Here is a 576,716-nt window from a genome sequence, read left to right as displayed (position 1 = left end):
GGTACAATCAAAGAGTGATTTTTTAAGGTTGAAGACAAGTTCCGCCAAGCAGACAAAAGTGTTAGTCAATGGGGTTGATTCAACAGCTCTGTGCTCAAGAAAGAAGCAAAGGACCCTGGGGCCTTCCTGATAGCAATTGCTGAAAAATAGAAATTATTCAAAGTGGAGAATGTGAGTGGTGTCCCAGATGAAGATGGGAAGGTACTGAAGGAGGGGAACCAAGTGGTGTCAAGCCATGAATCAGAACTTATTGTCATGAAATGCGTTGTTTTGCTGCAGCATCATAGTGCAAACATTCATCTTATAAACCATCTTACAACAATAAATATTTTTTTAAAAATAAAAAATGGTGCATGAAAAGAAAGGCAGGGTCTTTGGTTCACTAGACTAATTCAGTGAGGCAGGAACAGGCAGTGAGGAGCTAAGTTCAGTGACACAGGAGCAGGCAGAATTGATAGGTTCACCAGGGCAGATCTGATTGATGACCAGCCTCATGCTATTCCACCATTCAGTATTATGTCTGACCTGATGGTAACTGCAGCGCCACATTTCCATTTCTCCATAGAATCCTCTCATCCTCTTACTTATCAACAACCTTTGCCTTGAAAATATTCAAAGATTCCACTTCCATTGTCTGAGGAAGGAAAGATTCAAAGACCCAGAACCCTCTTAGAGAAGAAATTGACCTTCATCCTTGTCTTAAATGAGAGTGAGTGATCACTTATTTTTAAATGGTAGCCTCTGGTTCTGGATTCTCCTGTGAGGAAACATCCACCCTACTATGCTGTCTCCGCGCATTATATTATTTAATTCAAGTCTTTTCTTGTTCTTCAACGCTCCATTAGCTATAAGCCTATAGCCTCTCTAATCTTTTCTCCTCAGGCAACTCTCCCAAACCTGTTTTGCTCTACATAACCAAAGCTTAGTTTTCCAACATTGTTAATTTACCCTTATTCTGTATACTTGTGAAACTGGAGAAACTTAAGAGTCAGGCAGCGTCCATGAGTAGTAATGGTTATTTGATGTTTCCATTTGGGACCCATTATTGAGATTTCTACTCTTGGTTGCTGCCTGGCCTGCTAATGTTGTCCACCTTCTCAATATTTGCTCAAGATGCCAACAACTGCAATTTTTTTTTTGCATTATTCACATTCTGTACCATTCCTAATTACTTACAGTACCTAAACTTAGCCTTTTATGAATTATCCCACATTACGTTCCTGTGGTTTTCAGACCTCTGCAATCTGTCACTATTAGATAAATGCTGCCTCATTGTTTTTCCTGTCAAAATGGATAATTTTCAGAGAAGGGAAGGAAGGGAGTAAAGGGGAAAGAAGAGGAGAGTTTTGTTATATGGGTTTAAAAAAACCCATATAACAATGGAAAGAATTACCACTAATGTTGATAGGGAGGGTAAACTGCATTAAAATGAGTGTGTTCCCAAGGATACAATACTTATTTCAAACATTACCAATTCCCTTAACAGAAAAATTATTTAAGGAACTAAAGAGAATAATAAGGAAATTTATATGGAAAGGGATGAATCCAAGGGTAGCTTTAGATAAATTAACAGAGAGGTATAATCAAGGTGGTTTCCAGTTACCAAATTTTAGAAATTATTATAGAGCCGCACAATTGAGGTATTTATCAGATTTTTACCAGACAAGGGAAAAACCAGACTGGACTAAGATAGAACTAGATAAAATAGGGGAAAAGGTACCAGAACATATACTTTATAAGTGGGATAAAAAGCTGGTGCAATATAAAAACTCACCAGTACTGCATCATTTACTTAATACATGGAATAAGATCCACTTAGAAAGGTAAAAAACAAATGATCAAATTCCAAAATTACTATTGACACAAAATCCACTAATCCCTTTTACAATAGACAACCTTTCCTTTAGAGAATGGGAGAGAAAAAGAATCAAAAGAATAGAAAACTGTTTTTTGGGAAATAATTTATTAACATTTGAACAGTTGAAGTACAAATATGGAACATGGTACAATGTTTGCATATCATCAATTGAAAGCTTATTTAAAGGATAAATTTGGAAACAGCTTGAGTTTACCTGAAGGAAGCAGCTTTGAAGACGTGATTACAGACACAATGATAAACAAAAGATTTATAACCAACATGTACTGCAAGATAAGGAAAATGAAATAAACTATAAACCTAAGCAGAAGTGGGAAAAGGATCGAAACATAAAGATAAAAAATGAAGTATGGGAAAAGTTATGTTCTGGAACTATGAAGAATATAAACACAAGGTTATACATGATACAGTATAATTGGTTACACAAGGTATATATTACTCCTCAAAAATAAAAAAAATGAGATTCAACATTATCAGATAGATGTTTTTGCTGTAAGAAGGAAATGGGAACAACATTACATGCAACTTGGGCATGTACGAAAGTAAATACGTTTTGGGAAGAATTAAATCAGATACTAAATAAAATTACAAAAAATAACATACCAAAAAAACCAGAGATATTTCTTTTAAGTAACATAAGAAGTAGAGAATTAGGCCTCAAATTGGATAAAGTGCAAAAAAAATTAATTATGATGGCCTTTCCAATCGCAAAAAAAATTTATAATGTCAACTTGGAAAATGGAAATTCAGCAATGGTACATGGAAAAAATAATATATAATTTTAAAAATAAAGTCACAATGTTTGAACAAATTTGGGAACCATACATGGAACATATCAGAGAGAGCTTGCCTACGATCTCCATCCCCTAAAATGAGAATGAAAATGATAAGAATACAAAACGAATAGATTTAGTGTGTAATAAATAGATGACGCATTTTTCTTGTTTATTTTTCTTTGTGTGAAAATACTGTTTTATGGTTTTATTGTATTGTATATGTTGAATATTTATGGGTTTTGGAGGGGGGTAGGTAGAGGGGAGAGAGGGAAAGGGGGGGATGGGAGAAAAGACCACTGTGTAAATTTAATGGGATGTTTGTACATATTTTGGTTGATATGGTTCACAGTGTGAAAAATAAAAATTTATTTTAAAAAAATTACAATATCAAAAAAAAGGGATAATTTTGTATTTTCTCACATGTTTAGCCATTGGTCAGATATTTTCCTACCCTCAACCTGTATATATTCCTTTCGTAGGTTCCTTCTACACGCTTCACAACTTCTCTACCAGTCTTTGTGACCTACTCTTACCCAATGTACAAAGCTTGACCTCTCCAATTAACCTGATTTATTTACTACTGATCTCCAATTCTTTTGCTGCTGCCAACCCTCCCCCCGCTGCCCCCCCCCCCCCCAATAATCTTCAATTCACCCCTTACTTCTGTCAAGGTGTAATCACTCCTGCTTTCTCCACATACATGCCTTGAACCCTCACTTCAATCCCTTGGCTTCCACCCCTCATTCCATGACCCAGATTTGGAAGCATGATGTACGTGTTTCCTGTGTGCACTCTGCATTGGATAATTGATAAATAAAAGGCCTTTCAGCTCACTAACTGTGCAAGTCATAACTTCAGCCTCGTGCACTATAAAACTTCACAGCCATCAGTTTTCATTGACACACGGCAGCGCCCATTCAATGCACTTTTCCAGGGGATTTCCAATTTCTAGATTTTTTAATATTTTTATAGCATCGTACACTTAAACAGAGGTATAATATTTTATTTGTTTCATAGTTCATGTTATGAAGTAAAAGATTTTAATGAATTTGGAAACATTGTTAATGGATAAATATTTAATATATATTGAAAAGTCTTTGAGGTTTGGTACCTTTATGATGTTTTAAGCACTTTTGTGTTTTTTTTAAGAAGCATTAATCATGGGAGTACTTAATTCTTTGTACCCATTAGAAATAAACATTGAACCTGAACTGTTTGTTCTCAACTACTTTGTTTAACAGAACTATATGCAACATTTCCAATGTTGGTGGTTTTATAATGTAGTGGAAAATATCAACAATATTTCAATTAGTTTATGAGTGTGAATATCAAAGGTAGTATTTAATGTGTGATCACTACTAGAAAATAATATCCATTTAAATTAGCCATATGCCAAATGATTAACTATACTTCTGACCTTGTTAATTATAAGGTAGCTAAGTTACAATAATTTAAATTGCTGGGTGATAGCTGTACGATTAGTTTCAGGAAATATTATTTTTCTGTGAATACAGTTGTTTTCATCCAAACAATGAAAATAGAAAACATTCTTAAGTTGCAACATTCATCTTTCCAATAATGTTACAAATATGCCAAGGTGTAATCTTGAATGGGAGACGAAATCAATGTTATTTTGTTTGGTTGCCACAGTGCATCTGGGGAGAGTAGTTTCTGGCAGTGATCACTGGGAGATCAGATTAAATTCCTGGGAGTTATGATCTCAGAGGACTTTTCCAGACCCACTATACTAATAGCATCATGAACAAAGGACATCAATGCCTCTGGTTCCTCAGACATTTGTGGAGGTTCAGTGTCATCAGGAACCTTGGCAAACTTCTATAGATGTTTAGTGAAAACTGTGTTGACCGGCTGCATCCTGGTCTGGTATGGGGATACCAATACTCCCGAGCATAAAGCCCTGGAAAAGGTAGTGGACACAGCCCAATACATCACAGGCAAACTCTCACCACCATAGAGAACATCTCCATGGAATGCTTTTTCCAGAAAGCATCAGCAATCATCAAGGATCCACATCACCCAGAACATGCTCTCTTCTCTCTACAGTCATCAGGAAAGAGTTACAGGTGCCACAAGACTTGTACTTCCAGGTTCAGGAATAGCTGCTACCCCTCAACAATCAGATCCCTATACAACAGAGACATTCAGAGACTCATTTAAGGACTCTTATTTTGCTCATTATTTATTTTCTGCATTTGCACAGTCAGTTTGTTTACATTTCTTTCTTTTGTTTACATCTTCTTGAATACAGTTTAGTTACTGGTAATGAGAAATCTGCTGGCCCTCATGAAAAAGGTATCATGATGTGATAGTACAGACCTATCACCAATGTATATAGTTACAGTATCTAGAGTGTAATGACTGTGCTTACAGAGATTGGCTGAGAGCTTAGCCACGCCTACTGTCTGGGCCTTAAAGGATTGTGTCCCTAGCCAGGTCGGATCATTCCGGACTGGTCGGCCACCTGTGAAGAGCTCCTGTCTTTTGCTAATAAAAGCCTTGGTTTGGATCAACAAGTCTTTGGTTCTTTTGACGAGCTCTACACATGATATCGAACAATAAATTTTAACTTTGAAAATACAGACCAGAGGCCCACTGCATCTAATTTGCATCATTACATGAACCTTGGGGTCTCTGAATTTCATCCTATCCAAGCGTGTCTTTTCTTAAATAAGACCAAAATCAAATGTAATAATTGAGTTTATTTTTCTCATGAATGAGTTGCATAATTTCTACTTTTAAACTCTTGACTTTTCCCTTCCTAGTTACAGGCTGCCGCTACATGCTAACATTTTGCACTTCAGCTAACCTAATGATAAATCAGCAGACATTGGATGAGAAGAAAGCGGTGAAATAGCTTTTGGCCATCTGACACCAACACCTCTTTAAGTGTCTCACTGATTATTAAATTATTGTGTTAGTCACTTTTGACAGCATTACTAAGCCAACTTGGTATTGTCTGAGGGGCGAATTTGGTCAGGGCATTAGAGATGATACCTCTCTCCTGCTGTCCAATAGAGGCATCGTTTTTTTTCTTCTTGAAACATCATGATATTTTACTGCATGAATGTTATTTGAAAGAACCTAACAAACAGTAGCAGGGAGAAGATCATTTGACCCCCTCAAGCCTGCTGTATCATTCAACAAGACCTCGGCTGCCCTTCCACCTAAATGCCATTTTCCTGCCTTCTTCCTTGCTTGCTTTAATATCCAGAGCATGTTGATTTCTTTTGAACACTATTGTAAAGAATTCCAAAGACTCTCCTCATTTCACTCCCAAATGGCCCTCCTTTTGACTGAGACTGTGACCCCAGCTTCTTGACTCTTGCAACAGGGAAGAAATCCACCCCCACTTTGAGCCCTCTAAACATTTTACACCAAATCATTTTTACTATTGATAATGACCATTTCAAAATCAGATTTGCACATACTCTTTTTGCAAGTAACAAATTTCCTAGTCACTTGATGGCATAGTCATCTACTTGAACATCACATTCTTTGACAGGAATTGAGTGACTTTTGCGGTGTTGACATGTTATTTATTCTTCCTCACTGAAGCTATACTATTAAGCAGATATTAAAGGGATAAAGGATTGAAGGGATACTGTTACAGAGTTCTGTGTTGTGTATTGGCCTATGTGTTGTGTGGTTTTGTGTTGAAAAGTGAGTTTGCCTTAGAGAGCCAAGGTGAAGGTGAACTGCTGAGAGAGTGGGAGACGGACTGAGCATATGCAGAAAATGATCTAAAAATTTCTTGACTTGGACGATAAAGCACCACTGGGTGGTGCTATGGAGTGGAATAAGCCCCAGAGCACGAGTCATGGTCTGGAGGACAGTTTTGAATGTTGGGATTTCAAAAAGGATGAACATTCCAAAGGCAGCCAGAAGGATCTGGACCAAGCCAATTGTTCCTCTCTCTGCAAGCAACACAAGACAACTTTGAATTTTGTGCGCTCTCTCTCTCTCTCTCTCTCTCTCAAAGATCTTTTTGGCTCTCTAAAAACCAACAAGAATTTTCCTGAACAGTAACCATTTATCTTTCGAGCACCAAAGACAGCCATTACATACGCATGTGCTTAGAATTAGAAGGGGGTTAAGTTAGGTAAAGTAAATTAATAGTGGTAAGTTCATGTGTAATTCTGTTTTGATGATTAAAGATAATTATAATCTTTTGTTTAAGTAACCATTTGTCTTGGTGAATAGCGATTGCTGCTGGGTTTTGGGGTCCTCTGGGCTCGTAACAGTGGAAAGAAGAAGTTTGAAAACCACTGACCTAAAAGGATTCCCTGAGAAATAAAACAATGTGCTTCTTTAGATTTTTTTTCAGACATTTTGTTCGCTAGTCACAGATATATAGGATGAGGAAATACAGGCAGTTACACTCACAATGAGGAATCCTCTGGCAGAATGCTGATGAGGCCTGGAAATTAAAATCACTCAGGTCTAATGATATGAAGGCTGGGTGCTGCAGCATTTGATTTTCTGCTCCTCTTTTACAAGTTGTTCTAGTTTCAGGACAAAAATATAACCTCGACAAAGAGGTCAACTATGTTAAGACTGATGAGAAGGGAAATTTCTTCATTAAGTAAGTTGTTAATTGCATGCACGAGGAGTCGCGCATGTGCAGAGCACAGCAAAAAAGACATTGAGATTGTAAGAGATCATAGAGCATTACGACCAAAACTGCAGCCAGATCAAAAACTACGTTCGATACTGGTCAAGTTACTTCATTATGAAGTGAGGGGAAAAATCTTGGAACTGGTGGCGATGCAAGCGAAAGAGAGACAATTGCCATTAATTTATAATGGAAATAAGATCTTCTTTTACCCTGACATACGTTTTGATTTGTTGAGAAAAAGAAAATAATTCAATGCTGTTCAAAATGTTATGGAAAAAGGATTATGCTTTTGTTTTAAGATACCCAGCAGTATTGAAAGTTTTTGTTCTTGAAGGAAAAAATAGATTTTTTTATCGAGCCCAATAAAGCAAAAGTGTTTGCAAATTCATTACCTGAGAAAGCGAGACAAAAAGTGACTGATTTTTGAAGTGAAAGAGGAAGTAGAAAGATTACAGCAGAAGATAGAAAGAAGTTTCTCTCTCTATGCTTTGATAGAGAGAGAATATTAGGAAGAAAAGTTCTTATCCGGAAGATCTATAAAATTAGATTAAAAATGCCTCAATCAGAGATTGAATGGATCTGAGGCAGTACCTCTCACTTTATTCATTTTAGATTGGTCACAGTGTTCGAACTACCAAAAGCAAATAGACACACACACCAAGAGCAGTTCAGTTTATACAAGTCTTTATTACTAAATCTAAAGCTGAATTCACACTACAATATGCAAGCCCTTCCCAATTATACTTATCAATGCCTGGACTGGTCCCAACTGCCAAAGCGAGGAAACGACTGCACACTTGTAGTAGGTTGTTGGGGCGCCGGTAGCAGCTTCTCTACCTCCCTCGACCGGGACGTTAGCTGGACTCTTCTTCTTGCTGAGAGATGTAGCCACCTCTTCCAGTGTCTCTCTCTTCAGCAGTGGGACCAGGGCTTATATTGCCCAAAAGTTGTTTACTTCAGATCTTATCTTTTTGAACAAATGGTTTATTACCTTCCTCTTGCTGAGAGATGTTGCCACCTCTTGGAGAGTCTCTCGCTTCAGCAGTGGGACCTTGGCTCATATCACCCCAAAAGTTGTTTACCTCAAATCTTATCTCTTTGAATAAATGGTTTAATTATCTTCAAGGTCTTCTGACAGCCTGCGACCAAGAAATGTAAACTGCTCTGGGCCTCTTAAGTGTAAATTAGATGATGTCTTCCTATTCTCCTGCATCCTGGGCCCCATGGTGGGTGGTTACTAAATATGCATCCTGGGCTCATGGATTATGTCTGTTGATTCCAAACAGGTTCTCAGCCTTGCAGCTGCAGAAGTAAAAACAAAGTTTAATTCTTTCATTACATTCCACCCCTTGGTCACAGGCTGTCAGACACGAGACTTAACAAGCATTTGAGTACAGAAGGAGCGAAAAAGAGAAACTAAAACTATGATAATCACAAAAATAAATAATAATGCGAGCAACCAACGGAGAATATTGTGGCCCAATCCCCCAAATGTACCAGCCAACCTCGGAAAAGGATTCCAATTCCCAGACGCTGAAGCTCACAAACAAATTTTGAAACATGTTGAACAATATCAGATACATTAGTGGATACATCGGGAACATATGAACAACATTCAGAACCGACAACAGCACACGTGCCACCCTGTTTTGCTGAAAGAAAATCCAGGGCCATACGATTCTGTAAAGCCACTGTCCTGACAGCAGAGAGCTCGTGATTAAGGTCATTAAGGCCCTGACTGACAGACGAAAGGGCGAAGGATGTCTCATTGGCAATAGAACTCATCAAATCATATAATTTGTGAACCTCTTGGGAAATACGAATAACGCCATAACCTGGGATCAAGGCGCCAAAGAAAATCTCGGCACCTGAGAGGGCACGTCTATGCCGAAGGACAGGGGACATACTCATAAGCGAGAGATGATCCTGTAAACGGGAAATATGATGCAAGTAGGGGAAGGTGTATGTCAAATAGCAGTAACCACCCCAGATAAGGGGTAACCACGCAAATGCACGAGACCCACAAACCCAATAGGTCCCGTTCATAGGTGCTTGGAAATAAAAGGGGAATATGCCAAACAGTCACTGTATTCCAATGCATCAGCAGGCTTATTGGGGAACTTACAAAAGCAGATAGAGCCCTTCATATGTTGAGAAACAATAAAATAGGGGGGGGGGGGTGATATTATAAGGTGGGGTAGAAATATGCCATCCTTCAAAAAATACCCAAAATTTCACTTAGATTAAAGAACCGGGCCTCCTCAGGCACAGGCTTATTAACATCAATGTGAACCCTGCCTTTGGAGGGATCAAAATATTTCCAGGCAGCAACCTCCTTTCGGGTGAAGGGAATGGGGATCATGGGAATGCCTGTACCAGTATGCAAAGGGCCTATGGTACAAATCCAACAATCAGATATTTTCAATCGGTGAGCGTACGCATAGGAAACATGGAGAAAGGAATTGTCGGACAAATCTGAAGGAATGTTAGATGGTGAAGTAGACAACCAACCCTCCACAGAACCGGAATCCTCCCACCACTTAGCGACAGGCAGTGCAGAGTTATTACAAGACAAAAAGTGGGTACAAAAACGACCATCACAGAAGTAGGGGTCGACCCCTTCAGTTGGCCCATCTACAAACAAAATATAAGAACTGACATTGGCAATAACATATCTATATAAGCTGCACTTGAGGCAGGTGACCTCACTGGTGTAATGCATCGGGCTGTGTCCCACACGGGCAACTCCCTCGGAACGTCCTCGACATTACAAATCCAATTGCTGGCTCCAAAGCAGCTGTTAAGCCAGATCAGTAGGAGCACAAGACGGGGGATCTGGAACAAAGAAGCCTGACATATGTCACTCATGATGCCGTAAGCATTCGGTATTCAAACAAACTAAATCATCCTGTCCCTCAATAGTTACCCACCGAATGTTACCCTGGGCAGTTGTCACTATTTTCCCTTTTACAGGAGGGCCACATCCTGATGGTGCCACCCATACCTTTTGTCCAGCATTCTCTGGCTCGGGAATGGGGGGCAATGACTGTTTTTCCTCTGGAATAGGCTGTAGTTCAGAAGCGTGAAGAAGTCGGTGGAAAGGTGTACCTCCCTTCAAAGGGCGATTATTCAAATTGTCGACTGCCTGCTGCAACACATGGCACCACCCCTTCACCACCCCAGTGGTGTTAACAAACGAATTTGTTCCTTCAGTAAGCCATTCATTCGTTCAACTAACCCGTCAGCCTGTGGGTAATAAGGAATATGGTGGACCCATAAAATACTGTTGTCAGCTGCCCAATCACAGATTGCCTTCCCGGAGAAGTGCGAGCCATTATCAGACTGAATTTCTTCTGGTACATCATAACGAGAAATTAAATGGTTTTTTCCTTGGATAGTGCTAGCTTGGTCAGCCGTCTTGGTGGGAAAAGCAAAAACCAGGCCCGAAAAGGTGTCAACCATTACTAGGATGTAACGTTTACCCATACAGTCTGGCATGGGGCCTATGTAATCAATTTGCCACACTGCAGCTGAGCGAGCTCCCCGTCTTATTCGGCCATGCAGACCAGGAGGAACAGTGAGGGACTTCACAAGCTGACATGCTGGGCATGTACACACGACCATGCAGACATCGTCCTGATGGACGGATAAGGCATGTGTATGGGCCCACATAGCTGATCCCTTCTCCCCCAAATGGCCACTCCGTTTGTGTGCCCATCGAGCCAGGGGGACTGTTGATAGTGGCAAGCTGATCTGCTACTGCATTATGTTGTGCCATGTTTGTCGTCACATTGGTGTGGGCGTCAATGTGATATACGGTTATCTCACGATGATGGGAAGCATCCACAACAGCTGCCACAATTGTTTGCCTCATACTGGGCTGGGTCATGTATCAACCATTCGTTCTTTTGCCAATCAGGCATCCATACCACTAGTCCATTAGCCACAGCCCAGGAATCAGTAAACAAGCGAAGAGGGGGTCTAGTGGTAAAGTGACCGCCTTCAACTCAGCATACTGACTGGAGCCACCATCCCCCTCCTCCAAAAAGTGAGTTCCTGACCTGGGATGGTAAGCCACTGCCTTCCACTTCTGCTTTCCTTGCACCCACCGGCTGCTACCATCAGTAAACCAGGCATCCTCTTGTTCTGCTGGAGTGAACGAATCATATGGTTTACCCCACTGAACTGGTGAAGGGGGTAGGGGAGGGGGCAAGACGGGTTCAACGTCCTCATGACGAGACGGAAGATCAGCCACCTGTTCGTGTATGCGGCTCACCCCTTCAGGCCCTTTGGTTGCACAACTCTGAATATACCACTTCCATTTAACAATAGAAAACTGCTGAGCCCACCCGATCTTTAGATTAGTGTCATTAGCCAGGACCCAGTTCATAATTGGAAGTGCAGGTCATAATTGAACATCTGCATCGCCTGTCATTCTTTCAGTCTCTAGCAGGGCCCAGTAACAGGCTAGTGACTGTTGTTCAAAAGCAGAATAACGAGTGGCAGCCTTGGGCATGGTACGTGACCAGAATCCCAGTGGGACTCGGCGGCCCTCTTGTGTCTGCCAGAGGCTCCAGGATGCCACTTCATCAATAACGGAGACCTGTAGTTCATAGGGGGTATCTGGGATGCGGGGAGCAATGGGCAGGGCCTGAAGAATAGCCTGCTTGCCGGACTGGAACGCCCTTTCCTGATCGTCACCCTATACAAAGTCTGTTTTCTTTCAGGTTACCTTATATAGAGGACGTAAAAGCAATGCCAAGTGTGGAATATAGCCGCGCCAGTATCCCAATAACCCCAGGAAACGCTGGGTCTCTTTTTTGTTAGTAGGAGTGGCCAAGACTGCGATCCTATTGTGAACTTTATCAGGAACCACCTGTTTTCCAGCATGCCACTGAATTCCAAGGAAGATAATTGTCTGGGACAGGCGCTGTACCTTGGCGGGGTTGATGGCCCACCCTCTTTGCATCAGGGTATCTTGGACACTCTCCATACCTTCCTGTACCATCTCTTCCGTGGCCCCTTGGATCATCACATCATCAATATAATGGTGAATTGAGAGGGAAGGCGATTCTGTCACCATCTCCAAATCACGAGCAATTAGGCTGTGGCAAATAGTGAGAGAGTGTACATAGCCCTGAGGGAGGCGGGTGAAGGTATACTGGCACCCCTTCCAGGTAAAGGCGAACTGATCCTGAGAGACCTCGTCCATAAGAATACTGAAGAAGCCATTAGCGAGATCAGTGACAGCATACCATGTTCCTGAGTTCCCAATAGCAATGTTTTCAATAAGGGTAACAATGTTCGGAACTGCCAAAGCCAGTGGTGGGGCATGTTTGTTCAAAAAACAATAGTCAACTGTCATTCTCCAGGAGCCATCCGGAGTCTGGACTGGCCAAGCAGGGCTATTAAAGGGCGACGTTGCGGGCCTCACTACCCCTTCTTCTTGCAGAGCATCGATGGTGGCAGTAATCTCTTCCTGCCCCCCAGGGAGGCGATGTTGTGGAATGCGGGGGGGGAGGCACCATCACAGGATCCCACTTAGCCCGACCCACCACTAATCTTTTAGTAATAGTCCGAATTCCAAATGCAAATCCCCCTTGGCTAGTATTAAGGGTCGTACCGGCCAACATATTAATACCCAGGATACACTCATCACTGGCAGCCACCAGGGCATGTAACCATATAGGGGAAGGGCCATCACCCACCGTGGCGCAGACTTTTATTTCCTTCGCCAGGGTGATCGCTCCTCCCATCCCCTCTATTCAAAATGTCGGTCCAGTCCAGAGGTCAGGGTTACCAGGAATCACCGAGTGCTCAGCACCGGTGTCGACCAAGGCCAAATATTGGCGGTCATTACCCCCACCCCAATGGATTGTTAACGGTATGTAGGGCCGCAGGTCCCTGTGTATCCGCTGTGTCTCAATAGAGTAGACACGGGAGCCCTGCCCACACCTTCATGCTTTAGTAGGGTTCGGGGGCTTCCAGGCCCACATGCCACTATTATCCATAAGAGCCTTTTTAACCATTTGTTGTATCTCATCACGGATAACTGGAGCAAGAGAAGCTGGCTCAGTGGGAACAGCAGTAGGAGCAGAAGGCACAACTGGGCCAGAAGGACTCAGCAGCTGGGGATGATGTTCCCCTGCCTTCCTCTTATAAAGGGCATAAAGGACTGCAGTAGGTTTCCCATCAATATCACTTTTAGGTACGCCTAACTTTAACAAGGTTAGAAAAAGGTCCTTTCTTGTCGGTCTGTTATTAGCAGCAGCCCCTCTCCTTTCATCCTGCTTGTCTGATTTAACCTGGGCTGTATGTGAGTGGATTTTACCTCCCAACTCTAATTCTCGAAACCCAGATAAGGCGTGCACTGCTTCAGACACAGGGTGTCCAATTAGCGGGCTAGTTACGGACAGAACCAGTCCCCATACAGTGGGTTGGGCGGAACGAACCAATCTGGTATGCATTTCGGCCGTGAATATCTGTTCATCAGGGCTCCCCCCATGTACCCACAGCCTCAAACGCCCTGCATACAAGGCAGAGGCCAGGGCCTGTTGAGGAATTACTGCTATGTCCACCTCTGGGGTGCCCCATTTGTTCTGTAAATGTAATTCCCAATCTACTGGTGATGGGTATACTCATAGCAGGGCATCCCCTAGAGTGGCAAGTAAGTAATCCATCTCTCTTCCTCTACCCCGCAGCTCAGCAGTGGCCCGGATATCAGTAGACAATGTTCCTAATCCCAACAATTCCTCAGGGGTTAAATATACATTACCCCCTCCTTGCTCCCAAACACGCAGGAGCCAGGCTGCCAGAGTTTCTCCTGCCTTTTGCCTATATCGATCTCCGATGGCAGCCAGCTCTTTTATAGAGAAGTCACCCATCATTGACTGCTCTTGACCTCTGCTCCCACCTTGGCCCACAGGGTCCTTTGCCCAGTGGACGGGATGAGGCCTAGGCCATCCCGTAGAGGGGGTGGGCCATTGAGCATAAGCAGGGGTTTAGGTATTTTCCCCTGGGTCCTCTTGGGAGATTGGGGTATCTATCCCTTCAATCTCTTCCCTTATATTATCCCCCCTTTCATCTGTTTGGAAAATCTGCTGCCTTACAGGGCGGGCGTGAACAGCGGGTGGAGAGGGTAGTATGTTAAGCACATGCTGAGGAGTATCTGCATTATTACCATTGTCATTCCAGATATTCCCATCCCAATCATCGATTACATCAGGATCGTCGCCATTACTTATCATGGCACGAATACACTGTGAATCGGGTTCTACTCCATGCCTTTCTTTATCTGCACAGAGCTGCTGCCGGAGTTTAATATTATGGCAGATCGTTTGGACATGCTTATCCTCCCATTCTTTGGCTCGGTCCTGACTGGTGCAAACAATCTCACTCATTATGGAACAGCATTGTTGCAGGGCTTCTAACTCCTCCTCTAGTTGCTCTCTCTTACGCTGAGATTCTACTTCTCGCTGAACTGATTCTGCTTCACACTGAACAGAGTGGCGTAAGGCTGTGGCCAGCAGCCAAAAACCGTCCATCAGTGTCACCTTTTTAACAGGAAATTTACTTTCTTGAAGGAGAGTGGCAACCCGCTCTCCCAGAGGCGCACTTGATGGATCTAACTTCTCATCCCAACTGAGGGGTGGTCCCAACAAAGACAGGGTATTGTCCAACATGCCAAACCCATCGTCTTTGGAAGTCCATCCCAGAATCAAGAACTGCTCAGGGCTCACCTCTTTCTTTCGGCGAAACATCTTGAGACCAACCCTGCTCGCTGCGCCAATTCTCTTGGGTAAACTTGTACCTCTCACTTTGTTCATTTTAGATTGGTCACAGTGTTCGAACTACCGAAAGAAAATAGACACACACATCGAGAGCAGTTCAGTTTATACAGATCTTTATTACTAAATCTAAAGCTGAATTCACACTACAATATGCAAGCCCTTCCCAATTATACTTATCAATGCCTGGACTGGTCCCAACTGCCAAAGTGAGGCAACGACTGCACACTTGTAGTAGGTTGTTGGGGTGCCGGTAGCAGCTTCTCTACCTCCCTCGACCGGGACGTTAGCTGGACTCTTGAAGTTCTTCTTCTTGCTGAGAGATGTAGCCACCTCTTCCAGAGTCTCTCTCTTCAGCAGTGGGACCAGGGCTTATATTGCTCAAAAATTGTTTACTTTTGTTTACATCCTGGGCTCATGGTGGAATTTAGATTATGTCTGCTGATTCCAAACAGGTTCTCAGGCTTGCAGCTGCAGAAGTAAAAACACAGTTTAATTCTTTCATTACAGGCAATAAGAGACTCTATAATATTTCGGGGGAGTTAGTTGGGAGTATGAGTGTAGCTTCTGTGGAGTCATGCGAGCGGATGTGGTTTTGACCACAACTCCTATAGATCAGGGGTGTAAGGACATATTATTAATAATGTACGCCTTTGGTGGGGGGAGGTAGGGTTCTATCTTTTTTCTGTGTTTCCTTTCTTTTTCTTTCTTAATACATTTAATGGAAGAGTTGATGGCTGAAAAGTTGAATTATATTCTCTTCTTTGGCTTGGCTTCACGGACGAAGATTTATGGAGGGGTATGTCCACGTTTGCTGCAGGCTCGTTGGTGACTGACAAGTCTGATGCGGGACAGGCAGGCACGGTTGCAGCGGTTGCAAGGGAAAATTGGTTGGTTGGGGGTTGGGTGTTGGGTTGTTCCTCCTTTGTCTTTTGTCAGTGAGGTGGGCTCTGTGGTCTTCTTCAAATATGAATTATATTAGTATTAATATTAATATTAATGGGATACAGATCCAAATACAGCAAAAATAAAATGAAAAATGCTAAAGTAGACATTGCCTTTTTACAAGAATTGCATTTGACAGAAAAAGAACATAAAAATTTTTAAAGAGACTGGGTAGGAACTATAATGGCATAATGGATTAATTCTACGACCAGGGGTACAGCAATATTGATAAACAAAAAATTACCAGTAAAAATATTAGATACTAATTTAGATGTACCTGGAAGATATGTTATGGTAAATTGTCAGATTTACTTGGAACAATGGACATTAATGAATGTGTATGCACCAAATGTAGATGATGGTAAATTTATACAAGATGTTTTATGCAATTATCAAATGCCAAAGGAAAAGTTATATTGGGGGAGATTTTAACTTTGCTTTAGTCCCTAAAGTGGATAGATTAGGAGATAAAACAACAAAAAATATAATAGCAAAAATAGTAGTTGATTTAATGAAAGATATGGATTTAGTGGATATTTGGAGAAGAATTCATCCAAATGAAAGGGATTATTCTTTTTGTTCATTTCGATACAAAACATCTTCATGAACAGATATGTTTCTAATTTCTACACAATTTTAATATAGACTACAAAGGATGGAATATCAAGCACCAGTTTTATCAGGTCATTCGCCTTTAATTTTGCCAATTTTATTGGAAGAAGAGCAAAAGATAGCTATAGATGGAGGTTAAATACAACCTTATTGAAGAAAAAAGAATTTTGTGATTATATGAGACAGCAGATTTTTTTAAAAATTTCTTGAAACCAATAAAGATTCAGTTACAAGTAAGTTTCCAAGATGGGACTCTATGAAGGCATATTTAAGAGGTCAAATAATAAGTTATACTTCAAAAGTAAAGAAAGAATATGTGAAAGAGGTAGACCAGTTAGATAAAGAAATAATGAAATTGGAGAAGGAAATTTAAGTGCAAAAAGATGAGGAGATGAGAAAACTGTTAAGAGTATTAGAAATTAAGATTTAATACAATACAGACATAAATTGGAGAGAGATATAATGAGATAACAACAAAAATACTATGAGTTGGGTGAAATGGTGCATGGCAACTAAAAATCGAACAAATTTCTAGAACAGGCCACATTACTGAGGAACCACAGGAAATAAATGATAATTTTAAGGAATTCTATATAAACTTTATCATTCAGAATCTTTGAAAGATAACAACAAAATAAAAGAGTTTTTGAGACAAGTTAAATTGCCTGTGCTAAAAGACCATGAAAAGTTAAGGTTGTCTAATTTTTTTTTGAAGTAGAAATTTATGAGACTCTAATGTCTTTACAGAATAATAAAGCACTGGGTGAGGATGGTTTTCCACCAGAGTTTTATAAAGAGTTTAAGGAGTTATTAATGCCTGTATTAATGGAGGTATTAGACCAAATGAAAGTGGTACATGATTTGCCAGAATCATTTAAAACAACGTTAATAACAGTAATTCTATAGAAAAGGAAAGATTATTTACAACCTTCTTCATATAGACCTATATCATTATTGAAAACAGATTATAAAATTGTATCAAAATTCTTAGCTTATAGAAATTTTGAATTTTTACTACCAAAATTAGTAATTATGGATCAAACTGGTTTTATTAAGAATAGAAGAGCAGCAGACAATATAGTTAATTTTTTAAGTTTGATAAATATAGTGCAGACTAGAAAGATCCCAGTGGTGGCGGTTGTGCTAGATGCAGAGAAAGCATTTGACAGGTTGAAATTGGACTTTTTATTTGAAACACTAATGCTTTTGGAATCCCAAATACTTTTATAAATTGAATAAAGGAATTATATGACCAGCCAAAAGCAAAAGTGATTATGAATAAAAAAATCTCAAAACCTTTTTTGTTAGAAAGGTCTTCTAGACAAGATTGTCCATTATCATCCTTTATTATTAGCCTATTTGCAGATGATGTTAGAGTATACTTAACGAGACCAGAAATATTGTTAAATAAATTGAATGAGAGATTAAAAGAGTATGGATTAGTATCGGATTATAAAGTTAATGTTGATAAAAGTGAGGTGATGCCTATGGTAGATATGGATTATCCTCAGTATAAAAGTTGATAAAATTTAAGTGGCAAAATGATGCAATCAAATATTTAGGAATAAAAATTAATAAAAATATAAATAATTTGTTTAAGTTAAATTATTTACCATTATTAAAAAATATGGAAGAAGACTTGAGAAGATGGAAAGATTTACCAATAATGCTAATAGGATGGGTGAATTGTATCTATATTAAAATGAATATTTTTTCTGAGAATACAATATTTATTTCAATCGTTACCCATCCATGTACCTGAATCTTTTTTTTGAAGTTTGAATAAAATAATATGAGAATTTATTTGGAAGGATGAGATGTCAAGAGTTGGTCTAGAAAAAGTAATGTGGAAATTTGATCAGGGTGGATTAAGATGACCAAATTTTAAGAATTATTTAAAAGCAGCTCAATTGAGGTTCTTGTCCTCCTGTTATCAAAGGGGTGAAGAAACATCTTGGGTTCAGATTGAAATGAATAGCATTGGAGAATCTATCCCAGAATAAATTTTATATAAATGGAATAGTGAGTTGTTTACAGGGACTAAGGAGACATTAGTTTTTAAACATATATTTAAAATATAGAATGGAATTCATATGGAGAGAGGACTTAGAAACTATCAACGACCAAAAATGTTGTTAAAACAAATCAATTTCTTCCTTTTATTTTGAATAATTCTTTATTTGATCATTGGTATAGTAAAGGTATACAGAGGATAAAAGATTGTTTCTTAGAATCATTCTTTTTAACTTTTGAACAATTTAAAGATAAATATAATATACAAAATAATACATTCTTTGCATACTATTGGTTAAAATTGTATTTAAAAAAGAAATTGGGAACAGATTTGAGGCTTCCAAAACAAAGTCAATTTGAAGATATAATAACAGATACATTTATGATCAAGAAATTTATTACTAGCCAGATATACGAGGTCCAAGACGTAGTCCACCATTGTCTCCTAAAGAAAAATCTGGTTGTTCTGGAAATGGAAGAAATGGTAGAAATGGGAGAAATGGGAATGGAAAGAGTCTAATTTCTCCTGAAATGGGGTCGTCGAGTTTGGAATCTCTTGGATGAATAGAAGAACTTACTTATTCTTACTTTATTTTTATGTCATTATGATATCTTGTTGTTATTTTTTGTTTGGCTGGGAAGGGAGAGATTTGCTCTATGTTCTATTAGTCATCAGCCACTGGTGGGTGATCCACACCCAAGTTTGGTTTAGGGATTACTACCTTTTGGTAGTTTTTGTTGGGGGGGGGGGGTTTACTTTATCTTTTTTTTCTATTTTTTTTATTTTTATTTTATTTAGACTTTAATTTGTGGTTTCTTTTTCTCCTATTGGAGGGCCAATTTATGTTACTTTGAGTTTTTATATTATTAGTTCTTAGTAATATTAGTGGATATGTCAAAGTTGAGGTTTGCTACTTTTAATGTTCGAGGTTTAAACACACCGATTAAGCGTAAATGCATTTTGGCGTATATTAAGAAAAAGAAAAATTGATGTCGCTTTTTTAATATGGTTTTCATGAATCAGATTTGTGTTTTAGATGTGGTAACGCTGTTGGAACTTCTTTTCACACGGTTTGGTTATGTATATATATATACCATCTTTTTGGAAGAAAGTACAATTGTTTCTGGAATACCTGTATAAGATTAAAATACTTTTAGATCCGACAGTATTTTTATTGGGTAGTTTGTAACCTTTGAAAGGTCTGGGATTAGATAAATTTCAACTTGCTTTTGTATATTTAGCAAAAAAATGTATTGTTAGCATGTGGAAAGATACGAATATGATTGATGTTAATAGATGGCATAATGAGATGAAATATTGTTTAATAATGGAAAAAATCACATATGTATGTTTCACGTGATAACTATAGTTTTTTATTAATAAGTGGTTGTTATATTCATAATATTTACATTTTGATTTACATTGATTAGATCTTAATATGTATGCTTAATTTTTATTTTTCTTTCTTTATGGCTCTCCTTAGGAGAGTTGGCTGAAAAGGGGGGGGGGGGGTCATTTTTTTTTTCTTTTTTCTTTTTTATATATATGTAAAATATATCGTTCATGTTTAGTTTATTGTTATATATGTTACTTATCTGTATTTTGAATGAATAAATAAAGTTTTTAAAAAAAGAAATTTATTACTAATATGTATATAAAATTACAAGAAACTACGAAGAAAAATGATTTATATAAATCAAAAATGCGATGGGAGAAAGATTTAAACATACAAATTCAAGACTGTGCCAAAACTGTGTCAAGAAAGTGTAACGAATACAGTTAATCCAAATGGTCCAATATAATTTTCTCCATCAATTCATTACTTTGTTCATGTTGAACATGCAGTTATTATCATACACATAAGTACAATGTACAGATTTACCAAAATTCATACTTTGCAACAGCCACACAAATACATATTGTCCATTGTTTGTCTTTTCTTAATAAATCCAGTTTTGTCAAGTTTTACTATTTTTGGTACACAGACAGCCAATCTGTTTGCTCATAGTTTTGCTATTATCTGATTCCACCTGCATTAAATTCGCCCATCGTTATTGAATAAAGATCTACCGGGACCAATGCCCGAAGAGGGCGCACAAAATCAGTGAACCGGTGCGGACTCGAAAGGCCAACATGGCCTGTTTCCTCTCCGTAAATGGTTATATGGTTATATGGTTAATTATATTATACTCCACAAAAATTAAATGGACTTAATTCTAATTATTCCAATGTACAAAAGAAATAGGGACTTTATTTTACACGCGGTACCATCTTGTGCAAAAGAGGCAAGGTTTTGGAATGATTTGAGTGTTTTGCTCGGACAAATTATGAAGATAAAGATAAAAAAGGATCCAAGAATATTTTTACTTGGGAATATATATGAAAAGGATATAAAATTGAAATTGGATAAATGTCAAGAGAAATTTTTAAGCATTACCAATAGTGAACTGTGAAGTAATGTACTGCATAACATGGAAAATTGAAAATGTAGTATCATGAAGTAAATGGCAGAGTGAAATGCAAAATTGTATACCTTTAGAAAAAAATACATCTAGTTTAAGGAATAAAGTTTGAAAACCATATAAGGATTTTATGAATAAATTTCCATCCACCTCTTCCACCTTACTCACCCCTCTCAATTAGAGACTATGATAACAATCAATGAATATGTATTTGCTACAATATTATATATGTAGCAATAGGTATTCTTTCCTTTACCTTCTTTTCTATTTTTTTCTTTCTTTTGGGAGGGAGGAGGGTTGGGGAGAAAAATTTTGAAGTCATTTTTATTATACCATTATGTATGACTAAATGATTAATGTTATATTTTTGGTTTTTTTTAATTAATACAATGATAAATAAAATTTTCAAAAAAAAGTTGTTAATATTTTGTATTCCTCAGGATGTTGTTGATACTCTGATGGCTGCAGGGAAGCAAATGTCTTTGTTTGTTGGTAAATCCTTTCACATTCTTAAACCTTTTCCTCAATGAGAAAAGGGGGAAGGAAGTTTGCCCAGGATTTGGTGGGTCTTTCAGACTATTGACTGTCCTTTCTAGTGTTAGGTCTGCTTTGTTCATGAATGAGTGAGACAAACACCAGACTGAGTCGAAATCAGGGTTCTTTGTTCTTTATTACCGGATTGTAACACTTGCAACTAACAATGTTAGTTGGAGAATGCATTCTGCCGTTATCAGCAAAATGGTGATTTTTTTATACCCTTGGATACGTGCTTAGAACATCATCATATCATTACTTGTCCAATGACTAAAACTGTTGCTATCCTTTCCCTGCTAGCTTCCTGCCTCTCAATCCATCAATGTCTCTCTTATCTTGTAAGTACAAAGATGCATTCACATCTTGTTACAGCCCTGCACAGGGTAACTCCTTACACATTCCCATCTCATGATGTTTTACCTTACACTAGACAGCAGGAGATGTTGATGGAGTCCTTGGTGTAGACAGCTACTGCCATTGGCTGCTCTGTACCCACTGCAATCACATTGCAGCCACTGTACTTGCAACAGCACACTGCACATGCATGAGTTCCACGAGGACATGTTAGTTGAATTGAGTACTAGCAGGGAGCAAACGCCATGCTATGGGCTCTCTCTCTCTCTTTGATTGTGTACAGTAAAGTTGTTTGGTTCACCTCATCTGCCTACTCATCTAGTTATTCAGCACGCATTAGTTAACATGGTGTCAGAAGCGGGATCGAGAGCGTTCCAAGCCTGAGACCTTCCAATCGGTCTAAGTGATTAACCAGAATCACGTTTTTAACGGCCGCCATAATGGCAGATGGATTTAGATGGTCCGGCCCACTCAGGTATGAAGGAAATGTAGTGGAGAATTGGCTTATTTTTGAGCAAGAGTACGACATTTTTTTCAGCAGCACACAGCAAGTCTGCCCATACCAGACTACATTTTGTTAAATTTGGCAAGCCTGGAAGCCATTGAAAAGGAGTGGTCATTCGTGTATACAAAGTGCTCGAAGGGGAACTTGTTACCAGTCCAGGTGAATTGAGAGAGGATCCTGAATGTCTAAAATGAAAATTCAATAAAATAAGCAATCCACAGAGAAACGTGACACAAGGTTAATACTAGAGACCAAAAGCCTGGCGAGTCAATCCACTCATACGTGATTTGAAAATCAGGGCGAAAACCAATAACTTTGGAATATTCTGTGAGAAATTAATTAAAGATTAGATGGTTTGTGGTATTTGTGACAACAGTATGCAGAAAACGCTTCTGCGCGACAGTGAGCTAATGCTAGCAAAGACCATGTCTACCTGCCTGGCATACAAAACTACTGAGGAAAATAGCCAGCAGAAAGCTGGCCTCTCCACAACAGCCGGCCGCAAGTATTGACACAATGCAGGCGGGACCAGCGAACAGACAGTGGCTGAAGGCCTGGAGGAAGAGCCAGCCAGGCCAACCGACATCCTCGTCCATGGTAGAGTGAGGCAACTGCAGAAGCGATCACATGCCAAGAAGAAAAATGTGCTCAACATTCGGCCAGCAGTTCAAAGCCTGCAGGAAGTGGAACTGTTTCAGCAGATGCAGGCATCAAACCAACACATGGACCAGACCCAGAAGGACGATCAACCAGTTGGAGCTGAAATAGATGGGAGACAATCCTGATGATGGGCTGAAACCCGATGGAAATTCAGATCAGAGGAAACAATGAGGCACTCATATCCACAGCAGAGATGAAGGTCAACACAGGAGCAAAGTGCAGCATTATGTCACTAAAGGCATTCAAATGGCTGAAAAAAAGCGGAACAGGTCAACGAGTCTAGTGGCGTACAGAGGCAGCAGAATCCAAACCAATGGCACAGTGCGGCTATGGTGCTATGTACAGCGACGATTACATGTATTAATGTTCTTCGTGGTCCACGATGACGTCATGCCTCTCCTAGGCCTGAGCACATGCATGGACATGGGACTCGTTTTGTTCAGCAGAGAGGTACACCTGATAAACCCCTCCAAAGAAGACCTATCACAGAGTATGTTTTTCCGAATATGGCGAGCTTTAACAGACGAGCTGGGGAGACTGCTAGTGGCATACTCCATGCGGCTCAACCCGAAGGTGAGACCTGTGGTTTGTCCAGTGCACTGCACACAGGTGGCAATGAAAGACAAGGTCAAGGCCGAGCTGGACAGAATGAAGGACTTAGGTGTAATCACTCCAGTTTCAGAGCCGACCGAATGGGTGTCCTCCAAGAAATAAAGACAGACAGAAGATCCGGATCTGCATAAACCTGTGAGACCTCAATGCAGTTCTGAAGAGACCGTATCACCCCATGTGCACTGTAGAAGAAGTTGCCGCACAGATGGCTGGCACAACGGAATTCTCAATCCTAGATGTGAAAAACCTGTTCTGCAAAGTCTCACTCGACTATAACTCATCACTACTGACCACATTCAGCACTGGATTTGGCCAGTACAGGTTCCTGTGGATGCCATTTGGAATCAACTCAGCCAGCAAAGTATTCCAAAAATCCATGCTGCATCATAGTCGATGATATACTGGTAGGCGAGGAACGTGACTGTGATAATACAGATTCTATCACCAATGTGTATACATACATATGTACAGATGGTAGTGTAGGATGACTGTGATTGGCTGAGAGCATAGCCACACCTACTGGCAGGTCTTAAAGGATTGCTCCTAGCCAGACCAGGTCATTCTGGACTGGTCGACCTACTTGTGATATGTTCCAGTCTTTTAGTTAATAAAAGCCTTGGTTTAGATCAACAAGTCTTTGGTTCTTTTGACGCGCATTACAATTTTATTAACAAAAATATATTTTGAAGGGATTGAGCGTATTCTACAGCTGGTATGCCTCGACATCGACCCACAGTCAGCTACGTCCTTGAATGACATTAAGCACTGGGTGAGATGCTTTGAAACATACTTACAGCTCTCTGATACTGTCGTGATAGAGGACAGTCGTCGACTACTAATATTAATGACTATGGTGTCCCCGTGAGTCTACCAGAGTGTCCAGGATGCGACCACTTACGACGTAGCCATGAAGGTGCTGGAAGGGCTCTACGAGCAACCAGCAAACAGGGTCTATGCTTGGTACAAACTTTCTACAAGGAGGCAACAGCCCAGTGAGTCCTGTAAAGCTTATATTCAGACACTATGGTAAGCGTTGGGGGTCGCTGCTTGCCATCGGTGGTGGGGAAGACAGCGGGGAAGCGGTCAATGGTGGCGGATCCCCAGACGGCAGCATTGGCGGGTTCCAGGTCGGCAGCGTCAGCATGTCCTTGGTCGGCAGTGGCGGCCGGTCCCTGGTCGGCGGCAGCGGTAGCAGCAGGTCCCTGGTCGGCGGGTGTTGAGGTTGGGGCTGGGGCCTGGTTGGACGTTAGGGTGAATTCATCATGGCAAGGGTGGGTTGTTCCTTCTGCACTCGGCATCTGCCCCATGACGTCAGGCGCTGCCGCACAGTGGAGTCCTGGCTCTCATTGGACGAGTGCTCTAAGGAAGAAGTGTTTGAAATGGAGAGTGGCGATTTGACTTCACACGAGGCACTGTATTTGACAGTGGCCATTTTGGAGCCATGGGCAGGGACTGTGCATGCACAGACAGAATTGCTGTGGAGACCACAGACGATCTCATTCGGGATGCCTATGTGGCCGGCGTTCGATCGAATGAGGTGAGCCAGAGCCTGCTAGAGCACGGGGGAGAAAACCTAAAGAACATGATCCCAATCACAGAGACGATGGAGGCTGCGGTCTTAAGTATGGACGTGTACTCTCGGGGCTGGACCCCACACTCTGATATGAGTAGGATGCCCTCCCTCTACCCTACTACTGCTGCTACGCTGCCTGATGCAACCCCAAAGTGTTATTTCTGCGGGAAGAACAAGCACAGCAGGTCCCAGTGCCCGGCAAAAAAAAACAGGTGCCAGAAGTGCTTTAAAAATGGCCACTTTGCTGCAGTCTGTTGCTCCAAAATGGCCACCATCAAACACAGTGCCTTGTGTGAAGCCAAATCGCCACTCTCCACTTCTTCCTCAGAGCTCTAGTCCAATGAGAGCAAGGGCTCCACCGTGCGGCAGCGCCTGATGTCATGGGGCAGACGCCAAGCACAGAAGGTAAAACCCACCCTCACCGCGATGACGTTCACCCTAACATCCGACCAGGCCCCAGCACAGACCTCAACGCCCACCGCCGCCGCCGACGAGAGACCCGCTGTCACCTCCGCCGCCAACCAAGGACCCACCGCCACTGCCGACCGGGGACATGCCGACACTGCCGACCCGGTACCCGCCAATGCTGCCATCCGGGGACCCGCCATTGTTGACCGCTTCCCCGCTGACCGCCCCACTGCCGACGGCAAGCAGCAACCCCCAACACTTACCTTTGGGTGCAGGCAGCAACACCACCTCCCCGACACTTTTTTCAGGCCCCACTGTTTGCATGACATCATCACGCACACGTTACGTGACGTCATCACACAGGTCTCCACTGTCTACATTACAAGTGTCTGCCTCAATAACCCTGAACAGGACTTCCCCCAACCCCTCACAAAAGCAATGGAACTGATTAAACTGATTATACCACTTGCTTATTTGACTCGGGGTCAACTGACAGTTTTATCTGCCCAGACCTGGCCCACCGTTATGGACTAGCTATTCTCCCCACTACACAGAGAATTTCATTGGCGACCAGATCGCGCTCGACTGGGGTAAAGGGGTACTGCATGGCGACCCTGAAAGTCCAGGGCATCACGTTCACAGACCTCAAACTATTAGTCCTTCCCCAATTGTGCAGCCCTGCTCTGCTGGGACTGGATTTTCAGTGCCAATTTCAAACCATTTCCCTGCACTTTGGGGGGCCTCACGCTCCACTCTCTGTCTGTAACCACTCCACCCCAGGAACCTCCTGCCAGCGGCAGCCCGAGCCACCCACCCCCGCACCCTGGGGCCTCACCTGTAGTCTCTCCAGCCTCCGAGTTGCTTCGCCAGCACTTTTCGTAAATCTCACCCCTGGCTGGAAGCCTGTGGCCACCAAAAGCCAGCAATATAGTTCTGAACACAAGAAATTTATCACAACCGAGGTGCGCCGACTGCTGGATGAGGGCATTATCGAACCTAGCTCGAGTCCATGGAAGGCCTAGGTAGTGGTTGTTAAAAACGGGGAGAAGCCGCGGATGGTGGTTGACTATAGCCAGACTATCAACCGCTTCACTATCCTGGATGCGTACCCCCTTCCACGGATCACGGATGTAGTGAATCAGATCACCCAATACCATGTATTTTCCACCATTGACTTATGTTCAGCCTATCATCAGCTCCCGATCTGCCGAGAAGACCGACCTTTCACGGCCTTCAAAGTGAATGGGCGGCTATATCAATTCCTCAGGGTACCCTTTGGGGTCACAAATGGCGTCGCGGTCTTCCAGCGGGAAATGGACCGGATGGGGGCCAAGAACGGGCTGACTGCTACTTTCCCTTATCTGGACAATGTCACCATCTGCGGCCATGACACGCAGGATCATGATGCCAACCTTGAGAAATTTTTTCAGACTGCAACTCGGCTGCACTGGACCTACAATTTCGACAAGTGTGTCTTCCAGACCACTCGGCTCGCAATTCTGGGTTGTGTGGTGGAGAACGGGGTGGTCATGCCGTACCCTGACCGCATGCGTCCCCTCATGGGCTTGCCCTGCCCCCCCCCCCCCAACACCCAGAAGGCACTCAAACGCTGCCTGGGTGTTTTCTCTTACTATGACCAATGGGTTCCACACTATGCCAACAAGGCACGACCACTCATCAAGACCACCTCCTTCCCCCTGTCAACCGAAGCCAGAGCGGCCTTCGACCGCATCAAATCGGACATTGCTGCTGCAACGCTGCAAACCATTGACGAGTCCATTCCATTCCAAGTCAAAAGTGATGCATATGACTACACTAGCAGCCATTTTGAACCAGGCTGCCCGGCCGGTAGCCTTCTTCTCCAGAACCCTCCAGGGTCCTGAGAGCCGACACTCCTCAGTCGAGAAGGAGGCCCAGGCCATAGTCGAGGCAGTACGTCATTGGAGACACTACCTCACTGGCAGGTGCTTTACGCTGATGACCGACCAATGTGTGGTCTCCTTCATGTTTAGCAATACCCATTGAGATAAGATCAAGAATGACAAAATCGCCAGGTGGAGAATCGAGCTCTCCACCTTTAATTATGACATACTGTATTGGCCAGGTAAACTCAACGACCCACCAGATGCGCTCTCCAGGGGTACTTGCACCAACATGCAACTGGACAGGCTGCAGAAGCTCCACGAGGAGCTCAGTCATCCAGGGGTCACTAGGTTTACGCACTTTGTCAAATCTCGCAACTTGCCCTACACAGTCTAGGGGATTCACTTCATGATCCAAGCCTGCCCAGTATGCACTGAGTGCAAGCCCCACTTCTTCCGTCCGGAGAACACCCACGTCATCAAAGCCACCCACCCCTTTGAGCATCTCAGCATAGACTTTAAGGGGCCCCTACCGTTGACCAACCGTAACACCTACATCCTTACAGCTATTGACGAGTACTCCCGATTCCCGTTTGTTGTGTCCTGCTCGGACATGACCATCTCCTCAGTCATAGAGGCCCTGCACAGCATCTTCGCCATCTTTGGGTACTCCAATTATATCCACAGTGACAGGGGGTCCTCGTTTATGAGCACAGAACTGCAGCAGTACCTTCTGGAGCATGGTATTAGTTCAAACAGGAACAACGAGCTATAACCCACGTGGTTATGGGGAAGTCGAAAGAGAGAATGCCACTATCTTGAAAGCGGTTACGCTTCCCCTCCGGTCCAAAGGTCTCCCCACCTCTCGCTGGCAGGATGTGCTCACTCGTGCCCTACACTCCATCCGTTCCCTCCTATGCACCGCGACTAATGCCACCCCCCCCCCATGAAAGGATGTTCTCTTTCCCGAGGAAATCCGAGTTGGGTACAACTCATGGTTCCTGGTCCAGTCCTTTTATGACGCCACATCCGGTACTCTAAGAATGACTCCTTGGTTGACCAAGTGACTCTGCTCCATGCGAACCCACATTATGCCTATGTTGAGTACCCGGACGGACTGGAGGACACAATCTCAGTAAGGGACTTAGCCCAAGCCGGATCAGGCGCAGCAGTGCCTTTAACCCAACCTCCCCCTATTCCTTCTCCCCCAGGTCATTTGCTTGAACAGAGGGACCAGCACCACCCCACCAGCTCAGGCCAGTCTGTCGACAACACCTTTGTGGAATTGAGCGAAGCAGTGGCCGCACCCGGTGACATGACTCCGGCGACTCCAATCCTGGTGCCACGGCGGTTACGCCAGATGGTCAGGCCCCCTGACCAGTACAGCCTTAACTTCCATCCACCCTGTAGTGTGGGATGACTGTGATTGGCTGAGAGTGTAGCCACACCTACTGGTAGGTCTTAAAGGGTTGCTCCTCGCCAGACCAGGTCATTCTGGACTGGTCGACCTACTTGTGATATGCTCCAGTCTTTTAGTTAATAAAAGCCTTGCTTTGGATCAACAAGTCTTTGGTTCTTTTGACGCGCATTAGAGTGACACAAACTTAAAGAAGGTGCTCAACCAAGCACGAAAGGTAAACTTAAGGGACAATCCCTGTGTGATGCACTGCTGCAGCAGTAAGCAGACACAAGAAAGACTGTACAACAGGCTTTATTCAGTTAAAAGTCTCTGCTACAGTAGTACCTGCACTGTAACTCCAGAGTGACTGCTCGAGAGGGGCCAGCTCAGGATTATATCCCGGGCAGTTGATTGACAGCCTGGGTGGCCAGGGCAGCCTGGTTCAGCAAGCCTGTGAGGTGTTGGAGGGGCAGGGGAGAAAGGTCATTCACTGCGGCATGAGTGTGCAATGTGTCCGAGATGGGGAAGACACATTGGGGCGACGTGGTCCTGGGGCAGTGGAGGTTGCTGTGTCGAGGTAGGTGCTCCCGTTGAGGCCAGATCCCTGGTTGAGACCGTAAGCTCCCAGCTATTGGGATACCTGACGTAGGCGTAGTTGCGATTGGTGTGTAGGAAGAACACCTGCTCAACCAGGGGGTTGGCCTTGTGGGCCCTTGCATGTTTACACATGAGCACCTGTCCCGGAGACATTAGCCATGCTGGGAGGGAGATTCCAGTCACCGATTTTCTGGGGTATGAAAATAGGCATTCATGGGGGGTCTCGTTGGTAGCATTGCCCAGGAGTGACCTGTTAGCGTGGAGTGCTTTGTGAAGGGCATCCTACCAGTAGTCCACGGACCAGCCTTTTGACTTTAGGGCTAGGAGTACTGCCTTCCAGATCACTCTGTTTTCACGCTCCACCTGCCAATTGCCCCTCGGGTTGTACCTAGTCGTGCGACTAGTTGCGATGCCCCTTGCTGTCAAGTACTGGCACAGCTCCTCACTCATGAAGCTGGACCCCTGGTCGCTGTGGAGGAATGCAGGACGCAGGGCATCCGAACAGAGTGAAGATCTGTGTCAGTGTCGTGATGATGGTGGCTGTGGAGGTGTCTTGGCACAGGATGGTGAAGGGAAAATGGGAGTACTCGTCTATCACTGCAAGGAAGTAGATGTTCCGGTTTGTGGAAGGCAGGGGGCCTTTGAAGTTAATACTGAGACATTCAAAGGGCTGGGTGGCCTTCACAATGTGGGCCTGGGGTGGGCGGAAGAAGCAGGGCTTGCATTCCGTGCAGACCTGGCATGTCTCAGTTATTGTTCGGACATCCTGATTGGTGTATGGGAGGTTCCGGGACTTGATGAAATGATTGTTGAACTTCCCCGTCGGTACTGGATGTCGTAGCTGAACGTTGCTAGCTCGACTCTCCAGTGCAAGATCTTGTCATTTTTTATCTCGCCTTTGTGCATGTTGCTGAACATGAACGCCAATGCACGCTGGTCAGTGAGGAGGGTGAATTTCCTGCCTGCCAGGTAGTGATGTCAGTGGCGGACCACTTCCACGATCACTTGGGCCTCCTTTTCAATGGCAGAGTGCCCGAGCTGGGAACCATGGAGGGTTCTTGAGAAGAAGGCGACAGGTCGCCCCTCCTGGTTGATGATGGCGGCGAGGGCCACATCTGAGGCATCGCATTCCACCTGGAATGGGGAGTTCTCATCCACTGCATACATCATGGCATCTGCAATGTCCTGCCTGATGCGGGTAAAGGCTGCCTGCGCCTCGGGTGGGAGGGGAAAGGTGGTGGCCTGGGCCAATGGGCGGACCTTGTCCGAGAGTAATAAGAGGCCGAGGCACCTACGGAGGGCCTTGAGCATGTGTGGGAGGGGTAGCTCCATTAATGGGCGCATGCACTCTGGATCAGGGCCGATGATACCATGAGCCATGATGTACCCCAGGATGGTGAGGCGAGTGGTGCTGAACACACACTTCTCCTTGTTATAAGTAGGTTCAGCTCCTCAGCCATCCGGAGAAATCTCTCCAGGTTGGCATCGTGGTCCTGCTGGTCGTGGCCGCAGATGGTGACATTGTCCATTTATGGGAAGGTCGCTCTCAGCTTGTGTCGGTCTACCATGCAGTCCATTTCGCACTGGAAGACAGAGGCCCCATTAGTGACCCTGAACGGAACCCAGCAGAACTGGTAAAAACGCCCGTCTGCCTTGAAGGCGATGTAGGGCTTGTCCCGCGCGTGGATCGGGAGCTGATAATAGGCTGACCAGGTCGATTGTGGAGAAGAGACCCCTATAGTGGGCAATCTCATTGACCATGTCGGCTATCCTGGGTAAGGGGTAGGCATCCAGCTGGGTGTACTGGTTAATGGTCTGACTGTAGTCTATGCCCATTCTCGATTTGCTGTCCCCTTTGACCACCAGGACTTGGGCTCTCCATGGGCTGGTGCTGGGTTCTATGACACCCTCTGCTAGGAGTCGCTTTACCTCTGCTTTAATGAATTCTCTATCAGCTGCGCAACAGCGCCTGCTTCTGGCCACTATCGGTTTGCAGTCTGGCGTGAGGTTGGAGAAGAGGGAGGGAGGGGTGATGCGCAGTATGGAGAGGCTGCAGGAGGGCTGGGGCTGGTCGGATGGCATGCTGTGGAGCGTGAGTGGGGGTAGGGGCCCACCGAAGGCAAGGGTGATGCTCTTTAGGTGGCACTGGAAATCTAAGCCTAGGAGTACCGGGCACACAGTTTGGGCATGACCAAGAGCCTGAATCCGTGGTATGTTCCTCCCTCCCCCCCACACAGTCAGGTCAATGGAGCAGTGCCCGAGAGTCCTGGTTGGCGAAAGCAATCGCAAAGCTCATAGTGTAGACTTTAAGCCTCAAGGTTCAAGCCACGTCCGGGTGTATGAAGCTCTCGGTGCTGCCGCTGTCAAATAGGCATTTTGTTACCTGACCGTTAATAGCAATATCTATCATGGAGCGTCCAAGGCCGTGTGGGATGTCCCTCTTTAGTGTAGTGGCTGCTAGGACCATCTCAGGGTCCGAGTTGCTGCTCCCCGATGGTTGAGGCAAGTGGTGGCCAATGGCGTCCTTCGCCGGTATGGGGATCGTTGATGGAGGTGAGTGGTGGTTTGTGGCACCCACAGGCTTGGGGTGCCTCTTGAGGGTAGTCTGGTCGGCGCCCTTGTTGACCACGTCGTCATCGTCGACCTCGTATTCGCCATGTTCTGGGTGGGAGGTAGGGTGGTGCGCTGGGTCGATCCAATAGGCCCAAGATGGCAGCAGTGCTCAGCCGATGCAAGATAGCGGTGTGTGGCAGCGGCATGGCTAGCTCTACCTATGGTCGTGCTGCCTGCTCAGTGGGGAGGTGACGTCATCACACTCTGCGTCGGCGGATGTAACATCTTTGCTGGCCTTGGCTGGTGTGGCTTTGGGAAAGGCGGCGCTCATGGCGAGCATGCAGTATTAATACCCATCTGGTCAAGGGGTGGGACTGGTGAGGAGGGTGGAAGTTGCTGGGTGAGTAATGGCGGTGCCTGGTCCTCGCACGTGGCGGCATCCCAGGGGGTAGCAAGGTGATCATAGAGGGCCACTGAGCTGCCGGCAGGCCTTGAGAGGCATACCTTTGCGTAGTAGCCTTTCGTGCTACATCGCAAACAGAACTGGTTTCTTACCAGCCATCTGACCCACACCGGAACCCACAGTACTTCCACAGGTGCGGAGGGCCTGCAGCAGCAATGTGTTTGCCTACCAGCGATCCTTGAGTCACAGCTGCTGTCTGGGCTGCCCACGCGGAAGCTTGGGGAAGTCAGGAGTCGAAGGCTTCGGCATGGAGGGCTGCAGACCCCAAGGAGTGGACTACCTCTATAGATCGGGCTTCTGGCGGGCAGCTCTTATAGAGCTCGTCGAAAGAACCAAAGGCTTGTTGATCCAAACCAAGGCTTTTATTAGCAAAAGACAGGAGCTCTTCACAGGTGGCCGACCAATCCGGAATGATCCGACCTGGCTAGGGACACAACCCTTTAAGGCCCAGACAATAGGCGGGGCTTAGCGCTCAGCCAATCGTTGTAAGCACAGTCTAGATACAGTAACTATATACACTATGTACATTGGTGATAGATCTGTACTATCACAGCTCTCGAGCACAGACCTCAAACACAGACATCACTGACTAATCTCTCGACTTCCCCTTCATTCACACCGGGTTCTGCCAGGCACGGACGAGCTAGCTTCGGCTGTCTCACCTGGCTGCTGGGCCCGAATACTCGGAGGTATCTGGCATAGACCACGTTCGTTAGGGGCTTGTACGTGGCCTCCAGGGTAACCATCACTTTTAGGCACTCTGTACAGTCTTTGAGGGCCTGGAAGACACGGGGACACAACTTCATGCGGAGCACCATGAGTTTCTTCTGATCCGAGTTCACCATGTCGAAGTGGTCCTGGATGATTGACTCGATCACGTGCCTCCAAATTTCGAAGTGTGCTTCTTCCGGGTGGCGAGGGTTGATTTCTAGGCTCCCGACAGTTGGGAGCTTTTCCATAGCAGGTCTCAAATTTTAACTGAATAAATTGTGATGCACTCCTGCAGCATTAAGCAGACACAAAACTCGAGAAAGACTGAATGAACAACAGGCTTTATTCATTTTAAAGTCTCTGCTACCATGGTATCTGCACTCGTAACTCCAGAAACTCCAAAGTGACTGCTCGGGAGGGGCCAGCTCAGGATTATATCCCAGTTGATTGACAGCCGGCCAGGTGGAGTTAAGTCTATTCAGGTCGGCTGATTGACAGCTGGCCAGGTGTGGTCTGTCCTCCGGTGATCCTTCTGCAGGTACAGTGATCGCCCCCTGCAGTAGGCTAGTAGTGTATCACCACATTCAGGAATGCTGGTTCCACCTAAACCAAGTCAGCTATGTAGGCCATGTCTTTACCAGCAAAAGCCTGAAGGCATACCCCTCCAAAATGAGGGCCATTAGCGAAATGCCAGTGCCAGTGGACGAGGCAGCCCTGCAGAGATTCCTTGGCATTGTAAAATACCTGGGCAAATTTATCTCCAACTCAAGCAAGCCGACAGCCCCACTGAGGCAGCTGACGCACAGAGACGTAGAATGGACCAGGCACGAACAGCAGCAGAATGCTTCTGACGCTTTAAAGACACCCACCAGTCCTCTCCTACTATGATGTACAAGGATCGGTGATGCTGACCTGCGATGCCTCACAGTATGGCCTAGGTGAGGCATGCCTGCAAGACAGAAAACTGGTGGCAAACGCACAAATTGAAAAAGAACTATTAGCAGTTGTTTTTCCCTGCTATAAGTTCAATGACTATGTCTATGGTAGGCCAATTACCATAGAAACTGACCACCTACCCCTAGTGACAATACTGAACAAATCAATACACACAGCGCCAGTAAGACTACAGTGAATGATGCCTAGACTCCAGAATTGTGGTAAGGAGATGCTCTTAGCCAATGCACTATCGCATGCCCCCAGAAAATACACAGTCCTGCAGGTCAAAGAAGAAGACAATTTTGATGTTATGACAGTCACCCACATATCCTTATCACAGCTGGAGGACTAAGAAAACACATGGCGGAAGACAGTACTTTAAACACCCTAGACACCTTAATCAAGGGCAGCTGGCCGAACAAGCAACGCAGTCTTCCACCAGCTGTACAACCCTACTTTCCCTTCTGTAACGAGCTAGTCATTGACGAAGTGTTCATGATGAAGGGCCGAAGAGTGGTAATCCTAAGCTCACTGCAGAATACATACATCGAAATCTTTCACGGAGGGTACCAAGGTGACAAATCGCAGAGCAAAGGACTTTGTTTTCTGGCCTGGCATGACAGAAAACATAGACCAAGGGGTACAGGACTGCTCGGTATGCAACATACTAAGCCACACCAGCAGAAAGAACCACTGCAGCTCCACCCTGTATCAGACCTACCCTGGTCGACTGTGGCAACAGACATTTTCAAATGGCAGAAACTGCAATACTTGGTATTAATTGACTTGAGATAGACATGCTGCATGTTGCGACCTCCTCTGTAGTCACAACCAAGCTGAAATGACTTTTCTCTGTGCATGGGGCACCTCACAATCTGCTATCAGATAATGGCAGGCAGTTCACCAATGAGAGATTCAGAGATTTTGCAGCAGTGTGGGACTTCACTCACATCACAAGCAGCCCAGAGTACCCACAGTCAAACGGGTTGGCTGAGAGAACTGTAAGAAACTTTAAAAAACAGCTCATGGAAAAGTCTCACAGGGAAAAGACGAGTTCCTCAACCTACTCAACTTGAGGAATGTCCCTCATGACACCACATTGGGCTCACCAGCACAACGGTTCATGTCAAGACAGACCAGGACAACTCTACTGGTGTCAATGAGGCTTCTGGAGCTTCAATAAAGAAACCTGCAAGAAGTCAAGGCCCAGTTGCTCAACAGGAGGCTGGCGCAAAAGAAATGTTATGACAGAACAAGCCAACCGCTCGAGCCATTGGCAGAAGGGCAGGTCATAAGAATGCAAACTCCACAAGGCTACAATTGCATGGGCATAATCAAAAGGAACTGCCAGGAACCCAGGTATTACCTGGTGTGTTCAAAGGGGGGGGGGGAGGGGTGGTGTACAGGAGAAACAGACGGCACAGCCTCCCGGTAAGGGAGCTATCCCCATCTCAAACCAACCTAGATGAGCTGTGTTCTTGGACTTGGAATGTGACCCTGACATCAACACGGATTCCCCAGCAACCACTAATGAGATAATGGACGTACCCCTGAGACAATGGATAATACACATCCTCAGGATGAGACACCGCAAGCCTCCACATCCACAGAGGGGTGGTACAGGACATTCAATACCAGTATTGAATGGGATGGATGTATATTTGATTTTACCCATGCAATGTTTAAAATGTTAACATTGGCTCATACTGTGGTATGTGGGGGAGTTGCTCAAAAAAGGGGATGTAGACAGCCACTGCCATCGGCTGTTCTGCATTGCTGCCACCACACTCGCAACAGCGCACTGCTCATGTGCAAGCTCCACGAGGGTGTGTTAATTGAATTGAATATTAGCAGGGAGCAGACGCCAGGCTATGGGCTTTCTCTCCCTCTCTCTTTCATTGTGTAAAGTTGTTTTGTTCACCTCATCTAGTTATTCAGCACACAATTACAAGCATATGGGGAAGAGGGAAGTTTTCATTATGTTGTGATGTTCTGAGCAACATTCAATATGTTCTGTAATTTCTTCTGACCTTGAGCAGAGCAGCTCTCATACTGTGGTGCAATCAGCAAGTATGGTGCATCTGTAGAAGTTGATGTGGGTCAAGGGTGGCACGCTGAAATTCTTTAGTTTTCAAAGAAAGTGGAAGCATCGTTCATTTTTTTGACTACTGCATCATGAGTTGCTACTAGATCATTGGATATATTTATTCCTAAGAGCATGAAACTGTCTACTCTGACTTTAGTGCCATTAATGTGTTTTGAAATTTATTTATAGTATCTCCATACATTCATTTCAAATTGACTTAGTATAATATTACATAATAGATACTAAATAATTTTCAAATTTTCATCCCCCCCCCCCCCCCACCTCCCTTAACCCCTTAGGAAACCACCTTGTGGTGGTTAATTCCCAAAAACCCAAATGGGTGTGGTATAAACCACAAGTGGCATATGACTTTCGGGAGCAGAAGTACCACTCCCTCCCCCCCTCCCCAGGCAGACAAAATACACATATAAACCGAAAAATCATCATTTCTTATATCCATAAAACCCCGGTCCATCAATTTAACCAATCTTATTCATAAACTCTTTTTTTTGAAAATCCAAACTTAATATTAAATTTTGCACCCTTTCCACCCTCCCAACACTGAGTTAAACTGTTTACAATCAATAAAAGTTTTTTTTTTAATTTTTTTTTTCAAGTCTTCCTGAATTTCATCCACTGAATTAAAACACCTCTGAACATCCCAGTTCAACACCGAATCTTCCATTCTTCTCAGTCTCAAGTTGAATTTGTAGCTTACTTTCAAAAAAAGTTTTTTTCAAATCTTTTAAAATTTTCTTGAACATAATTCCTTCGGTCTTGATCTTCTAAAGCATCAATGTTATTCATAAATTCTTTCTTCTGTGTTTCCCAATTTAATACCAAATTTTCCACTTTGTCAATCTTCTCAATGTTAAGTTGAAATTATTGTTTATTTTCAAGAAAAACTTATTCAAAATTTTTAACTCTTCTTGGACATTGCTCCTTCGACTTTAATTTTATAAATCATCAATCTTGTTCATAGTTTCTTTCTACTGAATTTCCAAATTTAATAATAAAGTTTCCGTTTTTTCCAATTTTCTCAATATTAAACTGATCTTGTTGTTTAGTTTTAAAAAAAAACCTTTTCAAAACTATTAAAATCTGTTTGCAATGTATGCATATTCACAGATAATAAATTCACTCTTCCAATATTCCATCCAAAAAAAATCACTGATAAACCTTATTGCAGGTCAAGGAGTTCCATATATATGTTTATCTTCAGAAAATATTTCAAATATTTCAAATCAACATTCGTCGCCATCTTTCAAAAAGGAGTCCGAAATCAACTTTAATAAGTTCTGTTCTTGAGAAAATTCCAGCACCAACTCCGGCTCTATCTGGGCAAATAGGTCAAATTTCTTCCAAAGACAAAGAATGTAATTTTGTTCTGTATTTATAGATAATAAATTCATCCTTCCGATATTCCATCCAAAAAAAATCACTAATAAACTTTAATGTTATCTGGATTTTTAAAACTCACGGGCAACCAATGCCAATTACTGCAATTTATCTTCATAAAACATTTCAAATCAGTATTCATCACCATCTTTCAGAGGGGTGTCCAAGGCCAGCTTATCCGACAGTCCAATTAATGAGCTCCGTTCTTAAGAAAATTCCAGCCTTGACTCCGTGGTTCTGTCTGGGCAAGTAGGCCGAGTTTCTTCCAAAGTCGGAGAGTGTAGTTTTGTTCTGTATTTGAACTCTATTTTCCTTAATCTTTGTTGCCATTTTAAACTAAAAACAATTGATAAACAAAATGAAGACTTTTAACAGAAAAGAAATATTCTTAAAACGGGTATTTATATAACTGCCTGGGGGAGACTGGGAATGCACGTCCGCTCCCTACGCCATCTTGCCACGCCCCCCAGTGCCATTAATGTGGACGGAGATATGGTACAGAGAGTCTTTGATATAGTTGTGAATGAAAACTGACAGTTATTATAAAACAGTCAGGAGAAATACCTATTCACAGCATTATTTATAGAGAAGAAATAAGCTAGAAATTAATAGATACAGACAGTGAGATGTCAGTGAAGGAATGCTGCCAACTGGCACATTCCAGATTGCAGAAAAACTGAAGCTTGGAGCAGACAATGCAAGGTTTTGTGGGGAAGGACCACAATATAGAGTCTTTCCACTAATTGACATTTATGAACTGAAACTATGTATCAAATTTAAAAAAGATTAACACAACAATATACAGTAATGGAATGTATATAGGAATAAGATATTAAAGATAGAAAAAGATTGGCATTAAGTGCTATATGATGAGAACAGTGCCTTGAAAAAATCTGGATGGTTGGAGCCAGAGACATCTAAAAAGGACAGATATGTGACTGTGGAAGGATGTTTTGGAGACCAGAGGAGAAACAAAAAAACCCCGAAGCTGAACAAGAGATTAGATCCTGTAGCAATGAAAAACGAGCAATATATAGATAATGTCTGTGTGACTTGGAGGGAATTTGCACAAACCCACTGCACGTTGTTCTGACAACAGACAATGATAATGCACTAAAAATACTACTGTGGCTCACAGAAATGTGTTTGCTATTCCCACAACAATTCCTGTGCAAGATAACCATGATCTTACTCATCACAGTTTCCTGGTGTCAAGGAAAGCAATATGTTAGAAGCTGGATAAACATATGTGGAATAATGGAACAGAGGGTATGCTGATGGCTTTAGTTAAAGAGAAATAGATGGGATGAATTTTAAATTTGCCAGTAATTCTCATGTTCTACAAAGGAAAAAAAATCCCAGGAGGTAATCATGTCTTAATTATACCACTCCTGTCTTAGTTTATTTTCCTTCATTCCCAAGCAGGACTCCCCTTATCAAGCAGAATGTGCATTTTGGTGTTAAACATCTTTTCCTGACGTGTTTTCTGTAGTCTTGGAGCACAATATTATCACTTTATTGTACATGTGGATTCTACACAACTCTCTAAAGCAATGATGTGTATTGAGTTGGAAAACAGAATAGAAATGCATTGTTTGAAGGAAGTCCAGGAAAGTCTGCAAAGTAGAAGCACCGACAACACATGCAATTCAAAGAGTTGTGTTCCGTCGCCAAAGCAATATCCTTATCTTAACATCTTCTGTGATTTCAGTGTCAAATCATATGTCCATCTGAGGGTCTCAATATAAGAATGCAAGGCACTGTGGTCAAATAAAACATATGATTGTGAGTCAGAGAGAATCACAATAATAATACACTAACAAAAAGCTTTGTCAGTATAACTGTTGCAATCTTACTCATGGGTGACAAGATTACATTCCATCAAATGTTATTTTTGTGATCGATTTTACAAAGCAAACTTACAGACGGTGTAAGCAATGTGTGATGAGTGATTCATATCAATCAAATTACTTTTTTAACTTAATCACTTATAAACATTTATGTCTGACACAACGACATTAGTTATAAATATGCTTTGGAAAATATTCATACAGGAATAAAAGTGTATGAAGCATGCAGCAAAAAAAACCAGGAAATGAAATACAGCTGGCCAACATCATAAAGAGGTTAGAAATATTCTATTCATAGCAGTGTCCAGTGTTCAGTCATCATTTATGTTTGCTGATTGCACAAATAAATGGTTAAGGAAGGTTAATACTGCAGTTTAAAATTGCCCTGGAATATTAATAATACAATATCATTTAAACTCTGCCTTTATTTTCCACTGGTGGTAATTTTTTTAATGACTTTGATCCATTCTGTGAGCTCTTCTCGCGTAGCAGCCTGCATCAAGTAATGCACTTCATCTGCTGTGATGATTTCAAAGAGGTTGCCCTTAACGTCAGATTTCTTACCTAAAAAAGAAGTTTTTTTTGTGTGATCAATTCTCAATGTTAAAACACACTCATCAAGAACATATTCACTGATAATTCATCAATGAATTACAATCAATTGAATCCACATCAAACATGTGCATTAGGTAATGGTTTGGGATTTGTTAACCTGTATTTTAAACCAGCACTTGAAATGATTGCATATCCATTGCTATCCATTTGTGTCATAGCCTTCCAGCCATAAAATTATCTGGATGCATTTCATTGACATCTAATAGAAATCAACAAATACAACCATTTGCTCGATTTATGAAGGGCAGAAAGGAAACATAATCAGGCAACTGACAAGGTACCAATTTCCAGAAGTAAACCCATCAGAGGACAGTGATTAGGAACAGGAGCAGCCTATGCTCATTTTTCATTCATATTATACAGGCCACTTTAACAGTTTGTGGATTCCATTCTCCTTCAATCCATCCCTCCAACAAATATTTTCTCAATCATTTTTCCTACTGTTCCAACCAATCACTATTAAAAACATCTGCCCCCTGTACCTTGCCCTATTTCTTCTTCTCCTGTTCACCGGTGGTGAAATTACTTGAAGCAATTCTCCTTGGTGAAAGTGTAACTTCACATGGTCACATCTCTTCTGGAACAGGTTAAGAGGGACACTTACCATGAGAAAGGTCATCTGCAGCAGTCACCACACAGCTGCGAAGATAGATAGAACCAAGGGGCTCATCCTGATCACCCTGTGAAGGGAAAGCATAGAAATGGAATCAAGTAAGTTACAACACAAGTACCTCCTAAAATATTTGATTCAATGAAGAAGAAACTGTCTCCAGAGGACCAGACATCAGGTGAATTGAATTGAATTGTTACGAGCACAGAGATACAGAGAAAAACTTTGTTTTGCATGTTATCCAGGGAAGTCAACTTACCTGCATGTAAATAAAACAAAATGATTAGCAAGTTTGCAGATGAAACTAAATTGTCCAATATTGTAGATGGTGAAGATGGTGGCCAAAGATTGCAAGAGGATCTTGATTGGTTGAGCAGGTGTGCAGAGGAATAGTTAATGGAATTTAATACAGGGAAATGTGAGGTGTTGCATTTAGGAAGTCTACACAGTGATTTGGGGAGTGTTATAGAGAGAGGCATCTGGAAGTAAAGATACATAGTACCTTGAAAGTGATGTCGCAAGCAGATAGGGTGGTCAAAAAAGGCTTTTGGCACATTGGCCTTCATCAGAGTATTGAGTATATAAGTTGGAAGGACATGTTGCAGCTGTACAAGATGTTGCTGTGGCCAATTTGGAGTATTGTGTTCAGTTTTGGTCATCATGTCTTGGGGAAGATTTTGTCAAGATGGAGAAGGTGCAGAGAAAATTTACAAGGTTACTGCTAACAATCTGGGGCCTGACCAATAGGAAGACATCGAGCAGGCTAAACATGCATGAGGATGAGGAGTGATCTCATAGAGGTACATAAAATCATGGGAACAATAGATTGAGTGTACACAGAGGCTTATACAGAGTCGGGGAATCGGAAACCAGAGAACATAGTTTTAAGGTGATGGGGGTGGGGGGGGGGGGGGGGAGGAGGAGATATAACAAGAACCTGAAGGGGATTTTTTTTTCATAGAAGGTACTATGGTAATTTTTTTTTAAAATATGGATATATGTATAGGATGGGTTTAGAGCAATATAGGCCAAACATATGCAGGTAGGTCTAGTGTGGGTGAGATATTTTGGTTGGTGTGGGGAAGTTGGGACAAAGGCTTATTACTGTGCTATTTGAGTCTATGACTAAAAATGCAGAAGAAAGTGTTGCAGACAAAAAGAGTTCAGTTCAAATCCAGAAGAGAAGGATTTAATAATTTTGATCAAAGACTCAAAGTTAGCTTGTGTGTCTTGTTATGGTGACCTGGAATTTCATTATCTGAAATTGCAGTGTCAGTGGAAATGATCATGATAATGAGTTTATTGTCATATACATTGTAATAATGATTATATGCACCAAAATTCTTATTGGATGCAGATGAACATGCACTTCATGAAGAGAAAGACTACAATAGTATACATAATTTGAATTAAAAAGAGACAATAAATACAAAAGGTGATAAATGTGCACAGATATCCCAGTGCAATGAAAAAAATGACCTTGCAATAAGACAGACTTTAATGGTTTTGGAGTAGTTCTTGATTAATGCAGCAAGGGGAAGTTCAAGAGCCTGATTACTGTTGGTAAAAATCTGTACAGTCCTTGAACCCAGAGGTGCTGGTCTTCAGGCTTCTGTATAACAACAGTAATATTCAAAATGGAACTGGAAAAACATATGGAAGGAAAAATTTCCAAACATAGAGGAAGAGCATGAGAGTGAGAGGGATGGGACAAATTTGCAATTGGGTTGAATAGTTCCACAGAGTCACACAGGAAGGTTGCAAAGCAACCTTCCCCATATCTTCTATCTTACAAATGGACTTAATACTGTGCATTTGCTAACATTATCAGACTTGAATGAACGGAAATTTAATTAATTTCATGTTAACTGAGTAAAGATTAAAACCAACTGTTCCTATTTTGCCAGCATGTATATGATTATAATTATATTGTATATAATTCAGAAATGACCATTTGGTCACTTGTAACTTGGCAAATTATGCACAGGCCATACATTAACTTAGAAAGCACTTCGAGAGTTGGGGCAACCAGAATATTAAGAGCTGGCAACTATTAAGAAGTGCCACTTCTTTTGAAGGGGAAATAGGTTGAAGGGGAGAAATATAAAGCGATAGAGGGAAGCTCCAGAAGTAAAGTTATTTTATATATTTTCGCTGAAATGGAAGGATTGCTAGTAAGATATACAACCAATGTTAATGGAGGGCCACTTAACTTTTTGGAAAAATTTAAGCACACAAGTACAGGTTCCCATTGCATGAGGTAAAGCTTTTCAGTACTGTATGTTCCAGCTTTCAGTGCATCCGATCTAGAACATTCTTAAAGGCACTTTAAATTATTAACCTCTGTTTGATATGACACACGATTACACTTTGGAAATAAATGATAAAATATGGGAAATTGCTGAAAATAGAGCCTTTATTCATTTACAAGATTACAAAACCGGAAGTCTGGCTTTGGAATAAGTGTGTGTACTTACTCAGCTTTTAATGAACCATTTGTCTTTTGCAAAAAGTTATCCAACATTATGAAGCAGAAGTTATTTTATCCCCTCTGCTGAAATTTGATTTATTGGCCACAACTTCTGTACACCAAAATATCTCTATCTTTTGAATTCTATTCCTTAGTTACCAGGGTTTTCTTTCTTTTTAGCTAATAGATGTTATATTTTTATTGTGTATTAATATTTTTTCCTGCCAAAGCAGTACAATTCATCCAGTTTGGATGTTAACAAATTTTTAAGGGGAGAGGTGGAGAGAAGGGTTCTGTGTGCATGAACCCCAAAGATAGAGAAGTGTTGGGTAGTCCAACAATGTTCTTAAACCGTACCGCAGCTGGGTCATAATAGTGCAGGTAGGCAGGATCATCCCGAAGAACAAACTTCCGGACTTTCCAGTTTTTTCTTCTGTGACCCTGTTTAAAAAAAAAATAAGAAAAGGTTCATCTTCTAGTGCACAGGTGTGTGGAGTGGTATCTTTCTCCTGACATCTCCCCCGCACTCCCACAGCATGTCCAAGGTCTGACATGACATCTCCACTATGAACAGTACAGCTTTCAACTGCTGGGGCGTCCTATAATAATCAACTGTGTTGACAACAACACACCTTTCCCCAGTGCAATTTTCTGGTGTGTTCATTAGAGCCATTCAAATCACACCTGTGCCCTGCAATGTTATTAATATCATAGCTGTGCATATTTAAAGATTCTGAAATAGAATGTAAAGTTAAAATTCACCAACTTCAATGTTTTTTGGTTCAGTTATTGTGTCAGTACCTACCAACAGTGGTCAGTGAAGAATAGACCTGACCCTAGAATACAACTGCCCTGGTGTAGCTGCAGCATGCAAGGTCAGGTTGCACAGCAGATATCATTACGCCCTTAGATACTGTAGCAGGAGCTCTGATAGAAATTTCACCAATTAGTGCACTCAATTGCAAGGAAGTGCAAAGTACCCTGTCAGATGTATTAACATAGTCTCAAGCAAAAGCAGGAACATACAAGATCACACCATGTTTGGTGGTTAAAAAGAGAATCAAGGATTACTTTGGGATGGAGTTAGAAGTGAAAACCTGTGTAAATTTTACCAGCGCAATGAAGAGTGTTCAATTGGAAAACAAAAAAGTGCCTGGATTATTAGTGGATCATTCAAGGAGTATGCTACTACAGAACCATTCCTTTACCCTTGCACTGCATGTTACTGCATGTTATTAAAGAGATACAGGATTCTTATTCCTTCAATCTCAGATCATAGAACCATAGAACATTACAACACAGAAACAGGCCTCTTCAGCCTTTCTAATCTGTGCCGAACCATTTTATTTTGCCTCGTCCCACTGACCTGCACCCAGTCCATAGCCCTCCATACTGCTCCCATCCATGTACCTATCTAAATTACTTTAAAATATTAAAATTGAGCCCACATTCGCTACTTCAGCTGGAAGCTCATTCCACACCCCCACCACTCGCTCTGTGAAGAGGTTTCCCCTCATGTTCCCCTAAATATTTCCCCTTTCACTCTTAACCCATGTCCTCTGGTTTGAATCTCACCTACCCTCAGTTACTCTGTCTATCCCCTTATAATTTTAAATATCTCTATCAAATCTTCTACTCTCCAGTTAATAAAGTCCTAATCTGTTTAACTGTTCCCTGTAACTCAGTTCCTGAAGTCCAGGCAACATCTTAGTAAATCTTCTCTGCATTGATATTTTTCCTGTAGTTAGATGACCAAAACTGCACACAATATTCCAAATGTGGCCTTATACAACTTTAAAATAACATCCCAACTCCTGTACTCAATACTTTGATATATGAAGGCCAATATGCCAAAAGCTCTCTTTACAATCCTTATCCACCTGTGACACCACTTTCAGGGAATTATGTATCTGTATTCTCAGATACCTCTGTTCTACTGCACCCCTCAGTGCCCTAACATTTACCGTGTATGTTCTTTCTTGGTTTGTCCTTCCAAAATGCAACACCTCACACTTGTCTGCATTAAATTCCATCTGCCATTTTTCAGCCCATTTTCCCAGCTGGTTCAGATCCCTCTGCAAGCTTTGAAAACCTTCTTCGGTGTCCACAACACCTCCAATCTTAGTGTCATCTGCAAACTTGCTCATCCAATTTACCACATTATCATCCAGATCATTGATATAGATGACAAACTTCAATGGTCCCAGCACTGATCCCTGAGGTGCATTACTACTCACAGGATTCCAGTCTGAAAAGCAATCATCCACCACTACTCTCTGGTTTCTTCCATCCAGCCATTGTCAAATCCAGTTCAATGCTTCACCATGAATACCTAGCATCTGAACTTTCCTAACTAATTAACCTCCCATGCTGGACTTTCTCAAAGGCCTTATTAAAGTCCATGTAGACAACATCCACAGCCTTTCCTTCATCAACTTTTCTGGTAACCTCCTAGAAAAACTCTATCAGATTGGTAGAATCTTAAAATAACATAATGAAGTATGTTTGAAGGAAACACAACATGACCTACTATGCACAAAGACATTTTGACTATCCCTAATCAGTCCTTGGCTATCTAAATAATTGTATATCCAATTTCATAGAACACCTACCAATAATTTACCTACTACTGGCATCAGGCTCACTGGCCTATAATTTCCAGGGTTACTTTTGAAACCTTTTTAAACAATTGAACAATGTGAGCTGCCCTCCAATTGTTCAGCACCATAACCATAGCTAAGGACATTTTAAATATTTCTGCTGGAGCCCTTGCAATTTCTACACTAGCTTCCCTTATAGTCCAGGGGAATATCTTGTCAGGGCCTGGGGAATTATCCACTCTTTTATGCTTTAAGACAGCAAATACTTCCTCCTCTTTAATCTGTATAGGTTCCATGACCTCACTGCTTGTTTTCCTTACTTCCCACAACTCTGTGCCCTTTTCCTAAATGAATACTGATGAAAGAAAAACATTTAAGATCTCCTTCATCTCTTTTGGCTCCAGACAAAGCCGACCACTCTGATCTTCAAGGGGACCAATCTTTTCCCTTATTATCCTTTTGCTCTTAATATACCTGTAGAAACCCTTAGGATTTTCCTTCACATTGTCTGCCAAAGCAACCACTGGTCTTCTTTTAGCCTTCCTCATTTCTTTCTTGAGGTTTTTCTTGCATTTTTTATACTCTTCACCTCATTTGCTCCATGTTGCCTATACCTGTAATACACCTCTTCTTCCAAACAAGATCCTCAATATCCCTTGAAAACCAAAGTTTCCTATGCCTTCTAACCTTGCCTTTGATCCTGACAGGAACATACAAAAGCTCTACTCTCAAAATTTCACCTTTGAAGGTCCTCCACTTACCTCGCACATCCTTCCCTGAAAACAATTTATCCCAATCCATGCATCATGTAGTAATGTTTTGCAGAATCAGAAATTAATCATCTACCTGTTTCAGCAGACATCCTTGCTTTATAATAACTCCTCGAAACTCCTCCTTTAAAATATCTTCATCATCACTTGAATTTCCTTCACTGAAAAACCCACTGTCGGCCTGCAATTTGGAAGAAATACTTACCAGTCAGCAACAATTTAATACTGTTTCACTGTATTATTAATGTCACACATAAGAACAATAAGGGGTGAAATCGCAACAAATGCAAATACTCCCAGTAACTCTGTACTTGAGTACTGTACAGTGGGCTTGTCTGATTACACCTGGCACATGAAAGAAAACACTGCATGCATTTGTGCAGCTCTTCTCACTACCTATGGACATATGGACACAACCAATGAAGTATGTTTGAAGGAAACACAACAGGTAACATATACCAAAAGCTCCCACAATCATCAATACAATAAGGACCAGTTCCTCCATGTATTGTGATGTTGATTGAGAATATGTGGCCCAAGAAAACAGGAAAACTGCATTGCTATTAGCCCCATGCAATCTTTGATCCACACGAGAGGCCATCAGTTTAATTTCTCAACCAAAAGATGAAGCATCTTCATCAGTTTTGTTAGCTTACATTGTTGAATGCAGAAGATGCAACAACCATCCTTTTACCTCTTCCTATTGATGAAGTATTGCACACAGTACTCCATCTGAGGGAACTACAGCTGTCTCGTGTCTAGGACTTGCAGAAGCTCCCTGCCTCTGTGGTGTAAGTGCACCGTAAATAAATAATAACTTGCTCTCATTAAGTTTTTCAATAAATAAAGTCACTCTGCATGTTTGTTTAAATAGCCATATATTCTTTAGTTAAGAGAGTGAAGAGCAGATTTAGGACCATCCTCTGCACCTTTGTGTCAAAATACTTCTGTTGGATCCTTCTGGAAAGTTGTAAAACCTTGAATGGAAAGTAATACAAATGCAATGCCACAGACAGGTTCTAAAGGCAGCCTTGTCCCTTCATTCTGCCCTGACCCAGCTGGAGAATGTCTCTTCATACACCAGACTGCTGTTCATTGACTTAATTTCAGTGTTTAATATGATTATTCCTGGAGAGGCTGGTGGAGAAGCTGTCCTTGCTGGGTCTCAAAACCCCTCTCTATAACTAGACTCCAAGCTTCCTAATGGAAGACCACACTCTGTCCGGGTTGCAGCAGAACATCGAGCACCGTCACACTGAGCACTGGCGCACCTCGAAGCTGTGTGCTCAGCCCGCTCCTGTTCACACTACTGACTCACGACTGTATCAACAGATCCAGCACTAACAGTTTAATCAGTTTTGTAGATGACACAGCAGTATTTGGCCTCATCAGCAACAACGATGAGTTGCACTACAGAGGAGAAGTGGAAAATCTCATGAAATAGTGCGAGAGTATTAAACGGAGTCCAAATGTGGACAAGATGAAGGCGATGATCATGGACTTAAGGAGTTCAGGAATGATCACATCAACAACTCTGTAGTAGAGATAGTGGGGAGCACCTTGGAGTTCACTTACCTAGTGACCTATTGTGGACACTCAACATCTACTCACTTGTCAGGAAGGCACAACATGAGAAGACTGAAGCAAGCAAGGCTACTGGCCACTATTATGTCAGCCTTCTACAGGAGCTCTATCGAGAGTGTCCTGACCAGCTGCTTTACAGTGTGGTATAGTTGCCATTGAGAAATGGATCGAAGGTCAATCCATAGGACCCTAAGAGTAGTAGAGAGGATCACTGGAATCTCTCCGCCCTCCCCACCCAAATCAGTGTGATATATTAGGATCATTGTCTGAAGAGGGTGCGCGAAATAATCGAGTACCCTTCCATCCTGCACACAGCATCTTTCAGCTGCTCCCATCGGCAAAGAGATACAGGAGGATCAGAGCCATCACGACCTTCTTCCCACAGGCAGAGAGAATGCTAAACACCCAGAGAAACGGCTCACACTAACCATCCAAGACTCTCATATTCATGAAACAATATTTATTTGTATAGATGAAATACTTGTCCTGCACATGCATTGTTTGTCCACATGTGTGTTATGTCTGGTTGTGTGTCTGCGAGTTTTGCACCGAGGTCTGGAGAACACGGTTTCGTTGGGTTGTACTTGTAGAATAGATGACCAATCACTTACAAAATAATAATAAGCGTCATTGTCATCCACAAAGCAGTTTTCTGCTAACTGTTCAGCCGCTTCTTTGGCCCTGTTCTCTGCTGGCTGCACATATCCATCGCAGATGAGGGCAGCTGCCAGCAGGATGCCCTCCCGACGGTTCCTTACAAAGTTAGATGACAGCAACCAGTCAATCACAGAGGCACCTGCAATAATAGTTGAGAAGCAATGTTTTTCTATATGACTGTTTGCTTTCAAAATGTAGACAATGCATTCATTTATCGCTGTGGCTACTTTGTTCTGCCTTGCCTCCAACAGATAGATATCCTTTATCCAGTCGAGGAAGCAACAACGTTTACAGGCTCTGCCAGTACAAATTCTTTACCACCGTCAGCCCTCAGAAATTGTACAAATTAGAAACTATTAGCTCAGTTAGCAGTACAACAAGATGTTCTGTTAATTTCAGTAAGCGATTCACTAATATTACCAACTCAGTCACTTTCGGTGGTATTTGTAGTCTAGAACATTGCATACTGTTAACATGCATTTCCCTTGTCCAGCCTCATTATCTATATTAAATGCCATTTGCTATCCATTGACATTTTGTAATGTATACAGTGACTTTAATTATTTTAGACATTTAATGCACATTCCTAATCACTCAACTGAATGGCTTAATAAAATGATTTAAAGCTCAGTTTAGATTTAACCACATTGCTCATTGATAGATATAGGCACAGAATGAAACTGTTCAATCCCAAAGAATATTTCTTTCCCTCAAGTATATAAATGAACAAGTTTGCCTACAAGACAATCTATGACCACTATTATGGGCTAACCTTTCTGTTCAAAATTAATTCAATTTAAATTGCCAGTTGTGGTGGTGGGATTTGGCTCGTGTCTCCAGGTCATCAGACCTACCTTTGTACCTCATTAAATACCAGAGTAGTAAGGGCTGAAATCTACAGTGCACCAGGTACACTGATGTTAATGTAAATGCATAATCTCTTTCAATGCCTCAAGGAATTATTTAACTTTCACATTAGCTTCACTTTTTGTATATATTAAAATAAATATCAGAGTCCTTGGACATGAAGTCTGTGAAGAAAAGTGATAGATTGCTGCTCACTGTCGCATTAAGGAAATTACCCAAACTTAATATTCAGGGAGTAATTATATCAGCTACTTACCCTTCAGCCCACAAGAGTTGGCAGACCAGGCCCAGAATTTTTCATGCTCCAAAAGTTCCCTGATGTCGTACCTGGCAGACTATTGACAATCTGTGCCAACCAACTAGCCAGAGGGTTCATTGACATTTTCAATCTCTTACTGCTGCAGTCGGAGATTCCCACCTGCTTCAAAAGGGCATTGATCATCTCGGTGCCCAAGAAGAGCAGAGGGAGCTATTGCCCAGTAGCACAAACATCTACTGTAATTAATTGCTTTGATATGTTGATCATGGCCAAAATTAACTCATACCTAAGTAACGATCTGGACCTACTGCAATTCACCTACCATCACAATCGCTTCACAGCAGCTGTAATATCACTGTCTCTCAACTCAGCTCCAGATCACCTAAACAACAGCAACACTTACATCAGACCACTCTTCATCGACTACAGCTCAGCTTTCAACACCATCATACCCTTAGTGCTGGTCAACAAGCTCCAAATCCTGGGCCTCTGCACCCTACTTTGCAACTGGATTCTTGACTTCCACATCAGAAGACCACATTCAGTGCAAATCAGAAACAATGTCTCCTCCTCACTGATAATTAACATAGGCGCACCTCAAGGATGCGTGCTTAGCCCACTGCTCTACTCACTATACACCCATGACTGTGTGGCCAGGCACAATTCAAATGCTGTCTACAAATTTACCAACGACATCGTGATTGTCATCAGAATAACAGACAACAATGCAGAAGAGTTCACGAGAGAGATAGATCAGCTAGTTGAGTGGTGTTAGCAAAACTAAGGAGATGATTGTGACTTCAGGAGGGGAAAATCAGGAAGACGAGAACCAGCCCTTATCAAGGGATCAGTGGAAATGGTTAAGAACATTGAATTTCTGGGTGTCAACATCTCTGAAGATCTGTCTTGGGGCTTCCATGTCAATGCAATGATGAAGATGGCTCACCAGCAGCTATATTTTGTGAGGAGTTTGAAGAGATTTAGTATGTCACCAAACCCTCTACCAGGGTACCATGGAGAGCATTCTCTCTGGTTGCATCACTGTTTGGTATAGAGGTGCCAATGCACAGACAGGAGAAAATTAGAGTTGGGAACTAGGCCAGCGCCATCATAGGCATCAGTTTTCACTCCATCGAGGATATCTACAAGAAATTAGTCTCTATCTTCAAGGTCCTTCAGCACCCAGGCCATGCCCCCTTCTCACTGATACCATCAGGAAAGAGATACAGGAGCCTGAGGGTGAACACCCAACAATACAAAAACAGGTTCTTCTATGCCATCAGATTTTTAAATGGACAGTGAACCACAGACACTACTTCACTTTCCCTTCTTTTGCACTAATTTATTTATTTTTAAATAATTCATAGCAATGTTTGCACGTAATGCTCCCATAAAACATCAAATTTTGTGATGTGTTAATGACAATAAATTTTGATTCTGACATTCAAAGACTGAATATCAGTTCTTACACGGACCTCTCTGGCAAACCCCAGTGAGAAGGACCTATCTACAACTTCACAGAACCCTTATGATCTCTCTGCATCTCCATGTCACTCCAAATTGCTCTGACCCACGGAATACACCTTCCTACTCTCCTTCCATCACTGCAGCATTAGTTCTTTCATTAACATTGATGTCCCATGGCTGGATGAGTTGCTGCTGGTGCGGGCCGGTCTCTTTAATGCCTGGCGACAATAATCAGACCTATTGTGCTACTCATTGAACATGTAACACATTATAAGTGAATGAGTTCAGTTTCACTGCGTTTTACACAGGGCAACCAGGCAAAGCTGTCCTTTGAACTTGTGAACAGGAAGTCTTCCTCTTTATGTCTTTAACGAACAGATCTGGAGTGACTCACAACCATGTATCAGCACAAAAATAAATGTGCAGTAACATCTAGCTCATGGGATATGCAGTCATTGAAGAAACGGTTTGGTGAGGAGACAGTAAACTGTTATGCAGTTTTCCGATTAAACAGTATTTCCTTCTCTGATAAAGAGTTCAGATTCATATTCACCTGCAAAACAGTGATTGAAGGTTTTCTTCTCTTTTTGTAATTTTAACTCTTTTACGCCTGTCTCAGGATCCTTCATAGAGAGGTATAAAGCACTAAACAGAGAGAAAAATATGTTTTCTAAGTTTATAGCCAGTCTCTTTATTGCAGCCAAATATAATGAACATAAATTGGAAAGCATTTTTTGTGAGATAAATGATAGATTTATAATTAGTAAGAAAAGCAGAATATATCTATTTTGAGCAAGTGTCATTGAGTATAAATAAATGATTATTAGAATTTTCACACATTTTGATGCAGACTGTTGGAATGGGACAGTAAGTCATTGCTGGCATTCAATTTCCTCTTTTATCAATTCTCACCAAATACACAAAACTCCTAACAATAACCTTATTGATAATACTAATTTGTTTGGCATTTCGGCCTCCTGCAATCATTCTCCTGAGAATACATGATTATTCAATGTACTCATCCTAAACATCCTCAGTCAGATGATAATTGAAACCTGGAAATACTTGCAATTTGGCTGTAAAGCTTCTTTTGGATAGGTTTGTCCATCTCTCACAATGTGTAGATCTGCATTAATACAACATCTTGCTGAAACGCCTGAGAAATCTCATTGACTACACTCATAGATCATGCTGATCTATGAGGGGTGGGGGGTGGGAGGGCCTTATTTCCCTGGATATACCCTTGGTCTTGATATCTTAATTGAATGTCCCAGAATTCCTCTTAATCTTATCTTTCAAGGATATTTCATTGCCTCTTTTTGTCATCCCTTCTTAAGTTCTCTCCTATATCCAACATATTCCTCAAAGATTCACCTGATTTCAGTTGCCTATATGTTTCCTCTTTTTCTCTGATCAAACCTTCAATATCCTTGGTCATCTAAGAGTTCCTAATGACACCATCATTGCCTTTCACCAATACTGAAACACTAATGGTGAAAGGATAGTAAGGAACAAAATTGGAACTCTTAAAGATCTAGCTATGTCTGGAATCAGAAGAGAAGGGGAGATCTTCAATGTTTTTTTTTTAAATCTGTATTTACTCCGGAAACTGCCACAGAGTCTATGGAAATAAAGCAAACAAGCAGTGACATAATGGAACCTAAACAGATTAAAAAAGAGGAGGTGCTTGCTGTCTTAAAGCAAAAAAGGGCCGATAAATCCCTTGGACCTGACAAGGTATTCCCTTGGAACTTGAGAGAGGCGAGTGCAGAAATTGCAGGGACCCTGACAGTGAGATGCCAGAGGATTGGAGGGTAACTCATGTTGTCCTATTGTTTAAAAAAGGCTCCAACAATTACCCAGGAAATTATAGGCCAGTGAACCTGATCTCAGAAGTACGTAAGTTATGGGCAGGTGTTCTAAGAGATCAAATATACAAGAACTTGGATAGTCAGGGACTGATTAAGGATAGTCAACGCGGCTTTCTGCTTGGTAGGTCATGGTTAACCAATCTTACAGTTTTTTGAGGAGGTTACCGGGAAAGTTGATGAAGGAAAGGCTATGGATGTTGTCTACATGAACCTGTAAGACCTCATGGGAGGTAAGTCAGGAAGTTTGGTTGCTCGGTATTTATGGTGAGATAGTGAACTGGATTCAACATTGGCTTTATAGGAGAAGCCAGAGAGTAGTAGTGGATGAGTGCCTCACTGTGATTAGTGATGTTCTTCATGGTGCTTGGTGCATTGTTGTTTGTCATCTGTATTAACGATTAATAATGATGTAGTCAATTATATCAGCAAGTTTGCCTATGACACAAAATTGAAGATGTAGTGGACATGAAGGAAAGCTTTCAAGTCTTGCAGAAGCATCTGGATCAGCTGGAAAAATGTGTTGCCAAATAGCAGATAGAATTTAATGCTGACAAGTGTGAGGTGCTGTATTTTGGAAGAACAAACCAAGGAAGGACATACAAGGTAAATCGTAGGGCACTGAGGAGTGTAGTAGAACAGAAAGATCTGGGAATACAGATACATAATTCCCTGAAAGTGGTGTCAAGGTTTGGTAGGGTTGTATAAGAGAGATTTGCCACATTAGCCTTCATAAATCAAATTAATGAGTGTAGGAGTTGTGTTATTATGTTAAAGTTATACAAGACATTGGTGAGACTGAATTTGAAGTATTGTGTACAGTTTTAGTCATTTAACTACAGGAAAGATATCAATAAGGTTGAAAGAGAGCAGAGAAGATTTACTAGGATATTGCCAGGACTTGAGGAACTGAGTTACAGGGAAAGGTTAAATAGGTTGGGGAACATCTTCACCCAGAGAGTGGTGAGATGAGCTGCCAGCTGAAGTGGTAAATGCGGGTTCATTCTTTAAGAAAAGTTTGGATGGGTACATTGATGGAAGGGATATAGACTGAGTGCAGGTCAGTAGGACTGGGCAGAATAATAGTTTGGAGCAAACTAGAAGGGCTAAAGGGCCTGTTTCTGTGCTGTATGATTCTATGCTGATCTTGAATTCTAACTGATTTTTTCAACAGGCTCCCATTTTCCAAATGCTTTTAACCACAAGGATCTGCTCAAAATCGACTTTCAGCAGGGCCTAATCTTGTCCCATTGAAATCAATCTTCCTCCTCTGTAGGATGTTAACCAACCTTATCCTTTTCCATTACTATCTGGAAACTTTCTGAATTAGGAGTACTATTCCCAAGGTGTTTCCCCCACCATTTATCCTGATTTTCAAAGCTTGTTTCAAAGTACTGACTATTTTCCTTACTAAAGGTGACTTAACAGTCTATCCTATGTGTCCAACGATACAACACAGAAGAAGGCCATTCAACTTATTGACTCCGCACAGCTCTTTCACGGAGCAATCCAATTCATTCAAATCAAAAACTGAAAATGCTGGAAACACTCAGCAAGTCAGGTTGCCTCTGCAGAAAGGGAAGCAAAGTTAATGCTTCAGGTTGAAGACCCTTTGTCAGAACTGGATCTGATAAAGTCTGTTGAAGGATCATCATCCAGAAAGGTTAATTCTGTTTCTCTTCCCACAGATGTCACCTGTCCTGGTGTGCATTTGCAGCATTTTCTGTTTTTAATCCAGATTATCCCATGCAGGTATCAAAGTTTCAAGGGATGGGCATGGAAGTGGTGTTGAAGCCAACAATTAGATTGGCCGTGACCAAGCCTGTACTCACTCTTATTGACAAAGCATTGCCAAACCTGACTGATCAAGTTGCCATCTAAGCTATTCCCATTTGCCTGTGCTTGGCTTGTATCCCTCTAACTATTTCCTATCCACGTACAGTACCTTTCCATATAAGCATCAAAAACATACTCCTCAGATATTTTTGAAATCTTTCCGCTTTACCTTAAACCTATGGCCTGTAGTTTTAGACTCTCCTACCATGGGGAAATGACTATTCACCTTTTCTATATCTCACATGATCTTGCATTTAAAGTCATCTCTCAGCTTCATGCACTCCAGGGAAAAACTCCAAACCTGACCAGCTTTTCCCTATAATACAAACCCTGCATCCTTGTGAATGTGTTTGCCCCTTTTCCAATTTGATAACATCTTTCCTATAGCAGAGTGACCAGACTCTGCACAATATTCCAAAACTACCATATTTGATGGTATATGACCCACTTTTTCCTCCAAAAATTCACTCAAAATTACCCCGAGTCTTATACACTATGTTGAAATTTAGCAGGTTGCCAGCTACTCACCCAGCTTCAAGAAGCCTGCCGAGGTGCTGCAGCTCTCCAGGAAGCAGGCCCACAGCTTCATGGACCACCTTCCCTCAAGTCGCCCCTGCGCTCACTTCCCCAGGTGAGAAGGCCAAACAAGGCAGCTCCCGCCAGCAGCATTACAGTCGTGTTTGTACAATGGATTATTTGCTTTGAGGGGAGCACTGGGCTTCAGCGATCAGGCTCCATGCTGAGCTTTTGTTCAATGAGCACAGCCCCCCCCCCCCACCCAAGCAAATTGAATGGGGACTGGGGAAGGGTGGCTTGGGGGGAAGTAGCCTGAGCCTTGGCGCACGGTGGCCAGGAGGACATGTTGCTGCTGTTGATCGTGTGCAAGGAGGCTGGCGGCAGGCCACAAGCAAGCATGGGTGCCTCAGCCCAACATAGTGAAGAGCTTCAGTTAGCAGTGTACCCGCAACTTCGGCTTCTTGCCCATGCAAGGCTGGAGGGTTTCCACGAGGTGAGTGAAGGTACACACATACGCATTATCTACAAGGGGCCTTGCAGGAGGAACCTTGTCAACCTAACCATAAATATACTAAAATAATTGTTCCTAATATTCCCTGCTGAAATGGGAGGGGTGGGGGGTGGGGGGGAGGAGTCTCTTATTTGCCATCAAATATGGTAGCTTTAGAATTCTGAGTGACGTTCCAGGCACTGAATATTGTTTCTCTTTAGTTAGCAATTTGCACTGATTGTTATTTCTCATTATATCGAATCAATATGGTAATGCTTCTGTCTCACCAAACTAGACCAAATACAAATTGATTCATTGCCATACCTGCAGACAAAAGCAGAGGGAATGGATCAATTAACATTCTTACCCCAAATTTATGTCTGTGGGCAACTTGATAGACTTTCTTGTTGACTTTCGTGCAAATTTCTGACCACCTGCAATGAACTGAATGGCCCTCTTCATGTCTTTCGCCCAGGCATCACGTTCTTCAAGATGTGAAGCTTGCAGATAATGGTCTTGATTCTTTGATGTACGAAACTTGAAAACAAACTAAGAACAAAAGGGATATTGTTTTTAAAATGTATAAAATGGCATAATCAGTTGCAAAGAATAAAACTCGAACAATATCTTCATGTCAGAGGGTTCTATATTTCCATGCAAATGAGTTTCTCGGATCTCGAATGCATCAGCAGAAGCAAATTTAATATGAACTTCATAAATTTAGATGCACACTTGAAACAGAAAAGTGTGGGTCACAAAATCACTTGGAGAAGCCACCTTCTGCAAGCTATCAATGCAGGATTCCTTTACCAGGAAATATATTTTATCTGCATTAAATGAATTATTTAAATGTGTATTAAAACAGCCATTGATTGGGATTATTAAAGGCTCTAAATGGTTTCATTTATGGAAGTTAAACTTTAGGAGGGGTTTTTAATTCAGTTACAACCATGCAATTATTATGACGCTGAAGTGAGAGCGTCAACTCTACTCACCCATGATGGAATCCCAAAACTGTTACTTGCTGATAGAAATCAATTTAGTTTCAGTTTTAGTCTGTTCCTTTTCTCTGAAACTAAAGCCTTACTTTAATTATAGTTTTGTTTTACTGAATTCAGAATTTGTTGTCATCAGTTTCTCTTCAACTTTAAGTCAAAATTTCACTTAGTATATGAATACAATTACAGCAAATTTACGTTTGGAGAAACCTCATGTTGCATTTATACTTTTAGGATTGGCAATTGCTAGAAAATGTGTAGATGTAATTTGGAAAAATTATGTTGAATTGAGTATACAGAGATGGCATAATGAAATTCCATCGTATATTTATTTGGAGAAGATAACCTACAATTTGCGGAACAATTATTCTTTTTTTGATGAAATGTGGAGTTTATATTTGAAATGTATGGGTTTAGAGGCTAAGTAATGGCTTTATATGTGATAAAAGATGTTAAAAGATGGCACACCACACAACACCCTGTTATAAGTTGATTTTATTGTTTTTTTTTTAAATAAGCTCCAAAGGTGGGAGGTTTGTAGGGGGTGGGATGGGTGGGGGGGGGGGGAAGGAGGGGGGATATTAGGGGGTAGTTTTAGTTTCTATTGTTTTTTGATTTTGTAAAAATTTTAAATAAAGTTTTAAAAAAAAAGATTTCACTTCCTGTTTTCCACATTTTAACTCATTTCAGGATTTACTATAAATTAATCTTACCAAAAAAATCTATTAAAAATATAACTCAAATCCTTTCAAATTGAGCTCAGGGCTCTGAGAGAAAAGGGAATAAAAAGTGAGACAGCTAGAACAGGACCATATGCAACCAATTCCTGTGCATGTAATTAGACTAAATTGGCTCATTTTAGTACTTTTTTTAAAATGACATACAGCATGGTAACAGGTCTCTTCGGCCTATGAGCCGGTGCCACCCAAATATACCAATTAACCTACAAACCCCACGTTTTTTGAAGGAGGGAGGAAACCCATACAGACACAGGGAGAATGCCCAAACGCACATACTGTATATTCTATGTAATTCAGTGCCATGTACCTAATCCTTAAACAACATTTTGTGACAGAATATAGATATGTTTTTAGGAGATAAATTGGGGCAGGGTTTGTTAGTGTAGGTCACATACAAACACTTTAAAACAGATCTCATTTAAAATACTGGAGCTCTGCTAATGCTGGACATGTCGGGCCCTCAGAGCTTTTGCAAAAGCTTTTGAGAGTGTCCAAGAGACTTCACTAATGGATTGTTGTTTACAAAAAGGGAACAGATGAAAGAGCTTGTTGGGGCCGCATTCTGTCTGGAGGGGATCTTGTTGTTCTAAGAGGGTCATGTGGTTTTGCAAGCAGAGAGAGTTAAACAGCTTTTTCTCTGAGAGAGTGAGAGAGACAGACAGACAGAGAATCAGAGATCTGTTCTACAGTTTTACAGTCAGCAGCAGTAACTGGGACTGGAACAGGACAAACTGGAAAGCTTGTGGAAAGCCCCATTCGGAAGATGGGTTGTGAGTTCTTAGTTCAGCCTGGTCAAAACCCTTATGGTTCAAGCAAGAGGAGAGGACTGGCTGTCTAATGTTTCACTTGGAATATGAGAAACAAAAAGGAACTCTGTGGTGACATGAAAGAAATAGGTTATCATCTGGAGAAAAACCTGAGGGGACAAGTTTTGACCGAAAGACACTGAAGTAGCTGATGGAAGTAAATCAGTTGAAGCTGTCCTGGAACAACAAATCTCTCTCTGAAAACCAAATGAACTTCCTAAACAGTAACCAGTAACTTTATAAATGTTAAATTCTGTGCACAGTATAAGAATTGACTCCAACCAGTGAACTTGGAGGAATGAAAAGTGAGATTGGACTATGAATTTAAAAACTTTTCTGAACTTACACGCATTACATACATGCGCACATAGAATTAGAAGGGTGTTAAGTTAGGTTAGTTAAGTCAATCGTGATAAGTTAAAGTGTGATTCTGTTTTCATGTTTAAAGATAATTAAAAGCAACTTTTGTTTAAGTAACTATTTGTCTTGGTGAAAATCTATAGCTGCTGGGTTTTGGGGTCCTCCGGGCTCGTAACATTTTATGAGGACTCGTCCTTTCGGATTGAAAATTGGAGTTTTTGATTTATTAGTTAATTGTTTTTTTTTTCAAGCTAATTTAAAGCTTGTGTGTGGAAAAGCAACAGCAATGGATGTTGATGCATTTTTTTGTCACAACCATCACCTGCAGAGCTACAGAACAAGAGAAAAGAGGAAATGATGGTTATTTCTGTGGTGCGCTATCAAACAGAAGCAAACACACAAAACATAAAGTCTGTTCTACAGGCTTTATTTGACATAAACTTCCACAGAGCTGGCTGTGAGGAATGCTGTTGCAAGCTCTGAGACTTTCTTCGAAGGGCCGGCTCTGGCTTGTATCCCGGAGGGTGATTGACAGCCGACCGGGTGGGACTTGGTCCATTTAGGTTGGCTGATTGACAGCCAGCCAGGTGTTGTCTTGTCCCCGTGCTCTTCTGCAGGTACAGAGGTCGCCCCCTACAGTAGGCTGGTGGTGTACCACCACAATTTCTTAGGCATTAAAGCTGACTGAAGTCAAGCATTGATTGAGGAAAATACAAATACAGAGGATTATAGTGAAATATTATATCGGTGAGGGAAAATTTGTTGAGAAAGACTTAGATAATTTTCCAGAGGATAGATCTTTTGAGTTGCAATTGGAATTGGAGAAATTGAGGGTTGAAGAGGAAAGAGAGAAACGGAATTTTGAGTTGCAGACACAACAATATGAGGCTGATAAACAAAGAGAAAAGGTTGAAAAACAGAGCATATAATGAGGCAGAGGAAGCTGAAAAAAAATGAGGAAATAGGAGTTAGAGGAAACATTCTGTCACAATATTAATTCTTAATTTATTCTAATTTCCCACAACTTTAAATGTTGTGCTTTAGTCCGAGAAGCAATGTTTCTTATAGTGCCTACAAATTCCTGAGAAACTATTTCCATTTAAGCAAGAACAACTCTGAATTTGTGTTTGGACAAATTAAAAGGACAAATGTACTGTATTGCAGAAAATAAAATGATCTGCGAGGATAAATTGGTAGCTCTTTCAAAAGCTAGCATGGTTTGATGGGTCAAATGGTATCCTTCTGTACTGTATGATAACATCATATCTGATATTCTACATACAGGTATCTAAATACCCGTATGTGAGTGTTATAATGTGTGAGTGTTATAATAAAGAAGGAAGTGGAGGAGCCAGCACCATGTATTGAGGTTGAGAATAAATATTTTCAAAACCTCTAACCTGAAAATACATTTGACAAATGAAAGTAACTCCAAATCTTCTTAAAATACCATAAAACAACCCTCAGTTAATGTAGAATCACATTCTGATTAACAGTTCAGTTCATATCTATAGTATATATTACTTCTAATCATTTTGATTCAACCCCACTTCTTAAATGAAATTAAAGTTTCAAAGGATACCATTACAAGATGTATTAAAAATATTATTATCACTAATATTACTTGATTAACTCTCCCTTGCTTCTTTTGATGTTGACCTTTTTAAAAAGGTTATCTTCAAAGTCTCAGTATGGATGTTTGTTCTAATAACTCTTCATCTGGCATTTTGGGCACTGAAACACTACTGATGGATTAGAAGCACAGATTTTTCCAAGGGCTGAAATGCTGGAGAAGATTACGGGTATGGAGATCTGAAAACGAAGGCTGGAATTTAAAAATGGAACGTTGTTTTGGGAGTTCAGCAGCAGTTGATGGGAAATGGGGCTTGCTATGAAATATGATGAAAAGTATGAAATGCCCTCAATGAATGGTTAGTCAAATAAAGGAGGTCAGCTAGAAATGTACTGAACTGGGCCAGTCTTGGGGCATGAAAAAAAAAAGTTTAAACAGGAAGTGAGCTGAGATGGAGCAGAAGTAAAGTCGTGAAAATGTCTGACAGATGTTTGTAATGCACAAGGGAACTGGAGAAACTAGCATGTCACACAGTATCTAAAGGAAGTAAAGGGTAACCAACGTTTGGGCCTGAGCCCTTCATCAAGGTATGAGCGAAAAACAAGCAGGTGTCTGAATAAAAAGGTTGGGGAGGGGGAGGTTGCGAGAGAGGAAGAAGGAGCAGGGAGAGTACAGGTGGACATGGTAGAAGACAAAATAAATCTGGGAAATGATGGGGAAGAGGACAGATCTCTGAATAGAGAAGGAAGGGGTGGGGAGTTGGAAGAAAGGAAACAAAGGAATAAGGAAAGAGAGACAGACGGGTGAGGTGTTTAATGGAAGCTGGAGAAGTCAATGTATATGGCATATGGTTGGAAGGTACCCAGATAGAATATTAGGTGTTTCTCCAATTTTCAGGTAGCTTCAATTTGGCAGTGCATGTGGCCATGAATAGACATGTCAGTGTGTGGAATTAAAACGGTTGACCATTGGGAGGTTCATGTTATTGCAGCGGACAGAATAAAGGTGCACAATGAAATGATCTCCCAGTTTACGTCCAGTCTCTCCGATGTAAAGGAGACCATAACGGCACCATCAGATGTAGTTGATGACCCCTGCAGATTCACAAGTGAAGTCCTGCTTCACTTGGAAGGTCTGTTTGGAATCCTGAATAGTAGTGAGGGAGGAGGTATGGATACAGGTGTTGTAGCATTTCTTGCGATCACAGGGGTAGATTCCGAGGGGGTGACTAATGAGAAGGGATGAGTAGACGAGAGAGTCTCAGAGGGAACGGTTCCTGTGGAAAGTGGAGAGGGTAAGAGATATGTCGGGTGATGGATCACATTGTAGGTGGTGGAATTACAGAAGGTAATATTTTTTGCAAATACCCTGCCGAAGTGCTCAGGTCTGAAATGTTGATGACCCTTTACTTCCTATAGATGCTGTATTACTTGCTGAATTTCTCCACTACAACTCCATGTCTGCATACTTTCCTGTTTAACTCTGACTAAAGGTTCATCTCTTCTGATGAAATGTCATCAACCTGAAATATCAATTCCCTTCACCGATGCTGCCTAATCTGCTAAGTATTTCCATCATTTTCCTTATTTCAGATTTCCAGCAACAGCAGAATTTTGCTTTGGTCTCTAACTGAATAGGTCCTATGCATTAAATGGTCGGCTATTGAGATGTGCAGAGCAACAAAGGGATTTAGGAGTGATGGTAAATAGTACCCTCAAGGCTGATACTCAGGTAGATAGTGTGGTGAAGAAGGCATTTGGAATGTTAGCCTTCATAAATCGGAGTATTGAATTCAAGAGTAGGGAGGTTATGATGAAATTGTACAAGGCATTGGTGAGGCCAAATTTGGAGTACTGTGTACAGTTTTGGTCACCAAATTATAGGAAAGATATAAACAAAATAGAGAGAGTACAGAGAAGGTTCACGAGAATGTTGACAGGATTTCAGGGTCTGAGTTACAGGGAAAGGTTGTGCAGACTAGGGCTTTTTTCTCTGGAGCGTAGAAGATTGAGGGGGGGACTTGATAGAGGTGTTTAAGATTTTAAAAGGGACAGACAGAGTAAATGTGGATAGGCTTTTTCAATTAAGAGTGGAGGAGATTCTAACTAGAGGGCATGGTTTAAGATTGAAGGGGGAAAATTATAAGGGGAACATGAGGGGAAATTTCTTTACGCAAAGGGTGGTGGGGATGTGGAATGAGCTTCCGACAGACGTGGTCGAGGCGGGATCATTGGTTACATTTAAGGAAAGACTGGATAGTTACATGGATAGGAGAGGACTGGAAGGGTATGGACCGGGTGCTGGTCAGTGGGACTAGGAGGGTGGGGATTTGTTACGGCATGGACTAGTAGGGTCGAACTGGCCTGTTCTGTGCTGTAAGTGGTTATATGGTTATATGATGATGCAGTGTGTACATAGACTTCGTCTGAAGCTTGTTGAAGGGTTGAAAACGACATTTTCAAACAAATTAATTTCCTCTCACGCAGTTGCCATGGAGTTGGCAGCTAAGGAGCAGCTTGCCAATCCTTCCTCTTTCCAGTTTCTGAGCTATGCAACTCAGTAGCAAGCTGTTAGCAAATTAACACCGTTACTGTGAGTCCTGCGCTCCATTCTTTTACTGAGACAGGTGGGCAGATTTAACACTTTGCACTGTACAAACACCATAGTCCCAATCAGCAGCTCTAAATTTATTACATGGTAGTTGTACCTGGCCTTCAGAATTCACTTCAATTGACATTTATGGAACTGCATTTAGGGGAACAAAGCATACAAATTCTACCACTAAAAGCAAACTAATGCAAAAATATAATTCACTCTTAAATTATAAATGTTTCATTCATGTAATGCATTGAGTGATAATGATAAGCAACTGCAGAATTGCAATTCACAGAGAGATTTACAAACCATTCTTTTGTTGTAGTCCAGACATGGGGATACAACCGAACTCCCCTTTAAAGGAAGGATTCCCTTTGGACTGCCATCAGCTTTTTTGCTATAAAATTGAATTTCATCTTCTAAAAGGACAGCCCAAACTGCCTTCCAGGAATTAAACACTGTCCCCTGTAATGAAAAGAAAATGTATGAATCAGAATGCCATATTGCACTTCAGTGTCTTCCCAATAAGACAAAATTGACAATGATTAACATTCTGTTTTATCTCAGATTTCCAGGAAATCTATTGCAACATTTTAATTCATACATCCTGGGGGAAATATTCAGAGTGGCAATCAGCCCTGGGGCAGTGATAACAATGGAACTTTATTTTGCCTAAGATTCTGTTATCCCTCTCCCTTCCCCACTTTGAATCCAGTGGTGTTCTCCTGTGCACTGTGGACAAACTGCGAAGGCATTTTCACCTCATGGGGAAAGCCAAGGATAAGTACCAAGTTTGCTGTGGTTCAACTTGCCTTTGATCAGTGACCTATCATGGACACTAAACATCTCCTTACTTGTCAGGAAGGCGCAACGGCGACTGTACTTCCTGAGAAGACTAAAGCAGGCAAGGCTACTGGCCACTATTATATCAACCTTTTACGGGAGCTCTATCGAGTGCGGCCTGGCCAGCTGCATCACAGTGGGTTGTGGTTTCTGCAGAGAAATGGATCAGAGGTCAATCTGCACGACCGTAAGAGTGATATATTTGGCATCGACAAGCTGGGTTGATGAGTCTGTTTCAGAGCTGTATAACTCTTTCAAAGTAAACCCTGCTTTTGGTTATCTTCACATTTTTTTTGTTGGGTGTCATTGTTTAATAATAATTTGGATACTTTAGCCATGATAAAGAACAATACAAATAATTGTTTTAAGGGATGAGAAAAGGTACATTTCACTGAGTCTTGCATCAAGGAACATAGGGGCCTAAATAACTACCTTAAATCGGATGAACTCTCAAGTCAAATCAAGTCAAGTCAAGTTTATTGTCATCTAATTGCACAAGTACAACCCTACAAAACAGCATTCTCCAGGCCTTCGTGCAAAACACTCAGACACACTAGGCAAACAATACATATGCAAGACAAGTATTTCATCTATACAAATAAATAAATAAATTGCCTAGTTGAGCCAGTCCTCTTTCGCTATGTTTGGCATATGGCCTTTAAACCTATCTCATTAGTGAATTGCCCAAATGCCTTTTAAATGTTGTAATTGTACCCACTTCCCCTGGCAGCTCATTCCATAGATCCATCATCCTCCGTGTAAAAAAAAAACCTATCCCTTGGGTCCCCTTTGGATCCTTTCCCTCTCACCTTAAATCTATGTCCTCCAGTTTCAGACTCCCCAGTCCTGGGGAAAAAAAAAGGATTGTGATCTTATCTATACTCCTCATGATTTTGTTAGCCTCTATGAGGTCTCTCCTCAGTCACCCTCAATCCAAGGAAGATAATCCAAGCCTTTCCAGTCCCCACTTATAATTCATGCCCTCCAATCCGGCAACATCATTGTAAAACTTTTCTAGCTTTATAACCTTCTCCCATTGGCTACCAGACAGTGCTCCCGGTGTGGTTTTCAACATCTTGTACAAGTATATAACATGACATCCCTCTCAGTCCTCTGACTGATGAAGGCAAACATGCAGAATGCTTTCATAGCCACTCTGTCGACCAGTTTCACCACTTTCAAAGAAAGAATGTACTTGTACCCCTGGGTCTCTCTGCTTTAAAACATTATTCAAGGACCTGCCATTTACTGCCCTGCCCTGGTTTAACTTGACTAAATGTAACACTTTGCACTTATCGGAGCTGCCATACTTTGCCAGTTGATCTAGATCCTGCTTCTTTGCTGAACACTACAACGCACACCACTCATCAAAGGCCTCTGATCTGAAAAACAATCCTCTACTACCACTCTCTAACTCCTATTGCCAAGACAATTTTATATCTAATTGTCCAGCTCACTCTGGATCTTAGGAAACCTAAACTTTAAGACTGGCCTACCATGTGGAACCATGTCAAAGACCTGACTAAAATCCTTGTCAACAACATCTACTGCCCTGCCCTCATCAGTACTCTTCTTCACCTCTTCAAAATCCTCTATCAAATTTGTGGGGCACAATTTCCCACACATAACTCCATGCTATTTCTAATTAGACATTGCCTTTCCAAAGCAGGTAGGTCCTGTCTCTCAGAATCTCCTCCAGTAACTTACCTACTACTGATGTTAAGCTCACAAGCCTGTTATGTCTTGGTTTGTCCTCACAACGCTTCTTGGATAAAAGCACAACATTCACCACCTTCCTGTCTTCCAGATGCTCATCTGTGGCTAACTATGATACAGATACCTTTGTCAGGGCTCCAGCAATATCTTCCCTAGTTTTGCACAATGAGTTAGGACACTCTTGGTCAGGTCCTGGCGATATGTCTACATTTATGTTTTAAGATCACTCTTTTGCAATGTTGATATGTTTCAAGACATCTCTCTTCCTTGAATTTCCCTAGCTCCCATTACCTTCTCCATTGCAAATGCAAATGAAAAATATTCATTTAAACTTCGCCCATTACCCTGGCACCACACAGAAGTGATGATATTGATCTTTAAGGGAACATCACCCTAGTTATTCTTTTGTTTATTTTTAATATATTTATAAGATCTCTTTGGATTCTTCTTCATGTGCCAAAGCTATCTCATGCCTTCTTTTGAATCTTCTGATTTCCATCTCATGTTCTCCAACATCGTTTAGAGATTCACTTGATTTCAGCTGCCAAAAACTAACATTTGTCTCATTCTTTTCCCTACCAGAGCCTTAGTATCCTTCATCAACCAGGGTTCCCAATTAAGGAGAGACTTCAAGGAATTCTACGAGCAACTATATCGAACTGAGAACGAAGGGAAAGAAGACAAAATAGATGAGTTTCTAGCTAAAATTGAAATACCGAAATTGCAAGAAGAGGAGTAAAACAAATGAATAAAATCATTTAAAATAGAGGAAATACAGGATATATTTAAAAAATTACTGAACAATAAAACGCCGGGAGAGGACGGACTCCCCATAGAATTCTATAAAACATTTAAAAACTTATTAACTCCTCCTCTCCTGGAAGTAATGAACCAGATTGAAGAAGCACAAACATGCTAGATTCATGCAAAACAGCAATAATTACAGTAATACCAAAGACAGGGAAAGATCCACTAACACCAGCATCGTATAGACCAATATCTCTACTCAACACAGATTATAAGATAATAGCTAAACTATTAGCAAACAGATTGGCCAACTGTGTACCAAAAATAGTAAAACTAGATCAAACTGGATTTATTAAGAAAAGACGAACAATGGACAATATCTGTAAGTTAATTAACTTAATCCATGCAGTACAAGGAAATAAGATGCTGTAATGGAGGATTTAGACCAGCTTATGCAAGAAGGGATGCAGTTGAATAGGAAGACATAATCTAATTTACACCAAGAGGCGCAGGATGCATATGAATTAGTAGACACATCAAAATTCTACCATAAGGCAGTTGTCTTTTGTTGGTCGCAGACTGTCAGGAGACCTTGAAGATAATTAAATCATTTATTCAAAGAGATAAGCTATAAGTAAACAATTTTTTGGGTAATATAAACCATGGTCCCACTGCTGAAGTGGAGACTCTCTGAGGGGTGGAAAGGTCTCTCAGCAAGAAAAAGAACTACTAGAGTCCAGCTAACATCCCAGTTGGGGGAGGTGGAGAAGCTGTTACCGATGCCCCGACAACCTACTACAAGTGTGCGGTCATTGCCTCGCTTCGGCAGTTGGGACCAGTCCAGGCATTGATAAGTATAATTGGGAAGGGCTTGGATATTGTAGTTTGAAATCAGCTTTTGAATTTGTAATAAACATTTGTATAAACTGAACTGCTCTCGGTGTGGGTGTCTATTTTCTTTTGGTAGCTCAAACACTGTGACCAATCTAAAATGAACAAAGTGAGAGGTTCAAGTTTACCCAGGACAGATGCCAACAGTGGCGGTTGCTTTAGACACAGAGAAAGCCTTTGACAGAGTAGAATGGAATTATTTATTCAAAGTACTACAGAGGTTCAATCTACCAGAGAAATATATTAATTGGATTAAAGCATTATATAAAGGACCATTGGCGAAGGTGACAGTAAATGGATATATATCGAACCAATTTAAATTAAACAGGTCAACTAGGCAGGGATGTCCACTATCTCCCTCACTGTTCGCGTTAGCTATAGAACCATTGGCAGAACTGATAAGAACAGAAAATAAAATAAGAGGGATAAAAATAAAAGAGAAGGAATATAAAATCAGTCTATTTGCAGATGATGTCATAGTATACTTAACAGAACCAAAATTATCAATAAAAGAATTACATAAGAAATTGAAGGAATATGGAGAAGTATCAGAGTACAAGATTATTGCAAATAAAAGTGAAGCGATGCAGATTTCACAAAGTTTAAGAAAGAATCACCATTTAAATGGCAAACACAAGCAATCCGATACCTAGGTATTCAACTAGATAATAATCTAGGCCATCTATACAAATTAAATTATCAACCATGAATGAAGAAATTACAAGATGACTTAGAACATTGGAAAGATTTACCACTAACACTGATAGGAAGGGTAAATTGCATTAAAATTAATATCTTCCCAAGGATACAATACCTATTTCAATCATTACCAATTCACCTAACAGAAATTCTTCAAGGAGCTAAAGAAAATAATAATAAATTCTTATAGAAAGGGGGGAAACCGAGGATAGCGCTAGATAAATTAACAGAATGGTACAAACAAGGGGGCTTACAGCTACCAAACTTTAAGAATTATTATAGAGCACCACAATTAAGATACCTAACGGATTTTTATCAAACAAGGGAAAAACCAGATTGGACCAGATTACAGCTAGATAAAATAAGGGAGAAGGTACCTGAACATATACTATATAAGTGGGATGAAAAGCCGGTGCAACATAGGAATTCACCAGTACTGCACCATCTGCTCAACATTTGGAAGAAGATTCATGTGGAAAGGAATAAAACAAATTATCAACTACCAAAATTAATACTGACACAAAATCAACTAATCCCTTTCACAATAGATAAACTTTCCTTTAGAGAATGGGAGAGAAAAGGGATCAAAAGAATAGAAAATTGTTTTTCGGGAAATAAATTATTATCTTTTGAACAAATGAAGAGCAAATATGGTATAACTCATGGTACAATGTTTGCATACCACCAACAAATTGGGAAGCAGGCTGAGGTTACCAGAAGGAAGCAGTTTTGAATATGTGATTACAGACACAATGATAATTAAAAGATTTATAACAAACATGTACATCAAACTGCAAGAGAAAGAGAATGAGGAAATAAGCTGTAAACCCAAACAAAAGTGGGAACAAGATCTAAACATAAAGATAAAGAATGAAACATGGGAAAAGTTATGCTCCAGAACTATGAGAAATACAATAAACACGAGGTTATGCATGATACAAAATAATTGGTTACACAGGCTATACACCACACCCCAAAAATTAAATAAATGGGACCCAACAGTATCAGACAGATGTTTTCGCTGTAAGGAGGAAACGGGAACAACAGTACATGCAATTTGGGCATGTGAGAAAGTGGAAAAGTTTTGGGAAGATCTAAATCAGGTATTAAATAAAATCACAAAAGCAACATACCAAAAAATCCAGAGATCTTTCTTCTAAGTAATATAAGAAGTAAAGAACTTGGCCTCGATTTGGATGGAGCGCAAAAAAGATTTATTATGATAGCCTTAGCTGTAGCAAAAAAATGTATTATGTCAATCTGGAAATCAGAAGAGAGCCTGCGAATACAGTAATGGTACATAGAAATGGATAAATGTATTCCACTGGAAAAAATAACATATAATTTAAGAAATAACATCACAGTATTCGAACAAATTTGGGAACCGTACATGGAGAACAGAGAAGTCCTACCACGGACCTCCACCACCTAAAATGACAGAATGAGAAGAAGACGAAATGAACTGACCCGGTGTGTAAAAGTAGATGACACAATTTTCTTGTTTATTTTCATTGTGTGATGACATTGTTTAATGGGTTTAATGTATCATATACGTTGAATGTTGAGTGGGTGGGGAGGGGGGTGGGAAGGAGGGAGGGAAGGGAGGGGGAAAAAGGGGAGAAAATGACACTGTATATTCAAGAGGGAAATTTTTATGTGTAATTTGGTCAATATGGTTCATAGTGTGAAAAATAAAAAAATTAAAAAACCAGGGTTCCCAAGCCTTGCCCTTAACTCTGGTTAAGCTGACCCTGAACTCTCCCCAACTTTCTTTTTAAAAGCCTTCCACTTGTCAGACATCCTTTTACCCAGAAGCATCCTCTCCCAGTCAACCTTTACTGTCAACAAAATTAGCCTTGTCCTAACTTCATACTTTAAATGTAGAACAGTCCTATCTTTGTTCATAACTATGTTAAAATTAATTGGATTACATCACTGGTCTCAAAGTGCTCCACCATCACTACTTCAATCACCTGCCCTGCCTCATTTCCCAATAGGAAGTCCATTGTTGCCCCTCTCTATTAAGGCCATCTGCGCATTGAATGGAAAAACAAATTCCATCCCACCTAAGCACTTATCATTATGGCAAGTTCCAGTCAATATTAAAATCACAAACTATTACTAATCCACTTTTTCTTACAATCCCAATCAGTTTTGAATGTGTAAAATACTGGTATAATTCCAGATACTAAATTGTGTGAGACTTAATTTTGTTGCCATGTTCCTGGGAAATGGCTACATGTCCAGAAGCATATACCCGTGTGAATATTCCCAGTACAATAAGATCACAGTTGCACATGACCAAATTGCCAATTATATAGCCAAACGTCCATACTTCTGCTCTGGAAACATTTAAATGAGGGTGTGTAGCGGGCTGGGTCAATCCCGCACGCGACAGGCCGAATTGCTGTAGTGAACACCCAGTGCAGCAGGGCACAGGGGCTTTCCCCCCCACCGCGCAGACATTCAAGGCTGCAGAAGCGTGTTGCCAAGGAAACGGCCAGACCTCATGGCAGCATTATGACATCATTCCCGTGAGCCTGTCACCTCCCCTAAAAAGGAATGCACATGGTTTGAATAAACGGCAGTTACTGGTTTACTTGCTTGGTGTGGACAGCATTTATTTCAGCATTTCTGCCTTTAGCAATGCTACAGGTGCTCCATTTGGCTAAATGGCGGTAGAATTCTTCTGTTATTTGTTGCAAGTTTTTTTTTGAGCCCTACTATGCCACAAGTGTACATCTCAATGGCTATATTCACAGTAAATATACTTTATGAGGAAACAATCATCAGCCTCCAACTAGTACCAGAAATTGAATTTGGCACAATCACAATCTGATTATGTTTGTTTCACTTCAGCTTATATTTGACAAAACTGGTTGACCGTTTTGAGTTTTGTGTGCCCGATGGAGATGTGGGGGGGCTGGTAGTCATGGTGGGGAGCTGGCTGATGGAGGATCTCAGTTTTCTTCAGGCTGACTTCCAGGCCAAACATTTTGGCAGTTTCCGCAAAGCAGGACGTCAAGCGCTGAAGAGCTGGTTCTGAATGGGCAACTAAAGCGGCATCGTCTGCAAAGAGTAGTTCACGGACAAGTTTCTCTTGTGTCTTGGTGTGAGCGTGCAGGCGCCTCAGATTGAAGATTGAAGATTGAAGATTGAAGATTGAAGATTGAAGATTGAAGAGACTGCCACAAAACTCAAAACGGTCAACCAGTTTACCTATCTCGGCTGCACCATTTCATCAGATGCAAGGATCGACAATGAGATAGACAACAGACTCGCCAAGGCAAATAGCGCCTTTGGAAGACTACACAAAAGAGTCTGGAAAAACAACCAACTGAAAAACCTCACAAAGATAAGCGTATACAGAGCCGTTGTCATACCCACACTCCTGTTCGGCTCCGAATCATGGGTCCTCTACCGGCATCACCTACGGCTCCTAGAACGCTTCCACCAGCGTTGTCTCTGCTCCATCCTCAACATCCATTGGAGCGCTTTCATCCCTAACGTCGAAGTACTCGAGATGGCAGAGGTCGACAGCATCGAGTCCACGCTGCTGAAGATCCAGCTGCGCTGGGTGGGTCACGTCTCCAGAATGGAGGACCATCGCCTTCCCAAGATCGTGTATTATGGCGAGCTCTCCACTGGCCACCGTGACAGAGGTGCACCAAAGAAGAGGTACAAGGACTGCCTAAAGAAATCTCTTGGTGCCTGCCACATTGACCACCACCAGTGGGCTGATATCGCCTCAAACCGTGCATCTTGGCGCCTCACAGTTTGGCGGGCAGCAACCTCCTTTGAAGAAGACCGCAGAGCCCACCTCACTGACAAAAGGCAAAGGAGGAAAAACCCAACACCCAACCCCAACCAACCAATTTTCCCCTGCAGCCGCTGCAACCGTGTCTGCCTGTCCCGCATCGGACTTGTCAGCCACAAACGAGCCTGCAGCTGACGTGGACTTTTACCCCTCCATAAATCTTCGTCCGCGAAGCCAAGCCAAAGAAGAAAGAAGATATTTGACAAATCACTTGCACCTGTACAGCAACATTGTTGGACTACACCTCAAGGTTGGGCTACATAAATTTGTCATTTATGATGCATAACCAAATTCATGACTCTCAAAAAAAATCAATCAACTAATAACATTTAATAATGAAATTGGTCTGGTTTCATTGGATCTCTATCTTTTTTCAGAATTACTGTAATAATTGCAATTAAGAACGATTCTGGTAGAGAATGTACCTTCTTTGCATAATTTAACCTTAAATGGAGGATATTAAAGATGTTAAATTTCATAAAATTCTACAGGAAATCCATCTTCTGGCGAGTTGTTATTTTGCATTGAACTCATTAACTCACTAATTTCTCTTGCAGTAAATACTACATTCAAATGTTTCTGCTCCATATAGGTAAAGTAATTTGAGATAAAAACTTATCAATCATATTTTCATCATATACTGATTCCAAATGATATAATTCAGAATAAAATTCTATGAATACATCATTCTTGTGGTTTATATGTAATAGTCCTCAAATATTTTTTTAACTGCATTAATGATCCTAAATGTCTGTTCTGCTTTCACTTGCCATGCTAAAATTTTATGTGCTCTTATTCCTAATTTATAATATCTCTGTTTAGTTCCTTGGATTAATTTTTCTGTTCTATATGTCTGAATAGTGTTATATTGAAGTTTTTTTTATTTATTAATTATTTTTTATTTTCTTCAGAGAATTATTTTGTAAATCTTTTTCTAATTTACCTATATCCTGTTCTAATTGATTTGTCTCTTTTATATATTCCTTTTTAATTTTAGCCTTGTAACTTATTACTTGACTTCATATATACTTTTAACACATCCCAAATAATACATTTAGTATCTATTGAATTAAAGCAGACTCCTAAAAATAATTGAATTTTCTTTCTTATACAATCTCAGAAATCTATTCTTTTTAATAATCCAGTATTAAACCTTCATCTTTAGGTATTTTTTTTCTCTAAAGTTGAACATATCAATAAAAGTGGCAAATGATCAGAAAGTATTCTTGCTTTATCCTCAACTTTACTAATCCTTCCTTTGTAACTGCGATAATAAAAAAAATCTATTCATTAATAAGAGTCATGTCTATGAAAATAAAAGGAATAATCTCTTTCTCTTGGCTTCAACTTTTGCCAAATATCAACTAAATTTAATTGCTTCATAAAACTTAATATAGTCTTTGTCATTTTAGCTCTTATTACTGTTTTAGTTGATTTATCCAATAATGGATTGAGACAACAATTGAAATGACCTCCTATTAAAACCTTTTTCTGTGCTTCTGCCAAAAGTAAAAGAGTATTCTTTATAAAATCTTCATCATCTATATTTGGTGCATAAATATTCATATGTTCACATTTCAGAATAAATCTGGCAATTAATCAAAACATATCTCCTCACAGGATCGTGTACAGGTACACGATCTTTATTCCGGAACCCGTGGGGGAATTTTGGATTTCGGAAACCCCACCCGAATTGTACTGCCGTATCCACCCCCACCCCCCTCCAGTCGCCTGGCAGCCTCCCCGACCATGGTACCTCTGCCGCCTCCCCCAACCGCCAGTCGCTCAGCCGCTCAGCAGTCTCCCCCGGCCGCTGGTCCCTTGGCCACCTGGCAGTCGCCCCCGGCCACCTCCCCCTCCGACCACCGGTCCCTCAGTCACCCAGCAGTCTCCCCCAGCTGCCGGTCCCTACTTGCCAGATTTTGGCACTTTCCGGGATTTTAGATGTCAGGATAAAGGATCGTGTACCTGTATCAAAATGTTTTACTGGTAATTTTTTTAAAATTAATATAGCTTCTCCTCTTGCTTTAGAATTAGCTAAAATATTAGCAATTAGATTGGCAAAATATTTACCAAAATTAATACATATGGAATAAATTGGATTTGTTAATGGTCAGAAATTTGCAGATAATGTAGCGAAGCTTCTTAGTTTGATACATTTGGTTCAAAGAAGGGGACCAGTGTGTGGCAGTGACTTTGGATGCTGAAAAGGCATTTGATAGATTAGAATGGGATTTCCTATTTAAAGTTTGAGAGAAATGTACATTGTGTTCAATGTTTATAGAGTAGGTTAAAATGCTGTATAAAAACCCTATTGCAACAAATGGACAGATTTCAACATCTTTTGAATTAATGAGATCAAGTAGACAAGGTTGCCCATTGTCATCAGCCTTATTTATTTTAGCAATAGAACCAAATTAATAAAATAAGATTCAAAGACTGTGGGTATTAAGGTTAAGCAAGTAGAATATAAAATAAATTTATTTGCAGATGAAGCTTTGATTTGTTTAACAGACCCTTTAAATTCTTTACAACAACTTAAAATTAGAATAAAAGAATATAGAGACATATCAGGATATAAAATTAATTGGGAGAAAAGTGAAATTATGTCTTTAGTTAATAGAGATTATCAGAAATGCAAGGAAGTAATTGAATCTAGATGGCTAGGTCTTGGAATAAAATATTTATGTATTCGTGTGCAATCAGATTTGACAAAATTATTTAAATTAAATTATTTATCTTCATTAAAGAAAATTAAAGAAGATTTGGAAAAATGAAATATGTTACCTATTACTTTGATAGGTAGAGTAAATTGTGTTAAGATTAATGTTTTTCCTCGAATACAATATTTATTTCAATCAATTCCAATTGCAATTCCTCAAAATAAATTATGTTAGAAATTTGTGTTAGAAATTTTTTATGGAAAGGGAAAATGGCTAGGGTCTCTTTGGAGAAATTGATGTGGAAATATGATTTTGGACGTTTACAGCTCCCCAATTTTATGAATATTATAAAGCAGCACAGTTGAGATTTATCAATATAATGTACGAGTTAAATAATGTTCCAACATGGGTAAATATAGAACTTGATAAAATGGGAGAAACAGATTCACAACATTTTATGTATATGAATGGAATACAATAGCAAATTTTTAAAAACACCCATGCTGAAACATTTAATTGAACTTTGGAATAAAATTGATAAAGAGATTGGAGGAAAAGGTTTAATGTTTGGAAGAACACCTTTATTTTAAAATAGACTTATTCCATTTTCAAAGGAAATTTTTTTTTTTAATTTGGTAAAATTATCATATTAAGAAAATTAAAGATTGTTTTGATGCTGGGAAATTTATTACATTTAGTAGAATGAAGGAAAAATTTAAGATATTGGAAAATACAAAATTTTGTTATTATCAAATTAAGAGATTTTTCTGTGAAATTTTTGGTCACAATTTAGTATTACCGGCGGTGAAAGATGTACAATTATTATTATGAATTAGGGATGTAAATAAATTTATTTCAGCGATATATAAATTATTACAAAAAGCAGCTTGAAAAGGAGTTCATAAATCAAGACATAAATGAGAGGTAGATTTAAGTAAGCAAATAGATGGATTCAGTTATGTAGAGAGAGTATGAAAAGTGCAATAAATGTGAGATATCAGTTAGTTCATATAATTTTATTAATAAGTTATATTGAACACCACAAAAGTTACATAATATGAAATATATTTATTCAGATTTATGTTTTAGATGTGGACTAGAAGTTGGTTCTTTTTTGCATTTGACTTGGCAGTGTTCCACAATTAATCCTTTTTGGCTTGAAATTGGTATTTTATTAGAATGAATAACTGGAGTAAGATTTCCACAGGATCCAATGTTATTTTTACTGGGAGATATCAGAGGGATTAAACCTAAATTAAAACTGAGCCTGAATCATGTAAAATTTGTTCAAATTGCTTTGGCACTAGCTAGAAAATGTTTTGCTATAACTTGGATGTCAGATACTGCTTTAGGAATGGATAGATGGCATGTAGAAGTTCAGAGTTGTATTCCACTTGAGAAAATCACTTCTAATTTAAGAGATAAATATCATACATTTGTGAAATATGGAGCCCATATTTACAAACTGTTGGTATTTAAATGTAAATGAATCTCAAACATACCCTTTCTCTTTTAGGTCTCTATAAATATTTATATGATTAAAATTATTGGAAAGTGAAGTACTCCATTAGTGGTTTTCTTGTACCTCTTCTTTTTCTTTTTTTTAGTTTGTAGGGGTTTGGGGATATGGGCATGTGAGGAATTTATAGGAGGTTTTTCTTTCTTTTGTACTTCTTCACTTTTTTAAAAATAAAATAATACATGTATTTGGATTGTTTGAAATATTATGATCCATTTGCTAAGTGGTTTTATATTAAATAAAGTATATAAAACAACTTGTGCATGCTTTGAATGCAATTTTGGTTTCAGAACACAATGTACAAGCATTCTGAACAAATAGCCACAAAAAAGGGTCAGTTAGGAAGTTACAATCTCAATTATCTAGTTTCAAAGGATTAAGATTCAACAGTTTGCTTAGCTGCATTTTTTCTACTTTATATTCAGTCAGCCGGATATGGATATTAAAGAATCACTTAAGATAAGCCCCATGATTACTGGTAACAGCTTGTTTATTATGCACAGCACTTGCTGCATGAAGATGGAGCTAATTATTCCCATTTCCCTCTGAATTTGTATCTTCATGTAGAGCAAGAGGCAAACATAGGTCTGTCTGCATTACACATTCAGAAATGCTGGAGAAACACAGAAGTCTCACAGTGTCCATAGAAGGTAAAGATTTATAATTGTTGTTTCTCCTTCAAGGTATGAGCAAAAAGCAGTCAGGCACATGAAATGAGAAAAAAATAAAAGACAGGATGAGGAGCACAGACTAACAGACAAATGGTGTTAAATGGATCTGAATAGGAGGACAGGAGAGAGGAAAGGTGAAAATTGATGGGGGAGGGGGGGATTGGCTCTGTGAATGCAGACCTGTGGGAAAGGAGACAGAGGGAAAAGGGAAGAGAGAGAAAGACAGAACTAGAGGAAAGGAGAGAAGGGAAAAGATGGAAGGGGAGCCAACAGAAACTGGACAAGTCAATATTAATGCCATCTGTTTGGAGGGTGCCCAGATGGAGTATGAGGTGCTGTTCCTCCAATTGGGTCTGGCAGAGAATGAGACAATGGACAGTCATGTCAGCATGTCGGGAATGTGGACCTGTTCTTGTTGATTCATCCATTGCATCTGAAATATCAATTTCCATATTTATGCAAAGGAATCAAATGAATTGGGTCTGATTAAATTTTGGCTTAAAAAAAAACAATGTTCCACTGAGTCAGTCCCAAAAATCTTGAATTATATTTTAGCTCTTTGGCCACATAAAGGTCTGGTATCCAATATTGGCTAGCTAGGAGGGTGGAGGGGTAAGGTAGAAGAGACCAATTGTCATCAACAACCCAGCTCTCATTGATACAAGTTGACCAAATTTTTTTTATTGGCGAAGGTCAAAGTGACACTTGTTAACAGAATTTGAAGTTTGGAAATCATTTTATATCTTTACCAGAGTGGAAGTTTATCTCAAAAATGTTGAGGTTAAGTATATACTGAGGACTCCTTGTGTTATTTTGATTCATTGTTTGATTTGCAATCTGCAATTAGTAAAATTGGTTATATTGCTTCACACATTTTACAATATGCTGTAATTAATTTCAGCTTTCACAACTAGCAGCAGATGTGGATTTTCCTGAAGCTGATTCGAAGGGGAAGAAAGCACTCTCTTGATCTTTCAGCACTTAGGAAGTCACACAATACAATCAGTGAGAACATCCAACCAGTTTTCCAAGGAAGACTATTTTCTTCACTTAGTGAGGGGGTGAACAAAAGAAGCAGTGCAACTTAAATACACTCCACAACTATCGAAAGCTCATCAGCAACCTCCAGGTACTCTTTGTTTTAGAAAAGGGGGAAGTTTAGAAATAACCGCTGGCCAAAGTTATCATATCAAGAAAGAATATTCAGGTGCTGGGAAAATACAGCTACTTTTAAAATAACTGGATTGCTCAAAGACTGGGATGATGGGAAGAATCACCTACTCTTGTGGAGTATTATTTCAATAATCCTATCTATTGCACAATTAAACAATTTCCCACTCCTGTGGTTCTTGAACAACAACTTCAAAGCAAATTTAATGGACCTACAAGATCCAGAAAAACTTTCATCCACATTTCTTTTCCAGTGAAAGAATTGAGCATATCCATCATTAAATAGCCTGAAAATTTATTGACCCCTCCCACCCCCCCACAACACCAGTTTTCCACCCTGCATCACTGGAATCCTAAATAAAATTAATTAATTCAATTAAATTGGGTTTTTTTTAAATTAAGTCCAAAATTAATACCTGGAAAATCCACATAAAACAAGCCTTACCATTGTTTATCTTCCATTTTGTGTTTTTATCTAGCTTCTCAGTCTGCTTTAGCCAAAGTAACATGTTTGATCAAAAGAAAATGAAGGTGAAAATAAACTAACTCAAAAACTTGGAGCCGTGCCCATTTCATTCCAGAATGGGATGTTTTAAAATGGACTATACTTTAAATTGAGGGATGTGTGCGCATGTGTCAAGTTGTTTCAAGGCGAATTGATTGCTAAAAATTATACGATTTTTGACACAGTAATGAGAAAAAAAAAGATCCACCAAGATGTTGCCATGATTTGAGGGTTTGAGTTATAGGGAGAGGTTGGATTGGCAGGGTTTTTGTTCCCCAGAATGGAGGAGGCTGAGTCGTGACCTTATCGAGGTTTATAAAATTATGGAGGTTATGGATAAATGGAATCCTCACAGTCTTTTTCCCAGGGTAGATATGATTCTAAAACTATAGGGTACAGGCTTAAGATGAGAGGGAAGAGCTTAAACGGGAAATTGAGGGGTAACTTTTTTAAGCAGAGGAAACTACAGAAGTGGGTGCAATTCTGACATTCAAAATACATTTGGACAGATGTAGGGATAGGAAGGACAAAGGATCTGGACCAAATGCAGACAAATAGGACCGGCCCAAAATGTCATCTAGGTCAGCATAGATGAGTTGGGCTGAAGGGCCTGTTCCATGCTGGTGAACTCTTGAGACAGATCAAGAAATTATGACAAAGAATTGTTGATTTTATGTGAGTGGAAAGAAAAAGTTTGAAAACCACTAGTTTCAATTGTGTTCAAATCGTTTGATTGGGTTTTGACTTGAATTTACTTTGTTCACAGAGTGACAGCTGACAGTTATGGTGAATTCTGGAACGGGTGGTGCCTGCAAGGTGGCCTCATGTAAAGGGGGTTTTCGTGTTGCACCACTTGACTATGAATAAATACATGTAAACTGGAGTAGCATTCTGTTTCAAAAGTTCAAGTTGAACAGGACCCGAATGCATACAAACTGCCAGGTGTCAAACAAATTCTAACAGGTTGATGCACTCCAAGCATGTAGACATTTCAATTCCCCAGCCGTTACTGCAGAGAATCTTATGCACACATTTATGAGAATTGCAAAATTGCAGTTCCTCTTTTCTTGCTTGAACGCTCATTTCCCCTGTTGCTAGAGAAAGGGGTGGAACGAGCTTTTAAAAGTGAGAGGTGACAGAAATGCAAGTAAATTGTTTTCAATTTCTGAAATCCCCACATTTCAGAAGATTGGGTCCGTTGCTGCAATCTATCTGAATGCAGTTTGCTGTTCTAAGAGGGACAAGCAGAGAGAGAGAGAGAGAGAGAGAGAGAGGACACCAAACAGGCTTTCTCTAAGGGAGAGAAAGAGCACACACTGGTTTCTGCGGCATGGCAAGCTGGCAGCTTCTTGAAACCCCATTTTGAAGACAGGTTGTGGGTTCTGAGTTCAGCTGGTTGAAACAATCCATGTGGTCTATACAAGAGAAAATGGCTAGCTAGAGTGTTTCATCTGAAATAAGGGAAACAAAAAGGAACTCTATGGTGACCTGCTGAAGAAGAGGTTATCATTTAGAAAACCCTGATGGGGCAAGTTTCTTCGGCAAGCCACTGAAGTGGCTGATCGGTGGGAATCAGTTTGTGTGTCCAACAAGCAATGAATCTCTCTCTGAAACTGACAAGAACCTTCCTGAGCAGTAACCAATTACTTTTAAACACTAGAGCTTGGCGAAAATTCATAAATGTTCAATTCTGTGCACAGTCTAAGAATTGCCTGACACTGGTAAGCTTGGAGGATTGAGAAGTGAGATTGGACTGTGAATCAAAGAAGTTTTCTGAACTTATACACCATGTGCTTAGAATTAGAAAGGGGTTAAGTTAGGTTGAGTTAATAGTAATAAGTTAAAGTTGGATCCTGTTTTATGTTTAAAGATAATTAAAAATGACTTATGTTTAAGAAACGATTTATCTTGGTGAATTTCTTGAGTTTTGGGGTCCTCTGGGCCCTTAACAGAGAAAAATTGTCAATGGCCCATTTCCTTTGGAGTTAGGAAACTGTGCACATAACGAGTCAATTAGATACAATTAACAGTGGTTTTCAAACTTTTTCTTTTCACTCACATTCCACTTTAAATAATCCCTTGCTAATCACAGAAGTTCTACGACCTCTGGAGCTCAGTGGTTTGGGATTTAAGAGTCATTTTCAAATGCTTGAGAACATCCAGGTTGTCCCACCTGTCTGAGGTTACTTAAAGTGGTCTGTGAGTGGAAAGAAAACGCTTGAAAACCACTGAAGCCCAAGGATCCCAAACTTTTCACTCGCAAAAATGTGACCATTTTGGTCCCGTCAAAACATCATATTACTTCCAAATGTTAAACTTCGGCCAAAAACAAACTACTGGGTGAACGCAACAGCACAGATTCGAGAACCTGCAATGAAGTGTAGACTGGGGAAGAGAACTGGGTGGGATGCCCCCAAACATCTGCACCCCAAGGATGCTGCCTGAGTTCCTCCGATCAGCCTTCTTTGGGGGGGGGGGGGGGGGTCCCGATTCCTGCAACTATTGTCCCTCGTGTCTCAGTTGTTCGCCAGTGACCCCCCCCCCCCCCACAAAAACTGGTGAGCTTCACCCACCCTGGGCTCAGTCCTCTGAAAGCCTACCTTCTTGACAAGATAGCCCTCTCGGATGATTTTCGCCTCCATGCTGGGCGGCTGCACCACGGACTTCAGGCTGGACCTGGGCTGCCGTCGCTTTCACATTGGATCGTGACGCTCAGAACAGAAGGCGTTTCCCTTCGCAAAGCCGCTGCAGTTCCAACCCCGTCTGCCCGATAAAGTGCACCCTGTGCATCAGCTGGCGGAGATCAGGAAGCGTTGCGGAACGTCTCTCCACAGCTGGAGAGCTGGAGATAACGGGGTGGGGGGTTAAGCTTGAATGTCTGCCTTCTGCCAGAAACTGGCAATGAACTCTCGACCGCCTGACATTTTCACTTGTTGCATTCTTTGTTCAGCCACTCAAAGTGGGTTTTGGGGGGCGTGCAGTCACTCTTGCCGAAAACGTGTCCGCCTTGTGATGTTGATCCAAGGGTGAATATTGGATGCAGACTCTTGGTCAAATCCTCCCTCCGAAATATGGCCAAGCGTTTAGTCATCACCCCTGGTGTGGTTCCTCAGCACAAAATGGTTTGATGGCTTGCTGATCTGAGAATGGCCTTCAGATTAAAACCTCAGACCGCCTAGTACTGGTGGGACAACCTAGATGTTGTTCTCCAGCATTTGAAAATGACTCTTAAATCCCAAACCACTGAGCTCCAGCTGACCTAAACAAAGAAGGCATTCCCAGTGAAGGGTTCCGGCCTGAAACGCGCCTTGTCCATTGCTTTCCATTGATTCTGCGTGACCGGCTGAGTTCCTCCACCACTTTTATGTATTGTTGCAGTTCTCCAGCATCTATGTCCATTGGCTTATTTGCTTCTGTCCATCAATAATTGGCATAGTCAGTACTCAAGACTGCAGCTCCTGGGACCCAAGTGCAATTACTGGGACAAAGGTGCTGGAAGCACCTTTTAAATCGTAGGGGGATGAGGGATCCTGCCCCCACAAGGATGTGTCATGGACTCACCTGAATTACTACCGGATGTTCAGATGCTGGCTGTCCAGTGACACACACACACTCAAGCACTGACATCTCAGGAATAAGCAGGTCAGTCATTTTTATTTTCAAATCGCCTGTGGACACAACCCTGGTAAGTTTAACTGGGTGCCCTGCCTATGTCTGTGGTAGGTTAGGGACCCGGCTGGATTCCAACAGGATTGACCAGATCAGACCCTTTCGAACTGCCGTGTAACTGTGTCGCTAACCAGGCAAATTGCCCGGTTAACCCCATTTGACATGGCTGTTTGAAAAGGGCCTACTGATCTTTGTTGTCTGGGCCCTTGGTCTTTAGAGGCTTTCTGACCATCCATGTGAACTACTTTATGTTGGAACATTCAGTGGTGTTTTGTCAGGTAAAAAGTGCTCCTACTATAAATATGTAATTCAAAATAACTGCAATTTGTCAAACTCAAAACAGTGAAGTAAACAATATGATTGTAGTTATTGAAATTGTATTAAATATTTGTTCTTGAGGGTTGAAAAACTATGTATTTTGAGTTTGGAGATTCTGCCAAGAGAGTCTTGAAGAGAATGGCTGTTTGTCATCCTGAATAAATTTAATACAATAACAAATTAAAATAAATCTTTATATCTACCAGCTTCATTGCATTCAGTAACTTAGTTCATTATCCTAATTTTATTTGTTTGGCACCCAAAGTGGACCTTTGTTTGCCTATTTTTCACACAGTAAAGTGAATGACACACATTTTAATTTTATTACCAATATATCCTGAAAAACACCCAGAAAGCAAGATATCACCCATGTTGCATTAAGTCATGGTGCATTTATTCATTCTTGCCACACACTTCTGTAACACTTAATGTTTCTCAGTACATGCAATCACATTTCCTTTTCAAAAACACTCACATTTTTGTAAGGAGCTGAGAAACTATCCCATTAAATGCTTTGCAAAAATCCAGCATCAAAGCAAAAATCTGCCCATCATTGTTACGTTTGTCTATGAGTTCCCTAAATTTTAAATTAAAACACACATACACAAACTTTAAAAACACTTGGTGACTGTTGCTCATTTTAACCACATTCCTGTCTTAAGTCATGATGGCTTCATCACAGCAATCAAGGAGTGACTGTACTCATGTAAAAGTCAAATTTTCTAGACTTTATTTTAATGTTAAGTTTATGGGGATGACTATACTACTTTGGAGGGATTGAAATTCACACTAGAATCAAAAATATTGTATCACTAGCAGAAATCCAAATGATCTTGAAATGAATAAAGAACAAAAACACAATGAATTAAAGTAATACAGAGTCGAAATACACGTCCTATCAAGTAACAAAAATCATGAGTAAAACACAAAAAGTCTGCAGACACTGTGATTGAATTAAAAACACTAAAGGTTGGGGGGAAGAAAGGGAGAGCTCAAAGGAGGAAATGGGGGTTGATTAGGGAGAGATATGAGGGGATAGGGGAGGTTCAGGAGTGGTGGTGAGGGGCTGCGCCTGTAGGATCCAGCAGCCTTGCAGGGGCTGAGATTGGTGTGAGAACTGGCGAGGGAGTCGATGTGGACACCGGCACAAGGAAGGCCGGGACCGCGGTAAGTATCTGCATCATAGGAAACGTCGGGAGCTCTGACCTGATGGCGGCTGGGAATGGGTGGGAAATCCACAACGAGGGCCTCAGTAGCTCCGGTCTGCAGTTGGCTGGGCTGAGGAGTGAATTTGCAACTGAGGTATTGGCCTATGGGTAAGAGTTCAGGACTGACATGTTGAGAGTTGCATTGGGCAGTTGGCTGGGACCTAGGTGAGAGACTAGAGTCTACTTTTACATGAGATATATGGAAAATTTAAGATTTTTTGGCCAAAAATAGGGGTTGACTTTTACACAAGTATATACAATATGTTTCCTACTCAAGAGAACATGGAGACCCAACAACAGTCTCATTAACTTCCTCAAATGTAAAATCTCACAGAAACATCTTAAAATACTATGAATAATGAAATAATCCTGAAAATATTGATAAAATGCTGTATGTGATAAAAATGAATCTTATTTTTATCTGGAAGGTTGAAGCTCTGGTATCATCAGTCCTATTTAGAATTGATTAAATATGCTACAGAGAAACTCACATTCAAACCAATTGATGCTCCAAGAGCCTCGTTCAATTCCATCTCCTTCACCTCAGCCTTCAACCTATATTTGTATTTGCTTTTCTGTCATGTACTTGTCTGGTCTGCTACCGAAAGAATCTAAACCATTTAGTAAGTTCTATCCTTTCCCCAAATAAAGGAATTTCTACTTAATTCAGTTTTGGATTAATTAGTAATTGCCTAGTATCTATTTGCTCCTACTTCTGAATTTTCAAATGTGGAATTTTTCTCTGCATATCCAGCCCATCTAATTTATTTATTCTGTAAACTCTTCTTGGAGTGTTCTCTCTTCAACAAATAACAACCTTTTATTTGTTTAAGCGTCCCTGATAAGTGCGACCTGTTAGCCTGTATGAAGGCTTGGCACGGTGGTGCAGCTGCCAGAGCTCCAGTCACCCAAGTTCAATTCTGTCCTCCTGGGCACCTGTGCAACGTTTGCACAATCTCTCTCTGACATTATGAGTTTTCTGCAGGTTCCCTTGGCTTCCTGCTCATCTCAAAGTAATGCTGATTGATAAATTAACTGGCTGCTGTAAATTATCGCCAGCATAGATGAATGGCTGGAGAACCAAGAGCCAAGAGAGAATAGGTTACAGAGAAATAAAAGGTTAAATGGGATTGGAGGAAATACTCTGGGACCTGGTTTAATAGACCAAGTGGCATCCTCCTGAGTTGTTACAGAGTCTGAGAACATCCCACCATATCAAAGGACTGATTAAATTTCTACATAAGCTTTAACATTTTTGAATTATGTATTCCCAGAAGTGAACATTGAGCCATTTAACATTTAGAATTACCATGATTTGTTCAACTGTATTGTATTATTTAATCTCTTTGCTTTCCATCCAATTAAGGCCATAAGGCCAAAAGTCATTAAGGCCATAAGACATAAGAGCAGAAAAAGGCCATTCAGTCCATTCAATCTGCTCTACCATACAATCATGAGCTGATCTATTTTCCCACTGAGGCCCACTGCCTGGCCTTCACCTTATAACCTTCGATGCCCTAGCTAATCATGAACCTCTCAATCTCTGCCTTAAATGCATTTAATGACATGGCCTCCACAACTGACTGTGACAACAAATTCCATAGATTCACTACCCTACTGCTAAAGTAATTCCTCCATATCTCTGTACTAAGACAATGCCCTTCAATCCTGAAATTGTGCCCTTTTGTCCTAAACTCTCTCACCATGGAAAACAACCATTCAACATCTACTCTGTCCATTCCTTTCAACATTTCATATGCTTTAATGAGATCCCACCTCATTCTCCTAAATTCCAATAAGAACTGGCCAAGCAAGAGTTGTCAAATGTTCCTCATATGATAACCCTTGCATTCCCAGAATCATCCTTGTGAACCCTGTGTGAACCCCAACATCAGCACATCCTTTCTTAAATGAAGAGCCCAAAACTGCTCACAGTACTCCAAGTGATGTCTCATCAGTGCCTTATAGAGCCTCAACATCACATCCCTGTTCTTATATTTTAGTCCTCTTGAAATGAATCCCAGCATTGAATTTGCCTTCTTCACCACTGTCTCAACCTGCAACTTTACCTTCAGGGTATCCTGCACGAGGACTCCCAGGTCCATTTGCATCTGGGAATTTTCCATTTTCTCCCCATTTACAAACTATTCTGCCCATTTATTTCTTTTACCCAAGTGCATGACCATACACTTTCTGACATTATATTTCATTTGCCACTTCTCTGCCCATTCTCTTAATCTGTCCGAGTCCTTCCGCAGTCTCCTGCTTCCTCAACACTACCTGCTCCTCCACCTGCCTTCATATCCTATGAAAATTTTGCCACAAAGCCGTTCATCTAAACCATTAACATTAACATACAACATAAAAAGAAGCAGCTTTAACACTGACCTCTGTGGAACACGACCAGCAACTGACACCCAACCAGAATATGATCCCTGTATACCAACTCTCTGCTTCCTGCCAATCAGCCAATGCTCGACCCATGCTAGTATGTTTCCTGCTATACTATGGGCTTCTATCTTTTTAAGTAGCTTCATGTGCAGCAACTTGGCAAAACCTTCTGAAATTCCAAATGCACAACATACATTTCATCTCCTTTATCTAGCCTACTTGTCACTTCTTTAAAGAATTCCACTGTGATAGTACAGATCTATCACCAATGTATATAGTGTATATAGTTACAGTATCTAGATTGTGCTTACAGCGATTGGCTGAGAGCTAAGCCACGCCTACTGTCTGGGCCTTAAAGGGTTGTGTCCCTAGCCAGGTCAGATCATTCCGGACTGGTCGGCCACCTGTGAAGAGCTCCTGTCTTTTGCTAATAAAAGCCTTGGTTTGGATCAACAAGTCTTTGATTCTTTCGACGAGCTCTACATCCAATAAGTTTGTGAAGTAAGATTTTCCCTTATTTTCGCCTGTCTTATCATGTGCCTCCAAGTACTCCAGAGCTTCATCCTTGACAATCAACTCCAACATCTCTCCAACCACTGATGTCAGGCTAACCGGTCTATAATTTCCTTTCTGCTGCCTCTCTTTTTTTTTTGAATAGTGGGGTGACAATTGCAATTTTCCAGTCCTCCAGGACCATGCCAGAATCTATTGATTCCTGAAAGATCATTATCAATGCCTTTTCATTCTCTACCGCTACCTCTTTCATGACCCAAGGGTGCAATCATCTGGTTCAGAAGACATATCCATCCTTAGACCATTCATCTTTCTGAGCACCTTTTCTTTGAAATAGTAACTGCACTCCCTTCTATTCTCTGATACTGTAATGGATAAATATTGGGAGGAATTTTGGTAAGATTTAGAATAAACTTACATACATGCACACATTTTAAAACAGATCTTATTTGAAAGACTGAAGAATTCATATTCAGTAACATTGCAGAAAGAATGGAGAATGCTAAGCACATTTCACAAGTACGTATTAATTGAAATGATGTCCTGAAATGAATGGACTGGAGACACTCTGGCTGTTGGAAGCTCTTTTCAAGGATTTTGACAGAGTGCACAGAAAGGTCACTCCTGGGTTTTATTTACTTAAGGCAACTTCTTGACCAAAAGGAGAAGAACTGTTGTTTACTGAAGAAGGTGGGTATTTTGCAAGTGAGAGAGTTACATTGGCTTTCTGGCAATCTCAGTTGGAGAGAGAGAGAGGGAGAGAAGAAAAGCCCTCTCAGCTTGTGTGTGTGTGACATTGAAAACGGCCGAAACAAGTCAGGAAGAGCTGATTGGAAACAGAAAGTTCCAGAGTAGTGGATGGCTGGAAGTGCTATCTTTCTGATGTTTCTCTTGGAATAAGTGGAATAGAAAGGAACTCTGTGGTAGCTTGAAGAAAAAAGTTACCATCTGGAAAACCCTGATGGGGCAAGTTTAATCAGCGAGACATTGAGGTGACTAATGGTAGTACCTCAGTTGTGGAAATCCTGGAACAACAAATCTCTCTCTGCAAACCCTACAAGAACCTTCCTGAGTGGTAAACATTACCTTTCGAGCACCAAAGCCTGGTGAACTTTATACATATTAAATTCTGTGCACAGTATAAGAATTGCCTGCATCCAGAAAGCTTGGAAGTGAGATTGAACTGTGAACCAAAGAATTTTTCTTAAATTTACACACACATTCCATACACGTGCACTTAGACTTAGAAGGGGGTTAATTTGGGTTAGTTAAGTATAAGATAAGTTAAAGTTTGATTCTATTTTCATGTTTAAAGTTGATTAAAAATATCTTTTGTTTTAAAAACCACTTGTCTTAGTAAATGTCTATTGCTGCTGGGTTTTGGGGTCCTTTGGGCTTGTAACAATACCCTTGGACATCCAGCACACTGTTCATGTCTTCCATAGTGAAGACTGATGCAAAATTCTCATTTATTCTCTGCCATCTCCTTCTCTCTCATTGTTATTTCTCATGCCATTTTCTAGCTCTCTGAACCCTTCTCCATTAACAATGGCGAAAGCAAGGCTGCATTCTCGCACCAACCCTCTTTACCATCTTCTTCAGCATGATGCTGAAACAAGCCATGAAAGACCTCAACAATGAAGACGCTGTTTACATCCGGTACCGCAAGGATGGCAGTCTCTTCAATCTGAGGTGCCTGCAAGCTCACACCAAGACACAAGAGCAACTTGTCCATGAACTACTCTTTGCAGACGATGCCGCTTTAGTTGCCCATTCAGAGCCAGCTCTTCAGCGCTTGATGTCCTGTTTTGCGGAAACTGCCAAAATGTTTGGCCTGGAAGTCAGCCTGAAGAAAACTAAGGTCCTCCATCAGCCAGCTCCCCACCATGACTGCCAGCCCCCCCCTCCCCCCGCATCTCCATCGGGCACACAAAACTCAAAATGGTCAACCAGTTTACCTATCTCGGCTGCACCATTTCATCGGATGCAAGGAACAACAACAAGGTAGACAACAGACTCGCCAAGGCAAATAGCGCCTTTGGAAGTCTATACAAAAGAGTCTGAAAAAAACAACCAACTGAAAAACCTCACAAAGATTAGCATATACAGAGCCGTTGTCATACCCACACTCCTGTTTGGCTCCGAATCATGGGTCCTCTACCGGCATCACCTACGGCTCCTAGAACGCTTCCACCAGCGTTGTCTCCGCTCCATCCTCAACATTCATTGGAGCGACTTCATCTCCAACATCAAAGTACTTGAGATGGCAGAGGCCGACAGCATCGAATCCACGCTGCTGAAGATCCAACTGCGCTGGGTAGGTCACATCTCCAGAATGGAGGACCATCGCCTTCCCAAGATCGTGTTATATGGCGAGCTCTCCACTGGCCACCGAGACAGAGGTGCACCAAAGAAGAGGTACAAGGACTGCCTAAAGAAATCTCTTGGTGCCCGCCACATTGACCACCGCCAGTGGGCTGATATCGCCTCAAACTGTGTATCTTGGCGCCTCACAGTTTGGCGGGCAGCAACCTCCTTTGAAGAAGACCGCAGAGCCCACCTCACTGACAAAAGACAAAAGGAGGAAAAACCCAACACCCAACCCCAACCAACCAATTTTCCCTTGGAACCGCTGCAACCATGTCTGTCTGTCCCACATCGGACTTGTCAGCCACAAACGAGCCTGCAGCTCACGTGGACATCACCCCTCCATAAATCTTCGTCCGCGAAGCCAAGTCAAAGATATCTACTCTCACTTTTCTTTTACTCTTTATAGACTTGAAGAATCTTTATGTATCCTCTGATATTATTTGTAGCCTTCTTTCAATCTTCATCTTTTCCTTGTTTATGATTTTTTTAGTTGCCTTTTGCAAGTTTTTAAACACTTCTCTATCTTCTATTTGCCAGTTAATTTTTGCTTCCTTGTATTCCCTCACTTTTGTTTTTATGTGAGCTTTAACTTCTCTTGTCAGCCACTTTTGTGACATTTTTCCATTTGAATGTTTCCTCTTTTTGGTACATATTTATCTTGACCTTTCTCACTTTTTAATGGAACTCCATCCATTGCTGCTCTGCTGTCTTCCCTACAAGTGCACCCTTGCTATCTATTTTAGCCAGTTCCTCTCTCATGCCACTGTAATTTCCTTTATTTCACTGAAGTACTGACACATCTGCTAGTTTCTACTTGTTACATCTCAAATTGAACTCAATTATATTGAGATCACTAGCACTTAATGGTTCCTTTACCCTCAGTTCTCTATCTCTTCTACTGCATTACACAACACTCAATCCAGTACAACCGATTCCCCCAGTAAGCTCAATTACAATCTGTTCAAAAAAACCATAATGTAGGCATTCTACAAATTCTCACTCTTGAGATCCAGTCCCAACCTGATTTTGCCAAACTAATTGCATTTTAAAATCCCCCATGAGTACAATAACATTACCCTTCTAACACACCTTTACTATTTGCTATTGCAATCTGTTGTCCACATTCCGACTATTGTTTAGAGGTCTGTATATAAATGCCAACTATCCTTTTACCCTTACCATTTCATAACTCAACCCACAATGTTTTTTTTTTATTTTTATTTTTCACACTATGAACCATATTAACCAAAATTCGACAAACATTTAGCTCTTGAATAGACACAGTGTCATTTTCTCCAATTTCCCCCCTCCCTTCCCTCCCTCCTTCCCACCCCCCTCCCTATCCACTAAACATTCAACATATACTTTACAATAAACCCATTAAACAACGTTATCACACAATGAAAATAAATAAGAAAATTATATCATCTACTTTTACACACTGGGTCAGTTCATTTCGTCTTCTTCTCATTCTATCATTTTAGGGGGTGGAGGTCCTCAGTAGGCCCTCTCTGTTGTGTTCCATGTACGGTTCCCAAATTTGTTTAAATAATGTGACTTTAGTTTTTTTAATAATATGTTATTTTTTCCAGTGGAATACATTTATTCATTTCTATGTACCATTGCTGTACTCTCGGGCTCTCTTCTGATTTCCAGGTTGACATTATACATTTTTTTGCAACAGCTAAGGCTATCATAATAAATCTTTTTTGTGCTTCATCCAGTTTGAGGCCAAATTCTTTACTTATATTACTTAGATGAAAGATCTCTGGATTTTTGGTATGTTACTTTTTGTGATTTTATTTAATACCTGATTTAGATCTTCCCAGAACTTTTCCAGTTTCTCACATGCCCAAATTGCATGTGCTGTTGTTCCCGTTTCCTTCTTACAGCGAAAACATCTATCTGATACTGTTGGGTCCCATTTATTTAACTTTTGGGGCCTGTGTAATCAATTATATTGTACAATGCGTAACCTCATGTTTATTGTATTTCTCATAGTTCCGGAGCATAGCTTTTCCCATTTTTCATTTTTTATCTTTATGTTTAGATCTTGTTCCCACTTTTGTTTTGGTTTACAGCTTATTTCATCATTCTCTTTCTCTTGCAGCTTGATGTACATGTTTGTTATAAAAATTTTAATTATCATTGTGTCTGTAATCACACATTCAAAGCTGCTTCCTTCTGGTAACCTCAGCCTGCTTCCCAATTTGTCCTTTAGTAGGTTTTCAGTTGGTGGTATGCAAACATTGTACCGTGAGTTATTCCATATTTGTACTTAATTTGTTCAAAAGATAATAAATTATTTCCCAAAAAACAATGTTCTATTCTTTTGATCCCTTTTCTCTCCCATTCTCTAAAGGAAAGGTTATCTATTGTGAAAGGGATTAGTTGATTTTGCGTCAATAATAATTTTGGTAATTTAATTTGTATAGATGACCTAGATTATTATCTAGTCTAATACCTAGGTATTGGATTGCTTGTGTTTGTCATTTAAAAGGTGATTCTTTCTTAAACTTTGTGAAATCCACACTATTCATTGGCATTGCTTCATTTTTATTTGCGTTGATCTTGTACCCCCGATACTTCTCCATATTCCTTCAATTTCTTATGTAATTCTTTTATTGATAATTCTGGTTCTGTTAAGTATACTACGATGTCATCTGCAAATAGACTGATTTTATATTCCTTCTCTTTTATTTTTATCCCTTTTATTTTATTTTCTGTTCTTATCAATTCTGCCAAGGGTTTTATAGCTAAAGTGAACAGTGAGGGAGATAGTGGACATCCCTGCCTAGTTGACCTGCTTAATTTAAATTGGTTCGATATATAACCATTTACTGTCACCTTCGCCAATGGTCCCTTATATAATGCTTTAATCCAATTCATATATTTCTCTGGTAGGTTGAACCTCTGTAGTATTTTGAATAAATAATTCCATTCTACTCTCTCAAAGGCTTTCTCTGTGTGTAAAGCAACTGCCACTGTTGGCATCTTATTTCCTTGTACTGCATTGATTAAGTTAATGAACTTACAGATATTGTCCATTGTTCATCTTTTTTTAATAAATCCAGTTTGATATGGTTTAACTATTTTTAGTACACAGTCGGCCAATCTGTTTGCTGATAGTTTTGCTTTATCTTATAATCTGAGTTAAGTAGAGATATTCGTCTATACGATGCTGGTGTTAGTGGATCTTGCCCCGTCTTTGGTATTACTGTAATTATTGCTGTTTTACATGAAACTGGCATGTTTTGTGTTTCTTCAATCTGGTTCATTACTTCCAGGAGAGGAGGAATTAATAAGTCTTTAAATGTTTTATAGAATTCTATTGGGAGTCCGTCCTCTCCCGGTGTTTTATTGTTTGGTAATTTTTTTAATATATCCTGTATTTCCTCTATTTCAAATGGTTTTATCAATTTGTTTTGCTCCTCTTCTTGCAATTTTGGTAGTTCAATTTTAGCTCGAAACTCATCTAATTTCTCTTCTTTCCCTTTGTTCTCAGTTCAATATAATTGCTCATAGAATTCCTTGAAGTTTTCATTGATCACTGTTGGGTTATATGTAATTTGTTTGTCCTTTTTCCTTGATGCCAATACCGTTCTTTTAGCTTGTTCTGTTTTAAGCTGCCAAGCTTGTATTTTGTGCATTTTTTCTCCTAGCTCATAATACTTCTGCTTTATCTTCATTATGTTCTTCTCCACCTTATACATTTGTAGTGTTTCGTATTTTATTTTTTTGTCCGCCAATTCTTTTCTTTTTGTTGTATCTTCCCTTGTTGCTAGTTCTTTTTCTGTATTTACTATTTCCCTTTCCAGCTGTTCTATTTTCCAATTGTAGTCCTTCTTCATCTTAGTTACATAACTTATTATCTGCCCTCTGATGAAGGCTTTAATTGCATCCCATAATATAAATTTATCTTTCACTGATTCTGTATTTATTTCAAAGTACATTTTAATTTGGCGCTCAATAAATTCTCTAAAATCCTGTCTTTTAAGTAGCATGGAGTTTAATCTCCATCTACACATTCTTGGTGGGATGTCCTCCAGCTCTATTGCTAATAACAGGGGTGAGTGATTCGATAACAATCTAGCTTTATATTCCGTTTTTCTAACTCTCCCTTGGATCTGGGCTGACAACAGGAACAGGTCAATCCTTGAGTATATTTTATGTCTACTCGAATAATATGAGTATTCCTTCTCCTTTGGGTGTTGTCTCCTCCATATATCCAAAGGTTGCATTTCCTGCATTGATTTAACCATAAATTTGGCTACTTTGTTCTTTCTGCTAGTCTTTTGTCCAGTTTTATCCATCTTTGAACCCAAATTAAAGTTAAAGTCCCCTCCTATCAATATATCCCCCTGCGTATCTACAATCTTCAAAAAAAATATCTTGCATAAACTTTTGATCCTCTTCATTAGGTGCATATATATTGACCAAATTCCAGAGTTCTGAATATATCTGACAGTTTAACATTACGTATCTTGCTGCTGGATCTATTATTTCCTCCTCTATTTTGATTGGTACATTTTTATTGGTTAATATAGCTACACCTCTGGCTTTTGAGTTATATGATGCTGCCGTTACGTACCCTACTCAGTCTCTCCTTAATTTCTTGTGTTCCACTTCAGTTAGATGCGTTTCCTGCACGAATGCTATATCTATTTTTTCTTTTTTCAGTAAATTTAATAGCCTCTTCCTTTTGATTTGGTTATGTATTCCATTAATATTTATAGTCATATAGTTCAATATGCCCATTTCATACTTTGTTTACCTCTCATTTCCGCTTCCTCACCACCACCTTTCCCCTTTTCCCCATTTTCATTTCTCAGTTTTCTTTTTTTGAACACACTGTATGACAACACTTCTAAAACAAAATATTTCAACCATTCCCACATCTAAAATTCCCTTAACCCCAAGTGTTTCTCCCCCCCCTCTCTGAGTCACCCCTTGTCCCTTGCTGGGCAGCCACAACTCCCCTCTCCTTTCGGACTGCGAACCCGTTCACAAGTGTCAACTGATTTTGCTGTGACTGTTATTCTTTTCCACCCAATCCCTTCCAGAAAAGACTTTTATCTTCACATTACAACAAAGCTCCCCTCTTTTCTTCTCTTTTTCTTAGTTATTTATTTATTATTAATTTTTTAACCCCTCCTCTTTTTCCCCCCTTCTCCCTTATTTCCCTTTTCTTCCCTCTTTTAGTTCTTACTTATACATTATTTTTACATCTTTATAAATAGTTTGTTGTCGTTCTTTGTTCTTGTTACATCTCTTCATCTCTCTTTCTGTCTTGCAGGCATTCTGCAAATTCTCGTGCTTTCTCCGGATCCGAGAACAATCTGTTTTGCTGCCCCTGGATAACTATTTTAAGCACCGCTGGATATCTTAACATAAATTAATAGCCTTTCTTCCATAGGATCAATTTTGCTGTGTTAAACTCCTTCCTCTTCTTCAGGAGCTCAAAACTTATGTCTGGGTAGAAAAAAAAATTTTGACCTTTGTATTACAGTGGGTTTTTGTCTTCTCTCATTTTATTCATTATTCTTCTGGGCTGGTTATCTGTTGTGTCTCTAGTTTCCTTTTTTTTCTCTTTTTTACCCCTCCCATTCCCGTTGCTTTCTTTATTTTCCAGCTGGGAGCCCTGCTGTCGGGCCTCTCTCAGCTGTTCGTGCTGTCGGTGTTGTCCTTGATGTGCGCATCGCACATCCGCGATATATTTTCTCTTGTCGTGTATCTCAGGAATTTTACTAAAACGGATCTTGGTTTTTGTTGTGACTGTGGTTTCAGGGCAAATGTTCTGTGTACCCTTTCTATTTCCATTCCTTCCTGCATTTTTGACATTCCCAGAACTTTTATGATCCATTCTTTTATAAATTCTTTCATATCTTTGCCTTCTTCATCTTCCTTAAGGCCCACTATCTTTATATTGTTTCGCCTACTATAGTTTTCCATTATATCCATCTTCTGAGCTAACAACTCCTGTGTTTCTTTAACTTTGTCACTTTCTTCCAATTTTCTTTTTAAGTCATTCACTTCCATTTCTACCACCATTACACGATCTTCCACATTTTCTAATCTTTTCCCTACATCTGTTATAACCAGCTCTATTCTACTCATTTTTTCTTCTATACTTTTCATTTTTCTTTTCATTTCACTAAATTCTAGTGTCAGTCATTCTTTTAATGCTTTCATTTGTTCTTGAAAAAGTACTATCCATTCATTTTACCTCCTATTCCTCTGTGCAGAGCTTGGTGTTCTTCTTCTGTGTCTGCACTTGGGTTTGTGTTTTCTATTTCTCTTCCTTGTATCTGTGTCTCTTCTGACTTTCTTGTTGAGCTGCTTGTCTCAGTTTGTTGGGTAATTTTTTTTCCCATGGTGTCTTGATGTTGGTCTTCTTCTTCTGGGCTGGTTATCTGTTGTGTCTCTAGTTTCCTTTTTTTTCCCTCACCCCTCCCATTCCCGTTGCTTTCTTTATTTTCCAGCTGGGAGCCCTGCTGTCGGGCCTCTCTCAGCTGTTCGTGCTGTCGGTGTTGTCCTTGTCGTGCGCATCGCACATCCGCGATTCCTCACGCATGCGCAGTTGCGCACCCGTTTGACTCCGTGAGCCATTTTTGCAGTCCTGCGGTTAGTGGGGACCCTGTGGGGTCTCCACTAACCTCGGGGAGTGGGCTCCTCTTTCCATGGTGGGTCCCTGCTTTTTCATGCATGTAAGGCCTTCACCTTTCTCTTACGGCATCTTTCTTTCTTCCTTTCTTCCCGTTGTTTTTGGCTTTTATTTCTTAGGTGCCATTTTCTCCACACCTTTATTTTTTATTTGTTGTGATTTGTGTGTCTGGGGCTTTGCTTTTTCTTCACTTTTTTCCTTCTTTTCTGGAGAGCGCTGGTATTCTCCTACCGGCCACTACTCCATCACGTGACTCCTCTAACCCATAATGTTTCTGTATCTTCTGAGCCTATGTTACCATTTTCTAAGGATTTAATGTTGTTCCTTACCAACAGAGCCATGCCATCCACTCTGCGTTCTTGCCTAACCTTTTGATGCACTGTGTATTCTTAGACATTTAGCTCCCAATGACATCCATCCTTTACCCACAACTCCATGATGGCCTTAACATCATGTCTGCCAATCTGTAGCTCTAGTAAAAGTCATCCACTTTATTTCTTATGCTGTATTTAAATATAAAACCTTTAGCCCTGAATTAATAACTTTTTTGAATATGCATCCCTGTTACATTGCAACTCATCTCACTGACTGATAACTTGCCTATCTGCCTGTCATTCCACACAAGCCCCCTACCAGCTATCTCTACTTGAGTTCCAACTGCCTCTTCCTCTGCCTCTACACTTTGGCTTCCACCTCCATGACAGTCTTGTTTTACCCCACCTGCACCACCGCACTCACCCCCCCCCCCCCCCAACCCTCAACATCATTAACAAACCTCCCTTCCAGGATATTGGTTCCCCTCCAGTCCCACTTTTACAGGTCACCTTTTCCCCAGAACAGGTCCCAATGATCCAGCAACTTGAAACCCTGCCCCCTGCACCATCTCCTCAGCACTCATTTGCTGCAATATTTTCCAGTTTTGACATTCCATAGGTCGTGACACAAGAAGTAATCCAGAGATTGCCACTTTGGAGGTCCTGCTTTTCAGCCTCTTTCCTAACTCCCTGAACATACTATGCAGGACCTCTACCCCACTCCTGCCTATGTCATTGATACCAATATGATCCACAGCCTCTGGCTGCTCACCCTCCTCTTTAAAAATATTTTGCAGCCGCTCAGAGATATCCTAAACTTGAGCTCCCAGGAGGAAACACATTGTCCTTATGTCTCTTTTGCAGCCACAGAATCTCCTACCTGTTCCCCTAACTATCAAGTCCTCTATGACTATCATTCTACCTGATTTCACCCTTCCCTTCTGAGGCTCAGAGCTGACCACAGTGTTATTGGTCTGGCTGCTGCCTGGCCCAAATCTATCATCTCCTTCAGCATTATCAAACATGGTATACTTGATCCTGAGGGGAATGGGCACAGGGTGACCTTCTTTCTTCCCTTACCTCTCTCGGTGTTCACCCATCAACTCACTGAATCCTGCAGCCTGGGTGTAACCACCTGCTCAAAAGTCCTATCTATGCGTTGCTCATCCTCCCGGATGATACTTACTTCATCCGATTCCAGCTCAAGTTTCTTAATGCAGTCTTTCAGAAGCTAGAGTTAGCTGTACTTCCTGCAGATGTAGTCATCAGATAAACCACCAGATTCAATGAATTGCCACATCCTACAGAAGGAGCATTCTACTACCACATCTGCTATCACTCCTGCACTGTACTATAGGCAATTAAGACCAAATTAGCAAAAACAAAAGGAAAACCTTACCTGCTTCTTTGGACTCATTCTTCTTGCCAAACCCTCACTCCAACTCTGGCTCATTTATATATCTCACCAATTTAAACAAGCCTGTTCCCATAATCTCTTGCTCCAATTTCCAGTCACTCCACTTAAGCTTCCCCCCCCCCCACAATTAACTGCCTGTAGCTAATTAGTCAATGTAGACATTTAAACAAGCACCTATCTTTTCTGCTAGATCATCTCATTCCGTTTTCGCAATTCCCATTGAGAAACAAACAAGCACTTACCTTTCCTGATGCTTTTTAAACACTCCTATTTTCATTCCAAGTCCCACTATCACAGACCCCGATGAGAAACAAACCAGTTAGGGTTACTTTTCAAGATTTGAGCAATTACCAAACAGCATTTATCAATAGCATTTTAAATGAGATGTCTTTTGTGAAGTGTTATTCTGTTTGTGAAGAGTTACTCTGTATGTGAAGTGACCTACACTAAGCACCCACAATCTATCTCTTTTAAAGATATTTATCCACAACCCTACTATTATAACCCCCGTAACAATAGTAAAATTAATTTCCTACTAACAACCAGGTAATTGTTTTCTGAATTCTTCAATTACACTGCATAGCCAGAATTTACCTAACCAAAGATTTGGACTCACTGCAATTCGTCTAGTGTCACAATCGCTCCACAGCAGATGCAATATTGATGGCTCTCCACTCAGCTCTGGATCACCTCGAAAGCAGCAGTTCATACATACAGCTGCTCTTCGTCAACTACAGCTCGGCCTTCAATACCATTATTTCCTCAATGGTGGTCAAGAAGCTACAAACTCTGGGCCTCTGTACTTCCTCCCCCCCTCCCCCCCCCACCCCAACCCCCGCCCCACCACTCTGCAATTGGATCCCTGACTTTCTCATCAAAAAACCACAGTCAGTACTAAATGGAAATAACGTCTCCTTCTCACTGATTATCAACATAGGTGCATGCTTAGCCCACTGTTCTATTCATTATACACCCATGACTGTGTGGCCAGGTACAATTTCAATGCTATCTACAAGTTTGTCAATGACACCACAGTTGTCAGCAGAATCACAAGCAGCAATGAGGAAGCAATACAGGAGGGAGATAGATCAGCTCATTGAATGGTGTTATGTCAACAATCTTGTGCTCAATGTCAACAAAACCAAGGAGATGATTGTGGACTTCAGGAGGAAGTCAGGGGAACACAGCCCAGTCCTCATCGAGGACTCAGTAATGGAGAGGGTCAAGAACTTCAAATTCCTGGGTGTCAACATCTCTGAGGATCTTTTCTGGAGCCTCCATGTAGATGTAATCACAAAGAAGGCTTGCCAGTGGCTATACTTGGTGAGGTGTCTGAGGAGAATCAATATACCGAAAACTCTCAAAAGCTTCTAGAGAGAATGCTGACTGGTTGCATCACTGCCTGGTTGTAGTTGATATGATTGTATGTGCTGGCTGGCCCTCCCTCCGGGTGTCCTTCTACCTTGGCTCCTCCCTTAGTCCTACCCATGTGACCCCGAACCATAAATGTCGAGTCTCCTTTCCTTCCTGCTCATTCCTAGCCTTGGACCCGGGCCAGCAGTCTCTAGTACAACAAAGCCTATCGTTCCCCTCAGTCTTTGTCCGAGTCATTATTGGGGCTACTGATAGCGCCCAACACTGTTATGGAGGTGACAGCTCTCAGGACAAGAGTAAACCCCAGAGGGTTGTTAACTCGGCATGAGACTTCACTCCATTGAGGACACCTTCATGAAGAAGTCTTGAAAAAGCAGCCTCTATCTTCAAAGACCCACCACCACCCAGGCCATGCCCTCTTTACTCTGCTACCACTGGGAAAAGGAACAAAAGCCTAAAGACGAGCACTTAGCGGCACAAGGACAGCTTCTTCCCCACTCCCATCAGATTCCTGAATAATCAATGAACCAACGACACTGCCTTGCTCTTTTGCACTTTTTTAAAAATTATAGTTATATCGTGAGATGGTTATAATATGCTACGTTCTGGTGCTGCCGCTAAACACCGAATTTCATGACTTGTTCATGACAATAAATTCTGATTCTGACCTACTTGATGTTTAACTATATCTTCTGATGTGATTTCATCTGAAATGGTTTACATTTAGTTACTTGTTTTTATGCTCAAATCAAAATTGTGTGTTTTAAATAACAGTGATTTCAATACCAATCCCTGTATAATATAATCTTCCTCCTTCTAGAGGGTAAATAACTTCATGCTCAAAATTTTAGTCCTTCTCTCATACATACAATAATTTCTACCCTGACTATACATGCCCCAATGTTTGACATCAGTCTACCATATGCTAACTTTCTAGACAGCTGAATCTGTAAGTATATGGCCTGCAGTACAAAATCAGTTATGGATATGTGCTATTGACAAAGATATAAAATACAATATTCAAATTCATTTTAATTCACATCATCTAAAATGTATTTTGGGGCTAAATTACCACTTGGCAATATTCCATAATTCAGGTTACTTGATAATTGAATTTATTTGAGATTTCAAGTATGAACTGTACTTCGTTAACACAGAAATGCTGGTGGAACTCAGCAGGTCTTGCAGCATCCAGGGAAAGATGTATTACCAACATTTCAGGCCTTCCTCAAACCTTGAGGAAGGGCTCAGGCCCGAAACGTTGGTAATACATCTTTCCCTGGATGCTACAAGACCTGCTAAGTTCCTCCAGTATTTCTGTTTCATAGTCGCATTAAGCATGCAGCGAGTGAAAGAATCACATGGAGTCGAAAGTGAGTTGAACGAACTGACTTTAATAGAACTCTTGCATGCATTTAAATCTCTCGGAATCCAATAAGGCTTGCGAATCCCGGGACCTTTATGATATCAGCCACTAGGCTGTGGGCTTGCCACTCACCCAGAGCTCTCACAGTCAGATCTGCTACTGACTTGCCCGTGACTCTGTGAGCTGGTTTGCCTGTTGTGTGGGCAATCCGCCATATGACACCCCCATAAACACTGTTAAGAGGTGTGGAGTCCACCGCCAATACTTCTTTAGTCCGTTTGGGTGGCCAAACTCGTCGGCGTAGGGGTGGCACTGTCACAGAGTGTTCCAGGTCTAGGTATGCTGGCTTGAGGTGATCAGTGGTGAAGGTCTCCTCAAGACCACTCACGTCAAGGATGCACGTGGTTCCATTCTGTCACACCACCTTGTATGAGCCCTCGTATGGCTGCTGCAATGGAGTCTGGTCCATGCTCCTGCGGACAAAGACATAATTGCAGTCCCAGTGGTCCTTGGGGACAAAGGAAGGTGTTGGGCCGTGGTACAAGGTTGAGACAGGAGCTAGTGTTCCCTCCTTCTCTCGGAGTCTTGTGAGCACTGCCGCGGGTGTCTTCTCTGTGCCACGGGCTGCTGGCACAAACCACCTGGAACTATCAGTGGGGTACAGTATACCAACTCTGCTGAAGACATTGCTAAGTCTTCTTTGGGAGCCATGAAGATACCAAGAAGCACACATGGGTGCTTTTCCACCCAATCCGGGCCTCAGAGCCATGCCATCAGGGCCGACTTCAGGTGCCAGTAGAAATGCTCTACCAGACAATTGGACTGTGGCTGCTAGGCTGTGGTTGGTGCAACTGGGTCCCAAATAGCTGTGCCAGCGCTGACCATAGGCTCGACATTAACGGCGACCCCCCCCCCCCATCTCTGAGGTGATGTTGGCAGGCAGGCCAAAACGTTCAACCCAGCTTGCAATGAGGGCTCTGACACAGGATTTCATGGAGGTGTCAGTGAGTGGTATGGCTCTGGCCACCTGGTGAACCTGTCGACCATGGCAAATAGATACCTTGCTGCCCAGGAGACTGGCAGCAGACTGATGATGTCCAGATGGACATGCTCAAGCCTCCTGTCCATTGGCTGAAAGGGTTGAAAGGTGGCCTTCATGTGCCTTTCGACTTTGGAGGTCTGGCAGTGTATGCATATCCTGGCCCAGTGCCCAACCTGCTTGCGTAGGCCATGCCAAAAAAATCTAACCACCACCAGTTGGATGGTTGCCCGAATGGACAGGTGGGCCAAACCTTGTAGTGCGTCGAAAACACGACATCTCCAAGTGGCTGGAACGATGGTCCAGTGTTGGCCAGTGGACATATCGCAGAGGAGCTTACTGCCTGTTGGGCCGGTGGGGATGTCCTCAAATTGCCGGCCTGAGTTTGCGGTGCATAGGCCAGCATTTCTTCGACCTGTACCTCATAGTACAACTCTGAGGACAGGGAATGCACCAAGTGGATGGTGGTGCGAGACAGTGCATCTGCCACTAGGTTGTTTGTCCTGGAGATGTGATTGATGGTGGTGGTATACTCTGACATTTATGACACATGGCACTGCTGCCGTGCCAACTATGAATCTGACACTTTGACGAATGCAAAGGTGAGGTTTGTGGTCCTTGAAGACCGTGAACTCCCACACCTTCAAGAAATACCAAAAGTGCTGGATGGCAAGGTAGAGGGCTAGCATCTCGTAGGTGCCGGCTGAAGAATGCGAGTGGTTTCCAATGACCCTCAATTAGTTGTTCCAGCACACCGCTGACTGCCAAGCTGGAAGTGTCAACCATGATGGCTATGGGCACATCTACCCACGGGTGTATCAGGAGGGAGGTGTTTGCAAGGGCTTCCTTGGCCTTCTAGAAAGCCATTGCTGACTCAGTGTCCCAGGAGATTTCCTTGGCCTTGCTAGACATCAGGCTGAACAGGGGTCACATGATTTTGGCCACTGATGGTAGAAATCGGTAGTAAAAGTTTATCATGCCCACAAACTCCTGTAGGCCCTTAACTGTACTGGTCCTGGCAAACTGGCATATGGCCTCGATGTTCACCAGCAAGGGAAATGCTCCATACCGGTCGACACAATTCTGAAGGAAATCCGAACTGGTACATTGTGGGGTTGATGGCCAGGCCATAGTCACTCAAGCAGCAGCCGAGTTGGTGCAGATGCATCAAATGTTCTTGGTGCAAGTGGCTAGAGATCAGAATTTAATCTAAGTAGATGAAGTTGAAATCCAAGCCATGCCCCACTGGGTCCTTGAGCTGTTGTAGCATCTGTGCCGCATTCTTGAATCTGAAAGGCATCTGCAGGAACTCAAATAGACTGAAAGGGGTAATGATGGCTGTCTTAGGGACATTGATGAGGTGGACCGGAATCTGGTGATACCCACAGACCAGGTCAACCTTGGAGAAGATGCGTGTCCCGTGGAAATTGGCCATAAAGTCCTAAATGTAGAGCACTGGGTAATGGTCGGCCATGGTGGAGTCATTGAGCCTTCTGTTGTCACTGCATGGCCACGATCCTCCAGCTGACTTAAGCACCATGGGCTCTCTGAGCACAGACAATCCCCATCTCCTCCATTTTCCTGAACTCCTCCTTGGCAAGGTGGAGTTTGTCAGGTGGAAACCTGCATGCCCGGGCATGTAGCGATGGTCTTTGGGTGGGAATGTGGTGCTGTACACCATGCTTTGGGGCATCTGTGGAGGACTGAAGTGTAATAATGGTCAGGAACTCCACTAGTATACTGGCAAATTCATTGCCTGACAAAGTCACAGAGTCCAGGTGTAGGGCCAGTAACTTGACTTCGCCGAGTGAGAAGGCCTGGAAGGTCTCGGCATTCACAAGGCACTGTCCTTTGAGTTCCACTAGGAGGCAGTGCGCCCAGAGGAAATCTGCACCCATTAAAGGCTGCGACACTGCTGCCAGCGTAAACGACCAGGTGAAATGGCTGGACATGACCTGTATGGGATGGTTTGTGTGCTGTATGTGTGGATACTGCTGTTGTTGGTAGTGGTGAGCACCAGTCCTGACTTCCTGGTGCGGGTGTCATGGCTCAAGGTGGGGGGCAACATGCTAACCTCTGCCCCTTTGTCTATGAGGAACTAACACCAAGAGTGTCAGTCCCATAAGTAAAGGAGGTGATCACGGTGGCCAGCTGGCATAGCCATTAGCGATGGTCAGCCCTGGCGTTTCCTGGAAAAGGACAGGGTGGGCAGCAATGGTGGGCTCCTGAACCCCACTTTTGATGGTAAAAGCACCAATGGTCCAAACTGGGGTCGCTCCCTGCTGGAGGCATCACCGGCTTTGTTGATGGGAAGGCCCGGGCCTTCTGGCATGATGCAGCAACTTGGTTGATGGAGGCCTCACCCATGCTGCTTGGTGTGCACCACGAGACATCTGCGTGGGCTGTTAATTTGTGTGGGTCACTGAAATCCTCGTCAGCAATGAGGAGGCGGATATCTTTTGGCATCTGCTAGAACAGTAAACAGGGCTTATGGCCATCTGCTGGTGCCAGCATCTTTTTCACTAAGGCCGATGGCGTGCGATCGTCCAGGCTGTCCATGTGGAGCAACCACACTGCGTGCTCACAGGAGGAGAGGCCAAAAGTGTGGATCAGAAATGCCTTGATTGTTTCATACCTGTCCACAATCAGCTGCTGGTGCAGGAAGTCGATTTCCTGCTATTTCCTGGTAGAGTGAACCGACCACATAGCAGTACTTTGTCATGTCTGAGACTATCTACTTGACCTGGAATTGGGCTTCAGCCTGTTCAAACCAGGCCTGCAGCTGCAAGATCCAGAAATTCAGCAGTTTCAGTGAAACTGCATTCCGCGCGCTTGAGTTGGTCATCTTTGGGTCCAAATGCCGCTTGGTCCATCAGGGTCACCCATGTAGTTGCACGAGGCACACAGTGGGTGAAAGAACCACGCAGAGTCAAAAATAAGTTGAACTAACCGACTTTAATAGAACCCTCACACGCGCTTAAATCCTTCGGAACCCGATGATGCTTGCGACTCCTGGGACCTTTATGACATCACCTGCTAGGCTCTGGGATTGTCTTGCACCCAGAGCCCTCACAGTCTGATCTGCCGCGGACTTGCCCATGACCCAGTGAGCCTGTTCATCTATTGCGTGGGCGAGCCACCACAATCTCAGTGTCTGCAGACTTTCATGTTTCATTCCATGTACTTTTTACTTCCTAATATAATCAACTGGTCACCCATCTAATGTGGAACTAGTGAAATTTATATGATATGGTTAGAACAGACAAATCTAACCAAGTACATATTTATTGATGCAATTCTATTCACAACAAAGAACGATGTTTGCTCGCTTATTGTAAGCAGACAATCTAATGATTAGTCACTACGAATAACTCCAATGGTGCAGATTTCAGATTTCAAATTTATTGTCAGAGTACATACATGACATCACATACAAGCCTGAGATTTCTTTTACCTGTGGGTGCGGCAGAATTATCACTAAATTGGTAGTGCAAAAATAAACTGTAAACAGCATAAACAAGTAAACAAATAAAAAAAACTATAGATTATGAATGTAAACAAACTGCAATCCAGAGAGAACAAAAAAAATCAATAAAGTGCACAAGAAAGATTCCTTAAATGAATCTCTGATTGAGTTTGTCATTGAGGAATCTGATGGTAGAGGGGTAAAAGCTGTTCCTGAACCTGGTGGTGCGAGTCTTGCGACACCTATACCTCTTTCCTGATGGCAGCAGCGAGAACAGAGTGTGTGCTGGGTGGTGTGGGTCTTTGATAGTTCCTGCTGCCCTCTGATGGCAGCGTTCCCTGTAGATGTACCCAATAGTGGGGAGGATTTTGCCTGTGATATCCTGGGCTGCGTCCACTACCTTTTGGAGGGCTTTACGCTCAGGGGTATTGGTGTTTTCATACCAGACTATGATGCAGCCGGTCATCACACTTTCCACCACGCCTCTGTAAAAATTTGCCAAGGCTTGTTACCAAACCACAAACTCTTGAGAAAGTAGAGGTGCTGATGTGCTTTCTTCATGATGCCATTGGTGCGTGGGGTCCAGGAAAGATCCTCCAAGATAGTGACTCCCAAGAACAGAAATTTGCTCACCCTCTCCAACTCTGATGCCCCAATGATCACTGGATCGTACACCTCTGGCTTTCCTTTCCTGAAGTCAAGAACCAAGTCTTAGTTTTGGTGACTCTGAATGCAAGGTTGTTGTTGGTGCACCCTTCAGGCAAGTTTTAAATCTCCATCCTGTTTGCTGACTTATCCCTTTCCTTTATACAACCCACTACTGTAGTATCGTCAGCAAATTTGTAGATGGTGTTATTGCTGTATCAAGGCACACAGTCGTAGGTGTAAAGTGTGTAGAGTAGGGGGCTTAGAACACAGCCCTGTGGTGCTCTGGTACTGATGGAGATTGTGGAGGAGAATTTCTTACCATTCTTCACTGATTGTGGCCCAGAGATAAGGAAATCCATGATCCAAATTACACAGTGTGGTGTTAACTCCTTGGTCTTGGAGTTTGTTGATCAGTTTTGAGGGGATGATGGTGTTAAATGCTAAACTGAAGTCAACAAATAGCATCCTGATGAATGCATCTTTGCTGTTCAGGTGTTCCAGGGCTTTGTGTAGAGCCAGTGAGATGGCATCCACTCTAAACCTGTTACTACGATAGGCAATATGCAGGTTTAATGTTAAAATATAATTTGAAATAAACATTCTTAACATTTTTCTTAAAGTACAATTTTTTTTTGCAGACTGACTGAGGACTTAGAAGTAAACTGGTCTGTGCTTTAAAGATTGCATCTATTTCATCCATGTACTTACTTTGTTAAATGATTTATATATAAATAATTTCAACTAAACAAGACTGTGTAGGATTGAGTTTTATATTACTTGAGATTTCTAGTAGTATTTACAATAGCTACGTCATCTTGTAACTTATTGTATTGTGAGCTTTTCTGGCAAGCCTGGCACTTATTTAATGTTGCTCAAGGAAAAGTTATGGATGCCTTGCTTTTGTGATCTATCCAGTTAAAGATGGGTTCAGGTGCGAAGAAAGTTGACTCACCATTGACGAAGAGATGTTAATGCCATTGTTAGGACGTGGTATAACATGGAGGAGTATGATGTGGTGAACTGCATATGACTCATTCCACTGAAAAAAATCATGGCATGTTGCCATGATAGATATAGAATGTGCTGCTTCAGGAAGGATGACAAGCAAGTTCTTCTCTATGCAAAGCAATTTTAAAATAATTCTATTTTGCTTAGACAGGATTGCTCTGTATCATCTATTCATGTATTTCCTGAAACACCCCTCTGTTTCTACAGTGAAAGTCTAATGTTATTTTGACTGGAATTCATTACATCTGACTTTAAAATTAATGACAACTGGAAAGGCTCATACTTTTCTCAATGCAGCCAGAATTTGTCAGCAATCTTTTGACAAAAATAGACTTTAATCACAATAAATTATTTACAAAAAGAAAACTGTTCAAATTTAATACCCCAGCCATTAGTGAGAAATGTGCCTTGGGATTATCTGTGTGCCTCCGGACAATTTAAACCAAGAAGGTATTCCAAATACGAGAATACAGATGTTATATTAAGAATGTGGATCTGTTGGTGCTGCTCCAGAGTGGAGGCGGGGTTTAAATTAGATTTGCAGGGGGATAGGAACCAGAGTGCCAGAGCAGATACTGAAGTGGAGGATGTCGTGATAGAGTGCTACCACCAGGAGGAGTCAGAGACAGAGGGTGTAGCATCTAGGGAATGCTGTTGCATCTTGGGTAGATTCAAGATGAATGCCTCCACTTTTAGTCTGGCGTGCGTATGTTTTCTCCTTCGTGCTGTTTGCTTAGTTAATAAATCTAGTTGTTTTAAAAAGAACCCAAGTTACTTTATTGTAATAGAAGAAACATCACATGGTACCAGCAGTGGAAGAAACACCCAAGAGTGGAAGAAACAGCCAAGTTCTGCTGTGCACAGGAGTGAAAGAAAGAAAAAAACCACAGTGTGCATAATGAGTAGCAATCAATAACAGCAGAGAAAATATGGAGGGTTTAAAGGCTTGTAATGCTGTAAATTGGACTGGAAATATCAACCATGAGTGGAGGCTGTTTAAGCAAAGATTTTTGCTTTCCTGCAAGTGCTTGGAATTGATAGTGAACTGAATACATGGAAGATTGCATTGCTACTTACTGTGGTGGGACCTCAAGCATTAGAGGTTTTCAACACATTTATTTTTGCCGAGAAAGAAGACCAGAGCAAATTTGACAAGGTTATCAAGATGTTTGATGAACACTGTTCACCAAAGAAAAATGAAACCTTTGAGAGGTACATGTTTTGCTCACGCACACAGATGCAGGGAGAGAGCTTTGATACTTAAAATTAAAAGCAAGAACATGTAATTTTGGATCGTTGCAAGATTCAATGAGGCATTCATCTTGAATCTACCCAAGATGCAACAGCATTCCCTAGATGCTACACCCTCTGTCTCTGACTCCTCCTGGTGGTAGCACTCTATCACGACACAGAAAAATTTGATAATAGTGTAAAAGCCAGTGAAAATGAAGCCATAGTCATAGCCAGAGTCTGGACACACATACATACAAACAAAATATGAGCTACAGGAAATAACAAAAGAATGGAGAGACATGCAATTGCAAACGATGTGGCTCAAAACATGCGCCAAAGCAGTGGCCAGCTTATGGAAAAGTCTGTAACAAGTGGAAAGGGCAGAATCACTATGCAAAGCAATGTTTTTCCAAAGGGAAACAAAACAAGTAAAGCTGTACACACTATAGAAGAAACACTTTTCGTGGGCATGGAACAGTGTCGAACATGATAAATGGACTGTTATTGTGTACAAATAATCCTTTCAAGTTAGACATCAGGGCAATGAAGATAAAGCCATACATCCAAGTAAATCCTGCACTTTTTTTTTTAAATTTTTTTATTTTTCACACCATAAATCACATTAGCCATGATATACACTTTTTCTTTTTCACACATATACAGTGACTTTTTCTCCCCCCCCCCTCCCTCCTCCCAAGCCACCCCCCACCCCCCCCCCCTCATCCATTTTAGGTATACAATCTAGGTTGCATTAAACCAGTCAGACAATGTTGTCATTCAACAAAAATACACCAGAAATTTTACTGAGTCCATTCTTTTCTTTCCTTCTCCTTCCATCAACTTAGGTAATGTTTGTCCCCGGTAGGTTTTCGCTATTGTATTTAATGTAAGGCTCCCATACTTGTTCGAATATTTCAATATTATTTCTTAAACTATATGTTATTTTTTCTAATGGAATACATTTATTCATTTCTATATACCATTGTTGTATTTTCAAATTATCTTCCAATTTCCAGGTTGACATATTACATTTTTTTGCTATGGCTAGGGCTATCTTAACAAATCTTTTTTGTGCATCCTCCAAATCAATTCCAAATTCTTTGTTTTTTATGTTACTTAGGAGAAAGATCTCTGGATTCTTTGGTATATTGTTTTCTGTTATTTTATTTAATATCTGATTGAGATCTTCCCAAAATTTTTCTACTCTCTCACATGTCCAGATTGCATGAATTGTTGTTCCCATTTCTTTTTTACATCGAAAACATCTATCAGATACTGTTGGGTCCCATTTATTTAACTTTTGAGGTGTAATGTATAGTCTGTGTAACCAATTATATTGTATCATACGTAGCCTCGTATTTATTGTATTTCTCATCGTTCCAGAACATAATTTCTCCCATGTTTCCTTTTTTATCTTTATATTTAAATCTTGTTCCCATTTTTGTTTAGTTTTACCATTTGTTTCATCATTCTCCTTTTCTTGCAGGTTAATATACATATTTGTTACAAATCTTTTGATTAACATTGTATCTGTAATTACATATTCAAGGTTACTTCCCTCTGGCAAACTCAAATTGCTTCCTAATTTATCCTTCAAGTAGGATCTCAGTTGGTAATATGCCAGCGCTGTATCTCCAGTTATATTGTACTTATCTCTCATTTGTTCAAAGGATAAGAATCTATTTCCTGAAAAACAATTTTCTATTCTTTTAATCCCTTTTTTTTCCCCATTCTCTAAAGGAAAGGTTATCTATTGTAAAAGGGAGTAGCTTATTTTGCGTCAATATTAGTTTTGGTAATTAATAATTTGTTTTATTTCTTTCTACATGAATCTTCTTCCAAATATTGAGGAGATGATGTAATACTGGAGAAGTTCTATGTTGTACCAATTTTTCATCCCATTTATATAATATGTGTTCAGGTATCTTTTCCCCTATTTTATCTAATTCTAATCTCATCCAGTCTGGTTTTTCCCTTGTTTGATAAAAATCTGATAGGTATCTTAATTGTGCGGCTCTATAATAATTTTTAAAGTTTGGCAATTGTAAGCCTCCTTGTTTATACCATTCTGTTAATTTATCTAGTGCTATCCTCGGTTTCCCCCCTCTCCATAAAAATTTCCTTATTATTTTCTTTAACTCTTTGAAGAATTTTTCTGTCAGTTGTATTGGCAATGCCTGAAATAAGTATAATATCCTTGGAAAAATGTTAATTTTAATACAGTTTATCCTTCCTATCAGTGTTAGTGGTAGATCTTTCCAATGCTCTAAATCGTCCTGTAATTTTTTCATTAGTGGATTATAATTGAGTTTATATAATTGGCCTAGATTTTTGTTTATTTGTACACCTAGGTATCTTATTGCCTCCATTTGCCATCTGAATGGAGATTCCTTCTTAAATTTTGAGAAATCCGCATTATTCATAGGCATTGCTTCACTTTTATTTACGTTTATCTTGTAACCCGACACTTCTCCATATTCCTTCAATTTCTTATATAATTCTTTTATTGATAGTTCTGGTTCTGTTAAGTACACTATAACATCATCCGCAAATAGACTGATTTTATATTCCCTGTCTTTTATTTTTATTCCTTTTATATTATTATCTATTTTTATCAATTCTGCTAGTGGTTCTATAGCTAGCGCAAACAATAAAGGTGATAGTGGGCATCCCTGCCGCGTTGACCTGCTTAAGTTAAATTGCTTTGATACATGTCCATTTACTGTCACTTTCGCTAACGGTCCCTTATATAATGCTTTAATCCAATTAATATACTTCTCCGGTAAACTGAATTTTTGCAATACTTTGAACAAATAATTCCATTCTACTCTGTCGAAGGCCTTCTCTGCGTCTAAAGCAACTGCTACTGCAGGTGCTTTATTTCCTTCTACTGCATGAATTAAGTTAATAAATTTACAAATATTGTCTGTTGTGCGTCTTTTTTTGATAAATCCAGTTTGGTTTAAATTTACCATTTTCGGTACCTGTTCTGCTAATCTGTTTGCTAATAGTTTAGCTATTATCTTATAATCTGTGTTTAGCAAAGATATTGGTCTATATGACGCTGGTGAGAGTGGATCTTTCCCTTGTTTTAGTATTACTGTAATTATTGCTGTTTTACATGAATCTGGTAAGCTTTGTGTTTCATCAATCTGGTTGATTACATCCAGGAGGGGCAGAATTAATAAGTCTTTAAATGTTTTGTAGAATTCTATTGGAAATCCATCCTCTCCTGGTGTCTTATTATTTGGTAATTTTTTTATTATCTCTTGTATTTCTACTGTTCCAAATGGTTCTGTTAATTTATTTTGTTCCTCTATTTGTAGTTTTGGTAGTTCAATTTTAGTCAAAAATTCATCTATTTTCCCTTCTTTCCCTTCGTTTTCAGTTCGGTATAATTGTTCATAGAATTCTCTAAAGTTTTCCTTAATTTCTTTTGGATTATATGTAATTTGTTTGTCTTTTTTCCTTGATGCCAATACCATTTTCTTAGCTTGTTCTGTCTTAAGCTGCCATGCTAGGATTTTGTGCGTTTTTTCACCTGGTTCATAATATTTCTGTTTTGTCTTCATTATATTCTTCTCTACCTTATATGTTTGTAATGTTTCATATTTTATTTTTTTATCCGCCAATTCTCTTCTTTTAGTTGTATCTTCCTTCATTGCTAATTTTTTTTCTATGTTTACTATTTCCCTTTCCAACTGCTCTGTTTCCTGATTATAGTCCTTCTTCATCTTGGTTACATAACTTATTATTTGCCCTCTAATGAATGCTTTCATTGCATCCCATAGTATAAACTTATCTTCCACTGATTCCGTATTTACTTCAAAATACATTTTTAATTGTTTTTCAATAAATTCTCTAAAATCCTGTCTTTTAAGTAGCATGGGGTTTAATCTCCATCTATACATTCTTGGAGGGATGTCCTCTAGCTTTACTGTCAATATTAAGGGTGAATGGTCCGATAGTATTCTCGCTTTATATTCTGTTTTTCTTACTCTATCCTGCATACTTGCTGATAACAAAAATAGGTCTATTCTTGAGTATGTTTTATGTCTAGCCGAGTAGTATGAGTATTCCTTTTCTTTTGGGTTTTGTTTCCTCCATATATCCAAAAGTTTCATTTCTTGCATTGATTTAATTATAAATTTGGTTACTTTGTTTTTTCTGTTAATTTTTTTACCCGTTTTATCCATATTTGAATCCAAATTCAGGTTGAAATCCCCTCCTATTAGTATGTTCCCTTGCGTATTAGCTACCTTCAAAAAGATATCTTGCATAAACTTTTGATCTTCTTCGTTAGGTGAATATACATTAAGTAGATTCCAAAACTCCGAATATATCTGACATTTTATCATTACATATCTCCCTGCTGGATCTATTATTTCCTCTTCTATTTTAAATGGCACATTTTTACTAATTAATATAGCCACTCCTCTTGCTTTTGAATTATACGATGCTGCTGTTACATGTCCTACCCAATCTCTCTTTAATTTCTTGTGCTCCAATTCAGTTAAGTGTGTTTCTTGGACAAATGCTATATCAATTTTTTCCTTTTTCAGTAAATTTAGTAGTTTCTTCCTTTTAATTTGGTTATGTATTCCATTAATATTTAAAGCCATATAGTTCAGCGTAGCCATTTTATACTTTGTTTATCTTCTCTTTCCGTTTTTCCATCATTACCTTTCCTCCTTTTCCATTTCTGTTTTCTTATTTTCAACTCTTTATAAGACAACATTCCTACAACATCCAACATTTTCCTTATTCTCCTATTTCTATCTTATTTATCCCCAATCTCCCCTTCCCCTCCTGAGTTGTCCTTTATCCCTTGTCGGACAACCACATCTCCCCTCTCCATTTGGATTTGCGAATCCACTCGCAAGCGTCAACTGATTTTGCAGTGACCGCTATTTCCCCCCACCCCGCCCCCCCCGAGAAAAGATTTCACTTTTCATATGTAACAAAGGTCACTCTTTTAATTCCCTCCTTATTCTCTCTATTCCATTACCTTCCCTTATTAATTCTTGTCTATACTATCTATATTTTCCTCTAAGTACAGATACATTCACGTATGCACATTGTATCTATTCACTCTTATACCTCTTTACCCACATACATATCAATCGTAATCATTTTTACTCTCATTACCCGTCTTCCTCCCTCAGTCTATTTTTGTAATTGTTCTGCAAATTTTCGTGCTTCTTCTGGATCCGAGAATAGTCTGTTTTGTTGTCCTGGAATAAATATTTTCAATACCGCTGGATGCTTTAGTATAAATTTATACCCTTTCTTCCATAAAATCGCCTTTGCTGTATTGAACTCCTTTCTCTTCTTTAGGAGTTCAAAACTTATATCTGGATAAATGAAGATTTTTTGCCCTTTATACTCCAGTGGTTTGTTGCCCTCTCTTACTTTTTCCATTGTCTTCTCCAGTACCTTTTCTCTTGTAGTATATCTTAGGAATTTTACTAAAATAGATCTTGGTTTTTGTTGTGGTTGTGGTTTAGAGGCCAATGCTCTATGTGCCCTTTCTATTTCCATTTCTTGCTGTAGTTCTGGACATCCTAGGGTCTTAGGGATCCAATCTTTTATAAACTCCCTCATATTCTTGCCTTCTTCATCTTCCTTAAGGCCCACTATCTTTATGTTATTTCTTCTGTTATAATTTTCCATTATATCTATTTTTTGAGCTAACAGTTCTTGTGTCTCTATCGCTTTTTTATTAGATTCCTCCAATTTCTTTTTTAAGTCTTCTACCTCCATTTCTGCTGCTACTGCCCGCTCTTCCATCTTGTCCATTTTCTTTCCCATTTCTGTTAAGGTCATATCTATTTTATTCATTTTCTCTTCTGTGTTGTTTATTCTTCTTCTTAAATCATTAAATTCCTGTGTTTGCCATTCTTTAAATGACTCCATGTATCCTTTAATAAGAGAAAGTACAACCTTTATCTTGCCTTTCTCTTCTTCTTCTATTTCACTGTACTCTTCCTCTTCCTCTTCTTCTTCCTCTGGGTTGGCCATCTGTTGTTTCTTTGTTGCCCTTTTCTTCTCTTCTTTCTTGTTTCTATTGTCTTCTGTGTTCTCTTCTTGCAGCAGGTGTTCTGCAGCTGTCGTTACCGGCTGTGGAGATCGACTCCCCAGGTGGTCCCCCCTCCCATCGGTGTGTTTTTTTTAATGCGCATCGCGCATGCGCGACTCCTCGCGCATGCGCGGTTGCGCACTTTTACTCGGCTCAGCGAGCCATTTTTGTAGTCCACTATCTACCGACCTGAGGGAGCGGGTTTCTCTCTCCACCGTGGGCCTCTTCGAACAGGTAAGGCCTTCTCCTTCTTCCTCCGTTGTCTTCTCTTCCTCTCTTCTTACCGTTGCTTTCGATTTTTCTTTTTTTGTCGCCATCTTCTTTCCACCTTTATACTCACTTTTCTTTAACTTTTATTTCTGTGCCTTTGTGTTTTCCTTTGTTTTTCCCGACTTTTCTGGAGAGGGCTGGAGTTCACCGTCCGGCCACTACTCCATCACGTGACTCCTCAATCCTGCACTTCTCAAAGCCTACGATGGACAGAGCATCAACACGAAAGGTACATGTAAACTCAAGGTGAAAGTTAAAGATAAAGAGCATCACTTCAGGTTCACAGTAATCGCAGATGGACATTATTCACTGCTTGGTGACAAAGCATGTAAAAACTTAAACCTAGTTAAGAAGGTGTATCACATTAACAGTGGCCATGCAGAGAACAGTGTAGAGGAAATACTGGATCAATTTCCCGACATCTTCAAAGGGGTTTGGAGTTCTACCATTCACCTATAAGATACAGTTAAAAGAGGACACATAGCTAGTAGTTCATTGCCCTGAGGCGGGTTCCAGCACCACTAAAACATAAGCTCAAGCTGGAACTTAACCGAATTATGACACTAAGGGTCATAAAGAATGTAGAGGAGCCCACAGAATGGGTGAATTCAATGGTGTGTGTCAAAAAGAAGAATGGTGACCAATGCATCTACATGGACCTAAATGACTTGAATGCCAGTATAAAGAGGGAACATTATCAGATTCCAACCAGAGATAAAATTACAAGTGAGATAGCCAGTGCAAAGTTTTTCACTGAATTGGATGCATCCCAGGGCTTCTGGCAAATAAAACTGCATGATGATGGCGCAAAACATTGTACATTTAATACACCGTTTGGCTGATACTCCTGTCTGAGGATGCCTTTTGGAATTTTCTCAGCTCTGGAAGTGTTCCACAGGACAATGGAGCACATCATAGAAGGCATTAATGGAGTATATGTGTCCGTGGATGACATGATCCTATGGGGATCCTCACAAAAACAACACAACGAGAGGCTCATCAAAGTGCTACAATGGATCCAGACGTATGGATTAAATTAGGAGAGAAAAAATTCAGTTTGGTGTGAAGGAAGTCACCTTTCTGGGAGATAAACTGTCAGATGCAGGTGTAGAGCCAGACAAGAACAAGGAGAAAGCAATTTTAGAGATGCCCAGGCCCACTGACAAAAATGTCATATTGAGAATGCTGGGAATGATCAATTTCATTGGTAAATTCATACCAAACCTTGTACCAAAACAATGTACCTAAGGAAGTTGTTACAGGACAAATGTGAATTCAAGTGAACAGATAACCTTGAGGAAAAATGGGGACAACTGAAGACCATTCTAACTACACAACCAGTATTTTTGACGTTCTTTGATGCATCCAGAAAGATGAAAATATCCACGGATGCTTCAAATAGGTGCCGTACTACTTCAGGCTGTGGGAGAAGATTGGAGGTCAGTAGCATACACATCAAGGACAATGACAACATCTGAATGTCAATATGCACAGATCGAGAAAGAGAATCTAGGTCTGGTCTATGGACTTGAGAGATTCCACAGTTATGTATATGGTCTATCAACATTCGTGGCAGAGACCGTCCACAAGCCATTAACACCATTAATCAAGAAAAATCTCAGTGAAATGTTGCTGAGAATCCAAAGACTGATGATGGAGCTACAATATTATGACTTTGAATTGGTGTACACACCAAGGAAACTTATTGTGTTAACTGAAACGTCATTCAGGGCAATGAGTGAAGTACACAATGAGAGTTCATAGAGACTGATGTGAATCTCCATGTGAATCTGATCACTGAATCTCTTCCAGTATCTGACATGAAATCCAAGCAGATCACAGATGAATCAGAAAAGAACACATTTATACAGAAAGTCATCAAGAATCTGAATGAAGAATGACCTAGAGGTGAATGTCAGCCATACTCCAACATGAGAGCTGAGTTGAGTGTTGTCAATGGGCTTCTACTCAGGCAGAGCAGATTTGTTATTCCTCAATCACTGAAACAAGAAATGCTGAAAATGGTGCATGAGGGGCACTCTGGAATTGAAAAGTGCAAGAGGAGGGCCAGAACTGCTGTTTATTGGCCAGAGATAAATGCTGTCATTGACAGATGGTTTCAAGCTGTGAGACCTGTTTGAAACATCACATAAAGCAGACAAAGGAACCCATGATAATAACTGACATACCTGCAGAACCATGGAGAAAGTTGGGACTGATCTGTTCTACATGGATGGAAAGAATTACTTGGTGGTTATTGATTATTTACCAAACTATCTGGACATTGTGCTGCTTCCTAGCATGTCTGCTGCTTGTGTTATCCAATATATGAAATCAATCTTTGTAAGAAACGGAATTCCTCAAATTCTCCACAATGACAATGGATCATGCTACGGTCGTAGAGAATTTTAAAACTTTGCAGAAGATTATGATTTCTGGCATGTGATTTCAAGTCCTCTGCATCCACAGTCAAACAGCAAAGCAGAGAAAGGAGTTCACATAGTTAAACAGTTGCTCAGGAAAGCACAAGGCAGTGGTTCAGATCTATATGTACCTCTGTTGAGTTACTGAGCTTTGCCACTTGAACATGGCATGTCAGCCGCTGAGCTTCTGATGGGACATAGACTATGCAGCACACTTCCCTACTTGGCAGACCCAAACAAGAACAGAGATGTTGAACAGAAACAGAAATGTCTGCAAGGAAGACAAAAAGCAAACTATGACAAGTCAATGACAAGCTTAGGGCCACTGGCACAACATGACACAGTGAGACTCAGAGATTCCAACACTTGGGGCAAAAAGGCCACCGTTCTGGAGGAAATAAATCCAAGATCCTACACTGTCAGAACAGAGGAAGGTCAAATACTGAGGAGAAATTGAAGGAGCCTGCTGAAAATGCCAGAGATACAGCCTGCACAGAAGCAGGCTAGACAGCCATGCTAGACAGTAGTGGACCCAGCAGAGCCGACACAAGCACCTGAGTTAAGAAGATTCACATGTGTTGTCAAAGCACCTGACAGACTGAATCTATGAAAGAAAAAGAACTGCTATCTTGAAAGTTTGTGCTACTGATGTTCATGTTAAATTTGTGTTGAACTTTAAATTGAAAGAATACTGTATTAATGTGTCATGTTTGATTAAACATCTCAAGGAAAGGGGATGTAGTGATAAAACACTACCACCAAAAGGAGTATTTACCATTGTCTGATGAATTTGCCATTGCTATTCCTGTGTTTGTGTTAACAAAGTCCCTTTAGTTTGTTGTAATACTGTACCTAGTGGAAATAATGCTCTCGGGACATCTATTTTAATGCAAGGAGTATTGTAGGAAAGGCAGACAAGCCTGTAGTGTTGATTAGTATATGGAATTACAGGTACTCCCTGAGATACATCCATGTTCCATTCTGGACCAGTCATATCTCAGAATGGACGTATGTCAGAATTGCCATGCCTGTGATAATGAAGAGTAAATCGATTGATTTCTTTCCATTCTCTATCTCCGAATCCTTCCATTCTCCCTGTTGCTGTGGACTCTGAGCACCCTGTGGACTCTACTGGCCTCTAAAATCTGTCTGACCATCAGAATATTGAGCAACAGAATAGAAAAAATGGACACAAGGAGTTAAAATGTGGTGAAATATCTCAACATAATGGCTTCAAAGGCCAGCTCTCACGAGAAGGTAGCCACCAGCCAACATGGCGGCCACCATAATAGGCCCAATTTTCAATGCAATTGCAGTGTTTTATATTTTTTTTTAACTTTCAGTCGCATAGGTCGCAAGTTGGAGATTATCTGTATGATATTATGGGCATTAGTGAAACTTGGCTGCAGGAGGGGCTAGATTGGCAGCTCAGTGTTGATTCAGTCATGACAGAGCAGGAGGGATGATTAGCTGGCTCATCAATATATCACAGTTGTGCTCAGACAGTACAGACTAGAGGGCTTGTTTAGTGAGGTTATATGGATGGAGCTGAAGAATGGGAAAGGTATGACCATATTAATGGGATTACATTATAGACCACACAATACTCAGTGAGAATTGGAGGAGCCTATCTTCAGGGAGATAGCGGATAGCTGCAGGAAATATAAAGTTTTGATAATAGGTGATTTTAACTTTCCACATATTAACTGGAACTCTCATACTGTATGGCTTAGAGTTTGTTAAATGTGTTCAGGAAAGTTTTATTTATCAATATATTGATGTACCAGCTAGAGAGAGAGTGCTATGCTACATATTCTCTTAGTGAACGAGACAGGACAGGTGACAGAAGTATATGCAGGGGAACCCTTTGGGTCCAGTGATCATAATGCCATTAGTTTCAAGATAATTATGGTTGATAGGTTTGGCCCTCAGGTTGAGATTCTAAATTAGGGAAAGGCCACTTTTGAGCAATCTGCTTATATTATCCGCAGATTGTCTCTTTTGCCTGTTTGGTCCACATTAGTTAATTTTGGCAAATACTTTGCCAATCTATTTGCCAAGGCTTTGACAAGGGTCCAAATTATCTGGATGATAATGTAAATTGGATCAGCAAGTTTGCAGATGACACTAAGATTGGAGGTATTATGGACAGCAAAGAAGATTTTCAAAGCTTGCAGAGGGATTTGGACCAGCAGGAAAAATTGGCTCCAAAATGGCAGATGGCATTTAATGCAGACAAGTGTGAGGTGTTTTTTGTTGAAAGGACAGACCAAGGTAGGAGATACATGGCAAATGGTAGGGCACTGAGGAGTGTGGTAAAACAGAAGGATCTGGGAATACAGATACATAATTCCTTGAAAGTGATGTCACAGATAGATAGCATATCGTAAATATATCTTTTGGCATATTGGCTTTCATAAATCAAGTATTGAGTGTAGGAAAGGAATTGGGATGTTAGGGTAACATTGTCTAAGACATTGATGAGACCAAATTTGCAGTATTGTGTGCAGTTTTGGCCACCTAACCACAGGAAAGATATCAATAAATTTGAAAGAGTTCAAAGACATTTGATAGAGATTTGCAAAATGACGATGGGTAAAGAGTAAATGCAAGTAGGTTTTCTCCATGAGGTTAAGTGAGATGCAAACCAGAGGAAATGGGTGAAAGATGAATGAGGAAAAGTTTAGGGGGGAAATTACTTCACAGAGAGTGGTGGGAGTATGGAACAATAAACTGTCAGCTGAAGTGATGAATGTGGGCTCAGTTTTAATAGTTTTTTTTAAAAATTGGAGCTGTCGATAGAGGTCAGGAGGCAGAATACTAGTTCGGCACAGACCAGAAGGGTCAAAGGGCCTGTTTTCTCCATTACAATGTTCTATGTAATCCTCACATGGTGAAGTATCCTTTCCTGTATGCGAACAACTGTGATTAATGAAGTAAAATGAAGCACAGATGCTTTGTTAAGAAATAATAGGGCAGAATTTTGAGTATTTATTCCTGAATTATTTTGTATAAGAAAACAAGGCAACGGGGCCCATTCTGACAGCTCTACAATTCTCCCGCAATTATTTTCCATCCCCTGTGTTCAATGGAAAGTCAATTTAATTCTGCAGTTTTTAAACAAGTGTGTCTTCCAACAGAAGAAGGGAATCTGATCCCCCCCCCCCCCCCCCCCCCCCCCCCAGTGTTAGATATACTCAGCGGGCTATCTCTGAAACTGGAGCATTTTATATAGTTTAATTTAAATCGGACATTTCCTCCTGCTGTCCGCATCCCACGGTGCATTTTATGACCAAGGACGGGGCACAGATACAGGAGATGCCATGCCATCTTGACTGCTTCGGGGAATAGCAGGGTCCCACACCGCCAGCGCAGCGCTGACGTCTCTGCCTTGTGTCGCCAGGGATGATGTGTGGATTGATCCGTGCAGGTTGATACTTGCAGCCCTGGTCGTGTTGCACGAAGATTTCCGCGGGCTCCGAATGCCCTTGCTCTAGGATTGCTCGCGACCGTCTCACCGGCCCCATTGTCCATCATGGACGAAATCCCCAGTTTGATTAAAATCGGCGTCTCTCTGAAGATCCAACCCGGCGACGGGCCGGTGTATTTCAAAGTCGACGGACAACGATTCGGGCAGAACCGGACCATCAAGCTGCTGACAGGAGCGAAGTACAGGGTCGATGTCGGGTTAAAGCCTGGGGTCGTGTCAGCCAAGTGAGTACCAAAGGCTGCCCGGGAGAGACCGTGTCCCTGGCGGGTCCGGGGGTGGGGGTGGGACGGGCCAGCCCGCTACTCTTTCAATCTCTCGGGCTTCTTTGCGATCTGGATCGCGTCCAGACCGGGGATCCTTCCTTGGGGGACCCGTCCTCTGAATGTTGGCAGCTCAGCCGGTTCCTTGAAATCCAGGGCGCCGGTGATCACTTGGATGCAAACGCCCGCATCGATCGTTCCGGCGCTGACAGCTGCAAGGATTTGGGTTCTGAGTCCTGGGCCGATGCGGCTTCGTTCGGATGAAGTCAGAGCCGGCCCCATTCTCCTCTCCACCCACACCAGGTGCACGTCGCTCAAACCGCTTTGTCCTTTCTTCCTGCCGAACGTGTCAATTATAGCTCCACCTCCATGACATTTCTTGCTTGTTCGTAAAAATCCAGCAATAGCGGGAGCAGGCTCGGTCAATGAGCTCGCTTTCATCATAACCCAGCCAAACGTAACAGGCTACGAGCGCTGAAGGAGACCCCTGTCTGATTGCAGGTCGATGATGATCGGGGCTGTGCTTATCCCACTGGAAGAGAACTCGAGGAACCCTCAAGTGGTCAATTACACTGGGATCTATGACACGGAGGGGGTGGCACACACAAAAAGCGGGGAACGCCAACCTCTACAAGTCAACATTCAGGTAAAAAATATAAGCCACACACCGAGTCAGTGGCCCAGAATGTCATTGCCATTTCACTGAGCAGGATTCCAACCTTCCCGAGATTGCTAGTTAAATTGTTCTTGATTTTAACTGTTGAGTCTTCTGCCTTGAAGAGATCATGTTAGAAGGAGGGCACAAATGCTGAGTGAGTCCATGAATGAAAGTTTGACTCCCCAAATAGCTTTGCCAGATTGTGCAGCATTGCAATAAAAAATCCCATGCCATGAGTAGCGATAAAATCGTCTCCAGAAATATAAAAATAGGTGAGCAAGCTTGATGAATTGCTTTTCATTCTTGATGTTTCCATGGCATAATCTGAAGGCCAGCCAGAATTTATTTTCAAGCATTATTGGCATAAAAAAAAATAAATGAGTGCAAGTTAATCAGGCCATTTGTGTCTGCTGTTCCTTGAATAGAACCACGGGTTATATTCTTGAACACTACTTCAAGGCCACCAAAGATTTGTCTGCACAATGGACACCGCCTATTTTTTGCACAACCCAGAAAACTGTGAATATGTTCATTGATCTTTATGTTTTACATTTTTTTCTCTTCTGTATTAGTTACACATACGTTGTTGTTCGTATGTTTTATGTCCTGGAAAGTTGCAGCAAGTTGCTCCTGTACGTTGCACTTATGTGTTTGACCCTAAACTCTCATTTATTCAAATTCACTTTACAACCTGATCCTCATAACCCTTGATTCCATTCCAAATTGCATGGTACCTGTATTCAAAAAAATCTTTCCCAGCCTTGAATATGCTTAATTGATCATCAGGATGGCTTCTTAAGGTAAACAAAACCTTCACAACACTAACTGTTGACATCCTCTGCCTTGCAGCTGACCTCTCATTCTAACATGCCTCTTAATGGAGGAAGCATTATATTGTCAAGCTCCCTCAAAGCATATGTTCTATTAAGATTGTCCATCTTCCTTCTAAATTTCAGAGATTATAGGGCCTTCCATTGTTTTATAAACATTCATCCAAGAATGTTTATTCATCCATGTTTATTCATCCAATGTTTATTCATCCAAGGTACAGTGTATAATGATAACTTGGCCCACAATAAACCAATGAAAACAGTCAAAAAATGCAGGATCAGGAGACGTAGTAGAATAGATTGTTCCACGGATTCAAAGTTTTTATTTTTTAAAATTTTTTATTTTTCACACCATAAATCACATTATCCATGATATACACTATTTCTTTTTCACACATATACAGTGACTTTTTCTCCCCCCCCCCTTCCTCCCAAGCCACCCCCCCACCCCCCCCTCTCATCCATTTTAGGTATACAATCTAGGTTGCATTAAGCCAGTCAGACAATGTTGTCATTCAACAAAATTACACCAGAAATTCTACTGAGTCCATTCTTTTCTTTCCTTCTCCTTCCATCAACTTAGGTAATGTTTGTCCCCGGTAGGTTTTCGCTATTGTATTTAATGTAAGGCTCCTATACTTGTTCGAATATTTCAATATTATTTCTTAACCTATATATTATTTTTTCTAATGGAATACATTTATTCATTTAAATTTAGTAGTTTCTTCCTTTTAATTTGGTTATGTATTCCATTAATATTTAGTCATATAGTTCAGCGTAGCCCTTTTATATTTTGTTTATCTTCTCTTTCCGTTTTTCCATCATTACCTTTCCTCCTTTTCCATTTCTGTTTTCTTATTTTCAACTCTTTATAAGACAACATTCCTACAACATCCAACATTTTCCTTATTCTCCTATTTCTATCTTATTTATCCCCAATCTCCCCTTCACCTCCTGAGTTGTCCTTTATCCCTTGTCGGACAACCACATCTCCCCTCTCCATTTGGATTTGCGAATCCACTCGCAAGCGTCAACTGATTTTGCAGTGACCGCTATTTCCCCCCACCCCGCCCCCCCCCAGAAAAGATTTCACTTTTCATATGTCACAAAGGTCACTCTTTTAATTCCCTCCTTATTCTCTCTATTCCATTACCTTCCCTTATTAAATTTTGTCTATACTATCTATATTTTCCTCTAAGTACAGATACATTCACGTATGCTCATTGTCTCTATTCACTCTTATACCTCTTTACCCGCATACATATCAATCGTGATCATTTTTACTCTCATCACCCGTCTTCATCACTCAGTCTATTTTTGTCTTTACCCACATACATATCAATCGTGATCATTTTAACTCTCATTACCCGTCTTCCTCCCTCAGTCTATTTTTGTAATTGTTCTGCAAATTTTCGTGCTTCTTCTGGATCCGAGAATAGTCTGTTTTGTTGTCCTGGAATAAATATTTTCAATGCCGCTGGATGCTTTAGTATAAATTTATACCCTTTCTTCCATAAAATCACCTTTTCTGTATTGAACTCTTTTCTCTTCTTTAGGAGTTCAAAACTTATATCTGGATAAATGAGGATTTTTTGCCCTTTATACTCCAGTGGTTTGTTGCCCTCTCTTACTTTTTCCATTGTCTTCTCCAGTACCTTTTCTCTTGTAGTATATCTTAGGAATTTTACTACAATAGATCTTGGTTTTTGTTGTGGTTGTGGTTTAGAGGCCAATACTCTATGTGCCCTTTCTATTTCCATTTCTTGCTGTAGTTCTGGACATCCTAGGGTCTTAGGGATCCACTCTTTTATAAACTCCCTCATATTCTTGCCTTCTTCATCTTCCTTAAGGCCCACTATCTTTATGTTATTTCTTCTGTTATGGTTTTCCATTGTATCTATTTTTTGAGCTAGTAGTTCTTGTGTCTCTTTAGTTTTTTTATTAGATTTCTCCAATTTCTTTTTTAAGTCTTCTACCTCCATTTCTGCTGCTACTGCCCGCTCTTCCATCTTGTCCATTTTCTTTCCCATTTCTGTTAAGGTCATCTCCATTTTATTTATTTTCTCTTCTGTGTTGTTTATTCTTTTTCTTAAATCCTTAAATTCCTGTGTTTGCCATTCTTTAAATGACTCCATGTATCCTTTAATAAGAGCAAGTATATCCTTTATCTTACCTTTCTTTTCTTCTTCTATTTCACTGTACTCTTCCTCTTCCTCTACTTCTTCTTCCTCTGGGTTGGCCATCTGTTGTTTCTTTGGTGCCCTTTCCTCCTCTTCTTTCTTGTTTCTATTGTCTTCTGTGGTCTCTTCTTGCTGCAGGTGTTCTGCAGCTGTCGTTGCCGGCTGTGGAGATTGACTCCCCAGCTGGTCCCCCCTCCCATCGGTGTGTTTTTTTTCATTCGCATCGCGCATACGCGAAGTATCGCGCATGCACGGTTGCGCACTTTTACTCGGCTCTGCGAGCCATTTTTGTAGTCCATTATTTACCGACCTGAGGGAGCGGGTTTCTCTCTCCGCAGCGGGCCTCTTCGGACAGGTAAGGCCTTCACCTTTTTCCTCTTTTGTCTTCTCTTCCTCTCTTCTTACCGTTGCTTTCGATTTTTCTTTTTTTGTCGCCATCTTCTTTCCACCTTTATACTCACTTTTCTGTAACTTTTATTTCTGTGCCTTTGTGTTTTCCTTTGTTTTTCCCGACTTTTCTGGAGAGGGCTGGAGTTCACCGTCCGGCCACTACTCCATCACGTGACTCCTCCGGATTCAAAGTTGAAAGTGGAGATGGAGAGCAGTGGTTTTCTGCAAAGATCCATGTTGACACTAGTGCTTTTCAGAATTAACATCAATGAGTTAATAATTTACGCTCTAGAATCAAAGCTATGTTTTCCAAGTTTACAGATGGCATCAGCTTATGACATAATGGGAAAGTGTTCCACTTGAAAAATAATTGTTAGGGAGGAAGACTGCAACAAATTCTAGAAAAAGCTTAATAAACTTGCAAAATTAGCAAATAAACGGCCATTGAGATTCAACATTGATAAATGTGAATTAGTATATTTTGATAAGAAGAGGTAAGATGGCTATTTATTACTTAAGCAGAATAGAGCTTCAGATTTCAGATTTATTGCCAGAGTACATACAGTACATGACATCACATACAGCCCTGAGGTTCTGTTTCCTGTGTGTGATACAGAATTACCACTTATTGGTAGTGCAAAAGAAACTGTACTCAATGTACACATGTAAACAAATAAAGAAATGTAAACAACTGGCTGTGCAACACAGAGAGTGCAAAAGTAAAAGTCCTTAAATGAGTTCCTGATGGAGTTTATCTGATGGAGGGGTAGCAGCTGTTCCTGAACCTGTGGTGCGCGGCTTCTGCCACCTCTATCTCTTTCCTTATGGTAGCAGTGAGAACAGAGTGTGTGCTGGGTGGTGCGGATCCTTGATGATTCCTGCAGCTCTCCAATGGTAGTGTCCCTGTAGGCATTCTCAATAGTGGAGAAGATTTTCCCTGTGATGTCTGCGCTGTGTCCACTACCTTTTGCAGGGCTTTAGGCTCGGGGGTATTGGTATCTCTATAGTAGACTGTGATGTAGCCACTTTCCACCACACATCTGCAGAAATTTGCCAGGGTTTCTGATGTCATACCAAGCCTCTGCAAACTCCTGACGAAGTAAAGGTGCTGATGTACTTTCTTCACGATACCATTAGTGTGTTGGGTCCAGGAAAAATCTTCCAAGATAAGGATTAAAGGGATCATGTTTTGCAGATACACCAATCACTTAAGGTGCACTATAGGTTAGGAAGCCCATAAACCAAAGCAAAAATAATTACTTCATGAGGGATAGAATTACAAAGTAGGAAAGCAGAAAGATATTGTACTCAATATGCAACATTCTTGTCTTGTAATGGATACACAAAATTAGTAAGCCTTTGCTTCTTGTAAAGGCACATAAAGGGGCACTACTAGCCATACTTGGTGCTCTCATCAATAAGAGAAAAATGGCAAAGGAGACTCCCTTCAAATATGCCTCCTGTACTCCCATAACCTCTGCATTCGTGCAGCCTCCTGTCCATCAGTTCTAAATCTCCGATACAATCAGGAAGCTGCTAACACTCAAGGCACTTTGGGAGTCCCTCTTGCCATCACCAATACTAGTTCCAATTTTTGGTTCCCTTGAACTACATTCCAGCAGCCCACAGTATTTGAGTCAGTAAGTTTTTTGGCTATGCAGCCCCTTGCTGGTCTGCTGCTGTTGTCACCCTTCCTGTTGGTTCCACTCCCAGGCTTCTCCTTTTCATCAGGAAGTGTTATCTTGGACCAGTGCCCTGCACTCATGGCTGCAAACCTTCATGTACTGAAGCCAAGCAAGGACGCTGCTATTTTTGGTACAAATCACCATGGTGATGGGCACAGAGGTTGAAGAAAACCATCACCGGTCCTTTTTACAGGCCAGTTGAAGCATACACGAGGCCATCAACATCATCACCAGGCAGAAGGATCCCATGGAGTAGCACCGTGTCTCCATCCCCACTTTCCAGGGTCTGCAAAGTGGAAGTACTGCTGTTACTACAGTTGCCACAGAACCACCATTTTTTCTTTGGCAAGATCATACCTGGAGTAGTTTGTGCACTTGTGATTGGCATTTTTTTAAAAAGCATTTTGTTGTATTGGAGAGGATGCAGAGAAGATTTACATGCAAAAGAAATGCAAAGATCTACATTTCAGGAAAGGATGAACAGCCAGAGATCTTTAAAATGACAGACGTTTGAGATAGAATTGATACAGAGCCCAATGTTTCCACATTTGGGGAAAACAGCAAGTAGAGACTTTTGATACAAAATAGACACTAAGAAATCCAAAAAGAATCGAGAAGAAACTGCTGAAGTGAACAGCAGTGATGAATTTAAAGGGAGGTTGGTCAAGCAAATGAACGAGAAAGGAATATTTGATGAAGGATGGGAAAAGTCTCGATTTGAGCATAAACTGGATGAATTGAGTATAGACTGGATAAGCCAAAAGGTTTCTCATTGTGCCATATATCCTAAGCAATTCCATGTATAGCTTTGTTACACCCCCTTTAAATCAAGTATCTGCTTCCAAAGTCCATATGTCATAGTCCAGGTATGGCTTCACCAAAGCCTTCTGCACAGGCATTATTTTTCTATTCTCTTGAAAAAGAGCCGAAAATTTTAAATTTCAATGAGATAGAAGGCCCATCCAGCCCATGAAACTGTGCAGCACAATTACATCCAATTAATCTACCAATCTCATATGAGGTGGTAGTAAACTGGAGCATCTGGAGAAATTCCATGCAGTTCATGGGGAGAAGGTACAAACTCCATCAGACAGCACCGGATTTGAACGCTGTAATTGTGTTGCACTAACAGCAATACTAACCCTGCAACTCAAATGCTGGAGAAGCTCAGCAAGTCAAGCAGTTGCATCTGTGCAGAGAGAAACAGAGTTCATGTGACCATGGACCAACAATGGAAAAAAATCAGAAAACAAGTTTGTCTTCAATTACAGAGAAAGGTGCGGGCTAGAACTGCAATGCTTATGAAATGATGGATGGTAAGAAAGACTGAGCATAGCAATGATGGTCCAGTTCTTCTCTCATTCCCTCTCCTCTCCTCTTGCCCATAGTCATGGTACACATCCTTTTGTCATTGCCTTCAACCCTGCCAACCTCTACATTAAAAATCACCCTATGCAATTTATTAAGAGTATCAGAGAGAGGTATTTGATTATTTTCCCTGATGTATTATCCAAATGGTGATCATCCTTTTATTAATTCATCTGCCACTCTTTTGCTTCTTAAGTAGCTCCATAAAGTCCATAAAGTTAATATATTCATAAGTGGCTCATTATCAAATTCTATTTTATCTCACATATGAAAATTTACATTGTTGTTGTTGACTAAAAATATGAATAGCTTCGATTTGGAGGCCACACTTGGCAAGGTGATACAATGAGCATTTTGTTTTGATTCATACCACAAAGGCTCTGACAACAATAAGGCTCATAATGTCAAAGCACAAACACTCTCAGAATCTGAAACTTTACATCAGACCATCAAAGTTAATTTCAAAATATATTTCTGCTTGAATGATAATCAGACTTATTTACTTTTAAGAATTGCTTTATTAAAATTGTGAAGGTGTTCCTTTTTTAGAAGAAGAAATAGCTGTTGTAATCTGTAAGCAGACAAATACCCTAAATCCCTGCCATCATCAATATCTTGGGAGTTGCCCAGAAACTCAACTGGACCAGTCATATAAATACTCTGAAGCTGGAACAAGCAACTCACCTCCTGACACACAAGATCTTTCCACCATCTGCAAGGTGCAAAACAGCAGACTGATGGAATACCCTCTCCTTACTTGAATGACTTCAATACCAATGGATCTCAAGAAACTTGACACTATCCAGGTTAAAATAAACCAATTGAATGACACCTCATCCACTGTGTATGCACCTCTGCACTGTAGCTAGAGTTCCAAACCATCTACAAAAGGTTATTTTTCCAGGCTACTTCAACAGCTCTTGACATACATACTGTCTCTGTCACCAAGAAGGTCAAGAACTTCAGATGTATGGGAACACCAATACATGCAGGTTCTTCTCCAGCAATACACATCTTGACTTGGAAATACTTCACCAGTCCCACATTGCAACTGAGAGTATATAATGGAACTTTGTTTCCAACAGCACTGTTTGTGTATTTTCAACTCCAGCAGTTCAAGCCAACACTTACTTAAGGGCAATTAGGCATGGGCAATAAATATTGCTCTTGTCAGCAACATCCAGATCCCAAAAATTAATGTATAAAAAAAGTCACTCGGCTATTTCTTTAAGAACGGGAAGAGGAGTCAGCTATCTGGACCATCGAACCTTCTCCGCCATTTAATAACATCATGGCTGATCTGGTCAACTTGCCTTTTCCCCAGAACCCTTAATTCCATTCTTTTAGAAAACCACCTACAGTATCTGCATTTTGTATATATTTAATGAAGCAGCCTCTACAGCTTCGCTGGGCAGATTATTCCACAGATTCACTACTTTCAACAAAAGCATTTCCTCCTCATCTCTGTCCTAAACTTCCTTCTCAAATCTTGAGGCTCTGTACCCAAATTCTAGCTTCACAACTTTCCTGTCTTTATCTTATCTATCCCTTTCTCAATTTTATTTGTTTCTCCAATTTGTCAAATGTGTTCAGAGAAATTTTCCAAATCAATATATAGAGGTTCCAACTATATGCAACATTGGATCTCCTTTTAGGGAACAAGACAGGACAGTTGACAACATTTTGGGTCCAGTGATCATAATGCTTCTAGTTTCAAGTTAATTATGGAAAAAGATAGTTCTGGGCCTTCGGTTGAGGTTCTAAATTGGAGAAAGGCTGAGTTTGAGAAAATGAGAAAGGATCTAGAATGTGTGGATTGAGATAAGTTGTTTTCAGGCAAGGATATGCAAGGTAAATGGAGGACTTTCAAAGGTGAAATTTTGAGAGTGCAGACTTTGTATTTTCCTATCAAGATTAAAGGCAGGGTTGGCAGGCATAGGTTTTCAAGGGATTTTGGGGATCTGGTTTGGAAGGAGAGAGATGTGTATAGCATGTATGAAGCAAATGAGGTACTTGAGGAACATCAAAATCATGGCACCAGGCTGGGAAATAGCTTCTTCCCACAGACTATGAGATTAGAAAATAGAACATAGAACATTACAGCCTAGTATAGGCCCTTCAACCCATGATGTTGTGTTGACCTACTCAACAATCTAAACCTTCCCTCCTTCCTATACATAACCCTCTATTTTACTTGCATTCATGTGTTTGTCCAACAGTGTTTTAAATGTCCCTATTGTACCAGCCTCCACCACCACCCCTGGCAATGCATTCCAGACACCCACTACTTCTGAGTAAAATCTTACCTCTGATGATCCCTTTAAACATTCATCTCTTCATCTAATACAGATTTCCTTTGGCATTTGCTAATGCCACCTTGGGAAATCAGTTCTGGCTGTCCATCATATCTATGCCTCTCATAATCTTATCCACCTCCATTGTCACCTATCATGCTTGTTGCCTCATAAGACTTGTCTCTAATCCAGGCAACATCCTGGTAAATCTCCTCTGCACCTTTTCTAAAGCTTTCACATCCTTTCTGTAATGAGGAGCCCAGGGCTGAACACAGTGAATTTCATGACAATAAATTCTGATTCACTGATTCACAACAGTCCAAGTGTAAACTCACCAGAGTTTTATAGATCTACAACATTATGTCTTGACTGTTGAACTCAATCCCCCAACTAATGAAGGCCAGCATGCCCATAGCCTTCTTAACTGCCCTATAAACCTGTGCAGCAATCTTGAGAGATCTATGAAATTGAACTACAAAGTCCCTCTGTTCTTCCACACTACTAAATGTCCTACCATTAACCATATACTCCACCTTCAAGTTCAACCTTCTAGAATGTATCATTTCACACTTACACAGATTAAACTCCATCTGCCACTTCTCTGTCCAACTCTGAATCCCGTCTATAATCCTGCTGTAACTTACAGCAACTTTCTACGATATCCACAACACCTCCAACGTACATATCATCTGCAAACTTATTGACCCATCCTCCAAATTCTTAATCCAGATCATTCATAAAAATCACAAAGAGCAGGTGTCCCAGAACAGATTTTTCTTTCAGTGGCTCTATCTTCACTCGTCATCTTTCAATTCTTTACACATACATAGAACACCTTTGAGTTTTTCTTAATCCTACTTTCCAAGGCCTTCTCATGAACCCTTCCATCTCTCCTAAGTCCTTTCTTCTGTTCCTTCCTGGCTACCATATAATTCTCATGAATCCTTCCTGTCTTTTGCTTCCTCAACCTGATGCATGTTTCCTTCTTCTTAATTAGCTGTCTCAACTCTTTGATCAACTCTCTTTTCCTGTCTCAGTGGGATAAACCTATCCAAAATCCCGCACAAGTGATCCCTAAATATCATCCACATTACTTATGTGCTTTTCATCGAGAACATCTGTTCCCAACTTACTCTCCCGAGTTCCTGCCTAATCCAATTTTAATTAACAGTTCCCAAATTAAACACATTACCATTTTATCTATCCTATCCTTGTCTAGTCATGCTAAAGGTCAGTGAGTTGTGATCACTGACACTGAAATGCTTCCCCACTGAGTGTTCTGTCACCTGACTAGGTTCATTACCCTGTTCTAGATCCAGTATGGCCTCTCCTCTAATAAAACGTGAAAAGTCTGCAGACACTTTGATTGAAGTAAAAACACAAAGCTGGAGGAACTCAGCAGGCCAAACAGTGAATGTTATACAGCAAAGATAAAGATATATAACCATCATTTTTGGTCTGAGCCCTTCATCAAGCTCTGAGCAAAATGTGAACAGATGCCCGAATAAACAACCCTGCTATTTTTGTATCATTCCACAATCTGCCTACTTATCTGCTCCTCAATGTCCCGAGGGCTATTTGGGGGGGCCAAAAGATTACTTCCAAAAGAGTGATAGCTCCCTTCCTGCTCCTGACATCCACCCACACTGACTCAGTAGACAATCTCTCCTCACTGTCCTCCCTTTCTATAGTGGTGCTACTATCCCTGATCAGTAATACTACTCCCCCCCCCCTCTTTACCTCCTTCCTATTCCTTTTGAAACATCTAAACCCAGGTAGCTGCATCAACCCACTGGCAACACTACGTGGGGTACAGACTGCATCGGGTGACACCATCAGAGGGGGTGACACCAAATGACTGTCTACAAAATTTTTGTGCAGTTTTTCAGCAGAAAGGTATTTTTTTTAATAAAAAATATCCCTGTAGTCAATTGTAACAACAAAAACATTTTTCGTAAGCCCAAATTACATGTATCAATATACCTACAAGGCCAAAACTCTATGCTAATTTACTTTTTGAATCTTCTAATGTGGATTATTACTTAATTACAACGACGCTTCAAATCACATGGTTTCGTCTGCACGTGCTACCAGCACACGCTGTTGTTTTTGTTGCTGCTGGTGTTTTTATAGTTGCTGCTTTTGTCAAATTTTCTGGTGTTTTAGCTACAATATTGTGGTAATTAGTATTTGAAAATACATTTAGGCTGTGCGTATGATATTGTAATTTAAAGGTGTATTCTTAATTTTGCTAGAGTTTATCTCACTACTATTGCCATTACATTCAGTGACATACGGGAATCCTGATTTACGAGTAACATTAGTACAAAAACAGTCCTAAGGATTCTTTATGGTCTGGTATAGGAGGAGGTCCATGAGCTGGGTGGGACTTTATACCCCTCCAACTGATTGCATTTATGCTTACTCCGCTGTTTGTTATTCCTCACCATCGCACTGCACATTACACAAACTATTCTACCATCTGCTCTATTCTCTTTCCTATCACTCTATTTCCCATCCCCCTGCCAAGTTAGTTTAAACCCTCCCTAATAGCTCTAGAAAACTTCTTCACCAGGATATTGGTCCCCTTCCAGTTCAGGTGTAACCCATTCTTTTTGTACAGATAGTACCTTCCCCAGAAGAGATACCAATGATCCAGAAATCTGAATCTCTGCTCCCTGCACCAATTCTTCAGCTACACATTCATCTGCCATATCATCCTATTCTTACCCTCACTGGCACATGGGACAGACAGAAATCCTGAGATTGTTACCCTTGATGCCCTGTCTTTCAGCTTCTGACCTAGCTCCCCGTATGCTTTCTTCATGACCTCATCCTTTTTCCTACCTATGTCGTTGATACCAATATGTACCATGACTTTTGTCTTCTCACTCTCCCTTTTCAGGATGCCATTGTCCCAATCAGAGCTGTCTCTGACCCTTGCACCTGGGAAGCAACAACCATCTGGGTGTCTCTTTCATGTCTAGAGAATCTCGTGTCTGTCCCTCTAACTAGTGAATCCCCTATCACTACTGCTCTACTTTTCTCCATCTTTACCTTCTGAGCCACAGGGCCAGATTCAATACCAGAGACCTTATCCCTGCAGCTTTGCCCTGGGAAGTTCCCTCCCCCCACCACAGTATATTTATTATTGAGGAGATTAGCCACCAAGGTACCCTGCGCTACCTGCCTTCTTGCCTTTCCTTTCCCTCTCTGACAATCACCCAGCTTCCTCCCTTCTTCAGCTTTGGTGTGACTCCCTCCCTATAGCTCCTGTCTATAAACTCCTCATTCTCCCATATGAGCCGAAGGTTATCAAGCTGCAGCTCCAGTTCCCAAACACGGTGTGTAAGGAGCTGCATCTCGATGCAATTTATGCAGGTGTAGTTATCTGGCAAGTCTCCCAGAATTCCCACATCTCATCGACAAACCCTCCAGTAACCCTGTAGCCATTCTAACTATTCTACCTTGGCACTAATACAAGGTAATAGAATAATTAATAATAAACTCTCAACAGAGTCTTACTTTAGCCTCTTTTTCTTCTCGGAAAAAGCCTCAATGCCCCACTCTAACTCTAGTCCATTTACACCAGGGCTACTCCCACAATGGTCACTCCACTTATGCCACTCGCTTCAACTCCGTTCGCTGGAAAAGACTGCTCAGCACTTTACTCACCTGTTTAAAGCAGCTTGCTCTCGCACTTTCTCGCTTCAACTCCGTTTGCTGGAAAAGACTGCTCAGCACTTTATTCACCTGTTTAAAGCAGCTCGCTCTCACACTTTCTCGCTCCAACTCCTGTTCGGTGGAGTTTGCTGTCCCGTTACAATATCATGTAACTGAGTAAATCATTCCAAAATATTTATATATATTTATTTTTAATTACATCTTTATGTATATACGGGATTATTATGTGCTGTGCATTGTGTGTGTACCTAGATGTATATGCATAGTCAGATGATAATGAACCTCAACTTGGTTGTCACCCCATAATCATTCCACAATTTTTTTCACTGCCTCATTACTGCTAATTTGACTTGTCCAATTAAACTCCACTATGATTACCACATTTTCCTCTTACACACATCCAGAATCTTTTGTTTTATACTGTGCCTAATGTTACAACTATTCTTTTTTGGCCTATAAATTGGCTCTTGCCAATGTTTACGTGCTTTGCTTTTTTTAGTTCATCCCAAAATCGATTCTTATTCCACATAATGATTTGCTGAACTGAAATAATTTCTTACCACTGCACTGGTCTTGTCCTTTAGGAATAATGCTACACCATCTCCTTTTCAATTTTGCCTGATCTTCTAAATGGCAAATATCCTTGAACATCAGTTCCAAATTTTGGATCAGAACTTTTTATTTATTTACTTGTTCATTGTGGTGGAACCTGCTCCCTGACCCGTATACAACACTCCCTCCATAGATCAATGGTAGTGGCCCCATAGTTCAGTAGTTAGAGCACTGGTCTTGTAAGCAGGGGTCCCTCGCTGGGGTCTCATTTCTGTGAGGGGGTACAGAACAAAGTGGTGATTCTCTGTCTTACGGGAGACAAATATGTTACATTCTAAATGTAGTATTATGTGACAATAATGGAGCCCTTACCTTTACACTATCAGACATTGCCTAGGCCCTACACTGCACTGCTTGACTCCTTGATAGCTGGATATTACTCCCTACCCCATACAATTAACTTGATCTTCACATTATATCATCCTTTATCAACCATCTTCCATCACAATATCCTTTTTTCCACTGCACTCTCTGCTTTGCTGATTAATCCCTGCAGCCCATTACCATTTTGCAATGCCTGGATAGCACACAAAACAAAATTTTTCACTGCATCTTGGTTCATGTGACATTAAACCAAACTCAACAAAATTATTCACAGTGTCCTCTCCCAGTCCTATGCAATTGCTTCTAGGTGAATTAAAAGTCTCGGATGCCGTTTTCCAAAAAGTCCTCGTTTATTTAATCTTTGCATTTATATGTCACTTAAAACAAAGTATGATTATAGCATGAAGGCAGCTCCTGTGCAAAAACTGTTTCGATATCCTCTACTTCTTGCTCAGAGGAAATAACACCGATGTTTCAGTTTTAGTTAATCTCAGAGCAACTACCAATCTTTTATATAGAGATAAGAGAATTTACCAAAGTCTCAGATTTGTCCTAGTCATATTAAAAAGAAACACATAAGTGATGCAAATAAATCAGGAGAACAGTTCATCTTGCTCTGAGTACATTTGTGTGATTCAACAGGGTAGATGGCATTGATAAATTTGGGGAGAATTTGAGTAATTAAAATATATTTGACACTCATTCTAATAATATTTAATGCTAAGATTTGGGGCTTTGATTTGGTTTGAAATGTTACACTACAGTGAACTGCCATTTTTATTGAAATTTTCTCACCCTCTCTCTCTCTATCTCTCTATCTTTCTCTCACCCTTTCTCCCTCTCTCTCCCCATCTCTCTCTCTCTCTCTCTCCACTTTTTCCAGTTCAACGACATTGGAACCTTTGAGACAGTCTGGCAGGTGAAGTTCTACAACTATTACAAACGTGATCATTGCCAGTGGGGGAACAGCTTTGGCAGCATCGAGTATGAGTGCAAACCCAATGAGACTCGCAGCCTAATGTGGATCAACAAGGAAATGTTTACTTAAGATGCAGTATTAGAGAATATCACTTTAAATATTGGCCTGAACAAATTATGGTTGTCTACACAATAAAAAATCGAAGCCTTAATGTAGACACAAATGGATTGAAATTGCATCACGTGGCATTGGTAATAGAAATATTAGTTGTAATGTGTCATTGTTTGCCTGCTGTTTATTATGGATATTTTAAACAGGGTGGAAAAATTTGATATGTATGTATTTGATTTTAAAAATGTGATCAGATTTGATGCTCATATCACTCAGCAAAATTTATCCTCCAGTTTCTCCATTTTATTAATAACATTTGTGTTCTGCATCAAGTGTTAAAAGGAGAGTAAGTCAATGTAAAATGCCTTTGGGTAAATTAATGTACAATGTCTAAAATTGTCCAAAAAAGCAGTTGGGAACATGCATATGATGCATTTAAAATAAGGATTTTAAAATAAATATATTCCTGATCCAAATGCACTGCAAGATGAAACATTAGTATAGATAATTCCATAACAGCAGTTATCTTAAGTTATTATCGAAAATGAACTTCATAAGATGCTACATTTTGATACTTTGCTCCGTGCTAAATCTACTTAGCCTACCTCTGAGTAATGCAAGTGATCTGGTGGTGAGTTGTGGGAGTCAACAGTGTTCGCGTTAGTGTTAGTTGATTAGTTTGAATAAAATACTATCTTAAAATGCTCACAACATTCAATGATTTTTTTGTGCGTACTTCCTCTTCAATGGCATTAAGATTTAATGAATTATGCTGTGTTGCTGTATAGAGTCATAGTTTTGTATAATCGATATGAAGTGCTCTTTTGTAATGTTTCCTAGTTAGTTTGTTGCATGAAGGACAAAGAAATGCAAAAAATATTACCTGTTGAAAATTATGCAATAAAACAATTCTACATGTATTAATAAGACCTGGCAAATTAAATTCTTTTTGATATCCAATACTGCTTACTTAAAATACAATCAGATGTAAGCATAGCTTTATTAACTTTTCCACCATGTTGTTTCAATTGAAATGGAGCATATTTTCAAAGACAAAAATATTTTTGGTGACCTCATTTTATCCTGGATCCAATAAGTCCAACACAAGATCATAGAAAAATTTTTGCCTGTGTGGTATCTTTCAGGATTGGAAAATATATTCAAAAATTAAGAATGTAAGAAAGTCATTCTGCCCTAACTTCTGTACCACCAGACAATAAGGAATCTGGAACAATACGCAAAAAAACTGGAAGAATTCAGCATCCATGGAAAGATTCAACAGTCTCCAAGCACATGGCATTAGTATTGACCTCCAATTTCTGTTGCCCCCCACCCCCCATCAATCCATCTCATTCCCTATCCCTCTGTCTCCTTTCCTCCATCTCCCCATCCCCCTTCCCTCTCCCTTCATGTTTCTTAGCCCTCTACCTACTCCCCTAACACCTTCCTGTTCTACTCTCTCACTTGTATCCACCTATTCTTACCTGTGCCCCTCCTCCTTCCTCTACCTCCTCTACTCTCCTCTCACCGACCTCCCCAACTTTTAATTCAGGTATCTACCTGTTTTTCTGGATTCCTGAAGGGCTTAGGCCTGAAATGTTGATTATCTTTTACTTCCTGTAGATGCCACATGACCTGCTGAGTTTCTCCAGCATATTTGTGTATTCCACATCTCTTGGCTCCTATGACTTCCAAGAATCACTGAATCTTTGCCTGAAATTCTCTCACTGGATCAACCTCTGAGGCCCTATAGGGTAGAGAATTCCAAAGATTCTCTACTCTCTGGGTGAAGAAATTTCCTCTCATCTCAGTAAGGGTGGCATGATTAACATAGCAGCTAGGTCAATGATGTTACAGTGCCAGCAATTGGGATAGGGATTCAAATCCTGTGATCTCTGTAAGGAGCTTATGTGTTCTCCCCGTGTCTGCGTGGGTTTCCTCTGGGTGCTCTGGTTTCTTCTCACAGTTCAAAATGTACCCGGGGTTGTAGGTCAATTAGGTGTAATTGGGTGGCAAGGGCTCATGGGCCAAAAGGGCCTGTTACTGTGCTGTATGACTAAATTTAAAAATTTTAAATTTAAAATATAAAGTTTGCTTCAACTCCTTGGTACAAAATCGAGATACGACAAAGAGAAAATCGAGTGAAAATTAATGAGTCTATAAATTGCTCTTTTCCACTCTTTATCATTAAAATTGCATTGTGCGTAATCCTGCAACTTTGTGCAAGTCACATCGAAAGGCGTTTGCAGTGTACAAAGAACAGTGATGTTGCTTCCCCTTTGTGGTGCCTATTGGACCTCACATTGTTACCTTCTGCATGTCATTCCTTAATGTTGTGTTGCAGGTTTTTGAATTCCATTGGGTCATGGAATTGTACTTCATGGAAATGGGCCCTTTGGCCTAACTCCTCCATGCCAACCAAATTGCCTAGTCCCCTTTGCTTTTGTGTGGATCTTGTCCACCAAACCTTCCATATCCATGTATGTACTAGTTCTAAGGCTTCCTCTGGCAGCTCATTCCAGATGCACACCCCCTCTGCATGGCAATGTTGTCCCACAGAACCACTTTAAATCTTTACTCTCTTATCTTACATATGTCCTCTAGTTTTATGCTGCCCTACCCCAGGGAAAAGACTACAGTGTATCACCATATGATTTATATTCCTCCAAAAGGTCACCTCTCAGCTTCCTAAGCTGAAAGGGGAAGAATTGTCCTAGCCTATCCAGTCTCTCCTTATAACTCAAGCCCTCCAATCCCAGTAACACCCTGTGAATCTTTGTTGCTTTCTGTTCAGTTGGATTACATTCTACCTGAAGCAGGGCATCCAGAACTGTACACAATGCCAAAGAAAAAAGTGTAAGGGGAAAACAAAATTCTTCATGAGAAATGACAAGCATATGTAATACTGCTGCACTCTTGTTTAAACCATTTTTCAACAGTACATTACCTTCTGGGGAGGTGAGACCAAATTATCTGCAGCAGAAATGCATGACAGCAATGCCATTTAACACCATTTGGGATCAGTTACACTGGACAACAATTTTTTCAAAAGGTATGAGTCCTGAAAAAAAACTTGGGGATAATGATAGACAACTTCAAGCTGAGGATAAAGATAATTTCAGATTTACTGTATCTCGTAGGAAGTTGGAGAAACAATAAATTAACTTTTATTGAATTTAGCATGTTTAATTATATAATGATGTTGACACATTGTGTGAGTTCAATTGACCTAAAAATGTTTGCCACTGATTTTCATTTGTCCTCAGCCATTTGTGTCAGTGTCCAACAATAGTTGGTGAACATTGATAAATTCCATTTGCCCTGATACCGCTTTTCCATGGTCGCAATGTCCTTGTGAATGTCCTGTTCATCAAGATCAGCAGGGAAGAAGTCCAAGTGTGGATGCAGAAAATAAACTTTCAAAAAGTTACACTTCATGATTTTACATGCTTGTTCGTCAGCTGGATGTAACTTGGTGAATGGGTTATATCTAAAAAAAATTGAGATAGGAAAATTTGAAGGTGATTTTCATGATCATTAATCCAAAATCCATAAAAGGAGTTCAGAAAGCACCATCTTTGTTGTTACATTACATGCCTCTACCGGCATCACCTACGGCTCCTAGAACGCTTCCACCAGCGTTGTCTCCGCTCCATCCTCAACATCCATTGGAGCGCTTTCATCCCTAACGTCGAAGTACTCGAGATGGCAGAGGTCGACAGCATCGAGTCCACGCTGCTGAAGATCCAGCTGCGCTGGATGGGTCACGTCTCCAGAATGGAGGACCATCGCCTTCCCAAGATTGTGTTATATGGCGAGCTCTCCACTGGCCACCGTGACAGAGGTGCACCAAAGAAAAGGTACAAGGACTGCCTAAAGAAATCTCTTGGTGCCTGCCACATTGACCACCGCCAGTGGGCTGATATCGCCTCAAACCGTGCATCTTGGCGCCTCACAGTTTGGTGGGCAGCAACCTCCTTTGAAGAAGACCGCAGAGCCCACCTCACTGACAAAAGGCAAAGGAGGAAAAACCCAACACCCAACCCCAACCAACCAATTTTCCCCTGCAGCCGCTGCAACCGTGTCTGCCTGTCCCGCATCGGACTTGTCAGCCACAAACGAGCCTGCAGCTGACTTGGACTTTTACCCCCTCCATAAATCTTCGTCCGCGAAGCCAAGCCAAAGAAGAAGAACATTACTGACAAAAGACAAAGGAGGAAAAGCCCAACACCCAACCCCAACCAACCAATTTTCCCTTGCAACCGCTGCAACCGTGTCTGCTGTCCCGCATCGGACTTGTCAGCCACAAACGAGCCTGCAGCTGATGTGGACATTACCCCTCCATAAATCTTTGACAGCGAAGCCAAGCCAAAGAAGATAATTAGTGAACAGCTCCCTCTGGTGTCACACACTATATTAGCAGTATTTGCAAGAAGCACTTCAGAGCCTGGAGCCATACCACTTATCTTGGCACCTTGAATTGATGATCAGTTCACAATTCATGGTTGATATGAAGAAGTGACCAAAAAAATCTAACTCCAGAGTTTTGAAAATACTTTTTAATTATCCACAGTTCACACTTAATATTATCAGAAAAGCTTATTTAAATCCTTCGTAAAATCACTAATTTAATCAGCTTTGATTTGTCCTCCAAGTTTCTCTGGTCACTTTATACACTTTATGACCAAAGAAATAAATCCGTCCTACTTCCTACTTCTGAAGTTTCTCAGAGTTCAAGTTATACTTTTTCTAGGTTTCAGTTACAACAGCATTTTGTAACTGTTTCGACTTTTATCGACCTCTGCTTTCTGCTAACCTGCTAGCCTTTATTTCCCTCCCCCTTTTCCAGTTTTTCCAGTTCTCCCCCTCCACCCACCCAGCCATCCCTCCTCCACCCCCTCCCTCCCTCCCAATCGCTGCTGACCCCTCTCTCCCTTCTCCACCTATCATATCCTGCCTTTACATTCCCCCCCCCCTCCTCTTTCCCCATCCCCCTCCCCCATCCTTTTGTTCAGGTGCTTGCTGACATTGTTCCATACCTTGATGAAGGGCTCAAACCTGAAATGTCAGTTTATGTATCTTTACCTTTGCTACATAAAGGACGGGGTTTGACCTGCTGAGCTTCTCCAGGATTTTGTGCTTTTGAAACATGTTCGACTCACTTTCTATTATTTTTGACTTGGTGAGACTGGATTCAGAGTCATATGTCAGTGTTTTCTGATGTCACAGTCATATGATCAGAGTATCAAGTGGCATCTCACTGCAGATATTTTTTCTGCAATATAATTTCACTAAAATAGCACGACATGAGGAGATAAAAATTAGAACACTCACCAACAAAAATGTTGAAATCAACTTAAATATTAGGGAAAACTTTACCAAAAAGAAAATCAAATCAGAGACTTACTTTTCCTTTATATTTGTCAATGTTCGCTAACCCCAAATCACTAAGTTTGGTTCTAATTCCCACTGTCAGCTGTAGCTAGTCATCAGAAGGAAAGGAACTCTAAATGAATGCTGCTATCTCCGAGGAAGGTTCACTGGTCAGTAGAGGAGACAAAAGCAAGCGATTCGGTTGGTTGGAGTCAGTGCACTTCACCCTTCCAGCCCCAGAAGTGGACCGAACAACTATAATTTATTGAATGGCAGAGCTGATCTGAGGGCTGTAAAGTATTAATCTTGCTCCTCTTTCTCATATCAGAATGCATGGGAACAAATGTGAAGTAATTTCAAAATCTCAATTAGCCCATTTATTATGCACTCGATTAAATCAAATCAAAGCTCTTGTAAAACATTTGACAAGATCCCTCACAGTAGACCCAATCCTAAAGACAAGTCACATGGGATCCATAATGAATCAGTAAATTGGTTCCAATTTGCACATCACTAATTTACCTCACCTCACCTTTCCTGTTCTGGTTTGTACAGCTGCAGAACGGCTGCAGCCATGTTTGGTGGACAGTGTTCATATTGTGAAGTTTACGAAGATCTGTTTCAAATTCTGTAAATAGCTTAGTGAGTTTTTATTGGAAAAAATATTGATTCACTATGCCAAATTCAAAAGAAGTGAAGGGTGTGAATCGCAAAAGAACTGCAAGTTTGTTTAAAGTTGAATGGGGCTTAACAAAAATAGTGAAACTGCTACACCGAAAGCTAATGACGTCATGAATGTTCATCTGCAAGAAATATTTATGTATGATTTGGAAACTGGTGTTACTTCATAGAATCCAATTGTACTTGTATTATATTGAAACAAGCCAATACAGTTTTATTAGCCATGAGGGATAGGCTGTGCCAAATTTATCTTGAAACAATTTCGAGTTTACATTTATACAACCATTCAGTGTGCACATACTTTTGTCACAGGAAAAAATTTGGACAACATAAAATTTTTGTGAACACTGACTACTAAAAATTAGAGGGAACATGGTCATTGACTGGATCCAAAGTTAGCTCAGACAGAAAAGAAAAAGGATTGTGGTGGAAGGATGATTTACTGAATGGAGGTTTGTGACTACTGGTGTTAAGCAATGATCTGTGTTGGGACCTTTATTGTTTGCAATGTATCTGAATGTTTTGAATGAAAAGATAGGTGGTCTGATTAGTAGGTTTAACACAAAATTTGTTGGAGGGACAAAGGTTGTCAAAGGATACAGCAGGAGGTGGAAGTAAAACATGAAAGTCTGCAGGCACCATGATTGATGTAAAAGCACAATGCTGAGAAAACCTCAGCAGGTCAAACAATGTACTTTGTGAAGCAAAGATAAAGATACATAACCAACGTTTCAGGCTTGAGCCCTTCATCATGCTATGGACAAAATGTGGACAGGGGCCTGAACAAAATGCTGGAGGGAGGGGCAGAGGGAGGAGCACAGTCTCACAGGCAAGAGGTAATAGATGGATAAGAGAGGGAGGGCACACCACCAAGCAGGGGGAGGGGGGGGATACCTCTGTGAGTGGAGAGGGAAGGGGGTGGAGAGCTGGAGGAAACAGAGGGATGGAGGAGAAGAAGAACAGAGAGTAGGCTAGCAGAAACCAGAGAAATCATCATTGCTGCATTTGGCTAGAGAGTGCCAAGATGGAAAATTAGGTGATGCTCTTCAATTTGCGAGGGATCTTGATCTGACAAGTACATGAGGTAATTGACAGACATGTAATCATGGGTGTGGGGTGCAGAATTGAAATGATTGGCTACTGGGAGATCCCTGTCATTGATGCAGACAGAGCGAAAGTGCTCAGCGGAGCGATCACCCAGTCTGCGTTCAGTTTCTCCGACGTAGAGAAGGCCACACCAGGAGCATCGGATGCAATAGATGACTCCCGCAGATACACAAGTGAAGTGTTGCTTCACTTGGAAGGACTGTTTAGGGCCCTAAATGGTGGTGAAGGAAGAGGTATGGGTGCAAATGTTGCACTTTCTGCAGCCGTAAGGGAAGGTGCCAAGGAGGGGGATTAATAAGAAAGGATGAATGGATGAGGGTGTCACGGAGGGAGTAGTCCCTACGGAAGGTGGAGAGAGGAGGAAAGGGGAAGATATGTCTAATGGTAGGATCATATGGTAGGTGGCAGGAATTATGGAGGATAATGTGTTGGATGTGGAGGCTGGTGGGATGATAGGTGACAACAAGGGGAATCCTGTTTTTGTTCCATTGGGGGCAGAGGGGGCCAGGACAGATGAATGAGAAATGGAAGTGATGTGGTTAAGGGCTAAATTGATGGTGGTGGAGAGGAAGCCATGTATTTTGGAAGAAGAAGACATTACAGATGATCTGGACTGGAAGACTTCATCTTGGGAACAGATATGACAGGGATGGAAAAATTGAGAGAAAGGAGTAGAATTCTTTCAGGGGACTTGGTGTGAAGAAGTGTAGTCCAGGGAGTTAGCGGGATGGTAAAAAATGTCTTTGGAAAGCTTGTCTCCCGAGATAGAGACAGAGAAATTTAAAAAGTTGTAATTCCAGAGGAAACTAGAGACAAGAGACAGAAACAGATACACACCAGATATGGCAGGGAGTGCAGACCATTACAGTCTACAAAGTGAAGGTTAACACTATAGATGGCTGCAATGAGCTAAACACCTTCTATGCCCACTTTGAGAAGAAGAACCAAACAGTGCCTCTAGAATCCCTGAAAAGGTTGAGGACCCTGTGATATCTGTCTTTGAGGGTGACGACAGAACGCCATTCAAGAGATGAACCCTCTCTAGGCTCTCTGACAACGTACCTGGCAGAGTACTGAAAATCTGTGCCAACCAACTAGCCGGAGTGTTCACGAACAATTTCATTCTCTCATTGTGGCAGTCAGTAGAGTAGTGTGAGCTGCCTCAATGACTACCACCCAATAGCACTAATTTCTACTGTGATGAAATGCCTCAAGAGGCTGGTCATGGCCAGCATTAACACATATTTAAGTAAAGATCTGCACCCACTGCAACTTGCCTATCGTCACAATTGCTCCACAGCAGATGCAATATCCCTGGCTCTCCACTCAGCTCTGGATTACTTAGAAAACAGTAATCATACATATAGCTGCAATTCATCGACTACAGTTCGGCCTTCAATACCATTTCCTCAGTGTGGGTCAAAAAGCTACAATCACTAGACCTCTGTACCCCTCTCTGCAAATGGATCTTTGACTTTCTCATCAGAAAGCCACAGTCAGTATGAATTCGAAAAACATCTGCTCCTCACTGATTATCAACACAGTACACCCCAAGGATGCGTGCTTAGCTCACTGGTCTACTCATTATACACCCATATCTGTGTGGCCAGGCACAATTCCAATACCATCTACAAGTTTGCCGATGACATCACAGTTGTCACCAGAATCACAAAGGGGAATGAGGAAGCGTACAGGAGGGAGATAGATCAGCTCGTTGAATGGTGCAATGACAACAACCTTGCACTCAATGTCAGCAAAACCAAGGAGACGATTGTGGACTTCAGAAGGAAGTCAGAGGAGCACAACCCAGTCCTCATTGAGGGCTCAATAGTGGAGAGGGTCAAGAACTTTAAAATTCCATGGATCTTAACATCTTTGAAGATTTGTCCTGATGCAATCACAAAGAAAGTTCACCAGTGGCTGTACTTTGTGAGGTGTCTGAGGAGATTCGGTATGTCACCAAACACTCTTGTAAACCTCTACAGGTGTACCATGGAGAGCATTCTGGCTGGTGGCATCACTGCTTGGTGTGGAGGCGCCAACTGTCAGGTCAAGAAAAAATTCCGGAGGGTTGTTAACTTGGCCTGTGACATCACAGGCACCAGACTTCACTCCATCTACTTGAGGCAGTGTCTTAAAAAAGCAGCCTCTATCCTCAAAGACCCCATCACCACCCAGGCCATTTCCTCTTCACTCTGCTAGTATTGGGGAAAAGCTATAGGAGCCTAAAGATGAGCACTCAATGGCGCAAGGGCAGCTTCTTCCCCATTGCCATCAGATTCCTGAATAATCAATGAACCAAACTTTTGTGCACTTATTATTGTTATTATTTTATTTTTTATCGTAATGTTGTAAGGTGGCTATAATATGAATGTTTGCTCTATGATGCTGCCACAAAATATCGAATTTCATGACTTGTCCATGACAATTCTGATGCTGAGTGTTGGCACAGGTGGACCAAGTGAATTTGAGGTCAGGGTAAAAGTTGGCAGCAAAGTTGACGAGGTCATAATGGGTCCATGAGGCAGAACTGATGTTGTCTTCAATATAGCAGAGGAAGAGCTGAGGGGGCTTGCCTATGTAGGCTTGCAACATGAATTGCTCCACAAAGCTGACAAGCAAGCAGGCATAGCTGGGACCCATGTGGGTTCCCATGGCTACCCTTTTAATTTGGAGTAAGTGGGCCGAGTCAAAAGAGAAGCTATCAAGAGTGAGAGCAAGTTCTGCCAGATGGAGAAGGATGGTGGTGAAGGGTGATTAATTATATCTCTTGTCAACAAAGAAACAAAAGGTTTTGAGACATTCTGTATGGGGGTGTAGATGTGAAGAGTTCGGAAGTCCACAATGAAAATGAGGTGGTCAAGTTCAGGGAATTGGAAGTAATTGAAGAGATGGAGGGCATGTGAGGTATCACAAATGTAGGTGGGGAGGGACTGGAGCAGGGGAGACAAAATGGAGATGAAGTAAGGTGATACTAGTTCAGTGGGGCAGGGGCATGCAGAAACAATAGGTCTACCTGGATAATTGGGTTTGAATCTTGGGGAGAAGGTAGAGCCAGACAGTGCAGGGATGGGAGACAATGAAGTTGGAGGCTATGGGAGGGAGATGACCAGAGGAGATAAGTTTAGAGATGTGGTGGAGTCCTCCAGGGTGTCTGAGAGCTGTGGTCTGGCTTCGGCACGGTAGAGATCAGTGCTCCAAACCACAACAGCACCACTCTTATCTGCAGGTTTGATGGTGAGATTGCAATTGTTGCAGAGAGAGTGGAGGACAGATGAGGTGAGATTGGAATTAGAGAGGGGACTGGTGAAGTGGAGACGATTGATGTCTCGTCAGCAATTGGAAATACAGAGATCGAGAGGGGGCAAGTGGCCAGAAAGAAGTGCCCAAGAGAAGGAAGAAGACTTAAAGTGGGAGGAGGGGTCTTTAATGAGAGTCATGGTCGTGGAAGTGGGCATGGAGCCAGAGGCGATGGATCATGTAATACTACATTTAGAATGTAACATGCATGAAAGTCTTTAACTTGTTTAATGTAAGGCAGACTGAGAGTCATCACTTTATCCACGGTAACAATATTAATATTTGGGGAAAATTTATAAGATTTAGAGTAGGTCACATACATGCACACATTTTAAAACAGATCTTATTTGAAAGACTGAAGAATTCACATTGCAGGATCTCTTGGAGTATATAAGCACCTTTTACAAGTAGGTGTTAATTGAACTGCTGTCATAAAATGGTTGACCATTGTCTTGTTGAAGTCATGCTGTCTATCAGTACCCTTTCTGCAAAGTGCTCACAGAAAGGTCAATCCTGGATTGTTTACCTAAGATAACAACTTGAGAAGAAGAAAGAACTCCTGTTGTTTGCTGGAGAAGGTGGAGGTTTTGCAAGACATGCTCTCTTTGGAGTTTCAGTTGGAAAAGAGAGAGAGTTGAGTTAACAGCTCAGTCAGTCAGTGTGTGAGACACTGACAAGTAACTGAAAAGTGCAATCCAAAGAAAACTGTTTGAAACTGATGAAAGCAAGTTCCAGAGCAGTAGATGGCTGGAAGTGCTATGTGTCTGATGTTTCTCATGAAATAGAGGAAGGAAATGAACTCTGTGGTAGCTTGAAGAAAGAGGTTACCATCTGGAAAACCCTGATGGGGCAAATTTAATCACCGAGACCCTGAGATGACTAATGGTGGTACCTCAGTTGTGGAAATCCTGGCGCAACAAATATCTCTCTATGCAAACCCTACATTAACCTTCCTGAGCGGTAAACATTTACTTTTCAAGCACCAAGCCTGGTGAACTTTATACATGTTAAATTCTGTGCACAGTATGGTGATTGCCTGCAACCAGAGAACATGGAAGAAGGAGAAGTGAGATTGAACTGTGAACCAAAGAACTTTTCTTGAATTTACACACACATTACATACACGTGTGCTTAGAATTAGAAGGGGGTAATTTGGGTTAGTATAGAGTATAGTATAAGAATAGAGTAAAGTTAAAGTTTGATCCTATTTTCATGTTTAAAGTTGATTAAAAATAACTTTTGTTTTAAAAGCCACTTGTCTTGGTGAATGTCTATTACTGCTGGGTTTTGGGGTCTTTTGGGCTTGTAACACCAGCGCCCCTCACAGAAACCTACAGCACCTGATGTTCTCGACCAGGGGTGTCAAACTCAAATTCACAGAGGGCCAAAATTAAAAACTTGAACTAAGTCGTGGGCCAAACTAAATATTTATTGAAAATTTTCAACAACATCTGCATGTTTTCTCTTCTTTCAACATATGTAATGTTAAACTTTTTCTCATTAAAATAAATGTTTAATAATAGTTTTGGTTAAACTCTTTCCAGAAGAAGCATTAACAAATGAGAAATAAAATATTCAGTAAATAATATTTCTCTATACCCTTTAAGCTCCTTTTAAATGTATTTTTTTTCACAAGCCAACAAGTCAAAAAAATAACAACTTGCTTCAATGACAAACAGGTTTGTCTTTTAAAATGATGAACATATAGTCTGCCTCCCACCTGTCTTGAAAGGTCCTGTTTTCTGTCTTTGGTTTGGCCATTTTTCGTAAGGGGTTTATTACATGTGAGTTGGGCGACAGGTCGCAGATGCTAATGAAAGTAAAGAGAGAAGGTGGGGGCGATTAGCGGGCTGACGGGCCGGCGCCAACGCATGTGCAAAGCATTCTGGGATTTGTAGTATTAGCTGTGCATGCGCTATACTGGCGTGGCGGCCAGTGGGCCAGCTCTAATACATACTTGATATGATCTTGCGGGCCAAATATAATTATATCACCGGCCAAGTTTGGCCCGCGGGCCTGAGTTTGACATGTGTGTTCTAGACAGTCACTCCTCCACATATTGACCAGTCCTGAGCCTGCTTAGCTTATGAGATGAGACAATCCCAGGAATATTCAGGCTATTGGGTGCTGTGGAAGAGTTCAGCATCATGGCATGTGCTCTACTCCTTAAGGTGTGGACAGAGGGGGACAAAGGTAAGACCTTTACTGAGGACATAGCATTTCTTCTCTGAAAGGGAAGATCAGAGTGGATGGTAAAGACCAAGCAGGGGTCAGAATGGGACAGTGTGGTGGAGGGTGTTGGGGACCAAAGTGTGAGGGTTGTGGGTAAGGGAAGTCAGACGGGGAGATGGAGGGTTGGGGAGGTCAAGGGCAGCACAAATGGCATAGTGGTTAGTGTAACACCTTTACAGCACCAGAAGTCGGGACTGGGATTCGAATCCCATGCTATTTGTAAGGAGTTTATACGTTCTCCCTGTGCATGCATTGGTTTTCCCTGGTGAGTTCCATTTTCCTCCCATTGTTCGAAACGTACCAAGGGTGCAGATTAATTGGGTGTAAATTGGGCAGCACGGATTCATAGGACGAAATGGCCTGTTACCATGCTGTATGTCTAAATTTCAAATTTAAATTTTAAAATTTAGATGGTAGGTCAGGGTGGAGGTTCAGAGGGGGAAGTGGAGGGTAGAGGGGTCACTGGAGAGTAGGGGAGAAGATGAGGGGTTCTGAGGATTGGGGGTGAGGGTGGGAAGAAATGCTGATTGCAGGATGTAAATCTGTTGGATATTTGACAGAGAAATGGCAGATGGGGTTTAATTTGGACAAGTATAAGGTGATGCATTTGGGGAAGTCAAGTGCAAGTGAAAGGAGTGCAGTAAATGGCAGGAGCCTTGGGAACATTAATGTGCAGAGGGATCTTGGGGTATGTCCATAATTCTCTGAAAGTGGTAACACAAGTGGATAGGGTGGTATGGAAAGCACATGGCATGCTGGCCTTCATTGATTGGGGCATTGAGCATAAAGGTGCTAGACTCAAATATCTATATTTTTTTAAATTATATCTTGTGTGTGTGTGTGTGTGTGTGTGTGTGTGTGTGTGTGTGTGTGTGTGTGTGTGTGTGTGTGTGTGTGTGTGTGTGTGTGTGTTTATTGTAGTTTATACTATTTTCCATTTAAAGTATGAAAAATAATAGGCTATTATTTCTGGCCCTGTGTTAAGAGTATTGGAATTACAATATCGAAAGATGTGGTTGCAATGATTAATATCTCTCAGACATAATGCAGAAACTGCAGTTGTGAGTATTGGTCTGCTTGTTACTTGTAATAAATCTTTTTTTTTGGAAACTGTTTAGTAAGTTACGTGCATGCTGTGGTTATTGCTAGCTCATTTGACAGCAAGCTCCCAGTTGAAAAGATCTGATCAATTTGCATTGGCCAGTGACTCATCAACTACTGATTCCTTTTATCTGATGATCATGGAGCTGTTGTCAAAATTACACGGAATGATAAGCAATGTTTTATTTTCTGATGACTAGCTAGAGTTTACCTCCATTACTGTTAAATTATTCATCTTTATAATCTACCAGCTGTAATTTGTTCACATTATAACATTAAATAGGATTGAAGTATGTTAGCCAAGGGAGTTGAAGCCATTGTCAATCTGCTAATAATGTTGTTTTTGATTAGTTAATCGTGTGTGACCACCTAAAATGTCAGCTAGTTGTGGTTTTCCGGCTTTTGCATTGATATATTATTGCATTTGCATTGATAACTGCAGAACTGCAATGAAGGAAAGGCACAGGGGAATTGCAAAGAATTTTCTTTTAGTTGGCTCAGTTTCAATCCACAATCTTGGTCCAAAACATCAACTCTCTCTTTTGCTCCACAGATGCTACCTGACCAATTGAATTCCTCGAGTAGTTTGTTTTTTTTTCCCTCAGCAAATGGATCTTTGATCTCCTCATATTTGTCCAAATTGGCAACATCAACTCCTCTTCACTGACCACAAAGACGAAGGCACCCCAAGGCTGAATGCGTAGTCCCAAACTCTCTGTTCGCTCACGGCTTCATAGCCAAGTTCTACTCCAACTCAATCTATTTGCTGGTGACATCCCTGTTGTTAGCCAAATCACTGAAAAGGATGAGCCAGGATACCGGAAGGATGTCGAGAATTTGGTTTTTGATGCATGAACGACAATCTTGCTCTCAATGTCACGAAGACCAAGGAGTCAATTGTTGGTTTCAGGAAGATGAGGTCAAGGAGGCACATCAATACCTTTACTTCCTTAGGAGTCTGAGGAGATTTGGCATGTCACTGGATACTCCCTAAACAGATGCACTGCGGAAAGCATATTGACTCATTGCATCAGTGCCTGGTTTGGGAATTTGACTGCCCAGGAATGCAGAAGTGTCCAGAAAGTAACAAAGATAGCCAGGTCCATCACAGCATCTGCCCTCTCATCTATTAAATGCATCTGTATGAAGCAGTCCCTCAAGGCAGCAGCCAACATCCTAAAGGATCCCTATCACCCTGGCCACAAACTCTTCTCACTGTCACCTTTAGGCAAGAAGCCTGAAGACTAACACCTCTAGGTTAAAGAAAAGTTGCTATCAGGGTCTTTGACCTTCCTTTATTACACTAACCAAGGACCACTCTGACACAACAAAAGGACTGTCGGCACTATTGTATTGCTATTCCAATTTTTCGCAGTAGCACAAGGGTAAATACTTATTATCTACCTGTTTTTTGTATTTATTGTCTCTCTTTAATTTGATTTTTTACTACTGTAGTTGTTTTTATAATTTTTTTTTGAAGCAGAATACTTGTTTATACTAAATGTACCAAAGTCTGCACTTCAAGTGGGCAAGATTACTGGCTACCATTATGTCAACCTTCTACAGGAGCTCTTTTGAGAGTGTCCTGGCTGACTACCACACGGTATGGTATAGTTGCTGCAGAGAAAAAGATCGGAGGAAAATCCTCAGGACCTTAAGAGAGGCAGAGAGGATCACTGGAGTTTCCTTCTACACACCCTTCTCCAATCAACATGATCTACTGGGATCATTGTTTGAAGAGGAGTGAGGATCATTGAGGACCCCTTCGACCCTGCACACACCATCTTTTACCTGCTCCCATTGGGAAAGAGATACCGGAGTATCAGAGCCAGCACCTCCAGGCTGAGGAACAGCTCCTTCCCATGGGTAGTAAGAACGATGAACACCCAAAGGAATTGTTCATACTAACTATCCAAGGTTCTCATAGTTACTAAACAGCATTTATTTATTTATTTGTTTGTATATATGAATTCTTGTTCTGCATATGTATTGTTTGTCTGTATTTGTGTTATGTGTCTGCATGTTTTGCACCGAGGACAGGAGAACGCTGTTTCGTCAAGTTGTAGAGTACTTGTACAATTGGATGATAATAAACTTGACTGTTCAGCTGCAGCAAGCAAGATTGTATATTGTACAATGTATATGACAATAAACTCATGATCAATTCAGGGATCACCTCCTTTGGAGACCTACTAGTTTAGAGGTTCAAATGATTGTACATCCTTTACAATCAAGCAACAAGCAATTTGGTGGATGAACTCAGTGGACTGAACAGCATAGTGAGTGTAAAAGAGTGGTCAACATTTCATGCCAGAATTCTTCATCCAGTCCTCATGTAAGGTTCCAGTCCAATACAATGATCATTTTGTTTTCTTCCTCTGGTTCTGCTCGACCCACTGAGATCTTGCTTTTGCTCTAGATTCCAGCATTTCATGTGTGTCTCCAACTTGTATGTGAAAAGTGACTTTTTTCCAATGTGTAATGCCAATATGAAAGTGTTCAGTTCTATTCCACGTGCAAGAGTCATGCCTTAGATGACTGCAGGATTTATTAACGCAGGCTTCTTTGCAAATAGTGCATTTTCTTCACTCTTCTTATAATGATATTTTTAAATAATAACCATAAATTTGTACTCAAAAGTACTGGGTGTTGCATTACAATCACAGCATCTGCAAGACTTTCCCGTTTAACTACATTATTTTTGAGCCTGTGTTTGTTCCACTATCGTCAATTGACTAACTGATATTGATCAAGTAGCTACCATCAAAGTGCCACTAAGAAACTGCAGTGGGAGCAGTCTCACCAAATCAACAGATTGATCTGGGCTCTTGGTAAATGCAATTCCTCTGATTGCTTTGACATGAGTTTAGTTATTTTTGTAAACTTTTAATTAAAGAAAAACATCTTCCCAATGTTTCCCTGCTTGATTCATGTATTTGTGGTTAACAAAACAAAACTGATGACATGGAATTCTAACCCCAGCCACCAGGCTTTGCATAAGGGTATTGGAGAGTGACTAGATTCTCTTTATGCTGAGGAATGTCTAGTGAATTATTCATATAGCTTTGTTGAAAAATGCCATCCTCATGTACTCTCATGTACTCTCATCTCAATTAACATTAATAGGTATGCTCTCAAACTCCAGATTAATTTTGGAAAGTGCTTACTTGGTTTATTTGCTGGGCAGTGATATTTTTTGCATGCTTGTGTAAATGTCTGCATAATAAACACACAGGCATCTATGGTTACTGCTGAACTGTTGTTACCACAGCAATATGCCTTTCGTGAAGCCCATAAAGCCCATGGTGTTTATTTTGACAAAGATATAACAATTTACTTCCCTCTGAGCCTTTGATAATGAATAATAAGTGCACACAGCTTGAGATGAAGCTGGCATTAAGGACAATATTCTCCTTCTCCATTCCATTTTACTGAGATATAACACTGCAACTGGAAGACAACTTTGACGGATGAAAAAAAGATAGGAGCCAGAAAGAACAACGAGTTTCCTCTCAAGGTCTAAATATATTTATTCCACTTTACAAATGTGACTGCAATTGTGGAATAATCCGATTTTTTTTACACAGCCACCACGATCCAGGAAATTATTCCCTTTTTCCTGGAACTCATGCTGTGTAAATAGCTTGGAACTCCACAGAATGGGGGTGCCATTCCAATTCCAACTTCTTTTTTTGCCTTGATCCCTCATTATTTTCTCAGATTTCCTGCAATGAAAACTGCACTTACAGGCATTCCAGGACCAACTAGCTAATGAATACCACGTCACAGCCAACATCAACACAGTCCCACCTCTTTAGATACTGCCATTAGGTAAATCTTATGCCGATGTTTTTAATTGCACTTTACATAAGGTTAATATATACAGTTTGGCAAGTGGACACACATTTCATTTGCTGGAACTTTGTCTCGAATGCCACCACTCATCGCCCGGGTCAAGGTTAAAAATGGCTAACAGTTTAACAGGCATCTAATTGGGACATCAGTGAGGGTTGAACACCTGCTTCAGGTCTCAAGACAGAAAGGAGAGGGAAGTGTTGCATTCGCCTGCAGTTAATTTTTCTGGTCTGTGTTTATGATGTTGTGGCGGCCCTTCATAGCTCCCCCACGAGGCCTCACAAAATGAAGGACAAATGCAACGATCCAGCAGGCTGCACGAGGCCTGCAGCTCTGCCCTCCAATTGGTCACAACCAAAAGAGCTTAACTGGCCTATCAGGGAAAGCGGATCACAAACACGCAAAACTGAGAGGGTTTTGACCACGCCCCTCAGTTTGAGAATAAAAGCAGAGCGGTGAGCCCAATAAAGCAGTATGTGTTAACTACACCCAACTGTGGTTTGTATCATTCTTTCTGGGAACAGCATGTTCTTTCTGAGCTAACCTACATGCAGCTATATCTTCTCCTGTGCTATAGGCTTCACAGAGCCATAGCTTGTAGCAGCTAGCTACAGTGGTGACCCCGACAGTCCAGATGGCATTCTGGACCCAGCAATGGAGACAGACCCTGCAATCAACTTCGTGTCATTGAAGCTGCTGAACTTGTTCCAACAAATCGAGGCACAGTTCGCCAAGAGGAAAATCACCTCCAACAACACCCATTACTACCATGTGGTGGGCGCCCTCGAGCAAGCCACAGCCGCCAAGATCACAGATTTCTTGAAAAAGCTGCCACAGGAGGGCAAGTACAAAGACATTTGAGAGCTATTGACCTGCTCTTTCGGGCTGCCTGAGAGCAAGCACACAGCCCGTCTGCTGCATATGGATGGTTTGGAGGACAGGGCCCCATCCAACCTAATGGGTGACATGTTCACCCTACGTGATGGCCACGTTGTCGCTCACTTTTCAGGGAACTGTTATTGGAAAGGCTGCCGCAAAACATCTGGATGATGGTCCGGGAAGACGACTTCAGTGATCATAAAAGATAGCAGAGAAGGCGGATTCCCTGATGTCCGAGAGGGAAACTGCTTTCACACTCCATGAGATGTCCACGCCCATCAAACACGACGCCGCCCCAGCACTGGAGCACATGGGCAGGCTACGCCAGCAATGACCCAACCACCAACCAGCCGACTGACCAGCCACGAGGACAACAGACACCCCCAGTGAGCGATACTGTTGTTATCATCAGCGGTGGGGGGCAGAGGCCCATTGATGGCTCTCCCCCTGCACATTCCCAGGAAACACCAAAGCTGGCCATCGTTAATGGCTGCGACGACCAGCCACCTTAACAGCCTCCATGTCCAAGACTCCCTATCTGGCCACCGTTTTTTAGTGGAAACAGGGGCAGAGATAAGCGTGCTCCCCCCGACCAAATCTGACGTCCACAATGGAAAAACAGCCCAGCAACTAAAGGTTGCCAACAATTCGGATATACCAACTTATGGCACTCGCACCATCCCCCTCTGCTTTGGGATCAGCCATTTTAGATGGGCCTTCACCCTAGCAGCAGTTCGACAACCATTCCTGAGCGTGGATTTCCTATGAGCCAACTTGCTGCTAGTGGACATTAAAGGCCGCAGATTAGTGCATGCCACAATATTCCAGACCCTCGAACTAAAGGGGAAGGAACCTGCTACCTATCACCTGCATTCAGTGACGCCGGCTGACAATGAGTTGGCACAAGTCTTATCTGAATTTCCCACCATTATGATGCCATTATTTATGTCATCCAAGGCCAAGCATGAGGTAAGACACCATATTCTTACTACAGGTTCGCCCCTTCATTCCAGAGCGCACCAGAAAAGCTCAGCCTCACAAAGGAGTTCCATAAAATGGAGGAGCTGTCAATATACGCTGCTCTGACAGCCCCTGGGCCTCCCCAATCCACATGGTCCCTAAAGCCACAGGAGGGTGGAGGCCATGCGGGGACTACAGATGTCTCAACGAAGCCACAATGCCTGACCACTACCCGGTACCCCACATTCAAGATTTCACCGCACATCTACAAGGGGCACGGATCTTTTCCAAGATTGATTTAATCCGAGGCTACCACCAAATCCCGGTGCACCCAGAGGTCATCGCAAAAACGCCATTATCATCCCATTCAGTTTATTTGAGTTTTTAAGGATGCCTTTTGGACTGAAAAATGCAGCCCAAACATTCCAACAAGTAATGGATGCTGTGGGCAGGGACCTCAACTTTATTTTCGTCTACTTAGACGATATCCTAATTGCCAGCCACAACCAGGCTGAGCATGCCACTTATTTAAGACTACTGTGCAATAGACTGAGTGAATATGGACTGACTATCAATCCAGCTAAATGTGTGTTTGGAAGAGGTTATCAACTTCCTGGGTCACCACATTGCTAGGCCACTACCCGAAAAGGTAGAGGCCATTAAATCCTTCCCACAGCTTTCAGAATGTTAAAGGCCTTCAGAAATTCACAGGGATGATTAATTTTTATCATAGATTCATACTGGCAGCAGCCCACATCACGCATCCACTTTTCTCTCTAATGTCAGGAACCCAAAAAGATCTCCAATGGAATGCAGAAGCCTCAGAGGCCTTCCAAAAGGCTAAGGATGCTTTAGCAAATGCCACTCTCCTGGCACACCCACAATCAGAAGCACCCACACCCCTCACAGTTGATGCCTCCAATATGGCAGTCAGAGGAGTATTAGAACAATTAATTGATGGACACTGGAGACCTCTAGCTTTCTTCAGTAAATACCTGCAGCCACCCGAAATACAATACAGTGCATTCGACAGGGAACTGCTGGTATTATCTCTGGCCATAAGACATTATTGTTACTTCCAGGAAGGAAGGAGATTGAAAATGTTTACTGACCACAAACCATTCACTAACATTTTCAAAAAGGTCTCGGACCCTTGGTCGGCCAGACAACAACGTCACCTTTCTTATGTCTATGAATTTACCACAGACATTGAACATATTGCTAGAAAGATGAATGTCATGGCAGATCCTCTGTCATGCCCAAACATGTTGGCTGTCCATACCACTCCAGCCCCTTTCAATCCTCCTGATCTAAATTTGGTAGTTCCAATGTCAGCATGACATTTTAATCCGGCTCTGATTTATACAGCTCTTTGTAGAATTTTCTAAATATTTTGTTTATTTCCTTTGGTTTATGTGAAATCTTGCTTTCCCCCATTTGAATCACATTGATTGTTCTTGAGATCTCTTCTGCCTTCACCTGCCAGGACAAAACTTTATGGGCCCTCTCCCCCAGCTAATAATACTGCTGTCTCGATCTCAAGATCAACTTTTTGGTCTTGTATGTTTGCAATGTATTTTCTTTGAGATTTTTATTCATTAAATTCCTGTATTTTTCTTCTGAACCCGCTCTTTGATAGTTTGTTTTCCCAACTGGGCTATTTCCTATTCCAAATTGTTGATCTCCTCCATGTACCTCTTTTTAATACCTTTGGTATATCCAATTATTTGGCCCCTTAAATAAGTCTTCAATATGTCCCATATTAGGAAATAATCATCAGTGGAGGGACAGTTTGTCTCACAGAACATCTCGATGTGAGCTCTAACAAATCTACAAAATTCAGGTTTTCCCAACAGCAATAGGTTCAGGCGCCATCTATACCCCGTGGCCTGCTTATCTGGCATTATGATGGACAGAGTCAAGGGTGAATGGTCCGACAGCAATCAGACTGTGTACTCGGTCCCCACCATTCTACTCCCCAACTGGGCTGATGCCAAAAAGAAATCAATTCTGGTGTAGGAACCATATTGTCTTGAGTAAAAAGAATAATCCCTTTCTCTTTGGATTCAGCCTTCTCCAGACATATATTAAATTCAGCTCTTTCATAAAGGACAGGATAACCGGCCTCCACATCGAGGACATTCCCTTCGGTACAGGAGATATAATTTTACTCTGCAACACCTCAACAGTAAGCCCCATCCCGTAATCCCCACCACATAGAGGAGGCAGATATTCGAATCCGTACACATCTGGCATGGCCTTCATAAACAGGTCACCAATTGGGTAAGAACGAGCACACAGTGCCAAACTTCGAAAGTCCAGACACACATTAAAGCTCCACTCCAAACCTTTGAACCTCCATGGCGCAGGTTTAGCCATGTTCGCATCGATATAGAGGGCCCCTTACCAGTCTCCCAAGGCTCTCGTTACCTACTCACAGATCTACCAGATGGCGGGAAGCTGTTCCCCTATCCACAATATCAACTGAAACATATGCCAGGGCACTCCTCAACACTTGGGTGGCACATTTTGGGGTCTCTGAGCACCTTACCTCAGACCAGGGAGCCCAGTTCACCTCCAGTCTTTGGGTGGCCTTAGCAACAGCACTCAGGACACAGCTGCACCACATTACAGCCTAGTGGAGAGATTCCATAGGCACCTAAAAGCAGCCCTGATAGGCCAGCCGCACACTTTTTTCCCCAGAGATTTTTAGAACTTCGCACACGTTTTCGTAAAATACGGAGCGCACAGACCCCCATGGCAGAGACCCTATGAGGGGCCAAACCATGTCATCCGGCACAATGGTTCAACCTCTGTAATTGACATCGGAGGCTGAGAGGAGACCTTTACCATTGATAGGTTAAAATCAGCCCATTTGGACATTACAGAGCCAATCGACCACCCTCTACCCAGCAAAAGAGCCCGGCCTTCCAATAACAACATTCCGATTGCCAGTTCTTGGAGGGGGGGGGGGGGGGGGTCATGTGGTGGCACTTCGCAGCTCCCCAACACGGCCTCACAAAATGAAGGATGAACGCGACGATGCAGCAAGCTGCACGAGGCCCACAGCGCTGCCCTCCAATTGGCCACAACCAAAAGACCTTAACTGGCCTATCAGGGAAAGCAGATCACAAACACACCAATCAGCGCTGAAGGGGTTGTGACCATGCCCTTCAGCTTGAGAATAAAAGCATGGCTGTGAGCCCAATAAAGCTCAGTGTTAACTACACTCAACTGGGGTTCGTGTCATTCTTTCTGGGAACAGTGTGTTCTTTCTAAGCTAACCTGCCTGCAACTGTAACTTCTCCTGTGCTATAGGCTCCACAGAGCCATAGGTTGTAGCAGCTAGCGACAATCTGTCTTTTCTGCAGAAGTGCACAGGTGGAAAGTTGGTGATTGTTGGAATCTTAAATGCTAAAATGACACTGGCTATTTCAGGGGAAATAATTCTCTATATTTCTGAGGTTTGGGAGACTTGCTTCTTTGATTCTTGCCTGAGATTCAGAGAGATTAGTTTCCCTCGAATTTTGGAAGGTAGGTCTGTCTCTCCCAAATTACGCTGAAAGGACAGTTGACTGTTTTGGGGATTGCACAACCATGCTTTGGCAATGTAACAATCCTGCAGATTGAGATTACTTCCCAAAATATTACACTGTGAAGTATGTGAAAATTTAGAAATTTCACCTCCCAAGAATAAATTTCCAGCAAATCACGGTCAAAGCAGAAAGGTGGACAGGTTCCTCGTAACGAATGTTTTTTAAAATATTTTATTTTTGATTTTCACAGACTCTGATAAATTCAAACACAATACAATCTCTTCCAAAACCAGTAGAACATCCAGAGTCCATTATTTATCTCCCCCAATCCCCTTGCCCGATACAACTAAGAATAAGGTCATATAAGTTATATAGATACAAAAAAACCAAATTCTGGTGGAGTCAACGATCTCTACAGAAACCCAGGAAAAAGCCTAGGAGAGAGAGAGAAAAAACCCAGAACATCCAAGGTAACCAAATAATCAAAGGTAAGGAATTTTTTAAAATTACAAATAGAGCATGTCGGCCGCACAACGTCACATATCATTGATCCCAATCATTTTTGTTTTCTGTTGGGAAGAATTGTTTCATTACCCTTATCCCATATGCTACAGATAAGGTTTCCACACTCAAACGAATGTGCCATATTTCCTCCTTAAATTGTACGTGATTTTCTCCAGGGGAATGCAACTCTGTATCTCCGTATTCCATCATTCAATATTTAGTCGGGAGTTGGACTTCCACGTGACCACCTGGCTACCGACAAGGTGACCTTCACAAACTGAATTTGGTATTTGGACAGTTTAAAACTCATGTCCATAATGTTTCCCAGAAGATACAATTCCAGATTCTGTGGAAAATGCACCTTTGTAATTTTTTTTTCAAAATGTCCCCCAGGTCCTTCCAGAAGGATCTCATCTTTGAACACAGCCAGGTTGAATGGATAAATGTTCCAATCTCCTATCTTCTTTGGCTTGGCTTCGCGGATGAAGATTTATGGAGGGGTAATGTCCACATCAGCTGCAGGCTCGTTTGTGGCTGACAAGTCCGAGCGGGACAGGCAGACACGGTTGCAGCGGTTGCAAGGGAAAATTGGTGGGTTGGGGTTGGGTGTTGGGTTTTTCCTCCTTTGTCTTTGGTCAGTGAGGTGGGCTCTGTGGTCTTCTTCAAAGGAGGTTGCTGCCCGCCGAACTGTGAGGCGCCAAGATGCACGGTTTGAGGCGATGTCAGCCCACTGGCGGTGGTCAATGTGGCATGCACCAAGAGATTTCTTTAGGCAGTCCTTGTACCTCTTCTTTGGTGCACCTCTGTCTCGATGGCCAGTGGAGAGCTTACCATATAACACGATCTTGGGAAGGCGATGGTCCTTCATTCTGGAGACGTGACCTACCCAGCGCAATTGGATCTTCAGCAGCATGGATTCGATGCTGTCGGCCTCTGCCATCTCGAGTACTTTGATGTTGGAGATGAAGTTGCTCCAATGAATGTTGAGGATGAAGCGGAGACAACGCTGGTGGAAGCGTTCTAGGAGCCGTAGGTGATGCCGGTAGAGGACCCATGATTCGGAGCCGAACAGGAGTGTGGGTATGACAACGGCTCTGTATACGCTAATCTTTGTGAGGTTTTTCAGTTGGTTGTTTTTCCAGACTCTTTTGTGTAGTCTTCCAAAGGCGCTATTTGCCTTGGCGAGTCTGTTGTCTATCTCATTGTCGATCCTTGCATCCGATGAAATGGTGCAGCCGAGATAGGTAAACTGGTTGACCGTTTTGAGTTTTGTGTGCCCGATGGAGATGTGGGGGGGCTGGTTGTCATGGTGGGGAGCTGGCTGATGGAGGACCTCAGTTTTCTTCAGGCTGGCTTCCAGGCCAAACATTTTGGCAGTTTCCACAAAACAGGACATCAAGCGCTGAAGAGCTGGCTCTGAATGGGCAACTAAAGCGGCATCGTCTGCAAAGAATAGTTCATGGACGAGTTGCTCTTGTGTCTTGGTGTGAGCTTGCAGGCACCTCAGATTGAAGAGACTGCCATCCGTGCGGTACCGGATGTAAACAGTGTCCAAAAGCACATTCCTGAGATTTCTGTTTTAGATTTATGTAATTTTTGTGTTGTGAGGTGCATTTGATGCTGAAAATTGCATTGCATCATCCTGTACCTGGCATTAATAACAGCTGAAATGATGCCCAGACACAGGCCTGACCAGCACCGCTCATGGATTGTTTGCCCAAGTCCATCTCTCACCTTTCCCTTGACCTGTGCTAAGCCCGGTTTCGACTTCTCACTTTGGAATATAAAATACAACATGGTAATAAACTTACGCACAGTCCCCCTTCAAATTAGAATTTTCATGACACTCCTCATGGGCGGTGGTAAGCACAGTCCCCCTTCAAATTAGAATTTTCATGACACTCCACATGGGCGATGATAAGAAATCTTAGTTGCAGATAGCAGAAGAATGCTCTATTAGACAAATCATATTTATTCCTCAGTTCCTCAAATGACGTGAGCTGCCCTCGTATATAACCATCCTCGATACATCTGACCCTTTTCTGGCCCAGAATCATGGGTATAGGACATTTTGGGAGATATCCCCACCTTCGATCCAATACATTGATTTATTCTTTAACATGTCGGAAGTACATGCTTTAGTATGTTTTCTTTGAAATTAATTTAGTGTCCCATTTATATATGAACTCTCCTGCTATCTTTTCATCTACCAAATGTAGTCCAATTTGTGCCAAGAAGGGAGTCCTCTTCCTCAAAGTATGAGGCAATAAACCTCTCCTGGGCCGCCCAATAATATTTTTTGAAATCTGGCAATTTTAAACCCCCTAGTTTGTAATCCAAAGTCAATTTTTCCATGAAGTTTCTCGCCACTTTACCATTCCACAGGAACTTTCTGACACTTCTGATGAGCCTCTTAAAGAACTCATGGGGCAATTGAATAAGTAACAACTGAAATAGATATTGTAGCCTTGACATGACATTCATTTTGGCACAGTTACTCTGCCCACCAATGTTATGGATAGAGTTCTCCATCTACTAAGGTCCTCCTCAATCTTGCAGAGCAAAATGAGATAATAAAATTTGTACAAATTGCGTGAATCTTTGTCTATTTTTATCCCAAGATATTTAAGCCCTTCTTACGGCCATTTGAACTTAATTTCGAGTTGATATTATCTATAATTCTCCCTTCGTCAGAGGCATGATCTCACTCTTGGCCAATGACAACCACCCTGCTCCCATTGGGTCAGTCAAATATACTAACACATCATCAGCGAATAGATTGATTTTGTGTTACACCTAGCCCACATTGAACCCCTTTATACCTGAATCCCACCAAATGGCCTCCACCAGCGGCTCAATGGCTAGTATGAACAGCTCTGGGAACAATGGACAGCCCTGTCTACTGAACTTACTCAATAGAAACATTGAAGACATCTGCCAGTTTGTAATAACTTTAGCTTGAGGTTTATAATAATGTCATGACCCAATAAATAATTGCTTGTCCCAGTCCAAATTTCTCCAGTATCTTGAACAAAAAGTTCCACTCCAGTCTGTCAAAGACCTTCTCTGAATCCAGAGTGATGGTCACTCCTAGATTCACCCCTGACTGTGCCAGAGGTACTCTATTAAGCAATGTTGCTATTTTGTTTGCTGATTCCCTTCCTACTACAAATCCAGCTTGATCTGGATTTTTTAATTTTGGCAAATGCACTGCCAGCCTACTGGCCAATGCTTTTGTTACAATGTTATAGTCTGCATTCAATAATGGGATGGGTCCATAAGAGGAGGGACTCAATGGGTCCCTATCCATTTTTTTGATCACTGTAATGATTGCTGTTGAAGAAAACTCTAGGAGTGTATGCATCTCTGCTGCCTAATCCTACCACCTTCATAAGGATGGACTTCAAGAGATCTTTGAACTTTTTTATAAAATCCCATGGGGAAAACCATCCTCCCCTGGTGATTTGTTAGCCTGCAATGAGCTGAAGGTCTTTTCAATCTCCTCTCTGAAAAATGGGACATTCAGCCCCTTTCAATCCTCCTGATTCAAATTTGATAGTTCCACCAAATTACAGTATGACATTTTAATCCGGCTCTGATTTATACAACTCTTTGTAGAATTTTCTAAATATTTTGTTTATTTCCTTTAGTTTATGTAAAATCTTGCTTTCCCCCATTTGAATCACATTGATTGTTCTTGAGATCTCTTCTGCCTTCACCTACCAGGACAAAACTTTAAGGGCCCTCTCCTCCAACTGTGTAGATCTCAAGATCAACTTTTCAGTCTTATATGTTTGCAGTGTATTATATTTGAGATTTTTATTCATTAAATTCCTGTATTTTTCTTCTGAACCAGCTCTTTGATAGTTTGTTTTCCCAATTGGGCTATTTCCTGTTCCAAATTGTTGATCTCCTCCATGTACCTCTTTTTAATATCTTTGGTATATCCAATTATTTAGCCCCTTAAATAAGTCTTCAATGTGTCCCATATTAGGAAATTATCATCAGTGGAGGGACAGTTTGTCTCACAGAACATCTCTATGTGAGCTCCAACAAATCTACAAAATTCAGGTTTTCCCAACAGCAATAGGTTCAGACGCCAGCTATACACCATGGCCTGCTTATTTGGCATTATGATGGACAGAGTCAAGGGTGAATGGTCCGACAGCAATCAGGCTGTGTACTCGGTCCCCACCATCCTACTCCCCAACTGGGCTGATGCCAAAAAGAAATCAATTCTGGTGCATATTGTCTTGAGTAAAAAGAATAATCCCTTTCTCTTTGGATTCAGCCTTCTCCAGACATATATTAAATTCAGCTCTTTCATAAAGGCCAGGATGGTCTTTGCTGCCCTAGGTCTTGTTACTTTCTTTGCTGACTTGTCAATGACTAGATCCAGGCAAAAATTGAAGTCCCTTTCAATCAAGACAATCTCACCCCACTCCATTACCTTGAAGAATAAATCTTGTATAAATTGTTCATCATCAAATTTCAGGACATAAATATTCATGAGTGTCTATGGCTCAGAGTATATTTGGCAATTTATCATCACAAATCTCCCAGCCGGGTCAGCGACCACACCCTTGACCACCACTGAAACATTCTTTCCCATCAGGAGACCCACTCCCTGACCCTGGAGCCGAAGGACGACATCGCCAGCTGGCCCATCCTCCCCCTCTTTAACTTTATATGATCTTGCTTTGTAAGGTGGGTCTCCTGCAGAAACATTATATCTGCCTTCATCCTTTATAGGTGTGCCAAATCTCTTTTGAATCATTCCATTAATCCCATTTACGTTAAAACTTACAAACTTAATTGTACTATCTATTACCCCAAAGCCCAACCAATGTCTTCTCTCCCTTCCTTCTATTTCTTTGGCATTTGTCTTCCTTCCCATTTATCTGGTGCAGACAACCCTGTTCCAACCAAAACCTAAATGAACTAAAAAGACTAAAACTAACAATTTGATATGAAGATTAATTTCAGTGACAAAATTTACATAGTTAAAGGCAATGGTGGACTAACTACCACCTGGGCCCGAGGTTGAGTTTTAGTAAGGCCCACCTTCCCCCTCCCCCCCCCCCCCCAACAGTAGCACATCTAGGGAAAATAACACCTATGGCAAACACTAAAATTGCCCCCCCCCGGGTAAAACTTACTTCAACCTTTCACCCCTCAGCCATCCCTCACCACCGCCACGCCATCCACTTCACCTCCCCTGCCTGTTCTCCCCACTGTAGAACCCTAATATAGTCATTACCCAACATTGTGTTGGATAGAGAGATATTGGAAAATAATCTACGCCTTACAAAACTCTGCCTACTTCAAAGGCCAGCATTCACTCAATAAAGTGCCAGAGTGGCCAAAGTTAAAGGTGTTGAGTGGCTGTCACCATCCACATGGGCACCCTTTCTTATCTTTGATGGAAAGGTGAGTCTCGGCACCGACAGTGGCATATCTAGGTAAAGTGGCGCCCTAGGGCTACCACTGACATCAGCGGCACCCTGTTAAAAAACTGCACAAAAAATTCACTACACACCAACTGTGCCATTGCTGCCCAACATAGTTTTCATTTTAAGTGCCCTTCACCACCACCACACACACAGGTTGCGGATACAGGTTGCGAGATGCCAATTTGTCTTTACCCCTTCCTTCCTCCTGATCACTGGGAGTCCACATTTTGGTGATTAAAGTCTGTCAGAAGTTTGTTTGGGGAGCAGGACACAGGGCAGGAGGCCAGCTTTCACAACCACACGGCTTGCCCAGAACCGATTCCCTTTGGTGGGTTCATTTATTCCACCCACCCCAAACAATCTGATCAAAAACCCACCAACTTGCCCCCCACCTCTCCCTTGCTCATCCACTGACCTGCACAGACAGCAGCCATCCCCATCATGCCCCAAAAATATTTCCAAATCTGGTTGGCTTCCATCTCTCGGCAGGTCTCTCCCATGAACCAATCCTCATAGAAGCCAACTGTTTAGAGGGGAAACCAAGCTGTCCGACAATGTGCAGGCTGCATGGATATCAGCGAGGCTGTCTGCATGTGGCCAGGGCAGGCTGTGACAGCCTCATCGGCTGCCCAGCCTCTGGCACCACCCCATCTAGTGAGTGACACGAGGCGCTGCAGCCAGCTGTCTGCACCAGCGAACCTCGGCTCACCAAGCTGTGCACAGCACAGTTGACTTGTGAGTTGTGGCTCTCCAGGTTGTAGCCGCTGACTGTGAGGATCTTCATGGCAGCCACCAAAAACCTGTGCTGCTCCTTACCTTGGTCAAGGCCACCATCTTCATGATCTGCTTGGAAACCATGCAGCCAAACTTCTTGTGCCATCTGACCTCCGCTTCTTCTCCTTTGCCACCACATCCAGCACCTCTGCCTTATCCGCCATTGCCACTGCCTCTGGCAGTGGAGAACCAACTGCCACGGAGAGCACAATGCTAGTCTTTGATTGTCTATCCAACACAACGTTGGGCATCGCTACCACTCTCCACAGTTCTGCTCAATGCGGGATAAATTTGCAAAATGGTCATCTTCGTCTTCCTTAGTCATAATCCCCCAGAACTGTTCTACAAGCACCAGGAAATTGCAGAGCAGTTCCAGGGGAATCATGGGTAAGGAAGACAAAGACGACCATTTTGCTCGTTCATCCCGCATTGAGTGAGGTGCCGGAGCAGCCCCGAAGCGGTCTGATGAGATACCGGCCTGGAGCAGTGCACCGGGGCACTCATGTGAGCCCTGGCTGCACAGCACTGCACCCCTGAGATGGAGATTCATTATTGGATTGGGGACTCGGATATTGGGTGGGTAAGGCAAAGACAGCGGCACCCCAGTTCTGTTCCCCACCTGTCATACCCTAGATACCCCTATGGGTGCAGAGCACCCAGTAGGAGAGAAGCAGGAAGATGCTGAAGCCCACACTCAAACTCATCCTTCAGCATACACCTTCCTCAGCCCTGGCTCCAACAGGGCACAGGGGAGGGTTCAGAGTCAGGCATCGAGAGGTTCAGTGTAGCCTGAGGGGAGGGTTTGGAGTCGGGTCTCGAGTGTCTGGAGCTCCAGTGAATGGAGCTCACGAAGCCCAATTCTGAACCCTCCCCTTGGCCTATTGTTTACTGGAGCTCCTGATGCCCAACTCCGGACCCTCCCTTTGTCATTCACATGAGCTCACGAGGTCATCTCCAAAATGTCCCCTTGACAGTCGGCCTACAGACGCACACATGAGCTCCCAGTGCTGACTCTGAACCCTTGGCCTACTACCTCACATGCGCATTGAGCAGATGCGGTAAACACAGCGGAGTGGCACATGGCTGCTGAGAGACCACAGAGACTGCTGCCATCCCTACCCACAGCAGAGACACCCAATCCTGGATGCGGCTGTGGCCCGATTCTGATGATGCGACGGTACTCACTTTGCTCTAAGCTGTTGATGGGTAACAGTCTCCAAGGCTAACTGTGACTATATCATTTATTCTCAAGGCTACAGTTGCTACTGATTTCTATCCACATCATCGGCTGCACGATGTTACTGTCCCCACACCCCCCAACGTCTACTTTCATTGGCTGCACATCATGCTCTCCGTGCGGATGCCAGCACTTCATTAGCCTGTCGAACAATCACTCAGATCATAGACAGGACCCCTTACCTTCTGGACCTCTAGGTTTCAACCTATCAGCCTAATGGGTAATAAATGGCGGCACTGCCAGAGCCACTGTAGTGGCAGTGCTGCCTCTGGTGTGAATCTGCAGGGAGTGAGGAGATGCAGAGCTCCCGTGGGGTCCAGCCGCCCAGTTGCCTGCTGTCGTCTCCACACAGGCTTTGTACGGCCTGTTGAGGGAGCCAACCTTGATTTTATTTGAGATCCCACAACCTCAGGATCTGCATCCAAGGTAACAGCAACCTATTAACCACCAGCAGCCACAGGGGGCTGCAGAATTCGGGGAAGCAGAGGACTGGAACAGGGCGCCAGAGGATGGGAAGATGAACCACTGTCTGAGGGGGAGAAGCGGAAGAGACTGTGACCATGGAGGTGGACCCGTGAGGGGGCTCTGCGGCGGGCTGATGGTTGCTCAAGGCAAGGAATCCATGGAAGCCACAGGCTGCGGGAAATTGCTGCCAGGAGACTCGTGCCAGGCTGCTGACTGCTGGAGACTGGCTCGAACTGGCCAGAGGAGTACCAGGTGTTGGAACCGGGATACGAGAAGGTGCCGAGGGTGCCAAAGAGTCCCTGACCATGTCAGAGTTTTAGATCTGGAGCTCGGGTTGCCAGTCTGTGTGGCTGCGTAGGCTGCTGAAGCACTGGAGGCGAATGTATGGACACTCGGGGCGGGGGGACGGGGGACGGGGGACGGGAGGGACTTTCTTTTGCTTCTCTTTCTCTGCCTGTAAGAAATGGAAGAGGCGCCTAGGCAATTTCTGCCAGTGGCAAATCTGTCTGCCTTGCAGCAGGCAAAAGGGAATTCCATGTAATAGGACGCTGTCTTATTATGATGACAATAAATTGAATCTTGAATCTTGGTTAAAGTTGTTTACCTAAAGGATTTTTTTCTGTATTTTGCTTGTGATAACGTGGGCTATTTCGTTTTTTGTATGTGCATCAGTTAAGACACAGCATATGCTGCAATCAGAGACAGTCGTAAAAAGGAAAGAATCTCACAATTTCATCTTGAAGGTTGGTGGTAGCACAGACACTTAAGGAGTTGTATTGTGGTTGAGGGAGGAAAGTCGCAGCTGAGCGGTCCTGGTTTAGTAATCTTGGTTTAATTTAATTGTGATATTCTTGCCACAGATGATTCAAGGCAACAAGTCTCCTTTAACATAATTTTGTTGACATCAGTGATTCGTGTCATTATCCATCAGGACACATGGATATTTTGGCCATGATGTGAAGCACCTGCCTCCCTGAGAGAAACACAAGCAACAGGTTGCCAAGCAGACATAATTCTGATTGTTCTTCTGCTCAAGCTCATTGGGAATTGCAAAGCATTGAAGGAGGCTACTTCACCCATTTTACCTATAGCAGCTCTTTGTACGAGCTACCCATTTAGTCTCTTGCCTTTTCTGTATTCCTCTGCGTGAATTTGCTCAATTCCCTTTTGAAAGTAATTTCTTGGTCCCCACTGTCCGGAATTAACACTGTACCCACAGACAGCATACTTGCCTACACAGGATGCAGAAGGCCGATCTCACTGGTCACACTCTCCTTTGTACCCAAGATGTCCCTGAGACACATGAAAAGATAAAACTGGGTCACTATTCCATGGATTATAACAGTTTTTAAATGTCTCCAACTTAAAAATAATTAAAGGTGTTAAATAAACTGATATAATGTTCAAAAAGTAACAAACTATCTTGGGTTTTTTTTAAAAACTCACATAAAATCAGTCATGTTTTAGATCCTGTGCCAGGGTTGACCTGGCATTAGATCCAAGTGATAGTTCCCTGAGATTGTGCGAGGTAGACCTGGCCCCACTGATGGATCTATGTGACAATTCTCCAAGATATTGTTGGCAAGACCAGGCCCTACTTTTGGATCCAAATGGCCTTTTCAAGATCATGCTTAAAAGACCGGGCCTCACTGTTGGACTCAATCAGAGGAGTGAATTGACGGACTTGGCTCCCTGAATTTCACTGTACTTCTTTCCCACACTTCACACTGTGACTGCAGTGGCCTAGGATTTGCCTTATTTTCAATGTCTGAGCATTGGTTTCTCCCTTTGGAATCACTAGGCACAGCCGAGGTATTTTGGCTTAATATTTCATCAGTTACCACCAACCTTTTAACCCAGATAATCATGATCACATGACTATATATTGTCACATTAATGGTTTTCCCCAGATTTTTTTTTCTAACTGAGGTCAAAGCATTGAAAATTAACCAGAATTTAAAACTTCTGAAGCCTGTCAGTAATTGTAGCTCAACTTGCAAGCAACATGCCTGGTGTGGTAAATAAAATGTTTTCAGGGGTAACACTGTTAGCGTAGCGGTTAGTGCAACGCCTTTACAGCACCAGCGATCTGGACTGGGGTTCAAATTCTGCACTGTCTGTCAGGAGTTTGTACATTCTCCCCATGGGTTTTCCCTGAGGGCTCCAGTTTCCTCCCACCATTTGAAACATACTGGGGGTGTTGGTTAATTGGGTGTGAATTGGGTGGCACAGACTCATGGGCCAAAATTGCATGTTAACGTTTAAAATTTTTTAAAATTTATTTTATAGCAAACAGGGGGAAAAGCCAAAGAAATTATATCAAATTTGCAGTCCTGGTTAGTTTCCCTTTTTTTTTAAATTTTTTGGTGGTTAGTTTCCCTTGAAGTACTTTGTTTCATTAACCTTTTTAGTAATTATACTTTTCAGAGTTTCAAATGGAAACTTGATACATTTATTTTTCACAAAGAATGTACTGCACCAGTACATTCCACTTGGTACAGTCCATCTCAATCTCTCTCAATCTCTTTATTTAAAAACAAATGTATTTGCTTCTTAATTCCGTTGAAGCATTCATATGAAGTATTATCAGAAATGAAATGGCATGGACTGCAACTTCCTCAGGATGTCATGCAAAATATTAAACAGTAAGAAAAAGAAAGGAAATTATGAAGTGCCTTTTGCCAATAATTATAAACTGTCAAGCTTTCTGAGACCTCACTATTTTGTAATCAAAAGGGAGATCCTCTCCCATTTTAAAAGTGATCTGAGGGGCAAGTTATTTTCCACAGAGGATCATGGGTATCTGGAACACACTGCCACAGCAGGTGATGAAATCTGTGCTTGAGGCCTCTAGATAGGCTTGTCAATAGGTAAGGTATAGAAAGATATAGCTCTACTGCGGACAAATGGGATGAGGGTAGATGGGCAAAGGTCATAATGGTTGTGGTGGGCCGAGGAGCTTGTTCACATGCTGTTCAACACCGTGGCTCTAATGGTACCTTTCCTGAATTAATGCTTTTGAATCTGGGACACCTGGGACAGATAGAACTCGTACTTTGGTTCCATGCATAGCCTGAGGCAGTTACACACAAAGGATGAGGGCAACATTGGGTATAATGAGGTTTTTACTGGTCAGATTATTGCCCAGGATAGAAATTAGAAACATTTTTTCTGCCAAAATGGCAGAGGTATGGAAGTAGTCTCAGCAATTAAGGCTATAATCACCGAATTGGGTAGGCAAACAGGCAATGGGAAATTTATGGCTGGAATTGTGAGATAGAAAACTATTTTATTGGGGGTTTGTTTACACCCCTGATACCAGCTGTAAAATGTCATAATAATAAATATATAGTAAAAGCAGAGTGGATTTTTTAAGGGAGAATTTCATGTAGATTGGGACAAGCAAGCCAGCTTATGAACGAAGGTAGCAAACTTCTGGAGTCCATTCATGATAGGCTGGGATGTTGCAAGTTGGCTGGGATTTTACCCATATAGGATTTTCTTGCTCTCAAGAGTTCACCAGACCTGGATGCAGTGAACTTATCTTCATGGTCCAAGTTTGCTGTTGTCCAATGTCAAGGCTCTGGCTGAAAATAGGGCTTTGAACTCTAGCATGAGGTAGCATGAGAAGCATTTAGAGTCTAAAAGTGAAATAAATAAGGTAAATGTTATTGATGATAATTATAAAATCAAAGTATTCAAAACATAAAGCTCAAAAGCATTAAATAAGCCATAAATAATTAAAGAAAACCTACTTCTTATCTTTCTTTTCTACAGCCTCAAAATCGCTACTGAGATCAGACACCAGAGTTAACCAGAGGAAGAATGAAGCAATGCTCTTCTGTAACTGGCCTGACTGGTCCACCATCCCCTTCACAGTCAAGTCAGACTATCTGATGGTGCTGAGGATTTGTATTGGAGAGGCCAAGGTGTGCAACAAAAATTGATCAGAATAGATAACAAAGGTCCACCTGAAATTGGGAACTTGGAAATGATGCTCCCTCTCAATAACAGGGAAAAACCTGGTCATCAGGTACAAGGATTGCAGGACTACTGTACATAGCATAGATGTGGCCCATTCCCCACACTTCTGCCTTGGCTGTCATCTGATCTGTCTTCCGGAATAACTGGGAATTAAGAATGGAACAGGTCTGACAGGTGGCCATGTACAAATCACTTGACAATGGAGGCAAAGGTGTACCCAATGTTGCCCTCATCCTTTGTGTGTGCTGCCTCAGGCTGTGCATAGAACCAAAGTACGAGTGCACTAAGTGCCACTATATGCTGAGGTTCTACCTGTCCCAGATGTTGCGAAGATTATGCCTGACCCCATTGCCACATAATATCCAAGTCATTTTGAGATTGCCATATTACCTATCCCTCGTGGATATGTTTTTCCAGACCAACACCTTTGACCATGTCCGTCAGTCAGCACATAACATCCTGCAAACACTGAAGGAAGTCTTGATGGATACTGTGGGGTGATCCAGAAAATCTGGGAGAATGCCTGATTGCCATAACTCACTAACAAGTGCCAGGACCTGGCCTGACTGGTGATGAGAGTAGCCCTTCAGGTCAGATACTTACTGTATGACCTGAATATCACACCCAACACATGTTGCCCTTGAAACAACTGGGATGGGGAGGAGACAGTTTCTCTCCTCTTTGCAAACTGTGGATTTGCTCAGAGTGTGTGGAGAAGGTCCTTGTCACAGTTTATCCACAGCAGCAGCGTGACAGAGGATTCTGATTTGCAACCTGTTCCTGGGGATGTACACAGAGCAGATATCCAAAATCTCATCAACTCAATGAAAGATGCTTTTTGGTCTGCCCAAAACTCATTGGTCTTCCAGCATGCTGAGATGTTAGTGCGAGAATGCTGCCGATGAGCACATTCCAGGATGCAGGTGTCTGTGCTGAAGGACAGACTGAGGCTTAGCATAACCAACACAAGAGTTCTGTGGGAAAGGACCAGGCATTAAGGGGCTGAAACTGGTGGGGAGAAATAACGCCAGAGGCCAAATTAAAGGCAAGGATGCGATATAGCAAAATAAATGGTTAACAACATGTATGTATATGTATGACATTAAGAATATGAAAAGACTATGTACTGTTTTTCTTTGTATATTTTTTATTGTGAATTGTTTATTTTTGTAATTTTTTTTAAATTGTCCCGTTTGTAAGGGAGAAATAGTATCAAACTGAGAAAGTAACACCTATAGGTATCATTTCAAGGGAAGTACCATCTGGTGTGTATAAATTGGTAAAAATTATATTAAAGAAGTATAACATTCTAATTTTGCACTGAACTGATAACAACAGATTCTATTGGTCTTACAGATAACTGGCAATGGATGAACTACACATCAGTGTGTTCATCCTGTTGGTGTGTTGGCTTCTGGTGTCATCACTCATATTGGAACAGGGAACAATTATGAACATGCCTGCCACCAGCATCTATTGTGAGAACAGTCGGGCAGAAAGCTGATTGTCATTGGCTTTTAAAAAAGCAAATTTGGTGGGATTGTGAAACTCAGGATTGAATGTAAATATATACGTGTGGATACGTTATTATTGAGACAACGCTTTTTGTAGTATTCTTAGCACAATCCATATTCATGTTTGCAATTATATATGAGATAAATCACATAAAATGCTTCCTCTGGCAAATGTTCAATACCCAATGGTGTAGATTGAGATAATTTTATGGCTGCCCCACAAATATAAAATGCTTAACAATTATTAGGGATCAAGGGATGGAAAGTAAAGAAAAATATTAATGTGTCATCTTTTTTAATTGTGCCATGCTGACAGTCTAGTGTTTTAACAGTCAAGGGATGTATAACCCAGCAATTTAGAATGAAGCCCCATCAATTTAAATCCACACGATCAACTGATAGGAAAGGTACTGGCTTGCAAATACTTTTTAATGAGAAGAGTATAAAAATACTTAGAGAGCTCTTTCAGTCACCTTCAACTGAGGTCATGACCTGTGCCAGGGACAACGGTATCAGAGAAGAAAAAGCCTTAAGAAGTTTGTCAGCTTGGAGTTCCCCAGATGTTGGTAAGTATTTGTAAATATCTGAATATGATTAATGACTGGGAAATCAATAAAAAATGTTGGGTTGCATAGCAATTGTGCTGACTCTCCTGTGTCCAAGTTACAAGGCTGAATCTAAACTAAAAGTAGGACAGTGATATTTCTTGTCACATCAGTTGCACATTTTCTGTCAATATTTTATAATACCAGCATCCACAGAGATAGATTTTGGATTTATAACATGGTTGAGCACAATATAATGTTTGAAATGAAAAATAAGGAATAGTTATTATGCTTTTAATTTTTTTTCTGATGACAAAGAGGCAAACTACAGAAATAGGTCTGTGGGAGATCTTCATAAATTTAATAGATGTGGAAAAAAATAGAAACCCTTTGAGAAAAGGAGCTCTATTTGTGTAAAAATAAATGAGATGATGATTTAAGGTTTATTTTAATACTTTAAAATAAAAGCAGGCAAAATACCAAAATTAGCAGAAATGTTAATGCCAGGCAGAGATACAAAGAACAATGAAGATTGACCAAAACAAACAGTAAGAGCAACAAAATGGCAAAAATACTCACAAGAGATTCCCAAAATTAAAACCCAGCATTTTTTATAATTAAGTGTCGAATAAGAAAATAGTCAAGAAAAATGCAGGTCCTTCAAAAACTGGTAATAAAAATAGAAAATTCTGTAAGTATTTAAGTAGTATCCCTGAAAACCAGGCTATTATCTGCACACAGTCATGGCCCTGATTTCTTCAGGAGATCTTCCCTCCTCTGCTTCCAACTCTATGGTGTCCCAGACTGACACAGCCCACTCTAACCTTTTGCCCCTGTAATGATTATAATATTTTGGGGAATTTGGTAAGATTTAGAGATCTTATTTGAAAGACTGAATTCACATTGCAGGATCTCTGGAAAATATTATGAACATTTCACCAGTAGGGCTAATGGTTCATAAAATGCTTGACCATTGTTTTGCTGGAGTCAGGCTGTTCATAAGTACTTTCTGCAAAGTGCTCACAGAAAGGTCACACCTGGGTTTTGTTTATACTTAAGATGACAAGTTGAGCAGAAGAACTCCTGTTGTTTGCTGGAGAAGGGGAGAAGGTGGGGATTTTGCAAGTCACATGAGTCACATGCTTTTTACTGGAGTCTCAGTTAGAAAGACAGAGAGAAAGAGATAGGTCATAAGCTCTCTAAATCAGTGTGTGTGGAATAATGAACAGTGCAATCCAGGGAGAACTGATGAAAAGTTTCAAAACAGTGGATGGCTGGAAGTGCTATCTGTCTGATGTTTCTCTTGGAATAAGAGGAACAGAGTGGAGCTTTGTGGTGGCCTAGAGAAAGAGGTTACCATCTGGAAAACCCTGATGTGGCAAGTTTCATCAGCGAGACATTGAGGTGTCTAATGGTGGTACTTCAGTTGTGGAAATCCTGGAACAACAAATCTCTCTCTGCAAACCCTACAAGAACCTTCCTGAGCGGTAAACATTTACCTTTCAAGCACTGAAGCCTGGTGAACTTTAGATATGTTAAATTCTGTGCACAGTATGAGAATTGCTTGTATCCAGAGAACTTCGAAGAAGGAGAAGTGAGATTGAACTGTGAAGCAAAGAACTTTACTTAAATTTACACACACATTACATAGAATTAGAAGGGGGTTAATTTGGGTTAGTTTAGTATAGAGTATAGTTAGAATAAGTATAGAGTTAAGTTAAAGTTTGATTCTATTTTCATGTTTAAAGTTGATAAAAATAACTTTTGTTTTAAAAACCACTTGTCTTGGTGAGTGTCTATTGCTGCTGGGTTTTGGGGCCCTTTGGGGTCGTAATAGCCCCAATCCAAGTGCAAGACTGTGCAGGCAAACCTATTGTTTCATCCTTCTCTTGCCTCACCAAACTTAATTTTGCTTACCTTAACTCCACCCTTTCACCTTTAGACTAGACCCCTCTTTCTTACATCTGTTACACATCTGATCCCCTCTGCCAATTTGACAATTTACTTTTTTCTAATCCCAACTGGTTCATTTTTCCCATGGATCTTTATAACTCCATTCCACATCAAAATGGCCTTGAAGACCCTCTGCTTCTTCCTTCATTAGAGGTCCCACCTGTTCCCCTTAATATCCTGGCAAATGAGAACAAGGGCATTGTCAATGCACACTCTTCATAAATATTTTTATGGTACAGGAAGAGAATATTATGCTGAATATCCTGAGCAATCTAGTAATAAACCAGGTCTTGAGACTCACCAAAACTAACGTAAGCAAAGCAGTAAGGAAGAAAATAATGGTACAAAGCAGTGTCAATCCCTTAGCCAGAAGATTATCATCTTAAGGTTTGATAAGTAGCAATTAAGAACATTGTGAAATGTTGACTATGAGATTCTAAAGTGCTTTTAAATTGAAAACCATTTCATTAGATTGAAAAAGTGTGCTTGCTACTGTTATTTTAAAAAGAATGGTTACTTACAGGAAAAACATCAATATTTCTGTCACTCCTGCAGGAAAAATTAATCTCAAGGTGATATGTGATGTCATGTAATGTACTCTGACACTAAATCTGAATCTGAAAACTTAGAATCTCTGATGTTTTTATGAAGAAAACTCAAACAAAATAGTAATTTTAATAACAAGTTTGTCCTAATTCAGGTCAATGGAGATATTTATTCTGAACTACTTGATGCTATCTACTCTTTCAACTTTAGCACCACTAACATGGACAGAGGTATGGACCTGGCATCCTCTCTTGAAAGCTAGTAATCATCTTCTTCATCTTAATAATGTGGAGAAATTGGTTGGTTTTTTGGTACCGTGCCACCAGACTTCAATCTCTTTCCCTCCTTCCTGTATTCTGTTTCATCACGATTTGATGTGGCCCACTACTGTGATATTATCAGTGAATTTGAAGGTGGAGTTGCAAAGGTATTCAACTGCACAATCATGGATGTCGAGGGAGTATGGAAGGGGACTCCCAGTGGAGGACGAGTGTTGAATGTGATCGAGGAAAATATGATACACATCTTCACTGATAGATGAACTGTAGAATGACAGTTCTAAGACGAACTGCCAATACTTGTCTTCAAGTCTGGTTGGAAGCTGGATGGATTGGAAGAGATGATCATTGTCCACAGAATCACTGAACATCTAACATTCTGACTGCCAGAGAATTAAATCCTTTGCTATGATTTAAGGGAATCTTTTGGCCTGTGCAATAATAGGCAACCTCCTCTCAGTTATACATACTTCATTGATACTTAATCAGCATATCTGGATTCGAGATCTCAGGAATATATAGTATCTCTGGCCCAGTCTGGCATTTGGTGGCAAGCAGTTTGAGGGAATAATAAGTCAAGGAAGGTGTAGAGTGCTGTGGTGTGTGTGTCTATCATATCAATTATCTTTCAAGTATACCCCTTCTCTCAAGTGTTTACAATGGTGACCCTTGGTGCCATTTTCTCATTTGAGAGCGGGGTTGGCCAATGAGACCATTTCCATGCCAACAAAGTACATAGTAGAAAAATACTGCAGAGGATTTCTCTGTAACTTTGCTGATAAGGAGCAAACATCAAATATCGGTGCATTCAGAAGTCGACTTGCATGGGCTCCCTGGCAGGGCAATGATTGATGAGTGGCACAGAGTTTAGCACAGTTTCATAACCAGCAAAGTTACACAACAGCAAAAGAAATGAGACTCCTGGGTTGCAGTTTAGACTTCTTGTTTTCAGGCAGGCTCATCTGCTTTTGGGAACCAAAGGTAAAACACCAAGGTGTGTGTTTGCAAAGTAAACACATGCAGAGCACACTATAAACATTCAGTATAGTCTGTACTTTGGTTTTGTAATAAATATGCCATAATCAAATAATTTCCTTCTGCAAATTATGTGAATTTAATGTAAATATTTTTATAACATGAAAGTAGAACAAAAATGTATTTTAAACTTTATTGAGAAACACATGACAACATTAATAGAACTCTTTATTTCCTTACATTTCACATTAAAATTCCTTTTCTCAGTTTCATATTGACCATCTTAAGGAGATGACTAGCCCTCGTATTGACAACATTTTACAGGACCACATTTGAATGCACTGTCTGGCTGCATCATTGTATGGTATTGTCGTTGTAAAATATTGGACTGGAAGGGTGACAAGGTTGTCATAGCAGTTAATACAGTGATGTTACAGTACTAGTGATCAGGCCTGGGTTTTGTATCCCATGTTGTCTGTAAGGAGTTTGTACGGTCTCCTCATGTCTGTGTGGGTTTCCTCCAGGTGCTCAGGTTTCCACCCACCATTCAAAATGTACTGGGGATTGCAGGTTAATTGAGTGTAATTGGGTGGCATGGTCTTGTGGCCTGAAAGATCTTGTTACCGTGCTGTATGTTTTATTTTAAAAATTAAGTCCATACCGAAAATCTTTAAAATGGCCAAGAAAATCACTGGGTCTCCTTTTCCTCTATTGATGACATTCACCGGGAGTGTGACTTAAATAGGGCTCCAAGAATTATTGAGGATCCTTGCCATCCATCACACGAGATGTTTGACAGTCATGATGAAGGAGGTACAGGAGCATCAAAATCAGGACTGACAGACTGCGGAATGACTTCTTCCTGCTGTTAATATAAATGAAACAAATAAATTATTCTGAAATATTTATAGGTGTGTGTGTGTGTGTGTGTGTGTGTGTGTGTGTGTGTGTGTGTGTGTGTGTGTGTGTGTGTGTGTGTGTGTGTGTGTGTGTGTGTGTGTGTGTGTGTGTGTGTGTTTATGATCAATATGTTCTGTGTATTATGTGGGCATGTGTGTGCACCGTGGACTGGGAAATGCTTATTTATGTACAGTCAGATGATAATAAACTTGAACCTAAAATATGTTAATCAGAGTCACCAATTTCCCATGAAGTCTCATGTGTTGGTGCTTCTTCAGATTTTCCATCAACAAAACATCTACCTCTTGTCTCTCTCATCTTTTCAAACTCCTTGACCAAGCCCTCTTCCATTCTGACATTTGACTCGATGCCAACTCTTTTTTGTCTCATTGTCTTTCTAAGAGATACTTTTAGCTGGTGCATTGTGTTATGTAAAGAACCACACCTCTTAAATACCAGCATTTTTAATCGAAGCATTTAGGTTTAAACAGGTTTGGGATTAAATCTGAAATCTTCCAAATTGTCTTGTATCCTCTTTTAAAACAGGCATCTCACTAATACCTTTCTTTTTTTGGCTTGATTTCGCAGACGAAGATTTATGGAGGGGTAATTGTCCACGTCAGCTGCAGGCTCGTTTGTGGCTGACAAGTCCGATGCGGGACAGGCAGAGACGGTTGCAGCGGTTGCAGGGGAAAATTGGTTGGTTTGGGTTGGGTGTTGGGTTTTTCCTCCTTTGTCTTTTGTCAGTGAGGTGGGCTCTGCGGTCTTCTTCAAAGGATGTTGCTGCCCGCCGAACTGTGAGGTGCCAAGATGCACGGTTTGAGGCGATATCAGCCCACTGACGGTGGTCAATGTGGCAGGCACCAAGAGATTTCTTTAGGCAGTCCTTGTACCTCTTCTTTGGTGTACGTCTGTCACGGTGGCCAGTGGAGAGCTCGCCATATAACACGATCTTGGGAAGGCGATGGTCCTCCATTCTGGAGACGTGACCTACCCAGCGCAGTTGGATCTTCAGCAGCGTGGATTTGATGCTGTCGGCCTCTGCCATCTCGAGTACTTCGATGTTAGGAATGAAGTCGCTCCAATGAATGTTGAGGATGGAGCGGAGAAAACGCTGGTGGAAGCGTTCTAGGAGCCGTAGGTGATGCTGGTAGAGGACCCATGATTCGGAGCCGAACAGGAGTGTGGGTATGACAACGGCTCTGTATACGCTAATCTTTGTGAGGTTTTTCAGTTGGTTGTTTTTCCAGACTCTTTTGTGTAGTCTTCCAAAGGCGCTATTTGCCTTGGCGAGTCTGTTGTCTATCTCGTTGTCGATCCTTGCATCCGATGAAATGTTGCAGCCGAGATAGGTAAACTGGTTGACCGTTTTGAGTTTTGTGTGCCCGATGGAGATGTGGGGGGGCTGGTAGTCATGGTGTGGAGCTGGCTGATGGAGGACCTCAGTTTTCTTCAGGCTGACTTCCAGGCCAAACATTTTGGCAGTTTCCGCAAAACAGGACGTCAAGCGCTGAAGAGCTGGCTCTGAATGGGCAACTAAAGCGGCATCGTCTGCAAAGAGTAGTTCACGGACAAGTTGCTCTTGTGTCTTGGTGTGAGCTTGCAGGCACCTCAGATTGAAGAGACTGCCATCCGTGCGGTACCGGATGTAAACAGCGTCTTCATTGTTGAGGTCTTTCATGGCTTGGTTCAGCATCGTGCTGAAGAAGATTGAAAAGAGGGTTGGTGCGAGAACACAGCCTTGCTTCACGCATAAATTCCATATTGTTTCTTTTACTATGACAGTTGTTCAGATTGATCAACAGGAAATAATCAGTCAGGATGGCTTTGAGCAGTAAAAGAATGAAGCATCCAAGGCCTGTTCCCCCTATTACAGAAGATTAGTCAATTCTTCTGCAATGAGGGCTATTTTAGAGCAAAGAAAAATGAATCAATGAAAATTGCCAACCAAGTTACAGGAATACTACCTTTGAAAATTCAAAATTAACAAAAGGATATGTGGGAAAAACAAAATATATCAGAAGGACAGCACAGTTAGTGTAAGGTTGGCGTAGTCAGCATAGCGGTTAGCGCAATGCTGTAATAGTGTCAGTGGTCGGGACCGGGGTATGGATCCCACGCTGTCTGTAGGAGTTTGTACATCCTCCTCCATGTCTGTGTGAGTTTTCTCCAGGGGCTCCAGTTTTCTCCCACCCTCTAAAATGTACCGGAGGATGTAGGTCAATTGGGTGTGATTGGGCGGCATTGGCACATGGACTGAAAGTCCCTGTTACCATGCTGTATGTCTAAATTTACATTTAAAAACATAAAAAATTAAAACATTTGAGAACAGGTTAGTGAAAATGGGTTGGCATAGACTCAGTTGGCTGTAGGGTCTATTTCCACATGATGTTACACCATGAAACCATCAAAATAGCCACCTCAAAAAGAAGGGATTTAACTAAATAAATTGTCCAAAGTTTTTGCCAAGTACATTTTAATTTGGTAACTAGGTTTTGTGTAATGGTAACAAAGTACAAGATTCTAGCCTCTTGTGGCGCACATCCATTATCCCATCAAGGAGACCGTTCCTTCAACTGCTTAATATAGGCTATGAATTTCTGTCCCTATATCCCTACGTTAAATCTTTCCTTCACATTCCTGTTTTTTTTAACTATAAAAATTTTTTTTTTCAGATTTATTGTCAGTGTACATACATGACATCACATACAACTCAGATTTTTTAAATCTGTGGACAAGGCAGAATTAGAATTGGTGCAAAAAAACTGTACATAGCATATACATTGTAAACAAATAAAAGAACTGTAAACTGATAACAAATGTAAACAAACTGACTGAACAATACAGAGAGAATAAAAACTTAATAAAGTGCACAAGTAAGAGTCCTTAAATAAGGATTGAGTTTATCATTGAGGAGTCTGATGGTGGCGGGGTAGCAACTGTTCCTGAACCTGGAGGTGCAAGTTTTGTGGCATCTTTCGCGTGGCAGAAGAGAGAACAGAATGTGTGCTGGGAGGTGTGGATCCTTGATGATTGCTGCTGCTCTTTGACAGCAGGATACCCTGTAGATGTTCTCGATAGCCTGTGATATCTTGGGCTATGTCCACTACCTATTGGTGTCCTCATACCAGACTGTGATGCAGCTGGTCAGCACCCTTTCCACCACACATCTATAGAAATTTGCCAGGGTTTCTGGTGTGATACCAAACCTCTGCAAACTCCTGTGGAAGTAGAAGCACTGACGTGCTTTCTTCATGATGCCATTAGTGTGTTGGGCCCAGGAAATATCCTCTGATAGTACTCCCAAGAACTTAAATTTGCTCATGGTGGTAAACCACTGTTATGCTATGATTGGCTGCTGCTGGCAGGACACGCCTCCAGAGACCAATCCTACCCATAGTCCCTTGCATATTTCCCATTCCATTCTGCCTCAATCAGTCAATGAGGTTGATGTCTGTTCCAGTCTATAGTTAATAAAAGCCTGATACTTTCGCAACTCCAGTCTTTGGTGATTATTTATGGTGCATCAATTTTATTAACAATATTTTTCAAAAGAAGCATGGAACAGTACCTGATACCTGAGAAGCTCAACATTGATCCTTGATCGCTGGACACCCCAAACATGTTTGAACACTGCCTACGTTGTTTGGAAGACTTCCTGGCAGCAGCTGTGGATGTTATCACATGGATGCTAACTGACTAAGATTACTCTTCTCGCGGGTGAGGCCCCAAGTATTCCTGATGATCAATGATGCCAGCTTGTACCCAGCAGTTATAGAGATCTTGAAGGCCCAGTATCATAAGAAAGTAAATGAGGTCTATGTCAGGCACCTCCTGGCCACCAGAAAGCAGCGACCCAGGGAAATCAAGCGCTGAGTACCTGCGGGCCCTCCGGAGCCTTTGCAGTGCGTGCAACTGTAAGGTCATAACGACCGCCAAGAACAATGAGGATCTCATCCGGGACGCTTACAGGCTGGCATCTGCTCTGGGTAAATAAGGCAGAGACTCCTGGAACAAAGGGTACTTGATATACAGAGGGCAGTTGAGCTGACAGAGATGCTGGAAGTGGCCCTCCAAAATTCGGATGGTTGCTCAGCCGCCACTTGTTCGCCACAGGCACCACTATCCTGGGACAGGGGATAATCCCACACTGCCAGCGACTGGTCACTCACACCGCCCCAGTCTGCTAGTGACCTGACCTTGGCTGCCATTGTGGGTGATCATCCCAATTGCTACTTCTGTGGGCAGGGTAAGCACCTGAGGAAATGCTGTCCTGCCAATGGTGCGATATGTATTAGGTGCAGGAAAAAAGGACATTATGCCAAAGTCTGCCAGTCCAAACCGTCTGCAAAACCTAGCAGCGCCGTGTGCAGACAGTCGCCACTCTGGATAGTGCAATCAGCACCATCTCCTCTACAAACCAGTCATGGGGCTTACTATTTTGGACTGCATGGCAAGCGCCATCTTCCCAGGCATACAACAGTGAGGGCAGCCATTTTGGGGTCGAAGGTGACCATCTCAGGATTGTGAGCACTCATCGGACTCAGACAGTGGGTTTATGCTGGCCTTCGTCACCCTGAACCAAGAGGCACCACACAAACTCGCCAGGTCCATGATGGAGGTCCAGGTAAATGGGTGGGTTAGCAATTGCTTATTCGATAGCGCGAGTACAGAAAGTAGCCACCCCGATACAGCTAAGCACCTATCCGTTAAATTATGGCCCACCAAACACAAGGTATCACTCATGTCCAAATCACACACAGCATGCACCATGGTTTACAAACATTTCAAACTACTTATCATGTCACAACTCTGTGCCCCTTGCTACTGGGGCTGGTCATCCAGAGCCAACTTCAGAAAGCGATATTGCAATTCGATGGGCCCCATCCCCTCCTCACCATTTGCAACAAACAATTCACAGATGGCCCTCTGCATGAGACCTGTGGCCTCTCAACCCTCAAGGTTGACCCCGCCCCCCATTGTTCACCAACCTCAATCCCAACTGCAAGCCGGTGGCCACCAGGTGTAGACATTACTGTGTGGTAGACAAGGCGTTCATTAAGTGGGAGTTCAGCATTTGTTGGGCAAGGGCATCATCGAGGCCAGCAATAGCTCTTGTAGGGCCCAGATAGTTGTGGTAAAGAATGGGGAAAAGAATAGGATAGTCATAGACTACAGCCAGACCATCAACCGGTACACTCAGCTTGACACATACCCCCTTCCCCACATATCCAATGTGGTCAATCAGATCACACAATATTGGGTATTCTCCATAATTGACCTGAACTCGGTGTATCACCAGCACCTGATCCACCAGAGTCCACCAGTATACTGCATTTGAGGCAGATGGCCTCTTCTACCATTTCCTCCAGGCCCCTTTTGGCATCACAAACGGGTTCTCTGTCTTCCAGTGGGAGGTGGACTGCATGGTGGATCGCTATAACCTGCAAGCCACCTTCCCATACTCAGATAATATAACCATCTATGGCCATAACCTGCAAGATCACAATGCAAATTTCCGTAAGTTCATCTGGGCAGCAAAGTGTCTGAATCTTACTGATAACAAGGACAAATGTGTGTTCTGGACAGCATGACTCGCCATCCTCAGCTGTGTATTCTAGAACGGCGTCATTGGCCCTGACCCTGACCGCATGCGTCCGTTGCTGGAGCAACCTCTCCCACATACCCTCAAAGCACAGAAGAGTTTCCTCGGGCTCTTCTCATATTACACTCAATGGGTCCCCAACTATGTGGACAAGATTTGTCCATTGGTCAAAACCACCATGCTTCCCCTGCTGGCAGAGGCCCAAGCTGCATTTGACTGTATCAAAGATGACATCTCCAAGGCAACCATGCATACCATAGATGAGTCCACACCGTTCCAACTGGAGAGTGATACGTCCAACTTTGCCCTGGCAGCCACACTCAACCAAGCGGGCAGACCTGTTGCCTTTTTCTCACACACTCTCCAGGACCCTAAAATTTGCCACTCCTCCGTCGAGGAGGCCCAGGCCATTGTATTGGCAGTATGCAGTGGAGGCATTACCTTTCTGGAAAACGATTCACTCTCCTCATGGAGCAGCGAGCGGTTGCATTCATGTTTAATAATAAGTAATGGGGTAAAATCAAGAATGATAAGATCCTCAGGTGGAGAATTGAACTGTCCACTTACAACTATGACATCTTCTACCAGCCTGGCAAACTTAACGAGCCCCCGGATGCTCGACCAAATGGACAGACTGCAGACTCTCCACGATAACCTTTGCCACCCTGGCATAACTAGGTTTATCCATTTTGTCAAAGCTCAGAACTACAATATTCCATTGAGGAAGTCCGGACAATGGCTAAGAACTGCCAGGTCTGTGCTGAATGCAAACCACAATTCTATTGACCAAACGAGGTGCACCTAATCAAAGCCACTCGCTCCTTCAAGTGCCTAGCATTGATTTCAAGGGACCCCCCCTCCTCCCCTCCTCCACTGGAATGCCTACTTCCTTACAATGATTGACGAATACTCCCATTTCCCTTTCGTCATCCCATGCCTGGACATGACCACGGCCACAGTTATCATGGCCCTCTACAATATCCTCACGCTTTTTGGGTACCTTGCTTCATCCACAGCAACCGGGAGACCTCATTCATGAATGACGAGCTGCCACAGTATCTACTGGCCAGGGGATCGCCTCAAGCAGGACCACCTAAGAGAAATGGGCAAATGGAAAGGGTGAATGACGCTGAGATCACAGAGCCTCTTTGTCTTCCAATAGCAAGAACTCCTCTCAGACTCATTCCACTCTATCTGGTCACTTTTATGTACAGCCACCAACAACGCATCTCATGAACGGATGTTTGCTTTCCCTAGGAAGTCTGCGTCAGGGACTACGCTGTCCACCTGGCTTACCTCCCCAGAACCTACCCTGTTTCAGAAGCATGCCAGGCAATCTAAGACTGGCCCACTAGTTGAGAGGGTCCACCTCCTCCACACTAACCCCCAGTATGCCTACATTGACTTCCCTGATGAGCGCGAGGACACAGTCTCGATCCAGGATCTGGCACCATCGGGCGCCTCCCTGACCACCACTGGCCACCAACAGACACTTCTCCCCACTTCTACCTTAGGTGTCCCTGAGCCTGCAGCTGACCATTTTCCACCCGAGCCACTGTTGTCACCAATGATATACCAGCACCACACTCCCTTACCGCCTCACCACAAGCTGCTCAGGAAGCTAAACAGTGCCCCAAAAATTACTATATTGTTTGCTGCAGGAGATGAGACTCCTTGACAGACTTAACCTGTAAAATGTATATACCTATAGTTGTCTCACCCTCTCTTTTTTTCTCATCTCATAGAACTTTTCTTAAAATAGAGGGATGAATGTGTAAACCACTGTTATGCTATGGTTGGCTGCTGTCGGCTGGACACGCCTCCTAAGACTGATCTTTCCCATAGCTCCTTGCAATAGACAATAGACAATAGACAATAGAAGCTGGAGTAGGCCCTGCTCCCCATTCCACTCAGTCTCAGGTTAATGGACGTTTCAGTCTATAGTTAATAAAAGCCTGATAGTTTCACAACTCCAGTCTTTTGTGATTATTAATGGTGCATCCCTCAATGATCACTGGATCATTTACCTCAGGTTTTTCCCTTCCTGAAGACAATGATCAGCTCCTTGGTTTTGATGACATTGAGTGAAAGGTTGTTGTTGGTGCATCATTCAGCCAAGTTTTCAATCTACTTCCTGTATGTTGACTCATCACCTTCCTTTATACAACTCACTATCATTGTCAAATTTGTAGATAGTGTTGTTGTCGTACTGAGCCATACAGTCGTAGGTGTAAAGTGAGTAGAGCAGGGGGCTAAGAACACAGCCTGTGGTGCTCTGGTCCTGATGGGGATTGTGGAGGAGACGTTCTTACTAATTCTCACTGATTGTGGTCTGGAGGTGAGGAAATCCAGGATCCAATTACACAGTGGGGAGTTGAGTCCAGGGTCTTGGAGTTTGCTGAACAGATTTGAGGGGATGATGGTGTTAAATGCTGGACTGTAGTCAAGAAAGAGCATCCTGATGAATGATCTTTATTGTCCAGGTGTTCCAGGGCTTTGTGTAGATTTGTGTCATATTATACAGTATAATACTGTATAATGTGACATTTAGCAACATTCTTTGTCAAGCATCTTTGTTAAGCGATCTGAAAGGTAATTAATTGAGAAGAGAAAAGCTGTGATTAATTTCAAAATAAATTGGGGAAAAGATTTTTTATTATAATTTTTTTTTAAATTGCAGCAACAGGCCCCTCTGGTCTATCAGCCCACACTGCCCAAATACACCCATGTGACCAATTAACCTTTTATCCTTGAGAGGAGACCAGAGCAGCTGGAGGAAACCCTCATGGACACAGGGAGAATGTAGAAACTCCTTACAGACAGCACCGGAATTGAACCTGTGTTGCTGGCACGGTATTAGCATGCTAACTGCTACACTAACCATGTTGCCAATCTAAATATGTTAATTCTCCTGCAGTTATTATGTTTTCCACCTTCCATCAGTTATGCTTCTTCATAACTTGGATCCAGCAAAACATCTCTCTCTCTCTTATTAGCAGGTGTTGTACCAGTTCTCAAGAGTCTCTGCTTGCCTAATCCATCCTGTAATTTTGTAAACAACTTTGACAGAGATCCTGTTCCATGTTAGCTTTAAGATTTTACTGGTGTTGCACATTTTGTATTGCCTTAAATTGACTACCAGCAATCACTTCCAAAAGTGGGCCAGAGTAAATTACTTTTCTGAGATCTAATTTGGAGAGCTCAATTGCTCACTATAGTATGGATGCAATAATTATGATGTTTTGGGATCAAAATTTGCACTTTGGCTCACTTGGCTCTTTCATTACTTGGAAATCTAACTAAACAGAGTTGAAGGGGCATGATGTGAGTTATAATGTTATTTGTTTCCGCAGCAAGTTGAACATGAAAAGGAACTAGTGCAAACAATGAGCTGCTGAAGGAAAACATGTGAGGGAAGTTTCTTCTGTCTCAATAAAAGGTCTCAACCCAAAACATTGTCTATTTTACCTGTGAATTCTGCCTGACCCAGAGTTCTCCCAGCAGCTCAAGGTTACAGCAGTTGTAGTTTTTGTGTTTCTCTTGTGTAAAACAACTGTTTTGAACATGCACATTCTGTACATAATGTAATACTCAAAATCAAAGAATATATCCCAACTATTCTCATCAATGAGTGCTTTAACATAGATAAAATCATTTTTTTAAAATTATCCATGATTGTTTTTGATAAAATGATAGTAAATTATTGCAGTCCCTATTGCAAAATATTACCAAAGAGCAAATGGGTGAGAATTTCCAGTATTTGGAGCCAGAAATGATAATTATTGATAAGATTTCAAGAGGAATGTTCAGGCACATTGATCTGTTCATTTCTTTCCAAGGAGCAAGGAGCATGGGCCAATGCCATTCCTATATCTTTTGATCTTGTGATTCTGAGGTTATAAGTTCGGGAAATGTTTTCAAAGAAACTGATGCAAGTTACTGCATATACGTTTAGTTGGTGATACATACTGCAGTCCCTGTGTACTGAAACAAAAGGTTATGCTGCAAAAAGGTTTTTCCTGTGGATTTTTGTGTCGCATGAACAGGATAGACAAATCTGGCAAAGCAAGCATCAATTCAGCACATCACTATTGCACTTCTATACGATTACAGTGCAATTCTAGGTGCCTGGGAATGTTAGTTGTACTTGTGATTCTTTCAAAAATGTGCAAATTCAATTCCTGAATAACAGTGAAAGCAAATTGGTACAAATGGTGCTGTAAAGAATATATGATCCAATATTGTGTTTAAACATTTATTATTTTAAGATCTATTCACTAAAGGAAATCCAAAGAATTTGATGGCACAGCTGGGAATAAAAACATTGTGTGTGCCGTTTGATGATGGACAGGTCTGCTTTAAACATTGGGGCAGATTGTAAAAGAGCTGAAACCTATTGTGCTAGATCTCATCCCCAATGAATGATGAGAGAAGCTCAGTTGGCTCAAGTGCCAATAAAGAAGTGTTGGCAGATTAAAAATGCGAGGGTGGAATTCTCTAATTTTTAAAGATTAATTTACAAACCAAGGTGGTGGGGGGTGGGGGGGAGATTATTAAATGTCTTTCCCATGAGAAGATGGAAGTGGGCTGCCTTTTGTGGACCACATTGAGGTTAAGGCATTTCCCGCTGAGGTAGTGTCTCCAGAATGGAGGACCATCGCCTTCCCAAGATCGTGTTATATGGTGAGCTCTCCACTGGCCACCGTGACAGAGGTGCACCAAAGAAAAGGTACAAGGACTGCCTAAAGAAATCTCTTGGTGCCTGCCACATTGACCACTGCCAGTGGGCTGACATCGCCTCAAACCGTGCATCTTGGCGCCTCACAGTTTGGCGGGCAGCAACCTCCTTTGAAGAAGACCGCAGAGCCCACCTCACTGACAAAAGGCAAAGAAGGAAAAACCCAACACCCAACCCCAACCCACCAATTTTCTCCTGCAGCCGCTGCAACCGTGTCTGCCTGTCCCGCATCGGACTTGTCAGCCACAAACGAGCCTGCAGCTGACGTGGACATTTACCCCCTCCATAAATCTTTGTCCGCGAAGCCAAGCCAAAGAGTGTGTTCAAGCCAGTGGAGCTGCAGGGAGTTGGCAAGTTGAAGGGGATGTTGCAGATGCCAGCATGGACCTTTTTGGAGGAAGGGCTTGTGAAATGCTGTCAAAGAAGTCTTGACGAGTTGCTGTAGTGCATTTTACGGAGGGTAAGTAACCCCCTCCTGTCATAGTGCAATGGGAATCGTGTTCAAGGTGCTGGATCATGTGGCAGGCTATTCAATTAATTGCAGAATCTTGCAGAGTGCAAATTTTCGGCTGCTTTACTGCATCCCATGAGTAATGGGTTGTAAATTTTAGAATGAAAGGGATCGTGAATGGAGCGACAGCAACGATTGCCCACGCATCTCCGAAGCTACCTCGGCAACCGTATCCTAATATGCCCTTCAGTGGTTCAAAGTTAATGAAGCACTCTTTGAGGTTTATTTTTAAACAGGGCCACGGCAAAAAAAATCATCCAAGGAAGTTATTGGTGTCAGTGCAGAGCGATTTCAAAAGCTAGCACCCCCTCCCCCTTCCTCCAACGGCCACTGGCCGACTGCCCCCCCCCCACCCACACACACCCACACACACCCACACCCACACCCACCCACACACCACCTCCCGTGCAGGCGGACAGAAGCGACGCGCGGACGTGCTGTCGTTGTCGGGCACGCAGGGGCCCCGGGAGGCTGCGTCATGCAAATCAGGCGTGGTTGCCCGGATGTGCGGCAGCTTCTCCTCCTTCTGCGGATTCGCACGGCGGAGCCGAAGGTGGGAGGAGGAGGGGGGAGGGGGGGCGACTGGCGAGGGGATCGGAAGGCTGGTGCTTTTCCACCTACAACTGCGGACTTGAGTCTCTGCTCGGAGAGGGGCGGGTGGATCGAATCATCAGCAGTAACAGGCAACGACGAGGAGGAGGAGGAAGGAGCAGCAGCGGCAGCGGGGGGAAATATAAAAAAAAGCGGTGCCAGGCGGCTGTTGATCGAACTATCTGGAAGATTAACGTTCGTCAGCCAGGATGGTGAGCCACTGATTTAACAAATATAATGTTGGAAGGTGGCTGCCTTACTTAATTTGTGGGCGGCAGGGCTTTTCTGCGTCCTCCTGTTACTTGCCAAACTGCGGTATATTTAAACAGCCGAGCGGCCATCATGATGGCACCGCCGCAGTGTGGGTTCGGCCTCTCTTTGCAGGCGCAGTCCTCCCGCTTCACGCCACCCTGTTTACCTCCCCCCCCCCCCCATCCCATCATTCCGCGGGCTGTCCTTCATGATAGGCCCCGTGCTCACCTTCCACGATGGTGGTGAACTGGGCTTGGGGTGGGGATGAGGGGGGTGGGGATGAGGGGGGTGGGGATGAGGGGGGTGGGGATGAGGGGGGTGGGGATGAGGGGGGTGGGGATGAGGGGGGTGGGGATGAGGGGGTGGGGATGAGGGGGTGGGGATGAGGGGGTGGGGATGAGGGGGTGGGGATGAGGGGGTGGGGATGAGGGGGTGGGGATGAGGGGGGTGGGGATGAGGGGGGTGGGGATGAGGGGGGTGGGGATGAGGGGGGTGGGGATGAGGGGGTGGGGATGAGGGGGTGAGGATGAGGGGGTGGGGATGAGGGGGTGGGGATGAGGGGGTGGGGATGAGGGGGTGGGGATGAGGGGGTGGGGATGAGGGGGGTGGGGATGAGGGGGGTGGGGGTGGGTCCCACTGGATTTTTAAATTGTTTTGACTTGGAGTGGATCAGTTATTCCAAAACACGGGAGATCCTGGTTTAGGGTTTTATTTTCATTAATAAACTTTCATGATAAAGCAATGAGCTAGTGATTTATTCCTTCCCCCCCCCCCCCCCCCCCCCCCCGGAGTTGATTTGGGTGTTAAATGAAGAGTATAATAAATGTATGGCTTTCTGCATGAACCAAGATGCATTAAAATGGAGGGACCATGGCTCGGCTGCACCTTGAACATCAGCATTTTCTACCGCAAAGATTTGGCAAGTGGTGTCCATCTATTTATTGCGGGGCAGGAGTAAAGCGAAGAAGCCTATCTGAAGTTGCCTTTCTTGTCAAGAGAGGAAGTTGTGTAGCTGTTGAAAATCTGAACCAGAACGTTGAATTCAGTCAACCTTCACTGAGAGGTGATATTTTAGGAAATGACCGTCAAAAGCTTTTTTCCCCAGACATTTAAAACTGTTGTTGTAATAATAGCTTTATACTATGGAATATGGATTTCTGTACAAATAGACAGTTTACTTTTAATTGATTTGGATATAGGTTTATAATTTCTGTACTATTTTAGTTTCACTATTTGGCATTTTGGAGTTTACATTTCACAATAAGTACTGTGGTTTAGAACAATTTAACGACTTCTTTAAAGGATTTGGAGCGAGCTGGGGGTGTGGGCGATAGGACTTGGGGAATTGGATTCCTCCTATTTTTTTTTGATATGTAGGAATCTCAAGAGTTTACTTCTGTTTGTTTTGCTATTTCTTGGAACCCCTGATATTAAAACGACTTTATTTTAGAATAAAATGATTTCAAAGCAGAATAAAATCCATATTTTTCTAAACGGATGAAGAATATGATCTGATTTGCCTAGATACTACTCGTGGCCTTTCATCTGAAATAAGAATACTTGCGCTGCAGGCAAGAATGGAATAACAGCCAATCTGCTGTTACTTTTTCTGTGGTTCAAAAATGTTGTAGATTTCATGCTCCTTGTTAAAATGGATAATTTGAAGGACAAAGAATTGGGAGTAGATTATTTTGAATATTTAAAATTTTAATTTTTTTTCCATAATATATATTAAACATTTCCTTACAATAAAACAAACAAAACCACCCCCCCCCCGCCCTTCCTTTCCACAATATAAATCCGCACACTGTCCGGGCTCATGTTTGTTGATCAAAAGAGATTCAATATGGGGAAGTTACTTACATTTATACTATACCAGCATCTATTATTGTTCTTGTTCTAATTATGATTGGGCCCCTATATGATCCAAATATGGCTGCCATATCTTGATAAATGTCTTTAAGTTGTAATTATTTTCTAAATGTATGCAACTATTGATCTTAGCAGTCCATCGAGCACTATGTAGAAGGGAGTTGGATTTCCAAGTAATCGCAATACATTTCTTAGCCACTGCTTAGGCTAATTTAACAAATTAAATTTGTAACTTGGTTTATTATTTATTTCAATAAAGTTGCCCAAAAGATGCCTGTGAAGGCCACCCCTGTTATCCTTTTTAATATTGCAGTAATATCCTGCCAGAAAGGTCTTGCCTTCACACATGACCATGTAGCATGCAAAGATGTTCCTATTTCTGTCCCACACCTAAAACGCATCTGATATTTCAGATTTAAATTTATGCAACTTCTGTGGTGTTAGATAATTGCTGTAAGAAATTATATTGCACTAATCTGTACCTTTCATTTATAATTGATGTCATGCTATCCAAACACTAATCAGACCAATATCTTTCCATTATTGCAGCACTGAGATCCAACTCCCATTTTTCTCTATCTCTATCTCGATCTCTGTAAACCTGATTTTGCACTTTGGTTCTGGAGAGCAGAGTACATCTTGTATGAGTTATTTGGCTGTATTCCCCAGTCAAATCACTTGTTCCATTTCACTAATTTCAGATGGGACCTAGTTTAGCTCCCATCTTTCTTTTAGGAACCATCTTAGCTGACAGTCCCATTAGCTGCTTCATATTTGTTTCTTAATTGTTCAAAATACATGAGATTCCTCCACATAACAGTCATCAATATATCTTATTCCTTTGTCATACCATGAATTCAATATTTTGTTACCCAGATTCATAGGCAGAAATACATTTTTACATAATGGTGTCTTAATGATATACCTTTTTTTTTCATATTCTAATCATATGTATTAATATAGGGTTATCTGTCTTTTTTGCTATTAACTTAACATTCCACTTGTAAATAAAGCCCTTTGTTGTCCCCTCTTTTATTGAATTAAATCCCATTTGAATCCGGGTTTTGGGGGCTGGGGGGGGGGCTGGTTAGTACTGTCTTCTTAGAAGAATGATAAAAATCTTGTGCTGGTAAATAATACAATACAACTCCGATTCTCCAAAATCCTCGGTTAACCAAAATTTTTTTTAAAAATTGGATAGATGAGGATATCTGAAACAAGTCAGAAATCCTCATTTATCCAAAAATTTTTCAGAGTTAAGTTGACTGGGGATCTTGGACTTGTGGTACAAGCAGGGCCTTGGTGGGGAAGTGTCAGTGATCTGTGGTGGCCAGCATTTTTTTTTTGGTGAGAATTAAACATTATTTTAATGTTTAAAAAGCCATACCTTGTTGTTTAAACACTGTTACAAATGATTTGATGTTGCTACTGGGCTGTTTTAAAAAGGTAATCAGTTCTCTGAGGAAAAAAGTTTATCCAAAATAGGCTCGATCCTGACCATTTCAGATAATCGGAGTTGTACTGAACTTAAAATCCAGAATCTTAAATTCTCCCAGTTTATAATCCCATGTTATCTTTTCCAGTGAAATTCTGTTATTCTATAGGAATTGCCTTGTATAATTATTACTTTAAAATTTTAATTGGGATTAGATCTTGATTTAGTTGGAAGTGTATTCATTAATTAAACTATAGTGGTTTAAATTATTATCATGATTGCCAGTTATTCTAATTTGTTGAGTTTATTCATTTGAAATGTAGAATTCTTGAATGAATTGTTAAATCTTTTCTGCAACTCATTTGACTCTTGTTTCTGGGCAAGTTTTTGTTTATCACTCAAAATATTGTAATCACCTAACAACTTTGATTTTTGTCTCCTAAGTCTTTTGGATAATTTTCTATATGAAAAGTAGCAATAACTGCAAATTGTATGAAGCAAACAAACCTTTCACCATTGTCTAGTTCAAAAAGTAAAGTCAATTTAATAATTTATGCATGTTTGCGGTGTGATTTGCCTTCTATTCCAAATAGCTAGCATTTCTGAAAATAAATCTGTACTTCTTTCCTATGCATAAATTGTTTTTGAGTATAGGAGGATAGATTGCCTAATTTGTACAATTGACAGATCAGTTATTGGAAAAAAGATAATTCTCTTTTGCAGATCTTTCCACCAAAGCTTTGGTTTTAATTTTGTATTTCAGGGACTTTTATTATTTTTTAAATCCACCTCATTTCAGTAATGATTTGCAGTCATTTTTTTAATAAAATACTTTAGGGCATAGAAGTTTGACAAGTAACTATTGGACAAATTGTACATCTGTTGTATTGATGGGATTAAATGTTGGAAGAGATGCACAGAGGTCTTTTTTTTGAAGAGTAATTGGAATATTTTATGGAGACCTTGTAGATAGAGTGTATCTACATATTCCCCTACTTGATTTTAAAATTTGTTAAGAGATTTAAATTCATCAATTCAATGTGTGTTTTAGGAAATAAATATTAGCATCTAAACTGAGAACCGGTAAGGGACCTTGCCGGGGTGGGGGGGGTGGGGGGGGTGGGGGGGGGAGGAGGAGGAGGATAAAGATACTATACAAAAGGGTCTAAATATCTAGACTGTTAACATTGAATTTTTATACTGTAATTCCCATTTGCCATTTTTTAAATGGAATATACATATGTGCTGGAAAAACTCAGATCATACAGCATCCATAGGAAGCAACTGGTAACCAATATTTCAGGTCTGAACCCTTTGCCATAACTTTACAAAGGGCTCAGGTCTGAAAAGTTGGTTAACCTTTACTTCCTATAGATGCTGTGACTTGCTGAGTTTCTGCAGCCCCTTTTTGTATTGCACGACCCTAATGTCTGCAGACTTTCTTGTTTAACTTCTATGTTATTAGACTTGCAATCCATTGTTTAATATTTGTTAACCTATTGCCATTGGCAGAAATGTTTAAATTATGATTATCATTGGATGAGAAAAAGAGGATATGGTGAAATCTGGTTCATTTCCCTTCACTTGCTGTATAAACAATTTCAACTTGTAAACTGGGAGTAATATTGCACTGCAAATCTACATTTGCTGAAACTTAAATATTGGTAGATTTCAAGATGATTGACAAGTTAGAAAGTGTGGAATTGCAAAGGATAAAGGTGCCACAGTGGTACAATTCCAGGGACCTACTCCCAATCCTGACTTCCAGTACTGTCTTTGTGAAGATTGCTAGTTTTCCTATGACTGAATTTCCTCCAAGTGCTCTGACTTTCCCTTGCATTGTGCATTGATAGGTAAATTGGTTGCCCTAAATTTTTCCAAATAATTAATTGAATAGTAAAATCTGAGCAACTGATCGAATTGTGGTGAGAATGAAATGAGATGAATATTGGAATATTCTAAGGAGGTAGAGTATGTGATGATTGATTTGGACTCTGGATCCTATGGCTTGTTTCACTGCTGTATAACTTTAACTCTGAATTCTTGATGTGTGTAATCTTAGAAGATTATATTTTACCACCTTTATGTGGCAAGATTTTATAGTTTGAATAGGTACTGAAATTTTAAGTGCTTATGTATTTGTGGAATTTTTTTATAAACTGCATGCTCTCAAACTGGCTACCAAAACTGAAATTATTCAAGAATATTGGGACACAGCATATTAAAATAGAAATTGTGCACTGATTATGTACTTTAGGACGTAAATTATTTGAGAACTTGTTGAAATGAATAACTGAAGATTTGATTGCAGAAAGGAATTTTATTAATTGGGTTTAAAATAATGGCATGTAACTTGGCTCACAAAAGTAGAGATGTGATTATTCAGCTATTGTGAACTGTGAATTTGTAATTTTTACTTTTTTAAAATTTTCTCCCTACAATACTTTATCAATCATTTAAACTATTGAAAATAAAATGCAAACCATTTTAGTGAATTGAGTAAATTTTGAACCCTAATCATTGAAATGTAGGGAAATAGGATCCAAGACAATATTTAGATATACTACAAGAAAATCTCTGTATCGGTGCGACATAATTTGATTTGTGCAGTGCAGTGAAGAACAAAGATGCAATAAAATAAGTTTTATTGCCCTACACTTTGACAGGTGAAAAAGCATGGTTCTTCAGCTCCCGACGACCTGCTTGGATGTTTTGTTCAAGTAACCACTTTCAAATGTCAGTAAACTGATCAAAAATGGAATGAATACAAGCGATGAATGGTTCATAGGCTTGTCAAGTCAAAGAGTATCAAGAGCAGGTAGTGTGGGGAAACCTATGCTCTCTTGGAATTTTTTTTAAGGAACATAGTTTTTTAAAAAATTTTTATTTTTCACACTATAAACCATACTGACCAAAATGAATACAGACATTTTTCTCATGAATATATAGTGTCATTTTCTCCCATTTTCCCCCCTCCCTTCCCTCCCTCTCTCACCCCCCATCCCATTTATTCAAAATTCAATCTATAAGATACATTAAACCCGTTAAACAATGTCGTCACTTAATAAATATAAACAAGAAATTTTTGTCTTCTACTTTTATATACTGAGTCAGTTCATTTCGTTGTCTTCTCCTTCTGTCATTTTAGGTGGTGGAGGTCTGTGGTAGGATTTTTCTATTGTGTTTCATGTATGGTTCCCATATTTGTTCGAATATTGTGATGTTATTTCTTAAATTATATGTTATTTTTTCTAATGGAATACATTTATTTATTTCTATGTACCATTGTTGTATTCTCAAGTTGTCTTCTAATTTCCAGGTTGACATAATACATTTTTTTGCTACAGCTAGGGCTATCATAATAAATCTTTTTTGTGCTCCATCCAAGTCGAGTCCAAATTCTTTATTTCTTATATTACTTAGAAGGAAGATCTCTGGGTTTTTTGGTATATTGCTTGTTGTGATTTTATTTAATATCTGGTTTAGATCTCCCCAAAATTTTTTCACTTTCTCACATGCCCAAATTGCATGTACTGTTGTTCCCGTTTCCTTTTTACAGCGAAAACATCTGTCTGATATTGTTGGGACCCATTTATTTAAATTTTGGGGTGTGTGTAACCAATTATTTTGTATCATGCGTAACCTCGTGTTTATTGTATTTCTTATAGTTCCGGAGCATAGCTTTTCCCATGTTTCATTCTTTATGTTTAGATCTTGTTCCCATTTTTGTTTAGGTTTACAGTTAGTTTCCTCTTTCTCCTTTTCTTGCAGTTTGATGTACATGTTTGTTATAAATTTTTTAATTATTATTGTGTCTGTAATCACATATTCAAAATTGCTTCCTTCTGGTAACCTCAGACTGTTTCCCAATTTGTCCTTCAAGTAGGTTTTCAGTTGGTGGTATGCAAACATTGTATCGTGAGTTATATTAGTTCTTCATTTGTTCAAAAGATAATAATTTATTTCCCGAAAAACAATTTTCTATTCTTTTGATCCCCTTTCTCTCCCATTCTCTGAAGGAAAGGTTATTTATTGTGAAAGGGATTAGTTGATTTTGTATCAATATTAATTTTGGTAGTTGATAATTTATTTTATTCCTTTCTACGTGAATCATCTTCCAAATGTTGAGCAGATGGTGTAATACTGGTGAATTCCTATATTGCACCAATTTTTCATCCCACTTATATAGTATATGTTCAGGTATCTTCTCCCCTATTTTATCTAGCTCTAATCTGGTCATTGGAGCGACTTCATCCCTAACAACGAAGTACTCGAGATGGCAGAGGCCGATAGCATCGAATCCACGCTGTTGAAGATCAAACTGCGCTGGGTAGGTCACGTCTCCAGAATGGAGGACCATCACCTCCCCAAGATCGTGTTATATGGCGAGCTCTCCACTGGCCACCGAGACAGAGGTGCACCAAAGAAGAGGTACAAGGACTGCCTAAAGAAATCTCTTGGTGCCCGCCACATTGACCACCGCCAGTGGGCTGATATCGCCTCAAACCGTGCATCTTGGCGCCTCACAGTTCGGCGGGCAGCAACATCCTTTGAAGAAGACCGCAGAGCCCACCTCACTGACAAAAGACAAAGGAGGAAACACCCAACCCCAACCAACCAATTTTCCCCTGCAACCGCTGCAACCGTGTCTGCCTGTCCTGCATCGGACTTGTCAGCTACAAACGAGCCTGCAGCTGACGTGGACATTTACCCCTCCATAAATCTTCGTCCATGAAGCCAATCCAAAGAATCTGGTCCAATCTCGTTTTTCCCTTGTTTGATAAAAATCTGATAGGTATCTTAATTGTGGTGCTCTATAATAATTCTTAAAGTTTGGTAGTTGTAAGCCTCCTTGTTTGTACCATTCTGTTAATTTATCTAGCGCTATCCTCGGTTTCCCCCCTTTCTATAAGAATTTCCTTATTATTTTCTTTAGCTCCTTGAAGAATTTCTGTTAGGTGAATTGGTAATGATTGAAATAGGTATTGTATCCTTGGGAAGATGTTCATTTTAATACAGTTTATCCTTCCTATCAGTGTTAGTGGAAAGTCTTTCCAGTGCTCTAAGTCGTCTTGTAATTTTTTCATTAATGGCTGATAATTTAGTTTATATAGATGGCCGAGATTATTACTTAGTTGTATACCTAGGTATCGAATTGCTTGTGTTTGCCATCTAAATGGTGATTCTTTCTTAAACTTTGTGAAATCCGCATTATTCATTGGCATTGCTTCACTTTTATTTGTGTTGATCTTGTACCCCGATACTTCTCCATATTCCTTCAATTTCTTATGTAATTCTTTTATTGATATTTCTGGTTCTGTTAAGTATATTATAATGTCATCTGCAAATAGACTGATTTTATATTCCTTCTCTTTTATTTTTATCCCTCTTATTTTATTTTCTGTTCTTATCGGTTCTGCTAGTGGTTCTATAGCTAATGTGAACAGTGAGGGAGATAGTGGACATCCCTGCCTAGTTGATCTGCTTAATTTAAATTGGTTTGATATATATCAATTTGCTGTCACTTTCGCCAATGGTCCCTTGTATAATGGTTTAATCCAATTAATATATTTCTCTGGGAGGTTGAATTTTTGTAGTACTTTGAATAAATAATTCCATTCTACTCTGTCAAAGGCTTTCTCTGCGTCTAAAGCAACCGCTACTGTTGGAATTTTGTTTCCTTGTACTGCATGGATTAAGTTAATGAGTTTACAGATATTGTCCTTTGTTCCTCTTTTTTTAATAAATCCAGTTTGGTCTAGTTTTACCTTTTTTGGTACACAGTCAGCCAATCTGTTTCCTAATAGTTTAGTTATTATCTTATAATCTGTGTTAAGTAGTGATATTGGTCTATATGATGCTGGTGTTAGTGGATCTTTTCCTGTCTTTGGTATTACTGTAATGATTGCTGTTTTGTATGAATCTGGTATGTTTTGTGTTTTTTCAATCTGGTTCATTACTTCCAGGAGAGGAGGAATTAATAAGTCTTTAAATGTTTTATAGAATTCTATTGGGAGTCCATCCTCTCCCGGTGTTTTGTTGTTCGGTAGTTTTTTTAATATCTCCTATATTTCTTCTATTTCAAATGGTTTTATTAATTTATTTTACTCCTCTGTTTGCAATTTTGGTAGTTCAATTTTAGTTAGAAATTAATCTATTTTGTCTTCTTTCCCTTTGTTTTCAGTTTGATATAGTTGTTCGTAGAATTCCCTGAAGTTTTCATTGATCTCCGTTGGGTTATATGTAATTTGTTTGTCCTTTTTCCTTGATGCCAATACCATTCTTTTAGTTTGTTCTATCTTAAGCTGCCACGCTAGCGCATAATACTTCTGTTTTGTCTTCATTATGCTCTTCTCCACCTTATGTTTGTAGTGTTTCATATTTTATTTTCTTGTCTGTCAATTCTCTTTTAGTTTTATCTTCCTTTATTGCTAATTCTTTTTCTGTATTTGTTACTTCCCTTTGCAACTGTTCTATTTCTCGATTGTAGTCCTTCTTCATTTTAGTTACATAACTTATTATCTGTCCCCTGATGAATGCTTTCATTGCGTCCCATAGGATAAATTTATTTTTCACTGATTCCGTATTTATTTCAGAGTACATTTTAATTTGTCGCTCAATGAATTCTCTAAAATCTTGTCTTTTAAGTAGCATGGAGTTTAATCTCCATCTATACATTCTTGGTGGGATGTCCTCTAGCGCTATTGCCAATAACAGGGGTGAGTGATCTGATAACAATCTAGCTTTCTATTCCGTTTTCTTAACTCTTCCTTGAATGTGGGCTGGTAACAGGAATAGGTCTATCCTTGAGTATATGTTTTATGTCTACCCGAATAATATGAATATTCTTTTTCCTTTGGGTGTTGTTTCCTCCATATATCCAAAAGTTGCATTTCCTGCATCGATTTAATTATAAATTTGGTTACCTTGTTCTTTCTGTTAGTCTTTTTTCCAGTTTTATCCATGTTTGAGTCCAAATTAAGGTTAAAATCCCCTCCTATTAGTATATTCCCTTGCATATCTGCGATCTTCAAAGATATCTTGCATACCTTTTTGACCTTTTTCATTAGGTGCGTATACATTAAGCAAATTCCAAAATTCTGAATATATCTGACATTTTATCATTACATACCTCCCTGCTGGATCTATTATTTCCTCTTCTATTTTGATTGGTACATTTTTATTGATTAATATAGCTACTCCTCTGGCTTTTGAATTATATGATGCTGCTGTTACATATCCTATCCAATCTCTCTTTAATTTCTTGTGTTCCACTTCAGTTAGATGTGTTTCTTGCATGAATGCTATATCAATTTTTTCTTTCTTCAATAAATTTAACAGCTTCTTCCTTTTGATTTGGTTATGTATTCCATTAATATTTAAAGTCATATAGTTCAACATGGCCATTTCATACTTTGTTTATCTTTCCTTTCCGTTTCCTCATCACCACCTTCCTTTCTTATCCATTTCTGTTTTCTTTTTTTGAAGACATTGTAAGACCACATTTCTAAAACATAAAATATTTCCACTATTCCCATATCTAAAATTCCTTTAACCCCAATAGTCCCTCCCTTCTATGAGTTGCCCTTTGTCCCTTGTCGGGCAACCACATCTCCCCTCTCCATTTGGCTTTCGAACCCGCTCGCAAGTGTCAACTGATTTCGCAGTGACTGTTATTCTTCGCCACCCAGCCCCCCAAGAACATATTTTAATCTTCATATGTAACAAAGCTCACTCTCTTAATTGCCTCCTTTCTTCCTTTCTTCCTTTCTTCCATTTCTTTCCCTTCTTAGTTTTTACTTATACTTTATTCTTCTTAGTTTTTACTTATACTTTATTCTTATATGTATATATGTATGTATATATGTATGTATATATGTATGTATATATGTATGTATATATGTATGTATATATGTATGTATATATGTATGTATATATGTATGTATATATGTATGTATATATGTATGTATATATGTATGTATATATGTATGTATATATGTATGTATATATGTATGTATATATGTATGTATATATGTATGTATATATGTATGTATATATGTATGTATATATGTATGTATATATGTATGTATATATGTATGTATATATGTATGTATATATGTATGTATATATGTATGTATATATGTATGTATATATGTATGTATATATGTATGTATATATGTATGTATATATGTATGTATATATGTATGTATATATGTATGTCAAGCGCTGAAGAGCTGGCTCTGAATGGGCAACTAAAGCGGCATCATCTGCAAAGAGTAGTTCACGGACAAGTTTCTCTTGTGTCTTGGTGTGAGCTTGCAGGCGCCTCAGATTGAAGAGACTGCCATCCGTGCGGTACCGGATGTAAACAGCGTCTTCATTGTTGGGGTCTTTCATGGCTTGGTTCAGCATCATGCTGAAGAAGATTGAAAAGAGGGTTGGTGCGAGAACACAGCCTTGCTTCACGCCATTGTTAATGGAGAAGGGTTCAGAGAGCTCATTGCTGTATCTGACCCGACCTTGTTGGTTTTTGTGCAGTTGGATAATCATGTTGAGGAACTTTGGGGGACATCCGATGCGCTCTAGTATTTGCCAAAGCCCTTTCCTGCTCACGGTGTCGAAGGCTTTGGTGAGGTCAACAAAGGTGATGTAGAGTCCTTTGTTTTGTTCTCTGCACTTTTCTTGGAGCTGTCTGAGGGCAAAGACCATGTCAGTGGTTCCTCTGTTTGCGCGAAAGCCGCACTGTGATTCTGGGAGAATATTCTCAGCGACACTAGGTATTATTCTATTTAGTAGAATCCTAGCGAAGATTTTGCCTGCAATGGAGAGCAACGTGATTCCCCTGTAGTTTGAGCAGTCTGATTTCTCGCCTTTGTTTTTGTACAGGGTGATGATGGTGGCATCACGAAGATCCTGAGGCAGTTTACCTTGGTCCCAACAAAGCTTGAAAAACTCATGCAGTTTGGCATGCAGAGTTTTGCCGCCAGCCTTCCAGACTTCTGGGGGGATTCCATCCATACCTGCTGCTTTGCCACTTTTCAGTTGTTCGATTGCCTTATATGTCTCATCCAGGGTGGGAACCTCATCCAGCTCTAGCCTTAGGGGCTGTTGAGGGAGCTGGAGCAGGGCGGAATCTTGGACTGAGCGGTTGGTACTGAAAAGAGATTGGAAGTGTTCTGACCATCGGTTGAGAATGGAGATCTTGTCGCTGAGGAGGACTTTGCCGTCTGAGCTGCGCAGCGGGCTTTGGACTTGGGGTGAGGGGCCGTACACAGCCTTTAGAGCCTCGTAGAAACCCCTGAAGTCCTGCCCATTCAGAGCCAGCTCTTCAGCGCTTGACGTCCTGCTTTGCGGAAACTGCCAAAATGTTTGGCCTGGAAGTCAGCCTGAAGAAAACTGAGGTCCTCCATCAGCCAGCTCCCCACCATGACTACCAGCCCCCCCACATCTCCATCGGGCACACAAAACTCAAAACGGTCAACCAGTTTACCTATCTCGGCTGCACCATTTCATCAGATGCAAGGATCGACAATGAGATAGACAACAGACTCGCCAAGGCAAATAGCGCCTTTGGAAGACTACACAAAAGAGTCTGGAAAAACAACCAACTGAAAAACCTCACAAAGATAAGCGTATACAGAGCCGTTGTCATACCCACACTCCTGTTCGGCTCCGAATCATGGGTCCTCTACCGGCACCACCTACGGCTCCTAGAACGCTTCCACCAGCGTTGTCTCCGCTCCATCCTCAACATCCATTGGAGCGCTCACACCCCTAACGTCGAGGTACTCGAGATGGCAGAGGTCGACAGCATCGAGTCCACGCTGCTGAAGATCCAGCTGAGCTGGATGGGTCACGTCTCCAGAATGGAGGACCATCGCCTTCCCAAGATCGTATTATATGGCGAGCTCTCCACTGGCCACCGTGACAGAGGTGCACCAAAGAAAAGGTACAAGGACTGCCTAAAGAAATCTCTTGGTGCCTGCCACATTGACCACCGCCAGTGGGCTGATAACGCCTCAAACCGTGCATCTTGGCGCCTCACAGTTTGGCGGGCAGCAGCCTCCTTTGAAGAAGACCGCAGAGCCCACCTCACTGACAAAAGGCAAAGGAGGAAAAACCCAACACCCAACCCCAACCAACCAATTTTCCCTTGCAACCGCTGCAATCGTGTCTGCCTGTCCCGCATCGGACTGGTCAGCCACAAACGAGCCTGCAGCTGACGTGGACTTTTTTTACCCCCTCCATAAATCTTCGTCCGCGAAGCCAAGCCAAAGAGAGAAAGAAAGAAAGAGATATATGTATGTATATATGTATGTATATATGTATGTATATATGTATGTATATATGTGTGTGTATGTATGTATGTATGTATGTATGTATGTATGTATGTATATATATATGTATGTATATGTATGTATATATATATGTATGTATATGTGTATGTGTGTGTAGGTGTGTGTGTGTGTGTGTGTGTAGTTTGTTGTCATTTTTGTTCTTGTTACATCATCTCTCTGTCTCTTTTGTAGGTGTTCTGCAATTTTTCATGCTTTTTCCGGATCTGAGAAAAGCTTGCTTTGCTGCCCCGGGATAACTATTTTAAGCACCACTGGATATTTTAACATAAATTTATAACCTTTTTTCCATAGGGTCGATTTTGCTGCGTTAAACTCCTTCCTCTTCTTCAGGGGTTCAAAACTTATGTCTGGGTAGAAAAATATCTTGTTTTTTGTTGTGGTTGTGGTTTAGGGGCTAATGTTCTGTGTGCCCTTTCTATTTCCATTCCTTCCTGTAATTCTGGCATTCCTAGGACCCTGGGGATCCATTCTTTTATAAATTATTTCATATTTTTGCCTTATCTTCCTTAAGGCCCACTATCTTTATATTGTTTCTCCTATTATAGTTTTCCATTATATCTATCTTCTGAGCTAACAGCTCCTGTGTTTCTTTAACTTTTTATCAGATTCTTCTAATTTCTTTTTTAAGTCATCTACTTCCATTTCTATGGCTGTTTCTCATTCTTACACCTTTTCTACTCTTTTTCCTATATCTGTCATGATCATCTCTAATCTATTCACTTTTTCTTCTGTACCTTTTATTCTTCTCTTTATTTCACTGAATTCTTGTGTCAGCGATTCTTTTAAAGTTTCCATATATTCTTGAATTTTTTTTTTATCCATGTACTGTCCCTTCCCTTCATCTTCCATTTCTCTGTGTAGAGTTTGATGTTCTCCCTCCTCTTCTTCTGAGTCCACTCCAGGATCTGTGTCTTTTACCTCTGTCTCTTCTGATTTTCTTGTTGAGTTGTTTATTTTATTTTGTTGGGTATTTTTGTTATTATTTTTATTAAAGGTGTTTTGGTGTTGATCTTCTTCCTCTGGGTTGGTCATCTGTTGTTTCTCTGATTTCCTTTTTTTATTCTCTTCCTTCTTGTTCCTGTTATTTTCTATGTTTTCCTGTTGGGAGTCTTGCTGTCGTGTTTCACCTGTTTCAGGTGTGGAGATTTACTCCTCAGCTGGTCCCCCTCCCGTCGGTGTTGTTTTTGTCTTGTGCATCGCGCATGTGCGAGGATTCGCGCACTTTTGTTTGGCTCCGTGAGCCATCTTTGAAGTCTTGAGTTCGGGGTTTCCACTGACCTCAGTGAGCGGGCTTCTCTCTCCACGGCGGGCCTCCTTGTACAGGTAAGGCCTTCACCTTTCTCTTCCGACGTCTTCTTCTTTTCTTCCCGTTTTTGGTTTTTCTTTCTTTGCTGCCATTTTCTCCACGCTTTTATTTTTAATTTGTTATGGTTTCTGTGTTTGTGGCTTTGCTTTTTCTTTACTTTTTTTTAAAACTTTTCTGGAGATGGCTGGTATTTTCTTACCGGTCACTACTCCATCACGTGACTTAAGGAACATAGTTAACCAGTTCTTAGCAGCAATTTTGAGTAATTGTTAGTTTCAACTGTTTTGGGCAGGCTGAACTAGGTGGGGATGCAAAATGATCTCATCTTCAAGGAAGGTGTGTTTCCCAAGCATGTGAGATTGTTCCAACAGTGTGGGCAGAGGAAATCTATCTAGATAGTAAGGATGTCATTGACATATTGTAGCTAAAGAGATCTCCAACTAAGATTATATGAAATGGTTGGGACCAGGCCTACGTCAGATAAATGTGTTTTTTGGGTAACTGGTCATTTTTTAAAAACAGCCCATTACCAACAGCAAACGGCAAGGGAAGGCTTTTTAAGCATTAAAATGATGTTTAATTATCACCAAAAAAAAATGCTGGCAACTGCTGCAATCACCAACACCTCCCCACCAACATCCCTGCTGCTGCCTGGGAGGCTGCTCTCCTTCTGATCGCTTGTGGCTGGGAGACAGTGGCATGCATTTTGAGGAGGAGAGTTGAAGAGAAAAGTCAACCGGGGTAGTTAAAGAAGTAATAGAAAGAGAAGAGAGGACAATAGTCATTCTAATTTCATGTTGAGAGAATTTTTTTTTCAACCTGAGGTCATTTCGGCTCCAAAAATTTTTTTGGATATCCTCATTTATCTGAAATTTAAAAAAAATTGGATAAAATGAGTTGTACTGTAGAATGATTTTTCATGTCATTGTAATTAGGCTTCAAGGTACAAGGACTGCCTAAAGAAATCTCTTGGTGCCTGCCACATTGACCACCGCCAGTGGGCTGATAACGCCTCAAACCGTGCATCTTGGCGCCTCACAGTTTGGCGGGCAGCAGCCTCCTTTGAAGAAGACCGCAGAGCCCACCTCACTGACAAAAGGCAAAGGAGGAAAAACCCAACACCCAACCCCAACCAACCAATTTTCCCTTGCAACCGCTGCAATCGTGTCTGCCTGTCCCGCATCGGACTGGTCAGCCACAAACGAGCCTGCAGCTGACGTGGACTTTTTACCCCCTCCATAAATCTTCGTCCGCGAAGCCAAGCCAAAGAAGAATTAGGCTTCTGAAATTGTCATTCTGTCTAGAGTATAGAGAATTGGGTAACGGTTGAAGAATGTGATATGTTAAACATTAATTGAAGGCTTGACGTGGTGATTGTTTCCCTTAGCTGAGGAGAACAGAACCAGGTGTCACAATGGAATGAGGTTGAATGGCAGAGCAGGCAAAAAGGGACTATTTTTGTGTACTTGAATGCGCGCACTGAATTTGTAATCGAGTTGCCTTGCGTAACGTAATGGCTTGTTTAATTTGTGGTACCTGTTTGGGTGCTCACCTGTTGCTTAGTATTGAACTGTTATCTTGAAACAGCTCAGAGATGGAAAACTCTGAGAAGAGTTTTTATCTTGGACGGAGTAGCTCGGGTTTGAAGTTGAAGATAAAGACTTGAGATCAAGATTTAGCTTGGGCATTCTGAAAAGTGTTCAGAATTTTGTTGCTTAATTTTGTACAATGCAATATTTTCATAGGTTTTCCCCATTTTGTCTAAAAGTAGTAGTAAATGAAGCTGAATGTAATTGCTGTCTGGTTAAAACAAGTTCAGCCAATTTATATTGGATTGAAACTTGCAATGCTATATTTATAGTGAATTCATTCTTTGATTGTTCATCTGGTTTGCTTTAATGAACTCCTGATTCTCAAAGTAAACATTTATTGGATCACTTGCACATATCTAGGTCAAAGTGCTATCTTCAGATGTGATCCTAGCTTGGAAAGATAAAATCAATTATTGGGGTGATTAGTTCTTTGTTTAAAAGAAATGGCTGGATAACCTGTGTTTAGCCCTGAAATATGCTATGTATTAGTTCACTTTGACAATAAGATCCACTGCTTTCTCCCTCAGACTTAATCAGAATAAACTGCTGACCCACATTATCCCTTCAGGCTGGTATACTAGCTGATTTTGTTAATTCTCTCTTCTCAGGTGCTGTCCTCTATCATATTTAAAAAAAAAAAGAACCTGGATATTTTATCCATGCAAATTACTCCCCAATCTCCCCCCCATCCTCAAATGTGTAGCCTTCCAAATTTATGCATTTTTTTCTCCAGATGTACATAGCACAGTAACAGGCCCTTCTAGCCTATGATCCTGTACCCCAGAAAAAAAACCAACAACCCCTATATTTTTTTGAGACCTAAAGTCCTGTTTGAATTCCTCCAAATTAGGTTTCCATACTTGTCTAATGGTATTTGACAAATCAAAGACCAAAGAAGAAATTGTTAAACCTTACAATAAACTCTTTTCTAACAATCAATTCCATTGGTATCTGTTTTACATTTTTGTTGCCAGTCTTGGTGTCTTATTTTATCTCAAATTTAATTCTGGCCATGAGGCCTCTTGATCATGAAGGCTAAATTTTATCGGCCTCTACCCTACGCTAACTCACCTTCTGCTGAAATCTGTGCGTCTGTCACTAAATTTCTTCACTATTCCACTGCACTTCTAGTTGTCTCAAAATTCTGTGGCTTGTGTTTTGACCTGCTCAAAGCCCCTTTTGACCCATGTCAATGTTTGCTGGGCAATGTTGACTCTTGGTTGAGGTAGGCTTCATTTGGTTTGAAGATTCTCTGTCTTATTTTTACTCCATATAGGGGCTTGTGTATTTCTACCCTTGAAATTACTAACAGTTGTGTAAGACCTCTACATATGTGCAGTCCATCAATTCTGCCTGATTTTCCTAATTTCATCATTCTGTTTTCAAAGCCATCCTCCTTTCTGCAAAGGTTCTGGAATTTCTGCCCTAATGTTAATACTCTTGTGTAGCTGGTGGATTTAAAAGTATTATGCAAAATTTCAAATCTGGAAGTCTGCCTAATACTTACAATGGTCCTTCAGGACACACTATTATGACTGTTTATTTGGTATTTATCCTGCAGTTGGACCTCCCTAGTAAATATTGATACACAAATAAAAATGCACTGCTGGATATTTCTTCCCTAACCCGTTGTCCACCTGACACTGCCTTGCTCACTTATTAGAAGTATCTCTGACCTTTTCCAGATTTTGTTTCTGCATGTTTCCTATCTGGCATATGATCCTAAGATTATGGAGTAGTGGACAGGGAAGAAGGCTTTTAAAGCATGCAGTAGGATCTGGACTAACTGGAAAAATGGCCTGCAAAATGGCAGATGGAGTTTAATATGGACAAGTGTGAGGTTTGGACTTTAGGAGGACAAACCAGGGTCAGACTTGCATGATAAACTGTAGAGCACAATGGAGTATGGGAGCACAGAAGGATCTGGGAATGCAGGTGCATAATTCCTTGAAAGTGATGTCACAGGTAGATAGGATTGTTAAGAAAGCTTTTGGCACATCAGATTGGCCTTCTTCAATCAAAGTATTGAGTACAGGAGTTGTGATATTATGTTGAAGCTATATAAGACAGAGGCTAAATTTGAAGCATTGTGTGCTGTTTTGGTGACCTACTTCCAAGAAAGATATCAATAAAATTGAAAGAGTGCAGAGAAAATTTACAAGAATATTTACAGGGCTTTAGGAGCTGAGTTGTTGGAAAAGGATGAATGGGTTGGGTTATTCCCTTTACTGTTGGAGAATGAGGGAAAACTTGGAGGTATACAAAATGTAAGCTAGCATTTCCCACTGAGGGGCTAGACAAGTAGGAGAGGACATGGATTTAGGATGAAAGGTGAAATGTTTAAGGGGAGCATTAGAGGGAACTTTGCTCAGACTGAGAATGTGTGGAGTGAACTGACAGTGAAAGTGGTGGATGCAGGCTTGATTTCAACATTTAAAGAGAAATGTTTGAGGTACTGTATATGGATGGGAGGGGAATAGAGATCTATGGTCCTTGATTGGACGAGATGGAAAAATAGTTTGGTGTGGACTAAATGGCTGAAGGGCCTATTTCTGTACTATCGTGTTCTATGGTTTGAGTATTCTTTAATCAACAATCTTGGAAGTATTGTGTTATTTTTCTAAGATACTTAAAGTGGATGAGAGCCCAATGCTGACCTCTGGCACAATGCTGGCACAAGTCAGCCAACTGAAAAATGCCCTTCCATTCTTATTTTTTTTTCTGTGCTACATACAAGAAGCAAACCTTGCTTGAAATATTATCCTGACCCTTGTTATGTGAAATTGTGATGTATTTTTTTAGATGGCTTGCAGATGCCCAGCTATACTATATTTATTGGTACAATACACAAGGGCTGGGGAAACTCAGCAGGTCACACAGCATCTATAGAAAGTTTAGGGCCTGAGTCCTGCATCAAGGTATGAGCAAAAAGCAGGCAGGCTCCTGGGAAAAAAAGTGAGGTAGGAGAGAAAGGAGGAAGTGGCAGGAGAGAACAAGCTGGTGGTAAGAGGTGGATATCAGTGGGAGTAGAAATGAAAAAAGCTCACTGAATATTCAGGAACCTATTTATGAGCATGCACTGTTTAAGGTTGTTAAGGATAATTTTACCTATCTAGGTGTTAAAATTCCTTAAAAAATTAAAGATTTATATAAGCTAAATTTCATTCCTTTGATCATATGAAACAATCCCTCTCTGTATGGTCCCCATTATCATTAGTGGGTGGTATTAATGCAATCAAGATGATGATTTTACCTGAATTTTTGTATTTACTTCAAGCCATACCAGTTTTTATTCTGAAATCATATTTTGATATTATTGATTCCAAGATATCTTTCTATATTTGGCAGAATAAAAATACAAGTTTTAAAAAAGCTCAATTACAGAAGTTGAAAAAGGATGGGGGTTTGGCTCCACCTATCTTCAGATTTTACTTTTGGGCAATTAATATTAGATATTTTGCATTCTGGATTTTTATTCTGATAAATTTGAACGTCTTTCATGGGTAAATCTGGAATTGAAATCGGTTGAGAAATTTTTGAGTTTCTCTATTGGGAACTGCCCTTCCTTTTGGATTTACCAAGGTTAGTAAATTGATAACAAATCCTACACCCAAACACACACTATAGATATGGTTTCAGTTCTCGGAAAAAAATTACTCTATCTAGTTTTATTCTATCTAATAATTTTTTCCAACCATTTGTGAATGACAGCTTTTTTCTTTTTGGAAGGCTAAGGTTATTCTGTTTTTGGGATTTGTCTTTTGAGCAACTTTAAAACAAGTTTTTGCATTTGTTTAGATATTTTCAAATTAGACTTTTTTGGAATGCTAAATTACCTAATTTTTCCCTGCTATATTAGTCAAATATGATTGATGCTTTTTTTTTTTGATTTGAACTCTTCCCAGAAAAGTTTAATAGCAATTATATATATATATATATATATATATATATATATATATATATATATATATATATGTGTGTGTGTGTGTTATTAAAATTACAACCATTCTTGACTGATTAAATTTAAAAGGGTGTGGGATTTGCAGAGACGTGGAAAAAGACTCTTAAACTAGTTAATACCTTATCAATATGTGTTCGACACTCCTTTATTCAAATTGAATAAAATAGGAAAAATACAGGTAAACTTAGGGTGCATATGTCTCAGGACAAGTTTGCCCGTATTTTTCCTAATTTGAATATATTCTGTGACGGGTGTAATTCACAAGTGGCTTCATTGACCCAAATGATTTGGCCCTGGCCTGTTTTTGGAAAGATATCTTTGGTATTATTTTAGCAATCCTTGCAATTGATTTACAGCCAAATCTCTTAACTGCTCTTTTTGGAGTTTTAGGAGCCGATGTAGGTCATTGGCTTCTGTTCATTGGGTGATAGCTTTCACTACCCTAATGGCTAGAAGAGCAATTCTTTCTAGATGGAAGGAACTCACTCCTCCTACTATAGTTCTCTCAAACCATGGCTTGTTTGAATTTAGAAAAAATTAGAAGAGCAACATTTGATTCTTCTATTAAATTTAAAGAAACTTGGCGCCCGTTCATACAATATTTTTGTATGTTAAAAGTTCAAACGTTTTCCTTTTGGAGTTGTTGCTCCTTCCTGATACCATCAAATTTCTCTTGTGGGTGTGGAGTGGGTTTTTTATCTGATGAATGCTGTTCCAAAGCTTTCCAGTGTTTGTTTTTTATATACTTTTTAATAAATTAGTATAGGGGGTTTTAGTATAATGTGAATTTTTTTTTCTCTTTTTGACTGTGTATGGGGAGGTGAAGACTATTTTTCATTGATTATTGTATATTATCTTGTCAATTATCTTTCCTTATTCTCTCTGTATTGTCTATTTCATGTTATTAAAATTCAATAAAATGATTGAAAAAGAAAGAAGTGGAAAAAAGTTGTGAAGTGATGAAGGGAGGGGAGAGGGAAGAAAAGGTACTCGTTGAAACGATCTTCCAGTAGAGGAGACCATGATTAGGGCACTGGATGCAGGGGATCACCCCTGCGGATTCACAAGTGAAGTTTTGCTTCACAAGAGGACAGTTGGGGAGCTGAATGGTGATGAGGGAGGAGGTGTGGGTGCAAGTGTAGAATTTCTTGCAATCATGGGGAAGGTACTAGGGGCAATTAGTGGGAAGTGATCAGGGAATCCTGGAGGGAGCAGCTCCTGTGGAAAGGGGAGGAGAGTGGAAGATGTATCTGGTGGTGGGATCATGTTGTAAGTGGTAGAAGTTACTGAGGATAATATGCTTATGGGGTCTCTTTGGCTTGGCTTCGCGGACGAAGATTTATGGAGGGGGTAAAAAAGTCCACGTCAGCTGCAGGCTCGTTTGTGGCTGACCAGTCCGATGCGGGACAGGCAGACACGATTGCAGCGGTTGCAAGGGAAAATTGGTTGGTTGGGGTTGGGTGTTGGGTTTTTCCTCCTTTGCCTTTTGTCAGTGAGGTGGGCTCTGCGGTCTTCTTCAAAGGAGGCTGCTGCCCGCCAAACTGTGAGGCGCCAAGATGCACGGTTTGGGGCGTTATCAGCCCACTGGCGGTGGTCAATGTGGCAGGCACCAAGAGATTTCTTTAGGCAGTCCTTGTACCTTTTCTTTGGTGCACCTCTGTCACGGTGGCCAGTGGAGAGCTCGCCATATAATACGATCTTGGGAAGGCGATGGTCCTCCATTCTGGAGACGTGACCCATCCAGCGCAGCTGGATCTTCAGCAGCGTGGACTCGATGCTGTCGACCTCTGCCATCTCGAGTACCTCGACGTTAGGGGTGTGAGCGCTCCAATGGATGTTGAGGATGGAGCGGAGACAACGCTGGTGGAAGCGTTCTAGGAGCCGTAGGTGGTGCCGGTAGAGGACCCATGATTCGGAGCCGAACAGGAGTGTGGGTATGACAACGGCTCTGTATACGCTTATCTTTGTGAGGTTTTTCAGTTGGTTGTTTTTCCAGACTCTTTTGTGTAGTCTTCCAAAGGCGCTATTTGCCTTGGCGGGTCTGTTGTCTATCTCATTGTCGATCCTTGCATCTGACTCTACATCACCTTTGTTGACCTCACCAAAGCCTTCGACACCGTGAGCAGGAAAGGGCTTTGGCAAATACTAGAGCGCATCGGATGTCCCCCAAAGTTCCTCAACATGATTATCCAACTGCACGAAAACCAACAAGGTCGGGTCAGATACAGCAATGAGCTCTCTGAACCCTTCTCCATTAACAATGGCGTGAAGCAAGGCTGTGTTCTCGCACCAACCCTCTTTTCAATCTTCTTCAGCATGATGCTGAACCAAGCCATGAAAGACCCCAACAATGAAGACGCTGTTTACATCCGGTACCGCACGGATGGCAGTCTCTTCAATCTGAGGCGCCTGCAAGCTCACACCAAGACACAAGAGAAACTTGTTCGTGAACTACTCTTTGCAGATGATGCCGCTTTAGTTGCCCATTCAGAGCCAGCTCTTCAGCGCTTGACGTCCTGCTTTGCGGAAACTGCCAAAATGTTTGGCCTGGAAGTCAGCCTGAAGAAAACTGAGGTCCTCCATCAGCCAGCTCCCCACCATGACTACCAGCCCTCCCACATCTCCATCGGGCACACAAAACTCAAAACGGTCAACCAGTTTACCTATCTCGGCTGCACCATTATGGGGTAAGTAGGGACAAGGGAAATCTGTCCTTGTTGCATTTCAGGAGTGAGGCAGCAGTGCAGATTTGTTGGAAATAGAGCACTTTTGTTCTTTTTGGTGCAATAATTGGGACCTCCCAATGCCCAACCATTTTAATTCCACACACCATTTCCACACCCATATACCTATCTTGGCCTCATGCAATGTCAAACGGAGGCTACGCAAAAATTGGAGGAACACCTGAGTACTCTCAAACTAGACAGCATGAGCATATGAAAATGGCTTCTCCATTTTCTGTTAAATCCTTCCCTGTGTGTCTCTGGCTCTCATGTTGTTTCTCTCCTTCTTCCCCCCCCCCCCCAAAAAAAACCTCTCTATCCTTACCTCCTGCTTTCCTCAACTTTCCCTTTCCTCAGCTCCATCCTCTCCATCAGTTCTCAGCTTTTTCCTCTTCCTACATATATCCACCTATGACCTGTTAGCCTGTACTCCACTCCTTTTCTCTCTCTTCTCCATCCCCCACCTTTTTCTTCAATTGTCTACCAACATTTTGCTCATATCTTGACAAAGGGCTTGGGCCTGAAACTATGCTTTACCTTTAACTTCCTATGGATGCTGCACGACCTGCTGAGTTTCTCAACTACTTCTATGCATTGCACTACAATCCCAGCATCTGCAGATTTTCCTGTTTATATCTATTGGTTTTTCTTTATCCTAACTACTAACACAGCTATAAAGCTTTGCCTTGAGCATTTTGGTTTCTCACTGTAAAAAGGTAAAAATCATTTTTGAGATACTGCATGACCATGCAACACTTGGGCAGTGCTTTGTGGTGAAGAATAGCTCACTAGATGACAAGTCCCAAGTGGGATAGGTGGGCTGTGCTACAAGTGGAATGTGTAGACATGGGAGTTGGGATGTTGTCTGTTTTTCCCCTGAATACATTTGGTCTTGTGTTCCTGTTGTAGAGTCTTGGTGCACATTGCCTTTCTGGATGTTTCTTTATTTTGAGCAATATCACCAAAGGGATTATTATGAATTAGTGAAGATGTTGCACTTTTTTCCCCCCAAGGAGACAGAACATTGAAGTGTTTTTTTCCTTTACTCTCTTGCTGTGGTGGAATTTGGAATTGGAACAGGCCCTTTGGTCCATGTATCTATGCTGCATGTGCTCTTCAAATCAGACTAAAACTCTGCTGGATGCATCTGATAGATATTCCTCTGTTCTCTTTGTATATCTGCTTCCACTGCTTCTGGCAGCCTGTTTCAAGATCCACCACACTCTGTCAAATATTTGCCCCATACAACTTTCTTGTACAACCTCCCCCCTCCTCTTGAATGCATATTCTCTCATAATGCTTTTGCCCAGGGGAAAAGATTTTGATTGCCTGCCCCATCAATGCCTCTCATGATTTTATGCTCTATAATATCTCCCCTTGGCTTCCCTGTGCTCCATATAAAACAACCCAACTGTTCAATAAATTGTACCATCTTAACCCTGGAGAACTTTTTTCTGAACCCTCCACATCTTTGCTGAAATGAGGCAACCAGAATTGTACACATTTTGTGTAGCTGTTACATAACCTCTTTTTATTCAATGCTCTGCCCATTGAAACCAGATGCCTTCTTTAATAACCCATCTGTTTGACTGGCCACTTTCAATGAGCAATGAACCTGGGCATGCGGATCCCCTCTGCTTATCAATACTTTGAAAGCTGTGTTCTAACTGTATACATTCCCCTTGCATTTGACCTCTCAAAGTGTAACACCTCACATGTCGGGGTTAAATTCTCATCTGTCATTTTGCTGCCATTGTCTGTAAATGATCTATATCCTATTTTTCTCTCTGATCACCCTCTATAATGTTCACAACTCCATTAAACTTTGTATCGTCTGCAAATTTTCTAATCCACCTACTTGATTTTTCATCCAAATAATTTCAATATATCACAGGCAGGAGTCCTAACAACTATCCCTGCAGAATCCCATGAGTTTCAGACTCCAGCCTGGATAAGTCTTTCACCATTACCTGCTGAATCTGAACCAGCCAATTTTGTATCCAAACTATCATCTTGCCATGGATCCTATGCGTTTGCACATGAGTCAGCCTGCTATGAAGGGCCGTGTCAAATGCCTTGGTAAAGTCCGCATGCATAACATCCACTGCCCTGTTTTCATCAACCATCTCTGTCAGCTCAGAAAACTGTCAAATTTATAAAATGTGACATTGCCTATCATAAAGCCATGTTGATAGTCCCTAATATGAACAAATTCACACAAATTGTATCCATAATTGTATCCAGTAGTTTCCTAACCACTGTTGTGAGGCTCTCTGGCCTTTAATTATCTGAATTATCCATTTTTATCCCCAAACAAAGGTACATTAGCTACTATCCAGTGCTCTGGGACTCTCCTGTTGCTAGCAAGGATGCAAAGGCAATCTCTTTCCTTGCTCAATAAATGCCACTAAGCCCAGGGAATTTGTCCACCTTAATGCTCTTCAAAAGGCCAATACACCTCTTTCTTGATATCAAAATTCCTTACTCCATGATTGTTCTCCACATTATGCTCCCTATCATTAAGGAATTGTGTAAAGAACAAGAAAAATGAGAACACAAGAAATAGGATCAGGAGTAGATCATTTGCCTGTTGAGCCTGCTCCTCCATTCAATAAGATCATGGCTGGTTTGATCATTGACTCAGCTCCACTTACCTGCCTTTTCCCCATATCCATTAATTCTTTTTTATGTAAAAATTTAACTAAACCTTAAATATGTTTAATGAACCGCTTCCTTGGGTAGTGAATTCACTACTCTCTTTGTGGGGTGGGGGGGAAGAAACAGTTTTTCTTCCTCTCTGTCTTAAATCTACTCTCCTGAACCTTGAGGCTGTGTCCCCTAGTTCTGGTCTCACCTACCAGTGAAAATAATTTTCCCATCTCTATCTTGTCTATCCCAATGCATCAACTGTAACTCCTGACAGTACCCTGTGATGCATCCCATCAGGACCAGGGGATTTGTCTGCTTAGTTTGCTTATCATTATCTCTTTGGTAACAATTATTTTATTGAGGCCTTCACATCCCTATCACCACTCTTTAGCATGCTGGGTGTGTCTTCCACCATGAAGACTGAAACAAAATATTTGTTCAATGTCTTGTCCATTTCCTCAATATCAATCTCCCTTTCTCATCTTCCAAGGAACCTATGTTAACTCTAGCCACCATCTTCTGTTTTATATATTTATAAAATTTTTTGCTATCTGTTTTTAATATTTTGTGCTAATTTACCTTCATAATCTTTCTTCCTATTCCTTTGTTGCCTTTTAAAGTTTTCCCAATCATTGTTTCCTACCACTCTTGGCTACTTTGTACATATAAACTTTTAATTTTATACTTTCCTTTATTTCCTTAGTTAACAAAGGCTGACCCTTCCTTCGCTTACTGCCCTTATTTTGCCAACTAGCCTGAGCTCCCAATCCTTGCTGACCAATTCCTCCCTCATCCTGTTCGTCTCCCCTGTTCAAGCATAATACACTAGTTTTAAACTATTGCACCCTCCATCTGTATGAGAAATTCAATCATACCATGATTGCTTTTTCCAAGAGGGTCCCTAACTACAAGGTCATTAATTTTACCTATCTTATTGTAGAATTACTAGTTCTAAATTAGCATTCTCCCATGTTGGTTCCTTAACATGCTGCTCAAGAAAGCTACCATGGATGCATTCTGAAATCATCCTCCAGACTCCCTCGACCAACTTGATTTTCCAAATCTACGTGGAAGATAAAGTTCCCCTGATAACTGCTGTCCCGTTCTTAGATGCCTTGATTATCTCTTGGTTAATTGCCTGTGCCACTGTGCTGTTGTTACTTGGTGGGCAATAGACAACACACACCAGTGATTTTTTTTTTCCCTTTACTCTTAATCTCTATCCAGATGGACTCAACATTCTGTTCCTTAGATCTTGTATCGTCTCTCACTATTGCCCTGATCTCATCCTTGATTAAGATCGCCACCCCATCATCTTTACTATCCTGTCTAATTTTTTGTATTAGCTGATACCCTTTAATTTAGTTCCTAATCCTGCCCATCTTACAACCATGTTTCTGTTTGGGACATCTGTCAATGTCATTCTCCTTGGTGAACACTGACCCATAGTACTCATTTTGTGTCTCATCTACTTCCTCTGACTCCAAATATAAATTCCCTCCTTTATCCTTGTGTGGTCTTGTCCATTCCCTAATCATAGAATGTTACAGCACAGTAAAAAAGGCTCCGGTCTATGCCAAACAATAAAACTAGTTAGTCCTACTGACCTGCTCTCCTTCCATAATCCTCCAGACCACTCCTATCCATCTATTTATCCAATTTATTTTTAAAACTCAAGATTGAATCTGCATTCACTCCATCAGATGGCAGCTCATTCCACATTCCTATCACTCTGAGTGAAAAACAATCCCCTAATGTTCCCCTCATACCTCTCCCCTTTCAGCCTAAAGCTGTGACCTCTTGTATTTATCTCCCCCAAACTAAGTGGAAACATCCTACTCGTGTCTTCTCTGTTTATACCCCTAATAATTTTATAAACCTCTATCCAGTATCCCCTCATCCTTTGTTTCAAGGAGTATAGTCCTAACCTGTTTAATCTTTCCTGGTAATTCAACTTCTGAAGACCTGGCAACATTTTAGTACATCTTCTCAGTACTCTTTCAGTCTTGTATCTTTCCTGTTGCTGGGTGACCAAAATTGCACGCAGTATTCTTAGTGTGGCCTCACCAATGACTTGAATAACTTCAACATAATATCCCAACTTCTATACTCAAAACTTTGATTTATAAAGGCTAAGATGCCAATGGTCTACCATTTACTGTGCATGACCTACCCTTATTTGCTCTTCCAAGGTGCAACTCCTCAGACTTACCTGCATTAAAATTCCATCAGCCATTTACTGGCCCTATTTCTCAACTGGTCCAGATCCTTCTGCAAGCTTTGAAAATCTTCCTCGCAGTCCACTAGTCATCCTATTGTTTTTAATGCAAGTATAAAATGCCTTAAAATTTTAAATAAAGTCTTCAAAAAAAAAGTATAAAATGCCTTTACTTTAATCCTGCTTGCCAAGAACACCCTTGGTCTCTTTTGGCCTTCGTAATGTCTTGCTTGAGCTCTTTCATGCAACTTTTTGACTAGGTTCATGTCATTCAAGGTTCTCTTGCCTGCTATCCTTATCCTGCTTTTGCACTGGAATATGCTGGTTCTTAAAAAATCCTATATGCTGTGAGTTTGCCTGATAACAACTGCTCCCAATGTATCTGCACCCAGCTCCTTTCTGTTATAATTTTCCCCCTCCCAATTTTAATTTTTTCTGCAAGGCCCAAACTTATCCATCTACATAACTATAGGTATCTTGAAAGTTGAGGAAGAGTGATCACTAGTCCCAAAATGTGTGTTTTAACTTTTGTGTGGTTCCTAACTGTTGGCATGACATGATCATTAGTGAAATACATAAATATCAACTTGTATTTGGTGAAATTAAAGTGTTTTGCTCCAAGCTTTTCTACAAATTTTATTTCTGGAACAAAGACAAAATATCTTGAAATTATATCAGATAAGATAATATGATAATACAGTGATTGTTATGCTTGAAAAACTTAGGGTATGGTTGAGCAAGCAACTCACTTCTATCATAGCTACAATTGTTCTAAAGAAGAAAATGGTTGAAGTCAAACAGACCAAGCAACCTTTGGCCAAGCAAAAGTGTCTCCCAGCTGGCCTTAAGTCACAAGCTCCTGTCTATTTGAGAGAACTATCCCACAGAACAGTCAAGGTACTGTGTAATACAATTATACTACCAGAAGCACAGCCACCTTGTTTGGTACATCATCCTAAGCATGGATTCCTGCATTAGCATGCTGTACTGTTGTATGTATCATCTGCAAAACATACTGTAGTTGCTCAGCTAAAGTACAGGTTTCTCTGTCCATCACCCCCCCCCCCCCCCCAACCCCTGCCCACCCCCAACAAGTGCCAAGGACAGTGGCAATAGGTACACAGAGAAAGCACTTCGCATTATACAATAAAATCACATTATCTGGCAGTGCCAGAAATACAAATTTTCCAGTTGACTGAAGCTCACTCTTAAAGTGCCTAACTGATACACCTGAGTTAAGAATACACAGTTTAAAAGACAATAGGCAGTGCAAAATATAAAGTTTAAAAAAAAATCTGTATTTTAACCTTGTATAAAGTTCACTTTAATCAAGTAATTCCCATAACTTTTTAACAGAGACTTATTGTACATTTTTTAAACAATATTTATTATCTACTATTAATTTAACAACTTGTCTAAACTATGCGCGAATATACTTGTGTGAGTGTGGAGTACCTGAGGCATTACAGCTTAGGCACAATTCTGGAAAGTCAGTTCACAGTTCATTTTTGGAAATCCTGTGTTGAAACTCGGGCTTTTAAAGTGATGCTCAAAAGTAATTACAAAGGAAATGGGAGAGACTGTGATTGGACTGCTGAAAACTCACGAATCCTGATCAAGTTTCTTGTAGATAAAGGTCTTTCATTTGAATGGTTGTCATAACTCCCTTTTTACTTGCATAGGGGAAATGAAACGTGACTTTTACAAAGCTTCCAAAACCCAGGATTGGGTCAGTCACAATGACAATCACAACCATCTTTTGTTCAAGATGGTGATGCATTTATATCACGAGGCACAGTGTTTTATGGGATTTTGGGAAAATAGTGTTAAAATACCTGCCTGTTTTCTGTGTGCTTGTTTGATTCAGCTTTGTGAATTGCATCTACAGCAGACCATTACTTTTGGGCGTTTATTACCATTGTAATAATACAGGTTTGGATCATTTATTCAGTTCATGCATTTTTGACCAAATACCTCCAGAGTTGGTAAGGACACCGCGGGCTCACATTCAACACACCCTGACCGGAAGGGTCCAGCATTGACATTGAGACAGTAAGCAAAGACTGGGTAAGCATGGAGGTCTGCGTTCTAGGCTGGTCTGGATGGTATACCTGGCTGTGTGCTTAGATCTGTACAGAATAGTTGGCTGGGGCCTTCATGGACATTTTCAATTTGTCCCTGGTCCAGGATGCTGTTTCCATGAGTTTCAAGACTGCTACCATCGTGCCAGTACCAAAGCATCCCACAGCCATGAGTCTGAATTACTTCCATCCAGTTGCACTCACTGGATGGAAAATGCTTTGAGAGACAGAATTTAAAATGGGGTAAAATCAGTTTGCCCATTGTGTTGACAGAGGATTCCATTTCCATGGCACTTCACTCTGCCTTGAATCACTTGGACAGCTCTAACTCTTATGTCAGAATGCTGTTCATTGACTTTAGTTTAGCATTTAATTGTGATTGCCAAACTTCGCCAGCTTGGTATCAGCTCATCCCTCTGTAATTGGATCTTGGACTTCCTGACAAACCCCAATCTGTTCAGTAGGCAATCTCTACTCTTCCATTCTCACCTTGAACACTGGTGTGCCCCAGGGCTGTGTGCTGAGGCCTCTCTTGTATTCCCTTTTTGCCTGTGACTATGTTCTTGTATATGGTTCTAATTCCATAATTAAGTTCACAAATGACACCATGGTGGTTGGCCTGATCAGAGGGGATGATGAGTCGGCCTATAGGGATGAGGTCCAGCACCTGGCTGTTTGGTGTGCCGACAACAACTTGGCATTTAACATATATTGTGAACTTAAGGCGAGGAGGAAGCACACTCATGTCCCTATTTACATCAATGAAGTTGTGATGGAACATGTATCAAGCTTTAAATTCCTTGGTGTCCCTGAACTCCATTCTGATCAGAAAGGTGCAATAGCATCTTTATTTTCTGAATAGCATGAAGGAAAAACACCTCTATCCCAGGATATAGATGGATTTTTACCACTGTACTTTTGAGAGCATACTTATCTATGGCATCTGTGTAGTATGGCAATTGTCTTGAATTGGACCGTAAAGCACTATAGCGGGTGGTGAAACTGCCCAGTGGATTGTCGACATTCAGTCGCCCACCATTGAGAACATCCATCACTGAGTGAGGCGAAGAGCATCATCAAGAATGCATCACACCCAAGTTATGGACTTTTTGCTCTTCTATCTGGTAAGCTCTACAGGAGCCTTTGCTCTTGAACCAACAGGCTCAAGAAATGCTTTTTTTTCCTGAGGCAGACCCTGTTGAACCTTGTATCACAGCACTGAGTGGTACTGCACTCACATTGAACTGTCATTAGTTTTCTAATTATGTGCTTGCTGAATGTGCTTGTTTTTATTTGCACGTAGTTATTTCTATATCACACTTTTTAAAAACTTTTGGTTGGATGCTAGTTGTATTTCATTGGCTTTATTTTACTGCCACAATAAAATTGAATCTAATTTAAAACAATGGACACTATCCAATGCAGGAATTCTACTGCTTCCTTTACTCAGGTATGGGTCAATCAAAGTGACCTTTTTGTCACTGTGTGGTTCAAAAATTCCCCTGACAAGGAGAATCTTCCAAGTTGTCCATTTCATACAAAGTCACTCCACCTCTGTTCATTAGATGGCTGGTGGTCAAATCTGCTGTTCCTTGACATGTCCCACCTGTGTTCCTGGATAAAGCACCAAAAAGTTATTTGGCAAATATCAACTTTTAGGTATGTTCTGAACTAGATTTTGCCACTGTTTTCTCCACAGCTGTGAATGGTTGCAGCCATACTAGCCCTTAAAGTGACAGTCACTAAATGAAATGGGAACTCGTAATGAAAAGTACAACCTGACGAAATAGCATTCTCAGGTCCTTGGTGCAAAACATGCAGACGAAACCAGACAACATACATGCAGACAAACAAAACATATGCAGGTCAAATATACATGGAGAAATAAATAAATATTATGTAGTAAATATTAGAGTCTTATGGTTAGTGAGAGCAGTTCCTTTTGGTTGATCAGCGTTCTCACTGCCTGTTGGAAGAAGTGGTTCCTCAGCCTGGTGGTGCTGGCTCTGATACTCCTGTATCTCTTCCTGACTGGAGTAGCTGAAAGATGCTGCATGATAGGGACCCTCAACAATGTTGTTCTTCCTCTTCTGACAACTATCCTGGTAGATCACGTTGATTGGGGTGGGGGGGGGGAGAGGGAAGGGAGACTCCAGTGATCCTCTCAGCCACTCTTGTGGTCCTGTGGCTTGTCCTCTGATCCAATTCTCAGCAGTAACTGTACCACGCTGTGATGCAGCAGGCTAGGACGCTCTTGATAGAACTTCTGTAGTAGGTCAACTTAACGATGGCTGGTAGCCTTTACTGCTCTAGTCTTATTTTGCCTTCCTGATAATTGAGATGTGTGTCCACAATAGGTGTTAAGTGGACTCCAAGGAATGGTGCCCTCCACTCTCTCCACTACTGAGTTATGTAGTGGAGGGTGGTTGATCCAGATCCTCCTGAAGTTCACTATCATTCATCTTTGTCTTGCCTATGTTGAGACTTGCGTTGTTACTCGTGCACCATTTCACAGGATTTTCCACTTTTTTTGTAGTGTGACTCATCGTTGCTGATGAGGCCAACTACTCTTGTTTCATCTGCAAACTTGATGACTCTGTTTGAGATGGATTTGGTGGTGCATTTGTGGTTTAATAGCATGAACAGACTGAGCATACATCCCTATGGTACGTCTACGCTCAGCATGACTACTCCATTGAATCTCTTCCTGAGAAGAATGATGAATCAAGTATAAATTGTCTCTTTACCTGGTAGTTTTCTCTTGCATCCTTGTGCTGAGCTCAATATTTTTCTTTTTATTCCAATATTTTCCTTGCTGGTTGAAAAAAGTTTTTTTTAATATAAAAAAAACCTGATAAGAGCTGCTACAAGGAAAGATGAAATGTCTATTTTCTCCAAATGTAAATGGGCAGCTATAACCTAGATTTGCAAAAAGTATATCGAGAATAATTTCTATTCATAAACAAATGTAGTGAGAGAATATCATGGGTCTCATTTTCTTCTAAGTGTGAAAACCCAAATGTTCTGATAAAACTACCATCCTGCATACCTTGATGTGGGGGAAAAAAACCCATATAGGTCACAAGGAGACATCAATTGAGGTCTGGGTGGAACCTGGGTCTCTGGTGCTGAGGCAGTAGCTCCACACAACAATATTGTAAGTGGAGACATCAGTTTTGCAAGCATTACAGTCCAAAATTTACTGAAATAATTTAAATCTAAGAATAAGTACAATTACAAGCTTTGCATAACTACAAATAGGATAATATAGCCAACATTAAAAATTACTTGAAATTCAGAGCTGTTAATCTTGCTATGGTCTTGGAGATGGCTGGTTTATTTTATATGGTCTCAATATACTCTGTTGGGAGGTAAAGGCAGAGGAGCTCTTGTGGAACATAAGCAACTGAAAAAAAAATTGGCATTATTCTGTATAACCAAATGGCTTGTTCCTGTGTTTATACATGCATAGGACATCTATTCTCTTTTTACAATGGGTTATGAAAAATGTGTCAGTAATTGACTCCTTATCTTTCAGAATGTGATGGGTAATCTTTAAGCAAAATCAAATAATCTTCGAACTGAAGAAAGAAGTGCAGAAATAACCCCTTTTTGTCTTTTGCAAAACTTCACTATAATGAAAGGTTTATTAAGGGCCCATATTTGACCAACATGAGTATTCTTCAGCTTTTTTTTTTCATTTTTAAATTGGTGCTATGTGGCCAGCTTAGCACATTGCTTAAGGCTGTTGGTGCAGTGTCAAGCAGTGTTTGAATCCAGAGACTTGAGTAGATTTTAAGGAAGCTTGCAAATGTTGGCACATCTTGAAGTACAAATTATAGGACAGTAGAGAGTAGAGTTTTCTTGTACATTAGGTCCCCAGATGAAGCTTTGAATGCAATTCCATTCTACTGCCAAGATCCTTGCTTCCACCCTCATTCTACATCATTTTCACTGTTCATCTCCTGAAGTCCATATTAATGCCTTAGCTTTAGATTTGGTTATACTGTAGACTCCTGACTGCTTTCCCATCTTGCACAATATAAAGATATAAGCTAATCTGCAACAGCATGTATCCCAACTTCTAGACGGCCCTGTACTTGCATTACTCATTTGGTCATTAACAGGAGTTCCTTGTTCAGTAAATCCTCATTTTATATTAAAAAAATGTTTTAAATTCTCATCCTCTTTTAGATCCATTAATGACTTTGCACCATAACCTGTTCAAAGTTCTGCCTTTGTACACATCTAATTTAGTTTTTCCATCCTTGACAACTTAAGATTTCTCTGCACTTGTCTCTGGAATTCAGCCTTCATTTTGCTCTGCTTCTTGTTCCTCCTTTTAAGGCTTCCTTAAAAGAAATTAAAACTTCACTTCCTTAAAAGGAAATATTGTTGAATCACATGCTTAAGGGTGCTTTTTTTAATGTTGATACAAATGCAGGTTTATACACCTTACAGGGAAAGAAACGTACTAATTGCTTTAACTTCATATGGACTGTATGTTAAAAGTTTAAGGCAATCTCTGTATCTTGATATTTAGAGGTATTTGAATATATAATAATAGAATTGTGTTTGGGATTTGTATATATTTTTTTAAAAGTTAACCTTTTAAATTGTAGCGCAATTCTTAGTTTGCATTGTAAACAATTTGTGGAATTCAACTTTTGCATTAGATAAAACCATTATCATTCTTTAGAAATATACTGTTGTTTTTGATTTTGGGTGTAATTATGAACTGTTTTCTTTCATTTTAGGGAAATGAAGCGAGCTATCCTCTGGAAATGTGCTCACACTGTAAGTGCATCCTCATTTAAGATCAGTTTTAGTTTGCACAAATGCATTGATCTGGAACATCTAACTGTGTGAACAATTTGTGATCTGAACAAACTGCTATTTAACTTCATGGAATGCAAAGTGGAAATTTTCAGACTTCCTATTAATTGTGCTTTGTTTCCACTAATTAATGTAACAGTATCTTGGTAATTTTGAATCTCATTTATGTGCCAACTGAAGGCTTAGTGATAGTTTCTGCTCTTTTTTTAGATATGTTTGAATATAATGAACTTCCCAAATTTTCCCTAGCTACCTGTGCAGTTTCTTTCCTATCAATTACAATTGTTCTGTAGTACTAGTTTGACAAAACAATCTACTGTATATTTCGGCATACAAATTGACCAGCTTCAAGGTAGACCCCTCCCCTCCTTAGCCTCATTTTAAGGGTTTTATGGTATATCCGGCGTACAAGTTGACCCCCATTTTCTGGCTGCCTGAGGTGCCCCGTTGACTGGCATATGTCGACCTCCAAGGCTTGCGATACCCGAGATGGGCCGTTGACCAGTGAATACGTTAAACCCCCCCATAGATCATGCAGATTGATCTGCTGGGTGTTGGCAGGAGGTGATTACTATTATGGAGGGTCCATCGATAATGCAGCACGTAATGAAAATATGAAGCAAGCTTTAAGTTGAGAGATAGAAATGGCCAAGAAATTTTGATGTGCATGAGGAGTTGGTAAGAGATTGGAGGAAGAAAGAAGAGACTTAAAGAAAGATGCCAAAAAGGCAATGTTCTTTGAGAAAAGGAATCACTCGTTGTCAAGAGTTGGAAAATCACGTTGCAGAATGGGTATGTAAACAGAGGCAAGATTTCTTTATAGTCACCTGAAATAAAATAAGAACATTTGCACTCAGACTTCGGTGATGATTTTGAGGCTACAGTAGGCTGGTGTAATCATTTCATGAACAGGAAATATCTGGCATTACACCAAAAAACAAAAATTGCACAGAAACGACCAAAAGATCTTGATCTTAAAGTTGTAAGTTTTCACCAGTTTATTATTCTAAACTGGCAGAAACACCAGTTTGCATTGGCAAATATCAGAAGCATGGACGAAACCCCCATGAATTTCAAAATGATCGGCAATAGAACAGTGGAATGGAAAGGTGTTAAAACTGTGCAAACGAGAAGTACAGGCCACAAAAGGATCAGGTTTACCATGGTGTTATTGTGTATGGGCGATGGAACAAAGTTAAGATGCATGGTAATCTTCAAACACAAAATTAAACCAAAAATGAAATTCCTTGCAGATATTTTTATGAAAAAGGATGGAGGAATGAAAATGGTATAAAACTATGGCTCATGTCGGCTGTTGGGGGGGCAGGGCGGTGTGGGGGCTCGTGTCGGCTGTTGGGGGGGGCCGGTGTGGGGGCTCGTGTCGGCTGTTGGGGGGGGCCGGTGTGGGGGCTCATGTCGGCTGTTGGGGGGTCCGGTGTGGGGGCTCGTGTTGGCTGTTGGGTAGGGGGGAGAACCAGTGTCAGTGTGGGGAAGACCCGCGCAGATAGCCTGCGCCGGCTCTCCCAGCTTTGACAGCCAGCCAGCCATCCCAAACCTGACAGCCTGAAGGGACAGGAGCACGTGTGTGCTCAGAGGCGCATCCGGTGCAGCTGTCCCTTCAGGTGGCCAGTGCTTCGTTTTTAGTGCTGCCACCTGAACGGCAATTCAAAGGGCAGCTTCTGCTTCTGCAGGCGCATTCTTGGTGGAGAATGCACCTGAATAAGCCTATTCTCTACACTATCTTCACTTCTTAAAGGCCTTTCACTCACCAGCTTTCAATTTGTATGCAATTTCGTAGTTTAGCTTGCAACTTGTAATCTTTAATTAGACTTTATACATCAGTAAGTCAATTTCTGCCATTTCAGCAGTTCAATTCTTTTCTCCTTTATTCACATGGTTAATTTTCAAAATTTATCTTTGCTAATCTTGCTTCTGTTCCTTGAAATGGTGGAATAGAAGAGGATATGAATGAATGCTAGGATGTGCCTAGCATCCCAGTTTTAGATGTATATTTATCAAAAGTATTGTATCAGTTCGTTATCAATATTCGTTTACCAGTGTGGGAATATTCCTTCATAAGTTATTCTAGCAGAAATAATTTGAGAGTTCATGTATAATTGGTGATTTTTTTACAAATTAAAAAGGTTTATAGTATGTATTGTTATCAGAAACCAAAGCTTTCTCCACATTTCTTATCACCATGAGGTTGTAGTCTTTTTCTCATTCTTCATCCATGATACAGAGGTTGACTATTGCATTGGAAATAACCACTACAGCAATACAGGAAAGAATGTAGATGTGCAATATTGTGGCATTCAGATGGAGCAAGCTGGGGGAGATGGAGCAAGCTGGGGGAGATGGAGCAAGCTGGGGGAGATGGAGCAAGCTGGGGGAGATGGAGCAAGCTGGGGGAGATGGAGCAAGCTGGGGGAGATGGAGCAAGCTGGGGGAGATGGAGCAAGCTGGGGGAGATGGAGCAAGCTGGGGGAGATGGAGCAAGCTGGGGGAGATGGAGCAAGCTGGGGGAGATGGAGCAAGCTGGGGGAGATGGAGCAAGCTGGGGGAGATGGAGCAAGCTGGGGGAGATGGAGCAAGCTGGGGGAGATGGAGCAAGCTGGGGGAGATGGAGCAAGCTGGGGGAGATGGAGCAAGCTGGGGGAGATGGAGCAAGCTGGGGGAGATGGAGCAAGCTGGGGGAGATGGAGCAAGCTGGGGGAGATGGAGCAAGCTGGGGGAGATGGAGCAAGCTGGGGGAGATGGAGCAAGCTGGGGGAGATGGAGCAAGCTGGGGGAGATGGAGCAAGCTGGGGGAGATGGAGCAAGCTGGGGGAGATGGAGCAAGCTGGGGGAGATGGAGCAAGCTGGGGGAGATGGAGCAAGCTGGGGGAGATGGAGCAAGCTGGGGGAGATGGAGCAAGCTGGGGGAGATGGAGCAAGCTGGGGGAGATGGAGCAAGCTGGGGGAGCTAAATGGCCTACTGTTTCTGTGCTTTTGTTCAATTAGAGGGGGGAAAAAAAACTTGACCTGAAACTGGAAAAACCTGCTTTGGCTGCTCATGTATAAAGTGCTAGAATTCTTTCATCCTTTTGCTCACAGTGTCCTTTTAAGACATGCAAACATTCATTTTTAGTAGTTTTAAAAAATATATTTTTAGACAATTTTTCAAGATTCATTTATCATTCAATAGTACAGAACACGTAATGTTACACAAAATTGCCTTCTGCCTGCCGTAAGCCAGACAACGAGTCACCATTAGTGTTGCCCAGCATTTCTTACAGCAAGATAGAAGCAAAAGTCAGTCCCTTAAGAATCACAAAGTGTTTGAGGATTCACTTCCAGAGCTCCCACAGCCTTTGCACCTGCACAGTCTCCTGTTCAGCACCAAAGTGTTTCAGGAGTCCTTGCCCTCAACACCTTCTTGAATCTTCTGATAACTGGTTTCCATGAGCCAATCTCCAGTAGCCTGCAGCCTGTGTGGGTCCCTCAGCCGCTAAGCCCTTTGCTGGTCTGCCATTGTAGTTACTCTCCTGTTCCTAACAGGGTTGTTCTGTTTTGGGTGCCCTGCTCCCCTAATCTGCAACTCCTCATGGCCACTGTTGAGCATAGGTGCTGACATCTTGGGCAAAGTCTTTTTCCTAGTAGTTTACATCTGGTAAATGAGTATAGGTAAGTGTGCAAAAATGTAGTCCTAATTTTTGCAGCATACAGTAAAACCCCTGGTAAATAGCACCAACGGGTATTGATAGATGCCAGATGTGAGTTTTCTGGTTGCTTGAGACTCACTCTTACATTGCCTAATTAATAGCATTAAGAATAAGCTGTTAAAAGACAGGGCAACATGTAATTTGAAAAAAATAATTGTAGTCCTTAATTATTGACATGTTCACTTTAATCAAGTAATTCCTGTAACTCTAACAGCGTTGTGATAACTGCTACACTAACCATTGCCACCATCATAATTAACCCTTCTCCCTCAAGTTTACAGATACATCTGTACTAATATACTTAATATACTAATAAAGATAAAGACTCTTACTAAGCAGGGATAAGAAGACACTTTAAGAGGGCCACCCCAACAACAAGCAGTATCAACCAGATCTTCATCCTGGTTGAAGCCATTCCTGTTTCACACAATTTTGCTCATAGTAGCTGTTTAAATAAAGCACAGCCAAGGCACTCCCCAGCTGAATATTTGCTCCCATCTTCACCAAAGGTTTGTGTTACTTCAGAGAACATTTATTTTTACAATTTTAAACTTGTTTAAATTCTTATTTATTCTCACCCTATTTATTTTCCTCTATTTTCTGCCAGTTGCTTGAATTCTAGATAAGAGATTTTACTCTATTATGAAGTACTACAAAACATAACCTGCTGAGCACATTGATTTCCCATATTTTGAATTTCAGAATAGCAGTGTGAAAATGTTAAACTTCTGTGCTCTAATTTTAAATTAAAGAGCAATTAAGGTTTCAGCATGTTACTAATCCATAATGTTGCAGATTGGATTTGATTTTTTTTTTGGATAGGCACTTTCACACCATTTGTGCAATGAAAATGTTTGTATACCATTTCCGGCAAAGCTACGAATCTTGTGAAGACATAAAACACCTAATTGAAAATTCACACAGGATGTGCTTGAGAAGTTGCAGAATGGTCTTAACTAGTTAGTCAGTCAAATGCTTGGATATATTCTAGCTGGGTTATTTTCCTTTTAACAAAAGCTTTCAAATGTTCCAGGAGTATTTTGATATTCTTGAAAGTGAATAAATGACTAAGACCTTTATAATATATATTCCAGGCTTTTCAAAGAAGCAAGGGAAGAAATTGCAGTCTGACCATTTTTCAATCCTTTCTGGCAATAGGTGCCATGACAGAAAATTGGAGAACTGGTAGCATTGTACTGTTTAAAAAGCATGGAAGGAACAAATTAAGTAACCACAGAACAGTTGAACAAACTTTGGAAAGATTCTAAAGCAGCCTTAGGGAAAGGCATGGATCAATCAAAGACATTCACCATGGATTTGTTGAAGACATTGTCTCCTTTTTGTTTGAGTAAGTATCAAGGCGGGTCAATTAGAGTTGAGAGGAGTAAAACACAGAAGTTTGCAGTGAAGTAAAAACACAATGCTGGAGGAACTTGGAAGGTTAAACAGTGTACTTTATCTAGCAAAGATTGAAGCCCTTTTCACATTGAACTGCCAATTTACCAGTTAGCCAACAAACCAGTTCTAAATAGTGTTTTTTGCCATTCGCACTGGACCAATGTTAACTGGTTCTCTGCGCCCTTTACCCAGCATCCCAGACCAAAGGGGCACCTTTCCTCCAGCGGTGATGTCTTGGTTTTCCCCTGTCCCTTTCATACTAGGCTGACCAGTATGCGGATTCAAAATGAATCGGCGATGATGCATCCTCCCTGGACAATTCTTTCCCGGGGCAATGTAACACCTGTGTTCCAGTTCATGAGCTTTCACGCTGGCATGCTAACCGGTAGATTGGCAGTTAATTATTGGGTTAAAGTGTCAGTATGAATGGGGCTAAAGATAATCAATGTTTTGGGCTTCAGCTCTTCAGGGTATGAGAGCTATTTGAGAGAGTGGCAAATTGGATTCAAAATTTCCTCATTTGTAGTAAGCAAGGGGTAATAGCTGACTAAAAGGACATTAACTTGTCGATTACTTTTCGCAGTACAGCTGATCAAAAATTGCTTGATAAAAGTAGATGATATAAAAATGCTCTCAATAGTGAATGGAAAAAACTTTATGGGAATTGGTGGTTTGGTTATTTTAACAGAAAAGTGCACCCTGGGATGCATGTTGGGATGAAAGAGTAATTGTCACTTTGGTAATGTAGTCAACAAATATGAGTGGATGGCATGATTTAAGTGTATATTTAAAAAAAATAAAAACAAATGGAAGAAATTGGAAATGATGGTATGTTTAAAAAGATGGAATGGAGATGGGTAAATTGATAGAATGCAGAATGAATAGTGGTCCTGGAAGAGAGGACAATAGAGAATAGTGTTACTTAATTGGCTAATGGGAAAATTGATCTGTCTTCTTTCTTCTAAAATGGAAGAAGAAAATATTGAAGAGATGTGCCAAAAATGGGTGATGAGGAAGGGGAGAAAATTGGCAGAGAATTCCATTTTCTAGTGCAGGGCAAGAATAGGAATTGTCACTGGTCATTGGTGTTCCTTTGCACCTTTCATTATGCTTAGGGAATTCCAAATGCTTCAACTTCAATGCATAAAGTACAGTAGTTCTCTCCTTCCCCCCCCCCCCCCCCCCCACTACATCCACATACACAAGGTATGTTCCAAGACTGCAGATAGTACCAAACCCTATAAATGGTATGCGCTGCTTAAAGTCCATGATGCGTTCTGTGAAATTGGGCGTTATGTGATTTGGACATTGTGTGAACACCATATTATATACTTGGCAAAGCTATATGGGATACTGTAGTGTACCTGTAAACCTTTTATTTGAAAGTAGGGATCAGTATGGGGACAGACACGGGGCTGTGGGCAGAGTGGGACGGGGTATCAGTGTGGGGACCAACTTGGGGCTGTGGACAGAGAGTGGGGCAAGGTGATCAGTGTGGGGACTGATATGGGGCTGTGTGGAGGGTGTGGGACAGGGGGATTAGTTAGGACTGATAAAAGGTTGTGGGGAGAGAGCAGGGCAGTCAGATCAGTTCAGACTGCAGTTGACTGCAGGTACTGAAACCACAGAAAGCAAAACTGGATGGGGGTGGGGGGGAGGGGGTAACCACTGTATAGTCATATTAGTGTAGTGGTTAGTACCACACTATTGCAGCGCTAGTGACTTGGGTTCAAATTCAGTGCTGTCTAAAAGGAGATTGGATGTTTTCTCTGTGTGGATTTCCGTTGGGTGCTCAGGTTTCCTCCCACGTTAGAAAAATGTGTGGTGTTAGTAGGTTAATTGGTCACATAGGGTGCTGTAATATTATTAAAACTTAACCATAACCATTTTTCCAAGTCCAGTTATTTAAAATCTTACCTTTTCTCCCCAACTTCCTTAATCTAGTAAAATTAACTCTCTTTAAACATTTCTAACCCAAAAGAAGTAATAAAATTAACATACATCATGACACATATTTAATTACATTTACAACCCCCCCCCCACCAACAAAAATATTGTGCAATATAAGAGAGCACTACCTCACCTCCTCTCAAAACAGTAGGCACATATTGCTTAGGGAAAGGATGGTGGAATCTGCACCTCCCCACCCAAGAAAACATTCGTAAGTAGTAATATAAACATGTAAAGAAAAAATAATACTCATTATTTCTATATTTTAATCCAAATAAGCATTCAATGAACAATTCAGTTCACGTTAATTTCCAAATCTTCTTAATCTGCCTCCTTCATTTGTGACCTGTATAGTTCTATACCAATCGATCAATCCATATTGAGCTTTGGAAGTGACTGTGTGAAATCCATAGCATCCTTCACATCTTCAAAAATGTTGGCCTGGTTACATTTTTTTAAAACACTTTTAACAGTATTAAGATGTCTAAAAGCAGTCTGATAACCTTTACTCCAAAGAACTATTTTAACTGGGTCAAACTTCTTTCATCACTACTGTACTTAAATACAACTAAAAGAAACCTTGTCATGGGGCCCTTATTCTGGACTGCTACTTTTAGTATTTTCTCTTTGCCTGGTGCAAACATTTAATTATGACAGAACGCAGTGCCTGCTCCAGTGACACTCTTTTCCCTGGGGCTGCATGGTCTCTATCTGGTTCATTCCATCTGGAAAATGCTCAGTCCCAGTGCCCATGGAATCCAATTTTAAAAAGAATTGCAATGGATTCTTCCCTTTAATGGCTTCCATAAGACCAACTATTTTTACATTATTTCTTCTATGATTTTCTAAAACGTCAATTTTCTCCAAAAGATGTTTCCTTTCTGTGTCCAAAACTGTGGCTGAATTTTCCATCCTTGCAATTCTCTTCTTGTATGGTTCCATTTCCTGTTGAGCAAGCTTAATTTGCTCAACAATCAACTTGATGTTCAACTTTCTTCTTTGGCTTGGCTTCGCGGACGAAGATTTATGGAGGGGGTAAAAAGTCCACGTCAGCTTTATTGTCCACTTTAATACGTTAATTAATTTCATCCTTAATGTTCTTCATTTTTTTCTATCCTATGTTGAAATTGAGTATTGACCTCCAATCTGAACAATTTAAAGTTAAAGTCGTAACCATTAGCGTCAGAAATCAAGCCATAAGTTTCCATTGTTCATTCTTCTATTTCTTCATTGTTGTTTCGGAGTCTGATGATGGAAGGATAGCATCTGTGAAAATAGTGATACGAGTCTTTTGGCACTATACCTCTTTTCCGATGGCAGTGAGAACAGAGTATGTATGCCTGGGTGATATGGATACTGAGGATTGCTCTCAGATGGCAGCCTTCCATGTAGATATTCCCAATAGTGGGGAGAATTTTGCCTCTAATGTACTGGGCCTTATACCCTACCTTTTGCAGGGCTTTATGCTCAGATATTCATTCTGCACAACCAGGCTGTGATGCAGCTGGTATGCACACTTTTCACTACACATCTGTGAAAGTTTGCCAGTGTTTTTGATGTCATACCAAGCTTCCACAAACTCCTGAGAAAATAGAGGCAATGACATGCTTTCTTCAGTGACATTTGTGTGTTGGATCCAAGAAAGATGCTCTGAAATAGTTTAAAAAAAACACCTAGTATCCAGCACCTACAGGCTATTGTGTATTTAGGGAAAATAGCACACATGGCCACCACTGAAATTGTGCCTGCCCTTTAAAAAAACGAAGAGCTGCTACCAAGCAAACAATGGCATGTTTCCTCGGTCGGGGCAGTGGGCCACTCTTGTTGGCTCTCCACAAACTTTATTCAACCCTTCACCCTGCAACCATCCCTCACCATCATGCCATCCACTTCGCCATCCCCACCTTACATTTAATTTTGCACGGACTTGAAGGGCCTACATGGCCTGTTTCCGTGCTGTAAACGGTTATATGGTTATATATGGTTATATGATTTTATATTATCCAATAGTTTGAGCTACAAAAAACAGACTTTACACAATGCAGAACAGCTGCAGTGATGATGCAGCATGTAATTTCTCAGCGTCTGAACATCGTTAGCTTAACGAGTCTTCTACAGTGCTACTTAATTCGCACCTTTTTGCCCATATAACCAATTTCCTATCCTCAATCCCAGCAGACGGGGCTAGGAGTGAGGTGATTGGGCTCATGAGTTAGATGGGGGTGGGGTGGGGTGGCAGATGGGGCTAGGAGCGAGGCGGGGGATGTGACAGATGGGGCTAGGAGCGAGGTGATGGGGCTCAGGAGTTAGATGGGAGGGGTAGTGACGGATGCAGCTAGGAGCCAGGTCACCACAGAGTTCCTCTTGTTTCCCTTATTTCAGAAGAAACCTCTAGCCAGCCATTTCCTCTTGTAAGGACCTCAAGGGTTTTCAACAGGCTGAACTCAGAACTCACAATCTGTCTTCAAAATGGGGTTTCAACAGCTTGTCTCAGGTTCCACTCTCAAAACCACTGCAAATTCTCATTTTTTTTCTCTCTCTCTCTTCTCCACCCCCCCCCCCCCCCCCTCTCCTCTGAGCGTGGACTGTTTCATTTGAACTTGCTTTTGAAGTTCCTTAGCAAAGCATTTCCAAAATAGTTTCTGTCTGTGAAAAGGCATTCGGTGCTTCAATAGGCTTTTTCAGGTGCATTCTCCGCCAAGAATGCTCCTGCAGAAGCAGCCCTTTGAATTGCCGTTCATGTGGCAGTGCTGAAAGCTGGCTGTCAGGTTTGGGATGGATGGCTGTCAGAGCTGGGGCAGCCAGCGCAGGGACGTCCCCACACTAACACCGCCACCCAGCTCTACCAACAGCCTGACATGAGCCCCCACACGGCGGGGTTGCCGGCACAGGCCGCCAGTGTGGGATGTCCCCACACCGACAGCCCACGCTGGCTGCCCCTGCCTGACATCCTGCAGTGGGGGGGGGGGGGCAGCTGGAAGGGGAGCTGACTGTCATCCCCTTAGCAGCCACTTTCAGGTGGCTGCATTCATGTGTGGGAAGGACCTCAGTGCTCCTGTGATTATCCCTCTTGGCAGAGGGTTACAAAGTTTGCCTCGCAGGCGCCTCCTGCGCTTTCAAGTGGCCTCTCAACAGCGGCATATTGGCATAATATGCGGCTTTACAATTGGGGATTTTGGCCACCTGAAAGTGCCTAATGTCTCACTTTCAGCGCAACTCTTGCATTTTAAATGAGATCTGTTTTAAGTGTTTATTTGTGACCTACACTGAACCCCACAATCTATCTCCTTTTAAAATATTTGTATTAAATATAATATACCTGTCACACATGCATATCTAAGAGTTTTTTTTAAATGTCCCTATTGTCCCAACCTCCATCACCATCCCTGGTAATGCATTCAAGGCACTTACAACTCTTTAAAGAAAAAAAACAAAAGACTTACTCCTGATGTTTCTCCTAAACTTTCCTCCTTGTACTTTGAACAGATGTTCTCTGGTGTTTGCTACTCCTGCCCTGGGGAAAAAGCTACGAGTTGTCTACATTATCTATGCCTCTCATAATCTTGTAGACCTCAAAGTCACCTTTTCTCCTTCACTCTATTATCCTTAACTCATAAAACATATTTTCTTTCCAGGCAAAATCCTGGTAAATCCTTCTGTTTTCTCTATAGCTTTCCTGTAATGAGGTGACCAAAACTGAACACCGTATTATAAGTGTTGTCTCACCAGAGATTTGTAGAGCTGCAATGTTTTCTCACGACTCCTGAACACTATTCCCCTACATACTATAGGGCTGCTTAACTATCCAATTAACCTTTGCAGCAACTTTGAGAGATTTATTGATTTGGACCTCAAAGTCCCTCTGTTCTTCCACACTGTTAAGTATGCTACCATTAACCCTGTACGTTGTCTTCAAGTTTGACCTTCCAAAACTCATCCCCCATACTTATCCAGATTGAACTTCATTTGCCAATTTTCCACCCAACACTGTAACCTCTCTTTTGTAACCTGCACAACTTTCAACACTATCAACGACACCTCCAATCTTAAAATCTGCAAACTTGCTGACCCATCATTATTCTTCATCCATTGATAAAAATCACTAAGAGCAGAGGTCCCAGAAAGATCCCTGCTAAACTTCACTAGTCACTCACCTCCAGGCAGAATACTTCCCCTCCACTACTGCTATGGTTTCCAAAGGTAATTTTGAATCCTCACAGTCAAGATTCCATGGCTCATGACTTTCTGAATGAATCTCCCAGTGGGGACCTTGTTGAATGCCTTATTAAAATCCATATATACCATATCTACTGCTTATGAACAATCTTTTGTTACCTCCTCAAAAATGTTCATCTCCTCCCCCCGGGGGGGAGATATGCTGACTATCCCTGAGAAGAATTTACTTCTCTAAATCTTCATAAATCCTCCCCTTAAGAATCCTCTCCAATAGTTTGCCCATCACTGATGCAAGATTCATTGGTTTATAATTCTTAGGATTCTCCTTGTTACCTTTTTAAACAAAGGGTCCACATTTGTCATTCTCTAATCCTCTAGCATTTCCCCTTTGGCTAAGGAGGACACAAAGATCATTGTCAACACCCCAGCAATCTTTTCCCTCCCTTCCCATAGTAACCTGGAGTGTATCTTGTCCAGTCACTTATCAATCCTAATCTTTTAAGAAGATCCAGAACTTTGTCTTTCTTAATCTCAACATGGTCCAGTACATGAGCTTGTTCTGTTTTCACCTTACTGTTTTTTTGAAAAGTTTGTTTGTTTTCTATAGATGTAATCATACCCAGATAAAAAAGTAGTGATTTAAAAAAAAAATCAATATCAAATCCATTCCATGATGATATAAACCCCAACTCTCTAAATAAACCCCAATAGCAAAAGAAAATAAATAAATAAAGAGCATAGAAAAAGAATAAAGAGAAAGAAGAATAGAAACCTGAATGCTGGAGGACCCCCCCCCCCCCCCCACCACATCACATCAATCATTTATATCTTTTAATATCTCTAAAGGAAGTTAACGAGGATCAAAGCTTAAGGAAAATATTTATAAATTAATTCCTTCAATTTGTAAATATGAGTGCCAAATTTTCAAGAATACATCATGCTTGTTTCTCAAATTGTAAATGATCTCCAAAGGAACGCAGCTGTGCATTTCTGCATTCCACTTTTCCATACCCAGTTACATATCTGATTTCCATGTTACTGCTATACATTTCCTTGCTATTCTAAATCAATCTTGAAAAACTCTTTTTGATATATAAATATTTTCAATTTGGGTTTTATCCCTTCAATATTATCAAATAAAAATAACATTGGATTTTGTGGATATTAAATTCCTCTAACTCGTTCTAAATAACTTGCCAAATTTGATCAAAACGTTTGCACTTATTCTGACCTCACTTTGACCAAGGACCTTTTGTCTGGTGAATACTGAATTACAGTATTCATTTAGGACCTCTGCCTTCAGCCACATGTTGCCTCCTTTATTCTTAAGTGACCTGACCTTCATTCTTATCATTCTTCTGTTCTTTAGGTAGGCCTTGGGGTTTTTCTTAATCCCACTTGCCAAGCCTTCTCATGTCCCCTTCTGGGTCTCCCAAGTTCTTTAAGTTCCTTCCTGGCTACCATATAATTCTCATGATCCCTTCCTGTTTGTTGCTTCCTTCTTCCTCTTAACCACCTGCTTTTTGTCAATCATGGTTCCCTTTTCCAACCATCTTTTCCCTGTCTCATTGGGGAAAACCTAATCAGAACCTTGAACAAGTGGTCCCTAAATACTGTCCACGTTATTTGTGCTTTCTCCTGAGAACATCTGTTCCTAATTTATTCTCCCTAATTTCTGCCTCATCCCATTATAATTAGCCCTATTCCAATTAAATGATTTACCATTATATCTGCATTTATTCTCGCCTATAGCTCTGCTAAAGCTCGGAGTTGTGGTCACTAGAAACCAAAATGTTCCCTCACTGAGAATTCTGTCACCTGATCAGGATCAATACCCAGTACTAGATACGGTAAGGCATCTCCACTAGTAGGCTGTTCCATATACTCTTGTCAGGAATCCTTCTTGGACATGACTGACAAATTCTGCCTCATCTATCCCGCTTGCTTAAGGAGGTGCCAGTCAATATTTGGGAATTGGAAGTTTCATGAGGACTATTTGGGGGCCAGTATAGTAATTTCTCCTTTCCTATTACTGACTCACCAAAACGTGATTCAGTGGACACTCCCTCCACAGTGTTCTCCCTTTCTGCAGCTGTGATACTAGCCCTGACCAGCAATGCTACTATTTTCTCTCCCACCCCCCCCCCCCCAAACCTTTTACCTTCCATCCTAAACCCAATACCTCATCAGCCAATTCTGTCCTTGCATCAGCCATGTCTGTTACAGCCTCATCATAATACCACAAACTGATCCATGCTCTCAGTTCATCTCCTTTATTCGTGATGCTCCTTTCAAATGCTCTTGAGTACATTTATGTTTTCTCCTCTGCCTGTCCTTTCTCACAAACTCACAACACATTGCATCATCCTTTCCACTTTCTGCTCTATTCTCTTCCCCACATTCTGTTCTCATCCACCTGTCAAACTTGTTTAAACTCTCTCCAACAGCTTTAGCAAGTCTGCTTACCAGTGTATTGGTCCCTCTAGTTCAAGTGCAGCTTGTCCTTTCTGTACAGGTCAGAAGAGATCCCAGTGATCCACAAATCTAAACCCCTGCCCTTTGCACCAACTCTTCAACTCCACATTCATCTGCCACAACTTCCTATTCCTGCTCTCACTGGCACGTGGCACAAATAGCTGTCCTGAGATTGCCACCCTTGAGGTCCTACTTTTCAGCTACCCATATTCCTTCTTCAGGACCTCATCCCTACTCCTATTTGCCATTAGTACCCAGGTGGGCTACGACATCCAGTTGCTCACCCTCCTGCTTCAGTTTGCTGTGGACTTTTATCTGTGACATCCCTGGCCAAGGCATTGGGGAGGCAACATAATGATTTGGTAGTCTCAATCTTGTTTACAGAACCTCCTATTTGTAAAAAACAATGCTGCAGAAACTCAGCAGGTCAAACAGTGTACTTTATATAGCAAAGATAAAGATGATAATTGATGTTTAGGTCTTGAGCCCTTCATCAATATATCATACATTAAAAGATATTTGGATAGGTACATGGATTAGAAAGGTTTAGAAGGATATGGGCCAAAAGTAAATAGGACAACTTGGGCAATTTGGTGCAGATGTTTTGGAATTCAGCTGATCTCTCTGGGAACTGCTGGAATTTGTGATCTTTGTCATGTGTTCCAGCATCTGCAGTCTCTTGTGTGCCCCCTGATCTCTGCAGAGACTGTTCCTGTGTATATTAGTGATTGATTCGGACTGCATTGATCCTGACAATTACTGCAAAACCTCCAGCCCACCCCTCGATTCCACACACTTAATCCTCAATTCTTTTGTAAATCTAGAAATTGGTTGATTTTGTAATACAGGTACACACTCCTTTATCCGGAACTCTTGGGGGGACAGTGTGTTCCGAATTTCTGATTTTTCCAGATTTCGGCAAGCCAGATTTAAGCCCACCAGAATTGTGCTGGTGTATCCACACCCCCACCCCCTTCCGGTCGCGCTGCCGTCTCTCCCCCGGGTCTCTTGCCTGCCCGACTGGCACTACCAGGGTCTCGCCCGCTTGACTGGCGCTGCCGGGGTCTTGCCCGTTTTTGGAGCTTTCTGGATTTTAGATGTCCGGATAAAGGATTGTGTACCTGTACCATGTTGGATCATAATGAACAAAAGAATAAATTGTGGGCAACATGGTTTTCATCAGTAATCGGCACTTGTGTTAAAATCCCATGCTGTCTGCAAGGAGTTTGTATGTTTTCGTGTTTACGAGGGTATTCCCCAGGGGTTCCAGTTTCCTCCCACTGTTCAAAACATTTTGGAGTCTGTAGGTCAATTGGGTGGCACAGGTTTGTGGGCCAAAAGAGCCTGTTTCCATGCAGTATGTTTAAATTACTTTGCTCCTTAGCCTTTCTCGATCACTTAAAATTATCAGTGATCTGATTTACTATTCACCCATGGTAAACTTGTCGTGTTTCTATTGCTATTTAAGGGACTCGACATCCATCTCTGCTACTGGATTCTGGACTTCTTGACACTGGAAGTTGGTCAGTCCTGGTTGGCAGCAAAATTTCAAGCCCCATCACACTGAGCACTGGCTCACCTCAGGGCTGTGTATTCAGCCCACTATTATTCATGCTGCTGACTCAGGTTGCATTGCAAATTCAATTCAAACAGAATCAAGTTGTTTTTTCCCCACAACTTTATTTATTCGTTCAACAAGGTTATTACATACAGTAAAAAAAAGTACATATTGTGAACAATAAAAAAAAATTATAAAAAAGAAAAGAGGGGAAAAAAAGAACCCCCCTCCCCCTCTCAGCCAGCTCTCTTTAGGAGAGCCAAAAAGAAAAAAAACTAAAATATATTTACTAAAATGAAATCAAAGTAAATTTAAAAGTAAATATTCTGAATATAAAGACCACTTATTAAGAAACAAAAATAATGATCATGTAAAACATACGTGATTTTTTTATTACCAAACAAGTTTTCATCTCATTATGCCATCTATTAATATCAGTCCCATTAGCATTTTTCCATGTACTTGCTATACATTTTTTTGCTACAGATAAAGCTAAATATACAAAAGCAATCTGAAATTTATCTAATCCCAAATCTTCAAAGGCTTCAACTTACCCAACAAAAATATTGTCAGGTCTAGAAGTATTTTAATCTTATACAAATGTCCCAAAAACAATTGAATTGCTTTCCAAAAAGATTGTATGTGTACACATAACCAAACAGCATGAAAAAAAGTTCCAACCGAATTACCACATCTAAAACAAGAATCTGATTCACTAAAACCATATTTTTTTTAAACTTTTCAGGTGTTAAATAAAATTGAGGTAAAAAATTGTAATTAACCATGGCATAACGAACATTTATCAATCTAGTAACACTATCATGACAAATATCTAACCAGTCATCCTCGGAATCAAGTTTGCAGAGGATTCAACAGTAATTGGCCTCATCAGCAACAATGATGAGTCAGCTTACAGTGCAGAGGTAGGGCAACTCAAAATGATGCAGGAGATGCAACCTGAGATTCATCATGGACGATTTAAAGATGATAATTGTGGACTTCAAGAGGAGGAAGTTTGATCGCTCTCCATTACACACAAATTGTTCCCTTGTGGAGAGCACAAAAGTTCTTTTGTCTGCCTATAAAGGATAACCTATCTTGGACCATACACTTCCTGAGGAGGGCAAGGCTAAAGTGTGTATTGGACTGATTTTAAACCTGTTGGTCAATGAGTTGTCCATAAGGGAATGAATGCTGTGACTGGTACTTTCCAGACTGCAGCATTATGTACTGAGGGATGCATTGTAGCTTGGGGCAGGCAGTAAGAAGTCTTTAGTGGCAGAAGGACGTTAGACTGTAGTCCTTCCCAATTGGCAACAAGAGTCTGTAAAAAGCCTCTCAAACACTAAAGATTCTGCCCCCCCCCCCCCCCAAAAAAGGTGATGTGTTTTTTTTAAAAAAAAGCCATGCACTTGTGCATAATTTTTTCAATAAAAATGTTCCGACTGACTATCAAGTCGCTTTCATTAATAATCATAAATTGGGCCAAAGAGCCTGTTTCATCCCTGCTGAACTAGCTAGCCCCTTTTAACTGCATTTGGTCCATAGTCCTCTAAACTGAAGTATCCAAGTGCCTCCCTCGATGCAATTGTATCTGCCTCTACAGCTACCACGGGCAGATTATATAATATAATTTATTATAATTATATATAAATTCTCTTCCTGCCAAAAATATGCCCTCTATTTTTGGATTCTACCCCTTTTTGGGGGTGGAGGGGGGAGAACTCTGAAGCAGGGGTCAGGATTCTGAAGCAGGGGTCAGAACTTAGGGCCCTATTTAACTGGATGATATGAGCTGAATGGGCTGCAGGTTGAAAACCACTGCTTTTGTAACTGAATCATAATTTTGTTTTGAAATCCATTATAGTTTAATAAGGTTGATATCTAATATAATTTGTGTTTTTGATATAATTTACATAATTATAGGTATTCTTGAATTGAAAATGTATACTAAAAACATCCACAGCTTTGAATCTTTTTGTCCACTTTATGAACATCTGATCTACTTTAAGAAGCAGTTGCATTGCTAAAGGTATTAACTCAGAGGTAGAAAATTGTTTCTTGTAGATTACAGGAAAATCATTAGTAGGGGAACTTAAGTAACCGTTTTGGAGAGGGAATTGTTTGAGTGAGTTGTCTACATTTTGGAAAACTACCATTGAATGGTTGGAAAAAAATTATAATATGTCTGTAATGAAGAAAACATTTGAAAACTTATCACAGTTGTGGCTCACGAAAGAGATACTTTGAAGAAAGATTGGAAGGTATGGTTTTTGCTCATTCCAAGTGATTGCTTGTTGAACTGTTTTTGGTGGCTTGGTGTGTGCACTAGGAAAGGCAGAAGCTTTGTTGTAAAGGAATGAAAATATTCCGCACTATCTTTATTCAGGAGGCAATGCAAAGAGGATGATGAATTATATTGTCTCAACTAAAATATCAACTTTTGCCAAAAAATGTGTGGTACTTTATTTTCACAGTTGCTGATCATTCTGTCTGGTTTAATTTTTTTGGTGTAATTATACATGTGAGTGCACTTTCATTAAATTACCTACTTTGTTTATTTTAATCCACATTAGATAGTTGTATTTACAATTATATTGTCTCAACTAAAATATCAACTTTTGCCAAAAAATGTGTGGTACTTTATTTTCACAGTTGCTGATCATTCTGTCTGGTTTAATTTTTTTGGTGTAATTATACATGTGAGTGCACTTTCATTAAATTACCTACTTTGTATATTTTAATCCACATTAGATAGTTGTATTTACACCCATGGTTCGTGTGCCGTGGCCAAGCAAGCTGGGACGCGGCAGCGAGGTCCTTGGGTCGTAGGTTTTATATCGGAGTGGCCTTCTCCTATGCAGTTTTTTTACCCGGGCTGGAGGGGCCTGCCTCCCCTCCTAGGTCGGCCCATACTGCCCGGACTGAGGCCGCCGCCTCCAACTCTCTGCCCGGACCGGGGCCTCCGTCTGCCTCACTCGACCGAGGCCGGGGCCTCCCCTTGCTCCTGCCCGGATTGGAGCCGCCGCCACCTATCCTCTGCCCGGACCGGGGCCGGGGCCGCCAGAGAACCACACCAGCAGAAATTGCATTAATTTCTAGTTATTTACTGACTGAGTTCAGCAGCTGAAGCTGGATGGCCTGTGGGTTTGAAATCAGACTGCTCAAACTACAGGGGAATCACGCTGCTCTCCATTGCAGGCAAAATCTTCGCTAGGATTCTCCTAAATAGAATAATACCTAGTGTCGGCGAGAATATTCTCCCAGAATCACAGTGCGGCTTTCGCGCAAACAGAGGAACTACTGACATGGTCTTTGCCCTCAGACAGCTCCAAGAAAAGTGCAGAGAACAAAACAAAGGACTCTACATCACCTTTGTTGACCTCACCAAAGCCTTCGACACCGTGAGCAGGAAAGGGCTTTGGCAAATACTAGAGCGTGTCGGATGCCCCCAAAATTTCCTCAACATGGTTATCCAACTGCACGAAAACCAACAAGGTCGGATCAGATACAGCAATGAGCTCTCTGAACCCTTCTCCATTAACAATGGCGTGAAGCAAGGCTGTGTTCTCGCACCAACCCTCTTTTCAATCTTCTTCAGCATGATGCTGAACCAAGCCATGAAAGACCTCAACAATGAAGACGCTGTTTACATCCGGTACCGCACGGATGGCAATCTCTTCAATCTGAGGCGCCTGCAAGCTCACATCAAGACACAAGAGAAACTTGTCCGTGAACTACTCTTTGCAGATGATGTCGCTTTGGTTGCCCATTCAGAGCCAGCTCTTCAGCGCTTGACGTCCTGTTTTGTGGAAACTCCCAAAATGTTTGGCCTGGATGTCAGCCTGAAGAAAACGGAGGTCCTCCATCAGCCAGCTCCCCACCATGACTACCAGCCCCCCCACATCTCCATCGGGCACACAAAACTCAAAACGGCCAACCAGTTTACCTATCTCAGCTGCACCATTTCATCAGATGCAAGGATCGACAACGAGATAGACAACAGACTCGCCAAGGCAAATAGCGCCTCTGGAAGACTACACAAAAGAGTCTGGAAAAACAACCAACTGAAAAACCTCACAAAGATTAGCGTATACAGAGCCGTTGTCATACCCACACTCCTGTTCGGCTCCGAATCATGGGTCCTCTACCAGCATCACCTACGGCTCCTAGAACGCTTCCACCAGCGTTGTCTCTGCTCCATCCTCAAAATTCATTGGAGCGACTTCATCCCTAACATCGAAGTACTCGAGATGGCAGAGGCCGACAGCATCGAGTCCACGCTGCTGAAGATCCAACTTCGCTGGGTGGGTCACGTCTCCAGAATGGAGGACCATCGCCTTCCCAAGATCATGTTATATGGCGAGCTCTCCACTGGCCACCGTGACAGAGGTGCACCAAAGAAGAGGTACAAGGACTGCCTAAAGAAATCTCTTGGTGTCTGCCACATTGACCACCGCCAGTGGGCTGATATCGCCTCAAACCGTGCATCTTGGCGCCTCACAGTTCGGCGGGCAGCAACCTCCTTTGAAGAAGTCCGCAGAGCCCACCTCACTGACAAAAGACAAAGGAGGAAAAACCCAACCCCAACCAACCAATTTTCCCCTGCAACCGCTGTAACCGTGTCTGCCTGTCCCGCATCGGACTTGTCAGCCACAATCAAGCCTGCAGCTGACGTGGACTTTTACCCCCTCCATAAATCTTCGTCCGCGAAGCCAAGCCAAAGAAAGAAAAGATAGTTGTATGCATCGTTGTCTATGCCCACTTGATATTCTTAACAATTTTCCACTTTTCCTTGATTTTGTTTTGCTATCATTTAGAAAAGAATTGTGTACAGTATTCATGGGTACAATTTAGCCAAGAGAATTTCCAAAAAGTTCAGGTTTGTTTCCTGTGACACTATGGTTCCTGTTCTTTGATTTTCATACTCCCGGTTGATCAATGTAAAATTGTAATATTAATGAAAATTATTAGTTGATATTTTGGTTTTTCTCTGCATATCCATCTTGTACTTTATTAAAATCAAGAGCATCTAATTTATAAAATAATCACAACTGCCAGAATTACTTAAAACCAATAACATTGTAAACTTTTATATACCAATGCTGAAAGTTAATGTACATGCTTAAGATATTTAATTTATTGAATCTTGGTTTTGACTGGTAAACTGCTAATTCCAAATCCCTTCTGGATCTAATAGATCTGAATGTTTGCCACCACTTTGCCAGTTGACAAGTTTTAAAAATCTGATCATGATTATACACTGTTATTTGAGGGAGAACAAAATTGAATTTTATTACTTTTTCCACTGGTTATTTATGGGACTTTTTAGTGGGAGGAAAGGGGAGAAAACATCAAGAATCAGAAAAAATTTGTATGATCTATTATAATCTTGCATATTTAATCTTTGAAGTATTACTAATTGATCCTACCTCACAACCCTGTTCCCCAATATCTCCCAAAGTGATACTTTTTTTGCATTAACTGCAACTACTTTCAAATTTTTGAGTCTGGTGGCTTTAAAATTGTAAATTTGTCCATCTTATGCTCTTATTTTCACATGGTGCTTTTAAAATGACCTTATTCTTTAAAGTTTTGTGCAACGTTTGTACTCTTACTGATTGAACATTTTATATGAAAAGAGAAATGTTTAAAATTAAGCAGCAGTAGCTAGGTTGTCTCGTTTTCCAGGAAGCCAATGAAATAATATAAATATTAAACAAGAAATTATCTTGGAAACTCCACTTGCATTCTTGTGGTATTCTGTGTATTTTTTTAAAATCTGCATTTTGTCGTTGCTCAAACATATGATAGCTTGACTCTAACCCTTGGATAAAACTGGGATTAATCAGTGGTATCTGAGTCATGTGACAATCGAAGCTTAATGTTGGAAACAAATGCTTCGTATAGGTTCACTGTCGTCAATCTGCGAACAGAAATCAAAATGGCCAAAGCTCGAACAGGCAAAAAGCTGGGTAAGGTGTTTCAGAGTTCTAATTGGTTTGTCACAAGGAAGACAGTTGTATAATTGGGCTTTGAATAAGGCAACTTTGGTATTTTTTAAATTCTTTTGGCAGTTTCAATTTTACATACATTACTTTTTTTCCAGTTGATGCTGATGAGATTAAACGACTAGGAAAGCGCTTTAAGAAACTGGATTTGGACAATTCTGGCTCGCTAAGTGTGGAAGAATTTATGTCTCTGCCTGAATTGCAACAGAACCCACTAGTGCAGCGAGTTATAGATATATTTGACACAGATGGAAATGGTGAAGTTGACTTTAAAGGTAAGGTGTTTTCAACAATTAAAAAGAAAAAAAAAAAAGAGATTTGGATGAGAATCATTGAAAGCAAAATGCAAGTTACTGGTCACACCATGGATAAGTGTTAATTGTGTATATGTATGTTGCAAGTATGAAAAAAATTACATCGTTTTTATTTCTGACATTGAAATACTTGATAACTAATTTATTAATGCATTCACATTTTTTTAAAACTTAATGCTCCAGGGATTAATAGATGGGACATTTTATACATACTATATTCCTATGGCATGTAGATGACCACTTGGGTGGATTTTCTGAATGAATTTTAACAAATGAAAACTATGCTGTAGGGAAATTGAGGTTCTCATGCTCATATTTCTGTAAAATCTCATTTTGTTAAATGAATATTGCACATCTCAAACAATTATTGTTTTAATCAAATTTTAGATATTTGATGATCTGATTAAATACCTGTAAAGATGAGAACTATTAACCTGGGGTTTAAGCTGAAAATTTCTTAAAGATGAATGGTAGATTTTCTAGATCATGAAATGTTAGGTGGGACTGAAGAACAAAATGTTGTACTGCTTTTCAGACAAGTGACATGCAAACATTAGTTATTACTACATGTGTGACTAGAAAAGAAATAAAACTTTAAAATCTACTTGATTGGTGCATTTTAAAATTATGTAAAACTGTTCCTTTTGTTTGGTAAATAAATTTATATCTGAGCAACTTTTATTTGTAAAAACAATCCATTTAATTCATGAGGCTAATAATTTGAAAAAATTTGAAATTAGAAGTCTCTTTTTACCCCATCATGAATTTTTGAGATCTACAAAGAAGAATTTTAATTTGTGTGGAGAAATGGGTTTGGATTGATCTTTTACGTGGCTTATTTTAAAGCTGGTTTTGTACGCGGTCCTGACCTTGAGTAATCCGGCAGGTATAGAATAGCTAGGATTTTGTACTTCTATGATTTTTCCAGACTTAAAGGAGCAATAAAACCTATTTAAATGTTGATGCTAGAACTTTCAATCTTGCTTCAGAAGTTGGTAATGTATATATTGATCTTTTTAGGAAGGCATTTAATTTGAATTACCTAAATATTACTATTTAAGATTAATGAGACTAAACTTCAGTTTGTTTGTATTCTACAAATTTTATTTTGTTTGTTGTATGTTGATATGACGTTTAATCAGGTTGTATTGGACTTAAGCTGATTTCAAATCCCATCTGGCCATATGAAGTATTTAGCAGTAATTCCCTGAGTCCTTGGATAGATTCAGTTAAAGGTAATGTGAAGAGCTGCCTCTCATTTTTAAAAATACTCGATAATCAGAAGTTGAAATGAGAGGATGCACTTTGGGGGGGAGGGGGAGAAGGGGAGGGAATCCATATTTTGATTGAAATGATAAATGATCCAGAAAAATGGTCATTATTGAATTTTCAATACAATTGAAACTGACCTAATTATTTTTCAATGCTCCTTGGAGGAAGTGAAGATATCAATTAACTTGACCTCAGTACATGGGATATTAGATTAAAATTGTCGCACTCTTGAATTATTGGACTACTGCAGGAAAGGAAACAATGCCACATTTCCATAGTGACTAATATTTTGCAGCTTTACTTCTTTATCTGATGAAAATCTAGTTCGTCTGTACGCCACAGTTTAGTTGCCACAGATAGCTTCTCAAAACAATTCCTAATTTATAATTTGTGATCAAATGCTAGAAATAACCCTTCGAATTAAGTTGTCTGAGTAAAAACACAAAATGCTGGAAAAGATCAGCAGGCCAAATAGTGTCCTTTATATAGCAAAGGCAGAGATACAGAACTGAAGTTTCAGGTTGAACCCTTCAAAGTAGCGAGGGAATGCTGGCAAGTGTCTGAACAAAAGAGTGGGGGAGGGAGCGGAAGGGAGGGTGGTAAGGCAGGAGATGATAGATGGAGAAAGGAGGGAGGGGACAGCAGCAGTCGGTGGGGGGGGTTGTGGGATGGTAAAGCTGTGTGAGTGAAGAACTGGAAGGACAGGAAAAGGAGGAGAGAAGAAAGGGCAAGTGGGTTTAATTGAAAGCAGTAAAGTCAATGTTCATGCCATGTGGCTGGAGGGTGTCCAGAGGGGAAAATAAGATGGTGTTCCACCAATCTTCAGATGGACAAGGTGGTACAGTACATAAGACCACGGACAGACATGTGAGTGCTGGAGTGTGACACAAAATTGAAATAGTTGGCTACTGGGAGTTTGCTGTGGTTGTAAACAGAGCGGAGGTGTGGACTGAAGCAATCTCCCAGTCTGTGACTGGTCTCTCCGATGTTGAGAAGGCTACAAAGGGTGCACAGATGTAGTAAAAAGCCCTCTTGATGTACGTGAAGTATTGCTTCACGTGAAAGCCATGTTTGGGGCCCCAGACTGTGGTGGGGGAGGAGGTGTGGGTGCAAGTATTGCACCTCCTACAGGCACAGGGGAAGGTGCCAGGGATGCGATAGGAGGGATGAGTGTATGAGGGAATCATGGAGGGAGCAGTCCCTACCAGAAGGCCAAGTGGGGAGGAGAAGGAAAAATGTGTCTTGTGGTGGGATCCCATTGTAAGTGCCGGAAATTCTGGAGGATGATGTTTTGGATGTGGAGGTTGGTGGGATGAGGGGGATTCTGTTTCTTGCATCTGGGGGCAGAGGGGGGGACTAGGGCAGATAAGCGGGAAATGGAGGAGATGCGGGTGAGGGCTGAGTTGATAGTGGTGGAGGGGAAGCCATGTTTATGGAAGAAGGCAGGCATTTCAGATGCTCTGGACTGGGAACAGATGCAGCAAAGAGAGAAATTGAGAGAAGCAGGATGGATTCCTTGCAGGGGGCAGGGTTTGAGGAAGTATAGTCCAGTTAGTTGTGGGAGTTGGAGGGTTTACAGTGGAAAGCAAGATAGAGGTCAGTTAGCCAGAGCACAACTGCACCACCCTTGCCTGCATGGTTGATGGTGAGGTTGGGATTATTGTGGAGAGAGTGGAGGAAAGAGCATTCTGAAGAGGTGAGGTTAGAATATGAGAGTGGGGTGGTAAAATTGAGATGGTTGATGTCTAGGTGGCAGTTGAAAATAAGGTCCAGAGTGGGCAGCTGGCCAGGACGAGGGAGGAGGAAGGCTAGAAGTGGTGGAAAGGGCCTTGGGTGGGGTGTGGAGAGCCACGGTCATGAAAGTGGTCCTGGAGGCAGTGGAAGAAGAGTTCAGCGTCACGACATGCGGGAAACTCATTGAGGTGTGGGAGGAGGGGGGGTCAAAGGTGAGGCCTCTATTGAGGATCAAGCATTTTGTTTCAGAGAGGGGAAGTTCATAGGGGATAGTAAAAACTATGCAGGATTGAGGCTGTTGGAGGTGGGGGGAGGAGAGTTGGAGAGGTCCATGGGTAGAGGCAGGGGGAAGTTGGGGTTAGAGGGGGAAGGAGGTCAGGGGGAGAGGAGGGTAGGAGGGGTGGAAGAGATGAGGTCTGAGGGATAGGGGAGAAGGAGGGGGTGGAGTAGGGAGAAATGAGTGGGATCCAGTAGCAAGGTCAGGACTCTGGTAACAGTCTGTTGGGAGCCATGTAGTGTGAGTCAGAGAGGGAGGCTCCAGCATCATCATCTGGGCTCAGCGCTGGAGTCGGCAGTTGAGGCATCAGGAGCTCTGGTGAGTAAAATACCTTGTTTTCTGTCTAGTCACCCACCAGCCACATGGGACGAACATTAACTTTACTCCCTTCCATTAAACCTGCTTGCCTTTTCTTTCACTCTCCCCTTTTCCTGTCCTTCCAGTTCTTCCACCCACACAGCCCTACCTCCCTCCCCCAAACCGCCCCCCCCCCCCAATCTTTTGTTTGGATGCTTACCAGCATTTTTTTCATATTTTGATGAAGGCTCAAGCCCGAAATATCAATTATGTATCTTGTCCTTTGCTACATAAAGGACGCTGTTTAACCTGCTGAACTTTGTCCAGCATTTTGTTTTTATTTCAACCATGGTGTCTACAGAATTTTGTGATTTACTTAAGTTGTCTGAGCATTATTGGAAAATTTCACAGACCATTTAACTGTGCTTGTACAGGTCTTTTCAGACCAAAAATGCTCTCCTGGTCTTCTGTCCTGAGACAGTTGTTTTTAACACTTTGCTAGTCCTCTTTCTATTCTATTTCTTTATCCTGTTGCTCAAGGATTCTTTTCCATTGTGCCTTGTAGAAGTTCAACTGCTGGCCATCCAAATGTTGTCTTAAACTGTACTCCTAACCTTATCAGGTCCACTGCACAATTTGTTATTCCACTGAAGTATTATTTTAAAAAAAAAGTGAGTTAAGTTTGTGTGAGTATTATTAGACTAACATTGTAATAGTCTGGGAAATCTAGTCTGACACAGTGAGTGCTGGTTTAATGGAGTGTTTCTGTACATTCAAAACACACATTTTTAGATATTAAAAGAATTGAAATACAGTAATACCCCTGGAATCTGGCACCTAGGAGGATTCGTAGATGCCCGAAAAGTGAATTTGCCAGTCGCTTGAGATCATGTTGCAGGGATGACAAACTAACCACTAGGGTGTGTTGATTTTAAACTTTCAAATCTTTTTACCCATTTATTTACCACATTTTTGCCAGTTGCTTGAATTCCAGATAATGGGGATTTTGCTGTATAGATTTGGTGCAAGAAGTTGCCACTGAGGTAGAAGATGTGCAATAATATGTTAGAACAGGCACAATGAGCTGAATATCCTATTTCTTGATTTTAAGTGTGGAGAAGGAAATGGAGTATAAAGCCTGGGAGAGAACCAAACAGGGTAAGAACTTACAGGAGTGGATCAGCATGGGGCTTGCACCAGGCTCTTGGGGTTTACCTTTTGAGAGCCATGTATTAGAACTATTATTTATGAAAGTGCTAACGGTTAGCTGGGGTCCCAAAGGACCTTGGGTGCTGACATCTTCCTAATTGCATCAGATTTTCAGAACCTGAGGTTAAGGAAGGTGACTTGAATGCCTTAAGCTCAGATTCACTGCTGGACAGGAGGCCATGCAACTATGGAGATTATGGGATTGCAAGAGGTGGCATTGGAGAAGTTGGTGGGGTCCACGGACTTTCTGAAGGGAGTCTTATAGTTTTTCTCATCTTGACAGGCTAAGTGAAGCAAAACAATTTTGTATTTTGTGTACATGACAATAAAGGAACATTAAATCTTGATGTAACTTGAATTATCAGGCAGACTTTTCAGCTCGTGGGAATTACAGCAAGCTTTGCTGTATAAGCACATTGTAGGAGTTTAAAGGCAGCTCACTCAGAAAATCCCCAGCTAAGAGCAATCATAAACTTTGGGGCTTTAGGTTGCGCAGGAATCCCAAAGTGGATGGCAAAATGTTGAGAATGACAGGCAAGTCAACTTGGAATTGTCTTCATTTACCATCAAATTTTGGCCCATTGGGATTTGAAAAATATTTGATTAGTCAGATGTGTAGCGATTATTTTGTACTATTTTAGTCATGATCTCTATAAGTATTAGCCAGACACACCTTCTCTCCCCTCTCCATTTTACCTGGAGACTGTTCACTCTGGGACTTTTGTCCATTCATCACTTCCCATGCAACATCCCCTCAGTCTATCCGTGATTGCAAAGGAATACTGCACTTGCGTCACTGCCTCCTCCCTCACCACTGCTTGGGGTTGGGGAACTCTTCACTTGTGAATCTGTAGGGAGTCATTTACTGTATCGTGGTCTCATCGTTGTTGAGACTGGATGCAGACTTGAAAATCATTTCATTGAGCAGTTTTACTCTGAATGCTGCAACAGCAAGGACCTTCCAGTGCCAACCATTTCAATCTACATACCAACATGTCTGTCCTTGGCCTTGTGTACTGCCAAACTAAGACGCCCTGCAAATTGGAGAAATACCTTGTATTCTGTTTTGGTATTCTCCAACCAGAAGCCAGTAACATCGAACTCACTTAATTTCCATTAACTCCATCCTTGAGTGTCTCTTTCCGACTCTTGTCTTTTTCTCCAGCCTCCCTTCTCTTCCTTCTCCTATCAGAGAGAGCTACCTTCTACTCTCTTCCCATCACTTCTAAGCCTTTTTTCTTCTCTCCTTGTACCTTGTACCTGTGCTCCTTTCCCAGTCCTCTCCTCCCTTTGCTTTTTTTAATTAAGGTGCCTGTTTGTTTTTTTGCTTGTACCTGACAAAGGACCCAGGTCTGAAACAGTGGTTGCCTTTAAAATCACAATGCAAATTTTAGACAGCAGGTTCAGTAGATGAAAAAAAAACTGAATTGATGTCATTTGCATGATATGATTTTTGTTCTCTAATTTATTTCATAATAAGTAGCTCTTCATTGTTAGAACAAGGTTCTTTTCAAACCTATTGGCAATTTTAAGCTTGCAATGATCTGAGAAATGCTGCTGCTGCTCAGGAGCCTCTTGGATGGTTGGTGTAGTGTCTATGATTCAAACAGTTTTACTATTTCAGCACAGGACTGAATTTTGTTACAATAACTAGATGTTTCACAAAAGTAATATTTCAACTAGCTTTTTTGTATTCATTCCTTGCAGAATTTATTGAAGGGGTTTCGCAATTTAGTGTTAAAGGTGACAAAGAACAGAAATTGCGATGTAAGTCTATTTATATTTAATTCTGTAATAGTACTAAATATTATTTGATTTCTTAAGTGTTTGAGAAAATTCCTATACTTTTATTCAGAAATTTAGGTTTGAACCTTTAATGAAGTTAATGGATTCAAATCTAATTTCAGATACTTGAGCACAAAAATGTAATTCAGTCATCAGTAATACCAGTGGAGTGTTACATCATCGGATGGATGTGCCTTTCAAATTGGTGAACCGAAATCTCAATGAATGGGTGTGTTGAGTTGGCTAATTTTCATTCTGGGACTGCAGTAGTACAAAGAAAGCCGATGCCTATCTCATTCTTTTTGAATGTTGTATTTCATTCATTACTTTGGAAGACCAGTCTTTTCATCAAAACATTATTTGATGAAATTAAAAATAACTTGCTTTTATGTGCAACTTGTGGAAGAGGATTTCAAATGTCTACCACTATTTATGCAGAAAAGATTTTTCACAAAAGTGAGACCCAGTTTGAGCTTGATGACCAGTTTCTAATTTTTATGCTATATTCCTAGTCCGGATCTCTAACCATTTGGAATGGTTTTTCTCCAACCAAATAATCCAATCATCTGTTGGATTATTTTATACAGAATGTAAAGAAACTGTTATTTAATTATTGGAGTTTCAGGCATGATTTAAGAATGCAAGTGTAGCAGCACTCCCATCTCCTTTAAGTTGATGCATTGTTGGCCTTCAATTGTTTTTCTACATTGGTCAAATAAATTTAAATATTTTGTAGTCTTAATTCCACTTTTTTTCCTCATGAAATGTAGGTTATTTATCTTTTTAATTTAAAAGTGCATAATTTGTACGTCTCTACATTGATACTTGCATTGTTGTATTAAATCAGAAATCTCTAGTTGTATGCATTTATTCATTTGATTACTTTTGTATGCTGTCCAGTAATCCAAATCTGGTTCTCTATTTACTAAAGTTCATAAATGCAATGAAGGGTTGGGACTCAATACTTATGGGCACCATTGCACAGTCTTGCATTTGGAAAAAGCCCCCAATATAAATGGTCTCTTCTGTTCAGTTTCTCAGGAAAAATGTTTTCTGTATAAGCGCACGTCTCCAGCATTTGAGTTGCCACTTACAAAAATTAATTTGATTCATGAACCTGATTTATCTCAGTTTCAATTGTATGTATTTAAAAATAAATTTTGGTTTTGCAGTTTATTTTATTCTATTTTTGATGTAATAAGTTTGTTTAAAAACCACTAAAAATTGTGACTAAATGTATATGAAATGTTTATTAGATTTGCACTAAATATTTTCCGACTGGTGATTTGTAGCTATGACTTAGTTTTATCAATTTTCCTGCTGCAAAGATGAAATTATTGAAATAAAACAAAACCTGAATTTTAGAAGATTCTCACTTTTCACTGCAACAGCTGTTCCATAATTCTTTCTTTTCATCAGTCGCTTTCCGCATCTATGACATGGATAAGGATGGGTACATCTCTAATGGAGAGCTTTTCCAGGTGCTGAAGATGATGGTTGGGAACAATCTAAAGGACACTCAGCTACAGCAAATTGTAGATAAAACCATAATTAATGCAGATAAAGATGGAGATGGAAGAATATCCTTTGAGGAGTTTTGTGCAGTAAGTTGATATATTTTGTAACAAAAATGCTTTTGCCAAGATTGAACCTAATTTATCATCCATTTGTTAGCAATGGTGTAAAATTTTTTAAAATGTAAAAATTTCAGTTGGATCTTAATGGTATATCTAACAGATTTTAAGGGAAAGAACTTTGTTGTAATGGTTCTATTCTTACCAGAGGTATTATGCTTAATGACATTTGAATTTAAACCGTATTCTTGAGTCTGTCAAGCTATACTGAGGTTTCTTTAGCTATTTATTTGCTAGGTTTTTGTTGACCCAAGTTAGGACAGTTCCTATTTGGCCTACTTCACCAGCATTGATAATGGAAAATGCAACTAGACATTTACAATCATTTCCTTTGTTTTTTTTTGGGGCTGAGCAAACTCTAAATCTGTAGTATCCCTAGCACTTCATGTTCTGTAACCATCTGTAAAATAAAATGTGCTTGCTATATTTTGTGAAAGATTCACCTGTAACAATGTGAATTCCTTTGGAAACAGTTCCAGGAACAATTGCTATTCCATTTCTTTTGTCCAATGCACAATTGTTACATATTAACCTGATGGTCAGTGATTTACTATTATTTCCAACTGATGAAGGTTGCAAATATTGCACAGTACAGGCCCACAATGTTTTGCCAATCTATCACTGTAATCCACATCAATCTAACCCTTCCCTCCCTCAGTTCATAATTGACCCAATTGTATCAGCCTTCACCACCAATCCAACCCACTGATCTTATTTAAGAAAATATCTACCTTTGATATCTCCCCTACACTCCTCCTCTACCCTTAAACAAAATTCATCTTGTTCATTGCCTTGGAAAAAGTTGTTGCCTGTCTACTTTATCTCTGCCTCTCATAATCTTACACACCTTTTATTAAGTCCCTCTCTCATCCTCTGTTGCTCTAAAGAGAAAAGTCCTAGCTTGATCAATCTTTTCTCCTTCCCACTGCACCCTCTCTAAAGCTTCCACATCCTTTCCATAATGAAGCGAGCAGAACTGAACACGATAATCAGAATTGCCACATTACCTCGTGGCTCTTGAACTCAATGAAGGCTAGCACACCATCTTTAACTATCAATTTGTGCAGCAACCTTGAGGGATCCATGGATGTGGATCCCATACATTACTTGTTTCTGCCCCCCCCCCCCCCCCAACTAATTAACCAAATCCCCATCTGTTTTTTAAACTAGAGCACTCGGCGGAAACCCACATAGACATAGGGAGAGTGTGAAAATCATTTAGACAAGTGCTAGATTCAAATCCAGGGTGCTGTAATAGCATTGCACCAACTGTACTGCCCTACTGTTGCATCTTTCTAAGCAAGGGTACTGTTTGGCTTTTTCCTGTCCCTGGCATCTTAATTTTTTAATTTCAATTTATAAAAGGTGCAGGTTAATTGAAAGCCTTTTCTCTGGTTGATGTGATAACATTATTTGTGTTATATTCATCAGTAACTGATAAGTACTTTTCCATTCAGGTTGTAGGAGGCCTAGATATCCACAAAAAGATGGTGGTTGATGTGTGACCTTCAGTCTGCACCCAACACTTCTGCTTTCTTCTCCATTTCTGAAGATCGGCCCAAAAAATGTCCAGCAATGCTTTGTGTATTTAATGGAAGTATTTTCTCTGTGAAGCCACTTTTTCCAACATGAGCCTCATGAAGCCAACTAAGTGTTATTGAACTTCAATTCTCTCAATAACCCAGTGTAGCACTTTAAAATCTGAAGGACAGCTAAAAAGGAGCAACTCAGTGTGGTGAAGGGGCAGGGGTTGGATTTTTATTTATTTCATTTTCCTCTTTTATAATAAGGAAGTATATCTATAGCTTTGTAAATGTAAAACTAGTAAGTTGGACTTCAATAAACGATGCAGAGGCTTGATTTAAAATAAAGTAGTCTACGAAGTGCCAAGCATGGATTACACAAATAATTTTAAAATGCTTTTGTCATTGTTTTTATTTGGTTTCTCATTATGTATTTCATTTTGTAATAGATTTTAAAAAAAACTATGGGTTATTAGTTAATTCTTGTGAGCAGGATTTACTTTTGGTATGTTGACTATTACTGTAAACATTGCTTCTGATCACAAGTTGCATGTTAATAAATGTTCCATATTCTGAGTTCATTTTTAGGGACGCTCTTTAGCTAGTTCATCTTTCAGTAATTCCTCTAGCATAATGTAGATGCCAAGAAATTTATTCAAGTGTAAATGGCAGGATGATTAGGTGGCAGGTCTTTGTACAGCTGTGGTGTCTATCAATTAGATGTTTAGCCACAAGTCACTATCTTTGCAGTTGTACTGATCAAATAACAATCCAATTTACAGGGAAACTTGGCACAAACTGCACAACCTCCAACTACTTTGAGTTCATTTCACCATGGATTGAAAATGGTAAAATTGTCTTAATCTTGTATTCAGAAAGATGCCTTTTTTCCAGCTTGAACTTGATTGTCATTCATTTTAATCTTGATTTTAGTATATGCGTGAGCTGTTTTACTTCCTATTATGGACCTTTTTGTTATAAAGTAACTTCCAACACTTAATCTGGTCTCTTCATTTAACAGGGTGCCCATTGGGAAAAGGGGCAAGCTAAATTACTTTTTGCAAAGATGGTTCAAGCACCTTTGTACTGTTGCTGTTCCTTCAGTTAAGTGCTGCACACTGGTGGGCTCTGACTGTGTGAGAGATCCAGGTGCTTGGTGTCCTTGCATGATGAAACATTTTGCATGTAGATTGACTGAAATGTTCCTGTTTACATAAATTACAATGTTCATATACAAGTTGCCAAATGTTGGTAAATGTTGAATAAAAAGAACTCCACTAACTTTCTTCCTCTGGATCAGGACATGGCTTGTAATTTTAGCCAGTTGCATCTGCTCCAGTGTCAACTGCCATGTGCTCAGTTTCAAGGGGAATCTAGTCTTGTGAATTTATTTGTACATATTTGTTAGTCATGTATAGGGAAGCTGTTCCCTTTGCTTGTGCATAATTTGACTGCAGTCTGAATCGTGTACATCTTTTTTCCTTGATACAAGGGAATGTTTTTAGTTTTATGTAGGGGGTGGAAAAGTGAATGTTGAGCTTTCTTCTCTGCATGTTGCATCATATGCGGTGGGACTATTGAACCTTCATACTGTATAAGTAAATGGAAAATAAAAATATTTGAAACTTTTTTCTTTTGATCTTTGAGCCTGTTCACCCAGCTACTTGTTTTGGTTCAAGTTTATTAATTGCTTCCTTAAAACATTCATACTGGACCAGAAAATTATTTCACCAACAGTGAAGTTGTTTATTATCAGAAATACTTTTGTCTGTACAGTAGGTGTAGCACAGCCAGACTGATTTTTCCCCAATTAAATCCATATTAGGTCATTCAGTTACTTAAGGTGCAAATTCAAACCGGTGAAATTCACTGCATGGTCAGAAGCGCTCTGCTGCTCTACTTGCCACTGATCGAATGTTGCCATAAACTTTAGATGGAGGGCTTCCTGCAACAAATTAAAATCCAAAATAAGCCAAATATCAACAACTGAGTTGAACCATAACATTCACGAGAATTTCTGGATTTTTTTAAGTTCATCTGTTTTAAACTGAACTGGTTGACTTTAATGAATCTTGGAGTTTTGAGAGGTTACCAAGAAGGTAGATGAAGGAAAGGCTGTGGATATTGTTTACATGGTCTTTAGTAAAGCCTTTGACAACCTCCCACATGGGAAGTTAGTTCAGAAGGTTACCACATTAGGTCTCCATAGAGGGGTTATAAATTAGATCTATAATTGGCTATGTGGAAGAAAGCACAGTGGTAGTAGATGGCTACTTCTCAGACTGGAGGCCTGTGACTAGTGGTGTGCCTCAGGGATCTGTGTTGGGACCATTGTTGTCTATAATCAATGATCTCGATCATAATGTGGTAAATTGGATCTGCAAGTATGTGGACAGTGAGGAAGATTTTCAAAGCTTGGAGAGGGAGAATGGTCCAAAAATGATGGACAAGTGTGAGGTGATGCATTTTGAAAGGGTAAACCACGGTAGGACATAAACAGTAGATGATAGGGTGCTGAGGAATGTAGAGATCTTAGAACACAGATATATTGTTACCTGAAGGTAGACAGGGATTGCATCTTAGCCTTCATAAATATTGGTGAGGCCAAATTTGGAATATTGTGTGCAGTTCTGGTCGCTTAACTACGTGAAGATGCAAGTTGCAGGGAAATATTAAATAGGTTTGGACTTTATTTTTTGGAGCAAAGAAGGATGAGGGGAGATTTGATAGAGGTTTACAAGATTGAGAGGTGTGGATGCAAGTAGGCTTTCTCCACTTAGATTGGGGGAGATAACTAGAAGAGGTCAAAGTGGTGGGAATGCAGGGTCAATCTTTAAAATTGAATAGATACATGGATGAGAGAGGTCTGGAGGGTTATGGAATGGGAGCAGGTCAGTAAGACTAGTGAAATGATAGCACAGACTGGAAGGGCTGCATAATGCTACTTTAAGGTCTAGCTGGCATAATGGAGGGGGGGGGGAATTTATTGGATAATAGAGATTAAATCTGACAATACAGGTTCAGCAATTTGAATGGCCTACACCGAGCCAACTGTCACAGTCCTAGGGTGACTGGAAATGTACAATTTTAGCATAATTAATGACTGGGAAAACCTCATTCTCTGAACCTCAAAGTTACCATCAAATTAGTAAAGCAGGAATTAATGACAGTGGGGGGAAGAGCAGAGGCTTTACTCCTATGGGCGATCAGGAAGATAAAGTTGACTGCAAGAATTTCATTACCCAATCAATTATGCAAAACATTTAATCTTAAATAGTAATAGGAGACTGAATGCACAATGCATTGTCCCTCACATGCTGTCCAGAATAATATAAATGTCAGGCTAATTGTCCTCTCAATATCAACCTTGCAGAAATAAAGCTGGCTTTCCAACCAAACTAAATTCTCTTCTGCTTGTATAAGAACCTGATTTTCCAGATATTTTAGCACATCAATAACCCGCAATTTATATACTGCATTGAATGACCATATTTATGGAACCTGAAGCAAAAATCAGTGTTTGAATGTATCCCCATTCCTACACAATTTCCTATTAAAAGCTGATCGTCCTTTCATTGTAATAACAAAAAATGAATTTTCATGTTAAATGCCTCATAAGCACCCTTTAATTAAAATGAAAGAATATTCCTCCAGTTAACATAAATATTTAACAGCAATATCGTACCAAGAATGAGGTTGCAGATTGCTGTCCGAGCCATCTTAATGTTTTGAAAAGAGCCGAGGATGTGTACTTTCCTGTTGAAGCAACAGCAAGTTATTGTAATTCATACGTATAAACACATCTGGTATTTCAAGTTAAAACAATTTGAATAAGCTGCTTGCCACACGAGATCATATCAATAAATAGCAATATAGAATATTCTAGAAAGACTAAAAAATTGTTCAATTTCACAGCCAAAGTATAAAGCAGTAAACAGTAGAAGGAAGCTTACCCTGATGACTGCTTCAGATTGAGTACAGTTATATTTGCTGAGGTTAAGTTTTCAACATTGGAGTCCAGAGTTGAATAATGAATTGAATATATCTAATTTAGAGGAAACAGCCCCAAGAGCTGCGCTGCTCTAATTGTGACCATGTACATCTTTAAAATCAGGGAGGAAACCCACACTGATGTGGGAGAATAATAATTTTCTACTTCCCCTCCCCAAAAAAACTAATCATTACTGTCAAAATGGCAAGGTAATTACAAGAAAAGTGGGGATGAAGTTATTGGTCAAGATGTGATTTAACAATATACATTTTTTGATTCATTTTCCATAAATCAGTTCTATTTGGGTAATTGATTTAACATGGTAAGAAGTTCAGCATTGAAGTCCCATTTATAACAATGCTTGCTAACTAACTACAATGAAAGTGAAGCAAGCTGTAAGTCAGGGTAATTGGAACAGTAAATTTTATGTCAGATAATCTGAGACAAGACAGTAAACCTAGAAGAAATGAATTAAGTGTGATTTTTTAAAATCCATATTAATTAAATCAATAAGGAATATGATAACAATTGCTTGTTGAAACAAGTAAATTAAGGAAAACGAAATCAAAACACCTAAAGGATCTAATTCCCTGAGCAAGATGTGTGCCAAAGCCGGAGATTAAAAATTAAACATGGAGCAAGAGGATAAGACTGTAAATTACCTTGCAAAGAGGAAAATTACCTTCATTTAAATAAGGTAAGCCTCTGGGTTGAAGGAATAGACCATGATCATCATTTCTGTTAAGTATTGCAGATTGCTGTCTGAGCCATTTAATAAATTAGTTGTGCTTACGACTAATAAACCTGTATTTGCTGGGGTTTTTTTTGTGTGGTAACAAATCCTTCAGCTAAAACAAAAGTCTGCAAATGATATTTCTATGCAGAATCATGGATGTTTATGAATATTTGTGCCCCAAAATATGATGATCAAGTTTTTAATGAAATATCTTTTTAAAAACTGCAGGGAGAAGGCAAAATACATTGATTGGAGATTTCAATTTCTGCTTAGAGATCCAATATATTGGACAAATCAGCAAGAACATTAACAAGGGAGAAAGGTGAAAAAAACACCATCACTTATGAAGGATTAAATTTAATTGATATATCGAGATGGCTTAACCCTTTAGATACTATTCATTCTACTCAAGGATACATAATTCTCATACAAGGATTGACTTAATTTTAATATCTGCCCAGTTACAGAATAGAGTGGTAAATAGAGTATCTGTTAAGACTAATCAGACAACTCAGCATTAACTATTACAATAATGGAAGGATCTCATGTCTTTTGAACAAATAAGAAATCAGTATGGAATAGCTAATGGGACTTTTTTTGCTCTCTCCAGTTAAAATTGTTCTTAAAAGAAAGATGGAAACCAAACTTGGCCCCACATGAAATTGGAACAAATGATTTGGCTGGGGAATATATCTAAATTTATAACTAAGATGTACTTTGCTCTCCAAAATGAAAGTGCAAAACCAAGTTTACAGAGATCGAGAGAGATGGAAGTCTGATTTGGGAGTTAAAATAATAGGCTCTTTTAATCTGCAGCACCTGGTTAGCCCTCCTGGGACCCAGGAGCGATTACTGGGGCAAAGGTGATGGAGCACCTTTTAATCTGCAGAGTGATCGATCCATTAAATCACCAAACCGGTAATTTAAGGGGGATCCTGCCTCCATGATGACACGGTAAGTGACGCATCACACACTCACGAGAACTGGTAAGTCTCCCCCACCAGCCGTCAGTTGCCACCCTGTCAATCTCACACCCCCTCCGATGTCCCGCTGCTGCGAATGTTGAGTGGCGCTCGTGGCAGCGACCCCTCCCCCCCGATCACAGGAGGCACTTCAGCAAGGGGTTTCCCTGTGACGCCAGCACTGACATCACAGGAGTAACCTGGTCGGCCATTTTGTTGTTCAAGTCGCCGGTGGATGCGACCTAGTTAAGTTTAACTGGTTCCCTGACTATCTCTGAGATAGGTCAGGAACCCGGTTGGATTAAGACCACACTGACTGGGTCGGTTCCTTTCAAGCTGCCATGTGAGTGAGGCGCCAAACGGGCAAATTGCCCAGTTAACCCCATTTTACAAGGCAGCTTGAAAGGGTCTAATGGAAAGATGCTGGTCTGATTGGTGTTTGGACAGCACGATGTCAATTATAAATGCAAGATATGGATTAGTACAATATAATTTTGTACAATTAAATCTCACAGAAATTACATGAATCAAAATCAGAAATGTTTGAGATGTGTTTTAGAAATAGGAACGTTTGTACATGCTGCGTGGTTGTGTGTGAAGGTGAGACCTTTCTGACAGGATATTACTAAAATACTAACAAGGATAACAGGAGTGGCCTTTACGGATGACCCAGAACTTTATCTTTTGGGCAACTTTATCAAAATAAGTAATAAACAAACTAAATTTCATTTGTTAAGATAGCTTTAGCTGCGGCTAAGAAATGTAATGCAATTACTTAGAAATCTGACTCCCCTCTAAAGATAGCATGATGGAAGAAAGAAGAAAAGTTAATACCTTTGAAAAAAAATCACACACAAATATGAGTAAGTTATAAGAATATGGCAACCATATCTAGGATATATACGGGGCCAAATATAATAATAAAGATAACAAGTGACCTCCCCAATGCCGATATTTTTTTAAAACCTGACTAAGCCCTGATGGTGTACGGATTTACCCTGTGAAGTGGGGGTGTTTAGTAAGAAAAAGCTATTTATATATACAAAAGCTATTTATATATACAGATACACAATCCTTTATCCGGAACCCTTGGTTCGAATTTCTGATTTTTCCAGATTTAAGCCCACCCGAATTGTGCTGCCGTATCCACCCCCACCCCCTTCCAGTCAAGCTTCCGTCTCTCTCCCCACTTGCCAGTTTTTGGAGCTTTCTGGATAAAGGATTGTGTACCTTTATACATTTATTTAAAAAATATTTTAAAAATGAAGTTATGCACTGCCTAATTTAATAAATATCAGAAGCAGTGAAGTATTTCCAATGAATTTAAATAGGGGATCAGTAGTATACTTAACTTTAGCTAGTAATGCTGAACCACGTGCAGGAAAATTATACATTGAAACTTGAGAAAGTTTAATTGATAAGATAAGGAAAGTATTTTGCACTTACGAATCAGCAAGAACTATTCTTGTTCTTGTTACATTTTCTATTGTAAATTTTGTTTTGCCACCTTTGCCAGCTATACGCCCTATTGCCCTTGAAAGATGATCACCTTTTAATGGCTTAACTGCAAGAAAGAATAAAAAAATATTTTAATGATATAACCAAGACAAGCCAGTCTAACTTGTTGGATAGCAGTTTTTTTTGAAGGGAGCAAACTATGCTGCCTACTCTATATCCAACTGAGTACAATGATTGCAATTCCTTCAACTGCTATTTGTGTACATCCCATCTTTGCCTTAGTCCACTACTAAAATACCATTAATGACTGTCCCAGACTTGCGTCGATCCATACATTCGACCCTCCAAAAAAAGCGGCTGTGTGCATATGATCATGACATTCTCAGTTGGCATGCAGTAAGCATGCCAAAGATGGCAAGCAAGAGGAAAAACCCATCCCCTGCTGATAAATCTGGCAAGAAGCCGAGGAATACACTCAATTTGGAATTGAAAATGGAGGAAAAAAGTCAATGTGATTGTTCATGGTCTACATTTGTTGGTCTCCACAATTTAGATCTTGAATCAAAGGAATTGACCAACAAAGGGTTAATTGAAATAGGTTAAGAAGGAGGAGCCTCAGAAGAGGTTCACTGTAAAGGGGTTGGCAAATGTGTTTTCATTAAGTGAATAAAGCCCTTGCCAATTTGGAAAGCATGGACCAGAATTTCAGAAGATTCAAGGTTGATCGACAAATTTAAGAAGCTTTAAATTGCTATCGTCAAATTTATCAGGTGTGACTCACCTGACCCTCAATTCAGCAAGATGAAGACTTGACGACTCACAGCCAAATACAAGTGCACCCAAGGGATCAAGTTCAGACAATTAAAAATTTGATTAAATGTCTTGATTTACGACTTCTACATGCTATATTAATATACTTTCTGACGACATCCATTTTGAGGTATAACCGGTCAGTCGGAACAGAACTCAAGACGTATGTCTGGGAGTATTTACATGCTTTTGTATTCTCCAATTTTCCTGCCATATCTAAACACATATGAAACTCCTGAAAGTTTAAATTATTGTATCAATCCATACATTTTCCCTTAATACTCCCAAATGGAAAGAATTCAAGACCATTCATGACCATGCCTCTTACAATCACTAACTTCTCCCAGAGATAAAATTGAAAACCCTTTCCTATTAAACTTGAACCTTCATAATATTCAACACTCATTTTACTAGGCCACTGGTGTCTCAATATCAGTCAAACAATCTCAAGTTTCTCCACTTACCTTCCTTAAAGCCATTCTCTGACTTAAATGCAACAAAATTTTTATCTACCCCTCTCAATATTTTCAAAACAAAGCCCAAGAAGAACAAATTGTGAACTCAAAATTCTTTGGTGTCAAGGGCGTGGTTAGCACAACACTGTTATAGCACATGGGTTCGAATCCTGCACTGAGAGGAGTTTGTATGTTCACCACATGACTGCGTGGGTTTTCCTTGGGGGCTCTGGTTTCCTACCACCCTTCAAAGTGTACAATGCGGGGGTGGGGTGGTTTTAGGTCAATTGGTCAGTATGGGCTCAAGGGCTTGTTACCATGCTGTATGTCTAAACTTAAAAAAAAAATTAAGTGAATACCTTTTAAACTTGGTATCAAACTCAATTCTAGTAAAGATGAAATCATATCCACTATAAACTCACCATCTGTAATATCAAACGTTTCTAGGAATAGGTCATCCAATCGAATTAATGCTAAGGCATCCTGTATATTGAAAAGATAAAATAAATTAGGATTAAAATCTGTAACTTGTCTAGACTGAGGGCTAGAACTTCCAATGACCAACGAACTTTCATGCTTTGAGCATACCAACTTATTCCTGGTTAGTCTCCTGACAGGCAGCTGATATGTGAAGCCTTTTGTGACATTAACATGGCTTGCAGAGTTTCTGCATTTCACCATATCTGGAGCTGGGATAGCTACAATTTGTGTGTGCCTCAAGGCACAGTTGTGTCTAATGTTCAGCAGACCAAGTGCAATGCTCATTGTTGGTGTGCTCTCGATCATTTATTTGCAGCACACGATACAACTGGCCTACTGAGCATAATGGAAAGTTCAGCAGGATCTTTGACAGAATCTGGAAAATGGCAGGAACACATCAACAATCAGATGAGGTCATGTAGCTAAAGGTTAACAATGGCCTTTGGAATATCTAGCCCAAAACAATTAAAGTCTGAACACTATCAAAAACATTACCCCTCTGATAGGATCTTAAACTGAGATTCCAGTTGGACATTCCACTTTATCATTAAAGATCTGTACAATTCAAAACCAAAATAGATGAGTTTGAAACTATCAGACAATTTACTTCCACATCAAACTTATAATCATGCTTTTGCTGTAACTGGGATCTTGCAATCTACAAAATACAGATACATTTACAATCATTTAAAGCAATTCAGTGTACTGTGCATTTAAATGTTTTGCATTTTCAATTGTGATAAAAAGGGTAATCAACTTTTATAAATAGAAATTTAAAAAATTGTTCACTGTAATATGTTTTTAGCAATTTCTAAATCTATAATATCAATTTGGTCATAATTTGGTCATAAATTAGATCAGCCATGATCGTATTGAATGGCGGAGCAGGCTCGATGGGCCATTTTTGGCCTACTCCTGTTCCTACTTCTTATGTTCCTATGATAAACTCTCCAATTTAGAAGCATCAGAATTTCTTTAGTGCAAATTGCATACGAAGCAAAGAATAAATCTTTATGACAAAACAGACTGCAGAATAATAAATGGTGTTTTACATTCTGCAGTATATTAAATAATTTTCATCCTTATTTTAGTTTCATATTGAATAGTGGTTCAGTATTACACATCTTAGTTTACATAGCGAGGGTGCCAGGAATTTTAGCTATTTCATTAGGGCCATTCATTTATACCCTCACTCACATTACAAATATTGATGTTTTGCTTTATTCCTAAATACTTAACATACTGTAAAAGGCACATTTACCAGGCTTTATTATTTTGGGTCTAAAGATTTATCATTAGTACATTCCCAAACAGATTCATTTAAAAAAATTCTTCTATGGGTTAAACATGTGTGTCTGGATGCCACAATTTCAAAGGTCATGTAAAACTGCCAATTTCTTGCAAGTTCCTGGAGAACAAATTTGGTAAAGTTCATAGAACATTACACCACAAACAGGCCATTTTGTCTTTCTAGTCTGTGCTGAATTATTAATCTGCCTGGTCCCACCGCCCTGCATCCAGTTCATAGCCCTCCAAATCCCTCCCATCCATGCACCTGTCCAAATTTTTCTTAAATGTTAAAACTAAGCCTGCATTCACCAATAAAACTAGCAGCGTGTTCCACACTCCCAGTCTCCCACTACTCTGTGTGAAGATGTTCTCCTTTACCCATGCCCTCTGGTTTGTATCTCACTTAACCTCAGTGGAAAAAGCCTACTTGCATGTACTCTCTCTATACCCCTCATAATTTTGTATATCTCTCTCAAAACTCCCTCTCATTCTTCTACGCTCCAGGGAATAAATTTCTTACCTGTTTAACCCTTCCCTGTAACTCAGTTCCTGAAGTCCTGACAACCTCCTAGTAAATTTTATCTATGCTCTTTCAATATTATTGATGTATTTCCTATAGTTCGGTGACCAAAACTGTCCACAGTACTCCAAATTTGACCTTACCAATGTCTTGAACAACTTTACCATAACATCCTAACTCCTATACTCAATACTTTGATTTATGAAGGCCAATATGCTAAAATTTCTCTTTACAGCTTTAACTACCTTTGACACCACTTTCAGGGAATTATGTATCTGTATTCCCAGATCCCTCTTTTATCATACTCCTCAGTGCCCTACCATTTACCATACATGTCCTTTCTTGTTTTTCATCCCATTTTTCCAGCTGGTCCAGACCCCTCAGCAAGCTTTGAAAGCCTTCCTCATGGTTCAGAATTGCTGATCCAATTTGCCACATTATCATCCAGATCATTGATATAGATGACAAACAATGGTTCCAGCATTGATCCCTGAGGTACACCACCAGTCACAAGCCTCCAGCCTGAGAAGCAATCATTCACTACCACCCTTTGGCTTCTGTCAAATCCAGTTTACTACCTCACCATGCGTGGGTTCTTGTCAAAGACCTTACTAAAGTTCACGTAGACAACATCCACAGACTTTCCTTCATCAACGTTCCTGGTAACCACCTCAAAAAACTATCAGATTGCTTAAATCAATGGTTAATAAATTCATTGACATGATTTGATAAAGATTTTTTCCATACCGGTAAAATTTTGAATTAGTTAAGTAATACTCCAGAATGCCACTACATGGTTAAAAAAAATACACACCAGATTTTAATTTAGGGATATGGTGGGGGAAGGATGGAATATATCAAATATTTATCATTTGCAAGGACTTGTATTCACATCATTTTGACCAGCGAATAGGAATACTATTACATCCTCAAAGAATTCCAATAGATTTTCCTGGAAAGATCTCCCCAAAATGAAATAATGCAGACTTAGACCTATATTTTCATGTGCTTTCAAGTATCCTGAAATACCATTCTTAATAATGGACTCCATAATCCTACCAACAACTTGTACTGATGTCATGTGGATAAATGAAATAAGACATGACATTCTTTTTGGTCATGAATCCACATCCGAACCAAAAATGAATCAACATCAACTTTTGTACAAATTAAACTGATTAGGTTCATCAGGATAATTAAAGGTAACAAGAATTCTACAAGTGAACTGAATTAGGCTATCCTGCCCATATAACTGCTCTACCATTCAATCATAGCTGATTTATTTTTCTCTTGCCTTCTCCCATAACCTTTCATACCTGTAGTAAGCAAGAACTCAAACCCAATAGCTTGGCCTCCACAGATTCATCATCCTCCAGCTAAATAAATTCCTCATCTATATTCTAAATGGATGCGCATTTATTCTGAGGCTGTGCTCTCTGGTCTTAAATGCTCCCACTAAGGGAAACATCCTTTGTACATCCACTCTATTTGGTCCTTTCGTTATTTGATAGTGTTTCAATGAGATCCTTCATCATCCTTCTAAACTCCAATGAGTACAGGCCCAGAGCTGTCAAAAACTTGTATGTTCACCATCTCATCTCTGGGATCTTCTTGTAAACTTCCTCTGGACCCTCTCCAATGTCAATACATCATTCCTTAGATATGAGGCCCAAAACTACTCACAATACTCCAAATATGGTCTGACTTGAGCATTATGTTTTTTATTTTATATTCTAGTCCTCTGAAAATGAATGCTAACATTGCATCTGCCTTCCGTACTACCAACTCAACCAGCAGAATACTGCATAGGAGCCCCAATTCACTTTAGACTTCCACTTCTTTCCCCATCTTTTTGCTAAAATGCATGACTATTCATTCCATTTGCCATTTCTTTGCCCATTTAACTAACTTGTCCAAGTCCACCTGAAGACTGCCTGCTTACTCAACATTATTTCTGTATCATCCACAAACTTGGTCACAAAGCCATTAATTTTATCATCCAGATCATTAACGTATAACATGAAAAGTAGAGGACCCAACACCAACCCCTGAGGAACTTCACTCATCAATAGTGGCCAACAAGGACACTCTTTGCCTTCTGCCAATCTATCCATGCTTCTACCTTTCCTGTAATTCCATGGGGTCCTACCTTTTCTAGCTCCCTCATGTACAGCGCCTTATGAAAAGCCAAGGAAACAACAGTCACTGCTCTCCTTTGTTTAGCCTGCTTATTACTTCCTCAAAGAATTCTAACAGATTTGTCAGGCAAGATGTCCCCAAAAGAAAACCATGCTGACTTAGACCTATGCTTTTAAGTACCCCCAAAACATAATAATGGAATCTGGAATCCTACCAACTACTGATGTCAGGCTAATAAACTTTTTATTTCCTGTCTTTGGCCTTTGACCCTTCTTAAAGTGTGGATTAACATTTTCAATTATTCAATTCTATTGTACCATACCTGACTGTAGTGATCCTTTAAAGATCACTGCAAATGCCTCCACAATCTCTTCAGCCATCCCTTTCAGAACTCTGGATGCCATCAAGTCTGAGTGACTTATCCATCTTCAGCATTGCAAACCATTGGCATATTTTTTCTGTGCAATTACACTTTGAATCACCTTCTGCTATTGTACATGGACTTACCTCCACTTGGAATCCAAGAACAAATGCTTTTACAAAGTCTCCAGCCTTTGTAAGCGAACCTATGTCTTGTGTGTCTTTACATGTCTATGGAGAAGAATTGCATAGATATCATACAATGCAGCAGATGTTAAGTTTATATTTATCATCCACAATGCAATCAAACAAGAAAACTTCTAGTTTCATAGCACTATTATTTAAAAAAGTCATCATATTTAATCTAAATCATCACCTAATTAAATATTACCATATGGTTCTAGCCCAATCAAATTAATTAGACTTGAAACAATAATAAACCCAAATTCATACCAATTGAGTAGATGCATTGTATTCCATGTAGCGGTGGTTATGCTTGAGTGAAATGTTATTACCATCTTACAAATAATTCATCATTTTTGTGAATACAATAAACCAGGCAGAGTATGAAAGAACAAGCAACCTCCAATTCAAATTGGCAGGTATGTGAATGCTCGCCTGTGAGTTAATTCTGAGAAGCACAGAATTTTCCCACTCCATAAAACACTTCCATTACATTACTCCTGGTACTGCCATTAACAGACTTGCCAAGGCAAATAGCACCTTTGGAAGACTACTCAAAAGAGTCTGGAAAAACAACCAACTGAAAAACCTCACAAAGATTAGCGTATACAGAGCCGTTGTCATACCCACACTCCTGTTCGGCTCCGAATCATGGGTCCTCTACCGGCATCACCTACGGCTCCTAGAACGCTTCCACCAGCGTTGTCTCCGCTCCATCCTCAACATTCATTGGAGCGACTTCATCCCTAACATCGAAGTGCTCGAGATGGCAGAGGCTGACAGCATCAAATCCACGCTGCCGAAGATCCAACTGTGCTGGGTAGGTCACGTCTCCAGAATGGAGGACCATCGCCTTCCCAAGATCGTGTTATATGGCGAGCTCTCCACTGGCCACCGAGACAGAGGTGCACCAAAGAAGAGGTACAAGGACTGCCTAAAGAAATCTCTTGGTGCCTGCCACATTGACCACCGCCAGTGGGCTGATATTGCCTCAAACCGTGCATCTTGGCGCCTCACAGTTTGGCAGGCAGCAACCTCCTTTGAAGAAGACCGCAGAGCCCACCTCACTGACAAAAGGCAAAGGAGGAAAAACCCAACACCCAACCCCAACCCACCAATTTTCCCCTGCAGCCGCTGTAACCATGTCTGCCTGTCCCGCATCGGACTTGTCAGCCACAAACGAGCCTGCAGCTGACGTGGACATTACCCCTCCATAAATCTTCGTCTGCAAAGCCAAGCCAAAGAATGTTTAACTATTGTTACCTTGATTTCAACATTTCTAGTTTTCAGGTTGAATCTCACTTGAAGTTGTAAGTGTTCAACGATAGGAGTGAAGATTTTCAACCAACTTTCTTTCAGAGGAGTATATCTATGTGCAGGTACAGGAATTCTACGAATTTCGCCTTTGCCATCCTAAAAATTAAATGCATACGGAGTAAAGTTGACACAATCTTAAACCATACAAAACAATCAACTTTAAGTGGGGCAAAAGACAATACACCATTAATATCTTTTATTTAGTCAACTACCACTCCTGTTAGAAATTCCGTGATTGAGAAGTTTAATTCTAATTTGTGTGATGATCTGCAATTCAAATTAAGCTCAAGAGAGAATGGATTTGAATAAAAACTTCCATCATTTTGAGTCTCAAGAGACCAGTACAATTTGCAAAGCTTTTGGTAAATAAATAGCATATATCAAGCAGCAACATAGCAAACTCAAAACCAGGAAGCTAAACAAAACTGGATTAGCCACTGATCATTTTTATATTATGGGTGGCACAGTTACCATTACACGATTACAGCATCAATGACCCCAGGTTTGAATCTGCTGCTGTAAAGAGTTTGTACATTCTCTCCATGTCCATGTGGGTTCCTTCCAGTTCCTCTGGATTCTGGGATTGGTAGGTTAATTGGTCACTTGGGTATATTTGAGGCAGTGTGGACTCATGGGCCGCAAAGGCATGTTACCATGTTGCATCTCCAAATTAATATCAAGCATATACACAAAATTTACACCCAAGTCCTGGCCCAACCAGGTCCAGTTTTTTTTTAATTTTCAGGTCCCTTCATGCCATTTCTCAGTTAACCCATATGCAGATCCATTTCTGTACTTGTCTCCCTTGTGCTGAAAAGCATTTGCACCAAGGAACTCAGCTATGTCTTCAGAGTAGTTCCTCTTGCTGCTCTACTATTCTATCTAACTCCTAAACTCAAATTCTTTCCCCAAAGTTCTCTCCAGATACAAAGCCAATGAAATGCAATTAACATCTGACCAGAAGGAAAGTACAACTCCGATAATCCATAATGGTCGGGACCGAGCCAATTTTGGATAAATGATTTTTTTTCAGAGAAACAGTCATTTTTTTAAAAAAGCCTAGTAGCAACAGCGAAGGGGCCCGAGGACCACTGCCGCCCCGAGGTCCGCCGCGCTGCTGCAGAGCCAAGGTCCCCGGTTAGTTGGGCTTCAAAAAAATTTTAGATAAATGAGGATTTTGTCAAATCTGATTTCGGATAATCGGAGTTGTACTGAATAAAGAATAGTGCTATTTACAAGCAACTGCGAATAAAAGTAAGTGCTCGAGCAAACAAACAGATATAAAAGTACTGACAATACAATATGGGAGCAATGCTTCTCAGCACTGTGATGCAAGGTTCAACAGGGTCACAGCCTCAGGAAAGAAGCTCTCCTGGATGGAAGGAGAATAAAAGGTCCATAGTTAGAGTGAGATACATCCTTAATAATGCTTTTCCCCCTGTCCAGGAAGCATTTCTGATAGATGTTCTCAATGGTGGGCAATTGGGTGCCGATACTCCACTGGGCAGTTTTCACCACCCTTTGGAGTGTTTTACGGTCCAATATTGGACAGTTGCCATACCGCACTGAGATGCTGCAAATGGGATTGCTCAAAATGCTACAGCGGTAAAAATTCATCAGTATCCTGGGACAGACGTGAGCTTTCTTGATGTTCCGCAGGAAATAATAGCGTTGATGTGTCTTTTTGATCAGGATGGTGGAGTTCAGGGGGCAGGTGAGATCATCATCTTTTCAGGAAGTTTACTGATTGGTGCATTAGATTACCAGTAAGTTCAGGAAAGGTAAATAATCTGGACTTAATTAACTGACATTTGTGGACAAATATACTAATTAGCAAAAATTTGCATGGATTTATCAATAATAATTGTATTTTGACTAAAAGCAGATGAGTCTGTAACAGATATAGAAGGTGCATTTAGAGATACAGCACAGTAGGGCCCTTCTAACCTATACCTCCCAAATGCATCCATGTGACCCATTAACCCTGTATGTCTTTGGAAAGTGGGAAGAAAATGGAGCACCTGGAGGAAACCATCGCAGACACACGAAGAACGTACTTTACAGACAGCGAACCCAGGATGCTGGTGTAATAATATTGTGCTTACTGCTACAGTAATTGTTTAATCAAATTAATATATGTCCTTGCAAATTGTTCACAAAATTAAAACCTAAAATTAAATTCAGGACACTGCAGTAGCAAAGTTGTAAAATGGTGATATTATTCTGATTAGATATGCACAGTGGTGTTTACCCTAGAGTTGGTATTAGGTCCACTGAACCTCCTGGCATTCGAGAGGAAGTCATTGCTAATAAAGGATACAATCTCATCGTATCCTTGCACACTGCCATCTACAGAAATCCATTCTGAAATCAGCATCCTTGTACACTTCAGAAGTACTCTGCCTTTCCTCCCAAATATGTGATCTCTTTGAAACAAAAATAACTTGCTTCTTTTACATCCAACTAAACTCCCCGCATCTTAATTCCCACTTGTCCATTTTGTTAGTATTTGTCAAATTTATGGCCTCCACATTTGTCCCATTCATTGATAGATACCACAGAAAATGATCCAGCATGCAGCAACCCATGCAGCCTTGCAATCTTTAAAGTACCCAATGAATATTACAGTTTTTCAGAAAAACATCGAGACAATTTTGCCCCTTTCCCATGGGCTCTGCAGCTGAAATTTGGTCAAACACCTTAAACTCATCAAACCACTGTATCATGCACCATCTGTGAATTCATCACTTCTGGTCACCTCCCTGGTATGGCCTCCAACCTTATTGTTTCTCAACCCCTTACCACCCGTTTCTAACTCCTCCACAAGATCCACAAACCCAATCATCCCTGCAGACCCATTGTGTCCTCATGCTCCTCCCCTACAAATTGATCTCTGCTGACCATGACTCTGTTTTATCCCCCCCCGGTCCAGTTCCTCCCTACCTATATCCATGACACTTCACACGCCCTCCATCACTTCAACAACTTCAAATTCCCGGAACTCTATCGCCTCATAGATATCCAATCTCTATACATCTCCATTCCCCATATCAAAGGCCTCAAAGCCCTTTATTTCTTTCTGGACAATAGAACCAACTAGTAGCCCCCACACCACCCTCCTCTGGCTGACAGAACTTGTCCTCACCCTCCTTTGATTCATTCCATTTTCTCCAGGTTAAAGGGGTTGCCAGTGGTACCCGCATGGGCCCCAGCTATGCCTGCCTTTTTGTTGGCTACATGGAGCTATAAGCCTACACAGGCAAGGCCCTCGACTCTTCCTCTGCTACATCAATGACTACTTTGTTGCTGCCTCATGTACCCATGATGAGCTCTTTGACTTCAACCACTTTGCTGCCAACTTCCATCCTGACCTCAAATTCACTTTCCTCATTCTCTCTGTCTCCATTTCAGGAGACAAATTCTCAACAGACATCTTCTATAAACCCACCAAGTCCCACAGTTACCTCGACTACACTTCTTCCCACCCTGTCTCCTGCAAGGATTCCATTCCCTTCTCTCAATTCCTCCATCTTCATCGCACCTTCACTCAGGATGAGGATTTCCATGCCACATCATCAGAGATATTCTCCTCCTTAAAACAACATAGCTTTCCCTCTACCACCACCAACTCAGCACTCACCCGCATATCCTCCATTACCTACACACCTGCCTTGGCTTCCTCCGTCTCACACGCAACAAGGACAGGATTTCTCATGTCCTCACCTACCACCCCACATGCCTCCATATCCAACACATCCTCTTCCACTGTTTCCGTCACCTGCTACACGATCCCACCACCTGACCTATATTCGTCTCTCCACCTTCCACAGGGACTGTGTCCTCCGTGTTTCCCTTGTCCACACTTCCCTCCCCACCAAATGACCCCTTGGGACCTATCCATGTGACTGCAGGAGATGCTCACTTGCACTCACACCTACTCCCTCGGCAACATTGAGGGCCCCAAACAGTCCTTCCAAGTGAAACAACATTTCACTTGTGAATTTGTGGGCGTTAACTATTATATCCGGTGCTCCCACTGTGGTCTCCTGTATCAGAGAGACTGAATGCAGACTGGGAGATCACTTTGTTGAGCTCCTTGGCTCTGTCTGCCGCAATAACGTGGATCTCCCAGTGGCCACCCATTTCAGTTCTCCATTCCATCCCCTTGCCTACATGTTTGTCCATGGTCTCATGTACAGGTATACCCCGCTTAACAAAACTAGAGCGTTCCTATGGAACCTTTCATAAGCCAAAATGGCGTAAAGGGAAGAAGCAATTACCATTGATTTCTATGGGAAAATTTTTTGCGCATTCCTAGACCCAAAAAATAACCTACCAAATCACACCAAAAAGCATAAAATCTAAAATAACACTAACATTTATTAAAAGTGGGAATGATAAATAGACAACCTATTAAGTAGAAATAATGTAAGGGGGCATGAGATATCCTTGGCAGATAAAGTAAAATAAAATCCTACAGAATAATAACAGCAAAAGAACCACTATGGAAACAGTAAGTTAGCTGGAGGATCCTATGTGGTTGCCTATATGTGAAGCAATGAGACATGGGAGAGGTAAAAATGAATAATTATCTGTACTTACTGTGGAGAAGGTGATTAAAACTAGTGAATTCAGGAAAAAGATGTCCTGAAATTTATCAATATTATGGAAGAGAGGGTGCTGACTGTCTTGAAGTGTATAAACATGAAACCTGAGGTGTGACCAAGTGTATCCTAGGACATGGAATGCAAGAAAAGAAATTCCTGAAGACCTGGCAGTAATTAATGCATCTTCCTTATCCATGTGTGAAGTACCAGAAGACTAGAGGGTGGCTGAGATTGTGCCATTATTTAAGGAGACCTCCAATGACAGGTCAGTGAATCTAACTTCAATGGTATGCAAATTATCAGAAGGGATTTCAAGAAAGTATCTATCTGTATTTGTAAAGGTAAGGTCTGATATATGATTGTCAGCATGTCTTTGTGTGGGAAAATTGTGTTTTACTAACTTTATTTTGAAGTAATAACCAAGAGGACTGATAAGTGCAGGCTGATAAATGTTGCCGAGGTGGACTTTGGCAAGGGACTATGTCTGGAAGGCAAGATCACATAATATCCATGGCTAGTTAGCCAACTGAATACATACTGGAGATTATTTTGGTCAAACAGCAGCAGTGGAAACTTATTTCTCAGACTGGAGACCCAAGACCAGTGGTGTGCCACAGGGATCGCTGCTGGGCTGCTATTGTGATCCTTTGGATATTAATGATTTAGATGAGAATGCAGTAAGCATGATTAGCAGGTTTGCGAATGGCACCAAAATGAGCAATGCGGTGAACAGTAAAGTACAAGAGCACTGTCTCTGAAAGTGGTAATACAGGCAAACAAGGTGAACGTGGAAGGGTGTGCCTTACCTGGGACGGGCTACTGAGTACAAGAATTAAGCATCATGTTACAGCTGTACGAGACTTGTGAGACTACACCTGAAAGATTGGGTACAGTTCTGGTCACCATACTAAAGGATGGATGTTAATAAGCTTGAGGGTACAGGAAAGTTTCACAAATATGTTGCTTGGCCTGGAGGGCTTGAGTTATAGGGAGAGACTGGATAGGTCTGGGCTGTTTTTTTTCCCCCCGGAGCAAAATAAATTGAGGTATGACTTTATAGAGGGATATAGACAAGGTAAATAGTAACAGTATTTTTCTCAGGGTAAAGGCTCAAGGTGAAAGGAGAAAGATTTAAAGGATCTGAGAGGCAAGTTTATTCACAGAGGGTGTTTTATATATAGAATGAGTTGCCAGATGAACTGATAGGGCCAGGTACAATTACAATATTTTAAAGACATTTGGCCAGGTTCATGGACAGAAAGGTTTTGGAGGGATAGGAACCAAATGCCAGCAAATCACACTAGCTCACCATTCAGGGCCCCAAACAGTCCTTCCAAGTGAAGCCACATTTCACGTGAATCTGCAGGGGTCACCTACTACTTGCTCCCACTGTGGTCTCCTCTACATCGGAGAAACTGGGCGCATACTGGATATCACTTTGTTGCGCACCTCGGCTCTTTTCGCCACAATAGCATGGAGGTCTAGTGACCACCTATTTCAATTCTCCATCCCATTCCCTTACCGAGATGTCAGTACATGGTTTCATACATTGCCAGACTGAGACCATCCATAAATTGGAGAAACAACACCTCATCTTCTGACTGAGCACCCTCCAACAAGATGGCATTAATATTAAATTCTCTGGCTTTCATTAAACCCGATCCCCATCACCTTCTTTCTCTCCTTTCGCACAGACATGATAAATTCTCATCTAGTCACTTATATCCAATTAACACCTTTGGTTTGAATTCTGAGACTCTCATATATTCTGCTTTTGCCTTTTCTGATTTTTCCTTGAAGAAGGGCTCAGGCCTGAAATATCTGCAATATATCTTTGTCTCCTTTTGATGCTGAAAAGACCAGCTGAGTTCCTCCAGATTTTCAGTGTGTTTACTACAATCACAGCATCTGAAGTCTATCGTGTTTCACTCCGGAAAAATTTAATGACCCATTAAGCTTCAATAACCCGTTTTGGAATCAAGATCCACTTTCTGACGTGGATACAGAAATTCAACTGGTTCACTGATCTTCAGAATGATATAATTGCACACCATTCGATCAATTTAAAACAAGGTTCTTGAGTTAAGAATGATCTGGTGAATAGATTTCCAAAACTATGGGCAAAGGTTGAAATATTTTTCATCGTCTTTCCCTCAGCGAACTTAGTTGAATGCGAATTCAACGTGACACAATCGAGGAGCAGACTTGATATCACAACAAGAGGTGACCTTCGACTAACTCTATCCAATTTGGAGTGTGACATCCAAAAGATTTGCACAGGAACATCAAGCTAAACTTATAATTTTATAAAAATTATTTGTATTAAGCCTTCACATCCTCAAGTCTATGCTTGGTGTTCCCTAATGGCTCATTGTGATCCAGAAATTAATTTTTTAATGTATGTTTTTTTTAACCCCCTAAATGCTGGAATGTCACGCTAAGAGCCTTGCTTTCTCTTCGCCTCACGTAACATATTTTATGTTTTTACACAGTCAGTGGGAGAGAAGTAAAGAAGCAACCAACTAAACGTGACTGTTGAGGAAGGGGGACGATGAACTTTGAGCAGTTCTTCAGGGGACCACAGCAGAAACAAAGTTGAGAATTCCTGGTCGAGAATATACTGGTAGCGCAGACTTGGATAGACATTGAAAAGGTTAAAAAGGGTTGTGTTAACCAGTGGAACGTGTCTAATGGGACGAATCTCAACTCTAACCAGCGACATGCTGGACCCCACTCCCCAAGTTGATGCAGGAACCCTGCGGTGCTGAGCGCGTCCATTCTCCCCGACAACACGGTCCTGAGCACAGGTCCGGGGGCAGGCGGGGTGCAAACGCACGCTCACCAGAAGATGCTGTCCGGAAACCGGGGGGAACTCGGGCCTTTTGCTCGGTCGCGGCGACTCCGTGCTCATGCCGACCATCTCCGTCTCCCTTTTCCTCTTGCGCTGAGCTCGCTTCTTGGTGACGCTGACGAATGCCGGAGCGCCCTCGTCCTCCATGACAGCCGCTCACGAGGTCCAGCCGAAAAAGGACCCCATCCTGAGTCGAGCTGTCCGCTCAATTCGCCTGAGCCGCAGGCCGTGACGTCACAGCCTGCCCTGTCTCGCCCAATCTGGGTTTTATGGAAGGACTCCGACTCGAAACGTCGCCCATTCCTTCTCCCGCTGATGCTGCTCGACCCGTTGATGTTTAAAACTAGAATGACTAACTCAACAGGTAGTGTCCGTGAATGTACTCATGTCCCCCCCCCACACCTTGATGAAGGGCTCCAGCCCGAAAAGTTGGTGAAGTATCTTACCTTTGCTACATAAAGGCACCGTTTGATCTGCTGAGAATGTTGACAGGATGTCAGGGTTTGAGTTACAGAGAAAGGTTGAGCAGCCTGGGGCTTTTTTCTCTGGAGCGTAGAAGATTAAGGGGGGATTTGATGGAGGTGTTCAAGATTTTAAAAGGGACAGAGAGAGTCAACGTGGATAGGCTTTTTCAATTAAGAGTGGGGGATATTCAAACCAGAGGCCATGGTTTGAGATTGCAGGGGGAAAATTATAAGGGGAACATGAGGGGAAATTTCTTCACGCAAAGGGTGGTTGGGATGTGGAATGAGCTTCCGGCGGAGGTGGTTGAAGCAAGGACGTTATTTACATTGAAGACTGGATAATTACATGGAGGGGAGAGGATTGGAGGGGTATGGACCAGGTGCTGGTCAGTGGGACTAGGAGGGTGGGGAATTGTTCCAGCATGGACTAGTAGGGCCAAACTGGCCTGTTCTGTGCTGTATATGGTTATATGGAGTTTCTCCAGCATTTGTGTGTTCTTCCACATTCAAGATCGATATCTATACTTTTGTCGGGGAAAGTTAATATATGGTAAAAGTGCGTCAATCCTAATTCATGAATTTCCCCCCAACAAACAAAGCAAAACCAATTTTGTTCGTAACAACAGCAAAATATGTGGATATTTTGATGCTAGGACAGAAAATATACATAAATGCTAAGATTGAAACAAGTGCGAAACGATCATATGCGGAGATTACAGTGTGTACGTAGGTGCACAAACAAAAGAGAGAAACCTGGATATTGTGCAGTCATTGTGATGACAAGATATCGTTCTGAAATATTATCTATGTGTTCACCCAACAGATGCTGCCTGTTGTAGTGACTTTTCCAGCATAAAAAGTATGCTGGAGGTTCTCAGCAGATCGAGCAGCATCAGTGGTTGACATTGCTTATCAAAACCCTCCTTCAAGGAGATAGCTGGATAGGTAAGTGGAGTATTGATGAACCAGGGATAGATGTCAGATGAGGAGACAGTAGACAAAAAGGGAGAAAGGCAAGAGAAAAAGACCTGAAGGGTCAGGTGGAGGGAGATAAGTCATGCAGAGTGAAGCTGAAGATGATTAAAGGCATTTTCAAGTAGGGAAAATATCCTTCTGTAAAGGTGGAGGTTCTTTGCCCTTATACCTAAAGACGTACCTTTCTGAATGCACCATGGCCAGCTCCAAGGCAGATTCCAACCCTTCTCAGGAGGCATTTTCAGGTGGTCAATTGGCCCGCTTGTAAAGCCGCATTTTTGTCAAAATGCGGTTGTGGGAAGGCCACGTGAATGTGCAGGAGGCGCCTGCAAGGTGAGTTTGGTAACCCTCTTCCGAGAGGGATAATCCCCACAGCACAGTGGCCTCCCCAGCCATGTGAATGCAGCTGTCTAAAAGCGGCTGCATTCGGATGACAGTCGACTCCTCTCCCAGTCCCCACGCTGTCGGGCTGCCGGCGCGGACTATAAGCGCGGGAACGTCCTCACACTATCGTGACTGATTTTCGGGAGTGGGGAGAAGGGGACTGGAGCGGCCGGCGGGGGAGAAGGGGGCTGGTCGAAACAATGCCGGTACCCGACTCGAGCGCCTCCTTCTCTCCCACCGGCCGCTCCAGCCCCCGTAATCTCCCGCCGGCCGCTCCAGCCCCGTGAGTGGGGCAGCGGGATAAGTGTGGGGACGTCCCCGCGCTGACAGTTAGCCATCCTGAATTGACAGCCCAAGGGACAGGAGCCGGAATGCGCTCAGATGCACATCCCGGCACAGCTGTCCTTTCAGGTGGCCAGCGCTGCACTTTCAATGCTGCCTCCTGAACTGCAAATTAAAGGGCCGCTTCTGCTTCTTCAGGCGCATTCTTAGCGGAGAATGCACCTAAAAAGCCTAGGGAAGGATAATCGGCAGAGCGCAGCGCTCCGCCACCTAACATGAATGTTACAAGCGGGTGGTTAGGGGGCGGGTTGATGATGCCGTCAGCCCGCGACCCAACTCCCCGCTCTCTCCCCCTTCATGACCCCCTCAAGGCAAGGGCAGCGAGTAGGAACCTTCAAGGCAGCTGTGACAGTCTCACTGGGCCACTTCGGGGATGCTCTCTCTGGCTCAAAACGCGGCAGAACAATGGCCGTCTTCCGTCCCCACAATTCCCAACGCAGCTGGAACTGTTCCGAGAACCACAGAGTGGGAAGATGGCCATTGCTCTACCACGTATTTATGACAGGTGGCGCTACAGCACCAGTTGCCCTGCCTCCATTGACTCTGGAGGGCGCAACGAGGTGCCTCTCGATATGAAGGAGACGCTGGAACAGCCTTTTAGGGCTGCTGTCTGAAAGGCAAGTTTTTAGTTTTAGATCCGCTCTTGTAGCTGGCCTCCAGTCAGAGGCCTGACATGAAATGGCCTTAAAAGGAGAGCAGTAAGTGGAAACAAAACCTACCATCTGATAAGTGGAGAAGGTGAAAATGGTGATATAATGGAAACTATTAGATGAAAGTTAAAGCACTAATTGGATCTGATGGAACTGAAAGGGGAGAATCTCGTTTGGTGACATAATGGTAGAAGAGAATGGGGAGGGTTTTTCCCCACAAAATAAACTTTATTCATTATAAATTATTTGAAAAAAAAAAGAAAACTGTTCAAAGTATTTTCACATCTTCAGTGTTGTATCCATAGGGGTAAAACACTAAAGTCTGCAGAGTGGTTGAAGTAAAAACACGATCTGGAGAAACTCAGCAGGTCAAACAACAAGACATAACATTACATTATCTTTTTTTTCTTTGGCTTGGCTTCGCGGACGAAGATTTATGGAGGGGGTAAAAAGTCCACGTCAGCTGCAGACTCGTTTGTGGCTGACAAGTCCGATGCGGGACAGGCAGACACGATTGCAGCGGTTGCAAAGGAAAATTGGTTGGTTGGGGTTGGGTTTTTCCTCCTTTGCCTTTTGTCAGTGAAGTGGGCTCTGCGGTCTTCTTCAAAGGAGGTTGCTGCCCGCCAAACTGTGAGGCGCCAAGATGCACGGTTTGAGGCGTTATCAGCCCACTGGCGGTGGTCAATGTGGCAGGCACCAAGAGATTTCTTTAGGCAGTCGTACCTTTTCTTTGGTGCACCTCTGTCACGGTGGCCAGTGGAGAGCTCGCCATATAACACAATCTTGGGAAGGCGATGGTCCTCCATTCTGGAGACGTGACCCATCCAGCGCAGCTGGATCTTCAGCAGCGTGGACTCGATGCTGTCGACCTCTGCCATCTCGAGTACTTCGACGTTAGGGGTGTAAGCGCTCCAATGGATGTTGAGGATGGAGCGGAGACAACGCTGGTGGAAGCATTCTAGGAGCCGTAGGTGGTGCCGGTAGAGGACCCATGATTCGGAGCCGAACAGGAGTGTGGGTATGACAACGGCTTTGTATACGCTTATCTTTGTGAGGTTTTTCAGTTGGTTGTTTTTCCAGACTCTTTTGTGTAGTCTTCCAAAGGCGCTATTTGCCTTGGCGAGTCTGTTGTCTATCTCATTGTCGATCCTTGCATCTGATGAAATGGTGCAGCCGAGATAGGTAAACTGGTTGACCGTTTTGAGTTTTGTGTGCCCGATGGAGATGTGGGGGGGGCTGGTAGTCATGGTGGGGAGCTGGCTGATGGAGGACCTCAGTTTTCTTCAGGCTGACTTCCAGGCCAAACATTTTGGCAGTTTCCGCAAAGCAGGACGTCAAGCGCTGAAGAGCTGGCTCTGAATGGGCAACTAAAGCGGCATCATCTGCAAAGAGTAGTTCACGGACAAGTTTCTCTTGTGTCTTGGTGTGAGCTTGCAGGCGCCTCAGATTGAAGAGCAAATTGGATAAGATAGATCTGAGGAGGGGGGAGGGAGGAAATCCTGATGGTGAAATGTGGGTGGAAGAGGTTGGAACCAGAAGAAGTTTACATTATAAACGTACATTATATAGCAAAGAAACATAACCAACATCTTGGGCTTGAGCTCTTCATCAAGGAATAATGTAAGAAACTGCAGACACTGTGATTGTAGTAAAAACACATGGAAATGCTGGAAGAACTCAGGTGGTCTTTCAATGTCTTTAGGAGACAGACATATTGCCGACATGTTCGGCCTGAGCTATTCTTTAAGGAATGAGCGAAAAACCCAGGAAATCACAGAATCCAGACCAACAAAAGGACAAAAGGTCCTTTGGCTATGATAATGTGAAAATTAATTATGGCTGTGCACCAGCGGTTCAATGAAAGCCAGAGAAGTTGATATTAATGCCATCTGGTTGGAGGTTGCCCAGTTGGAAGATGAAGTGTTGTTCCTCCATTTTGCAGTTGATCCTAGTCTTGCAGTGCACAAGACCATGGACCATTCAGCAAGGGAATGGGATGGCAAGCATTTGGACAAAATGGTGGGGGAGAGGAAGGAGCACAGTCCCAAAGGCAGGAGGTAATAGGTGGATAAGGGAGGGAAGGCACACCAGCAAACAAAGGGGCAGGGGTTGACTGAATGGTGAGGGAAGGGGGTGGAAAGCTGGAGGAAAAGAGGCAAAGGGAAAAAAAGACAAAGGAAAGTGAGGGAGAAGAGAGAAGGCGAGCAGAAACCAGAGAAGTCAATGTTAATGCCATCCCATTGGTGAGTGCCCTAACAGAAAAATCAAGTATTGCTCTTCCAATATACAGGTGGTACACGAGGCCATGGACAGACACGTCAGCATGAGATTGGGGCATGGTATTGAAATGATTGGCCACTGGGAGATCCTTGCATACAAGTGTTGCTTCATTTGAAAGGACTGTTTGGGGCCCTGAATGGTGGTGAGAAGGAAGTGTGAGTGCAAGTGTGGCACCTTCTGCAGCTGCAGGGGAAGGTGCCAAGTGCAATTGGTGGGAAGGGATGAGCGGACGAGGGAGTCACGGAAGGCACTGTCCCTACAAAAGGCAGAGAAGGGAAGATGTGTCTGGTGGTGGGATCATGTTTTAGGTGGCAGGAATTACAAAGGATAATGTGTTGGATGCAGAGGCTAGTAGGGTGGTAGGTGAGGATAAGGGGAATCCTCTGTATGTTTTGTCTGGGGCAGAGGGGGCCAAGGCAGATGAGCAGGTAAGGGTTGAATTGATGGTGGTGGAGGGAAAGCCATCTTTGTGAAAGAAGGAGGATATTTTAGTTGATTTGGACTGGAAGACCTCATCTTGGGAGCAAATATGGCAGAAACAGAGAAATTGTGAGAAGGGAACAGAATCCTTGGAGGGGACTGTGTGTGTGACGGTGTAGTCGAGGTAGTTGTGGGAATTAGTGGGTATGTAAAATATGTCTGTGGAAAGCTCATCTCCCAAGATGGAGACAGAGAGAGATCAAGAGAGAGTGTTGCCAGAATGGACCAGATGAATTTGAAGATTGTGGTGGAAGTTGGCAGTAAAATGAATGAAGTTAATGAGTTCATCACAGGACAATGAGGCAGTTCCAATGTAGTCATCAATATAGAAGTTGAGGGGCCTTGCCTGTGTAGACTTGCAGCATGGATTGCTCCACAAAACCCACAAACAGACAGGCATAGCTGGGACCCATGTAGGCACCCATGGCTACTTGGATTTGAAAGTGGGATGGGTCAAAGGAAAAGTTAAGAGTGAGGATGTTCTGCCAGGTGGAGGAGCATTGGGTAGAGGGTGACCGGTTAGGTCTCTTATCAAGAAGAAAACAAAGGGCTTTGAGATCTTCTGTAAGGGGCATGGAGGTGTAAAGGGATTGGACATCCATAGTGAAAATAAGGCAGTCAGTGAAGAGATGGAAGGCATGTGAGGTATTGTGGATGTAGGTGGGGAGCTGACTGGAACATTGTGCAGCAATAAAACCAGGTCCTTCATTCACAGCACCTGGGACAGCACATAGTGTACTTACAATTTGGTTCCAATCACAGCCTGATGCAGCCATACATAAAGGTGGTCATCAGGATGAAGGCCACATTGGGTATGCCCTTGCCCGTTTACTGGTAATTTGTACATGATGACCCTTCAAATCCCTTCCTTTCTGGATTGCCATACGAGACAGAAGCCTGCTCTGGTGACTGCCAGCGTGGAGGTGTTGGGGATGGGCTATACCTGCATCATGTACATCAGTACCAAATACCAAAAGCACCTCACATCAGATGACCTGGTTCTTCCCCGTTATGGAGGGAGAATCATGATGCAGTCCAAATTTTTAGTGGAACTTTGCGAACTGCTCAGACCAAATTTTGTTGCAGTTTGGCCCCTCCAAACCAGACCTCCACAACCTTCAGATAGTCAGCTCTGACTGTGAAGGGGCTGATCAGACCAGTTACCAAAGAGTATTGCTTTGCTTTTTTATCAGTTTACCCTGGTGCCCAATGTCGATTCAAACCCACGGATGCTGATCAGTCTCCAGACTGATTGTATGGCTGAAAAGAGGTGGGAAGTTGGGTGGGAAAGGGGAATCCCTTCCTCCTTCTGGTTCCAACCTCTTCCACCCACATTTCACCATCAGGATTTCCTCCCTCCCCCCTCCTCAGATCTATCTTATCCAATTTGCTCTTCACCTCTCCCCTAAAAGCTTCCATTGTATCACTATTATCAGATTCCAGCAATTATAATATTTGTCTCCACATACCCTCCCTTAAGCCATCTGCACCCGACCCCCTTTTTTCTCTTGCCCCTCTCTCACTCTCTCTCTCCCCCCCCCCCCCACCCCCTTTGTCTGGCATCTGCCAATTGATTCCCTCCATCTCCACCCCTCTCACATTCACTAATCCCCTTCAGCTCTTGTCCAACCCCTCCTGCCCTGTCATCATTCTACTGGCTATTTCTCCTCTGCACGGTCTTGATGAAAGTTTCCAAACTGAAAAAAGATGGTTATTCCTTTCTTCTTTCCATTGATGCTGCTTGACCTACTGAGTTCTTCCCGCAGTTTGCTTTCTGCTCCATATTCCAGCATTTGCAGTCTACAAAACAAATGGGGAGGGTTATGGAATTGTGTAATTTGGATTATTAACCATTGGGAGAGGTCAGAAAGTAGATACCTGTATGAATATTTTATGAAATGACAGTTTTTATAAAAAAAAAGCTCAGCAGATACAACTTGTTAATTGAAAATAGGAATCTATGGCTTGAAGATTCTGTGAATATAAAGTAAAATCATTAGTAAGGATTTGGATAAGAGACTTTGGGCTGGAGAAGGAAAGGAATTAAATCACGAAGTCGTTAAAAAATGGAGGAAAATACATTTAGCGATACTGCTTATTTCAAAAGATACAAGTGAAAAACCAAATGTTTAGATATATTTTTTTTTAAAAAACAAAAATTGTTTAGAATCTAAATCTATTCAAGTTTCTAATTTATGAAATAGTTATTCAGGAGCACTGGTAAAGATGCAAATAAAATTCTGAAAAGCTTTGATAGGGGATTCAGTGGATGAACTGGACAGGTATGTAGGCATTTGGGGAAGGAAATAAATAAGTGGTACAAATAAAATAAACCAAATCCTCAGGTGCCAGAGGATGATGAGCAGTAATCAACAGGTGTTTTCCTTGTCCACATTTGACTGAATGCTATGAAACATCATAGGGTCTGGAATCAATGTTTAAGAATTCTATGTGGAAACTCTCGATATGTCTGGCTGTTAGGAGAGACAGAGCACAAAGTTCCTTGGAGTTCACTTAACTAGTGGCCTATCGTGAACACACATCTCTTCATTTGTCAGGGAGGTGCAACAGCAGGCAAGGCTACCAGCCGCCATTATGTCAACCTTCTAATACGAGCTCCTTCGAGAGCATCCTTGCCGGCTGCATCATGGTGGTACATTTGCTGCAGAGAAATGGATAGGAGGTCAATCCACAGGACCATAAGAGTGGCAGAGAGGATCACTGGAGTCTTCCTCCCTCCCTCCCCCCCACCATCAAAGTGATCTATCAGGATCATTGTCTGAAGAAGACATGCAAAATCATTGAGGATCCCTTCGATGCTACATACAGCCTTTTTCAGCAGCTTCCATCAGGGAAGAGATACAGGGAGTATCAGAGCCAGCATCAACAGACTGGGGAACAGCTTCTTCCCACAAACAGTGAGAATGCTGAACAACCAAAGGAACTGCTCTCACTGACCATCTGATACTTTCATTTGTACAAAATAATACTTATTTATTTATATATATGAAATATTTGTCCTGCATATGTATTGTTTGTCTGGTTGTATATTTGCATGTTTTTACACCGAGGACTGGGGAACGCTGTATTGTCAGGTTGTACCTATAGAATCAGATGACAATAAACCTGATCTCAAGGATCATGATCGGGGGTCTGCAAGATATAATTCTATGGAGGCTGGATATGTTGGGCTGTTGGTCGATTGGTCTGAAATAGCTCTTTCAATTTAGGCAAAGCCTCCAAAGATTGCAAGAAGGACTCTGCAGGATCAGTTGGATGCTGTGTCCCAATCAGATGTTAAGGTTGATGTCAGGTGATCTGCCTGTTTTCATCCATTTTCTACTGTAATGCAGCAGTTTGATACAACTGAGTAGATTGTTTGGCTGCTTCAGATGATATTTAAGAATTAATCACGTTAAAGTAGAGTCACATAAACAGGGTAAAGATAGCCAAATTTCCTCTCTTGAAGTGGATCCTTGAACCTGCGAGGTATTCACAAATAATTTTGTGCTGATATTAGACTAACTTTTGAAATTTAGGATTTGAACTAGTATCTCTGGAGAACTATTCACTCCTCTGTGTCACAAGGTTAGTTAATGAGCCACTGCATCATTGCACCCTTGTGTATCCTGTAATATGGTAACCAAAGCTAAAAGATACACACCAGTTGTGATCTAATCAGTTAACTTCAAGCATAATCACTCTAGTCTTGCAACCTCTGCCTTGCAAGTAAACAGAACTGACAAGTATATCTTCTTGGCACTCATCTTACATCCAGAAATTATGATCATGCACTCCAAAATGTCTGTTCCTTTATACTTCAACTTGAAATATTATTTTTCCCTTCCACATTAACAGCCTGACCTACTTCCAGCCTATTTTATTTTTGTATTAGATTTCTAGCATCTGGAATTTTTTGACTTCCAATTCCTTTTCATTTCTTCATATTATTCCATTGGTTTTATATTCACAAGGCCCCAAATGCATTATCTCTGCATTATTTTTCTGGGTTGAAATTTTGTCTGGACTTATCTTTTACTGCACACCTGCTCAGTCCATTTATTTTTTCTTTACCATCAACAGATGATGATGCAGAGCTGGGATTTGTCAGAGTTCACGATTAAACTGATGCTGTAGTTTGGATGATGTTGACGAGAAGTGGGTGAATGGGAAATGAGTGAAGGGGTGGGATGGGGAGAAAATGAGGGGACATGAATACATTCTTGAAAGACATGAAAGCCTTGAAAACTGTATAAACCTGAACCAAATTGTTCACATCTTTGAAATTTTCCTTCATCGAGGCCTCCTTTTTCTACTTTTGTAATATTAGTCAGCTCGGAGCTCCTGTTTCATTGTTGAAACCCCCACTTACTGCCAGTGATATCTTTGGAGTTGCCTTTTCCAATAACCAAAGCACACCTTAGAGGCACTAGACCCATTTCAATTCACCCATAGAAGAAACTGTTCCACAGACAATGCTATAGCCTTGTCACTTCACTCCGTCATGATCCACCTGCAGAATGATGTCTCATATGCCAGGCCTGCCGTTCATTGACTTCAACTCGGCATTTACTATGATCATTCTTTAAAGGCTGGTGGAAAAGCTGTCCTCACTGTGACTCAACACCCTTCCCTGTAACAAGATCCTGGACTTACTAAGGAAACTCCACAGTCTGTCTGGTTCAGTAGCAGAACGTTGAGCACTGTTACTCTGAGCACTGGTGCACCTTCGGGCTGTGTGGTCAGCCCACTCCTGTTCTCCCTACTAACCAATGACTGCATCACCAGATCCTGCTCCATCAGTTTGCAGATGACATAACAGGAGTTGGCCTCATCAGCAATAATGATGAGTCGCACTTATCGAGTCAAAGAGGCGGAAAATCTCTTGAAATGGTGAAAGAGTAACAACCTGAGTCTCAACATGGACAAGTCAAAGGCAATGAACCTGGACTTCAGGAAGACCAGGAACGACCAACCTCCACTACACATCAACAACTCTGTAGCACCAAGTTCCCTGGAGTTCACTTAAATCAACATCTATTCACTTGTCAGGAAGGTGCAACAGTGACTGCACTTCTAAGACTGAAGCAGGCAAGGCCACTATTATGTCAACCTTCTCTCAAGAGTGTCCTGGCTGGCTGTATCACAGTGTGGTACAGTTGCAGCAGAGAAATGGATTGCAGGTCAATCCACAGGACCACAAGAGTGGCAGAGAGGATGACAGGAGTCTCCCTCCTCTCTCCGCCCCCACCCCCCAAATCGATGTGATCTATTGGAATCGTTGTCACAGAAAATCATGGAGGATCCCCTCCATCCCACACACAGCATCTTTCAGCTGATCCTGTCGGGGAAAAGATATAGGAGTAGCAGAGCCAATGCCACCAGGTTGAGGAACAGCTTCTTCCCATGGGCAGTGAGAACACTGAACAACCAAAGTAACTGCTCACACTCACCATCAGAGACTCTCATATTCACAAAACAACATTTATTTATTTGTATTGATGAAATACTTGTCCTGCATATATATTGTTTGTCTGTCTGGTTGCAAGTCTGCATGTTTTGCACCGAGGACTGGAGAGTGCTATTTTGTCAGATTGTACTTGTAAATTCAGATGATAACAAACCTGGCTTGACTTGAATAATCCAAGCTAGTCTCCAGGACTGCAATCCCTTCTATAAATTACACCATCCAAAACTGTTGCCTGTGTATTAACACAGCTCACTTCACCCTCATTTTCCAAGGAAGTCTTCAACTTGAAACATTAAATCATTTCCCTTTCCAAATCTCACCATCCTATACTTTAAAAAAAAACAAATCCCTTCAGAACTTTACCTATCTCTATGAACTCCCTCAGCTTTTCATCATGTCTGCATTGTTGGGCACTTGTACCTTTCCATGTCCATAGCCTCAGTAGTTGGTTCTAAATTCCAGTAAAAGTTCCATTTAGAAATGTAGCATTCTTTAACTTTTGTCGACTGGAAGGCAGGCAGAGAGTTGCCACTTGGTGCAACACCCCTCACCTGGAGTCACCTGGAAGGCAGGCAGAGAGTTGCCACTTGGTGCAGCACCCCTCACCTGGAGTCACCTGGAAGGCAGGCAGAGAGTTGCCACTTGGTGCAGCACCCCTCACCTGGAGTCACCTGGAAGGCAGGCAGAGAGTTGCCACTTGGTGCAACACCCCTCACCTGGAGTCACCTGGAAGGCAGGCAGAGAGTTGCCACTTGGTGCAACACCCCTCACCTGGAGTCACCTGGAAGGCAGGCAGAGAGTTGCCACTTGGTGCAACACCCCTCACCTGGAGTCACCTGGAAGGCAGGCAGAGAGTTGCCACTTGGTGCCGCACCCCTAACCTGGAGTCACATGGAAGGCAGGAAGAGAGTTGCCACTTGGTGCCGCACCCCTCACCTGGAGTCACCTGGAAGGCAGGCAGAGAGTTGCCACTTGGTGCAACACCCCTCACCTGGAGTCACTTAGAAGGCAGGCAGAGAGTTGCCACTTGGTGCAGCACCCCTCACATGGAGTCACCTGGAAGGCAGGCAGAGAGTTGCCACTTGGTGCAACAACCCTCACCTGGAATCACCTGGAAGGCAGGCAGAGAGTTGCCACTTGGTGCCGCACCCTTCACCTGGAGTCACCTGGAAGGCAGGCAGAGAGTTGCCACTTGGTGCAGCACCCCTCACCTGGAGTCACCTGGAAGGCAGGCAGAGAGTTGCCACTTGGTGCAACACCCCTCACCTGGAGTCACCTGGAAGGCAGGCAGAGAGTTGCCACTTGGTGCAGCACCTCTCACCTGGAGTCACTTGGAAGGCAGGCAGAGAGTTGCCACTTGGTGCAGCACCCCTCACCTGGAGTCACCTGGAAGACAGGCAGGGAGTTGCCACTTGGTGCAGCACCCCTCACCTGGAGTCACCTGGAAGGCAGGCAGAGAGTTGCCACTTGGTGCAACACCCCTCACCTGGAGTCACCTGGAAGGCAGGCAGAGAGTTGCCACTTGGTGCCGCACCCCTCACCTGGAGTCACCTGGAAGGGAGGCAGAGAGTTGCCACTTGGTGCCGCACCCCTCACCTGGAAGGCAGGCAGAGAGATGCCACTTGGTGCCGCACCCCTCACCTGGAGTCACCTGGAAGGCAGGCAGAGAGAAGCCACTTGGTGCCGCACCCCTCACCTGGAGTCACATGGAAGGCAGGCAGAGAGTTGCCACTTGGTGCAACAACCCTCTCCTGGAGTCACCTGGAAGGCAGGCAGAGAGTTGCCACTTGGTGCCGCAACCTTCACCTGGAGTCACCTGGAAGGCAGGCAGAGAGTTGCCACTTGGTGCCGCACCCCTCACCTGGAGTCACCTGGAAGGCATGAAGAGAGTTGCCACCTGGTGCAGCACCCCTCACCTGGAGTCACCTGGAAGGAAGGCAGAGAGTTGCCACTTGGTGCAGCACCCCTCACCTGGAGTCACCTGGAAGGAAGACAGAGAGTTGCCACCTGGTGCAGCACCCCTCACCTGGAGTCACCTGGAAGGCAGGCAGAGAGTTGCCACTTGGTGCCGCACCCCTCACCTGGAGTCACCTGGAAGGCAGGCAGAGAGTTGGCACTTGGTGCAGCACCCCTCACCTGGAGTCTCCTGGAAGGCAGGCAGAGAGTTGCCACTTGGTGCCGCAACCCTCACCTGGAGTCACCTGGAAGGAAGGCAGAGAGTTGCCACTTGGTGCAGTACCCCTCACCTGGAGTCACCTGGAAGGCAGGCAGAGAGTTGCCACTTGGGGCAGCACCCCTCACCTGGAGTCACCTGGAAGGCAGGCAGATAGTTGCCACTTGGTGCAACACCCCTCACCTGGAGTCACCTGGAAGGCAGGCAGAGAGTTGCCACTTGGTGCCGCACCCCTCACCTGGAGTCACCTGGAAGGCAGGCAGAGAGTTGCCACTTGGTGCACCACCCCTCACCTGGAGTCACCTGGAAGGCAGGCAGAGAGTTGCCACTTGGTGCAACACCCCTCACCTGGAGTCACCTGGAAGGCAGGCAGAGAGTTGCCACTTGGTGCCGCACCCCTCACCTGGAGTCGCCTAGAAGGCAGGCAGAGAGTTGCCACTTGGTGCAGCACCCCTCACCTGCAGTCACCTGGAAGGCAGGCAGAGAGTTGCCACTTGGTGCCGCACCCCTCACCTTGAAGGCAGGCAGAGAGATGCCACTTGGTGCCGCACCCCTCACGTGGAGTCACCTGGAAGGCAGGCAGAGAGATGCCACTTGGTGCCGCACCCCTCACCTGGAGTCACCTGGAAGGCAGGCAGAGAGTTGCCACTTGGTGCCGCACCCCTCACCTGGAAGGCAGGCAGAGAGTTGCCACTTGGTGCAACACCCCTCACCTGGAGTCACCTGGAAGGCAGGCAGAGAGATGCCACTTGGTGCAGCACCCCTCACCTGGAGTCACCTGGAAGGGAGGCAGAGAGTTGCCACTTGGTGCCGCACCCCTCACCTGGAAGGCAGGCAGAGAGATGCCACTTGGTGCCGCACCCCTCACCTGGAGTCACCTGGAAGGCAGGCAGAGAGATGCCACTTGGTGCCGCACCCCTCACCTGGAGTCACCTGGAAGGCAGGCAGAGAGTTGCCACTTGGTGCCGCACCCCTCACCTGGAGTCACCTGGAAGGCAGGCAGAGAGTTGCCACTTGGTGCCGCACCCCTCACCTGGAAGGCAGGCAGAGAGATGCCACTTGGTGCCGCACCCCTCACCTGGAGTCACCTGGAAGGCAGGCAGAGAGATGCCACTTGGTGCCGCACCCCTCACCTGGAGTCACCTGGAAGGCAGGCAGAGAGTTGCCACTTGGTGCAACAACCCTCACCTGGAGTCACCTGGAAGGCAGGCAGAGAGTTGCCACTTGGTGCCGCACATTTCACCTGGAGTCACCTGGAAGGCAGGCAGAGAGTTGCCACTTGGTGCAGCACCCCTCACCTGGAGTCACCTGGAAGGAGGGCAGAGAGTTGCCACCTGGTGCAGCACCCCTCACCTGGAGTCACCTGGAAGGCAGGCAGAGTGTTGCCACTTGGTGCCGCACCCCTCACCTGGAGTCACCTGGAAGGCAGGCAGAGAGTTGCCACTTGGTGCCGCACCCCTCACCTGGAGTCACCTGGAAGGCAGGCAGAGAGTTGCCACTTGGTGCCGCACCCCTCACCTGGAAGGCAGGCAGAGAGATGCCACTTGGTGCCGCACCCCTCACCTGGAAGGCAGGCAGAGAGATGCCACTTGGTGCCGCACCCCTCACCTGGAGTCACCTGGAAGGCAGGCAGAGAGATGCCACTTGGTGCCGCACCCCTCACCTGGAGTCACCTGGAAGGCAGGCAGAGAGTTGCCACTTGGTGCCGCACCCCTCACCTGGAGTCACCTGGAAGGCAGGCAGAGAGTTGCCACTTGGTGCCGCACCCCTCACCTGGAAGGCAGGCAGAGAGATGCCACTTGGTGCCGCACCCCTCACCTGGAGTCACCTGGAAGGCAGGCAGAGAGATGCCACTTGGAGCCGCACCCCTCACCTGGAGTCACCTGGAAGGCAGGCAGAGAGTTGCCACTTGGTGCAACAACCCTCACCTGGAGTCACCTGGAAGGGAGGCAGAGAGTTGCCACTTGGTGCAACACGCCTCACCTGGAGTCACCTGGAAGGCAGGCAGAGAGTTGCCACTTGGTGCAACACCCCTCACCTGGAGTCACCTGGAAGGCAGGCAGAGAGTTGCCACTTGGTGCAGTACCCCTCACCTGGAGTCACCTGGAAGGCAGGCAGAGAGTTGTTACCTGGTGCAGCACCCCTCACCTGGAGTCACCTGGAAGGCAGGCAGAGAGTTGCCACTTGGTGCCGCACCCCTCACCTGGAGTCACCTGGAAGGCAGGCAGAGAGTTGCCACTTGGTGCAACACCCCTCACCTGGAGTCACCTGGAAGGAAGGTAGAGAGTTGCCACTTGGTGCAGCACCCCTCACCTGGAGTCACCTGGAAGGAAGGCAGAGAGTTGCCACCTGGTGCAGCACCCCTCACCTGGAGTCACCTGGAAGGCAGGCAGAGAGTTGCCACTTGGTGCCGCACCCTTCACCTGGAGTCACCTGGAAGGCAGGCAGAGAGTTGGCACTTGGTGCAGCACCCCTCACCTGGAGTCACCTGGAAGGCAGGCAGAGAGTTGCCACTTGGTGCCGTAACCCTCACCTGGAGTCACCTGAAAGGAAGGCAGAGAGTTGCCACTTGGTGCAGTACCCCTCACCTGGAGTCACCTGGAAGGCAGGCAGAGAGTTGCCACTTGGTGCAGCACCCCTCACCTGGAGTCACCTGGAAGGCAGGCAGAGAGTTGCCACTTGGTGCAACACCCCTCACCGGGAGTCACCTGGAAGGCAGGCAGAGAGTTGCCACTTGGTGCCGCACCCCTCACCTGGAGTCACCTTGAAGGCAGGCAGAGAGTTGCCACTTGGTGCAGCACCCCTCACCTGGAGTCACCTGGAAGGCAGGCAGAGAGTTGCCACTTGGTGCAACACCCCTCACCTGGAGTCACCTGGAAGGCAGGCAGAGAGTTGCCACTTGGTGCCGCACCCCTCACCTGGAGTCGCCTAGAAGGCAGGCAGAGAGTTGCCACTTGGTGCAGCACCCCTCACCTGGAGTCACCTGGAAGGCAGGCAGAGAGTTGCCACTTGGTGCCGCACCCCTCACCTGGAAGGCAGGCAGAGAGATGCCACTTGGTGCCACACCCCTCACGTGGAGTCACCTGGAAGGCAGGCAGAGAGATGCCACTTGGTGCCGCACCCCTCACCTGGAGTCACCTGGAAGGCAGGCAGAGAGTTGCCACTTGGTGCCGCACCCCTCACCTGGAGTCACCTGGAAGGCAGGCAGAGAGTTGCCACTTGGTGCAACACCCCTCACCTGGAGTCACCTGGAAGGCAGGCAGAGAGATGCCACTTGGTGCAGCACCCCTCACCTGGAGTCACCTGGAAGGGAGGCAGAGAGTTGCCACTTGGTGCCGCACCCCTCACCTGGAAGGCAGGCAGAGAGATGCCACTTGGTGCCGCACCCCTCACCTGGAGTCACCTGGAAGGCAGGCAGAAAGATGCCACTTGGTGCCGCACCCCTCACCTGGAGTCACCTGGAAGGCAGGCAGAGAGTTGCCACTTGGTGCAACAACCCTCACCTGGAGTCACCTGGATGGCAGGCAGAGAGTTGCCACTTGGTGCCGCACCCTTCACCTGGAGTCACCTGGAAGGCAGGCAGAGAGTTGCCACTTGGTGCCGCACCCCTCACCTGGAGTCACCTGGAAGGCAGGCAGAGAGTTGCCACTTGGTGCACACCCCTCACCTGGAGTCACCTGGAAGGCAGGCAGAGAGTTGCCACTTGGTGCAGCACCTCTCACGTGGAGTCACTTGGAAGGCAGGCAGAGAGTTGCCACTTGGTGCAGCACCCCTCACCTGGAGTCACCTGGAAGGCAGGCAGAGAGTTGCCACTTGGTGCAACACCCCTCACCTGGAGTCACCTGGAAGGCAGCCAGAGAGTTGCCACTTGGTGCAACACCCCTCACCTGGAGTCACCTGGAAGGCAGGCAGAGAGTTGCCACTTGGTGCCGCACCCCTCACCTGGAGTCACCTGGAAGGCAGGCAGAGAGTTGCCACTTGGTGCAACACCCCTCACCTGGAGTCACTTGGAAGGCAGGCAGAGAGTTGTCCCTTGGTGCAGCACCCCTCACCTGGAGTCACCTGGAAGGCAGGCAGAGAGTTGCCACTTGGTGCAACACCCCTCACCTGGAGTCACCTGGAAGGCAGGCAGAGAGTTGCCACTTGGTGCAACTTCCCTCACCTGGAGTCACCTGGAAGGCAGGCAGAGAGTTGCCACTTGGTGCAGCACCCCTCACCTGGATTCACCTGGAAGGCAGGCAGAGAGTTGCCACCTGGTGCAACACCCCTCACCTGGAGTCACCTGGAAGGCAGGTTGAGAGTTGCCACTTGGTGCAGCACCCCTCACCTGGAGTCACCTGGAAGGCAGGCAGAAAGATGCCACTTGGTGCCGCACCCCTCACCTGGAGTCTCCTGGAAGGCAGGCAGAGAGTTGCCACTTGGTGCCGCACCCCTCACCTGGAGTCACCTGGAAGGCAGGCAGAGAGTTGCCACTTGGTGCACACCCCTCACCTGGAGTCACTTGGAAGGCAGGCAGAGAGTTGCCACTTGGTGCAGCACCCCTCACCTGGAGTCACTTGGAAGGCAGGCAGAGAGTTGCCACTTGGTGCAACACCCCTCACCTGGAGTCACCTGGAAGGCAGGCAGAGAGTTGCCACTTGGTGCAGCACCCCTCACCTGGAGTCACTTGGAAGGCAGGCAGAGAGTTGCCACTTGGTGCAACACCCCTCACCTGGAGTCACCTGGAAGGCAGGCAGAGAGTTGCCACTTGGTGCAGCACCCCTCACCTGGAGTCACTTGGAAGGCAGGCAGAGAGTTGCCACTTGGTGCAGCACCCCTCACCTGGAGTCACTTGGAAGGCAGGCAGAGAGTTGCCACTTGGTGCAACACCCCTCACCTGGAGTCACCTGGAAGGCAGGCAGAGAGTTGCCACTTGGTGCAGCACCCCTCACCTGGAGTCACTTGGAAGGCAGGCAGAGAGTTGCCACTTGGTGCAGCACCCCTCACCTGGAGTCACTTGGAAGGCAGGCAGAGAGTTGCCACTTGGTGCAGCACCTCTCACCTGGAGTCTCTTGGAAGGCAGGCAGAGAGTTGCCACTTGGTGCAGCACCCCTCACCTGGAGTCACCTGGAAGGCAGGCAGAGAGTTGCCACTTGGTGCAGCACCTCTCACCTGGAGTCACCTGGAAGGCAGGCAGAGAGTTGCCACTTGGTGCAACAACCCTCACCTGGAGTCACCTGGAAGGCAGGCAGAGAGTTGCCACTTGGTGCCGCACCCCTCACCTGGAGTCACCTGGAAGGCAGGCAGAGAGTTGTCACCTGGTGCAGCACCCCTCATCTGGAGTCACCTGGAAGGCAGGCAGAGAGTTGCCACTTGGTGCAACAACCCTCACCTGGAGTCACCTGGAAGGCAGGCAGAGAGTTGCCACTTGGTGCAGCACCCCTCACCTGGAGTCACCTGGAAGGCAGGCAGAGAGTTGCCACTTGGTGCAGCACCTCTCACCTGGAGTCACCTGGAAGGCAGGCAGAGAGTTGCCACTTGGTGCAACAACCCTCACCTGGAGTCACCTGGAAGGCAGGCAGAGAGTTGCCACTTGGTGCCGCACCCCTCACCTGGAGTCACCTGGAAGGCAGGCAGAGAGTTGCCACCTGGTGCAGCACCCCTCATCTGGAGTCACCTGGAAGGCAGGCAGAGAGTTGCCACATGGTGCAACAACCCTCACCTGGAGTCACCTGGAAGGCAGGCAGAGAGTTGCCACTTGGTGCCGCACCCCTCACCTGGAGTCACCTGGAAGGCAGGCAGAGAGTTGCCACCTGGTGCAGCACCCCTCATCTGGAGTCACCTGGAAGGCAGGCAGAGAGTTGCCACTTGGTGCAACAACCCTCACCTGGAGTCACCTGGAAGGCAGGCAGAGAGTTGCCACTTGGTGCCGCACCCCTCACCTGGAGTCGCCGGGAGTCCCCTCCAGGTACTGGCCAGCTCTGCATCTGCTCAGCTTCCGAGATCAGACATCCCCGGCGGATTCAGGCTATTAGGGGCACAGTATTCTCTCCCAAACCGTTCCTTTATTCTTGGTCTCCACGACTAACTGATACCTTGAAAATCTTCAGTGGAGAGTTTCGGTAACATCGACATCCTTCGGGCCGGAGTTGCTCCCCCTCTCCCGAATTTGGTTAACGGCAGGACGGGTCGTCGTTTGGGCCAGAAAGCCCCACGCCTGCGCAGTGGCTTGAGTCTCCTCCGGAACCCGCAGTCGGAGGAGCTGCAGCGATGAGTTCGGCGCCGGAGAAGCCGCAGATCATCGCCCATATTCAAAAATCGCTCAACTACACCCTGTTCGACTGCAAATGGATCCCGTGCAGCGCCAAATTCGTCTGCATGGGCAACTTGGCGAGGGGCTCTGGCGTGATGCAGATTTATGAAGTGTCTCACGGGGATCTGGTGCTGGTCAAGGAGGTGGGTGATCACCCGGCCAGGCCCAGGCTGGCGTTGTCATGGAGACGGGGGCTCCTTGGAGTTAACAAATTAAAGTTAGTGTCCGCCTCTTTTCCATGGTTCCCTGTTCATTCTTTAAACAGTAGCCAATGCTTTAAAGTAAAATTGGATCCCAGCTGTAGATGCTGTAGAATTACACCAATACCTTCATTATTTTGAATCAAAGCCTTGAAATTAGTTCAGGTTCAAGTTTGTTCACCTTATTCCCGGTGAGAAGCGCTGATTTCACGAACAGTCCATCAAGTCTGCTCTCAGGTGCATACACAGCAGTACAAAGAAGAAGAGCAGGAATTGCCTCTGACCTTCCCTGATGACTTTGTAAAGCTGGTACTTAGATTTCTTGTATTGGACCAGATCTCCAGATTTTCATGCCTCCATCCTGGTCCTCAACATATAATAAGAACATGTGAAATCGGATCAGAAGGATGCTTCACTATTTAATAAGTTTATGGATTTAGCTCCACTTACTTTCTTGATCCTCATTACCCTTAATGCAAACATTTATCTCTCTGTGCCTTAAATACATTCAATGGACTGGCCTCTACTGCTTCCTGACATAGAGAATTCCACAGATTCTTTAACGTTGAGTTGATTTCACACTTCATCTGAGGTTTCTGATTGGGGAATGCCTGTATTGTCTATTTCATCACACTTACTGATAAAGTTACTGATGGTGTATTTGTGAGGTAGGTCACTGAATTCATAAATATGGGCCAGTTCTCTGATTTGAAGTAGTTGATTTTTCACCACTGGGCTCTCCCTCCTCATCTTCTGCTTGTATGTAGGTCAAAGCAACACTTCCTGATGATGTGACTTGTAGGCTTGCCATGGAACAATAGACATACTTTGTGGTTGTTGGGACCTCTGGTGGAGCAGGAAAGGAGCTGATGGTAGGTTGAAGTTAAGGAGTAAGAGCCTGCGAAAGGAAGCAATTATTGCACCAAAAGGATGGGTGGTATAGAAAGCTAAAGACCAAGTGCTCATGAATGGGAGGAGTATAGATGGGTACAGTGGTTGACATGGAAATGATGGGGTGAAGAGCATGTTTCTGACTCAGTCAACTTCTGGTACCAAGAGGTCTTTGATTGAATTATTGAGGGTCTTCCTTTTCAGGAATTGTTCAGTTTTTTTTTTACAAATAAAGCAAATGTATCTTCTGCTTATCGTATTCTTCAATTTAAAAATATGCCAAATAATGGATTTTACTAATGCATGCACAGTTCTTCCTTTGATAGTTGTCGTTAATAAGTCACATTTTTAAAACTTCACTTTTGAGTTCTTTAATTGCGGAATTATTTTTCAGATTGAGAAATCAAAACCTATTAAATGTGGTACCTTTGGAGCTGCCTCTTTACAGCAGCGGTATCTGTCTACAGGGGACTTTGATGGAAACCTGAATATTTGGTAGGAATTCAAAGCCAACAGAAACCCATGTTCCAGTTTTAGAGATGAAGTGATAAATATTCCACTCTTATAGAAGTTACTGTCTTTCTGAAGATTGTTGAAGAAATATTGTAAAATGACATTTTAAAATGTGTTGTAGCAATTTACCAAGCAGTATTGTGGATTCTGAACTGCCTGATGAAGCAATTCAGGTAATCGGTGGAATTTTTTCAGTGCCATATGGTGAAGGACCTTGCTTTCATTGACATACAATATAGATGTTAACTGTCTTTTTTCAAAACTAAATTTGTTAAATTAATATTGATAAATTCAAATAATTAGAAAGTAAAAACAAAAAAAATCAAGAAATAATCAGCAGGTTGGGCACCATTTATGGAGAAAGAAATTAAGTTGACATTTGAGATTAATGACCATTGAACAGATTTGGATAAGCAAAAGTTTGTGGAAACTACGCAGGCAAGCCATTTACTTTGGAGTTGGAATGTAGTTAAAATTTTAAAATAGATTATTTGGTAAGGAAATTAAGAAGTACTTTTTTTTCTAAGCACAAAGGATGATGGAAAACTGAGATTCTTATCTAAAAGTAATTGAAAATTCTGAGTCCAAGGTCAATAAATGTTAATTTATTGAGATTATCAAGGATTAAAGGTGTGGAAATGGAAATTACATTTAATCTTTGATGTAATAATGAAATGAATAATGAATACATTGTAATTGAATGGTGGAAAAGGTTCGAGTTATTAAATGACGCACTCTACCAGGGATTTTGTTTTATCATTGGTGATACAATTTTAATAATAAAATAAACACTAGTAACTTGTAGGAGGACTAAAATTTTACTATTATATATGTTTTTGTGAGTGTCATCCTATGCTTCCATCAGTCTCAAATGGTGCTATCTGTGACACTTTTGTCTTACGACTACAATTTACTACAGTAAATTAATCTACTACCATGCTCATCAATATTTATGAAACAGACAATCATTTACACTGCAGAAGGTTTTACAAGTTTGGCTTATCAATTTTTCATCTCGGATCCTTTACCCCTTCTTCAGCAATCCCTTCAGACTTCTAACTCATCTCTTCCTTATCCCCCCTCCCAATGATCACTCTTGTTCAAGGTTTTGATCCAAAACATCTGCAGTTTATTTTGCCTCCACTGATGCTGCTCGACTGCTTGAGTTCCTCCAGCATATTGAAATTCTCTTGAATTTCCACTTTTACTTCTCTGGCTAAATACAATTCTTAAAGGGCTCAGGCCCAAAATGTTGGCAATATTATCTTTGCTCCCTATGGATGCTGAAAGGACCAGCTGAGTTCCTCTGGCATTTGTTTTTTTTTGAAACATCATGTCAATTTTTTTGAATTCTTCTGACTCTAATGACAAACAAATACCATATAGTTTGGCATATAAGATGACCCGAAGCCCCGAAAAAAAACCTGCCAAAAACAGGGATGGTCTTATAGGCCAGATACAAGAACGTGACCTTAAAATTCTACTCAAAATACCACTCGATTAGTTCCAAAACCCACTCAGACTCCTACAACAAATTTCTAAACTACTGCTACATTAGAAACATTTTTATTGTTTTTAAAAAAATACATCTAAAATCCCTCAAAATCATTATCATCTGAAGCAAAGAACTTGGTAAGCATATCTGGAGTCTCACTGTTTACACTGTCATCATCTCTACTGTGTTCTGGGTTTGACTTTTCCCACTTCAGTGCATATTCTCTGATTTTATTTCTTGTGAATATGTTTGTGTTCCCATTCTGAAATGTGATTTTTCCAACTCTGGCCCAATGATTCCTCTTCTCATCAAACATTGTTTCTTTGGTATTTTTCTTCAAACCATCTTCATTCTTTCTCCACTCTTGCCATCTTCTCAGTTATGCCAAATGTCCTTACAGATGGTCGATTCCTTCAATAACTTGTAACTTAAAACTTGCTTCATACTTCCTTCGTTTTGCTGGAGGCTCCGTGATAACACCCACCTTCTGGCCATGTCCAACAGCTCAGTCAACACGACACCAGCTCAGTCATCACGTATTTTTTGGGGATTTACCCTCGATATATGATAAAACCATGAAATTCAGGCTGAAATTGGGCACCCGTCTTCTTTGAAGATCGTCTTAAATGCTGATATATACAGTCATTAAACTAAAATGTAACTTCCCTCATTGTATTATAATGTAACTTTCCACATTGTATTAATAATGTAACTTTCCACATTGTATTATGGAATAGGCTTATAAATCTTGTGGTGTCTATCCAGAAACAAGATGCAAGGTTGTAAGGACTCTTTACCAAGTTACTTTTGCCACCGTATTTTTTTATTACTCTACTAAGTCTGCTCATTGGAAATTTTGTGTTTTCAATTAATTTACTGATTTTATTTATTCAGGAATCTAGAAGCTCCAGAATTGCCAATCTACTCGGTAAAAGCTCACAAGGAAATTATAAACAGTATTGACGGAGTAGGAGGTCTGGGAATTGGAGAAGGAGCCCCAGAAGTGGTTACTGGCAGTAGAGATGGTAAATTGGATTGAAATTATTCTTTACTTGCATTTCCTGATTTTTTTTTTTCCTCTCTCAACAGTCTGTTGCAGTCCTGCATTTGCTTTGGTACCAGATTGTGAAACATTTCTACAACTTTGCTTCTTGTCATGGAAAGTTGTGGCATGAAAATAAGCCATTTGCTGCTTTTTTTTCTATGGTAATCTTTTGAAAGAGCTATGCAAATAGTTTCAGCCACGACTTACTTTGTTGCCCTGAAAACCTTTCCAGTTTTTGTTTAACTCCTATTTGAAAGACCTTTCAGGCAGCACAATCCATGTTACAGTTATTCACTACACAAATTTATATCCATCCACCACCTCCCACCCTTCCCAGATTTGTTGGCAGTTATTTTAAAACCATGTTTTCTGGTTACTGATTGTCCTACCACTTGAAACCATTTCTCATTTATTTTATAATCTTTCATGATTTGACCACCTGAAATGAATTTTCACTTTTTATTAAATGGGCCTCTTCTTCTCTTCTTCTTTGGCTTGGCTTCGCAGACGAAGATTTATGGAGGGGGTAAAAGTCCACGTCAGCTGCAGGCTCGTTTGTGGCTGACAAGTCCGATGCGGGACAGGCAGACACGGTTGCAGCGGCTGCAGGGGAAAATTGGTTGGTTTGGGTTGGGTGTTGGGTTTTTCCTCCTTTGCCTTTTGTCAGTGAGGTGGGCTCTGCGGTCTTCTTCAAAGGAAGTTGCTGCCCGCCAAACTGTGAGGCGCCAAGATGCACGGTTTGAGGCGATATCAGCCCACTGGCGGTGGTCAATGTGGCAGGCACCAAGAGATTTCTTTAGGCAGTCCTTGTACCTTTTCTTTGGTGCACCTCTGTCACGGTGGCCAGTGGAGAGCTCACCATATAACACGATCTTGGGAAGGCGATGGTCCTCCATTCTGGAGACGTGACCCACCCAGCGCAGCTGGATCTTCAGCAGCGTGGACTCGATGCTGTTGACCTCTGCCATCTCGAGTACTTCGACGTTAGGGATGAAAGCGCTCCAATGGATGTTGAGGATGGAGCGGAGACAACGCTGGTGGAAGCGTTCTAGGAGCCGTAGGTGATGCCGGTAGAGGACCCATGATTCGTAGCTGAACAGGAGTGTGGGTATGACAACGGCTCTGTATACGCTTACCTTTGTGAGGTTTTTCAGTTGGTTGTTTTTCCAGACTCTTTTGTGTAGTCTTCCAAAGGCGCTATTTGCCTTGGCGAGTCTGTTGTCTATCTCATTGTCGATCCTTGCATCTGATGAAATGGTGCAGCCGAGATAGGTAAATTGGTTGACCGTTTTGAGTTTTGTATGCCCGGTGGAGATGTGGGGGGGCTGGTAGTCATGATGGGCCTCTAATCTGTGGCCTACTGACTGCAGTTTTTAAGCCTTGATAATCTAACCACAAAGCTATTTTTCCATATATTTATTTTCTATTTTGTGTAAATATTGTGGTAAACTTAGTGCTTTTTCACAAAACTAGAAGGCAGTGCAAGTGTTCATTAGTATGGACAAAGGCAATGCCAGTTTTTTAATTTATTGACATCCTGGATTGTTTTTTCTGCTGTTGCAATAGTAATAAAATGCTATAGCTTTCCCCTGATGTCTGTAGAGACTGATTGTAGTGCAATTCAAAAAAGAGCCGGAGAAACTCAGGATGCCACACTGCATCCATAGGAAGCAAAGGGTGACTAATGTTTTGGACCTGAGCCATTTCTGTATTGTAGGGCTGATTGATGATGAATTTCCCCTTAATCTCTTCGGAAAAGAGTATATATTTATTGTATGAAATTCAGGATGATCTTAGTGGTTGAATTCATTGTCAACCTTCCACGCTTGAGTAAAGTTTGCATATATTTGTAGGCAACAGGGTTGGATGGGTTAAAATTGCTCAGATCTACAGGTGAAATTTTCTATAATTGTGTGCTGCATTCTCACTGTAGACAATATGGCTTGTCTGTATGTTATTCGTACCTCTTGCAAATTAAATTACATTGTGTTTTTTTGCTATTGAAAGGAATGGTAAAAGTCTGGGACCCTAGACAAAAAGACACACCTGTAGCAAATATGCAGCCTGCGGATGGAGATAACCAACGGGATTGTTGGACTGTGGCATTTGGTATTGTTTCATTTATAACTTTATATTGAAATCATGCTTAAAAGCCAATATCTTTATTTGGGTAATGAGAGTGATTGAATTACCAAGAATATGCAATACTCTTGTAAAAAAAAATACTAAGACCCAATTTTGACATTGGTGGATGTCCTTTAGTAATGAATGTAAAAATATTTGCGTCTTTTAACATTCATTGATTTTAAAAGCAGCAGTTGTTTGTATCTGTTATATCTACTGAGTTTTGGAAAATTAAGAATCCCTTGATAAAGAAGGTGCCATTTGTTAGATCAGACAATTTTATTCCCTAAATGAAGTTTTTTTAAAAATCAAGTTAGCTAAATCTTTAAATCAATTTTGTATGCCATAAATATCCAAAAATGTTTCAAGATATTTTTCTTCAGAATTCCATTATTGGGCCAGTATCAGCCAATGCTTCAACTATATTTCCTCTTCCAGATCAAAAGCTTAAAAGCAGAAAGTACTTCTTGAGGTGCAGAGGTTGTTATGTCACCACTCTTTCCATTTTAATTCACTTAAAATAAATGGGTTAATGTTTTGGTCAAGGGATAAGACAAGAACATAAAGTCCATTCTGTAGTTTCATGGGTTTTTTTTCTAGTTCATGTCCTTAAGGAGAAAAAGAATTTAATCACAACAATTTTGCAGCCAGCAATAAAGTAATTATGCTTTGCTGCTGACATTTTTAAAAAAAGTTCTCGCCAAAAGTCCAGTGTTTTCTGTTGAGATTTTCTTCTCTTGTCTTGCAAGTTGCTTTGGGTGTCCATTCAGTATAGTCCCATAATCCATGAACTGTGATGCTATCGAGTTAGTTAAACAATTCAGCCAAATTAGGGCACTTTGTTGTTCCGCGCTCAAATCATAAATTCAGGAGACCGCGCCTTCGCTATTGCAGCTCTCAAACTGTGGAACAACATTCTTCCCTCCATCAAATCAGCCCCTTCCTTTAACTCTTTTAAATCCAGAGTGAAGTCACAAGCATTTTGAGGTGATTGTTGATTGTTACCATGTTATATGTACATTTCTGAACCTTGAGTATCTGTTTTATACTGTACTTAAGTTGTAATTTTTGATCTGTTCAGCACTTTGGTCAATGTGAGTTGTTTTAAGTGTGCTATATAAATAAACTAAACTAAAATGTTAAATAATTTTTCCAAATAGTAATAAGTAAAATTTTTAGCCAATAAAGCACACATTGTAGGAAATAAAATAAGAATTGAATCATTGACTTGAGATTAAGGTAGCTGAAATGCATGTACATATATGTGTGTGTATATATATATATATATGTATATATATTCTCTCATAAAATTATTTATTTATATATTTATATAAATATTGGAATATTTTTATTACTTTAAAATTCATAAAATTTTGTTTCATCTCTCTCAAGATTAGGAATAAATAAACTTTGTTGTTTGAGATCAGACTTTGCATAGCAGTACAATAAAAACTTACTGGTGTAACAATGCTAGAATTTTAATAATACAGTAAAACCCCCTAGTATTTGATACCTATGGGGACAGGTAGATACCAGATAAGTATTTTCTGGTTGTTTGAGACTTACTCTTACAATAAATACACCTGCATTAAGAATAAACAATTTAAAAGACAAAAATACTAGACTGTACTCATACTGAACAAACTTCACTTGCATTAATTTTTATTTTGAATTACTGTAACAGGCCAATTAGACCCTACAAGTCTGTGCCGCCCCTTTTATACCCCATTAACCTACACCCTGGTATGTTTTTGAAGGGTGGGAGGAAACTGGAGCCCCCAGAAAATACCCACACAGACTCTGGGAGAACGTACAAACTCCTTACAGACAGCATGGGATTTGAACCCAGATCTGGTCCCAATTGCTGGCATCATAAAGGTGTTATACTAGCCACTACACCAACTGTGCCATCCAATATATAAACCTTAAAGCATTTTAGTTAATTTTCAGTCATATTCTTTGAAAACATTTAACCGTCGCTGCATCTACAGGTTCTTGCCCCTCCACGGAGCTGATCAAAGACGAACAATAACATTAAAGATAATTAACCCCCCACTTCACCCAAGTTTACAGATAAAGTCTCTGACTGGGGTGTCTTATCTTCTTTGGCTTGGCTTCGCGGACGAAGATTTATGGAGGGGGTAAAAAGTCCACGTCAGCTGCAGGCTCGTTTGTGGCTGACCAGTCCGATGCAGGACAGGCAGACACGATTGCAGCGGTTGCAAGGGAAAATTGGTTGGTTGGGGTTGGGTGTTGGGTTTTTCCTCCTTTGCCTTTTGTCAGTGAGGTGGGCTCTGCGGTCTTCTTCAAAGGAGGCTGCTGCCCGCCAAACTGTGAGGCGCCAAGATGCACGGTTTGAGGCGTTATCAGCCCACTGGCGGTGGTCAATGTGGCAGGCACCAAGAGATTTCTTTAGGCAGTCCTTGTACCTTTTCTTTGGTGCACCTCTGTCACGGTGGCCAGTGGAGAGCTCGCCATATAATACGATCTTGGGAAGGCGATGGTCCTCCATTCTGGAGACGTGACCCATCCAGCGCAGCTGGATCTTCAGCAGCGTGGACTCGATGCTGTCGACCTCTGCCATCTCGAGTACCTCGACGCTAGGGGTGTGAGCGCTCCAATGGATGTTGAGGATGGAGCGGAGACAACGCTGGTGGAAGCGTTCTAGGAGCCGTAGGTGGTGCCGGTAGAGGACCCATGATTCGGAGCCGAACAGGAGTGTGGGTATGACAACGGCTCTGTATACTCTTATCTTTGTGAGGTTTTTCAGTTGGTTGTTTTTCCAGACTCTTTTGTGTAGTCTTCCAAAGGCGCTATTTGCCTTGGCGAGTCTGTTGTCTATCTCATTGTCGATCCTTGCATCTGATGAAATGGTGCAGCCGAGATAGGTAAACTGGTTGACCGTTTTGAGTTTTGTGTGCCCGATGGAGATGTGGGGGGGCTGGTAGTCATGGTGGGGAGCTGGCTGATGGAGGACCTCAGTTTTCTTCAGGCTGACTTCCAGGCCAAACATTTTGGCAGTTTCCGCAAAGCAGGACGTCAAGCGCTGAAGAGCTGGCTCTGAATGGGCAACTAAAGCGGCATCATCTGTCTTATACTAAGCAGGGATAAGGAGACACTTTAAGAGAGTCACTTCAAAGGCAAGCAGCTCAACCAGCAGCATCCTGAGTGATGCCATTCTGTTTCACACAACTTTATTCAAGCACGATTAAAACATGACCAAGCCACTCTGCTGGAAGAATATTTCCTCCCATCTTTACCAAAGGTTTATGTGTTACTTCAGAGAACATTTTCTTTTACAATTTTAAACTTGTGTATGTTTTACCTATTCTTAGTTTTTAAAATTTAATTTCCTTTATTTTGCCAGTTACTGCCAATTGTTTGAATTCCACTCACCAAGGGTTTTGACTGTACTTCATATTGATGATGAGAACCTGAAATTCTCATTCGTTTGCTGATTCTGCTTTACATTGCAGAAATCTCCAAACCAGCACATTCTGAGGTGATCTAGGGAATTGCTGAATATATCTGCTAGACTTTTGCAGTAATTAATATATATGCAGAAATCATTAAACTGACATTAGTTTTATCTTGTAATGACAATGAATATAGATAGTTTCACTATCATTGCAACCACATAATCCAACACAATATATTTAATATGGTTTTGTTTTAGTACTTAGTATATTTTTGAAGAAAAAACATTTTTACTTGTTTTCGATCCTTCGGGGTCAATTCTGTGACCATAATCTTTCTGACGTATTCAAAAACAGCTGTTTTCATGTTATTTACAGTTTTCTCCCAGATCTGTTGATCAATCATATACTTCTGCATTGAAGAATTTATTTTAAAGCCATATACATACTTAAACTGGAAATCATTAATGTTGTGGATGCTAAAAGCCACAGTCATGATGGATCAAATATTCTCCAGTCCTGTTTAATTCTGCTTTCTGTGGAAAGAATTAAGAATTATGCAGCAGATGGCTGTGCTTGCAAGTTGTAGGCAAGCACAGAATTTTCAGGCACCTTTTTAAAAATAATACAATTTGGTTTTCTAAATTTGAAGAGCACCAGTGTCTCTAGGCACTTTATGCTAGCAAGTGTCTCCATTTATTAGATAGTTGGTGTGTAGATTTAGGAATTTAGATAAATTGTATATTTTCTTGCCCTCCTCACTATTGTATCTCCTCGCCCTGATACAACTTTGCCCTTCCTTCTCTGATCTCTTCCTTCCATACTTTGCTTTGCCCATCAGACCCCATAACTGTATCTTGCTCCCTTTTCCCACCCACCCTCACCACTCAATCCCCAATCTGAAGTGACAAGCAGCAGGCTGATCCTAAATGTCTGATAACAAATCAGAAGGGCACTTCAATTCACAGGCACTAGTTTTGTACATGTCAACGATATGTGCACATGTATGATTTTAGCAGAATGTGTGGGTTGCCAGTTTACCCACATTTTTGTACAAGAAGAGGGAGGACTCATTTGCTTAAGGATAATAATCTGGCTTGATGCCTACAACTTGCCAGCTGAGCTGAGAAGGGCAGGTTTCATAAGCCATGGAGCCTTCTGGATATTTTCTTTGCCAGGTGTAAACTGGCTCATCTAGAATCTATTTCTAGAAAAAAGGCTTGCATGAACATCCTGTTGGAATTTTCTCTTACTTGGTGAGCTGCAAGACCTGATTAAAATTTGCTGAACAAATAAATAATACCTCATTGGGAAAATGTTTGCTGGGTTAATATTTTTAAGAAATGCTCTCAAATTCCATTGTGCCTCCTTGGACAGGACATGCATATAATCAACAGGAGCGCTGTGTGTGTGCTGGATATGACAATGGAGATATCAAGCTATTTGACCTACGAACAATGTCACTCCGGTGGGAAAAAAACATCAGGAATGGGGTAAAGAACAAATGTCATTTTAAATCAGTGAAAACCCTAAAATTCTTCTTACGTAGTGTAAAATAATGTTTACATGGCATTATATATTGCTGAGCAGACTCTTGAATATTTAAGTAGAAGTGCAGTTAGGCATTTATATAGTTTAGATTAAAATATTTTTTTCTCTCATTCACTTTTATATCCCTATCTCTTTTTTTTCTTTCCCTGACCTCGTGTCAATTGCTTAGATTTTGGCAGGCGCCTTATTCCATGTGGTACTACAGAGAAATAAAGAAATGTTTTCTTCTCTTGCTGCACCCACAGAAACCTTCAGTAATCCATTAGCAAGATCTTGGGTACCCAGAGTGATATTTCAGGTTTATGCACTTTGTAAACTGTTAGCAAAGTATTCTAAAAGTCAGTAATGTCATGAAAGCTTATCCCTTTTCAGTGCTCTGGACACTCCATGTTTTCAAAGTAACTTTGGTTGGAACTTGTGGCTATGGGCTTGTGATTGTAAAAAATGCTGAAAAGCCAAGCAAAGCAATCAGCAACTGTGGAGAAAAGAGATAAAGTTTTGGGCATAAATGTCCTTTGAGCACTGTACACCCAACAAAGGCAATTTGATTCTTGAAAGAAAGATAGGGTTTAGTTGTTTTGCCTCTAATATCCAAACATTGTATTTTTATGGTTGGTGTGTTAATTAAAAAAAAAGGGAATCTTTTGCAAAAGAAAAATCTTGCGTTTTCCATTTTCCCACAACTAATGTGGGACAGCGGTTCAGCAGTTAGTGCTGCTGTGTTGTAGTCTAGCAACCCAGGTCCAATCCTGACCTCTGATGCTGACCCTGTGGAGTTTGCGATTATTCTTGAGGCTGACTGGATTTCCCTGTGTGCTGCAGATTCAGCAGACTTCTCAAATATGTCCTCTTGACAGGGTATTGGCTACTATAAACTACCCTTGTGTAGCATTAGAAAATCAGGATGGAGTTGATGAACAAATGAAAAAATATAGGTTACAGGGCTGAATGTGGGAAAATGGAATTGATGGTACAGCTCTGAGAGTTGGCATTGATTTAATGGGATGAGTGGCCTCCTCTGCCATAAGAAAATCAAAACATGGGTAGGGATGTAATTCTTCATTTGATATTAAAATGTACTTTTACTTAAGAGTTGAAAGGCTTTCAGAATGAGCATTTATTTGTTTTTGCAGGTTTGTTGTTTGGAGTTTGATAGGAAAGATATCACCATGAATAAGCTGGTGGCTACTTCCTTAGAGGGGAAATTTCATGTGTTTGACATGCGGACCCAACATCCTTCCAAGGGTTTTGCTTCAGTTAGTGAAAAGGTATTTAATCCACTGTTTTTGTGCTTTATGATATGGCATGTTAATTTGACTCATGAACTTGACTCTAGGGTTGGTTGCCATGGAACTGTATTATCAAACTGTTTAGGTAGCCTTTCTAGCAGGAGCCAAAGTGGAATATGCTCTCATTGAGGAATGTTATTTGTCTGAATAATATATCAGGTGTCTACTTATTATTATTTTTGAAAAGGATTATGTGTCCACTGTTCAGTTAATTCATGACTACCCAACAATACCCAATCTTAAGTAACAATATTAGGCAAGCTTCATTTAATGAAGGCATAAAGAATTCTCAAGTCTCTGATACAAGTACTGAAGAAAAAAATTGAAATATGCTGACTCAAATTGAACATGGAAAATCAAAAAATAGCATAGTGTTCCATTTTTGGATTTTTAATTACTTTAGAAAGGATTTGGGGGTTGTATTATTTTTAACTGCATTGTTTGAGAACAAATTGGCATATTTGGAAAGAAGGATCTAATCCTACAGGAATTGAGGATATAGAAGCATTAGAGGTGGCCCAAAGGAGAATTAGCAGGTTAATTTCTGGGAAAAGAAGATTGTCTGATTAAAAGAGGCTAAACAGTTTGGGTCTGTATTTCTTGAATTTTGCAAGAATGAGGGTGACCTTATTTAAACATATAAGGGTCCTACAGGGGCTTGACAGGGTTGGTATTAGGAGTAAACAAGGGGCTGGTCATTTAAAATTGAGCTATGTAACAATTTCTCTGAGAATTGTGAATCTCTGGAATGCTCTGCTCCCAACTGTGGTGGAGGCCAGATCATAAGATGCAAGTTAAAGAGAGATCTCTGGGGCTGGTAGGTTTGAATTATGAGGAGAGGATGGCTAGACTAGGAATTTTACTCCTTCAGCAATATGATTTTAGCAGAATGTGTGGGTTGCCAGTTTACCCACACTTTTGTACAAGTGGTTCAGGATAATAGTCTGGATTGATGTCCACAACTTGCCAGTGTTTCTGCTGAGCTGAGAAGGGCAGGAGAAAAGAAGTTGAAGGGATGAATCATATAGAGGTTTATAGAATTCTTAGGAGTATAGATAAGTCTGGCCTTTCCTCAGTGTATGAGAATCTAAAATTGGAGGGCTATTTAAGGTGGGGAGGGGGGAAGGAGGACCCGAGGGACACCTTCTTCACATAGGGTGGTGGGGACAATTGTAACATTCAAAAGACCTTCAGACATTTATGAAAAGTTGAGAGGGAAATGGGCTAAATACAGGCAACTGGGACTAGTTTAGTCAGGTTGGACAGGCTGTGAAAGGGTGATGGAAATATATTCAGATGAAAAGAAGTTTTGGAAGTCTTGAGGAAAAGGTAGGTGGAGAGCAGAATGGAACTAGTTGGATACCTTCAAAGCTCATGTGAAAAGATAATAAAAGCTACAGATATAGCTAAGATATTAAAATTGAGTTGACTGAGCACAAGTGGATTTCAGAGACTTTAACAAGTCCTGCTGCACTTAAATTGTCCAGCTCAGCTGGACATGAAAAAGTTGTGCACAAATTGGTTCCTCTGTTTCTTGCCATGTAACAGTGCCAATGTTTCAAAACTCTTTCTATGGCTTAATGGTGCTTTGATGCATTCTGAGATATGGAAAATAACTTTATATGTCTGTTTCTACTTTCAATAAAAATAATAACTTTTAGGAAAAAATGTTAATGCTGCTGGAGCTGCTACAATAGCAGTGACACAGAGCTTCTCCGCAGGGTTCTACCGCCCAGTACATCTACTGATGGCTCCTTACATATTTAAATGATCTGTTAAAGGAGCCAACGGTGTTTAATTTTAAAATCCTGTGACGGTGGCACCTCTGTTCACCAGCAGCCTTGAAGGGTTGCTAACTCCAGGGAAGCAGAGGACTGGTGCAAGGAATCAGAAAATGGGGACATCACCCATTATTTGAGAAGGAAAGGAGATGACCCTACAGGACAGTGACTATGAAGGTGAACCAATGAGGGACTTGGTGGCTAAAGAGCACAAAGGCAGTGGATGTTGGCGTCTTGAAGTGAGGAACCCATGCAGGCCGCAGCGACTTGTGGACAAAAGACTTAGACCAGACTGCTGGAGACTGGCCTGAGTCTTGCTGAGGAAGTACTAGATATCCGACCCAGGATGTGATAGGGTGGAGAGGCTCTTGAGGGACTTCGGGAGTGCTGAAGGCTTCATGATCGTATTGGGGCTTTGGATCTGGAGACCCGATTGCCGATAGTTTAGACTAAAATTTATGTGGCTGCAGAGGATATGGGAGCGCTACAGCAGACTAAATGCCATTTTGTGTAATATTATGTTTTATTACCTGACAATAGAAGAATCTTGAAAGTATGTGATCCAACTTTGCAGTTATTAAGTGAGACAGCTGTTGTTGCTCACTCTCTTTCTCTTTTTTATAAATATCATGTTTGTGTGTCTTCTCTTATTCCCAAGGCATATAAATCCACCATCTGGCAGGTCCGCCACTTGCCACAGAATAGAGATGTCTTCATGACAGCAGGAGGGGCGGGAAATCTGCATCTTTGGAAATAGTAAGTAATCTTTCATTTGTAAACATGGCAGCTGCCTTAATGTATGTGATATACCTGCTTTATGGTTGCTTTTGAAGATTGATGATTGGATGGGACTATAGTTATCGGAAGTACTGACTCTCCCAAACCTGTATTTCATGTTTTTTTGTATCTTCCAGTGAATATCCTGCCCAACGCTCAAAGAAGGATTCTGAGAACATGGATATGGGAGTTGCTGGCACAGTCACATTGCTTCAAAATGTCACTATCTCCACTCAACCCATATCAAGCCTTGATTGGAGTCCAGACAAACAAGGCCTGTGTGTATGTACTGCATTTGATCAAACTGTGAGAGTTTTAATTGCAACTAAGCTTAACCGAATTTAAGATTATATCAAGAAATTACACAAACTACTCTCCGTGCAACAGTAAAATGTGTAATTTGTGAAACAAAGAATTGTTTGGAGAATATGGCCCATTTAAAAAAAAAAGTTGTAAAATGGATGTTATTTATTCTATGTTCCCTTTGCAATATAATGGAACCAATTTCTATAGGAGTCCCTGCTGAAGTACATCATTCCTATGTCCTTGTGTTTTCTTTTGATGGCTCTCCCTCTAGTGATCTGAATGATGATTACTGAAATGAAATGGGTTTAACTGGCAGCCTTTATTCTGGTGTGTAATACACCATATGATCCTCTGTAGAATGGGGTTTGAGTTTGAAATATATTTGGTTTAAATTGTAGGAAAATAATATTTTATGTTTTTTAGGTTAATACTTTTTTTAAAAGTCAGGAAGCATGGCATGAGAGTGAATATTCTCAGAATTATTGTATTTCCATTTAAACAAAATCTGAAGGTTTATTATTTTTCTTGTGACATTATTTATAATTCTTAAACAATTTCACACTGTAGGACCATCCACCTTTGGAGACTCCATTAACATAGCATGTGATGATGCAATAGTAAAAGTCCCCATTCCTGCACAAATATGAAACTTCCTCCCAATCATAATAAATTTCCCCTATATTCTCCCCTTCCCTGAACTTGAAAACGTGGAAAGCTTCATTTTTTAAAAAAGATCTTTGATTTGTTTAGTAGTGAGGTTGATTTTAAAAAAAAATTTGCTTAATATTTGATAATCTGCCTTCTTTACATAGTATACAACCAGTTTCCCATTTTTTCTTCATTGTTATTGGTAACATCTTGGATAGATCTAAATTCTTTCACTGTTTTCAGTGAAGGAAGTAAATTATGAAAGCATATTATTGTCTCCCATTGGAAATGATTTATAAAAATATTTTGTCTACAATTGTAAATAATACACATCTTAAATTAGAAAAATAACATAAAGAATATATAATTTTAAGGTTTTATGTGCTAGAAAATTGTATTTGTACAGTTTGAAAAATATTTTCAAGAATATGTCATATTTGCATAAATAAACTACATGAATTAAAAACTCACTGGAATTGTCTGTTGGACTTTGGTAAAGTAGTACCTGCATTTCTTGGTGTGGTATTTGACATTGGTATTGTAACATTCATATTTTTCAGATATCCCAAGTTATTCCACAATGTTACTTTCAAAGTATAATCACCATTATATTCTGTAGATCCTGACATGGAATAGGCTAATGACTGTAAATGGGGGAAAAAAAATGACAGTTCATTTGTTTTAGTCATGTTTGATATTTGAAAAATGGTTTTAATTCCTTGGTCTATTTTGTCATTCAGATGGAGACACTAATGAGGTCTTTAAGAAAGAAATGAAATTCTGTCGGATTTTGGTACCGGGAGCTTAAGAGGCATTGCTAATTGCAAAATAAAAACTAGTTACATACACTCCCTACTTACTGCAAAACACATTGTTGAATGTAATAATCTCTGAGCACTGGATGCATTCTGATTCGTAACTATTAAAATCTCTGTAAATTTTCAGGTAGGTAACTAATTTGAAGAAATGGCATCAATGGAATGTTACCCATTCCTGTCATTTCTGTAATAATGGCATGGCTGGGATTTTAACTTTGAAAGTTCTTGATTTGACCAAATTGGCCATGGTAGCCAAATAACTATTTAAAAGCTATTAAATATTTAATATTTGCCCGTTTTAAACAAAACACATCAATGTGGAATATTAATACGTTTCTCTCAATACAGATCTAATTCTTTAACACGGTCAATTTGTTTAAGTTGAGCTCAATAGAAGGAACCATTCACTGTGTTCTTGACCTGCTGAACAGATCTGTTCAAATTTAACTTCAGTCTGGCCCAAGCTGTTTTTAAATTCTTCCGTCAACGATTGCTTAAGCTGCTCTATTAGCTCTGTGATGGTCTCTGTAGTTAAGCTTGCCAGCATTTCTTTTTTCCCTGCTTTAGCACTTGTAGACACTGTAAAACTATTCTTGGTGAGAGGGGCTGATAATGAAACATAAGGAACACTTTGGTTGAAAAAAAAGTTAAAAGTGGAGGAAAATGAAAAGTAAGCAGGAGCAAGTAACACACCCTGTTACTGCATCCCACAGCCAACCGGAAGTTTTCTCTTTTCTACTGGGTCTTTCCAGTATTTACTGTTAATATCACATTTTAAGGATGGTGCAGATTATAACTGCACTGTTATTACATATGTACAATTGCATTTTCTTTCTCCTTCATTGTATTTTCTAGAATGTTTGATGTAAAAATTCCATAAAGATCAATCTCCATGAATTTATAGTGAGTAATCATACATGAAAATAATTTAATTTTGTGTTTCATAATTATAGAAATAGAAGAAAGAGAGATGTGTAACAAGGGTGAACCATTCATGCAACAAAGAATCTGAGGGAAAGAAACAAGCCAGGAAGTGTAGAATACAAACCAACCAATCTGAAAGCTTATTCATCCACATGGCTCTAAAATAGTGGTTCTCAACCTTCTTCTTTCCACTCACATATCACTTTAAGTAATCCCAATGCCATCGGTGCTCTGTGATAAGTAAGGGATTGCATAAAGTGGTATGTGAGTGAAAAGAAAAAGGTTGAGTACCATTACTCTAGAAGTAGGTTGTATAATGGATAATGGTACTGAGAAGCAGCATGAACACTTGGCTACTGATAAATATCTCTTACCAAGTGTCAGGCATTTCACCCAAGTCAGCAGTGAGATAAAAATATTTTGAAAATCTGCAGATCTGGAAATTGGAAAGAAAACAAAAGACGCTGGAAAAACTCTGCACATTGGGCAGTATCTGTAGAAACAAACAGTTGGCATTTCAGGTTAAAGACTTTTAACCATGACTGAAAAGAGAAAACTTCCGGTTGGCTGTGGGATGAAGTAACAGTGTGTGTTACTTGCTCCTGCTTACTTTTCATTTTCCTCCACTTTTAACTTTTTTTTCAACCAAAGTGTTCCTTATGTTTCATTATCAGTCCCTCTCACCAAGAATAGTTTTACAGTGTCTACAAGACACTGCTAAAGCAGGGAAAAAAGAGCTAATAGAGCAGCTTAAGCAATCGTCGACGGAAGAATTTAAAAACAGCTTGGGCCAGATTGAAATTAAATTTGAACAGATCTGTTCAGCAGGTCAAGAACACAGTGAGTGGTTCCTTCTATTGAGCTCAACTTAAACAAATTGACCGTGTTAAAGAATTAGATCTGGAAAGCAGGAGCAGAAGGCAACATACATGTATTCTGGGATTGTCTGAGTCTACTGAAAGGGGGCAGCTTACAAAATATTTTTCTCAGAACTTGAGAGCAAGGTGGGAGAGATCTGTTTGCATCACGCCTGAGATTGATCGAGCTTCTTAGTATCCAAACCAACTATGGGTCAGAAACTGCAATCTGTCATTCCCAGATTACATCGCTACCAAACCAAGGATTTTTTGTTCCATGAAGCCCGATCAAGTGGGTAGCTTGAATATTGTGGGCAATGTCAGGATCGTGGAAGATTATTGCCCTGAAATAATGAATCAACATGCCAAGTACAGAGAAGTTATGTCAGAATTCTATCATCAGGATTTTAAACCTTCATTAATATACACTACTTGACTCCATTTTACATTTTCTAATGGACATAAAAAGTGGTTGAGTTCGGTGGATGAGGTTCAGAAGTATATTGATGGATCTTCCTTCTGCATCACGCCCTATGTGAAGTTATTTTATGACTGAGGCTGATAAATTACTGCTACTTTTAAGGTTTCTATCACTATACAAGATCCATTGGATGAAGGTAGTTTGGCTGTTTTTAATTTGTTGGTGTAGTGGGAGCCCCACGTGAACAACAGAATCGCGCGCATTACCAGAGCACATAGCCTCCAACGATGTCCCAGTCCTCCAGCTACAAGCCAGGCACCAGCAATTAGGAAAAATGTGCTTATTATGGCTGGAAAGTGACATCACTACCACATCCCAGAAGGCTCAGCGTGAAATGCGCAGAGGGAACTATAAAAGCTGTGGTTAAGCACAATAAAGGTACTGATTCCTGACTCTTGTCTCCAGTGTCATTTAATGCCACTTGTGTAAGGTAGTGCCGTCAGATAGGCCATTACACTTTAATAATATATGGAGTGATTAATCCATTTGGATTGCAGTTATGTAAGGGTTTCTCTTTGAATTCAATTCATTGAGTTATTTAATTTGCATGACGAGAATATTGAGAAGTACACTTTCATTTATATATATTTTATTTAGTAATAATTAGTAAAGGAAAACCAATGAATGCTACTTATTACAGTTTTTTTAAAATTACATGAAAAATGTAATTTTTTTTGTTATGCTTGATTGAATACTAAACATAATCTTGTAAGTGCAGAGAATATTTGCATTTGAAGCCTAGGAGCATGAGATAAAATGCTTTAGCAGGAAGCTATTTGGGTACATTTTATTTACGAGGAGCTTGTTGATTTTTTTAGCAGCTTTCTGGATGTGGAAAATAAGGGCGGGGGGGTGGGTAGGGGATTGTTTTTCTAATGTTGCATTGGTACTGGGAATTTTTATAAACATTGGGTTTCTACAGCTTCATTGTTTTGCTCTCATGTTCCTGCTGCAAGGCTGACGTATGGGACTTGAATAACATGTGTCTTAATCAATCCAAACTTTTTTAATAATGGCTAATTGATTCAGTTTTGTTAGTTGGAAAGTGTTCTCATGTGTCAGGCAGCTTAAAACTGCAGTAGAGTTTTTGTTTACAAGAAACACACATTCATGGATGTGATAACTCATGTTCTGGTGGAGAGGAGACTTTCTACTTTTCAAGCTAAAGGGGGGGGGTTCAATACTTTTTATCAAAACATTCTTTCTTTAGCATTGTGTTGTATCATATAAATATTTAAAAATGAATTTAAAAAAAAAAGCTAATTAGAACAAGTACCAGAGAAGGTGGCAATGGGTGGGACAAAAAGAATCTGTGTGACAGAGAGATATAATGTAGCCATTAAATAAACTCTTCTGTGAAATGATGCTAAAGTTATGAAGTTGAAGTGAAGTTGGATAATCTGGCCTAACTGGGACAGATCCAGTTTTTATTTAATCGATTTGATGCCTGCGAGAAACAAAAGATTTGTATAGGTTTTTCAGTTGTATCAATTAATAAATTAATGAAGACAGAGGTTAAAACAACATTTTGTTATCTTTGCATTTAATTCAAGTCCACAGCAGATTAAACATGAAATATTAGTTTATGGCAATAAAATACAAATGATTCATTGCCAATTAGTTTTAAGAGGTTAGGTGGCATAAAGATGAAAAAAAAATCTACTGATGTGTTACCAATTTCAGGGCAAATTACTTGAGAATTCTTCAATGGAATATACTACAAGATTACGAGCATCCAATGTATCAGGTAGCGTCACTGAAAATGTGTGATAATTTCAAAGTAAAACAGATTGCTGTAAAACACCCTTAATAGGAGATGTAGTAAGTCGTATTCAACTGAATATTATATAGTTTCTATGAATGAATGAAAAATTATTGTCATTCTTAACCAATGCTTCAGATTATAATCTTGGAGGTTATTTTGTGAAAATAGTCCAATCAGTATTGTTACTTAAGAAAAAAAACATTTTAGAAATAATATGATGATGGGAACTACAGAATTATTTTTGAATGTGCAGATTAATTTGAATAAACTGAAGGAGAGCTCTTAAATTAGTGCATGTTTGGACTTTAACAAAATTAAACGCAATTCTCAAAAGTTTTAGCAACAATACAGTAGGATGCATGTGCTTTTTCCCCTTCTGTTTGCATGTCACTTTATAACTAATAGCAAGAATACTATATCCAATGCTTGAACGTGAAGAATGCTTGAAGTTCTGGATCTTGAATTGGTTTCTCATGGATTCCTGCATAGACCTTCATCAGAAGTTGATTCTTCATTTTCTGGTCAAGAATGTTAATATAACCATCTATGGAAGCTGCAAAGCAATGCAGATGTTATTGAAAAATAAACAACTTGAATGTGAAAACATGTAGAAGAATGTTATTTGTTTTCTATTTCTTCTGACTTAACATAGCATCTTATAAATGGGTAAATGCTAAGTTTTAATTTGGTAAAACTCCTGTTATTCAGAACTCAAGCAAATGACAAAAATAAACAGAATCAATAAAAATTTCAATAAAAGTGTAAAAGTAAAGTTCTCTGAAGTAACACATACTTCTTGGATTTCTCCTTTATGTTCACTAAATGGAAGTCCTTTTTCTCGTCACGGTTGGCGTTGCAGTTAGTGCAACGTCTTTACAGTGCCAGTGATTGGGACCGGGGTTCAAAGCCCTCGCTGTCTGTAAGGAGTTTATATATTCTTCCTCATGTCTCTGTGGGTTTTCCCCAGGGGCTCTGGTTTCCTTCCACCATTTGAAATGTACTGGGGGTGTAGGTTAACCGGATGTAAATTGGGCAGCTTGCGCTCATGGACCAAAATGGCCTGTTACTGTGCTGCGTGTCTAAATTAAAAAAAAAATTAAATTTGATCTATACTTTTTAGTCCTCTTTAAAGATTAACACATTCTATTGAACTGTTATGCAAATCAATTTCACTGTGATTTCTGAGAATTTTGGTAATGAGGCAATCTAGTTCTGATGAATGGCTTTTGGCATCTTTTCATTGCCACTGGCTGACTTGTTTAATAGAACTTTTTGTATAACTTTTAGCAAGTTGATGTGAAATTACAGAAGCAGCAGTCGACACTGGAGCAGACCATACAGTGGAGAAAAATGCTCACAATATGCCTGCCTCCTGATTATCTGAGACAACTAGTTTCCAATAAGGAGTGACTGACAGTTATTTATACATCTTTACAAAGTACAGGAGTGCAGCCGCAATGTTGCGGGCCGAGCAGGAGCATAGCATGGTATCATGAACCGTTGCCAGTGAGGCTCACCAGTGATTACTTGGAGCCACGGGCTGGGCCGCTATGCACTCACCTGGGCAATGGACTGTATACACGTGGTACTGCGTGCTGAGTACTGACACACTGGATTGCTATGCTTCTTTCTAGAGAGTGCGGGGCTCACACCATATTTTCTTTAAATCCGCCAGCCCCACAGATTGGCGGCAAACACATAGTGGCATTATCCCCACCCCTCCCCCCCCCCACCACTCCGGTCCCGTGGAGCCCGGGATGGGAGGGATATAAAAGAAGCATGGTAAACTCAAAACAGTCTTTGGTTGACCAATCTTGTGTATGTGTGTTGATTTATTAGCTCTACCGAGTAGTCACTGCAGAATTATTTAACAATGCAGAAGAAAATAATTCCTAACAGTTCTTTATTTTGTTCAAATGCATCAATATGACTATGGAAATAAAAAATCAATTTAGATTATTAGATTTGTCTTTCCCATCCTCTCAAAGCTTGTTTTCAATAATGAATAAATCTGAGACAAAATATTTACAAGTGCAAACTTAACAAAAAACAGAGGACTGAATTGTTAGGATAGTAATAGGTCCTGTCCAGAGAAGAAACAAGCCTTCTGTCGCGCATGCAGCCATCTTCAGCGCAAACTCCAGGAGATCCAAAATGAATGGTGGACTAGCCTCGCCAAACGAACCCAGCTCAGCGCGGACATTGGCGACTTCAGGGGTTTCTACGAGGCTCTAAAGGCTGTGTACGGCCCCTCACCCCAAGTCCAAAGCCCGCTGCGCAGCTCAGACGGCAAAGTCCTCCTCAGCGACAAGATCTCCATCCTCAACCGATGGTCAGAACACTTCCAATCTCTTTTCAGTGCCAACCGCTCAGTCCAAGATTCCGCCCTGCTCCAGCTCCCTCAACAGCCCCTAAGGCTAGAGCTGGATGAGGTCCTCACCCTGGATGAGACATATAAGGCAATCGAACAACTGAAAAGTGGCAAAGCAGCAGGTATGGATGGAATCCCCCCCAGAGGTCTGGAAGGCTGGCGGCAAAACTCTGCATGCCAAACTGTATGAGTTTTTCAAGCTTTGTTGGGACCAAGGAAAACTGCCTCAGGATCTTCGTGATGCCACCATCATCACCCTGTACAAAAACAAAGGCGAGAAATCAGACTGCTCAAACTACAGGGGAATCACGTTGCTCTCCATTGCAGGCAAAATCTTTGCTAGGATTCTACTAAATAGAATAATACCTAGTGTCGCCGAGAATATTCTCCCAGAATCACAGTGCGGCTTTCGCGTAAACAGAGGAACCACTGACATGGTCTTTGCCCTCAGACAGCTCCAAGAAAAGTGCAGAGAACAAAACAAAGGACTCTACATCACCTTTGTTGACCTCACCAAAGCCTTCGACACCGTGAGCAGGAAAGGGCTTTGGCAAATACTAGAGCGCATCGGATGTCCCCCAAAGTTCCTCAACATGATTATCCAACTGCACGAAAACCAACAAGGTCGGGTCAGATACAGCAATGAGCTCTCTGAACCCTTCTCCATTAACAATGGCGTGAAGCAAGGCTGTGTTCTCGCACCAACCCTCTTTTCAATCTTCTTCAGCATGATGCTGAACCAAGCCATGAAAGACCCCAACAATGAAGACGCTGTTTACATCCGGTACCGCACGGATGGCAGTCTCTTCAATCTGAGGCGCCTGCAAGCTCACACCAAGACACAAGAGAAACTTGTCCGTGAACTACTCTTTGCAGACGATGCCGCTTTAGTTGCCCATTCAGAGCCAGCTCTTCAGCGCTTGACGTCCTGCTTTTCGGAAACTGCCAAAATGTTTGGCCTGGAAGTCAGCCTGAAGAAAACTGAGGTCCTCCATCAGCCAGCTCCCCACCATGACTACCAGCCCCCCCACATCTCCATCGGGCACACAAAACTCAAAACGGTCAACCAGTTTACCTATCTCGGCTGCACCATTTCATCAGATGCAAGGATCGACAATGAGATAGACAACAGACTCGCCAAGGCAAATAGCGCCTTTGGAAGACTACACAAAAGAGTCTGGAAAAACAACCACCTGAAAAACCTCACAAAGATAAGCGTATACAGAGCCGTTGTCATACCCACACTCCTGTTCGGCTCCGAATCATGGGTCCTCTACCGGCATCACCTACGGCTCCTAGAACGCTTCCACCAGCGTTGTCTCCGCTCCATCCTCAACATCCATTGGAGCGCTTTCATCCCTAACGTCGAAGTACTCGAGATGGCAGAGGTCGACAGCATCGAGTCCATGTAGTTGAAGATCCAACTGCGCTGGGTAGGTCACATCTCCAGAATGGAGGACCATCGCCTTCCCAAGATCGTGTTATATGGCGAGCTCTCCACTGGCCACCGTGACAGAGGTGCACCAAAGAAAAGGTACAAGGACTGCCTAAAGAAATCTCTTGGTGCCTGCCACATTGACCACCGCCAGTGGGCCGATATCGCCTCAAACCGTGCATCTTGGCGCCTCACAGTTTGGCGGGCAGCAACCTACTTTGAAGATGACCGCAGAGCCCACCTCACTGACAAAAGGCAAAGGAGGAAAAACCCAACACCCAACCCCAACCAACCAATTTTCCCCTGCAGCCGCTGCAACCGTGTCTGCCTGTCCCGCATCGGACTTGTCAGCCACAAACGAGCCTGCAGCTGACGTGGACTTTTAACCCCTCCATAAATCTTCGTCCGCGAAGCCAAGCCAAAGAAGAAGGTGGATAGGATGGGTTTAGTTGGTCAGGAAAACTCGTTTTGCACAGACAAGTTGGGCTGAGGGACCTGTTCTGTAGAATTCCATTACTGGGTGCTGTTGTAAATACCACATCCTACAAAAAAAAAATATGCTGCACAGGACAAAGTTAATAATTTTATATGACAGAGATTTTTCATATACACACCTATTCCCATTACTTTCCCGTATGCAATCAGGTTTGGGGTCAATCTGGAGTCATCATACTTTTCATATTTCATTAAGAGACGGATGATTTCTCCAGAAATGAAAGCATCATCATATGTTTGTTCATCAAGGGGTTTCACAGGAAATTTGGAGTAGATGTCCACAGCTTTCAAGGGGTCAGTTTTCAGAAGAAGATTTGCAAACTCAATGTACGCATCATGCACCTGAACAAATCACAAGTCATTACATTAATTTTAGCCATGAGTTTAAAATGGCATCATGAGCTCAGACATACAATCTTTATAAATTTTATCTCCAATAAACATGTAAGCAAAATCAACATTGTCATGTAATAATTTCTTGAAATTATGAGATAAGGCAGGTTCAAAATCTCTCTGGGTTAGCAGAAGGTTCCAATGTACAATGTCAAAAGACAGAGGAAACTCATCATGGTCCCAAGTCTTGTGGTGGTGTGCTTTTAATCACTGTATGTACCCGTGCATATCCTGCTATATCCCAGTTTTCGGAAGGAATTATTTGAAAACTGTGTACTATTAAAAAAGGGTGTCCCTTCAATTTGAACACGGCTGTGTCAACAGATTCTACAACTATTGGATTTTGGGATACATTAAGACACTTTTCAGGAGTAGACAAAGATTCCCATTGAAGTCCAGTAGATTGAAGCCTATTGCATGTTTCATCACCTGGGGCTAGCCTTGCCGGGAACATCAAAGTTGAAGGAGAAGGCCAAGAACATGCCCAAGGAAGGAATGTGGAATTGTTAAATTTATTTTGTAAAAGTCGAAAGGTTCACGAATATGAAATCTTAGGCCTCTCATACCTTTACCTTTCCAATGCCACACCCTACCACATTACCCGATCTGAGGTCTCTTGTTTTTGCCCAATGGCTTCAATGAGTTTCCTGCTTTCCTGCATGGGTTGTGATCTTATGTGCTGGAATTTAAAATGGCTGGTTATTTCTTGTACTGTGTCTCTCAAATCCATGTATATACCTTCCTTTGATTCTTCCCTATTAAAGAATCTTATTAAAACAGTCTTAATGCAACCACATGAGTGTGGTTATACCTTTCCTGTTCCTCAGTTCCACCCTTATAGCCTCAGTAGATGAGCCCTCTGTTCTGTCTTAAGACAGTTGTGGTATTTTCCTTGATAAGCAATGCCACTCCTCTCCCCTCTCTGTTCTATTGCATCTAAAGCAATTTGAAGTCTGGAACACTGAACTGCTATTATTTTCTTACATTTAAAAAGTAATATTAAAAGTGATATTTTACAGACCAACTGTTGCTAAATGAGTGGACATGCGCAAAGGAGAGTTTGGAATTTTATGGAGGGGGTAAAAGTCCACGTCAGCTGCAGGCTCGTTTGTGGCTGACAAGTCCGATGCGGGACAGGCAGACACGGTTGCAGCGGCTGCAGGGGCAAATTGGTTGGTTGGGTTTGGGTGTTGGGTTTTTCCTCCTTTGCCTTTTGTCAGTGAGGTGGGCTCTGCGGTCTTCTTCAAAGGAGGTTGCTGCCCGCCAAACTGTGAGGCGCCAAGATGCACGGTTTGAGGCGATATCAGCCCACTGGCGGTGGTCAATGTGGCAGGCACCAAGAGATTTCTTTAGGCAGTCCTTGTACCTTTTCTTTGGTGCACCTCTGTCACGGTGGCCAGTGGAGAGCTCGCCATATAACACGATCTTGGGAAGGCGATGGTCCTCCATTCTGGAGACGTGACCCACCCAGCACAGCTGGATCTTCAGCAGCGTGGACTCGATGCTGTCGACCTCTGCCATCTCGAGTACTTCGACATTAGGGATGAAAGCGCTCCAATGGATGTTGAGGATGGAGCGGAGACAACGCTGGTGGAAGCGTTCTAGGAGCCGTAGGTGATGCCGGTAGAGGACCCATGATTCGGAGCCGAACAGGAGTGTGGGTATGACAACGGCTCTGTATACGCTTATCTTTGTGAGGTTTTTCAGTTGGTTGTTTTTCCAGACTCTTATATTAAACATTTAAACACAGTTATCACTTTTTTTCAAGAAACACATTAAAAAGGCAGATAAAGATATATTAATGTTTAAATGGGCAGGGGAATGTTACCATTCATCTTCAGAAGCTAAAATCAGAAGTGTGTCCATTTTATTTTAACAAAATGTCCCATTTCTACTCCACAGTAGCATCATAGATAAAATGGAGCATTATATTATCCTTACTGGGACAATACATAAATTGATTGTTTTAGCTAATATTTTTGCTCTGAATGTGGATGAACCAGCATTTTTTCAAAATTTATTTTTGCCCTATTACCGGATTAATCTAAATACTCACTGATTTTAGGAGGGGATTTTAATTGTTGTCTAAACACCATGTTAGACCATTCTTTAAATAGAAAGGTTACTCCCTCCAAATTAGCTTTGGCAATAGTCTTTTTTATCCAATATGTGAGTGTCTGATATATGGAGATTTTTAAATCCCACAAGTAAAGATTCTTTTTTTTCTCAAGTGTGCACAATGCTTATACCAGGATAGACTATTTTTTAAATTGATAATCAATTGATTAACATGATTTCCAGTGGATTTTTACAAATTATTCTCTAAACAACTTATTACACAACTAAACCTAGTACTGAATGATTCATTTTGAGAAGAGAAATGACCTTCTTCTTTCAGTGAGGCTTCTATTTCTGTCATTTTAAATAAAGGGAAATATCCTGATAATTGTGCATCCTACAAACTGATTTATTTACTCAATGTGGACATGAATACTTTATCAAAAATTTTAGCAAATAGATTAGTGATTTTACCAGGAGTAATAGATTTAGACCAAATGGGTTTTTATTAAAAATAGATATTCTTATCATAATATTTATAGATTAATGAATATTATCTATTCTTCTTTGACTCACCCTAATGAATGTATTCTTTCTTTAGACACAAAAAGCATTTGATAGCATAGATGTTGTGTATACACTCATACAATTAAGACTTGGAGACATGATGCTTTCTCATCCTTTACTTCTATTTAGACTAACATGGGTTATACCCAACACTCTTCCGTCTCTCCCCTCCAACCCCCCCCACCACCATGTAGTAAATGCTGACTGGGCCCCTTTGAACTAATAAGATTACATCTGGCCCAGGACTACAAGTGAGATTTAGAATACATCTCATGAGTAATTATAATCATAAAAGGGAAAGTATTTAATGATAATCAAGGCATAATTGATTAAAGCGTTCAGATGGTCTTCTTTCTCTTTTGGACCAACTTGGCGTGGTTTGCTGTGTCGTCCTTTGCTCGGGACCTGTAGATTCCACTTCCTCCAGTTCATGATGCAGTTCATGGACTTTAGCGTTAATCAATGCTCGTAATTGGTCAATGTGTTGCTTCCACAATCTGTCCCCCACAAGAACAGAGCATGAGCAGGTGCTCAATTTTTGTTAGATTACTCCTACCTATATTGTCTATAATCTTGTACCAGATCTCTCTCGTCCACTTCCATTGTTCTAGGAGAGGTTTGTGGAGATGCAATTGACCCAGATTTGGATGAACTGTGGACAGCCTGGTCTGCAGGTTGCAACCAAACATTAGTTCCACTGGGGTCCGTTTTGTGGTAGAATGTGGCGTGTTTCTGTATCCCAATAGGAAATTTGTGCTTTTGTGTGTCCAGGAGCCATTTAGAAATGTCATAGTTTTCATTGCTTTTTTGAATGTTTGAACAAACGTTCTGCCTCCCCATTAGTACTTGGGTGACAGGGTGCAGGCAAAATATGTCTGATATTGTTGCTGCACATAAATTATTAAAAATAAATTATTAATTCATGAGGCAATCCGTAAGTGGCAAACATAACTCATAGACAGTCAATCTTGGAATCTGCTTTGGTATTTTTCAGTTGTGAAACTACTGGCCATTTGGAGCTATTAGTAAAGTCTCACCCATGAATGGTCCAGCGAACTCTGTATGAATCCGATGCCAGGGTTTGAATGGCCATTTCCATGGGTTAGCTTTGGCTTGTGGCATTTTTGGCTGCATTGACTGACATTCTTTGCATTCTCTTACTGTTGTTTCAATGTCTCTGTCTATGGAGGGCCACCAGACATGCATCCGGGCCAATGCTTTCATTCGTACCATTCCCGGATGGTTGTGGTGTTCTTATTACATGGTAGTTTGCCATTTGGCTGGAATAATTGTATGGGTACCCCATAGTAAACATCCTTCTTCAACTGATAGTTCATGGCAGCATGTGTGGTAAGGTTTTAGATCTTCTGGAATGACTTCAGATTCGGGCCAGCCATTAAGGGTGAAGTATAGGATCTTGCTTAATGTTGCCTCTTTTCGGGTTTCCTTTGCGATCATCTGGGCTGCAATGGGCAGTTGTTGAAGATGTTCTTGGTTGACGGCGGCTGCCTCTGCTGTCCATTTAATAATTTCTTCTCGTTGTTCTGTCTTGGGTAGCAGCATGCGTGATCAGGCATCTGCATGGCTGTTGAGTGTTCCTGGTTTATGTTTTATATCATAGTTATACGCCACTAGTAGCATGATCCATCTTTGAATTCTGGCCGCAGTTAATACTGGTATACCTTTGCCCCAGGATTAAACTAAGAAGTTTGTTGTCTTTTTTTCCTTAAAGATATTGGTGGAATTCCTTTTACACCAAAAATTATTGCCAATCCTTCTTTATCTAGTTGGGCATAATTGCGTTCACTTGTGGTTAATATTTATGAAGCATATGTCCCACTGGTGAAGCATCCACAGCCACTGTAACTTCTTTACTTGGGTATTAATGGATCAGCACCTTATTTGTTGACGTTAGTATTTCCTTTAGTTCATTGACTGTTTATAGCTTCTGTGTTCCAATATCATGTTTGATTTTTCTTGAGTATTTGGTTCAGCGGACTGCATAGTGTAGACATATTACGGATATGTTTTCGGTAGTGATTAACAAGTCCTAAGAAGGACTGTAATTCCGATTTGTTGGTTGTGTATGGGGTCTTGCAAACGACTTCTGTTCCTGCTGGATTCATTCACACCCTCTTGATGTTGATTGTAAACCCAAGGTGTGGCATTCCGCGCTAGGCATGACCCTGGTGTGGAGCACATCTTGTTTGTCACTTTCTCGCATCAGGATGTAGTCCAGGAGGTGCCAGTGTTTGGATCGGGGATGCATCCAGGTGGTCTTAAGGCTGTCCCTCTGCTGAAAAAGGGTGTTTGTAATGACAAGTCGCTGTTCTGCGCAGAGCTCCAACAGGAGGCGCCCATTGTCGTTGCACTTGCCGACGCCATGCTTGCCCAGGATTCCTGGCCAGGTTTCTGAGTCTTTGCCGACACGAGCGTTGAAGTCGCCCAGGATGACAACCTTGTTGGCTGTAGGGGTACGTTGGATGAGGTTGCGCAGGTCAGTGTAGAACTTGTTCTTTTCTGCTGGTTCCGCCTGGAGGGTTGGAGCATAGACACTGATGAGGGTGATGTGACGCTTGTTTTGAAGTGCGAGTCGCATGGACATGATTCGGTCCGAGAGGCCTGTCGGAAGGTTTTTGAGTTTGAAGGCAATGAAGCTCTTGACCATGAAGCCTACACCAGATAGGCGTCGTTCATCCGAAGGCTTGCCAGACCAGTAGAGTGTGTAGCCCGCGCCGCGTTCTTGGAGGCTGCCTACATCTGCCAGGCGGACTTCACTGAGAGCGGCTATGTCGATGTCAAGTCTGAGGAGTTCATGTGCAATGAGGGCAGACCGACGTTCAGGTCGGTGGCTGTCAGCCTTGTCTAGCATGGTTCTGATGTTCCAGCATGCTAGCTTGAGTTTGTGAGCATCTTTTGAGGGGGAGGACGTGGAGGGGGAGGACGTGGAGGGGGAGGACGTGGAGGGGGAGGACGTGGAGGGGGAGGACGTGGAGGGGGAGGACGTGGAGGGGGAGGACGTGGACCTGTCCTCGGGCCTGCGCAAAGGAGCTTTTAGGTGGAGTGCAGTGCGCGCAGTGCCACACTGACCACCGGCTGGTTCGCTGCAAGCTCAACCTTCACTTCAAGCCAAAGCCCAGGAACAATAAAGCCCCCAGAAAGAGGATCAATGTTGGAAACCTGCAGTCAGACGAAGCGAGAGGAAACTTCCAGGCAAACCTCAAAGCAAAGCTCGACGTTGCAACCCGCCTCACGGACCCGTCCCCTCAAACCCTCTGGGATCAGTTGAAGACTACCATACTGCAATCCACTGAAGAGGTACTGGGCTTCTCCTCAAGGAAAAACAAGGACTGGTTTGACGAAAACAGCCAGGAAATCCAGGAGCTGCTGGCAAAGAAGCGAGCTGCCCACCAGGCTCACCTTACAAAGCCGTCCTGTCCAGAGAAGAAACAAGCCTTCCGTCGCGCATGCAGCCATCTTCAGCGCAAACTCCGGGAGATCCAAAATGAGTGGTGGACTAGCCTCGCCAAACGAACACAGCTCAGCGCGGACATTGGCGACTTCAGGGGTTTCTACGAGGCTCTAAAGGCTGTGTACGGCCCCTCACCCCAAGTCCAAAGCCCGTTGCGCAGCTCAGACGGCAAAGTCCTACTCAGCGACAAGATCTCCATCCTCAACCGATGGTCAGAACACTTCCAATCTCTTTTCAGTGCCAACCGCTCAGTCCAAGATTCCGCCCTGCTCCAGCTCCCTCAACAGCCCCTAAGGCTAGAGATGGATGAGGTTCCCACCCTGGATGAGACATATAAGGCAATCGAACAACTGAAAAGTGGCAAAGCAGCAGGTATGGATGGAATCCCCCCAGAGGTCTGGAAGGCTGGCGGCAAAACTCTGCATGCCAAACTGCATGAGTTTTTCAAGCTTTGTTGGGACCAAGGTAAACTGCCTCAGGATCTTCGTGATGCCACCATCATCACCCTGTACAAAAACAAAGGCGAGAAATCAGACTGCTCAAACTACAGGGGAATCACGTTGCTCTCCATTGCAGGCAAAATCTTCACTAGGATTCTACTAAATAGAATAATACCTAGTGTCGCCGAGAATATTCTCCCAGAATCACAGTGCGGCTTTCGCGCAAACAGAGGAACCACTGACATGGTCTTTGCCCTCAGACAGCTCCAAGAAAAGTGCAGAGAACAAAACAAAGGACTCTACATCACCTTTGTTGACCTCACCAAAGCCTTCGACACCGTGAGCAGGAAAGGGCTTTGGCAAATACTAGAGCGCATCGGATGTCCCCCAAAGTTCCTCAACATGATTATCCAACTGCACGAAAACCAACAAGGTCGGGTCAGATACAGCAATGAGCTCTCTGAACCCTTCTCCATTAACAATGGCGTGAAGCAAGGCTGTGTTCTCGCACCAACCCTCTCTTCAATCTTCTTCAGCATGATGCTGAACCAAGCCATGAAAGACCCCAACAATGTAGACGCTGTTTACATCCGGTACCGCACGGATGGCAGTCTCTTCAATCTGAGGCGCCTGCAAGCTCACACCAAGACACAAGAGAAACTTGTCCGTGAACTACTCTTTGCAGATGATGCCGCTTTAGTTGCCCATTCAGAGCCAGCTCTTCAGCGCTTGACGTCCTGCTTTGCGGAAACTGCCAAAATGTTTGGCCTGGAAGTCAGCCTGAAGAAAACTGAGGTCCTCCATCAGCCAGCTCCCCACCATGACTACCAGACCCCCCACATCTCCATCGGGCACACAAAACTCAAAACGGTCAACCAGTTTACCTATCTCGGCTGCACCATTTCATCAGATGCAAGGATCGACAATGAGATAGACAACAGACTCGCCAAGGCAAATAGCGCCTTTGGAAGACTACACAAAAGAGTCTGGAAAAACAACCAACTGAAAAACCTCACAAAGATAAGCGTATACAGAGCCGTTGTCATACCCACACTCCTGTTCGGCTCCGAATCATGGGTCCTCTACCGGCACCACCTACGGCTCCTAGAACGCTTCCACCAGCGTTGTCTCCGCTCCATCCTCAACATCCATTGGAGCGCTTACACCCCTAACGTCGAAGTACTCGAGATGGCAGAGGTCGACAGCATCGAGTCCACGCTGCTGAAGATCCAGCTGCGCTGGATGGGTCACGTCTCCAGAATGGAGGACCATCGCCTTCCCAAGATCGTGTTATATGGCGAGCTCTCCACTGGCCACCGTGACAGAGGTGCACCAAAGAAAAGGTACAAGGACTGCCTAAAGAAATCTCTTGGTGCCTGCCACATTGACCACCGCCAGTGGGTGATAACGCCTCAAACCGTGCATCTTGGCGCCTCACAGTTTGGCGGGCAGCAACCTCCTTTGAAGAAGACCGCAGAGCCCACCTCACTGACAAAGCACTGACAAAAGGCAAAGGAGGAAAAACCCAACACCCAACCCCAACCAACCAATTTTCCCTTGCAACCGCTGCAATCGTGTCTGCCTGTCCCGCATCGGACTTGTCAGCCACAAACGAGCCTGCAGCTGACGTGGACTTTTTACCCCCTCCATAAATCTTCGTCCGCGAAGCCAAGCCAAAGAAACCCAAGGTATGTTACTGAGGGGCACATGAAGACACATTTGTCCTTTCAAAGTGTTTTTTTTTTCTCCTTTTTTTCCTTTCCCTTGCAACCGCTGCAACCGTGCCTGCCTGTCCTGCATCGGACTTCTCAGTCACCAACAAGCCTGCAGCAGACGTGGACATACCCCTCCATAAATCTTCATCCACGAAGCCAAGCCAAAGCTAAGCCAATTAGCCTGTTGTAGTCTGGTTAAAACCTTTTCAAGGTTTTCTAAGTGTTCACTGTCATTTCGGCCCGTGATGATGATATCATCTAGGTAACACCCGACTGAGAGTCCATGTAGTAATTTGTCCATTGTTGCCTGAACAATCGCAGGTGTGGCTGAAATTCCTTCAGGCCTGTGTATAGGTGAATAGTCCCAGATGGGGATTGACTGTCACATATTCCCGTGATTTTTTTTTTGTCTAATTCTAATTGTTGATATGCTTGTGACAAATCTAGTTTTGTGATTTTTGCTCTCCATTTATTGCTTGGAACAATTCTTCTGCCTTGGGCATGGGGTGTTCGGGTATTTTGAGTGATGGATTGATGGTGATTTTATATTTGCCGCAAATACAAATCTCACCGTTTGCTTTTCGAATGGGTACAATAGGCGCTGCCCAATCACTGTATTGTATTGGTTCTAATATGCCTTCATGTTTTAGTCTGTTTAATTCAGCCCCAATTTTTCCTTTCACAGCAAATGGGACTATTCTGGCTTTGAAGAATTTTGGTTCTGCATTATCTTTTAATTGCAGTTTAGCTTGAACACCTTTGATTTTCCCTAATTCTTGTTGGAAAACCACTGCGTGGTTGTTGAGGATTTGGTTGAGATCTGACTGGGAGGTGTCCATGTGGTTTACATTTAGTATTGAACTGATTTGCAACCAATCTAGGGGAATGTGTTGTAGCTAGTTTCTTCCAAAGAGTGCTAGTCCCTAGGTATCTTCGATGTAGAGAGAGAGTGTGTTTGGTTGCTGTTGTTTGTATTGTACTTGGACCATACATTTTCCAAACACTTAGTTTCTGTCTCCTGCAACAGATCTTAGAGTTATTTCAGTTGTTTTTACCAGGAGGTGTGGTAGCAAGTGTTCCTTTACATGTAATGGCATTAGGGACACCACTGCCCCTGTGTCTAACTCATTCTTCAGGGGATGTCTGTTTATTTTTAGCTGTATAAAGATTGCTGTGTTTCCTCCATTTATTCCTTGGATGTGAAATAACTCAGAGCTGAAATTTCAGGAGCTTGAACATCAGCCTTTGGGCTTTTATCATCATCGTTGCTAGGTTGCCTCTCTCTCTCTCTGCAATTGTTTTGACTTTAGCTGCCTGTTTATTTGCAGGCCACTTTAGAAGTGGACATTTAGCTTTGATATGACCTTCTGTTTTACGATGGTTGCATTTAGAATTTTTGAAGAAACAGTATTCTGGTCGGTGGTTGTATTTCCCACAACGGAAGCATTGTTGGCAGGATGACCACCTGACCAGTAGGTCTGGTTGACCCACATCCAAGTTTTTATCTGCCATTTCAGAGCTGCAGGTAGTTCTGTATGCAATCTGTAACATCTTGATCCATTCCTAATAATTTTTCCTTTCCTTGGCAATTTGCCAGCACCATCACCAATCTGTCTTGCAATGCTTGATTTAGAAACTGCTCGATATGACAGTGCTCTGCCAGTTTGCACAACGATGTCAAGTATTTACTTACTGTTTCTCCTGGTCCTTGTCTCTTTTCATAGAATCGTTTCTTTTCTGCCATAACTGGCGGTTTCGGGGCTTAAATGGTCCCTTAGAGCTGTGCATAATTTGTTGAATGTCTTCATTCCTGGATCCTCCGGGACAGCAAGGTCTTAAGAAGGTTGAATGTTTTACTGCCCATTATACTGAGGAAGAGGGCACATTTGCGGTTTACTGGACCTTCCACAATATTGTGGGCTATGCAGTAGTGGTTAAACCGTTCTACATAGTTATCGCATCCTCGTCGCCTCTGTTGTGGATGCGCTCACACAATTTTGGAGATGCGATGTTTTCTCATCCTTTACTTCTATTAGACTAACATGGCTACTGATACACAAGGTTATATATATGGGAGGGTGACATCATGACATGGACATCATGATGTCTAACAGATGGCTTATACCCAAGAGAATGGGAATATCTATTTGGCACTTTAATAAAATTTAATTTTGGACTAGATTTTATTCAATGGATAAAATTTTTATATGCATCTCCAATAGCATCAATCATACTAATTTTCAACAATCAAAGTTTTTGAAATTACAATGAGGCACGAGATAGGGTTGTCCACTAAGCCCTCTGCTTTTGATTTAGTGGTTGAGCCGCTAGCTGTTGCTATACGAGCAAATTAAGATTTTAGAGGCTTGTTTAGAGGACCTATTGAACGTAGGTTATCTCTATATGCAGATGACCTTTTGCATTTTGTGTCCACTCCAGAAGTATCCATACTTACCTGCTTTAGTAAATTCGTAGGATATAAACTTAATCTGCATAAGAGCAAACTATTACCACTAAAAGGCCCACTTACTATATTCTAATTATCCTTTTAAAATAGTGAAAGATCATTTTAAATTATGATAACTATGAATTAAAAAAACCTCTTTAAAGAAAACTTTGTAGTTTTATTTATTCAGACTAAAACAATACTCTCTGGATGGTCAGCACTTTAACTATGATAGGCAACGACATTTTAATTTGATTAAAATGAATATTTTAACAACATTTTTATATTTATTTCAATCATTATCAATTTTTATTTCTAAGTTTCTTTGACACATTGGCATCATCTATTATGTAATATATATAGCAAGAAAAGAAAGCAAGAATAAATAAAATTAATCTTCAGAACACAAGAAATATACGAGGACTGTCATTACCTAATTTTAGATTTTATTATTGGACAATGAACATAAAGGAATATGTTAATATTCTTACAATTTGATAATAGAGATGACTGACCCAATGGGATTGAAACAGAATTGAAATCTCTTAAGAATATGTCCTTACGGGCGATATTGGGTTCACCTTTACTTTTCTCTATTCCAAAACTAACAAATAATTTAATGAGAAAATGGAGTAAATTTAGGAATTTTTTTGGAATTATGGGATTTATATTTTCTAGTCCAATTCTACTCATTTATTCCAACCCGCCATTTTAGATGCAAATGATGAAGAATGGAATTGTCTAGGAATTAAAACTTTTAATGATCTTTTATCCAACAAAATTTTGCATCCCTACAACAATTAAAAATGACATTTAATCTGTCAGACAGGCACTTTTTAAGGATATTATCTAATAAGATATTTTTAATTTCAACTTTCAGTATTTCCATGTCTTACTGATCCGAATTTCATAGATGAACTTTTTGAATTACAATCTGTACAAGTGTATAATATCTGCCTTATGTTATAAAATATTGAATTTAACAATAGTCTGTTTAATTAGGATCAAAACTGAATGGGAGAATGATCTTAATATGTCTAATTCAGCAGAAGATTGGATTTCAATTTTGACTCTTATCCATGACTCATCTCGATGTGCCAGGCACAGTTTGATCCAATTTATAGTGGTGCATAATGAACATTTTTTTAAAGTTAAGCTTGCTCCAATCTACCCAGTTATCAGCTCATTGTGTAATAAATATAAAAGTATTTGATACACATGTTTTGGTTTTGTCCCAGTTTAGCAGAATATTGGACAGTTATTTTCAGAACATTTTTGGGATCAATCTCAAACCATGTCTGTTGATTGCAATGTTTGGCTTCTCCAGTGATGTAAACATATATTTAATGTCTAACAAAAACAGATTTTAGCACTTTCTACATTACTGGCTAGAAGAGGAATATTGCTTAAATGGAAAGAGGACATTCCACCCACCCATAAAAAATGGTTACTTGATATTATTGTCCTTTCTAAGTTTGGAAAAAAATCAGACATAATGTTAGGAAGATTAAGATCTCTTTGATAAGACTTAGGGTCCATTTATAGTTTACTTTCATAATTGGAGTGATCAAGGTGTGGGGATGCAGTAAATGGGCATGTTTTGTCAGATCTCCAGAGAGAGTTGCTCGATTTCAAGTCTGCTTGAATACCAATTTCATCCTTGGTTGGTGGATGGGGTTAGATCTTTATAATCAACCTTTTTTTTCTCTTTTTTTTTTACTATTCACTATATGTTTACATTGGAATAGGAGTTCATGTATTATTATTTCTATATATGTTTATTATATTTAATTTATATGGAAGTAATATAAGAGGAAGCTTCTTCACTCAGAGAGTGGTGGCTGAGTGGAATGATCTTCTGGAAGAGGTAGTTGCAGCAGGGTCAATTCTGTCATTTAAGAGGAGGTTAGATGAGTACATGGATGTGAGGGGATTGGAGGGTAATGGGCAGGGAGTAGGTAGGTGGAACTAGTGGAGTTTCACGTGAATTGGTGCGGACTAGAAGGGCCAATATGGCCTGTTACTGCACTGTAATTGTTATATGGTTATAATGTATGGTTGTATATTAAAACTCAATAAAAATAACAAGAAAAGAAAAAAAAAGAAAAGGTCATTCCTCAGGACTGTAGTGGAGCATCAGCTTCAATTTTTGCATTCGTATCGTATGTGGGACCTGACTCTACATCTTTCAACTTATAACAAGAATATTACTAAATGAGCTGCTCGCGCTTCTTCTCAGGATGACTTGCTTTCAATCTAATTCTCTGAAGTTCGATTTGGGCTACAAGTTCTGAGCAGATTCTGCACACTCTGCTGCAGACAAGACAGGAGATTTATGATGGTACAGATGGGTAAATGGCTTAGGATATCTTAAATTTCTTCCACTATTTTGGGTAGCCTCCTCATGCTTCTTTTATAGAACAGACCAATGTTTTGCTAGAAGCTTCTCCATGTTTAATGCCTACGGGATGGCATTTTGGATCAGCTTGTTTATGAGCCCACCAGAGATTAGCTGTTTTGGATTGGGTGCTATCAAATGAACCAGAGGTAAATAGAGACCTTCAGGTAAAGGGATCCTTCCAAGGCTGTGATCACAATATGACTGGACTCGTTGTGAAATATGAAAAGAAGAGGCTAAAGTCCAGTGTGTCAATATTTCAGTAGAGTAAAAAAATTACAGTCACATGAGAGAGGATCTGACCAAAGTCTATTAGAAAAAACAGCAGATCAGCAATGGCTGGAGTTTCTGCAAAAAAGAAGGAAAATCCAGGACAGGTATATACCTAAAGGAAACAAAGTTGTGAATGGAAAAATGAGACAATTATGGCTGATGATGGAAATTAAACCAAAGGAAAAAGGGAAAGGAAAAGAGAGGGCAACCAAGGGGAAAAAAATGAGTGGGAAGATAGAAGACTGGGAAACTTTTAAGAACTCAAAGACACCCAAGAAGGTGATTGGGAAGGAAAAGAGTAATTATGAAAAGAGGTTAGCAAATAACATTAAAAAGGATTCTAAAAGCTTTTTGAAGTACATAAATAGCAAAAGAGTGACAAATGTAGACATAGAACCATTAGAAAACAACACTAGAGAGATTGTAATGGGAGACATAGAGATGGTAGAGGAACTGAATGAGTAGTTTGGACCTGTCTTCACAGTAGAAGACATTAGTTGCTTACTGGACTCTCAAGGGTCTCTGGGAAGTGAAGTGAGTGCTGTCAAGGACACGAGAAAGAAGATACTTGGGAAGCTAAATGATCTAAGGGTAGATAAGTCTCTCAGACCAGATGGAATGCACCCCCGAGTTCTGAAGGAGGCTGCTGAAGAGATTGTGAAGGCATTGATAATCATCTTCCAGGAATCAATGGATTCGGGCATAGATCCAGCAGACTGGAGAATCATGAATATCACTCCTCTGTTTAAGAAAGGAAGGAGGCAGCAGAAAGGAAATATAGACATATTAGCCTGATGTCAGTAGTTGCAAAGCTGTTGGAGTCAATTGTCAAGGATGAGATTATGGAATACCTGGAGGTACATGAAAAGATAGGCCCAAGTCAGCATAGTTTACTTAGAAGAAGATCATGTCTGAAGAAACCTACTACAATTTTTGGAGGAAATAACAAACAGGATAGACGGGAGAAGCAATGGATGTTGTGTACTTGGACTTTCAAAAGGCCTTTGACAAGGTGCCATATGAGGCTGCTTAACAAGATGAAAGCTTATGGAATTAAAGGAAGAATACTAGCATGAGTAAAGCGTTGGTAAATAGACAGAAAACAGAGAGTGGGAATAAGGGGATCCTATTCAGGTTGGTTGCTTATTACTAGTGGTGTCCCTCAGGGATCAGTGTTGGAGCTACTTCTTTTTGTGCTGCATATAAATGATTTGGATAATGTGGTTAAATTGTGAATGACACCAAAAGAGGAGTTGGAGCTGGTGGTGCTGAGGACACAGAAAGGCTGCAGCGAGACTTGGATAGATTAGAAGAATGGGGATAAATGGCAGATGAAACACAATGTTGGGAAATGTACAGTCATAGACTTTGATAGAGGAAATAAATGGGCAGACTATTTTTTAAATGGGGAGAAAATTAAAAATTGGGAGGTGCAAAGGGACTTGGGAGTCCTCGTGTAGGATACCCTAAAGATTAATCTCTAGGTTGAGTCGGCAATGAAGAAAGTGAATGCAATGTTGGCATTCATTTCTAGAGAAATAGCATATAAGGGCATGAATGTATATGTTGAGACTCTATGGGGCACTGGTGAGACCTCACTTGGAGAACTATATGCAGTTTTGGCACCTTATTTAAGAAAGGTTGTACTGGCATTGGAGAGGGTTCAGAGAAGATTTACTAGAATGATACCAGGAATGAAAGGGTTAGCATGTGAGGAATGTTTGGTGACACTTGGACTGTACTCGTTGAAGTACAGAAGGAAAAGGAGGGACCTCATAGAGACATTTCGAATGCTGAAAGGCCTGAACAGAGTCAATGTGACAAAATTGTTTCCAATATAGGGGAGTCTAGGATAAGGGGCCATAATTTCAGGATAAAAAGGTGTCAATTTAAAACAGAAATGGGGAGAAATTTCTTCAGCCAGGGCGTCATAAGTCTGTGGAACTTGTTGCCAAAGGTGGCAGTAGAAGCAGGTCATTGGGTGTATTTAATACAGAAATTAACAGGTTTTGGATTAGTCAGGGCATCAAGGGTTATGGAGAGAAGGCCTGGGGAGTGGGATTGAGTGATAAGGATCAACTCATGATTAAATGACAGAGCAGAACCGATGGGCAAAGTAGACTACTTCTTTTCTTATATCTTGTGGGCTGTGATGGGCCAGAGAGTCAATGTGTTGGCAAAAGAATGAACATTTTTAAAGACTGACTGGAAATATTTGAGTATGATAGAATCCTTGATGCCAACAATGTTGACTTTGGAGAGGACACTGACATTGGCTCCCTAGTCTGTCAAGCGATTTGTAAAAATTTTCCAAAACAGCATTGATGGTATTTCTTCGTATTTGAGTCCATGTCACATCTATGGAAGGCATTTGTGATCAACCATCACCACCTACCAGCTATTCTGCCAATCACAATGTCCAGAGAAATGGACACATTGATTAAATGTAAGCTCATATTACAAGCTCCAGTTTTAGTAAAATGGGATTATCAATGTAAGGGATAGTATAGACAGGATGGACTGAATGACCACAGTTAACATTTAACATTTCACACAAGCACAACACAAGTCACAGCCTAGCGACATTTCGACACATTGGAAGAACTTAGGGAAGGCTTGTCACAGTCTGTTCCAGAATTCAATACATTTGCAAAGACATTGTGATTTTGTAAGGGAGAATCATTCTGATTGCTGGAGAGAACAAAGACTTTTAAGGCAGGTGTTGAGGCCAGCCATTCTGTGGAATTCAGAGCAAAGCATAGTCTGTGAATGACTAGGCCTTTTTGGTAGATTGATCTGTTCCAGGAGAGTCTTTTTGGGAAGCAAAGTGCTTCTTTTCAATTGCGACTAACAGTAGAGGTCACTTGGAGAGATTGCTTCATTTTAAGTGTGACTAGCAGTGAAGTTACTTGGAAAGACTGGTGCCAGGGTCTTGGAAGCTTCATGGAGGCTGCCCAGTTCGAGTCTCGCCTACAAAAGGACCAGGAGTGTTTTGACCACAGCTCGTTTGGATGGACATTTCTTCAAAGGCAATGCAAGGAGAATTTGTGAGTCTGTAGTCGCCACAACTCTGGTCTTCCCATCAAATTTCAAAGGCCTACGCTTCAACACTGAATTTGAAAGAATGAACTTTGAAGTAACTTTCTAGATTTTGGCCTGGAATGTAATGGTTTGGGGATAGTAATGAATGTAATGAATGGCTGGGGATAGATTTAGTGTCAAAGATAGTTTAAGAGTTAAGACAGTAGCTTAAGAATAAGAAATAAAATTAGTGTTTTAAAATTTAACACTGTCTGCTTCATTGTCCATTGCTGCTCGTTACACTTATTCCGTTACACTCACGACAAGATCAATTCAAATGGAATTTGAGTCACTGATCTCCCCAAAATTATGGCATCCCATGTTGTTTGAAATTACTGAAGATATCCTAGACAGACAGACATGGTAAAATGTTGGACTGCATAACACCATGACACCTCGTGATTGGATTATTGAAATCATTGAAACAATTAGTTTGCAATTACCTCTGGTGCCATTTTAATTACTTCATGGTAATAATTTTGAGCATCAGCAGATTTTTCATCGATGCGTGTTAAAGCACGAGCCAGTCCTAAGCGATATGCAAAGGAAATACGGTTTATGCCTGGTGAGATCTGTGGTGTCTTAGCATGCTGAGTATCATTGCTGGCTGAAAGAAGTAAAAGAAAGAACATTATGTTAATTGTTTGGTTGTTTTAATCAAATATTATAAATGCACAAATCAAACATAAATGACATTTATTTTGTTTTAGTGTCTTTATATCCAGATTGTCATAAATAATTGAATGATAAAGGAAGTAATTTCATATTATTTATTTAGAGTGTTAACATCCACTCTAACAAGTCAGAAAAAAAATTGCAAATATTTGACTTAGATTTCACTTCCTAAAAATAGAAGATCTGAAAGGAGCAGTGGGATCTAGCAGAGAGGAGATGTAGTGGTAGCATTTATAGTCTACTCAAAAATAACAAGTACCATATTTGATGGCAATATATGACCTTTCTCCACCCCCCCCCCACCCAAAATTGCCTCAAAAAACCACCTAAAGTCTTATATGAGAAGGTGACATTTTGGAGCCACCATTTTGGGCACTGTAGTGGAGGCTTTCATCTACAAGATGGCGACTGGAGGAAAGCACTCAGTTAAAAGTTGTAATGTATGCTAAGGAGCATGGTAATAGTGTGGTGGCAGCTAAAGTTTTGAGTGCTGCCTACAGCAAAAATGGTACATGAATGGAGAACCCAAGAAAAATGGCTAGAGGCTGCTAAAAAGGATAAACGTAACCTTTATTGTCCAGCCCCACGTTGGCCACAACTTGAGAAGGAGTTTAAAAAGAAAACTGGTACAAAATGAAAGAGAAGCAGGGAAATGTGTTTCTACCAAGATGATAATTCATAAGGCCAGGAGGTTAGGAGAGGAACAAAGGCATAAGGATTTTACTGGAACAGAAGGTTGGTGTTACCGGTTCATGAAACAACACGGTTTATCAATACGTACAAAACCATAGATGGCACAGAAAATGCTAGTAGATTATGGACAAAATATAAGAATTTCATAAGTTTGTAATAAATGCATGAAAAAGAACTTGTTTTGAACTGAGCTAAATAGGGAACATGGATGAAGTTCTAGTAATATTTGATGTACCATCCAACAAACTGTGAGTGTTAAAGGAGCTAAAACCATCATAATAAAAAAAAACACTGGTTATGAAAAGACACACTATACAGTAGTTCTGGCCTGTGGTGCTGCTGGCACAAAACTGCCACCATTTGTAATATTTAAAAGAAAGACTCACCCTAAAAAAAATTACTACGCGGTGTATTTGTTCATGTTCATCCAAAAGGGTTGGATGGATGTAGCTGGAATCAAATTAAGGTTGCAGAAATTATGGTGAAGGACTCTTACGAAAACCTGCCCTTTGGTCTGGGATCAGTTCCGGGCACACAGAACTGAAAAGGTTAAAAAAAAGGGGTGCAAACTGAAAACCCAGATGGCTGTTATTCCTGGTGGTCTGACAAGCCAATTGCCAGCCTTTAGATGTGTGTATAAACAAGCCACTTAAAAAAAACATGAGGAAACACTGGAACAAACGAATGGGAGAAAACGACCATGCATTAATACGACGAGGAAGAGTGAAATGTTCTAACATTATACAGGTGTGTGAGTGGGTGAAGACTTCTTGGGACATTGTAAGAGCTGCAATTCTTGTTAAGGCTTTTAAGAAGTGTGGAATTAGTATTGCCCTTGATTGCACTGAGGACGATGGATTATTTGAAGATAGTGATATCAGCCGTAGTGATGCTGAGTTTTTGGGCTTTGATAGTGATGTTGTTGATAAATGTTCAGGTAACAAAGATGATTAAAGTTTTTGTTACGGAATGTTTTATTGTGCTTTTGTCAATGATAATTCGTACTTGTTTTAATGTTCTCTTATTAAAGGTTTTCTATTGTTAATCACTGCAGTATTAATATTAAAACAAGTTTTACCAATGTTCTAGTTGCATGTTCTGTCCAATTTTTACCTGTCAATACACTAAAACTAATTTTTCATAAAATTTCACACTAAAAATGGGGGGGGGGTTCTTATATGCCATTGGGTCTTATATGGTGTTAAATACGGTAATTAAAAATTTCCTTTCCATTTAGAATTCTACTCTAGAATTTTAAAACATTCATAATAATCTTGTGCTGTTACTGTGGTATAAATGCCTTGCGTACAGATGTACCACCAATAGTTATACTAACTGGCATGCAATGTTCATAGTTATAGATATTAGTGAAAGGTCAGAACTGAACTAATTATTTTCTTTGACTCAACTATCAATCCTCTTTTGTTAAGTCTGGATTCATATCTCATGAACAAGGAGCCGTGCAAATGCTGTCCATGTAGGTACAATTATGGTTCTCAATGGTCAAGATGTAATTAATCATCAGCTAAGAATTTTTGGCTGATGAAGATTGTCTTGTGGCATTCTCTGGAGTGTCACTTTGGGTTTACAACATTTGCATTCATTTATCTTTCAAACAAATGAATTCAGCTTCAAGGTTAACATGCTTTGATGCCAACAAATGGTTCAGAATCACTTTGCATTTTATAAATCTACATTATCATCCAATAAATAATTTAATTTCAAGATGAACAAAATGTTAAATAATAGAGGAGCCAGTTTTCATAATAACGAGGATTGATTAAAAACAATTTGAACAAGTAAATAAAAGCATCCAAGTGAAATATTAATGACATTTGAAAAAGAAGGTGGGCGGGAAGGTTTATGGACAATTAATCAATGAAATCTTCCACAACCATGTTAAACTCTCTTTTACTTCATCGGAGTTTCCTTTTTACATTACTGGTAAGCACTACATCATTAAAATATGACAGCAGGTCCAAGCACAAGCTCTCGAAATTCCCCAAGATACAGCAATCAGTGGGCTGAAATATATCAACTGAAATGTGTCCTGAGACTGTTCCTACATATTTCCCTATATGCCATGAAACTTTGGAAAGGGTGTAAAATTTGTTTCAAAAGAGGAGATAAATGGCTTCAGTGCGTCGAGCAATTAAACTCTTGGATACAGTCATTATGAAAGAAGTGTTTGGAAGGGCATAATGATAAGAAACAGGTTTAAGACAATGCAAGTAACAGTGAATTTTATGTAGTGGGTTGTGGAGTGCACTGGTAGATGTATTTAAAAATGTAAAACAGGAAAAGAACAGAGGGAGTGGGATGAATTGAAGGGCTCTTTGAAAGAATCTGCTCAGTTACAATGGACTAAACAACTCTTTTTGTGCTGTATTTCTCTGTGATTAGAACTTTTAATGATTCTAATTTAACAATCTCCATATTAAAATCTTTCTCCCACAGGATGGCAATTTGAAAATAGCATAATTGTCATTTATTAATCACAAATGCAAACATCATATTTATCAGTCTGATCAGAACATAGTCAAATTATATAAACTCTGTCAAATACTGTAATAATAAAGTACAGGTTCATGATATTATTTCATTGACTATAAATACAAGGCATTTCTTTGAAATACTCCTTTGCTTCTTACAAGTGCCCGTCGTTTGGACTGATTCTTTCGCAGGCGCCTTTTCTGTGGCTTTGCCAGCAGGAGCAGGTTTGGCTATTGCACGGCCCCTGGTGGAAAATTCAAAACATATTGATCAGGATCAATCACAACAAATGATGAATTTAAAGCCTTATAAAATAATCCTCTTCATCCTTTATGTAGTTTATATGGTACAGCATATTCCCTTCATCAATGCACCTTGATAGAGAATTCATAAAATAACTTTAGGACAATGCAATCGTTCATCAAACAGGGAACTGCAATTCAATAGCAGAATGAGAGACATATAAAGTATGAACACAGCACTAATTACTCAGGCTGAACAGCCAATTTTTGTGCTACATTCTCTGTGATACATTCTTTGATAAGGGATTATATTTTATATTTCTCAAAACTACAACCTTAATTTCCAAAGTATGGAAGATTTTGGCTTCTCATAAATTCTCTCATTTCAGAAAAGTGATTGCATTGGAGAGGTATAAAAGAAACTTATGAAGATGCTTCCAGGCATAGAAAACTGCAGCTCTGAGGAAAAGTTAGAGACATCAGAGACAAGTTGCCCAATTTGTCCCATGCTGACCAAGGTGACTATCTGAGCTAGTCCCTGAGTCTCAATGTGAACAAGACAAAAGAAATGATTGTGGACTTCTGGAGGACTAGGAAAGACCACCCTCCACTATACATTAATAGCTTGGTAGTGGAGAACACAAAGTTCCTCAGAGTCCTCATAAGAAGTGACCTATCTTGGATACATAACATCTCCTCAGTTATCAGAAAGGCACAACCACGCTTCCACTTCCTTAGAAGGTCGAGGTGGGCAAGACTACAGGCCACCATTCTGTCAAATTTGAACAACAGCTCTATAGAGATCGTCCTGGCCAGCTGCATCATAGTATGCTACAGTTGCTGGAGAGCATCAGATCGGAGGTCAATCCACAGGAATCTAAAAGTGGCAGGGAGGATCGCTGAGGTCGGCCTTCCCTCAATCAATGGAATTTAGTGGATCATTGCTTAGAGAGGGCTCGCAAAATCAGGAAGGACCCCTACCAACACGCACACAGCATCTTCCAGTTACTCCCTTTAGGAAAAAGATACAGATGTATTAACATCACCAGACTAAGGAACAGCTTCTTCCTATGTGCAGCGAAAAACAACTCTCCATGACTCAAATATTTATCAACAATAGTTATTTTAATATACGTACATATGAAGTGGATATATGTATCTCTGTGTGTAATGTCTGTACACGTGTTTTGCACTGTGGACTAGAGAATGTGCTGTTTCATCTGATTGTACTGGTACAATTGGACAACAAATAAACTTGAACTTGATTTTCCTGTCTTTGGTCCATTTTATTTTAAATATTTCCTATCTGTGAATCTGTTCAAAAGCATTTTAAATGTTGTAATTGTACCAACCTCTACCATGTCTGCAAGCAGTTCATTCCACATACATATCATCCTCTGTGTGTAAAACCTGTCCCTCAGGTCTCTTTAACTCTTAAACCACTGTCCTCTAGTTTTGGACTCCCTACCCTGGGAAGAAGACTAGGACCATCTCACCTTTTTCCTGGCTTAGCCTTGTGTCCAGTCTGAAATAAAGTCATAAAGTTAGCCATCGTGCAGTCTTCCAGTATCTCATCCATTACTAATGACAATTTCTGCCAGGACCCTAGCAATTTCACCCAAACTTGCCACAATATCCTGGGATACATTTGGTCATGCCCTGAAATTTATCTATTTTATGTGCCTCAAGACTACCAACACTTCCTTAACTTCCATGACCTCCCCAATGGTAAATAAAAATGAGAATTATTCATTTAAGATCTCACCCATCTTTGACGGCTTCGCATAGACACAACACTGATCCCTAAGGGGACTTACTCTGTCCCCAGCTACTCATTTGTTCTTAATAGATATATAATCTTTTAGATTCTCCTTTACTTTTTCTGTCACAACTATCTCATGTCACCCTTTTTCACTGATTTTCTTCCTAACATTCCTTAAGGGATTTACTTGATCCCAGCTGCCTATATCTGACACAAGCCCCCTTTTTCCTCATCACCCAGGGTTCTCCAATTATTGCCAGCCTTACCTTTCACTCTAACAGGAACATGTTGGTTCTGAAATCTCCTGATCTCACTTTGAAAAGTCTCCAACTTATCAGACATTCTTTTACCTGCTACTAGCCTCTTCCAAGAGATTGCTGAGGCATGGTCAATGATTTTTTTGTGTCTACCCTGGCCACAGATTGGTATCAGAAGATTGGAGAATGACAAATGTAGTCACCTTGTTTTAAAAAAAAAGTTAATATGGAGAGTCCTGGGAATTAGAGACCAGTAAGTCTTGCATCAGTGCTGTGCAAATTGTTGAGGATTCTGAGGGACAGGATTTATGACTATTTAGAGAGGTGTTGTCTGGTCAGGGATAGTCAGCTTCGCTTTGTGAAGGTCAAGTCATGCCTCACAAGAGTAATTGAGTTTTTGAGCAAGTAACAAAAGAAATTGATGAAGTTACGGCAGTAGATATGGTGTATATAGATTTTAGGAAGGCATTTGATAAGGTCCCCCATGGTTGACATGATCCATGGAACCTTGGCTGTGTGGATTCAGAATTAGCTTGTCTGCAGAAAGTAGAGGGTAGTAGGAGATAGAACATTTTCTGACTGGAGATCAGTGTCAAATAGAGTTCTGTAGGGTCTATTGTGGAACCCCTGCTCTTTGTGAATTGTATAAAAGACCTAGACAAATAATTAGAAGGATGCATCAGTAAGTTTGCAGATGAAACAAAGGTTGGAGGCGTTGTGGATATTGTAGAAGGTTGATGTAGATTATAACAGGATATAGACAAGTTGTAGAGTTGGGTGGAGAAGAGGCAGATAGAGTTCAATCCAGATAAGAGTGAACTGATGAATTTGGAAGGTCGAACTTGAAGGCGGAACATATGGTTAATGGCAGGCCTCTTAATAGTGTGGAAGAACAGAGCGATCTTGTGGTTCAAATCCATAGATCTGTCAAGGTTGCTGCGCAAGTTGATAGGATAATTAAAAAGGCTTATGATATGCTGGCCTTCATTAGTTGGGGGATTGAGTTCAAGAGTTGAGAGGTAATGTTGCAGCTCGATAAAACGTTGGTTTGACCTCACTTGGAATATTATGTGCATTTCTGGCTACCTTGTTACAGGAAGGATGTGAAAAGGGTGCAGAGGAGATGTACCAGGAAGTTGCCTGAATTGAAGAACTAGTCTTATAAGACAAGGTTAAAATAGCTAGGCCTTTTATCCTTGGAGTGAAGAAGGATGATAGGTGTCATAATTAAGGTCTACAAGATTATGGGGGGCATAGGTAGGAGGGACAGCCAGCAGATTTTTTTCCAGGACAACAGTGGCAAATACCAGAGGATGTCTGTATAAGGTGAGGGGAGGAAAGTTTAAGGGAGGTGACAGGGGTAAATTTTTTAAAAATTTACAGACGCCTGGAATGCTTTGCCAAGGGTAGTGGTGGAGGCTGTTAAAATAGGGATATTTAAAAGACTCTTGGACAGGCATATAGATGCAAGAAAAATAGAGAGTTATGGGTATGAGGTAGGGAATATTTAGATGGTTGAATAGGTTTACAGAGGTGGGCAAAACATTGTGGGCCTATTCTGTGCTGGAAATTGCAATTCCAAACTGAAAAAGCTCCAAATGGTCAACTGGTCTGAAATAATCTGTGGCAAAGGAAACAAGAGTTAATGTCTCAGGTCATTGATCTTCCAAGAGCATCAGGATAGACCAATTTAAAGTAATCAGTAGAAAGATTGGGAAAAATAGAAAAAGCAGAGGTTGGCATGGTTTGGAATTCTCTATAATAAAAAGAAAATCCGTGGCTCATTTTAAAAGTACCTGATCTTGGTCTTAAAGAGCTGTCACCCGAAGGACTACAGATGAAGTGCTGAAGATGGGATTAAGCTCTGGAAATGTACATGATGTTCTGCATGACTTCCTTCTGCATTACAACTTTCCTATGATTCATTGTTCAAAGAGAAGGAAGGCCTTTGTTCAAGAGTTACATTGCAAATGCACCCAGAAAATAAACTGAGGCTAAATATTTCAAGTAGGAAAATTCATCAACAAGCCATTACAATTTTGTTTCCTGATAACTGATAGCACTTTGTGACATTTGTTTCAGTTTTCCACCATATGCAGTTTTTTTTTTAAAAACTGGAATTCATGGGATTTCTCTGAGAGAAAACATCAATTTTAATGGACCAAATAGCATCTTTCAATATTGTAAAAAGAAGTTTGAAAAATAAAATTCCTGTTCCCTCTGCATCTTGCAGATGGGCATACTTCAAAAGGCATCATCACACAACTTCATGTCTCCAACTGCATCAACATTACTTCCTATTCCATCATCATGGGTCACCCATCCATTCAAGTGTACCCATGCCAATTAAGAAATGGTTAGCCAGTCAAATTGTATGTTATACTGGTATAATACATCTCATGCAAAAAACTGTCAGTATAAAAACAATGTCAATATTTTTATCAATGTTCTGAGTCCCTTGCAGAGTTGCTTGGAAACTGAACTCACAAACCACCTGCCTGCTAAAACCTGGGAGAGGTCTCCAAACACTAAGATGATTGTTTAGATCAGCTTTATAAGTATCATATATTTTGGTATACAAGTTTACTCTTGAAACCTTAAAAAAAACACACACACAAATCGGGTTGTCTTATACACCAGATACAAAAGTGTAACATTAAATTCAACTAAAAAAAAACTGCTTGACGCAGATGCATTGTATAAGATGACCCAAAACACCAAAAAAAAGAACCCAACCTGCAACAAATTTTCAAGCTACATTATAAATAAATTTTTATTGAAAACAAAACACATTTAAAATCCTACGAAATCACTATGATCATCTGAGGCAAAGAGCTCAGCAAGCACATCCAGAGTCTCATTGATTATACAGACAGCATATGAGTTGGCTTCCGCTTCGTTGTCAATGTCCCACAATAAATCATCCTCTGTACCATCCAATGCACTAGAGATACTGCACTTTTTGAAAGATTTTATTAGTTTCCCCTTCCACTTTATCCCATGCTTTTTTAAAACAAAACTTTATTTATAATTTCAAAATACATATATATACAAAACAAACAAGACAAACTAAAATAAACAAAACTAGCTTCCCCTCTCCCACCCCCCCACCCACAACAGACCCCTCAAGGGGAGCAAAAATAAATATATATCAGTTAATTACATATGCTGTGTGGTATGCCAAACTTACATTGAAAAAAATTAAGATATTTCCAAACCCATAAATTTCAAATAAGGTGACCGTATATGAACGAAAAAAGAATAATTATTATGCAAATTATATGCAATTTTCTCCATATAAATAAAGGATCTCAACTCATTATGCCAGTAGGTTATATTTAATTCCACATTATCTTTCCATGTAACCGCAATACATTTCCACACTACCGCTAATGCTAAACAAACAAATGCCATCTGAAACTTGTCCAACTGTAAACCAGTGACTAAAGATACGGTATAACCCAACAAAAAAGTTAATGGATCTAATGGTAATTTAATCTTAAATAATTTTTCCAAAAAGACTTTAATTTTTTTCCTCAGAATGGTTGAACCTTATCACAAAACCAAACTGCATGTACAAATGTTCCAGTATGAAGTCCACATCTAAAGCATAAATCTGAATTACTAAAACCATATCTTTTTAACTTCTTGGGAGTCAAGTATAGATGATGTAAAAAAATTATAATTAAATAAACTATATCTTACATTAAGTAATTGAGTCACACTATCTTGACACATAACTTCCCATTCCTCCTGAGATATATCAAAAGATAAATCTTCTTCCCATTTAATTCTGGATTTACTTAAATCTTATCTTGTAGCAAGGCATACATGTCTGAAATAAATCGTTTTTTTAATGTGTCCAAAATCAAAAGCTCAAACTTAGTTAATTTAGGTAGCATCATTTCTCTTCCAAAATTATCTATCACTAAAGCTTTCAAATATACAAATAAAAAATTAGATGGTATCCTAAATTTTTCCCTAAGGCTAGTAAAAGAAAGAAACTGTCAGTTTTCAAAACAATCATCGATCACTTTTGTACCTTTAGAGTTCCAAATCTTTAAATACAAACTATTCATTGAAAAAGGAATAACTTTATTTTGATATAACGGGGTTTGGGCCATAATCTTACCCCCAGAATCTATAACAGAATTTCTTTTAGTCCAAATTACTAATAAATATTTTAAAACCAGCATATTATATCCCTGTAACAAACAGCAATTCCACTTAAATATAAATTGATGAACCTGTAACTCAGAGATACAAGCCAATTCAACTTTAGCCCAACCAGGAGGTTGATTGACATCTAACATTCTATTGACAAATCTTAATTGTGCGGCCTCATAATAATTCTGAAAATGAGGCAGTTGAAGTCCACCTACAGCATATTTCCAAGGCAATTTCTGCAATGCTACCCTAGTTAATTTACCTTTCCACAAAAACCTTCTCACCGCAGTATTCAAATCCTGAAAAAATACCTTTAGAAGTGGACATGGGATTGATTGAAAAAAATATTGAATACATGGAAAGATAATCAACTTGATACAATTCATGTGACCTTCTAATGTTAAAGGAAGGTCTTTCCACTTATTCTAATCCATTTTACTTTTTTAAATAACAGTACATAATTTAATTTATATAAAGATTGATAATTTATGTCAACAATTACCCCATAATATTTAATTTTATTAGACCATCGCAACTTTGTAATCTGTTTACACTCAGTCTAATCATCATCTGAAACTGGTAATAATTCACTTTTATTCCAATTTACTTTATACCCAGACATATTGCTCCAAACACTTTTGTAAATGTTTCAAGGATTGTTCTGGATGTGTTAAATATATCAACAGATCATCTGAAAATAAATTAATCTTATATTCATCTTCTGCAATTTTTATTCCTTTAATATTATCATTTTGTCTAATTGTTTGAGCTAATGGCTCTATGACCAATGCAAATAAAGCTGGTGACAATGGACAACCTTGATGCGTTGATCTTGATAATTTAAATGACGAAGAAGTTTGACTATTCGTCACCACCCTAGCAACTGGATTTTTATATAATGCCTTAACCCAACCAGTAAAAAATGGCCCAAATTTAAATTTTTCTAATACTTTAAATAAAAAATGCCATTCCACATGATCAAATACTTTTTCCGCATCAAGGTTGGGCTGATGTCTCGATGCATTGATCAAAGAAATCAATCTAAGAATATTATCTGAAGCATACCTATTCTTAATGAAACCTGCTTGATCAACATGTACCAATTGTGGCAAATATTTCACAAGTCTGTTTGCTAATACTTTAGCTACCATTTTATAATCTACATTCAATAAAGAAATTGGTCAATATGAAGCTACTTTCAAAGGGTCTCTGTTTTTCTTTGGAATTACTGTAATTATCGCTCTTGAAAAAGAATCACCCACAGTTAGTAATTCCCTAAAAAAACTGGGTGTGGTAAACCCCACTGGAGGCAGATGACTATCAAAGATATCAGTGCCATCCACGTCCCCCCAGCCAAAAATACAATATATATAATGTAATACCACATCATAGAAATATTCAGCCCTGCGACTCCAGCCCCAAAAATTGGTTCAAATCTTCAAACATCAATAAGACTATGTGTTAAAACCTCCTTCTTTCCATCTTTCCCACCTTTCCCATTCTTTCCATTCTGTCCATTTCTATTTCCATTGGCCCTTCTTTTAGGCGACGACGGCGAGATTCTTCCCTGACCACATAAATCTGGTAACGAATTAGCAAAAACCAATGCATCATGATCATTCTCAAAAAATTGAGACTGATAATTGCCATAAAAAACCTTCAACACTGCAGGGTATCGAAAAGCAAACTTATATACTTTCTGTCACAACACATCTTTAGCCGAATTAAAGTCCCGTCGACGTCTAATAATTTCTTGATTCAAATCAGCATAGAAGAAAACTCTATTATTCTGACTCATCATTGGAGCTTGAATTTGTCTTCCCTTCTGTGCCGCCAACCATAGAATAATTTCTCTATCCTGATAATTCAGGCACCAAATTAACACTGCTCGTGATGGTTGTCCCGGTAACAGTTTCCTCCTTAACGATCTATGTGCCCTCTCCAATACTAAACAACCCAGAAAGAACTCTTTATCCAATATCTCAGGGATCCAGTTCTTAAAATTTTTTATTGGATCTGCACCTTCAATATCTTCTGGAAGGCCCACAATTTTTACATTATTTCTTCAACGTTGATTTTCCAATGAATCAATTTTTTTCAATTAATCTCTTCTTAATTCCCAAATCCACAAATGAATCTTCCACTTTCTCTATTTTATCTTTATTACGCACAACTTGCTCTTTATATTCAGAGAAAGCTGACTCAAGATTTTTTAAATTTTCTTGTACTACATCTACTGAAGCAAGGCATTTATTAACATCTCTCTTAAGTGTAGATATATCTTCAGAGACATTAAACATTGTAGATTGCATTTGAGTCATTTGATGAGACATAGTATCCATATGGTAAGCAATCTCTTCCAGCACAGTAAAAATAGAGTTCAGTCCAGATTCCAGTCCCACATCTTGAGACCCACCTTCTACAAGCTCCTCCTCCAATTGTTCATGTGAACTGGCCATGAAAGATAAGTCTTTTTCTTGTTCCAGCGTTGTCAGGGCTTTTCCTGTGTGGCTGCGGGTCTGAACACCCGACGACGGCACCCCAACCACATCGGGGCGTCACCACTCAGGCCCCCTCACAGACCACACACGCTCCAATAAATTGTGAACTCTGAAAGCACCACGCATGCCTGACAGGGCCAAGAGCCGCGCAGGGGCAGTTTCCAGCGCCTTCCTGCGCGTCCCCGACTCCCCCGACGGCAGTGTGGGCCAAAGGGGTCTTTGTTCAGTCGAGTCGCCCACACACCCGACATCACGAACGCGCGGGTCAACGTCAGTCGATTTCATCAAGAAGCCGTCGCCATCTTGCAGGGTCAAGAACAGTGCCGGCGTAATACTTAGCCTAGCTGGAGTTCTCTGTGGCTTGGAAGTTCCTGATGGTAACTCAGTGGTTCCAACTGGACAGGTAGGCCTCAGTTCTTCAACGCTTTTAAAAAGTAGGTTTTTCTGTAGTCGAGTCTTAGGTTTTTTAATATTAGCCGCCATTATAGACAACTAATGTACTTAGAAGCAGAAATAAAACGTTTATATACTTAGATTATAGTTTAAAAACGGGTGTTTAAAAAAACTGGCTGGGGAGGATTAGGACCACACGTCTGCCCTCCACACCATCTCCCCCCTCGTTCACTTTTCTCATCAAGAATCAATTTATCTGAATCTTAAAAACATGCATAAATTCAGCTGGTCTTGAGGAAGTGAGCTCCAAAGCCTCATGAGATTCTTACAGAAACATATTTTAATTTTTGTGTTAAGTAGGTATCTCCTAATTTTCCCACTTCTAGATTCTTTCACAACATCTCCAATTCAATATACCAAGTCCTCAGGATTTTTTAAAACTTTATAATTTCAGTATTACAGTCAAAAATATTCAAAAACTATACAAATTAAATGTACGGTACTAATAGCACATTAAAATTCTTAAAAAGTAAAAATTACATGATTCAAACATTTGGGCAGCACACTTATTTTAGTGGTTAGCTCAATGCTATTTTAGCTCCAGTGACTGGGACTGGAGTTCAAATCCCACACTGTCTGTAAGGAGTTTGTATGTTCCCCCTGTGTCTTTGTGGGTTTCCTCTGGGTGCTCTGGTTTCCTCTCACCCTTCAAAAAAAATTCTGGGAATGCAGGTCAGTTGGGTGTAATTAGGTAGCACAGGCTCGTGGGCCAAAACGACCTGTTACTGTGGTGTATGTCTAAATTTAATTTAAAATAAAAAAAATGAATCAATCAAATCAAAATTATGAACAATATACACTTTTTCCTTGTACCGTTCTAATGTATGGGCTTGCTGTTCCCATTTCTTTTCTGCCTTTGCCCAGGAACTGAGTGCAGCTATCCAGCGTAAGTGCTGGGAAGTCTCTGGAAATTTCAATTCTGTTGCTGGATTTCAGTAGGCCCTGCATCAGATTGCAGTCAGGGACTATTTTGTTTTCCATTGTTTGTAAGCACAGAACCAGATTATGAAGGAAATTGTTCACAGTTGTGCATAAAACTGTTGGTGTTGATGCAGAACACGCCGTTCATTCTCTTTTATTGTAATTATGTCTTTATTCCAGCATCCCAGATGGAAACCTATTCTTCTTAATTTTTCTCCAATTCTGGAATCAAATGACTAAGTATCACTCACAGTGGTAAGAATTTGTTTTTCCAAGTAGGTTTGATATTTAGCTTCATGGGCATTCTCATGAATTTGTGATTCATCTCAAAATTCTGCTCCACTTGGAGCACTTTCAGGGAAACAATTCCTGTCCAAATGCAGCAAACTTTGATCAGCGCATAGACTTCTCCTGCTCCTGGCAGTATCAAAAATCATTGCCTTAACTTGTTCTACCCAGAAAGACAAACACGAATGTCACTTGCCAAAATCAACTATGGTCAAACAATATCCTTATTTAAAAGGATAACTTCCACTTTTGGGTAAAACAATGGCAGCACAGTTACTGTATCATTAGCACAACGCTATTACAGTGCCTGCGACTTGGGTTCAAATCCAGCACTGTCTGGGTGCTTCGCATGGGATCAGTAGGTTAATTAGTCACAGAGATGTATTTAGACAGCATGAGCTCACAGGCTGGACAGGCGTGCTTCCATTCTGCATCTCTAAATTAAATCACATTTTAAAAAATGTAAAACAATGTTGGGATTCCCTCACCAAAATCTTCCAGGACACTTTTTACACTCACTGCTGAGAATAAGAAAGTTACCTAAGAGTTGAAGAATTGAGAAACCAAAAAGATGATTCCTTTTAGTTGGCCCTGGGGAAAACAATTAAGGATGAAAAAAAGTATTTAAAATATATATTTTAATCAATCAAGATTTGGAATGGTGAACATTTCTGTTCCATGAACAGCTAGAATATGGTTAGGTGACTAAAAATTGTTTATCATTATTAGTTCTCAGAGATTAAAACTAATTATCTGTGTTTCTTTGTATATTTTGTTCATAATTCTGTTGCCTTTTGTTTTGGCTAAAACAAATGCTTGTCCCCTATAAATAATGTATAGATTAGCAATAATGTTCATACTAATTCTCACTTATTCACACATTACCTGGCACCTTTGGTAATTTCACTTGCTTTGCTATGCCTTATAAGAGAGGGTTTTGATTGTACTGTGGATCCTTTTATGGCAGTGGCTCTGCCTCTGGCAGCTCCACCTCTTGCAATAGCAGACGAAGTGCTTGCACCTTTTGCTCCTGGCTGCTCCTGCTTCTGCTCCTGGTCATCCTTCTGCTGCTGCTGAGATTTTTTGCTTTCATCCCATTTCCTGTCATGCCACCATTTCTGTTCTGAAGAACCAAAAAGTAAATGCTTGTTTATACCATGTCACATTTCATTATTATTTAACATTGGTTAACTCTCATGTTTTCTTTTATTTTGTGCATAAATTTCAATATTCTGTTAATTTTAAAACCGAGTGAGACTTTGGTAGTGGCTATACTGTTAAATCTACTACCCTGAATTTTGAGGCTATGTCCTCTAGTTCTGGCCTATTCTAGCAATAGAAATAACTTGCCTACCTCTTTCTTATCTATGCTTTCCATAATTTTATATGCTTCCATAAGATCCCATCTCATTCTTCTAAATTCCAGGGAGTACAGTTCCAGATGACTCAATGTCTCTTCATAGGCTAACCTCCTCATTTCTGGAATCAACCTGGTGAACCTTCTCTGCATTGCATTCAAAGCCAGTACACCCTTCCTCAAGTAAAAAGACCAGGATTGTATGTAATGTTCCAGATGTGGTCTCACCAACACCTTGTAGACAATAGACAATAGACAATAGGAGCTGGAGTAGGCCATAGATCATGGCTGATCATTACCATCAGTACCCCTTTCCAGCCTTATCCCCATAACCCTTAACTCCGATACCCACAAGAGTCTTATCTAACTCTCTTTTGAACATAGTCAGCGAATCCGCCTCTACCACCCTCTGTGGCAGAGCATTCCACAGATTCACACTTCTCTGGGTAAAAAAATGCTTTCTCATCTCCGTCCTAAAGGGCCTACCCTGTATTCTTAAACTATGCCCTCTAGTCCTCGTCTCCCCCATTATTGGGAACAAGTAATCAGACTTCACCTTGTCTATCCCCCTGATGATTTTATATACGTCAATCATGTCCCCCCTCATCCTTCTAAACTCCAATGGATACAAGTCCAGTTTTTCTAGCCTTGCTGCATATGACAACCCTGCCATCCCTGGAACTAACCTTGTAAATCTGCGCTGCACACCCTCTATAGCTAGTATGTCCTTCCTCAAGTTTGGAGACCAGAACTGGACGCAATACTCCAGGTGGGGTCTCACCAGGGCCCTGTATAACTGCAGAAGGGCTTCTCTGTTCCTATACTCCAATCCCCTCTTTATCAAAGCCAACATTCCATTTGCCTTCTTCACAGCTTTCTGAACCTGCATGCTAGCCTTCAGTGACCGGTGAACAAGTACACCCAGATCCATTTGCACTTCCCCACTCCCTAGCTTGTCTCCATTTAAATAATACTCAGCTTTCCTATTACTTCCCCCAAAATGAATAACCTCACATTTGTTCACATTGAAATTCATCTTCCATTTAGCCGCCCAAGTCCCTCTGCATTTTCCTTACATCCTCCTCACACCCCACACCGCCACCCAGTTTAGTGTCATCTGCAAATTTGCTCATGTTATTCACAATCCCCTCATCCAAATCATCAACATAAACTACAAACAACTGAGGACCCAACACCGATCCCTGAGGCACTCCACTCGTCACATCCTGCCATTCTGAAAAAGACCCATTCACTCCAACCCTTTGTTTCCTATCTCTTAACCAATTTCCTATCCATGTCAGCACCTTACCTCCAATACCATGCTCCCTGATCTTGCCCACTGGACTCCCGTGCGGTACCTTATCAAAGGCCTTCTGGAAGTCCAAATACACCACATCCACTGGCTCTCCCGAGTCCACCCTCTTTGTCACATCCTCAAAAAATTCCAGAAGGTTAGTCAAGCATGACTTACCCTTAAGGAATCCATGCTGACTAGCCCTTATACTATTATTACTGACTAAGTGTTCTGCTATTTCTCCTTTTATGATGGACTCCAATATCTTCCCCACCACTGATGTCAGGCTAACCGGTCTATAATTTCCCGTTTTCTCCCTCCCTCCTTTCTTAAAAAGTGGCACCACATCAGCCACTCTCCAATCCTCAGGGACCTCCCCGGAATCTATGGAACTTTGGAAAATGTCGACCAGTGCCTCCACAATTTCCATAGCCACCTCTTTAAGCACCCTAGGATGCAGCCCATCAGGCCCAGGGGATTTATCAGCCCTCAGTCCCAACAATTTACTCATAACCTCCTGCTTCTGGATCCGGATATCCATTAGATCCCCTACCTCCCCAGTAAAGTTCCCCAAGTCTCTTGGTACCGCATGACCACTACCCCCTAACTGACTATAACCTATATCCTCCTTGGTGAAGACAGTTGCAAAGTATTTGTTAAATTCCTCTGCCATCTCCTTGTTTCCGGTAATAACTTCACCCTTGCCCATTTTCAAAGGGCCAATTTTAGACCGAACCAATTTCTTCCTCTTCACATACTTAAAAAAGCTTTTGCTATCCTCCGCAATATTATCTGCTAATTTCCTCTCGTACTTCATTTTCCCGTCTCTTATGGCTTTCTTAGTTACCCTCTGATGTTCTTTGAAGGTTTCCCAATCCTCTAATTTCCCACTCCGCTTCGCTATCTTATAATTACTCCCTTTGGTCTTGCTCCATTGCAGCATAATTTCCCTGCTCTTTAATTCAATCCCTATAGTAAAGATTGCCAAATTCCATTTGCCTTCATTTTTTTAATAATATTTTTTATTTTTTACACTATGAACCACATTAACCAAAATACACACAAACATTTCCCTCTTGAATATACACAGTGTCATTTTCTCCCCTTTCCCCATTGCATCAACTTGCAAACCTGGAGCTGAGCCATGGACAGAAACACAAGATCTGCTTCCTGCTATCTCTTTGCATAGCCAAATGAGAACGCTGTTAATGATTAAGTATATGAATGGAGAGTGTATAATAGGAAAATCGGATTAATTAATTATTTCAGATCTACTATGGGGTCTTATAGCATATAAAATGATTGTCACTACTTTATGAGACTTCATAGGGTTGGGATATCATGGTGCATCATTTCAAGTTCCTTCTTTTCAAGTTTTTTGAGCACTATTGTATTTTTATCAAACCACAGAATGAATGGGAATGTAGAACTGTTCACTTACGAGTTAGTTCTACTGGTGGGTTCCCAGATATTGGTTTGTCCTCCATGCTAATACTGGCTTTGAAGCTTAGGCAGGCCTCTTCAATCAGCTGTTTGGCTTTTTCTGGAGAAGACTCATTGTCATATTCAACAATCTGTGCCAAGCCAAGCATGTACAGAGCATTACTGTCACAGGGCGATATTTCTACTCTTAGTTGGCTCACCTGTAAATATAGGAATTGTTTTATTATTATAGAGATGTTTCAGCTTTCCAACGGACTTCAAGAAAGCTGAAGGATAAGGCTGATCTTAATGTTTCATCACATGGATTTCAAATGTGCATTCGGCAAGTAGATTTTAAAAAATTGGTACATTATTGATGGGATTATTTAATGATCACAAATACCGATTTATTAAGTTGGATCAAATTCTACTGTTTTATGTAGTATATGATGGCACCACTATTTAATGGCTTTTGCTAAACAGAATTTAGGAACAGCTTTTTCCCCCACAATGGTACTATTAAGGGTATACAATCAGAAGGTATTGCTGAGAATAACTGATGAGATGTAATGGGCAAACTGACATTAAGAGCATCTAACTTCAGAAATCTAATGAGGAGGTGCATTTGTGACTATATTAACTCATTTTAACAATAATTGACCACACATCAAAGTGGTCCTATTATTTATTCATTTTTTGTATAATACTAATATATTGGGCAATTTCGCAATTAACAAACAGATGAGAGGAGCCACCTTTTTGTACCATTACTATATTGAAATATAGCCTCTGAGGTGCACAGCATTCGTCGGTCAGATAGAGTTTGTGGTCAATGACAATAACCTCAAGGATATTGGTGATATGGAATCCAATGATAACATGCAATTGAATGTCAAGCTAGCTCACTAGGTTCCCTTGTTGGATGTGGCCATTGCTGTTATTTTTGTGTAACAATATTATTTGTCACCTAACACATGAGAAGCATCTTCATCTTGATAGGAATAAAAAGCATGGACTACTTCATTTTATCTTAGGACTGGGATCCTTGAGTTCCAACCACAAAAGCCGTCTTACACAATACACGGTCTACCTCCAAGCATTGGAAATGTTTCCACCTGATACAATTGAATTGAATTTTACAAGTGTAAATTCAGTCAAATGATACCTTTTTTAAAAAAAAATTATTTTTCACACTATAAACCACACTGACCAAAGTCAAGAATAGTTACTTGCATTTTACCTTTGGAATTCAACTTTTTGATCCATATTTGGACCAAGACTGCAACAAAATCTGGAGCCAAGTGGATTTGGGAAAAAACACCTAAACTGGTCTTCATTGATTCCACATAATATCACCTTCCATCAGTTTATTGAAGATTGAGAGTATAATGAGTGGATGGTGAGTAATTGGATAAGATTTATGCTCAGTATACGGGTAGGTATCCAAATTGTTGGATTCCAATGTCATAATTATGTTGGCTCAACTTGGCTCTACAAGGTTAAATATAAGGTACTACAATGGGGATGTTATCTAGTCCATTTCCTTTACTGAATTCCATGCTCTTAGTCACTTGGTGCTATAATGTGAGGTGAATCAAATTAAATGCTGACTAGTTCCATGATTTTAATTAACACAGGAGAATTATCCACTCAACAATTCTGCCGGAACATGATTATAAATGCCCGAACTTTCATTTCTATACTTGAAAGATGGGTATTTGGAATGCTGTTGGCAGTTTAATTGTCCGCTACTATTCTTGTGTCGATGTGGCCACACTGCAGAGATTTAACGTGACCTTTTGGCTCTGGGATCATAACCATTACCTTGGGTATTGCATGTAGTTTTGCTCTTTAGCATGCACAGACTTCCATGTTGCAATTTTGTCAGGTTGTTTTCCAGTTAGCAAGTTGCTACTTCAGGCAAGACCATTTTTATTCACCATTGACAAGAGTTTAACTGAAATGGAACAGTGATATACGTGACAGGCTAGAAGGCTGTCGATTGTGTATACTTCTGCTGTTACTCATTATCTACAGTGCATCATAAAAAGATAGTTTTCAGCTGGAAAATCTGTTCTCCGCTCATCCTATTTAGCACATTGTTACTGCCAATGTGGCACAATGTGAAGATGAGAATGACATAGCAACAATTCTGCAGTGATTATTCCTACGTAAGCTGCTATGGTTAGATTGATCCTTGCATACATCTAACTGCCAGACTAGTGAGGATAAGGTGGAGCAGGTTTATCCTCAGGAAGGTTGCTATAATTGCCGTTGGTACTGTCAGGAAAGTAAAGCAGTATTTTTGTTGAATGCATAATTAATTATTTGTTATTAATTACAATTAAATTCCACAGTTGCTACATCTTTGTATTATTAATCTTAGGTCCTCAACATATCAACAATGCAGAATGGATTGGCATCAACAAATCGAGTTATAGAAATGGATTGCTCAGTATAGTAAATTAATAACAGTAGAAATATCCTGTATATTTATTAACATCCATAAAAAAAATCAAAGGTAGCCATCTTATCTTACATTGTATGATTATTACGGGTCATTTGCAGTAATCTTTGTTTTATTATTCATATATAATTCAAAATCATAGTTTCTGTCCATACCATTCGTTGCATCTCTAGTAGTTCTTTGCAGATTGGAATACTGGTGTTTTTTAATAATAGAGACAAATTCTGACATCTTTTACTGATCACCTCTTCAGTCGCATTTGATTTTTTGGAATGCAATTCTAAAAGGGTAAATTGGGCCTCAAGAAGTAGCCATTCCAACTCATGGCTTAACGACCCATCATATGAATATTTGCACATAGCCCAGGCGGCTAAATCTACAGAACTGATAATAAAGAAAATTAATTGGATCTCAATTCAATTAAGATTTTTAAAAGTTTTAAAATATTTATCCTGAGCTTGTTTTGGGCAAGTTGAGTACAGTAAATTGACTATATTAAGACACAATATCATCAAGCAATTCTATATTGAATTTCACAAGCTCTGGATATCCCAAGGAACCCAATCAATTTTGCCTGCAGCATAGTCACTTTTGGAATGTCTCCACAAGTTGCAAAAAAATAAAATAACTCGATAATCTTTTTTGACAATATTCTTTCTTTTTGGCTTGGCTTCGCGGACGAAGATTTATGGAGGGGGTAAAAAAGTCCACGTCAGCTGCAGACTCGTTTGTGGCTGACAAGTCCGATGCGGGACAGGCAGACACGGTTGCAGCGGTTGCAGGGGAAAATTGGTTGGTTGGGGATGGGTGTTGGGTTTTTCCTCCTTTGTCTTTTGTCAGTGAGGTGGGCTCTGCGGTCTTCTTCAAAGGAGGTTGCTGCCCGCCAAACTGTGAGGCGCCAAGATGCACGGTTTGAGGCGATATCAGCCCACTGGCGGTGGTCAATGTGGCAGGCACCAAGAGATTTCTTTAGGCAGTCCTTGTACCTTTTCTTTGGTGCACCTCTGTCACGGTGGCCAGTGGAGAGCTCGCCATATAACACGATCTTGGGAAGGCGATGGTCCTCCATTCTGGAGACGTGACCCATCCAGCGCAGCTGGATCTTCAGCAGCGTGGACTTGATGCTGTCGACCTCTGCCATCTCGAGTACTTCGACGTTAGGGATGTAAGCGCTCCAATGGATGTTGAGGATGGAGCGGAGACAACGCTGGTGGAAGCGTTCTAGGAGCCGTAGGTGGTGCCGGTAGAGGACCCATGATTTTATTAATTAATATTAATTAAGGGGTAAACAATGATAAATGCACAAGTTAATCAAGCGTTCCCAAACATTTCTTGTGCCTATAGCAGTGAAATTTGATGATGCTTGGTCTGCTCCATTCTTCACTGTCTTCTTTCTTTCTTTCTTTCTTTGGCTTGGCTTCGCGGACGAAGATTTATGGAGGGGGTAAAAAGTCCACGTCAGCTGCAGGCTCGTTTGTGGCTGACCAGTCCGATGCGGGACAGGCAGACACGATTGCAGCGGTTGCAAGGGAAAATTGGTTGGTTGGGGTTGGGTGTTGGGTTTTTCCTCCTTTGCCTTTTGTCAGTGAGGTGGGCTCTGCGGTCTTCTTCAAAGGAGGCTGCTGCCCGCCAAACTGTGTGGCGCCAAGATGCACGGTTTGAGGCGTTATCAGCCCACTGGCGGTGGTCAATGTGGCAGGCACCAAGAGATTTCTTTAGGCAGTCCTTGTACCTTTTCTTTGGTGCACCTCTGTCACAGTGGCCAGTGGAGAGCTCGCCATATAATACGATCTTGGGAAGGCGATGGTCCTCCATTCTGGAGACGTGACCCATCCAGCGCAGCTGGATCTTCAGCAGCGTGGACTCGATGCTGTCGACCTCTGCCATCTCGAGTACCTCGACGTTAGGGGTGTGAGCGCTCCAATGGATGTTGAGGATGGAGCGGAGACAACGCTGGTGGAAGCGTTCTAGGAGCCGTAGGTGGTGCCGGTAGAGGACCCATGATTCGGAGCCGAACAGGAGTGTGGGTATGACAACGGCTCTGTATACGCTTATCTTTGTGAGGTTTTTCAGTTGGTTGTTTTTCCAGACTCTTTTGTGTAGTCTTCCAAAGGCGCTATTTGCCTTGGCGAGTCTGTTGTCTATCTCATTGTCGATCCTTGCATCTGATGAAATGGTGCAGCCGAGATAGGTAAACTGGTTGACCGTTTTGAGTTTTGTGTGCCCGATGGAGATGTGGGGGGGCTGGTAGTCATGGTGGGGAGCTGGCTGATGGAGGACCTCAGTTTTCTTCAGGCTGACTAGGATTCTACTAAATAGAATAATACCTAGTGTCGCTGAGAATATTCTCCCAGAATCACAGTGCGGCTTTCGCGCAAACAGAGGAACCACTGACATGGTCTTTGCCCTCAGACAGCTCCAAGAAAAGTGCAGAGAACAAAACAAAGGACTCTACATCACCTTTGTTGACCTCACCAAAGCCTTCGACACCGTGAGCAGGAAAGGGCTTTGGCAAATACTAGAGCGCATCGGATGTCCCCCAAAGTTCCTCAACATGATTATCCAACTGCACGAAAACCAACAAGGTCGGGTCAGATACAGCAATGAGCTCTCTGAACCCTTCTCCATTAACAATGGCGTGAAGCAAGGCTGTGTTCTCGCACCAACCCTCTTTTCAATCTTCTTCAGCATGATGCTGAACCAAGCCATGAAAGACCCCAACAATGAAGACGCTGTTTACATCCGGTACCGCACGGATGGCAGTCTCTTCAATCTGAGGCGCCTGCAAGCTCACACCAAGACACAAGAGAAACTTGTCCGTGAACTACTCTTTGCAGATGATGCCGCTTTAGTTGCCCATTCAGAGCCAGCTCTTCAGCGCTTGACGTCCTGCTTTGCGGAAACTGCCAAAATTCTTCACTGTAATTTTATAATAACATACGCATTCCATTCAAACCCTAACCTTCTTACTTGGCTCTGCCCCTTGATAGGAATCTGCATTGTCTGACTGCCTAGGATAATCTTTCCTGAGCATATCCACCTACTAGATACTACATTCTTACTACAGTGCGTTTCTGATAATCCAAAATGCTCGGAACTGGACGTCTATCAGTTAGCTGCATTTTCCAGGTATCTAATAAATGGTTTTAAGCAGCCCAGTTTAAGCAGCAGAATACTTGTATTATCTGATCCTGATAACTCCCCACCACCGTGGCCAAACCTGCCTGGGAGCCCAAGATCCCCACTGTGATCCCAGCCCAGTAACATCAGCATAACACTTGTATCAGCGGTTAAATCAACAACAAAGAACAAGGGAAAGTTTCTCAAGCATGAAATAAAGTTTAATTCCTATACAAGAGCTCCATTGGATTCAAAATGTTTCTAACAGTGCATCAGAGTTCCACTTGAGTACACGAGTGCTCCACTGGATTCAAAATGACGCTAACAGCACATCAGAGCCCCACAAGAGAACACGAGCTCCGTTGGATTCAAAATGGTGCTAACAGAGCCCCACTTGAGCATGGCAGATTAAAAAAAAATAAACTTTTCTTTCAACTTGTGATGTCATGTCACTGCCGAAATATTTTGTGGATAACTGAGAATTTTGGTAAAGTGGTTTTCGGATAATCGGAAATGTACTCTAATAAGATTGCAACCAGATTTATCATCTTCCACTAAATAGTTTATAAAATCAATTAGGTAGTGATTAGATATTTCCTTGGTGCCTGAGCCTCGTCTGGATTGCCTTACCATACATTTTGGGTTTGATTTAGGCTTGTCAGTTTTGGCAGGATGTTTTACTAGTTTGCAGATCTATATTAATGCAAGTTTTTAATTTGATACAAATAACAAAACTAACAAAATATAGCACTTACAAATGAAGTACTTGCTCAGGTGACATTGTTTTTTCTGGTAGTCCAGCTGGTGGATTGAAGAGAAATGTTCCTAGCTTGAATATTCCTCTGAGTAAATGAGTATTCAGAAGAGAAAATGCATTTAAAGCTTGAAGAAATGGGGCTTCTTCACTAGAAGGAAGATAATGATTTAAAAAAACATGTACAAAATATATTCAAAAACAGCTACTCCATGTGTGAAAACTAGCATTGAGTAATTGAGGCCACATAAAATAAATTAGTTACGATCTATGTGAATAATGTGAAGATTTTTAGGTAATTGGGTGACATTTCATACAAAGAAACACTTCATTATTTCATTCCAGGCACCACTTTAGTAGCTTTCAAGGCTGAGATGGCTCTTGGTGTTCACGTTTCAATGTAGAATTGCTGAGTCCTATGGTTATATTCAGATTCTTGTTCACATATGCATCTGGAAGGTGACTGAACCATAGCAGAAACCCCTAAATTATCATAATAGTCACAACTGAGTAACTGAGCTTAAGAAAGTTACAGTTAAATTCATAAGAAAGAAAGCAGAAGTAAGCCATTTGACCTTTTGGGCTGCTCCACCATTCAACAAGATCACAGCTATTCTTCTGCCTCAGAGCTATATTCCTCACTATCCTCATCCCCCTTGATTCCGTTAATATGAAGAAATCCATCTTCTGCTGTTTTGAATGAATTAAATAACTAAGCCACCATAGAACATATGGGGTAGAAAAGTACAAACACTGATTATATGATGGATTTTTCACAAGAAGACAGGGTAATCATTTGGACTGGTGTACTCATTCACAATCCATGGCCATGGGAGTAGCATAATGGCTCCCCAAAGTTTCATGTTGTTTTTGAAGAGTATTGAAGAACCACCAAGCAGTTAAATAGCATTCTAAGATACCCCAGGGTTTTAATGTTGGCTTTTCTCCATTACTTAGATTGACAAATCTGCTCTGTACACATCACATTATTGTTTCTGGAGCCACATGGTGTACAATTTGCCACAAGGTTTACATCCATTGCAAAAATGACTATTTGGCTGTAAAGCACTATGGAAAATCCAGTGGCCATGAAACACTCGGCATAAATGCATGCTCCTACTATTAACATACTCGGCTGAGTGCTAAAGGCAGCTTGTGGTAGATTCTGCCTCTGGAGCTTAAATATAATTTTGCATCATATTAAAGTACTGAAACTCACAGATAGATCTGGTACTACTCTCAATTCTGTAATATAGATTTTTTTGTTTACTAATTCCATAGAAACTTTAATTATGCCATTGACACATTAAAATTCTTATAGGTATTATGAAGATCAAATAAAATTCCAGGGAATGTAAATGATCCTGGTCATAATTTTAAAAAAAAGAAAGTGACTGGAATCATTTGTGTGATGCATTTTGGGGACTTAAAAAGTTTAATAACTTCAGAGTGTGTATGTGGTAGCATTATATTCAATTTTCTGTCATTTAGATGTAAGGTTACACTGGGATCACATCTACCTGTGTTTTAAGGACATAAGAACAATAAATAGGAGCAGCAAATAGCTATTCAGCCGATTGAACCTAATCTGCAATTCAATAATTCAGGGCAGCCCGGTTGATGTAGCAGTTAGCGCAATGCCATTACAGCACCAGTGATTGGGTCCAGGGTCCGATTCCCACGCTGTCTATTGTACATTCTCCCCGTGTCTGCATTGGTTTTCCCTGGGGTTCCAGTTTCCTCCCACCTTTCAAAAATGTACAGGGGGTTTACATTAATAGGTGTAACAAAAGAAGTTAGTTTTACACTGTTATAGAAATTTGCATAGTAACCAGTGGGCATTGTTATAAAAGAGCGCATTTTACATTAAAATTTGAAGGTGAGTTTTTTGTTAATAAAGAAAATGTTCATCTTTACCCCTGTGTGATATGCCTTCTTTGTGGGTGCTGAATTGATCTTGTAACAAAATGTACACACACACACACACACACACACACACACACCTATGAGAGAAAGGGAATGTTTGAGATTCATATAAATATGGGCTCCATATTTCACAAAATGTATGATATTTATCTCTTAAATTATAAGTTATTTTCTCAAGTGGAATACAACTCTGAACTTCTACATGGCATCTATCCATTCCTAAATCAATATCCGACTTCTGAGTTAGAGCAATACATTTCCTAGCAATTGCCAAGACAATTTGAACAAATTTTATTTGATTCATATTCAGTTTTAATTTAGGTTTAATTTCTCTAACATCTCCCAGTAAAAATAACATTGGATCCTGTAGGAATCTTACTCCAGATATTCCTTCTAATAAATTACCCAAATCAAGCCTAAAAGGTTTAATTGTGGAACATTGTTAAGTCAAATGCAAAAAAGTACCAACTTCTAGTCCACATCTAAAACATAAATCTGAAAAAATATAATTTATATTATGTAACTTTTGTAGTGTTAAATATAACTGATGAATAAAATTATATTGAACTAACTGATATCTCACATTTATTGTACTTTTCATACTCTACATTTCTGAATCCATCTATGTTCATCTATTTGCTTATTTAAATTTACCTCCTATTTATAAACTCCTTTTCAAGCCTTCTTTTGTAATAATTTGTACATCTTTGAAATAAATTTCTTTACATCCCTAATACTTAATAATAATTGTACTTCTGCCTCCATTGGTAATACTAAATCTTGACCAAATATTTCACAAAAGTATTTCTTAACTTGATAATAACAAAATTTTGTATTTTCAAATATCTTAAAACTTTTCCTTCGTTCTAGTAAATGTAATAAATTTCCCGGCTTCAAAACAATCTTGAATTTTCCTAATACTGTAATTTTGCCATATTTAAAAAAAATTATTTTCCATAGAAAATGGACTGTTTATTTTGAAATAAAGGTATTCTTCCAGACATTAAACCTCTTCCTCCAATCTCTTTATCAATTTTATTCGAAAATTCAATTAAATGTTTCAGCATGGGTGTTTCTTTATTTCCTATTAACAGTCTTGTATTCCATTGATATATATAAAATGTTGTGGACTTGCTTCTCCTATTTTATCAAATTCTGTATTTACCCATGCTGGAACATTATTTAACTCGCAAATTATATTGATAAATCTCAACTGTGCTGCTTTATAATAATTCATAAAACTGGGGAGTTGTAAACCTCTTAAATCATATCTCCATGTTGATTTCTCCAAAGAAACCCTAGCCATTTTTACTTTCCATAAAAAATTTCTAACACAAACATTTAATTCCTTAAAAATTCTTTGAGAAATTGAAATCGATTGAAATAAATATTGCAGTCAAGGAAAAACATTCATCTTTACACAATTTACCCTACCCATCAAAGTAATGGGTAACATATTGATAATAATTTAATTTAAATAATTTTGTCAAATCTGTTTGCACATGAATACCTAAATATTTTATTCCAAGAACTGGCCATCTAGATTCAATTACTTCCTTACATTTCTGATAATCTCCATTAACTTAAGACATTTTTCTCCCAATTAATTTTATATCTTGATATATATTCTTTTATTCTAATTTTAATTTGTTCCAAAGAATTTAAAGGATCTGTTAAATAAATCAAAACATCTTCTGCAAATAAATTTATTTTATATTCTTCTTGCTTCAATCTTTGAATCTTCTCTTATTAATTCTCTTATTAATTCAGCTAACAGTTCTATTACTAAAACAAATAAAGCTGGTGACATCAATGTCTTGATTGTTAATATTTACTCTAATTTTGATGTTTATCTTTTTTATCACTACTAATGATTCATATGCCATTTAAAATGTGCTTCTGGCACTGTGCATTCAGCTCATAGTTGTGTAAACCACCTATCTGTGGCTTTTTACTGTTATTATTTTCCTTCTGTTGATACACAACCTAATGGTCCTGGTTCAGACTAACTGCATTCTGTACCACATATCTTTGTATTCTAAAGCAGAATATCTTAATGCTCAGTACTCCAGGCTGGTGCTGAAATATTCCGATGGTAACAGAGTTCTATACCAGACACCCACTCCCTGCTATTTGTGCTCACATTTTTTTCATTTTTTCAGGATGCGAGCATTTCTGACAAGGTCAACATTTATTTCCCATTCTAGAATGCTCTTGATAAGTGGTAGTGAGCCAACTTCTTTAACTGCTGTCATAGATATGGACAGCACTCATCTCTTTAATCTTCATTCCACTAATGTATTGTTCTGACCAAAATTTCTTCACATTTTTATCAATTGCATGCCCATTTGAACTTAAAATCTTGATCTGATCTGCACGTACTTAGATTTTAGTCCATGCACAAACTTATTTCTCAGCACACTATTTAGAAACACATCAACAGAACATTCAGAGTCAATTCTGTATATGATCACAAATCATTTCTCTTGACCTACATTTATGGGTTCCAAAGTTATAATTTTCCAAACTCTTCTTGGAGCTTAGTTCAAAGGATTTTTTTCACTTTCCCATTATTTTGTTAAGTTGGATTAATCTCCCCATACATAGCATTAAACACACCATATGGTTTTTGCTGTATGTTTTATTCTTTTAAATTTCAGTTCTATTCACTTCAATGAAACTAAATTTCAGAATTGGAGGAGAACATACATCACTTTACTACTTTAAAAAGTGTAACTTTACCTTGGTGGGTTCTGATCTGGAGACTGAAGCTCAGTCAGTAATTGCTCTAAACCCTGCTGCAGATATTGAATAGCATATCGTGTTTGTGGACCCAATCTATCATCACGATCCAACACAACCAGACCTGTGTAAAACCTGATAATAAATGAGGAAGTAGGACATTTACATTGAGTTTGCATACCAACCAATAAAGCTACAAATGTTGTTTGAGCTGCTGAGTTCCTCCAGCAATTTTTTTGTCTGTTGGGTTATGTTACTTGGACCTAAAATTGCACAAATCCTCAAGGAGCAAAAATGTCAATTTCCAAAGAGTATCTAAACAACATGACTATTATCGTTTGCTTTCTTTCCTTCACTAAACAGCTTTTATATCCTACAGGATATTTCATGTCAAGCTATATCAAATCATCTGCAATATTAAACTAACCAGATATTTATCAAAACTAAAAGTTGAAGTTACTTTTCTTAGCCTCAATTGATCTTCTCAGGAATAACTTGTACAACTTTTCTTGACTGAGTCTTGATAATTTTTAGACCGAGTCCTCTTCCACCTAATGCAAATAAAACTGTTTGCACTGCCTCCGTAGATTCTTACTTGCAATAGATAGTGAAAACATGAATTTCTCACTGCATTAAAACCCTTTGGTAGATTACTATGGCATGTCTACTTTCCTTGCCAATCTTCATCTGACTGAGATTTAGGATTAAAGTTACTTTTATGCAATTGACTCTCATTTATGATAATCAAGCTTAAAATATACTTACTTTTTTTGGCTTTTTTATCCTTATTATTTTAATATAAGTCTAACTATGGGTTTGACATGGTTACATTTATTATGTTTATTACTACATTGAGTTATTACAAGAAACTTTTAAGGTAGATATGCATATTTTTTTCCCCTTTCCCTTTGGTAGGCATTTGCAATTGGATTCATTATGCAATCGTCATTTATTACATTACACTAAATAAAAATATATTAAAAAGAAAATAAAATAAACTTCCAGCCTTTGAAATATTTTAAGCTTTAAAATATTTATTTATGATAGAAGTCAATTCTGGCCATTTAAACCTTGCCACCCAATTATTGTATTTTCACTCATATAATGCGCACAAGCATATCATGCACAAAATCATAAATGGAGTAAAAAATATTTTTGTATAGTACACACACTGGTATACTCTACATTCGAACTCACAAAAACAATTTGCATTTAATTGGGACATGAAATAAAAAACATTCCATGTCCCATTATCTGCCACAGTTAATCTCCAACAATTTACATCCATTCAACTTCCCCCCAGAGGTGTCAATCACCCTTTATATAGATGCTATCCTCCTGCAACAATTAAACAGATAGAAGACGGGCTTCAGAGTTGAGCAGGATGTTAACTGTCATGGTTTAAAAAGCCTTTCTTTAAAAGAAACCGCATCTTGTTCATCTCCTCTCTCAGGGGACAGGTCTGGGGAATTAACATTGATAGAGTGCTGTGCCCTAGCCAGAATATCCTGTTTCTCAGAATACCATGGCACTCAGGCTAAAGAGATAGTCCCAAGATCAAAATTTTGAATTTTGCCATTTTGTTTGTCCCCATTTCCTACACCTGCTACAAATTGTGCGCGTTGCCACTATTACTTTTCCCACACCCGCTATAAATTGTGCACATTCTTTCATTTCCGCTATTACTTTTCCCATGCTTGCTATAAATTGCTGGTGCAACTTTCCCAAGCCCGCTATAAATTGTGAGCATTGTTGTTTCAACATGAAAAAAATATTCTCGTATAGCATGCATGTGCATATAATGCACATGGTTTATAAAAAATGGTATACCCTAATTAACTTAAGGCCCATACATTTTGGAGGATGGGAGGAAGTACCCAGGGAAAACCCATGCAGACATGGGGAGAATATACAAACTCCTTTCTGACAGTGCTGGATTGAAACCTGGGTTGCTGGTACTGTTAAAGTTCAACATTTTCAGTTGACTTTTCAGCTATCATATTATTTACTGGTATAACAGGTTACAATTTGGCCTGTACCCAATTATGTCACACAACCCCCAAACTAATGAAGTATAGATGTGTGATGAGTAATTTACCATCATTGCAATTTTTGATGAATAATGAAATACGAAGGTGAGAGTCTTATTCATGTTCTCAACTAATATTTTCAATTCAGTCTGCAATTGGTTAGAATCTACAGGACGCAAACAGGTCATTTGTCCCCACTAGGCCACACTAGTGCTGCACATGAACCTTCTCCCATCCAAATCTAATGTCCATCTGTTTATCCTGAATACACTTACCCAGCCTGTCCTTTAAGGCATCTGTTCCCTGTAACTGAACTGCTTTATATAATTTCACTATTAACCACTCTCAAGGTGATAAAAGTTCCTTCTGAATTTCTGACTGGATTTCCTTAAGGTCCTTATGTTTGGAGCACCACAAAGCTGGAAGCATTTAGTGAATGTAGAGATTACAATTATATTACTTATTAATTAATTAAATCATTTTAATTGTAGATCATAAGGGAAGGGAAGAAAGAAAACATAGAAGACCGAAAAGCTGAAGGCAATTATCTAATGTTAGAAACAGTCATCAGGAATCCTTATGCAAGTAACAACAAACTTAACTGCTCACCTAATGGAAGGTTCAGTTGGTTTCTGTGCTAGTGCTGTTTGCAAAAACCTCAATGCTTCATCATTCTTCTTTTGAAGCAGCAACAAACGCCCAACGTGGAAATTGTATTGCCATTTTTGAGGTTGAAGAGATAATGCATCCATGTACTTCAGAAAAGCCCATTCAGTATAATTTTGTTCATCAGATTCTGTCATTTTCTTTTTAATGTCCTAAATTATTAGTCCATCAATGAATATCCAGAGCATCAGTCATATGTCAAAAGCATACAGATTTGCAGTAGAAATACAAGATCAAAAAAGTTATTGAAAAGAAAATTTTATTTAATACAGTACCTGCATTTTTGACATCACAGGCAAAGCTATTTTCTGTATTCTTCCTAGTTGATTACTGACAGCATATAAGAACCATTGGCATACAAGACCCCCTCCCCCCCCATTTCAGCAGGGAATATTAAGAATCTTTTTTTTATGGGTAAATGTCTTTCAATGCCTTGACCCACCAGCTCAAGCTATTGTAAAAAAAAAGCTTAAAAATAAAGCAGTTTAATTTCATACAACAGATCAGAATCATAGTTTTCACTTTTAATACCACTTTAATACCACATGGAGGCTCTTCCAGCAGCAAACATTGCACTCCCTCTGCACCCTCGAAGTGACTACGCTTCTTTGGTCACCCATGGTTCCTTACCTCTTTGCTAAAGCAGCAGCATGTCCACAGCATGCCCATCTGGCATACACCACCCAGCGTAGTGACTAACTCATCTGCCACCAGGCCCGGGTCAGGCTGCTGCTTCTCCCCAGTAATGTTCAGCATCCAGTTCCCGCCACACACAGGGGCTACCAGAAACTGCAGCCTGTGAACAGGAGTCACTCACAGGGTCTGCCGGGAAAATGTGGCTGGAGAACAGGAGCCACAGCATGGTGAAGAAATTTCAACTTTGCATAGAAGACCCAAGTGATATTTTTAAGCCAATCTTGGGGGAAAAAGTGGGTCTTGTATGCCACCAAATTGGTATACATGCAATATCTGAGTTTAAAGGATACTTTTCATTTTGTCCCATTTATGATATACGTTAGCACAATTTACAGAATCTCTTACTGCCAGTCATTAAAAATAAGAGTTGGATTCTTCACTAAATAACAATCCATTGTAGAAAAAAAAATCAAAGTTTACGCCCCTCAAACTGTTGCTGGAAACTGCACTAGAATTATCCATCCAGAATTTCTTCAGTCCTTATCATAGCCTTCTGCATCCAAGCCACTAAATGCAATGCCTGTCTGGTTACTACTTGCAATCCATTTTCCTTTAACTTACAAATCAAATTATTTCCATAATTTCTATTGAAACATACCTCAAGAACATACCCGAGAAATTTACCATGTTGAAAATGTCATGGTTTTTCTTAGGCAGTTCTTTGGGATCAAAAATCCATTTTATTTCTACAGGTTATTTTATCCCATTTTATTTCTACAGATTCAGAAATGGATAATGAGGCCAATGTGGGAACTGCAGATTCTTCCACATATGGATTAGTCAGTGACCAATATGGGATAGTTGTGAGGTGGTCTACTCCTTCTGCCACTTTTGCTGTGTCTCTGTGTGCTCCCAATTCCGATTCAAATGTCTTGAGCCTCTCAATATCATTCTGAATCTTTCTTCTCCACTATGAGCCACCGTGAGTCAGAGAATCCCTGCAGTCAATGTAATATTGCATTTGCCTTGAATATTTTCTACTATTCCTTTGGTATTCTCATCCTTGCAGAGCTTGGCATGGTGTTTGAGATTGGACATAGCTAATGAGGCTGAGTGTAACCAGGAGTTTATTGTTGCTGCAGATTCTGGGGTAGGTGAGGGCACTGACATAAAACTCTCTGGTCTCTCCAGTGAACTTAGGTGATTTCCTGGAGATAGCCAATGCTTTGAGAAACTTGCTGTCAGTAGCAGGTCTGCACCAGCATGTTGAAAATTGTGGCAAATTTCATCACCATTGCCCAGCTTTACTGTGACATTGATCCTGAGATAAGGATCTACTTTTGTCAGTATTTCACTTTCGTGATGGAGGCCAGTGTGGTACACTGTGAGCAGGTTGGTAGGGAATCTTTGTCTTACAGGTCTTGAATGCATCTTCTTGTATGCTTCAGTGGAAGTGTTAACAATGGCTTGGAACTTAACATCTGAGCAGATATAGGTGAAAGTTCTGCCTGTATGCTGCAACTTGACCACTGATATTTGTGCAATCTTGGTTTTGGAGTATTGCCATAGGTTGAAATATTTCCCATTAGTTCTGAAGTTAGCTCTACTCATGTGGGAAGTTTGTAGGAGGTGCAACAAACTGGAGCAATTATCAAGTTTGTTTGACATCAGTCCTTCCCAAGTAATGGAAGCAGAGGCTTGGTGGAGTTGAGTGGTAGTTGGTGCTGGCCCCTGCATCTTGCTTGGATTTGTCACCTCCTGGCAATCTTGTTCACTGAGCCTCTGGATGGATAGAATTTGCAGACGAGCTCTTCAGCCAGGAAGAAGAGGCGGTTGAAAGGATCCTGATGATAACTTGTCCTGTGGGAGATTGCAAGAAACCCCTCCCTTCAATCATAATTTAATTATCATTTCAAATCTCTGATGTCTACTTTAATACTTCTAGGTATGTGTATGAAAAAGCTGTGAATTCTGTGCCTGAAGATCTTCTCTGCTGAGGTTGGGTATTCCTTGCGGATGTCTACTTGTACCCAAGTCATGTTATTTTTTTTGTTTTGGTATATGGCCTCTGGGACTTAGTTGAGCAGGAACACAGTTGCTGATTAGGCTGTCTTTTTTTAAATGTTATAATAAAATAAGGATAGCATTTATAAATAGCTTGGAGAATCTCTTCTCATAAGCGTTGACAGTTTAAGTTTATCAAAATGAGGCTTTTTAGTAGAATTCAAAGGGAGAATTGAAGGCCCTGATCACCACAATTCATTTTTCACAAACTACATCAACTTTTCACTTTAAAACTAGATTCCTCAAATAGCATTGTATTAGTTTCCTATTAATTAGGCAGCTCATGTCACTGCATCAGTGATGTTGCTATTCCCAACATCTCCTTTCTATTGGAATCAAACAAATAAGCAAATAGAAATGTTAATCAGTTTTACAGACTTAGAAATTCTGTTAATATAATGTGTTATGAAACCACACATGGAAGCCCTTTCATTTTATATTTAGGTGAGAATTTTACACTGTTAATGTCAAGTTATTACAACTATTTGAATGTTGTGAATCATTGCTATTTATTTGGGTTATCCTTTTCATCATATTTTGTGCTGAAGTGGAAAGATATAATAATCCTGCAGAACAACTCCTTCATTCAAATTTTTATTTTGTTTTATCACTACATCCTCAAACAAGCCTTAAGGACCCCTGTGTTATCTGAATGATAGATCAGAACTGCCTCACCTTATGGTCACCCTTGACAATGGCTGCAAGAAGAAGAATAAGGCAATGTTTGCTGCCTTGAATCCTGGAGCAATTTTTCATTGCTCCAGATAAATATTCATGAGGGCATCCTCCTCAAAAAGATCCACATTTCATCAATGTTAAAACATTTGTTTTGGAGAATAATCATTTTTCCTGGTGATTTGGTTCTGCTTCTTTGGAAAATTTTCTGCTTCTACTATATCTGCACTCGCTGTCTTCCCTGAAAGATGAAATACAATGCAGATTTATTTGCTTCTTAAAAATGTTCAAACCAGCCATAGATGGTCTTGAATGATTTAACACTTTCAGAAGACCTATCACTCCCCGTACATTCACTCATTCTCTCCATTGTAATGTCTCAGCACTTCGCAAGTTAATGTCCGTCCAGGATTAACATTTTGAACACTACTTTTTATTTTGTCTGCATTGTTAAGGATTATTCTCATTGATGCCACTGAAAGACCTACTAAGTGTCCACCAAATATTCTCCTTTGTCACTTCGATTAATTACATCTGTAGTGACTCACTGGAACCTTAATTGAACTGGCTCCGGAGGTTCCGAGTGATGTCATGACATCACAATCCGATGACGGCATTTGGAACGCATGGGTTTTAAAAAGCTGCAGGTGACTATTTGAGTAAATGACTTTTATTGAACTTCGACTCGACTATGTCTGATCACTTTCTGGTTCTTCATTTTGCACTATGACACAGTTGCTACCTTGGTGACCCCAATGGGCCCAAATGGATTTTGGACCCAACATGGACAATTGAGCATTTTTGCTCAAACTGCCTACCTTTTGGACCACTCATCCTGAAGTTTGGTTCAGGCAGGCTGAGGTGCAGTTCCACATTCACAAGATAGAAGTGCTATCATGTGGTAAGCACCATCAACCAGGACACAGCTGGTCACAAAGTGGCTTTCCTTTGGGTCCCACCAGCTCTAGGCAAATACAAAGCCCTACAATTTCTCCAGATTTATGGTCTCTCACTATGCAAGCGAGCTGCATGGCTCCTCTATAATCGATGACCTGGGGGACCACGCCCCTTTAGAGTTAATGAATGACATGTTGGCACTGACAGTTATTTTTAAAGCATATGTTAGAAGACTGATGAGGACTTTGATATCCCTCGAACAGTGGCCCCCCCGTGCAGACATTCTGTGGCACGCGAAACAGCAAGGCGCAAAAGCCACAGAAATTAGTACTGCCTCACACCCAAAGGCCCAGGCTCCACAAGAACCGGTGATGAAGGTACATGTTTCCCTGGATGAGCAGGACTCTGTGACAACCACCAAGTGTTTTTACCATCAACATTGGGGATCTGGTCACTGTTACAGCCTCCTCGATGTCTGGGACGAACTCTCCCAGTACAAATTTCTAGTCGACACAGGTGCAGAGGTGAGTGTGCTTCCTCCTTTGGGCTTTGACGCCCGTACCAGGAGTGCTGGTCCAGAGCTCACAGCAGTGAATAACAGTTTGATTCGTACCTACAGCATGCAGACTATACCCCTGAAATTCGGCGACAATAAGTTCACACGGAAGATCATTCTTGCTGCTGTGTCCCGGCCATTGCTGGTTGCCGACTTCCTGATTAACTTAAAAGGGCGCCAGTTGGTGATCACCACAATGTTCCAGACCTTCCACCATAGAAAAGCCAAACTACCTGTCTCACACCCGGACTCTGTGGAGTACTCAAACAACAAATTCGTCAAACTTCTTGCAGAGTTTAGACATTGTCACTCCCCAATTCTCCACTGCAATACCCAAATATGGTGTCGCACACCACACCACATCCTTACCCAAGGCCCTCCTCTCCAAGCCTGATGCCTACCGCCTGACAAGTTGTGGCTTACAAAACAAGAGTTCCACACAATGAAGGAACTTGGAATCATACGCAGGTCTGATAGCCCATGGGCTTTCCCACTATACATGGTGCACAAAGCCACAGAAGGGTGTAGACCTTGCGGCGATTACAGGTGTTTCAACGACGCTACTATTGCAGACCATTACCCTTTGCCCCATATACTGGACTTTACAGCTAATCTTAATGGGGCCAGAATATTTTCTAAAATTAACTTGGTGCGTGGGTACCTGTAAACCCGAAGGATGTGCCCAAGACTGCCATCATAACACCATTCAGCCTCTTCAAATTTTTGAGAATGCTTTATGGGCTCAAAAGTGCTGCACAAACATTCCAGTGACTAATGGACACAGTGGGGTGTGGCATGGACTTCCTTTTTGCATACTTGGAGGACATACTCATTGCCAGCCACTCCTACAAAAAGCACCTGCATTTACTCTGCCGTCACCTACAGAATTCGGGCCAACTGTGAACCCTGGCAGGTTCTCTATCGAGTTCTTGGGACATCAGATCAGTAGCCAGGTATCATTCCATTGCCTAGCAAGGTAGAAGCCATCCTCAAATTCGCAAGGCCTGATACAATCAAAGGACTCCAGGAATTTATGAGGATGGTAAATTTTTATCGCTGTTTTCTACCCTCTGCAGCTCATATTATGAAAGCCCTCTTCGACCTCTTGTCCAGCGATGCCAAAGAACTCGAGTGGACAAAGGAGATGGCAGTAGCATTCTACAAGACGCCCTAGCAAAGGCAACATTACTGCTCCATCCACAAATAGATACACCTTGACAAACGATGAGTCCGATGTGGCAGTAGATGAGGTCTTGGAATAGTACACCAATGGACAATGGAAGCCTCTAGCATTTTTTAGTAGGCACCTCTTCCCTCCGGAAACTAAATACAGCACATTCGTTAGGTAGCTGTTGGTGCTGTACCTAGCAGTCAGACACTTCTGCTATTTTTTTGGAAGGCAGGGACTTCATGGTTTTAACTGACCACAAACGCTAACGTTCTTTTTCGCAAAGGCATCAGATCCATGGTCAGCCTGCCAGCAATGTCACCTATCTTAAATATTCAAGTTTTCAATCAGGATTAAACTAATCTCCGGTAAGAGTAATGTGGTGGCTGATGCCCTGTCCCGCTCCTCCATTCACCAGTACGTGCCTTCTCTTGGATGTAGACTACACAGCACTTGTCAAAGCTCAGCACCTGGATGATGAACTCAAGGCTTATAGAACTGCTGACACGAACCTGCAACTTGAGAATGTAGCTTTTTGGCTACCACTCTCATGTGCGACATTTCCACAGGTCAGACTTGCTCTATCGTCCCTGCTGCGTGGAGATGTTGTATTTTCGATGCCATTTATGGACTGTCCCGCCCCTCAATTCGAGCGACGGTCTGCCCGATTGCTGACAAGTTTGTATGGCATAGACTCAAAAATCAGGTTATGTACTGGGCAAAGACATGCACGGACTACCAATCCTCCAAAGTGCAAGGCTCCACTTCAGCCTTTCCAGCCATCACAGCGCAGATTTGACCACATCCACATTGTCAGCCCACATCTGGTGCCATGAGAGTCTAGGTACCTGTTAACAGTCATCAATAGATTCACTAAGTAGCCAGAGGCAGTCCCTATGATGGATTCATTGACCGATTCATGCATCAGAGCTTTTATTTTTCAGTTCGGCCTATCACACACGCCACCTCCGACAGAGGCCCACAGTTTACCACCACACGACACCACACGACAGGTCAATCGAATGGCCTGGTGGAGCGGTTCCATAGGCACATGAAGGCTGCACTGATGGCCCACCTCCAGGGACTTGTTTGGGTACACGAGCTCTCCTGTATCCTTCTGGGAATAAGAATGGCACCCAAGAAGGATCTCAACTCCTCACCAGCTGAGTTGGTTTATGGAGCCCCACTCATTGAAACTGGGGAGTTTGTACCCGCAGCACACGGACATGAGGTGCCACCGACTGAAGTCTTAGGCAGACTGCATGAGCGGCTTGGAAAATTGCCCTCAGTTCCCATGTCAAGGCATGGAACAATGACAACCTTCATCCCAAAGGAACTCCGGGACTGAGTTTGTGTTTGCGCGTAGAGGTGTACACAGGGCCCTTCAGTGTTACAAAAAAAATCGTAAAACTTGTGTACTGGACATTGGGAACATTCGAAGACATTTACGATTGACTGACTCAAGCCCGCTCATCTCGACCTTGATTGGCCCTTGCCACAATCCCCCATATGAAGGCATGGACAACCACCTAAGAGCAGTGGAGAGTACTGGCACTAGAGGTTTAGCCTCCTATTGCTGGTTCTGGGGGTGGGGTGGGGAGTGGGGATATGTAGTAGCTCACCAGAGGCTTAATTGAACTTAATTGAGGTTCCAAGTGACGTCATGACTGTTTGAGTAACGACTTTTACTGAACTTCGACTCGACTACAACTGATCATTTTCTCGTTCTTCATTTCACACTGCCACACAGTTGCTCCACATCCATCTTATTATGAATAGACAGTTTGCAGTGATTTCTTAGAAGAAGTGCAATCCTCAGAATTGCTGGAACATTCTGAAACTATCTTGCCTTCAGGATGCACTAAATAAATTCTGATAAATCCCTCAAAATATACAATGTGATCACAATTAAATCAAAATGGTCAGCAGAAGGTATTGCATAAATTTATTATGGGCAGAAACTGGTGGGCTTTTTGTTTAGGGCGACGGCGAAGGTGCTGAGAGGGGGTGGCGGTAGCGCAGATTGGGGGGTGGTTGTTACACTGAGGCGGGGGGGGGGAGGGGGGAAGTGTAGTGACACCAGTACAACATGGTTGCCACCAAGACCCCAGCTCATTTATTTTGCTCACTACGGCCACCCCAAGTCTAAAAATTACTGCGCTGGCTTCTTCATTAAACTTTGCAGCAAACTGAATAATAACAAGACTGAAGGTTTGGAACGTAACCTTTTTCCTCACTGAGCCCTTGGATCTTTCCACTGCCCAGAGGGATGGCAGCGCCCACTTTGGGAATCACTAGTTTAAAGGTAATCAAGTTCTCTGATCCTGATGGAATGGATTATGGAGTACTGAAAGAAATGGCAGAAGTTATCATGAAAATTTACAAAAATTCTCTAAACTCTGGGCAGGTCCCGGCAGAGTGGAAAGTAGCATATGTCACACAACTCTTAAAAATATGTGGGCAAAAGGCAGGTAACTATAGGATAGTTAGCCTAATGTTTGTAGTTGGGAAAATGCTTGATGCTAATGTTAAGAAACAAATAGCAAGACATTTGATAGAAATTGTTCCATCAGACAGACACAGCATAGGTTGAAGAAGGGCAGGTCTATCTACTTACAGGAGATCTTTGAGGAATCGTGAGTGCAGTGGATAGAGAGGAACAGTGGAAGTTGTATATTTGGATTTCCAGAAGGCATTTAATAAGGTGTAATGTGAAAGACATCTATAATTGGACTACCAAAGGGGAGGTGCTTCAGAGGACAATAAGGAAGCTCCAGGTAGGATAGAGGTAGGAATGGCAAAGTTAAGGGACCCAGGTTAACGAGAAATATAGAGGCACAGATTAGAAACAAAAAGGAGGCATATCAGATAGTGATAGACAGCTTAAGAGAATCCCTTAAGGAGTATAAGCAATGTAGAAATATGGGGACATAAGAGAAGAGGGAAATGAGGAGTGCTAATAGGTGTTATTGAATAGTTTCAGCAGAAACATAAGGGAGAATCCAAAAAGATTTTATAATAAAAAAAGTATTGAGTAAATGAATAGATCCACTTAAGGATCAGGAAGGGTACTTACATGTAGAGCCAGAGTAGATAGGAAAGATCTTAAAATGAATATTTTGTGAATGTGATTACTGTTGAACAGGAGAAACAGGAGTGAGTGAAAGAGAGCAAGCCAGGGTGGGGGAGGGGGTTGCTGTGGTAGAGGTCAAAATAGTTGGTTACACTCATCCCTTTCAGCTTTGACAAGACCCCATTTAGAGTACTGCGTGAAGGTATTGGTTATTCAACTTTAGGAAGGACTTTAATAAATTAGAAAGGTGCAGAGGAGATTTCCCAGCATATTAGAACATGAAGCATTACAGCACAGGGTAGGCCCTTCAGCCCATGATGTTGTGCTGACCTATATATACTGACTCAACAATCTGTACCTTCTCCACCTCACAATCCTCTATTTTTCTTGTGTTCATGTGCTTAAGAGTCTTTTAAAATGTCTCTATTGTACCAGCCTCCATCATCACCTCAGCAATGCATTTCAGGCACCCACTCTCAGATTTGCAATTACACCAGCGCTTAGAGGACTTGAATTATAGGGAGAGACTGGATAAGCTGGGTCATTATTCCCAAGAACATAGGAGCCTGGGGTATGATCTTATAAGGTTTATAAGATCATAATGGGTATGGATAAAGTGAATAATCAGTCTTTTTCCGAGGTTGATGATTCTAGAACAGATTGAAAGGGGCAGAAATTTAGGAGTAACCCAAAAGGCAATTTCTTTTACTTATGGGGTGATCTGTGTCTGCAATGAGCTGCCAGAGCAATCTGTAGAAGTAGATACAATTTTGACAATCAAAAATATTTGGACAGATTTATAGATGGGAAGTACTTAGTAGGGTATGGACCAAATGCAGGCAAATGGGACGAGCCAAGAACGTCAATTTGATTGAAATGGATGAGTTGGGCTGACGAGACTATACAACACTATGGCTTAAATCTTTTTGTCATCTATTAGCAAATTAGCTACATGAATTTCTGGTTGTCTGAATCTGCTTTGTATATTCTTTGAAGATATATAGATTCATACCTTTTCAGACTGCTGGGCTTTCCAGTCATAAAGTGTCTGGATATAGTCTGCTCTTGCAGACTGACCTTGTTCTTTTACGTAATGATATTCCAAGTCCAATGCCTTCAGTTGTTGTTCGATTGTGGTTTGCCCCTTCATGCCATGAAGTTTACCAATTGCCAGAATCTCTTCATTTCTCCCAGAGATTTCAGCAGTACTGAGTTTTGCTGCACCACCTTCAACCTGAAAGCAGTTTCAAATAACTGTTATATTCAGATATATAATAATTCTCCCTGTATTAAAATGATAACACTCCTGAACAAAAGAAAAAAAGATAATTTCTCGAGTTGCCATCTCAATAAGGATATGGTATTGGAGTTCCATGGCTAGAAATTGCGGGACACTTAAAATGGTTTGTGAAAAAAGAATACAAATCGAAAACTTCAACAGCAAGATTTAATGGATACACTGAGGTTTCCTGTTTAATGTTAGGTGGAGATCAATTTTGGTGCAGTTTTCGCTATTGATATGCGTTGCAAGTTCTCACAGATGTCGATATTAACCTCAGCAGATGCAATCTTTTCAACTGGCTCTTAAAAGGACATTAGCTATGGGACAGATTGGTTTAGAGTTCATAGATGCTATGATAAACAGAATGGAGTGTGGGGAAGTCCTTCTAAGGGTTGAAACTGAACCGAATAGCCTCGATAATCCTGAATTTGAAAATGGCCCTCCCTGCTCTGTTCTCTATTGTGGGATGAATGTAGATGAAGCATTGCCTCCATGAGTAAGGGGTTTGGTTAACCATATAAATCAAATTTCAAAATCCAAATTTATTTTCAGAATACATACATGACATCACCTACAACCCTAAAACTCTTTATCCTGTGGGCCAGGCAGAATTTCTAAATTATCGGTAAATGTAAATTGTACTAAAACAGAAAGAAATGTATACAAAAGAAAGAAATGCAAATCCCGTGCAATAGGAGACAGCAAAGCTTTACATCCAGATGGGCTCAATGCCTTCTATGCCTGATTTAAGCACCAGAAAAAGGAAAAACCACTGCACACCCCACATCCCCTGATGATCCTCCATTGTTGGTAACCAAAGATGATGTGTGGGCTGCCTTCAGGAGAGTGAATTAAGGGAAAGCAAATTAAGGGAAAGCATTAGGTTCAGATGGAGTGCCCAGCTGAACATTGAAAACCTGTGTTGACAAACTGGCTAGAGTATTCATGGGTATCTTCAACATTTACTCCAACAGGGCGTGGTATCCACTTGTTTCAAACAGGCTTCAATTGGCCAAGAGGAATGCGGTAAACCTGCATAAAATGGCTATCGACCAGGGGCACCCACATCCATAGTGATGGTGATTTGAGAGGCTGGTACTGAAGCCAGAGAGCATTGGTGGATGATTGCTTCTCAGATTGGAGGCCTGTGACTAGTGGTGTGCCTTAGGACCATTGTTTGTAATCCATATCAATGACCTGGATGATAATGTGGTAAATTGAATCAGCAAGATTGCAGATGACACTAAGATTGGCGGTGTTGTGGACAGCAAAGAAGATTTTCAAAGCTTGCAGAGGGATCTGAACCAGTTGAAAAAATGGGATGAAAAATGACAGATGGAATTTAATGCTGATAAGTATGAGGTTTTGCATTTTGGAAGGTCAAACCAAGAAAGGACATATACGGTAAGTGGTAGGGCACTGAGGAGTGCAGTAAAACAGAAGGATCTGGGAATACAGATACATAATTCCCTGAAAGTGGCGTCACAGATGGATAGGGTTGTAAAGAGAGCTTTGGGCATATTGGCCTTCATACATCAAAGTATTGAGTATAGAATTTGGGGTATAAGACATTGGTGAGGCCAAATTTGGAGTATTGTGTGCAATTTTGGTCACTTAACTACAGGAAAGATATCAATAAGATAGAAAGAGTGCAGGATGTTGTCCGGTCTTCAGGAACTGAGTTACAAGGAAAAGTTAAACAGGTTAAAGTTAAACTTTAGCATAGAAGAATGAGGGGAGATTTGATAGAGGTATTTAAAATTATAAGGGAGATAGACAGAGAAAATGTAGATAGGCTTTTTCCACTGAGAATAGGTGAGATACAAACCAGAGGACATGGATTAAGAGTGAAAGTGGAAAAGTTTAGGGGGAACATGAAGTGGAACTTCTTCACCCAGAGAGTGGTGGAAGTGTGGAATGAGCTGCCAGCTGAGGAAGTAAATGTGGGCTCAATTTTAGACAGGCACGTGGATGAGAGAGGTATGGAGGGCAATGGACTGAGTGCATGTCAGTGGGACTAGGCAAAAAAAATGGTTGGGCACAGACTAGAATGGTCAAAGGGGCCTGTTTCTGTGCTGTAGTGTTCTATGGTTCTATCAGCTCCTGTCTGAGTGGCGATATGGATCCATTCTAATTTCCTCCTGCAGAAACTGGTCTTCAGCAGATGCCATCTCATTGGCATCTGCCAGTGAAATGGCATCTGCCCTGGAACACCTGCACTGCAAAAATGCATACATCAGAATGCTCTTTATCGACTACAGTTCGGTATTCAACACCACCATTCCTCTCAAAACTAATCAGCAAACTCCAAGACCTGTGCAATTGACTCCTGGATTTCCTCATTTCCAGAACCCAGTCTGTGCAGATTGCAATAACAGCAACTTCGCACTCAATGTCATCAAGACCAAGGAAGCGATTTCCTTTAGGAAAGGAAAACCAAAAGTGTACAATCCAGTGATCATTGGGGGATGAGAGGTGTAGAGGGTGAGCAAATTTAAATTCTTGGGAGTCACCATCTCAGAGGAGCTTTGCTGCATACATCATACCAGTGAAACTGTGAAGAAAGCACGACAGAACTTCTGTATGAGCAGAAATTTGCAGAGATTCAGTATGTCATCGGAATCCTTGGAGAACTTCTACAGATTTGTAGTGGAAAGTATGCTGATCGGCTGTATCACGATCTGGTATTGGGCACCAATACCTCGGAATGGAAAGCTATGCAAAAGGTAGTGGGCACAACCCTGTTCTCATAGGCAAAACTCTCCCTACCATCATGAAGATCTACATGGAACCTTGTCGTCAGAGAGCACCACCAATCACTAAGGATCCACCCTGGACATGCTCTGTTCATTCTGCTGCCACCAGAGATATAGGTGCAACAGGAGTCATACCACCAGGTTCAAGAACAGTTGCTATCCCTCAACCATCAGACTCTTAAACAACAGACTCAGAGACTCATTTAAAGACTTACTTTGCACATTATTTAGAACTGAACATATATTTTTAATGTATTTGCTGTCAGTTTCTTTCTTTGTTTACATTTCTCTCTTTTGTATTAATTGTATATTTATGTATGCATATATATCTTGAGTACTGTTTACAGCGACGAATAAGTAGAAATTCTACCTGGTCCATAGGAAAAAGAAATCTCAGGGTTGTATGTGATGTCATGTAGGTACCTTAACAACAAATTTCAACTTTGAACTTTTTTGAATGTTGGAATCTCCACTTTGCTATGGAGATGGCTTTTCTTTTTTAGGTTGTACCTTTGCCTTGTGTATTTTTCTTGATCTTCAGATTTAAATGCCTGTGATATGGCTCTCAGCAGGTTCTAGATTTAGTTGTTTATCCAGGGCTTCCAGTTGCAGAAAACCCTGAACAATTTGGTGGGAACACACTTGTCCACAGCTGTTTTACTCTGGTGTATCATTCAGATCCTCAGCCAAGTTCCTGAATACTGTCCAGTCTATTGGCTCGAGGGAATCCTTTAACTGTTCTTCAGCCTCCTATGACCAACATATGGCTCCTCTTGTGGCTCACTTTTTAGGCTACCTGTATGCCGGTAGCAGCACCATTGCCAGTGATCCCACTAGCCAAAATGCGGTATCAGGAAAAAAAAACTATAGGCTTTCATTATCTAGTGAAGCAGTGATCAGTGTGCCAGGACCTATGGTACAGTAGGTTATGTGCTGGTGATAATTAAGATGGGCCTGATTAAAGTCACTGACTATGACAGGGATAGCCAAACTTGCTTAACATATGAGCCACATACAAATAACTTCAGATGGTTGAGAGCCACAAGACTTTAAAAAAACATACAAGCTTTTTACTCTTGCATGCATATTTTTACAAAAATTTGATACAAATATAAAGAAATATATGTACATAATATTTATTCATGAATGTAGTTTTTAAACTGCTAATTTGTATTAGTTTCAATAATCAAAAAGAAAACATATAAATATCCAATATTTTCAAAATCCTGACTGATTTTCTGTGGAAATCTCTGCCCAGGAAGCAGTAGAGGCTGCCTCATTAAATACATTTAAGATGCAGTAAGATAGATTTTTTGCATTGTAGGGGAATTAAAGATTATGGGGCAAAAGCAGAGCCGGGTCCATGGCCAAATCAGCTATGATCTCACTAAATGAGGGAGCCACTCGATAGGCCAGACAGACGACCTACTGCTCCTGATTCCACTGCTACCACTGGTCTCTGCAGATACCTGCATCATTGCAGTGTCCACAGCCGAGCACACGATGTAGGAAGCGAACCTCCTGCAGTAGGGTGAAGCCAGGGGGTCCACAGCTCAGCCCACCCTGTCTCACCCTTCAGTCCCCTCTTCCCAGCTACCGGTGGGATGGGAAGAGCGGCTGCTGGGAGCAGAGGGTGGGATATGTAGTTGCTAACTACCCATCCAATAGGGACAGGGGTTGCCTGTGTCCTCTGACAGGACCTTCATTGCAGCTGCCAGCTCCAGCTCTGTCCTGGATGAGGTTCTCATTGGGGATACTTTCTAGCCTTTCCTCCCCATCTCTGTCATCTTGCTTCTCCCCTACCAGAGTGCCTGGACAGACACTCTGCCTCTGGGGTAGGCCATGTCTCATTGGAGCTCTCCTGGTCCAGCCCTGGCTTCCTGACCTCTGAGGCTGCTCCCTGCAGAGGACCCTCAGCTTTGCTTGGCCCCGTTACTGTATGCCCTACTGTATGCCCACTGCGGTGTGGCCCAGCTCGAATGGGGAGAACCCCTCTCTGGCCTGCGCTGCTCACACCGCTCCTCTGGAGGGGTCATTCTTACAGTACTCCTCCCTCTTCCCTCTCCTTGTCATGCAGCCCGGATTGTGTCCGTCCCGGGACCCCCTGGTTGGCTGAAGGGATTTGGAGTGTCCCAGGGTGGCATCTCCTCCAGCCAACATATTTCCACAAGCTATACATTTCATGTCAAAGAGTTGCATCTGGCTCATGAGCTGTGGTTTGGCCACCCCTGGACTATGATTTGAAGTGCATAAGGGTGGGCCATCTTTTGTTTACTGACCACATCATGCAGCTCTGCAAATACTTGTTTGTATCAGCATCAGGAAGATATAAACTCACAAAGGGCAACTCAGAAAGGGGAGGGACTATTGGGGTTAAAGGAATTTTAGATATGAGAATAGTGGAAATATTTTATGTTTTAGAAATGTTGTCTTATAATGTGTTCAAAAAAAGAAAGCAGAAATGGATAAGAAGGGAAGGTGGTGATGAGGAAACGGAAAGGAAAGATAAACAAAGTATGAAATGGCCATGTTGAACTATATGTCTTTAAATATTAATGAAATACATAACCAAATCAAAAGGAAGAAACTGTTAAATTTACTGAAAAAAAAATTGATATAGCATTCGTACAAGAAACACATCTAACTGAAGTGGAAGACAAGAAATTAAAGAGAGATTGGATAGGACATGTAACAGCAGCATCGTATAATTCAAAAGCCAGAGGAGTAGCTATATTAATCAATAAAAATGTACCAATTAAAATAGAAGAGGAAATAATAGATCCAGCAGGGAGATATGTAATGATAAAATGTCAGATATATTCAGAATTTTGGAATTTACTCAATGTATATTCACCTAATGAAGAAGATCAAAAATTTATGCAAGATATCTTTTTGAAGATAGCAGATATGCAAGGGAACATACTAATAGGAGGGGATTTTAACCTTAATTTGGACTCAAACATGGATAAAACTTGAAAAAAAAAACTAACAGAAAGAACAAAGTAACCAAATTTATAATTAAATTGATACAAGAAATGCAACTTTTGGATATATGGAGGAAACAACACCCAAAGGAAAAGGAATATTCATACTATTCGGGTAGACATAAAACATACTCAAGGATAGACCTATTCCTGTTATCAGCCCACATTCAAGGGAGAGTTAGGAAAACGGAATATAAAGCTAGACTATTATCGGACCACTCACCCCTGTTATTGGCAATAGAGCTAGAGGACATCCCACCAAGAATGTATAGATGGAGATTAAACTCCATGCTACTTAAAAGACAGGATTTTAGAGAATTAATGGAACGACAAATTAAAATGTACTTTGAAATAAATACGGAATCAGTGAAAGATAAGTTTATACTATGGGACGCAATGAAAGCGTTCATCAGAGGGCAAATATGTAACTAAGATGAAGAAGGACTACAATCGGGAAACAGAACAGTTGGAAAGGGAAATAACAAATATAGACAAAGAATTAGCAATAAAGGAAGATACAACTAAAAGACAAGAATTGGCAGATAAAAAAATAAAATATGAAACACTACAAACATATAAGGTGGAGAAGAACATAATGAAGACAAAACAGAAATATTATGAGCTAGGAGAAAAAACACACAAAATTCTAGCGTGGCAGCTTAAGACAGAACAAACTAAAAGAATGGTATTGGCATTAAGGAAAAAGGACAAACAAATTACATATAATCCAACGGAGATTAATGAAAACTTCAGGGAATTCTACGAGCAATTATATCAAACTGAAAACAAAGGGAAAGAAGACAAAATAGATGAATTTCTAACTAAAATTGAACTACCGAAATTACAAACAGAGGAGCAAAATAAATTAATAAAACCATTTGAAATAGAAGAATTACAGGAGATATTAAAAAAAACTACCAAACAATAAAATACCAGGAGAGGATGGATTCCCAAAAGAATTCTATAAAACATTTAAAGACTTATTAATTCCTCCCCTTCTGGAAATAATCAACCAGATTGATAAAACACAAAGCATACCAGATTCATGCAAAACAGCAATAATTACAGTAATACCAAAGACAAGGAAAGATCCACTTGCACCAGCGTCATATAGACCAATATCTTTATTTAACACAGATTATAAGATAATAACTAAACTATTAGCAAACAGATTGGCCAATTATGTACCAAAAATAGTAAATCTAGACCAAACTGGATTTATTAAAAAAAACGAACAACAGACAATATCTGTAAATTTATTAACTTAATTCATGCAGTAGAAGGAAATAAAACTCCAACAGTAGCGGTTGCTTGAGACGCAGAGAAGGCCTTTGACAGAGTAGAATGGAATTATTTATTCAAAGTACAACAAAAATTCAGCCTACCAGAGAAATATATTAATTGGATTAAAGCATTATATAAGGGGCCATTGGCGAAAGTGACAGTAAATGGATATATATCAAAACAATTTAACTTAAGCAGATCAACAAGGCAGGGATGTCCACTATCTCCCTCACTGTTCGATTAGCTATAGAACCACTAGCAGAACTGATAAGAACAGAAAATAAAATAAAAGGGATAAAAATAAAAGAGAAGGAATATAAAATCAGTCTATTTGCAGATGACATTATAATATACTTAACAGAACCAGAAATATCAATAAAAGAATTACATAGGAAATTGAAGGAATATGGAGAAGTATCGGGGTACAAGATCAACGCAAATAAAAGTGAAGCAATGCCAATGAATAATGCGGATTTCACAAAGTTTAAGAAAGAATCGCCATTTAGATGGCAAGCACAAGCAATGCGATACCTAGGTATACAACTAAATAAAAACCTCGGCCATCTATATAAACTCAATTACCATCCATTAATGAAAAAATTACAAGACGACTTAGAGCATTGGAAAGACTTACCACTAACACTGATAGGAAGGATAAACTGTATTAAAATGAATATTTTCCCAAGGATACAATACCTATTTCAGTCATTACCAATACACCTAACAGAGAAATTCTTCAAGGAGTTAAAGAAAATAATAAGGAAATTCTTATGGAAAGGGGGGAAACCGAGGATAGCACTAGATAAATTAACAGAATGGTACAAACAAGGAGGCTTACAACTACCAAACTTTAAGAATTATTATAGAGCCACACAATTAAGATACCTATCAGATTTTTATCAAACAAGGGAAAAACCAGATTGGATCAGATTAGAACTAGATAAAATAGGGGAGAAGATACCTGAACATATACTATATAAATGGGATGAAAAATTGGTGCAACGTAGGAATTCACCGGTATTGCATCATCTGCTCAACATTTGGAAGAAGATTCATGTAGAAAGGAATAAAACAAATTACCAACTACCAAAACTAATATTGACGCAAAATCAGCTAATCCCTTTCACAATAGATAACCTTTCCTTTAGAGAATGGGAGAGAAAAGGGATCAAAAGAATAGAAAATTGTTTTTCGGGAAATAAATTATTATCCTTTGAACAAATGAAGGATAAATATAATATAACTCACGATACAATGTTTGCATACTACCAACTGAAAACCTACTTGAAGGACAAATTGGGAAACAGTCTGAGGTTATCAGAAGGAAGCAATTTTGAATATGTGATTACAGACACAATAATTAAAAAGTTTGTAACAAATATGTACATCAAACTGCAAGAAAAGGAGAATGAGGAAACAAACAGTAAACCTAAACAAAAATGGGAACAAGATCTAAACATAAAGATAAAGAATGAAACATGGGAGAAGCTATGCTCCGGAACTATGAGAAATACAATAAACACGAGGTTACGCATGATACAATATAACTGGATACACAGGCTATACATCACACCTCAAAAGTTAAATAAATGGGACCCAACAGTATCAGACAGATGTTTTCACTGTAAAAAGGAAACGGGAACAACAATTCTTGCAATTTGGACATGTGAGAAAGTGGAAAAATTTTGGGAAGATCTAAACCAGATATTAAATAAAATCACAAAAAGCAATATACCAAAAAACCCAGAGATCTTCCTCCTAAGTAATATAAGAAACAAAGAATTTGGACTCGATTTGGATGGAGCACAAAAAAGATTTGTTATGATAGCCCTAGCTGTAGCAAAAAAATGTATTATGTCAACCTGGAAATTAGAAGACAACTTGAGAATACAACAATGGTATATAGAAATGAATAAATATACTCCATTAGAAAAAATAACATATAATTTAAGAAATAACATTACAATATTTGAACAAATATGGGAGCCGTACATGAAACACAATAGAGAAATCCTACTGTGGACTTCCACCATCTAAAATGACAGAAGGAGAAGACAACAAAAAGAACTGACTCAGTAAAATTTCTTGTTTATTTTTATTAAGTGACAACATAGTTTAACGGGTTTAATGTATCTTATAGATTGAACTTTAAATAAATGGGGAAGGGAGGGAGGGAGGGAGGGAAGGGAGGGGGAAAAAGGGGGAGAAAACGACACTGCATATATTTAAGAAGAAAAATGTCTGTATGTATCTTGGTCAATATGGTTTATAGTGTGAAAAATAAAAAAATTTAAAAAAGATATAAACTCCGGTGAGAATTACCGATAGAAAAGTCTGTACTTGATCGATATTTGCTCTAAATCAGTGGAGTAGGAGCTGAAAAAACTCGAGTGTAGCAAAAGTCGGCAGCAATTGCATAGTATAATCCTGAGATTAAGAGACTAAGAACAACTGGGACCTTGCTCCCTGTTGAAAAATCTGTCCAAACATATGTGAGGTACAATTTGAGATTGTAAGTGGCCATTGTCTTTAGGGCAAAGAATACATTTTGAGTATTGGTTTTTAAAATAGCATTCAGGAGAAATTGAGCTATTAAAACCGAGATGTGTTGTGGAGAAATAAGTGTCAATAAGAAGTGTCCTTTTTTTCAGATTTGTAAGGTTAAAATGCTCACCTACAAATGAATTCTGTCTTTTGTGCTACTGCTAAAATTACTTGGGAAGTTTTAGCTGAAAGTATTTTCTGTCTTTCATCTTTTCCTTTAATATTATATTAGCATAACAACTTGGAAAATAGTGACATACTAAATGGAAATGTTGCATCTCCAGCTTTTTGTAGTAGATGACAGAACTTTATGGAATTGACTTTCATTACAAACGTAAAATAATTTGGATTGATGACCACAGCTGAACAGACCTGTTTAACAGGCTCAATTTTCACATTTAAGAAAAATTTGGGTAGGAGAAGTATGGAGGGCTAAGGACTGGGTGCAGGCAGGTGGGACGAAGCAGAATAATAGTTTGGCATAGACTTGAAGGGAAAATTGGCCTGTTTTCTATACTGTAAATCCTCATGGTTCTATTGATTCTACTGAAAGGCAGAGCAGGATGAAGGGGTCTGATATGCTACTCCGGCTCCTTTTTTTTTTCACATTTAGACATACAGCACAGTAACAGGCCATTTCGGCCATGTGTCTGTGCTGCCAAATTTGCACCCCATTAACCTACATGTTTTGAACAGAGGGAAGAAACTAGAGGCCCCGGGAAAAACCCATGCATACACAGAGAGAACGTACAAACTCCTTACAGACAGCGCGGGTTTCAAACTCTGGTTTCGATTGCTGGTACTGTAAAGAGGTTGCGCTAACCACTACTGTGTTCTTTTGTTTCCTTCTTTTAATCAGTCACAGTAATCCGCTTTGATCAACTTGGAATGTATGGAATTAACATGATAAAGCAGCCTTACCATCTTCACTACTCCATATATCATGTTCACATAATAATGCTCCTCCAACACCACACCCAGCTGGAAATGCAATTCAGGGTCTTTTGGCTTCAATTTTATAGCTAAAGCATAGTTCACTGCTGCCCTATGTAGCGAATCGAGAGGGGATTTTCCATCCTCATAGTAAGGCACTGAAACACATTAGGAAATAGTAAAAAAAATACAAATGGAAGCAGAACAATGTTTTTGAAAGAAACCACACCTAATCAGAAATTATTTGTACTATCAGCCAAAATATGCTACAACAGTGAAATAAAATCATATTGGCCCCTTTAAACTCCAGTGATTTCCCAATGACCATTCTTTTAGGTAAATCTTAGGATCATAAAGCGATAGAGTACAGGACACCATTCAGTTCACTGTGCATGTGTGGGCTCTTTGTTAGAAAGATCCAAACAATATTCTTTTTCTCAATAGTCCAGTCAATTTTACTGCCCTTCAAATATTATCAACACATATTTTGCCACTGAATCTGATTTCACTACTCTTATTTGTTATCAACAACCTCTGTTAAAACTTCTTCAATTGGAAACATTTTTTTCTTATCATTACTTTATCAAATTCACAATTCTTCAAATATTTATCAAACCTCTTGGTGGGCAAACAAGTGACTCCATGAGGCAGTAGATTGGAGTCAAAATGATTTTATTACCTTAGCCGTTAGCTGGGGCTCAGAGAGCATCTGGCTTGGATCCAAGCAGGAAATGATCTGGGGTCAAGGTCTTGGGTTGAGATCTTTATTAGGGAATCTTTTAGGAGGGGTCAGAGGGAAGGAAGGGTCCAGGCCAGTACATACAGTTATTACAGTCCTGTAATACCTCACACCAAAGCATTCACCCCTTCTTTTAAATGAAAATCCTGCGGGGTGAATGTGGGTTCTATCTTTATTATAATTGTTCTGAGAATCACACCAAAGTCCATATACAATTTACAAATTCCGTCTCTCAGGCAGCTTTCTACTCCTGGTGGAACACCGCAAGGCTGGTTGGCCTGTCAGAAATCCCTTCACCTGTTGAGTGTCCCACCTTGGAGCATCTGGTGGTGCTGTAGACGTTGCCGATGGCACCTCCGGTGCGGTGGCAGGTTGTGGTGTCACTGGTGCTAGTTATTGCTATCATGGTGCTGGTACAGAGAAGAATATGGGTGGTGGTTCATCATCTGTACCTCCCCTCCCCCAAGTGTTGGGGCTGCTTTCCCGCCTGGGCCAAATCCCTTAGGGATCCTGCCACCCATCTGAGAATCTGACAAACGTGTAAGATGAGTTTGCATGTAGCAGGTGCACCTCATTGACCAGCGGGTCTGTCTTATGGGGCTGGATGTGCCTGCGCAGCAATACTGGTCTGGGGATGATAGCCAGACTGGCAAAGTGGTCCATGATGCCGACCTCCTAGGGAATTCTAAAAATTTTTCGTGGGGAGTTGTGTTGGTTGCTGTGCACAGTAGGGAATGGGTCACTTGCAGGACTTCCGGGTGGACCTCTTGCCACCGGGAGATGGGCAGTCCTTTTGATTTGAGAGTCAAGAGGACTGTCCTCCAGACTGTGCCATTCTCCTGTTCCACATGGCCATTTCCGCAGGGGTTATAGGTGGTGGTCCTACTGGTGCTTATGCTCTTGGGCAGAAGGTACTGCCACAACTCTTCACTCATGAAAGAGGGGCCCCTGTCACTGTGAAAAGGTTCTTTAGGGCTTTGATAACCGTGGGCGTAGTCATGTCCAGACAGGGAATGGTGAAAGAGTATCGCGAGAATTCATTCACTACTGTCAGGAAGTAGGCATTGCGATTCGTGGACAGTGACAGTAGGGGGCCCCTTGAAGTCCATACTTAGATGTTCGAAAGGTTGGGTGGCCTTAATCAGTTGAGCCCTGTCTGGCTGGTAGAAGTGCGGCTTGCACTCCGCACAGACCGAGCAGTTCCAAGTCAGCTCCCTGACCTCCTCAACTGTATAGGGGAGGTTGTGAGTCTTCTCTAAATGGTACATCCTGGTAACCCTGGGGTGGTAGAAGCTCTCATGAAGGGCCTGCAGTCTGCCCATTTGCGCACTGGTTCATGCTCCCCTGGACAGGGCATCGGGTGGCTCATTGAGCTTCCTGGGCTGGTACGAGATTTGGTAGTTGTAGGTGGACAATTCAAGGCACCACCTCAAGATCTTATAATTTTTGATCTTCCCCCACTGTTTATTATTAAAGATAAATGCTATAGCTCGTTGGTCCATTAGCAGAGTGAAGGGACTACCAGCTAGATAGTGCCTCCAATGGCGCACTGCTTCCACTATGGCCTGGGCTTCCTTTTCCATGGATGCAATTTGGTGTTCTGGACCTTGCAGTGTCTGGGAGAAAAATGCCACTGGCCTGCCTGCTTGAATTAGCATGGTGGCCAGTGCTACATCCGAAGCATCACTTTCCAGATGGAAAGGAATAGATTCATCAACTGTCTGCATTGTTGCCTTGGCAATCTCTCGTTTGATGCCCTCGAATGTTCTCTGGGCCTCTGCGGAGGGAGGGAAGGTGACTGTCTTTACTAGTGATTGGGCTTTGTCTGCATAATTGGGTACCCACTGTGCATAGTAAACAACGCTTTAATGCTTTAAGGATTTGCGGCACCTGGAGTTCCAATAGTGGGAGTATATGCTCAGGATTTGGGGCAGTGGCGAGGAATCTACTGAGGTTGGCATCATGCTCCTTCAGGTATCGACTGCAGATGGTGACAATATCCAAATAGGAAAAGTGGTTTTCAATTTGTGGTCATCCACCATGCAGTCCATCTCCCTCTGAAACACGGTTACACCATTGGTTAGGCCAAATGGCACCCAGAGGAACTGGTAGAGGAAGCCGTTAGCCTCGAAGGCCATGTATAGGCGGTCCTCTTGGCGGATAGGGATCTGATGATACACTGACTTCAGGTCAATGGTGGAATAAACCCGGTAGCAGGTAATCTCATTCACCATGCAGGATGGGGGTAGGTGTCTAACAAGGTGAACTGGTTGATACTCTGGCTGTAATCTTATCACCATCCTGTGCTTTATTACAGTGGTGTAATACCGCATTCAGCATGATGCTGAACCAAGCCATGAAAGACCCCAACAATGAAGACGCTGTTTACATCCGGTACCGCACGGATGGCAGTCTCTTCAATCTGAGGCGCCTGCAAGCTCACACCAAGACACAAGAGAAACTTGTCCGTGAACTACTCTTTGCAGATGATGCCGCTTTAGTTTCCCATTCAGAGCCAGCTCTTCAGCGCTTGACGTCCTGCTTTGCGGAAACTGCCAAAATGTTTGGCCTGGAAGTCAGCCTGAAGAAAACTGAGGTCCTCCATCAGCCAGCTCCCCACCATGACTACCAGCCCCCCCACATCTCCATCGGGCACACAAAACTCAAAACGGTCAACCAGTTTACCTATCTCGGCTGCACCATTTCATCAGAGGCAAGGATCGACAATGAGATAGACAACAGACTCGCCAAGGCAAATAGCGCCTTTGGAAGACTACACAAAAGAGTCTGGAAAAACAACCAACTGAAAAACCTCACAAAGATAAGCGTATACAGAGCCGTTGTCATACCCACACTCCTGTTCGGCTCCGAATCATGGGTCCTCTACCGGCACCACCTACGGCTCCTAGAACGCTTCCACCAGCGTTGTCTCCGCTCCATCCTCAACATCCATTGGAGCGCTTACACCCCTAACGTCGAAGTACTCGAGATGGCAGAGGTCGACAGCATCGAGTCCACGCTGCTGAAGATCCAGCTGCGCTGGATGGGTCACGTCTCCAGAATGGAGGACCATCGCCTTCCCAAGATCGTATTATATGGCGAGCTCTCCACTGGCCACCGTGACAGAGGTGCACCAAAGAAAAGGTACAAGGACTGCCTAAAGAAATCTCTTGGTGCCTGCCACATTGACCACCGCCAGTGGGCTGATAACGCCTCAAACCGTGCATCTTGGCGCCTCACAGTTTGGCGGGCAGCAACCTCCTTTGAAGAAGACCGCAGAGCCCACCTCACTGACAAAAGGCAAAGGAGGAAAAACCCAACACCCAACCCCAACCAACCAATTTTCCCTTGCAACCGCTGCAATCGTGTCTGCCTGTCCCGCATCGGACTTGTCAGCCACAAACGAGCCTGCAGCTGACGTGGACTTTTTTACCCCCTCCATAAATCTTCGTCCGCGAAGCCAAGCCAAAGAAGAAGAAAAAAGTAATACCGCATACTATCACACCCCTCATATGCTATCCACTGAAATAATTCTCCTTACTAAAGAAAGGCTTGGCCAAAGTTTTAAATCCATTGATCAGGACAATTTTCAGCAAATTTCAATATTGGCATGTGGCATCCTTTGCTTGTTGTGGTAAACTGGAACACCTTTTGAAGATGTAAGGATTTAAACAGAAGCATGCACAATGGCATTTAGGGAACCAAACAACCATAATGTCAAAATTGGAGGATTCCCATTTTTTTTCCAGGAGACTGGATTATCAGGCCCAATTATGGCCAAATGACATCAAGACTGACTTTGCAGAGATCATCATGTGGGTGACTGAAATAGATAGCCAACCTTGATTGAAGTTATAATTTTCTTAGCAAAGTTATGATCAAAAGTCAAAAAGTAGATACCAAGCCAAAGAAAAGCATATAATAAAGATTGTTAAATAAAGGCTTTTTCAAGAGATTAGTATATTGATAAACTGAAGGGATTTGGGAGAGAATTTCAGAGCATGAAGCCAAAAGGAATAAAAGAACTGTGGTCTGGCGAAGGAAAGGTATGTTTGAGAGACCACAGTTCAATGAGTTTTTAAAACAAGAGTATTTGTGGGATGCAGATGATTTTATCAAGAAGCAGACTACTTCCTAATGATAAACAGAAGGTGCACAAAAATGAACTCTTGCTGAGACAATGATGTTGGAACTTTGAAGAAGCACCCTGAGTGGGAATCAGTAGTTTGTGAGATCAAAGAGATCAGAGGTGCTCTTTTTCCCAAGAAAGCAGAGTTTAAATAGCTATTATGAGAATCATTCGCAGTTTGAAGAGAAGAGAGAGGCCACAAACATTAAGGTTTAGAAAGGTTGTACAAAAGATGTCATAAGGAGTTTACATACTGCCCTTCTCCATTCTACATTAAGATAACTTAAAATTATATTCAGTTTTTCAGTAACTCCAGTAGTTTGTTTAGATAATGAAAAGCAAATGCTGTGAATCATTTCCAGGAAAGGGGTCATTCCAGAAACAGAGCTGTTTCTGTAATGCTGTAAAATAGGAAAGTCTGCAGACACTGTGATTGTAGTGCAATACACAAAGGTTTGGAGAAACTCAGCATAACACACAGCATCCATAGGAAGCAAAGGTATATCACCAATGTTTCAGGCCTGAGCCCCTTCATCAAGGTATGACAGAAAGCAGGCAGGTGTCTGAATAAAAATGAGGGGGGAGGAAGAGGGAAGAAGGGGCAGGGGAGGAGTACGGGTCAACAGGCAAGTCATATGTAGATATGGGTGAAAGGGCAGAACAGAGAAAAAAAACTGAGAAGTGATAGGGGAAAGCTCTCTGAATGGAGATGGAAGGGGGTGTGGAGCTGGAGGAAAGGGGGATAGAGGGATGGGGAGATAGAGAGGGAGTGAAATGGGAGGGATCTAACAGAAACTGGAGGCCAATGTTAATGCCATCTGGTTGGAGAGCCTAGACAGAATATGAAGTGTTCCTCCTCCAATTTTCAGTATCTTCGGGTTGGCAGTGCACGAGGCCATTGATAGGCATGTCAGCATGGGAATGGGGTGTGGAATTGAAATTGTTAGCCTCTGGGAGATTTCCATTGTTGCAATGGATAGAGCGAAGATGCTCAATGAAATGATCTCCCAGTCCTTGCCCAATTTCTCAGATGTAGAGGCCACAAAGGGAACACCAGATGCACTAGAACCCCCCCCCCCCCCACCTCCCCAGATGCATAAGTGAAGTGTTGCTTTACTTGGAAGGAATGTTTGGGCCCAAATGGTGGTGAAGGGTGGGGGGAAAGAGGTGTTTGTGAGCACAAGTGATAGAGTGAAGCTACAGGGAGTATGTAGAAGACACTTCTGTGGCCATCCCCTTCAGCAACCAGTTTACCATTCTGGATAGTATTGGGGAGAATGACCTGCCAGAGGATGACCATAGGGACCAGGTCTCTAGCATTGAACATGGCTCTATAATGGATAGGGAGAAGAGCCATGCAACATTGATGGAAGATTCTATTTTGAGAGAACCAACAGGAGATTCTTTTAACTCAATAAAGACATCCGGATGGGGTGTTGACTCCCTGGTGCTAGGGTACAGAATGTTTCAAATAGGGTCTAGAATATTCTGAGGGGAGAGGGCAAACAGCCATATGTTTTGGTACATGAAGGTACCAATGATATAGGTATATCAGGAGGTCCTGAAGAGGGAATACAAGGAATTAGGGAGGAAGCTGAGAAGCAGGACCTCCAGGGTGGTAATCTCAGGATTACTGCCCATGCCACATGCTAGTGGGGGCAAAAAATAGTGAGATCAAGCAGATAAATGTACATCTGAGAAACTGATGCAGGAGGCAGGGCTCCAAATTCTTGGGTCATTGATATCTCTTTTGGGGAAGGAACGACCTGAACCCAAAGGGGACTAATAGCCTGGCAGGCAAGTTTAACATAGCTGTTTTGGGAGGTTTAAAACTAATTTGGCAGAGGGATGGGAACCAGAGTGCTATGGCTGAAGAAAGAAGGGGTAAAAAGGTAAAGCAGCAGCAGTAAAGTGAAGATAGTGTGCAGTTGGCAGGTGATGAGGTAAAATAATAGTCGGAGGAATAACAGAGATATGGATCAGTCAAAATCTGGTCTAAAGGTCTTTCTTATACTTAAATGAACACAGCAGTAGAAAGAAAATGAATGATCTTGTTGTACAGCTACAGGTTAAAGGGTATGATGCTGTGGCCATTACTGAGACGTAGGAGCTGAACATCCAAGGATAACTGGTGTATCACAAGGATACTTGGTGTATTGCAAGGATAGGCAGGGTGGTAGAGGGGACGGTGAAGCTCTGCTGGTAAGCGACAATATTAAATCATTGTAAAGGGACATAGAATCAGAAGAGGTAGAGTCCCTATGGGCTGAGTTAAGGAATAGTAAAGATAAAAGGATACTGATGGCAGTTATATACATGCCCCCAAACAGCAGTCAGGATGTGGATTACAAAATACAACTGGAAATAGATAAGGCATGTCAGAAGAACAACATTACAATAATTATGGGGGGATTTTAATGTGAAAGTACATTGGGAAAGTCAAGTTGGTACATGACTTCATGAGAGAGAGTTTGTGGAATGCAAACAGGATTTTGGAGCAGATTGTTGATGAGCCTACTGGGGAATGGGTGCTCTGGATTGGGTGCTGTGTAATGAACTAGAGGTGATTAGAGAACATAAAGTAAAGGAACCATTAGGAGGCAGTGATCACAATATTATCGAGTTCACTTTGAAATTTTAAAAGAGGCTAGAGTCCAATGTGTCGGCATTTCAGTGGAGTAAAGGAAGTTACAGTTGCATGAGAGAGGAACTGGCCAAAGTTGATTGGAAAAACACAAATGGGGAAGTCAGCAGATCAGCAATGGCTGGAATTTATGTGTGAAATGAGGAAAGTGCAGGACAGGCACAGGCCAAAAAGAAATAAAGTTGTGAATGGAAAAATGAAACAACTATGGCTGAGGAGGGAAGTTAAACCCAAAGAGAGGACATCCAAGGAAGCAAAAATAAGTCAGAAAATAGAGGACTAGGAAACTTTTTAAAAACTTGAAGACAACTAAGAAGGTGATTAGGAAGGAAAAAATGAATTATGAATGTGCCATAACTGCATGTTTCACAAACATTTCTACGACTGATTCCACCTGCATTGAATTCGCTCATCGTTATTGAATGAAGATCTACCGGGATCAATGCCTGAAGAGGGCGCACAAAATCAGTGAACTGGTGCGGACTCGAAAGGCCAACATGGCCTGTTTCCGCTCCGTAAATGGTTATATGGTTAAAGGAGGTCAGCAAGTAATAAAGAGGATACTAATAGCTTTTTTCAATATATAAAGTGACCAAAGTTGACATGGGACCAATAGAAAATGATGCTGGAGAAATTGTAATGTGAGACAAGGAGATAGCAGAGGAACTGAATGAATTTTTTGGACTAGTCTTCACTGTGCAAGATACTGGTAGCATACCAGACTCCTGTGGCTCTCTTGGAAGAGAAGTGAGTGCAGTCAAGATTACGAGAGAGAAGATACATGGGAAGCTAAATGGTCTAGGTGTAGATAAATCTTCCGGTCCAGATGGAATGCCGAGGATACCAAAAGGCTGCAGAGAGACTTGGATAGATTAGGAGAATGGGCAAAGAGGTGGCAGATGAAACATCATGTTGTAAAATGAACAATCAAGCACTTTGGGAGAAGAAATAGATGGGCACACTATTATTTAGATGGGGAGAAAATTCAAACTTTCATGATGTAAAGGGACTTGGGAGTCCTTGTGTGGGAAACCCTAAAGGTTGATCTCCAGGTTGAGTCAGTGGTGAAGAAGGCAAATGTAATGTTGTCATTCATTTCTAGAGGGATAGCAGACAAGAGCAGGGATGTAATGTTAATACTTTATAAAGCACTAGTTATACACATTTGGAGTACAGTTTTGCGCAGCATATTTGAGAAAAGATATGCTGGTGTTGGAGAAGGTTCAGAGAAGATTTACAATAGGGGTCCCCAAAGTGGTTGATATGACCATCCAAAGGGCTGATAAATACCAGGGGGTCGAAAGGGGGTTGATAACACCAGTGGAGATCAATTACATGGGGGGGGGGGGGTGATGTTAATTGAAAATGGCACCAATGGTAGTGTTGTCTATCCTATCATGTGAGTGGGCCTTGACTTTGGCTTTTGAATTAGTTTAGAGTGAATGGGAGGATGGAAAGAGGTAAATGTTCTATGTTTTATACTCATGTAATCGTTGAATTTTTGGACCACCTTTTGAGGCAAAAAAAGGAAGGTCGACTTTTACACAGGTCAAACTTTTGACCTCCTGAGCACTGACATCATTCAAGGCATCTGGAGCTCAGATGGCTGGGACCAGGAAACACGGTTGGGAGTTTGAATGCACAGGCGCCTGGGCAAGGATTTGTGGTTGGAATTCGGATGGGTGGGCACTAGGGTGAGGATTTATAGTTTGGAGTACAGATGGGCGGGCGTCAGGATGAGGATCCACAGTTGGGGGTTTGGATGGGCGGATAGCCAAGCGACAATCCATAGTCGGGAGTTCGGATGGGCAGGTAACGAGGAGTGGGGGTGGAGGGGGATTGATCCAGGGATGGGAGTTTGGATGGGCAGGAAGCTGAGGCCAAAAATGGGGTGGTGGGTGACAGGGGGAAGGGAGTGGGGGGTGGCGGTGCTGGATGGGGTGGGTAAGTGCTACCCCATCCCATCCAGCACCGCCACCCCTGTCCAGCACCAGCATTCCATGCTTGGGGTTCGGTGAGTGATCAAATATTCCATGAAGGGGTTAATGGTCTAAGAAGTTTGGGGACCCCTGATTTACAAGAATTATATCAGGAATGAAAAGATTAGTATATCAGGAACGATTGCCAGATCTTGGACTATACAGAAGGATGAGGGGGTATTTTGAATGCTGAAAGGCCAGGACAGAGTAGATATGGCAAGGATGCTTCCCATGGTAGAGGATTCTAGTAAAAGAGGGCATAATTTCAGGATAAAAGGCATCAATTTACAACAGATTTCAGAAAAAAAATTTCTTTATCTGTGGAACTTGTTGCCATAAGCGGCTGCAGAAACGATGTTGCTGGGTGTATTTAAGGCAGAAATTGACAGGTATTTGATTAATCAGGGAATCAAGGGTTACAGGGAGAAAACTAAGGAATGGGGCTGAGTGGATGGATGAATTCATGATTAGAATGGTGGAGCAGACTCGATGGGCCGACTTCTGCTCTTACATCTTGTGATCTAGTGAAGTGAAGCATTTTCTGCCATCACAAGGTACCATGGGGCTATTAGTGGGAAGGAATGAATGGAGGAGAAAGTCACAGATGGAGCAGTCCCAGAGGAGAGGGGAAGATGTGTCTGGTGGTGGGATCTTGTTGTAGGTAATAGCAGTCCACGTGGCCTGCAAAATGGCTGATGAACACGATGACCTGGGGGGGTGACACCTGCCGTCCCCTTGGGTAACCTCTGCATGGCGGAAAGATGGGGAACTCTGGCAGGAATGCCGGCCAATCCCAGGCCGGCGCTCCAATGACGCGGGGCCCTGACGTCAGTGCCTGCGGCCCATATAAGCGCAATGGCGAGAGCAATAAACCAGTCTTGTTTTCCAAGGCTTAGGTGTGCGTATTGTTCATCTCCATGCTTGCATTGCGTGAACGCTACAGAGGATAATATGTTGGATGTGGAGGTTGGTCGGGTGTGGTGTTATATATTTGTCACATCTAGGTTTGGAGGGGCCAGGGAAAATGTGCAGGAAATAGAGGAGATGTGGTGAACGGCTAAGTTGATGCAGTAGAGGGAACACCATGCTCTTTAAAGGAAGACATCTCAGATGATCTGGAAGTGAAGTTGAGGTAGTTAATATCTAATTGGTAGTTGGAAATAAAGATCCAGAATGGACAGAAGGCCAGAACAAGGTGTCTAAGAGGAGAATGAATCTTTAGTGGGAGACAGAGAATCCTCGTGAAAGAAGTAGGCAATGAGAAGGCGAGGGCGGAAGAAGAGTTTGGCATCATGGTATGTGCGGAACTTGTTGAGGTGTGGACAAAGGGGGATGAAGGTGAGACCTCTACTAAGGACAGAGCCTTCCATCTCAGAGGGGTAAGTCAGAGAGAATAGTAAAGACCAATTAGCAGTTAGAGAGGGGTGTCAGTGGGGTGGAGGGTGTTGGGGGAAGAATGGATTGAGCATCAGAGAAGGGGGTGGAAGTTTGGGGGCTCTGGCCAGTGGGATGTTGGTGCTAAAGTTAACGCCAGAGGCACCGAGATCTCCAGCTTGTGGGTGGCTGCGCCTAGCAGCGGAGGTGTTGGGGGCTCCAGCTTGTGAGCACCCTGGGTGGAGGTGGAAACCCATGTCAGAAGATGCTGTGGCGACAATCTCTAATAAGGTGAGCCTCAGATTCTTGAATAACACCAGGTGAGTGTAGAACTGGTGGTGTAGGATGAAGTGCAGGAGAACTCCATGGCAGGTGTGGCAATTGAGGTCCGGAGTTGTGGTAGCAAAGAGAGTGAGGGTCGCTGGTATCTATGCATGGAGGTAAGGATTGTCCATAGAATTAGGTGAGAGAAGCAAAGAGAGCAGCAGACAATGTAGCGCAGGCACCCGGGATCCTCATCAGGATCAAACTACGAGGCCTGGAACTGGGAGTTGGAAACTGAGTAGCACAAGATGGTAGTGGAGGTAAGTAGCCAGGAAGGACAGATGGCTCTGGAAGCGAGAATATGGGTGTACGTGGTCATAAAGCTTGAGAACAGATGGGGAACAGTAAGAGACTCTCATAGAACTCCCTTCAAAGAGTGGAGAGCTTAACTACTTCTGAAATTAGGACATTTTTGTTTATTAGGAACTGAGAAATTAGTTATAACAGCCTTTTACCCCTCATTAACCATAATCATGGAACTCATGTGCATGACAGATAACAACTAGAAATGCCTGGAAAGCTGCTTTTATAGAATTAAAGGATCACACAACATGGAAACTCTGAGCCCACACAAGGCATTGAACACCCATTTTATACCAATCCTCACCTTCCCACCAACCTTCCTCAGATTCCACCATGCATTTAAAGACCAAGGTAACTTTGTGCTTGATTATTCAGCTCTTTAGAGAAGCTTGAGGTACATGTTGACCATAAGATAAAAAGTAATATAAGTTTAATTTTTTAAAATTGTTTATCAAAATATATTTTAAAAATTTAAATCTTTGAAATAAAAGGATAGGTTGCCATCCTCTGATAATTTTTCTTAAGTTCAGAATGTGTTCCAGAATCCATTATAATGCTTTTGGACTATTGTTTTAGGAAATTAGACCCCATTGCTCGCAGGTACAATATTTCAACTCCATTCAAAAAAATGGCCCAGAAAATAGCAAGAGCATTACTTTGTGTCAATGTATAGTCTTTAAATCACAAAATTTTTAAATCACAACTTGTTTATAGATAATTACTTACTCCTACAAAAGAAAGCAAAGTATAGGGAAAATCAAATCCACTGTCACAAACATGCCTGATTTGGAAAGTAGTTCTCTGTACATTTTTATTTCATTTGAAGCATTGCTGCACAGTTTCTCAACATGCCCTTCGTCAGATTGCTCATGAAGATTCTTTTCCCAGTTACGCACCTTTTGCAAAACACAGGGAAAAATAATTCTGGTCTACTAAACAGCACAATTCTTCAGTGAATATTCACATAATTTCATTATACATATTGAAAGACTATAGTAAAAATGATTTCCCAAATTGAGCACTTCACCTGGGCATTGTAAACACAGCAGCAGTAGACTGTTTGAAAGGTGTCAAACCAATTAAAGGAAAGAAATCTCAAGTTGAACAACCATTGCAGGAATAGCCCTGAGTCTTGGGTGAGAAGAGAGAACCAGGAAATACCCTTAACCCTTTCTCTTTAAACATTCAGATAGACTAATTGTTTAGAGGGTTTGTACTTGAGACTAAACAAGGGTACTGGCAACATATCCATTAAATAAAAGACACCAAATTACAACTAATTAAATTAAGCAGGTATGCAGGATTGGGTGATGTTGCAGCTGGTGAAGCCCTTTGTGGTTCCAGGTAACTACATCTGCAGCGCGTTGGTTGCTTGAGGAACACAGGCTTAAAACTGATGACCTGAGCGTCAAACACTGCTACATATCAGGGAGAGGGGAGGGGTAGAATTACTTGGACATTTTCAGGAGGGAGTCATGCTCATTAGATAAGCTGTTTCAGATTTGGTCTATGGTCAGGCAGAATGTTCCTGAAGAGGGGCAAGTAGGGGGAAATCAAGGGGGAGTACTGGATGAGCCTTAGGCCTTGAGCTTGTCTAACAGGTCACAGATTCTTAGTGATTCTTAGTCACTGTGTGAATAAAAAAGAAGCTGCATGAAATATGAACAACCTGACTGTAGCACTGTGGTTCAGGGAGTCATTCAACAGATTAGGAGAGAAATGGTGGAAATTGGAGATTGTAAAGTTAGGGAGTCACAAGTCTCTGAATCAAGGCTGTGTTGCTTGCCTGCTGCCTGGCTTTGCGCTGTCTCATCTGACCTGCAGAGACATTTGGAGAGGAACAAAGAACGACTCATGTGGGTACCAATAACATAGAACAAGGAAAGAGGTTCTTCTGAGAGAATTTGAGCTGAAAGGGACTAAGTTAAAGCAGAAACAAAAAGGTAATAATCTTGTATTGTTACCTAAGACATGTGAAAATAGGATTAGAAAGTTAAATGTGTTGTTAAAGATTGGCGTATGTGAAGTGAGTTCGAATTCTTGGGACATTGGCTCCAGTATTGGGAAAGGAATGAGTTGTTCCAATGGGGAAGTTTAAAAATGCCTTGGTCATGTTTTGCTCGTAATAATGTTGTGTTTAAATAAAATGGCATCGCCTAGGAAGATGCCACTCACTGTTGGGGTGACTTTTTTAAAGTGTTTCCTTATCCCTGCTTAGTAAGAGTTGCTCCTGTCAGAGGCATGATCTGTAAACTTAGGGCAGGAGGAAGTGGAATTTTATTCGTACACTTGTGTGTACTTAAATATATCGTTCATCCTCTATTCACCTTCCTCTTCTCACATTTGTCACCATGTTCTATTCTTTCCCTTTCTAAACTTTATTCTAGTCTTTTTATGGTGGAGAATTCATTAACTTCTCCTGCACTTATCTTCCCTTTTGCTTTACATAATAACCACAGTTAAATGATTTAAAAGAATCTGACTGAAAATAAAATAAAATTCCTTTAAGGTTTATATATTAATTCAATATAGTTTGTTCAGAATAAGTACAGTATAGTATTTTTGTATTTTCTCTTTTAAGCTGTTGTAGAGCTCGTCGAAAAATCAAAGACTTGTTGATCCAAACCAAGGCTTTTATTAGCAAAAGACAGGAGCTCTTCACAGGTGGCCGATCTGTCCGGAATGATCCGACCTGGCTAGGGACACAACCCTTTAAGGCCCAGACAGTAGGCGTGGCTTAGCTCTCAGCCAATTGCTGTAAGCACAGTCTAGATACTGTAACTATATACACTATATACATTGGTGATAGATCTGTACTATCACAGCTGTTTATTCTTAATGCAGGCATTGTAGGTCTCAAGCAACCAGAAAATACAGTTATCCAGCATCTACCAATCCCCATAGGGGCTGGACACCAGGGGTTTTAATGCAGTAAGGGGGTGGGTTCAATAGTTCATAAAATTATGGATAAAGCAAAAGGGAAGGTGAGTGCAGGAGAAATTAATGAATTCTCCACCATAAAAAGACTAGAATAAAGTTTAGAAAGGGAAAGAATAGAACATGGTGACAAATGTGAGAAGAAGGAAGGTGAATAGAGGACGGACGGTATATTTAAGTACACACAAGTGTACGAAGAAAGGTAGATGAGCTTAAAGTGCAGTTAGAAATTGGCAGGTACAATGTTCTGGGCATTACGGAGATGTGGCTGAAAGAGGGTCACAGCTGGGAGCTAAACATTCAAGGATAAATCAAAGTATTGAGTACAGGAGTTGGGATGTCATGTTAAAGTTGTATAAGAAATTGGTGAGGCCAAATTTGGAGTATTGTGTACAGTTTTGGTCACCTAAATAAAAGAAAGTTACCAATAATATAGAAAGATAAGATTTACTAGGATGATGCCCGGATTTCTGGAACTGAGTGACAGGGAAAGGTTAAACAAGTTAGGACTTTATTCCCTGGAGTATAGAAGAATGAGGGATTTGATAGAGGCATTTAAAATTATGAGGGGATAGACAGAGTAAATGTAGATAGGGATTTTTTTTCCACTGAGGGTAGGTGAGAAACAAACCAGAGGACATGGGTTAAGAGTGAAATAGGAAAGGTTTAGGGGAACATGAGGGGGAACTTCACACAGAGAGTGGTGGGGGCGTGGAATGAGGTTCCAGCTGAAGTGGTGAATGCGGCTCAATTTTAACATTTAAGAGGAATTTAGACAGGTACATGGATAGGAAAGGGATGGAGGGCAATGGACCAGGTGCAGGTCAGTGGGACTAGGCAAAAACAGTGATTCGGCGTAGACTAGAAAGGCTGAGACCTGTTTCTGTTATGGTTCTATGATACACATCCTATTGAAAAGACAGGCAGGAGGGAAGGAGAGAGGTTTATAGTGGTGGGAGAGTCTAGGACCAAAATACATTGCCTGAGAATAAAGGCATGGTCCCATGAGGGCAAATGAGCAGGAACATCTTCAGTCAGATGATGGTGAATCTATGGAATTCATTGTAATAGATAGTTGTGAAGGCTAAGTCATTGGCTAATTTAAAGCAGAGGTTGATTAGTAAGAATGTCAAAGATTACAGAGAAAAGGCAATAAGATGTGGTTGAAAGAAAAAAAAATACATTAGCCATGATTCAAATGTCAGAGCACAATTGATATACAAAATGGCCTAATTATGATCCTACATCTCATGGAATTTATATAATTTAACAGCATACATGAGGCAAACCTATTCAATTACAAACTTTATCCATTAAGTAACTTGACAGTGGCATAGGTGGAGGAGTCAAAATGAAAATGAATTTTACATCAAATTCGTAATGTACCAAAGGACAAGCACTTCAGTGCACCACATCTCACAGGAATTTGTCGTGCATACCAAGTATTTGATATTATTACATTCTATGATTTTACAAGTTTTTCCCATACAAGATTCTGTTAAGACTATTACTGTAAAAATGTATTCTTATCAATATATTACAGGAAAAGTACTTTTTTACCTCTATAGTATGATTGAGAGGAGGTTTTGGCTTTGGTGTGAGACCGAAGTCTGTTTGATACCATGAAGTCCCTGTAACATCCTAAAGTACATCAATGATACAGATTATAAAAGAACAGCTATGAGTATAAAATTCAATAAAACAACATAGGAATTAAAAGAAAAACCTCAGTATATTAAAAAAATTTGAATCAAGTCAATCCCTGAATTTCTGATTGTTTATATGCAGCAGAACATGTCCATGTATTATTCACATCGACTTGCTTCCCAAATTAAAAGAGAAACTTTCTTATAATGTGAAGAAACACAAAAGCTGCAGATGGTGAAATTTTGAGCAAACAATGAACTGCTGGAGGAATTCAGCGGATCAGACAGCATCGATAGGTAGAAATGGTTTGGCAATGGTTCAGGTGAGCCCCTATATAGATGAGGATTAAAAAATTGTGAAATAACATTTACAAAGGGGGTGTTATGGAATAAGTTAATTCAATTATGGAACAAAATATATCTTTTAAGGCTCAAGGTTTAGGTATTAGTTTAGGTACACTTCACAAACAGACATATCAGTTTACATTCTACAAGATATTCACATTTCACAAAAGACATCTCATTTGAAATCCAAGAGCCATGCCTCATGTCTGCCAGTGTCTTTACAGAAACCATGAAGAGTGCCTATGAAGACTTCACAAGTAGGTGTTAATTGGACAGAAGTTGTAGAATTGGAATGACTATTGTCTTTAAAGGAACAGATGTCCAGGCTCAGAAACTGATAAATCTTTTGCTATTAAAACTGGTGCCAGCTTGAAGGTTGCTATTCTAGGAGGGGTCATGTGGTTTTGCAGAGAGAGAGAGAGAGAGAGAGAGAGAGAGAGGTTTTACTGCAGCAGGTTTGTGGTGAAGGCTGCAAAATGGAGAGACTTGGTAAAGACCCAATTTGAAGACAGGTTTTGAATTCTGAGTTCAGCCTATTCTTAACCTTTGTCATCAATTACAAGAAGATGTGGCTGGTTAATCTGTTTCTCCTGAAAAAGAGGAAAAATAACTCTGTGGTAACCTGAAAGAAGAGGTTTTTCTTTTGAAAAAACCCATGATGGGCCAAGTTTCTTTGTATGTGTTCAATGAACATCTCTGAAACCAACAAAAACCTTCCTAAGCAGTAACAATTTAAGTTAAAGCACCAGAGCCTGGTGAAGATAATAAATGTTAAAATCTGTACACAGTGTGGAAAATTGCCTGATACCAGTGAACTTGGAGAAGAAGAGTGAATGACTGGAGAGTGAAACAAAGAACGTTCCTAAACATACACATTATCTACACGTGCGCTTAGAACTAGAAGGAGGTTGTTAGGTGAAGTTAATAGTAATAAATTAAATTTCGATCTTATTATTGTGTATGAAGAAAATTAAAAAACATTTTTGTTTAAGTAACCGTTGTCTTGGTGAATTTCTGTTGCTGGTGTCTGGAGCCTTCTGGGCTCATAACAGGGGAAACAAGATGGGTGTGGTGATGGGGGATAGGACAAAGTGTGAGGGAGAGATTCCACAGATTCCACAGATTTACCATCCTCTAGCTAAAGAATTTTTTTCACATGCACTTCTGTTCTAAGCAGATGCTCTTCGATCCTGAAGTTGTGCCTCTTTCCTAGACTTTCCCACCATGGGAAACAATATTTCTATATCTATTCTGTCCATACTTTTCAACATTCAAAATGTTTCAATGAGATCCCCCTCATTCTCTTAAATTCCAACAAGTACAGGCCAAGAGCTGTTAAATGTTCCTCAAATTATGACCCTTTCATTCCCGGAATCTTTTGAACCCTCACCAATGTCAGCATCATTTTTTTTAAAAAGAGGAGCCCAAAACTGCTCATAATACTCCAAGTGGGTCTCACCAATTTATTCACTTTTTAAATCTATTTCTAAACATTTTTGTCTTCTTTCTAAATTTTCTTTCCCTCTCTTCTTCCCAGTGGTCTCCGCTCTGTCTCTCAACATCTCACAGATTCTGACTTAACACATATCTGGGCCCCTCCTCCAGCTTTTGCCCCCTTCACAGAGGTAATTTCACCTTTTAAAAAAATCTTTGTCTTGATAAAAGAACCCAAAATGTTGACTCCGCATTTCAAGCTCTAGATGTTTTTTGACCCATTGAATTCCTCCAGCAGTTCATTTTCATCTATAATCTTTGCATGGCAAGATTGTCCATCCAATATGTATTTTGAATTAAATTATTTCCATGAAATTATACTTCATGAACTTCAATTTTACAACACACCCTTAAAATATCCCTTTTCCATACATCTTGCACCTTTCAAAGCTCCATTTTTAATAGCTTAATTAATCATCGACACTCCTGGGTAAGCTATTTGCACCACAACAGCAACCTGCATTTATAAAATGTCTTTATCTTGGTGAGGTTTTACTCTTTACAGATGTGTTATCAATCAAAATCACTAAGCCACATGTGAAGAAATTGGTTGATCTAAAGCAAAACATGTTTCACAGAAACTCAAAAAAAGTTTTAAAAATGCCATATTTGTAAATCTGCTTAGAACAGAAGTGCATGTGAAAAAAATTCTTTAGCCAGAGGATTTGTAAAGCAGACACTTTATATTATATAACATTCTTTTTTTTTCCCCAGGAGTAAAGTTGGCCTTTTGTATTTGTCAAGATTTTAAAAATTGTATATGACACTTAGAAAGGACAGAAATTTTTGAACAGATGGAGGAGAAACTTTGTTAACTATTGATGTTCATCAAGAGGGATGATCTAAATTCAGGAAGCCAGCATGCATAAATTATATACTAAAAAGTCCTAAAGGCAATAATAGGTCATTTGTGAGAGTAGTATGTAACTAGATTATATATATAGAAATAATGAAAGCCTTTGTATCAAAAATACAAGAACAAGTCAAAGACCAAAATTTTAAACTTAAATATTGCCACTTATGAGAATTAACTAAATTAACTGATCTGGCAAATTAAGCTAAGGGACAGTCAGTTGGAATCTTTCAGAATAAGCAAAATGGATACATTCTAAAACAAATAAAAATTCCAAGGATGAACCTACCATTTTGATTAACTTGTTATAAACAGCATCAAACTTAAAAGAAAAAAAAGGACTGCAGACAAAGTCTAAAAAAGAGTGCAGGACAAAGTTGTCAAATTACTTTAGGTTAGAGAGTAGGCTTGTATCTGCTGTATTGGAAGAGTGATAGGAACTGGATTGAATGTATAATATTCCAAAGAGCTCCAACTGTAAAGTTGATGGTTCCTCTTGAGAGGATCTTAAACTTGTGATCACTGTTTAAAAATAAGGAATTTCTCTTTTTCGACAATAAGGCAAAATTATTTATTTTAGAGGGTTGTGGTTTTTTATATTCTCATCCTCAGAGGGCAGTGGGAGAAGAGCCTCTGAATATTTTGCTACTGATACTTGATAAGCAGTGGTTAAAAGATAACCTTAGCCCAACAGGAATGTGGAGTTGTGGTAAATTTCAGATTAACCATGGTCTTATTAAATGGTAGAGTGGTTTTTGCGGTCGATCAGTGTTGATTTGAATGTGCAAAATTACTGGCTATTATCAACATGGCATCTTTATGCAAGCAGGTATTATTACAATTTTGTTTAACTCGTGTCAAAATAGCAGGCTCCAAGAAATGAAGAAATTACTGTAGTTGAATTTTCACAAATAACTAACCTTAGAATCTAGTTCAGCTGGTGGTCTATTTGGACAATTCTTGATATGGGGTCCAAGTTCTAGCAGTTGCATCTCACTAAGACAACCTTAAAAGCATGAGCAAAATTGCATTTGTAAGTTCAGATAAAATTTTGTGTGTGTGAAAATCTGAAAGTAATAGCAATTTCAATGTTCACAAAACTTATCAGCACTTTAGTAGGGAGATCCATTAAAAAATAAAGGTAACAAAGGTTTTCCTTTGCTATTTGTACAGTGGCAAATGCATTTTTATATCCAATAATCCAAATGTGTTTGACTCTCTTGATCTGGTGTCCTGCTGGGGGAAGCATATCTTATTTTTTTGTCCTCAGGAAAAAAGGAGACATCTTTTTCACTTTTATGAACTTCCTAGTATCTAGTGTCTGAATGGATTTAGCCAAAGCCACTTTCTGCTCATAATTCAGGAAATTACACCTGGCAATGAGAACCCAGGAAAATGGAAGAAGGAAAAGTGCAAACAACCAGAAAAAAATTGAAAGTCAATGCAGTCAACAGGGATTAAATAACCTCAGTTATTAATCGTTAAGCTATATATTTCATTGTATCATCCTTCTTTATTTAACTATTTTGTTAATAAAACCATTTGAAATGAGACATGAAAAAAGTCACTAAAGGAACAGTGCTCATTAAACAATATGCTAATGTAGGCACTATTCTGAGCTGTATGGGATAAAAAACAAGCAAATTGTTAAAATACAGAATACCCCCAATTTTGGTTTCAGAGACGTTTTTAATTAAACCAAGACTAATTTGCTTCTACTAAGTAAAAATAAATAAATGTCTCCTCTCTCCACCTTTCTGGGTATCAAATATAATTTCAAATTACATTGGTAAAAGTATTTTGCTTGGAATACTTATTTCATGATAACTTTTTAATATCTATTTTGAAAAGCTTATTAATGTTAATCTAATTTAAGTCATATTTCACTTTGTTAAGTTATTTTTTGTGTTAGACAATTGAGTAGTTATATATATTTGAATATTTCAGTATTTTAACCCTTTGATATAATTTAAAATTAAGAATGAAAGAAAAAGCTAACTCAAGGAATTTTGGGATAATTCAGAAAAGTGGCAGATGTAAAAGACCAACCATGATCTTACTGAAAGGCAAAGCAGGATGAAAAGCATTGGAACTGCTGCTTGATTAAATCCTATCCACACATAAAGTTACTTTGTTCCTTTCTATACAAAACAAAAATACAAACAGCTGGAGATGCTCAATGGGTCAAGCAGCATCTGTGGAGGCAAAGGAATTGTTAATGTTTCGGGTTGAAATGCTGCATGAGTCCTGATGCTGACTGTTTTGATCATCTTTCTCTACCGATGACGTCTGACCCATTGAATATTTCAAACATTTTCTGTTTTAACATCTATACTTTAATAGCAAGTTCATTGGCTCTTGCCTCACTGAACTCATTTCATCCAACCTTGACTCTATCTTTTCTCCCCTGGTCCAATTCCACCCCACCCACATCTGCAACACCTCACATGCCCTCCATCTCCTGAATGACTTCAGATTCCCCGAACCAGGCCACTTCATCTTCATGATGGATGTCCAATCCCTTATTCCTCCATCCCCCCACACAGATCTGAAAGCACTTCGCTTCTGCCCGACCAGACAACCTCTACCACCACCCTCCTCTGACTGGCAGAACTTGTCCTCACTCTAAATAACTTCTCTTTTAATTCATCTCACTTCCTTCAAATTAAAGGAGTAGCTATGGGTACCTGCATGGGTCCCGGGTATGCCTGCCTCTTTGTGTGCTTTGTGGAGTAATCCATGCTACAAGCCTACACAGCCAAGACCCCTCAATTCTTCCTCCGCTTTATCAACTACTACATCAGGGCTGCCTCGTGCACCCTCAATGAGCTTGTCAACTTCATCTACATGGCATCTAACTTCAACCCTGATATCATTCTCATCTAGTCCATCACCAATAACACTCTTCCCTTCCTGGATCTCTCCATCTCCATCTTGGGAGACAAGCTTTCTTCCAACATATACTACAAACCCTCTAACTACTTTGACTACATTTCTTCACACCCAGACCCCTGCAAGGATTCCACCCCCTTCTCTCAATTTCACCATCTTTGCCACATCTATTCCCAAGGTCTTCCAGGCCAGATCTTCCAAAATGTCTGCCTTCTTCCACAAATGTGACTTCCTCTCCAGCATCATCAACTCAGCCCTCACCCACATCTCCTCCATATCCTGCTCAATTGCCCTGGTCTTCTCTTCCCCCAGAAGCAACAAACATAGAACCCCCCTCCCTCATCCACACCTTCCACCCTACTAGCCTCCGCATCCAACACATTATCTGCTGCAATTTCCAGCATTTATATAGAATCCCACCACCAGACACATTTTTCCTTCTCCCCTCTCAGTCTTCTGGTAGGCACTGCTTCCTCCATGATTCCCTCGTACACTCATCCCTCCCCATCTATTTACTCTGCCCCCCCCCCCCACCGGACACTTTTCCCTATGGGTGCAGGAGTTGCAACACTTGTGCCCACACCTTTTCCCTTACCACAGTCCGGGACTCCAAAAAGGCCTTTCAAGTGAAGCAACACTTCACTTGATATCCACAGGACTCCTTTACTGCATCCAGTGTTCCCTTTGTGGCATTCTCTACATCAGAGAGACTGGTCGCAGATTGGAGTGACACACCATCAATTATTTGAAAGACTATTGTAGAGAAGCTTTATTCAAATTTGAAGCGTAGACCAACAAGCACATCCATACTGTTCAGTTGTCCTGCACTAAGCTGCAGGGGGCTGTGGAACAGTCACCTTTATACAGGAGCCTGAGTGGAGGCGCCACAGGTACAACCAGCAAATAGGTGTGCCTGACTAGACAATTATACATAACAATGGTTTACCAAAGGGAGATTGCTTCGCTGAGCATCTCCTCTCCATCCGCAACCACAGCGACCAGTAGCCAACCATTTCAATTCGGAGTCACACTCCCAGACTCGCATGTCTGCAATATCCTGCCATGACCACCCACAGAATGAAGGAACACTTCATCTTCCGTCTGGGCACTCTCCAGCCAAATAGAATGAACACTGATTTCTCTGCTTTCTGCTAAACTTGCTTACCTTTTCTATCCCCTCCCCCTTTATAGTTTTTCCAGTTCTCCCCTCCCTTACCCACCCAGCAATCATCCTCCCCCTCATTTCTACCTTCTAAGCTTCTCCAGCATTTTGTGTTTTTTAATTGGCTGACTGGTCTGCTTCTCATCACATCAGGTTGTGAGATCATGGTTGATTTTTTAAACTCAATTTTACTCATGGTATACTGGTCCAGAGCTGTGCAGACAGATTTGTTCCAAACAGCCTTTCAGGTTAAGCACCAACATATGCAATTCTATATGTCTGGATTTCATCTTGGCCTCCTAAGGTAATCCCAGGTAAAAGTCTTCATCCAAGAAATGCCAGAATGACAAACATAAGGGTCAGGAAATATTTTTCTTTTGAATTTGGAAGCATTTTGTCTCCAGAACCTCAAAGAACACAAAGTTTATCTGTGAATGGAAGGTGCCATTGATCAAAGAAATGAAGTTAGGCAGGTTTGTATCCAACATTTTTGAAAGCATAGGATCCAATCTTGTTTCGGTTCTAATATTGTTTTATTACATAGGTGGGTCTCCAGTGTACTTCACCAACTGCTTCATTACTACATTTTCAGTGTGATTTTGTATGGCAATCAAGAGAGTGGCATTTACATGATACTGCATACTACTGTACTCAAATTTGAAGTGTAGACCAACAAAGCCAAATCCTAGTACTGTACTCTCAATGTTTTGTGATTGGCATTGCTAAATTTGGCTCAATAATGATCAAAAGAAGTTTGTGATTTGTTTGCAAGCAATTTTTTTTGATAATAGCAATAATGGTGGAATTTCCTGACCTCAATGATTTATGCTCAGTGCTTCTTTTTCATTTGAGTATGATTTCACCCAGCTAGTATCAAGGTTCCAGAAAGAAAATTAATTGGATATTTAAAACATCCAAAGATGATGCATGTGAGATTAAGTGCATTGACTCGAAAGAGGGGTTCTTTGGCTTGGCTTCGCGGACGAAGATTTAGGGAGGGGGTAAAATGTCCACGTCAGCTGCAGGCTCGTTGGTGGCTGACAAGTCCGATGCGGGACAGGTAGACACGGTTGCAGGGGAAAATTGGTTGGTTGGGGTTGGGTATTGGGTTTTTCCTCCTTTGCCTTTTGTCAGTGAGGTGGGCTCTGCGGTCTTCTTCAAAGGAGGTTGCTGCCCGCCAAACTGTGAGGCGCCAAGATGCACGGTTTGAGGCGATATCAGCCCACTGGCGGTGGTCAATGTGGCAGGCACCAAGAGATTTCTTTAGGCAGTCCTTGTACCTTTTCTTTGGTGCACCTCTGTCACGGTGGCCAGTGGAGAGCTCGGCATATAACACGATCTTGGGAAGGTGATGGTCCTCCATTCTGGAGACGTGACCCACCCAGCGCAGCTGGATCTTCAGCAGCGTGGACTCGATGCTGTCGACCTCTGCCAACTCGAGTACTTCGACGTTAGGGATGAAAGCGCTCCAATGAATGTTGAGGATGGAGCAGAGACAACGCTGGTGGAAGCGTTCTAGGAGCCGTAGGTGATGCCGGTAGAGGACCCATGATTTGGAGCCGAACAGGAGTGTGGGTATGACAACGGCTCTGTATACGCTTATCTTTGTGAGGTTTTTCAGTTGGTTGTTTTTCCAGACTCTTTTGTGTAGTCTTCCAAAGGCGCTATTTGCCTTGGCGAGTCTGTTGTCTATCTCGTTGTCGATCCTTGCATCTGATGAAATGGTGCAGCCGAGATAGGTAAACTGGTTGGTCGTTTTGAGTTTTGTGTGCCCGATGGAGATGTGGGGGGGCTGGGTAGTCATGGTGGGGAGCTGTCTGATGGAGGACCTCAGTTTTCTTCAGGCTGACTTCCAGGCCAAACATTTTGGCAGTTTCCGAAAAACAGGGCGTCAAGCGCTGAAGAGCTGGCTCTGAATGGGCAACTAAAGCGGCATCGTCTGCAAAGAGTAGTTCACGGACAAGTTTCTCTTGTGTCTTGGTGTGAGCTTGCAGGCGCCTCAGATTGAAGAGACTGCCATCCGTGCGGTACCGGATGTAAACAGCGTCTTCATTGTTGAGGTCTTTCATGGCTTGGTTCAGCATCATGCTGAAGAAGATTGAAAAGAGAGTTGGTGCGAGAACACAGCCTTGCTTCACGCCATTGTTAATGGAGAAGGGTTCAGAGAGCTCATTGCTGTATCTGACCCGACCTTGTTAGTTTTCGTACAGTTGGATAATCATGTTGAGGAACTTTGGGGGGCATCCGATGCGCTCTAGTATTTGGCAAAGCCCTTTCCTGCTCACGGTGTCAAAGGCTTTGGTGAGGTCAACAAAGGTGATGTAGAGACCTTTGTTTTGTTCTTTGCACTTTTCTTGGAGCTGTCTGAGGGCAAAGACCATGTCAGTAGTTCCTCTGTTTGCACGAAAGCCGCACTGTGATTCTGGGAGAATATTCCCGGCGACACTAGGTATTATTCTATTTAGTAGAATCCTAGCGAAGATTTTGCCTGCAATGGAGAGCAGCGTGATTCCCCTGTAGTTTGTGCAGTCTGATTTCTCGCCTTTGTTTTTGTACAGGGTGATGATGGTGGCATCACGAAGGTCCTGAGGCAGTTTTCGTTGGTCCCAACAGAGCTTGAAAAACTCATGCAGTTTGACATGCAGAGTTTTGCCGCCAGCCTTCCAGACCTCTGGGGGGATTCCATCCATACCTGCTGCTTTGCCACTTTTCAGTTGTTCGATTGCCTTATATGTCTCATCCTGGGTGAGGACCTCATCCAACTCTAGCCTTAGGGGCTGTTGAGGGAGCTGGAGCAGGGCGGAATCTTGGACTGAGCAGTTGGCACTGAAAAGAGATTGGAAGTGTTCTGACCATCGGTTGAGGATGGAGATCTTGTCGCTGAGGAGGACTTTGCCGTCTGAGCTGCGCAGCGGGCTTTGGACTTGGGGTGAGGGGCCGCACACAGCCTTTAGAGCCTCGTAGAAACCCCTGAAGTTGCCAATGTCCGCGCTGAGCTGGGTACGCTTGGCGAGGCTAGTCCACCACTCATTTTGGATCTCCCGGAGTTTGCGCTGAAGATGGCTGCATGCGCGACGGAAGGCTTGTTTCTTCTCTGGACAGGACGGCTTTGTAAGGTGAGCCTGGTGGGCAGCTCGCTTCTTTGCCAGCAGCTCCTGGATTTCCTGGCTGTTTTCGTCGAACCAGTCCTTGTTTTTCCTGGAGGAGAAGCCCAGTACCTCTTCAGTGGATTGCAGTATGTTAGTCTTCAACTGATCCCAGAGGGTTTCAGGGGACGGGTCCGTGAGGCGGATTGCATCGTCGAGCTTTGCTTTGAGGTTTGCCTGGAAGTTTCCTCTCGCTTCGTCTGACTGCAGGTTTCCAACATTGAACCTCTTTCTGGGGGCTTTACTGTTCCTGGGTTTTGGCTTGAAGTGAAGGTTGAGCTTGCAGCGAACAAGCCGGTGGTCAGTGTGGCATTCCGCGCTGGGCATGACCCTGGTGTGGAGCACATCGAAAGAGGGGTACATCACAAGAAAATCTCAGAGACTTCTCTAAATTGTAGTGAACTTAATTATGCTTCAAAAGTCAATGCTTGCTTTGCTAAAATGTGTCTTCATTCACATTTTATCTGATGTCTGCTTGCAATACCATGTAGTGGCTCAAGCTAGATTGATAGATTATTGTGGAAACATCCATAATCCTTCAACAAAACCAATTACGACCTAGGCTCTGCCATGTTGGTTGGTACTGATGCATAAACCATAACATTCACTTTTCTGTGAGTCAGGTTTTAGCCTTGTAAAATAATTCAACACTAGCATTTTGCTGGTTTAACTTAGATCCTATATCACTGTAGTCTGTATATGACCTTCCTTGTCTGTAACTATAGGAGCTGAAACAAGGATGTCAGTCAAGAAACAAATGACAAGGGCAAAATGACTGAAATTTTAGGCTACAGATTGTCCTCTGAACCCTTAAGAGACCAGGAAAACATTTATGCTTAAAAAGATCAATTCCCCTGCTCAGAGAAAGATGATTGGGTGCAATTTCTGTGGTCCAGGATTTTTGTTGTCTAATACTACTCTGGACAAAGGTTAGAGAGTTTCAAATTGTACTACTCCCATATTTTCCAGTCAATAATGATTCTGTCACCTCTAGTCTGAACCCATCCTGAATGTGAAGAGGTGCCGAGAACGCTGGAGGTTCCTGACCATGATTTGAACTGAACTCTGACTGCGGGGGATGCGGAAGCACTGGAGGTGAATGTACGGATACTTGGTGACTCTGGAGGTGGGAGGGGGGGGAACTCTTTCTTGCTTCTCTTCTCTGACTGCAAGTCTGACTGTAAAATGTGAATAGGCAAGAATCTGTCTGCCTTGTAGCAGGCAAAAAGAAATTTAATGTAATATGACACAGTTTTATTACTATGACAAAATATTGAATCTTCAATGTTCTTGTCAGATTACTATCCCATTGCACTATTGAGCCTTTAATTTAATACTTCTTGTTTTCCATCCTATAACAGGCCTTCTGTTCCATTCTTTACTTTTTTGTCACATACATATATATTATACATATATACACACACGCGCACACACACACACACACACACACACACACACACACACACACACACACACACACACACACACACACACACACACACACACACACACACACACACACACACACACACACACACACACACAAGTTTTCCCCTATTCCAATGAAAGTCATTAATGTAGAATATTACAGAAGTAAACTATGTTGAAAATCTACAATAAAACAGAATTGTTGTGTATTTGGTGGATCCTGATGTTTCTCTGCCAGCACTTCAAGATTCCTTAGAGATTTATGGTCAATTATCTGGTTATAAGGTTAATTGGACTAAAAGTGAAATTTTAGCAATTAGTTAAGATGATTATTCAATGTTTAGAAATATTACGAATTTGAAGTGGACGAAACAAATTAAATATTTGGGAATTAATGTTAATACTGACTACCAAAATTTATATTCACTTAATTATCCTCCTTTAATGAAGAAGATTAAGGCAGATTTAGTTAAATGGAAAGATTTACCTTTGGGTTTATTAGGAAGAATTAATACTATAAAAATGAATATTTTTCCTCGTATACAATATTTATTTCAATCAATTCCTTGTTGTTTACAAAAAAAGATTTTTTAAGGATTTATATAAAGTAATTAGGGATTTTCTGTGGAAAGGAAAACTTCCTAGGGTGGCATTGAAAAAATTGATGTGGGATTTTCAATTTGGAGGGTAACGGCTACCTAACTTTCAATTTTATTATGAAGCAGCTCAATTTAGATTTCTTAGCGCATTAATGGCCACACAAGATACGCCTAGTTGGGCACAGATAGAATTGGCAGTTATTTCTGAAAATTTTTCGAATGAATTTTTATTTCAATGGAATAAAAATTTGTTACGAACTTATGATGTACCAATATTGAAACATTTAATGAATTTATGTACAAGTAAATTACATAAAATGGGATTGAAAAATAAGTGGTCGGGAAGATTACCATTATATAATAATCAATTTGTTCCTTTCATGGTATCTAATACTATTTTGAAACAATGGGAGGAGAAAGGAATACATAATTTATCTGATTGTTTTTTAGAAGGTAATTTTTGTTCTTTTGTAGAATTGCAAAAGAGATTTGATATAAGTGGTTATTCTATATTTGTGTATTATCAGTTAAGATCTTTTGTAAAACAGGTATGTGGTCGTCAAATGAATTTACTGTCTGAAACTGATTTTGAGAAATATGTGCTCTCATTTCCAAAAAAGGGTTATATATCAGGTTTGTATCGTATTTTGTTGGAAAGTGAAAGTAAAATAGATTGGAATAAAGATAAAATGAAATGGGAAAAAGATTTAAGTTTAACAATAACTTTTGGTCTGAAATCCGCCGTAATAGTGTTAGAAAATTGATTAATGCTAGATTGGCGATGATTAATTATAGTTTTAGACATCAATTATACTTAACACCCGAAAAATTTAAAAAAATTGGTTTTAGTAAGTCATATCTTTGTTTTCGTTGTGATCAGGTTTCTGGTACTTTTTTTACATGCTGTTTGGTTGTGTGATCAGTTACAACAATTTTGGAAAGGTATTCAATCTGTATTTTTAATAATCTATATAATCTTCATATTGTATTAGACCCTGATATATTTTTATTAGGGAATATGCAACCATTGATTGATTTAGAATTAGATAATTACCAGATCTCTTTTATTTATTTAGCGCTGGCAGTGGCCAAGAAATGTATAGCGATTACTTGGAAGAATAGAAATGTATTGTCTTTAGATAGGTGGTATTCAGAGATTAAGTTTTGTTTGGTTATGGAAAGAATATCTTTTTCTATACAAGATAAGATGTCTTTTTATGAGTTAAAGAGGACCCCATTTATTGATTATATACAATTTAAATAAGTTTGAATTAATCATTTTTTTTAAATAACTTTTTTTTATTATATATTTTTTCTATATATATGTTTTCTTTTTTTCTCTTTCTTTTTTTTCTTTTTTTAGTTTTTTTATTATTAGTTGTTTTTTTTTGTTTAAGTTCTTTTTGTTTTTGTTTTCTCATATATATTCTTATATAATAAAAATTTTTTGGATTAATAATTAATACTTAATTAATATATTTTTTGTTTTTTTATATATATATCAATCTTTTTTTTAAGATATATATTTTTTATATTTATACTAATAGTATTAATTCTTCACTCTTTATCGTGGGGGTGGGGAGGGGGGGTTTAGGGTTTAAAAATATTTTTTTTTAGTCTTAGTTTTTAGTTGTTAGGGGGAGATGCCGAGATTGGTATTGTATTAACTATGTAACTTTGTACTTGTATTACTTTATTTTGTATTTTTTCTGTGAATTACTTACTTTCTTCATATGTTAAAATTAATAAATAAAGTTTCGGAAAAAAAAAACAGAATTGTTGGACATATTCAATGGATCAGACAGCATCTGTTGAGAAAAATCGCAATTACTAACCTTAAATGTTAACTTCATTTTTCTCTCTACAGCTAGTTCTTGACATTTGTACTTTGAACATTTTTCTCTTTATGACAGCATGACCAATGATTACTGGCTATGCAAGGCACTATGACTTGAATTTAGAGGCATCTTTAAAGACATTATTTGACATTTGTTACAATTGAATTAGAACCATAAGTGGAAAATGTTGGAATTTAATTTAATTTTGATTTGCAGCACAATAACAGGCCTTTCCAGGCCATGAGTCAGTGCTACCCCCAATACATTAATTAACCTACAAACCCCATACATTTTTGGCAGAGAGGCCATGAGTCAGTGCTACCCCCAAATACATTAATTAACCTACAAACCCCATACATTTTTGGCAGAGAGGCCATGAGTCAGTGCTACCCCCAATACATTAATTAACCTACAAACCCCATACATTTTTGGCAGAGAGGCCATGAGTCAGTGCTACCCCCAAATACATTCTTTCTTTGGCTTGGCTTCGCGGACAAAGATTTATGGAGGGGGTAAATGTCCACGTCAGCTGCAGGCTCGTTTGTGGCTGACAAGTCCGATGCAGGACAGGCAGACACGGTTGCAGGGGAAAATTGGTTGGTTGGAGTTGGGTGTTGGGTTTTTCCTCCTTTGCCTTTTGTCAGTGAGGTGGGCTCTGCGGTCCTCTTCAAAGGAGGTTGCTGCCCGCCAAACTGTGAGGCGCCAAGATGCACGGTTTGAGGCGATATCAGCCCACTGGCGGTGGTCAATGTGGCAAGCACCAAGAGATTTCTTTAGGCAGTCCTTGTACCTTTTCTTTGGTGCACCTCTGTCACGGTGGCCAGTGGAGAGCTCGCCATATAACACGATCTTGGGAAGGCGATGGTCCTCCATTCTGGAGACGTGACCCACCCAGCGCAGCTGGATCTTCAGCAAGCAGCGTGGACTCGATGCTGTCGACCTCTGCCATCTCCAGTACTTCGACGTTAGGGATGAAAGCGCTCCAATGAATGTTGAGGATGGAGTGGAGACAACGCTGGTGGAAGCGTTCTAGGAGCCGTAGGTGATGCCGGTAGAGGACCCATGATTCGGAGCCGAACAGGAGTGTGGGTATGACAACGGCTCTGTATACGCTAATCTTTGTGAGGTTTTTCAGTTGGTTGTTTTTTCCAGACTCTTTTGTGTAGTCTTCCAAAGGCGCTATTTGCCTTGGCGAGTCTATTGTCTATCTCGTTGTCGATCCTTGTATCTGATGAAATGGTGCAGCCGAGATAGGTAAACTGGTTGACCGTTTTGAGTTTTGTGTGCCCGATGGAGATGTGGGGGGGCTGGTAGTCATGGTGGGGAGCTGGCTGATGGAGGACATTATTAATTAACCTACAAACCCCATACATTTTTGGCAGATGGGAAGAAACCAGAGCACCCAGAGGAAACAGGTTATGGGGACAAGTACAAACTCTTTACAGACAGAGCTGGATTCGAACCCATGACTCTGGCTCTGTAACAGCATTGTGCTAAACGAATGTCTAATAGTAGAATGTATCAAGATAATAATTTGGTTAAGATATTCAACACTAATTTTATTTAAATCTTGAACATTTTGGAAAAAATTCCCATAAGGATAAGTATACCTCGATATCTGAAGCAACAGTAAACCATAGCAGTTGACATTCTTTTGTCCAATTCATATTCTGGGACACACCAATGTTGATCAAAGGGTGTTTCATAGATAGGATCACACGTTGTTTTCCGAGTGAGGAATTTAATACTTGATTCTGAATAAATGTGCTTAGGATCACTATGCAATGAAACAATAACATGAATTAAAATGATGAACAATTAAAGTCATTGCTTAAGTAACAGAGTAGCATGTTTGACAGTAGCACCATAGCTGATTAGGATATCATGATCAAGTCCAAACTTTAGCTTTCTTTTGCTCCATGTGGCAAAGTTTTAAATATGTTTACATTACAGGTGGCCCATCCCGCTGGTGTGAACTGCACCCATCAAAAGATTGGTTAATTAGTCCTCATTGGTCCCAACAGTCTCCAAGATAACTCAATGTTTTCACTAAATCAGTGAATTGGAAATTCTTCCTATGTATTCTCAACCACTGACTTCATACTTTAGTTAGCAAAGATTTAAATCTTAGAAAACACATATCTCATGCCTCTTAAATTCCTTGCTATTTTCAGTGTAATTTTCTGGTTTTTCACTTTCTTACATCAGAGCTTGGAGGAAAATTGATGCCATCATTTGTCTACAATGTTTTCAAGTTTGCTTCTTGCATTTCTGATGGTTAACATTCTTAATTCATTACAGCCTTTTGCATCATAATCTTTTTCACAGAGTCAAATACTAGAGGCAGAGGACATGGTTTTAAAGTGGCAGGGAGTGGGATGGTGGTGGCAGGAGAAAGGTTAGAGGAGATGTATGTTTTTTTTTTCCCCTTAGAGAATGCTAAATGCCTTGAAAGAGCAGTCAAAGGTATACTGAAGTTTAGTTGTCCCCTTCTGGTTAGCACCAGCGATCAGGACTGGGACTCATATCCTGCACTGTCTGTAAGGAGATTGTGCCTTCTCACCATGTCTGTGTGGGTTTTCCCTGTTGGTTTCGGTTTCCTTCCACCATTCAAAACATACTGAGGGTATAGTTTAATCGTTTGTAATTGGGCAGGCACATGGGCTGAAAGGGCCTGTTACTGTGAAAAATGTCTAAATTTAAAAATTGATAGACCCTTGAATATGTAGGGAATAGAAAGATATGTGCCATGTTCAAGCAGGAGAGATTTAGCTTATTTTGGCATCATATTTGGTACAGACATTATGGGCCAAAAGTTTTCTTGTACTGTACTATTCAACATTCTAAATCCCACCATCAAGATGGGCAAGATGGGCATAGGGAACACCACTACCTGCAGGTTCCCCTCCAAATCACATGTTCTAACTTAGAAACACATTGCTATTCCTTTACTGGGTCTAAACCCTGATTTCAGTTTTGCTAGTCCCTCAGGGATGAGGATGATGTACTGCCATATTCAAGGACAGTCTCCTTCTTGCCATTATCAGATCCCAGAATGAATATCCCTCTAGTAAAATAAATGTTGCCTTTGCTCTTTTCAATAGATTTCTTTTACTAATTTTGCAGTCTTTATAGTGGCTTTAACTGCTGTACTATCTATGGGTTGAAACAGTTCACATTTTTCTGGATCTTGCCATGAATCTTTATTGTCAGGAGGCAATGTGGTCTATCAACAGCAGATTATCAGAAGACACAAAAACCAAACTGCTAGATGAACTCAGTGGGTCAAGCATTATGTGGGGGTGGGGGGGTGGGGGGGGGAAGAGAAATAAATTGTTGATATTTCAGGTCCAGACAGTTGGTTTATACATATTCAGTGTCAGGTCCACCCTCATCGATTGTGGCTTGGAGCTCAGCTTTGTAGCACAAATGCATATATCCCATGCCAATCTACCAAGGATTAAGAAAAGGCTTGAAAAGAGTATAAAGAATAAATGTTGGTTTTATTCTAATAACTAAAAGCTTTGCAGGATGTCTCTTAAATAACATTTTATTGTTTCTTCATACAAATATTGCAATGCTCAACATTTCCTGTTATGTTAGAACATAAAATAGTACAAGAACAAGCTCTTTGGCCCATGAATCTGTGCCAAACATGTTATCCAAATCAAATTAAAACTATTGCTTGCATGTTAGATATCCTTTCATTCTATTCTTATTTATTTCTGTGCATAAGATCTAATTGTGAATCGATATTTTAAAACAATTTACCCTGCACAAAGTATTCAACTATTAGGATATTTTCTAAATTTCATTTTGGCAGAAGACATACAAAACATTCCACCTATGCTCCACAAGGCAATTTACAGGGACAGTAATTAATTCTTGAACCTGCTTGTACTAATTCAGTAAGGCAGAAAATTAAACATTCAGACTTCAGTTTGCCTTCATCCACTTCCAGAAAGTATTACCAACTTATTTTGAAAGCCAAAATTGACAAATTTTTTGAAACCTCATCATTATTATTCATATTAGGTCTTACTTCTTACAGAACTGGGTTCTTAAAATGTGGTAATGGAAAAAGAACATCAATACATTGTGTGAGTAAGTTCAAGAAAATGTTCTTACCTTCCTTTGATAGAGACCGGCTGGTAGAAAGCTTTAAGGGTTACAGGACACTCAAATTCAACCGCATCAGTTGCATTCACAAAATTGATAGACCACGGAAGGCGTGCATGAACAACAATGATCCGATATATCTATGCAGGAAATTTTTAGAATAATCATTATTTTCCTTAATAGGTTTCTTTGTTATACTGACTTTTGAAGCTGTTTCTAACTAGCCATATACAGTACAACTCCGATTATCCAATTATTTTGGATAAATGAGGATATCAAAAACAAATCAGAAATAGTCATTTATCCAAATTTTATTTTAGGGCTGCCTGAGGCTGCAGAGACCTTGACTCCCGGCAGCAGCGGGACATTGGTGGGAAGGTGTCGGTGATCAGCAGTGGTCAGCAATTTTTTTAGTGAGAATTTAACATTATTTTAATGCTTCAAAACCTTTCCTTGTTGTTGTTGAAACACTTTTACAAGTGATTTGCTGTTGCTACTGCACTATTTTTTTTTAAAAAGTGACAAGTTCACCGAAAGAAAAGTTTATCTGAAATAGGCCTGGTCCCGACCATTTCAGATAATCAGAGTTGTGCTGTAATTGTGATGTTCCAATTTTACCAAATTTTATAGGAAGCCATGATATTAAAATTGCTACTATTGGCAATTTTATATAGATGAGATATATCGAATATCTCATGATGAGATATTGTAGCCAGTTCCTCAAAATACTGGTCCTGACCCAAAACCAGAGCAAAACAGTTCATGTTTCTCATCACTGTCACATTTCATATCACTATCACATTCCAAGTCAATTCTATAGCACTGCTTGTTTCCCATTACAGAATATCTCGTGCAACCACAATTTGTATTTCCATAGAGTTGTAATACAAATGTTTCACAGGGACATGTGATCAAAAGAGCCCAAAAGACGAGATCCCTTCACTCTGACCTGACCCTCCTGCAGAATGATACTTCATACAGCAGGCTGATGTGCATCAACTTCAGCTCAGCATTTAATACGATCATTCCCCAGAGGCTGGGTGGAACCTGTCATTGCTGAGACTCAACACCCTCTCTATAACAGAAAGGCCACAGTCCTTGGTCTTAATTTGGTAGGAAAATGTCAAGCACCTCAGGGCTGTGTGTTCAGCCTGCTCCTGTTGATGCCACTGAACCATGACAGTGTCATTAGATCCAGCTCCAACAGTGTCATCAAGTTTTCAGTTGACACAACAGTGGTTGTTCACATTAGCAACAACCACTAGTTTCACTTCAGAGGAGAGGTGGAAAATCTGATGATATGGTAACAACCAGAGTCTCAGCATAGACAAGACAAAGGAGATGATCATGGACTTCAGGGGGACCAAGAACACAACCTTCCACTACACATCAACAACTCAGTGGTGGAGAGAGTGGAGAGCACCAAGTTCCTTGGAGTTCACTTAACTAGTGACCTATCGTGAACACACATCTCCTCACTTGTCAGGAAGGTGCAACAGGGACTGAGAAGACTGAAGTAGGCAAGGCTTTCAGCCACCATTACGTCAACCTTCTACAGGGGCTCTATTGAAAGCATACTTGCTGGCTGTATCACAGTGTGGTACACTTGCTGCAGAGAAATGGATCACAGGTCAATCCTCAAGATCATGAGAGCATCATAGAGGATCACTGAAGTTTCCATCTCCCCCATCGATATGATCTACCGGGATCGTTGTCTGAAGAGGGTATGCAAAATCATCGAGGATCTCTTCTACCCCACACATAGCATCTTTCAGCTGCTCTCGTTGGGAAAGAGATACAGGAAATGCACCACCAGGCTGAGGGACAGCTTTTTCCCACAAGCAGTGAGAATGCTGATTGACCAAAGGAACTGCTCACACTAACCATCCGAGACTCTCATATTCACGAAACAATATTTATGTATTTGTATTTATCAGTGGTTTTCAAACTACCCCCCTAAACTCACATTCCACCTTAAGCAATCCCTATGCCATTAGTGCTCTGTGATTGGTAAGGGATTGCTTAAGGTGGTATGTGAGTATGAAATCAGGTCCTCATTAGAGTGCTACTGGTACCAGGTTTTTAGGTTGTGTGCCTGAGTGTTTTGCACTGAAGAATGCTATTTCATCAGGTTGCACTTGTGCAATCATATGACAATAAACTTGAGTTGACTTGGTAAAAAGATGATCAAAAACTTGCTGTATTGCATGGACCAGAAGGTGGAAATTTCATTGTGATTTGAGGAGATGTTAATTACAAGAAAAAAATTGTATTACCATTACATTTTTCACAACAGGCCACAAAGCATTTAATGGCCAATAAAGATCCTATAACGTTGAGACAAATTTGAAAATGGAGAAATAACAAATCAATTATGACCAAAAGCCTTCAATGGTGTTATGTTGATTAAATAAATTGTTCATTTGAGCTTTGTTGGTTGATTCACAAGAAGAAATCTACTTTTCTTCAATCAGTGCCCTGGAATCAATTATATTCAGGTGGTCAGACCACAAATTATTTCAATGACAGGTGAGATATTAGAAGACTGAAAGGTGACTGATGTTGTGCCTTTATTTAAGAAAGGCTGCAAAGTCTACCAGCAGTGGTGGGAAAGTTCTGGAGGGGATTTTGTGGGATAGAATCTCTCTGTATTTGGAAAGGCAAGGGCTGCTTAGGGATAGTCAGCAAGGCTTTGTGCGTGGAAAATAGTATCTCATGATTTTGATTGAGTTTTATTGAAAAGGGCATCAAGGACTTGGCAAAACTTTTGACAAGGTCCCACTTGATAGGTTAGATCACTTGTGATCCAGGATGACCAAGACAACTGAATATAAAATTGGCTTAGTAAAAGGAGTCAGAGGTTGGTAATGGAGGGTTGCTTTTAAGATTGGAGGCCTGTGACCAGTGGTGTGCTGCAGGAATCAGCACAGGATACCTGTTTCTCACCTGTACTATCCGAATGAGAATATAGGTAGCATGGCTGATTAGTTTGAGGATGACACAAAAATTGGTGTTTTAATGGACAGTGAAGGCTACCTACATTACAACAGGATTGTGATAATCTGGGAAAGTGATTTAAGGAATAAATGGTGGATGGAATTTTACTTGTACAAATGTGAAGTGTTGCATTTTGGGAATTCAACCTGGGTAGGACATACACAGAAAATAACAGGGTCCTGGTAATTGTTTCAGAAGAGTAAGACTTCAGGATACAAGTACATAGTCCTGTACAAAATGTTACGAGCCCAAAGGACCCCAAAACCCAGCAGCAATAGACATTCACCAAAACAGAAGTTGTTTTAAATTATCTTCAAACATGAAAACAGAATCAACCTTTATCTCTATACTTAACTAACCCAAATTAACTCCCCTTCTAATTCTAAGCGCACATGTATGTATTTAAGAAAAGTTCTTTGGTTCACAGTTCAATCTCACTTCTCCTTCTTCCAAGTTCTCTGGATATAGGCAATTCTTATACTGTGCACAGAATTTAACATGTATAAAGTTCGCCAGGCTTTGATGCTCAAAAGGTAAATCTTTACCACTCAGGAAAGCTCTTGTAGGGTTTGCAGAGAGAGATTTGTTGTTCCAGGATTTCCACAACTGAGGTACCACCATTAGTCACCTCAATGTCTTGCTGATGAAACTTGCACAATCAGGGTTCTCCAGATGGTAACCTCTTTCTTTCAGGCTACTACAGAGTTCCTTTCTGTTCTACTTATTCCAAGAGAAAAATCAGACAGATAGCACTTCCAGCCATCCACTGCTCTAGAGCTTTCTGTTTCAACAAGCTTCCTGGCTTGCACTGTTCAGCTGCTTTCAGTGTCTCACACACACTAGCTGAGAGAGCTCGTCTCCTCTCCAACTGCCAGGAAGCCCATGTGACTCACTTGCAAAAACCCCCACCTTCTTCAGCAAACCACAGGAGTTCTCCTCTCTTGGTCAAGCTGTTGTCTTAGATAAACAAAACCCAGGAGTGACCTTTCTGTGAGCACACTGTAGGTACTTTTAAACAGCCAGTTTGTCTCCTCCAAACAATGGTCTATTCATTTCATGACATCATTTCAATTAGCACCTACTTGTGAAATGTGCATAAAATTCTCCATAGATTTTGCAATGTTCTTGAATATGAATTCTTCAGCCTTTCAAATAAGATCGGTTTTAAAATGTGTGTATGTATGTAACCCACTAATCTTGCCAAATTCCTCCCAATATTTATCCATTACAATATTACAAAGGATATGATGACACAAGTAGACAGGGTTGGTGAAGAACTTATTTGGCAAGGTTAGCTTCATCAGTCAGGGTATGGAGTAAAGAATTGGTCATCAGTTTCACACGTTACAGTTATACAAGACGTGTGAAACTGATGACCTGGCTACAGGAATGATGTTAATAAGCTAGAAAAGGGACATGGAGTATTCACAAGGTGGTTGCTAGGAATAGATTGCTTGAGTTACAAGGAGAGACTGGATCGGATTGACTATTTTCCCAAGAGGCAAGGAAACTGAGGATGAACTTACGGAAGTTTATAGAATAAGGAGGGACAAAGACAAGGAGGATGGTTACAGTCTTTCTTCCAAGGAAAGGGAATCTAACACTAGGTTTAAGGTGAGAATGAAAAGATTTAAAGGGGATGAGTTTTTCCACAGAGCTGCCAGAAATGATAGAGCCAGGTACAATAATGATGTCTGAACAACATTTAGTCAGGTACATGCATTGAGGAGGTTTAGAGGGATATGGGACAAATGGGACTAGTTCACATGGACACCTTGGTGAGCTGGGTCAAGGGGCTATTTCAATACTGTACAACTCTATGACTATAACTTCAAAGAACTGTGCAACCCATTTAAAAATATTTTAAGTCTGCTCAATGTCTATTGAAAGAACAAGGTACTCAATCTGTGCACAGCAAGCTGTTACAAACACTGATACAAGGACAGGTAGTTTTGGTATTTTTGTGTAAGTGATACATTGATTAGTACACTGGGGATAAAGTCAAGGTACTCTGTAGCTTTAAACATCCTTAACACCCCAGTGGTGTGTTGATTTAAATTATGTCTTCAAATCCTTTGGAAAGGATTGTACATCCATGGTGCCCTGATTCATAAATAGCTACAAATGAGTCAAGAAGAACACAAGAGCAGTGGCATCACTTGGGTTAGTGTCAACTGATGCTGTAATTCATGGTGTCAATACTCCCCACCCCATAAACAGATTGTACTGAGTGTAGAAAAAAATGTATTCCTTGTATGTCTGGGGTGGCAGCGCTGAGCTGAGGGGGTGGGGGCTCTGACCAGAGCGCATTAGAAGATTCATAAAGTAAATTAACAGAGTTTTAGCCTTGAAAAATGTATTTTTTTTGTTATAACTAACTACGGCAATATTTTTATAATACATATTGCTGAAACAATGCACAAAAATATTACAGACCGTCATTTTGGTGTTACCCCTCTGATGGTGTCACCCGGTGCGGTCTGCACCCTCCTGTGACACCAATGCAAAAGATTTTTTTCTTTGAATTAAAGTAATAAGCCATGCCAACTTTGAGATAACAATCAATTTTTAATGAGAAAATAAACCCTTCTAAAAGCAAAAAATTTTTATATGGAATAAAAATAACACCTGCTGATAACATTGTACTCAAAATGTCAGAGTTAATATTTTAGCAGAAGCCAGACATATTTTAGAATATAGAATTTGTTGGGGGGGGGTGGAGAAGAGACACTGGAGAGGATAAAAGAAATGAATGTGATAGGCTGGACTCTTTAAAAAAAATTGAATGACACCTATGATGGTGCTGTCAGCTGAGCTATGGGAATTAAGGGATATTAATGGATCTGATATCTCTGGATAGGATGTAAACCAAAGGAGTTGATTGAAAGGAGAAATATATTGAAAGAGAAAATATTGCAAATGCTAGTGATCTGGAACATGTCCAGAAAAAGGTGAAAATATTTAACAGAGATATAAATGGAATTAACTTTATGGATTGGTGAACATTCAATAAGACGGTTACAAACTAGGTACAGAGAAACATGAAAGTCTACAAATCGTGTGATTGCAGTAAAAAACATTAAAATGCTGGAGCAACTCAGCAGGTCACTCAGTGTTCATATAAATATAACCTGAACCCTTCATTTTATTTTTTTTATTTACAAACACTGGGTAGGATGGGTATCTGAAATAATTGAGTGAAAACTAAATTGCAGGACATGAAAATAAAAACAGAAAATTCTGGAAACACTTAACAGCTCAGGCAGTATCTGTATAAAAAGAAACATTTTTGGTCCAAGAACCCTCACGTGAAATTCCTTCACCATAGTTGTCAAGGTGACCCTGATGAATCACTGGAATTCATCAGGAAGGGCATGGAGGTTAAATGTCTAGATCCAAGAAGGAGGTAGACACATTTTGGAAAAATCCTGAATTGAAGGCGACATAAAACTGGCACAGGGGAAGATGAAGCCTAGGGCAGATGGGCCATGATTGTACTGAATGGCAGGGTAGGCATGAGGAATCAGGTAGACCACTGATGCTTCTGTCTTCCCGTGTTTGACATTTGCTCTTGTACTTTATTTATTTCATGAAGGTGGTAATAATGGTGGAGTAGAGTTTGAAGGCAATAAAAGAGAATTAGACAGGGTAATGAGGATCTTTTTAAATCTAGAGAATGATGTGTTTAGATCTTAATGTCAAAAAACTTAGAACACCAAAAACCTTCTTCATATTTGAAAAATTAGGACAAAAATTGGAGTCAAGGACCAAGAAAAGTAGGATTACTCTCAAAGAAAATCTCCTTTCTGCCTATGTGGATGTGGTGCAATAAACAGCTTCTTTAAATTCTGTAAACTTCTTTGATTTTATGTTACTTTCTCCACAGTGGCCTTTTGACCTACTTAGTATTTCCAGAGTATTTTTAAAATTTTTAAATGAAGTAAAAGGGGAAAAATACCAACTTCTCCCTAAAGGGAGAGTTGAAAGCATGACAGTTATGATAAACTTGAGAGGATGTTGATTAGTTCATGTTGAAAATTGTGAACTGTTTTGATCTCCATATTTACAAAAAATAATATTAAATCAATGAACAAGGTTTTTAAAAAAAAATGCTATAATGAAAGGATATTGAATCATTGGAAAATATACAATTAATGTTAAAATACTCTGATTAGAATTGAGTGGCCTCACCATCGGAGACATGTGAGCAGCAATCATTAGAGCCAAGCAAAAATAAGGGAAAACTTATGGAGAGTTTTAGAATTATGAAAGAGCCGGTTGATATTTGTGGAGGAAATGTCCACTGAGCAGCATTGAAGAGGCTTTTCTTTACCCTGTGAATGGTTATATTGTGAAACACCCCATATCAAGAAGTATTTGAGGAAAATAGCATTGAAGCATTTAATCACAATAAAGCACAAAGGAAAATGGAATAAAAAGACATGCTGTTGGGAATGGATAACTATATGTAGATTAAAACCAGCATTGACCCGCTGAACCAAATGGCTGGCTTCTGTGTTATCAAATACAGTAATAGAATACAAACATATTAATTTTAGTTTATTTTGAAAATTGATATCAAATGCCTTTAACTTGCTAGATAATAACAAATTATATTAAACTTTAATGAAGTAAATTATACCTGGGTTTGAGTGCCATCTGCTGATGTAACATTCACTTCCACTTTGGTATTTCCGACAGATAAGTATGCTGGTTTACCAACATTTGACCCATTAATAGTAACTCGCATTTGATTGTCTGGGACTGTTGGTTGAACATTTATAGTGGTCATGTGGAGTGGTGCTATACCTAGTACATGAATAAAATGGAATATTTTTTAATACAGGGTATTTAAAACATTGAAAAACTTTGGCAGTGCACTAAATAGTAGTTTCATCACTCCTAACTTTTATGTGATTTATATATTCAATGGAATATTAAACACTTAAATTGGCATGTGCATAATTAGAATGCAATTAAAAACTTCTCCGATCCAACAATCTAAAAGTCCCAATCTGTCTACTATCATGTAGACAGTTCTTACCAACATTACAAAGCAGTGGACATACTATTGCTGGCAGATAACAGAGGAGCAAAAAAAATAACTGGCTGCTGGAGGAGGTCAGCAGGTCAGGCAGCATCTTTGGAGGAAAGTGGACCATCTGCATTTCAGGTCAAAACCCTTCACCTGTATCAAAATATCAGAGGGGAGATAGTCAGTATAAAAAGTTGAGGCAGTGAGGAGAAGGAAGGATTGGCAGAGTGGGAAAAGGGTAGAGACAGTGACAGACGAAAAGAGTTGATATGTAGTAACAAAGAGTAAGATTATAAACTCCAATAAAAAAAGGTGAAGAGTCGAACCAAATAAGGGAGGGATGGTAGGAAGATTGGAACAGTGAGAAGAGGGGATAGAGGACTCAGTAGGGGAGGGGGGTGAGGATGAGAGATGAAGTAGATGGAATAACAAATCAAAACTGGGAAAACATGGGGCTCAGGAGGTGGTGGAAAATAAGAGTGTATCTGAGAGGACCTGGATAATCAGAAGAGAGAAAGGGACAGAGGAGGAATGAGTTACCTGAAACCGAAGAATTTAATATTTCGTGCCATTGAGTTTTAGACTACCCCAGCAAAACATGACTGCTGGTCTTCTAGTCTGCATTTGACATCATCCTGACAGTGAAGGAGGGTAAAGACGCACAGAATAGGAAGGGGACTTGAAATGGCTTGCAACCGGAGTGCTTGGTTACCCTTCCATAATGATTATATTTTCACTCTTTCAATGTTTTTTCTACAATAATCTCCAAAACTTATAATAGGCAGACTAAAACCATTTTACTTACATATTTACAATATTAGCAGGTTCTCAGGTTGATAGGTCACTGAGTGTATTCAGGTACCATAGGCTCATGTCTGTTAATATTACCTTCTGCCTTTTATATTCATTGCATGCATATTCAAGAGGGAAATGTTTGTGTGTATTTTGGTCAGTATGGTTCATAGTGTGAAAAATAATTTTTTTTTGAAAAAGTTGTAAATGAATGCTCCATTCACTTTAAATATTCATTGATCTACTCATTCATTGGAGATATTTTTAATATAGTCAGCAACCCATGTGAACCTGGAGGATGCATGACACATAAACATGTATACTTCCTTTCTTTGTCAAATAGAGTTACCCTACAAACATTGAAAAGCTAAACAATTCTACAAAACTATTATTAAAAAGATACTGATCTACACTACTGGGCTAACTTAATAAACATTTAATATACAAATAAATTACCAACATACATGTATATTCATACACAGACATTGAAAACACAGGATCAAGTTCCAACTTCTCGGTTATTTTCAGTCCACTAAGCAATGGAGTACTTGAAGTAATCTTGGTTGCCTCTATAGTATATTGCTTTCGAGTTCCATCCTGGGCTGCAACCTCAATATGAATTTTATTTAAACCATCTTTAAGAGAAACTGACTTACTACCACCTGCACCCTGAAAAAAAAGCAAAAAATTCACAAAGTTACATACTGTATTTGACGGGATACAAGGACCACCCCCCCCCCCCACCCCCACCGGCTTTTTCAGCAGGGAATATTAAGAAATTTTCTTTTAGTGGATTTATGGGTAAATGCTCACACCACCGGGCCAGTGCACACCACCCAGCGTAGTGACTGGTTCATCTGACATCAGGTCCAGGTCAGGCTGCCACTTTTCTCCAGCAATGTTCAGTGCCCAGTGTCCGCTGCCCACAGGGTCCACACTGCAGCTGGCGAACAGGAGCTGTGCACAGAGTCCACAGGTAAAATGCGGCCAGCGAACAGGAGCAGCGACGTCCTAAGGAAATTTCAACTTTGCATACAAGACCCGGGGGATATTTTTGACCCAAATTTGGGGAAAAAAGCGGGTATTATATGCCGTCAAAGATGGTCATTTGTTTTATATGTACTTGTAACATGAAACTCAGATAAAGGTATTATTACATCAAAACATAATCCTCCTCCATTACATTTATTTCAAAGTAATTAACAAGTATCAGTAATATGCATGAAATGTAAAATTAAATGAGCAAATGAAGGATTTTAGCATTTTTAAAAACTGTGGTAAAAATTCTCTCAAAAGTTTCAGTTAAGCATCTAAACAAAAGCAAGATTTACTTGGTTCAAGCTTTTTTTTGAAAATTTTATCATTTGTATCAATTCAAAGTATAATTTCAATAATACAGTAACTTAACAAACCATACAGAATGATACAATAAATTTTTAATTTTCTCCCCAACACACCTCCCCAAAAGAAAGAAGAGGAAAAACAAGAAAAAGAACACCCAATTCTACATAAATAATATTACTAACAAATATAGTATTCATTGACTATTTTTTATAATTACTAACTGAGAGGGGTAGGCAAGGTGGAGGATAGAGATGGACTTTTATTTATAAAATCTATATTATGGTTTGCAAATTTTATTAAAAAAATTCAATTTAATTCCTTAAACTATAAGTAATTTTTTCTAAAGGTATACAATTTTGCATTTCAATGCCATCTGTCTATTTTTAATTAAATTTTCAGTTTTCCACATTACTGCTACACATTTCTTTGCTGTTGCTACAGCTATATTAAAAAAAATTCTTGATGTCTATCCAATTTCAATTTTATATCTTCTTCATATATATGTTCCCAAGTAAAAATATTCTTGGATTTTTTTGTACCTTTATCTTCATAATTTGTCCTAACAATACACTCAAATCTTTCTAAAATTGTTCCAGCTTCATACAGGACCATACCAAATGTAAAAAGATCCCTATTTCCTTGTTACATCGAAAACACTTAACCGGATAATTAGAATCAAGTCCATTCTATTTATGTGAAGTATAATATAATTGATGAAGATAATTATATTGAACCATTTGATATCTCGCATTAACCATATTTGTAACACTCTCTTGACAGAATTTTGACCATATTTCCTCTTGGATTTGTATATTTCAATCTTTCTCCCCTCATAATTTTGATTTATACAAATCATATTTTCTTTTAGTTTCTTGTAATTTAGTAATAAATTTCTTGATAAGAAATGTATCTTTTATTATACATTCAAATTGACTTTGTACCGGGAGTCTCAAATTTGTTCCTAATTTCTTTTTAAAATATGATTTTTGTTAATAATATGCAAAAATTGTATTACTTTGCATATTATATTTATCTTTTAATTGCTCAAAAGTTAAAAAGAATGATCCTAAAAAACAATCTTTTCTCCTCTGTATACCTTTACTATACCAAGTATCAAATAAAGAATTATTCAAAGTGAAAGGAATGTTGATTTTGTTTTAACAACATTTTAGGTAATTGATCATTTTGAATCCCTTTCTCCATATGAATCCCATTCCATATTTTCAATATATGTTTTAAAATTGGTACTTCCATTTTTCCTTTAAACAATTCACTATTCCATTTGTTCTGGGATAGTTTCTCTAAATATATTCATTTCAATCTGAATCTAAGCTGTTTTCTTACCCATTTGATAGCAGGAAGACAAAAATCTTAATTGAGCTGCTTTATAATGATTTTTAAAATTCGGTAGTCTTAGTCCTCCCTGATCAAATTTCCATGTTAATTTTTCAAGACCAATTCTTGGCATTTTACCTTTCCAAATAAATTCTCATATAATTTTATTCAAAATCTGGGGAAAAAAATGTTTCTGGAACAGGAATGGGTAATGATTGAAAGAAATATTGCATTCTTGGAAAAATATTAATCTTAATACAATTCACCCATCCTATTAACATTATTGGTAGGTCTTTCCATCTTCTCAGGTCTTCTATCTTTTTTAATAGGAGTAATTTAGCTTAAATAAATTATTTATACTTCTATAAATTTTTATTCCTAAATATTTAATTGCTTCTTTTTGCCACTTAAATTTTGTCAATCTCTTACACTGCAAATAATTCATATCAACCATAGGCATCACCTTGCTTTTATCAACATTAACTTTATAACCTGATACTAATCCATATTCTATTAATCTCATATTTAATTTATTCAACAATATTTCTGATCTTGTTAAATATACTATGAGATCATCCGTAAACAAACTAATTTTGAGCTTTTTATTTGCCCATCTCAAATCCCTTAATTTCTATCACTTCTAAGTATTTCTGCCAACAGTTCTATTGCTAATGCAAATAAAAAAAGTGACAATAGATAACTTTGTCTAGATGATCTTACTAACAAAAAGGTTTTTATTTTTGTCTATCCATAATCACTTTTGCTTTTGACTGATCAGAACACTTTTATCCAATTTACAAAATTATTTGAAATCCCAAATGTATTAAGTACATTAAACAAAAAAAAATCCCACTCCAATCTATCAAATGCTTTCTCTGCATCTAATGCGACCGCTACTGCTGGTATCTTTCTATTTTGTGCTACATTTATCAAACTTTTAAAAATTAACTATATTATCTGCCACTCTTCCATTTTTAATAAAAACCAGTTTGATCCATATTTATTAATTTTGGTAAAAATTTAGCTTATGGCGCGCTGAGGAGCTGAAGTAAATCACTGCCACCACACCGAAGGTCATTAACGACTGTTTTTATTCAAATTCCGCGTGCCCCTTTAAGGGCAGCATGTGCTCAGTCACCTGGATGGAACTGATGACCCTAGCCCTCTAGTCCTGTGGAACTACTGGGTGTGGTGAGCCAGTGGAGGTATCGCAGAGCAGAGGCTGGGCGGAATCGGGGATGCGGATATCCTCAAGCTGGAGCCCTGATACTGCGGTGCAGAAAGCCTGGGTTTCGGTGTCATGCTGTTGGGCCTGTGCGAAGTCAAGACCGGGAGCTAGCATGCTGATGGCCGGGCGGGAGAGCGTGTCAGCGACTATGTTGTCCTTACCTGCCCTGTGCCGGATGTTCATTGTGAATTCTGAGACGCAAGACAGGTGGCGCTGTTGCCTGGCTGACCACGGGTCTTTGGCCATTGATAGTGCTTGGGTGAGGGGCTTGTGGTCAGTAAAGATGGTAAAAGTCCTGCCCTCTAGGAAATATTGAAATTGGCGGATGGCCAGGTACAGCACCAGGAGATCCCGGTCGAACGCAATGTATTTGAGTTTGGGAGGCAGCAACTGCCTGCTGAAAAAGGCTAGAGGGCGCCACTGTCCGTCCAGCCACTGCTCGAGCACCCCTCCGACTGCCGTGGCGGAAACATCGACCGATAGCGCCGTGTGTGCTTTCAGGCGCGGGTGCACTAACAAAGTCGCCTCAGTGAGGGCCTGCTTCGTTGCTGCGAAAGCCTCATCTGCCTCCCCCAACTAGGCCAAGGTCTTCTCCTTCGTCGCTATCAGCACAAACAGAGGGCACATGATGCGGACGGTGTTGGGGATGAATCGATGGTAAAAGTTCACCATCACCAGAAATTAATGTAGTTCTTTGAGGGAGGAGGGCTTGGGGAAATGTTGGACAGCTGCCACCTTCTCCGGTGCCAGAGCTGCTCCAGACGCTATGATGGTGTGCCCCAGGAACTGCAAAGTTTGTTTCCCAAACTGGCATTGGGCCTTGTTGACCGTGAGGCCGAATTCTGCTAGCTGGACAAACAGGGTACGGAGATGGGCCTTGTGCTCTTCGCGAGTGCGGTTAGCTCCCAAGATGTCATCTCGGTAGATAAAGAAAAAGTCCAAATCTCTACCCACTGTGTCCATGAGGCGCTGGAATGTCTGAGCGGCGTTCTTCAGGCCGAAGGGGGTTATAAGGACAGTCTTTCCAACATCATCAGGGTGGACCGGAATCTGGTGGTATCTGCACACCAGATCGGCCTTTGAAAAGAACCGCGCACCATGGAGGTTGGGTGGGAAGCCTTGGATATGGGGACTGGGTGCCTGTCTGGAGTCGTGGCGTCATTCAGCCATCTGTAGTCTCCACGGGGCCTCCAACCTCCCGATGACTTCGGGACCATGTGTAGCAGTGCCGACCAAGCGCTGTTCGATTGCCAAACGATGCCCAACTGCTGGAGTCTGGAGAATTCCTCCTTGACTTGCTTCTGTTTCTCCGGCGGCAGCTGTCTAGACCTGGTGTGGATCGGGGGGCCTTGTGTGGAGACATGATGGAATACTCCGTGTCGGGGGCGGCAATGTCGCAGCGAGGCTCCAGGATGACAGGGAACTCACTGAGGATGCAGCCGAATTAGTCTTCGGCGGCGGCTACTATGGTGATCTCCGACCTGGTGTCATCTGCTGTGCCCAGGTGCACCGAGAGGAAGGTGCGGGTGTTGAGCAGCCTCCTGTCCCTCACGTCCATCAGCAGACCGTGAGCCCTTAGGAAGTCAGCCCCCAACAGCGCCGTGCTCACCGAGGCCAGGACGAACCTCCAAGTCAACGTCTCTTCCCCGATCTGTATCTGTGCCCTATGAGTGCCAAAGGTTTTGATTGTAGAGCCATTGGCAGCCTGCAGGGTTGGTCCGGGAGTTAGAGTCCATGTTTCCAGCATGGGGGGAGGGGGAAAGAATGCTCAGCTCAGCCTGTGTCAACTAGGAACCGGCGGCCTGTGGATCTGTCTTGGATGTAGAGGAGGCTGTTCACATGGCCAACCATCGCAACCATCAACGGCGGTTGGCCTGGCCATTTCCCTGGTAATCGCAAGGCTGGCAGTACTTGTGGGCTTTAGCCCCCCAGCACTGATGGGTAGAAGAAGATGAATGGGCTTCTTTGGGCTTGCCCTTGGGGGAATCTTGCTGACGAGGGGGCGCCGGCTTGGAGATCTGGCTGAGTGCTGCCTTGTTCTCCTGCTTAGCTCGCCAAAGGGCATCCGGCCAGGTTGCTGCCTTATGGGGATTGGAGAAGTCCTCTTCACACAGATGGAGCCGAATGTCCTCTGGCATCTGTTCTAGAAAGATCTGTCTGAAGAGGAAGCATGGTTCATGATCCTCTGCAAAGGCCAGTATCTCGTCCATGAGGGCTGAGGGGCTGTGGTCCCCCAACCCATCTAGATATAAGAGTCTGGACGCACGCTGCTGGGGTGAGAGGCCAAACTTCCTCAGGAGCAGATTCTTGAGGGCTGTGTACTTTTCGGTTGCTGGTGGCTGATAGATGACATCGGCCACCCTTGCCGCCGAGTCCTGATCGAGGGTGCCCATGACATGGTAAAACTTGGTGATATCAGCCGTGATGTTGTGCCTCCGCTTGGCCGAACCATGTCCGTGGGCGATGTGGCCAGAAATGGGAGTGTTTGCGGGCTACCGCATTAACTTCTGCCGTGTCCATCGTTGGTTGGGTCCAGAAGGTCGTCTGGGCCCATTGGGGTCACCAATGTGGCGCTCTGAGGAGCTGCAGTAAATCACTGCCACTACACCGATGGTCGTTAACGACTGTTTTTATTCAAATTCAGCATGCTCCTTTAAGGGCAGCTTGAGCTCAATCACTTGGTGCATTGTGACATCATAATCATTGCCCAGGGCGCGTGCTGGAAGGGATGCTGGAGTCAAGAAGAAACCCCTGATGACGGCATCTCCTAATGGCTGCCCCATCACATGGCAATACAAGCAGGGCCAGTTCGCCATTAGGCTGTGCGCCGCCACAAGCTAACCAATTAGCTAATAATATTGATACAATTTTATAATCCATATTCAGTAGTGATACAGGTCTATATGAAGAAGGTTGTAGACTGTCTTTCCCTTTCTTTGGAATTATTGTTATTAACACTGTATTGAAAGATTCTGGTAGGTCATGTATCGCCTTCCGTAAGGTATTGAATCTGTGGTTGATCCGACACAGAGGCACTTGTTCTAATGTGTCTGCGTTTACCAGACATTCAACATATCATGGGGAAAAACAAGATGGTAGCTGACGCTCTGTTCCACCCTGCAATTGAATCGATACTCACCGTCCCAAGGGGTCGATTACGTGGCCCTCGCCAAAGTGCAGCAGGACCCCGAGATCCCTGCTTACAGGACAGCTATCTCTGGTCTCAGGGTGGGGGACGTCTTGGTCAGCCAAGGTAACCTGACACTGCTGTGCGACATTTCTACTGGCAGCCCCCATCCCATCATTCCTGCTGCATGGAGACGCTAGATGTTAGAGGCCATCAACAACCTAAAGCACCCTGCCATCTGCGTCATGGTTAAAATGGTGGCCAACAAGTTTGTCTGGCATGGGCTCCATAAACAGGTCAGCCAGTGGGTCAAGACCTGCTCAAACTGTCACTCCTCCAAAGTGCAGGCTCATACGAGAGAGCCCACAGAGACATTTGAGCCGGCATGGCGCAGGTTCAGCCATGTGCACATTGACTTAGTGGGGCAGTTACCAGTTTCCCATGGGGAGAGATAACTCTTGATCATGGTGGATAACTCCACGAGGTGGCAGGAGGCAGTCCCACTGGCTGATACCACCACAGAAACCTGTGCCAGGGCACTCATTGACACATGGGTTTTCTGATTCAGGGTCCTAGAGCACCTCACATTGGATGGGGGGGGGGGGGGCACAATTCACTTCTGGGCTCTGGGTGGCGCTGGCAAACTTTCTGGAGATACAGCTCCATCATACCACGATGTATCACTGGCAGGAGTTGATGGAGTGCTTCCACAGGAACTTCAAGGGTTCCATTTGGGTGGATGAACTGTCTTGGGTTCTGTTGGGAATTCGTACTGCACCAGAGGACTTTGATGCCTTGGCGGCAGAGATGGTTAACAGTGTGCTTTTAATCATCCCTGGGAAGCTCCTGGCCCCCGATAAACACCCAGAAGATCCCGCGGCAACCCTTGAGAACCTGCGGTGAAAAGTGGGGTCCTTGGTCCCACACACCTCATGGCCAGCCGGCATAGCATCCTGAAGATCCTAAAAACTTGCCGGTTCATGTTCGTGAAGAGGAGCGCACACAAACCCCCCACTATTACAATGGCCCTACAAGGTTATTAGAGTCAATAGTTCCACCTTTGTCCTTGACACCAATGTAAGGAGGAGACTCTTACCATCAACCACCTGAAACTGGCATATCTGAAAAGAGCCAGTCTTCACTCCTCCCCCGTAATGCAGGGGCAGGCCACCTAAGGCTACGGACTATGGTCCGGTCACCAGTTCGGGGTGGGGGGGGGGGGGGTCGTTTAGCGGCCAGCGTACGAAGACATTGAACTGCCCGTAAAATGGCTGACAAATGTGGCGACTGTGGATCTGGGGAGGTTACACCAGCTGTTGTCCCAGGTAACCTCCACAAAGTGGGAAGATGGGAAACTGGCAGGAACGCTGGCCAACCCGAGGGCTGGCACTCCAATGATGCAGGGCCCTAATGTTAGCAGCTGGGCCCATATAAATGTGACAGCCAGTGCAATAAATCAGTCTCATTTTCCAAGGCTTTGGTGTGCGTCATTTTTCTCCATGCTTATGTAGCACATAAGCAACAGACCAATATACCTGACATCTGCCCGACATCAAAATTCTTACTTGTTTCACTTGAAAAGGCAACATGGAAAAAAAAGTATACACTAAATTAAAAATATAATACAAAAGGCAGATTGATAATACTACTACAGTTTTTATAGTGCAAGAGAAAGTGTTACAACAGTGCAGACAGTGCTTTTGTGGTGTCAGAAAAGTCCATGATTAGAGTAACAATGGGAGATTCAAGAGCCTGACAGCCATTGGAAATAAACTGTTCCTGAAACTAGAAGTGCTGATCTTTAGGGGTTCTGATCCTTCTACCCAAAAATAGCAGTGAGAAGGGGTTGTGACAAGAGTGATGGGGATTCTTTATGATATGGGCTACCTCTTTGAGGTTATTTTACTCATTTGCACTAATCTTATTTGCTTGAAGTAGATCCATAAACCTATGTTTTGCACATGTAAGTGCTCATCTCATCAGTGGCATATCTAGATCAGGTGGCACCCTAGGGCTGCCACTGACATCGATGTCCCCCCTCTCCCCATTTAAAAAAAGCACACACACACACACACACACAAAAAGCACCATACACTAACCGTGTTGCTGCTGCCCAACAGTTTCATTTGAAGCGCCCCTCACCACCACAATATACACAGGTTGTGGATACAGGTTGCAAGATGCCAATATGTCTTTACCCGTTCCATCTTCCTGATCACTGGGATCCCAAATAGAGGCAAAGGAAATTTGTCAGAAGTTTGTTTGGGGACCAGAATATGGAGCAGGCTGCAGGGAGATCAGCAAAGTATTAATTGGAAAATCTTCACGGGCAGCTGGGGTGGAGTATTGGCAGGGCAGTATTGTGCGGCGGGGGTGGGCTGACGACGAGACCGTCATCGTGCAGCTAGGGCAGGGCTGTCAGCGAGTGGCCAGGAGTGCCATCAGTGTGCGGCCAGGGTGGGCTGTGACAGCCTTCCCTGCCAGCTGCCTGGCCTCCAGCACCTCACCAGGCAGCTCTGGCCTTCGGGGCTGCTCATTGGTGCCAGTGGCTCAATGTGGATTCGATGAGCAAAATGGCTCTCTTCCCTACCCATAATCCCCTGTGCAGCTGGAACCAATCTGCATTTCCCTGGCTGGTGCTGGCACTGGCAGAGCTGTTCCAACCCATGGGGATTATGGGTAAGGGAAGACAGCCATTTTTCACATCAATCCCGCATTGAGCTGCTGCCAGGTGATGCTTGCTTGCTGGAATGGCCCCAAAGTGGATTGTACTGGGCTAGGGACTCGGATATTGTGTGGGTAAGGTGAGAACATTGGCACCCCCTCCCACCCTGCAACTGGTGCTCTGGTTCTGTGCCCAATCTGCCATACCCTAGATATGCTATGCACCTCACACAAATATCTTCAATGGATGAGAGCCTGGAACCTGTTAAATGTTTGCTACCATCTGTACTCTGAGGCACCCAAATCACCAAATGAGAATGTGATGCAACCTGTCAATATAGTTTCTACAGTGCACTTACAGAAGTTTGATAAGAGTATTCAATGACACACTAGATCTCCTCAGATTTCTGAAAAAGTATTGATATTGGTGTACCTTCTTCATGGTTGCCTCAATGTGTTTGCCTCCAGACAATTTCTTGTTTGACTACTCCAATTTTTTTTTAGATTCAGGATGCAATTATAGGCACACTCGTTGGTGCCAACTATAGTTTTTAAATTGGGAATGCAGAACAGTACCCATTCTAATCCTACTCTGGTAATGGTCCCTGACTTTTCCAGCTCTACATAAACAACTGTATTGATGTTACCTCTTCGACCTGTGCAGAGTGCGACAATTTAATCAACTTCATTGCCAACTTACCAGAAATTTACCAGAATCATTTTCGACACCCCTCCCCAGACCTCTCCATCGCAGGAGACAAACCATTCCCAGATAATATACTACAAACCCACCAACTCCTCCTGTTCCTTGGATATACCTAGTCCCTCTCTATCCCTTGTAAGGACAACATTGTGGATAGCCTTATCCTGAAAACCTATACGGTGGAGGAGACAACGCTGGTGGAAGCGTTCTAGGAGCCGTAGGTGGTGCCGGTAGAGGACCCATGATTCGGAGCCGAACAGGAGTGTGGGTATGACAACGGCTCTGTATACGCTTATCTTTGTGAGCTTACATCCCTAACGTCGAAGTACTCGAGATGGCAGAGGTCGACAGCATCGAGTCCACGCTGCTGAAGATCCAGCTGCGCTGGATGGGTCACGTCTCCAGAATGGAGGACCATCGCCTTCCCAAGATCGTGTTATATGGCGAGCTCTCCACTGGCCACTGTGACAGAGGTGCACCAAAGAAAAGGTACAAGGACTGCCTAAAGAAATCTCTTGGTGCCTGCCACATTGACCACCGCCAGTGGGCTGATAACGCCTCAAACCGTGCATCTTGGTGCCTCACAGTTTGGCGGGCAGCAACCTCCTTTGAAGAAGACCGCAGAGCCCACCTCACTGACAAAAGGCAAAGGAGGAAAAACCCAACACCCAACCCCAACCAACCAATTTTCCCCTGCAATCGTGTCTGCCTGTCCCGCATCGGACTTGTCAGCCACAAACGAGCCTGCAGCTGACGTGGACTTTTTACCCCCTCCATAAATCTTCGTCCGCGAAGCCAAGCCAAAGAAAAATACGGTGGAGGAAATGGGAGTAAGTTATCAATGGGCATGTCCCTCAAGAAGTTCTGCAGGTCCACCATCAAAAGCAAATCCAGTACCACGCTTTCATATTATCTTCTGATGTACGGGAGATATTATCTTCTGATGTACGGGAGATATTATCTTCTGATGTACGGGAGATATTATCTTCTGATGTACGGGGACGAGTCCCCTACTGATTTCTTGGAGAGGGTGAGAAAGAATGTCCAACAGTATGCGGGCGTAGACCCTAGTACACCAATGGGTGAACAGCTTATTCGAATTGAATTTGTTTCCAAATCATGGCAGGACATTAGAAAGAAACTAGAAAAGGAGGAGGACTGGAGCGAAAAGCCCCTAAGCGACCTGTTAAAAAGGCGCAAAAAGTATATGTGCAGAGAGAAGAAGAAGATCAAAAGAGGGCGACAAAGGTTATGGTACAGACTATCCGACAGATGAATGCCGAATCCAGAGGGGAAAGAAAACAAAACCTTCCTCTAAACAATCCAAAATATCCAAGAGAGGGAAGACCCCGGAGGTTCGTTAACTGCTATTACTGCAATGAGGAAGGACACTTTAAGAGGGAATGCCCCCGATACAAGAGGGAATTGCGTGCCCTCGAACTTATGGAAGAAGATTAGGGGGGTCAGGGGTTCCAAATGTTAGGGACCAAGTATAAGAGGGAACCCCTGGTAAAACTAAAAATTGGTCCCAAGGGAGAAGAGGTGGTGTTTATGGTGGACACAGGAGCGGAACGAAGTAGTGTAATAACTGTGCCAATCGGGACTGAACCTGTAAAAAGTAATTTGAAAATTTCTGGGATAGAAGGGGCTCCCAGAATGATATCAATAATTCCCCAAGTAACAGTGAAACTGGAAGAGAAGGGGTACAAGACCTCTTGTTGTTACCGTCGGCTGGATTTAACCTCCTAGGAAGGGACTTACAGGCTCTCCTAGGTTTGGGTGCTCTCCCTGTGGACGGAGAAGTGCGAGTCCACCTCTGTGCTTTAAAGGAAGAGGATGAACGGCAGATTGACGAGAGAGTCTGGTATAAGGAGGGAAATCGAGGAGGTCTGGACATCCCACCTTTACATGTCACATTAATACCAGGTCATCAGCCGGTAAGGAAACGTCAGTATCCTATTTCTTTGGAAAGGAGAAAAGGGCTACAGCCGGTAATTGAGACTCTAATACGAGACGGACTATTAGAAGAATGCATGTCACCTTATAACACCCCTATACTCCCAGTGAAAAAGTCAGATGGATCCTATCGCCTAGTTCAGGATCTAAGAAGTTTGAATGCTATTGTTCAGACCCACCACCCAGTGGAGCCTAATCCCTATACTATTATGAGTCGGATTCCCCCAGACCATGAGTGGTTTAGTGTTATCGACTTGAAGGATGCCTTCTGGACGTGTCCATTAGAAGAGGAAAGTAGAGATATGTTCGCGTTTGAATGGGAAAATCCATGGACAGGTAGACGGAGACAGCTTCGGTGGACTGTATTGCCCCAAGGGTTCACTGAATCTCCGAACCTGTTTGGACAAATGCTAGAACAAATCCTGGCGGACTATCCACAATCTGATGATTCCCAACTAATGCAGTATGTGGACGATTTACTATTATCAGGACCCAAGGAACAAGAAATGAGGGGAGATACAATTAGACTCTTGAATTATCTGGGGAAAAAGGGTCTACGGGTGTCCAGGAACAAGTTACAGTTCGTTGAGAGAACTGTGGTATATCTGGGACACCAGATAAGTAAAGGACAGAAATGGATTACCCCTGAACGGATTGCGGGAATCACTAGAATGCCGTTACCCCGTAATAAGAAGGAAATAAGACAGTTCCTGGGACTCTTAGGTTACTGTAGGTTATGGATAGAGGACTACTCAGCGTTGGTGAAGTTTATGTATGAAAAGCTGACAAATGAAAATGAATATCCATTGAAATGGACCCAGGAGGAGGAGGGATGGTTTGAGGACTTGAAGCATCGCCTGACACAAGCCCCGGTACTCACTCTGCCCTCTTTAAAACAGCCCTTCCAGCTATTTGTCACTCATAACCAAGGAACAGCTGTGGGAGTTTTAACACAGGAAAAAGGCGGTCAGTGACACCCAATGGCTTTCCTTTCCAAAATGATGGACCCAGTGTCATGATGGGCTGACAAACTGCCCATCGATGGCTGACTGATTCTCGCATATTAAAGTATGAAACCATTTTAATAGTCGGAGAAGATCTACAGTTTGCAAAGATTAATAGCTGCAACCCAGCTCAGTTTTTATACGGCAGTGAAACAGAGAGAGAGGTGGAGCACGACTGTGTCGAGTTGACGGATCTTCAGACCACGACCCGAGAAGACCTTTGCGATACTCCTCTGGGAGAAGGATATGAATTCTACATTGAAGGCTCCGCCAGATGTGTTGACGGAATGAGAAGAAGTGGGTATGCTATAATAGAAGGAAATACTTGGAAAGTAGTAGAATCCACGAGACTACCCGGAAGCTGGTCAGCGCAGTCCTGTGAACTATATGCCTTGCAGAGAGCCCTCAGAATACTGGCAGTGAAAACTGGAACGATTTACACTGATTCCAAATACGCATACGGGGTAGTGCATACCTTTGGTAAGATCTGGAAGGAGCGTGGTCTAATTACATCAAGAGGAAAGGAATTGGCACACGAACAGATGATTACTCTGACTTTAGAAGCCTTGACATTACCCCAGGAAATAGCAGTGGTCTACATACCAGGCCATCAGAGGGGAGATATCCCGACAGCAATTGGAAACAGACTGGCTGATGAAGAAGCCAAAAGGGCAACCATGCAACAAGAAGTCCGTTTGCTGACCTTAATCCCAATAAGACAAGGCATAAAGAAGGCTCCCATTTTCACTGCTAAGGAAGAAAAGGACATGGCTCAGCTGGGCGCAAGCCAGCTGCCTGATGGAACATGGAAGACACCAGATGGAAGAATGGTTCTAAGAAATAACTCGCAATATTTTAAAACACCTGCATCATCAGAGCCACTGGGGCACCCAAGCCTTATGTGACACAGTGCTTCGAGAATATGTGTGTAAGGGAATCTACACCTTGGCCCAACAGGAGGTGCAGAACTGTCACCTATGCACAAAAATTAATAAGAAGATAATGAGGACCGGGAGGGATTTGTCAGAAATAAAACTTCTCACACATGAGTCTCTTTAAAACTGATGACACGACAAGCTTTATTTACAAGTCTGCAGAGTTGGACTCAACTGGCTTCTCACCAGTTAAGCCCCGATACATACAGTGCATTGATTTTTATACCCTTGTTGTTTGCCCTTCCCCTACTTATTAATACTGTTTTAATTGGTTAGTATTGCAAAAGCATTCTAAGTACAACTGCATTTTTAATTATCACGTTCGTTACGTACGCTGCGAACTCTACATACACTAAATTCTGTTTCTCACCCTTCTTATCAATCTTTTGTCTCCTGCATGTCTCTCACTATGACCATGAAAAGATATGTTTAAAAAAAAACATATCCAGCTGAACCTTTTGTCCTTGGCTGCTAGTAAGCTCCCTGTCCGTTCTGGCTTCCCTTTTTATGATTAATCATCACATTTTAACTTAAGCCATTTTAACCTAAATTCTCTATATATAACAGATATTATCTTCTGATGTACGGGAGATGCTCTGCTTGAGGTTGTTGATGCAGCTCAGAGGAAACTTCCCTCATCGACACAGACGTCATCTCCATCTGCCCCGGAAAGGTGGGCAACATATTTAAGAAATCCGAAGTTAAAGGCAGTTTTATCCCCCCCCCCCCCCCCCTCTCCGCAGCCATCAAACACGCTACCATTGTTTGGTGCTAACTGATCTTCATTTTCATCTTATACTCTAAATTATGTTACACATAACCTGTTAGTCTTTACAGAAGAGTCGTTCTCCCTGGACGAGATAAGATTCGAACTGGAATGGAGCCCAATCGTCTGCGGCGTTTGAATGCATAGGAGCATCCTCCCGTTCCATGAATTTTCCGTGTGAATGATGTCTGCCCCTCACCCCTATTCGCAATGCACAAGGAGAACACTTACAACGACTTGGTAAGAGGCCCCGCTGCTGCTCGTCATGGCGTACACAGTGATTTTGACAGCGTCGCTACCGGCAGTCACTTTGTACGAAGTCACTTTGGGATGAAATGGAGGTTCCAAAGTTCCGGGAGAAACCGCCAGCTTCTTTAAGTCGCAGTCGTCCATCGCTTCCTCGCTGTGATGAGGAGATCCCGTTATGTCCAGGCGAAGCCCCGGCTCGCCGCCTCCCTTGCCCAAGCTCAACACGACGCCGGCCGGCCGGCCGCTCCCATGGCAACAACTCCAACCGGGGCTTGATCCGGGTATATCTAAACCACCCACGTGCAGCTAGCAGTTCCTCCCGTATTTCAGGTGTTGCTCCAGGTTTACAAACTTCTTGTTTAGCCGCCTAAGCAACAACCGTGAGTCTCCGACAAATTTATGATCGTTGCCCTGGACTGGCTCTCTCTGCCTCGAGACTACAAGTACCAGCGGGCCACGCGGCTTCGACACATGCGCAACAGGGCACGCTATTGCGTCAAAGTCTGCGGCGTGAACGGAAATGGTCCTGACTTGGTTATTTTGTTCACAAACACCAGAAAACTCTGACAAACGCACCACAATCCGCGGATTTCAAATTATGCATATTTCGATTTTACACCAACGTGCAAATGGTTTATTTCTAAAACCAAATGACGACAAGGCCCCTGACGCTTTGTATCTGCGGCGCATGCGCGTCGCTGATCACACACCCCCCCCTCCCACCGTTTCCCAAGATGGCCACTGCCGAACCTTTCGATGAGGAATATCCGACCGAGATTCACGAGTATTTGGTGGCTTTTGAGGAATCGATCAAATGTGCCGATGGGGTTTTGAAAAGCTTGATGTCCTCTTCTCGGAGTGAGTTGCTCCAGAAGGTAACGAACACCGTGTTGTCAGGAAGAACCTCGTCATTAATTGAACACTGGGGTTTGTTCCCCTCCCCCAAATACTTTGGATACTGAAGGGAGAATTAACAAAAAAGGAAGAAGGTTGGTTGGAAAATCTCTCGACCGGCTGGGAGAGGAAGAAAAAATAATTCCCATTAAATAACCGACCGAAAGAATAAATAATGCGGGAGTATCTCACTGCAGGACGTTCCGATCTTTGCATGAAAAGTCATTTCGAGGTTTTCGTGGCTTAAACAGATGGAGTTGATTGATGGACCCTGTGGGATATTTTGAAAAACAAGGACGTTGTTTATCGTGACAAACATCCATAATATAATATTGCCAATGAAACAGAATATAAAATCAACGCTGAGTATGTCAGGCAGTATCTATAGAAAGAGTTGACGTTGGAGTGAATATCCTTTGTCGAACATTAAATATTGTTATTGAGCTGAAATGTTAATTCTTATTCCCTTTCCATAGATGCTGTCTGACTAGCCTCTGGGATTTTCTGGTTTATTTAAGGTGTCTAACATTTAGGCCTTTTTTCAACTTTTCAATTTTGTTGTTTGGAAATGTAAAAGATTGTGACGTGGTTTAAATGCTTTCTATTAGTGGGAAACAGTAAAGCCAGATATCTCAGATTATGCTGTTATTCAGAAATCAAACAGAATTGAGAACAAGACTGAACAAAAACAAGAAACGCATCTGTGGGCAAGCAATGATTGTATGACTCTCACCACAACTACTGCTGACTTGCTGAAAATGTTTCCAGCATTTCTTTTTCACTCCTTCAAATTTCCAGAATCTGTAGCTTTTTTTTGCTTCAGGTGTTTTTTCAAAAAACATGCAGGAAGTTGTTAGAATACAGACTTGTCACTCTTCCTGTACAGGAGCTTGTTAGGTCATTATTGTTACCATATGATGATTGCCATCACCTTTTAAGGACTGTCCCAGGTAACATGAGATCATACATGGGTGCTTTAGAGGACAAGTTGTTGAGTGTATTTAAGGCAGAGATTAATGTGTTTCCAGGGTTGTTGTGACAAGGCAGGGGCTGTGAGAATGCTCAGCTCATAATAGAATGGTGGAGGAGGCTTGATAGGCAAATGGCCTACTTCTGCTCCTATATCTTGTAGTCTAAATCTGGAAGTTTGGCTTCCTGTTATCTTTGCATGCTGGTTGGAAAAATAACTTTTTGTGTACAATAGCAGTTCTGATTGTGGCTTTGGAAGAACTTGTATTCTGGTAATGCAAAAACAAAAAGCTTTAGACTCGATGTTTTAGATCTTTCTTGTAAATTGAGGGTATTGTTTCGTATATGAGATTCATGGGGAAAACGTACAAGCCAGATTCAAACCCAGGTTGCTGATGCTGTAATGGCATTATGCTAACCATGCTACATTTATTTTACCATCAATAATTTTATTACATTAATGGTCATCTATAAATACACAGATTCCCAAAGTGCTTTATTGCACATTTCCTTCCACAATTTCCATTTTCCTCTGTTAGCATATATATGCCCAATTGCCCCTATTCATCTGCACAACCATTGCCTCCAACCATCAGTTAATCTTCTCTATGGCCTTCCATCTCCCATTGAAAATGCTCTCAATTTTACAAATCTGCTTTTGTATATTTTTTTCTCCCATCCCCAGGATGTCTTGCCAAGTTTAGAATGTATGTACAGCTGTTTGTTGCTATAACTACCCAAGATGCTTCATAAGATCATTGAGTCCCAAACAATGATGTTGGGGCAGATAACCATTCAAGAGATCAAAGATATCTTTTTCAAGGAACCTCTTGTGGGGTGGGGTTGGGTAACATAGAAATGTTTATTAGGGTATTTTCAAAGAGAGATATGTTACCAATGATGGGATGATTAAAGTAGAAGATGCTTTGGTAAATTTGGAGCAGTGTACCTTTGAGAATCTGGTAAAAGTGGAAATGAGAATTTTAACATCAAGGTGTTTTATCTTGGACCCAGTGCAAATCAACAACCACAAGAGTGTAGATCAACAACTGCAAAGGTGATGAATAAATGGGATTAGTGTGAATTGAACATAGGCAACTAAGTTTTATGGCTTTGGCTTTATATAGGATAGGATTAGGGAAGCTGACTAAGTAGGTATTGGCATAATTAAATGTAGATATAATGCAAGTGTGGATGAATTGTTCAGCAGGTGACAAGGAATGCTCTGAATCAGATAAAATAATGGATAGAGTTAGTAGTCTTCAGAATGAAGTAGACAAGTGGCTTACAAGCTGATTTCTAAGACGAATAGGAAAACATAGATTAGCCACAGTATTGGTGGGAAGAGAAATGGAGTTTGTTTCAAGATCCAAGTGAATTTGTGGCAAGCACAAAAGATGATGCCTTTTGCAATCCTAGTATTCAGTTGAAGGAGGAAACTTCTGCTTGTATGGCACAAAATTCTGTAGAAGCAGTGTAACAATTTTGTGTTTCATCCACTGCTTTGACTCCATACAAGAAATCTGTAGCCGCAACATTGCTTTACTTAAAAAAAACAAAATTGTACTAGGATTTTTTTTGCTTAAAATTGTTTTGATTCCCCACACAAAATTAAATAAAGTACCTTATTCAATCCCTGGCAAGGGTATGATTGACACACCTGGGTTAAAGCACAGCACATAAAATTGCCATTTGACTTGTAATGTAAAAAAAATGCTGACTTTGTAAAGTAAATTGAATCCATGTACTGTAAAATTTTGTTGTTTCTGGTTTTCCAAAACTTGTCTTCCAATTTTCAGAATTACTTCGATTTATTGCTCTACTTGTCAAAATCCAAGGTATAATTTGGAAAATTCTAATGAATGTCTTACTTGATTGTTTACTTTAAACTTTAGCTCTGAAGAGTTGTTGAGGACTTGTGTTCTCTCATGGAGTAAACTAGTTTTGTTGCAAGAGCTTGCTTCACTGCTGAAATGTTGTATGGATTGCTATCTTTGTATAGATGGGTCACGTCTCCAGAATGGAGGACCATCGCCTTCCCAAGATCGTATTATATGGCGAGCTCTCCACTGGCCACCGTGACAGAGGTGCACCAAAGAAGAGGTACAAGGACTGCCTAAAGAAATCTCTTGGTGCCTGCCACATTGACCACCGCCAGTGGGCTGATAACGCCTCAAACCGTGCATCTTGGCGCCTCACAGTTTGGCGGGCAGCAACCTCCTTTGAAGAAGACCACAGAGCCCACCTCACTGACAAAAGGCAAAGGAGGAAAAACCCAACACCCAACCCCAACCAACCAATTTTCCCTTGCAACCGCTGCAATCGTGTCTGCCTGTCCCGCATCGGACTGGTCAGCCACAAACGAGCCTGCAGCTGACGTGGACTTTTTTACCCCCTCCATAAATCTTCGTCCGCGAAGCCAAGCCAAAGAAAGAAGTCAATAAAAACAGCACTCAATCACGTGAATCTCACTGGAGATTTCAAACTAATCTTACTTGGTCTTCAACACCTGCTTTCTTGTTTCGGTCTGAAATGGTCATGCTGCTGAATTGTCTTGCAATACAAAGAAAGTCTATATTAGAATGGTGTGTTCTGAGTGGTACTGTTTTTCTTTGAACTTTTAAATTAAAGCTCTTTCTGCCAACCTAGATAGAATGAAAATTCTCTCCATATTGCTTTGAAGAAGACATCAGTGTTCTGAATAAAGTTTAGCTTGCTATAATCGAGTGATTTGCATGATTTGTTTTAATTCTCTCTTTCAGCTGGACCCTCTTGAACAAGCCAAGATGGATTTAGCCTCTGCCTATGCATTGAATTCTCTATTTTGGAGTAAGTATTTAGTAAAATTTTGTACATGGCTCTGTGTTATTTTGTTATTTTCCTTTTATTAATGAAAACAATAATTTATTCTAGTTTATCTTGTCACAAGAGGAATTAATCCCAAAGAACATGCTGTCAAACAAGAATTGGTAAGTGTTGAAATAATTTGTGCATGATGTTAGTTTTAACAAGGGGTGGTTTGAGTGGTTTTAACAAGGGGTGTTTTGCCTCTTCCTTCAAAATACCAAATTTACAATGTCATTTTTTTTGTATTCCAAATAAGGGGTGGCAATAATAAATTTAGATTAATATGGGTATCTTGTTTAATTTGATTTAATTGCAACAATGTGAGATCCTTGAATACAAATTGTAGGCATGAATAATTTATCATGCCATAATTTTGCTGCCCTTTGTTTGCATAGCTCCAAATCCTTGCCTCTGCTTGTGTTTCCTGGTAAGAGTGAAATGCTACCAAAGGAGTGATTTGAAATGTCTGTAGATATTATTGTAGACTTGTATCTATATTGCACCTTGTTAGGAAATAGGGCAGTTTACATGGAAAGGGGAAATTAGAAATAATCAAAGCATATTCTCTCAAGTTGAAATAGTAGTCCTGTTTAATTGAAGTGACAGGAAACATTTTAAGGCCTAAATTCTGAATGCAAATACCTCTATAAGGTTCCAGATTTACATATGGCATTTGCTGTTTTTATTTTGGCTGCTCTTGTTTAAATACATTTGTAGAATCATATACATCCTATTCTATTGTATTATTTGCTGGTATGCTCTAAGATAATGTATTTCATGTTTTAGCCCTCCTTTGCTAGTTTCTAGAAATTTTCCAATCCTCTAGCCGACCACATTGTTGTACACCTTTGAAGTTAATGCCATCTACACCTTCATGGATAGTGTATCTTTCTCAGAATCATTCTTCCTTATTGGAATATACTTTTAAGGGGACTTCATAAATTACAGTAAATGCCTGTTACTGCTGATCTGCTATCTTGACCTTTATTTTTCTAGTTTGCTTTATCTAGCTTTGTCCTCTTCCTTTTCTAATTACCTTTATTAAAATTACTACACTAGCTTCTTGCACCCAAATCAGAAAATTACATGAATGCTGTTGAAATGTCAATGGGGAAAGTTGGATTCAACAGTAGCTGGAAGGAAGGTGCCAGAGTAGTAGTAGATAATTGTTTGTCAGGATGGAGGCCGGTGACAAGTGGTGTACCTCGGGGTTTGGTATTGGGACCATTGCTGTTTGTCCTATATATTAATGATCTGGAGGATGGGGCAGTAAATTAGATTAGTAAATATGCAGATGATACTAAAATAGGGGGAATTGTGGATGATGAAGAGAGTTTTCAAAGATTGCAGAGGGATTTCAAAGATTGTTGCATGGTTATATATGGTTATAACTGGTACAGAAGAGCAAACTATATACCATAATTTTGACATGGGGCGTAAAGGGAAGTTATGAACTATTTTGTTGTGAGACCATTTGTAACACAGGAACAATATGAAGTATTTAAACACACGAAGAAGTGCAGAGAAGAATCACAGTCCTAATACCTTGTTAGACCACTTTATGAAAACTGCTTAGAGGGTTTTCTTTTTTTTTTAGATGTTTAAGATAATGAGAGGGATAGGTAGAGTTGATGTGGAAAGGCTTTTCCCATTAAGAGTAGGAGAGATGGATACAAGAGGTTATGGGTTGAGAGTTGACGTGCAAAGGTTTAGGAGTAACATGGGAGGGAACTTCTTTACTCAGAGAGATGTTACTGTGTGGAATGGGCTTCCAGGAAAGGTGGTGGACGCAGGGTCAATATTCTCATTTAAAAAAAAGAGTTGGATAAGTATATGGATGGGAGGGGGATGGAGGGATATGGGCAGAGTGCTGGTAAATGGGATTAGAGGGGGGGGCACTTGGATCAGTGCGGACGAAAAGGGCCAAATTGGCCTGTTTCCGTGCTGTAATTGTTATATGGTTATAACTGGTACAGAAGAGCAAACTATATACCATAATTTTGACATGGGGCGTAAAGGGAAGTTATGAACTATTTTGTTGTGAGACCATTTGTAACACAGGAACAATATGAAGTATTTAAACACACAAAGAAGTGCAGAGAAGAATCACAATCCTAATACCTTGTTAGACCACTTTATGAAAATTTATTTAGTTTTCCGACTTGGAAAGCATGTGTCAGGAGACTTCTAGTAGATAGTAAGCCAGTATGGAATGTGTAAATCCATATCTTGGAGCCAATGGCCAAGAATATGACACAGGGAAATGGGTTCAGTAAGTTGTGCAAAATTTAAGGTTAATGTGGGGAAAATGTGAACTCTTGCATTGATTAAGGGAAGCAAACATTGGGTAGAAAACTGATGGAAGATTCAAAAAAGGATTTTAGTCTTATTTGGAATGCTCTGCGATTGTTATTTTAGTAGGCAAGATTGTTTGGCATTAAAATTACTTTTGCCTTCATTATAGATTTGATCTCTTAGTATAATTATAATTGAATATCTGTGATTAGAGGAGTTGTAGATGCACACATGATACAATGACACCTCACCAAACAATTTAAAACAAAATGCATTAGTAAACCTGAGTAAGTTTATTGGCCACACTCCCAACATAGTTCTTTTGATAAAACTCGAGGTGAGTTTTGCATATTAAGTGTTTTTAATTTTTGAAGAAGTCAGCATCTACAAATTAGTTGAAGAATTCTTATTGGCATATTTATTTGCTTTATTTAATAGTTCGGATGGAAGTCAGTTTAACATTTCATACAAACTATAATTGGTATTTACAAAATGGATCGTATGTCTTTGAGGGAGGGAGGGGTGAGGGGTTTAAGAAATGTTACTTTGAGAGGTTGTGGACATAAAGTCCAAGAAATCTGGATAATAATGTTATGGCTTTGGGTAAGGAAATTGGCAAGGTATATGTGGGAAAATTTGAGCATTAATCACTATTTAGCAATTGACCTTTTCCAAATTATAAATATTAATCCAGATTTTTTTTTAAATACTTGTTTTCCGATAGAAGCCACGGGGTTGATTTGAAGTTTTATTGTGCTTTTTTGTTTTGTCCATTTGGAGGTGGAAAATCATACTCTTTTATGGGTTGTTTGACCTCGTTGACTTGCATTTTTCACTTTGATAATGATCATGCAATTTAAGATGGCCAGGTGTTTCAATGTTCCGGCTGGGGTGGCAGGCAGTTATTTTTCATTGTGAGAGTACTCCCTGAGGCTAAAGGAGATAAAAAAAATTATAAAAAGCTTGTGACGTGGACAAAATGCCAAAATTGTAACTGTACAGATATTTAATTTTTGAAGTGAAACTTTTGGAGTAGTGTGTTCATCCAAGTTCTTAACTTGTTCCTTAATGCTTTTAGTAAGATGAAAACCATGTTGTGAATGATTTACTAGTATAACAGAGCCATAATTCCACTACTTATTCCAGATGTGAATTTCTCACTCCCTCGTATATTTATTTCCTTTGCTGCAAAATATCTAGTTAAGCACTTAGTCTGAAAGCTTTTTTGGCATTCATTATGCCTGTCCTGACCTGTCCAAATGGCATTTTCATCTGGTTTTCATCACTTTAACTCAACATGTCTCTTGACGAATATTCCAAAATGCACTTTTTTTAAAAAAAAATGTCCAAGTGCATACAGTATGCTTGGGTTTCAACAATTCCTTTGGTTTTTTTTAAAAAAAAAAGAAGACTTCTACAAGGGTTCAATTTCTGTGCAATGGAATCGATTGTGTTTTGGAGAGGGTTAGAATGACTAGTTATAACAAGATTTGTAGCTTTTTGTGTCATTGTTGGTAGTTACAGATTTCCCCTGCTATCCAGAAGTAGAACATTCCTATGAAACCTTTCGTAAGCCAAAAGGTGTAAAGTGAAGAAGCAATTACCATTCATTTATATTGCTAAAAATTTTGAGTGTTCCCAAACCCTAAAAAATAATTACCAAATAACACATAAAACCTAATGTATTAAATTATTTAATGTATAAAACCTATTCTTTCTCTCTAGTTTGAATGGTGGATGGAGGCAAGTTCAACGTATGCACAGTATCTTTATTTTTTCACCACGCTAAATTATGTCCAGTTTTATGCTAAGCATAACACCCTTAGATGCTGACTGTAATTCCTGGGAAGAAGCTTGGCGGCGCCACTCGCTGCTTGGGGTGTGCACTGCCTCTATAACGGTTCAAATGCCGAATGTTCTTTTCGCATTTTAACGTAAAAGTGAAAATCTTCTTCAGATTTCTTTTGGTTAATGAAAACAGCAATAATGTAGGTCTTTTGTAAAAGTGAAGTGACGTAAAATGAACTTTTGAAAAGCAGGGGACACCTTTATCAGTTCATTTGTGACTTAATCTTTGAATCTAGTCAACAGCAAATAGCAAATCTGAAGGAGCTCAAAGGAACACTTGAGCCATTGAATTTTCCCCCATCTGAATGATAATGGTTGTAATGGCTGAAAGGATATGTATGTGTATCCAAGTATCTGCAAAATTTTTAATGCAACAACCATGTGATCCTTTTTGTTCAGTAGTAGTTTTTTTCTAGGATACTTTGTCTTTTTCTAGATTAGAAGTTTTAGAAGAACTGGTTGTGTGGTTTGAATAGATCACAATGGTTGTACTGAGGGGCTCAAAATACAAGGGGGAGAGGGGGTTCAAATTGCATTTCTGATCAGAATATTGTCTTCCCTCTTCAGAGCTTAACAGGAGAATCTGGATAGTGAGGATTTAATGTAAATATTTGAAACTGTGTTTTATTGATTGCAGGTATAATTAGGAAGCATTAGTTGCTGGTAGTTATTAGCTTTAATGTCTTTTTCAGTTTTGGAATGCGAGTCTATATATTGATATAAGATGGTATGTGTTATTTGAATTGAAATTTACTCTTTCTTTGGCTTGGCTTCGCGGACAAAGATTTATGGAGGGGGTAAAAAGTCCACGTCAGCTGCAGGCTCGTTTGTGGCTGACCAGTCCGATGCGGGACAGGCAGACACGATTGCAGCGGTTGCAAGGGAAAATTGGTTGGTTGGGGTTGGGTGTTGGGTTTTTCCTCCTTTGCCTTTTGTCAGTGAGGTGGGCTCTGCGGTCTTCTTCAAAGGAGGCTGCTGCCCGCCAAACTGTGAGGCGCCAAGATGCACGGTTTGAGGCGTTATCAGCCCATTGGCGGTGGTCAATGTGGCAGGCACCAAGAGATTTCTTTAGGCAGTCCTTGTACCTTTTCTTTGGTGCACCTCTGTCACGGTGGCCAGTGGAGAGCTCGCCATATAATACGATCTTGGGAAGGCGATGGTCCTCCATTCTGGAGACGTGACCCATCCAGCGCAGCTGGATCTTCAGCAGCGTGGACTCGATGCTGTCGACCTCTGCCATCTCGAGTACCTCGACGTTGGGGGTGTGAGCGCTCCAATGGATGTTGAGGATGGAGCGGAGACAACGCTGGTGGAAGTGTTCTAGGAGCCGTATGTGGTGCCGGTAGAGGACCCATGATTCGGAGCCGAACAGGAGTGTGGGTATGACAACGGCTCTGTATACGCTTATCTTTGTGAGGTTTTTCAGTTGGTTGTTTTTCCAGACTCTTTTGTGTAGTCTTCCAAAGGCGCTATTTGCCTTGGCGAGTCTGTTGTCTATCTCATTGTCGATCCTTGCATCTGATGAAATGGTGCAGCCGAGATAGGTAAACTGGTTGACCGTTTTGAGTTTTGTGTGCCCGATGGAGATGTGGGGGGGCTGGTAGTCATGGTGGGGAGCTGGCTGATGGAGGACCTCAGTTTTCTTCAGGCTGACTTCCAGGCCAAACATTTTGGCAGTTTCCGCAAAGCAGGACGTCAAGCGCTGAAGAGCTGGCTCTGAATGGGCAACTAAAGCGGCATCATCTGCAAAGAGTAGTTCACGGACAAACGAACACAGCTCAGCGCGGACATTGGCGACTTCAGGGGTTTCTACGAGGCTCTAAAGGCTGTGTACGGCCCCTCACCCCAAGTCCAAAGCCCGCTGCGCAGCTCAGACGGCAAAGTCCTCCTCAGCGACAAGATCTCCATCCTCAACCGATGGTCAGAACACTTCCAATCTCTTTTCAGTACCAACCGCTCAGTCCAAGATTCCGCCCTGCTCCAGCTCCCTCAACAGCCCCTAAGGCTAGAGCTGGATGAGGTTCCCACCCTGGATGAGACATATAAGGCAATCGAACAACTGAAAAGTGGCAAAGCAGCAGGTATGGATGGAATCCCCCCAGAAGTCTGGAAGGCTGGCGGCAAAACTCTGCATGCCAAACTGCATGAGTTTTTCAAGCTTTGTTGGGACCAAGGTAAACTGCCTCAGGATCTTCGTGATGCCACCATCATCACCCTGTACAAAAACAAAGGCGAGAAATCAGACTGCTCAAACTACAGGGGAATCACGTTGCTCTCCATTGCAGGCAAAATCTTCGCTAGGATTCTACTAAATAGAATAATACCTAGTGTCGCTGAGAATATGAAATTTACTAATAGTAGATTCTTTAACAACAGTACAGAATTTTAAAAAATGTTGGTATATAACAAATCTAAATTTAAAAAGTCTAAAGTCCTTTGTACTTAATACCCTCTCTTGCAGAATTCTTGAATAATATGTATGATAATAAGTTGAAGGGAATGGTTGGATAGTCTGTAACATCTCATTAGGATACAAGAGTGGGAGTGAAACCTGATGTTTATTGTTTAAATATTGGACACTTCTGTTTGAAATCACTCTAGCCTATGTGTTTTTTGTTATCCATAAAATTCTTCATGAATATTGCTTGTATTTTAATACTGGTTGCAAGGGCCAGAAGAGAATGATTGCATGGTATTTGAAATGGAGTGTTAGTAAGATGATAGAGAGAGTGAAGCTTAAGGGATATTTTTTGACTCAACATATTTATTATATTCTGACTCATATACTTCTGTTTAGTCTAAATTCTTTTCCACAAGTTAATTTGACACTAAATATTCAAACTTCAGAGCATGCAAAGGGTTCTCCTGCCACTTTTTAAAACTTTTTTTAATTGAATAGGAAGTATTTCTTATAAATCATCTGTTTGGTTTCAAGATTTCATTATTGTTATGTAATAGTACAGAACATCTTTCTTTTTCTTTGGCTTGGCTTCGCGGACGAAGATTTATGGAGGGGGTAAAAAGTCCACGTCAGCTGCAGACTCGTTTGTGGCTGACAAGTCCGATGCGGGACAGGCAGACACGATTGCAGCGGTTGCAGGGGAAAATTGGTTGGTTGGGGATGGGTGTTGGGTTTTTCCTCCTTTGCCTTTTGTCAGTGAGGTAGGCTCTGCGGTCTTCTTCAAAGGAGGTTGCTGCCCGCCAAACTGTGAGGCGCCAAGATGCACGGTTTGAGGCGATATCAGCCCACTGGCGGTGGTCAATGTGGCAGGCACCAAGAGATTTCTTTAGGCAGTCCTTGTACCTTTTCTTTGGTGCACCTCTGTCACGGTGGCCAGTGGAGAGCTCGCCATATAACACGATCTTGGGAAGGCGATGGTCCTCCATTCTGGAGAATCCCTTCTACCTGTTGTATGTCGCCATTAGTGTTGCCCGGCACCCCTTACGGTAAGAGTAAAGAAAAGCTAAAGAGAGTCCCTTCAGAGTCAGTGTGTCCATGGATTCGCCTCTGGTGCTCCTGCAGCCTCCGCAGTTGCACAGACTCCATTTCAATCTATTGGAAACCTGAGTTCCAGATCCAAACCTCTGAGATCAGGAAGATTTAAGCACCGAGACCCTTCGGGAGCCCTTCTTGCCCTCAGCACCCTCTTGAATCTCGGTTCTGATACCTGGTTCCCATGAGCCCATCTCCAGCAGCTCGCAGCCTCTGTGGGTCCTTCGGCTGCAAGTCTCCTTCAGCTGCTTCTGTGATCACTGGCCAGGAGGGTCATCTCCTCTGCTTTTCCTTCTCAAAGGGGAGTGTCCTTCCGTGTCTGATGCCCTGTGCTAGGCTGCTGCTCCCTGGAGTCTGAACCCCCGAGCTTACTGCTGAGCACAGGCACTGCTATCTTGGGCGCAGTTGCAGGATTTTAAAATGAAATACCATTGGTTCCTTGAACAGGCCATTTAAAGCCTGTACAGAACTTTAGGACCAGTTGTTTGAATCCTTTGGAGTAGTGCTATGTCTCTGTTCTCCCAGGTTCTCACCAGCGGCAGTGCTGCCATTACAACAGCTCTGGCAGTATCGCCATTTTTTGATTTTTCAAGTGGCATTTGGCAAAATTCAACTTGTGTAAATTTCAACTCCCAATTCAAGTGTCTGTTAAGATGTATATGGTTTGAGTACAAATTTGGAATTCAGTTTATGAAAAAACACAAATTGCAGTTGCATTTGGGTGAGGAAGGGGAGAATTCTTAATGTAAATTGATAATTTATTTGTGTTGATTTTAGCGCACTTTGTTTAAAAAGCATTTTCAGTTTAGAATTGTTTTGTTGTTTGCTTGTTTCACCTGCTCAAGTAAAATGTCTCAAATTGCCAGAAGTGTCCTTTAATGAATTTTGTGTTATAGGAGCGAATAAGAACTTGTATGAATAAAGTGAAAGAAATTGGTGACCGAAAGAAGGCTGCAAGGCTGGATAAAGACGTGGCATCTCGATTTGTCCGAAATGCATTGTGGGAAGCAAAGAATGAAGGAAAATCAAAAACATCAATGTAAATTGTCTTTGAAATGCCGAAAGAAAAATTCCTAAAGTAAATGGCATTGACTTTGACAAGGACTTTCTTTGACATGCCACTGGGTGTCAGTAATGTTTAGCTTTTGTATGAAAAAGAAGCCAGCTGCACATTGATCACAATGTCTCCCAAATATCAACAATATTTATTGTTTTCAAATGTAACATTAAAGAATGTTTATTATTTTTTAAATTCCCATTTTGTAGGCATAAAAGCTATTATTGCAAGAATTAGTTTTTGACTTGGGCTTCAATTTGTAAAAGAATCATTGTTTTCTTAGTATTGGCTTAAATTTCATTTTCACTGGAAGGGAAGAAAGTATAAACAATTCTGCTTTTAAATAATGTATCAAAACATAGATGTGAATGTTATAGTCTTTGACAACTCAGAATTCATTTTTCAGAGATTATAATCATTAAGTACTGTACAAAAGTGGTCATGTGCCTCTTTCAGGCACTGAGTATTTTTTTGAATATAGGTGAATGTGTACATTAAAAATAGTGTAATCAGTCTCTTTTGTCCATTACTATCCAGATAATAAATACAAGCAATCTTCATGAAGAATTTAAGGTACGTATAACAAAAACAGGCTAGAGTGATTTCAAAAGGATTGTTTAATGTTCAAACAAATCTCGTTTCACTCCTATTGTAGCTTAATTAGAAGGTTACAAAGTTTTTGCAACCATTCCCTTCAATTTATTGCTACATGCATAACAAACTAAAGTAATCTGTAGGAAGAGAAGGTATAATGTCCAAAGGACCATTAAAAAAATAATTAGATTTAATACACTCCAAGATTTAAAAAAAAATGTACTGTTCTGAAAACAAATCAGTTGGAAGTATTTCCAATATTCAGACAAAACGCAATCTGCTGGAGGATCTCAGCAGATTAAGTAACATCAATGGGAGAAAAAGAATGAACCTCCTGTGTCTTCAATTTTGCTGCCTTGGTTCTGTTCCTATGAACATCTTTAGCAAAAAAAAATGCTTCAGATTTGAACATGTTGTTGTAAAAATATATTCTGCTCTTCCTTTCCTTGAGGAAGTCCTTCCTAATCCCTTCTGCATTGCCTGTCTACGGTGCTTGATTTAGATACCCCTTCCAATGAGAGAACAAATATTACCAATTTTGAAAATCAAACAACCTCAATTTGTATTAATCTTCTATATTCCAGGGAATAAATAGTTGGTTTATGTAACATTTCCTCATTAATCTAACCCAATCATGGTCCCTTGTAGACCTGAGTGTAAATTACAAAAAGTAGCTGAATCTAAATTCCAGTAGTCTTCACATTTGATTCTATTTCAAAGCTCAGCAGAAATTTCTTTTATAGCTTCTGACATTGAACATCATCATCATGTGCAATGAGAAAGAACATGTCTGAATGCTGTCATGCTTTTTACAGCACTTGTGGTCAGTGTATATTTAACCTCAATAGATAGAAATGTCATCAATTTGTTATTTCAATGAGTTATCAACACATTGAGAAAATTCAATGCTCGGTGCAAAATCAAAATTTGCTTTTGCTCTAGGGAGTAGAATTCTTTTGTGAACTTGAGGTTTGTGTGTGTGTGATTGCTATTTATTTGGATAGGGCTTTCAGGGACAATTTGAGGAGTAGTGAAAAAAATATTTAGAGGGGGAGGGAATGGTGGTAAGAAAGAAAATCCCCATAAATCAAGTGCATTTGCTGGGGAATGTTAATGATATCTTGTCATACACCATTTCCTTTCAGCAGATAAGGTGAATGCTTGTTGGAAATGCTCATGGCATTCAGTGACCCTTTCATAGCCTGCATGTGATCAATGGGGGTGCTTTCAATGGCATTGATGGAAGCACACTGGGCTAAAGTAAACTAATAAGATGAACGACATCAGTGTTGAAAGAATGTGGAAAGAACATGCTTTTTAAAAAGCAAAAGGCAATGTGGACCGCACCCATACTCAAGATGTAACTCTTTGTGTCTATGTGAATTTCATGAGTTCCATTATCACCACTGGAATATCATTGGTTGTTTCAACTAAAGGGGAAGATCTTTGACATTTATATCCGTCCAATAAAGGTAATTTTGGATTAGGTAACCGGCCAAAAAAGAACTGAGCATTTAAGACCATATTATTTCACTGATCTTTCGAGGCAGACTGAGGTTGATTAGTTCCAATTTAATAATTTCAAAAATAATTGAGGTAAAACTTTCATGAATAATTAATTTACCATCATTTTGTTATCAGCACCCCACATCCCTATTTAAGACACAGAATCCTCTTGGTCTTCTGGAGCACTTTAGAACCACTTCAGTTTGAAGAGTGGTCGCTGTTGGGAAATTATGTTGCACATTGTTTTTAAAAAAAAAAGTACACAAAGTAAGCTCTTGCAGAAGTTTGGAGAGAAGCTGCTGGATGCATTACCAGAGGAGTCTTCGGAATTGTGATACAAGATGGGATAAGTGACTCTCTTGTACTGTTGCCTCACACGAGGCAGCTTAATCTAAGTAGCAGAACAGATATCTTAGCATTATTATTTTTGGCTTAGTCTTGATGTAACTTGTGTTGAATTGAGCTACCCAGATGGCAATGACTTGTATATAAACAGAGTCCACATTGAGAGCTACTGGAGCTTAGCAATGAAATAATATCTTTAGGCAGGGAGAGCAATTTTTTGGCCCATGAGTCCATGCCACCCAATTAACCCCAGTACCATTCGGGTAGTGGGAGAAAATGAGCACCTGGGGAAAACCCATGCAGACACAGGGAGAACATACAAACTCCATACAGACAGTGCAGCATTCGAATCCTGATCGTTAGCACTGTAAAGGTGTTGTCCAACTGTGCTGCCCTTGTTAGGCAAATTTTTCTCCTTATCCCCAGTGAGAAGGATAATAAATAAAAGATGGGAAAGAAGGAATAAGATCTCATAATTGAGATCTAATCTGGTGCATTGATATAAATATTTTTAATGCTGTGACCTCTACCACCCCTTTTCCATCATTTTCAAATCTATTTCACAAATGCCTGTTATTTTCTGTACTTTGTGTATTAGTGAGAGTTCAGTGGAGAAACTTGAAAAATTAAAGCAGGGTGTGAAATATATATCTTGCCTGCTGCTGTTGTTGCATTGTTGAAAAGAATTAGGTGTATTGACAGGATGTTATTGAAATATTTTTTGTATCTTGCTGAATGAATTGTGAACATTCTATTTGACCTCATTATAATCAATCTGAGTAAGTAAATTAACATTGGTAATGAAGTTTCAGTGACAAGAATTAGCAAAAGAACAGGAAGAGAGAACAATTTTGGCACTGACATTTATGTGATCTGGACTCCACAAGTGAATAGGGTATGGATCAGAATGATCCTCTCTGTTTGAATGGGCTGCAGAGCCCACTACTGTTTCTATCATTGTATCGGGCTGTAAAGAACTCCATTGGGTGGTGAAAACTGCCCAGCGTATTATCAGCACCCAAATGCCCACCATTGCGAACATCTATCAGAAACACTGCCTAGGCAGGGCAAAAAGCATTAGCAAGGATGCATCTCACCCTAACTATGGATTTTTTATACTCCTTCCATCCGGTAGACACTACCGGAGCCTCTGCTTCCGAACTAGTAGGCTCAGGAAGAGCTTTCCTGAGGCATGACCATGGTGAACCTTAACATCACAGTGCTGAGCAGTATTGTACCCATAGTACTTTTATATTTGATTGATTGCTGGAGTACTTGCTTTCATTCACAGTTACTTGTAAATAGCACTTTTTTAAACTTCTGGTTAGATGTTAAGTGCATTTCATTGGCTTTGTATCTGAACGTGGCACAATGACAATAAAGTTGAATCTAAATCTTCCCATCCATATTCATAGTCCCAACCAAAGTGTTTTACTCAAGCTTATTTTTCAGAGAATAATAATTATTCTAATTATAAATTGCAAAGACAAGTGTAATTTACAGTTCTGGTATATGGATATTATGCTGGAGAGGCTATCTGTTCCTTTTAAATTCCATTTGGATCACAACAGAATGGACCGAAGAGCAGCACAGGAGAATAATTAATTCAATCACTTTTATAATCAATGAATAACTTCTGTAATTACTGTCACTCAATTTGTAAAATTGACATTTAAAACCACAGGTTGTATTCACACTTTAGAAATGCATAAAATAGATAATTAAGCAATCGTCTTGCATTGTAGTGGCACTGCAATGAACTGAGATCAGAGTTCATTATTCACCTCCAGCATTATCAAAACCTAAACTGAACCTACTCCTCTTTAAAGACAAATGTTGTGATTTGAAGCAGCTCTTTGCAAATACTAATGGGAAATTCTCCATGTTGTGCTGAGGTCTGGTCCTATATTCCCTTTTTTTAAATCAAAGCAAAAAATGAAATGAATAGATTTGTTTCTGAGATGTGTTACACAGTTCCTGTTACCCACTTTCAGGTCAGAGATGATGGGAGACTAGGAGTGGATAAGAGCTATAGATTTTGCATGGTGAGGGTGGGGGAGGAAAGTATTTCTAAAAAGAATTGGGAATGGGTAGAAATTTCTTCAGCAATGAATGATTACATACACAAATAAATGAACTAAAATCTGTGTAGCATGACGTTACCTTTCTGTGCAGATGGTAACAATTAGAGGCATTTACTCTTATTGTCATCTGTATTTTTTTAAAATATAAATGATCTGACTTCTGTAGACCCAGCAGCATTGAATAATCAAATTTCCATGGGTTATGTCAGACATGCAATTATAACTGAACACATGAAATTAGATTCCCATTTATGAACCAGGGAATTATTCTGCCTTTATGCATTAAATTGAATCCTTGTCTATCCTGTCAGGTGAATGTTTTTAAAATTAAAAAAAATTGGCTACTATTTCATGGAAGAGTAGAAGAGTTCACTTATGTGCCTTGACTATATTTCTCAATCAATATCCCTGAAGAGCATTAACCATTAATATATTACACAGCAGTTTTACATTGCGCACAGATTAAATACTGACATCTGGATTTATGATGTAACGGCGTCAACACTTCAAAAGTACTTTGTTGTTTGAGAAATCCTGAGGTTGTGAAAGGTACTAAATAAATTCACTGCTTTTGGCTTAAAGAAAATTAAAATTCAAGAGTGGAGTACAGAGATGTTTCCCAGGGTTATTTGTAAGTGGTACATTCAGCAGAGAAATGGGTATCAGCCTAACTGTGTCAATTTTTTTTGTTCACGAGTGTGAAAACATGTACAATGGAGAACGTAGAAAATCAAGCTTTGTACTTGCAGTGTTCACAATACATGCATCTTTGCATGTATTGTTTAAAACCCAAGTGGTTGAGAAGACAAAAGAATGCATGGTTAATGTAGCGGTTAGCACAACGCTATTACAGCGTCAGCGACCGGGATTCAAATCCAATGCTGCCTGCAAGGAATTTGTATATTCTCTACAGTTCTGTGTGGGTTTCCTCTGGGCGCTCCAGGTTTCTCCTAGCCTTCAAAGCCTATGGGGGGTGGGGGGGGAGGTTAAAGGTTAATTGGCTAGTTGTATTTAGGTGTCACGGGTTTGTGGGCTTGAAGGGCCTGTTACAGTGCTATATGTCTACATTTAAAGTTAAAGGCAGGGTTGACATAATGGAGTCCTTCAAAGTTATGAAGGTGTTTGAAAAGATAAACAGTGAAGATGTTCCTGGCTTTGGAGCATAAATGTGACCGCCTTCAATAAGTCTAGCAATGAATTCAGGAAAGTTATTTCACCCAGTGAGCAGTATGTGGAATGCAGTACAGGTCCTTATCCCTTTATGATTCTGAAAACTGAACTTTTTTTAGAAACTGTATGTACTGTATATTTTCAGGTGTTCTAGAGAGAGCAAGGAGAGTGCGGCTCAGGTGGTGAGCCGGGAGAGAGTAAGGAGAGAATGCGGCTCGGGCAGTGAACAGGGAAAGAGTAAGGAAAGGATAGTGAGAGCAAGTGAGAACACGGCTCGGGCAGTGAGGAGGGAGAGAGAGAAAACGCAGCTCGGGTGGTGAGTAAGGAGAGAACACGGCTCAGGCAGCGAACGGGTGAGAGCAAGGAGAGAACGCGCCTCGGGCGGCAAGCAAGGAGAGAGCAAGGAAAGAACGTGGTTCAGGCGGCGAGTGGGGAGAGCGCAGCAGTGTGACTCAGGTGGGCGAGTGGAGAGAGGAAGGAGAGAACACAGCTTGGGTGGGCAAGCGGGGAGAGAACGCGGCTCAAGGAGCTTGCCAAGCTGCTGGGGCCAGAGGGTGAAGTGACCCAGGTGCTGATCTCCATGGCCCGGGAGGAAGGAGGAGAGAAACAAGCCAGGGCCAAGGAGAAGTTGGCATCAGAGGGAGAGGAGCCAAAGGGATGCCAAGGACTAGCCAACCCCTAGCAGCAGCAAGGGCCAAGCCCAAGGGAGGAGCAGGTGATGGGAAGCCCCCTGACAGCCGAGCTGGTGCAGAGGAATCAGATGATGGAAATCAGTCCAACGGCAGCCAAGCCAGGCCGGAAGAAGGCAGACAAGGGTGCGGTGGAGCCCGGCAGGGTGAGGCTCTTTTTGTTTTATTGCAGGTCAATGGTTGTCTTTGTTACCCATAATCCCTCACACAGCTGGAACCACTCTGCGTTTCCCAGAGTGGTTCCAGCTGTATGGGGGATTATGGGTAATGAAGACAGTCATTGCTCGTTGATCTGACTTCAATGCGGCATAACTCCATAAAAAAGGCTTATGTTTTGCACGAATCTGTACCGCTGCCATTTTAATTCCATAATCCAGAATAAGCCAAATACTAGGTGTCCAGTCTCAACGATATTGGATAAAAAGATAAGCACCTGTACCACAAAGAGTTGTTGATGTGAACGGCATTGGTGTATTTAAGTGCATTGGTGCATTTAAGTTTTAGAATGTAATAGAAAATATGTTGCTAGGCTATGATAATATAGGGTGGTAGGAAGCATATAATTACTGGCCTGCACCATTTAGTTGGCACAGCTTCTTCACATGTTGTAAGTTCTTTGTTAACACCAACATCATAAGTATAACTCTGTGACTCTGTGATGCGCTGCAGTGTGAACAAAACAATTTAATTAGCTTAAAACTTGCACACAAGGTTCTGTCTCCCTTCTGGCTCTGTGTGCTCTGCTGTTGCCCTCGGGCCAGCGTGTGCCTTTATATGGGGCCGGTGATTGGCAGGGAGTAGGTGGAGCCAGTCTCTCAGGTTACTCCCAGGTTACCTCCAGGGAACGTACAATAGGTTTCCCCCTGCAATAAGCAGTGCAGGAGTGTGGACAGGCGCAGGCAGTCACAGACAGTCCAGTGGTTGTATCACCACAGACTCTAAGGTCATAATTGGAACAATTCCCATTAGCTCCTCAACTATTTTGAAATATAGTGGTCGGGGCAAATTCCAAAGTAAAGATCCTGAAACCTACAAACTTTCCGAACATCAATGGTGAGGTGCAGTTGATCTATTTGCTGACGATGTTTTTCACAACCAGAATATTTTGCAATAGAACTTTTTGGGAGGTAAATTATGAAAGAACATAACTGTCTGATGGAACGAGGCAAAGATATAATTTTCATGTTAGAGAGGCATTAGAAAGGACAAGGTTGTTAAAGAATTGAATCCTGACAGAGGGACTGAGCTGCTTTTTCTTTTCCCATAAATTGTTAATCTTCTCCCCTTTAAGCATTTTAAAGGAACTGATCCTCTACCTCCATCAGTATCCACTCTACTCATCACTCAGTTATAGCAGATGCATTAATGGTCCTTGAGAAGCTACATTTTTGAACCACTTCAGTCCTCTGCAGAAGGTTGGTTATGATACTACTGAGTGATCTGGAAGGCCATTTCAGAGGGCAGTCCACCCTAATGCATGGTCATTATAGGAAAGACCAGCTGATGATGGCAGATTTCCTTTGCTGAATGGCATTTGTAAATCAGGTGAAGTGGGCATCATTACCATTTACATGAGTGACAGGAGAAATGGCGATTTAATGTGGGTTTGAGAGAGAAAAATGAAATTCGTGTGAGTGGGTGCTTGATGGTCAGTGCAGACACAATGGGTAAAATTGTCTGTTACCAAGCTGTGTGACTACATGACTATTAACCAGTTTTAAGTTGCAGACGATTAACTCAAATTTCATATCAAAATTCAAAATTGCATAGCTTTGCTGACCTCATCTTCCAACCACGTTAGAATTGTAAAATACAAGTCCTTTGTCATGCCAATACTTCCATCTGGGCACATTTCAGACTTCTAGATTCAAAATGTAATTCAACAGTTTCATGTGAGCAGAATTTCTAGCATTGCTTTCACTTGCAGATAACTAATACAAAGGCATCTGTTACTGAAGCATTAAATTGGAGATTCTAAAAGTACTTACCAAGAACAGATGATGGAAGTGCTCAGTTGGATAGGTGTTACATTGCACTATTATGTCTTTTGTCAGCCAGCCTCTCCAATATTCCACCTTATTGCTATTCTTCCTAATTGTTCTTCCCTCCCCACTCTGTCTCCACATCTTAAATCTCATTTACATCTAACTTCTTTCAGTTTCACTGAAAATAATTGATATCAATTTTAGCTCCATTTCGCCTCCCAGAGTACCTTCAACTTCTTATGTTTTTATGAACAATGTATTAATGTGACTTTTCTAGGCCTCTCATGACCAGATAAAACAGGATTCTACAGTGCCCTCCATAATGTTTGGGACAAAAACACCCCTTTTTCCTTTATTTGCCCCTGTGCTCCACAGTTTTACATTTATAATCAAACAATTCACATGCAATTGAAGTGTATGTTCCAGATTTTATTCAATGTTATTTGTCTACATTTTGATTTGGGCAGCATCGGTAGAGTAGTGGTTAGTGTAATGCCTTTATGGCACCAGCAATTGGGACCAGTGTTTGAATCCTGCGCTGTCTGTATGGATTTTGTATGTTCTTCCCGTGTCTGCGTGGGTTTTCCTCAGGTATTCCAGTCTACTCCCACCATTTGAAATGTTACTGGGGTGTAGGTTAATTTGGGTGGCACAGACTCATGGGCTGAAATGGCCTGTTACTGTGCTGTATATCTAAATTTAAAAAAATTAAATTTAAAATGTACAAATTACAGTACTTTTTATACAGTCTCCTCAATTCAGGGCCCCATAATATTTGGAAGTACTCAGGTTTATTTAATTGCTTCATTGGCACAGGTATAGGAGAGCTAGGCTTGCTTCTAAGAGTTGATCACCTTTGGGGTCTGCAGTTGCTATTTTCCAGAGTTGTGCCAGTGAAAGTCAAAGAAGACATTATGAGGCTGAAAAACAATAATAAAACTGTAACAGACTGATCAAACCTTTATGATTACCAAAATCAACAGTTTGGAACATCGTTAAGAAGAAAAAGTGAGCTGGTGAGCTCAGTAATCGCAAAGGGTCTGATAGACCAAGGAAGACCATTGCTGATAACAGAAAAATTCTCATCATAATGAAGAAAAATTCCTAAGCGTGTGTCCGACAGATCAGAAACACTCTACAGGAGGCAGATGTGGAGGTGTCGATAACTAATGTCCGCAGAAGACTTCATGAACAGAAATATAGAGGCTACATTGCAAGATGCAATCCACTAGTTAGCTGCAGAAATGATGTCCAGATTACAGTTTCCCCAGATGTATTTAAAATAGCCCGCAGAATTCTGGATAAAGTCTTGTGGACAGATGAGACCAAGATTACCTGTATCAAAGTGTGGAGGCGTAAAGGAACTACCCAAGATCTAAAGCATATCACTTTTGCCGTGGTTTGCATCTTGCAGGGTAACTTCTGTATTTCTGTTCATGAAGTCTTCTGCTGACAGTAGTCATTGATTAGTCATCCACACCTGCCCCCTGAAGAGTATTTCTGGTCTTTGGTTGTGCATTTGGGAATTTTTCTTCATTATGATGAGAATTTTTCATTCATCATCAGTGGAGATCTTCTTTGGAATACCGGTCCCTTTGCGATTACTAAGCTCACCAGTACGCTTTTTCTTCTTAATGATGTTGCAAACCATTGATTTTGGTAACCCTAAGGTTTGGGTGATGTCTCTTACTGTTTTGTTCTTGTTTGTCAGCATTGTACTGGCTTCTTTGACTTTCATTGGCACAACTCTGGTCCTCAAGTTGAAAAATGGCAACTATAGACAAAGGTGATCAAAAGTTAAGCAAGCCCAGCTCTCTTATACGTGCACCAATGAAGCAATTAGACATACCTCAGTAATCACAAACACTGGTGAACCCAAATATCCCAAACATTATATTGCCCTGAAATGAGGGGACTATGTATAAAAAGTGCTGTAATTTCTACATAGTCAAACCAAAATGTCTACAAATAACCTTGAATAAACTCTGGAATGTGCACTTCAATTACATTTGAATTGTTTAATTACAAATTGAAAACTGGAGCACATGGACAAATAGAGAAAAAAGTGTCTTTTTCCCAAACATTAAGGAGGGCACTGTAACTGTTATTTAATGAAATTCAGATAAACTATAATAGCGAATGCAACTTCTGATAGTAATGCCTCAGAAGAATGGCCTTAGCATTTTCTTTTATGACATAATGTCACATTTTTTGGTGCAACACTTCTAAGAAGTATCCTTCACATATTCCACATTGTAGCACACATTTTAATTTTACACAATAATAAATCATTCTTATAAATATTTGTTGTTTTCTTTATACAAAGAAAATATATTCTTGTAGTGGCTGCTATACTGTTAACTGAAGGATCGCACGACCAGATGGGTTGAGTTCAGTGAGCAAAACTGATTTATTGCAGGCTGCCTGGCTGGTCTTATACTCCCAGCCTGGACCTGGCTGAGAACTGTGCTGGGGGGGGGCACCGACGTCTCGGGGGCGTCACGTGGGTCGCCAAGTGCGGACTTCTGAGCCCGGTGCCAAGGTCGGGAGGAAACCCCCGACGGCGCCATTTTGGCTGGCTGCCCCACTGCGTGTGTGACAAGTGGAGCCAGTTCGCCTGCCTAATAGCGTACCACCACACAGCCCCCCCAGAACTGGTGCCAATGTCTTTTTTTTCCGGGCAGCCCCGCTTCTTGGGTTGGGCCACAACTACTGGCTCGGTGGGGTCGAGGTGGGCTGGCTTTAACCTGTCCACCGTAAACAGTTCCCTCTTACTACCAATGTCCATTGTGAAACTGGATCCTGAATGCTGGACAACTTTGTATGGCCCTTTGTATGGTCTTTGTATAGGTGCTGTGAACGGGTCCCGCCTGATAAAAACGTACTCTGTGAAATGCAGCTCGCTGGGGACATAAGAGGCCCGTGTGCCGTGTCTGGGCGGTGGTGGGGGTGCAAAGGAGTCCAACTGGGCCCAGAAGCAGGGAATTAGACCATGCAGTGACTGCTGGGGGTTGTGAAGTGCGCTGATGAACTCACCGGGTAGGGCTAGCGGTACACTGTAGACCAGCTTGGCTGATCATGCCTGTAGTTCTTAATTGGGTGTCGAACGGATGCCCAGGAGCACCCAATGCAGCTCATCTACCCAGTCGGGGCTGGTGAGGTGGGCCATCAGTGCCGACTTAAGGTGGTGGTGCAATCGCTCAACTAGCCCATTGGCCTGTACCTGTAGGTGATAGGCCGTGGTGTGATGTAGTTCGATCCCCAGCCTGTGGGCGAGCTGTGCCCAGAGTGCAGAGGTGAACTGGGCACCCTGGTCACTAGTGAGGTGGTTCGGGACACCGAACTGGGTGACCCAACCATTCAAAAGTGCTTGGGAGCAGGAGTCTGTGGAGGCATCTGGCATCGGGATTGCCTCGGGCCAACATGTGGGGCAGTCTACTACTGTGAAAAGGTAATGGTTACCTCTGGAAATGGGTAAGGGTCCGACGATGTCCACATGTATGTGGCTGAACTGTTCTCAGATGTATTCAAAATCTTGTACGGGCACTCTGGTGTGCCTCTGTACCTTGGAAAGCTGGCAATGGGTGCAGGTTCTGGCCCAGTCCATAATCTGCTTCCGAAGCCCGTGCCAGATGAAACATTCTGCCACCATACAGACCATGGACCTGATGGAAGGGTGGGAAAGGTCATGGATATGGTGGAAGACTTGACTGCACCACTGCTGGGGAACCACTGGATGTGGGGTGCCCATGGAGACATCGCACAGGATGGTGCCCTCACCGTGAGGAATCGGGAGGTCCTGGAACCGCAGGCCCATGATGGCAGTCCCGAAGGCCCACGTCTCCTCATCAGACCTCTGGTCTTGGTTGAAGTCGAGGCTGGGTGTCAGCGTGCAAATGGCCGGTTGTGAGAATGCGTCGGCGACCACATTGTCTTTCCTCGCCTTGTGCCGTATGTCAGTGGTGAACTCCGATATGAAGGAGAGGTGACGCTGTTGGCGGGCTGACCAGGGATTTCTTGCCATAGCGAGTGCCTGAGTGAGGGGTTTGTGGTTGGTAAAAATGGTGAAAGGCCTCCCCTCTAAGAAATAGCGGAAATGATGCACTGCCAGGTACATGCCCAGCAACTCACGATCGAAAGCAGTATACTTGCGCTCTGGTGGGCGAAGAAGTCGGCTAAAGAATGCCAATGGTTTCCACTGTCCATTCACCTGCTGCTCCAGGATGGCACCGACGGCTGTAGCACAGGCATGGATGGAGAGCGCCATATGCAGGTCGGTGCGTGGGTGGACAAGCAGGGTAGCCTTCGCGAGCGCATCTTTCGTGGCTTCAAATGCCCTGCTGACCTCTGGAGTCCAGGCGAGTGTCTTGTCTTTGGCCACGATGAGGGCAAAGAGTGGCTGCATGATGCGCGCAATGTCTGGAATGAAGTGGTTATAGAAATTGACCATACCTGTGAACTCCTGTAGCCCCTTGAGGTTGTCCGGGCATGTGAAATCCCTGACTGCAGCGACTTTCGTAGTGGCAGGTGTAACTCCTTCGGCCGTGATGGTATGGCCCAGGAACTGCATGGACTCTTTCCCAAACTGGCATTTGGCCAGATTGATCGTTAGGCTGACTCGGCCAGTCAGGAGAAGAGGGTGCGCAGGTGAGATTTGTGTTGTGCCCGGTCTCTGCTGGCGACAAAGATGTTGTCCAGGTAAATGAATACGAAATTCAAATCCCTGCCCACTGTGTCCATGAGGCACTGGAAGGTTTGGGCGGCATTCTTGAGCCTGAAAGGCATGCGTAGGAATGCGAATAAGTCGAAGGGGGTGATGATGGCCATTTTGGGTGTGTCCTCAGTGTGCACCGGGATTTGGTGATACTTGCGCACCAGGTCGATCTTGGAGAATACCCTTGCGCCATAAAGTCCTGGATGTGAAGGATCGGGTAATGGTCAGGTACTGTCGCATCATTAAGCCATCGATATTCTCCACAGGGGTGCCAGCCGCTGGAGGCTTTCGGGACCAGGTAGAGTGGTGAGGCCCAAGGACTGTTGGAGCATTGAATGATCCCCAGCTCCTGCAGATCCGAGAACTCTTCCTTCACTAACTGGAGCTTATCTGGCGGGAGCCGGCGTGCCTTGGCGTGGACCGGCGGGCCTTGGGTGGGGATATAATGAAACACCCCATGGCATGGTGAGGCGGCAGAGAACTGCGGCTTGAGGAAGGACGGGAACTTGTCCAGGATATGCTGAAACTCGTCCTTGGGCGTGCTGACCATGGCTATCTGCGGCTGCTCTGTGCGGGAGGCATTGAGGCGAATGGATTGGAAGGTATGGGGATCTACCAGTCGCCTAACCTCGAATATCGACCAGGAGTCCGTGGGCGAGGAGGAAGTCGACATCCAGGATGGCGGTTGGGAGGGACAAAATGGGGAACCTTAACGAGAACTTCCGCTGGCCGATCTGGAAGTGGATGGTCTTGTCTCCATATATTCGGATCTCCATCAAATTGGCTGCATGGAGGGGAGGTCCTTGAGGCCGATTCTGGGACTCGATGGCTGTGGCCAGAATGACGCTGATCTGGTGTCGACGAGGAACCATTGGCTGCTGACTGAATCCCGCAGGTAGAGAAGGCTGTGTTGTTGACCAGCTGCCTCAGCCATTAACAGCGGCCGGCCTGCTCGTTTCCCCGGAACAAGCAGGGCTGATGACACTTCCGAGCCTTGGCTCCCCAGCGCTGGTGGAAGAAGCAGAGGCCTGAAGTGGATGGCTTGCTTCTGGCTATGCTCTTTGAGGCCCCTGCAGGGGCCGGGTGTTCCATTGCAGCGCTAGAGGAGGGCTTGGCGTAGTCATGCCTGTGACTTGTAACCTGCTGGACTGCTGAGCCCTCTGGGAATCGTTTGAGCCATAGCTCCTGAGCCTTTTGAGCGACCTTCCTAGGGACAACGAAGCTCTCCTGGGACAGCAACGGCCGGATGTCTTCAGGGAGATGGTCGAGGAAGAGTGGGCAGTTAGTGTGATTGCCCATGAGCACGAACATCTTGTCCACTAACTCGATTGAAGTTCTGTCCTCCAAGGCGTCGAGGCGCAGCATCCGAGCGGCACACTGACGCCTGGAGAGGACAAGGGAGCCAGTGAGCACCTGCTTGATGGTCCCATACTTATCTTCCGCGGGTGGGTGCTGAACGAGGTGCAGCACTTGTTTGGCGGTGGCCTGGTCCAGTGCGGCGACCACATGGTAGAACTTGGTCGAATACAATGAAATCTGGCGGAGGTGAAACTGAGCCTCTGCATGGCTGAACCAGGTCTCTGGCTCCTGAACCCAAAAGTCAGGAAGCTTGATGGCTAGAGTGTTGATCGAAGGGACATTCATGTCGGGTTCAAAGACATTTGGAACTGTCGGGGTCACCAATTGTAGCGGTGGCTACACTGCTAACTGGAGGATCGCATAACCAGACGGGTTGAGTTCAGTGAGCAAAACTGATTTATTGCAGGCTGCCTGGCTGGTCTTATACTCCCAGCCCGGACCTGGCTGAGAACCGCGCTGGGGGGCCCCGACATCACCGGGGCATCATGTGGGTCGCCAAGCGCGGGCTTCTGAGCCCGGTACAGAGGTCGGGAGGAATCCCCCGACCGCGCCATTTTGGCCGGCTGCCCCACTGTGTGCATAACAAGCGGGACCAGTTCGCCTGCCTAATGGCGTACCGCCACATTCTTTACATTAAAATTAAATAAAATAAAAATGGGTCTGATTGTAGAGTGGGCTAGAAATCAAGAGATCCAGATAATTGGCATGCTTTGCTATTTCATCATGGAAGCTAGGTTAATTAATTAAACAATAAATAAAGTAAAATACTAGTATCAGTGACGGTTAACATGAACTCATTGAACATGAACAAAACACCTGATTTACGAATGTTCTTAAGGAAAGAAAATCCACCATTGTTACGCACAGATGCAGACATGATGTGTGACTTCATAACTATTGAGTAGATTTATTTTAAGTTGCAGATTATTCACTTAAATTTCAGAGCTACCGTAGTAGATTTGAACTAATGTCTCTGAATAATTAGTACAGTAACTTACCCTGCTCTTTCTCAACTGTGTGTAGCCTGCATGTGTCTCCAAATCTGCAGCAATCTAAATTAACCTTTATTTTCTCTGAAATAGCCCAGTTTGGGGAATCGAATAGTAGTGAGGGAGGAGGTGTAGGTGCAAATGTGGCACTTCTGGTAGTTACGTGTGAATAAGGATAATAAAAATAAGAATGGTCTTAAATTTCCTAAATGATCTTTCCATCAATAAGACAATTTAACATGCTTGGCTGATTTTGTTAATTTTTAATAGAGGCCTTTTTTTTACAAAATCCATTTTTAATAGTTTGTTATAGGACTTATGATTGCAACACACTTTGCAATATATATTTTTAATGTCAAAAATATCTTAATTTGACAACCAGTAAAGTTGAGAGAAGTTTTACCAACTGTAAAGGACTTTTACTAGTGCACTCATAATACCTGTTAGATCATTTGAGATCCTACCACCATTAAGGTCTTTGCTTTTTGATTCTAGAACCACAAGTAAGATTGGCCTTCTGAATTTGACTATGAGGCTCCAATTGCTCAGTGGTTAGAACACTGGGCTTTAAACCAGGGGTTGCTGCAATTGCTCAGTGGTTAGAGCACTGGCCTTTAAACCAGGGGTTGCTTCAATTGCTCAGTGGTTAGAGCACTGGCCTTTAAACCAGGGGTTGCTCCAATTGCTCAGTGGTTAGAGCACTGGGCTTTAAACCAGGGTTGCGAGTTTATTCCTCTCTGGGGCCTCATTTTTGTGAGGTGCACTGGACAAAGTGGCAACTTTCTGTCTTCCTTATAGTAGACAAAGTTGAAGAATTTCATGTATGTTACATTCTAAGTGTAGTATTATGTTGTGGCAGTCGGCTGCCGTGGCGATCAAGCCGGCACTCCGAGTGGCGAGCGCAACCAAAGGCCAGCAGCCTGTGCAGCGGCACTGGCCCCAACAAGCGAACCGGTGGGTGAATGGCAAGGGCAGCTTAAAGGCCAGTGACCCCAAAATGGTGCTAGCCTTGCTGTGCAGCCAACGGACAGAGACAGCACATCGGGAAGAAGAGCATTGTTTCGCAGGAAAGTATCTGCGTGCGGGAAACCCACTTTTGTTTTGCATGTTGTGACATCAGCCAAGGGGGTGGGGGGGCACGACGGAAACAGTGCAAGTGTAAAAGTCAGGCCTGAGCCCTAATAAAACTCAGAGATTAACCTGACTACAATACATGTGTGTGTCTTCTTTCGAGTAGCACGCGGCTACAATTGGTGACCCAAATGATTTAGATGGCATCTAAACCCAGCGATGAGTGAACAGGCAACAGTCAATGCAGTCGCTCTCAAGCTGCCGACCTTCTGGACAAATCAACCAGATGTGTGTTTTAACCAGGCTGAGGCCCAGTTCTAGATCTGGCAGATCACAGCAGAATCCACCCGGTACGACCATGAGGTGAGTGCCCTGGACCAGGACATAGCAGGACATGTGGCCAACTTCATCCAGGATCCCCCATTGGAAGGCGCGTACATCACGTTCAAGGACTTGCTTATTGACATCTTTGGGCTCTCATAGCATAAGAGAGGGACACATTTGCTCCACCTGGATGGGCTAGGGGACAAGCCCCCATCAGCCTTCATGAACGAGATGGTGGCCCTCCTGGGCAAACACGAGCCCTGCATCATGTTTGAGCAGGTATTTGTGGAGCAACTGCCTGAGGACATCCAACTGCTCCTGGTTGATGTGGATTTCAGCAACCCCCAAAAAGTTGCAACACGAGCGAACGTTTTGTGGAAACAGAAGAGAGAGTGCTCGGCGTCCATGGGGCTCATCATTAAACCCCTCAGCCAGACCTGTGCAGAGCCGCCGAGAGAATAGCAGCGCACCAGAGAAGTGGTCCAGATGACCACTGGTGATTCTACCAACAGGGATGGGGCGCCTGAGCCTGCTGGTGAAGGCTGCCATGGATGTTTCAGGGAAACGCCCGGGCCAGCCATCGCTAATGGTCATGATGGCTGGCCACCAAGACAGCCTCCTGTATGTTTAGGACCACCATTCTGGACGATGCTTCCTCATGGACACAGGAGCAGAAGTCAGTGTCCTGCTCCCATCGGGACAGGACACCAGGAACAGAGAGTCAGGCCCCACACTGAGGGCTGCCAACAACAGCACAATTCAGACCTACGGTACTCGCAAGGTCCAACTACAGTTAGGAGGCAGCTTCGTTTCATAGGTGTTCATGGTAGCCACAGTGGAACAGCCGCTCCTTGGTGCAGACTTTTTGCATGCCATCAGTCTGCTCATGGACCTCAAGGGATGGAGATTGGTCCACACCAAGACTTTTAAAACTTTCCCCCTCAAAGACGCCAGGTTCCTAGCACTCCACTTGGACTTCATACAAAAATTGGACAATGAGTACGCCATGGTCCTGGCCGGGTTCCCTGCAGTGCTCACCCCCAATTCATCACAAAGAGTACAGCACCACATCCTGACCCAAGGCCCAGCGCTCTACACAAGAGCAAGACGCCTTCCTCTGGAGATGCTCGAGCTGGTGAAGGAGGAATTCAAGAAGCTGGAGGAGCTCAGCATTGTACAGCAGTCGGACAGTCCAAAGGGTTTTCCCCTGCACATGGTACCGAAAGCAACTGGGAAGCTGGAGACCATACGGCGACAACTGCCGATTCAACGAGGCCACAACACCGGAACGGTACCCATGCTGCTCATCCAGGACTTCGCGGCTAATCTGCACGGGGAAAGTATCTTCTCCAAGGTGGACCTCATGCAGGGATATCATCAGATCCCGGTGCACCCCGATGATATCCCCAAGTCCACCATCATCACCCTGTTCAGCCTCTTTAAATTCCTCCAAATGCTGTTCGGGCTAATGAATGCTGCACAGACCTTCCAGTGACTCATGGACACAATGGGCTAAGACCTTTACGGCACCTTCGAGTACCTGGACGACATCCTGGTGGCAAGCAGGAACCAACAAGAGCATATGGCGCACCTCCGCAACCTCTAGACCCACCTGAGCAAGTTTGGCCTGAGGATCAACCCAGCCAAATGCCAGTTTGGATTGGAGGCCATCAACTTACTGGGGCACAGGATAACCAAGGAAGGAGCCAACTGCTACCAAGTAAAGTAGAGGCCATTCAGAAGTTCCCCAGACCCAACACAACCAAGGGTCTACAGGAGTTCGTGGGGATGATCAATTTCTATCATCCCCTCAACTGCCCAGATTATGTGGCCCTTGTTTTCCCAGATGACGGGCAAGGGGAAGGACATCACCTGGGACAAAGAGTCAGTGGATGCCTTCGTGAAGGCCAAGGAAGCCCTGGCAGATGCCACTTTCCTGGCACATGCCAGGTTAGACACTCCAATGGCCCTGATGATGGATGCCTCAGGAATGACGATCAGCAGGGTTTTGGAGCAGCAGATCGAAGGAATTTGGCGGCTGCTGGCTTTCTTCAGCAAACATCTGCGGCCTCCAAAACTGAAGTACAGAACTTTTGACAGAGAGCTACTGGCACTGTACTTGGCCATCTACCACTTCAGATATTTCCTAGAGGGCAGGTCCTTCATGGCTTTCACAGACCACAAGCCCCTGACTTTTGCCTTGGCTAAGATCTTAGACCCCTGGTTGGCCTGCTAGCAATGACACCTGTCTTACATCTTGGAGTGCACCACAGATGTAAGGCACATCTCTGGCAAGGACAACGTGGTGACCGACATACTGTCCAGGGAAAGTATCCACAAGCTATCAAGGGAAGTGGACTTCGTGGCACTGGCAGAGGTGCAGCAGAAAGACAAGGAGATGCCCCAATGCAGGACTACCATATTGGGACTGCAGCTTCAGGACATCCCAGTCGGCACAGCTCACACCACCCTCCTGTGAGACGTAGCCACCAGTCAGGTCAGACCCATCGTCCTGTTGGCTTGGAGGCAATAGATTTTCGACTCCATCTATTGACTGGCTCACCCATCCATCAGGACCATGGTCTGGCTGGCGGCATGGATGCGTGGCATGGATTGTGGAAACAGGTCAGTGGATGGGCAGTGCCAAACAACTAAGGTACAGCAGAATACCAAAACCCCACCTCAGAACTTCGAGTCAGCAGAACGAAGGTTCGATCGCATCCACGTGGACATAGTAGGACCCTTGCCGGTATCCCAAGATTTCCGCTACTCGTTCATGATGGTCAACTGCTTCATCAGGTGGCCAGAGCAGTCCCGCTGGCAGACACATTGAAAACCTCATGCACCAGAGCCTTCACCTCATCCTGGGTGGCATGGTTCAGGTTACTTTTCCACATCACATTTGACAGAGGGGCCCAGTTCACCTCCAGTCTGTGGTCCAAACTCACCACAGTCTAATGGGTTGGTGGAGTGCTACCACAGGCACCTCAAAACCGCGCTCATGACCAGACTCCAAGGACCCAGCTGGATAGATGAGCTATCATGGGCACTGTTGGGCATCCGTATGGCACCCAAGGAGGACCTCAACACCTCTTTGGCCAAGCTTGTCTACGGAGCTTCACTGGTGGTCCCAGGAGAATTAGTACCTTCCCTAGGTGGACAGCAGGATGACTCTGTAACATTCCTCAGCAGACTAAGGGAACGAGTCGGCAACTTGGCCCCGATTCCACCTTCCAGGCACGGACACATGAGGACCAACATTCCTAAAGACCTGCAGGACTGTGAATATGTTTTCATTCGCAGGGGTCCACATCGTCCACCGCTTCAGAGGCCATACGAGGGTCCGTTCAAGGTCATCCGCAACAAAGAGGCTATGTTCGAGCTGGAGGTTGGAAGTCTTCATCACAGACAGGCTGAAGCCGGCACACCTGGTCGAGACACCAGCACAATGCCGAAGAGGCAGGCCACTGAAGGCTGCAGTGACTTTGCCTTCGGGTACCAAGGACAATACCGTCGGTTCTGGGGGGATCATGTTGCGGCCCACCATGGCGGTGATTGAGCCAGAGCTCCGTGTGGCGAATGCATCCAAAGGCCTGTAGCCCGCACAGTGGCAACAAGCAAACCGGAGGGTCAATGGCAAGGGCAGATTAAAGGCCAGCGACCCCAAAATGGATCTGGCCTTGCTGTGCAGCCAACAGACAGGGACAATGCATGGGGTAAAAGGGAATTGTTATGCAAGCAAGTACCTGCGCATGGGAAACCCACTTTTGTTATGCATGTTGTGATGTCAGCCAAGGGGGCCATGACGGGAAAAGTGCAAGTATAAAAGTTGGGCCTGAGCCCTAATAAAACTCAGAGCTTAACTTGACTACACTACATGTGTGTGTCTTCTTTTGAGTAGCGTGCGGCTACAATGGGAAAATAATGGAACCTTTAACCTTTATATTCGGGGGGGTGGAGACTGCCGGAAGTGAGCACACTTGTTGGAGCTGGATTGTAGGCAAACTGCCCTATAGAAATTAACACTTGATGACATACATTGCAGTGCCATGAGGATTTGTTGAATGCATTCAGGGGAAAGTCAGGTGAATCAATGAAATAGAAATCAATGAGGAAATGCTAATAGGATGAGATGAATTTGGGTGGAAGGAGATTCAAGTGGAACACAAACACTGCCATGATCCTATTCCATTGGAAAATGTAAAACATCAGGTGAACAAATAGAAGCAAGAGGGACCCATCAGTTCAGGCAGCCGTCCGTGGATGCAAGACTAGTTTCTAGTATTACATTTATAACCAGACATGGTGATATGGAATAGACCAAATCTTAAAAATAAAATGGCAGTACTGCCAGAGCTGCTTTAATGGCAGTGCTCTCGCTGGTTCTTCTGCTCGGTCGTGATACTGATGGCTCCTTACAGGCTTTAGAGAAGCCAACAGTGTTATTTTTAAAACATTCTGTAACCACGGAGGACTGTGCCCAAGGTGGTGGTACCTGTGCTGGGCAGCGGACCACGAGGGGTTGCAGAATCCAGGGGAGCAGCGTACTGGTGCAGGGCACAGAAACGTGAATCAGGGAAACACCCCCTCCATCGAGAAGTAAAAGCCTGGGGGATGACCCTATGACCCTACAGGAAGATGAACACAGCAGCAGACTGGCGAGGAGCTCAGTGGCTGAAGGACCCACATAGTTGCTTGCGGTTGGCAACTTTCAGTTGAACGACTCACACAGCAACACATCACTTGTGAATATGCAGGGGTCATCAACTGCATCTGGTGCTTCTGTTGTGGTCTCCTCTATATCAGAGAGTCTGGACACAGACTGGGAGATCATTCCATTGAGCACCTTTGCTCTGTCCACTGGATTAGCAGGGATCTCCCAGTGGCAACCCATTTCAGTTCTGCGCCCACTTCCATGTCGACTTGTCTGTCCATGGTCCCTTGCACTGCCAAGCCGAGGCCACCTGTAAATTGGAGGAGCAACATCTAATTTTCTGTCTGGGCCCTCTCCAACTGGAAGGCATTAACATCAACTTCTCCAGTTTCCATTAGACCACTCCCCTGTTTCCCTCTCATCCCCATCCCTCTATCTTCCTTCCTCCTGCTCTCTACCACCTTCCCTCTCCATTCACAGAGCCATCCCCTTCCCAAGTCTTCTCAGTTTTTTTTCCCTTATGCCCTGTCCCTCATACTCACCTATGACCTATTGCCTGTGAGCCTGTTCTCCTCCCCCTGCCCCTCCCTCATCATTCTATTGAGATGCCCGACTCTGAACCCTCCGCTCGGCCTACCCTAAGTTCCTGATGCTGACCGAACCCTCCTCTCGGCCTACACCAGAGCTCCTGTGGGTCCCCCTGGCCTTCCTTTCAAGGAAGGGCAGAGGAGAGGGAAAAGGTCTGTCTAGAGGAGGGGAGGGGAGGGAGAGGCAGAGGAGAAGGAGGTGGGGAGGAGGGGAGTGAGGAGAACGAGGGAGCGAAAGAGAGAGAGAGGGAAGGGGAGGAGAGAGAGGGAATGAAGGGGAGAGGGCGAGGAAGAGGAGAGGAGGGTGGTGCTGGAGAGGTGGGAGGAGGGATTGGAGGGAGGAGGAGGAGGGTGTGAATGCTTTGTGTGCTGTTTGCAAAACCTTGGCGCACGCACATGTGCACTGCTGTGGTTGTAGGACCTTTTTCATGTGCTCTTGCTTCCCCAACATCAAAACCTGGCTACACCACTGCACATGAGCACAAGTGAAGGAGCTGCACAAGATATACACAACAATTAAGGAACTGCACAGGATAGACATAAAAAAGCATGTGATGAAAACAGATAAGCAGAGTACCAGGCATTTCCCAAAGAAACTACAAAGCAAAGAGGTAGGTTCAAACAGCAAATTTAGCAGGTGCAGATGTACACATATTGCAAAGATATGTCCTGCCTATGGAATGTCCTGCTATAAATATGGGAAAAATAATCATTTTGCAAAGTGCTGCAATGCAGGAGAAACCAAGAGAAAGGTATGCACAGTGGACGAAGAAATGGAGAAATTCCTCGTGGATTCACTACAGACTGATGCTGCTGCTGGTAAAACAAAATGGATCGTTCCAGTGACTGTGAATGAGACAGTAATTCCATTTAAGCTCGACACCGGAGCCCAGGTGAATCTGTTTTCTATGGATGGTTACGTGACCCTCACCATAAAGAGCAAGATTTATCCAGTGAAATTAAAAGTGACGTGCTACACTGGAGAGAACGTTCCAGTAAAAGGGGGCTGTATGGTGAGTTTCAAACACAAAATGGCAGCATCTAAAGCAAAGTCGGCGTCAGAACAAATCTAATTTGGGGGCATAACTGAGGGGGTAAGGGTTGGTGGGGGGCACAAACTATCATTTGAGAACTCCAACTATGATGTAAATGCTTGATAATAAGAGTTTGCAGTCAACAAGCAGCACACCAATCCAGTTCCAATTTAAAAAGATGCTGTAGAGATTCTCTTACACACACACACACACACACACACACACACCCACCCACCCACCCACCCACACACACACACACACACACCCCACTGTGCTCAGCATTAGAACATCATTTGAAATAGACAACTGTATATACTCCACTCTTACTAAATAAATGCAGACAGACCCAAAAATCCATATAATCTGGATGATGAGACCGTATAGTGTTATAACTCAGCAGTCCTATATGATCAGTTGCCCAAATCCTGTTTTATTACATTTCCCTTACTCACTTAGATACACATCGAAACAAACATCAAAATTAAAATCATGACTTAATTAGATGAAAAATGTTGCTGTATAAGCATGTACGAGGTGTTTTTAAACTTTGGAACATTGCCCAACAAGAACAAATATATTCATTGTCTAGAACATAATCCTAAATGTCTCACCCTCTATTATTCAGTCTTGCAGTCAGCCACGCACAAAAATGTCCCAAGGATAACTTGGTGCCACCTCGAATCATCATAGTTTAACTTTAAAACATTTGAATCTACTTAACATAAAACAGGTGGAAGGCAAGATTTGCTAAGCGCCACTTAGTTCTTTGCCCAGAGAATCATTGCAAAGAACAGCCCTTACCTTTTTAGACTGCTTTTGGGGAAGAATTTCACCACAAGAAGTGCAATGCCCACAATTAATAAAATAGTACAAAGGATACCAAATGTGTACGTCTCCCCAGACCAGATACCCATTATAACTTGAGGCAGGAATGTTCCTTGCAACCTCCACTTCCAAATAGATGAATGTTGCTGCTTTCTGTATCCTTTTTTTTTCCTCTTGCTTGACAACCCTGAAATTCTCGCACACACGCTAACACTGAAACTGTTACCCTTTTCTGCGCTTTCGCACAGCAACTGGGGTGTATGCCCTGAAAGTTTGAAGAGGAAGAAAGAGGCAATACAGCTTTTTTTTTTGAATATTTTATTTTTGTTTTTTTACACAGTGGCATTTTAAATGTGCAATATATTTAACTTTTCCTCACAAACACAACAAACAAAAACAAAAACAAATGTCACTCCATTCCTCCCTCCCTCCTTCCCTTCCATATATACAGATCCGTTCACCATCAGAGCTTACGTATATTTTAAGTATATAGAATACAGTTGGGGAAACTACATTTTTATATGCAGAATAGTTACTTTTATACCCTTTTTTGTTCTTTTTTATTACTGTATCTGAGTACCTATGTGGTCCAGTTATGGTTGCCAGACCTTTGCAAAGGTGTCATATTTATTATATGTGATATTTTCAATAGGCATATTGCTGTTCATTTCCGCAGTTCATTGTGCTATAAGTAGAGGGGAGTTGGACTTCCAAGTGATTGCAATACATTCTTTTGCTACCGCCAGTGTTATTTTTCTAAATGGGATTTGATATTTGGTCAATTTGTCACTTATTTCCATGAAATTACCCAGTAGATACAGCTCCTGGTCACCCATGAAGGCTACTCCTGTTATCCTGGTTAATTTTTCTGCAATTTCTTGCCAAAATGGCCTCACTTTCACGCACGACCAAGTGGCATGTAGAAAAGTTCCTGTCTCAATTCTACATCTGAAACACATCTCTGAAATTTTAGCTTTTGATCTGTGTAACTTTTGTGGGCTAAGATATAATTGGTGTAAAAAAATATCCTGAACCAGTCCATATCTTGCATTTATAATTGATGTCAATCTGACCAGCTCCTTTCTGAAATCATCACACCCAAGTCTGACTCCCATCTTTCCCTTGACCTCCGTAATCCTGGTTTTGCATTTTCACTCAGGAGAGCATTGTATATTTTTGTTATAAATTTGGATGTATTCCCCATTCCAGACAATTCGTTCCATTTCACTAATTTCAGGTGGGGTCAATGTGGCTCCGTATCTGTGTTTTAATTGTTTAAAGGACACGAGTTCCTTCCGTATATGTCCTTAATATATCTTATACCTTTGTCATACCACAAATTTAATATTCAATTGCCCATAGGCAACAACACATTTTTACACAATGGTGCTTTTATTGATATCCCTACATTTTTTCCTATACATTTATTAATTTTTTGCCACATTCTAATCATATGTATTAGAATGGGGTTATCTGTCTTTTTCTTTAGTCATTTGAAACTCCATTTAGAGATAAAGTCCTTTGCATTCCCCCTCCTCCATTCCCATTTGAACCAAAGTTGGTGGGTTGTCTTCAGTGAAGAAGGGTGTGAGAAGTCTATCCTGTGCACCTAGATAATATTTTTTTGAAATCTGGAAGTCTGAGTCCTCCCAGCCTGTAGTCAGCTTTTCCAATGCAATTCTTGGTACCTTATTATTCCATAGGAACTATCTAATATGGTTGTTTAGTAGCTTAAAAAAAGTTTTTAGGTAACAGAATTGGCAGCGATTGAAAAAGGCATTGCAGACTTGGCATCACTTTCATTTTGATGCAGTTAACCCTTCCCACTAATCAGTAAGTCTCTCCATTTCTGTATGACTTTTTTTTTATATATCTTCCCAAGAAGCAGAAGATAATTTAGTTTGTACAGATTTTTTGTTAATATCAGTTGCTATTCCAAGCTATTTTATTCCATCTGTCTTCCATTTAAATTTCTCCCTTTTTGGTATCTTTCATATGCAAAATTTGTTAATGGCATTATCTCACTTTTATTTATATTTATTTTGTAGCCTGATATTTTTCCATATTTTTCTAGTGTTACTTGTAATTCTTCCAAAGATTTATCTGGTTCTGATAGATACAATAGCACATCATCGGCGAATAGACTGATTTTGTGTTCTTCTTGCCCGACTTAGAGACAATACAGCTTGAGAATTGTCAGTTAACATGAGAGGCAGCCTCATCGGAAATATGTAATTGTTCACTTGGAGGATTTTACATTTTCTAGTGGATTGTCTTGTGTTTTTCTTTATTTTTTCTCATCTTAAATTTGCACGTGACAAACTTCAGCGTTGCTTTTCCACATAGATTAAACTGCAAGTTGTTGGGGGGCACAACTTATTTGGGGGAAATAGCCCGTGAATGACGACCCCCCCCTCCACATGATGCCAACCCTGATCTGAGGTTACAGTTACTAATTGTAGAAAAGAAAGTACAGCCAATATTAGGTCTGTGTACAAGTGAAAAGGTCATCCTGGTGAAAAGAGTTTTCATAATGGCCTCACAGACAGAAGATAAGCACACAATATTCATGAAAGAAAGGATAGCTACATTGGAGAAGCAATACATTAATGTGGAGAGAGAATCAATCTCATTACATGACTTGAATAACAAACTGGAAAATGAGTTGGCAAATAAGGATGCCTTCTTACGCTAGCTAGAAGACAAAACTAGACAGCTACAGGGATGTCTGGAATTTGCTGAACAGAAATTGTAGCAAACAATGAAGCAAGCAGAAACATTACAAGAAGTAGAAACTGAACTTGCCCAGTGAAGGCTGATGAGCGTCATAGCAGTACTGAAGAATATTTGAGACAATTAGAGACTCAGCTTGAAGAAAAGAATTGTGGCATTGTATTGAAAGGTGATGATATTTTGGGTATTTCTGCAAAAGGAACTCTACAATCAATGAACAATTCAATGCTTGTGAATGGGTGAATGTGGAAAAATGAAAATAAAAGAAAAAACACAAACACAATACTATGTCTACATAACAAAAGTATCTACATTCCATGGCCAGTCTCTTTCCACTCAGCAGCTTCTAAATAAATGTTGAATCGGTGTTTGAAGCATTTCCAATTTTCAGCTAGATTGTCGGTAAACTGCATTGATGTGGGAGGACTTAACTTATCCATGCTTACGAACTATTGTCTTCTCTTATCACTCAGACACTTCTGACACCATGTTATGCTTGTTCATTCAAGAAGAACGACTTCACGTGGGTTTAACACTTAATTAACTTTATTTTCCTTGAGCTGCTTCAACCAACTTCCAGCGACTACCAAATGACAACCAACCGCCTTCCCTTCATATGCCACTTCCTGTTTTTTTTGCACAACCATGCACATTGCATGCTGGGAAATGTAGTTCTTATTTACCCACACCATAACACAGGGTCGTCGTGTGCACGGCAGAGATTGGCAAGTATTTGATTAGTCAGGGCATCAAAGGTTATGGGGAGAAAACAGGGGAGTAAGGCTGAGTGGGCGGATGAATCACCTTATGATTGAATGGCGGAGCAGACTTGATGGGCCAATGTTCCTACTTCTATTTTTACATCATGTGATCTTGTGATGTGGTGAATGCCTTCAAGTCGACCAGCATTTATGCATTCACAAGCAAGTCCTGGCCATCATCATGGACATGACATTCAATAGGACTGCCATAATCAAGTTCCCCATAATCAATATTTTGGGAGTTACCTTTGATCAGAACCTCAACTCGACCAGCCACATTTCTATTGTGGCTAAAGAACAGGTCAAAGGTTGGGTATGCTTTTCCATAATCCACAGGCACACATCAGGAGTTTGATGGGATATCATTACCTGGATGAGCACAGCACCAACTGCTCTCAAGGAGGTCCACCTGGTCCAAATAAAAAGAAGCCTGCTCGAATGGGAAGCCCATCTGTCAATCAGTCTTCAACCCTCTATTACCAGTGCACAGTGGCTGCAGTATGCATCACCCACAAAGTGCACTGCAGATCTTAACTCGGCTTTCACAGCAGTGCTGCCCAAGCACATGGCATTCGTCACCAAGAAGGGCGGAAGCTTCTTGGGAACATCCCCACCAGCTGGTCCCCTTTGAGTCACGCTCCATCCTAATTTTAAAACAGATTGCCAGTTCTTTATTGTTTCTGGGTCTAAATGCTGGATCTTTCTCCTCATCAACTCCATGGGACACGTCTAGCAGGAGAGCCACAGCCACAGTTGACTTGCAATCATTTTCTTATAGCTAGTTAGGGATGACAGAAATAAATGCTGACCTTGCAAAATATGAACTTAAAAAGTCTGTATGAAGTACAAAAGCACTTGAGAGCAAAGCACCATTACACAAATTATATATTTTATGCAGAGTTGTAAATTAATGATGAGGGTTTTTCTCTTTGGAGGAATGAAGGATGAGAGGTGACTTACAGAGGTATAGGGGCTTTGATTGAGCAGACAGCCAGCACCTTTTTCCTGGAGCAACAATCGCATATATGTAAGGACATCTGTTTAAGATGAGTGGAGGAAAGTTTGGGGCCGATGTACGAGGTATGTTTTTATTCAGAGAGAGGTGGGTATCTGGAGTACATTACCGGAGATGGCAGTGAAGGCTGATGCAATCAAGACATTTCAAAGACTAATACAGGCACATGAATTAAAGCAAAATGTTTATGGGTATAAGGTAGATAAAAATTAGATTGCTGTTTAAACCACCTGTCAAAAAGGAGCTGGTGTAGTAACTGTGTCACCATGTGAAATGAAGAATGAGAAAATGATCAGATGTAGTCGAGTCAAAGTTCAGTAAAAGTCGTTACTGAAACAGACACACGCAGCTGATTAAAGCCCCGCGTGTTCCAAATGACATCATCTCGAGCCGGTTCCATTAAGCCTCCTGTGAACCGCTGCACTGGCAGTTTTTTTTATTGGAGATTCCATGGAGGTCCATGCCAAGATGGTGGAACCCATGCTTGGCAGCCCAGACCTCGAGGGTTGTGGGCTCTTGGAAGGTGTGGACCAGTGCAGGGCATGAGAGTAGGAGAATGCCCACCCACAGCCCTTCACCATGAAGGGAAAGCCTGCGAGAAGAAACTACAGGGGAGGAGACCTCAACAACAGGCCAGCGAGGAGCTCAGTGAATGAAGGAGTTGCTCCAAGCTCTGGGCTCCTGGAGACTGGCTCATGAGAACCAGGTATCAGGATTGGGATTCACGAGAGTGCTGATGGAGAGCAGGGTTCCTGAACCACTTTGGATGTTGGAACCAGGGGCCAAGGACGGTGACTTGGATGCCTGGAGCTTAGGTTTTCAGCTGGAACGGGCACGAGTCCATGGAGCTAAAGCGGTTACAGGAATCTGGGAGACTGCACCATTGGAGGAGGTGACGGGATTCACACACAGCCAATGTCTCTGAAGGGAATTTCTTTTGCTTCTCTTTCTCTTCTTGATGATGGCACTGGTCTAGTGGCATCATTTTGTGTGACTTTGCAGGGTATTTGCATATTTGTGTACATGATAATAAATGAACATTGAACCCTGAATAAATGGGTAAGTGGTAGTCCACACATTGACAGGCTTAGTTCTGTTGGTAGCATTCAAATTCAAAACTAATACGTTTTAGCCCCACTCCTGAAACTTGAATACAGACTGCAGATTGACAATCAGATGTTATAATATGGTTCAACTGAACCTTCTTTTAGATAAGTTGCTTTATCAGTGAAATGTGAATGTTTCCATGGGTCTGTTTCAAAGAAGAATGATCCTTCATGTGATTCAATCCTCAATCTTCAGCCAGTATTGTGAATCAGAAGATCTGGTCATTGTCACATTGCTGTATGTGGGAGTTTGCTGTGTACTGATGAGCTGTTGCAGTTCCTATATTACAATTATGAGTGTGCATCAAATGTACTTCACTGGCTGTGAAATACATTGCAATGAGCTGAGATCATGAATTCGCTTACAAATCTTTAAAAAAATCTTCTCTCCATTATACTGTCAATGCTCAGTCAATGGGTATTTAACAGACTGACAATTCCAATATTTTGAACTTCAAAATGAAATGTAAGAATGTTGCGGCGAAAGGAGAATTGACTTGGATGATCCACCAGTTGAATGGGAGAGTAAATTCAAGTGTGGCGACTCCCATTGTTATTTTTTCTGCTTTTAGAAAGAAAACTGTGGCCTGAAGCCACTCAGGAATGCAGATGTTCCAGAGCAGAATTGCTGCAATTAAGTCAGTATGGAACATCACACAAATGGTAACTCCAAGTGTATTGGCTGAGCTAAACTTGTGGATTGCCCAGTTGTGTCCTTGCTTTGTTCCTTACTCTGAGGACTGTAACTTGATGTAAACTGGCAAGAACACCCATGATTTATGTTGCAGAAGATCTCAGAGCCCATTCACCTCATTGGGATTTTACAGCTGCCTGGAAGAAAGATGGGAATAAAGAGAGTTGCATTTGCTTTAGCTCACTTTAATGTTTTTAAGAATTTTCAAGACAGGGCATTCAGAAACATAGAATAGAAGTCCAATAATCTAGATGCCAGAAATCCATTCCACCTAAAAATACTGACTTTTCAAAAACCCTCAAAATTTTAAAATTTAGCGGGCTTTTGCATGCATGTGTGCATGCGTAAGTGCCACGGATGCCCAGCGGCAACCATATAAAGCATACATATTTACAAACCCTTAATAATGGATCCTAAAGTAGATAAACTTCACTGTGAGAAGAAGCAATAATTGAAATTGAGTGAAAAACTTGAAATAATTAAGAAACTAGAACGTGGTGTGAGCTCTACTGTTCTAATGGAAAGTATGACATCGGAAAGTCTACAATTTACAATGTAAAAAAAGGGTCCTGCAGAAAAAGTCCATAGAAATGGTTATTAAATTTGTTAAACCGATCCATAGCTCCATTTTTCAAGACGTCATGCATGAACAAAAAGAAATTTAAAAAGTTGTTAACAAGGTAATAGGCAAAAGTATTTGAGGAAAACAAAAAAATTGTCAAACAGTGTAGCAGAAGCAATAGAACCTGCAAGTGTTCCATCCACAAGCAGCGGAGCTTTATTTCTCCTTAAATTTTAATTTTGAAAGTACTGCCCGAGAATCCGGAAAATCCGGGTCCACCCAATTTCCGAGCAGTTCAGGTTTTCAGACTTCTACTGTAAAGCAGAGAGCCACAACCTCATTATGTTTACTTACTAAGACACTAGATGGCAGCAGAGGATAACAATCTCATTAAATTTCTGGGATTTACCAATTTGCATCAAAGTCAATCATCTTTATTATTTCGTAAGGAAATGGCAGCAGAGCAACTCATTTGCTATCACAGCCAATAAAGTTCACTCACCCTCTGTTTAATGTGCAACAATGACTTATATTTTAAAGTGTACCAAATGAAATAGAACTTTCTAATGTGTTTCAAATAAATTTCACTCAGAACCACAAACATAGATCTGAGGACAGACAGGGAAAGATAGCCAGGGAAGTTTCAGGACAGAATTTCAGAGCACAGGGGATACAGCTTTTGAAAGCGTGTCTGCTGGTGGAGCAACAAAGGAAATAAAGTGATCCACAAGAGGATTAAAATTTGCAGAGCGCAGAGACCTCAGAAGCAGGGTAGGATTCGAAAGAGGCCACAGAGCCAGGTTTACCTACACTTCATGGAGTGAGAGTCTGCAAACTTTCTGTGAGGGGAAAGCTGCATAGTGATGAAGACTATTCACTCCTCACACCGAGCGCATTTGTACAATATTGTTTAATTTCAATTTTGTCTTTTGGCAAAATGCATGCATACTATTGTAGTTTGTAGAAGGTTGATACATTCTGATGGGAGCAGTGACCTTTGGAAAATAGCAGTTTACCTTCCCATAGATTTTGCAAAGTAGGGCATACCAGCATTATCTACAGGTGCTGGGACCTTGGGACCCCTGCCACCTGAGGCTGACATCTGTAGACAGACTCTGCCATTAAACCACCCCCTGGCGTTTGGCAAGCAGCCTTGGCAAACACAAGAGTCCAAATATACACATTCATAATTGTAAAGAAAATATCCTGCAAGTTGCGACACTTGTGTTCAAATTCCTGCAAGATTCAATAGATAAACAAAAATTAAAGGTGGCTCTTTTGTAAAATAAACCTAAATTGTTGGAGCAAAATTATTATTAAGAGGTACTAGTGTAAATTACAGGAAAAAATGGTTCGTAATGGGATAAGAAAGAGTTTCTTATCAGAGTTGATCTATCCTGAATTGAATTTGCAGGGAATGAATGTAAATGGGGCCCAGATGGCATCCTCTATATCCTGTTGCAGCCAATGTAGATAAATCTTTGTATTTTTGGGCAAAAATTCCTTAAACCCAGCAGGAAAATTGAATAAGTACAATATGCGATTGTATTGTGAATCAAACGTTTTAATCCCATGGAGTGAAACAGCGAAGTCTGCAGATGTGGAGATTGCAGTAAAAACACAAATGCTGGAGGAGCTCAGCCGGTCTCGCAACATTCATGGGAGGTAAAGATATATTAACAATGCTTCGGTCTGAGCCTTTTTTCAAGGTACCTCCAGGATTTCTGTGTGTTTTTACTCTTTAATCCCCTACACCAGGGGTGCCCAAACTTTTTTGGTTGTGGGCCACATACAGAAAAAATATAAGGAGTCACGAGCCAAACAATACAGTGTTAAGCCCAGCGGTTAATCTGTAAGGAAAACTGTGTTTTAGATCAGAAACTCCTGTACCCTTGAAAATGATTTTTCCATCAAAATAGCTATATGACACGACTGAACAGTGTAACTGTTGACATTACAGTAGTTTATTGATGTTACAGTACATATTTCTGCATCTGCTGCTCTTAAACTTAATTTAAATGAACACAAAGAAACTCTTTAAAACTCTCATTCAAAAAGTAGTGCAAAGTAAAAAGCTGGGTGCAAAATACAAACAGGAGAAAAGATCAAGAAAGGGACAAGGCATTCTCCAACATTCCTCCACAGGTCTCAGGGAATACAGTTCATGGCCCAAGTGTCCACCTTAATGATTAGGATGCAATGTGTAAATCTGTAGATAAGCTATAATGAAGGGTTATAAATATTACATCATTATTAATAAACACAGGGAATGAAGAGAAGGTGGAATTTAGCATCACATGGAACAATGAAAGGAAAGGTGTATTGAAGAGGAAGGTGTATAAGCATGAGAGAAAAATGAGGTAGATAGATATATTGGAAAGATGGGATAAGGTAGAATGGGAGGAGGTTTATGCATAGCAGAACTACCAATGTGTATCTGCTGGACGGCTTCTTTGATCTACATTGCCTGTAGTTCAAACTCAGCAAAAATGGTTGAAGGTTTCACAATAAAGGTAACTGGCTACAATGTGGGGATTATTTCAAAGAGCCATATAGGCTGCACAACTCGGTGTCATTCTTCACAACTACTAAATGATGCTCCATCCTGCTTATAAATAGATGAACTTTTCAACTCAAAGGAAACAGGAACTCAATGAACAAGTGAAAAAAGTGACAAACAATTATCGATGCAGCTCTGGCCTTTTGACTATCCCCAAATTTAATCGCTTAAGTAATGGGGCATATGCCCCTCCAGCTGCTGATAAGCTAAGTTCTCAAATTCCCTTCCTAAATCTCTCAGCCTCTCAAAGAGTGGCAGAGAGGATCGCTGGGGTCTCGACCCCCATCCACACCTCATCCATCGACGTGATTTACTGGGATCATTGCCTGAAGAGGGTGTGCAAAATTGTGGAGGACCCCCTTACCACACCACATACAGCATCTTTCAGCTATACCTGTCAGGAGTATCAGAGCCAGCCCCACCAGGCTGAGGAACAGCTTCTTCCCACGGGCAGTGAGACTGCTCAACAACCAAAAGGAACTGCTCACACTACCATTTATTAAGCAATATTTGCTTATTTTTATATTTGTCCTGGATATGTATCACTTGTCTGTATGTGTGTTATGTCTGGTGGGTGTTTGCATGTTTTGCATCGAGGACCGGAGATGCTGTTTCATCGGGTTGCATGTGTACAATAGGACAATAAACTTGAACTTGTTCTGAACAAACACTGCTCCTTGAAGACTCCTCTTCAGTCTGATAATTCATTCCAGTGTTTGGTTACCTCTCCTCGAATCTCTCTAAATGAACAATTTCATTTGATGGTATTATAATCTAGGACATTGAGATGCTTAACTAACTTATAAGTGCTGATGGGTAAAATAAAGATCTCTCCCTGTATGGGTAAATAATATCAATGCCCTGGACATCACTTCGTGAAGTGGAAGAGGGTTTTGTTCCCGTTTCAGATGTTTGGTTGTAATCCCATCCTTGCAAAGCACCAGCTCAAAACAAAAAAGTTCACCTTACACTATTGCCACTTCAACTGCCCAACCACATTTTATGATAATTAAAGGAGAAACTGATTGAAATACTCAGCAGGTCAGGCCGTGCCAGATGAAGGGCCTTTGTGCAGAAGCATTACCTGGTTCTCCTCCCAGAGGAGATGACCTGACCTGATAACTACTTCCTGCAATTTCTGTTTTTATTTTACCTTTCCAGCTCCCTGCAGATGTTTTTCCTCATTTTCGTATGATATGATAATCTACCAAAAGGTTCAGAGGACCTGACATATTTAAGATAGGAGTTTAATGCTCTTCCATGTTAAAGGCATCGCACCAACAAAATCTCTTTAGGGGGGAAGAAAAATGAATGCACAGCATAGTGAGAGCATTGTGTAACATATGGCTGGACTCCAAGTCCAAAAAAAAATGCAAGGAAGCACATGATCTCGTACCTCACAGTCGCTTCTGTCTTGTTTGGAAATTTAGTAGTCGCTTCCCTGGATTGCTGCTATCTGCCTCTTCATCCTGTTTTAATTGAGCAAACTAGGTGATGGTGTTCACTGATCTTTTAAACCTTAACTTAATATCCCTTCTGCCTAAACTAGGGGGCCATTCTCACCATAAAGTGAATGGTGCGAGTCCTCAGCTCTCAGTTTTCTTGCACTACATTAGCTGGAAAATGGAGCCCTCTGGGATCACGTTGTGAGGCGTGTTTTATGAACCTGACAATGGTAAAGCAAAGAATCATGGCAATCAGAGGCTGCACTTGAATTTTTTTTTTCTCTTCAAATTAATGGACGGTGAACTCCATGGATGGAATTAAAAGATTTAAGATGGGACATTCCTTGTTTTTTTAATCAATGGAAAAGTCAAAATAACAGAAGAAAATAGGTGAACAAGTTGACAATTTGGGCCCATCCCCACCCCGCCCAAGGCTGCTCCTCATACACTCTTCCCCTCATCCCCAGGATCATTTTCCGAAACTTCCCTGTACTCCAGATGTAGTCTGACCAATGCTTTATAAAGCCTCAGCTTTACACCTTTGCTTTATCTTCTAGATGAAATAAAAGCAGACATTGCACTTGCCTTCATTATTACTGACTTAACCTTTCGGGAATCCTGCACGAGGACTCCCAAGTCCCTTTCGCTTTCTGAATTCTCTCCCCATTTAGAAAATCGCATACACCATTATTCCTTCTACCAAAGTGCATGACCTTAGACTTGCCCACACTCTATTCCACTTGCCACTTCTTTTTTTATGCTCACAACCTGTCCAATTCCCCCTGCAGACTCACTGCTTCCTCAATGCTACCCATCCCTCCACCAATTTTATATTGTCCAGAAACATGGCCACACATTTCTGTTATTCAGTTCATTAACATTTAACATCCAAAGTAGAAGTCCCAACACCACCGCCTCTGGAACACCACGAGTCACCGGCACCCAATCAGAAAAGGCTGTCTTTATTTCCCCTCTTTGCCTTCTGCCAGTCAGTCATACTAGTACATTTCCCAAAATGTCACAACCTTTGATCTTATTTAGCAGCCTCAGATGAGGACGTATCTTGTGAAAGGCCTTCTGAAAATCAAGTAAACAACATCCACTGACTCTCCTATGTCCGTCCTGCTCACTACTTCCACAGAAATTCCAACAGATTTTAGATGCAAGATCTTCCCTGAAGGAAACCATGCTGACTGCCTTATTTTGTCAGGTGCTTTTAAGTACGCTGAAACCTCTTCTGTTGTAATGGACTCTAGAATCTTTTAACCACTAAAGTCAGGCTCACTGGCCTATAATTTTCTATCATTTGCCTCTCTCCCTTCATAAAGAGTGGAGTGACATTTTCAATTTTCTAGTCATCTGGAATCATTCCTGACTCTCACGATTCTTGAAAGATCATGCATCCACAAGTTCTTCATCAGAACCCTGGGATGTTGTCCATATGGTACAGGTGAGTTAACCACTTTCAGACCCTTCAGCTTCCCTGACACAAATGACCTATTCAGTTCATCCGCATTTCTTTGTTTCCCATGACCACTTCTCCAATGTCATTTCCAGCAGTGTGAAGTCCACTCATGACTCTCTTTTCCTCTCTATCATCCTGTGTAGTCAATACTCAATACTGCATTGTGATTGGTGGTGTTGTTTGAATGAGATGCTAATCAAAAGCCTCCCTTTGGATGATTTAAGAGAATTTTAGAGCATTTTATTGAAGCTCTCAATCAGGGAAATTCTCCTTAATGATACGCAGGTGACTACAGATGCTGGAATCTGAAGTGAAACACAATCTGATAGAGGAACTCAGCAGCATCAGTGTGAGAAAAGGAATGGTCGGTGTATGGAGATGAAATTCTTCATCAGGATGGAGCAACGTTTGTACAGAGGCATTGAAAGGAGGGTGAGGTAAGGGCCTCACACCAGGCACAGGTGAAACATAACAACAGACACAGAAGAGTGGCAGATGGATACCAGAGAGAGAGAGAGAGAGAGAGAGAGAGGGAGGGAGAGAGAGAGAGAGATAGAGAGAATCAATAAAAATAAATGGGTCAGGTTGAGGAAGATGAGTCCTTCACTTCATTTCCATTTCCATTTCCATTTTCCCCACTGGAATATTTCAGTCTCTCCTCTTCTCCCCTTTGCCTTCCTCAACCCCACAACGTTTGGTTCCATCAGGCCTTGCTTTTCCATTTCCCCATTGAATTCTTCGGTGCTCTCCTCTACCCCTCCTCACTTTGTTTCCATATGGTTTCTCTTTATTCTGCTCTTCCCTTACCCCTCTTTTTTTGGCTCCCCTTCACAGCCACACCTACCCAGCCCCCCATCAACTTTCACCCCCCACTCTCCTCTTTGTTTCTCTCCAGTTTGGTTCCTTCTGCTCTCTCTTTTTACCTTCTCTACATACCAGATTGCAGCAATGGCAGTTTTAGACTGATCACCACTCCACCCTGTGTGACATCTCTTCCTTCACCTGACCCCTTTGTTTTCTTGCTTCTCTCTCCCTTTGTCTGGTACCTTCCAGACCTATGTAAAGTTACACATATAAAGGTGAAAATAAGATGGGGGAGGGGCCCAGATTACAGGACAGAAGGTGTAAAATGATGAGAGAAATTGATCATATGGATGGGCAGAGGCTTTTTCCCCAGGGTTGAAATGGCGAACATGAGGGGGTATAGATTTGAGGTGCTTTTGAGTAAGTATAGAGAAGATGCAATAGGTAAGTTTTCCACACAGAGAGTGGTCGATACATGGAATGTGCTGCTGGTAACGGTGATGGAGGCAGGTACAATGGGACCTTTTCAGAGACTATTAGATATGTGCATGGATCTGAGAAAAATGCTGTCGGGAAAACTTAGGTAGTTGTTACAGTGGTTTATTAGGTCGACACAACACTGCAGGATGAAGGCCCTGTACTGTGGTGGAGATTTCCCTGTTCTATTTGTGGAGGTGGAGAGTCAGGTAGTGGGAAAACCAGTGTGGTGGTGGGGGGGTGGAAGGTAGATAGTGAAAAAAATTTAAGTACAGGTGTAGGTAAAGAAGAGATGGGAACAGTGGAATCAAGTGGGGAAGACAGTTACCTAAAATTAGAAAAAAAAAATCAATGTTCATGCCATTAGGTTTAAGGCTGTACAGGAGGAATATGAAACGTTGTGCATCAGGTTTAGGTCTGGCCTCACTCAACCTGACAATGGATGAGGTCAAAGGCAGACATGTCACTGTAAGAATGGTTGGGGAGTTAAAATAGTTGGCTACAGGAAGCTCAAGTTTAGATCCACAAACAGGGCATATGCTGACAGAATTATCCTCAGTATCTCTCAAAATGCAGATTATCTCACATTATCTCCAGGACACGGTAAATGGTAGGTCCCTGGAGAGTGTTTGTGGAACAGAGCAACTTGAGTTAAAAAGAAAAGAGTTCATTGATAGTGCAATACCTTGGCTTTTATATATAGTTATGGTTCTCATTACTGAAGGGAAGAAAGCTGCGTGCCTCCTGAATAGCCTTCTCAGTGTGCTGGCCTTGATGCCTATCTATGCTGATCCCATTTGCCTGCATTCAGCCCTTATCACTCCACCACTTTCCTATCCACATACTTTCACCCATCCTCATACCCTAAGATTGGGTCAAATATAGCTCACTCCCTCGTAAGATTCTCTGTATACTGCTTCAAGAGGCACTCTTGAATACATTTTATGAATTACTCCCCATCTAAATATTTGCACTAAGGCGATCTCAATTAAATATGAGCAGCATGGTTGGAGTAGCGGTTAGCACAATGCCTTTAAAGCGTCAGCAATTGGGACTGGGATTTGAATCCCATGCTGTCTGTAAGGAGTTTGTCTGTGTAAGTTTTCCCCAGTGGCTCCCGTTCCCTCCCACCGTTCAAAATGTACAGGGGGTTGTAGGTTAATTGGGTGTAAATTGGGAAGCACAGATATGTGGGCCGAAATGGCCTGTTACCGTGCTGTATATCTAAATTAAATTAAATTAATAATAGCAGTCGAGTTCCCTGGATTTTATCTTCTCTCCTATTACATTATCTCTTTTGCTAATTACCTTAAAACTGTGCATGCTGGATTCCATCCTCTTAATCTTTGGAATCATTTTCTTCTTATTCACTTTATAAATATCCTTGATGGTTTTGAAGAACTCAATTAAACACTCCCTGTTTTTTTGAAAAAACTCTGTTTCTCTGGTTATTTTCACTTAGTCTTTTATTCAGGGTAGCATTCCACAGGCCCTCATGCAATAACATGCCGTGAAATATTGTCCATCCCTTTATCGCCACAAAGGCTGCGTGATCTGCTGAGTAGCTTTAGCAGTTTATTTGTTGCTACCATTGTGGTAAAGCCACCTGCACCCTCTCTCAAGCCTTCCCATCTAACTGAAAGTTCATGCCTAAAGTTAGCCATGAGATTCTAACTAGAATCTAAACAGTTTTCAATCACTGTTTAGTATTACACCTTAGCTTTTATAGTTTCTGTGTCTGACCCTTCACTAAAGGGTCAGAAAACTGTGTACCTCCTGAATAACCTTTTCAGCATGCTGTTTCACTTCATGTGTGTATTTGCAAATATATTTATTTGTGACATGTTACATTTTAGCATTTTGGAACTAGAAAACACGGAGTGAACTGGTTGTGGAATTGGTGGAATACTATTGACTAGCTGGTTCAGAATTTTGGCAAAGTTAATGATCTTGATAGCTGGAACCTGCATTCTTGGAGGAATGTAAAAAGACATCAAGGCCATGGATAGATTTTAACAGGTGGACAACAGCTAAAGATGGGACAGTGAATTTGGGGATGGCCAGGACTCCAGAATTAGATGAGCTAACATGGTTGGAGGGCTGTAATATTGAAGATTGCAGTTAGCAATGGGGAAATTTGAAGGCAGGGGTAAAGATTTTAAAATCAAGGCCCCTAACCATGTTATCTTCTGGACCATGGGTAATAAAATGTTAGACTTGGTAACTAATGATATTGTGCAATTATAGAGGTACATGGCACAGACCACCAACTCATTGACACTAATCCTACCTTCATCCCATTTATTTTAAATTCTCCCCACACTCTCATCAATCTCCTCCCTCATTCAACTAAATGCAGGGACAATTTACAGAGGCAAATTGATCTGACCTCTGCTTTAAAATGATTACTACCCAGAAATCTCTCTCTAACTTTTCCACCACTCAGCCTCTCTTTTCTCCTTTAAGATGCTCTTCAAGACTGAATTTTTATTTCAGCAAACTCTTTACGTGAACTGACATACTAGCTCCTTAAGTAGCTCTGCATCTGGTAGTGCATCTCGGGATATGGCATTATAAATATTGGGTGTTGATTTTGTGGGATAAATTAAGGTAGGAACCCCAAAGGGTTACATAAAAGCAGGCCTGGATCTATTGCTGAAGTTTTTTTTTAATTAGTCTGCATAACAAGAACATATTTCAAATATTTTAAAGTAATTTGTTTTAGCCTGCCCTCAAGATAAGCCTGTTTACTGTCCTTGTGTCAAGTCTGCTAGTTCAGTTTGGAGTCTTAAGGTAAACATTAGAGTCGATCAACGTAAGAAAACTATGGAAAATGATCCAACACAGAAGAGACTCATGACAGAGAATGTTTCTGAATCTCCTTGCAATCAGCCACATAATTTTCACCCTGAGTTTGACATTGCGACACTTGCAGTGGCAAGGACATGTATTTCTCATGCTACAGGTGCTCAGTGGTAATACGTCCAATGACCTGATGGTGAGAAAGCTATTTGGTCAGCACTTTAAATATTTAAAATGATAACAGAAAATATTTAAATAGTGCAAGTATAGTTGGCAGAAATATCAAATCTGTTTCCCATCCATGCTGATCATGCTTTTAAATTCTTTCAGTAGGTGTACCAAAGAAACTGAATACTATCATTGTTTTCTACTACACTTAAGTGAACTTTCCTTAGCTGGTTACACAATTGGCTTGATCCAGTGTAGCACAAGTCCTTATTGGGTGCCATACTTCTCAGAGGGTCATTGAATCACAGAGCACAGACACGTGCTTTCAGTACACCATGTCCAAACTTGCCAGCTGCTACCAATCTAGATTAAATGCATTTTGCAGCATTCGACTCATAACCTCCTGCACCTTGACTTCCCCCTTCCCTCAGCAATAAACCTTTCCGTTCCACTTATTTTTCCCCAAAGAGCTTATTCAAATGAGGCTGCTGATATGAAGGGATAGCAGAATTGTTTCTTTGTTAGATTTCTAACAAAAATGAGAGCAGGGAGGTGAGGTGGGAAGAGACCATTTGAATTGCTAGGCCATCTACGTTATCCATTAGATCTGATAACCTTTCTCCTTTCATTGTAGTGGTGAAAGTTAGGAATTCCTTTCTTCACATGGCAATTGGTGTCGGTCAGATGTTCACTTTAAACCTGTGGTTAATATAATTATCTAATCAGAGATGTTAAGGAATATAGGAAAATGCAAGTATTTGGGATTAGCCATGATCTCAATGAGTGACAGATCATTGATACCTTTGCAATGTCTGGAAAAGGAATGGCCAAACTGTGACATCTCTTCTTACAAGGGATAACATTTAGTAGTACTGATTTAAAATAATTAAAATGATACTTTTTCTAATTTTTTTTCTGCTCCTCTGTCCATTCTTATTATTGGCAGCCTATCACTATTCAAATGCAGCAGGTAGATTGCCCACAGCCAGACAGATGACTTGTTAATCTTATTTTAGTGATTTTAGTTCATAGATAATGTACCCCTGACGGAAAATTCTTGAGGCAGTGCTAAGGGATATTTTATACTTACCCAGGGGAGCAGCCTCAACTCGCTGTCTCTCAGGAAAGACAGTGCACCCCAGTAGCACAATGGAAGTTTCAGTCTTCACTTTTGTGGACAAATTTCAGAGAGGTCTTAAACCCACAACCCTTCAGTCCAGGAGTGAGTAAAAGTATTGCCTGCTGACTCGCAGCTTAATCACAAAGACTCACATCAATCTATCAGTGAGAAATTTAATCACCCTTTGTCCCTCTATATTGACTAGAATGCATAAGACTCGTGAATTTTCTGGCAACCAGATTTCAGGCTCATTTCTTGGCACCGATCACCTACTTCCTGACATCTACCAGAAGCCAGTGTTCCATGTCATAGTCCTAGAGTTAGAAGAGAGGTGCAGTTACTGAATTGAATCCAGTAATGGAAAAGGACTAAAGCTCAGAAAAAAAAAACAATGAACATAATTGTGTGTCTGATACAACTACTATTTTATGATTATCCAGTTTGATGAACCCAGTGAAGATGCAGTTTTACTTGCTGAATATTCACATCACGCTTTACTTATACTACTAAGAGCATAATAATGGTTGGCATGCAAATAAAAGGACAGAAGCTTGTGTTTTGACAATTGGCATCTCTCACCTTGAGTTTTACACGAAAAATTAAATGTATTTTTCCAATTGCCCTGTGTTCTTTCTTTCAGATGCTCTTCAAGATCACTTTGAATTTTACATCAAAATCTACTTTCACTGCTATCCTTGCCAGTAGATACCAGACTCTAACCCTTTGCTGTGAAAAGCCTTTTCAGTTCTTTTCACAATCTCTTTTTATTCTCTGTCAGTGGGAACCGTATTTCTACATCTATCTTGTCTACATTGTTTATCCACTTATATATTTCTATCAGATCCTCAAGCACATTCCACTGTTTCAAGGACAACAACTATCTCATTTAAATAAACTGGTCACAATCCTCCAATTATAATACAGGTTTATGAAGGTCATCGTGACTATCTTGCTCTTTCTTATACTTAATGCTGTTTTTATAAAGCCCAGGATCTTATATGATATTTTAATCACTTTCTTAATTTTTCCTGCCGCTTTCAATGAGTTGTGGACATAAACTCACAGAAATCTCTGTTCACACACCTCATTTTGGAGAAATCTGCCCTCTTGTTTATATCGCCTCTTCTTATTCTTTCCATCAAAGAATGATGATACAGTTTGGAAACTATTAGGATAATAAGCAGTGGTAACAAGAGGTGATTTTTTTTTTTGCTCACCAGGTTGTTATGGATTATAATATGTTGCTGGAAAGACTGGTAAAAAATAACTTCCTAACATTAGATAAGTACTGTACATAGAACATGGAACAGGACAGCATATTACAGGCCCTTCAGTCCACAATGTTGTCCCAACCTTTTAAAACCTACACAACAATCTAATTTTTTCCTATCTCACACCCATAACCATCTATTTCTATTAAATCTATATCACCATCAAAGTGTCCTTTGAATGCCCCTATTCTACCAGCCTCCACCACTACCTTGGCAATACATTCCAGGCGCCCACCAATCTGCGGAAAAATATCACCTCTGACAAGGAGTAGGCTGTTTCTACAGTAACGTCCCCTCATTTAAGGGTGTTCTGTACATTTGTATATTGAATGTCCGCTGTGCTCCAATGATGAAGTATAGGTTATTTTCAGTTGCTTCAGTCTCCATTCTTATAAATATTTCACTTCCACATGTCCACCACCTGAAACTTGCCCGCAGCATCATTCGTCCGTTAAGTACTTGCAAGGTTTTGGGGAAAGAGAGCAGGGTTTAATTGGGTAGATCTACTTAAGAATCACCATCGCCATGGTGGGCTGAATGGACTTCTATGCTTTGAGAAGGTGAAAGTTAGCAATCAGTAAGTTTCACTGTAACATAGAACTTGTGCTGAGAATTAAATTAATTCCAATAAAAGTATTTGCTGGCTTCATTGAAGTTTGTTCAAAATATCCTCCCCCTACAGAGCTTACTCTCCTGCATGCAATCAGAATTTCAGGTATTGAACGAGTCTGAATTAAGTTATCTTAAATAAATAGGGCTGAGATCATATTCTTATTTGACTACGATTACAAAAAGGTGGATCGACATTTCTTGACCCACCTAAATGACTGCAAATGGACACCTGTAAAATAAACAGATAAAGATTATCAACAAACATGTTGCAGTTACAGCAGGTAGCTATTAAACAATAAACTTGTATTGAGTGACTTTCGAATCCAGAAACTTTCAAGAATTGCCATGGATTGGAGTGAATATGGCTTATTTTCACTGTGCTCAAAAGAAATTTCAAAATGGACAGAATTTCTGGACTTGCATTGCTGCCTTTATTGCTTTAGTACACTGGGCAGCATACTTGCTTCTGAGCAAGGAAGTTGTGCCCCATTCCAAAGGCTTGAACACAAAGATCTCGGCTGAGACCAGTGCCCAACTGAAAGTGTGCCGTGTGGTCAGAGGTCTGAATATTGTATGAAATTTTAAGGCAGGTCCTGTTTACCATCCAAAGAAATATATACCAAGATTCAAGATTAAATTTATCACCATACTAATAAAACAGTGTCATATTACATGAAATTTCTTTTTGCCTGCTGCAAGGCAGACAGATTCCCCACCAGCAGGAATTGCCTAAGCATCTCTTAGTCAGATGTAAAGTCAGAGAGAGAGAGAAGCAAAAGAGAGTCCCCCCTTCCCACCCCCAGAGTCACTGCATATCCGCAGATTCACATCCAGCACTTCCACAGCTCCCACAGCCACCCAGAGTCCAGTCAAAACCATTGGCGATCAGAGCTCAAGATCTGAACCTCTGACATGGTCAGGAACCCCTTCAGCACCCTTGGCACCTCCTTGCATCCCGGTTCCGACACCTGGCACCCCTCCAGCCAGTTTGAGCCAGTCTCCAGCAGTCGGCAGTCTGGTGCGAGTCTCCCATCAGCCTCCATGGGTTCCACACCTTGAGTCGCCAGCAGCCTGCCTCCTCACTGGTCCGCCGCCGTAGTCACTTCCCTTCTCCCTCTCAGATGGGGGGGGCAGTGATCTTTCTGTCCTCTCCAGTCCTCCGCTTCCCCGGAATCTGCAACCCCTCATGGACCGCGGTCGCAGGATTTCAAATAAAACCACTATTGGCTCCCTCAACGGACCATTCAAAGCCTGTGCAGAGCTGACAGCAGTTGACTGGATGGCTGGACCCCACAGGAGCACTGCATCTCCGCTTTCTTGCTCCCTCCAGGTCCAAATCACTTAGAGCATAAGCAATAGAACAATTGGCTTCTTGAATACACTCTTTCAATCTAGGATTAATGTCCCTGAAACCACACGAGACATACCCCAGGTTGCTATGGGAAGGCAGGGATTGCTGTGATATTGGCCAGGATTTCGCGTCCTCCTTGCCCATCGGGAAGGTGCGGAAGATTGGAGAATGCCAAATGTGGTCCCCTTGTTTAAAAAAAGGTAATAGGAAGAATCCTGGGAATTATAAACTAGTGAATCTTACATCAATGGTGGGCAAACTATTGAAGAAGATTTTTAAAACATTTTTGTATTCAATGCATCAGAATATAACAAATCTCTAACAATATTTACACAAACTCAGCATGTATATATACATAGCGACATTTTCCATTTTCTCCCCAACCCCCCTCACTTCCACACCACCCCCCCCCCCATAACTATAGAAAGAAGAAGAACAGAATGGGAAGAAAAGAAAAAATAAAGACAAAAAGAAGGAACGAATCATCTAACTATTGTGTGATTCACTTTTTCCTTTCGTATACCATGTCTCGTTAAGAGTTGGATGCCTGAAGTTGGTGGTTACTAACAAACTTTATACATGGGTCCCAAGTTTGTTCATATTGAGCATAATTATCCCTTAAATTATAAGTAATTTTCTCTAATGGAATACATTTGTTCATTTCTATGTGCCACTGCTGTATTCTCAGAGGTGTTACCATTTTCCAATTTATCATTATGCATTTTTTTTGCTGCCGCTAATGCAATCTTGATAAATCGATTTTGAAATCTATTTAAATTTAGCTTTAACTCTTTATCTTTTATATTGCTTGACAGGATCTTTTGGTATCTTGTTTTTTGTAATTTGATTTAATATTGAATTTAGGTCCTCCCCAAATCGTTTCACTTTTGCACATGTCCAAATTTTTTTTTTTTTTAAATTTTTTATTTTTCACACCATAAATCACAATAGCCATGATATACACTTTTTCTTTTTCACACATTTACAGTGACTTTTTCTCCCCCCCCCTCCCTCCTCCCAAGCCATCCCCCCACCCCCCCCCCCTCTCATCCATTTTAGGTATACAATCTAGGTTGCATTAAGTCAGACAATGTTGTCATTCAACAAAAATACACCAGAAATTCTACTGAGTCCATTCTTTTCTTTTCTTCTCCTTCCATCAACTTAGTCCCATACTTGTTCGAATATCCAAATTGAATGTATTATTGTACCAATTTCTTGTATACAGCAGAAGCATTTGTCAGATAATGTTGGATTCTATTCTATTAATTTTTGAGGTGTAATGTATGGTCTATGAAGCCAATTATATTGTATCATCCGATACTGAGCATTTATTGTATTTATCATGGTGCCCGCACATAATTCCTTCCAAGTTTCATTATTTATTTGTATGTTTAAATCATTTCCCCAATGGTGTTTGGGTTCGTATATTGCCTAATCTTTTCCTTTATTTTGTAATTTGATATATTTCTTTGTAATAAACTTTTTAATTATCATAGTGTCCAAGATTTTATATTCAAAGCAATTATGTTCTGGCAACCTTAGATCATTTCCCATCTTTTCTTTTAAATATGTTTTTAGTTGATAATATGAAAATATTGAACCATGCGATATTCCATATTTATTTTTTAGCTGTTCAAATGTCAGTAGGTTATTGTCCAGAAAACAGTTTTTTGTAATTCCTTAAAATATATATGTGATTCATTGTAAAAGGAATTAATCAGTTTTGTTTTAGCAACATATTTGGTCTTTGATAATTTATTATCTTTCGCTCTAAATGTATTCTACTCCATATTTTTAATGTATGGTATTGTATTGGTAGGCTATTATGTTGCACTGATTTCTCATTCCACTTATAGAATAAATGTTCCGAAGCATTGGAGAAGATTCTTGAAGACAGGATTTATGAGCTTTTGGAACTGTCTTCTTAGGGATAACCAGCATGACTTTGTAAGGGGCAGGTCATGCCTCACAAGCCTAATTTAGTTTTTTGAGGAAGTAACAAAAGAAATTGATGAAGTTAAGTGGTAGATGTTATATATATGAATTTTAGAAAGGCTGCCCCATTGGTGACTCATTCAGAAGGTCCTGAGGCATGAATTGGCTTGTCTGTAGAGAGCAGAGAGTAATAGTGGATGGAAAGTATTCTGCCTGGAGGACAGTAACTAGTGGAGTTCCACAAGGATCTGTTCTAGGACCCCTGCTCTTTGTGATTTTTATAAATGACCTGGACGAAGATGGCTCAGTATTTAAAAAAAATATTTTATTTATAATTTTTCAAATTCCACAGTGTCAACAATCCATAATAAAATCCATAATAAAAAACACACTACATTCTCCAATTATATACATTTCACCGTTGTCCAATTTTTCTCCCCTCCCATCCCCTACTTTTCACAATTAATACATGCAAAGTCAAAATTAAATAAACAGTCACCCTAAAGAAAAAAAAGGCAGCAAATAAATTAGCCCTCATCCCTTATTCCTGCAACATTTGTCAGTATCCCTTTATCTTCCTGACAAGTTAAAGACGTAAGGACCAAAACGATGGTTCAGTAAGTTTGCGTATGATACAAAGCTTGTAGGTGCTGTGGATAGTGTTGAAGGTTGTCATAGGTTTCAACAGGACATAGGATGCAGAGTTGGGTGGAAAAGTGACAGATGGAATTCGATCTAGATAAGTGTGAGGTGATGCATTTTGGAAGGTCAAATTTGAAGGCTGAGTACAGGGTTAATGATCGGATACTTAAGAGTGCGGAAGAACAGAAGAACCTTGGAGCCAAATCCTTTTATCTCTCAAGGTTGCCAATCAGATGAATTGGATAGTTTTGAAGGCCTATGGTATGCTGAGCTTCATTAGTTGGGGGTTAAGTTTAGGAGTCGTGAGGTACTGTTGCAGCTCAATAAATCTCTGGTGGGACCACCCTTAGAATATTATGCTCAGTTCTGGTTGCCTCATTACAAGAAGGATGTGGAAACTATGGAGAGGGAGCAGAGGAGATTTACCAGGATGTTGCCCAGATTGGAAAATATGTCTTATGTGGCAAGGTTGGCAGAACTAGGGATTTTCTCTTTGGAGCAAAAAAAGATGAGAGGTGACTTAATAGAGGTCTACAAGATGATGAGAGGCATAGGTATTCTAGAAAGCCAGCACCTTTTTCCCAGGGTGAAAGTAGCAAATGCTAGAGGACATCTGTACAAAGCGAAGAGAGGAAGTGAGGGAGAGACACCAGGGGTAAGAATTTTGCACAGAGAGTTGAGGGTGCCTCGAGGCTTTGGTGATAATTTACCAAAATTCACTTGACTCTGGGCAGGCTCCAGTGCTTTGGAAGACAGCGAATGCCACATCACTATACAAAAAAGGATGTAGGGAAAAGGCAGAGAACTATAGGCCAGTTATTTTAACATTTGTAATTAGGAAAATACTTGAAACTATCATTAAAGAAGGAATAGAAAGGCATTTGGAGCGAAATGGATCCATCAGGCAGATGCAGTGTGGATCAGCAAAGGGAGGTCCTGTTTGACAAATTTACTGGAGATCTTTGAGGATATAATGAGCGCGGTAGATAGAGAGTTGTACATTGTTTATGTGGATTTCCAGAAGATATTCAATAAGGTGCCACATAAAAGACATACATAAGGATGCATGGAATTGGGGTGATGTATTAACATGGATAGAAGATTGGTTAACCAATAGAAAAGAGAGAGTTGGGTGCAGAGGACTTTTTCTGGTTGGCCACCGGAGTGGGTGCTGGGCCTCCAACTTTTTATAGTATACAAACAATCTGGAGAGGGGAAAAGTGTAGTGTATCTACATTTGCTGATGACACTAAATTGAGTGGAAAAGCAAATTGTGCAGAGGATACATAGAGTCTGCAGAGACATATAGATAGGTTAAGTGAGAGGCCAAAGGTCTGGTGGATGGAGTACAATATTGGCGAATGTGAGGTTCTCCACTTGGGTTCTCCACATGACATCACATACAACCCTGGAATTCTATTTTCTGAGGGCGAGGCAGAATTACCACTAATTGGTAATGTAAAAAAATCCTGTATGATATGTACACATGTAAATAAGTAAATAAAAGAAATAAATATAAACAGAAAAAGAAATGTAAACAAACTGATAGTGCAATATGGAGAGACTAAAAAAATCATAAAAGTGCAAAATGAATCCCTGATTGCATTTGCTATTGAGGAGTCTGATGGTGGCGGGGTAGCAGTTGTTCCTAGTGGTATGAGACTTGTGGCACCTTTACCTCTTTCCTGATTGTAGTGAGAACAGAACAGAACGTGTGCTGGGGGATATAGATCCTTAATGATTGCTGCTGCTGTCTGATGGCTGTGTTTCCTGAAGATGTTCTCGATGGTGGGGAGGGTATTGCCTGGGCTGTGTCTACTAACTTTTGGAGAGATTTATTCTCAGGGGCATTGGTGTCCCCATACCAGACCATGCTGTAACCAGTCAACACACTTTCCACCACACCTCTGTAGAAATTTGCCAGGGTTTATGATTTCATACCAAACATCTGCAAACTCCTGAGGAAGTAGAGACATCGATGTGCCTTTTTTTAAATTTAAATTTCCATTTAAATGAGGAAGAACTGCTTTTCACAGAGGTTGGTGAATCTGTGGAATTCACTGCCCATTGAAGCAGTGGAGGCAACCTCAGTACATATATTTAAGGCAAGGTTGGATAGATTTTCACATAGTAAGGTAATTAAAGGAAAAGGGGAAAAGGCAGGTAGTTGGTGATGAGTCCATCATCAGATCAGCCATGATCCCATTGAATGGCGGAGCAGGTTCATCAGGTCAGATGGCCAACTCTTTCTCCTTTTTCTTATGTTCTATGGCCAGGGGTGGTAGTGGTGGTGAAACAAAAAGGGTATTTAAGAGACTCTTAGACAGGCACATGGATGAAAGAAAATAGAGGGTTATGAGGTAGGTAGGGTTTAATGTTTTTGGTAAATATATATATTTATATATATATATATATATATATATATATATATATTGGTCAGTACAACATCTTGGGCTGAAGGGCCTGAACTGTGCTGCAATGTTCTATGTTATATTCTACCATTTAATCATTTTATGGGTGATTCAATGTTGGCTTTGACACTATTTTTTCATTCTTTCCTCATATCCCTTCATTTTCTAGTAGTCAAAATGCCCGTCCATCTCCACATAGGATATATTCAACAATTCAGTCTCTACCTTGGTATGTTTAATAAGTTTTGAATTGTAAATTTAAATTTAGACATACAGAATGGTAACAGGCTGTTTTTGCCCATGAACCCATGGGCATTTGACCTACAACCCTGGTATGTCTTGAATGGTGGAAGGAAACCGGAGCACCTGGAGGAAACCCACACAGAATGTACAAACTCTTGACAGAGAGTGAGGAATTTGAACCCTGTTCCTGGTTAATGGTGCTATAACAGTGTTGCACTAACTACTACACTAACCATGCCACCCACACATAATTCAATTAATTCTTCCTAGTGTCCCAACCAGCATTTATTTTCTGGTCTCCATGTGATCTTGCTGTGTGCAACTTGTCTGTCTCTTGTTGCGTTGAGATGAATAGTCAAAGTCTTTTTTCCAGAGGTAGAGGATGCCAGGTCTCAAGAGCATGATAAAGGAAAGATGTAAAACAGTTAATTTTTCACACAGAAAGTGGTGGGTAGATGGAATGAGCTGCCAGAGGAAGTGGTAGAGCCAGGTGCAACTACAACATTTAAAAGGCCATTGAACTGGTACATGGTTAGGAATCAATTGAGTGATGTGAGCCAAGCTCAGCAGATGGAACTAGCTCAGGTAGGCACCTTAGTTGGCATGGACATGTTGGAATGAAGAACTGATTATCTCCATGACTCAATATCTCCATGTATTATTAGAAATGACTTCAGAACCACTTTATTAATGGCAAAGCCCTTTGGACTATCCTGAGATGATAAAGGTTGCCATAAAATTTGCCATTTTTCCTTTTTAATCAATACAAAGGATTCGCATACAGATCTAAATATTGAACAAAAAATCTGAACTAACCAGGAGTGGATATATTCAGATATAGTTTATGTCCTTCAATGTAATTAAAAAAAAACTTCCTGAGGCAGGATATCAAGTGACCCAAAACAGAGATATAAAGAAAGACAGATGGAGTGACCCAAAACAGAGATATAAAGAAAGACAGATGGCCTAAAGTTTGGCTTTAGGGAGCGAGGAAGACTCTGGTCAAGAGGATCTATATACGTAAATAGATAAAGAATAAAAAAAAAGAATGCTACACACGGGCAAACTCTGCTCCAGCAATATGTGTACCGCAGAAGGAGCTAAAGCAGATCTTTCAACAAACCATGAGTTCTTCCAGGAGAAATACATGGTGGTAGCTTTTGAGAATCAGCAATCCATTTTGTTTCTAGCCTGATATCTATTTCCAATAACTTCAACAATTTTCTGCTTCACTGAAGCTCAACTTTATATATACTGGGAAATCTTTCCTTTCTTTTCTCCAGATTAATTAACTCATTATTCTCTGCAATAAAACTACGGTACTGACAATCTCTTGCTTATTTTGCATTGTCGAGCTGGGATTATTCAGTAGAATGGCAGCAGCCCAGTTTGAAAACTTTCCCCCCACCTCCCCATTTACTCATTCTATTGGATGTGGTGATCATGATCATTTACTTTAATTATTATATTAATGACTTGGACACAAGATATTACAGACATATCTTTTTATCTCTTTAAAGGCCAATCATTTGACTTCACGTGTACACCATGGGAAGTAAGTGATCACATTGTTTTACTTTAAACACGAACCAGATAAGCTAATAAAATAGTAAAATTATGACCTCATACTTAGTTCCCAATGAATAAGGAACGGCACACATCACACAAAATCCCCCACCCTCAAAGCCATGACCATTTGCTCACTCATTTTTTAACATGGAAAGGCAGTTATCAATGAGTCATACTTGCCTGCATTTTACATAGGACTCTTCACGGTTCATTGCCAAAGCATATTTGACACCTGTCCCAGCTACACTGACTCCACAGCTGGCTGTTTCCGACTTTAACCTTTTTCATTCAGCAAAGGACCTTCTTGTAAACTTGACTATTAACTTGCTTCAATTCTAATAATATGCAAAGGCAATGGGTAATAATTAAAGAGCTTTAGATGCTTAAATAAAAAAAATTATATGGTGACTTCAAGATAGTAAGAAAATTCCAAAGTTCTTTTAAACTGAAAAATTAGAGATATAGTATCATTTAGTATTAAATTAAATAATAATCGTGTTATATGGCGAGCTCTCCACTGGCCACCGTGACAGAGGTGCACCAAAGAAAAGGTACAAGGACTGCCTAAAGAAATCTCTTGGTGCCTGCCACATTGACCACCGCCAGTGGGCTGATATTGCCTCAAACCGTGCATCTTGGCGCCTCATAGTTTGGCGGGCAGCAACCTCCTTTGAAGAAGACCGCAGAGCCCACCTCACGGACAAAAGGCAAAGGAGGAAAAACCCAACACCCAACCCCAACCAACCAATTTTCCCCTGCAACCGCTGCAACCGTGTCTGCCTGTCCCACATCGGACTTGTCAGCCACAAACGAGCCTGCAGCTGACGTGGACATTTACCCCCTCCATAAATCTTCGTCCGCGAAGCCAAGCCAAAGAAGAAGAAGAATAATAAGATCCACATGATATAAACACAATTATGAAAAATTTCTAAGGAATCTTTCATATCTTAGCAGATAGGTTCACGTCCAATTTTGCAGCAAGGGGCAGTACCAATTCTGAGGATGACTCGTGAACATTAAAGTCTTGAACTTCCTCAGACATTCTTGCCGCTTTCATTCCAATTATGGTCCAACACTTGTCTCCTCATGGAGCTCATCAATGGAGCATTATCTTCTTGTAGTTACCTAATGGTATGGTTGGCAAGCATACTCCATTCTCACTCAACATGGGAAGGTTGTTTAGATTGCTCTGTTGTCAGCTAGCATGGATCCAATAGGCTGAATGGTCTTCATGTATGTTGTAATGATCAAGTAATTCCATTTTGATGGAGAGGAATGGCTTTGAGAGAAACAAGCAATTTATAAAAGTAAATTAAATTAAATTGAATCAAAAATATATATTATTTTTCAAAATGTATTTGTAAGGATTTGGTTATTGCATTTTGAAGTAGATGATTTTCAATTGAAAAGGTAACGTTTTCAAGTTCTATGAATGATAGGATGAAAATGATTAACAGCTTTTGATTACTTTTTAAAATGTTTATGAATGCATATATAAAGGTGGAAATTCAGTCATTTATAGCCAGTAAGCTTGGAGTGTAGCCTCGTAAGACAAAAAAACAGAATTAGACCATTCAATCCTTCGAGTCTGCTTGCTCTGTCTTTCAAATAATGGCTGATTTATTTTTCTCAGCCAAATTCTTCTGCCTTTTCCCCCTAACCTTTGAAAGATTTACTTATCAAGAATCTATCAACTTCCACTTTAATTGTACCTAATGACATGGCCTCTACAGCCATCTGTAGTAACATATTCCACAGATTCACCATCCTCTGACTAAAGAAAATTTTCCTTATTTATGTTCTAAAGGAACATCCTTTTATTCTCAGGCTGTGCCCTCTGGTCCTAGACTCTCCCACTGCTGGAAACATCTCCATATCCATTCTATCCAGCCCTTTCAATGATCAGTAGGTTCAATGAGATTCCCCCCTCATACTTCTAAATTCCACTAAGTGCAGACTTAGAGTCATCAAGTGGTCCTCATACATAAATCCTCTCAACTCTGGGATCATCCTCATAAACCTTCTCTGGACAACAACCCATCCTTCCTTAGATATGGGACCCAGAACTGCCCAAAATACTCCAAATGTGCTCTGACTAATGCCTTAAATTGACACTAACATTTCATTTGCTTCCCTTACTACCAACTCAACCTGCGAGTTAACCTTATGGGAATGATGCATGACGCCTCCAAAATCCCTTTGGACCTCCGCTTTCTGAATTCTCTCCCCATTCCTTTTACCAAAATTCATGAACATACACTTCCTTGTGCTCTATTCCATCTGCCATTTATTTACCTATTTATCCAAGTTTGTCTGCAGACTCCTTTCTTCCTCAACACTGTCTTCCCCTCCACCTATCTTTGTTTCATCTACAAACATGGCTACTTCTGTCATCCAGATTTAACTTGTGATGTTAAAAGTCGCGGACCCAAAATCAACTCCTGCAGAACACCACTGGTCATCGGCAGACAACCAAAAAGGACCCCACTTTGCCTTCTGCCAGTCAGCCAATCTTTTATCCTTTCCAGTACCTTTCTTGCAATACCACGGGCCCCTATCTTGTTTAGCAGACTCATGTGCGGCACCTTGCCAAAGTCCCTCTGAAAATCCAAATTAACAATATCCACTGACTCTTCTTTGTCTCTCCTGTTTGTGACTTCCTCAAAGAATTCCAGCAAATTTGTCAGGTAAGATCTCCCTTGAAGGAAAGCATGCTGACTTCTAACTATTTCATCACTTGCCTTCAAGTGATAAAATGAGCCTGAAGACTAATTCTTAATGATGCCCTCTAAAATATTATCAACCACTGCAGTTAGATTAACCGGCCCATAACTTCCTGTCTTTTGTGTCTCTCCCTTCTTCAAGTCAAGTGAAGTTTATTATCATTTGATTGAACAGGTACAACCCAACAAAACAGTACTCTCTGGTCCTCTGTGCAAAGCTTGCTGACATACAACCAGACAAACCATGAATATGCAGAACAATTATTCCCTATATACAGATCAATAAATAATTAAATAGATTTTGTTTTTGTGAATATGAGAGTCTCAGATGGTTAGTGTGAGCAGTTCCTTTGGTCGTTCAGCATTCTCACTGCCTGTGGGATGAAGTTGTTTCTCAGCCTGGTGGTGCTGGCTCTGATATTTCTGAATCTCTTTCCCCACAGGAGTGGCTGAAAGATGCTGTGCGTAGGGTCAAAGGAGCTCGCCATGAATTTGTGCACCCTTTTCAGACAATGATAATGGTTGATCATGTAGATGGGAAGGGTGTGGAGGAGGTGGGGGGGGGGGGGTGGGGGAAGTGCTCCAGTGATCTTTAAGAGTGCAGTTCCTTTTGTACTTTTTCTGACCTCTATAACCATTGATGACTCTTGTAATTCTTGAAAGGTCACTGCTAATCACCACCTCTTCTGCTTCCTCTTTTAGAACCCTGGGGTGGAATCCAGCAGTCAAAACACATTGGGGATGCCTGTGACATATTGAGGAATATCATGCTTGTTGGTCAGAAACAGGATATAAAGGCAATGTCTTGCTGCGGGTAAGTGCATGCTGTGGAGTGGCGGGGAGCTTGAAAAAAACTAGGTTAAATGGAATTCCTCTGGGGGCTCTCGATGTGCTTGATGTATACCAGAGACTGAGGAACATACAAAATTATTGTTAAATGATTATGTTTGCTCTGTGGGCCATTTTTTATTGTTTTTGGATGTGATCCTCAAGGCATGATTGGCCAAGTCACAGAGAATTCTCCTGCTCTTCTTTGATTAATGATACAAGGGGTTTGACAACCACCAAGAAATCTTTGTGGTTTTAATCACACCACCAGTGATGCCAAGATTCTGTAATTCTTTCTCTAACCTCCTCTGCTTTCTTTTTCTGTCTTCAAAATCTATTCTTTGGAAATTGCTTTTGCTCATCTTCCCTATTACATTCTTGTGTGTCTGAGTGTCAACTTTAAAAGCTGCAACTCATCACAAGCCTCAAATAGGGCCAAAGAGTAGTCCAGACTAGCCTCTTATTTTTTTTTTATTGTGTGTTTGAAGTTCCTCAATATGTTACTGACTGGAACCATATCACCAGGGCTGGTGCTACCATTAGGCAGCTGCCGAGGGCACAGACCACAGAGGGGTGCTGTGCCCTGACCAATCAGGGTATGCGAGGTGCTGTTCCATGAGTGAGGGGCTCATGGATGGCAACAGGATAGCAGCTCTCTGAGGGAGAGGGGCGGGGGGTGCAATCACCCTCGCTCACTCCTGACTACATTGGCTTGGAGATGGGTCACTGGAGCCCAGGATGTCCCTCCTCCTCTCCCTGCTCCACCCTCCCCAGTTTCTGCTCTGTTCCCCCTCTCTGGTCCCCATTTCCCCCTTCCCTCCCTGGTCCCCATTCCCCCCTCCCTCCCCTCTCCCTGCTCTTCCCCCCCCTCCCTGGTCCCTGGTCTTCCCCCACTTCCCCTTCCCCAGTCCTCATTCCCCCTCCCTGTTTCTCCCCCCTCACTTACACCCCTTGGTTTCTCCCTCCCTGTTCCCTGCTCCTCTGTCTCTCTCCCCCTCAACCCAGTTCCCACTCCCCCACCCCTGCTCCTCACTTCCCCCTAGAGTTCCTGTTTAACATTAAACCCTGGGTGGATGGTTCCATGAGGTATTATTCTAAGAAATGTCATAAGTACTCTCTATTAACTCATAACATGGTGTAGAGCTCGTCGAAAGAACCAAAGACTTGTTGATCCAAACCAAGGCTTTTATTAACTAAAAGACTGGAGCATATCACAAGTAGGTCGACCAGTCCAGAATGACCTGGTCTGGGTAGGAGCAATCCTTTAAGACCTGCCAGTAGGTGTGGCTACACTCTCAGCCAATCACAGTCATCCTACACTACACTCTGTACATATACACATTGGTGATAGAATCTTTACTATCACACATGGTTTCTGATATCAGTGTAAAAGATAAATCAGGGTTCAGGATCTAGGCTCAGTCGTACATCTCTTCTAGCTTTATTGAATTACAGTGAAGTTAGAGCAAAGGTAGGGAGTATTCTGCCCAAATGCTTGGCAGCCAAGTTTCTGTTCAAATCAAGTCCCTTCCCACTCTTTTCATTTCATTTTAACGACTTCATCTTCCTTCCTAATTTCTTTTCCCGTTAACATGCTTTGCTAATTTATTCAACTAACCCACCTGGAAGCAAAGTCACTATTTTCATTACTGGAAAGGTGTGTGAAGTAAAAGGTTTTAATCTTGTGTTCTCTTGGTGGAGGTATTCATTTTACCGAGTGCCCTTTAGTTCAAAATGATTTGTGTGCCAAAATGTTTTCTTTTGTATTTGAGAAAGATAATCAAAGATTGATGTATTAATTATTCTTGCAATTTAAAATAAATTTAGCAGTTTCAAGTTTTGTGCTTTTCCTTTTTTTTCTGCAAAACATCTGCTTTTGAAAATTGAAGTAGGTAATTTTTTTTGGGGGAGGTGCAAGTAGTTGGCCTTGTCTAGGACACAAAATAGTCTGGCACTGGCCCTACCCATCACAAATATTAGTTTCTCTGCACAGAATAATTACAAACAGGTTTGTAGGAGGCCAGTTGGCCCCTTATGGTTGTGCTGTTTTCTTGTAAAGAAATAAGCTCCTTTCCACACGACACTACAAATGTTCACTGATGCATGTGGTGATATGTAATTGCACCACTAGGTCACCAGGGGTCATCCCAGTGACCTTGTATATAAAGCAGTCCAGAGCTACAGTCTAGCCTTCCAGGTTCGTCTTGCAGAGAGACAAGATCTCTTAGTGTACATATTAGTTTATTAAATTGTACTGACCATAACCACACCAGCAGTGCGAGTATAAGGCAGCTTTAATAATCTAATATGTACACTAAGAGGTCTTGTCTTTCTGCAAGATGAATCTGGAAGGCTAGATTGTAGCTCTGAACTGCTTTATATTGACCTCGTGGTGTAATTACATATCACCACACTGCAAATCCCATAAAACAACAATTATTCCATTTTCTTTAAACATGACTGTTATTCTTTATTCTTTATTCATTACTATTCAAACTGCTACTACTACCCTTTTGGGCAATGTATTTCAGATCTCCATTCACAAGGTGAAAAAAAATGTTCCCCGTGTCTTCTCAGCTTAAATCACTCTTCCCTCGACACGTTGATGATCCTGTTTGAGACACACAGGAGACTGCAGATACTAGAATCTGAATCTAATCACAATCTGTTGAGCTCCCCCAGCACTCTTTTTGTGGCTTGTTGGAGAAAATCAGGGCTTCTAGCAGCAGCAGTGGGAGAAGAAGAACAGTCGACTTTCAAGCCAAAACTCTTTGTCAAGACTTGATCATTTTTGTAGTTTTGAAGTAGAGTTTTGATCCAAAATGTCAACTGTCAATGAGCCCCCAATGTCTCCTGCCTGACCCACTGAGTTCCTCCAGCAGTTTGTTTTTTAAACTCATATTTCAACCTCTTTTACTTTAAAGCTCACCATTTTCCAACTCACAGTCATCTGTAGGTACATTATCTCAATCTGTTGCAGATAATAATGTCATTTTATTTCAAAACAAAGCATTTCTTGTATAAAACTAATATGTTAATATATGCAAGTGATACACAGGTGAGATCTTTGGTGATGCGTGAAAATTTTGAACCCAGTCCAAAACTGACAATGATGTCAACTGGTTTGATCACAATAAATAATATTTAGATTCAGACGGCCTGTCCCTTTAAGAAGAACAAAATCATTTTGTGCAGCCTAACCATTAAGCACAGCAGTTTTAAAGGCAATATCTCAGCTGGTCCCTCCCTTACCACAAGCTCCATAGCCAAGAAACCCCACCTCATCTCCCACCCTCCATCCTCACTACATTCTACAGAGGATGTATTGAGAGCATCCTGTCCAACTGTATCACTACCTGATTTGGAAGCAGTACCTCCTTGGACCGCAGGACCCTGCAGAGGATAGTGAAGTCAGTGGAGAAGATTATTGGGGGCTCTCTTCCTGCCATGAAGGACATCTACAACACTCGATGTAGGTGACAAACCATAAACATTGTGAAGGACTCCACACATGCCTCACGTAAACTATTCTCCCTTCTGCCATCTGGTAGGAGGTACCGTAGCACTCGGGCCCTTACATCCAGACTGGGCAACAGTTTTTTTTTCCCTCAAGCTCTTGAATTCCTAGAACATATGTATATAGTGTACCGTGGACTTTTACTGTATACATCTTAATATTTCAATGTGTTTAACTTCTATTCTACCTTATGTAACTGCTCCATGGAGAAATGCTATCTCATCTTTACCATGGGAGCATGGTGTGAACAATAAATAAAGGTGACTTGACTTGTTTCTCTTACATAGTTCTGTGAGAGGAAATAACAACATTTTTTTCCCCTGACTTCTCTGTTCCCAATTTATTACCTCACTTTGGAGTGGATTTTATGTTCAAGTAACTCCTGGCAATTCCCCAAGTAAGTCTCAGGAAGTGTAGGATTTCAGTGCAAGAGTGTGTGAATACTTTTTCACAGTTGTTTCTGGTGCTTTTGATAACCCTGCTCTACCACCATCCTCTTCATACACAGATTGTCAAGTTCCCCAATTAATGGGAGGAATCTGCTTGAACAACCTCCACCACTTTAGGCTAAGAGTAGAGAGTCTTCTTCCTTTGATCCCGTGAAGGTGAGAAGAGACGGAGATCTTGGTACTTTCAGAGTTTTGAATTGCTTGTGCTATTTTGTACATTTTAAAATATCCATCTTTTTAAAATGGATTTTTCCAGCAATTTTTCACCTATTAGTTTGATTCTTTCTGGTATATTTGTAGATATTTCTGTATTTCAGAATGTCAAGTTTCTCCATCTTTAACAGCCAGCCAATTCAGGAGGCCTTGGATTAGCTGTTTGTCAATGTTTCTCTTTCTCAGCCATTTCATGATTGTGGTTTGCTCTTATGTAAATATTAACTTCCTTTAGAATTCAGAGAATAGCTTGGACATTTCACTGCTGTCCAGGCCTACAATTGCTCAACATGTATTACTGAATGGATCGATGGGCTTAGAGTTGCAAAGCCATTGAGGTGTGAGATGAATTATGCTGCTTGTTTCAATATGAGAGTGGTCCCACAGTTGATCCAGTTTCCTCTCCCCCCCCATTGGGACATGGGCAAGTTGATGCTTAACCTTGAGAAACAAACAATCAGCTGGAGGAACTCAACGGGTCGAGCCACATCAGTGGGAGGAAAAGAATGGTTGATGTTTCAGGCCGGAACACTTCATCAGGATGGGTTAACAGTTTCTTTAACCTTTCCTTGGCGTCACTGATGGTGTGGCTAAAACCAGGTCAACAAAATCAGGCTATTCAGCAATGTGGAGGTATACCCTTCACTGATTTATGAGTTAATGCCTTTAATTCACCTGGGGTTCATTACCTTAAAAACCTTTGTCAAATGAAGATTTACTTACTTCACTTCTGACATTTTTAACTCTCCTTCCAAACTCCGTAGCTTTCAAGGGAGAGAGTTCTGGTTTTGTCCTGCCCCTTGTGGGGGAAAAAATGCTTTCTGACACAATGTTCCTGATTGATTGAAATGGACATGCCAGGGAAGCCTGAATTTCAGAAGGCTACTGGAAAGTTGGCCTTAGTTGCAAGATATTTGAGTTCCAATATAAATCTGTCTTAGTACAATGACGTCAGGCCTTGCTGATACCACATCTGGAATATTCTGGACAGCTTTGGTCTTATCTAAAAAAAGATACATTTGCAATTGAGCACAGCAAAAGCTACATCAGTATATTTCCTGGAATGGTGAGTTAGCCCTATGAGAATTTTTTTAGAATTTGGAATAAAGAAAAGTGACGTCATTAGAACATATGAAATCCACAGATGGTTGGTGCTCATAAGAAAGTATTAGACCATGCCAAAATGAATTGAATTGCTTCTTGGTAAGTGTATGGAGGTACAGTGAAGTTTGATTTGTGTGCTACCCAGGCAAGTCAATTGATACTAAAATACAGCAGGCAGTGCAATAATAATAACCCTAATACTACAGTAAATCAAAGAGTGTGGGGTACAATGTTACAAATAAGTTACTGGTGCAGAGAAAGCCACAGTTAAACCGGTAAAAAGGCATCATCCTTTACCAATGAGAAGTAGTCTGATAACAGCAGGAGAGAACATATCCTTCAGATGGAAGCCTGACAGAGAGAGGCCATTTTCCCTAATAAGTCAATGCCAGCTCCCTGTGCAGAATTCCCCCAATGTCAGTTCAGTTTAGTTTTCATTTTAACTCAAGTCATTACCTTTACTTGTCATTCATACCCTGCATTGCACGGTTAAGACGAGATAGCATTTCTCCAGGACCACGGAGCAGATTTACATAAATAGAAGTTAAAATATTAAGATGTATACAGTAAAAGTCCAGGGTATGCTATCCCCATATGTTCTGGGAATTCAGGAGCCTGATGGCTTGGGGGGAAAATCTTTTGCCCAATCGGGACATAAGGGCCTGAGTGCTATGGTACCTCCTACCAGATGGCAGAAGAGAGAAAAGTTTACATGAGGAGTGGGTGGAGTCCTTCACAATGTTTATTGCCTTTTGCCTGCATCGAGGTTTGTAAATGTCCTTCATGGTAGGAAGAGAGCCCCCAATGATCTTTTCTGCTGATTTCACTATCCTCTTGTGGTCCAAGGAGGTACAGCTTCCAAACTAGGCAGTGATGCAGTTCCACAGGCTGCTGTCGATACATCCTCTGTAGAATATAGTGAGGATGGAGGGTGGGAGATGGACTTCCCTCAGTTTTTGCAGGAAGTAGAGGCACTGCCAGTCTTTCTTGGCTATGGAGTTGGTGTTATGGGACCAGCTGAGGTTCTCCACCAAGTGAACTTCAAGGAACTTGATACTCTTGACAACCTCAATGGTTGAGCCGTCAATGGTCAGTAGAGCGTGGTCCCCCGGGCCCTCCTGAAGTTGACAATCATCTCTTTTGTTTTATTAACATTTAGACATGTGTTGTTGGCTTTGCACCAGTCCGTTAGTGACTGCATCTCATCTCTGTATACTGGCTCATCATTCTTACTAATAAGACCCACCACAGTCGTGTCATTAATGAACTTTGTGATGTGATTCGAGCTGTTTTTGCTACACAGTCATGAGCCAGCAGTGTGAACAGCAACAGACTAAGCACGCAACATTGGGGGACCCCCATGCTCAGTGTAATAGTCTTGTAAGTGCTGTTTCTGATCCAGACTGCTTGAGGTCTCACTGACAGCAAGTCAAGAATCCATTTGCAGAGGGAAGTGTTTAGATCCAGCAGACTCAATTTTCCTATCAAGTACTGAGGTGCAATTGTGTTGAAGTCAATATAACAGCATTTGAACATACGTGTCCTTATTTTCCAGATGGGTGAGGGCTAGATGGAGGGCGGTGGCAATGGCCTTGACTATAGAGCAGTTGGATCTATATCCAACTGCAGGGAATCCACTGACGGGGGCAGCAGGAGCTTGATGTACCCCACGACAAGCCTCTTCAACCACTTCATGACGATGGACGTGAGTGCAACAGGGTGGTAGTCATTGAGGCAGGACACAGATGACTTCTTTGGCACAGGGACAATAGTGGTGGCTTTGAATCATGTTGCAACCGTGGCGCTTCTCAGTGAGATGTTGGTGAGAACATCTGCCAGCTGAGCTGAACAATCCCTGAGCACTCTGCCAGGAATGTTACCCAGTCCAGCAGCTTTCCGTGGGTTGACCTTGCCTAACACTCTCCTTACATTGGCCACTGTAAGACACAGCACCTGATCACTTGGAGGAGGGGTGGTCTGTTTCTCCGCCTCCACGTTTCTCGCCTTAAGACGTGCTTAGAAGTTGTTCAGTGCATCTGGGAGGGAGGCATCACCAGCATAGATGGTATAGTCTTGCAGTTGGTAATATCTTTGATGCCCTTCCACATGTATGGCATGTCCTTGCTGTCCAGGAAATGACTATGAATGTACTGAGCATGCTTTGCTTTGCTTTGAAATCATTAATTATCTTTGCTTCCACAAATCAGTACCGCATGCTATGTCAGCTTATCACAGTCAAGGCTTGGGTAACAGGAGACTGGGAAGATCATGGAGTTTCTGAGCAGTATTGTTGTAGAGCAGGGTAAAGTAGCTGAGAAGCTATAGAATGAAAGGTGACAAAATGAAAGGAATAGTGGCAACAGCACTCTGCATTTAGGATTTGTCGTTAACATAGTAAAATGCCCCAGGACACTTCACAGGTGTGAGTGAAGCAAAACTCCATGCCTCAGAAAAAATAATTGAAAAAAAAATTACCAGAAGCTTAATTGGAGAGGTGGGCTCAAAGGAACATCTTAAAGAAGGAGACACGGTCAAACAGGAGCCTTTGTAGATGAGTGGAGTATGCAAGGGCTTGTGCAAGTCACTGGAGCAACACAATAATCTTGACAGAAAGCAGAGGAAAGTTGCAGAGATGGGGAGGCACTAAGCCATTGTTGACCTAGGATGTGAATTTTAAAATTGCTACTTCGCTTAAATGAATGTCAATGGGCACTGGTGCAAATGGGCATGATATAGATGTCATGTAAATTCAGAGCAGAACATCAGAGGTTTACAGAGAAACACGGTGACAAATCAATGAAAAGAACAATGGAATAATTGAGGATGAAAATGCAAAGATATAGATGAGAACATCAGCAGCTGAAATAGGGATGGAGTTGCAGAGGAGTGGGGGCAATAGAGGTAAATTGCAATTGGGGGCAATGTGATGGGCTCATATCCAGAAGAGCAGACGGAATGTACTGGGCAAGGAACATATGGTCGATGTATAGTGAAATGGCAAATCGTAGGATAAAATGCCCTTAGTGAGAACAGAGAGGAGACAGCAGGAATGATTTGTAGCAATTATATTAGCACTGGGGTGAATGTCAAGGGGAACTAGCCAGAAACTAACCACTGAAATACAGAAAGATCCTGCTAAAAATACCAGAGAACTGAAAGACCAATGTTGATGCATCTATTCTGTCTGATTTCAATGCCTTTTAGAAAGTAGACATAAACAGATTTTCTCAAGATGATGGAAGAATGTAACACCTGATATCTTCTGGCTTTTTTCCCCCCCCAAATTCACCAGAGAAGATTATGAAATAAATTGAATTTTTAAATTGAAAATCTTTAGCACCTTCCTTGATGTCATCACGTCTCAAGTGCTTGTAATGAAGAATATTCTTTTGATTTGCATTGGATTTTTTTCACACCTTACAATTTTAACTTTTTCAATAAATATATTATCATTTGGGAGATTTCAAATATTTCAAGAGCATTTAAAGATGAGTTCATTGTCAGAACCTTTGGCTTCTCAGACATCTTTTTAATGAACATGTTCAGCAACAAAAAAAACTTTTTTATGTAAAGGTTTACAAAAAAGCTACAATTAATTGTTTGAGAAACTCAAGTTATCCATAAACATCTAAATGAGGTCAAAACATTTTTTTTTTTAAATTTTCAGCAAATAATGGGAAATCTGCTATAAGCCTGGGATTATAGGAGCATGACCTGATTTGCCAGAAGGCAAAGTGCAACTTATAATTAATTGAAGGTGTTAATAAATTACTTTATTTCTTTGAATTGTGCAAAGCTCTGTGAACACACTTGGAGTGGGTGTGGACGGTAAATAGAATACCAGTTTGACAAGTTAACTACCATAAAACTTCACACTTTATCAGTTCTATCTCTGAAAATGTTTGCAGGCTATATCTTTCAAACCCATGCATTTGTGTTTAAATTTTAACTGATATATTTCTTCTTGCACTTAACAAATCCGGCTATCAGATGGAAAGAAACAATGTTGTCACAGGCTCCACTTTGCACAGCTCTTGATTCTATCTACCTGCAAAATATAATATATGTGCATAAACAATGGTGGTTTGCTGAACCATTTACATGACTAAATATTTACAATTGATGCTGCTTGTTCCAGCAACTTTAAGAGAAACTAAATAAATGGATTCATTCAGATCAAGTAACTACCCATCAATCTCTACCCAGAAGGAAACTGCTTTTTGCTTGTAGCAGAGTAACTTTCATGTTCTTTAAGATGTTTTAAATTTAAGTTCTGTTTATCACTCTCACGTTTCCCTATTAACAAAATGGGCTGGTGAAAGCTTGATTGAAAAAGACTGCTCTTCATAATGGGTTGCTCGATGAATGCATCCCATAGTTCCAATATTGTCCCAGGTGTGCTGAGTTATCTGACCTCAGCTGGCTGACATCAGAGCACCCAATTAACTAACACCCAGGCAATTGAGCGGAAAGAAATATCAGCCAAACAGTACCCTGGACTCATTTTTGGAGAGAACTGCTGAAAAATGAGCGCAAGGATTTTGGCAAGGGTAGGATGGGATTAGGTTTTATATTGTTCATGATTGTCATCTATTTTCACTCATAAACTGAACTGAAGATTTAAAAAATGGGTGGCACAGTCAGCGCAATGCTGTTATGGTGCCTGTGACTGGGGTTTGAATTCTATGCTGTCTGTAAGGAGTTTGTACTTTCTCCCCTTGTCTATTTGGTTTTCTTCCAGGTGCTCTGGTTTCCTCCCACCATACAAAACTTACCAGGGTTGTAGGTCAATTAAGTGCAATTGGGTGGCACAGGCTTGTGAGCTGAAAGGGCCTGTTGCCATGCAGTATGTCTAAAATGAAAAAAAAAAATTGTTCAGTGATGTTCCAAGGTTTTGCTGCTGTGGTTAAAGGTAACCAATTCACACAAAACAGTAGATAATCTGATTTGGAGATGCTTGTTGGGAGATTGATGTTGGCCTTGATCTCATGGGAGATGCCTGGTTCTCCTTGATGGTCATTTATAAACAAGCAAACAGGGCCTGAGCTCAACATTTCATCTGACCATGTAAAAGTGACTCCTCTGAATTCTCAGTGTAGCTTATGAACTGAAATCTCAAGCTAGAGATTGCATAATATTGCACAACACAGAAAAGAGTGCTTGACCCAATCGGTTCTCCCTCCTTTATCCGCCTATTACTTCTTGCCTGTGGATTTGTGCTCCTTGCTCAAGCCCAAAACATTGGTTATGTATCTTTATCTTTGCTATATAAAGGACACTGTTTGACCTGCTGAGTTTCTCCAGCATTACGTTTTTACTTCAATCACGGTGTCTGCAGACTTTAGTGTTTTTACTCCTTACTGACAAGTGGCAGCCTGCTCTTACAGCAGCATTGGGATTTTTGTTTTTACTTTGGTAGGTAAAGAGGAAAACTCCAGCAAGAGTAAGTATGAGCCACTTACAGACAGAGTCAAACATAAGGAAACGACAGAGAAAAGCCTTCTTGGAAGAAGACACACAAAACCTGCTTGGTAAATAGAGAATCATGGGTCTAGTCAGGATGAGGAGCTGAAAGAATTTAGTTTCAGGGCTGGTAGGTTTACCACATGAGCAGAGATTGAATAGGCTGGGACTGTACTTATAAAAAGTAGAGGAATGGTCATTGAAGCATGCAACATTTTTAAAGGGCTTGGTGGATGCTTCCTCTGGCTGAGCAGTTTAGGATCAGGAATGCAGAGTGAGTATAAGGGGTAGTAGGTCAGTTAGGACTAAAATGAGAAGAACCTTCACCTGAGGTTATGAGTCCCTGGCATTCACTATCCAGGTGGTCTTTAAAGGCTCAATCATTGTGGTCATTTGAAACACAGTTTGATACATTTCTGGATATCAAAAAGATGATGAATTAGAGGGGGTTTGCTGGAGAATGGTCCTGAAGCAGAGGACCAGCCATGGTCTTAATAAATAATGGAGCAGCTTAAAGGGCTGGATGGTCTAACCCCTGCTCTAGTTCTTTCTGTTTCGATTTAATGGTTGTAACTTGTCACCAGTCATTGAAAACTAGCATGCAGGTTCAGCAAGCGGTGAAGAAGGTGAATGGCATGTTGGCTTTCATAAAGAGGGGATTGGAGTATAGGAGTAGAGAAGCCCTCCTGCAGTTGTACAGGGCCATGGTGAGACCTCACCTGGAATATTGCCTTCAGTTCTGGTCCCCATATTTGAGAAAGGACATTCTTGCTATAGAGGGAGTGCAGCTCAGGTTTACAAGGTTAGTTCCTGGGATGGCAGGATTGTCATACACGGATAGGTTAGAAAGACTTGGATTATATGCGATGGAGTTTAGAAGGATGAGGGGAGACATGATTGAGGTATTTAGGATTGTCAAAGGGCTTGACAGGGTGAAATCAGAGCACATGGTCCCAATGATGGGTGTGACTAGGACTCGAGGGCATAGTTTAAGAATATAAGGAAGGCCAATTAAGACAGAAATGAGGAAAAAAATTTTTACCCAGAGAGTTGTGGGTCTGTGGAATACATAACCACAGAGGATAGTGGGAGCAGATTTGTTGGATAGATTTAAGAGAGAGTTGGATGAGGCAGGGGAGTTAAGGGTTATGGGGATAAGGCTGGGATTGTTTATTGTAAGGGAAAGATCAGCCATGATCCGATAAATGGTGGTGCTGGCTTGAAGGACCAATTGACCTACTCCAGAACTTATTGTCTATTAACATCCACACCTAACCTGTGCAAAGCTCTTTCCTCTTCTCCTTCAGGTGTTGTTTTTAAACCTCCTCTTAAAAGTATCTGTTGAAGTGATCCTACTAGTATTCACATTAGTAATATTCTACATTCTCTTTGTCTCAGGATAAAGAAGCTACCACTGAATTTCCAATTTAAACTGTGAATTCTTGTTATCCCCAAGTGTTTGAAATCCTGGATAAGGCTTGTTTTAATGGACAGGCCTGTCCATATTGGAGGGTGGTGATGATGGTGGAGTCAAATTGGTCAGCTGAGGCATGAAATGTTCAGTTATTACCTCTTCCCAAAAAAATACAAATATGTCATGTTAAGGACATACATGCACTTCATCACCACATAATGTTAAAATTGTGCATATGTGCTCCTTCAAGACAGCATATTTATTCTCACACATGCCCTTGTTATTGGAACACACTAATTATGTTTCCAATAAAAATATTTTTCTTGCAAGCCAGAACTTCTAAATATGGTATGAGGTCAGCAAGTAATTTTGCAATTTGTTTAAGAGGTAAGTAGATTCAAGTAAAAGCAGGTTGGCTAACCATCCACATCTTGAAAATAAAGAAAGATTGCAATTTAATATTTATCAAGTTTAGGAGAAGGATAAGTCCCACCACTCTATATAAAAGATAAAGGAACATTTAATATAATTGAAATACAATGCCAAAATAAGTCGTGAACAAACTGGCATGCTATACAGGTAATATTGGTGGCCAGTTGCCAAGGGATTGGAAATTCTATGATGGGTGTGGAAAGTATATGTAACACCAATGCATTCCCAACAAATGTCATGGGAGAAAAAGGGGAAATTGGTGCATGCTTTAAGAAATCGCTATTATTGTTTTAGTTCCATTGAAAAGCATTGCAAGCCGAGATGTGTGTTCACACATGGCAGCTGCAGCCTGAGTTCACAACGGCTGTCATGTTTATGCGTTGCTTGCGGAAAAGCACATTGGTGCAGTTTCATTGCTGGAGCAGTCACAGACATATACACAGAGTTCAGAAAGAGGGGAAGTGGAAAATAGAGAAGGAGCAAAGAAACAAGAGAGAGAGGAGGACAAAGAAAATTGAGAAATCAATGGGGAGGTGGAAATCCAGGTGAGGGGAAATGAGAGACTGATGGTGGCTAAATAGCACAGGGAAATCGGGCTCGCTTCACTCTGGAGAAAGTAGTCTGGCTTATTTCTTTGTGTTCAATGGGACCACAGATTGCAACATCAGTGCTGCCTGTCGACAAAAGGCAGCAGGTTAAGATGGAAGTGCAGAGTGAAAATAAAAGAAAAAACATCCCATTGTGGGCTTCTTCTCAAAAGGTGGTTCTTTGATTTACTCTGTGTTTAATCATGAAGGCTGCAAGTCACAAACTCTGGATCCATTTTCTGCTGGCATCCAAAACATGCTGTAGAGCATGAGAAGCCGATAGGGAACTGACACTTAGTTAAGATGATGTCCACTTTTGCAGTCCACTTTTCTGATAGGTTGAATAACATCTTCCAAAACATTTGTATGTGCATAAAAAAACAAGTAGAATTATTTTTATCCAATATAATTTATAGTCCACAGAATACATATGATTTCAATTCTATACCCAAGAGGGAAATGTGAGAACTCTACATTTTAAAGATATTCTTTGCACAGACATTGATTTTGACCTCCATTTGAAGCCATTTAAACCCTTTGATGCAAGTTGGGCCTGAAAAGTATCCACCCTGAGCTTCCAAACATTCCCATGCAATGCTGTTTTAATTTGAGAAAAGTATAGCATTCCAAAGGAAAATACTGTGGATGCTGAATTTCTGAAATGCTAGAAATTCTGATGAATCTTTTTTGGGTGAAGGTAGAGGAACTTCCATAGGAACATTTAACATTTAAAAAAAACTCTTAGGTAGGCAAAGGGATGCAAGAAAAATGGAGAGTTATGGTCTATAAGGGAGGGAAGGGTTATATTGATCATGGAGAAGGTTTATATTGGTCAGTACAACATTGTGAGCCAAAGGGCAAGTACTGTATTGAGTATGTTCCATGATCTCTCCATAGGAGCTGACTGATGTTCTAATTATTTCCACTAACCATCATAAAAAGATTTGGCTTTCCTTACTGAGAAGAATCTAGAGTGGATGGATTAAGTTCCTCAAACCTGTAATCATGCCTGATCTGTGGCTTTACTCTGTGTGCCACCTTTGTCCCTTCTACCTCAATATGGACGATGCCATCACCACCACCCTCCATCTAGCCCTCGCCCACCTGGAAAATAAGGACTCATTTGTTCAAATGCTGTTTATTGACTTCAGTTCGGCATTCAACACAATAATACCTCAGTACTTGATGAGGAAGTTGATCCTGCTTGGTCTAAAGACCTCCCTCTGTAATTGGATTCATAAATCCATGTCGGGGCGGCATTGGGTAGTACGGATCGGAAGCAGCACTTCTAAGACCATCACACTGAGCATGGAGCTGCATGCTTAGCCCACTGCTGTTCACTCTACTGACTTATAATTGTGCAGCAAAGTGCAAGTCTAACCACATCAAGTTTGCTGACAACACGATTGTGGTGGGCCTTATTGGTAAGAATGAAGAATCAGCATACAGAGATGAAGTCACTGGAAAAGATCATTGGGGGCTCTCTTCCTACCATGAAGGACATCTACAACACTCGATAGAGGTCAAAGGCAATAAACATTGTGAAGGACTCCACACACCCCTCATGTAAACTGTTCTCCCTTCTGCCATCTGGTAGGAGGTACCGTAGCATTCAGGGCCCTTAGTTTCCCCCCAAGCCATCAGACTCCTGAATTCCCAGAACATATGTGGATAGTGCACCTTTTCCTTATATTCTAACTTATGTTTTTGTAAATATGCTCCGTGGTCCTGGAGAAACCATGACTTTACCATGCATATGAATGATAACAAAAGGTGACTTAATTTGAATATCCCATATTACAGTTTTCTGTTTGCAAAGTAAGTTTGGATCTCTACCATCCATTGTGTATGGAAAGATTCCAACTTCACTTCTGAGAGGCCCAGAATCTTTTTTTTTAAGATTGGGGACTTAGCTTGCCAACAGCACCACATTTGAATCTCTTTCCTCTGCTGCAGGACTGACATCAGTTTGATTCTCCCTCTTCCAAATGTCTCACCTCTCCCCTGCCCCATCTCCCAAATGCATTTCATATGAAAGACAATTTCTTTTGCTTCCTTTCAGTACAGGACCTCTCAACCAATCCACCCACACCACACTCCCATCCCCAACTCCTCCACCTCCACACCTCATGGAATGTTTTCCTAATATGCCAGTAGAAATGAAAACCTTACTTTCTTGAGGGAATCTTCATTTTTTTCAGTCTAGTGCTGGTAGCTAGATGCTGGAACTGGTTTAAGCAGTTGTAATGTACTAAGAATTTTACCCAATGATTAGTCTTTTAAGCTGTTTAACCAAAAGGATCCAAGAAACATTACTGTTAACCACCTCTGGCAATTTCTTGTGCTTTCTAAGCATCAATCATTTCACTTTAAAGCTTGTTTTGATTGACTCCAATTCTTAGAAGGAACCATCATTTCAAGTATTTAAATGAGTTTGCAAGCTAATTCACTCTGGCAATTAAAAAAATAATTTTATCCTTGACACTTCTCCAATACTGCTGGCTTGGGTTTAACTAGGAATCTGCATCATTTGCCAGCTGTCAAGATGGACATTCCATATGGCTGAGATTAATATTATACAGGTGCTCAGGGGAATAGACACAATGTGTGTGCAAATGGTACATCCAGAGCCAACCAGCCATTAGATGTTAATTTTCCCTTTAACTGTTACATTATAGCTCAGTACCCAAGAACTTTTGCCAAGCTTCCATGCACAATGGGTTTCAATCTTGATTAGTTCAGCTGCATGGGATAACCTTTCTTTGACATCTGTTTACTTGCAATTTTTGCTTGGTTTAACAATTTTGTTCAATGTCACAAATTGGAGATGGAAAGTGTTGGCCCCTCTTATTGTTCACTAGATGTTTAATAGTCATCTGGGAACACTTATATTCATCTACGTCTGAAATTGATGAGCAGGACAAATCCAGGTGGTCATCCAGCCTGCCCCAGACTCCCAACTCAGTAACTTTGCCATTGTTACTCTTCCTCTTCCATTCTCAATAAGCTCTACAGAAAGCCAAACACATTAGGAAGCCCCTTTCCTGGTCAAAAGGGGTTAAGAGCACTGTATATCCTCTCCAATCCACACAAATTGCAGAAACCCTATCGGTTCTCTTACCTTTTTATAAGGCCATCTCTCTCTTAGTTGAATACCAGTTCCTCTTTCTCCTGAAGTCAAGGTAAAACACCTATCACAAGCCCTGTCCAGTTCCTCATGGCTCCCAACTCTCTGGGCCATATGGAACTACCCAAAATTTAGACTTCTTACACCTTTTAAAGTCATGTCTTCCTGTATCTATTGAACTGGAAGAGTTAATCAATGGGAACACTTTCTAGTCCTTCAATTATTTTAAGAATCCCTACCAGATCACATCCATTAGCAAATAGTAATCTTAATTGTTTGCCCCTTCACATGTATACCTTTCATCAGGGTTAATAGAAACTCTTAAAATACCTTGACTAATTATATAGATCCTTTCTGTAATCTCACTGCCAACCAGGAATCAACCCAAATACATCATTTGGCATCAATGAAACCCTGATAGAGAAATCAGGTAAATAAAGGAAATAAGAATGGAATAGAAGGTTGTACTAAAAGGTTAATTAAAGGAGTTAAAGTGAAAGAATGCAGAAACGTGTAGAGCATAAACATCGTATGAGGCTATTGAAATGGCCTATTTCTCTACTGAATAGATTGTAACTCCTCATACTTTAGATTGATATTCAATCATCTTTTATACCACTAGCCTATTAATAATTACCTGTTCTGGCCTATTTCTACAATGTCGGATTACATTTGGCCCAGAAACTCTCTCCAATATTTAATGTAATTTTCATGCTGTATGTCAGGAATTAACAGTTCAGCACACCTCTTCTGACTGAGCTCTCCTATGTGCTTTCTTATTTTTTGAGAGAATTGAAGTAAAGGATAGTGATAGAACTAGGGAATTGGGTGAGTGGAGTGGGTCATCAGGGGTGGTGTTGATGGGAGGGGGGTTGGAATCAGTAATTGGGTATTAGGATATAGTTGGGTGGGAACATTGAAGAATGCCGAGAGATGTAGGAGTTATAGGCTTTGATTTAGTGGATGGCAAAATTCTTGGACTGGAAGAAAATATCCCTGGGGCCCATCAGCAGTCCTGTAAGTAATGTTAACGCATATATTCAAGCCTCTCTGCCTGCTGTTCCCTCCCTGAGACAAATGCAGCCTGAGGAAACCTAGATTACATTTTTGTGAGATATCAAAGTCCTAGTAAAATGGAGGCAAATGTTTTTCTTAACCACTATTACTGCCTGAGCTATCTCTTGAGGGAGAATTTGCACCCTACCTCTTGACCCACTTCAGTTAACAGGGAGGTAGGGTTTGGTCCATCCGTAACAAACATTGATGTGATTAGAATACCCCGGATCGAACTTTAAATGATACAACATAGAAAGAGCCTATTTGGCTTATAATGTTAATCCTCACTGTTTAAAAGTTCACTCAATCAATCCTACTTCCTGAGCTCTGACCCCATAACCCAGCAAGTTATTCTTTTCATTGACCTACTTATCCAATTACTTTGATAATTTTAACTGCTTTTGTTGTATTTCTTTTCTAAAATGAAACTCCTATCTCAGGTCCAGCTCCTTTTCAACAGTCTGGATGATTAGCTGGGCCACAATCCAAAGTCCAGATCAAGCTGACAGCATAGTCAATGTAGAGAAACTTAACAAGCAAGAGAAAAAAATGATTGAAAATCCACCAAGAGTCATGGAGCTAAACTCACTGGGAATTTGTGAAAGTATCTGTAGGGTTGCAGATAAGTGTGACTACTTTTGATTTCTTGTGAATTATAATGCCGATGCCTAAAAATCCTCATGAATAACTCAAAGATTGATATGTTATGTAATACACTGACATAGAACCATAGAACATTACAGCACAGAAACAGGCTTCTTTGGCCCATCTAGTCTGCATCAAACCATTTTTTTTTGCCTAGTCCCACTGACCTGCACCTAGTCCATAGCTCTCCATACCTCTCCCATCTATGTACCTGTCCAAATTCTTCTAAAATGTTAAAATTGAGTCCTCATACACCATTTAAGATAGCAGCTCATTCCACACTCTCATCACTCTCTGTGTGAATATGCTCCCCCTCATGTTCTCCCTAAACGTTTCCCCTTTCGATCTTAAACCATGACCTCTGGTTTGTATCTCACCTACTCTTAGTGGGGAAAAAAAAGCCTATCTACATTTACTCTGTCTATCCCCTCATAATTTTAAATACCTCGATCAAATGTCCCATCATTCTTCTACACTCCAGGGAGTAAAGTCCTAACCTGTAACTCAAGTTCCTGAAATCGGGGAAACATCCTAGTAAATCTCATCTGCACTCTTTCTATCTTATTGATATCTTCCCTGTAGTTAGGTGACCAAAACTGCACACAGTACTCCTAATTTGGCCTCACTAATGTTTTATACAACTTTACCATAACATCCCAACTCCTATACTCAGTACTTTGATTAATGAAGGTCAATATGCCAAAAGTTATCTTTAAAAATCCTATCCACCTGTGACACCACTTTCAGGGAATTATTCCCAGATCCCTCTGCCCTACTACCATTCACCATGTATGTCCTTTCTTGGTTTGCCCTTCCAAAATGCAACACCTCACACTTGTCTGAATTAAATTCCATCTGCCATTTTTCAGCCCATTTTCACAGCTGTTTCAAATCCCTCTGAAATCTTTGAAAACCTTCTTTGCTGTCCACAACACCTCCAGTCTTAGTGTCATCTGCAAATTGTCATTGGAAAACTGATCATGAACATAATTGCAGACTTACCACATCAGTTAGGCATTTATGGTTTCACTTGTGGGTACTCCATGGGGACACTTGGGTATACACAAGGATCCAAATGCCTGTGCAATAGATCAATGAAATTCATTTGTGTATCCATGCCTGCTCACGGAGAAGTAGCTTTCATGAAGTTTGTTATGGTGTCACTTGAAGAGGAACTACCAAAGTTGCTCCCTGTCCATAGAGTTTGACATTAGAAATCAGACAGTGTCTTTTACTTTATAAAAAACTTCCCTTAGTATTCTATCCATCACTCCGTCTTAGTCTTAGGTTTGTAGTGGAGCCCATATTAATACTTAACCCAACTACCCATCTAGTAGCCAATTGTGACAGTCTGCCACCATTGACACCATTACACATTGTCCCAAATAGTGTATCAAGCAGTTCTCTAATTGCAACCAGACTACCCCACCCTCCATCTTCTTGTACGCTTCTCCACTGCAACCTCAATCCACAACCTGTAATTTGTGCCTATATCCCACTTGTTGAACCTGTATTCCTCTGTTACCTTTACCTTTGAGCTCGTTCCAAGTGCAAGGCCTGTTCCACAGTGTATGATAGATAAAACACAGAAATGCTGGAGGAACTCAGTAGATCTTGCAGTGTCCATAGGAAAAAAGATATGTTCCTGAAATTTCAGGCCTGATATACACTAAATGATTGTGATAGTAGTCCATAAATGAGCCCCATGTCTTTTGGAATTTAATATTTGAATCCTTGATAGTCTATCTAATTTTTTTTTTAAATGTAAGCAAGATATAATATCATTTAGCAATTGTGCATGTGTAAGTGGGGTATTATCTTACCATTTTATCAAAATTACATGTCAGGCTATGAACAAAGTAAAGATAAAATTTGGTTCTGAATGGAAGTGAATTGCTTTAAAAAGAAAAATCAGATTTTCTGCCTTGTATTTCTGTACAACTGTCTTCTATGAGTGCATTTACAGTGAGGAAAAGCTTTCATGAAAGGAAGTCATAAAAGTAGACAGAGAGTAGTGGGTGTACAGGACAAACTGCCAGAGGAAGAGGTTGAGACAAGTACTATTGAAATGTTTAAGAAACATTTGAATGGATACATGGATAGGATGGGTTTAGAGGGAATTGGGCCAAATGCAACAGGCAAGTGGCTTTTTTGTCATCCTGGGCAAGTTGCGCAGAGGGCCTGTTTCCATGTTGTTTGACTCTATAACTCCATCCAAAATCAATGGACCGATAATGAAAATTTGTAAATAGAATCTAAATTTTGGAATTAGTTTGTAAGGTAGTAATGGATTTGCTAAAACAAATTAGTTGCATCCAATACCAACTGAACCGAAAAGAGCAGAAACATGATTAATACCCAGTCACTTATTCTGAGAAAGTGTTGATGTTGCACAAATGTGAAAGCTTGCCTACATTCAATCTCCTCAGGACAGAATGATTCTTTAATGAGGTGTGTGTGTGTGTGTGTGTGTGTGTGTGTGTGTGTGTGTGTGTGTGGAATGATTCTTTAGTGAGGTGTGCGTGTGTGTAGAATGATTCTTTAGTGAGGTGTGCGTGTGTGTAGAATGATTCTTTAGTGAGGTGTGCGTGTGTGTAGAATGATTCTTTAGTGAGGTGTGTGTGTGGAATGATTCTTTAGTGAAGTGTGTGTAGATGAGCCTTGTACTGCAATGGAGATACTGTATTTGACGACATATACTGTTAAAGTCCAATTTTAATTGTCTGAGAGGATAAGCAAATGTAGGTTCTTGGGAGTCACTATCTCGGAAGATCTTTCCTGGAACCAACACACCAATGGCATCATGAAGAAAGCCTCTACTTCCTCAGGAGTTTGCGGAGGAGCTAGTGGAGTTGTTCAAGTGAACCGGTACGGACTTGAAGGGCCGACATGGCCTGTTTCCGTGCTGTAAACGGTTATATGGTTATATGGTTAATGATTCTTTAGTGAGATGTGTGTGTAGAATGATTCTTTAGTGAGGTGTGTGTGTGTGTTCGTGTACAAAGTGGGACAACTAATCATCAATATTTCTGAAGGACAGGAGAAGAAACAAGAAGGAAAAAAACAAAAATAATGTTTTTCAAGACTGGCATATGTCAAAATGAATCATTTTTTTAAATGATGAACTTCTACTCAGTGACATTTGCAAACTCACAACAGGCCAAGATTCCAGCAAACATCACTGGATAGCTTTGGAAGTAATGCAGCGTCCTTTATCCTGACTCGCCGCATAAACCCTGATGCTGATCTCTTATTTTCAACACCAGTGATTTGTTAATCACATATTTTTAGCCTCATTAGTTCATTTTCCCATGTCATCTTAAATTAGATTATTTTCTCATAAAATTGAGGGAATAAAATCTTGAGCATCATTACACCATTTACATTTTGTCAATGGCCAAAAATTGTCAGAAGAGAAATGGACCATTCCTTCCATGCTGTGCTGTCTTTTGGTCAATCATAGCTGGTGGTCTCTTACTTGCATGAATGCATTTTGGTTTACTTATCCTTGACGATCATAAAGCCATCATGTGAAATCATGGTATCAAAATTGAACTTGGTTTCAATGTCAACATTGAAAAGGAACAATTGAAAAGAGAAAAATTATGAGTAATTTGGATCTGTTTGACTGTGCCCACTTCGACAGAGTTTAAAATTCCAATCTTACTGTCCTAGTACTGTTCTGAAAGAGGGGTGTCTTCCTGTTAGGTGCCAACTTTCAAACGTGATTGTAAATGAAAACCCTGTCAGCTCATATGTAGATCTAAGACTATCCACAGCACATGGAAGAGGAGCAGGTGGTTTTTTTACACCAGGATTCTTGAATTTGCTTCGCCAAAACAGGAGACCTAGTCATTGTTGGAGTTTGCTTTGTGAAAATTCCATTTCCTTTAAAATTGACCACACTTCAAAAATAAAGAACATGCTCTTGGCCCATCTAATCCATTCTACACTATTGTTCTGCTTCATCCCACTGACCTGTGCACAGATCACAGCCCTCCATACCCTTACCATCCATGTACCTATCCAAACTTTTCTTAAATGTCAAAATTGAGCCTGCATTCACCTCTTCAGCTGGAAATTCATTTCATACTCTCACCATTCTCTGAATGAAGAAGCTCCCCCTAATGTTCCCCCTAAACATCTCACCCTTCACCTTTAATCCATCATCTAGTTCTTCGAGCCTGCTTTCATTGACTCTATCTATCTCCCCCTCTATCAAATCTTCCCTAACCTGTTTAACCTTTTGCTGTAACTATTGTCTAAGTCATTGAGTCACCTGCTGGTCCAGCTTCTCCATGCCGAACAAGTTATCCACTTAAGCAACTTAAATTTACCTGGAGAAACCAAGGCCCAAACCCTTAATCATCACCAAAATGTTGGCTATTCTTCTCCCACTGACGCTGCTTGACCTGCTGAGATCTTCCAGCAGATTGTCTGTTGCTGCAGATTGCAGAATCTGCTGTTTCTTCTGTGTCTCCCATTTACCTGCATTGGACCCACATCCCTTTAAACATTTTCTATCCATGTAGAAATCTAAATGTCTTTTAAACATTGCTATTGTACATGACTCTACTACACTGGTGTCACTAGAGGGGTGCGGGGTGCGGACCACACCAGATGACACCATCAGAGGGGGTAACACCAAAATGACTGTCTATAACATTTTTGTGCAGTGTTTCGGCAGAAATGTATTATTTTTTTATAAAAATATCCCTGAAGTTAGTTGTGCCCAGCTTATACGTATCAATATGCCTACAAGGCTAAATCTCTAAGCTAATTTACTTTTTGCACTCCGGTCAGAGCTGTCATTATTACCCAATTACAATGACGCTTCGAATCATATGGTTTCGTCTGCACGTGCTCCAGCACACGCTGTTGTTTTTGTTGCTGTTGGTGTTTTTACAGTTGCTGCTTTTGTCAAATTTTCTGGTGTTTTAACTACAAAATTGTGGTAATTAGTATTTGAAAATACATTTAGGTATTTTACTCTATCATAGAATATTGTAATTTATAGGTGTAATTTTAATTTTGCCAGTTTCTTTATCTCACTACTATTGCCATTACATTCAGTGAAGTACAAGAATTAAAATTTACAGGTAGCACTAGCACAAAAATCATTATTAAGGATTCTGAATGGTCTGGTATGGGAGGAGGTCCATGGAGGGTGGGGGTGACACCATGTGTTATCGCATTGGGTGACACTAACCCTAGGGACGCCACTGCTTTACCACTTCCTCTAGCAGCTCATTTCACATTCTTTACCAAATTCTATGTGAGAAAGGTGCCCCTCAAGGTCCCTTTTAAATCTTTCCCTGCTCACCTGAAATCTATCTCCTCAAGATTTAGATTCCTTTACCTTGGTAGAAACACTATAATTATTTTATGCCCTCTTGATTTTATAAACCTTTGTAATGTCCCCCCTTAAACACCAGGAAGAAAAGTCTCAGCCCATCCAGTCGGTTTCAGTTATATTCTCGTGAATAATTAATGCAAATCCCCTTTTGCCCTAAGAAGGATAAAGCTGATGTTAAAAAAGAACGTAGACTCTGATATTGTTGAAATGCATTTTTTTGCTTCTTAGCCTTTCTTTAACTTTCAGTTGCACTTTTAGATTCAGAGTTGTGCAGTAGAGAAATAGCCCTTTGACCCATCATGTACATGTCACCTGTTGTACCTACCCAATTTCATTAAACCATGTTAAGTCATAATAAGAACAGAAGAAATGGGAGCAGGAGTCAACTAATCTGCCATTCAATGAGATCAATCCTGATTTGTCTGTTGTCTCATCCCACTTACCCTCCTCTTCCCCATGATCCTTAATTTCCATATTCTTCAAAAATATGTCCATCTGTATCTTAAATACAGCTAATGGGGCAGCCTCTACTGCTTCCATGGGCAGAATAGTCCACAGATTCACCATCCTCTGGGAGAAGCAGTTCCTACTCATCTCTATCTTAAAATCTACGCCTCCATGTCCATAATCTCCTATGCCCTGATGATTTGAATACTTGCTTAGCTGCTTCTTAAATTTATTTAACCAAATCTTCCATTCAATTAAACCTTCCGAAAAGCAAATGGATTACTAACAATCATAAAGGATTGAACCTAGTTTCTGATGCAAATCCACAGAACTCTGCAACATTCAGTATTTGGTAAATAACTAGTAATGTTTTCGTGTTTACCCAATTTTCTGTTTGCTGCAATATTTTACAAAAAGTTGGGAGTTCAAAATCTTACAAAGCAAAGTGTATCATACCTTGGAAATAGGTTAGAAGCAACAGGATGCTCAATTTTGTTCTGGGCTGATTGCATTGATTGCCTGGAAGCATTCCAGTGCTTCAATTCAAAAGAAGTTTCTTTATTGAATTCCATGCAGAGATATCATAATCTCAAAAAGTGACTGTTAGCCAGAGGGTTTCAGATGTATCAATTCAGCCGTGACTTTTGAAATGTAAGGGATCACAGTTGCTGTTTGGCTGCATGGGACCTGTCAATGGACTTCATTCAAGCAGACAAGTTGTTTACACAATCCTCTGCTCCTCTCCCACCTTAAAGTGAGATTCTTCAATGTCTTAGCTTTCTTCTCCAGCAGGTGTAGATGCCAGAACCTGGTGGGTTTGGTTAACCCTCTCACTGGTCTGTCATGCAAGAGCTGAACATCAAATGCTTGAGCTTGTAAATGCAGCTGAGACATGGGTCAGTGCAAGACCTTTGGATTCCACACAGCCCAAATTTCACTCATTCCTTTTGAATTTGGGGGAAGGGAAGCAAAAAAAAATTCAAAACAAGTCACAAGATGCTGAGGTATGCATGAGGGCTATTGTTAGAGGTAAACCTGATTAGTATCACATAGCCAACAGATCCTTCAGGGGAGTGTACACCAAACAAGCAGGATGGGATATTTCTAAACAGTGTCCTTACAGTCTTCAAAGAAACTTTAAAAATCTGATTATTAAAATATAATCCTGTTTCTTCATAAACTACCGTACATAATTAGCTTGGCTACAGATTGTAGAAAACCATGTCATTTGTTTAATTGCTTCATTTCCAGTATCAGACCTCATTGCTGCTTATCTTGGTCACATTAATTCAGAACCCACATATGTTCCCACCAGTTTAGCCCTCTCAGACCAAATGTTCTTGTCACCATCTGGTGTATAAAACCAGCCGTCCCATAATCTTTTGGATTACATTATCCTGGAACCTAGAAGGATTCAGTCAGTTTGATTGCAAGGGAAGATTATTATACAGATGATGCAAATTAAACAGGTGTTTCCACCTGCTTAGGGACAGGTCAAAGTGAAGGTCCAGAAGTATAAGGTAACCATTGATGAACTCTGATACCATTTCTTTATCCACAATGCAGTGAGAATGTGGAGGCCAGCACACGGAACAGTTGAGACAAATAGAAGACACTCATTTAAAGGAAGCTGGAAAACTAAGGGAAAGAATACAATTGGATATGTTGGTGAGTGAAATGGGGTGGGAGGGATTTTTTTTGGAGGTGGAATACTAAGCTGGGCCAGATGGATTCAACAAGCAAATAGAAAGTTTTGCTGAAAGGTTATTGACCTGAACCATTAACTCTCCGACTATCTTCATATACACTGCCTGACCTGCCATGCACTTCCAGCACTTTCAGCTTTATTTCGGACTCCTAGCCTCTTGACTATTTTTGTTTGGGGTAATCTACCCTATTCCTTCAATGCATTGCCATCAATGGAAAGTTTGGGCCATCATGTATAACATTTTACTTGTATCTAAAAAATGTCCCTTATGGTATTTAGCTCAATGGACTGATAAATTTTTTTCTTTGGCTTGGCTTCGCGGACGAAGATTTATGGAGGGGGTAAAAAGTCCACGTCAGTTGCAGGCTCGTTTGTGGCTGACAAGTCCGATGCGGGACAGGCAGACACGATTGCAGCGGTTGCAAGGGAAAATTGGTTGGTTGGGGTTGGGTGTTGGGTTTTTCCTCCTTTGCCTTTTGTCAGTGAGGTGGGCTCTGCGGTCTTCTTCAAAGGAGGCTGCTGCCCGCCAAACTGTGAGGCGCCAAGATGCACGGTTTGAGGCGTTATCAGCCCACTGGCGGTGGTCAATGTGGCAGGCACCAAGAGATTTCTTTAGGCAGTCCTTGTACCTTTTCTTTGGTGCACCTCTGTCACGGTGGCCAGTGGAGAGCTCGCCATATAATACGATCTTGGGAAGGCGATGGTCCTCCATTCTGGAGACGTGACCCATCCAGCGCAGCTGGATCTTCAGCAGCGTGGACTCGATGCTGTCGACCTCTGCCATCTCGAGTACCTCGACGTTAGGGGTGTGAGCGCTCCAATGGATGTTGAGGATGGAGCGGAGACAACGCTGGTGGAAGCGTTCTAGGAGCCGTAGGTGGTGCCGGTAGAGGACCCATGATTCGGAGCCGAACAGGAGTGTGGGTATGACAACGGCTCTGTATACGCTTATCTTTGTGAGGTTTTTCAGTTGGTTGTTTTTCCAGACTCTTTTGTGTAGTCTTCCAAAGGCGCTATTTGCCTTGGCGAGTCTGTTGTCTATCTCATTGTCGATCCTTGCATCTGATGAAATGGTGCAGCCGAGATAGGTAAACTGGTTGACCGTTTTGAGTTTTGTGTGCCCGATGGAGATGTGGGGGGGCTGGTAGTCATGGTGGGGAGCTGGCTGATGGAGGACCTCAGTTTTCTTCAGGCTGACTTCCAGGCCAAACATTTTGGCAGTTTCCGCAAAGCAGGACGTCAAGCGCTGAAGAGCTGGCTCTGAATGGGCAACTAAAGCGGCATCATCTGCAAAGAGTAGTTCACGGACAAGTTTCTCTTGTGTCTTGGTGTGAGCTTGCAGGCGCCTCAGATTGAAGAGACTGCCATCTGTGCGGTACCGGATATAAACAGCGTCTTCATTGTTGGGGTCTTTCATGGCTTGGTTCAGCATCATGCTGAAGAAGATTGAAAAGAGGGTTGGTGCGAGAACACAGCCTTGCTTCACGCCATTGTTAATGGAGAAGGGTTCAGAGAGCTCATTGCTGTATCTGACCCGACCTTGTTGGTTTTCGTGTAGTTGGATAATCATGTTGAGGAACTTTGGGGGACATCCGATGCGCTCTAGTATTTGCCAAAGCTCTTTCCTGCTCACGGTGTCGAAGGCTTTGGTGAGGTCAACAAAGGTGATGTAGAGTCCTTTGTTTTGTTCTCTACACTTTTCTTGGAGCTGTCTGAGGGCAAAGACCATGTCAGTGGTTCCTCTGTTTGCGCGAAAGCCGCACTGTGATTCTGGGAGAATATTCTCAGCGACACTAGGTATTATTCTATTTAGTAGAATCCTAGCGAAGATTTTGCCTGCAATGGAGAGCAACGTGATTCCCCTGTAGTTTGAGCAGTCTGATTTCTCGCCTTTGTTTTTGTACAGGGTGATGATGGTGGCATCACGAAGATCCTGAGGCAGTTTACCTTGGTCCCAACAAAGCTTGAAAAACTCATGCAGTTTGGCATGCAGAGTTTTGCCGCCAGCCTTCCAGACTTCTGGGGGGATTCCATCCATACCTGCTGCTTTGCCACTTTTCAGTTGTTCGATATGCCCAGTAGATTTTGTAGGGTTGACTGTTCTCATTTGCAATACATTTGCTCCATGGAGACCTTTGTGTTCCAAGGCAACAAATATCAAAAGAAATGTATAGATGTAGCAAAAGCATATGGCTACAGTAAAAGAAATTTCATAATGAGAAACATATTTTATTCAGCTCTCTAAGCGGCGGCCCCAGTCCGGGCACAGGGAGAGCAGCAGCGGCCCCGGCCCCGGTCCGGGCGAAGGGTAGACGGCGGCGGCCCCGATCCGGGCAGGAGCAAGGGGGAGACGGCGGCCCCAGTCCGGGCACAGGGAGAGCAGCAGCGGCCCCGGCCCCGGTCCGGGCGAAGGGTAGACGGCGGCGGCCCCGATCCGGGCAGGAGCAAGGGGGAGACGGCGGCCCCAGGACTGATAAATAAGCACCAAATAAAGACAGAAGAATGGCAGGGGGAAGAATCCAGATCAACATGCAGAAGGTGTTAATTGGATATGATAAGAGGAAAAGTGAGAATTGATTTTGGCTCTGTGAAAGGAGACAGAGGGGAAAAGGAAAAAAGAGAGACAGACAGACAGAGCTGAGGGAAGGCGACAGGGGAAAGAAGAAAGGAGGGTTTAACAGAAACTGGAGAAGACGATGTTAATGTCATTTGGTTGGAGGTGTTGACCTCCAATTTGCGAGTGGTCTCAATCTGGTAGTGTATGAGGTCATTGACAGACATGTCAGCAAGGGAACGGAATGGGGAACTGGGAGATCCACGCTATTGTGGTGGACAGAACTGAAGTCCTCAACAAAGTGATCTCCCAATCTGTGCCCAGTCTCTCCAAAGTAGAGGACACCACATGCAACAAGAGGATGCAATAAGTGACCCCTGAAGATTCATAAATGAAATATAGCTTCATTTGGAAAAACTGTTTGGGACCACAAATGGTGGTGAGGGAGGACATGTGGGTGCAAATGGAGCATCTCCTGCAGTCACAGGGGTAGGTGTCAAGGTCATCATTGGTGGGGAGCGAGAGGTGGGTAAGGGAGTTATGGAGGGAGCTGTTCCTGTCGAAAGCAGAGAGGGAAGGAGAAGGGAATATGTATCCAATGGTGGGATCTGATAGTGGAAATGGTGGAGGAGGATATGTTGAACATGGAGGCTGGTTGGGTGATCATTAACTTCAGGAAATGGAGAGGAGCAAACATCCCTGTATATATCAATGGTGCTGAAGTAGAGATAGTGGAGAGTATTACATTCTTAAGAATTCAGAATATCACCAACATGTTGATGTTGCAACCAAGAAAGTGCACCAGAGACTCAACTTTATTAGAAGTAAATTTATGGGTACACCATAGAAAGTATCCCATCTAGATCGATCTCAGAGTATGGGAACTGCTTTATCCAAGACTCGAAGAAATTATAGAGGGTGGTAAATACAGCTCAGGTCATTTCGCAAATCAATTTCCATCTATACGTCTTGCTGTCTTGGGAGAGATGCAAAAAAATTAAGGGACCTATCCCACTCTGTTCATACTCTCCTCTTTCCTCTTCCATCAGGCAGAAAGTACACGTGAAGCAAAGACAATCCACTGGAGGAAATCAGCGGGTTGAGTAGCAGCAGTGAGAGAAAAAGGAATCTTGATGAAGGGTTCCGCACCATTCTTTTTCTCCCATTGATCAATCCGTGGGGTTCCTCCAGCAGATTGATTTTTTTAAATTTCAGATACCACCAACTGAAGTCCCTGAAGGTACATATGCTTATGAACATGACTCTTCTTTCCTACCATTATCCAATCTTTGAATGGATCTCACATTGGCTTAAGACAATGCCTTTGGATGTTCTTTCATAACGATATCATTCTCTATTCTTTTTATCACACCATGCTGAGGAACAGCTTCTTCCTGAGGGCAGTGAGAATGCTGAATGACCAAAGCAACTGCTCACACTAACCATCCGAAGCTCCAATATTTATGAAGCAATATTTATTTGTATGTATGGATACTTGTCCTGCACACGTTTTGTTTGTCTGCATGTGTGAGACGTCTGGTTGTGTGCTTGCATGTTTGGCACCGAGGACCAGAGAACACTGTTTCGTCTGGTTGTACTTGTGGAGTTGGATGACAAATAAACTTGACTTGCCTATGTTTTGGTGCTTTTCTCCACCCCCTGCACTATTTGCCTACTGTTACACTACTCCCAACATGGTTGTCTTATCTTTTTGTCTGTTTAGTTGTTGATTTGTTATGATTGTACAACCTACAGTATGAGTTGGATTGCCTGGAGAGCTCACAAAATGAAGTTTCTTACTGTATTGGTACATGTGATGATAAACAATTCAATTCTACTTTATTATTTCAGATAAGAAGATGTTATTCTTGTAGTAATGTTGGCAGAGGGGTCTCATCAATGTAACTTAATCAGTAGTACTGTTCTCAGCAACTAAAGTTTTCCTTCACTAATTAACATTGAAGGGTAGAAGTATATGATTCAACAAAAAAAGATGGAAATGAACTTTAAAATATTTCTACTGTCAAAATCAAGCAGCCAAATACCATAATGGAGCCATTAAATTAGGCTAATAGCTCCTCTGCAGTGACATCAGCTGTTCGATCTAATTCCTTAAACTTTATTGATAGCACCTTGCCTATAAAAGCTTGAGAATAAAGTCAGCATTAAAAGGAGAATTAATAGTTGTAAGTTGAACAAATTTGTGACACACCACAGATGACAAAATGCATATTTTGTTGTAATTAATAAAATGTATTATTTCTAACAATTTTGCTTTGTCAGGAGTAAAGAAAAGTACCAGCTATAAATAAAGTTTAAAACATTTCAAATAGTGAATCAGTCACTTTACTATCAAGGCAGTTATTAATCCAGGAGTAAGATATATAATAGAAGTAGAAAGTGATTGTCCAGTGACATTTTATGGCTACAAGTTTTGGTAATTTATGCAATGGAGAAATTGAGGAGTATTTCAAGTGAATTAGATTTAAATATTCAAAGGATTATTGGAGTTCTTGATGGAGCAATGACCTTTTGGCTGGATTTTGTGTGCGCTACGGCAGGAAAATGGAAATGTCAGCTCTGTGTCAACTTGTAAACCTTAAAATGAATTGGGAAAAGAATTGCACTGTGCATTCTTTCCTCAATTCCCTGTAAGATTGAACTGAGAAAGGAAGAAGCATGTTGTAAGAAGCATGTTGTAAAATTGCCAATCAGCAGTACCTTAACCTTGGCATCAGCCCCTTTAATTGTTAATGGATTAACACTGATTAAACATTCTAGGCTACTGGTATAGCATGTAAGATGTTCATTGTAAGAAATTCTAAATAAACAACTCGATAACAAAGCAGTACTGACAAAGATGTAACCGGAGATCTAATAGATCTAACAAGGACTAAGTTAATAGAAAAGAAATATGTGGGTTATACAAAATCGCACTTGGAAGATAAAGTGGCATATTGTTTTACCATATAACCATGAGTTTTTCAAGCTCTGCTGGGACCAAGGAAAGCTGCCTCAGGACCTTCGTGATGCCATCATCATCACCCTGTACAAAAACAAAGGCGAGAAATCAGACTGCTAAAAATACAGGGGAATCACGCTGCTCTCCATTGCAGGCAAAATCTTCGCTAGGATTCTCCTAAATAGAATAATACCTAGTGTCGCCGAGAATGTTCTCCCAGAATCACAGTGTGGCTTTCGCGCAAACAGAGGAACTACTGACATGGTATTTGCCCTCAGACAGCTCCAAGAAAAGTGCAGAGAACAAAACAAAGGACTCCACATCACCTTTGTTGACCTCACCAAAGCCTTCGACACCGTTAGCAGGAAAAGGCTTTGGCAAATACTAGAGTGCCTCGGATTCCCCCAAAGTTCCTCAACATGGTTATCCAACTGCACGAAAACCAACAAGGTCGGGTCAGATACAGCAATGAGCTCTCTGAACCCTTCTCCATTAACAATGGTGTGAAGCAAGGCTGTGTTCTCGCACAAACCCTCTTTTCAATCTTCTTCAGCATGATGCTGAAACAAGCCATGAAAGACCTCAACAATGAAGACGCTGTTTACATTCGGTACCGCACGGATGGCAGTCTCTTCAATCTGAGGCGCCTGCAAGCTCACACCAAGACACAAGAGCAACTTGTCCGTGAACTACTCTTTGCAGATGATGCCGCTTTAGTTGCCCATTCAGAGCCAGCTCTTCAGCGCTTGACGTCCTTTTTTGCGGAAACTGCCAAAATGTTTGGTCTGGAAGTCAGCCTGAAGAAAACTGAGGTCCTCCATCAGCCAGCTCCCCACCATGACTACCAGCCCCCCCACATCTCCAGCGGGCACACAAAACTCAAAACGGTCAATCAGTTTACCTATCTCGGCTGCACCATTTCATCGGATGCAAGGATCGACAACGAGATAGACAACAGACTCACCAAGGCAAATAGCGCCTTTGGAAGACTACACAAAAGAGTCTGGAAAAACAACCAACTGAAAAACCTCACAAAGATTAGCGTATACAGAGCCGTTGTCATACCCACACTCCTGTTCGGCACCGAATCATGGGTCCTCTACCGGCATCACCTACGGCTCCTAGAACGCTTCCACCAGCGTTGTCTCCGCTCCATCCTCAACATTCATTGGAGCGACTTCATCCCTAACATCGAAGTACTCGAGATGGCAGAGGCCAACAGCATCGAATCCACGCTGCTGAAGATCCAACTGCGCTGGGTAGGTCACATCTCTAGAATGGAGAACCATCGCCTTCCCAAGATCGTGTTATATGGTGAGCTCTCCACTGGCCACCGAGACAGAGGTGCACCAAAGAAGAGGTACAAGGACTGCCTAAAGAAAGCTCTTGGTGCCTGCCACATTGACCACCGCCAATGGGCTGATATCGCCTCAAACCGTGCATCTTGGCGCCTCACAGTTCGGCGGGCAGCAACCTCCTTTGAAGAAGACTGCAGAGCCCACCTCACTGACAAAAGACAAAGGAGGAAAAACCCAACACCCAACCCCAACCAACCAATTTTCCCCTGCAACCGCTGCAACCGTGTCTGCCTGTCCTGCATCGGACTTGTCAGCCACAAACGAGCCTGCAGCTGACGTGGACATTACCCCTCCATAAATCTTTGTCCGCGAAGCCAAGCCAAAGAAAAAAATAGTGGTGAGGATGCAGAGAGGGGAGGAGAGGGTAGATGTGTCTTGCAGAGGGATCCTATTGTAAGTCCTAGAAATTCCAGAGGATAATATGTTGGATGCAGAGGCTGGTGGCATGGTAGGCAGAGGCGGCCAGGGCAGATGAGCAGAAAATGGAGGAGATGCAAGTGAGGGCTGAGTTGATAGTAGTGGAGGGGAAGCTATATTTGTGGAAGAAGGCAGACATATCAGAATATCTGGTTCGGAAGACCTCTCCTTTGGAACAAATATGGCGGAGAAGGAAAAATTGCGTAAAGGGAATAGAATCCTTACAGTGGACTGGTGTGAGAAAGTGTAGTCGAGGTAGTTGTGGGAGTTGGTAGGCTTGTAACATATATAGGTGGAAAGTTTGTCTCCTGAGATGGAGACAGAGAGATCCAGAAAAGGGAGAATGTTGTTGGAGATGGATCAGGTGAGTTTGTGATTAGGGTAGAAGTTGGTAGTGAAGATAATGAAGTTGATGAACTCGTCTTGGGTGCATGAGGCAGCTCTGATGTAGTCATCAATATAACAGAGGAAGAGTTGAAGGGCCTTGTCTGTGTTGGCTTGTAGCATGGATTGCTCCACAAAGCTCACAAACAGGCAGGCTTAGATGGGACTCATTTGGGTATGCATGGGTACGCTTTTGATTCGAAGGAAGTGGGATGAATCAAAGAGAAGTTGTTTAAAGTGAGGACGAGTTCTGTCAGGTGGTAGAGGATGGTGGTAGAGGTCTTTGGTCCAGAAAGAAGCGAAGTGCTTTAAGACTTTCTGTATAGGGATGGAGGTGTAAAGGGATTGGACATCCATAGTAAAAATAAGGTGGTCCAGTTCAGCGAATTTGAAGTCACTGAACAGATGGAGGACATGTGAGGTATCACAGATGTAAGTGGGGAGAAATTGGACAAGGGGAGAAAAGTTGTGAAGAAGTGTACTTTGAAGACTTTCTGCTTTGCAAAGATAGAGTACCTCTTGGTGAAATGCAGACTTTTCTACCTGCCCAGAAAATTCTCAGCCTCACTGATTATCGCAGTTTACATTCTGCCTTGGGGTAATGAGGGTGAAGCCATGAAGAAGCTGTTCAATACCATCTGTGAAGCCCAGACTTCCCACCTTGATGATGCCATGATTGTAGCTGGTGCCATCACACCAATCTGAAAATGGTCTTACCATGGTTTCAACAGCATTAGAACTTCGGTCAATGGAGGAGAGAACACCTTGGATCAGGTATACATCAACGACCCTGTGTGTACAAGGCTTCACCATGCCTTCATCTTAGTTACTCAGATTGCATATCCATCCTGCTAATCCCAGCATACAGTCTGCTAGCAAAGCAAACTAGATCAGTTCACAGGGAGATCAGGATGTGGCCAGAGGGGGCCACGCTGCAAGACTGCTTTGAGACCATGGGCTGGAGCTGTTTCAGGGAGGCGTGCAATTAGAACGGTCTTGTAAACATAGAGGAGTGCACAAGTTCAGTAACTGGCTACATCAGCAGGTGCATTGAGGATGTCACTGAGATCAAACAGAGCTAACTAGAAACCATGGTTGGATGCAGAAGTCAGGGGCCTTCACAGGGCTCGTGATGCTGCCTTCAGGATAGGGTGTTGGATGAAACTAAGATCAGCCAGGGCTGAACTCTCCCATGCAAGCCGGAAAGCAAAGCAGGGGTACACACAGAAGATCCACAGATATCTGTGGGACACCAATGACATGAGGAGCATGTGGCAAAGGATCAAGTCCATAACGGTTCACAAGTCAACCTTATGAGTTGAGGTCAATGATGCCTCCCTTCCGGACAGACTGAACATCTTCTATACACAAATGAAAGAGAACAAGTTGACGCCAAAGAAAGCTCCATGTCCCTTTGATGAATGGACCCCCTGCATAGCACCAGTCGAGGTGAGGAGAACCCTATCCAGGGTGAACCCACACAAGGTGGTGGGATCTGACAACATACCTGGTCGGGTACTGAAGGATTGTGCTGACCAATTGACGGAGGTCTTCACAGACATCTTCAACACCACACTGCAGCAGCCCATCATTTCCGCACGGTTCAAGACAGCCACCCTCATCCCGGTGCCCAAGAAGGCAATAATAATATGCCTCAATGACTACCACCCTATGGCACTGACCTCCACCATTATGAAATGCCTTGAGCATCTGGTGATGAAACACAATAAAGCACACCTCCCAGAGATGCTAGACTCTTTTCAATTCACCTATAGAAGAAACCATTCCACATATGATGTAATAGCCTTGATCATTTCTCAAGGCTGGTGGAGAAACTGTCCTTGCTGGGATTCAATACCCCTCTCTGTAACTGGATCCTAGACTTCCTAACAGAAAGACACAGACTGTCTGGGTCGGCAGCACAAAGTTGAGCACTGTCACGCTGAGCACTGGCACGCCTCAGGGCTGTGCGCTCAGCCCGCTCATGTTCATGCTACTGCATCGCTAGGTCCATCTCCAACAGTGTCATCAAATTTGCAGATGACACAACAGTGGATGGCCTCATCACCAACAATGATGAGTTGCACTACAGAGAAGAGGTGGAAAATCTTGTGAAATGGTGCGATAGTAACAACTTGAGTCTCAACATGGATAAGATAAAGGAGATGATTATAGGCTCAGAAGGACCAGGAACAACCATCCTCCACTACACACCAGCAACTCTGTAGTAGAGAGACTGGAGATCACAAAGTTCCTTGGAGTTCACTTAACTGCTGACCTATTGTGGACACTCAACATCTCTTCATTTGTCAGGAAGGCGCATCAATGACTGCACGTCCTGAGAAGACTGAAGTGGGCAAGGCTACTGGCCACCATTATATCAACCTTCTATAGCAGCTGCTGCTGAACTGAATTCTCTCTATCTCAGAGAAAAGCCTGTTTGACTCTCTCTGCTTGCAAAACCACATGACCCACTTAGAACAGCAGACTGTACTCATACAGCCTACGCCTCCTACAAGTTCATTCATCTGTTGCTTTTCAAAACAACAATCAATTAGTTAAGTCCTGCTGGCACTCTTAAACGTTTTTGCAAAGGTATTCAGAGCTGGACTGTCTAGCTTGAGCAGAGCTCCAGTATTTTTAATGAGATCTGTTTTCAAGTGTTTGTATGTGACCTACACTAAAAAACCTGCCCCAATTTATCTCCCCAAAACATATCTCTATACAATATAAAACACAACATATTCTGTCGCACAGGGAAAAGATGGTAAGAAAAGGGAACCATGGTTGACGAAGCAGATGAGGCAGCTAGTTGAGAGGAAGAAGAGAGCAAATATTAGATATAGGAAGCAGGAAACAAAAAGGGTTCTTAAGAAGTAAAACATGAAAATCTGCAGACCCTGTGGTTGAAGTAAAAACACAAAATGCTGGAGAAACTCAGCTGGTCAAACAGTGTACTTTATGGAGCAAAGGTAAAAATACATAATTGATATTTTGGGATTGGCTTATGAGAAGTATATGATAGCCAGAAAGGAGTTTAAAAGAGCTTGAAAGGGGACATGAGAAGGCCTTGGCATATAGAATTAAGGAGAACCCCAAGGCATTCTATGCATATGTGAAGAACAGAAGGATGATGAGAATGAAGGTGGGGCCGCTAAAGGATAAAGGAGGCAACATGTGCCTGGAGGCAGAGGAGGTTGGGGAGTTCCTAAATGAATACTTTGCTTTAGTATTCACAAAAGATCAGGCTGAGGTAGGAATTGAACAGACCTGTGTGCTGGACAATGTGGAGATTAAGGAAGAGAAAGTATTGGATCTTTTTAAAAACATCAATATTGATAAGTCCCTGGGGCCAGACATGATATACCACAGTTTCTGTTGGAAGCGAGGGAAGAGATAGCTGGAGCAGTAGCTCTGATCTTTGAATCCTCTTTGGCCACAGGGGAGGTGCCAGAGGACTGGAGAATGGCAAATGTGGTCCCCTTGTTTAAAAAAGGTAATAGGGAGAATCCTGGGAATTATAGACCAGTGAGTCTTATGTGAGTGGTGTGTAAACAAATGGAGAGGATTCTTAAGGATAGGTTCTATGAGCATTTGGAGAAGTACAGTCTACTCAAGGATAGTCATCATGGCTTTGTGAAGGGAAGGTCATGCCTCACAAGAAAATTTCAGGTAACAAAATAAATTGATGAGGTTAGGTGGTAAATGTGGTCTATGTCGATTTTAGCAGGCATTTGACAAGGTCTCTCATGAAAGACTCGTTCAAAAATTCATGAGGCATGGGATCCTTGGAACATTGGCTGTGTGGTTAAAAAATTGGCTTGAAGATAGAAAGCAGTGAGTCATAATGGAAGGAAAGTATTCTACCTGGAGATCAGTGTCTAGTGGAGTATAGCAAGGATCTGTTCTGGGACCCCTGCTCTTTCTGATGACCTGGATTAAGAGACAGAAGGATGGGTCAGTATGTTTGCGGATGATATGAAGATTGAAGGAGTTGTGGTTGGAGCTGAAGGTTGTCAAAGATTACAAGAGGATATAGACAAAATGCAAAGTTGGACAGAGAAGTAGCAGATGGAGTTCAATCTGGATAAATGTGAGGTGATACATTTTGGAAGGACAAGCCAGAAGGGTTAATGGTTGGTTTACTTAAGGGTGTTGGTTAATTAAGAAAGCCTATGGGATGCTGGGCTTCATTAATAGGGGGATTGAGTTCAAGTGTAGAGAGGTCATGTTGCAACTCTACAAATATCACACTTCAAGACTACACTTAGAGTATTGTGTTCAGTTCTGGTCACCTCATTAAAGGAAGGTTGCAAAAACTATGGAGAGGATGCAGAGGAGATTGACCAGGATGTTGCCTGGATTGGAAAATTAGTTTTATGAGGCAAGGTTAGCAGAGCTGAGATTTTTCTCTTTGGAGTGTAGAAGGGAGAGGAGACCTAATAGAGGTCTACAAGATTATGAGAGGCATAGATAAGGTGAACAGACAGCACCTGTTTCCCAAGGCAGGAATAGCAAATGCCAGAAGAAAAGGGAGGGAAGTTTAGGGGAGACATCAGGGGTAAGTTTTTTACGCAGAGTTGTGGGTGTCTGGAATGCCTTGCCAGGGATGGTGGTGGAAGCTGAAACATTAAGGGCATTTAAGAGACTCTTTGACAGGCATATTATGGGTTAGGGAGGGTTTAGTACTCTTTTTTAAGGAATATATGGGTCGATACAACATTAAGGACTGAAGTGCTGGAACTGCACTGTAGTGTTCTATGTCAGACTTGGATCTTTGTAACTGAGGATTGACAGAGAGGAGGATAAAGCTTAAGACTTTCATTGATTTGCGTACCAGGACACTCAAATCTTTTATTCACCCTTCAAGTTTTCCATAAGAAAATATGCTAATTTGCTTTCCTCGGTTGAAGATGAATGATTGCACACTTATGCACAATAAACTCTTTGGGTCATAGCTTTACCCACTCACTCTCTCGTTCTTTGTCTCATTATAGCCTAATAGTGCCATCCATAGGCGTGCTGAACAGGCAGCAACTTGTGATTGTGCCATGCAAAATGTATCCAGTTGCACTAATTGATGTGGAAAAGGACCCAAGAGCATGAATAATTATTTTAGTCAGTCTCAGAAGTGCAAGGATGCAGCAATATTATTCTGATCTACAGGGGGCTGGTGAATGGTACTATGCAAATTCTGGGTCCAGATATATAAATGCTGGAAATTACAACACAGGTTAAATAGATTATAAAAAGTATAGATTTTTCAGAGAAACTTCAAGAAATATTTGATAGGATGATGCAGATGTAATGATCAGAATGAACTGAACATGTTGCAATACCCAAAAGTGTTGGAGAAGTTCAGCAGGTCACACAGTTTCCACAGGAACCTTTTGGACCAAACTTGCTTTTTTTTTTAACTTCCTATGGATGCAGCATGACCTGTTGAATTTCTCCAGCACTTTTTGTGGTTTGCTCTTGACCCCAGCCTCCACAGATTTTCTTTTTGTACTGAACCAGTCTGTAGAGCGCGTCGAAAGAATCAAAGGCTTGTTGATCCAAACCAAGGTTTTTATTGACTAGAAGACTGAAGCATATCACATGTAGGTTGACCAGTCCAGAATGATCTGGTCTGGCTAGGAGCAACCCTTTAAGACCTGCCAGTAGGCGTGACTATGCTCTCAGCCAATCACAATCATCCTATACTACAATCTATACATATACACATTGGTGATAGAATCTGTGCTATCACACAGTCAGAGCTTCGTGCTCTAGAAAATTGAATCAAGGGTGTGACCACATAGAGGCCTTCAGAATAGTGAACAGGCGCATATGAACAAATGGTTCATGTGGTGGCCTGGTTAGAATAAATGGCAGCACGGTAAATGTAGCAGTTAGCTCTATGCTATTACAGCACAAGTGACCTGGGTTTGAAGCTGGTGCTATCAATAAGGAATTTGTTTGTTCTCTCCAGGTCTGTATTGGTTTCCTCTGGGTGCTCTGTTTTCCTCCCATCCACCAAAATCGTACAGGATTTGTAGCTTAGATAGTATATTTGGGTGACACGGGCTCAGGGGCTGGAAGGGCCTGTTTCTGCACTGTATGTCTAAATTTGAAAAAAAATATAGGCGCAGATGTAGGCCAAAAAGCCTCCAAAGACAATTTCTGACACTTAGAAATATCAAGGCTGATCTTATCATAACCTCAAGTCTGCATTTCTTGCTTCTTCCAATAACATCTCACTAAGCCCTTGCCTGACAAGTGTCTGTCTATTTCTCTCTTAAAAATATTCAAAGATTCTGCTTCTGCTTCCACTTACACTGGCCTTAGTGAAAGAGGGTTCCAACCAATTTCTGAAACTTTTTGCAAGAAGATCATGTCTTACTTCTTCCTTAGAAGGACAGACCATTATTTTTAAAGATTGACCCTTAGTTCTAGATTCCCCAACAAGAGGAAATATATTCTTACTGCACATGTATCTTGTCAAGAACTTTTGGGATCATTGAGGTTTTGATTAGATTCCCTTTCTAAACTCTTATCAGACACAGATCTAGCTTGTCCAACCATTCCTCAGAACACACCCACCCATTCCGGGCATCGGCCTGATTTTCCAAACTGCTTTGAATGAGGTTGCACTTCACAATCACATGGAATTGATGGAGAGAAAATGGTGAGAAATTAAAAACACAAGTCGTAAATATAAAATCATCAAAATTTCCAATAAGGAATACAGAAGAATAGTTTTCACTGAGTTGGTGTTGAGAAATTGTTTTCAAGAGGAGTAGATTCTCAAAAAGAAATTTAAAGTGATGCTAGATAAATCAATTGTGAGAAAAGAATATGTGAAGATAGGTTAAATTTAATGTAATGCGAGAAGGCAAGGCATGCAATGTATATGTGTGGACCCATCTGATTCTGAAAACAGGGGTCTTTTTGAATTGGAGGATGTGAAGGGGACCCTTATAAAAACAGATCTAATATTACCGATCTACAATAAGGCAAAAAGATTAGAGGGAAACACAAAAGTCTGCAGACACCATGACTGAACTAAAAATACAATGCTGGAGAAACTCAGTGTACTTTATATAGCAGAGATGAAAATACATAACTGTAGTGTGGTCACTACAGCTACAGCGAGGTTATAGCTCTCGGTTATAGCCCTAAGGCGGTAGCTCAAATCTGCAGAAGAAAGACACACACACCAATAGAGTGTATTTGACACTGAGTTTATTCATTGGCAGCTCTGCCTTTTATAGTCAGCTTGGGCACATCACCACCGAAGCGTGACTTGAGTGGGCTGGCTGCCGATTGGTTACCTCGGATGCCTGAGCCCCGATTGGGCCCCCTGTGATCCACTGGTGGTGATTGGCCAGTGTCACCGTTCTGCTGACGGCCTATGGAAATGGGCATTTCAGCCTGCATGATGTTTTTGCTGGTTGCTGTGTTCAGAGGCCATGTCCTGTGTCGGCCCGAGGTGCGGGCCGTGGGCTGCTACATGACCCCCCCTCACTGAACCAGTGATTGGGGCACCGTTTTTAGGAGGCTGACCCCTTCGCGGTGGGGTCAGGTGAGTGATGGGCTGGTCAAAGTCCAAGTAGGCTGGTTTCAACTGGTCGAGTGTGAAAGTCTCTTCCCTGCCACCAATCTCCAAAACACAGGTGGAGCCGTTGTGTCTGAGGACACTATATGGCCCTTGTGCATCCGTTGTAGAGGTGGCCAGTAAGCCTCATGCTGAACAAACATGTATTTACAGTCAGTAAAGTTCTTTGGGTCGTAAGTGCAGGGTTGGCCATGGGGTCTATGTTTAGAAGGTACCAGGGTGCCTTAGTGCTCGCGTAGTTGCCAGGGGCTCCCCTAGATTCTCACGGGCCATTATGAATTCGCCTGGTATAACTAGGAGTGTGCCATAGACTAACTCGACAGACCATTGCCTCGAGGTTCTCCTTGGGTGCCGTGCAAATTCGTCACCCAGTTAGGTCCAGTAAGCTATGCCTTTAAGGCTGCCTTAAGGCATCTGTGGAACCTATCCATCAATCCGTTGGCCTGTGGGTGATACGCCATAGTGTGGTGGAGTTAGGGCCCCAGGGCATGGGCTAAGGCGGTCCACAGACTGGAAATGAATTGAGCCACCCTGTCTGATGTAAGGTTTTCGGGGACCCCAAGACGCGCTACCCAAGTGTTGAGTAAAGCCCATGCTTCTGTAGAAGCCTCTGATAGTGGATTTTCCTTACTGCACAGGATGAGGAGACAAAGACAAAAAAAAGATCTGTGTCGAGTAATCTGACCTGCAGTGAAGTTAAGCCAGGCAACAGTAACACAGAATGGTTAACAAAGCCTGACCAGCAGATCTCCATATCTTATTACAGAAAAGTATTTACCTTTGAAGAAAATGCTTTACATTTAAATAACAGGAGTTGATATTCACAATTTTTTGTCATATAATTGTTGCATCTCGTACTTTATCAAACCATCTAAATGTAATGTAACGAAATAGGGATAAGTATTTCAAATCTGTTTTTGAGATATGGGAATCTGACGATGGGATGATTGCCAAGGAACTAAACTGCTCTTCCAAATCTGATGAATGGGATTAACTAGAGTTGTAGTGCAATGAAAGTGAGGTCATTTCTTGCCCCAAGTTATTACTATAGTAAACAATGCATATGGATATAGGGGATGGACGGATAATAGATTGAGTTTAATTTAGTATTGTGTTCTTCATGGCCCAAAGAGTCTATTTCTGTGTTGTATTATTCTATATTCTATTTCTTAAATGTAATACAGAAACTGATTCTTTCTGAATGGGACTGTGCTTCTGACATGTTTCTTGTTAAAAAGGAAACAAAAACTGCAAGAGTTACATAAAACAAGCAGAAGGCAAACATAGAGTATAGAAAGAATGCCCCAAGTTTATTGGGGTAACAACAGTGTGATTTTGTGATCAGAGGAAGACTTTTTGCAGCCTTTTGGAACTAAATGCTGAAAATGGCCAAAATATTTTGAGAAGGACAAGGTCAGCATATTTCGCTAAATTCAGGAGCTGAAATCCCAGGCTTCTGATCTAGAATTAGGTTATTGACCTTTTCTGTTACTGGGCAGGATCTGTGTGGATCTCCACCAAGATCCTTAGCCCATTTTGAGCTTCTCCGTTCCCTCATATCAGAGTGTGTGAAATCAAATGAACTGGAAATGATTAGAATGTTCAAGCTGCACACTTACCATTTTACAACATTAAAGTCATCACACATACAGGTTGTTAGTTGGTGTTCTTCATATTTTGCATCACTTACTAATAAGCAATAGTGAGTGTTTAGAATCCCTGATGGCTCCTGCAACCTCTTATTGACGTGGAAATTAAGAATTATTTTCAGAAATTCTTTACTTATTCACAAATGCATCTGTACTATGATAGAACAGCAGACTGCAGTGCAGAGTTTGAGCTCTCTGTCCATGTGATTCCTCGGCCCTGTCTGTTACAACCCAAAAATTGCATGAACAATAGTGGAAATATTAGGCTTTAATGCTATATGACTGGCTGCTCTATGCAATAGAAATCCTCTGCTACAATCTATACTAAATTTGACGAGGCTGACATATGAACATACGATGAGAAGCAGGAGCAGACCACTTGCTCCCTCAACCCTGCTTTGCCATTTTAAGAATATCTGGCTCTAAACTCAACTCTGCTCAAGGTAACCTTGACCATTTGCTTATATCTATCTGTTAATCCTATTCAGACTTTGCTTCTATCAGTCTTTGGGAAGGAGAGTTCAAAGACTGACTCATTTCCCAGTGAAAAAAAAAGCCTCATATTGTATTTAAATGATGATCTCTTATTTTTAAACTCCATGGGGTCTCATGTTTCACTGTTCTAAATTCCAGCAGATACATACCGAGCCTGTCCAACATTTCCTCCTCAGACAGTTAGTTATCCATTACATTTCTCTGAATTTCATCCAGTATTTTAGACATCAATCAAGAAACCATTGTCAGATTGGACTTTCTGATCTCCCTTGAAAGGAACAGACTGCAAATGCCGCAATAGAGTTTTCTTTTAAACTAAAGGAAGGTTTAGATGGATCATGCAGTTTCATCTATCAGAGAAGAACAAATCTAAAGGCTATCAATATGTTTGTCACCAACAAGCCAAATGGGAAATTGAGAAGAAACACCAATGCCCAGGAAATGGTGAAACCATGATGTTTGCTACCACAAGGAACAGTGAGGTGAATAGTAAGGAGGTATTTAAGGGGAGGTTATGCAGAAAATGAGGGAAGATGAAATGGGAGTTATTCAAGATTCAATTTATTGTCATGTAATAAAACAGTGTCATGTTACACAAAATTGCTTTTGCCTGCTGTAAGGCAGACAGATTCACCATCAGCAGAAATTGCCTGAAGCGGCTCTTACAGTCAGCGAAAGAGAAGCAAAAGAGAATCCCTTCAGAGTCACCTTGTGTCCCTGATTCACCTCCAGTGCTTCCGCAGCATCTGCAGCCACACACAGTCTAGACCAAACCATTGGCAACCCAAACTCCAGATCCGAACTTCCAACACGATGAGGAACCCTTTGGTGCCTTCAACTCTTTCTCGCATCCCAGCTCCAATTCCTCGGATCTTTTCAGCCAGTTTCAAACCAGTCTTCAGCAGTCCACAGATCGGTGTGAGTCCCCGACAACAGTCTCTGGTAGCCCACTGCCTCCGGGGTTCCTCGTCTCGAGTCACCAGCAGCCCTCCACATGCGTGGGACTTTCAGCCTCAGATCCCCTCACTGGTCCATCACTGTGGTCACCGCCATGTGGGTCGTCTCCTCTACTTCTCCTTCTCAGATGGGGAGGTGATCTCCCCTTTTTTTGGTCCTCTGCACTAGTCCTCTGCTCCCTTGGAGTCTACAGCCCTTCATGGATGCTGCCGATTAGAGGTGCCACCATCTTGGGCGCAGACCTCGCGATTGCGGGATTTTAAATAAAATTACCATTGGCTCCTTTAATGGGCCATTCAAAGCCTGTGTGGAGCTGAGCGCCTGGGTGGTTGGACCCTGTGGGAGCACTGTATCTCCACTCCCTGTTCTCCATGGGTCCGCACTATGCTGATAGGGTTAAACAATGAGAAGGCTCGAGAGGAGCAAGGGCTGATTTAGTTGCCAACCTCTGTACAGTTAATATAATGCCATGCAGAGTTTGTTCAGATGACAGTCAGAAAACTTTATCCTATCAACTTGGATAACCAATGCATGGATCAAATTATTATCTTTCAACCAACTGTCTGCTTCTTATCCACTTCATAAAGAACATAATTGTACTTTTTTAACTGACTCGAGCCATTCACTTTCTGACATTATTCACTATCCCCATGGTATAACTGGAATGCTTTTCAGTTGTCCTTATTCAGAACATTCTGTTTTCAATTATTTAGGTCACCTTGCCTGCATAACATAATTAATAATCTCTGCACAAGTTACATGGAAACAATGATATCGAAGGCTCATGATTTCAGCACCGAGCCTAACCTCATTAGCATTAATCACCAAATGAAATGAGAATAATATCATTGGATGACTTTACATAGGTAAGTGCCCAGTGAATTTTCAAGAATTAGTGAAGAAGAAAATGCCAGAGCAAGGCATTGTCCTTCGAACCTGAATATGTTCCTTATTTCTTTGGCTTGGCTTCGCGGACGAAGATTTATGGAGTGGGTAAAAGTCCACGTCAGCTGCAGGCTCGTTTGTGGCTGACAAGTCCGATGCGGGACAGGCAGACACGGTTGCAGCGGTAAATTGGTTGGTTGGGGTTGGGTGTTGGGTTTTTCCTCCTTTGTCTTTTGTCAGTGAGGTGGGCTCTGCGGTCTTCAAAGGAGGTTGCTGCTCACCGAACTGTGAGGCACCAAGATGCACGATTTGAGGTGATATCGGCCCACTGGCAGTGGTCAATGTGGCAGGCACCAAGAGATTTCTTTAGGCAGTCCTTGTACCTCTTCTTTGGTGCACCTCTGTAAACATATGGGCTGGGATGTCCGTAGGGATGCTGGTACTTATGAACCTTCTCCAGCCAATGTCCACCAAATGGTCAGGGGAATGGAGTGAAATCCAAATAAAACTTTTTTTTAACTTATAACCAAGAGTTTATCACTTGTGTCTCCTTAAAAAAGGGTGCTTCTTTTAATTTAATTTTGATTGATGACCTCTGTGGTTTTATTAATTTGCTTTAGAAAAGACGTGATAAGACATTGCTCAGAACACTTCACTTTGCTGATTAAACCAAATTGCCTTATCTCGGTATTATATTCCAATGGATATAAACATAGTTAATTGGAAGTCTGTGATAAGCATAAAAGTCTTTACTGACAAATTGATACTCAATGTATGACTTATAGTTTTTGCCAAATTCTGCAAATTTTATATGACTGCATTGGAGGACTGCACTCAGTTGTAATTACTTCATTTAATTTTTTTTTTGTTGAGACAAACAGCACGGTAACAGACCATTTTGGCCCATGAGTCCGTGTTGCCCAATTTAAACCCAATTAATCTACACTCCCGATGCATTTCAAATGGTGGGAGAAACCAGAGCCTACAGGTGTGTGGTGGAAAGTGTGCTGACCAGCTGCATCATGGTTAGGTATGGGGACTTCAATGCCTCTGAGCATAAAGTCCTGCAAAAAGTAGTGGATGCAGCCTAGGACATCACAGGTAAAACCTTCCCCATCAACGAGAACATCGATAGAGAACACTGCCGTTGGAGAGCAGCAGCAATCATCAAAGATCCACACCAGTACACACTCTTTTTTAACTGCTGCCAACAGGAAAGAGGTATAGGTGCCACAAGACTCCCAGCACCAAGTCCAGGAGCAGCTGCTACCCCTCCACCATCAGATTCCTCATCAACAAACTCAGTCATGGACTTAATTAAAGACACTTACTTTTGCACTTTATTGATCTTTTTTATTTCTCTCTGTATTGCACAGTCAGTTTGTTTATATTTCTTTATTTTTTCACGTGTATATTTATTTTTTTGCACTGTAAATAAGTGTTAATTGTACCTTGCCTGCAGGAAAAAGAATCTCAGAGCTGTATGTAATGTCATATATGTAGTGTGACAATAGATATGAAATCTGAATCTGATCTGAAATCTGAATAATTGGCTGTCGTATTTCTTGTAGCACACAAATGTTTAAAAGTGTTCCTTTTATAAATTTTCATTCACAGAATATAATTTTGTTATCAAAGCCAGCATTTATTGTCCATCCTCTGCTTCCTCAACTAAAAAAACCTGCTGGGCCATTTTGGAGTGAACCACATTGGTGAATCTGGAGTCAGAAATAGGCCAGTCCATGACAGCTCATTCCACACTCCCATCACTCTCTGTGTGAAGAAGTTCCCCTTTACATTCTCCCTAAACTTTTTCCCTTTCACTCTTATCCCATTTTTACTGTCAGTGGAAAAAGTCTATCTACATTTACTCTGTCTATATCCCTCATAATTTTAAATACCTTGATCAAATCTCTCGCCATTCTTCTATGTTCCAGGGAATGAAGACCTAACCTTTCCCTGTAACTCAGTTCCTGAAGACTGGTCAACATCCTAGTAAATTTTATCTGCAGTCTTTCAATCTTATTGATATCTTTTCCGTAGTTAAGAGAATGGAACTGCACACAAAACTTCAAATTTGGCCTCACCAGTGAGTTATACAACTTTCTCATAACATCCCAACTCTTATACTCAATACTTTGATTTATGAAGGCCAATATGACAAAAAAATCTCTTTACAAAACTATCTGCCTGTGATGCCACTTTCAGAAATTCTGTATCTGTATTCCCAGATCCCTGTGTTCTACTGCACTCTTTAGTGCCCTAACATTTATTGTGTATGTCCTTTCTTTGTTTGTCCTTCCAAAATGCAACACCTCATACTTGTCTACATTAAATTCCATCTGCCATTTTTCCATCTGGTCCAGATCCTCTGCAAGTTTTGAAAACCTTCCTTGCTGTCCACAACAACTTCAATCTTTGTTTCATCTGCAAACTTGCTGATCCAATTTACCACATTGATATAGATGACAAACAGCAATACAGTCAGAACTGATCCCTGAGGACCACTAGTCATAGGCCTCCAGTCTGAGAAGCAATCATCCACTGCCATTGTCTAGCCTTTCTTGTATAGCCAAAGTGGTATCTAGTTTTCTATGTCCCCATGAATACCTAGTGTCTGAACCTTCCTACCTAACCTTCCATGTGGGACCTTGTCAAAGGCATTACTAAACTCACAGCCTTTCATTCATCAACCTTCCTGGTAACCTCCTTGAAAAAACTCTATCAGATAGAGAAAATATGACCTATCACGCTCAAAATTATGTTGACTATTCCCTAATCAGTCCCGATAACAAAGGCTTATTTCAAGCCTCACAATATTCGAATGGTTTCACAAGAGTCCAACAGTGTGGAAACAGGCTCTTTAACACACTGCATCCACACTGATCACCATAACACTAGCTCTTTAATCACTGATTCATTTAACTACTTGATGTTAAATTTCCTCATATGACATAGAGGCCCATTAATTTCTCAAGACCAATCGCCTTGGCCCCTGGACTTGCACTATAATTACTGTGCTTGTGGTTGGGACACTTTTTTATAATGACCAAAATAAGTACTGGTCTTTACAATTAAGCATTTATCAGTTAAATCCATTAGCTATTGAGGAATTATTCATATTCCTTAGTTTTTACTGAACCTCAAAATATTTGGTATCCTTATAATCTTTCAGCTACCTTCATGGATTGTTGGTGGCTGTCAACTGCTTCCTCTTAAGTAATGACAGATTGAGGAAGCCTTTCCAGATGGGAGCCTGAATAATATTAGCAAAGATAGCAATGTCAGTTCCACATGTTAAATTTCTCATGTTACCTCCAACATAATTATTTAGATCATTATGCAGGTGAAAAGGATTAGCACTGATAATATCTGACTTTATGTTGGCAAAACCTCTGAAATCATCACCATGGCATTTACCAAGAAGCTATTTACTACTTAATTTTCACAGCATATTCTGCTCAGGGCATTTACAAGGATAGCCTCTTGGATTTGACTGAGCAAGCATGGAGATGTACTTTCTTTGTTCTACAGTAATAGTTTCCCTCACTTCCGAGGATAGGGAATTTCCAATCCAAAGATTTGATTTAAAAAAAAATAGCCAGATTGGTCAGTGGGCAGGAATTAACATCAAACAACTTATGTTACAAATATGTGCCTTTATTAGTTATTTCCAATTATATGGTATGTGATTTGATAACCTCATTATGGTGGAAAAATATTTGCAGACAAAATAAAAGAAAAAGCTTTTGGAACAAGGAGGTATTACAAAATCAGGAAACGATTTAACCTTCTATACATGCAGTATGACACACTGACATTTTTAGCTAAAGGGAATTCAATACTGTAATTTAATTTAAATGAACATAAGCAAATTATATTTATTTGCATCAACAATAATGATATCATCTATTTTTTAATAATATGCGGCATTGAAGTTTCCTGTGTGTGATTGAGTATTGTTCCATTCTAAATTTAGTACTTTATGGTTAAATTGCAGCTAACTCTCTCCATTGCAGTTTCGCTATAATTAGCTGAAAATGGATTTTTTTCTTAATTTAATTTTACTTATTTTGGATAGGAATCAATCAAGTATACTGAAACACTAATGTACACATTATTAAAACAAAAGTTGCAAAGAATACGGAATCTTAAAATAATTTATACTGCAGTCAATTTATAAAAGTGTTAGGGACAGACATACTCTAACTGTTGAATGGAAGGAATGCAAGTCATCCCAATATTCAGAAGCTGATTTGGGAAGAGTCCAGGGAATATAAATTTGTGTGTCTAAAAAGAGTTGAGGAAAAGATTGTTGCGAATATTATCCAGAAAGCTGTCAGTCCTTAAGGAGAGTTGTGTTGACTCAAAATAATTTCACATGGATTTACAAATATCAGTATTGTCCTCAAATGTTTGCTACAATTTATTAAATGTGGTGATGACTAAGCTTGTTTAAGAGTGAATCTAGAACCAGGGAACCTCATCTTGAGGTAAGGGCATGGGCAATTAGGACAAGATCCAACTTGTCTTGTCAAGATCCAACTTGTTTCTTCTCAAGAATGGCTGAAATCTTAACCTATAACCAATGAATGCTTAGTTAGAGACTCAAGTAGATATTTGGACACCAAAGGAATCAAGAGATAAAAGGAGGAAAGAGTCATAAATCTATCAACACCTTCAGCAGGCATAGGCTCAGATAATCCAAAGCACTTCACAACCCATATACATTTAAAGTGCAGCTACCATTGTGATTTGGTAATATGGCACCCATTTGCTCAGAATATACTCTTGCAAATAATAATGGGCAGATCATTTGTTTTCACTTGAAAGATAAATATTGACTGGGCTATCATGGATTACTGTCCTGTTCTTCAATTAATAAAATAGGGACATGGATCATTTTAGTCCACCTGCAGTAGGGATCTCAATTCAATAGCACATAACCCCCCTCAGTATGGCTGTAATGTATGACACGTGGTAGACACTTGCCCTTGACTCAGCAAGATCATCACAGGAGCCCATGCAGCTGAAGTCAGGCGCATCATCAAGGCTCAATGAAAGTGTGCTGCGCTTAAGGCCCGAGCAGCATCCACTGCCACGACAGCACCCACTCACTTGGGTCCCACATGTAGGCGAGCCTTCAGGGCCCGGATTGGCCACACCAGTCACCTCCGGACCCACAGCCATCAATCTTCCATTTGAGTTTGAAGGCATGGTCATCTTCGACTCCGAAGGATGAACAACAGTGTGTAAGCCCAATTTTTTGTTATATCTTTAAGTGAGATATGAAACTAATATCAGTTGACTGAAGTGAGATGATATGGATGATAACTAAATATTTGAATTGGATGGAATGGGAAATGGAGTTCCTGCAGATTATCAGCCATACTTTTATGAAGTAGCAAGGATACAAGGGACATACAACTTACCTCAGCGTATCATTCTTATGTTCATGTATGGTTAAGCCAATCCAATGGGTATGGTTCATAGCATTTTCATAGAGTTGCAAAGGGAAAATTTATATCCATGGAATCTGTAATGTTTGGGATGAAATTAATTTCAAGGAGGGTGGAAGGTGAGACACCTTTAATAAATGTTCTAAATAATTTCACTAAATATTTAATAGATGATTTTCCTAAATGAGATCATCATTATTTATGGTTACAGGTAATGCAACTTTAAATAATGCTGGACAATGAAAATTTTGCTTCCTGATTACTTTTGGGTGTATTTTATGGATTTTGGGCTACTTCCAATCACCTACTGTTCTTTTTCAGAAATAACCTTTTTTTATGATTTCCTGTCATATTTTAAGTCTACTGCAAGTATATAAAACCATAAAGTGCAACATATCATTCAAAAACTATTTTCTGCATTTACACTTGGACTTCTTCCCTGCTGATTTTGGTGCAGTCAGTGACAAACATAGTGAAAGGCTTCATCAGGACATTGTAACCATGGAAAAGGGTATCAGGATAAGTGGAATCCATCAATGCTGGCTGACTATTGTTGGACCGGACACGAAAGGCATCAAATACTGACTAGAAATGAGAAGCAGTGGCAAAACATTTTAGGCCAGTTGAACTAATTCAATGTGTCAGCATCATTATGTGATTAAACATGCTAAATTCAATCAAAGTTAATTTACAGCTTCATATGTGATAAAGCAAATCCGACATTATCTTTGTGTTCTGCTGAAGTTGTCTCTCAAAATCCCCATTTTTTTTCAGGAAGCAAACATTTTGAAGAAACTTGTTGTCCAGTGTCATCAGCAATACATGAATAAAGGGTAAAACATCCCTCACAACAGGCAGGCAGTGCAGGGTACCACTGAGGAGGCCATTCCCCTCGATACTGCTGAGGGGGATGGGCCAGGAAGCTGCCCAACCAATAACATTATGGTTGGCTCTGAGCTCAGAAGGGAAAGGTGAAGTCAAATAGAGCGATAGTCATAGGGGAGTTGATGGTGAGGGCAACAGATAGGAGGTTCTGTGGCCGCAAATGAGACTCCCAGGATACAGTAGCTTGTTGCCTCCCAGGTGCTTGGATCCAGGATGTCTCTGAGTGGGTGCAGAATATTCATCAGGGGAAGAATGAGCAGCCAGAGGAGTGGGGTAGATGTCCTGTAAGTTTAGGGATTTAGGAAAGAGGATGAAGAGCAGGACTTCCAAAGTCCTATTGACTGGATTACTGCTGGTGCCACATGCTAGCGAAGGTCAGAACAGAAAGATAGGGTAGGCAAATGTGTAGTTGAAGAGATAGTGCTTGGGGCAGGGTTCCAAATTCTTGGATCATTGGAAACTTTTCTGGGGAAGTGGTATCCTGTACAAGTGGGATGGGTTGGACCTGAGCTTGAGTCGAACCAATATCCTGGTAAGGAGGTTTGCTAATGCTGTGGGGGTGGGTGGTGGTTAAACTACATTTGCAGGGGAGTGGAAAACAAAGTGAAGAGGCTTTCAAATAGGGACAGCTGATGGGGAGTTTCTGTGGAAGGGCATGCAGATAGGGTAAAATGCAGCCAGTAGATGAGTTGCAATGCAATAGTGATACAGAGTCAAAGGAACAAATAAAGGGCTAAAGGTTTGATATTTAATTGGACACAGCATAAATAATAAAGTGGATGGCCTTGTACAGCTGCACACTGGCAGATATAGTGTTGTGGCCGTGACAGAATCATGGCTAATGGATGGATGCCATTGGGAGGGTAATGTCCAAGCATACACATTTTATCAAAAGGATAAGCAGAGGAGGTGGCATGACTCTGTTGATAAGGAACAACATTAGATCATTAGAAAGAGGAGTCATATGATCAGCTGTTGGAATATTTCAGTGGAGTTAAGGGAATTATACTGGCATGATGGAGGAACTGGCCAAAGAACAATGGAAGGGGGCATGGTAGGGAAAATGGCAGAGCAGCAATGGATGGAGTTTCTGCAAGAAATAAAGAAGGTACGGAATAAATACATATCAAAAATTATTTTTCAGGAATCAATAGATTCTGGCATGGTCCTAGAGGACTGGAGAATAGCAAATATCACCTTACTATTCAAGAAGGGAGGGAGACAGCAGAAAGGAAATGATGGACCGGTTAACTGTCGTCAGTGGCTGGGAAGGATGGAGCTGATTGTTAAGGATGAGGTTTCAGAATACTTGGAGGCACATGATAAGAAAGCCCAAAGCCTTTATGGCTTCTTTAAGAGAATTCTTTAAAGAAATGACAAGCAGGCTGGATAAAGTAAATGAAGTAGATATTGTACATTGGATTTTCAGAAGGTCTTTGACAAGGTGCAGCACATGAGGCTACTTAACAAGGTAAGAGCCCATGGTACAACAGGAAACATACTAGCGTGGGTAAAGCATTGACTAATTGATAGGAAGCAGAGCTTTGGAATGCAGGGATTATATTCTGGTTGGTTGCCAGTTCTAGTGGTGTCCACAGGGGTCAGTGTTGGGGCCGTTTCTTTTTATGTTGATTATTAATGACTTAGATTATGAAATGCACAGTTTGTGGCCAAATTTGCAGATAATACAAAAGTAGGTGGAAGAGCAGGTAATGTTGAGGACACAGGGAGGCTACAGAAGGACTTAGACAGATTAGGAAAATGGGTAGAGAAGTGTCAAATGAAATACAAATTTGGAAAGTGTAAGGTCATGCATCTGACATTCATTTCAAGAAGAATAGAATCCTCTTGAAGAGCAGGGGTGTGATGTTGAGTTTTTATAAGGCACTGGTGAGCCCTCTCTTGGAGCATTGCAGTCAGATTTGGTCTCCTCTTTTAAGAAAGGATGTGCTGATATTGGAGGGGTTACAAAGGAGGTTTAGAAGGAAGATATCGGGAATGAAAGTGTTATATGAGGAGGATTTGATATCTTGGCCTGTACTCATTGAAATATAGGAGAACGAGGGGGAATCTCATTGAAACATTTTGAATGTTGAAAGGAATGAATGGTGTATGAAGGTTTTTTCCCATGGCAGGAGAGTCTAGGACAAGAGGGCACAACTTCTGAATTGCAGGATGTCCATTTAGAACAGAGATGCTTGGGAATTTCTTCAGCCAGAGGGTAGTAGATGTGTTGAATTTGTTGGTGCAGTCAGTTGTAGAGGCCAGTCATTGGGTGTATGTAAGGCAGAGATTGGTAGGTTCTTGATTAGCCAGGGTTTTAAAGGTTATTGGGAGAAGGCCAAGCTGGTGGGCTGAATAGCCTATTTCTGCTCCTATGTCTGATGGTCTTAACATTTGTTACCTTTTACCACAATTCCGTTATAACAGATTTGAAATATTGAATACACTTTGATAATATTTTTGTCTCGTGCAATAACCTGGATAAATAGATCCTCCATCCATTGCAAAATTTCAATGAAATCAACCAGGAATAACAAATCCTGTAGTTTTGCTTGACTTAGACCTTTGGTAGAGAATGAGAACTGTTACTGAAATAAATTATTTGGGAAGACTCAATTTTTTTTGCCAGTATGTAACTACTCTCCAAAAGGCATATTACAAGAGTTTGTTAACCATTCTTGAAGAATGAGGACATTATAACAGTTAATCATTCCAAGGCATCACATATCAATAAACTGGTTAATGAAGGTAATCCAAGCATCCTCTTCAGTGTTTCCAGCAACCACTAGTGTCTAATATTTTAATAGAATTGTTTTCAAATACTTTACCTTAAAATTAATCTTCAAATATAAAATCTTGGTTTTTTTCATGCATTGTAAGTGTGCCTAGATGGAGAAGTTGGAGATTTAGCATTGTACACAAAAATACTTTTTTTTTCATTTTATGAAACTTCCAGGTAGTCAAAATTGTTCTGAAAAGTCCAAACATCTCTACATCGTTGTAATTGAATAAACTGGAATTTTTGTCAAATAATACTTCAAATTTTACTGTTTATTATTTTTCACCCGACTCATGCAGAGATAAAAGCAGGTGATCTAGTCAACCACTACTTTGCTAATTGAAGGATGTTACAAGGAAAGTACATGCTTGTAGAGAGATCTAATAAATGCAACTTCTGACTGAACAAGTCTTTCTTTGTTTTCTTTGCATACCCACAATACCACCTAATTGTCAGCTTTGAAGTTCAGTAAGACTTACCACAATATTAGTGCTGCACTAAAGCATGGCTAACTTTTTTATGCTTAAAAGTTTGGAATGGAACTTGAACCTAGAACTTTTTTCTGATGCAAAAGTGCTGCCAGCTGAGCTAGCATTGACACATGTTGATGGGGCAATGCGGGAGTCGGTGGTGCTGTCTCACAACTCCAGGACCCTATGTTCAATCCTAACTTTGGATGCTCCCTGTGCAGAGTTTGTGACTGTGTGGGTTCCCTCTGAATACCACGGTTTCCTCCCATATCCCAAAGATGTGCTTGTAGATTGAATGGTCACTCTATGTCATCCATCAGAATAATGTAATGGGAAAAAGAGTCAAATGGACTGAATGGCCTTCATAATGAGAGATGAGGTTAGAGTTAATATGTAGATATATTCATCAACATTCCCTTTCCCCTTTATTTTTAAACAGTAAATAGACAGGTTGAGTAGATTTTTCCACTAAATATATCTTTGATGACCAGCATTCATGAAATAGCAGAGATGTTCCTGATGATAGTTTATATTTGTTGTTACATTTGGATTGCACTAATTCTGTTTAATTTGGGCTTAAATGGCTTATTTCAAGACAGCAATTAGTAAAACAACTTTCTGGGAGAAACTTGATGTTGGCCTATTGGTTGTCCTGAGTTTTCCCAGAGCCTTATCGTGTTTCTGTCAGGTGTCCCCTTATTCTGTTATTTACGCATCCTTCTGACCTCATTTCACAGGCAGAATTGGGTAAGCTATGGAGCGTGAATTTTAAAAGATGTTGTACTCTCTGTTACCTCTGTCTGGAATGCCTAACCTGCAAGTCTTTGAGACTGACCCCCTTCCTGATCTTTTGAAACTCCACCTGTTTTTGCATTTCTACAGAAGGAGTAATCCTCCAGTCCACGTTCTGTGGAATGTGATCTTCACTGTACCAATGGCTTCGCGGACGAAGATTTATGGAGGGGTATGTCCACGTCTGCTGCAGGCTCGTTGGTGACTGACAAGTCCGATGCGGGACAGGCAGACATGGTTGCAGGGGAAAATTGGTTGGTTGGGGTTGGGTGTTGGATTTTCCTCCTTTGTCTTTTGTCAGTGAGGTGGGCTCTACGGTCTTCTTCAAAGGAGGTTGCTGCCCGCCAAACTGTGAGGCTCAAAGATGCACAGTTGGAGGTGATAACAGCCCACTGGCGGTGGTCAATGTGGCAGGCAGCAAAGAGATTTCTTTAAGCAGTTCTTGTACCTCTTCTTTGGTGCACCTCTGTCTCGGTGGCCAGTGGAGAGCTCGTCATATAACACGATTCTGGAGACGTGACCCACCCAGCGCAGTTGGGTCATCAGCAGCGTGGATTCGATGCTTGCGGACTCTGCCAGCTCGAGTACTTCGATATTGGTGATGAAGTCAATCCAATGAATGTTGAGGATGGAGCGGAGACAGCGCTTAATGGAAGAGTTCTAGGAGCCGTAGGTGATGCCGGTAGAGGACCCATGATTCGGAGCCGAACAGGAGCGTGGGTATGACAATGGCTCTTTACACGCTGATCTTTGTGTGTTTCTTCAGGTGATTGTTTTTCCAGACTCTTTTGTGTAGTCTTCCAAAGGCGCTATTTGCCTTGGCGAGTCTGCCAACTGCACGAAAACCAACAAGGTCGGGTCAGATACAGAAATGAGCTCTCCGAACCCTTCTCCATGAACAACGGTGTGAAGCAAGGCTGCGTCCTCACACCAACCCTCTTTACTATTTTCTTCATCATGATGCTGAAACAAGCCATGAAAGACCTCAACAATGAAGATGCTGTTTACATCCGGTACCGCACGGATGGCAATCTCTTCAATCTGAGGTGCCTGCAAGCTCACACCAAGACACAAGAGCAACTTGTCCGTGAACTACTCTTTGCAGACGATGCCGCTTTAGTTGCCCATTCAGAGCCAGCTCTCCAGCGCATGATGTCCTGTTTTGTGGAAACTGCCAAAATGTTTGGCCTGGAAGTCAGCCTGAAGAAAACTGAGGTCCTCCATCAGCCAGCTGCCCACCATGACTACCAGCCCCCCCACATCTCCATCGGGCACACAGAACTCAAAACAGTCAGCCAGTTTACCTACCTCGGCTGCACCATTTCATCTGATGCAAGGATCGACAAAGAGATTATCTTTATTAGTATATTATTAAATTTAGTGATTTGGCTTTATCATAAAACTTTGGGGAAGGGGGGGGTTAATTTGATGGACAACATAGACAACATAGGGGCAAGCACAGTGTTGTTACAATGCTCAAGAATGGAGTTCAAGTATAAAGGAACGGAAGCTGAGGGACTGAGCAGGACAATTAAATGGAGTTGAAATGGGTGGCACCGAGGGTCTGACCAGGACACTGGCGTGGAGGTGGGTTGGATTGTCAGTGCGAGGGGAGAGGGCTATGTATGACGGCGGCAAGGTTAACATAACGGATAGTGCAACACTATTACAGCGCCAGCAACCGGGGTTCGAATTTAAATTTTGTAAGTTATGGGAATTATCTGATTAAAGTTGACATAATTAAAGGCTACAAACTGATTTTTTTTCATAATACTTTATATTTTCACTGTCTTTTAAACTGTGTGTTCCTAATTCAGGTGTATTGGCTTTGGAAGAGTGAGTCTCAGTCAAACGGAAACATCGAATATCCAACATCTGCATAGGTGCCGGATAATGGGGATTTTACGGTATGCATTCTTAGGTTGCTCAGTGACTTTCTGATGAATAAGGAATTTAAAGCAGGGCCAATTTGTTGCTTTAATGAAGATGGTGGGCATTAGAAGGATATTGTGCAGCTGAGCCTAGAACTGAACTTTTGGAGAATAGTAGCCATCGCATGTTCATTGTCAAAAAAAAGATGTATTTTCAAGGAACAGTTAGGAACATTGAAATTAGGAAAGCTTTTGGGAAGGGAAGAATGCTGCCAACATTTTTTAAAGATATGATTGCAGGGAAAGTACAGCTGCTTAAAGCCAAAGAGGAAACCACAATATTCACTTGATTGTCACAGAATCTTTAAAGAAATGACAAGAATTTTGGAAAATCTTGCCCCTGCCAAAAGAAAACAAAACCTTATGATTCTTTAAGCCACAAAAGAGCCGAATTTTGATCCTTGCAGTAATCACTGTGCGGAAGAAGGGGGAAAGTGCTCCAAGATAGTTGTTTGACAAATAGCTTGGCGGCATCAAACGTAGTCAATCAGTTTTAATCTTCTTTGCCATTGGTGAGGTTTAGCAATTTACGAAAAAGATCAAACCATTGAAGGGAAGCAATCTGGAGTATTTCAAGCAGCAGCTTGCATCAGTACATTGAGAGCTTATCACTGCCATGACCTTCCAAATGACAGTCCTGATAAAATTATCCCAATAATACAAAATCATTTTATGGGATTTTACTGCAGTAGAATGTCCCCAAAACTTTTCAGAAAAGAACGGATAAAAATTCTCTCTGAGCTAGAGAGGATAGGACAGCAAAACTAAAGATTGATTAAATAAGTTATTTTTAAGAAGGATCATGAGAAAGGTGAGAGAGAAA

General features: G+C 41.3%; 7 protein-coding genes and 2 long non-coding RNA genes across 17 annotated transcripts; 4 read left to right on the top strand and 5 right to left on the bottom strand.

Annotated features, from left to right (window-relative positions):
- Positions 1-36,513: 36,513 nt before the first annotated feature.
- On the bottom strand, positions 36,514-81,311 carry plek (pleckstrin). Of its 5 annotated transcripts, none has more exons than XM_069931774.1 (10): positions 81,132-81,311; positions 63,600-63,755; positions 56,586-56,767; positions 52,062-52,153; positions 48,870-49,054; positions 46,751-46,855; positions 43,662-43,745; positions 40,829-40,904; positions 40,032-40,173; positions 36,514-38,095 (listed from the first exon to the last, which is right to left on the bottom strand). In XM_069931774.1, exons 1-9 carry the CDS (start codon positions 81,171-81,173, stop codon positions 40,034-40,036), a joined length of 1,062 nt encoding a protein of 353 aa, XP_069787875.1. In that variant the 5' UTR covers positions 81,174-81,311; the 3' UTR covers positions 36,514-38,095; positions 40,032-40,033. The 5 variants fall into 5 exon arrangements, with proteins under 5 accessions (XP_069787875.1, XP_069787874.1, XP_069787876.1 ...); XM_069931773.1 differs by lacking the exon at positions 36,514-38,095 and adding an exon at positions 38,325-39,519; XM_069931775.1 differs by lacking the exon at positions 36,514-38,095 and adding an exon at positions 66,429-66,508 and having other exon boundaries at positions 38,325-40,173; positions 81,132-81,310.
- Positions 81,312-119,615: 38,304 nt separating this feature from the next.
- Positions 119,616-136,008, top strand: cnrip1b (cannabinoid receptor interacting protein 1b). Its single transcript, XM_069931778.1, has 3 exons — positions 119,616-120,015; positions 120,553-120,697; positions 134,960-136,008. The coding sequence occupies exons 1-3, from the start codon at positions 119,837-119,839 to the stop codon at positions 135,122-135,124; spliced, it is 489 nt and encodes a 162-aa protein (XP_069787879.1). The 5' UTR covers positions 119,616-119,836; the 3' UTR covers positions 135,125-136,008.
- A 31,127-nt stretch (positions 136,009-167,135) lies between these two features.
- LOC138760751 (uncharacterized) lies at positions 167,136-177,218 on the bottom strand. Its single transcript, XR_011355849.1, has 3 exons — positions 177,020-177,218; positions 170,089-170,204; positions 167,136-167,856 (listed from the first exon to the last, which is right to left on the bottom strand). It is a non-coding gene; the product is annotated as an uncharacterized lncRNA (long non-coding RNA).
- A 6,634-nt stretch (positions 177,219-183,852) lies between these two features.
- On the bottom strand, positions 183,853-189,102 carry LOC138760748 (uncharacterized). Its single transcript, XR_011355848.1, has 3 exons — positions 188,964-189,102; positions 184,891-185,448; positions 183,853-183,956 (listed from the first exon to the last, which is right to left on the bottom strand). It is a non-coding gene; the product is annotated as an uncharacterized lncRNA (long non-coding RNA).
- LOC138760746 (calcineurin subunit B type 1) lies at positions 188,683-256,932 on the top strand. Of its 2 annotated transcripts, none has more exons than XM_069931771.1 (6): positions 188,683-188,915; positions 223,908-223,947; positions 245,357-245,533; positions 252,069-252,128; positions 253,566-253,750; positions 255,238-256,932. In XM_069931771.1, exons 1-6 carry the CDS (start codon positions 188,913-188,915, stop codon positions 255,283-255,285), a joined length of 513 nt encoding a protein of 170 aa, XP_069787872.1. In that variant the 5' UTR covers positions 188,683-188,912; the 3' UTR covers positions 255,286-256,932. The 2 variants fall into 2 exon arrangements, with proteins under 2 accessions (XP_069787872.1, XP_069787871.1); XM_069931770.1 differs by lacking the exon at positions 188,683-188,915 and adding an exon at positions 228,849-229,038.
- A 93-nt stretch (positions 256,933-257,025) lies between these two features.
- Positions 257,026-277,655, bottom strand: pno1 (partner of NOB1 homolog). The gene is made up of 7 exons (XM_069931769.1): positions 277,454-277,655; positions 269,951-270,100; positions 268,652-268,735; positions 264,138-264,198; positions 262,439-262,556; positions 258,989-259,059; positions 257,026-257,248 (listed from the first exon to the last, which is right to left on the bottom strand). The coding sequence occupies exons 1-7, from the start codon at positions 277,607-277,609 to the stop codon at positions 257,181-257,183; spliced, it is 708 nt and encodes a 235-aa protein (XP_069787870.1). The 5' UTR covers positions 277,610-277,655; the 3' UTR covers positions 257,026-257,180.
- Positions 277,656-296,884: 19,229 nt separating this feature from the next.
- Positions 296,885-313,348, top strand: dnaaf10 (dynein axonemal assembly factor 10). Its single transcript, XM_069931768.1, has 8 exons — positions 296,885-297,115; positions 298,458-298,558; positions 300,966-301,096; positions 303,124-303,225; positions 308,034-308,149; positions 309,341-309,475; positions 311,936-312,033; positions 312,192-313,348. Exons 1-8 carry the CDS (start codon positions 296,930-296,932, stop codon positions 312,397-312,399), a joined length of 1,077 nt encoding a protein of 358 aa, XP_069787869.1. The 5' UTR covers positions 296,885-296,929; the 3' UTR covers positions 312,400-313,348.
- Positions 313,349-317,614: 4,266 nt separating this feature from the next.
- LOC138760742 (uncharacterized) lies at positions 317,615-450,710 on the bottom strand. 4 transcript variants are annotated; one of them, XM_069931763.1, is made up of 20 exons: positions 450,148-450,707; positions 435,319-435,523; positions 433,670-433,836; positions 426,040-426,170; positions 423,522-423,688; positions 411,767-411,852; positions 408,069-408,149; positions 404,353-404,467; positions 392,068-392,237; positions 381,309-381,530; positions 371,171-371,379; positions 368,532-368,666; positions 363,865-364,014; positions 360,145-360,373; positions 357,542-357,743; positions 354,335-354,572; positions 343,017-343,102; positions 339,441-339,604; positions 322,274-322,496; positions 317,615-318,406 (listed from the first exon to the last, which is right to left on the bottom strand). In XM_069931763.1, the coding sequence occupies exons 1-20, from the start codon at positions 450,307-450,309 to the stop codon at positions 318,267-318,269; spliced, it is 3,282 nt and encodes a 1,093-aa protein (XP_069787864.1). In that variant the 5' UTR covers positions 450,310-450,707; the 3' UTR covers positions 317,615-318,266. The 4 variants fall into 4 exon arrangements, with proteins under 4 accessions (XP_069787864.1, XP_069787867.1, XP_069787865.1 ...); XM_069931766.1 differs by lacking the exon at positions 435,319-435,523 and having other exon boundaries at positions 450,148-450,232; XM_069931764.1 differs by lacking the exons at positions 435,319-435,523; positions 450,148-450,707 and adding an exon at positions 438,923-441,373.
- A 66-nt stretch (positions 450,711-450,776) lies between these two features.
- On the top strand, positions 450,777-464,080 carry c1d (C1D nuclear receptor corepressor). The gene is made up of 4 exons (XM_069931767.1): positions 450,777-451,040; positions 454,791-454,857; positions 454,942-454,997; positions 463,408-464,080. Exons 1-4 carry the CDS (start codon positions 450,816-450,818, stop codon positions 463,552-463,554), a joined length of 495 nt encoding a protein of 164 aa, XP_069787868.1. The 5' UTR covers positions 450,777-450,815; the 3' UTR covers positions 463,555-464,080.
- The last annotated feature ends 112,636 nt before the right edge of the window (positions 464,081-576,716 follow it).

Source organism: Narcine bancroftii, chromosome 4 (genome assembly GCF_036971445.1).
Source record: "Narcine bancroftii isolate sNarBan1 chromosome 4, sNarBan1.hap1, whole genome shotgun sequence".
NCBI classification, from domain to species: Eukaryota; Metazoa; Chordata; class Chondrichthyes; order Torpediniformes; family Narcinidae; genus Narcine; species Narcine bancroftii.
Note: the sequence above shows the minus strand (reverse complement) of the source record. Positions and strands in the feature narration are given on the sequence as shown.

Bases quoted from the DNA above. Each gene is read 5' to 3' on its own strand.
- cnrip1b (XM_069931778.1), top strand. From the start codon at position 119,837: ATGGACGAAATCCCCAGTTTGATTAAAATCGGCGTCTCTCTGAAGATC. The intron at 120,016-120,552 runs GTGAGTACCAAA...GTCTGATTGCAG, and splicing joins CCTGGGGTCGTGTCAGCCAA to GTCGATGATGATCGGGGCTG. The intron at 120,698-134,959 runs GTAAAAAATATA...CACTTTTTCCAG, and splicing joins CTCTACAAGTCAACATTCAG to TTCAACGACATTGGAACCTT.
- LOC138760742 (XM_069931763.1), bottom strand. From the start codon at position 450,309: ATGGACGACTGCGACTTAAAGAAGCTGGCGGTTTCTCCCGGAACTTTG. The intron at 392,238-404,352 runs GCATGTTTGTGA...AATGTGTTTCAG, and splicing joins AGAACTACTTTCCAAATCAG to TGCCTTACTATGAGGATGGA. The intron at 354,573-357,541 runs GTAAGTGAACAG...TTGGTTCTTCAG, and splicing joins CCCACCAGTAGAACTAACTC to AACAGAAATGGTGGCATGAC.
- pno1 (XM_069931769.1), bottom strand. From the start codon at position 277,609: ATGGAGGACGAGGGCGCTCCGGCATTCGTCAGCGTCACCAAGAAGCGA. The intron at 268,736-269,950 runs GTAACAATAGTT...TCTTCTCCATAG, and splicing joins CTAGAAATGTTGAAATCAAG to ACATGTAAAGACACACAAGA. The intron at 264,199-268,651 runs GTAAGTCCATGT...TTCAATATACAG, and splicing joins TTCTTGGATTCCAAGTGGAG to GATGCCTTAGCATTAATTCG.
- dnaaf10 (XM_069931768.1), top strand. From the start codon at position 296,930: ATGAGTTCGGCGCCGGAGAAGCCGCAGATCATCGCCCATATTCAAAAA. The intron at 298,559-300,965 runs GTAGGAATTCAA...TTATTTATTCAG, and splicing joins GATGGAAACCTGAATATTTG to GAATCTAGAAGCTCCAGAAT. The intron at 301,097-303,123 runs GTAAATTGGATT...TGCTATTGAAAG, and splicing joins GGTTACTGGCAGTAGAGATG to GAATGGTAAAAGTCTGGGAC.
- plek (XM_069931774.1), bottom strand. From the start codon at position 81,173: ATGGAGGCGAAAATCATCCGAGAGGGCTATCTTGTCAAGAAG. The intron at 52,154-56,585 runs GTAAGAATGTTA...CTCTCTGTTTAG, and splicing joins CCCACAGACATAAATTTGGG to TGCTTTATACCTCTCTATGA. The intron at 40,174-40,828 runs GTAAGTGTCCCT...CTTCTTTTTTAG, and splicing joins TGCAGATGACCTTTCTCATG to GTAAGAAATCTGACGTTAAG.
- c1d (XM_069931767.1), top strand. From the start codon at position 450,816: ATGACGACAAGGCCCCTGACGCTTTGTATCTGCGGCGCATGCGCGTCG. The intron at 454,858-454,941 runs GTAAGTATTTAG...AATTTATTCTAG, and splicing joins ATTGAATTCTCTATTTTGGA to TTTATCTTGTCACAAGAGGA. The intron at 454,998-463,407 runs GTAAGTGTTGAA...TTTGTGTTATAG, and splicing joins ATGCTGTCAAACAAGAATTG to GAGCGAATAAGAACTTGTAT.
- LOC138760746 (XM_069931770.1), top strand. From the start codon at position 228,978: ATGGATCAATCAAAGACATTCACCATGGATTTGTTGAAGACATTGTCT. The intron at 245,534-252,068 runs GTAAGGTGTTTT...CATTCCTTGCAG, and splicing joins TGGTGAAGTTGACTTTAAAG to AATTTATTGAAGGGGTTTCG. The intron at 252,129-253,565 runs GTAAGTCTATTT...TCTTTTCATCAG, and splicing joins CAAAGAACAGAAATTGCGAT to TCGCTTTCCGCATCTATGAC.